The sequence below is a fragment of the Gnatocerus cornutus genome, chromosome 4, assembly GCF_029298725.1.
Source record: "Gnatocerus cornutus isolate USDA-ARS CGAHR chromosome 4, icGnaCorn1.1, whole genome shotgun sequence".
In the NCBI taxonomy this organism is placed as follows: domain Eukaryota; kingdom Metazoa; phylum Arthropoda; class Insecta; order Coleoptera; family Tenebrionidae; genus Gnatocerus; species Gnatocerus cornutus.
This window is the reverse complement of record NC_142236.1, coordinates 20664054-21240769: the sequence shown is the minus strand read 5'-3', so window position 1 is coordinate 21240769 and position 576716 is coordinate 20664054. Positions and strand designations below refer to the sequence as shown.

At 34.0% G+C, this 576716-nt stretch overlaps 30 protein-coding genes and 5 long non-coding RNA genes across 52 annotated transcripts; 14 read left to right on the top strand and 21 right to left on the bottom strand.

The window, feature by feature from the left end:
* Nucleotides 1–23801: 23801 nt before the first annotated feature.
* LOC148176696 (uncharacterized) lies at nucleotides 23802–30955 on the bottom strand. Its single transcript, XR_015770041.1, has 3 exons — nucleotides 30887–30955; nucleotides 23899–24090; nucleotides 23802–23836 (listed from the first exon to the last, which is right to left on the bottom strand). It is a non-coding gene; the product is annotated as an uncharacterized LOC148176696 (long non-coding RNA).
* A 7251-nt stretch (nucleotides 30956–38206) lies between these two features.
* LOC148176695 (uncharacterized) lies at nucleotides 38207–39392 on the bottom strand. Its single transcript, XR_015770043.1, has 3 exons — nucleotides 39283–39392; nucleotides 38921–39220; nucleotides 38207–38866 (listed from the first exon to the last, which is right to left on the bottom strand). It is a non-coding gene; the product is annotated as an uncharacterized LOC148176695 (long non-coding RNA).
* A 1755-nt stretch (nucleotides 39393–41147) lies between these two features.
* LOC148176694 (uncharacterized) lies at nucleotides 41148–42044 on the bottom strand. The gene is made up of 6 exons (XM_088035167.1): nucleotides 41903–42044; nucleotides 41740–41856; nucleotides 41575–41624; nucleotides 41417–41527; nucleotides 41268–41370; nucleotides 41148–41221 (listed from the first exon to the last, which is right to left on the bottom strand). The coding sequence occupies exons 1-6, from the start codon at nucleotides 42042–42044 to the stop codon at nucleotides 41148–41150; spliced, it is 597 nt and encodes a 198-aa protein (XP_087891293.1).
* A 1876-nt stretch (nucleotides 42045–43920) lies between these two features.
* On the bottom strand, nucleotides 43921–54823 carry LOC148176693 (pickpocket protein 28-like). Its single transcript, XM_088034624.1, has 7 exons — nucleotides 54590–54823; nucleotides 54303–54545; nucleotides 54012–54260; nucleotides 48987–49459; nucleotides 48880–48939; nucleotides 44270–44441; nucleotides 43921–44221 (listed from the first exon to the last, which is right to left on the bottom strand). The coding sequence occupies exons 1-7, from the start codon at nucleotides 54730–54732 to the stop codon at nucleotides 43996–43998; spliced, it is 1566 nt and encodes a 521-aa protein (XP_087890750.1). The 5' UTR covers nucleotides 54733–54823; the 3' UTR covers nucleotides 43921–43995.
* A 23424-nt stretch (nucleotides 54824–78247) lies between these two features.
* On the bottom strand, nucleotides 78248–79107 carry LOC148176692 (zinc finger CCHC domain-containing protein 10-like). The gene is made up of 2 exons (XM_088034196.1): nucleotides 78883–79107; nucleotides 78248–78829 (listed from the first exon to the last, which is right to left on the bottom strand). The coding sequence occupies exons 1-2, from the start codon at nucleotides 78918–78920 to the stop codon at nucleotides 78520–78522; spliced, it is 348 nt and encodes a 115-aa protein (XP_087890322.1). The 5' UTR covers nucleotides 78921–79107; the 3' UTR covers nucleotides 78248–78519.
* A 248-nt stretch (nucleotides 79108–79355) lies between these two features.
* Nucleotides 79356–83591, top strand: LOC148176691 (exportin-4-like). Its single transcript, XM_088034344.1, has 9 exons — nucleotides 79356–79552; nucleotides 79599–79985; nucleotides 80032–80305; nucleotides 80371–80653; nucleotides 80701–80872; nucleotides 80921–81225; nucleotides 81271–81745; nucleotides 81790–81962; nucleotides 82009–83591. Exons 1-9 carry the CDS (start codon nucleotides 79502–79504, stop codon nucleotides 83279–83281), a joined length of 3393 nt encoding a protein of 1130 aa, XP_087890470.1. The 5' UTR covers nucleotides 79356–79501; the 3' UTR covers nucleotides 83282–83591.
* A 611-nt stretch (nucleotides 83592–84202) lies between these two features.
* eIF4EHP (eukaryotic translation initiation factor 4E homologous protein) lies at nucleotides 84203–85371 on the top strand. 3 transcript variants are annotated; one of them, XM_088033580.1, is made up of 5 exons: nucleotides 84203–84446; nucleotides 84505–84844; nucleotides 84892–84972; nucleotides 85019–85200; nucleotides 85248–85371. In XM_088033580.1, exons 1-5 carry the CDS (start codon nucleotides 84400–84402, stop codon nucleotides 85285–85287), a joined length of 690 nt encoding a protein of 229 aa, XP_087889706.1. In that variant the 5' UTR covers nucleotides 84203–84399; the 3' UTR covers nucleotides 85288–85371. The 3 variants fall into 3 exon arrangements, with proteins under 3 accessions (XP_087889706.1, XP_087889705.1, XP_087889704.1); XM_088033579.1 differs by having other exon boundaries at nucleotides 84204–84455; nucleotides 84892–84969; XM_088033578.1 differs by having other exon boundaries at nucleotides 84208–84455.
* A 65-nt stretch (nucleotides 85372–85436) lies between these two features.
* Nucleotides 85437–94369, top strand: Isha (Insulator su(Hw) mRNA adaptor). 3 transcript variants are annotated; one of them, XM_088033576.1, is made up of 13 exons: nucleotides 85437–85601; nucleotides 85713–86003; nucleotides 86059–86224; nucleotides 86362–86441; nucleotides 88930–89138; nucleotides 89188–89347; nucleotides 89398–89607; nucleotides 89653–89920; nucleotides 89976–90184; nucleotides 91914–92797; nucleotides 92959–93067; nucleotides 93119–93644; nucleotides 93707–94369. In XM_088033576.1, exons 1-13 carry the CDS (start codon nucleotides 85572–85574, stop codon nucleotides 94123–94125), a joined length of 3561 nt encoding a protein of 1186 aa, XP_087889702.1. In that variant the 5' UTR covers nucleotides 85437–85571; the 3' UTR covers nucleotides 94126–94369. The 3 variants fall into 3 exon arrangements, with proteins under 3 accessions (XP_087889702.1, XP_087889701.1, XP_087889700.1); XM_088033575.1 differs by having other exon boundaries at nucleotides 92959–93644; nucleotides 93707–93970; nucleotides 94019–94369; XM_088033574.1 differs by having other exon boundaries at nucleotides 85438–85601; nucleotides 92959–93644.
* A 474-nt stretch (nucleotides 94370–94843) lies between these two features.
* Nucleotides 94844–95743, bottom strand: LOC148176688 (acyl-coenzyme A thioesterase 13-like). Its single transcript, XM_088033581.1, has 3 exons — nucleotides 95579–95743; nucleotides 95286–95467; nucleotides 94844–95072 (listed from the first exon to the last, which is right to left on the bottom strand). The coding sequence occupies exons 1-3, from the start codon at nucleotides 95657–95659 to the stop codon at nucleotides 94913–94915; spliced, it is 423 nt and encodes a 140-aa protein (XP_087889707.1). The 5' UTR covers nucleotides 95660–95743; the 3' UTR covers nucleotides 94844–94912.
* Nucleotides 95744–95847: 104 nt separating this feature from the next.
* On the top strand, nucleotides 95848–97337 carry LOC148176687 (uncharacterized). Its single transcript, XM_088033577.1, has 2 exons — nucleotides 95848–96038; nucleotides 96096–97337. The coding sequence occupies exon 2, from the start codon at nucleotides 96105–96107 to the stop codon at nucleotides 97281–97283; it is 1179 nt and encodes a 392-aa protein (XP_087889703.1). The 5' UTR covers nucleotides 95848–96038; nucleotides 96096–96104; the 3' UTR covers nucleotides 97284–97337.
* A 1099-nt stretch (nucleotides 97338–98436) lies between these two features.
* LOC148176686 (uncharacterized) lies at nucleotides 98437–99267 on the bottom strand. The gene is made up of 3 exons (XR_015770006.1): nucleotides 98891–99267; nucleotides 98742–98833; nucleotides 98437–98688 (listed from the first exon to the last, which is right to left on the bottom strand). It is a non-coding gene; the product is annotated as an uncharacterized LOC148176686 (long non-coding RNA).
* Nucleotides 99268–111944: 12677 nt separating this feature from the next.
* LOC148176685 (uncharacterized) lies at nucleotides 111945–112992 on the bottom strand. The gene is made up of 2 exons (XM_088035166.1): nucleotides 112858–112992; nucleotides 111945–112812 (listed from the first exon to the last, which is right to left on the bottom strand). The coding sequence occupies exon 2, from the start codon at nucleotides 112806–112808 to the stop codon at nucleotides 111945–111947; it is 864 nt and encodes a 287-aa protein (XP_087891292.1). The 5' UTR covers nucleotides 112809–112812; nucleotides 112858–112992.
* Nucleotides 112993–118360: 5368 nt separating this feature from the next.
* LOC148176684 (phospholipid-transporting ATPase ABCA3-like) lies at nucleotides 118361–125783 on the top strand. Its single transcript, XM_088035165.1, has 24 exons — nucleotides 118361–118559; nucleotides 118614–118805; nucleotides 118855–119114; nucleotides 119167–119407; nucleotides 119461–119634; nucleotides 119682–119878; nucleotides 119932–120160; nucleotides 120437–120591; nucleotides 120645–120794; nucleotides 120845–121055; nucleotides 121109–121349; nucleotides 121402–121953; nucleotides 122001–122038; nucleotides 122151–122552; nucleotides 122610–122906; nucleotides 122958–124163; nucleotides 124215–124458; nucleotides 124508–124703; nucleotides 124753–124963; nucleotides 125016–125146; nucleotides 125181–125257; nucleotides 125324–125393; nucleotides 125504–125635; nucleotides 125679–125783. The coding sequence occupies exons 1-24, from the start codon at nucleotides 118361–118363 to the stop codon at nucleotides 125781–125783; spliced, it is 5910 nt and encodes a 1969-aa protein (XP_087891291.1).
* A 3661-nt stretch (nucleotides 125784–129444) lies between these two features.
* Nucleotides 129445–144719, bottom strand: LOC148176683 (uncharacterized). Its single transcript, XM_088034460.1, has 6 exons — nucleotides 144629–144719; nucleotides 140321–140479; nucleotides 138992–139048; nucleotides 134789–138709; nucleotides 134660–134740; nucleotides 129445–134601 (listed from the first exon to the last, which is right to left on the bottom strand). The coding sequence occupies exons 1-6, from the start codon at nucleotides 144635–144637 to the stop codon at nucleotides 129520–129522; spliced, it is 9309 nt and encodes a 3102-aa protein (XP_087890586.1). The 5' UTR covers nucleotides 144638–144719; the 3' UTR covers nucleotides 129445–129519.
* Nucleotides 144720–150688: 5969 nt separating this feature from the next.
* On the top strand, nucleotides 150689–151967 carry LOC148176682 (odorant receptor Or1-like). Its single transcript, XM_088034413.1, has 3 exons — nucleotides 150689–151434; nucleotides 151485–151845; nucleotides 151890–151967. Exons 1-3 carry the CDS (start codon nucleotides 150707–150709, stop codon nucleotides 151953–151955), a joined length of 1155 nt encoding a protein of 384 aa, XP_087890539.1. The 5' UTR covers nucleotides 150689–150706; the 3' UTR covers nucleotides 151956–151967.
* A 5750-nt stretch (nucleotides 151968–157717) lies between these two features.
* On the bottom strand, nucleotides 157718–191706 carry LOC148176680 (uncharacterized). Of its 2 annotated transcripts, XM_088034688.1 has the most exons (5): nucleotides 191562–191706; nucleotides 191404–191512; nucleotides 173618–173818; nucleotides 163730–163817; nucleotides 157718–158097 (listed from the first exon to the last, which is right to left on the bottom strand). In XM_088034688.1, the coding sequence occupies exons 2-5, from the start codon at nucleotides 191414–191416 to the stop codon at nucleotides 157944–157946; spliced, it is 456 nt and encodes a 151-aa protein (XP_087890814.1). In that variant the 5' UTR covers nucleotides 191417–191512; nucleotides 191562–191706; the 3' UTR covers nucleotides 157718–157943. The 2 variants fall into 2 exon arrangements, with proteins under 2 accessions (XP_087890814.1, XP_087890813.1); XM_088034687.1 differs by lacking the exons at nucleotides 191404–191512; nucleotides 191562–191706 and adding an exon at nucleotides 190029–190347.
* Nucleotides 159607–163295, top strand: LOC148176681 (solute carrier family 22 member 15-like). The gene is made up of 7 exons (XM_088034511.1): nucleotides 159607–159610; nucleotides 159652–159725; nucleotides 159778–159884; nucleotides 159929–160083; nucleotides 160131–160733; nucleotides 162839–163017; nucleotides 163063–163295. The coding sequence occupies exons 1-7, from the start codon at nucleotides 159607–159609 to the stop codon at nucleotides 163198–163200; spliced, it is 1260 nt and encodes a 419-aa protein (XP_087890637.1). The 3' UTR covers nucleotides 163201–163295.
* Nucleotides 191707–191805: 99 nt separating the features above from the next.
* Bet5 (blocked early in transport 5) lies at nucleotides 191806–192476 on the bottom strand. The gene is made up of 2 exons (XM_088034335.1): nucleotides 192270–192476; nucleotides 191806–192219 (listed from the first exon to the last, which is right to left on the bottom strand). The coding sequence occupies exons 1-2, from the start codon at nucleotides 192366–192368 to the stop codon at nucleotides 191881–191883; spliced, it is 438 nt and encodes a 145-aa protein (XP_087890461.1). The 5' UTR covers nucleotides 192369–192476; the 3' UTR covers nucleotides 191806–191880.
* A 226-nt stretch (nucleotides 192477–192702) lies between these two features.
* Nucleotides 192703–195321, top strand: EloA (transcription elongation factor elongin A). The gene is made up of 5 exons (XM_088034334.1): nucleotides 192703–193086; nucleotides 193137–194066; nucleotides 194113–194294; nucleotides 194341–194768; nucleotides 194819–195321. The coding sequence occupies exons 1-5, from the start codon at nucleotides 192997–192999 to the stop codon at nucleotides 195040–195042; spliced, it is 1854 nt and encodes a 617-aa protein (XP_087890460.1). The 5' UTR covers nucleotides 192703–192996; the 3' UTR covers nucleotides 195043–195321.
* An 88-nt stretch (nucleotides 195322–195409) lies between these two features.
* Nucleotides 195410–203370, top strand: Hrb27C (Heterogeneous nuclear ribonucleoprotein at 27C). 9 transcript variants are annotated; one of them, XM_088033886.1, is made up of 7 exons: nucleotides 195410–195472; nucleotides 198808–199011; nucleotides 199061–199251; nucleotides 199303–199740; nucleotides 199795–199869; nucleotides 200078–200320; nucleotides 203074–203370. In XM_088033886.1, the coding sequence occupies exons 2-7, from the start codon at nucleotides 198902–198904 to the stop codon at nucleotides 203166–203168; spliced, it is 1152 nt and encodes a 383-aa protein (XP_087890012.1). In that variant the 5' UTR covers nucleotides 195410–195472; nucleotides 198808–198901; the 3' UTR covers nucleotides 203169–203370. The 9 variants fall into 9 exon arrangements, with proteins under 9 accessions (XP_087890012.1, XP_087890008.1, XP_087890007.1 ...); XM_088033882.1 differs by lacking the exon at nucleotides 195410–195472 and adding an exon at nucleotides 195479–195596; XM_088033881.1 differs by lacking the exon at nucleotides 195410–195472 and adding an exon at nucleotides 195671–195801 and having other exon boundaries at nucleotides 199795–199860; nucleotides 200090–200320.
* A 1944-nt stretch (nucleotides 203371–205314) lies between these two features.
* LOC148176676 (uncharacterized) lies at nucleotides 205315–207087 on the top strand. The gene is made up of 3 exons (XM_088035164.1): nucleotides 205315–205392; nucleotides 206481–206818; nucleotides 206882–207087. Exons 1-2 carry the CDS (start codon nucleotides 205315–205317, stop codon nucleotides 206712–206714), a joined length of 312 nt encoding a protein of 103 aa, XP_087891290.1. The 3' UTR covers nucleotides 206715–206818; nucleotides 206882–207087.
* A 3575-nt stretch (nucleotides 207088–210662) lies between these two features.
* Nucleotides 210663–212158, top strand: LOC148176675 (lipase 1-like). Of its 2 annotated transcripts, XM_088034434.1 has the most exons (5): nucleotides 210663–210808; nucleotides 210859–211401; nucleotides 211446–211607; nucleotides 211659–211889; nucleotides 211937–212158. In XM_088034434.1, exons 1-5 carry the CDS (start codon nucleotides 210674–210676, stop codon nucleotides 212141–212143), a joined length of 1278 nt encoding a protein of 425 aa, XP_087890560.1. In that variant the 5' UTR covers nucleotides 210663–210673; the 3' UTR covers nucleotides 212144–212158. The 2 variants fall into 2 exon arrangements, with proteins under 2 accessions (XP_087890560.1, XP_087890558.1); XM_088034432.1 differs by having other exon boundaries at nucleotides 211446–211889.
* A 2864-nt stretch (nucleotides 212159–215022) lies between these two features.
* On the bottom strand, nucleotides 215023–216713 carry LOC148176674 (uncharacterized). Its single transcript, XM_088034090.1, has 2 exons — nucleotides 216446–216713; nucleotides 215023–216398 (listed from the first exon to the last, which is right to left on the bottom strand). The coding sequence occupies exons 1-2, from the start codon at nucleotides 216608–216610 to the stop codon at nucleotides 215091–215093; spliced, it is 1473 nt and encodes a 490-aa protein (XP_087890216.1). The 5' UTR covers nucleotides 216611–216713; the 3' UTR covers nucleotides 215023–215090.
* A 300-nt stretch (nucleotides 216714–217013) lies between these two features.
* LOC148176673 (NADH dehydrogenase [ubiquinone] 1 beta subcomplex subunit 2, mitochondrial-like) lies at nucleotides 217014–217524 on the bottom strand. Its single transcript, XM_088034421.1, has 3 exons — nucleotides 217344–217524; nucleotides 217174–217297; nucleotides 217014–217127 (listed from the first exon to the last, which is right to left on the bottom strand). The coding sequence occupies exons 1-3, from the start codon at nucleotides 217439–217441 to the stop codon at nucleotides 217062–217064; spliced, it is 288 nt and encodes a 95-aa protein (XP_087890547.1). The 5' UTR covers nucleotides 217442–217524; the 3' UTR covers nucleotides 217014–217061.
* A 150-nt stretch (nucleotides 217525–217674) lies between these two features.
* On the bottom strand, nucleotides 217675–220822 carry LOC148176672 (aldehyde dehydrogenase 1A1). The gene is made up of 11 exons (XM_088034343.1): nucleotides 220467–220822; nucleotides 220315–220419; nucleotides 220164–220265; nucleotides 219950–220115; nucleotides 219599–219903; nucleotides 219448–219550; nucleotides 219219–219403; nucleotides 219008–219172; nucleotides 218806–218963; nucleotides 217824–217898; nucleotides 217675–217777 (listed from the first exon to the last, which is right to left on the bottom strand). The coding sequence occupies exons 1-11, from the start codon at nucleotides 220497–220499 to the stop codon at nucleotides 217708–217710; spliced, it is 1467 nt and encodes a 488-aa protein (XP_087890469.1). The 5' UTR covers nucleotides 220500–220822; the 3' UTR covers nucleotides 217675–217707.
* A 382-nt stretch (nucleotides 220823–221204) lies between these two features.
* Nucleotides 221205–227941, bottom strand: Rel (nuclear factor NF-kappa-B family member relish). Its single transcript, XM_088034614.1, has 12 exons — nucleotides 227828–227941; nucleotides 227612–227779; nucleotides 227260–227563; nucleotides 227069–227210; nucleotides 224256–224394; nucleotides 224084–224188; nucleotides 223925–224036; nucleotides 223278–223874; nucleotides 222910–223226; nucleotides 221870–222147; nucleotides 221469–221771; nucleotides 221205–221418 (listed from the first exon to the last, which is right to left on the bottom strand). The coding sequence occupies exons 1-12, from the start codon at nucleotides 227868–227870 to the stop codon at nucleotides 221314–221316; spliced, it is 2613 nt and encodes an 870-aa protein (XP_087890740.1). The 5' UTR covers nucleotides 227871–227941; the 3' UTR covers nucleotides 221205–221313.
* On the bottom strand, nucleotides 224751–227046 carry LOC148176671 (uncharacterized). The gene is made up of 2 exons (XR_015770010.1): nucleotides 226774–227046; nucleotides 224751–226721 (listed from the first exon to the last, which is right to left on the bottom strand). It is a non-coding gene; the product is annotated as an uncharacterized LOC148176671 (long non-coding RNA).
* Nucleotides 227942–230372: 2431 nt separating the features above from the next.
* Nucleotides 230373–231390, bottom strand: LOC148176669 (uncharacterized). Its single transcript, XM_088034617.1, has 2 exons — nucleotides 231191–231390; nucleotides 230373–231140 (listed from the first exon to the last, which is right to left on the bottom strand). The coding sequence occupies exons 1-2, from the start codon at nucleotides 231253–231255 to the stop codon at nucleotides 230624–230626; spliced, it is 582 nt and encodes a 193-aa protein (XP_087890743.1). The 5' UTR covers nucleotides 231256–231390; the 3' UTR covers nucleotides 230373–230623.
* A 133-nt stretch (nucleotides 231391–231523) lies between these two features.
* On the top strand, nucleotides 231524–234722 carry LOC148176668 (uncharacterized). The gene is made up of 5 exons (XM_088034615.1): nucleotides 231524–231817; nucleotides 231888–232313; nucleotides 232362–232609; nucleotides 232653–233426; nucleotides 233475–234722. The coding sequence occupies exons 2-5, from the start codon at nucleotides 231931–231933 to the stop codon at nucleotides 234566–234568; spliced, it is 2499 nt and encodes an 832-aa protein (XP_087890741.1). The 5' UTR covers nucleotides 231524–231817; nucleotides 231888–231930; the 3' UTR covers nucleotides 234569–234722.
* A 119-nt stretch (nucleotides 234723–234841) lies between these two features.
* D12 (YEATS domain containing 2 homolog D12) lies at nucleotides 234842–241491 on the bottom strand. Its single transcript, XM_088034618.1, has 7 exons — nucleotides 241213–241491; nucleotides 240538–241168; nucleotides 238712–238857; nucleotides 238005–238624; nucleotides 235333–235591; nucleotides 235049–235289; nucleotides 234842–235003 (listed from the first exon to the last, which is right to left on the bottom strand). Exons 1-7 carry the CDS (start codon nucleotides 241289–241291, stop codon nucleotides 234898–234900), a joined length of 2082 nt encoding a protein of 693 aa, XP_087890744.1. The 5' UTR covers nucleotides 241292–241491; the 3' UTR covers nucleotides 234842–234897.
* On the top strand, nucleotides 241480–249607 carry AsnRS (asparagine--tRNA ligase). Its single transcript, XM_088034616.1, has 3 exons — nucleotides 241480–241647; nucleotides 244276–245131; nucleotides 248779–249607. Exons 1-3 carry the CDS (start codon nucleotides 241626–241628, stop codon nucleotides 249551–249553), a joined length of 1653 nt encoding a protein of 550 aa, XP_087890742.1. The 5' UTR covers nucleotides 241480–241625; the 3' UTR covers nucleotides 249554–249607.
* A 7362-nt stretch (nucleotides 249608–256969) lies between these two features.
* On the top strand, nucleotides 256970–259410 carry LOC148176665 (uncharacterized). Of its 2 annotated transcripts, XM_088033735.1 has the most exons (8): nucleotides 256972–257267; nucleotides 257415–257640; nucleotides 257687–257842; nucleotides 257891–258068; nucleotides 258116–258237; nucleotides 258281–258452; nucleotides 258498–258639; nucleotides 258771–259410. In XM_088033735.1, exons 1-8 carry the CDS (start codon nucleotides 257119–257121, stop codon nucleotides 259384–259386), a joined length of 1761 nt encoding a protein of 586 aa, XP_087889861.1. In that variant the 5' UTR covers nucleotides 256972–257118; the 3' UTR covers nucleotides 259387–259410. The 2 variants fall into 2 exon arrangements, with proteins under 2 accessions (XP_087889860.1, XP_087889861.1); XM_088033734.1 differs by having other exon boundaries at nucleotides 256970–257267; nucleotides 258281–258639.
* LOC148176664 (PHD finger protein 14) lies at nucleotides 259398–267587 on the bottom strand. Of its 3 annotated transcripts, none has more exons than XM_088033730.1 (9): nucleotides 267315–267587; nucleotides 266806–266970; nucleotides 266634–266761; nucleotides 261785–262263; nucleotides 261461–261735; nucleotides 261104–261408; nucleotides 259879–260661; nucleotides 259504–259833; nucleotides 259398–259466 (listed from the first exon to the last, which is right to left on the bottom strand). In XM_088033730.1, exons 1-9 carry the CDS (start codon nucleotides 267367–267369, stop codon nucleotides 259446–259448), a joined length of 2541 nt encoding a protein of 846 aa, XP_087889856.1. In that variant the 5' UTR covers nucleotides 267370–267587; the 3' UTR covers nucleotides 259398–259445. The 3 variants fall into 3 exon arrangements, with proteins under 3 accessions (XP_087889856.1, XP_087889857.1, XP_087889859.1); XM_088033731.1 differs by having other exon boundaries at nucleotides 259398–259453; XM_088033733.1 differs by lacking the exon at nucleotides 267315–267587 and adding an exon at nucleotides 267127–267262.
* Nucleotides 267588–272214: 4627 nt separating this feature from the next.
* Fas1 (fasciclin 1 Fas1 domain-containing) lies at nucleotides 272215–542066 on the bottom strand. The gene is made up of 12 exons (XM_088033527.1): nucleotides 541777–542066; nucleotides 337515–337656; nucleotides 300231–300421; nucleotides 291381–291514; nucleotides 291232–291328; nucleotides 290841–291182; nucleotides 290631–290705; nucleotides 283484–283744; nucleotides 283119–283330; nucleotides 282907–283069; nucleotides 277425–277599; nucleotides 272215–273753 (listed from the first exon to the last, which is right to left on the bottom strand). Exons 1-12 carry the CDS (start codon nucleotides 541879–541881, stop codon nucleotides 273563–273565), a joined length of 2088 nt encoding a protein of 695 aa, XP_087889653.1. The 5' UTR covers nucleotides 541882–542066; the 3' UTR covers nucleotides 272215–273562.
* Nucleotides 385713–430175, bottom strand: LOC148176663 (uncharacterized). Its single transcript, XR_015770061.1, has 3 exons — nucleotides 430135–430175; nucleotides 413534–413564; nucleotides 385713–386333 (listed from the first exon to the last, which is right to left on the bottom strand). It is a non-coding gene; the product is annotated as an uncharacterized LOC148176663 (long non-coding RNA).
* Nucleotides 542067–576716: the final 34650 nt, after the last annotated feature.

Here is a 576716-nt window from a genome sequence, read left to right as displayed (position 1 = left end):
ACATTACCAGCGTCATCCTTGTCTTAAAAATGTTAATTTTACTTGTCTTAGTTTAAATTTTAATTAGTTAAAAGTTATGTCATTTTATAAAACAGCAATAATTATACGCGTGTGCCAAAAATCAACCGTCTAGCAAGTCAAGTTGCCGAGAAAAAGACAAAAAAGGACCTCAACATTTCCAAAAGATACTAACTGATAGTCGGCTATGAAACAATTGACTTCTACAGCGAGTTTAGATTTTGGACATCCCTGACTTGTTGATGAATCCGTGACATTCATGACATTTGTGACATTCATTTGAGGTTATGTTTATTTTTGAGCATTATGATGAGGACTATTGATTTAAACATGCACATTCACGATTTTTTATCTCGATCTTTTAGTAACTAATCACAATGCATTGAACCGAGCATCGTTTCTCGACATTTGTGATATTTCTCGTTCGAGGTTATGTTTACTTTTAAGCATGATGATGAATATCATTCATTTAAACTTGCGCAGAACGATTTATCCCGATCTTTTGAAATTGAAAACTAATCACAATGCATCAGACAGCGTTTTGGTGCAAAAATTTCATAGGCACAAGGAAATGTGAGCGAAAAACTTGTTGAAAGTTGGTCGTCCAGAAAAATGATTGCAGAATGGTTCGTTATGAGGTGCAACTAGTATTCACGACTTCTTTAGCACTGTCACAGGTTTATTGGAAATGGAAATTCAGTGACACGTATGCAGTGAAGCGATTTGACTCATTTATGATTGCATTTGCGTTAAAACAGTACTCTCATTTATGATGGAGACAGAATTAGATGATCACAATACTTTACTTTGATTAACAAATAATTTGTTACAAGGTATTTTATTGTAAGGTACAAAGTTTTAACAGTGAATAAACTATACCAGTGACAATTATAGCAATGTAACACCATATTTTCTACAATAGTAATGAACGAATGTACAAAAATTTACAAATGTATCAGATATTTACACTGTTACAACATGTCTCTGTACTTTGAACATTTATAACAAGTGCAAATAATGCTGGAATATTGTAAGCGTTTGGTCACTGCCATTTTGCTTGTTGGCGATGCGATGAGATTTGGCTTTTTTTTACTAGCAACTCATTTCTTGAACTTTCTTGTAACGAAATGGACACAAACAATTAGGGGCAGCATAAGTTTTTGGATATGTTCTGTGATGGCGAAGAATGAATTTGAAGCCCCTTGGTCCGAGCAAATCGCTTGTCGCTTTCAACTGGAACAATTGCTTCGATGATACTAGTCATTTTCCTTCGCTGAACACTTACCATGTAATGTTGCGGCGACTCTTCATCGAATTCATCAACAAGCAGGGTTTTGCACTTTTAGCAGCTTGGTTACTGTCCGTCAAACATATCCACCCATGTTAGAAGAATCCAAGTGGCATAGTCGTTCATGGTGGTCAACAACACCGTCCAGAACGTTCTGCAATCGTTCTTAATGCTTGCAGCAGGGTACGATAGGGTGTCAATAAGAGTCCTTTACATGTTTTCATCTTTTGGCGGTTCATTGAGAAAAAACAGGTTCAATATTGAAAGTAACAGTCCGTGTTGAAGTACTGCATCATTTTCAGTGTGTTGCTTTCAGTCTTGTTCGTCTTTTTTCACTCGTCCAAGTTATTAATTGGTTGTTTAAAGAATTATCCCATTGAAAGAGTCGACCGACGATACTTTGTTAGAAATATCATGTGTGCAATTTTCATTAGAACGCAGTTATAAATGATGTTCATTGTCATTTTGTTTCATTTTTTTCTTGCACTACTTCTTTGACTCGTTATTCTTTCTTAGTGAGAAATTGTCTTGATACCGTGCAAGCACATTTTTTATATGATAATAGAGGGGGTATAGTGGTCCTAGATCGTTAGGTAGTTCGCAAGGTTTGTTGAAGCAACAAATACAAGTCGCAACATCATGCACCATATTCAGTTCGAAAACACGAATCTGAAATATCAGATGTAAACAGTGTTCCTACAATTTGCAATGACCTTAGAAAATGTAACTCACTATTATGGGTTTTTGGTGATCCAAAACCGCTTAGTTGTCGGTAAGTTCATGTATCTGATTTCTATATTACTTATACGTCTTGGTATCATTAGTTGGTTTCCTATTCAAAGTTTCATTTGCTAATCTTTCGAAACGGAATATTAATGGTACTGTACGACCAATTTGGACTTGAAAAAACTTTCTTGATAACACCTTTTAGCATGGCGGTCTTGAAAGTGTGCAGAATTGTGCCTACATTTGTCGATTCGACTTTGTTTCTACAAATCATAATTGAAACATACGAATTTATTAGTCGCATAGCCACTAAATACCACAAAACTCCGTTTTGACATGGGTAAGCTTGTCTTTGCCGTTGCTCCTGTAGGTTCTAAGCCACTCAACGATACAGCATTCTTCGTTACTTTTGCATACCAACTATACCGACTGCACCAGCATTTTTCGATAGCAGCACTACGTCCTAGATTTCATACGTATTGTGAACCAATTTTGACTTCTTGACTACGGCAGTTCACATATTGGAGCTTCGAGCTTAATCTACTTTGGATTAATGACATTATTAAACAAAAGAAAAATGTTAAAAGTATCTAGTACCATACATTTTATAGGCGCGGTAAAGAAGTTTGCCGAAAAAGGATGAAATCAGCTAATTCTGTCTCCATCATAATTGAAATAACTGTTTTAACGTAAATGCAATCATAAATGAGTCAAATCGCTTCACTGCATACGTGTCACTGAATTTCCATTTCCAATAAACCAGTGACATTTCTAAAGAAGTCGTGAATTCTAGTTGCACCTCATAGCAAACCAATCTGCAATCATTTTTCTGGTGATAACCAACTTTCAACAAGTTTTTTTACTCACATTTCCTTGTGCCTACGCATTTTTTGCACCAAAACGTTGTCTGATACATTGTGATTAGTTTCCAATTTCAAAAGATCGAGATAAATCGTTCTGCGCAAGTTTAAATCAATGATTTTCATCATCATGCTCAAAAGTAAACATAACCTCAAATGAGAAATATTACAAATGTCAAGAACGTCACTGACGTCAGCGATTATTGACAGACCGAACGCAGGGATGTCCAAAATTGGGCGTGGGAAATTATTTTTTTCATAGCCGACTATGATTTTGCATCTTTTGGAAATGTTGAGGGTCTTTTTTCTCTTTTTCTCGGCAACTTGACTAGCTAGACGGTTAAGTTTTGGCACACTCGGATAATTATTGATGTTTTATAAAATGACATAAATCTTAACTAATTAAAATTTAAAATAAGACAAGTAAAATTAACATTTTTAAGACAAGGATGACGCTGGTAATGTCACATCATCCTTACCTATTCAAGAAATTATATTTAAAAATTTTTTAAAATCCGTTCATAAATGACAAAGATATTGAGCCCGAAAGTCTTAGATGGGCCACCCTGTATAATAGTTTCCGAGATATTTAACTTTGAAAATTGGGAAAAATGAGAAAAAATAAAAATCAACTATCCGAAACTTTGATCGGCCATAACTCCGTTATTTGCAGTCGTATCTGAATTTAAATCCCAAATTTGAAATCTGCGTAAAATTCTGCGTACACTGGTGTATAATAACTCAAGTTTACTCTAAAAAATAAGCGAGATATCGGTATGAGAAATTTGGCCATAGTTTTAGTCATAAATTTTTGCGAAAATTTGCAACTTTCGACTATTGGAAAATCTAAAGACTATTTCTTATGTAAAAAATCGCGAGAAAAACGATGCCGCAAACCGCATTCGAATATCTCAACTAGTTTTCGAGATATCGAGCATGAATTGTTTGGAACCTTCAAAAATTTGGCCATCTGGCGACCACCCAAAAATTCAAACGGCCATAACTCAGTTATTTGTTATCCGATCTGAATTTAAATTCCAGATTTGGATTCAGCGTGAGATTCTGCGTAAAATGAGTCAAAATTTATTTGAGTTTACCTACGAAATAAAGAAAGCATTGACCAAAAACTGTTTGGAAGTGGTCATTTTGGGGTGATTTTCAATCACTATTTTTAATGTAAAAACAACGTTTAATACCTTTGTTTTATATATCATTCGAAAGAGGAGCTCGAAATCTATCTACTGGCCCAATTTGAGATCGATCAAGCAAACGGTTTACGAGTTATGGTCAAAAATAAAAAAATTGAAAAATTTTCATCGTTTGAGTCGCAATTTTTTTTCTCAAAAAATCGACTATCGAATTTTGGGCTTTTAAGCACTTTTTCTAACGTAAAATGAGCCGAGAAAAACGATGGCGCAAACCGCATCTCAATATCTCTAATAGTTTCCGAGATACTTAACTTTGAAAATTGGGAAAAATGAGAAAAAATGAAAATCAACTATCCGAAACTTTGATCGGCCATAACTCCGTTATTTGCAGTCGTATCTGAATTTAAATCCCAAATTTGAAATCTGCGTAAAATTCTGCGTACACTGGTGTATAATAACTCAAGTTTACTCTAAAAAATAAGCGAGATATCGGTATGAGAAGTTTGGCCATAGTTTTAGTCATAAATTTTTGCGAAAATTTGCAACATTCGACTATTGGAAAATCTAAAGACTATTTATTATGTAAAAAATCGCGAGAAAAACGATGCCGCAAACCGCATTCGAATATCTCAACTAGTTTTCGAGATATCGAGCATGAATTGTTTGGAACCTTCAAAAATTTGGCCATCTGGCGACCACCCAAAAATTCAAACGGCCATAACTCAGTTATTTGTTATCCGATCTGAATTTAAATTCCAGATTTGGATTCAGCGTGAGATTCTGCGTAAAATGAGTCAAAATTTATTGAGTTTACCTACGAAATAAAGAAAGCATTGACCAAAAACTGTTTGGAAGTGGTCATTTTGGGGTGATTTTCAATCACTATTTTTAATGTAAAAACAACGTTTAATACCTTTGTTTTATATTTCATTCGAAAGAGGAGCTCGAAATCTATCTACTGGCCCAATTTGAGATCGATCAAGCAAACGGTTTACGAGTTATGGTCAAAAATAAAAAAATTGAAAAATTTTCATCGTTTGAGTCGCAATTTTTTTTCTCAAAAAACCGACTATCGAATTTTGGGCTTTTAAGCACTTTTTCTAACGTAAAATGAGCCGAGAAAAACGATGGCGCAAACCGCATCTCAATATCTCTAATAGTTTCCGAGATATTTAACTTTGAAAATTGGGAAAAATGAGAAAAAATGAAAATCAACTATCCGAAACTTTGATCGGCCATAACTCCGTTATTTGCAGTCGTATCTGAATTTAAATCCCAGATTTGAAATCTGCGTAAAATTCTGCGTACACTGGTGTATAATAACTCAAGTTTACTCTAAAAAATAAGCGAGATATCGGTATGAGAAGTTTGGCCATAGTTTTAGTCATGAATTTTTGCGAAAATTTGCAACTTTCGACTATTGGAAAATCTAAAGACTATTTCTTATGTGAAAAATCGCGAGAAAAACGATGCCGCAAACCGCATTCGAATATCTCAACTAATTTTCGAGATATCGAGGATGAATTGTTTGGAACCTTCAAAAATTTGGCCATCTGGCGACCACCCAAAAATTCAAACGGCCATAACTCAGTTATTTGTTATCCGATCTGAATTTAAATTCCAGATTTGGATTCAGCGTGAGATTCTGCGTAAAATGAGTCAAAATTTATTGAATTTACCTACGAAATAAAGAAAGCATTGACCAAAAACTGTTTGGAAGTGGTCATTTTGGGGTGATTTTCAATCACTATTTTTAATGTAAAAACAACGTTTAATACCATTGTTTTATATATCATTCGAAAGAGGAGCTCGAAATCTATCTACTGGCCCAATTTGAGATCGATCAAGCAAACGGTTTACGAGTTATGGTCAAAAATAAAAAAATTGAAAAATTTTCATCGTTTGAGTCGCAATTTTTTTTCTCAAAAAATCGACTATCGAATTTTGGGCTTTTAAGCACTTTTTCTAACGTAAAATGAGCCGAGAAAAACGATGGCGCAAACCGCATCTCAATATCTCTAATAGTTTCCGAGATATTTAACTTTGAAAATTGGGAAAAATGAGAAAAAATGAAAATCAACTATCCGAAACTTTGATCGGCCATAACTCCGTTATTTGCAGTCGTATCTGAATTTAAATCCCAAATTTGAAATCTGCGTAAAATTCTGCGTACACTGGTGTAAATAACTCAAGTTTACTCTAAAAAATAAGCGAGATATCGGTATGAGAAGTTTGGCCATAGTTTTAGTCATAAATTTTTGCGAAAATTTGCAACATTCGACTATTGGAAAATCTAAAGACTATTTATTATGTAAAAAATCGCGAGAAAAACGATGCCGCAAACCGCATTCGAATATCTCAACTAGTTTTCGAGATATCGAGCATGAATTGTTTGGAACCTTCAAAAATTTGGCCATCTGGCGACCACCCAAAAATTCAAACGGCCATAACTCAGTTATTTGTTATCCGATCTGAATTTAAATTCCAGATTTGGATTCAGCGTGAGATTCTGCGTAAAATGAGTCAAAATTTATTGAGTTTACCTACGAAATAAAGAAAGCATTGACCAAAAACTGTTTGGAAGTGGTCATTTTGGGGTGATTTTCAATCACTATTTTTAATGTAAAAACAACGTTTAATACCTTTGTTTTATACAGGGTCCGGCAACACTTGTGTCCACCCCCAAAATCGTCTTTAATTTTAAAGTTACAATTTTGAAAATTTGCATACGCTCATAGTTGACAAAGCTCTAGAAACTGACGCAAAAATTTGTTTTTTACCACAGTTTGGTTGGCGTCGCGACGCCTAAGAAGTACAATTTTTAGCGATTTTTGGGTTTTTGCAGAAATATTCGCGAATTCAATTTTTTTTCAACATAACTGTGATACAAATATCTGAGTTTTTATTTTAAATCTAATGCAAATTGTGTTTCAAATTTGCGAAAAAAACATTGTTTTATCAAGTCAGTTTTCAAAATTATGACAACGCAGCGGCAAACTACGTTTACACCAAAATTTCACAAGTCACTTCATTCACTCTTATAAAGATTAATTTTGATTAACACGGGCATGTTGCACTTTATGGACACCAGAAATCGTTAATTAACATCGACAAAGCCACAATTTCACCAAGTAAGACTTTTGTTACAATCTAAAACGAGCCAAAGGATAGATGTCATTAGTGACACAAGATGTTGACAGATGGGTGTAAACGTAGTTCCCAATTTTGACGTAATGAAATTGGAAACTAACTTGATAAAACAGCATTTTTTTCTCAAATTTTGAAGACAATTTGCATTGAATCTAAAATAACAACTGAGATATTTTTAACACATTTATATTGAAAAAAAACTAAATTAGAGGTTGATGTCACAAACCCTCACAATTAACTAAAAATTACATTTTTAAGGCGTCGCGACGCCAAAACTATCGGTGATAAAAAACAAATTTTTGCGTCAGCTTTTAGAGCTTTGTCAACTGTGAGCGTATGCAAATTTTCAAAATTTTATCTTTAAAATTAATGACGATTTTGGGGGTGGACGCAAGTGTTGCCGGACCCTGTATATCATTCGAAAGAGGAGCTCGAAATCTATCTACTGGCCCAATTTGAGATCGATCAAGCAAACGGTTTACGAGTTATGGTCAAAAATAAAAAAATTGAAAAATTTTCATCGTTTGAGTCGCAATTTTTTTTCTCAAAAAATCGACTATTGAATTTTGGGCTTTTAAGCACTTTTTCTAACGTAAAATGAGCCGAGAAAAACGATGGCGCAAACCGCATCTCAATATCTCTAGTAGTTTCCGAGATATTTAACTTTGAAAATTGGGAAAAATGAGAAAAAATGAAAATCAACTATCCGAAACTTTGATCGGCCATAACTCGGTTATTTGCAGTCGTATCTGAATTTAAATCCCAGATTTGAAATCTGCGTAAAATTCTGCGTACACTGGTGTATAATAACTCAAGTTTACTCTAAAAAATAAGCGAGATATCGGTATGAGAAGTTTGGCCATAGTTTTAGTCATAAATTTTTGCGAAAATTTGCAACATTCGACTATTGGAAAATCTAAAGACTATTTATTATGTAAAAAATCGCGAGAAAAACGATGCCGCAAACCGCATTCGAATATCTCAACTAGTTTTCGAGATATCGAGCATGAATTGTTTGGAACCTTCAAAAATTTGGCCATCTGGCGACCACCCAAAAATTCAAACGGCCATAACTCAGTTATTTGTTATCCGATCTGAATTTAAATTCCAGATTTGGATTCAGCGTGAGATTCTGCGTAAAATGAGTCAAAATTTATTGAGTTTACCTACGAAATAAAGAAAGCATTGACCAAAAACTGTTTGGAAGTGGTCATTTTGGGGTGATTTTCAATCACTATTTTTAATGTAAAAACAACGTTTAATACCTTTGTTTTATATTTCATTCGAAAGAGGAGCTCGAAATCTATCTACTGGCCCAATTTGAGATCGATCAAGCAAACGGTTTACGAGTTATGGTCAAAAATAAAAAAATTGAAAAATTTTCATCGTTTGAGTCGCAATTTTTTTTCTCAAAAAATCGACTATTGAATTTTGGGCTTTTAAGCACTTTTTCTAACGTAAAATGAGCCGAGAAAAACGATGGCGCAAACCGCATCTCAATATCTCTAGTAGTTTCCGAGATATTTAACTTTGAAAATTGGGAAAAATGAGAAAAAATGAAAATCAACTATCCGAAACTTTGATCGGCCATAACTCGGTTATTTGCAGTCGTATCTGAATTTAAATCCCAGATTTGAAATCTGCGTAAAATTCTGCGTACACTGGTGTATAATAACTCAAGTTTACTCTAAAAAATAAGCGAGATATCGGTATGAGAAGTTTGGCCATGGTTTTAGTCATGAATTTTTGCGAAAATTTGCAACTTTCGACTATTGGAAAATCTAAAGACTATTTCTTATGTGAAAAATCGCGAGAAAAACGATGCCGCAAACCGCATTCGAATATCTCAACTAATTTTCGAGATATCGAGCATGAATTGTTTGGAACCTTCAAAAATTTGGCCATCTGGCGACCACCCAAAAATTCAAACGGCCATAACTCAGTTATTTGTTATCCGATCTGAATTTAAATTCCAGATTTGGATTCAGCGTGAGATTCTGCGTAAAATGAGTCAAAATTTATTGAGTTTACCTACGAAATAAAGAAAGCATTGACCAAAAACTGTTTGGAAGTGGTCATTTTGGGGTGATTTTCAATCACTATTTTTAATGTAAAAACAACGTTTAATACCTTTGTTTTATATTTCATTCGAAAGAGGAGCTCGAAATCTATCTACTGGCCCAATTTGAGATCGATCAAGCAAACGGTTTACGAGTTATGGTCAAAAATAAAAAAATTGAAAAATTTTCATCGTTTGAGTCGCAATTTTTTTTCTCAAAAAATCGACTATTGAATTTTGGGCTTTTAAGCACTTTTTCTAACGTAAAATGAGCCGAGAAAAACGATGGCGCAAACCGCATCTCAATATCTCTAGTAGTTTCCGAGATATTTAACTTTGAAAATTGGGAAAAATGAGAAAAAATGAAAATCAACTATCCGAAACTTTGATCGGCCATAACTCGGTTATTTGCAGTCGTATCTGAATTTAAATCCCAGATTTGAAATCTGCGTAAAATTCTGCGTACACTGGTGTATAATAACTCAAGTTTACTCTAAAAAATAAGCGAGATATCGGTATGAGAAGTTTGGCCATGGTTTTAGTCATGAATTTTTGCGAAAATTTGCAACTTTCGACTATTGGAAAATCTAAAGACTATTTCTTATGTGAAAAATCGCGAGAAAAACGATGCCGCAAACCGCATTCGAATATCTCAACTAATTTTCGAGATATCGAGCATGAATTGTTTGGAACCTTCAAAAATTTGGCCATCTGGCGACCACCCAAAAATTCAAACGGCCATAACTCAGTTATTTGTTATCCGATCTGAATTTAAATTCCAGATTTGGATTCAGCGTGAGATTCTGCGTAAAATGAGTCAAAATTTATTGAGTTTACCTACGAAATAAAGAAAGCATTGACCAAAAACTGTTTGGAAGTGGTCATTTTGGGGTGATTTTCAATCACTATTTTTAATGTAAAAACAACGTTTAATACCTTTGTTTTATATTTCATTCGAAAGAGGAGCTCGAAATCTATCTACTGGCCCAATTTGAGATCGATCAAGCAAACGGTTTACGAGTTATGGTCAAAAATAAAAAAATTGAAAAATTTTCATCGTTTGAGTCGCAATTTTTTTTCTCAAAAAACCGACTATCGAATTTTGGGCTTTTAAGCACTTTTTCTAACGTAAAATGAGCCGAGAAAAACGATGGCGCAAACCGCATCTCAATATCTCTAATAGTTTCCGAGATATTTAACTTTGAAAATTGGGAAAAATGAGAAAAAATGAAAATCAACTATCCGAAACTTTGATCGGCCATAACTCCGTTATTTGCAGTCGTATCTGAATTTAAATCCCAGATTTGAAATCTGCGTAAAATTCTGCGTACACTGGTGTATAATAACTCAAGTTTACTCTAAAAAATAAGCGAGATATCGGTATGAGAAGTTTGGCCATAGTTTTAGTCATGAATTTTTGCGAAAATTTGCAACATTCGACTATTGGAAAATCTAAAGACTATTTCTTATGTAAAAAATCGCGAGAAAAACGATGCCGCAAACCGCATTCGAATATCTCAACTAGTTTTCGAGATATCGAGCATGAATTGTTTGGAACCTTCAAAAATTTGGCCATCTGGCGACCACCCAAAAATTCAAACGGCCATAACTCAGTTATTTGTTATCGGATCTGAATTTAAATTCCAGATTTGGATTCAGCGTGAGATTCTGCGTAAAATGAGTCAAAATTTATTGAGTTTACCTACGAAATAAAGAAAGCATTGACCAAAAACTGTTTGGAAGTGGTCATTTTGGGGTGATTTTCAATCACTATTTTTAATGTAAAAACGACGTTTAATACCTTTGTATTATACATCATTCGAAAGAGGAGCTCGAAATCTATCGACTGGCTCAATTTGAGATCGATCAAACAAACGGTTTACGAGTTATGGTCAAAAATAAAAAAATTGAAAAATTTTCATCGTTTGAGTCGCAATTTTTTTTCTCAAAAAATCGACTATCGAATTTTGGGCTTTTAAGCACTTTTTCTAACGTAAAATGAGCCGAGAAAAACGATGGCGCAAACCGCATCTCAATATCTCTAATAGTTTCCGAGATATTTAACTTTGAAAATTGGGAAAAATGAGAAAAAATGAAAATCAACTATCCGAAACTTTGATCGGCCATAACTCCGTTATTTGCAGTCGTATCTGAATTTAAATCCCAAATTTGAAATCTGCGTAAAATTCTGCGTACACTGGTGTATAATAACTCAAGTTTACTCTAAAAAATAAGCGAGATATCGGTATGAGAAGTTTGGCCATAGTTTTAGTCATGAATTTTTGCGAAAATTTGCAACATTCGACTATTGGAAAATCTAAAGACTATTTATTATGTAAAAAATCGCGAGAAAAACGATGCCGCAAACCGCATTCGAATATCTCAACTAGTTTTCGAGATATCGAGCATGAATTGTTTGGAACCTTCAAAAATTTGGCCATCTGGCGACCACCCAAAAATTCAAACGGCCATAACTCAGTTATTTGTTATCCGATCTGAATTTAAATTCCAGATTTGGATTCAGCGTGAGATTCTGCGTAAAATGAGTCAAAATTTATTGAGTTTACCTACGAAATAAAGAAAGCATTGACCAAAAACTGTTTGGAAGTGGTCATTTTGGGGTGATTTTCAATCACTATTTTTAATGTAAAAACGACGTTTAATACCTTTGTATTATACATCATTCGAAAGAGGAGCTCGAAATCTATCGACTAGCTCAACTTGAGATCGATCAAACAAACGGTTTACGAGTTATGGTCAAAAATAAAAAAATTGAAAAATTTTCATCGTTTGAGTCGCAATTTTTTTTCTCAAAAAATCGACTATCGAATTTTGGGCTTTTAAGCACTTTTTCTAACGTAAAATGAGCCGAGAAAAACGATGGCGCAAACCGCATCTCAATATCTCTAATAGTTTCCGAGATATTTAACTTTGAAAATTGGGAAAAATGAGAAAAAATGAAAATCAACTATCCGAAACTTTGATCGGCCATAACTCCGTTATTTGCAGTCGTATCTGAATTTAAATCCCAAATTTGAAATCTGCGTAAAATTCTGCGTACACTGGTGTATAATAACTCAAGTTTACTCTAAAAAATAAGCGAGATATCGGTATGAGAAGTTTGGCCATAGTTTTAGTCATGAATTTTTGCGAAAATTTGCAACATTCGACTATTGGAAAATCTAAAGACTATTTATTATGTAAAAAATCGCGAGAAAAACGATGCCGCAAACCGCATTCGAATATCTCAACTAGTTTTCGAGATATCGAGCATGAATTGTTTGGAACCTTCAAAAATTTGGCCATCTGGCGACCACCCAAAAATTCAAACGGCCATAACTCAGTTATTTGTTATCCGATCTGAATTTAAATTCCAGATTTGGATTCAGCGTGAGATTCTGCGTAAAATGAGTCAAAATTTATTGAGTTTACCTACGAAATAAAGAAAGCATTGACCAAAAACTGTTTGGAAGTGGTCATTTTGGGGTGATTTTCAATCACTATTTTTAATGTAAAAACGACGTTTAATACCTTTGTATTATACATCATTCGAAAGAGGAGCTCGAAATCTATCGACTGGCTCAATTTGAGATCGATCAAACAAACGGTTTACGAGTTATGGTCAAAAATAAAAAAATTGAAAAATTTTCATCGTTTGAGTCGCAATTTTTTTTCTCAAAAAATCGACTATCGAATTTTGGGCTTTTAAGCACTTTTTCTAACGTAAAATGAGCCGAGAAAAACGATGGCGCAAACCGCATCTCAATACTCTAATAGTTTCCGAGATATTTAACTTTGAAAATTGGGAAAAATGAGAAAAAATGAAAATCAACTATCCGAAACTTTGATCGGGCATAACTCCGTTATTTGAAGTCGTATCTGAATTTAAATCCCAGATTTGAAATCTGCGTAAAATTCTGCGTACACTGGTGTATAATAACTCAAGTTTACTCTAAAAAATAAGCGAGATATCGGTATGAGAAGTTTGGCCATAGTTTTAGTCATGAATTTTTGCGAAAATTTGCAACATTCGACTATTGGAAAATCTAAAGACTATTTATTATGTAAAAAATCGCGAGAAAAACGATGCCGCAAACCGCATTCGAATATCTCAACTAGTTTTCGAGATATCGAGCATGAATTGTTTGGAACCTTCAAAAATTTGGCCATCTGGCGACCACCCAAAAATTCAAACGGCCATAACTCAGTTATTTGTTATCCGATCTGAATTTAAATTCCAGATTTGGATTCAGCGTGAGATTCTGCGTAAAATGAGTCAAAATTTATTGAGTTTACCTACGAAATAAAGAAAGCATTGACCAAAAACTGTTTGGAAGTGGTCATTTTGGGGTGATTTTCAATCACTATTTTTAATGTAAAAACGACGTTTAATACCTTTGTATTATACATCATTCGAAAGAGGAGCTCGAAATCTATCGACTGGCTCAATTTGAGATCGATCAAACAAACGGTTTACGAGTTATGGTCAAAAATAAAAAAATTGAAAAATTTTCATCGTTTGAGTCGCAATTTTTTTTCTCAAAAAATCGACTATCGAATTTTGGGCTTTTAAGCACTTTTTCTAACGTAAAATGAGCCGAGAAAAACGATGGCGCAAACCGCAACTCAATATCTCTAATAGTTTCCGAGATATTTAACTTTGAAAATTGGGGAAAATGAGAAAAAATGAAAATCAACTATCCGAAACTTTGATCGGCCATAACTCGGTTATTTGCAGTCGTATCTGAATTTAAATCCCAGATTTGAAATCTGCGTAAAATTCTGCGTACACTGGTGTATAATAACTCAAGTTTACTCTAAAAAATAAGCGAGATATCGGTATGAGAAGTTTGGCCATAGTTTTAGTCATGAATTTTTGCGAAAATTTGCAACATTCGACTATTGGAAAATCTAAAGACTATTTATTATGTAAAAAATCGCGAGAAAAACGATGCCGCAAACCGCATTCGAATATCTCAACTAGTTTTCGAGATATCGAGCATGAATTGTTTGGAACCTTCAAAAATTTGGCCATCTGGCGACCACCCAAAAATTCAAACGGCCATAACTCAGTTATTTGTTATCCGATCTGAATTTAAATTCCAGATTTGGATTCAGCGTGAGATTCTGCGTAAAATGAGTCAAAATTTATTGAGTTTACCTACGAAATAAAGAAAGCATTGACCAAAAACTGTTTGGAAGTGGTCATTTTGGGGTGATTTTCAATCACTATTTTTAATGTAAAAACGACGTTTAATACCTTTGTATTATACATCATTCGAAAGAGGAGCTCGAAATCTATCGACTGGCTCAATTTGAGATCGATCAAACAAACGGTTTACGAGTTATGGTCAAAAATAAAAAAATTGAAAAATTTTCATCGTTTGAGTCGCAATTTTTTTTCTCAAAAAATCGACTATCGAATTTTGGGCTTTTAAGCACTTTTTCTAACGTAAAATGAGCCGAGAAAAACGATGGCGCAAACCGCATCTCAATATCTCTAATAGTTTCCGAGATATTTAACTTTGAAAATTGGGAAAAATGAGAAAAAATGAAAATCAACTATCCGAAACTTTGATCGGCCATAACTCGGTTATTTGCAGTCGTATCTGAATTTAAATCCCAGATTTGAAATCTGCGTAAAATTCTGCGTACACTGGTGTATAATAACTCAAGTTTACTCTAAAAAATAAGCGAGATATCGGTATGAGAAGTTTGGCCATAGTTTTAGTCATGAATTTTTGCGAAAATTTGCAACATTCGACTATTGGAAAATCTAAAGACTATTTATTATGTAAAAAATCGCGAGAAAAACGATGCCGCAAACCGCATTCGAATATCTCAACTAGTTTTCGAGATATCGAGCATGAATTGTTTGGAACCTTCAAAAATTTGGCCATCTGGCGACCACCCAAAAATTCAAACGGCCATAACTCAGTTATTTGTTATCCGATCTGAATTTAAATTCCAGATTTGGATTCAGCGTGAGATTCTGCGTAAAATGAGTCAAAATTTATTGAGTTTACCTACGAAATAAAGAAAGCATTGACCAAAAACTGTTTGGAAGTGGTCATTTTGGGGTGATTTTCAATCACTATTTTTAATGTAAAAACAACGTTTAATACCTTTGTTTTATATATCATTCGAAAGAGGAGCTCGAAATCTATCTACTGGCCCAATTTGAGATCGATCAAGCAAACGGTTTACGAGTTATGGTCAAAAATAAAAAAATTGAAAAATTTTCATCGTTTGAGTCGCAATTTTTTTTCTCAAAAAATCGACTATCGAATTTTGGGCTTTTAAGCACTTTTTCTAACGTAAAATGAGCCGAGAAAAACGATGGCGCAAACCGCATCTCAATATCTCTAATAGTTTCCGAGATATTTAACTTTGAAAATTGGGAAAAATGAGAAAAAATGAAAATCAACTATCCGAAACTTTGATCGGCCATAACTCCGTTATTTGCAGTCGTATCTGAATTTAAATCCCAAATTTGAAATCTGCGTAAAATTCTGCGTACACTGGTGTATAATAACTCAAGTTTACTCTAAAAAATAAGCGAGATATCGGTATGAGAAGTTTGGCCATAGTTTTAGTCATAAATTTTTGCGAAAATTTGCAACTTTCGACTATTGGAAAATCTAAAGACTATTTCTTATGTAAAAAATCGCGAGAAAAACGATGCCGCAAACCGCATTCGAATATCTCAAATAGTTTTCGAGATATCGAGCATGAATTGTTTGGAACCTTCAAAAATTTGGCCATCTGGCGACCACCCAAAAATTCAAACGGCCATAACTCAGTTATTTGTTGTCGGATCTGAATTTAAATTCCAGATTTGGATTCAGCGTGAGATTCTGCGTAAAATGAGTCAAAATTTATTGAGTTTACCTACGAAATAAAGAAAGCATTGACCAAAAACTGTTTGGAAGTGGTCATTTTGGGGTGATTTTCAATCACTATTTTTAATGTAAAAACGACGTTTAATACCTTTGTATTATACATCATTCGAAAGAGGAGCTCGAAATCTATCGACTGGCTCAATTTGAGATCGATCAAACAACCGGTTTACGAGTTATGGTCAAAAATAAAAAAATTGAAAAATTTTCATCGTTTGAGTCGCAATTTTTTTTCGCGAAAAATCGACTATCGAATTTTGGGCTTTTAAGCACTTTTTCTAACGTAAAATGAGCCGAGAAAAACGATGGCGCAAACCGCATCTCAATATCTCTAATAGTTTCCGAGATATTTAACTTTGAAAATTGGGAAAAATGAGAAAAAATGAAAATCAACTATCCGAAACTTTGATCGGCCATAACTCCGTTATTTGCAGTCGTATCTGAATTTAAATCCCAAATTTGAAATCTGCGTAAAATTCTGCGTACACTGGTGTATAATAACTCAAGTTTACTCTAAAAAATAAGCGAGATATCGGTATGAGAAATTTGGCCATAGTGTTAGTCATGAATTTTTGCGAAAATTTGCAACTTTCGACTATTGGAAAATCTAAAGACTATTTCTTATGTAAAAAATCGCGAGAAAAACGATGCCGCAAACCGCATTCGAATATCTCAAATAGTTTTCGAGATATCGAGCATGGATTGTTTGGAACCTTCAAAAATTTGGCCATCTGGCGACCACCCAAAAATTCAAACGGCCATAACTCAGTTATTTGTTATCCGATCTGAATTTAAATTCCAGATTTGGATTCAGCGTGAGATTCTGCGTAAAATGAGTCAAAATTTATTGAGTTTACCTACGAAATAAAGAAAGCATTGACCAAAAACTGTTTGGAAGTGGTCATTTTGGGGTGATTTTCAATCACTATTTTTAATGTAAAAACAACGTTTAATACCTTTGTTTTATATTTCATTCGAAAGAGGAGCTCGAAATCTATCTACTGGCCCAATTTGAGATCGATCAAGCAAACGGTTTACGAGTTATGGTCAAAAATAAAAAAATTGAAAAATTTTCATCGTTTGAGCCGCAATTTTTTTTCTCAAAAAATCGACTATCGAATTTTGGGCTTTTAAGCACTTTTTCTAACGTAAAATGAGCCGAGAAAAACGATGGCGCAAACCGCATCTCAATATCTCTAATAGTTTCCGAGATATTTAACTTTGAAAATTGGGAAAAATGAGAAAAAATGAAAATCAACTATCCGAAACTTTGATCGGCCATAACTCCGTTATTTGCAGTCGTATCTGAATTTAAATCCCAAATTTGAAATCTGCGTAAAATTCTGCGTACACTGGTGTATAATAACTCAAGTTTACTCTAAAAAATAAGCGAGATATCGGTATGAGAAGTTTGGCCATAGTTTTAGTCATGAATTTTTGCGAAAATTTGCAACTTTCGACTATTGGAAAATCTAAAGACTATTTATTATGTAAAAAATCGGGAGAAAAACGATGCCGCAAACCGCATTCGAATATCTCAACTAGTTTTCGAGATATCGAGCATGAATTGTTTGGAACCTTCAAAAATTTGGCCATCTGGCGACCACCCAAAAATTCAAACGGCCATAACTCAGTTATTTGTTATCCGATCTGAATTTAAATTCCAGATTTGGATTCAGCGTGAGATTCTGCGTAAAATGAGTCAAAATTTATTGAGTTTACCTACGAAATAAAGAAAGCATTGACCAAAAACTGTTTGGAAGTGGTCATTTTGGGGTGATTTTCAATCACTATTTTTAATGTAAAAACAACGTTTAATACCTTTGTTTTATATTTCATTCGAAAGAGGAGCTCGAAATCTATCTACTGGCCCAATTTGAGATCGATCAAGCAAACGGTTTACGAGTTATGGTCAAAAATAAAAAAATTGAAAAATTTTCATCGTTTGAGCCGCAATTTTTTTTCTCAAAAAATCGACTATCGAATTTTGGGCTTTTAAGCACTTTTTCTAACGTAAAATGAGCCGAGAAAAACGATGGCGCAAACCGCATCTCAATATCTCTAATAGTTTCCGAGATATTTAACTTTGAAAATTGGGAAAAATGAGAAAAAATGAAAATCAATTATCCGAAACTTTGATCGGCCATAACTCCGTTATTTGCAGTCGTATCTGAATTTAAATCCCAAATTTGAAATCTGCGTAAAATTCTGCGTACACTGGTGTATAATAACTCAAGTTTACTCTAAAAAATAAGCGAGATATCGGTATGAGAAATTTGGCCATAGTGTTAGTCATGAATTTTTGCGAAAATTTGCAACTTTCGACTATTGGAAAATCTAAAGACTATTTCTTATGTAAAAAATCGCGAGAAAAACGATGCCGCAAACCGCATTCGAATATCTCAAATAGTTTTCGAGATATCGAGCATGAATTGTTTGGAACCTTCAAAAATTTGGCCATCTGGCGACCACCCAAAAATTCAAACGGCCATAACTCAGTTATTTGTTATCCGATCTGAATTTAAATTCCAGATTTGGATTCAGCGTGAGATTCTGCGTAAAATGAGTCAAAATTTATTGAGTTTACCTACGAAATAAAGAAAGCATTGACCAAAAACTGTTTGGAAGTGGTCATTTTGGGGTGATTTTCAATCACTATTTTTAATGTAAAAACAACGTTTAATACCTTTGTTTTATATTTCATTCGAAAGAGGAGCTCGAAATCTATCTACTGGCCCAATTTGAGATCGATCAAGCAAACGGTTTACGAGTTATGGTCAAAAATAAAAAAATTGAAAAATTTTCATCGTTTGAGCCGCAATTTTTTTTCTCAAAAAATCGACTATCGAATTTTGGGCTTTTAAGCACTTTTTCTAACGTAAAATGAGCCGAGAAAAACGATGGCGCAAACCGCATCTCAATATCTCTAATAGTTTCCGAGATATTTAACTTTGAAAATTGGGAAAAATGAGAAAAAATGAAAATCAATTATCCGAAACTTTGATCGGCCATAACTCCGTTATTTGCAGTCGTATCTGAATTTAAATCCCAAATTTGAAATCTGCGTAAAATTCTGCGTACACTGGTGTATAATAACTCAAGTTTACTCTAAAAAATAAGCGAGATATCGGTATGAGAAATTTGGCCATAGTGTTAGTCATGAATTTTTGCGAAAATTTGCAACTTTCGACTATTGGAAAATCTAAAGACTATTTCTTATGTAAAAAATCGCGAGAAAAACGATGCCGCAAACCGCATTCGAATATCTCAAATAGTTTTCGAGATATCGAGCATGAATTGTTTGGAACCTTCAAAAATTTGGCCATCTGGCGACCACCCAAAAATTCAAACGGCCATAACTCAGTTATTTGTTATCCGATCTGAATTTAAATTCCAGATTTGGATTCAGCGTGAGATTCTGCGTAAAATGAGTCAAAATTTATTGAGTTTACCTACGAAATAAAGAAAGCATTGACCAAAAACTGTTTGGAAGTGGTCATTTTGGGGTGATTTTCAATCACTATTTTTAATGTAAAAACAACGTTTAATACCTTTGTTTTATATTTCATTCGAAAGAGGAGCTCGAAATCTATCTACTGGCCCAATTTGAGATCGATCAAGCAAACGGTTTACGAGTTATGGTCAAAAATAAAAAAATTGAAAAATTTTCATCGTTTGAGCCGCAATTTTTTTTCTCAAAAAATCGACTATCGAATTTTGGGCTTTTAAGCACTTTTTCTAACGTAAAATGAGCCGAGAAAAACGATGGCGCAAACCGCATCTCAATATCTCTAATAGTTTCCGAGATATTTAACTTTGAAAATTGGGAAAAATGAGAAAAAATGAAAATCAACTATCCGAAACTTTGATCGGCCATAACTCCGTTATTTGCAGTCGTATCTGAATTTAAATCCCAAATTTGAAATCTGCGTAAAATTCTGCGTACACTGGTGTATAATAACTCAAGTTTACTCTAAAAAATAAGCGAGATATCGGTATGAGAAGTTTGGCCATAGTTTTAGTCATGAATTTTTGCGAAAATTTGCAACTTTCGACTATTGGAAAATCTAAAGACTATTTATTATGTAAAAAATCGGGAGAAAAACGATGCCGCAAACCGCATTCGAATATCTCAACTAGTTTTCGAGATATCGAGCATGAATTGTTTGGAACCTTCAAAAATTTGGCCATCTGGCGACCACCCAAAAATTCAAACGGCCATAACTCAGTTTTTTGTTATCCGATCTGAATTTAAATTCCAGATTTGGATTCAGCGTGAGATTCTGCGTAAAATGAGTCAAAATTTATTGAGTTTACCTACGAAATAAAGAAAGCATTGACCAAAAACTGTTTGGAAGTGGTCATTTTGGGGTGATTTTCAATCACAATTTTTAATGTAAAAACAACGTTTAATACCTTTGTTTTATATATCATTCGAAAGAGGAGCTCGAAATCTATCTACTGGCCCAATTTGAGATCGATCAAGCAAACGGTTTACGAGTTATGGTCAAAAATAAAAAAATTGAAAAATTTTCATCGTTTGAGTCGCAATTTTTTTTCTCAAAAAATCGACTATCGAATTTTGGGCTTTTAAGCACTTTTTCTAACGTAAAATGAGCCGAGAAAAACGATGGCGCAAACCGCATCTCAATATCTCTAATAGTTTCCGAGATATTTAACTTTGAAAATTGGGAAAAATGAGAAAAAATGAAAATCAACTATCCGAAACTTTGATCGGCCATAACTCCGTTATTTGCAGTCGTATCTGAATTTAAATCCCAAATTTGAAATCTGCGTAAAATTCTGCGTACACTGGTGTATAATAACTCAAGTTTACTCTAAAAAATAAGCGAGATATCGGTATGAGAAGTTTGGCCATAGTTTTAGTCATAAATTTTTGCGAAAATTTGCAACATTCGACTATTGGAAAATCTAAAGACTATTTATTATGTAAAAAATCGCGAGAAAAACGATGCCGCAAACCGCATTCGAATATCTCAACTAGTTTTCGAGATATCGAGCATGAATTGTTTGGAACCTTCAAAAATTTGGCAATGTGGCGACCACCCAAAAATTCAAACGGCCATAACTCAGTTATTTGTTATCCGATCTGAATTTAAATTCCAGATTTGGATTCAGCGTGAGATTCTGCGTAAAATGAGTCAAAATTTATTGAGTTTACCTACGAAATAAAGAAAGCATTGACCAAAAACTGTTTGGAAGTGGTCATTTTGGGGTGATTTTCAATCACTATTTTTAATGTAAAAACGTTTAATACCTTTGTTTTATATATCATTCGAAAGAGGAGCTCGAAATCCATCTACTGGCCCAATTTGAGATCGATCAAGCAAACGGTTTACGAGTTATGGTCAAAAATAAAAAAATTGAAAAATTTTCATCGTTTGAGTCGCAATTTTTTTTCTCAAAAAATCGACTATCGAATTTTGGGCTTTTAAGCACTTTTTCTAACGTAAAATGAGCCGAGAAAAACGATGGCGCAAACCGCATCTCAATATCTCTAATAGTTTCCGAGATATTTAACTTTGAAAATGGGAAAAATGAGAAAAAATGAAAATCAACTATCCGAAACTTTGATCGGCCATAACTCCGTTATTTGCAGTCGTATCTGAATTTAAATCCCAAATTTGAAATCTGCGTAAAATTCTGCGTACACTGGTGTATAATAACTCAAGTTTACTCTAAAAAATAAGCGAGATATCGGTATGAGAAGTTTGGCCATAGTTTTAGTCATGAATTTTTGCGAAAATTTGCAACTTTCGACTATTGGAAAATCTAAAGACTATTTATTATGTAAAAAATCGGGAGAAAAACGATGCCGCAAACCGCATTCGAATATCTCAACTAGTTTTCGAGATATCGAGCATGAATTGTTTGGAACCTTCAAAAATTTGGCCATCTGGCGACCACCCAAAAATTCAAACGGCCATAACTCAGTTATTTGTTATCCGATCTGAATTTAAATTCCAGATTTGGATTCAGCGTGAGATTCTGCGTAAAATGAGTCAAAATTTATTGAGTTTACCTACGAAATAAAGAAAGCATTGACCAAAAACTGTTTGGAAGTGGTCATTTTGGGGTGATTTTCAATCACTATTTTTAATGTAAAAACGACGTTTAATACCTTTGTATTATACATCATTCGAAAGAGGAGCTCGAAATCTATCGACTGGCTCAATTTGAGATCGATCAAACAAACGGTTTACGAGTTATGGTCAAAAATAAAAAAATTGAAAAATTTTCATCGTTTGAGTCGCAATTTTTTTTCGCGAAAAATCGACTATCGAATTTTGGGCTTTTAAGCACTTTTTCTAACGTAAAATGAGCCGAGAAAAACGATGGCGCAAACCGCATCTCAATATCTCTAATAGTTTCCGAGATATTTAACTTTGAAAATTGGGAAAAATGAGAAAAAATGAAAATCAACTATCCGAAACTTTGATCGGCCATAACTCCGTTATTTGCAGTCGTATCTGAATTTAAATCCCAAATTTGAAATCTGCGTAAAATTCTGCGTACACTGGTGTATAATAACTCAAGTTTACTCTAAAAAATAAGCGAGATATCGGTATGAGAAGTTTGGCCATAGTTTTAGTCATAAATTTTTGCGAAAATTTGCAACTTTCGACTATTGGAAAATCTAAAGACTATTTCTTATGTAAAAAATCGCGAGAAAAACGATGCCGCAAACCGCATTCGAATATCTCAACTAATTTTCGAGATATCGAGCATGAATTGTTTGGAACCTTCAAAAATTTGGCCATCTGGCGACCACCCAAAAATTCAAACGGCCATAACTCAGTTATTTGTTATCCAATCTGAATTTAAATTCCAGATTTGGATTCAGCGTGAGATTCTGCGTAAAATGAGTCAAAATTTATTGAGTTTACCTACGAAATAAAGAAAGCATTGACCAAAAACTGTTCGGAAGTGGTCATTTTGGGGTGATTTTCAATCACTATTTTTAATGTAAAAACAACGTTTAATACCTTTGTTTTATATATCATTCGAAAGAGGAGCTCAAAATCTATCTACTGGCCAAATTTGAGATCTATAGGACAAATAGTTTGCGAGTTATGGCCAAAAATTAAAAAAAAATGAAAAATTTTCATCGTTTGAGTCACAATTTTTTTTCGCGAAAAATCGACTATCGAATTTTGGGCTTTTAAGCACTTTTTCCAACGTAAAATGAGCCGAGAAAAACGATGGCGCAAACCGCAACTCAATATCTCTAATAGTTTCCGAGATATTTAACTTTGAAAATTGGGAAAAATGAGAAAAAATGAAAATCAACTATCCGAAACTTTGATCGGCCATAACTCGGTTATTTGTTGTCGGATCTGAATTTAAATCCCGGATTTTAAGTTTACTCTAAAAAATAAGCGAGATATCGATATGAGAAGTTTGGCCATAGTTTTGGTCATGAATTTTTGTGAAAATTTGCAACTTTCGACTATTGGGAAATCTAAAAACTATTTCTTACGTAAAAAATCGCGTGAAAAACAATGGCGCAAACCGCATTCCGATATCTGAAATAGTTTCCGAGATATCGAGCACGAATTGTTTTGAACCGTCAAAAATTTGGCCCTCTAGCGACAACCCAAAAAAGAAAGAAAAAAATCCTACCTTGTTTGGATCCAACGTCGCCATCGTCTTCGCACACGGACTTACTGCAATAGAAATTTTTTTTTTAGAAATTTGGCCAACGATTTCAAGCCAGCAGTTAACTTACCCTTTAATCCTGATCCCTAAGTGGTATCGTCGCGCTCCTACCACTGCATCCCCCTCCAGGAAGCAGGAACCAGGAACCACTCACTCACTTTGTTTTAAAAACGATGTTAGTTTTATTATTATGACACTACTGAAACTGAACTGATCTATCTCGCGCACTAAAAATTTCGGCACTCGAAATCAATGGTGGAAACTGAAAAAAAAGAGAAAGTTTGAATAGATAAAAAGATTGACATCGAAGAGATAAAATGTCAGAAATTCTAGTCGACAAATATGCAGAATAGGAAAAATAAATTAAATCTGAGTGACTCCCCCCCATTTTGGGTCCCACAATACACCCCTTTCGCGAACACAGACACCGTAATATTCATTTAAAAACACTAGTTTTTAGAATTACTAAATTTTCCCAAATTTTATAGCTGTAGCACTAATAGTACAAGTCCTACCTTTAAACCCTGGCAATCACTAAACTACAATAAAATAAATTTCGAGCCACCGTAGCACGACATCTTTCTTACACAAAACTCGGAGTACAACTAAATAAACGATGACTTTACGGGGGTTATTAAATAATGATTATTTAACTCTTTTTTTTTGGAAAAAAATTTCTAGCATTTTATTTGTAATTGATTTGTCCTTTCACTAATTAGGAACAATGCAGCTCAGTTAGTTACGTATTCTGCATTAAAAAAACAGGACTAAAACGTACGGAAAAATATCACACAGCCATTCAAAATTATTTCTCCTTATTGAAAATCTATCAATTTCGTTATTAATTCGCCTCGCGTTTTCAAAAGACATTTCATCCCAAGACTGGCGGAAAATCCCGTTTCGGCAATATTAAAACTATCAAATAGAAATTTACTAAAGAATGCGACGCAATTTTTGTTAAAACACTTCCTTCCCTTACATTAAAAACATGTACCGGGTGTCCCAGCGATTGCTGAACATAGGGAAATAACATGGGAAAATGAATTTTATTTTTTTCCTGCTCTCTCGACCCTCCAAATTGAATTTGGTCAGTGGTGGATTATTCTTTGAATGATTCTTAATCAGACTGTAATTTTTTTAATTCGATGCTTATACGGCATTATTCAAAAAAAATCAAATTAAAAACGGTTAATTTTGAATTTCCCGCCGGAATGTCGGCACATTTGAAAATAAATATTTGTCATTATGGCAGCAGAGTTAATCACCGTGAGTCCAAACTAACCTCACTTTTTAAAGATTTGGAGGATTAACAACGATGTCTAACGTTTCAAAACTCTTGTTCTAAGCTTGAATTGTTAATTTCTGACGTAGATAACTTCAATCTGTGCAAAAATATGGTTAAAATTTGACAAAATGTTGCGAGAACTTTGAACTCTTATTAAAAACAAAAACATGTTTGGCTGTGTTCTTCTGTTTGACAGTCTCAGCCATATATTTTTTGTCGTTTCAAAAATGCATTTGGACTCTTGGTGAAGCAAATAATCCGTTAACAGAGCGTCTGACAAATGAGTGCATTTCAGTTGTAGCATAAATGCTGCTCATTCTATTTAGTTACAAACTTTGAAGATTGTTTTTAAAGCAACTTTACTATCTATTACTTTACTTTACTTACTTTACTATTATTTTGAAACGTTAGACATCGTTGTTAGTCCTCCAAAACAAGTCTCCAAATCTTTAAAAAGTGAGGTTAGGTTGGACTCACGGTGATTAACTCGGCTGTCACAATGACAAATATTCAATTTCAAATGTACCGACATTCCGGCGGGAACTTTAAAATTCACCGTTTTTAATTTGTTTTTTTTTAATAATGCCGTAAAAGCATGAAATTTAAAAAATACGGTCTGATTGAGAATCATTCAAAGAATGATCCACCCCTGACCAAATTCAATTTGGAAGTTCGAGAGAGCAGGAAAAAAATAAAATTCATTTTCCCATGTTATTTCCCTATGTTCAGCAGTCTCTGGAACACCCGGTATTTAAAGTGCCTTGCAATAATCAGATTTTATAATAACACATTGACCCAAATTTCGAATTTTTCAAACACGTCTTTTTTAAACGAAACTACAAACACGCCTGTAATGATCTGTAACCCAATTCCGCCAAAATTCAAATGAACCGCCAAACTCGAGAACCGCGAACTTTAAAATAAATAAAACGGCCGAAAACCGTGATCGTCTGAAACGGCTAGGACCTACGTTGTGTTGTGAAGGCGGATGTTCATTAGATACAAAGCAGTGCATCGTCTTTTAGGAAGAGCGTACCAACACAAAGAAATAAAAATACACCAGACCAAATGTGGTTTAACTTGTTTTATTCAAACTTAAGAAGTTTGAATGGTTTTGATTTAAATTTTACAGCTACGTGTCCATTCTTAACATTTCAAGAAATACAAGCATTTGAACAGACGATTTGATCATGTTACAAAATACTTAATAATTTTTAATCTCAAAGGAAGTCACTTTACAAAGAAACGTTTCGGTACAAAGATGCAATAAACAAATTAACGGAAAGTGAATTACATCAAAAAAACTACAAAAATCTCCCATTCTCTCTGTTGTGAGTGTGATCAAACTACAAAAATGATTGAAAACAAAATAACAATGAAAAACAACACACAATTTACCAAGTAGACATGTACAAACAATTTATCAATAAACATTAATAAAAGATAATTATTTTCAAAGGCGACAGACAGAAACAGGACGAGATTATGTTTTCGGAAGACCCGAAGACAATTTTTCCTATTCCGCAACATACAGGCGGTGTCTTATCGAGAGTACTAACAAATTATGGCCAGATTAAGAGTAACCAACATCACCCGCGGAAGACCCGCTAGTTAGGTGAACCCTGACTACCCCGAGAGTCCCACGTAACAAGCTTCCAGCACTGGAGGGTTTTCGAAAGTCAAAAATCAAAGTTTAATTTTGAATTGATCACACTCTAAAAGAATGTACTAACATTAACGCGAGAGGCTATTTGTTATGTTGTGTCTTTTGTGACGAAAAAAGTCTAAGCATCTAAGAAATCAAGGGACATACATAAAATACATAAACATAAATTTTCAGTTTCGATAAAATACAATGGAAGAGAAAGTCGTGGACTTTCGGAAAAATGTACTCGTTTTTGTTCACAAATGACACAGAGTGATCCAAAAAGACATTCCCAGTTAATTTCATGTATTTCACAATTTCTTTAAAATCCTATTCTATTTTTAATCCTTCGAACTCAACAGTATAAATTCCTTGAACTGAATCGAATAAAAATTCCAGTTCCCAAAACTATCAGGTTTCCACGAATCTAAACTGCTTCTGCACGTGGCTTATCGGACGGTGGGCGAACACTGGTTGAATCCAGACGCTTACGTCAGCGGAAAAAAAACGCGTTACTTTAGAATTGTAGGGAAAATGACTACTTTACATGAATCCGGGGTGACTTCCTTCTTCAGACAACAAATGACAAAAATTATTACATACCAAAAGGTGACAACGCACAAGCGCTTCTACAAGGGGCCCTAAAATAACACCACACTCCCGTTAAAATTAATGGGTAAAAAAAAATTGTTTAAAAGATTTTAACAAACAAAAAATTAAAAAAAAACACAAAAATGAAAAATTAGAACAAAATAGCGATTAAAATTAACACTGTGAAAAATATGGCGAAACGCACTCGATAGCACAACACCTTAGTACTCCCGAACTCGTAACAAGAATGAATCGCCTCCGGCGTCGCCCGCCTCCTCCGCTGCGGCGGTGGTGAACTCCCAAGTCCACCAACTTCTTAACGCAAAAATTCCTGCGGTCGTTGTGGCGCGAAAAGTTTGAAATTTGAATTTGAAGTGGGACACTACACGCCTAAAGAATAAATAATGAGCACTAATTTCACTATGCAACAAAATTTAAACATTTGGTTTTCGCTGGGGCGTTAATTTTAAGTCCTTCTTAAGTATGCAATAAGACGTCAGGGTCACATTAGGATTTATAGCGAATTTGTCATACATATTTCCTCCAGAAAGAAAATCAATCGAGGCATATTTCAACAAAGGTCTATTAGTGTGAACCTTTTTTCATATAATTGAACTTGAAATTGGCCAAAATATTCGCGAAGTTTTCAATATTGTTATCCAACTCTTTTTTTGCCAAAAAAAAACAATTGTTTGTCAGTGGTGCGGTACTGCTCAACTTGTCTGCCCTTCAACTAATTAAGTAATTGAAGGATAAAATGAATACATAAGACCTAAGTGAATTCCAGCACTATGGCGTGAGACGACTATGGAAATTTTTACGACGATTATGAAGTTGAGTTTCATATGTGCTTTCAAATAAAATTTAAATCTCAAAATTAATATTGAGCGGTTAATTTTGAGAAGAATGTTTCCGTTTCAATAAAAAAATTTCAAAATTCTGAAAGCAATCTTCAAATTTTGTTTGCCATATCCAACAGTCAAACACAAATCCTAGATAAACATTTGTAAGAACCAAAAAAGTCTAAATGTACCTAACTTCCTTTAAAATCCGATTATTACTAAACATGAACACTCTGTATATTAAACAACTTTTGTTAACGCTAACAAACTGAAAAAATGAACAACGTTTCACCTAACGTTTCTATGAATTGAAAACTCTCCAAAATGTCTATAAATGAATATGATGGGCTAGTACTTTACCTTACAAGATATTTTATCAGAGTAGCAAATTTCCGAAACGACCGTCTTTATCAAAAGTCGAAACACAACTGATTCCAATAAAGAGATTAATACCTACGTAATTTCCTAATTGCTTATCTTATAACTTTTTTCTTGAGCGAACAAAAAATAATCAGGTAGTGCTATTGCCATAACCGAGGGAAATGAATGGACAAGGTCGAGTTCCAATATAAATCCAAATATACAGTGTCCGAACGATTTGTAGACGAAACTGATTTTGCAACTTTCTGTGTCCTTCGTTCTACAATTTTGCAATTTGACAGTTACAGAACTTAAAAATAGTAAGTTCCCCAAATTTCAGAACTGTAGCATTAAAATTACCAAAATTATGAAATTTAGTCAAGGATGTGGAAACTTTTGCTTGTCTCAAAAATTAAAATTTCTAAAATATGTGTCATTGCGGCGCAAAAATAGTCACTTCCCCAAATTTCATAGCTGTAGCAATAAAACTACCAAAATTACGGATTTTGCTATACTAGAGCACGTGACCATCAATGCTCTCGTCTAAAGTTGGCAGCAAATCTGTGTTTTTGGCTGTACAATTTTGAAATTTAATAGTCAATATACAAATAAAAAAAAATAACTTTCCCAAATTTCATACACTAAAATTACCAAAATTACGAATTAAATCAAAATCAACTCAAAAACCTTCGGTTAACCAATCCTTCTTTTGAAAAAAAATGTTCTATAGTTTCTTCATCAGATTAAGGCGTTAATACAACCAACGACTTAACCTCAAACATCGCAACATTCAATTTTCTATTAATCTTCTCCCCTAATAAAGAATTGATTTACCCTCAATAGTTTTTGTATATTTCCACAAGAATCTAGAGAAGCTACAAGAAAACTCTTCTTCTTTCTTGGTAAAAATGGACCAACCCGCTTTTGTTGGAAAAATCGTGAAATTTACCTTAATTTACACGGTTTTGGCTGGTGACCACGACTAAAATACTTGAAACACTTCCATGAATGTTTCAGAACACAAAATTTCACGTGGGAACACTAAAAACTTGTGTTTTTACGCGAAATTGGAGAGCCGGCCACTTATGTTACAACAAATGACGTCTTCCGAACTTACGACAGCTGCCGTCTGTCAAACTCTAGCGCGGGACTTTTGAAATTTGAAATTGGTAGAGTTGGAGTTGGAAATGAAAAGTCTACGTTTAGTTTAGGTTGCAGATAAGCACAAAGGTCACAAATTTTTATTGAAATCTTTCATTATTCTCCTGATGTTGATACGTACACAACCAGTTAACCTCAAAACTTGCTAAATTCAGTTTTTCTTCAATTTTATCTCTAAAGAATTTAAAGTCAGATTTTCACAAAAGAAATTTGAAAAATTTACACAGGAGGGTTGACTGATGGCAATGAGCGCCTACTTTTTTATAAGGTGTCTGCAATTTTTGATTGGTCTCAAAAATAAGCATTTCTAAAACCTCAAAAACTGCAACATTCAATTTTCTCTTAACCTTCTCCCTAATAAAGAATTGATTTACCCCCAATAATCTTTGAATATTTCCGCAAGAAACTGAAAAAACCATCTGGCTCTACAACAGAACTCTCCGTTCTTGGCTTTGTTGGAAAAATCGTAAAATTTACCTTAATTTACACGGTTTTGGCTGGTGACCACGACTAAAACACTTGAAACACTTCCATGAATGTTTCAGAACACAAAATTTCACGTGGGAACACTAAAAACTTGTGTTTTTAGGCGAAATTGGAGAGCCGGCCACTTACAACAAATGACATCTACCGAACTGACGACAGCTGCCGTCTGTCAAACTACAGCGCGGGACTTTTGAAATTTGAAATTGGTAGAGTTGGAGTTGGAAATGAAAAGTCTACGTTTAGTTTAGGTTGCAGATAAGCACAAAGGTCACAAATTTTTATTTAAATTTTTCATTATTCTCCTGATGTTGATATGTACACAACGAGTTAACCTCAAAACTTGCTAAATTCAGTTTTTCTTCAATTTTCTATCTAAAGAATTTAAAGTCAGATTTACAAGAAAGAAATTTGGAAAATTTACACACGAGGGGTTGACTGATGGCAATGAGCGCCTACTTTTTATAAGGTGTCTGCAATTTTTGATTGGTCTCAAAAATAAGCATTTCTAAAACCTCAAAAATTGCAACATTCAATTTTCTCTTAACCTTCTCCCTAATAAATAATTGATTTACCCCCAATAATCGAATATTTCCAAAAGAAACTCGAAAAGCCAAAAGCTAAAACAGAACTCCCCTTTCTTGGTTAAAATGGACCAACCCGATTCTGTTGGAAAAATCGTGAAATTTACCTTAATTTACACTGTTTTGGCTGGTGACCACGACGAAAACACTTGAAACACTTCCATGAATGATTCAGAACACAAAATTTCACGTGGCAACACTAAAAACTTGTGTTTTTACGCGAAATTGGAGAGCCGGCCACTTACGAGTACAACAAATGACATCTACCGAACTGACGACAGCTGCCGTCTGTCAAACTCTAGCGCGGGACTTTTGAAATTTGAAATTGGTAGAGTTTGAGTTGGAAATGAAAAAGTCTACGTTTAGTTTAGGTTGCAGATAAGCACAAAGGTCACAAATTTTTATTGAAATCTTTCATTATTCTCCTGATGTTGATATGTACACAACCAGTTAACCTCAAAACTTGCTAAATTCAGTTTTTCTTCAATTTTATCTCTAAAGAATTTAAAGTCAGATTTTCACAAAAGAAATTTGAAAAATTTACACAGGAGGGTTGACTGATGGCAATGAGCGCCTACTTTTTTATAAGGTGTCTGCAATTTTTGATTGGTCTCAAAAATAAGCATTTCTAAAACCTCAAAAACTGCAACATTCAATTTTCTCTTAACCTTCTCCCTAATAAAGAATTGATTTACCCCCAATAATCTTTGAATATTTCCGCAAGAAACTGAAAAAACCATCTGGCTCTACAACAGAACTCTCCGTTCATGGCTTTGTTGGAAAAATCGTGAAATTTACCTTAATTTACACGGTTTTGGCTGGTGACCACGACTAAAACACTTGAAACACTAAAACACTAAAAACTTGTGTTTTTACGCGAAATTGGAGAGCCGGCCACTTATGTTACAACAAATGACATCTTCCGAACCCTTGAGTCCGAACTTACAACAGCTGCCGTCTGTCAAACTCTAGCGCGGAGCTTTTGAAAGGATGGGTCTGAACTTCAGCAATTTTTGGGCCAAACAAAGTTATTATTACTATTATTAGTGGAGTTACATTGTAACGTCGTTGAAGTTAGCGTCATTTTACCGGATTCAGTTTCTTAAATTAAACGCCGCAGTACTTCGCCTCAAATGACATGCATGCATGCCGGTCGCACTTTTCACATGCGAATTTCCACCGATCGTCGTCTTTTTTTCACACAATTTTTGACCAAATGACACCGTAATGACCTTCTGCCCCATCTTCAATCAAAATTCTCCTTCTACATGAGAACAAAGTGGTAAAACTCAACCCTTAACCTAACTAGAAAATTATTATTCATTTCAACCTTCAATAGTAATGTAGCTTCATAAATATGACATCGAAAAATTACAAATAAATCACTTAGTAATCTCCCATATTGCTTATACTCCCACCACCCGTCAGAGGGTGGCAATCTCAACCCCTCAAACACGACCTCCCACTATTTTGAAAAATCTGCAATGTAGCCTTTTGAATTTGAACTCGAAAAATTACAAATAAATCACTTAGTAATCCCCCATATTGCATATACGCCCACCACCCGTCAGAGGGTGGCAATCTCAACCCCTCAAACACCACCTCCCACTATTTCGAAAAATCCGCAATGTAGCCCTATGAATTTGAACTCGAAAAATTACAAATAAATCACTTAGTAATCTCCCATATCGCATATACGCCCACCACCCGTCAGAGGGTGGCAATCTCAACCCCTCAAACACCACCTCCCACTATTTCGAAAAATCCGCAATGTAGCCCTATGAATTTGAACTCGAAAAATTACAAATAAATCACTTAGTAATCTCCCATATCGCATATACGCCCACCACCCGTCAGAGGGTGGCAATCTCAACCCCTCAAACACCACCTCCCACTATTTCGAAAAATCCGCAATGAAGCCCTATGAATTTGAACTCGAAAAATTACAAATAAATCACTTAGTAATCTCCCATATCGCATATACGTCCACCACCCGTCAGAGGGTGGCAATCTCAACCCCTCAAACACCACCTCCCACTATTTCGAAAAATCCGCAATGTAGCCCTATGAATTTGAACTCGAAAAATTACAAATAAATCACTTAGTAATCTCCCATATCGCATATACGCCCACCACCCGTCAGAGGGTGGCAATCTCAACCCCTCAAACACCACCTCCCACTATTTCGAAAAATCCGCAATGTAGCCCTATGAATTTGAACTCGAAAAATTACAAATAAATCACTTAGTAATCTCCCATATCGCATATACGCCCACCACCCGTCAGAGGGTGGCAATCTCAACCCCTTTCCACAACTTTCAACTTTTTTCAAAAAACTTTTATTTAGTCCGATGACATCGCTAATTTCTTATATCCGGTTTACACCCTCCAACTGTTAGAGGGTAAAGGTGTAATTGTTTAAACAAAATAATACCTTTTAGTCTGACAACCCAGAATGCACCTTGTAAAATTGTAGGTTGCATTCTAATTTTTTTTATTGAATTTACGGCCATTGTGTTTTGACTATGCACCAGAATTTTTTTGAAGTAATTACTGAACATGGGATTTTTTACGAGAATACGTTAAAATCGATATTTTATCTGAAAATTAAAACTGCCCGTTTTTGCCGTTTAATCTTACGCAAAATGTCTCGAGGTTTTCATTAAATTTTCCTTAGAGTTTCTTCAAACTTTAGATACAAAAATAGAGGTTTTATAGATTATAGATTACCAAGCAGGTTTGCTTGACTTTTTTGTTATTTAAAGGAAATAGCTATCTGTTATGTCCTCTTCCGCTGTCTCTTTAAAAAATAGCTGCAACAGGTTTTCGTAACACATTTGAAATTTCAATTTTGCATGGACTTTGGATTTTTATTTTAACTAAATTTACTTTTTATTTATAAGGTAAATAAATACAAATAATTTTGAGAAAATCAATGCATATACATACTATGTATGTGTCTCAGAATTTCTGAACGACTCGATAACCTCAGGTTCTGCCTAATTATTGCATTAAGCAAATGAAATTGAAATAGCTCCTTAGATTTTACATTAGAGCAATGTAACGCCAACCAATCACAAATATTTTATGAATCAATATTCAAATGTACCTTACATTGTTAGATACTTAGCAACATCGTTTTTGTCACAAAAAGAAACGTATTTGATTGTTTAATTTTATATTGCATTAATTAATTTGTTTTTAGCAAATTTAGCCAGGATCTGTTGTTAACTTATCTTCGCCAGTTCTGAGACACTCTGTTTTGAGTACCCACCTAATTATCTAATTAGACTAATAACAATAAAAAATTCGCTAAGTTGGTTGTTTTGTTTTGACCATCCTTTTCGTTGACACGTCACCAGCAAGGAATTTATGTATGTGATTGTTATCATTAATCGTTTACTTATCAGACGTACGTGATTTTGTCAAGGCTCGGAGCTGCGTCGACACGGAGGTACAGTTCACGCAACGATTTAGTGCTGTTATGGCTTTGACTTTTTAAATCGTTTACAGCTACTTTACCGCAAACCCCCATAAACATAAACATTCTCTGGTGGTTAGATCTGAACCGGAATACACATTTTTACCCAGCTGGTCAGTCTTACAAATCGAAACAATAGAATTCTTCAAAATACGTCTATCCTACCGGTTTATAGTAAACCCATTTGACATATACCTAGTAAATTTTATGGCCACATTATGAGAGGGCCGGGCAGTACTTATCCTTGCGATTGGGGACCATAAATGAGCACGAAATGAGTCCGGGCCTATTCAACCATCGGTCAACCCTCTACCTAGAAATTTGTCGGCTGCAGTTTACAACACCCAGTTTTATTTCTATGGGTGGTTTGACTTAAGCCATAAAATGTTTACTAGGTATATGTCAACTGAGGTTACTATATTTCAATGCAGATAAGACCCAACCACTTGAGGACGATTATGTTTATGAAGGTTTGCGATAAAATTGCTGTAAACGGTTTAAAAAGTCAAAGCCACAACAGCACTAGATCGTTTGGTGAACTGTAATAGAAAACCCTGGGTGGTGTCTACCCTACACAGGATAATAATTGATATTTTAAGGAATAGGTACATGCGTATAGATAATTTTACTTAGAATTTGCAATTTCGATTTGTAACATTTTGTAACCTCTTGCACATTTTGTCATTTAGCACCTATTAGGCATCAAATTGTAATATTTAGTTTCGTGACGGAACCATTTAATTTCCTTTAATTTAATTTAATTTACCTAGCTCTATTTGATTTACAATATGAAATGCACTTGGCTACATAATCAGTCGGCCCGCCATTTTGTCTACGATGTTTTCAAATGAAATAACGTTTCTTCAGATCCTATTTGAGGAGCAGACTTTCAAAGTGCAGTTTATCCATTTTTTCACAAATTGAGATATTGGCGCCATTTTGTTTTTTTGCGAAATTCTCTTCTATTCTAGTCGTGAAATTTGTGTGCAAATAGTACATAATTTTCGTTATTTTATTGCTACATGTTTAAAAATGCAAGTTATTTCTTAAAGGAGCTGCAGAGCTGCAGGGTTGAGATTTCTTAAAGGAGCTGCAGATTTTATTAATTTCTAAAAATATGCAATTAAGGACAAACTGCATTTTGAAAGTCTGCTCCTCATTTGTAAAATGTATCCCCTGTAAAGTCTGCAAATCTAAAAAAGAGAAGCTGTATTCTGGGTTGCTAGATAAAAAAAACTGGCTATTTTGTTTAAATAAAACGATACTCTTTGAGAGTTAGTAAAGCTATTTTTGAAATAAAACATTATTCAGTAAATTTTTTAAATTTTCTTGATACTAATGACGTTATGCTAAATTTTAAATTTTTTACATTTACAGAACGTGAATACATAAAGGGTGCTGGTTTTCTACCCTTTGACGGTGGGGGCAATCCTTATGTAAATTAACAAACGATTTATTTATACATTTTTTTATATTACATATTTTGAACGGGCTACATTGAGGTGTTTTGAAAAATGCCGGATACTGTAGAAAGAGGGTTATGATTGCCACCCTCTCAAAAGAACTAGGAAAATACGCAATATGAGGGATTACTAAGTGATTTATTTGTGATTTTTCGAGTTTAAATTCAAAAGGCTACATTGCGAATTTTTCAAAATAGTGGGAGGTGGTGTTTGAGGGGTTGATATTGCCACCCTCTGACGGGTGGTGGGCGTATATGCAATATAAGGGATTACTAAGTGATTTATTTGTAATTTTTCCATGTCAAATTCAAAAGGCTACATTGCGGATTTTTCGAAATAGTGGGAGGTGGTGTTTGAGGGGTTGAGATTGCCACCCTCTGACGGGTGGTGGGAGTATAAGCGATATGGGAGATTACTAAGTGATTTATTTGTAATTTTTCCATGTCAAATTCAAAAAGCTACATTGCGGATTTTTCGAAATAGTTGGAGGTCGTGTTTGAGGGGTTGAGATTGCCACCCTCTGACGGGTGGTGGGAGTATAAGCGATATGGGGGATTACTAAGTGATTTATTTGTAATTTATCGAGTTCAAATTCAAAAGGCTACATTGCGGATTTTTCAAAATAGTGGGAGGTGGTGTCTGAGGGGTTGATATTGCCACCCTCTGACGGGTGGTGGGCGTATATGCGATATAAGGGATGACTAAGTGATTTATTTGTAATTTTTCGAGTTCAAATTCAAAAGGCTACATTGCGGATTTTTCAAAATAGTGGGAGGTCGTGTTTGAGGGGTTGAGATTGCCACCCTCTGACGGGTGGTGGGCGCATATGCGATATGGGAGATTACTAAGTGATTTATTTGTAATTTTTCCATGCCAAATTCAAAAGGCTACATTGCGGATTTTTCAAAATAATCGGAGGTGGTGTTTGAGGGGTTGAGATTGCCACCCTCTGACGGGTGGTGGGCGTATATGCGATATGGGAGATTACTAAGTGATTTATTTGTAATTTTTCCATGTCAAATTCAAAAGGCTACATTGCGGATTTTTCAAAATAGTGGGAGGTGGTGTTTGAGGGGTTGAGATTGCCACCCTCTGACGGGTGGTGGGCGTATATGCGATATGGGGGATTACTAAGTGATTTATTTGTAATTTTTCGATGTCGTATTTATGAAGCTACATTACTATTGAAGGTTGAAATGAATAATAATTTTCTAGTTAGGTTAAGGGTGGAGTTTTACCACTTTGTTCTCATGTAGAAGGAGAATTTTGATTGAAGATGGGGCAGAAGGTCATTACGGTGTCATTTGGTCAAAAATTGTGTGAAAAAAAGGCGACGATCGTTGGAAATTCGCATGTGAAAAGTGCGACCGGCATGCATGCGTCATTTGAGGCGAAGCACTGCGGCGTTTAATTTATGAAAACGAATCCGATAAAATGACGCTAACTTCAACGACGTGATGTGCAACTAGTATTCACGACTTCTTTAGCACTGTCACAGGTTTATTGGAAATGGAAATTCAGTGACACGTATGCAGTGAAGCGATTTGTCTCATTTATGATTGCATTTGCGTTAAAACAGTAATCTCATTTATGATGAAGACAGAATTAGATGATCACAAGATTTCGTCCTTTTTCAGGAAACCACTTTACTTTGATTTACTTTGATTAACAAATAATTTGTTACAAAGTATTTTATTGTAGGGTAAAAAGTTTTGACAGTGAATAAACTATACCAGTGACAATTATAGCAATGTAACACCATATTTTCTACAATAGTAATGACCGAATGTACAAAAATTTACAAATGTATCAGATATTTACACTGTTACAACATGTCTCTGTACTTTGAACATTTATAACAAGTGCAAATAATGCTGGAATATTGTAAGCGTTTGGTCACTACCATTTTGCTTGTTGGCGATGCGATGAGATATGGCTTTTCTTTTTACTTTCTTGTAACGAAATGGACACAAACAATTAGGGGCAGCATAAGTTTTTGAATATCTTCTGTGATGGTGAAGAATGAATTTGCGGTCCCTTGGTCCGAGCAAATCGCTTGTCGCTTTCAACTGGAACAATTGCTTCGATGGTACTAGTCACTTGCCTTTGCTGAACACTTACCATATCATGTTGCGGCGACTCTTCATCGAATTCATCAAGCAGGGTTTTGCACTTTTAGCAGCTTGGTTACTGTCCGTCAAACATATCCACCCATGTTAGAAGAATCCAAGTGGCATAGTCGTTCATGGTGGTCAACAACACCGTCCAGAACGTTCTGCAATCGTTCTTAATGCTTGCAACAGGGTGCGATAGGGTGTCAATGAAAGTCCCTTTCATATTTGCATCTTTTGGCGGTTCAATGAGAAAGAACAGGTTCTACATTTAAAGTAACAGTCCGTGTTGAAGTACTGCATCATTTTCAGTGTGTCCGTTCAGTGTGTTTCAGTCTTGTTCGTCTTTTTTTCACTCGTCCAAGTTATTAATGAATGTTTCAATGTTTCAATGCCCTAAAGTTAATGTTCGTTTAAAGAATTGTCCCATAGAAAGAATCGGCCGACGATACTTTGATAGAAATATCATGTTTGCAATTTTCATTGGAACGTAGGTATAGATGATGTTTGTTGTCATTTTGTTTCATTTCTTTCTTGCACTATTTCTTTGACTCGTTATTCTTTCTTAGTAAGAAATCGTCATGATACCGTGCAAGCACATTTTCCATATCATAATAGTGGTCCTAGATCGTTAGGTAGATCGCAGGGTTGTTGAAGGAACAAATACAACTCGCAACATCATGCAGCATATTCGGTTCGAAAGCACGAATCTGAAATATCAGATGTAAACAGTATTTTCCTACAATTTGCAATGACCTTAGAAAATGTAACACACTATCATGCGTTTTTGGTGATCCAAAAGCGCGTAGTTGTAGGCAAGTACATGTATCTGATTTCCATATTACTTATACGTCTTGGTATGATTAGTTGATTTCCTATTCAAAGTTTCATTTGCCAATCTTTCGAAACGAAATAATAATGATACTGTACGGTTAATTTGGACTTGAAGAAACTTTCTTAATAACACCTTTTAGCATGGCGGTCTTAAAAGTGTGCAGAATTGTGCCTACATTTGTCGATTCGACCTTGTTTCTACAAATCATAATTGAAACATACGAATTTATTAGTCGTATAGGCACTAAATACCATAAAACTCCGTTTTGACATGGGTAAACTTGTCTTTGTCGTTGGTCTTGTAGGTACTGGGCCACTCAACGATACAGCATTCTTCGTTACTTTTGCATACCAACTTTACCGACATTCATTTGGGAATCAAGTGATTCAAACACTCATGTAGGTACAAGCTAATGCGCACAAATGGCACATAGCTCAATTCTGCACCAGCATTTTTCGATAGCAGCACTACGTCCTAGATTTCATATGTATTATGAACCAATTTTGACTTCTTGACTACGGCAGTTCACATATTGGAGCTTCGAGCTTAATCTACTTTGGATTAATGACATTATTAAACAAAAGAAAAATGTTAAAACTATCTAGTACCATACATTTTATAGGCGCAGTAAAGAAGTTTGCTGAAAAAGGATGAAATCATCTAATTCTGTCTTCATCATAAGTGAAATAACTGGTTTAACGTAAATGCAATCATAAATGAGTCAAATCGCTTCACTGCATACTGAATTTCCATTTCCAATAAACCAGTTGCATTTCTAAAGAAGTCGTGAATTCTAGTTGCACCTCATAGCGAACCATTCTGCAATCATTTTTCTGGTGATAACCAACTTTCAATAAGTTTTTTACTCACATTTCCTTGTGCCTACGCATTTTTTGCACCAAAACGTTGCCTGATGCATTGTGATTAGTTTCCAACTTCAAAAGATCGAGATAAATCGTTCTGCGCAAGTTTAAATCAATGATTTTCACCATCATGCTCAAAAGTAATCATAACCTCAAATGAAAAATATTACAAATGTCAAGAACATCACGACGTCAGCGATTATTGACAGACCGAACGCAGGGATGTCCAAAATGGGGCGTGGGAAATTATTTTTTTCATAGCCGACTATGATTTTGCATCTTTTGGAAATGTTGAGGGTCTTTTTTCTCTTTTTCTCGGCAACTTGACTAGCTAGACGGTTGAGTTTTGGCACACTCGCATAAATATTGATGTTCTATAAAATGACATAAATCTTAACTAATTAAAATTTAAAATAAGACAAGTAAAATTAACATTTTTAAGACAAGGATGACGCTGGTAATGTCACATCATCCTTACCTATTCAAGAAATTATATTTAAAATTTTGGAAAAATCCGTTCATAAATGACAAAGATATTGAGCCCGAAAGTCTTAGGTGGGCCACCCTGTATACGGGACCCAAAATGTATTCTGGGGATTCTGTATTCCGAAGTTAACTCTGTTTATAAACGATTTTTATTCGAGTTAAATTTTAATAAACAAAACTCGCCGTGGTAAATCTGCCCACTATAGTAATAATAATAATCTAAACCACTCGGGCTGGGGTTTTAAGAAGTAGTTTTTTTTATGGTTTTATTACTGTAGTAAGCAGACTGACCATGGGTAACTCACTAAAAGAGTGCCATCTACAAATAATGAGGGTTGAAGGGAGATGCTACATTTGACGTTTGGATGTTTAAAATGTTTTATACACCGTGGTCCACGAGTGATAATGAGCCTGACTAAACTCAAACTGCAACCCAACATACATTTTCATAGCTGTCGTAGATATTTGAAATGAACGTCAAAATTGACAAATTTTTCGGAACAATCTACTCACGTTATTATGCTTTTAATTTATGAAGACTGCTAAGTTTTAGCATTGCTTTTACCTGCTTAAGATTTCAGAAATTCCACATGCGATTAGAAACTGTCTTGAGTGAAAGAATTTGTCGAAACTCTGACAGCTGTCTTGTTGTAAATATAAATTTGGCAACGAATGCTATGAAAATGTATGTTGGGTTGCAGTTTGAGTTTGGTCAGGCTCATTATCACTCGTGGACCACGGTGTATAATTTTTTTCTTTACGCAGAATGTTGAAGCAGAATTTACCGTTACAGTTTGTTAGATATCCCCTTAAAATTGGTGTTCGTGAAATGGATTTGGACTAAAATGTTTAAAGACAGGTAAGCTGAAAACTGTTCGAATCAACAGCTTTAAAATGCTTTGTGGTCTTTTAGGGAGGGACAAAGTTTGTTTGAAACTTGGAGTATCGAAGTTGTCAAGACTGTGGAGGATCTTTTGAGCAATTTTGCGATGTTAAGAAATCATTAGGAATTGGAAGTCTGTGGAGAATGAAAAGTTTTTTTGGTTTCTTGGGTTTTTTTTAACGCTCTATACAAGTTTTACTTATACATAAGTACACAAAAGCTCCAGTTGGTTCTGATCTATAAGACTTATACTATAATTTCCATCTTATCCAAAAGTAAAAACAGGTTAAAATTTTCTTCATACAGTTTGAGTAAACCTTCTAAAAGCATTTTGTCACTACCAACATAAAATTACTCAAAGTATACCTTCCATCATAGCCAAAGATGGTCCTTCACCTCCAAAGTCTGTTGGTAACAAATCTAAAGGCAGCACTTGTCTGATGTCATCAGCATCCTTAATAATGTGAATCTTAAAAAAAAAGTAACGGCAAATTAGACACAAGTTTTTTACCTACTCGTTCTGCAAGTTGAGGCTTCAAAAGTTTTTTGACGAGCGACAATATGAAAGCGGCAAACAACGGCAGATTCATAATATAGACGGCTTTAAGTGGCATAGAATAAATTTCCTAGAAAATACAATCAAAGGCAAGCAAAACCCTCTTAGTTTAGGTACCTCATACAATTTCAAAGACCTGTAGATTAAAGGTGGAGTTATCTTCAAAGCTGCAGCAAAAGTGACATCATAAACCTACAAGACCTCTAACAATTCTTTCGTTTTTTCTCACCTCTTCTTACGCTGTTTTGCAAAGAAGTTCATTAAATTCCAGCTGTGGATTACATTTGCCGTACGCCTCTTCAAAGTTAATTCGCAAAGTAAAGTAATTTTCAATCTTTTGCTTGGCTGCTTCCACGTTAAACTCGCTGAGAAGCAAGAAGTTTCGGAAACAATTACAGCCTAAAATGGCACATTACTTCTTGTAGGGGTTGCAGTCAACACTCACTTAACACCTCCTTTGGGAGGTGAGGGTGGCTCTTTAACCACTCGGCTAGTAAAGAAACGTCTTCATCTAACGACTTTATGGTTTTGTTGAATTTCTTCACGACTTGTTCCCAAACATCTTCACTGTTTTGGAAGACCTCCATTGTTTTTCTTGGACTGACTGGTACGAAACTCGATGATATTTATTTGTTAATCGAATTAAATCAAAAAAATATGCAAATAAGCTGGATATATTATTGTTTTTCGTCTAATTTCTTAATTAAAAATACGTAGAATAAGACTGAAAGGTCAAACAAGGTTTGTGAAAGGACGGAGAATAAAACTTTTATGACCCACAAATTAGAGGACTGATTAAAACACGAGTTTTTCTACATTTTATTTATATTACATAAGAGAAACTAAAGGTATGATTAGAATAGTGAACAATTCTTGACATTTTGAAAATTTTAGTGTAGTTATGCATTACTGTCAATTTGACATGTGAAACTTACACAATGTTGTCAAAAGTAACAGTAATAACAAAGTAATTAAGTGCTTTACAATTTACCACAATCAAACGACTTTAAGTCAAGATGGGCAAGAATACGTACTAGATGTCCCTCGGATTGCTAAACATATAGAAATAACAGGAGAATTCAAATTTTATTTTTTTCCTGCTATCCAGGACCTCCAAATAAAGTTCGATTTAATGTGGATTGTATTTTAAGACGTTCTTAATTTGAGGGCCATTTTTAGGATTCAATGTTATTGCGGCATTACCCAAAAAATCGAAAACGCAAAATTTCAAATTTCCCTTCGACATCTCGCTGATTTTTGAACCAAACTTCTGTTATTTAGTCTCATTTTAGGCAGAATTTCACGCAGATTCCAAAATCCACATATTACTAGAAATAATTGAGTTATGACAGTCTAAAGTGTCGGTAAGTGAGATTTTGTTTTTCACTTTTTTAAAGCTAAATATCTCAGTAACTATAGTTTGCTAATCGACCGGTTTGCGTCATCGTATTTCTCTTCTTCAGTAGTCAACTTTTTCGCGAAAAAAATCAATCGGTAATTTTTTTTCGATTTTTGTTTTTTGTCCGCCACTCGTAAACTATTTAATCTTCCGATCCGATATTTAGCCAGTTGATAAATTTTAAGCTACTCTTTCGATTGATGTATAACTCAAAAGTATTAAACGTCGTTTTCGCCTTAAAAAAAAACATTAAAAATCACCCCAAAAACACTCCTTGAAATCAGGTGTTTGATCAATTTCTCGTTTATTTGTGGAGCAGACTCAAGTTATCTGTGCTCATTTAACCCAAAATTTCACGGAATATCCAAAAATAGGTGAGCATTGAACGTAACGTCAACAAATAATGTTGTGGCCGTTTGAATTTTTGAATTGTCGCCAGAGGGTCAAATTTTTGAAGGTGGAAAACATTTTTGCTCAATATTTCGGAAAATACGATAGATCAACAGAAATGTTTTTTGGCATAGTTTTCTTCGTCATTTTTAGTAAAGAATTTGTTCTTAGATTTTTCAAAATTTGAAAAATTTGATTTTTTCGGAATAAAATTTCATGACTAAAACTGTCAAATTTTTGCGATCAAAATCTTGCTTATTTTTGCAGTAAACTTGTGTTATTAGGGTTCATTTGACGCACAATTTTGCGCAGATTCCAAATCCAGGTACGCCAACAAATAACAGAGTTATTTTGAAGTTTCGGAAGAAAGTAAATTCTTAGTAAACACGACCGTAAAATTGCTTTGCAAGACATATTTGCTGGAAAAAGATTTAATTTAGGCATAATGTGACGTTACACAGTGACAGATCATTTCGCAATCACACATTCTTCGAAATTTGGAGCGGAAAATTTGAAATTTTACATATTTAAATTCAGTTTTTTACTAATGCCGTAATAACATAGAATTCTAAAAATTGCACAATCTGCCATTAACCGAATTAATTTGACGATTCGGAGAGCAAAAAAAAATAAAATAAAAAATTCATATTCGGCAATGCGCGGAACACCCGGTACTCATAACATATGTACCTACACACACACATCTATAAAAGTGAAGAAAAAAAATTTCGGTGTAGAAACTTGAAATATTACAGCTCTTGCCCTGCCCAATTCCCGTACAATCGGCTGTTGCAGATCAACCTAATAGAAAGAAAATATAAAATTTCCATGAGAGACAGCACTGAAAATCCCGTAAACAAGCCAAGAATGCCTCCAAAATTAGCCAAAAAGTCGATAGGACCATAGAGTTCGTTCCTGTCAGACGTAACAAAGTTATCAGTTTTGAAAAAAATTGTTAAAGACGATAGATGAGTCCTAAAATCGCTCATTTATCAACAGACCCAAACAAGAATGAGATTTTACCGATTGGGAACGGGAAATGAGTACGCTTGGTACACTTTTTTCCAATCCCAATCTGTCTGGGAAGTTTCCACCTCATAGGTGACATCAGTGCACAATGGTAAGCAATCACATTCGGCTCTGATCGACGTATTTTCGGACATTTTGTGGTATAAATCTCGAGCTTGCAAGTACCCTAAAAATAGTGATAAGTTGATGAAGTCAACAAAGAAAATTTATTGGATCAATTCTTGGTGTTGACAAATTATTAAAATTACAATTTTTTCCCAAACACCAAATTTTTACAAAAATTCTGACGCGCGTTACGATAGCAATGCTATCATCATCAGAGCGATGATTAAACTAAAAACTAACAAAATTCGTCCTTATACAGGGTCCGGCAACACTTGTGTCCACCCCCAAAATCGTCTTTAATTTTAAAGATAAAATTTTGAAAATTTGCATACGCTCATAGTTGACAAAGCTCTAGAAGCTGACGTAAAAATTTGTTTTTTTTATCACGGTTTGGTTGGCGTCGCGACGCCTAAGAAGTATAATTTTTAGCGATTTTTGAGTTTTTGCGGAAATATACGCGAATTCAATTTTATTTCAACATAACTGTGGTACAAATTTCTGAGTTTTTATTTTAAATCTAATGCAAATTGTGTTTAAAATTTGCGAAAAAAACGTTGCTTTATCAAGTTAGTTTTCAAAATTATGACAGTGCAGCGGCAATCTACGTTTACACCAAAATTTCACAAGTCATTTCACTCACTTTTATAAAGGTTAATTTTGATTACCACGGGCATGTTGCACTTTATGGACACCAGAAATCGTTAATTAACATCGACAAAGTGACAATTTCACCAAGTAACACTTTTGTTACAATCTAAAGCGAGCCAAAGAATAGATGTCATTTGTGACACAAGATGTTGACAGATGGGTGTAAACGTAGTTCCCAATTTTGACATAATAAAATTGGAAACTAACTTGATAAAACAGCATTTTTTCCTCAAATTTTGAAGACTATTTGCATTGAATCTAAAATAATAACTCAGATATTTTTAACATATTTATATTGAAAAAAAATTAAATTAGGGGTTGATATCACAAACCCTCACAATTACCTAACAATTACATTTTTAAGGCGTCGCGACGCCAAAACTATCAGTGATAAAAAACAAATTTTTACGTCAGCTTCTAGAGCTTTGTCAACTGTGAGCGTATGCAAATTTTCAAAATTTTATCTTTAAAATTAAAGACGATTTTGGGGGTGGACACAAGTGTTGCCGGACCCTGTATACTAAAAGCTTGTCGACGCGCACCCTTTGGCGCAGGTAGAAGCGAGTAGAGGGAGGATGACGGGATGGGGCCGTTGCATGATATCATGATATAAAGATTTCTAAGATATGATACTCAGGCAACCCGAACGCGTTCAGCTCGCGCAGTGACGTCACTCGGAGAGTAGCAGTTGGAAGAATTGCCATTGTACGGTGCTTAAAAGCACGAATAAAAGTGTTATATTCGTGTTATTAAATAATATTATTAAAAACAATGTTTTACACAACATCGATTTAATTAAGGAACACTTTAAAATTCGTTTTCTATTTTAATGCTGAATGAAGGCAGTTAAAACAAGTGAAGATTTATAGATTTCAGGACAGTCCAAATAATTGTCGCTTGTGAAAATTTTGTTGAAATGAGGTTCTAAACATTTCATTAACCATACGAGCGTAGATGTATCAGTTTAGAATAATGAAATCACTAATCAAGGGTGTGATTTTTTCAGATGTAGAAATAAAATATTTTAGTTTTGATGTTAATTATGGTATTTATTGCAACTCCTGGAAACTATAATGCGAAAAAAATTTCAAATGACGTATTTTTAAAATTAAAATTGTCAACATAACATATCATTTTTCTTTTAATCTGCAGAAATTAGTAAGCCATGCTGTACTTCTTTACCCTCATTTCAAAGCTCAAAAAAAAAACAATAAATTAAGTTTAAAAAAAGTTTTATCAAGTTAGAAAAAAGAAATCAGAAGCTACAAAAACAAACTTAATAAAATTAATTATTAATTTTCACAAATTCCCTCTTCCTTTTTATCTTATGTCTTCTTTTAAAACTGAATTTAATTTATTAATTCTAAAATTTTTTCTAAAGTTATTGATTTTCGCTTTTAAGTAAATCTACTTTTACTGTCAAGTCATTTTCGAAGTCTGTGTTTACGCTATCGAAACAAAAAGTAAAGTTTATTTGATTATTTGACAACATGCAAAACATGCAAACACAAAAATGATTTCTGAAAAAAAACTGATTTTCCTTATTAGGTGAAAGTGTAAATTTACCCGATAGATTTTGAAGTTGAAGGCACATTGTCAATAAACGTTGCCGTCGTGTTATTGTCGATCTTAAGTTCCCTATAAAAATTTGATTAAAGAAAACTGAAAAAACTATAAAGAATACAACCAAAGAAAAATTGTTTGATTAATTACTACTTTTCAGCAAATAATGGCCTCATATTTTGCATAAATAAAAAGAAATTAAAGTAATGTAAGAATTATTAACGATGAGTTACCAACTTACTCCGTTTCAATTATGTTTTTCACAAATTTGGCTTGATCTCTTTTGCACGCTTTTTCTTTCCGTGCTGTTGAAGATTTGCGTGATTTTCCTTTAGGAAGAAATAAAGAAGGAACAGCTTCGTCTTTTAATTTTCTTCCCTTCTTTGGTTAAATAATTTTACAGTTCGTATATATAGTTTCTCTCATAGTCCTTTGTACAGAACTGTCTTGAACATATTCTGGCATTTTCAAAATTAAAAAATCAAACCGACGAATCAAACACGAAATCACCCACAATTTTCTTGTCACACTGGCTTTGGTAAATCTAAAAAAAATGATATTCTTTTCAGCATAGTTTTCCTGATTGTCACTATTACAACCAAATATAGAATAATGCATTTTAGTATTTATTCGCGACGTGAGAATTTTAAGCTTCTAAGTGATTTTTTGTGAAAATTTAAATTGAATGTCTTGCGATTTTTTAAAACCTGTTCTATCATGTATAAAAAAGAAGTGAGTTAATATTTTAACAAGCCAAAATGATTTTAATAAATCCTGTCAATTTGTAAATAAATGCTTAATAAATTAAAGAGATATCACTGATAACGAGAACACTGATCAATTTAATCCAAATGTTAGTTAGAACCTTATAGTTCTCAGGTCGCGTATTATAATTATTATTATTATTTTATTAACGAATTAACTTAAAGATATAATACAGAAAATTTGAAAATCGTTAAAAGCTGGAAACAGGATAAGTACAGATTCTAATAAGAGAAACACGTGCCTTACATCTGAACTAACGATTCAGCCTAAGTACTCTCCGAGTGACGTCACTCCCCACTCCGTAGATGCGCAATATCATACCTTAGATTTCATTATACCATGGGGCCGTTGTCTGAGTTCATTATTACATTTTTGTTCCTAAATATTTCTAGACTTTCATAAATGTCTAGAAATTTACAATTATTTACATTTTTAATTAAACGAAGACAACTTTCATCAATGTGGTGGTCATTGTCAAAAACAAATAATTCGTCCTTATACAGGGTCCGGCAACACTTGTGTCCACCCCCAAAATAGTCTTTAATTTTAAAGTTACAATTTTCAAAATTTGCGTACGCTCATAGTTGACAAAGCTCTAGAAGCTGACGCAAAAATTTATTTTTTATCACGGTTTGGTTGGCGTCGCGACGCCTAAGAAGTATAATTTTTAGCGACTTTTGAGTTTTTGCGGAAATATTCGCGAATTCTTTTTTTTTTCCAATCTGAGATTCTATTTTAAATCTAATGCAAATTGTGTTTAAAATTTGCGAAAAAAACGCTGTTTTATCAAGTTGGTTTTTAAAATTATGACAGCGCAGTGGCAAACTACGTTTACACCAAAATTTCACAAGTCACTTTATTCACTATTATAAAGGTTAATTTTGATTAACACGGGCATGTTGCACTTTATGGACACCAGAAATCGTTAATTAACATCGACAAAGCGACTATTTCACCAAGCAAGACTTTTGTTACAATCTAAAGCGAGCCAAAGGATAGATGTCATTTGTGACACAAGATGTTGACAGATGGGTGTAAACGTAGTTTCCAACTTTGACGTAATGAAATTGAAAACTAACTTGATAAAACAGCATTTTTTTCTCAAATTTTGAAGACAATTTGCATTGAATCTAAAATAACAACTGAGATATTTTTAACACATTTATATTCAAAAAAAATTAAATTAGGGGTTGATATCACAAACCCTTACAATTAAATAAAAATTACATTTTTAAGGCGTCGCGACGCTAAAACTATTGGTGATAAAAAACAAATTTTTGCGTCAGCTTCTAGAGCTTTGTCACCTGAGAGCGTATGCAAATTTTGAAAATTTTATCTTTAAAATTAAAGACGATTTTGGGGGTGGACACAAGTGTTGCCGGACCCTGTATAAGGACGAATTATTTGTTAGTTTTTAGTTTTGTTATCGAAACGCGCGGTCAGAATTTTTGTAAAAATTTGGTGTTTGGAAAAAAATTGTAATTTTAATGATGAAGTCAAATTTAGGAAACTTGTTTGCATACGTTCGGTTCTTTTCATACACCAAATTTGTCCAGTTCCACAGATTTCCGTGCCGTTCTCCCCTTGAAAATCAACACTTTTAACAATTCTCACCTTCAATTCCACTTACTTGGCATGTAAAAGTTGACACATCCGCAACTGTCCAACGTGTGCTTCGTCAAACACTCCAACTTGCAGTTCAAAGACGTGTAAATTTTAAAGTACGTCAAATTTCGTTCTGAAGGAAAATAACACCCCCGTCGACTCGGATTGTACATTTTCACCCTATCAGAAGTGCTAATCATGACCGGTTGTACCGCTCCCATCACAATTTGATCCAAAGGTACTCGAAAGTACTGCTGACTGGGTCGTGGAATCCTCATAGGAGAATGCAACATGACTTTATACCCTTGAGGGGCACTCCCACGACACGCATAATCTAAAACGTCTGCAGGGGTTTCAATGCTGAAACTTAGCCCATTGGATGCTCCGGGGTAAAGAGCTCTTCGGGGATACGTTGTGAATGCAGCTTCATGGGAAAATCCGTGCTCCATGGACCAATGAGTAATGTTGGGGTTTTTCAAGTAGTCCTCAAATTGAAGACTAAAACGAACAAATCGGTTTTCGCTAACGATAGGAGAAAAAAACGGGATACGACCAGTTCGTCCCTCACCAATTCATCCCCTGGTCAATTCGTCCCGGGCTTTTTCGTCTGCTATGCAATTTGCTCCCAGTTTAATTCGTCCCAGTGTGATGATTGATAATAATTTAAGAATGTGGTTGACATAATTTTACTTAAAATTGATATCTGCAACACAAGGTATATACAAGGTGTTTATAAATGTTTCTAGCATCAAGGGGGGCTTTGTAATTCCTGTCATGCGCTATTTTGCCGCTTTGTTTTCATAGTGAATATAACTATGTTTACAATTATTTCAAATGTCACTTACGTCTACGATTTTTCAGTTACGGTTTTGTGTCAAAATTTTAGATTTTCAGGCTTCAAACCACAACTTGAACAGTTTGTTTTCAAAACTAACTTTGTTCAATAATTGAGGTTAACTACAAATGTCAGTTGAAAAATCTAAACCCACATTAGTAACAAGCGGCAAATTTCTTTGACATTTCATAGCCACCCTTGATGCTAGAAACATTTATAAACACGTCGTAGCTATACATATACAGAGTGATTCTAATTAATATTAATTAAAAGGTGCGTTGACATTTTTTAGACATGTGTTTTCTTACGACATACGACATACGGTGTACGTTATTTTGTTATTTGTCATCAAGCATAACAATGAGACAAGCTCACAAAAAGTGTTCATGTGTCTTGTAACAATCACAATCCGCAAATCTAACACTTACACCTGACTTGACAGATGACAGATCAGTGACAGCGAAGTTGGAGCCCAATGGCGTATCATGTGGTAATATTTCGCGGTAAAACAAATTGAATTTAAATGTCCAAAATGTGCTTTGGTTACATTAGATTTGCATCATTTCAGTTCGCATTAATGGTGCATAACAAGTAGCAGTCGTTCAATGTTCAATATTGCCGAAAAATGGTAATCATGCACAATCGGGACCTGACATGTGCGCATGCGCCCGCGTACTGCGATCGGGCACGAAGACATAGCTTTGTTGCCAAGTTGCCTCAAATACAAGAAAGATTCAGACTGCGTCATAGTGGGTTGTATAATCTCAGGCAGAACGTGACAACACAAAATGTCTTTTCCACCATACGTGCGGCTCATGTTCATGTACTAAACTGAAAAAACTGTATAAAAGTTCCACACTGAGGATCGAACCTACTGTACATCACTTTTTCCCAGACTGGTGAAAATTCTTTCAAATTCAAACTCAAATTGATTTTTTTTCTGTCGGGGATAAGTAATCTAAAGTCACTCTAAAGATATTCATGGTACTTTATGTAGTTGTTAAAGGCTAATCCCTGGTCGTACTGCCTTACTAAGCTTACAATAAATTGAAAGTTGATTACATTTCTGGTTGACACACCCACAACGCTGTTGCTTACTACTTCGGTGTTTTTATCCTATTTTACGCTGAAAGGAGAAAAGTTTCAAAAACCCTAACTATTTTTAGCGCAAAACAAGAACCGTCAAAATTAATTTGTCAAAGTAATGACATTAACGAAATCCCCAATTTGTGAGATACAGAGCCATTTGTCTCTCATCTAATAACAATTATTTAGTAAAAAACATTCGTTCAAAAAAACAAATTTACGCTTAAACATTCTTTTTCTATCGAATTGCACGATGAGTGGAAAAACACTACCAATTGCAGATGTAATGTTTAATTGTAGTGTTTAAAGGAATCAAACGAAAATTTTTATTAACGTTCAGAATAATTTTGCCCTTCCATCCTTTCATTTTTGTTATAATTTGAATTAAAATTTACGTTTGAAAGTCTGTTTTAAACTTTAAAAACTGGATACACGAAAAAATAGCAGCAAATAGTAGTAAGAAAAGTGTTTTTCAGCTCGTGAAAAGTTAATTTACTCGCTGCATTCGTTAATTCAACCCCTTTGTAGTCATTCGAAAACCAGCATATTTCATTACTTGTAGAACAATCTCCTATTAATTCATACGGAGTCCATTTATTCCAATAATTAACGAATTTTAAAAATCAAAAGTAAATTCAAAATTATAATAATCATAATTGAGAAACCGGGTTTTATTGGGCGGTTAAAATTAGGGTTGCTAGATTTGATATATGTATGTGGGAAGAAGTGAGTAATCCCTTCACGCTATTATTTTTTCTTCTTCTGGGAATTATTTTATAAACAACTTGCTTTAGACAACTCTTTATACATGCAACCGCACCTCTAAACTCAAACGATTTGGCAACGTTGCAGGCGGTCTGTACCCGAACGCTGTCAAAAATGTCAGCCGTCATTTTTCAGGTCCCGATTCTGCATGATTACCCGAAAAATAATTAATTAATACACGCACCCTAACCCCTGTCAATTCTACGCTTATGTGTAACACATTCAACTAGTAGCGAATTGCACTAGGCCCTACGTCAAAATTTGCAAAGCCGTCTACATGATTAGTATTAATAAGAATCACTCTGTACTCTAGAAGCTGACGCAAAAAATGAAGCAAACTTGATAAAAATGCTGTTGCATTGTTTTCTCAAATTTTGAAGACGATTTGCATTGAATCTAAAATAACAACTGAGATATTTTTAACTCATTTATATTGAAAAAAAATGAAATTAGGGGTTGATATCACAAACCCTCACAATTAGCTAAAAATTACATCTTTAAGTCGTCGTTACAGCAAAACTATCAGTGATAAAATAGTTATTTGTGTACCAAGGCCAAAAAAGAAACACTTAATTTAATAATGTCGCCTAAAAAATCTTGTGTGTATCACGGCCAAAAAGTTCCATTTTGTCCTCGTCTTCTTTCTGACTTCGGCTTTCGCCTCGGCCATTAAAAAAAGGCTTGGCCAAAAAAGAAGAAAAAGAAACACTTTTTGGCCAAGCCTTTTTTTAATGGCCGAGGCGAAAGCCGAAGTCAGAAAGAAGACGAGGACAAAATGGAACTTTTTGGCCGTGATACACACAAGATTTTTTAGGCGACATCATTAAATTTACTAGTTAAATTAATTTTTACTTATGATTTACTGATTTAATCATTTATAACAACTGAATAATTAAAAATATTTATGAATCCTTTAGAAAAGTTCATATTTTTTTATTTAAATTTGCAGTTTCGGCATGTGTAGCTTCACAATTTGTATGAATTAGGTTTGATATGCTTTTTGATGTTGTTGCAGCAGTCCTGCTATCCATGTTCATTTTCAATAATTCAACACGTCTTTGTTGCACTTTACAGCAGTTTGTCGATTTGATTTTACCCAAATAATTATAAAATTGACGATAATATCGGTATCTTGATGTAAAAAGCAAAACTATGGATAGATGGCGCCACCATAGATCGGCCGAAAATGTTTGCGGCCAGAAAAGACTCACTTTTGAGGCCTAAAAATTTCATTTTCAGTTTAAGTCGCCTAAAAAACAAATTTTTGCGCCAGCTTCTAGACCTTTGTCAACTGTGAGCGTATGCAAATTTTCAAAATTTTCTCATTCAAATTAAAGACGATTTTGGGGGTGGACACCAGTGTTGCCTGTATATTAAGAACATTTTAATGATCAGATGCAAAAAACGTTTAAAAAAATAACTTTGAATGAGCGTATTCGTTTCCTGCAATATAAATAAAATAAATACTGGTTTTTTAAACTCTCACGATAATAAAAAATAAATTATTATTATTAAGGGGCACAACCACTGAAACCCCCTACAAAAAAAGTGATTTTTGGAATTTTTTTAAAAGAAAACTACTGCATAAAATGTTTTCAAATTTGGAGGATACATTTTTACCTAAATAATGAAAAAAGTTGAAATTTTCAGACGAAAATATTTAATTCTGCTCGAGTTATTAAGTATCGACCAAGTCACTAGAAAAAAAAAGCTTTCCAGTGCTGCAGTGATTGCGGCCTTCACCATTATTGAAATAAAAAAAAAATTATTATTAAACTAGAAGATATTTCCCGTGGGATGAACCTCCTCAATAGTGGAAAAATTTTAAATTTGACAAAATACCGGATTTTTGAAAAAAAAAATGTTAAATTTCGATCGAAAATTTGATGATTTTTGGCCCGCCAAAATCACATTTTTTATACGATCGAAAAACTTGAGGTTCATCGTACAGAGCAAGATATACAAAATAAAACAGAAAAAATTTCAAGACGATCGGATAATTGGTCTTTGAGTTACAACTGCAGCAAATTTGAAAAATGTAGTTACGAGAAAAACGCGTTTAAAGATAACTTTATTTTAATTAATAGCTGTAATAGTTTTTTATACTAATTGCTATAACTCAAAAACTATTTAAAATATTTTTTTGAATTCGTTATTTTTAAGGGATAGACAATCAAAATATGAAAAAAAAACAAAACGCTTTTTTCCAAATTTCACAGTGGTTGTGCCATTGCAGCGCATGTAAACAAAGCTTTCAGAGACAAATTTGCATAGAACGAATTTTCAAGGGGACAAAATAACTAAGGACGAATTAAACGAAAGGGAAGTCGGCGACGAACTGTTCGCAAGTCGAAAAAAACTTACACCGTGTCTTTGTAAATGTCGCTCCGATCCAACATGTTGAAAGTGTAACATATTCCAACGTCTGTGAAAATGGGGGTGAAAAGCGCACTGCAATTTGTTGATTGTCCCAAATATGTGCAACTCAATAGAGTAAGATTAGATTTGACTCTGTTCACAACATCGAAAAAGTCCTCGGGAAAGAAATCCGGAGCGGGTTGGTTTAAAGAGGAGTAAACACAGATCAAACTCATGTACGTAAACACTGTGGACCTGCAGGTGGTTACTAAACAAAACGAGAAGAAAAATTCTTACTCCTCCGAAGTTAGCGCCTGATGCGCCCTCTTCTTCTGCAGAATTTTTGTATAATTAAACTTATCCTGTGACGACTTCGACTCGGGACAGATCGTAATCGCCGGAAACGGAATTTTGTAAATGGGAGTTCCCTGATTTGCAAAATTTACAATAACAGGACTTGCCTCCCATTTCTTGTACACCCCATAGATTGAACTAATACAGATGGCCAAACAAATTGTGAAAATGATGCTCCACCAAACCCTTCGAATGACATGTTATTATTAAACTAGAGAAGAAGGACTCACCGTTCGAAAATGGAGCGTTTTTCGCCAAAATATCGAAAACCGTGGATTCCCGTGCAGTTACAATACTCACGGAAGTAGGTGCACACTTTTTTGAAAAACGGTTTGCTGGTGGAGGACGTTGAAGTATTTTCTGACTTTTCCATGGTCGATAACTTTGGGCACTGAGATTCAAATGTGGAATTGGGCTGTTCGTTTAATTAATTAATGGCTGTTATGGGTCTCTAGAGAATTTTAACACGGAAGTTGTCGTGGGAAAATTATGCTTGATGTGTGATTATGTTAGTTATCCCGAATAGTAATTAAAAAGTTGTTGTTGTAACTTTACAATTAATGAATAAAATGTGCCGTGTTTGGTAATTGAATGAAACAGGAATGCGCATTTCGTTTAGATAAAAGGATTGATAAAAATACAAGCAACGGGAGATAAAAACACAAATAATTTAAGTGGTTCTCCTTGTCAAAACTCGTGAAAAGCGTTAAAAACCACCAAGTTACACGACTTGACCTGGCGCCTCCACCACTTTTGAGGTTAAAATATTTTGAAGTTTTTTTTTTCAAAATTTTTGTTTCAAAACGTACTTTTCAGAAAAAATACAAAAAAATTTAAGATGACAAATTCAATAAAATGTTCGCCTTCGTTATATTCGTTATTTTCTCGAAGTTTGCAATTTTTTATTTTTTCTTTTATTTTCTCAAAAAAAAAACTTCAATTAATTCTGCGATCATTCCTACATATCCCAGAGTGGGTCTATTTTTTTCTATTTTTTTATTTAATTGAAAAAATAGTTATTAATTGAAAAAATAGTTAATTTCTCAAAAAAAAAAATAATTAATTCTGCGATAATTCCTACATATCCCAGGGTGGTTCTATTTTTTTTCTATTTTTTATTTAATTGAAAAAATAGTTATTAATTGAAAAAATAGTTAATTTCTCAAAAAAAAATTAATTAATTCTGCGATAATTCCTACATATTTCAGAGTGGTTTTATTTTTTTCTATTTTTTTATTTAATTGAAAAAATAGTTATTTGTTTAACTAGGCTAGAAAATGGTCTTTTGTAAATGCAAGGAAAGTATTGAAATCCAAGCCCGGAGGGCGAGGATTTCAATTTCCGAGCATTTCCAAAACATTTTCTAGCCGTGTCGAACACGAAATTTTGTGCGCTGACAATTATTAATAGTTATTTATTTTGACTTTTGGTTTGAACTTGAAACGTCATTCCCTCATTTAGGGGAATTTCATCAGCTGGGAAATAGGTTGGTAGCACTTCATTCAAATCAAACGATTGCAGATTAATTTAAATTCAAATGTGTTTCAGCAAATTTTTGTGGTATTTTTGCTTAATTAATCTACCTTTATTATTTTCGAAGGTCATTGGCCTCCAAATCTGCACACAAATTGACACAACTGACATTTATGCAGCGATACCAACTTGTAAAATAAAACCAATTATTCGAAATGTCACGTTTGACACAAATGAGTATCACAAATCTCATGAAAAGTGACGGAGGCGCACAAAATATATTTTCCAAAATTCTATGACCAAAAGTGTACAAACATCGAAAGTAATTAGGATAAACTTATTGCTAAACAGATCCTAAAAATTAAAATTTGTTTCTATTCTTGTTCCAATATGTATAAAATGCTATACGTCATTTTTCCTGTAAAGAATTTACTGGTTTACAAAAAAAAAAAAATATTAAACGCGTTTCATAATGAAGATTTTGCTGCACGCACGTTCTTAAGGTCATAAAGTAGTAAGTGCGGCAAAATGCATTATGAACAATTATCATACGCTATTTTTTCTATTTCGCCTTATTTTAAACGAAAAAACTTGATTTCCAAATCTAGGGAATTTTAGGGTAGTTGGCATTGGCAAAATGTTCGGGAAAAAAATTCGAAGTAGCCAAATCCAATTTTAGTCAGTTTGATAGGTGTGACGTTTTGAGGTTATCGGAGCGCAAGGGACCCAAGAGAGCGAAGATGTTGATCATGATCATGATGGTTCTCTTGCATCCAAAGAGTTTTTCTCCGATGAATTATTAAGCCAAGTACAACAAGAAATAATAGTGTATTGATCGATTTATCATGGTTTATCAAAACCAAAATCTAAATTGTCAACGTTGACGGCAGGTTGACGGTTTGTCTACTGCAAACCTAAGAAAAATATAAGTTCCTGGAAATTTTGGCGAGGGGTTTGGTCCATTACAATACCGAAATACGTTCAAACGCGTATCGAAATATCTTCATTATAAACGCGAAATAAAAAAAACAATTTTAAGAAATCAGCAGGATTTCAAAAAGATAAGTTAGATACATGTAGCGTATAGTTGGCAATTTTGTTTAGCAAATGGCTCCACAAGCAATTATCAAGTTTTTATTAGTCGCAAAAGAAACAAAAACAAATGTGACAGTTCTTATTTGACGTTTCGCAGGAATTGCAGTAGTTTAAAAAATCAATATCGTGTAACTCGCTTTGCTAACGACTAATCACAGAACCGCCTTTGAAAATTAACGCCAACAAAAAATTCTCTGCAGGAAAAATTGCTATTGTGTAAAAACAAATGCGTGCAGACTAATTTCATTTTATTAATTTTTCATTTGTATGAGCACTGAAACGACCGAGTAAACCTTCTGACTGATCTATAAAAAGAAATGATTTGCTTTTATCACCAAAATACAAGGGTCACCTGAATTCCCAACTTGTGATTAATTGACACATTTTCCGTTATTTTAATTTTGAGATTCTGCATTAATGCTAATAGTATATTCAGGTATATTTTCTTGTTCTCCGCGTTCCACATGTACCAGTTTAAGTTGCATATAGTATTATAAATATCGTCATCCTGAGTCAATTTTGATCACACAACAATTGTAAAATTTCAATGACTTACGGTATCTTCAAGTCTTTGACCATAGACCATAATCATTGTTGCCAATACTATGCTGGTGCCACAAAGTGGTATTATTCTATAGACCATTTCCGTTTCTTCTCCCTTAAACTGATGCGGATTGTATTAAAAAATTTTATCGTTTCACTTACCATAAATAAAAAAAATACTAGACTTATTAGATACAACCCCCCAGCGACTATGTAAAATAACATTAACCACCAAGTTTTTTCCATGGAGATATTTCCAAATCTTATTAAAATTCATTAATTTGAGGAATTCCAAAATGTTGTTCACTTACCTAAGAAGCTGACAATGGCGCTGTATTACTGCTTTAAGTATGTTCATAATTTCTTCATGATCTTCACAATTTAGTTTTTCATGAGTCTCGTTTACATCGTTAATCGAATTTAAATAAGCCAACAAAAGCTTTATTTGGTAAGTGATGTGAAAACTTCCATATATGAGTTGATATATGGAAGCCAGACATATAAAAGTCAAAAACGAGCACGATAAACTAACAATAACCATCGATACACTTTGTAAAACCGGTGGAACAAAGTTGTTTAGTAAGACAAATATAATAAACATGTTTTCGTCATTTTTAAGTAAAATCAATCCACTGCCAACTCCCAAAATCATGTTAAATATTATAACAATTGTGACTATCTTAGCTTCTTTTTTCATATCTTTTGTTAATTTATGGTGAGGGTCAGTAGGCATCCATATTTTAGTCATTTTTAAAGTATCCAATGTAAATGTGTCAATAAATAAGATTCCAACACATCCAAGAGTTCCCTAACATGAAAGACTTTCTAATAGTCCAGGTAAAATAAACACACAGATTAGTTGTGTAGACGTTCATTTTATTGTTCCAAACAAAATGTCAAAAATTCCTATCTATAGGTGAGCTGCTAAAAAAGTTACGCAGTGGTAAATGTCAAAGAAATCAAATATTTGCAAATATCTTGTCACTAATGATTCCAATAGCAAAAATACTTATTATGAAAATTACCACTACTTATTTTCTTCAAGAACTTCTTCTAGTTTTTGAAAGTCCTCAGAAAACAAGATGGATTTTATGTATACCTTTGTTGAAATTGTACAATTTAGACTCCATTTACCTAAGATTCAGATAAAATGAACCGCGGCAATTACCACATACTGTTGAAAAATAACTTTTCTACGCCAAATTAAAACTATAACTCTTACCACCATTAAAATAATTACTTTTCACTAGTTTATTTGAAATAAATAACGAAACAGTTTTAACCCTGTAACTGTTGTAAACGTATAATATGTACGTTTTGCCATTTTTCTCAGAAAATGCAAATGATAAGAATTTGAAATTTTGAGGACAAAAGTAAACGATTAAGACAAATCGAATTAGATCCACATTTCTTTCTAAACTTCATTTTAGTCTTCATGTCATATTTAAAATTGGTGATGCACAACATTTTTAACCATTTTGTCACTGTAAAAGCTGCGAAGTTGACTCCTAGAAGTACTCAAACCTTTCAAATCATTCTTTTGCTTTTGCTGCAACAATGTTACAGTATAACGAGGACAGTAAACGTAAATTGAAATAAAATATTAAATTCTCATGAGTTTGTGAATTCTAAGAGCAGTTCTAAGGTCTTTAAAATACTCTGTTATACATTAAGAATTTTACCATCAGTCCACGTTTTCGTACACGTGAAACACCCGTATGTCATTTTGTGTACAAAGAATTGCTCAAATATTTCAAATTATCGTTCTAGATAACTAAATCACTATGTAATTACACTATAGACGGCAGATCTTAATTAAGTGTCAAACTTACCTCTAAAGACGGTGATGGAGACTAAAATGTAACACTTTGGAAATCATAACTGTGCGTTCACTTATTTCAGATAAACAACTCAATTTTATATTTTAAAATGGTAGTTTAAACTATATGTATTTTTATTTAAACACATTGGATAGTTAAGTTGAACCCTATGTGGTAATTGCCGTGATTCATCTAGCTCAAATCCAATGAAATAACGCTTAAGTGTGAGATGTCAACGTAGATATACAATTATCCATTTTATTTCTTTCAGGATCTTCTGAAACTATTTATCAAGTTCTTGGAGAAAATATACACAAAGGAATTCAATCTGAAGAAGATTAATTTCATACGATGTTAGAAACTCTGATAGATTAGACTTTTTTGATGTATTCTGTTATAGAAAAACGCTCTATTTTGAAGATGCTGTGAAAAAGAGACAATTTCTTGAAAATTTCAAAAATCAGTATATCTTAAAAACGATTAGTCTTATAAAGTATTTTTTGTTGCAAATTTGATAAGGTACAATTTTTATAATAGGTGCTTTTGCCGATGGAATCTTCCGTGACGAGATATTTGCAAAGAATTTTCTTTGACATTTGCCATCGCGTAACTTTTTTACCAGCACACCTATAGATGGGGACTTTTGACATTTTGTTTGGAACAATAAAATGAACGTCCACACATAAAAACAGCCTTATGCGAATGATTCCAAAATTCATGTTTATTTTGCCTGGACTATAAGATACGATAAACTATAAACAACTGCATCAAGAAGCTTTAGAATATGAACTGCATTCTAAAGACCTCTTGACTGAATAAAGATTCAATGGTCACAAACTAGAAAAAAAACTTACGAATTGAAGGAGAAAGAACGTCGGAGCGTATTTAACAAAATAGTGAATCTCAAACTCCTCCAAAAACAAGCACATTTGAATAAAGGAAATTACTAAGCACGCCTGCATGGTCATCACTACGTTAAATTTAACAATTCTGAATTGAAATATGTCGAAAATCAAAAACCTCACGAACCATAACAGGTCTCCTAAAAAACCTCGTTTAAATTTGTAATCACTTCTTGTTGTCAATTACGTTTTGGATAATCGGAAATTTCAACAAAAAAATGTTTGTTGAAAAGAATATTAGGACTGGTCATTTCAACTAAATATTATAAACTAAATGATCTCTACAATGAAGATACGGTATTTATAGTCTTTGCCATAAAATCTATTGTGTCCTTAATTTGAGTAGACATTACGTACAATCGATTAAGCAGCGTGAGGAGTTATTACAGAAAATAAATGAATACAAGGTAAGTCGTCTAATAACGAGACCCTAACGACTTCGAAACACAACACAAAATATTTCTTCCACTTGTTATTAGAAATATTTCTAAAAAAAATTAAGGATCTACGTAGGTGAGCATCCACTTTGTACATTTCATGAATTTTTATTATTTAGAGCTCATTTTGCATGCCTGTGACTGTTCGAGTCCTAGTCATTCTTTCCTTTAGTTAGGTTATTATTATCGTGTCCTCTAAACACCTAAAATTTTACTCTAAATGGAGCTACCTGGTTATCGACGTGCAGAAGGACTGGCGACTGCAACAGCATTTATTGAGTATTCACTGAACATGAAAATCCTATCCACAATAACAAAAATACTTGCAACAATTTGCTTTGTTTATTTGACAGATTTATGGGTAATGTAAATTTTATCCACTATGTTTGCAAGTTTTGTAGAAATAAAATTCTATGAAATGTGTATTTTGTGTTGCAGTATCAATTCGTGACTCATTTTGTGTTACAATGTAATGAGGTCTTATTTCCTGTAAATGAAAAACAATCTTCTTCAGGAGGCACTTCACTTTTTGCCTTTTTTATAATTTTCTTCTACCTATACTGCATGCACGATCTTTTTAGACCAGAGTAGACCATGTTTTTTGCTCTTTTTGTTGGCTACCATGACTGACATACGTAGTTTTTTACTGTCACATCTGACATGTATCTGACATCTTCTGATACCAGAAAAATTGTGTGTTTCGTTTTTAATCATGAAAGTTACAGTTTAAAGGCATTATCGTCAAACTATAGCAAAAAAGGCCTAAAGTGATTTCGTTTACGAACAAAATTTGCCTTTAAGAAGTGCTGTTGTTGAATTTTGGTTAAAAATTCAATAAAATTATCATGTTCGATTCAAACTGGCCATAGGCAAGATTTTAAACACCATTTATAACCAAAAAAAGGTGACAACTCCAATCGACAGAACGAATGTGAATAATTTTCAGGAAACTTTAGCTCACAAAGGTTGACTGCCAACTATAAGTCACTAGATTTCCATAGCTTTCTGCGGTCTAAAAAAATCGTGTATATTGTCTCATTTTGATCGTTAATATCAGTCCAACAGTGGAGTTTTAAAAGCTTCAAAGGTGAAAGAAAAACGATTTTTATTATTTATTTACAATTTTAACATTCTCTATAATAACGGCATCTTCTTGTACCAAATTACACAAATTCAGATTAAAATAGTCAGGGTCCGGCAACACTTGTGTCCAAAATCGTTTTAAATTTTTAAGAAAAAATTTTGAAAATTTTGCATACGCTCATAGTTGACTATGCTAGAAGCTGACGCAAAATTTTGTTTTTTATGTATGGTATAGTACGGTATGATTTCTATATTAATATAGAAATTTTCCTTGAAATTATTTGCATCTTGCTAACCCATCATGAAATTAATAAGCGGAAATTTTTTCAGCCAATCAGAAAAAAAGATGTGTATGTTGTCATGGATATTTCTGTTACACAACTTGGTTTTTTGTTTAAAATTTAAAATTTTATTAAAAAGCATAAAAATGTGTGTCTCGTTGCGATTTTCTTACCTAATACGAATGCGTGCATTGATTAATATCCTGAAATTTTATTCTTATGCATCTCAGAAACGTATTAAATAGCCCAAGTGGGTTCAGAATTGTTGCCTCCATAAGCCCTTTCTCTCTGGGGCGCGAGTTCTGGCACACTCTGTATGGTCAAATGCGATAATAAAAGTTCACTTGAAAAATAAAGCTGACTAAACAGTCGGATTGGATTCGTCGATTAATCCGCTTTTATATAATTCTAAGATGTTAATTTCATCAGCTCCTCCAATCCGATATAAACTTGGTAAGTGTTCAGCCAATACAAATATCGAAAATAATGTCACGTGATCGAATAAACCTATTGCAAAGCAGGTCCAAAAATTTGAAATTTGTTGGTCTTCCTGCGTGTTACAACGTGTAAAAAATGCTATACGTCATTTTTCCCGCAGAGAATTTACCGATTTACAAAAGAGCAAGTTTAAGAAATTTGCAGTATTTGAAAAAGATAAATTAGATACCTGCAGACTCCACAAGCAACTGGCAGTGCTGGAGTTAAATAAATGAGCATTGTGCTGAACAACCAATCACAGAGCCGCATTTGAAACTTGGCGACTACAAAATTGCTGCAGGAAAAATAGCCTTTAGTGCGTGTAAACTATTTTCATAATATTGTCAATTTTTCATTTGTATGAGCACTGAAACGACCGAGTACACTTTCTGACTGATCTATAAAAAGAAATGATTTGCTTAATATGTCAATTAAAAACAAGTGTCACCTGAATTCCAAACTTGTGATTAATAGAGACGTTTTCCGTCAATTTAACTTTGAGTTTCTGCATAAATGCTAATAGTACATTCAGGTATATTTTCTTGTTCTCCGCATTCCACATGTACCAGTTTAAGTTGCATAAAGTATTATAAATATCGTCATCCTAAGTGAATGAATATTGATTACATAAAGAATGTAAAATTTAAATCACTCACGGTGTCTTCAACTTTTTGACCATAGAGCATAATCATTGCTCCCAGTACTATGCTGGTACAACAAAGTGGGACGACTCTATAAACCATTTCCACTTCTTCTTCTTTAAACTAATGCGCACTGTATTAAAATTTCTTATCGTTTAACTTACCATAAATAAAAAAAATATTAGACTTATGAGATACAGGCCTCCAGAGACTATGTTAAATATCATTAACCACTGACCTTTTTGTAAGGAGATATTACCGAGCCTTATTAAATTTATAAATATAAGAAATTCCAAAATATTGCACACTTACCTAAGAAGCTGACAATGACGTTGTATTACTGTTTTAAGTATGTTCGTAATTTCTTTATGGTCTTCACAATTTAGTTCTTCATGAGTCTCATTTATATCGTTAATCGAATTTAAGTAAGCCAATAAAAACTTTATTTGGTATGTCATGTGAAAACTTAGATATACCATTTGATATATATTAGCCACACATATAACTGTCAAAAAAGAACACGATAAACCAACAATAACCATCGATAAACTTTGTAAGGACGGTGGAACAAAGTTCTTCAGTAAGACAAATATGATAAACATATTTTCGTCATTTTTAAGTAAAATCAATCCACTGCCAACTCCCAAAATCAAGTTAAATATTATAACAACTGTGACTAACTTGGCTTCTTTTTTCATATCTTTTGTTAATTTATGGTACGGGTCAGTAGGCATCCATATTGTAGTCATTTTTAAAGCATCCAATGTAAATGTGTCGACAAATAAGATTCCAGCACATCCAAGAATTCCCTAGTAAAGAGAAACAATTTTAAACCGCATCAAAAGGCTTTAGAATTTGAAGTGCAGAGGTTCCAATACATGTAAAGCCCTACAAACAGATGGCGCTAAAAAAACTTACAAACTGAAGGAGAAAGAAAGTCGGAGCGTATTTAACAAAATAGTGGATCTTAAACTTCTCCAAAAACAACCACATTTGAATAAAGAACGTTACTAAGCCCGCTTGCATACTCAACACCACTTCAAATTTAACAAGTCTGAATTGAAATATGTCTAAAATAAAAAATCTCGCAAGCCATAATGGGTCTCCTAAAAACTCTCGTTAAGAGTTGTGTTCACTTTTTGTTGTTAATTACGCTTTGGATAATCGGCAATTTCAACAGAAAAATGTCTGTTGAAAAAAGAATTATGGCTAGTCATTTCAACTAAATGTTATAAAAAGAATGATATCTACAGTAAAGAAACGGTACATTTATATCATCGGTGTTCTTAATTATTGATTGGGAAATTTCCCATAAAATAAATTATTCTCTTAATTTTAGTAGACATTACGGTAAAATTGCGCTGGTAGTTATTACATTAGGTAAATTATTACAACAAATTATCTTATTGCCTGTAAATAAAAGACTATCTTTTTATTTTATTTTTTCCACTCCGGGTTATAAGTTAAGTTGCATTGTTTCCTCAACAACAAGTATGGGAGAGCAAAAGCATAACTGCTCAAAAATTAAATGTAAAAAAAAATCATAATTTTTTCCAATTTCTGCCATGTCATTATTTAAGTTATTCTAACTGTGATCGAAAAACAAACTCCTTGCATAATTTTGGCTTTGTTAGTAAACAGAAATATTCATTCATTAAACATAAAAGCTACTAAGTTGGCGAGAGTGAAAACTATATGAACAGATGACGTTTCTAATGTGCCAAATAAAGTGTACAATTTAAGGTTGAACTATCCATATTTGAAGATAGGGCGTTTCAATGTAAAAGTTCGTACAAAATTGCACGAAAACGAAAAGAGCTATTTAGATGCGTTTTTTTGTGTTTGAAAGAGCACAAAAAGTTGTTATTAAAATTACAATTTTTTCCCAAACACCAAATTTTTACAAAAAATGCTGACGCGCGTTTCGATAGCAATGCTGAGTGAGTTTCATCATCAGAGCGATGATTAAACTGATTAAACTGAGTTTAATCATCGCTCTGATGATGATAGCATTGCTATCGAAACGCGTGTCAGCATTTTTTGTAAAAATTTGGTATTTGGGAAAAAATTGTAATTTTAATAATTTGTCAACACCAAGAATTGATCCAATAAATTCTCTTTGGACAAAAAGTTGTAGTGACGTTACCCTATGAGATTTATATCTTGGTTTTATAAATATTTTTTTCTATTTCGCGTTCATAATGAAGATATTTCGATACGCGTTTGAGCGTATTTCGGTTTCGTAATGGACCAATCTCGTGCCAATATATCGGAACTTATATTTTTCTTAGGTTTGCAGCAGACAAACCGCCAACCTGCCGTCAACGTTGACAATTTAGATTTTGGTTTTGATAAACCATGATAAATCGATCAATACACTATTATTTCTTGTTGTACTTGGCTTAATAATTCATCGGAGAAAAACTCTTTGGATGCAAGAGAACCATCATGATCATGATCAACATATTTGCTCTCTTGGGTCCCTTCAGAGAGTTGAAACTAATATTACTAGAGGATGAAAAGATGGTAGAGGGGGGTTACAAAACTGTTTATGGAAGGGCGCCATATTGGAAATAGCCAAATGCTGTGTTTTGGGCGTAGTGTAAATGGGGGTTGCCTACTAATAAGGGGGTGCATACAAGATAAGTAAATAAAACTGTTGTTTTATGAAAAGAAAGATGTCTATAAATCATTAAATTCATTATTATTTTTTATCAACAATTCAATATTTTGTTTAACTTAAATAAACTTAAAAAAATATTATACTAATTATGACACTGCTCGATAAATTCAAACTAATTTTATCTGCCCTTTTTGAAAGTTGATGTTTTGTGATCTAAACAAAGTACAAAACAAATTTTTTACCTTTTACCTTCGTACAAGCATAATACGTCAATTTGAAAAATAGTTAAAAAATATAGAAAAGAGGTTGTTTTTGCAGGTTAATGTATTAAATTTATTGTAATAAATATTTAAACTACAGTATGTCCCCGGATTGAGTTCACAAGAAGAAAAAAAAACGTTATTTTTCATTTTACAAAAAAATGACAAAGGAATTATATTTTTTGCTTAATTTAAAATAAATAAATAAATCTTTAATTAAAACTTTAATATTATGAAGCTGTGTTCATAAAATTGAAAAAAACAAAAAATAACGAAGAACTTTTTTATTTTTAATTTTGCAAAAATGTCAAAAGAATGAAATTTGTTCTTTAACTCAAACCAATTTCCACTATTTGATTGACCCATTACCTGTTTTAGTACATAGTTCAATTCTAACTCGTAATTCTTTAAGACTGTTTCGAATATTTTCAATTATTGTTAAGGATGCAATTGAATTTTTTTTCCAATTTTTTAATACTTACACATTATTGGATAAATTTTTCTTTAATCTTTAACGCACTATTTGATCTTGTAAATTTAAATCCTGCTATTATTTAAATACGATTACAAAATTTAATAAATAAAAATTATGAAAAAATTAATTTTAAGAGTACAAACTAATAATGTTGAAATTTTAATTGCAGATTTATCTGTTTTGAAATAAGCAAAAATGGTTATTCCTTTGTCATTTTTTTGTAAAATGGAAAATAAACTTTTTTTACCTCTTGTGAACTCAATCCGGGGACATACTGAATATCAAGAAAAACGAAAATTTTAAAGCAATAAAATAAAAGAAATTATTATGCAGATCATAAATCATAAATTATCTGACCGCCAACTTTGATGCAAACTTTTGCGCTCACAAAAATTCGTTCTTTTTACATTAGTTTTGAGTTAATTGGATTTAAGCAGTGTAAAGTATTTCGTTTTGAAAACAAAAAAGTTTAATACTTACAAAGTCATAAGCTACTTGATTTAAAAATTAGTAGCAAAACAAATGAATCACAACAATTATGACGATACACAAGTCATCTTAAATTACGAAAAAAATATTCTTTTTTTGTTTATTGTTTAATTTGTACATGCTGTAGACCAAAACTTTGCATAAAATTTGAACCGCTCTTAATAGAAAGAATAAAAGTGATATCAAATTGATTTAATTTATTATTACTGGTGTTTAAATAAATCAATTTTGGTTAATTTTTGTCTAAAACTTTCCCCAGACAATTTAAAATTAAACTGTCAATTGATGTAGTTGAGCCGTATCTTTAAAAACATGGAAATAAATTGTTTAATCAGTACATTGAATCAAATTTGGTTGCATACATTTCAAGAAAGACTATTTCCAACATGGCCCCCTTGTTAAAACATCCCCACCACCACCTTTTCATCCTCTAGTAATATTAGTCTCAACTCTCTGGCTCCCTTGCGCTCCGGTAACCTCAAAACGTCACACCTGTCAAACTGACTGAAATTGGATTTGACTACTTCGAATTTTTTTCCCGAACATTTTGCAAATGCCAACTACCCTAAAATTCCCTAGATTTCCAAATCAAGTTTTTTTGTTTAAAATAAGGCGAAATAGAAAAAATAGCGTATGATACTTGTTCATAATGCATTTTGCCGCACTTACTACTTTATGTGCAAACGTGCATGCGGCAAAATGTTCATTATGAAACGCGTTTCATAATATACTATTTTTCGATTTTAGAAAGTTATATTTTTCTTTATTAAAATTTGACTTAGTAACAACGTTACACTTTTTGAAAACAAATCGATTGGCGCAAGAAAAAAGTCAATTTATTAGTTAGGGCGGCTGTAGTTTTGGTTAAACTTTTGAAATTTTAGCGATTTCGGAATGATGTCTGTCTTTTTCTTTCGCCTCAGGCAAAGACGACCCTCAGTGTAAAACCAATAAACTCAATAAAGGTTATTTCTACGTAATTATTTTCATTTGTGTGGCGATTTGTTGATTTACAACATAGTTATGGTCAACTAACTTTTAACTAACTTTATTAATGAATGCAGTTCAATTTCCGGGCGAAGGCGGGTGCATTACAGCAATTCCATATGTCACGAATGTGACAAAATGACAACATTTTTTTAATTTATTTACGACTAAGAGCTTTTTCAAGCAGAAGTACACTGTTATCAGGTAGATTAAAGTGCTGCAAATTATCTAAATAAAATTTGTTAAGTTACGATTGCAGATCATAGAGCAGCAAATTAATTTGTGGTGTCACGGGTGTGACGCGTACAAATTAAATTTATTGTTTTTAATAACATTTTTCTATATTTCTGCGAATCACAAAAGTCAGATTCCTTCTCTTTTAGTACACAAATATATGAACTATAGGCACACATTTTAAGCCTCTTTGCAATTAGAATAACCAATTCAATTGTGCACTGTATTTTTTAGAAAACTGTAAAGGGCGTGACAAAGCAAAACTTGTTAAATAAACGTTGCTAAAAAATGAAAATAATGTTGCAGAAAGACTAATTTTATTAATGCTTGTAACATTTTAAACAAAGTAAGTTATAAGCCCCCAGTTTCGGTTTCACAAATTGGTCGAGTGTACTTATATCCGCTAGACATACCTACATCCACCGTAAACTTACTTCTTTACTCGTATTTGGACAAAATATGAGATATTGTTGGATATTTGGTATTGATTGCTTGAATATTTTTACTTAGTTGATTCAGATATTTTTACTTTGAACCATCCAGAGTTTCTTTAACATGTAAGCATTTTAATAGGAGTTGTTAAAACCAACTGTGTGTACATGTTTAAGCCTTAAATGATCAAATTTGGAAAGTCCGATCTAACAATTGTCACACCGGTGACATTTATTTTCAGTATTTCTCGAATATATTTTTTAACTTTAATTAGTGCAAAAACTGCATTATCAATTTGTTACTTTGTATACAAATTATCAATTTTTAACTCTACAGATTTCAACCAGTTTTGCCAACTTTTGGATGTGTTAAGTAAATAGTTCAAACTGATTTGTCCACTAATTTTAAATTCATATTTTGAGTGAAAAAAAAATAAGTGAAGTTAAGCGAAAAAATTAATTAAAATAGATGAACGAAAGTCTAGGTTAAAGAAGGTGATTATTTAAAATATCAAGAAGCAAACAATTCAACCATTCATGGTTTTGGTTAATTTAAAATTGATATATTCGATTTTTAACAAAATTATGTTTCTGCAAGATGTTTTAGTTTTCAATGTGTTAGGTTCAGTTCGTGTGAAACTGCTGATTATCAAATTAAAAATCAAGAAAATCATCGCCACTCTTGACTCCAAATTTGATAACAAAAGTGGTCAGTTTTCGACCCGTCGGCGTGGATAGAAAACTATAATTCTACCATTTTGGGTATTAAAAGGATTTAATTTTGAGGAAAAAAAGATACAATTTTTAAATGACTTGCGGAAAACACCGGAAAAAGTTTTAAATATTTCATTGGCCACAACGGATCAAAGAAACAGTGTTTTGTGGCACTGTAAACGAGAACAAAGACTGACGGCTAGTAATTTTGGTAGAATTTATGAACTACGACCAAGTACAAGTAGAGCAAAGGTGGCAGCAGGAATAATAGAAATCAAAATTTCGCGTAACAAATACACGTTTTGCGGCATTGAAAACGAACCCAAAGCTTTGGCTTGCGCGTATGAGTTATTAGAAGAAAAGGAAAAAGGATGTTGTCCAGAACAACTAAAAAATCTGAACTTGGACATTCACTGTGGAGATTCACCCCCACATGAACCAAAATTTCTCCCGGGTGGACTTTTCATATGTCAGAACAATCCATTTTTGGTAGCCTCACCGATGGGCTGATAGGCGTCAATAGGCTCGAAAATTTGACATTGCAGGAAAGAATTTTTGCAAAAAAATTAAATTTTGTTTGATCACTGGAGCAAACACGATTTCACTAAACAAAAACCATCTGTATTTTTATCAAGTCCAAAGACATTTGCTAGTTACGAGAAGAAGATACTGTTTTTTCATAGTTTGGACTCCAAAGGGGTGTTTATATGATATTATTTTCAAGAATGAAGAATTTTGTGAAAGACTTTTATATGTCATGTATGTTACCCTAAATGGTAAAGAAATGCCGTTAGTGGGCTTTTCACATATTTTTTGTTTTTTCTTTTTGCTTTTATGTTTGAGTAAACATTTCATGTTTTTTTTTGTATATTTTTATTTTTATTTTTGTATTTTTTTGTTTTAGTAGATTTTTTTTTGGTTTTGTAGTGTTTTTTTTGTGTTTTTTTGTTTTTTTTTCATTATATTATTTGTTTTTATAAGTTTTATTACTATTTCAAATTCCTTTTGATCATACACCTGAAACTAATTTTGCTTATTATGTAAGCAAAACTTATTTATAAAAAAACAACATTTGTTTTAAAAAATGTGTCCCTTTTTTGTTTGTGAAATATTTGTGCAAAGAACTTTCAAACTAATGCTGCATTTCTTCTCCGTTAGATTTATGGTTTATTTACTATTTTATGATCTGACCCTCGATTTGACCATACCCCAAACTTTACCCACTCAGAAGTGAGACGAGTGAGACCGATGCATAGTTGCTTCGAGACTGAGATTTACCGTTAGGATTTTAGCAGTTCAACCAAATTGTCAGTCAAATTTTACTTTGTGCGTGAAACAAGTGAGCGATTAATAATTTCTACATTCAGACATTTAGAGGCATTGACTGGTTACTGAAAACTTCCCTTAGGTAACCTAAAATTATATAAATAGATCTGACTTTAAGAACAAACTTCAATGCACATCCTAAAAAGATTTCGATTAATGCAGATCGCCAAGTTCACTGGGATTTACCAAAAAATTAAGGCAATTTGATTTGTATGTGAATAAGTTGTGAATAAGATTACAGTGTTTATTATTTTTTTTACATTTTTAACATTTTGATTAATGATTGCATTTTCTTAATTAGTTGATATTTTTTCAAACAAAGACTCTCTGGTGACTTAAAGAGTAAAGAGATTAAAAAAATAAAACCTAACAAATTTAAGTGGTTAACATTGACAAAAAGCCGTTAAAAGCAAAGCACCAAGTTACACAAGTTGACCCGGCGCCTCCACCATTATTGAGATATCTTCTCAAATCCAATATCCCAATATGGGAGCTATTCGGGTGTCAACAGATGGTGCAACTAAACTAGAAAATGGCGGTTTTAACGCTGAACAACAGTATCTAACAAGCAACAAAAATTTGCATTTTTCTTTATTTAAAATGCCATACGATGCAGATAATTGTCTTAAATAAACAAGCATTCTTCGGACATTTAATAGAAGGCTGCTGTGGACTTATTGGCGGTTCAGATCAACATTTCTTGGCGATTTCATTCTGTAATTCAGCTCTGGTTTTAAAAGAAAGTTACATATTTATAAGTCAGGGAAATGATGCACCTGTGGCTATTGAATAATTTCCAACAATTTTTTTGCAAGTAAAACCCATAAACTAACATCAACGCAGCTGTATTTGGCTTTTTTCAATTTTATATTTTTAGTGCGTGCGTTTCTGCCAATTATTAGTATCTCATGATACAAATTGTTACTACAAGGCTTCTTCTAACATTTAACAGCGTCAGTGAGCCTGATTCGTTAAATTATGTTAACATTTCTTGCCCATTTACTCTTGAACAATATGAGACATTTGACCATTGAAATATTAAACAAAACGACAAATCACTTTAGTCCTAAACAGGGAAAAAGTCTAGACACAAAGTAGAAGTATTTTAAACTGTTAATTTGCAAAATTCAACAACGAAAACGGTTCAAAAACACTTTTCAAAGACAGGCCGTTTTTGTTGTTCACCGTTTCGGCGTTTTAGACAAACGACAATAGATGTCGCACCCTTCGCCAATTTTCCCAATAAACTTAAAAAGTGTTTGACCAATACAAATATTAAAAGTCATGTCAGGTGATCGAATAACTTACTACTAAGCAGGTTCAAAAGTTTGAAATTTGTTGGTATCCCTGCGTGTTACAACATATATAACCAGAGCTCATTACTATCGGTCCACTAATGGGCCCGTTTAGCATATTTCAAATTAATAGAAAAAACTGTATGTTTCAATAGCAAAAGATGATCTAAAGACCTCCTGAAATTTTGAAAACCATTCATCAATTAGATCCGGAGTTATACGACTGTGAATTTTGAAAGTTCTGAATATGTCGTGTGACGTCACACCACGGTTAATAGGGAGAATGCAAAAAATGTAACCTATATGTTTTTGTACCAAATTTTGTAGAATATTGTTCAAATAACGCAGTGGTGCAAAAATTTTTGAAAAGTACATGACGGTTTTGCCAAAATTGGCTAAAAAAATTTAAATATTCAGGCGGGAGCTGAAACACTTTTTCATTGGTTTGACGTCACATCTCAGCTACGCGCTCCGCCTACTGATGGAATTCCGTATGCAGAACATTTGTTTAACACCAGCGTTGCAATTTATGGTTGTTTTTGCAAAAGAATTTATACACAATGGAAACGGGATTTCAAAAAGCCGACACACAAAATTTGAGACACGTAGATGTGCAAATGATATGGGATTTTTTATCAAGAAATCCTAACTTTGCGGTGAAAGTGTCGCGGTAACTACATCTTTCTTTAACTTGATATGTCAGTTTACAATGAATGGTTGGATTTTTATTATCCAAGAGAAATACAATTATAATTATTATGTTGATGTTTCTTATTCAACCGGTATACTTTCAAACGTTTATTCACATTTTTGCTTTGCATCATTCTCGGTCGGCGGGCGCATTTATCGCATTTACCACATTTAACGATAATTTCTACGAATACACAATCAGATTTATTATTTCTTTCTCTCTCTTTAACATCTTTGTAGAAAAAATATGGTTTTTACATTTTGATCTATTCTGATTTGATTGAATTTTATTTATGTACCTACGATATAATAACCATCTATTATTTTCTATATTCGGAAATAATTATTATGAAGAATACGCTCTCCGTATTCGCAAGAAAATTTATAATTTAATAATTTGGTAGAAATTAAATAGGTGGTTTACTGAATTGGATTTTTTATAATCAGACCAAATTAATAACAATAACTGATCCAAAGCTTTTGTTGTTTTTTTAATTTTTAATTTCTATACAATTTACTATACAGTATGTTCCCGGGTTGAGTTCACAAGAGAGAAAAAAAAAGTTATTTTCCATTTGACAAAAAAATGACAATGGAATAACATTTTTGCTTAATTCAAAACAGATAAATCTGCAATTAAAATTTCAAAATTATTACTTTGTACTCTTAAAATCAATTTTTTCATATTTTTATTTATTCAATTTTCTAATCGTAAGTACTTAATAGTAGGCTGTGAATTCAAAATATCAAATAGTGCATTAAAGATTAAACGAAAATTTACTCAATAATGGGTAAGTATTTAAAACTCGGATAATAAATGCAGTTGCATCCGATAAAATTCGAAACAGTCGAATTACGAGTTAGAATTATTGAACTATATGCTGAAAGAGGTGTGGGTTAATCAAATATTGGTTTATATTGGTTTAAAATAAATTTTATTCTTTTGGCATTTGTTGCATAATTAAAAATAAAAAAGTTCTTTGTTAGTTTTTGGTTTTTACGATTTTAGAAACACATTCTGATAAGTTTTAATTTAAGCAAAAACTATTTATTCCGTGATTTATGCGTAAAATTAAAAATAAAGTTTTTTTCCTTTTGCAAATTCAATCCGGGGACATACTAGATAGACTACTCTATAGAATAAAAGTCGCAACTAAATTGGTAAATTTCTTCGAATAGTTTTTTCGTTAGACCAAAGGATTTTTTTATTAAAACACCCAACACTTCAAGTCTTTGAGAAAAGGTACAATTGGCAGTTGTTTCGGATATAACAAAAGTCTTCAGTTTAAGCAAAAAATGCATTGTTTTTAAGTTTGTATAAAGCACTTTAATAAATAAAGTCAGGGTATGTAGCATGTGGACTAGAGATAAAGTCAATCAAAAAATGTAATACCTGCATGTATCATGGGTAATAACATAATTAATTTCAATAAATTTAAAATATTACACTTTATAGAAACATCAGACATCGAACATCTCGCGGCCGAAAAGCATTTTTTTTCTTCTTATTGTCTTAAGGAACTGTTATAAATATTTTTTCGGGTGCATTAATACTAGCACTTTTACATTCTGGCACAAAACACCTCTGTTTTGACCCCATTTTCAATTATAAAGACGGCAATCGTATTAGAGTAATACAAACGCACGGCTCTGCTAAGAGCGAAGCTGAGATGTGACGTCACAAAGCTAGCCTCGCTGATAGGTATGTTTTCCAATCTCGCTCGAATCGGACTTTTAAAAACGCTTAAAAAATTATAAACAATTTTTTTGCAATTTTTCTATTAGCAACATCATATTATACGACATGAAAACTATCGATTTTCATCAAAATTCAAAAATGTGCATTCTCCCCATTCAGCGCGGACAGTGGGCAATTCGCATGGTTCTGGGTGAACAAAAATCATAGCACCTAAACGGCTTAAGATAATTGGTTGAAATTTTTAGAGTTAATGTTTTTTAACTTGCTTTATTTAATTATGCAAAAAAATATTTTTATCTTAAAGCATAAGAACAAAAATAAATAAAAATACAAATACAATTTTTGGAGTTTCTTAATTTGTTATCAAAAATTCTCAAAAAAACATTAAAAAATAGTTAATCTGTATACAGAATGGTCCAACGTCATTTTCTCAAAAACTACAAATGATCGAAATTTGAAATTTTGTGTATAAAAATAAACCTAATCGAGTGAAAGTATCCATATTTTGGGGATACACGCACAATGAGGCGACGGAGGAAAAAAACTCTTTTTCTGAAAGTGACATTTTTGATAGGATGCTCAATGCATTTAACACTTTATGAGTTATGAGTTATAAAATTGGTATAATAAATAACGATTTTTGGATTTTCTATGTCTAAAGTTGAGAAACCGTAAATCTGTCACTCAATTTTGTCACTATAAATCCTCATTCTTTCATGATTAACGTACTTTTTTTGACCTACAAAAAAGCTCCGGTTTCCTTCGTTTTTGGACTAATCAATTCCTGTTCTAAATAATACTATGTACAAATCGTCGAATCTAAGATGAAGATTATGAGAAAAACAATATCAGAGGAGCAAAGTTTGGAGCCTGCAAATCCATTTCTTCAACTTTCATAAATTCGGCAGCGTGCTGATATTACATTATCAGTTATCACTTTTTATACAAGCTCGTTTGATCCAAATAAAAATATTGGATGCCCGATATTTCCCAGCTACAAGAAAATTATTTTGCCGAAAAAAAAGTGCTATTTTTGTAGTTGCACTATCACGGATACTTGGGCAAGTTCGAAACAAAAATGATAGAGTATTATGTAATGTATGTACTTATTTAACGACTTCACCTGCGCCGTTAAGAATGACTAAAGTTTTTTCAATTGTGACCAGACTACGTCTTTTTTCAAAAGCTTTTCGAAGCTTGGACCTAGTGTTGCAGATCTGCATTTTTGACAGGCAAAATATTATGTGGTAAAACACCGGGTATCATTATGATTTTACCACTTTTCGTCTTTAAGAACCAATATCTTCTTCTATTAAAAAAATGTTACAACAGTCTACTGCCATTATTTGAAACAAAATCACTTTGCTGCATAGCAAGTTATTCTTGTTTTTTCATTAAAAAAAGGTGCTGTTACCGATGTGTTTCTAGTTACATTGGGAAACTACGTATCTTTTGTATAGCATTTTTAAAATTCATATTATAATGCAAAATCCTTTAGGCTCTCAGATATTTAAAACAACAGTAATTTGGAGTCAGTAATGCTGAAATGTCTCAAATCTGGCAACAGTATGGAGTGCGCCGAGAGTACCGTGGAATGACGTCACGACTAGCCACGCCCCGTTTCCCAAATCTACACTTTTGGGATATTTTTTTTAAGGGTGAAAGAATTGCCGAAAAAATTTAATTTTTTGGGAATCGGTTATTTACGCAAAGCACATTCAAATTATGAATTAAAAAAAAAACGCTGAACGGGCCCATTTTAAAAGTTAAGTTGGTAGCAGCCCCTAGCAATTTTTATCGGTAACAATTAGCACTAAGAGAGTTTGACCTTGACGCAACTCTGACATGCGTAGAAGCTAATCATCTTGCACAACATTGCCAAAACTTGTTAAATCTCTATTAAAATCATTTTTTGCAACAAATTTTCAATTAGGTATTGATTAGTACACTCAACTTTGACAACGTGTTAAACCTCAAAAATTGCTACATTCAATTTTCCCCCTAAAGATTTGAAAGCCTGATTTACAGCTAAAATTTTCGAAAATTTACACAGGAGAGTGGACTGATAGTAATGAGCTGGACTTTAAAAAATTCTAGAAGGGCGTGTCCTTTATGACGAATAAGTGTAGACTATTTCATAATATTGTTAAATTTTCATTTGTATGAGCACTGAAACAACCGAGTAAACTTTCTGACTGATCTATAAAAAGAAATGATTTGCTTATATGTCAACAAATTACAAGTGTCACCTGAATTCCCAACTTGTGATTAATAGAGACGTTTTCCGTTATTTTAATTTTAAGATCCTGCATAAATGCTAGTAGTAAAATCAAGTATATTTTCTTGTTCTTCGCGTTCCACATGTACCAGTTTAAGTTGCATAAAGTATTATAAATGTCGTCATCCTAAGTCAATCAATATTGATCACATAAAGAATGCGAAATTTAAATGACTTACGGTGTCTTCAATTTTTTGACCATAGACCATAATCATTGTTGCCAATACTATACTGGTGCCACAAAGTGGAATGACTCTATAAACCATTTCCGTTTCTTCTCCTTTAAACTGAAGCGGATTGTATGAAAATTTCCTATTGTTTCACTTACCATAAATAAAAAAAATACAAGACTTATGAGATACAGGCCTCCAGCGATTATGTAAAATAACATTAACCACCAACCTTTTTCCATGGAGATATTTCCGTACCTTAATATTTTTCATTAGTTTGAAAAATTCCAAAATGTTCACTCACCTAAGAATCTGACAGTGGCGTTGTATCACTGCTTTAAGTATGTTCATTATTTCTTCATGGTCTTCACAACTTAGTTCTTCACGAGTCTCGTTTACATCGTTAATCGAATTTAAATAAGCCAATAAAAACTTTATTTGGTAAGTGATGTGAAAACATCCATATATCAGTTGATATATGGAAGCCAGACATATAAAAGTCAAAAACGAACACGATAAACTAACAATAATCATCAATACACTTTGGAAAACCGGTGGAACAAAGTTGTTTAGTAAGGCAAATATGATAAACATGTCTTCGTCATTTTTAACTAAAATCAATCCACTGACAACTCCCAAAATTATGTTAAATATTATAACAATTGTGACTATTTTGGCCTCTTTTTTCATATCTTTTGTTAATTTATGACGGGGATCAGTAGGCATCCATATTTTAGTCATTTTTAATGTATCCAATGTAAATGTGTCGGTAAATAAGATTCCACCACATCCAAGAGTTGCCTAGTAAAAACAGAAAATTAAAACCGCATCGAAAGGCTTTATAATTTGTACTACAGAGTTTCCAGTAATGTCACAAACAGACGACACAATAAAAAACTTACAAACTGAAGAAGAACGAATGTCGGAGCGTATTTAACAAAATAGTGGATCTCAAACTTCTCCAAAAACAAGCACGTTTGAATAAAGGAAATTACTAAGCACGCCTGCATGGTCATCACTACGTTAAATTTAACAATTCTGAATTGAAATACGTCTGAAGTTAAAAACCCCACGAACCATAACGGGTCTTCTAAAAAGTCTCGTTTAGATTTGTATTCACTTCTTGTTGTTAATTACGTTTTGGATAATCGGCAATTTCAACAGAAAATTGTCTGTTGATATATATATTAGAACTTGTCATTTCAACCAAATATTTTAAACTAAATGATGTCTCCAATAACAATAAGACAGAAGTACAGCACTTTTAAATCGTCGATACTCTTAATAATTGCCCATAAAATAAATTATCTCCTTCATTTAAGTAGATATTACCGTACAGTTCATTTTAGTAGCGTTAGGAGTTATTATTGAATGTAAATTATCATTATTTCTTGTAAATGTAAAACAATCTTCTCCAGGAAGCACTTTTTCCCCTTTTTAATACCTTTTTCCGCAGTTAACTTAATTTCAGTAAAAAAGTACATTTATTCAATTAATTTACCATGACAACGTTTACTGCTCATATCATGTGAGATTTTTTTTTCAAAGTAGGCCATGAACGTAACACTCAAGCCAGAGCCTACTTAACAAGACCATAGAATAAAGACAAGGCCTACTCAGAATACTCTCAAACTCACAAAATACTTGACAATGTTTAGTTTGAAAATGTACAAGAACATCCTAAACCTGCTTACTTAAATACTTTTATAAACTTAAACCTAAAAACCTAAACAACAGTTATTCAGTATTGCTTGAAGACTCTGAATCTGATGAAGAACTGTCACTGTCTGAGCTGCTGCTACTGCTACTGCTAGAACTAGAAGAACTGCTATGTCCACTCTTGTTGGCCCCATTTTTAGCTTTAGTCGCCGTGTTTAATTTCCTTTGGGCCTCCTTTTCTTCGCACAACTTGATTCGCTTTTTCAATTGTTGGGTTCTTGATGATCTGTGGAGATATTTTCTTTGTCCTGTGCATTCATAGGACCAGTGACCATAATCCAGGCATTTTTGGCAGCGAACTCCTTGAGGGGGAATCACCGGTTTACGCCTAAAAATCAAGAATGCAATTAGGTTTTGTAAAAACATCATTAAAACACTTACTTTGTCCCGAATTTATTATTAGTTTCGTTGTTGATCATGCTGCTAAAATTTTAGGTTAAGTTGAACAAAACAAACGAGAGAGATCACAAGTGGCATTTCAGTGTGATCATTTGAACGAAACACGCAATAAAATAAAAATTAAAAGGTATTTTTGCTTTTATTTTCGTCTATTTTTAACTAGCGAGAAAAACTTGTCTACACTTGTCAATGTCAATTTCACTTTATACAGGAAGATACAAGATTTGGTTCCAAATTTTACCGTCGGCGCTAGTTACTTCCTCAACTTTAGCTTTAAAGGGAGAATAATAAGTAATAAGTAATAATCATAAATTAACAAAAAAATTCTCACACTTTAAAAAGTTTTTGATTAGAAAGACATCAATTGACGGTTAATAAAAGTTAAAAACACTTGTCGATTGTTGGGTAGGTGGCGCCGCCGTGGCAAACGCTCTAAGCTCGCCTTTGACAGACTGGTTCCCCCACCAAGCAGGTTCTGTCAAAAACGTGAAATTAGTGAAACCTAACCACACTTCTGCGAACTAAACAACAAGCAATTCTAGGACAAAAGAAGAACATTCTTTATTAAAAAACCAGTTAGATGTGAACCCGTGGCGCTAAGATGAATGAGAATTTCATTTCCGAGCTGGAATCAGCCGCCTCCATCATAATGGCAAGTGTAAATTTTTCACTTTATTTTGAAATAACTTGAGTTGTAGGCGCCCCCGAATCTCGTCACAAACGAGCAAAGACACAACGCCGAATATATATTTATAAATTTCCGAAAATGCAAATCGCCATTTGCTATATGTCGGCAAATTTTGGACAACTGCCAAGTTCATTATGTCCAATTCGAGGCTGCAGAGACCCTTAAAAGTGCTCTTATTCGAGAATGGTCGTTTTTACTAGATTCAGACAAACTGTCGCTGAGGCAGTACTTGATGCACTATATTACAACAAAGCAAGTTCCTCCTTTTGTTCGCGATCGGATTCTGCAAGTTATTGCGATTATGGTGAAGAGGGCGAGCGTGGACGATGGGGGTAGAGAGCGTGGGAATATTTTACAAGAAGTGGAGAACATCATTCTAAACGCGGAACCAGAAAAGGTTGTTTTTGAGGGTTCGTTTTTTGATTTAATTGCGTTTATTTTAGAAAGTGTTGGGTTTTAACATTATCGCGAATTTAATGCAAGAGTATGCCAGCACTGTGAAATCAACCGACGTGGGGTTGCCGTGGGAAGTCCATTTTAAAGCAAAGAAGCAATTTCAGTCCACTGACTTGAAGAGAATCTTCCAGTTTTGTATACAACTGTTGTCTGAAGTGGTGAAGAACGATCCTCCTTACCCCGACAATGTCGTAGCTTTAACGAGACACATTCTGAAAGTGACCGAGAGTGTGTTGACGTGGGGGTACATCTCGCCTCTATATATCCTTTTAAACTTGCCATTTATTTGTTCGCCTTTAGTGAAATTCTTCCTTAACACGTAGCACTACCTAAACGACTGATTGGGATCTACGAATCTGTCTATGAAGCCGATCAAGCCCCCGCCCTGCGATTGTCGGAAAACTGGTCTGAAATTATCCTCTCCCCTCAGATTCTTCCGCTCATGTTCCAAATCTTTTGGAAGGTGAAAGAGTACGAAGGATTGTCACATCACGCTCTCACGTGTTTGGTCCAACTGGCTTCTCTAAATGGAGAAATCATGTCGACGGACTCGGTCAAATTGGAGTATTTGAAGTCTTATATGGAAAATTTCTCCAAGCTCGTTTCAAGGTTTGTTCTTTCTGCCTCTCATTTTATCCTAATCTGGCTTCTTTCAGTGTCACCATAAAAAACAAAGAATCTTTGGGCATCTCCAACATCGTTAAGAAGTTGATTTTATTCTTCATCAACGACATTCAGAAGTTACCGACGCAGCTGCAAGATTCGTACTTGGACGATTTGACGCGACTAACTTGCTCGTTTTGTAAGGGGGCAGCCCTCGAAGATATGGTAAGAAAAACTCGAACAATTTCGCACTTTCACTGTCTTTTCCCCCAGTCTTCGGACGAGGATAGATATTACAACGACGCCTTCGACAATATGATGGAAGCCTGGACGAGCATCCTCCAAGAGTACGCCGTGAACTCAAACAGCAACATCCAAGAATGCGCCGTTCAAATCTTCAATACGTATCTTCAGTTCCACTTGGCCCCTCCAGACGGCTCTCGTCAAAACCACGACAACGAACCCCAAGAAATCGAAGATAACGAAGACATCGATCGGATTTCCTTCAAAGATCAGTTGCAGACCATCGGCATGTTCGGACGGATCATCCCGTCGCACGCTCTCCCCATCATTTACAAGTAAGTTAAGTTTGATCATCAACCCCCTTAATTCTGTCTTTTCAGATTACTTGAGATGAACACGGAGAAGTTGAAAATGAGTCTCCAAATGATGGAATCGCGGGCTATGAACATTTCAGAGTCAAGTAATTTAGACAATCTCTTTGAAGATATCCACTGGGTGATACTAATTGCCGGGCATATTCTCTGCATGGACAGTGACGGGGAAACCCCGATGATACCTTCAGAGATGATGCAGTACTCGATCGAACAATTACGACAAGGAACGACGACTTTAGAAGCGAGTTTAACGTTGTTAGCATCGGCTCATCAAATTAGCAATGTTCCTCCTGATATCGAGCGATGCGACTATATTATACGAATAGTTTCAGACGTTCTGAAACTGTGCGTTGTGGAAAACTCCGCTGCTGAGGCGAAATTGGGACACTTTATGAGTCCCGAAGTGAGTTCGACAATCATGTGGTTCTTGAAACGATGGTGCCTTTCTTATCTTCTGCCTATTGAAAATTATTATCAAGAGGTGAGTTGAAACAGTTGGAACTCTCTGTGACTGTTGCGTTTCAGGTCAGTCCGGTGCTAGTCGGAGCTGTGGGGAAAGACACTGAAGGTGCCATTTTCGTCGTGAATTTTATTCTAGATAAGATTTATTCAAACATCTGTCATTTTCATTCGGAACCGATCTTGTTAAGAGACACGGTGGACTTGTTGACTGCGTTGGTCTGTATTAAGCAGAAACAGTAAGTTGATTTTAGTCCTTATCAATTGAAAAACTTGAAATTGTAGATCTTTATGCATCGTCAAGAGTAAAAGTCTCTGGAACTTGATCAGCCTCCAGGAGAAACTCGCTCCGGGTGGCCTCCCTCCCAACATCCGACGGGATCTCTTCAAAAGCTTCGTTTTGGCGGGAGTGGCGCTACGCGACGTGCAAGACTTGAATGGGTACTTTGATCAAATTCTAAGCCCCCTCAAAAGTCGCTTCGACAACCTCATCACCCAGGAGGAGATTTTCCGGAGAAACTACCACAAAGAACAGGTTCAGAAAGAAGTCATCGACATCATCGAGAGTTTTATAGGGATCGCGAAAGGTTCCCACATGACCACCGTGCAGATCCTTTTCCAATTTTTAGCGCCAATGTTGGCAGAACTTCCCAATATCCTAACATTTTACAACAACTATCAAGTTATAGTGCAGTTAATTTTAGAACTGTTCGGACAATGCGCGAAAAACATGTTGTGTTACTTGTGCCAACTCGACAGTAAAAAATTGTACGAAAGTACTTTAGCCACCGTGCAAGCTTACGCAAAGTGTAACTGTAACAAATTCAGCGGCGACTCTTTGGCCGAAGAGAACAGTTTTCAAGACTTGGCGCTCATCTTAGATTTACTCACTTTTATTTTATCCAAAGATTGTATAGATTTGTGTCCAAACGACGAAGAAGTCGTCACAGTGACAGCCTCCGATGTCTCTTTGTTTGGTCTCAACTTTATAATGCCTTTAATGACTGCCGATTTACTCAAATATCCCAGTCTGTGCTCGCAGTACTACAGACTGTTGGTTTTGATCAACGACATCTATCCTGAGAAAATCTGTAATTTACCTGAGAACCTCATTCAACAACTCCTGAGATCCATCGAGCTGGGTTTGACTCAGTTCGGTTCGGACGTGTCTCAAGCCTCGCTGGACTTTATCCAAGGCATGTCTTCGTACTTTTTCAGAAACTCCTTGCAGCAATCTCCCATTTGTGTTTTGATGAAGCCGTTTTTGAACCTGCTCTTCGATTTGACTCTCACGCGTCAGATTAATTCGGATCTCATGAGTTCTGCCAGTACTTGTATTTACGCTCTGATGTGTTGTTACGAGGAAGAGTACCGCATGTTGGTGGAGAAACTGATCAAGTCACAGCCTGATCCTCTTATCGCTGATCGATTAGCTGCCGCCTTTCATAATTTAACGTTAAATGTGGCCATGAACGGCGAACGACAACCAAAATTGAAGTTTAGGGATAATTTCGACAAGTTTATTGCGAATGTGCAAGGATTTTTACTCGTGAAATAAGAGTTTGTCTTGTTTATGAATTTACAAAGTTTTGTTATTGGGAAACCACACGGCTTGTGTTGAGAGTCCGTTTCTTATGCTTCAATTTTGAAAATTGAGTTCCATTTTGTCGTCTTGTAACGAAGAATGTCGAAATTTTAGCTAAATACATATATTTTTATACAATTATTATAACCGACTCTGTTGTACACTTTAACTACTTCATGGGCCCTTGCAGCACAGCACTGGTGGGGCTATCAAGTAGTTAACGTTTGAAAAAGTCCAGACAGTTGTTATAAAATATTAATAAACATTTTTCATTCGATTTATACACATCTCTTTGAATAAGGACCAACAAATTGTGATAAAGAGGTTCAAGGTTCTAAAATTTTCATGGTGTAATTTGTTCCTGTTGCAAATGTTGCAATGGTGGTGTTATGTGAATCGGGCTTTAGGGCACAAAAGACGATCGTGAAATTTCTGTCAATGTAATATGGGGAAATTCAATTGTTTCTTACCGATTTTAAACAGCAGCGCTTCTGAGAGGGGAATTTCACTTCATTTGGAACATCTTTGAGGACTCGCAGTTGTTAATGCACTGCACTTTTTATGTCAAATTGGTAAATGTCACATTCTGAAGGAACAATGATGCCAATCCTATAAACCTTAAAATTTTCAAAGTTGATTCATTAAGATTCCAACCTTAAAGACTGTCACTATTAAAGTGGATACTTGTTTTTTAATAAACTGACTGCATGAAGAACTTGCGCTTTTGTTGGTGAAATGCGATCGTAATTTATTTGGTTTTCCCGGTGAAACGCGGCGCTGCGGTGGCGAATGGTCGCCAACCTGACAAACATTGAAACCTCTGAAAAAAACGATAATATCGAATTTACACGTGCGGTTTTTTGTAAATCGCAGTATTTTTAGAGGCGTTCCTCTTTAAGTGGATCAGCGAGTCTCGTGTGTGTTTAAACAATTTGATTTGAAGAGGTGAAAACCTGTGCGAGGTTGGTACCCATGCAACTCAAGGTTAACCAAAAGGAAGTTGATGTTATAGACTCTAGCCTTAAAAATAAATATAAAGAAACGCAAAGATTACTAAAATAGGAAGCCCCAGGCTGTGATAACGCTGATTGATGGTATACAACGTTGAAACATCCACCGCAGACACCATGTCCAACAAGTACGAGCCGTAAGTTGGTCGCCAACAAAGAAAATTGTTTGATGTGTTCCTCCAACAGCTTGAAACACCACGAAAATTCCGACAGTGGCAGCGGAGACGACGAGGTGGGACCATACATCACTGATCTCGGAACGATAGAGTATCCTCCAGGTGAACACAAATTGCAGCATCCGTATTGTCTGTGGTTTTCTAAGAGGCCCTCGCAAGTGCAGGGGTCGCAAGGGTACAGTCAAGCGCTGAGGTTGGTCGGACAGGTGGGGACGGTGGAGCAGTGGTGGTCGCTTTATTCACACATTGTACGACTAACGGACATACCAGCACATCGAGATTTACACTTGTTTAAAAAAGGTATTAAGCCCATGTGGGAGGACGCCGCCAACAAAAAGGGAGGAAAATGGGTACGAATTTCAACGCGAAAGAGTCGGGATTTTACTTGTTTCCACAGGTGATTAGGCTAAGGAAGGAACAGGCAGGAAGAGCTTGGGAAAACCTGTGTATGGCAATGTTGGGGGAGCAATTCATGGTGGTAACGAGACAAACCTGTTTTACCTTAAATTAACGTGTTTTTGCAGGCAGGGAACGAGATTTGTGGCGTCGTCGTTTCAACTAGATACCAAGAATACCTTCTAAGTATTTGGAACAGAACTGCATCAGATCAGGCAGTCACGGCTAGGATACGGGACGCACTCAAAAGACTACTTAATATTCCAGCAAGTGCCACCATGGAGTACAAAACACACAATGATTGTCTCAAGTAGGCGTGAATATAGCGTAGCCCCCCAACTAATCTTTCTTTTCCAGAGCCTCAAAGAACATACCTAACAATTCCCTCAAAAGTTGATTCTAATTGAATTTAGTCGAGAAAGAATGTAAATTGAACTAATAAACGTTACTGCAGTCAACGTTCCCCTGAACAATACAAAAATCACTTGTTTTAATGATCCCGTTTTGAAATTCCCGCCGTCACGGAAGTGGGAGAAGCCTCCGGAAAATCCCGACATTACCGGCACATCAAAATGGCGGACGGCTTATGATGGTTTATTGTGTATAATTTATTTCAAAAATGATTGATAAAAAACATCTTGTGCTTTGTTGTGATGTGTAAACGTTAGTCCTAACCCTAAAATGGATGCTGTGAAGTCGTTCAATGCAGAGGTAAGCGCCTAATCTAAGTTGCGACGCCGTGAAAATGCCAGCCAAACATTTACGAAATTTCGCAAAAATAAGAACGCGAGCGTGTTTCTTGACCGTTTTCTTCATTTCCAGCTTTCGTCTCTGTACGAGGTGAAGCCCCCCATCTCGAAAGCCAAGATGACTGCGATCACCAGAGGGGCAATCAAAGCCATTAAATTCTACAAACACGTAGTGCAAAGTGTCGAAAAGTTCATTTTAAAGTGTAAACCGGAATATAAAGTGCCAGGACTTTACGTAATTGACTCTATAGTGAGACAATCGAGACATCAGTTTGGTCCGGATAAAGACGTTTTCGCCCCACGTTTTGCCAAAAACATGCGACAGACCTTCATCAATCTCTTCTCATGTCCGTCTGAAGACAAAGTGAGTCTCTCTATCGCTAGTTTTCACAAAAAACCGTCCAATTTTTTTTTTTCAGAGTAAAATCATTCGTGTTTTGAACCTCTGGCAGAAGAACCAAGTTTTTGCGCCGGAAGTAATCCAACCGCTGTTTGATTTAGCGGACCCCAACAACCCCATTCATAAAGAGTTGGGGACGCCGCTGCAGTCAAATGGAATGAATGCTGGTGCCATAGCCATCAAAGGTTGGTAAATTTTGTTTCTCTTTCTTGTATTTAAACATTATACAACGTGCCAGGATTTGATGTGTCGCGAAAGTTAATTGTTTATTTTGGCACGTTGTATAGTTCTGGTATTTGTCTAAATAAGTTGTTCATGTTAGGTTCCCCTGCTCTTCAAAAGACGCCCACCAAAGGTTCACAACAAGGCGTTGATGCCGCTCATCTTGGAGGAGCTAACTTGGTACTAAACCTGCGCTAGTTTGCTTTTTGAGAAAAACGATTACGCCGTGTAGAGATAGAGGAGGGCTGTAGAGAGGATTGTTGCCAATTTTCAAAAGTTTGCAGGCTTTTATTTGCTGCAATTTTCTTGTAATTAATTACCTGTCAGAGGTTCAAGGAACTTTCTGAAAGTTGGCAACAGAAAGGAGCAATGTGTGTCTCAAAAATTATGGTCTACTTCTGATTTATGTAAAAAGAGCTGTTTTATCATCAATCTGCTAAAGTTCAACTTCACAGACACGTTTGCATACAAGTTTGTGAATTCATTTTTGTTTTTTGTTAGCTCAGTTCTGTGAAGCTTTCAAATCCGACTCATTTCTATTGGGTGATTAAGAAAATTGATCATCAAGCAAGCGTCAAGTTTTCATTTGTCTATAAGGAACAGATATGATTTTCTCGTTACCCCGCTTGCTCTGATGACAATTTTTATTGGTCACCCGTTACATGTAGTATAGAACGATTTTTTTTAAACGCATTTAGTTCCCATTGCATTTTGACATGCAATTTTTCAGATTCAGGTTTAAATTGTTAATTGCCATTTTGATTTTTTTAACCGAGCTCGAGAAATTTTTTTTATTACATATTTGTCGTCAAATCTGAGAATTTGGAAATGTAGAGAATTAAAATAAGTGTGCTCTAGTTCTAAAATCATAATTGTTTTATAAAATTGAGAATTTTGTTCAAAAAAATTTCTTAACTTTAACCGACGATATGTAATTGCCACTATCAAGGTGGCTGTGAACAGATAACAATAATGGAAAATAAATCAGAGTCAACAAATATTAATTAAGTTGGCGATGCTCAGACAGAAGACTGCCTTATATTTGTGTTGTTCACAGCCCACTTGATTTTTTTGGTGGCTAATCGTTATACAAGGTGTTTATAAATGTTCTCGCATCAAGAGTGGCTAAGAAATGACAAAGAAATTTGCCGCTCATTACAAATGTGGATTTAGATTTTTCAACTGACATTTGTAGTTAAGCTTCAATCATAAAGCATAGTTAGTTTTGAAAAAGAAATTTTTTAGTTGTGTTTTGAAACCTGAAAATCAAAAACTTGAACATAAAACCGTGATTAAATCATTTTTAACATAGTTATATTCACTACGAAAGCAAAGCGGCAAAATAGTGCGTGACAGGAATTCCAGAGCGAATTCGAATCTGACAAATTTCAGCGATTCTAAAACGTTTAAGATAAATGCGCATTTTTATTGCAGTAAATCTTTAAGGTATGGACAAGATTTAAATTAAATTATTGTATCCAGCAATAATAACAAGAGAAACTAAAGAAAACAAATTCATTGAGTTAAAAAAAACTTGCAAATTTTTTTGCCACTGTCACACGGACAATAAATTTCATGGCATTCTTAATTTATGCCACCAGCCAAAGTTATTCAAATGAACTTTGTTAAGAATTGGACGTGTGTTTGCTTGTCAAATACTCTCATAGCCGGCTTAAATGTGAATTTAAAATGATCGCTCTGTACATTTTTAAAAGTGATGGAAATTTTAGTCATTCAATTACATTATTTTTGAAACATACGTATTCAAAATGTATAGAAGAGAGAACAATAAATTCTTTATAGTGTTCTTAGTTAGATTATGTACAATTAATTGTAACAATAATTAGAGCTCTTTCAGTAATTTTGGGGTGACACTAGCGTCACTTATTATGAGCAATTGTAAGACGTGTTTCTAAATATTTCTAGCATTAAAGGCGGCTTTGGAATTCCTGTTATACACTATTTTGCCGCGTTGTTTTCATAATGGATGTTTCTATGTCAAAATTTATTTAAAACTTTACTTACGTCAACGTTTCAGTTATTTTTGATTTTCAGGCTTCAAACCACATCTAGAACAGTTTTTTCTAAACTAACTGCTCTATGATTGAGGTACCTGCAAATGTCAGCTGAAAAAAGTTGAAACCCACATTTGTAATAAGCGGCAAATTTCTTTGACATTTCATAGCCACGCTTGATGCTAGACACATTTATAAACATCTTGTATAACCTTCAAGTTGACATTTTACTAATAAGATCAGACTTTTGAAGTACCAAACATACGATAATTATTACGGTCTGATCGATTGTATTTTTTGATCTAGTTGAGTGTTACTTTGTGAACATGGTTTGACGTTTGTCAATTATTTGATATTTTAATGTCAAGGTAACACATTTTCTTAGTACCAGTCACTTTGACAAAGAGTTCCCGAAAATTGTTTTGTTGTATAACTTAATGTTTTCAACGTTGAGAATTTATTTCTCTCACTTATTTAAAAAAAAAACAGCTCTGTAGTACTTGGGGAGGTAGGAAAATGACAATTGTAATGTTCGTATTATATATTTGGTTTTTAAAAATTGAAACGTAGGCGGCTAATACGGAGAAGAGGTGTTGAATTAGTAAAATAATTCCACGTCTGGAACCACTTGTAACGAGATTCTTTTGTTCCAGAACCTGTCGGACCCAAACGTGCTCGTTCAATTACAGCAGTTGCAAAGATTGCTTACAAGATCTGGAGATGCTGCTTCAAAGTCTGAAAGTCAAGTCCATTTTGACAGAAAATTGTTAGATTTTGACTACGGTGACGATGACGATGAAGCTCACTCATCACCCAAGGCAGGCCCGGCGTCAGCACCTGGACCCAACGATTCAGTCTCAAGGTATGTGAAAATATCAAACTTCCTTTTTAGCTCTAGTTTTGATTTCTAGTTTGCTTACTAACCCTGAAGTCCTGCGCCAACTCCAAACCATCCAACAAACAATGACTGCGGGTCAAACTGGAGAATTAGATATCGATAAACTCAGAAAGCTCCAAGAGATGAAACAACAAGAAGAAGAGTTTGATAAACATTTAGCCCAAACTGTGCCTGTAAGATTCACAATATTTCCCTAGTCTTTTTCCTTCATTGTTGCTTTTAGAACCTTCCTTTTGCTTCCGAATGTGAGTTTAAGCCGGGGAATACTTCATCTCTCATGGGAAACCCTTACTATTTACCGCCCGCAACTGACATGTCACAGCCTCCTCCCGGATACAAGCCACAACAACCGTACGAAATTTCGCAGCAACAAGTCCTTGATAACGACGTGCAGTTTGTCGGTGGTGAAGCTGATAACGGCGGTGACGTTGAAGTAAGTATCGGACTTTTAATCACCCTCTTGCTGACGCTCTCTTAGGTTATCACGTTGGACCATGGAGATTCACGCAGTCCCAGTCCGACCGAGGATAGATACAGAAGGAGGAGAAGCAGATCGCGCGAAAGATCCAGAGAGAGACGTGATCGTGATCGACGATCGCGCAGATCACGGTCAGGTTCGAGGTCCAGATCTCGGCGGCATAGAACTAGATCCCGAGACAGGAACAAGACCAAAGAAAAGGAGTCTGAGAAGGATAAAGAGCGGAAGAAACGGGGGCTTCCCACGATAAAAAAAGAGAACCTAAGTGGTAAGTACTGTCTTGGAAAACCGAGAATTTTCTCTGATTTTGTTGATTTCAACAGTGTGCAGTACCACGTTATGGGTCGGTCATCTGTCAAAATTAGTACATCAAGAAGATTTATCAAACACTTTTGGGGAGTTCGGGGACATTGTCAGTATAGATTTGATACCTCCAAGAGGTTGCGCGTTTATTGTGATGCACAGAAGACAAGATGCCGCGAGGTGTTTGACGAAATTGAAGAGTCACATGCTGCATGGAAAGTCGATAACGGTGAGTTGATTCATTTGATTTGAATTTGGATTGACAGTTGAAATTTGGGAGTTGTTGATGTGGAAATTTATCAAGTTTTTATGTAACGTCGTGTCACCTCGTTCCTAATTTCAGCTGGAAACAAATTTTTTCTACATAAAACAGCCTAAATCTTTTAAAATTTTAAATATTCCAAATTTAATGCGAGTCTGTCCAGTGCCGTGAGTTACATTACTTTTAATAACGTGCGAAAGAAGAATCTGTCAAGTTGCTAACCAAAGTTATGCATTTCATTATTAACAAATTGTTTGTAGCATCAAGGGTGCTCTGGAATTCCTGTCATATAGTAGTTTGACGCTTTGTTTTCATAATGACTTTAACTATAGCAAAAATGATTGAGGTTAACTACAAGCTGTTTATAAATGTTTCTAGCATCAAGGGAGGCTCTGGAATTCCTGTCGTACACCATTTTGTCGCTTTGTTTTCATAGTGAATATGACTATCTTGAAAATTATTAATGTTATTTACGTCAGTGACGTTTCAGTTAATGTTCTGTGTCCAATTTTTTGATTTTCAGGTCTTAAACAACAGCTAGAACAGTTTATTTCTCATAACTTACTTTGCTCCATGTTTGAGGTTAACTGCAAATGTCAATTAAAAAGTGGAAACCCACATTTGTAATGAGCGGCAAATTTCTTTGACATTTCATAGCCACCCTTGATGCTAGAAACATTTATAAACACCTTGTACAAATGTCGGTTAAAAAAATCTAAACCCACATGTGTAATAAGCGGCAAATTTCTTTGACATGTAGCCACCCTTGATGCCGGAAACATTAAATGACAATTGCAACAGTTCACAGATCAGTCTGAATTATCTGTTGAATCACGCGTTTGTTCTTTCAAGTTGTGAAATTGAAAAGTGTCAAGCTCATTTGAAATATAAATTTCAAAAGGCCTTTGAACGTATCAAGGAAAAGGTCAAATAAGCGTTTTTGTACTTGATAGTAGGCGCAAATTTAATTAACGTCAATTACTTGACGTTTATCGATCAAAGCCTACTAAGACAATTGAGCATTAAATTCAGAATCATCGGAGAAACCTTTTTCTATTTTGGTTCTTAACGCACCGCTGTAAAGTTGAGTGTGATGTTTGATCAACTTTTTGAAGATTTGAGAAGGCGCTCAGACTAAATTTCGTTTTTAAACGAATTTATGCGTTTCTGGACTTTACAGTAGTTTGCAACATAATCTTCATTTAACGTACGTTAAATGAAAGCAGGTAAGAAGTGTGGCAAGACAAGTTAATCTAAAACATGGTTGTATTGTGTATTACACTTTTTGAAATGAAATTGTGGCATTTACTACGTCAATTATGAAAATATTCGTGCACGTTATTTATTTGTTTATATCCTCAGTGTCTCAATAAGAGTGTTTGTAAAAACGAAATAAATTTTAAACTCTCTAGTTTAATTTCATTTTTACAAATACTGTTAAAACTGCGTGAACGTTAAAAAAGATAAAAAAAAATAAATTGTTTAACGTTCATCGCGTTTTCAGTCTGGGATAAAGATTTTGAAACAATTAAAAAACATGATTTATTAAAGTAACTATTCAAAATCTTTTCTCCTGAAAGAATAAAAGATGTCGAATTTCTATGTGAACATCTTCTATTCTGGTGCGACTTGAACCAATCTAAATGGAGACAACCAATTCAAGTCCCATTGTCTTAAACGGTACAATTTTTTCCAGCTGGCCTGGGCTCCCGGCAAAGGAGTCAAAGGTAAAGACTTGAAGGACTACTGGGAAGGTGACCTGGGTGTATCATACATTCCCTGGCACAAACTCAAACCCGACATAGACCTAGAGATGTTAGAAGATGGCGGTATGATCGACGAAGACACCATGCCAGCTTGGATGAAAGCGAAAGTGTCGGCAAACGCCCCGAACAAATCCACAAACGCCCCGCTCACTTCAGATCCCTCCAGTAATTTTTTGACAGTGTCGGATGTGTCGCGACCGTCAGTGGATACCAGTCAGCCGCCCCCCGTTCCAGGAACTGGACTGTTGCAACCGCCGCCGATGGCTTTGCCGCTAGTCTCGCCGTTCCAATTCGGGAACAGATTGTTGGGGATGAACATACCGCCGGCTATGCTTCCTAATGTTCCTATAGGAGTTCCACCTCCCAATATATCCAGCGCGTTGATGTCGAATCAGTTGGTGGGGTTGGGATCGCCGTTCCAGGGTCCTGCGGGATTGATGCAGCAGATGTCGGTTCAAGGATCGGAGCAGAGTCAGAATTCGTCCGATACGAATATGAAGAATTTGAGCGAGACTTTGATGAATATGACGCAGCAGTTTGGGATGATTCCACAACCGCCGATTGGGTTACCGGCGCCGCACGACGACAACATGGATATCGAGATGGAAGATGCCGAGAAAACGGAAAGACCGATGTTGCTGAGCGAGCAGTTACAAGCGTCCCTTGCCCAATTCAATCAAAATAATCACAGACCGAATCCTGGGGGACTCGGAAGTGATATGATGCCGGATATGGACGATCGAAGAGACAACAGGGATAGGGACAGGGATCGGAGGAACTCCAGGAGTAGAGAACGGGATCGGGACCGTAACAGGTGAGTTGGGACAGGTAAACTTAGGTTAAATTAAGCGAGACGTGCACGAATATTATTATGTCTAGATTTAAGCGTGTCAGAAAATGCTACAATTCTATTTCATTTCTCGTTTGAGAACCACTGATTGTTGTGTCCGGTTCTGTCATGTCCGTTTGTTTCAGAGATAGAGATCGTCTCCGTGGCTACCCGGACCGGGAGGATAACCACAGCCGCGATCGCAAAGAAGATCGTCGTGATCGACCCAACCGATGGGGCGACCGAGACTTGGACGTAATGGAACGCCGCGAACGCGAAAAGACTCTTAACGATCGTCTCCAACAGATGGCAATGCCCAACGAAACGCCCTACTCAAATCACGAAAGACCCAGGGAATTGAACGAACCGGATATCCATCCAAATTTGATAGACAGACGGATGTTTCCGCCCCATAAAGGACCACCCCCTGAATTGGAGGAAATGTACGCGATGCACGGTCCCGATGAGTACGATCATGCTATGAACGGGCCGCCGATGTTGGATGATTATCCTCCGATGATGGAACATCCGGACGATTGGATGGATCCTAGCAGAATGGAAGGACCTCCGTTGCATCAGAGGATGCACAGGGATGACTATGAACACGAGAGGTTTGGACGGGGGAGGAGAGATTTTAGGGACAAATTTGAGCCGAGAGGAAGGGGGCCACCGCCGGGACCGGATTACTACCCGCCGAGGGATGGATTTGGGCCGCCGCGGCCGATGATGAGGGGAGGACCCGATTTCCCCATGCCCAGGCCGCCGATGAGGGGAGGAGGACCGCACAAGTTCCATCCGAGGGGGATGCCGCCCATGAGGGGACCCAGGCCCAGTGAGTGTTAACTTTCATTTCAAATTATCCAGGTTTTAATGTGGTGTCTTTCCGTCCTGCAGCGCCGCCGTGGAAAGAGCGGCCGAATTTCGGCCCCCGCTTCGATCATCCTGATTTCCACCGAGGTCCCCCAGGAATGTACGACGAGCCGCCACATATGAGGCACCGCGGACGTTTCGAGGATCGACGTCGGCCGCGTCCCGAATTCGGTCATGAACCACCGCCAGAAAACGACCGTTTCCAGAAGCGCAGCCGCTGGAGCGAATCCCAAGAGGAGAACCCTCCTGATGAAGATCAACCGTCGGCGAACGGTACCGAGACTAAAGGTGGCACTACGCCGCTACATGACGAACCATTTAACCGTGAGGTTGTAGAAGGAGACGTGCAGAACGAAGAGGCTCCGATAGCTGAGGAAGCACCTGCTGCACACGAAGACAGCGCGGAGAACACAGAACCACAACAGCAAGAAGTGACAGAGTAGCTCGCCAAGTCCAGGTGACGACAGGTTTTTATTTTGTTTCTTGTATTTCATATTCAATGTTGTTAAAAAGAATAAGTAGTTCCAAAGGACATTTGTTAGGTTAAATGTAGATTGATGCTGGAGAACTATAAATTATGGACAACGCTTAGCTGTGATAGTGTAGTGAACACAGGTGACCCCATCAGGGATCGTTTTGTCTTGTCATATTTTATATAAAAAAAAAGAATAAATTATTTTTATTAACTTTGACACTTTAATTTGGTCCATATTTGAACACCAATGTGGTTGTGCTGTTTATGATGTTGTTGGTGACTTACAGCGAAAGGTAAGGTCCATCTGTGTTCACAACAGCTGAGAGGAGGAGCCCCGTGCCAACTTTCAAATGGAAAGTTTGGTACAAGGTACAGTCCCAGTTCTCTTTATAGATTAGTTGATATAAACGAATAACGTGTAATATAATTAATTATTGTGAAATTAACAGAACTTTGGTTTGGAACGTTGTACATATTTGTCTTAATTTATTTATGTAGCGCTCTTTCTTTTTCTGACGATGTAGAAATGTTACATCTTTTGCTTTATCATTTTATGTGACATACTACACCAGAGTTCTATAAGATCAAACAATATTTGAACATTTTGGTGTACATAGGGATTAAGTCTTTTAATCATTATAAAGAATATAACACTTATAAACATATGATTTTATGAAATCTAAATATAATTTTTAAGGGCTTTATTGTATTTTCTTGATACCATTCTTACTATAAAAACGTAAATTGCGACTCGTTTACGACTGTAAGATATATTTTGTGTGTGTACCTTTAACTACGACATTTCCAGTCGCTTTATTCTTCAAAATCACATCCAAATACGCCAGATTTTTTCCATGTTTGCTAACAAACGCATCAATGTCTATACAGTCTCCTTTAGAAGCCTTAGTCACACAACTAAAAACAATAACTTTAACCAAATCTAAATATAAATGTTTCTAACATCAAGGGTGCTCATTCACCATTTTGCCGCTCTGTTTTCATTGTGAATGTAACTACAAGTGTGAGTTGAAAAAATCTAAACCCACAGTTGTAGTGAGCGGCAAATTCCTTAGACGTTTCACAGTCACCTTTGATGCAAGAAACATTTTGTAGTAAAATTGAGTTTACCTGAAATGTATGTCGACAGAAACATGTGCGCCCGGAATTTTTGTCATAAGTGCGTAACCGGAAACACAGTCGACAATTGTAGCCGTCATTCCATTATGTAAAAAGCCCTTTGAGTCCACGTGGTCATCGTCGAGTTTCAGTTCAGCGTGACATTTACCTTCGCCAATGGAAATCACGTTTATCTGCAATTTTTGACGCTTAATTTATCATTATCAACTGGGATCGTACGTGACTTTATGATTCCAGAGCTTATTCAATTACATTTTTTTTATTTTTGAGATTTGTTTACCTACCTTTTCTAAAACGCGATCGAATGATTTTCGTCCTCTCATATATTTGAGCACACCTGCGACGTCTTTTATTTTTTCTATCATTGCAAATGAAAAGTTTTACCTTATCGATAGTGTTAACAGAAATGAAGTTATATAACCTCAAGTGATGTAGCAAAAATGATAGTCAAAACAAAATATTGTACAAATATGTCATATTTACATTGTTTTATTTACTTTTTTATGTTTCCGGAAACCGTTTTAAATTACTCAAAATCTTGTTTTTGATTCGCATTTTGAAAATTTGGATGTTTTCCAACAAACAATTTAAAAAAGCCGCCTTTTAGCCCAGCCAACTTTCAGTTTTTTACCCATTACAAACAAGTCCAGTGGAATCTGGATTACGTGGAGTAAAAATTCTTGAAAGTGAGGTTAGTTTCCCACCTCAAAAACTCGTTTTTCTCCGCCTTTTCGTGTACTTCTGGTGAGTATTTCCTCTCTAAACGCCCATTTCTCTATTTAAATGAATAAAAACCAACAGGTATTAAAAATGTCGGTTTTGAAATTCTCCGACGAAATTTTGAGGTTAAACTCGAAGAAGCGGAGCACCCACCGATGCAACTTCTGCAAATTCTGGTCCACGTCGTTGTCCTCGATGGTTATTCACATGCGGCGCCACCGAACCGAGCTCAACTCCTTCAGCTGCGAAGCATCCATAGAATTCTATCGTTGTGACTACTGCGACTTTACCACAAACTTATTGATGACGCTGAAGAAGCACCAACAGGAACAACACGCGCTGAAGCAACAGTTTAAAGAGGAGCGCCGGTACTTCTGTGAGAATTGCCCCTTTTCAAGTTATTTTGCTCTAGATCGGTTGAAACATGCTTGCCCTACAAGTACCAAAATAGAAACTTGCTATGAAGGAGTGTACATAAAAGTCGAAGTTTCCGACGAAGCATATGTTGAAAATAGGGGCCACAGAGGGGAGGTTCGCAACATCCTTTGGCGCAAATGTGGGGAGTGTGACTACAAAACCAAACTAACCTCACATTTGAAGCAACACATAAGATACAAGCATTTGAGTGTCGATCAAGTCCGCTGGTTTCAATGTGATCAATGCGAGTGTCGATCAAAATCCAAATCAAACTTGGCGAAGCACAAAATCGTCAAACATTTAAGCGACAAGGAGATAAAGTGGTTTAAATGTGATAAATGCGAGTACAAGGCGAAACTAAAATCGTGGCTGATGCGACACGTGAAACTCGTCCATTCCAACGACTTTAAATGGTTTTGTTGCGACAGCTGCGATTTTCGAGCGAAGGAAAAAACGATGGTCTCACTCCACAGGATACGGAAACATCTACGAAACGACGAGATCGAGTGGTACGAATGTGATAAATGTTTCTACAAAGGGAAGTTAAAAGCGTCGCTCACCCGCCATATGAAAATGCGGCACGCCGATAAAAACGAGACCCAGACGTGGGAGTGTGGGATTTGCGACTTTAAAGCGACGACGAAAGCTGGTTTGACTGATCATATCAACTTGAGACATGCAACACATAGTGAGATGCAAAAGTGGAGTTGTAAAGTTGAACGGCGGTCGAAGAAACATTTGCACTTGGAAGATCACACGTACGCGAAGAGTAAACGTTTGAATGTGATCAGTGGTCTTACGGAACACGATCTGGAGAGGATCAGGAAGTCGCATAGTTTTTTAAGGAGGTGACGACACTTGTAGGATTTTGGAATTAAGTTAACAATAAACAGTGTACAATTTAAATGTGTTTTTTTCGATATACAGGTGTCCGGAAAGTGGCGCACCATCTTGCGGACTCTATTTTCGCAGGAGGACTAAAATATAATTAGGAAAATGGCAACATTGCTGAACTTTTCCCCAATAATTTTAATTTTTAATATTCAAGGCCATAGTAACGTTGCTGTTAGTCAAGTCGGTTCATGAACGAGTAATGTAACTATGGTTTCATGTGAACGATGCCACACTGATCAAGATTGTTGATTCAAAAATCTTGCTAACAGTTTTCAGGCATTTCTTACTACAAAATTTTCCATTTTTTTTGCACCATGCCTTTGCGCAAAATGTCCTTTAGGTAACAAATTCATTTGAACCAAAAATGATTGCACTGAAATCGTTAATTTTGGCATTAAACTTTTCCTCTTCAACCCATCATATCTCGAAAAATTGAAGACATGATTTTTTTTAACATTTTTCCGGTATCACGGTGGTGCGCGACTTTCCGGACAGAGGCGATTTGTTTACAAACATGTTTTATTTAGTAGTCAAAAAAACATCCACACCACGTAGTACAAATCTTTTTTCTACGACCGTTTAATAATATTTCCATTATTTCAACTTTTTCGATTCATAATGTTATTTGTTACCTATATTTCAAGAATGTGAATAATTAATTCATAGTTCACGGCCTTCAGCCAATCATAGGTGGGGATTTTTATAATTCACTGATGCACTAATCACTAAACCAATAAAAAAGCCTTGGGTCGTTGCTATGACAATTTGCATTATTCAAATCGTCCGCGCTCATGCTAACCTATCACAGAAAAGAAGTAGCGTTACCATGGTCAACTCCTTCATCTAAGACCTTAGATGAAGGAGTAAATAGATAGCCCACTCTATAGTAAATTTTCGGAAATGACGCGCGGAGGCGACATCTATAAAAAAGTCACAGAAGTTTTACTTATTCCCGAAGACACAAACCAGCTACCTTAGATAAGACACGAACCACTGTGGGCATTTTTTCACTGGTTGTAATAATTTAATTTCAATTGAAAACGCTATTTCAATGTAACATATTTATTATACAATTATACATAGAAACATAAATCACAATAAATACCCAACATATAAATACATATTACAACGATTCATAAGCATACCTATTTTTTTGTAGTACTCGCGACGTTGAAAATGTATGTTTCAATAACGATTGCAGAAGCAAAATTTCACAAGAGTGTCCCCAAACATTGATGTTTAAGATGTTGGAATGTTTTCACTTAAAAAGAGCTGAATTTTCAATATTCCACATACTCTTCATAAAGGTTTCTTGAATTGTGTTGAACTCTTAATTCTGGTTGTTGCATCTTTTCTATTGTATCTAAAATACAATTATTTGTAATATTAACTAAAGTTTAACAATGTTAAATTTACCAAATAATTTTTCTGAAGTGTTGCAAGTTGGTGCATCTCTGGTAAAAAATGAAAATAGCTGGTCTCTTTATTAGACTCCAGTGTAAATAATTCTACAAATTAATAAATAATTGAAATATGCATATACATTTTAGATTAATAATACTCACCGATCGTAGCTTGGTATTAAATATGGTCATTCCTGAACTAATTATTAAATAAATTCAGTTCTATTGCAACAACAAAACAAGATGACCAGTGTAACTTTAACCGTTCTTATAAACTTCAACACTACAACTGAAGAAAACTCGAGAAAAAACTAAAAACTTAAAATTCAACACAACACATGTTAAAACTTTCCGTTGAACAAAACATAAACATTGTATTTGTTTCTCTTTTTGAATTATATGCATCCTCCTCAATTAAGGTAAATTAGAAATCTGTATTCTTTCATCATCAAAATTGCAAAACTTATGTGACTTAAACACAGAGTCCGCCACCGTCGATCAATCTCCACAAGGTACCACAAGGGTCTATAGAGTGACGCCCCCGTGATCTAAGACCATGGTGTCGTTGATTCTCGTGATCTGATGTTGTTTACAATTTCACGGTCTAAATATAAGAATTGCAGTGAACTACAGACAGTACAGAGGACTTTGGAATTCCTGTCGTACACTATTTTGCCGTTTTGTTTTCATAGTGAATATAACTATCTTAAACATTATTTTTTGTTACTTACTTCAATGACGTTTTAGTTACGGTTTTGTGCCCAAGTTTTCGATTTTCATGTTTTAAACCACAATTCGAACAGTTTATTTCTCAAAACTTACTTTGCTTCATCTTTGAGGTTAACTGCAATTGTCAGTTGACAAATCGAAACCCACATTTGTAATGAGCGGCACATTTCTTTGACATTTCATAGCCACCCTTGATGCTAGAAACATTTATAAATACGTTGTTTAAAAAAAATGGATAGTGATGATAGTGATTTAGAAAATTGTGCTCTTGTTCAAATGTTCATTTGTAAAAATTTAATTACACTACTTGGTCGTAGAAAATAGTATATTATTATCCACTTTTCATCAAATTAGACTTAAATCTTTTTGTATTTTCGATAAATTCCTAATTTAACCAAAAGTGTCAATCAAAATGCAAACTAACTTATTTTGACACCCCCCCCCCCCCCCACGCTAAATTAGTACCAACTTTGATGAAAACCCCTAACTTGCCAGTACACTCAGCTCTCATATAACCTTCCGCCTCTAAAATTGGGACCTTTTATACTCCTTGTTAAGAACCATCGACTTTAACTTAATAACCTAGATGGTGCAAAGTTCCCGCCATGATGTTCCTACTCACCAGCCATATTGAAAATAGTGGATTCAAATTTTTAGGCAACCCGCAATTTTCAAGGGTAATGTTTTACTCTAAGTTTAAATAAACCACCGAAAATAGTCTAAAGAAACATGCAAAATTTGATAAATTATGACTAAAGTTGTATACAAAACAACCAAAACAATAAAGAAGACCAAAATAATAAAGAAGAGTTTTAATTAAAAACTAGGTTGTAGTGTCCCACTTCAAATTCAAATTTCAAACTTTTCGCGCCACAACGACCGCAGGGATTTTTGCGTTAAGAAGTTGGTGGACTGGGTAGTTCGCCGCCGCCACAGCGGAGGAGGCGGGAGACGCCGGAGGCGAGTCATTCTGGGTACGACTTCGGGACTACCAAGGTGTTGTGCTATCGAGTGCGTTTCGCCAAATTTTTCCAAGTGTTAATTTTAATTCCTATTTTGTTTTAATTTTTCATTTTTGTGTTTTGTTAGTTTGTAGTTTGTCAAAACATTTTAAACGTTTTTTTTTTAACAGATTAATTTTAACGGGAGTGTAGTGTTATTTTAGGGCTTCTTGAAGAAGCACTTGTGTGTTGTCACCATTTGGTATGTAATAATTTTTGTCATTTGTTGTTTTAATAAGGAAGTCACTCCGGATTCATGTAAAGTAGCTATTTTCTGCACAATTCTAAAGTAACGCGTTTTTCCGCTGACGTAAGCGTCTGGATTCAATCAGTGTTCGCCCACCGTCCGATAAGACACGTGCAGAAGCAGTTTAGATTCGTGGAAACCCGATACTTTTGGGAACTTGAATTTTATTCGATTCTGCTCAAGGAATTTATACTGTTGAGTTCGAAGGATTAAAAATAGAATAGGATTTTAAAGAAATTGTGAAATACATCAAATTAACTGGGAATGTCTTTTTGGATCGCTCTGTGTCATTCGTGAGCAAAAACGAGTACATTTTTCCTAAAGTCCACGACTTTCTCTTCCATTGTATTTTATTGAAACTGAAACCGAAAATTTATATGTTTATGTATTTTATGTATGTCCCTTGTTTTCTTAGCTGCTCTGTACTTGTCCGAACCCAATTCTCCTTTCTAGATTTTCTTCGTCACAAAAGACTCAACATAACAAACAGCCTCTCGCGTTAATGTTAGTATGTTCTTTTTAGAGTGTGATCAATTCAAAATTAAACTTTGATTTTTGACTTTCAAAAACCCTCCAGTGCTGGAAGCTTGTTACGTGGGACTCGCGGGGTAGTCAGGGTTCACCTAACTAGCGGGTCTTCCGCGGGTGAGATGTTGGTTACTCTTAATCTGGCCATAATTTGTTAGTACTCTCGATAAGACACCGCCTGTACTATGCTTGCGGAATAGGAAAGATTGTCTTCGGGTCTTCCGAAAACATAATCTCGTCCTGTTTCTGTGTGTCGCCTTTGAAAATAATTATCTTTTATTAATGTTTATTGATAAATTGTGTGTACATATCTACTTGGTAAATTGTGTTGTTTTTCATTGTTATTTTGTTTTCAATAATTTTTGTAGTTTGATCACACTCACAACAGAGCGAATGGGAGATTTTTGTAGTTCTTTTGATGTAATTCACTTTCCGTTAGTTTGTTTATTGCATTTTTGTACCGAAACGTTTCTTTGTAAAGTGACTTCTTTTGACATTAAAGATTATTAAGAATTTTGTGACATGATCAGTCCGTCTGTTCAAATACTTGTAATTCTTGAACAATTAGCTGTAAAATTTAAATCAAAACCATTCAAACTTTTAAAGTCTGAATAAAACAAGTTAAACCACATTTGGTCTGGTGTATTTTTATTTCTTTGTGTTGGTACGCTCTTCCCAAAAGACGATGCCCTGCTTTGTATCCAACGAACATCCGCCTTCACAACACAACGTAGGTCCTAGCCGTTTCAGACGATCACGATTTTCGGCCATTTTATTTATTTTAAATTTCGCGGTTCTCGAGTTTGGCGGTTCATTTGAATTTTGGCGGAGATGGGTTACAGATCATTACAAGGTTTTATTTAACCATTTTAAAAATTTTCAAAGCTGATCACTTCTACAATTTTAAATTATTTTTATACATTAAAATTATACATTATACATTATAAAAACTACAAACCATTTAGTATTTACACTCATTATTATTAGATTACGATAAAATAGAACTAGTTTATCAAAAATCACTGAGAATTCTACAACAAAGAAAAGAAAACAGACTACCATTGACTTCTTACAAATAAATTATTATTTAACTCATTATTTTAATATAATATTTTAATGCCATCGTTAAAAAAACATCTTAGAAAAGTTATAATAACATTTTTTTTACCTTTTAAAATGTAAAACAAATTTTGCAATATAGGCAACATTTGATACGCCGGTGTATCAGATTTATATCATTGCATACACAAATGCTATTTCCAAGATGGCCCATGCTTGGAACACGGATTTCTACCCCCACCACCAGCTTTTCACCGTCTAGGTATGTTATAACATGTCACTGTTAAGAACCTATACCTCCGTGCAAATTTTAGTGGCGGAAGGTGTATGTGAGCGCGCAGTGTATGTAGACTTTAGGGTAATTAGCGGCCGTTGGCAATATGTTTAAAGTGGGGTAGAGTGGGGCACTGTCAAAATAAATTTGTTTACTATAACCTGAAAAGTTTTTAATTTTATGTAATTTCACGTAGAATTCGCGTATGCACTCTGATGAGTTGGTTCAAAAACAATCCACGGTAGAGCCTTTCTACATCCGGAGTTTCACTACAAGTAGAAAAAAGTAGAAAAAGTCAAGGCACGTGCGCCTAAAAAAACCATCATTTTTCATTTTTTACTGCTGTACTGAACATATATCAGCAATCAGTGACAAGTTCAAATTAGTTTCCAATATTTTGGAAGTTGAAATTTATATCATCTATTGACTCTGGCGATGTCTTTTACAAAAACGAGGACTGTTTCTTGAAATTACGACCAAGGTACTGCTGGTACTATCTTCATTCGATTCATGCGATTAATACGAACAACGAACTAGAAGAACTTGCTTAAGTGGTAATGATAACCATTTCGTATATCGAGCTACTTTACACTTTCTAGGTTTAACAAAAAACTATGCAACTATTCAAGTTTTTGTCAAAATTCGGAACTTCCTAATTTGTATTAACAGGCATTATCACATTTCAAACTGTTCATTGTAAACAACAGCACCACTACATTTGTATTCTTAATAAATGTCTCGTCTACCTAGTTTGTTGTGAGGTTAAAGTCCTAAACTTTTAATCACAATGGAATAAAAAGCAATACCACTTTATTTTTAATGCAATTCATCGAAAATTGATAAACTTCATCGTTGTTATTAGTTCTGTCAAGCGCCTGTCATCTGATGACAAGATGATGACAACACCAGTGTCAACATACAGTCGTAAAACTACCCTTTCACAGTACAACCCAATACATAAATTCTGTCAAATTTCGTGTACAGTCCCAAAATTTGGACGAATAATGACCTTGAAATGTGGTATTCAAAATAAATGAGGTGTAGGTAATAAATGAAGTTTATGCGTCAACGCATGTGGATGAAGTTGGCGATGGTCTAGGTTTAAGTTTAAGAGTTTTAAATCGTCAAATTTCCAGGTTTCGCTGCTTTTATGCCTATCTTCAGAGTAGTAGAAGTTTACCCAGTGGCCAAATATTTAAAGGACATCAGGTCTGAAATAGGCATTGTCGAGGTTTCTTTTTCGACTTATCAAGGTTGTCAGGTTTAGGTTTTAAAGTATAGCTTCTAGAAATGCTTAGATGTTTAGTTCTGCTCTAGTCTAGAATTATACAATGTGTTTAAAAACGTTTCTAGCATGAAAGGTGGCTGAAATGTCAAAGAAATTTGCCGCTCATTACAAAAGCGGGTTTAAATTTTTCAACTGACATTTGTAGTTGACCTCAATGATGAAGAAAAGCTGGTTTAAAAAAAACGTTCTAGTTGGGCTTTGAAGCCTGAATATCAAAAACTTGGACTCAAAACCGTAACTAAAACAGACAATTTAAATAATTTTGGACATAATTATATTCATTATCAAAACAAAGCGGCATAATAGTGTATGACAGGAATTCCAGAGCCACCCTTGATGCTAGATACATTTATAAACACCGAGCTTGTCTTATCTGCCGACTACAGTGCTGCCGACCTAGTGTATGAAATTTTATCAAAAATTTATATACCTAAAACAATAAGAGATTATTATCTGACCTATAAATAACAATGACAAATTTTAACAAATTAATCTAATTAGAGGCCCGATTTCTAAATATTGTGCGGTAAAGTGTATAAAACGTATTTATTTTTTATCAAGGTCACAATTGGGCCAAATTTTGGGACTGTACACAAACTTTGACAAAACTCATGAGTTAGAATTTTGTTTTTTTTGGTGAATTTTTCAATAATTGATCACCGGAAAAGTTTTGTTTACTAACTCTATGGTTAATGGGCGAATAATAATCTTGCATATTAACGGCACGCACTAGGTGCGTGCCGGTTAAAATCGCTCAATTATTAATCGCTTTCTTTAACCAACTTGTTTGTTAAATAGCTATAAACGTAGTACAGAGCGAAAATTAAGTTACAATAAGCCACAATTAATTACACACTTTTTGTCATTTAATTTACGCAATAAAAATATCTTTCAACTGAAACTGAATCAAAATTATAACATACATGCTAACAGCACCAACCATCTGCAACAGAAACTATAATTAGACATACTTAAGCACAATTACAACGATCACCTTGTGACACAAGCTCCAATCTAACTTAAAAAACCCATTTATATCCAACGCAAGCTTGCAGTGCAAAGTTCGTACAGAAAGCAATGGCAAATATCGCAATTGTTTGACCATCGAGTCTCCATGTTTATTCCAAATGATGTGGGCAAAAGTTTCCAGTTCGTTGCCGACTTCTTCTACTTTACTACTTTTGAAAATAACAACAATCAACCACAATATGTTGAAAAAGATGTAGATGAAATTGTTTATGCTTCTGGTGCTTGCCACCTGGCCGTGAACCACCAGGAAGATGATGGTGTACGAAGTTTCTACCATGTCTATGAACAACAAAGCCATTCCTACAAGAATCGTGATGGAGAACTCTTTAAGAATCTCGTTTGTTAATAGCACGAGCTTGTAATGTGAGTGTGATAGCATCTGGACAAGTGTCATATCAAAATTTAGAGAGTTGCGTCTTATTATAGACACTCTTTGAGAATATGAGTTGATAACAGTCAATTTCAAGTGACAATTTATAGTGTGCATTTTATCACACACGTGGTAAAGTACTTCGTTTAAAAACAAAGCATCAAAAGCACTGAGAATGCACGGAAACACGAAGTAAATCGCAGAATGGAAAGTAATATCTCTAAAGATAGTAGAAACAATTATTAGAACAAGAAATCCAACCACACTCATGTCCCACCAATAATATCTTTGTACATAACGTGTCTCCACGCACAATTCTGTTTTTCTCACTCTATGAAACAACAGTTTGAGTCTGTTGGCTCTTTTGTAAAAAAACACAGCAAAAATGGTCACAGAAATGATGTTGCTGCTGTTGATAATAAAGTTGATGAAGTTGAAGACTTTCGTTTTGGTTTGGGTGGTAATATTGTGGAAATAACAGATGTAAATAAAGTATAAGTATGAAATGATGCACCACAAACGTGGCGTTAAGTTGTTGGTGCTACTGTCGGAGAACTGGAGGATTCCCAGAATTCTGTAAATTAATAAGAGAAGAGGCGGAGTTGACTCGAAGAGTTTGGGTGACATTTTAGGTCAAACTGATGGTTTTAATAATCAGTTAATAATGTTTACGAACAATTGTGTCAACGTTGATCTAATTTATTACATTGCTTATTAATTAATCAAGTTAAAGGACACTTTGAAATTAAAAAGTGTGTTGGTAACACTGCTCTCTCAAATCCTAAACTGTATTAACACAATGACGTGGGTTGCCAAAGCCGTTATGATCTACAAAAAATATATATTTGAGTTAAAAGTGACAATGAACACTCACGATAAATAATAAGGTCCTGTCTAAAGGAAAGAAGCCCATCACAGACAGCTTCATCTTCGTATTGACCATCCGTAAGGCGACCAATTGGAGGTGAAGAACGCCATCGCCTATGTCATTTTCACAAGTCAAGTTCCAAATGTCGTGAACGTAGCCGCTTGATTTGTCAGCCTGGAATTTAAAAATGACACCAGACAAAATTACCAAAAGTTGGCGACAGTGGAATAAATGGGCAGCTGACGCTTCTAATGTCAAAAGTTTAATTTCAAAGTTTCGATTAGAATTTGATTTTGTACAAGAAAAATTAAGGAAACTGATAATTTCTACATTGAAAAGTATCAACTAGATCTTTCCTTAGATAACCTAAAATAAAATTTTACCAAAAATCTAGAGTAATTTGATTTTTATGTTTAGTGAATGGATACCACAGTCGGTTAGGGTTGCAGTTGTCCACTTCGACACTTATTTCTTTATTTAAAGTTGGAATTTTGATGAAGTAGCTTTAGAAATTTTAAGATTACAAGGTTGTCCCCCAGAATTTGACATGAAATTTACGGCCAAAGTGTCCATTGCAGTACATTGACAGAACTTCCACGATTGTCTTTTGTACCCCAAAACCTAATTTACACCACCCTTGCAACAGGAACAAATAACACGATGAAAAATTTATTATTTATGACCTTGGGGAGACATTTACAATTTACTTCCACAGTTGTTTCTCTATTTAAGGTTGGAATCTTGATCAACTTTGGAAATTGTAAGATGGCAAGATTGGCACCATTGTTCCCCAGAATTTGACATTTTTGTCATGAAATTTGTTGTGCATCAAGATTATGTAATTAACTAGTGCAAGCCCTTAAAGAAGTTCCAAGTGAAGTGAAAGTTCCCTCGGATGCGATTGCTGTTCAAAAACGGTAAGAAACAAATTCAATTTCGAGACAACGATCGTATTTTGTACCTCAAATGTCAAATTGAAACATTTGCAACAGGAACGAATTAAACTATGAAAATTTAAAAATTTGTGACCTTGCTGGTGGACATTCGTAAGTGTAGAGCTCATTACCATCAGTCCACTCATTAAAAAGTAAAATTGGCAGCACCCCCTAGCAATTTTTATCGCCAACAGTTGTCAACAAAACGTTTGACTTTGACGCAACTGTAATTTGCATAGAAGCTAATCGTCTTGGGTAAGTTTACTAAAACTTGTTAAATCGTCATTAAATCTCTTTTGGAACAAATCATTAACCTCAAAAATCGCTATATTAAAGCCTGATTTACACCCAATTGCAGGTGGCCTAATAGCAATAGTTAAACAGTACCTCTTCTTTGACGACAGTCCACACCCGAATTTTATAATAAATCCAGAAGAAATACCAAAGCAACACTAAAATCTGAGTGTTATAAAACTGTTGAATAACTGGTGTCAAATGAAATCCCGTAAAAATGATATAATAGATCTCGTTGGTGGTAATAACGAACCAACCAAAAGTCCCAATGAGAATTGTGGGTGCGAAAATCTCGTTCGCTTGGTTCAGTGTAGCCACCAGTTTGCAGTAAAAATGGGACAAGTCGTCGACACGTTTGATTCGCTTCATTGTTCGTACACTTCTCAGTTGTTCGTTGACTGACTGAAACTTGAGCCTCAAGTCGTTTAGAATGATGTCCATGAACATAATGTCCAGTCCGGAAACTACAGGACTCAAATAGTAAAACATTTCATCACTCACGTTGGTCAACACACCGGGACCAGAAATCAATAAAAACAAATTGACGAAAATTAATAAAAACAAAACTGATCTGCACAGAGACTTGGAATTGGTGGTGTCAATTTGTCGGACCAAAGCGTCGATTTTGCCTGTTCTTGAATAAAACATGACGAAATGGGAGGATGACGATATGAATCCTCCAAGAAGAGCCATCCAGTCGGAGTATTTCAAAATATTGGTTTCCTGGACGTAGTGAATGGAATTGAATCTGGAGAATATATGAAAGGTAAAGTAAAAGTAGCAAGACCAGAAAGGAACTGGAAGAAATTTGAAGATTTTTCCATGAGGATTTTGCAACACTCCAAATATTTGGAACAGGTAACGTAACCATAGTGGTAACTGCATGACAACGAAATTGATGAGTTATTGTTTGGTTTTGTGTAGTGGCATTAGGTCTGTTTGTTCTGTAGTCATCAAATAATTAAATGAATTTTTTATGTAATTGGTTATGACTCTCTGTCAAATATTTGATGTCAGCCAACTCTGTAGACAAAGAATTCAATTAATCATTCTGTACAAGGGTGGCTTTGGAATTTCTGTCATATATTATTTGCCGCCTTGTTTTCATGGATTGCGGGCACTACCGCCTGTAAAGTATGCAACCTCCCACTCTGGAGGATCAACAAACTGTGCCGGTCCATTTAAATACCATTGAACATATTGTTTCGGTGCAGTAATTAATTATTTTTGTGTTGTAGTTGAGTTGTAAATTCTTAAAATGTATTGGCTAAATGATACTTTGATCAGCGAATGGTAAAAGTTTAATTTCAGTAAGAATACAAGCTGGTAATTGTTAATTTTTGGCATATTAAGTTGAATTTTGGTAAAAAATTCTTTAGGGATATTTATATGCAACTTGCAACTTTAAATTGTAAAATCCGTGACGATACTAAGTACATTTTATCGTGATTTACTTTGCTCTCGGAATATCTCTAAAATTTAGGTATTATCCGAAGAGAAGTTGCTCAGAATCAAGTTTAAAATTTATTTATACCAAATGAGGAGTTTGTTTTTAAACGAAAAGTTTCCAATTTTTATTTTATTACATACATACGTTCTTTCTAGCAGTAATATACAATAAGAATTGGCGAACCAAAATGAGAGATGTATTCTTTAGTACACATACAATGTTGTCCATGCTCTTTTACACAATTTTAAAACACTATAATTCAACTTTAAATTTTGAGTAAGTACCTACTCAGTATGAGTATGATGCGAATCAAAAAAATAAACAAAATTATTTATTTAGCGGAAATAAACAACAATAATATTTTATTATCAATTAATAATTAAGGACCGGATTTAAATATTTTTATATTTAAAAAAAATTCAAATAAGAATTTTAAGTTGAAATTTTGTAAGGAATGTATTCTGAGCAACTTTTCTTAAAAATTCAAGATGCGAAGCAAAAATTCACTTTAACTCGTTGAATAATCTATCATTTTCATTTTTTTTTAAATTAACGAAGATAAAAGTTTATTCATTTAACCCTTTAACTGTTGGAAACGTATATGTATTCAGGGTCCGGCAACACTTGTGTCCACCCCCAAAATCGTCTTTACTTTTAAAGATAAAATTTTGAAAATTTACATACGCTCATAGTTGACAAACCGGACCCTGTATAGGTTTTGCCATTTTTCTCCGAAAATGCAATTGATAAGAATTTGAAATTTTGGGGACGAAAGTAAGCGGATAAGACGAATCGAATAAATAGATTCACATTTACGTGACGCTTTCGGTTATGCCACAAGTGGCAGTCAACTTGCTTATTTTAAATAGAACACCCTATATTTTATTGCATTTTTGAATTCTATATACAAATTAAAGATCACTTTCTATATACGGCGCTATACCTAATTACTGAAATATCTGAAATATCTCGATTTTTCAAAAAAAATTAATTAAATTTGCATTACAAAAATAAAATATATTTCTACAAGCATTTGTGAGAATTTTTTTTTTCTATTAGACCAGCAAATTTGTTTATAAAAGATCCGCATAAAATTGAATTGTCACCATTCCAAAGCATGCTTAAAAAAAATTAAAACAAAAGAGTAAAATCATTTCTTTTTCCGTATTTTTAGTAGGAAATAGGTGTCCAATACATAAAGTAAATGCAAAATTTCATTGTACGTTTGAATTGTGCTTATTTCCAATTAACGGGGCGATGCACGCCATATATAAAGTCACCGTTAATTTAGATGTACAATCTGCAATAATAAATGGGGTGTTTCAAATAATCAAATTGACTACTACTTCCGGCATAACCAAAAGTATCACAAATATGATATATGATGATATATTATTTGATTTTATCTTTATATTTTGTTCCATTTTAACTTTACATCGTATTCGTGTATATGTAATATATTGTTAAGTGTTTGTAAAATTGGTTTGTTGACGTGCCAGGTTTATTTACATTGTGTATGTATTTAATGGCAAATAAATTCTATTCTATTCTATTCTATTCTATGTGAATATTGTCATTCAATTCAAATTGAAACATTTGCAACAAGGACGAATTACACTATGAAAATTTAAACATTTGTGACCATACGGTGGACATTCGCAAATGTAGAGCTCATTACTATCAGTCCACTCATTAAAAAGTAAAGTTGGCAGCACCCCCTAGCAATTTTTATCGCTAACAGTTAGCAGCAAAACGTTTGACCTTGACGCAACTGTGATATGCGTAGAAGCTAATCGTCTTGGGTAAGTTTACCAAAACTTGTTAAATCCCCATAAATCTCTTTTGGAACAAATCACCAACCTCAAAAATTGTTAGATTAAAGCCTGATTCACACCCATTTTTCGAAAATTTACACATTTGGCCTAATAGCAATGACCTCTAGTATAATTCACTGTACCTCTTCTTTGACGACAGTCCACACCCGAATTTTGTAATAAATCCAGAAGAAATACCAAAGCAACACCAAAAACTGAGTGTTGTAAAACAGTTGAATAACTGGTGTCAAATGCAATCCCGTAAAAATGATGTAATAGATCTCGTTGGTGGTAATGGTTATCCAACCGAAAGTCCCCATGAGAATTGTGGGTACGAAAATCTCGTTCGTTTGGTTCAGTGTTGCCACCAGTTGGAAGTGAAAATGGGACAAGTCGTCGACACGTTTGATTCGCTTCCTTGTTCGTACACTTCTCAGCTGTTCGTTGATTGACTGAAACTTGAGCCTCAAGTCGTTGAGAATGACTTCCATGAACATGATGTCCAGTCCGGAAACTACAGGACTCAAATAGTAATATAGGTGATAACTCACGTCTATCAACACACCGGCACCAGAAAACAACAAAAACAAATTGACGAATATTAATAAAAACAAAACCGATCTCCACAGAGACTTTGAGTTGGTGGTGTCAATTTGTCGGACCAAAGCGTCGATTTTGTTTGTTCTTGAATAAAACATGACGAAATGGGAGGATGTCGATATGAAGCTTCCTAGAAGAGCCATCCAGTCGGAGTATCTCAAAATATTGGTTTCTTCGATGTAGTGAACAGAAGTAAATGTGGAGAATTCATGAAATGTCAAGTAAAAGTAGAAAGACCAGAATGGCACTGGTAAAAATTTGGAGATTTTTTCGTGAGGATTTTGCCACACTCCAAATATTTGGAACAGGTAACGTAACCATGGTGGTAACTGCATCACAACTTCAAAATTACTAAATTGATATTGATTGGGTTTGTGTTGTGACATTAAGTCTGTATATTCCGTTAGTGATCAATTAATTAAATGAATTCTTTATGTAGTTGGCTGTGACTCTATCAAATATTTGATGTCAGTCAACTCGCCAACTCTGTAGATAAAGAATTCAAGGTGTTTATAAACGTTTCTAGGATCAAGGGTGGCTCTGAAATTCCTGTCTACACTATTTGTCGCTTTGTTTTCATAGTGAATGTCAAAAATTATTAATTATGTCACTGATGTCGACGGTTTTGTGGCCAAGAGCGACAAATTTCATTGTCACCCTTGATGCTAAAAACATTTATAAGCATCTTTTATTAATATTGAAATAAAACCAAATAATGTTGTAATAAATATTATAAGTCTATATTGAGATTAATACTTTCATAACTACTTTCAGACGGACAAACTTCGTCGTTGTAGCCGCACAGAGATCTTAAACTAGATTGGAAACTGAGGTCGTAGAAGTACAAAATTATCATAAGGATAATGGAATGCGAGTATCCTAAGCAAGCAACAAGGACCATAAAATCATGTCTGAGTATCATTTCATTAAACGACCTCACCACGTCTATGATATTAGTAGGTAACCAACAGAGAAAGTGAGATAACACCAAAACTAAAACTAAATTTGATCTCTTGTTGAAAACACTTCTTTTCACTCCGTATCTAAAACTAACTAAGATTACCACAAAAACATTGTAAACCAACCAATATGTGGACACTAAAATGTGAGAGATATTTATGAGACAATTGAAACAGATATATACAGAGAGGACTATAATAACAGACCATATTAAAATGATTTCCAGTTTGTGGTAATTCCGAAGTTTCATTGAGAGATCGTGAGACATGTAATGAACCCCCCAATCAACAGTCAGTGCTACCATAAACATTAAAGTCCCGAAGAATGTCACTAAGATTTCAATGAACCAAATACAAGCTAGTTTAATATCGACTAAAGTGACATTAGCGAGTAGAATGAAATTAGACGGTGACAGTGTTAGATACAACACGTTGCATATTCTCCAGTTCAAAAGAAGTAGGTTACTGACGGTTTGCAGTTCTTTGTATTTTGCGATCAGATATACTGTTAATATGTCCGCAAAAATTGAACAAAGAGTGATGAACACTGTTGGTGCGATAAGCCAGTTCGAAGGAGGTTTGTATTCTTCGTATGTTGCGTTGGTAGTTATGTTTTCGAAATCGTCGAGGTCCATTTTTCTATGAATGAATTGTTAGTAGATTTTTTAATAAGGGCGTACGTACCATGAAATTTATTAGTCTTGAAAAACGCACTGAAAGTTCTGGAATGAGAGAAATTGTAAGGTCACCCAGATTAACCACTTAAGAGGAGATTATGGTGACGTCGTTAGAAAATTATAACACGAAGAGTTAATTGAATTAAGGTTTAAATAGACGCGTGTTTTTTTAGGACTTGATTTTGTAACTGGAACTTGGACTAAGTGGTTTTATTAATAACGACGGCGACGTAAATATGTACACAGGGTGAACCCGAATAAAGTGCAAAGATTTTAAGCCCAATATAAGGCAACGTAGTTTGACATAATGGCCAGATTTCCGAGAAAAAAATGATTAAAGTTTTCTGCAGAAACTGATGCGCGCCACTGCAGACTCTAGTTGAAGTTCACAGTCAGTTCATCGAAAAGATGGGAATAAAAACGCTAATAAACAAGTGCCAAAAAATGCTTTTATCGGAGTTCCTCTTAGTTTAGCAATAAAAATGTGAGTTTTACAGTGCGAAATTTTTCAAATTTAGATTATTTTGAGTTAATTTTTTTTAATCCTTGCCAGTGATAAACTGAAAGTTATAAAAAGTGTTTTGTTTACGGATGAACCTGAATTTACGCGTGATGACATTGCATTGTCCATTGGCGGACATTTGGTCATTTTTTGTAATAAGTTCAGGTAACTTTTCATTATTTCGTTTCTAATTCAAATTTCAGTTTGGTCCACAAAGCGAGTCGGATTAATTTTTGAAATGTGTTCTGTCTTTAAAACTATTAAAAGTAAAAGTTAAAACAAATCCTATAAGAGCAAGCGTAAACAGTGGTTAAATTCAGTCCCATAAGCGTCGAACGGGTAATCCTGGGCAAAACCCCATTCGAATTTCCATTTTTTTTTCCAGAATTATCTACAGCGGTGTCTGATATTGTGGTTAAAATCTTAGCACTTTATTTGGTTTCACCCTGTATAGGGTGTTTTCTAAGTAAAGCACCAACTCTGACTTAGAGAATCCAATTAGTTACAGAAAGAGATCTAAGTGAAAAATTGCTCTTTTTAGCTTTTTTTTAAGTTTTAAGGATTTAACACCAAAATTTTTTAAAGACCCAAAAAACGAGCGTGGCAAGTGAAAAACATCAGTCACATTTGACATGATTAGTCAGGGGCGGAACAAATGTACTTGAAACTAAATATTTTATTCAAATAATAGATCGTGTACGAGATTATAAAAACATTCAAATTGTTTTATGTTCAGGCCTTGAAAAAGGTATAAACGTTGCAACAAAGAATAGTTTACTGTTATCTATTGCAAAAGTTTTCAACACAAACAGACAGATAGCTTTCGACGTACGTCTATGTTGCAAAATGTCAGGTGTGATATGTGCGACATTTTTCCACAAAGTTTCTTAAACAGAAAATGCAATTAAGACGTGATTGGTTACTTTTACGTCTTTCCATTGTTTACAAAAAGCGCGAAGAATTAAAATTCATCGCGATTTTCAGTTAATAACAAACTTCGTTTGATTTACATTACTTTTTGTTGTTTTTTTTTCTCAAATTGATAATTCTGTGGTTTAATACAAGCCGAAATAAACTCCTTAATTATTTGAAAAAAAAAGTTAAAATAAAACTGCAATTCTATTTTTTGCCCAAATTTCTCCTATATCTATTACATATCCAAAGTCCAACTTATTACTATCAGTTCACTCTCCTGTGTAAATTTTCTAAAATTCTTCGATGTAAATCCTTAATTCTTTAGGGAGAAAATTAGGAGAAAATTGAATAACGTTTTTTGAGGTTAACACGTTGTCAAAGTTAGTTTATTAACATCTCACAATAGTTAAGAATTAATCAAAGGTAAGTTCCAAAAGAGAGATTTAAATAAGGATTAAACAAGTTTTGGAAAACTTGCGCAGGACGATTAGCTTCTACGCATGTGACAATTTGTCCAAGGTCAAACGCTTTTTCTGCCAACTGGTTTTGATAAAAATTTCTAGGGACTTCTGCCAACTTTACTTTTTAAGAAGTGGACCGATAGCAATGCGCTCTAGTATACAATGTTTTACCCAATTTCTCCGATATCTATTGCATATCTACAATGTTTATTTGTGTCAATATATTGAGTACATAGTGACAAATTGATGTTTTCCTGTCATTAATAAGTTTAGATTAAATTTTAAGACTTTTATCGTCGGATTATTGTTAGGTCGCCATTTTTTTTACTGAGGTCGACTAATCTTTATTTTTTACATACAGGTCTTTGTTATAGACAACAGGAAAAATGTAAAAAAAAATCTGTGTTTTATTTTTCAAGATCTAATGGATTAAAAAGTAAACATGTTATTCCAAAATTGAAGAGTACAACTTCTAAAGGGCCTAAGTGCCAAAATTATTTTAATTACAGAATTGATTTTTTTTTTGTAAAGTAGAGATTCTAATTTTATAGAATGCTTTTGCTATATCCATCACTACTGTCTGCATGTCTCCAGAGGTACATCCTGGAGTACTGGCAAGTCATTTTCTAAAAATGATTGGTATGTTACTCCATTTAATATTGGCGGAAGAAAAAATGGTTCAATTAAGAAATATCCAACAATACCTCCTCACACGTAACAAGAAAATTCTTGCTAATGTCGAGATTCAATAATAAAGTGAGGTTTTTCATCTGGCAAACGATGGTTGTTGTGAAAATTAATGATGTGGTTTCTTGTAAAGGTTGCTTCATCCGTAAAAAGTACAGTGCAATGAAAATTGGGACGAAGACACTGACGTATAAACTATTGACAAAACAACATTCGTGGCTGAAAGTCTGCTTCTAAAAAGGCCTGCACTCGTTGTATGTGGTATGGATACAAAGCCTGCTCTATACTGCATTAGAAATCTGAAATTCAGCAGCCATTTTACTTGTACTCGCTTCAGGATGTTCTTCGATCGCTTCTAGAACTTCGACTTGCAAAGCAAGTGTTCGAACAGTTCTCTGCACACCTCTATCAGCAGCAGCATGAGCAAAAGATCCTGTTTCTTGAAGTCTGCGGTGAATCGCAGAAAAAGTACTGTAATAACCCAAAAAGCCCGCCAAAAACATTAACAGGCACACAAAACATATATTTAAAAATGGCGAAATTTAAAATCCAAAGTTTGGCTGTGATCGTCACAAATGGTTAGGACGTACGTTGTCTTTGAAAAAAACAAAATTACCAAAGAAAATTTAGAAAACGGACCTTGGTTCTTTAGTGCAACGAGCAAAAGCGACACAAACGGAAGAGTGAAATAAAACGACAAATGGGTTGGAGAGCTGTATTAGTTAGCTTTGATCTTCGATGTTATTTGCTTTGGGAAATTACTGTAGTTAGTAACTTAGAACATGGAAAATAAAAAAACTAATAATGCAACGGACCGTTAGACCTGTAGTGAGTGGTGGTGTTCACGTAATTTTTGCTTTTTGTTTTCCATGACTGTAGACGAGTTGGCATTATAGGTTTAATTTAATCCGTAAAAGATGCTGTTAAAGTTTGGCCAAGCATTTCAGAAACACCAGTAGATATCGTTGGTTTAAGTTTTGTGGAAAGCGTTTTCGATTTTGTAAAAACGAAAACAATCAGGTTTAGCGTTCGATTCTTTATGTGTTATTATCTCAGATCTAAGAAATATTCTATTTTCAGTCTTTAAGTTTTCAAATCTCAGATTTGACAACAAATATGTGAAAAATAAAGATTTATCGACCCTCGTCAAAAAGTTCACAATAGAGTTATAGCCACTTATCGACGATATATAATTCCCAATTGATACCTATTATTGTAAACATATTTCTTGATAGGAAATTTTAAGTATTTGTAACTGTTGCAATCAATTGTAATGCGATTGTTTGATAAGTCTTTATCAAAGTGCTTTTAAAAAGTAAATATGTCATATTTTTCACTTGAAACCCCGGTTTAGTAGTTTGTGAGTGATTTGACTTGTGTACAGCTGTGCTATTATTTTGAGCGATTGTTGTAACAATAAGGAAGCGTTATTAGAACTACACTTCTATGGATTCCGTGGTGACTTCATCGAGGTCCTTCTTATTATTGAAATTCAAAGGATTAACATTAATATTATTATAGGTACGTAGTCAGAATGCTTTTATACATAAAAATGTGGTTTCTTCTTTTCTATCTATTTTCTTTGATTTTTTTCTCAAAAGTCAAAATTTCGATTTTTTATATTGAAGTCTGCTCTAAAATTACCACAACAGCTAATAAATGTGCCAAATTTTCCTTTGGTTTTCTCAATTCAACTATTAAATATTATTCGTGGACCCCAGCAAACAATTTTTAATATAAACTACTGGTATATTGGTAGTTGGTAATACTACAAGGGTGGCTATGATTTGAGTACATTGGGTATACAACCAACGTGTTTCTAAAAGTTTCTAGCATCAAGGGTGGCTATGAAATGTCAAAGAAATTTGCCGCTCATTACAAACGTGGATTTAGATTTTTCATCCGACATTTGTAGTTAATCTCAATCATGGAGCAAAGTTCGTTTTGAAAAAAAAACTGTTTTACTTGTAATATGAAACCTGAAAATCTAAAACTTGGATCCAAAATTGTAACTGAAACGTCGTTGTTAGTGAAGTTTCCATTAATTTTTAACATAGGTATAATCAGTATAAAAACAAAGCGGCAAAATATTTAATGACAGGAATTCCAGACCCACCCTTGATGGTAGAAACATTTTAATGTTTTATGCCAAAAATTAATTCCGAAAAATTTGTCGAAATAACTTTTTTATCTCGTTTAAAATTACGTGGATCAGCGGTCTAGTAATCATATTTTTTTGAATATTTGTCTGAGATTTGAAGAACGAAATTAGAATGTTCCTTAAATATATTAAGAAATAATTAAAATTCACGAATTTAACGATATCTTTTGGTTTTCCTTTTTTTAAAATTGAGAACGCATTTTGTCCAAAAATAGATTCAACACATAACATCTTAAAGCCTATTATCTTATAATAAATCATTCAAGTGTTATTGAAAATGTCAATTTAAACCTTTATTTATGAGATAAGATAAAACAAAGAAATTGAACAAAGGATCACTGGTATATTGCATGATAGATATAGATCGGATAAGACAACATTAAATTTTAATTGACGTGGAATTATGGAGGGGCCTTTTTATCTGACCGTCATTTGGATGGAATTTCCGCTATAAAACTCATTGCGCAAATATATGAAAGAAAAATGAATTAATTGTAGAAAAAATCATGTATGCAATATAGGTGAAGAGTACCGACTAATATCTTAATCGAACATTGCACTATTATTGTGCAAATACACGACCGATTTACAATATATTGATGTCCAAATGTCGGAAATAAAATAAATAGAAATATTTTTAAACTTAAATCCGATTTCTCCTTTACAGATTTAAGAAATGTTACCTCAATTAAAAGCCCTACTATGGAAGATCCTTTGGATACGCAAACGCCATTGGATCTTAACACTTTTCGAATGCGTCGTTCCCACACTCCTCTTTCTGGTAATGGCGTTCGCCAGATCGAAAGTGGATGGACTGAACAAAACCTATGTCAACGAGACTAAGTTCCATGAAGTCCATGGCATTAACGACATTTACTCACATTTGGACATCGGTTCCTTAAAACTTGTATACGCCCCGTACAACGACTCCACTAATGACCTAATCCGAAGAGTACAAGAAAAGTTGAGCATTCCAGGAGATGGTACACTTATTTCCCCTATCACCCGACACATTTAACCGCTTCACATTTTTCTAGTGGTCACCGAATTTGATTCCAAAGAGACGCTTCTATTGGAGACGAAATTTGAAGAAGGCTCCACCATAGCTGCGGTCGTCTTCAACCATCTAGATGAAACCGGTCTTGATTATGACTTGACAATTTACGATAAGTACTTGGACTGGAACACTGATAAGCTCTACAAGACGACGTTTTCAGTCGACGAACAAAGTAAGAAGTTTAACTTCTTATAGAACTGTCGTTAAATCAACTGTTTTAGAAGTACCATGCTACCTCGCGAAAGGCTTCGCGGCTCTTCAGATCGCCATCGACACTTCTTTCATGGAACTGCTTAAGCCCGACCTGTCCGACAATTTCACATTCACTTTACAACAATTCCCAGATCTTCCTCATATCGAAGACGCCAAACTCAATCAATTGTTTGTCCACTTCCTACCGGCAATAACAGTTTTCAGTTTCATTTTACTGTGTCCTTCAGTTCTGAAAAGAGTCAGCGAGGAGAAAACCTCGGGAATCAAAGTATTGTATAATCAGTTTTAGAAAAATCGCATTTTAATGGGGAAATTTTCAGGAAATGATGAAAATGGTGGGTGTCAAGTCTTCCCAAATTTGGTTCTCTTGGTTCGTCTACACTTTGATCACAACTCTGATATCCATTGGGGTGATAGTAGCCATCATGAAAACGCCTCTCTGGGGGGTGTCGTACTCGCTAATTGAACACTCTGATGGCTCCGTCTTATTCACCTTCTTGTTCTTGTACTGTATGGCTGGCATCACCTTTTGTTTCCTTATGGTGCACATATCCGAAGATCGTAACTATTTACTTAAAAAAAATGTTTTTATTCTAAAATTTCGTTTGTTTTAGCGTGTTTGGCAACAGTTTTCGGTGTCGTCTTCTGGCTGGTCTCTTACTTTTTACCACAGGCCATCTTCAGTTCTCTTGATTTCTGTTTGTGGCGATTCAAGGCAATCTTCGGTGTTCTACCAAATATGGCTCTGTACTATGGATATTCTTCCATATCGGTCTACGAAAAAAGAGGTAAGTTTTATACTATCAATAACACATGTGAGAGTGTAAATTTTTAGAAATTGGGATTCAGTGGAACAATCTCTTCGAGCCAGGAAGTGGAGACGACCAAGACGTAACAATGGGTCACGTCTTTATCATGCTAATTCTAGACACAATCGCGTTTTTGGTTCTTGCGGTTTATCTGGACAATGTCAAGCCGGGAAAGTACGGGATTCCTAAATCGCTTCTTTATCCCCTGGAAGGTCTATTTAAGGTTTGATTTCGATTGTTTTAAATCGAATTACTTTTTATATTGTTATTTCACAGGGATTAAAACAATGTTTCGTTTGTAAGAAAAGCAAAGATCCGGAAGACCCTGAAAGCGGAGAAAGTTTAACTGACCGTAAAGTTAAAATTAGAATCAGCAATTTAAAGAAAATTTACTCGACTTATGTGGCTGTGGAGGATCTGGACATGGAAATACATGCAAACAACATTACGGTCCTCTTGGGTGAAAATGGTGCAGGAAAAACGACCACGATGTCAATTCTGACAGGTACTCTTAAGATGAATACTAGCTCATATTTCTGTTAATTTTCGGAGGAGAAATTTACTTTTCTTACCACCAACTTTCCTCGATGTCCCAAAAAGTTGTACGACTGGGAGAATTCAAATTTCTATTCCGAAAATTAACAGAAATATAAGCTAGTAGTCATCTTAATAGAGCATGGGGAATTTGGATTTTATATTTTTCCTGTTCTACCGAAACTCCAAACAATCACAATTAAGTACAATAAAATCCTAACAATTCCTATTTTAATTGCGATTTCAGGGATGATCAATGCGACTTCTGGCTCTGTTATAATTGGTGATCATGACATGAGGTCACACCGCGACGAAGCCAGGAAAAGTATGGGATTGTGTCCCCAACACAACCTTCTCTTCCACGATCTCACAGTTTACGAACACTTGTACTTCTTCGCAATGGTATCTCACCCCAACAAACCACCCCAAGTCACTAATAAAAACTCAATTTCCAGCTAAAAGGACTATCAAACATCGCACAGAAAATCCAAGAAGTCTTGCAACAACTTGGTATAGCGTCCGAAAAAAATTCACTACCACACACTTTGTCCGGAGGCATGAAACGGAAGTTATGCCTAGCCATTGCCCTGATTGGAAACTCGGAGGTACCAACGTTATTTTGGGTTTTTTGGTGTGATAAGATTGTCAATTTTAGATTTTGATTCTGGACGAACCTACATCAGGAATGGATCCAGAGTCTAAACGCCAAGTTTGGAACATGTTATCTAAGTACAAACAATCAAAAACTGTGTTAATTAGTACGCACAGCATGGAAGAAGCGGAGGCGCTTGGTGACCGGATCATTATAATGGCCAATGGGAAGCTGCAATGCGAGGGAACCCCCGCGGAACTGAAAACAAGATATGGTAAAAATTTCTTTTGAACTATTTCGTTTGTATAACACTTCTTATTGTTTCAGATACTGGCTACAACCTTTCTTTGGCGTTAGAATCAAAGAACAGTGTTTGTTCGATTCGACAAAAAGTCGTGGAACATTTTCCCACTGCCAGAGTTAAACAAGAAACGGATGACTCAGTGGTGTATCATTTACCATTCGATCAAGGTGATCGATATAGTGAGCTTATCAGAGTGTTAGAAAGATATGAAGAGATCACTGATATTAACATCAACGCAACTTCTATAACTGACGTCTTTTTAAAGTAAGAAATTTCTTTATTAAGACCATTGTTTAGCTAAATTTATTTTCAATAGAGCTAAAGATGAAAACGATGGTATCGTCAAAGAAACAGGTTATCGGCTTTGCCTTTTGCTCAAATCCAAAGAAAAAACACATGAGATCAGACAGATTATTACTGATGAATTTCCCGCAGTGAAAGTGTTGCGTGAATTTGACGACTCTTTGGTGTATTTCTTACCAACAGATTGCCGCGCAAAAGATAAAATCAAAGGTTTGGTGAATAAACTGGAAGAAAAACAAGAAGAACTAGAAATAATCAGCGTCACAGTAAATGTAACAACATCCAAAATTGACAACATTTACACTGAAAGCCAAAATAGCTATCAATTTTGTCTTCTTCTTAAATCTAGGAGATTTATTACTGCCATTGCAAAAACAATGAAAGAATATTTTCCAAATGGTAATCAAACACAAGAAAGCAAAAATTTTGTTTTGTACTCTCTTCCTTCAAGTGAAGACATTTACAAATACAAGAAGCTGATTACCACATTTGAGAGAAAGAAGGACGACTGGGATATATTCAGTATTAACATGGGCATCACAACGCCCAAGGGAATTGTTTTAAAGTAAGACATATCCTTAAATTACAATAAAAAAAAATCAATCCTTGCAGGTTCGTAGATGATTTAACCACAGGTGACATTGATTACGGTTAGTTACTTATTTACTTCTTGTTTATATCATAATGTGTATTGTATTGTATTGTATCAAATAGATAAAATTTTGTATATAATTTCGATCTAATAACATTTTTTTGTTGCAGCTAATACTTCGGAAGGATCGTCACGGGCAAAATTACAAGGATTTTCCAATTTTTTCACCTTAATCAAAAAACGCTTGATTATTCTATCACGAATTTATCCCGAGTTTCTCCTATCAGTAAGTCTGACCAAACTTCAGCTTCAATCAGTTTTTAATTGTTTCCAACAGGTTTTGATAACAACGTCAATCTTCTTCTTTGCTATAATCCTGACTATGTCCAACAGCAACATCAGTGGTTACTCAGGCCCGCCTTTGGAGTTGTCTCTTTCCGCTTATGGGAAACCTAAAGTGTATTTTGGGGTGACTTCTTCAGACACATTTACACGAAATCTGAGCAAGTTGTTTGAAGAATCCGTCTCGCGTGGTGGAGGAAACGCCATGCAACAACCAAACGTTTCAACTGGTAATACTCAATTAAAAGAATCTCAATCATTTCCTTACTTTGCTTCATTCTTTTTAGCTATTGTCAATGAGGGTTTAACGAACTTGGTGTTTTATAAAGAGCACATGATCACTGCGGCTGAGCTCGACTTAACTGCAAAACAAGTGATCTTGAACGCTCTCTTCTCTTCGGACGCTTTGCATGGGATTCCCATTTCGATTAACTTGGCAATGAACACCATCGTTAAAACGTTCAACGAAAATATCACCATCAACATCAGGAATGCTCCTCTTACACCACAAGACTCCCAAATAAATCCTTCGGAATTGTCGGTTTTGAATGTTTCTAGCATTTGGGTAACGTTCATTCCTCTTTGTAAGTATTGTGGTTGAATGGATTGAACACCTCTCACTTGATTGATTTAAGGTTTGTTCTTACTCGGAAGTCTCTTCATTAAATTTCCACACCTGGAAGTTTCGACGAACTTCATTAAACTACAAACAAATGCCGGAGTTGGGACGTGGTTCTACTGGTTCACAAACTTGTTTGTTGACTACATTCTTTCTGGTTTGTCTTTGGCGCTTTTAGTCGTTGTGTTATACTCCCTCAATTGGTTGGCATTTAATTCCAACGGCTTCGGAGACAAAGACATCTGTACGAATCCCAGTAATTTTAAATTTCAAACTAATGATGAACTTTCAGGGGCCTTCGCTACAATATTCGGAGTTTATCTAATCACCTCCTTGCCATTCACGTATTTGTTTAGCTACTACAAGAAGCTCTCTGAAGGCATCACACTCTTCTTCGTCTTTGGAATTTTCATCGGAATTGTACCCACGTTGATCATCACTGCTTTCGAGGTTTTGGAGAAAGACCACGATAAACAAATCCTGGACTTCGTGAGAAAAACTCTAACAATCTTATCGCCCCAATTCGCTCTCAGCAACTTAAGCGTCAAGTTTTCTCGCAAATACGTGGAAAACTTCAATTGGAAATTCATGGAGCCGAGCACAAAAAGTCACTTATGTCGGGTGGATCGTGAAGGAGTTCTGAAGCCATGCTGTATAGATCCTTGGAGCACCAGTTGCGAGAAATATGAAAGTTACTTTGAGAACGAAACTTTTGGGATTGGAGAGGATCTTTTGTTCATGGTGGGAACTTTTGCAATCTACTTTTTTATTTTATTGGTGAAAAATGCTCCGGATTTGATGATTACATTTAGTGATTTCTTCCAAATTAAACGTTACCTAGAGTACATTTTCTCATCCACTAAAGAAATCGAAAAGGGGAAAAAGGTGTTTTGTGTCGAAGATTTAACTAAAACGTATGGAAAGAAATCTATTGTAAACGGATTAGAATTTGACATTCATAAAGGGAGATGTTTTGGACTACTGGGTGTAAATGGTGCCGGAAAAACCACAACTTTTCGTATGATAACAAACAGTTTGATGTCCACAAAAGGAGACATAAAGTTTCCTTCAAAAGACACCAACCAGATCGGTTATTGCCCTCAAGAAGATTCTTTGAATTTTCTACTAACTGGGAGACAATTGTTAAACACCATGGGAGCCATTAAAGGCCTTTCCAAGACAAAAGCTGAAAAGGAGATCGACTACTTATTACAGACCTCTGGTAAAAAGTCACTTTTTTTAACAAATTCTTAAATAATTATACCGATTCTAGGTCTGATGAAACACGCGGATAAACCATGTTATCAGTACAGTGGGGGCAACAAAAGAAAACTAAACACTTGTATAGCATTTTTGGCGTCACCGAAACTGACTTTCCTGGATGAGCCTACCAGTGGTGTTGATCCAAGCAGTCAACGTAAATTTTGGAAAATGCTCTCGACTTTTAAAAGACGATTTGGATCATCGTTTCTTCTGTGTTCGCATAGTATGGAGGAATGTGAAAGTCTATGTGATTGGTAAAATTCAGAACTGGTTTGAACTGGTTTTTAATATATTCGTTCTTAGGGTTGCTATAATGAAAAATGGAGAATTTAATAAAGAGGGAAGTCCCGTGGCATTAAAAACAAAATACCAAGACGAAGTAGATGGTCATGTCTATTCCAAGTATAAAGTGACCGCAAATTTAAGAGAAAAAAGTTTTTCAGAAGAAGTCAAACAATGTTTCGAAGAGTCCAATTTTAAACTTACACATGATTACGGAGTAAGATTTTTGTGATTTTTATAGAATCAATTTAACAATTATTTTTCAGACTACACACGTTTATGAAAGTAACCAGCCTTTGAGTAAAATATTTGCATTTTTGGAAAAAGAAAAACAAAAGGAGGAGCCACTACTGGACAATTTTCTCATCAACAGTTTATCAATTGAAGATGTTTTCTTACAAGTTGCTCAACCGGAAGAAAAAAGTGATGAAAATTCTACAAATAGTTCGAAATGGTGTTGTTGCCGACATGTGATTTGTTAAGATTCGCCCTCTTGACGCCGATCACAAGTTAGCACAGCATTTTAAAGCTTTCCAAATATCGAGCGATCAAATTAAAACATATCGTCAGTTACTTTTGCATTTTCCAAGCGAGTCGTTTTTTCTGTTTTTCAAATTTGCCAACTTTTACATTATGAGGTGGAATCTATCTTGGATAGAGGTTGTGATATAGTCACGACAAGAGCTTTTCCAAGACATTTTCACAACATCCTCCGTTTAGGAAGTTCAATTTAGTTGTCATAAACAAAAGATTTTTTCGATTAAAGACAAGGTTGGAGATTTCAACAGCGACTGACGGTTAGTTTTGAGTAGAACACAAAGTACTTGTCTTACCTAGTATTCTTAAAAATTGTGCAATCGTAAATTTACATTCAATTCTAATCTTATTAATATTAAAAATTTATCTTGTACATATTTTATAAATATACCCATTGTGATAAAGTTTTTTAACAATATATTCTATTTTTGCAAACAATTATTTTACTTTTCTTCATTTAATTTGTTAAATTTTGTGAAGGACTATTTCAACCTTTCTTATACTATAGAAAGTCAATTTATTGTATCGAATATGACAGTAATTAATTACAATCAGCAGCGTACAAGAAAAACAATGAAGGCGCGAAAAATGACTAATAAAAACGCTTCTGAAGTTAAGCCATGTTGAGTTGAAGCCCGAAAATTGAAAAGTTGAGGTCAAAGAGAACCAGATCTTTCAATTACTTGCACAACCGTCGCGATTGGAACCAGTGGGAAATGGTAAAAGTGAAGAAAGAAGCGACGTAGATGACGAATTGTAAATTGCAAATTGTATTGGTGAGGGAGTGGACACTTGATAATTTAATGTCGTCAAAACAGAATTTTAAAATTACATAAAAAATCATCAAAAGAATGGGTTAACCAAAGAACGTTGTAAAGTATCGTCAACTTTTTGAAGCTCTTCTCGGATTTGGCCGAGGTAAAGCCGAACATTTTGCACAGTGTTAGATAGAACGCGGTTGTGTAATACGTCCAATATGAGACTTAAGTGAAACTGACAGAAAATTTGAAGTGGTTTCACAACAAAGGAAAGCTTGTTACAAAATGGAATTTATTATCTCATTAAAAATATTGGTGAAGAGAAGATACGACGCTTCCGTTATTTTTTCCAAGTAACCGAACGATTGCACCATGTAGCAGACTTGGGTTAGAAGAGGTATGTTTGTTGGAATTGTGGGACAAAATATCCGAAGAAGTGCACGCAGTTCATGTTGAATCGCATGAAGTTTGACAAATCCATGATTGATACCACTTCTTCCATGCCAATCAATTAATTATAACAAGTTTTCAAACTGACACGACGATGAAAACTGAAACTTTTTTAATTAAATTTTGTTACCATGCGCGATACAATCAACTCTTAGACTTCCATTATTCTGAAAAAATAAATTGTATCTTAGGATATTTAATACACATGTTGTGGATCGAAGACATTTTTATGGTTTCATGTTTCTGTTTTCAGTATCATTTATTATTCATGTCTTCACGACGAATTGATGAATACATTTGCAGATTATAGCATTTAAGTACTTGCAGATGGAAAATAATTAAATTCAATTTAAAGTAGTTCCGTCTAAAGAAATTGAACAATAAGATGAATAAGATGTTGCCATGTATAGTCTCTACAATAAATCTTTTATTGGATAAGGAATGTTGTCTGTGAAATTTGATAAATTAAATGAAAAAGGGTGAAATATTTGCACAATTCATTATTTATACAAGGTGTTTATAAATGTTTCTAGCATCAAGGGTGGCTATGAAATGTCAAAGAAATTTGCCGCTCATTACAAATGTGAGTTTCGATTTGTCAACTGACATTTGCAGTTAACCTCAAACATGAAGCAAAGTAAGTTTTGAGAAATAAACTATGCCAGTTGTGGTTTAAAACCTGAAAATTAAAAACTTGGGCACAAAACCATAACCAAAACGTCATTGAAGTAAGTAAGATTATAAATAATTTTCAAGATAGTTATATTCACTATGTAAACAAAGCGGCAAAATAGTGTACGACAGGAATTCCATAGCCACGTTTGATGCTAGAAACATTTATAAACACCTTGTACTTATTATGTGATAAATTACGGTTGTTTACGGAAATTGGTGTTTTTAGTGTGAGGGGAGAATTATCAAGTAGGTACATGTCAATTTAGAAATTATGTTCCTTCACAACGTTTCGCTCCTTATCAGTTTCTTATCACTATCAAAATTCATAACTGTGAAAGAAAGTGGGTAAAATAAAAAGATTTTATTATCACAAGAATCGAAATCTGTCGGTGTGCCTAATCGCAGTTTGACCAATTTGCAAATTGAGAAAATACTTACAATTAGTTCAAAAGCATAAGAGGAAAATTCTCCAATAAACTAACAAAGCTACACGTTTGCTGTTGTATTAAACAAATATCAAATACGTACCTGATAAGATAAGCTAGAACACTTTAGTAGTTTTCCCAATACGATCGTTACAATTAACAAAATATGATCAAAATTAAAACAAAATTCTACTAATCTGAAGACTGACACACAAAGTTGCAAGCGTTGCCAAAGTATGAGCAATGTGATTGGCGTTGCTATGTTGCAAATTGTATTTGCAGCGACGCAAGTTAAACTTAAAATCGACCCCTGAGACTTTTTTTAACGTTTATTGAATGTAAAAATACAAAGATTTTACATACAGGTGTCCGGAAAGTCGTGCACCACCGTGATACTGTAGTATCGGACAATGCCACAGATCACCGGAAAAATGTTAAAAAAAATGCATGTCTTCAGTTTTTCGAGATATGATGGATTGAAGAGTAAAAATTTAATGAAAAAATTAACGATTTCTGTGCAATAATTTTAGGTTCAAATGAATTTGTTACCTAAAGGACATTTTGCGCGAAGGCATGGTGTAAAAAAGATCGGAAATATCTTGTAAGAAATGCCTGAAAACTGTTAACAAGATTTTTGAATCAACAATTTCGATCATCGTTCACATGAAACCATAGTTACATTATTCGTTTATGAACCGACTTGACTAACGCCAACAATACAACAGCAACGTTACTATGGCTTTGAATACTGGAAATTTAAATTATTGGGGGAACAGTTCAGCAATGTTCCCATTTTCCTAATTTTCTTTAGGTCCTCCTGCAAAAACAGAGAGTCTGGATTTTTTTTTTAACATTTTTTTGGTACTCTGGGGGATCACCCAATTACCCCCTTTCAAGGTGGTGCGCCACTTTCCGGACATCCTGTATGCATCCAAAGTTTCACATTTTTACAAATTAATATTATTAACATATTGGCAATATTATTCAAGGTGTTTATAAATGTCTTTTTTTCATGATTGAGATTAACTACAGCTGTCAGTTCAAAAAAATTCAAACCCGCATTTGTAAAGAGCAGCAAATTTCTTTACCATTACAAGCCAACCTTGAGGCTAGAAACTTTTATAAACACCTTGTATGTTAAACATAACATCGTTTACAACCAGGAACGAATGGTTAGTATAAACCTTCTAATAATTATAAACGTATCTGGTGAATCTATTTGTTCGATTCGTCTTATCCGCTTACTTTTGTCCCCAAAATTACAAATTCTTATCATTTGCATTTTTTGAGAAAACTGGGAAAACGCAATAACATTATATGAGTTAAAGGGTTAAAAAAGAATATGGTAAAAAATATGTAGACGCGGATACCTTTCTATTATTATTTGAAGAAAAAGAAACCAATCTAAAATTTTCTAGTTTTGTCAATAGTGCCGATAATAATAAATAAATTATTAAAAAATCACATTTTGTTGAAAAATATCGATTTTTTATGATTTCCGGAAAAATTTAATACCACAACTCGTTAGTAAAATGTCTTATTTGACTCAAAGTTTTAAAATAGTCACCACAAGATGTCTTATATTTTAGTTAGCACCTCTTCAGAAGTGTATTATTTTGCTGACTTTTAAATAACTGTTGTGTGCACTTGCAAAATATGATTGCAAATCTAACTTTACATACAGGAATGTCCCAGACCTCATGACGCAGAGAACAAGAGGAGGTGCCGACAGCAATACAGATGGTAAATTTCAAAACAAAAATTGATTACGTTTAATAGTATTCGAGAAAGGATTAAAAATTAACAACCAATCCCGGAAGCTTATTTTAGAGGTGGAGTAAAAAGCTCTCCCAATTTCCTAGGCAACGAGAGTCTGACCAATGAACGATAGTTTGTGTCCATAGTTACCAATGTCTAACATCAGTTCAGCTTCCGGATTGGCTACCGTTTTTTTGTCTTAACACGATTATTTTTTAAGCTAGAAAATTTTTGTTTCAAAAGTTTGGTTCAGAATTGTTGCCTTGATAAACCTTCTTCTCTGGGTCACCCTGTATGTTGAATTCTCCAGTGACTGTAATTTACAAACATGTTGGTTTAAAGTACAGGTTTATTGTCGAAATTAAAAAAAAAAACACTATTGATTTAATTAATATTTTAATGTATTTACTATATTAAAATAGGGTCCTGGTCAACCGCGTCCTTTCAATTTTCCACCATATTTAGCCAACAAGTCTACCACACTTTTTTTATGAAACTCGGAAGCAATCGTCATTGCTGTCTGACCTTTTTTGTTTTGTGCATTTACATTTCCACGTGATCTAATCAACAGCTCCACCACTTTGTCGTACCCGTTCTTCGCAGCTTTCATCATCGCTGTCCAACCATCCTTATCAACTGCATTTACTTTTTCACCTGCTTCCAACAACAATTTCACCACTCCTTCGTGTCCGTTAAGTGACGCTTTCATCATTGCTGTCCAGTTGTTATTGTCTTTAACATTTACCTTAGCACCTTTTTCAAGCAGCAACTTTACCACATTTTCGTGTCCTTTCAGAGACGCAAACATCATCGCCGTACAACTCTTTTCATTCAATGCATTTGTATCTCCATGTTTTTTAATCAGTAACTCCACCACTTTCTCGTGGCCATTTTCAGAAGCATGCATCATAGCTGTGGTTTTGTCCTCGTCTGCAGTATTTGAATTGCAACCTGATTTAATCAACAAGTCTACCGTTTTCTCGTCACCGCATTTGGATGCCTTTATCATCGCCCCTTTTATATTTCCACCTGAATCCCTCAAAATCCTTACGACTCTTTCATGTCCGTTTTTGGCAGCAATCATCAACGCTGTCCAGCCGTCGTTATTCTCTACATTTACATTTCCACTTGGTTGAAGCAGCATTTTCACCACGATCTCGTACCCGTTTTTGGAAGCTTTCATCAGCGCTGTCCAACCATCCTTGTCCACTGCCTTTGCATCACCACCTTTAGCAAGCAACAACTCTACCACTTTTTCGTGTCCATTCTGCGAAGCTTTCATCATGGATGTCCAGTTATCCTTGTCCACTGCGTTTATATCACCACCTGATTCAATCAGCTGCTCCACCACTGTCTCGTGTCCGTTCTGGGAAGCAATTATCATCGCTGAGCAATTATTGTCCGTGTCTACTGCATTTGGATCAGCACCTAGTTTAACTAACAACTTTACAGCTTTCTCGTTGCCTAACTTAGAAGCTTGCATCATCGCTGCATTTATATTTAGACCTGATTTAACCATGCTTTCTATGACGTTTTCGTGGTCATGCTGGATAGCAATAATTAACGCCGACCAATACTCCACCACTGCATCTTCGCCTGCTTTCACCAACAACCCCACCACTTTGTCATATCCGTTTTTGGAAGCTTTCATTATCGCTGTCCAACCATCTTTGTCCACTGCCTTTGCATCACCACCTGAATCAAGCAACAACTTCACAACTTTCTCGTGTCCGTTCAAAGAAGCTTTCATCATAGCTGTCCAACTGTTCTGGTCTACGGCATTTAGATCAGCACCTGATTTAATCAGCAACTCCACCACCTTATCCTGTCCCTTCTGAGACGCAATCATAATCGCTGTTGAACCGTCCTTATTCACTGCATTTACGTCATTATTGGCAGCAAGCAACAACTCCACCACTTTCTCGTGTCCGTTGTGGGAAGCAATCATTAATGCTGTCCAATCGTCGTTATTCTTTGCATTTATGTTTCCATCTGATTGAAGCAGCGTTTCCACCACTTTCTCGTGTCCATTTTTGGAAGCTTTCATCAGTGCTGTCCATCCGTCCCTGTCCACTGCCTCTGCATCACCACCTGAGTCAAGCAGTAGTTTCACAACTTTTTCGTATCCATTCTGAGAAGCTTTCATCAGCGCTGTCCATTCGTCTTTGTCCACTGCCTTTGCATCACCACCTGAGTCAAGCAGCAACTTCACCACTTCTTCGTGCCCGTTGAGCGAAGCTTTCATCAGCGCCGTCCAATCGTTTTGATCCACTGCGTTTACATTAGCGCCTGATTGAAGCATCAGCTCTACCACTTTCTCTTCCCCGGTTAGCGCAGCGTTTAACATCTTTGCGTTCACTTCTTCGTCTTCTCCTCTGTTTATAACCACTTTGATGGGTTCACTGGTTTTAGGCACGGACAGTAGCTCTGCTTGATCAATTTCTAAGATTGATCCTGATGATGTTTTCAATGATTTTACGTCTTTAAATAAACTATCAAATTGCGAGAAACCAAATCTTCTTGTGTAATAAAAACAACTGTAAATAAAATTAACTGATTTTGAATGGAAATCAACTGTTTCATTTTTCAGTGCTATTGAAAGATAAGTTAGCAAGGATTCACTACTTTCAGCAAACTTGATAGCGTCCATTCCGAACACGTTGTCACTTTCCGTAATATTAAACTCGTCTAATAACTGGTTGAGGAAATTAAGATAAGACAAATCTTCGGGTTTTGTGCGAAAATCGTTTTTATCTTCAATAGTGCAGTAATCACCACTTTCGCGCACGTTCAAAACGGGATATCTTTCCCCCCAGGAAGACACGAACTGTAACACATTTCTGTTGGCTAAATCTTTTGTTTTCACTCCAAGAACTTGATCAAATTGTTTGTACAAAACCGCAATTAGAGGAGATGATGCCTTGGCTAGGAGCTCATCGAAAAGAAAGCGTACAGGTGTGTACTTGACATTAAATAGAATCGACTTGTCAAAAGAAGTTTCGTGATGTTTAAACAAAAAAGTCGCTACTAAATAGTCAGTGAAGACATTTCTTAGAAAGTGTAACTCTCCGTTGCTTGCCTTGAAGAAACTAACCAATTCATCATCAAGCAAATGCATTTCTTTGTATTTATTGGGAAAGATGAAATTTTGCCAAAAACTTGGTTCGAAAATCGCCATCAGTGCCGTTTTTTGATAAATATCGATCTTGTGGTTTTTAAATCCGTTCAAAGTGGAGAAATTATTTCCCTGTTTGCTTGCTTTTAGATTTTTAAATGAGAGCTTAAGTTTTTCGTGTAACCACGAGTCGAATAAATCCGTTAGAGTAACCAAAACATCGTTATTTAGCATGTCCAAGTACTTTTGGCTATCTAATAGTACAAGTTCTGTCAACATAAATAATGGTAATGCGTGACCAAAAATATTGCATTGTTTTATAAAGTTGAAATGTTTTGTAATTTGTGTGGCGGCATTTTTTTCCGCATGCCTGTTTTGAATGTAAGAATTGATCTGTTCATCATTAAACTCATCAATTGTTATGGACAACACTGAAAATAAGTCCTCAAATAATTGCGCTGAATCAAGTCGGCAAGAAATATAATGTTTTGATTTATTTTCTGAAAATATCTTGATAAAGTTCGTTAAAATTTGCAAGTCAGTTTCATGAATTTCATCCAAACCATCCCAAAAACATGTAATTTGACCGCTCCTTGCAAGAAATCCTATCAAATGCTGATCAAACTTCCCCGCGCCTGAATACTTGTTCGTTATGTGAATTATAAAATCGTCTATTGTAAGGTTTATTTTTTGGCAAAGCGCTAAAATATCAATTTTAGAAAGGTAAACCGCGAATGACCCAGAAACTTGACTTAATTTTTTTAACAAAACAGTTTTCCCTTTTCCTGGTTTGTCTGATATTATGTTTATATTGTTACCAGAATTGAACAAAGAGCCTTCTTTGACGGAGTCACCATTGAGACGATAAGGTTCCAAGTCAGAGACACCTCCAGAACTCTTAAGCCACTTCAGTTTTCTGTCGACCATTCCGAAATGATGGAACTTCTTCTTGATGCTTCTATTCTTCTTGCATATCTCGTCGAATTCATCTTCGGTGCAAGTCTTAACTGCGTAAATATTAGATTTTTCTACGGGTTCTTTCAAAGTCTTGTTATACCGTTGGCTCACATACTTTTCAATGTCTTTGTTGGTCACGTTGCTAATGATTGCCACTGATTCTTTATCTACTGTTTGCAGAAATTTGTAGTCAATCACATTTATCGAAACCGTTCTATTTATGTACACTTCTGGAACCTTTTCCGGCAGTTGTTGTAGCCTGTATGGTTTGTGCAACATTTGGATGAGTTCGTTGGTTGTAACAATGTCTTTAAAATTCGAATCTTGTTCAAACAAGTCTTTCAAATTGATTTCAATTGAAGTCAGGCATTTGTAGTTTTTAATGATCTGTTGGTACAACTTTAACCCGCTCAAACTAGAGATGTTGCGAAAAACTGAGCAGTTTTCTAACAAAGTTGGATGGGGGTCATTGGCAGATAAAATAAATCGCCCTGTCTTAAATGTATCAATAATTTTAAACAATTCCGGTTTTTCATCAACGATTAACGGACAGTCTCCAGAAACCCACATCAATTTTGCGCAGTCTTTATCGGTCAAGTTTTTGTTATCATCAAGAATAATTTGGAAACGTTTCTGGAGATCTTTGAAGTTGGACCCGTTTAGAAACTTTTCCTTGACGTCACTGTAAATTTGCTTCACGTCCTCTAGTCGATCTTTGTCAAAGATCGTTACATCGAATTTGGAAATGGCATTTTGCAGTAAGTTCACATTTTCGTTTGCAGAACCCGAAGAAATCGTCTGTATGTACGGCGTTAGTACACAAAGCGTAATGATCTGTTGCACCAATCGTTTGTCCAATTTGTTGTCTTTATCTTGACAACATTTCTTTATAACTTTTGCGTATTTAATCGATGCAAGATTGTTACAGGCAAACCGCTTCTTCATTGTTGTTAGAATCTCCTTTTCAACTTGATCAACGTGTTCTTCGTAGTTACAAAAAATGATGTTGTCAAAGGAATTGGAGTCCTTAATTTCCAATTTATAGTAAGTTCCTGTCATTTCGTATTCCTTTATCTTTATTGGCGTGCTGCACTTGACAAAGATAGCTTTGAAATGTGTCCCACCAGTTTTTATTCTCACTTTGTTCTTCGTGAAGCAACCGTTTTTAACCATGACAATGAGTTTGTCGTTGGATGTCATTTTGAGTTTTTTTAGCGAATCGACATATTTGTCCATTTCCAATATGTTGGTTCTCTCTTTGGAACCCTCGAATAAAATGGCGATTTTTTCAGGGTCTTTGCTTGTACAATCTACATTTAAAATGTATGGTGGTAAATCCCACCCATCCTTTAAGGAAGACATTGAAAATTGTGGTACTGTTGTGTCGGTTGCTAATTGTAAAACGGTGTTGGCAATTTTGTACCATAAATCATCATCATTCTGAAAAGAACATTTTGTGTTGTTTATAATAACCAAATGGAATTTTGACGAAACTTACCTGTACAGAGCTCAGTTTTGGTCCTAAATCCTCATCCGTTTTTTCCACCAATTGTTCCTTCTGTGAGTCATGTTCATAATCCTGTAATAACCAAACAGTCTAAAATGAATTTTCTTTTATTAGGTCTACCTTTTCAACACCAGAAGTCTTTGCATGAAGTTTCTTAAACGCCTTGGCGACTTCGTAATCCTCGTTTTCAACGGCAACATCTATCAGTGTTCGACCATTCAGCTTTTCCTCGATGTTAGCCCCGTGTTGTTGAAGAAATACAGAACTGGAAAGTTGGTCGTTGTAACAGGCGGAATAAATTGGAGTCCAACCAAATTTATTAAAAGCGTTGATGTTGGCGCCACGTTCTAATAAGATTCCGGAAGCTTCGTCATGGCCGTGCTGAGCAGAAAAGTGAAGTGGTGTTGAATTGTCTTCATCGCAGGCATTGACATGACTTCCGCCGTCAATCAGCAGCTTAACAATCTCTGGTTCACCGTAGCGAGCAGCTAAATGCAGTGGCGTCCATTGGTGTTTGTCTGTAGCGTTGATTCCGATTTGAAATTTGGTTAAGCAAATAATGGCTTGCTGATTTCCATTACGCACTGCCTTATGTAGTAAAGAGTCACCATCAATATCAGTGAGTTCCGGTTGGTGCTTCAGTATCGAAAGAAAAATATTTTCATTGCCATTCACGCTGGCTGAGTATAGAACACTCACACCATCCTCATCTGTAGTATTAACATCAGCTCCGAAGAAGAGTAACAGTTCTGTTAGTTCAACGTTGTTACTTTGGCAGGCAAAGTGAAGCCATTTAGTTTGATTTATTTTGATCGTGTCTTTATGTATTTTGATTCGTTCAATTGTCTGAGTCCATTGGTACTTAACGGAATAATACAAGATGTTGCAAAGAAAATCTTCGTCTTGATTCTTCAAGTAATCATGTGTCCATGTTTCATCCAAAGTCGCAATTGCAGAGAGACATCGAGATTTCATCGCAAATGAGAAGCAGTCTCTCTTAACTTCTTCGTCGACCTCAAATCTTGTTAAAAGAAATTTTAGCATCTCTTGATATTTGTTTTCAATTTCGGGTTGACAAGAAGAGCGGTCGTCTACAACATGCAGTTTATTCACTTTTTCAACTTGCAGTGCCGGAAATCTTTGGCCCCAAGAACACGCAACTGGTAGAAGATGTCTGTTTCTGGCATCCTTGATGTGAATTTCATCTTGCGATTTTTGAAGTACGTTAAAGTTTTGGGCTAAAACTGCAATATGAGCCGGAGAATTCTTGGCTAGTAGCATATCTAATAAAAACCGAACGTTTGTGTTTTCAGGTTTAAAAACAAAATCGGGAATTTCTTTTTTATGTTCGGCTAAATAGGAAGCGGCAAAGTATTCGGCGAACGAATAATGCGAGAACTGTGGTTGGTTGTCTTCGGTGATTTTCGATATGAAGCCATACTCGTCTCCATGCGACTTAATCTCTTCTATGAACTCGTCACATTTGAATTTGTCGCAATTGTAATATTCCGAAAATAACAATCTCATTGAGACTTTTCGATAATTTGGCATTCTAGATTCTTTTTTTTCTTGAACCATCTTATTCTGAAACTTGTTTAAGGACACAATTTCACCCTTCTTCTCAAACACTTTTAACTTTTCTTCAACAAAATGTTCATACAGTACCGCGATATTATTAAGTTTTTTCAACTGGTCCGTGTCCTTCTTTCCTTTTTGCAAAAAAAGTTCCGTTAACATGAACAAATAGATCGGAATTCCAAATACATCGTCGTTTCCGGTGTAGGACATATTTCTTTTGATTTGATCCATGATCTCAAAAATGGTGTCATCTGCGGGACTTTTCAGTCGTTTTTTGATGTATTGCCGTTGTTCTTCTTCTTTGAACTGAACAATACTTGTCGAAAAAACATTGAAATTATTTTCGAGTGATTTTGCCAGAAAATCACGACAAGTGATCCACTGACATGCAACTTTGGACGCAAGTTCATTGATCACTTTCGTTATGATTTTGAGATGTTCTTCGGAAAGTTCATCAAGTCCATCCCACAAGTACACGACTTCGTCACGTTCCATTATGAGTTTAAACAAATATTCATCAAAACCGTTGCTAACCTCCACTTTTGTTGCCACAAAGTTTTCTAAACTGTTTTTCCAATTTTCTTCGTTGTAGTACGTGGAACAGTAGAGTGAAATATCTTTGGCTGACATCATTACTGCGAAACAATTGGGTATTATTTGATTCTTCAAACTTCGTAATAAAACTGTTTTTCCCATTCCAGGTTCACCCGCGATGATGTTTTTCTTGTTCGGAGGAGTCTTGAGCAATGACTCTTCATCTAGTATCCCACTTTTGCAGCTGTAATTTTTCAATTCTGACATGTTGCCTTTGGTTTCATACCATTCTAGTTCATCTTGTGACATCCGGAAGTAATGGAAGTTTTGTATTGCAAGGAACATTTTACATACTTTGTAAAATTCATTTTGGGAACATTTTGTTTTGCTGACGAATAGCGTCGGTCTGAGTTGTTGATGTTCGCCAATGTTACCAATATCTTCAACACGATGTACGTTAAACCGACTGGTGTCCAACGTATCTTCACATAGATTATCTATGAAAACTAACGTGTTTGAGTCGACAGAATCAAGAAAACTTTTTTTAATACAGTTTCTGTAGACTGATCTCGGGATGTAGGCCATAAGTGATTCTTCTTTCTGTCGTAACGCATATGGTTGCTCGATCATTTTCAGCAGAATATCAGTCGTAATGATTTTTTCAAAATCTTTGTGAAGCGTGAGAAGTTCTTTTAAATTTACTTCTTTTCCGGTTAAGGTGCACTTAAAACTGTCTTTCAGTTTGTTTGAATCGTTTGAATTTGTTAGATCCGACAGTTGTCGAAAAACTCCTTTAACGTCCATTTGAAAGGTTTTCCCTTCTTCTATCAAAACGAATTTTTTATGTGGGCAAACTTGAATGATCTTCTCCATGTAGGGATTTTCTTTCACTACTAAAGGACACTTGTTAGTTAACCACAGTAGTTTTGCAAAAAAAGTTTCTTTCTTTTTAGCATTAAGATCACGTTCAAGATAATATGTTTGTGTTATTTCTTTAACTGTTTGTTTATCTATAGCTTTGTCATTATTTCCCCAAAGTTGTTGGACTACGTCGAGTGATTCTTTTCGAAAGACGGTAAGAATAAATTCCGACATGACATTTCGAAGGGACGTTTTGTTTTCGTTATTGGAAGCAGAGATTATCGGACAAATAAACTCTTCAAGTAAACAAAGTGTTATAACCTCTTGCATTAGTGGCTTATTTAATCTCGATTTCCAGTTTTCTTCATTGTCCCACCTTTTAATAAACTCGAACAGGTTTTTTAAAGCGACATCAAAATTATCCAACTTCTTTGGAAATAACTCAGTCATTTGTGTGGTAATTATTTTGTTTGTTTCATCCACATTAAATTGATTAGTGCAAAGAAGAAAGTGTTGAAAAAACGTTTCATATCGGCGAGAAATTTCACTACTAAATAACATCTTTTTGTCCTCCACAATTTTCAGTTCGTAGCAAATCACTTTTCCGGTTTCTAAGAATTTTCCTTTGTTTGATTTCACTAATTCCACCTTTAAAGTTTCTTCTTGGGTCTCTTCTTTAACTTTAATCTCGAATTGACGAGTAGTTTCACTCAAATTACGATTTGTCATAAGAATAAATTTGTAGTTGGACGCATAATTCTGAAGTTTTTGAAAAGATTGATAGTATTTCTTTATGCTGAAATTTCCTTCATCTCCAGTTAGACTATTTAAAGGCAAGCTTTTATCATTTTTTGAAAATTTAAGTTGAATCGCGAATCCTTGCTCAGATTTCCCGTTTTTTTCAAATCTAATAACGACATCGTCAAAACTGTCAAATTCGCTGTCGTTACGTGCAACATCGAAATTTGTTATTGCAGGATCTTTCATCATTTGTAAGATGAGATGAATCATAATACAATCCTCGAATTCAGATCCACGGTTAGTTGTGCCCCCTCGTTTCTTAAATTTCTGAAAAGGAAAATTACAATTATGATCTCAATTATAGTCAATTAATGTTTTGACGTTATAGCAACAGCATCAGGGAATTACAAAAACACCATTTAGATGAAAGAAAAAATAAATTTTGGAGAATATATGTATTGGATTTGTACATAAAAGAGGATTTTTACTTACTGAATTTAGTTTGTAAAAAAAAAACTTTTGAAATTAAAAAAAGTGACCAAAGTCCTTACATTTTAAATTGTCAGCATTTTCTGACTCGTATTTACTAAATAACAATTAAAAACTTACCGTTTTGTGTTTGTTGCCCACTTTGTCGTCAATAGACTTAATGGCGGAAGTTGCAACCTATTAAAAAAAAGTTTTTGTCTGTAGAGTTTATTATTCGAATAAATACAAAAGTTATAAATATTTATTATTCCCTCTGTTCGGAAATAAGTGTCTGATTTTGATTTTACACCCCCAACCCTTAGATCGAGAAACTATCATATGTCGAAAAAGCATTCAAGTTTGTACGAAACTACGAAACTAGCTCTACGTTTTCATTGATTTTGTTTTTCAAGGACAACTAAATCTGATTTTTTTTTAATTATATGGAAGCTAAATATTACTGAATTCATACAGGGTGAACTCGAATAAAGTGCAAAGATTTTAACCACAATATTAGACACCGCTGTAGATAATGATTCTGCAAAAAAAAATGAAATTTTAATAGGGCAAAACCCCTCCGGATTACCCGTTATTCGCTTATGGGACTGAATTTAACCACTGTTTCCCAAAGACTGCAAAAACCGTTCGAACAAAAAACGTTCACGCTCCCTCTTATCGGATGTGTTTAACTTTCGCTTAATTACAGGTCTTAAATTCAATTGAGTATGGCGAAAAATTAATTTGTTTGAAATAAATGGGGCTTTCAAAAGGACAATCTTTATCTTGATTGGTTCGTAAGGAGACTTCTTAAAAAATTTGAATTAGAAACGAAATAATAAAAAAGTTATCTGAATTTATTTCGAAAAATGACCAAATACCCTCCTGTGGACAATCCATAATGTTATCACGCGTAAATTCAGGTTCATCCGTGAACAAAACACTTTTTATAACTTTAGGTTTATCACAACATTTTTGAAGAAACCATTGGCAAAGAATAAAAAAGTCTAACTCAAAATAATCCAAATTTGAACAATTTGGCACTGTAAAACCCACATTTCTCTGCCACTACTATTGCTAAACTGAGGGGAACTCCGATAAAGACTTGTTTATTAGCGTTTTTATTCCCATATTTTCGACAGCCTGAACTGACTGTAAACTTGAACTAGAGTCTACAGTGGTGCGCGGGACGTTTCGGAACGCGAAATTTGGTCATTATATCAAACTGCGTTGTCTGATATTGAGGTTAAAATGTTTGCACTTTATTCGGGTTCATCCTGTATAATTAAGATGCAATTTCAGTTAATGTAATTATTTTAGGTCGTCAAAATTGGGAATTAATCAGCAATACGTTTAATCGCAATTAAAATTTAAACATAGCTTACGTGATGATAAAGTAAACTCATTACTGATCGCCTAGGATTTATAATACTTAAAGATTATCGTAAAAAAACGGAAGGCAGTTAGATTTACCTCAGCCGCGTTGCGCTGCTGCTCTCTTTCTGGCAACGCAGCATTTTCCTCCAACTTCTTAAGTTTTTCTTGCAGTTCTTGTATAGTTTTTCGCAAAGTTTGTGCATCTTCTTTCTTTGATTCTGCTTCTTGTTGAGTATCACAAGTTCCATTGTCGTTCTGTAATCATCAGATGGAACATAATTGATCAGCAATTCGTCCAAATATCGAAAAAATATTTTGTAATTTAATAAACATGTTGAAGCGACAAATATGCATATTTTCTGACATGACTCATTAAGTGTAGTGAGACAACCCCTTTCTCCCGTTGTTGTTCCCTAAAGGGGCACGTTTAGTCCCCGCCGTGTTGGCGGATGCGCTCGCGTGATCGTCACCGAAGGTAAATCAAACCTTCACTTACCCTACGTTGTGTATTTTGGTTAGGGGTAGCTAATTACCCCTTTTCTTTTTATTCCCGACATCTAAGGATGCTCGGGGTCGAAATTCAGGATCCTCAGCGTTCCCGCAAAGTAGCACCACACACCAAAGGAGGGGGTTCACCCATTTAAAAGCAGCAATACATATCAAGGAGTTTATTGACACACACCAATTAAATTTACAGGGCCAAATTTTAAGTCCGAAATTCTAGATCCGGAAGACAATAACATGCAACATAAACAATACAAATGATAATAATATGGGCCAGAGCAGAGGGGGTTATGTCGCCTAACTCAAGCAACGCGTCTAAGTTAATTCCTTTACGACACGGAGCGGCGCAAGTAAACTCATTGGCGGACTTCCTCTTCGGAAATCTAGAAGAGACTTCCGCTAACTAAACAGAGTTCTGGGTATCTGGAAGAGATTTCCCAAAATAATACCTTTGTCAACTTCCCCTAACTTCAGGTCTCTTTTGATGCGTTTCGATTTCCAGACAAATTTTGACACGTCGAACTTACACCGTACTTGGACATGGGCGCCGCGGATTTTAGGAAATAAGTGTTTAGTTAACGGTTGGTTTACATCGCGGGTTTTTAGATTACGCTCTAGCTAGACGGTCCAAGTCCGGTCTAAGATTGGCAAGAACGCCACACGCGAGCAAAGTCTAGAATTCGACTCGTAGCAAAATACACTGAATGTACGACAAACGAAGCTCGGAATATGCAAACTGAATTTGCGAACAAATGACCAGTGGATTACAGTTAACTGAGGGATCCGTTTCTTTGCTTGAATGTTCTTGTTTCCTCCCACGATGTTAAAGTAAAGGTGGCTCTCGTAAGAGCGAGGACCCGTACGATTCACGACACGGGCCCCCATATAAATAAGTTTTTTTCATCTCAGAACTGCACTTTCAGGTCCCCCCCGAACCCCTATTCCAAACAACGTTTGCGTTAGCTAAAACCCGTTCAAGAACGATAACGAAATTCATTTGCTGGTGGTTTTGTGGTTTTTTCAAATTTTTGGTTTCTCGGTATTTTTGTTTAGTGTAAAATTCGTTAAATCGTTAATTACGTTGGGGATTTCGTCAAATCCACGGTCCTGTATATATTCGTATTTTAGCGTGGTTCCCCGACTTCTCTCGACCGATGTAGTAGTTTCGTTATTTTCTAACCGCAAACCCACACCTCAAGCCCGCGCAATTTGTAATCAAAATCTTACCTTGGCGCTGGGGCACCCGGAACTCCGACTAAGGGATGGGGACACCCACTGCACTCTTTACCACTCGGTAAGGTTACCGCGTTTAAAGTTTGTTATGCACAAAGAAAAAAAAAATTACAAAAACTAGAAACGATTAATACAGCACAAACACACAGAAATCTAAATGAAACAATTTAAATTTAAGTGCACGGCACAAGAAAATTCACTAGCACGGAATTACTTCGATAAAACAGATCGTCACCCGAAAGTACGACTGAAGCAATCAAAGATCGTCTCATGACCGCCTCTTCTTCCCTAATTTTCGGTTTTTTAGAAACGGCTCAGCCGGATTTGCTCGCGCATTTTAATTTTGACTTGTGTTTCCCTATTGGACACTTGAGGGTGGTTTCGGTTCGCGCTCATCCCCCACTCTCTTAGCACATATGCAAATTAATTACCAATTATTTAATTATTACGTTCATATCGGTACTTGAAGCCATCGCAAGGCACCTTTATGTTGTATTCAACTAGGCATCACCGATATAAAAAAAGAATGAAAGTTCTACGATGAAGTTGACCCGTTTGCTGTTAAATGTTTTTGTTAATTTGTTGAAAATTATTTAATTATTTTATACCTGACCAAATCAACAACAAACGTGGCCTTCGGCCCTGTTTCGTTTATTACAATTATGCGTACATCTAATTTAACTCTGATCACGAAATTGAGATAAGTGTTTCGGCCGTTTCGACCTAGATGGCACTCTCGGGATGTTTTGTGCAATCGGAAATGCCTTTTTCTAAATTTCCCTTATCAGATCTACCTTCCTGAAATTTGCATGCTCTAGTTCTATGTTAGTAAAATTTAGCGGTGTCGACTAAGGTAGTTCGGACAATGGTTTCTAAAGGCTTAACCAGATTTTAAATAGAACAGTTATTACCTGTTTGATTTAAATCTAGACGTCACTAATCATTCTAACCAATCATTTGCAACAAAGACCCTACCTAATAATCTTGTAAAGAATTAACACAAATTAAAATCTCCTAATTAAATCAATTTATGCTGAATTATGGTTGACTTCCGCTGCTAAAAGGGTTAGTAACTATATCAAAGGTGGTATCAAAATGTAGAGAAACTCTTCGCGAGATTTGTTGGGATCGCGTTGTCCCGATGAATGATTGATTATGATCGTAGCCCCAGAAATCAGATACCTCCCGAACACATGTGGTTTCGCTCTGTCCGCGCGGTCTTTTAACCACTTATCTGGTTATCTCATTATCGCCTAGATTATGCTTGCCAAAGCGTGTGACTTTTTCTTCTTTAAAGTTGGCCAATTAATTGGTGCACTTTGATCAATGGTACCGGACAAATTTTCACGGGTTAATTTTGAATGTGCGGCCCCTGGCGCTGTCAGTACTACATATTCCGAACATTTAGTTTTATTAATTTAATTTCCCTTTTAAATGATCCTAATTTCGATGTCAGCTAATTGTGATTACGTCATCTAACGTTCCTCTAACCCAATTTTACTCGGATTGTCTTTCTTCCCTGGGAAGCAGGCAAAACGATTTAAATTTCTTTGTTTGAATAGACGCGGGCTGTTTCTCGATTTATCACAACTAAAAAGGGCCACTGTAGCAAACGCTTTCAAGGACTCAGTTCTCGGGAATCTTTAAAACACGGTTAATAAGTGGATGGCAAATTTATGGTGCTCGACCCGCACCTCCCCCAACACGTGTGGCGTCGGCGGTGGGAACCGTGTTCACCCTACATTCCGATACCGGGTACATGAATTTTAATTCGTTTCGTACAATTTTTTTATTTGAACGCGAGCGCGGTAATTTCTTCTTTTTCCTACGTCGTACCTGTAATCGTCTATATAGTCTGTCCAACGAATAAATAGATGACAGTTTTCTAACCAAACCTGCGCGATAAAAACTAGTACCAACGGTGGTTACCAAATTTAAAACAGTTGTCATGATGCTGATTTCAAAATTCATTGTTTTTACTAAATTTACTGCTATAAAAATGGTTCCTATTACTTGATTATAGCAAAGGAATCAACGAACTGACAGTTCGGTGTTTTATCATTAATTTGCTAACCTAGAGAAAACCTCGAAAACCCTCACTTTTTTACACACTTTGAAACTGTGTGCCAGATAGGTCCTTCCGCCAGGAAATCGAGAGGCACACAAAACTTTATTAGCAGTCCAGTTGTTACAAATCTTTCATTATCAACATGCTAATTAGGAAACTTTGGTCAAGCTGACCAACAGATCTTGAATCTAATCATCATGAAACTTACAAAAGACAATTTGCACAAGAGAGAAAAAGCGAAAAACTAGTAATTAGGCACTAGAACAGTGCAAACAGTGGATGTTATAGTGGTCAAGAATGACGAATGTCAGTGAATGCCAAATCATTGACAAATTTCTAAAAAAGGCGGGAAGGCGTAGTTGCATAACCAACTCAAATCGAGATTAATATCCCCAAAACGACGGAAAATTCTAGAGTATTTGAAGTTGCCATGTTTCATGCCATAAAATTCAAATCATCCTATTTACTCGCTGGATTTACTATATTTATTTGGGGCGCTCACCACAATAGCAATACTGATTGGGTTAAATGTATGAATTGGATCAATTTAATTCAAACATTGTTCGGTTCTCCAGTTATTTAGTAAGAAAGAAACTCACCCGAGACATTGTATCAGAATATCAAAAGTTCTGTACTCTCCTTAAATGCTCACCTATTTGTCACTTGTCACTTAAATATTCACAGTTGAATGGTGTTTTTTCAATTTATTGTAGGTACTGATAACTGATAACCACGGTATAAGAAGATAGGTAAACAGCGAAGCGATTAGATACGGTCACAGCATAGAGAGATAATCAGTAGGGAAAGCTTTGGTCGGCACCTTTGATGTTGAGCCACCAAATTAAACAAAGTATTGGTGGTCCTTCGACTATTTGCTCCCAGATAGCAACCCTAGATTTAAAAAATTGCGCCAATTGTACCAAGCACGACCTGCAGTATATCTACGACCTGTGCCTTCGTGTGGTTCCACTATTTCTCCGCATATACAGGGTCCGGCAACACTTGTGTCCACCCCTAAAATCGTCTTTAATTTTAAAGATAAAATTTTGAAACTTTGCATACGCTCAATAGTTGACAAAGCTCTAGAAGCTGACGCAAAAATTTGTTTTTTATCACGGTTTGGTTGGCGTCGCGACGCCTAAGAAGTATAATTTTTAGCGATTTTTGAGTTTTTGCGGAAAAATTCGCGAATTCAATTTTTTTCAACATCGCTGAGATACAAATATCTGAGTTTTTATTTTAAATCTAATGCAAATTGTGTTTAAAATTTGCGAAAAAAACGCTGTTTTATCAAGTTAGTTTTCAAAATTATGACAGCGCAGTGGCAAACTACGTTTACACCAAAATTTCACAAGTCACTTCATTCACTCTTATAAAGGTTCATTTTGATTAACACGGGCATGTTGCACTTTATGGACACCAGAAATCATTAATTAACATCGACAAAACTACAATTTCACCAAGTAAGACTTTTGTTACAATCTAAAGCCAGCCAAAGAATAGATGTCATTTGTGACACAAGATGTTGACAGATGGGTGCAAACGTAGTCCCCAATTTTGACGTAATAAAATTGGAAACTAACTTGATAAAACAGCATTTTTTTCTCAAATTTTGAAGACAATTTGCATTGAGTCTAAAATGACAACTGAGATATTTTTAACTCATTTATATTAAAAAAAAAATAAATTGGAGGTTGATATCACAAACCCTTACAATTAACTAAAAGTTACATTTTTAAGGCGTCGCAACGCTAAAACCATTAGTGATCAAAAACAGATCTTTGCGTCAGCTTCTAGAGCTTTGTCAACTGTGAGCGTATGCAAATTTTCAAAATTTTATCTTTAAAATTAAAGACGATTTTGGGGGTGGACACAAGTGTTGCCGGACCCTGTATAGGCAAGGCAAACTGTCTCGGAATCCGCAATCAATTTTATTTTTTTCGTTTTAGTTAAAAAGCTACAAGGCTTTAAAGTTGACCAATAGAATGGCTTCAAATAATTTTTCAATTTTACAGAAATCCAAGTAGCTTTCGGACCAAACGAATAATTTGTCACTTTCCCGTCACATTTGAAGTTTTAAATCAGTGGCGTCAATAAAAGGGAAAAACAACGCAATTTTATTCAAAAAACAGACAATAAAGCAACATTACCATAGATGTTCAAAATGGCCACCATCTTGTTGAACACATAATTGTAAACGACGCAACAATGTTTTCTTTATTGTACCCAACACATTTTCGTTTTGACGAACTTGATTTTTGATGTCCACAAAAATGGAACAAGTACGCCACTGATAAAAAATAAGAACTGTCAGTTAGACGTCAAACAAAAAATTTCCTTCAGTAACTCTGATTCAAATTTTTGTAACCTTATGCAAATTGTTCCCTGATTGGTCACATTCAAAGTCTTCCAGCTCATAAACGGTTCAAGAAAACCCGAAAAAAAACTTTGAAACATTACTTTTCACGGCTGCCTCCATCACCGCTTTTTCTATGGCCGTAACGTTACCTAACACCCTGTATACAACAGGCCGTGCAAGCACATTTTTCATATCATAATAGTCGTCCTAGATCGTTAGGTAGTTCGCAAGGTTTGTTGAAGCAACAAATACAAATTGCAACATTATGCACCATATTCGGTTCGAAAGCACGAATCTGAAATATCAGATGTAAACAGTATTTTCCTATAATTTGCAATGACCTTAGAAAATGTAACTCACTATCATGCGTTTTTGGTGATTCAAAACCGCGTAGTTGTAGCTAAGTACATGTATTTGATTTCCATATTTCTTATACGTCTTGGTATCATTAGTTGGTTTCCTATTCAAAGTTTCATTTGCCAATCTTTCGAAACGGAATATTAATGGTACTGTACGGCCAATTTGGACTTGAAGAAACTTTCTTGATAACACCTTTTAGCAACGCGGTCTTAAAAGTGTGCACAATTGTGCCTACAGTTGTCGATTCGACCTTGTTTCTACAAATCATAATTAAAACATACGAATTTATTAGTCGCATAGCCACCAAATACCATAAAACTTCGTTTTGACATGGGTAAACTTTTCTTTGTCGTTGGTCTTGTAGGCGACTCAACGATACAACGATCTTCGTTACTATTGCATGCCAACTACACCGACATTCACTTGTAAATCAAGTGATTCAAACACTCATGTAGGTACAAGCCAATGCGCACAAATAGCACATAGCTCAATTCTGCACCAGCATTTTTCGATAGCAGCACTACGTCCTAGATTTCATATGTATTATGAACCAATTTTGACTTTTTGACTATGGCAGTTCACATATTGGAGCTTCGAGCTTAATCTGACATTATTAAACAAAAAAAAAATGTTAAAACTATCTAGTACCATACAGTTTATAGGCGCAGTAAAGAAGTTTCCTGAAAAAGAATCAAATCATCTAATTCTGTCTCCATCATAAGTAAAATAACTGTTTTAACGTAAATGCAATCATAAATGAGTCAAATCGCTTCACTGCATACGTGTCACTGAGTTTCCATTTCCAATAAACCAGTGACATTTCTAAAGAAGTCGTGAATTCTATTTGCACCTCATAGCGAACCATTCTGCAATCATTTTTCTGGTGATAACCAACTTTCAACAAGTTTTTTACTCACATTTCGTTGTGCCTACGTTTTTTTTTGCACCAAAACGTTGCCTGATGCATTATGATTAGTTTTCAATTTCAAAAGATCGAGATAAATCGTTCTGCGCAAGTTTAAATCAATGATTTTCATCATCATGCTCAAAAGTAAACATAACCTCAAATGAGAAATATTACAAATGTCAAGAACGTCACTGACGTCAACGATTATTGACAGACCGAACGCAGGGATGTCCAAAATTGGGCGTGGCAAATTATTTTTTTCATAGCCGACTATGATTTTGCATCTTTTGGAAATGTTGAGGGTCTTTTTTCTCTTTTTCTCGGCAACTTGACTAGCTAGACGGTTGAGTTTAGGCACACTCGGATAATTATTGATGTTCTATAAAATGACATAAATCTTAACTAATTAAAATTTAAAATAAGACAAGTAAAATTAACATTTTTAAGACAAGGATGACGGTGGTAATGTCACATCATCCTTACCTATTCAAGAAATTATATTTTAAATGTTGGAAATATCTGTTCATAAATGACAAAGACATTGAGCCCGAAAGTCTTAGGTGGGCCACCCTGTATATTGTGTAAGACAAAAAATGTGGTAATTGTGGTAATGATGATAACTAGGAGTCATTAATGTTGTAATTAAGAGCTCAGTAACTTATGGTTGGCTCAATGACTTATGCGCACCTTTAATAGGGTGAGCAACGCCAGAATCTGTGGCTTAAGTTAGTTAAGTTTTTCATACGACCCTGTAATGAGAGGGTTGATTTCATAAATTCAGAAATCAGAGTTTCAGCATAAAAATCGACTTACACCAAATATAATTGTTTAATGATTTATTTATTATTACCGACAAAGCACTATTGACAAAACTATAAAATTCGTCCGCAACTCGAGAGGAATAGGTACATTCAAAATCAGACATTACAAGTCAACATTTCCACAATGCTAGCCAAACATAATTTACATTTGACATTTATTAGAAATGTCAGTTGCAGAATCTTGCCTACTTTTTTAATCATAATCTAGATATCCAGCATTTTGAGGGTGGCAAATGGGTGTTTTCTAACCCGCGAGGAAGTAAGCTGTCATGGTAATAGCTCATTTCCCAACTTTTAAAAAGAATGGAAACTTATGTATTATTAACTGATTGTGAATAAACAATATTACCTATATGTTTAACATACAAGGTGTTTATAAAAGTTTCTAGCCTCAAGGTTGGCTTGTAATGGTAGAGAAATTTGCTGTTTTTTACAAATGTAGATTTGAATTTTTTTGAACTGACAATTGTAGTTAATTTCAACCATGAAAAACAAACATTTATTAACACCTGGAAGAATAAATGGAAAAATATGTTAATAATATTAATCAGTAAAAATGTAAAACTTTGGATGCATACGTAAAATCTTTGTATTTTTACATTTAATAAATGATTAAAAAAAGTCTCAGAGGTCGATTTTAAGTTTGGCTTGCATCGCTGCAAATCCAATTTGCAACATAGCAACGCAACGCCAATCACATTGCTCATTCCGTGGCAACGGTTGCAACTTTGCGTTAACGCAGCGACTTCAAATCGACCCATCTTCAGGTTAGTGGAATTTTGTTTCAATTATGATCAAATTTTGTTTAATTATAACGATCGCTTTGTGAAAACTAAAGTGTTTAAGCTAATCTTAAATGCATCAGGTACGTATTGAATATGTTTAAATCCTACATCCAACTCGTAACTTTTTTAGTTTATTGGAGAATTTTCCTCTTATGCTTTTGAACATTTTTTTTTTAAGAGAATTGTTGGATCAAATCTAGGTGTTGGCAAAAATTATCAAAAATACAATTTTTTTCCAAACACTAAATTTCGTCAAAAATTAATCATCGCTCTGATGATGGTAGCTTTGCTATGAAAACGCGCGTCAGCATTTTTTGACGAAATTTGGTGTTTGGACATAAATTGTATATATTTTTGGTATTTTTTTTTAAATTTGCAAATCGGACAAGCTGCGATTAGACACACTGACAGATTTCAAATCTTCTAACGATAAAACCTTTTATTTTACGCATTTTCACAATCATGAATTCTGATAAGGATAAGAAACTGATTACGGAGAGGAGAAAATCGTTGTGAAGGAACACAACTTCTAAATTGACATGTACAAGGTGTTTATAAATGTTTCTAGCATCAAAGGTGGCTCTGGAATTGCTGTCATGCACTAATTTGCCGCTTTGTTTTCATAGTGAATATAACTATCTTGAAAATTATTTATAATATTACTTACGTCAACGACGTCACGGCTACGGTTTTGTGTCCAAATTTTAGATTTTCAAGTTTCAAACCACAACTAGAACAGTTTTCTTGTCAAAACTTACTTTGCTCCATGATTGAGGTTAACTACAAATGTCAGCTGAAAAATCTAAACCTTCATTTATAATGAGCGGCAAATTTCTTTGACATTTCATAGCCACCTTTGAGGCTAGAAACATTTATAAACACCTTGTACCTTCTTTGACAATTCTCCCCTCGCATACCAATTTCCGTAAACAACCGTAATTTATCACATAATAAGTATAAATAATAAATGGTGCAATTATTTGATCTTTTTCATTTAATTTGTCGAATTTCACGGACAACATATTTCTTATCCAATAGAAAGTTAATTTATTTTAGATATTACATGGCCACATCTTACTCTCATTATACAATTTCTTCAGACGGAATTACTTTAAATTGAATCTAATAAATTATTTTCGATCTGCAATTACATAAATGCTATAATTTGCAAATGCATTCATCAGTCCGTCGTGAAAACATGAATAATAAATGATACTGAAAACAGAAACATGAAACCATAAAAATGTCTTTGTTCAACAACATCAATAATAAATGAAACTGTATTAAACATCCAAAGATACAATTTATTTTTTCAGATAATTGAAGTCTAAGAATTGATTCTATCGCGCATGGGAACAAAATTTAAATTGCAGCGAAGGAATGAAAAAGTTTCAGTCTTCATCGTCGTGTCAGTTTGAAAACTTCTTATAAATTAATTGATTGGCATGGAAGAAGTGGTACCAATCATGAATTTGACAGACTTCATTCGATTCAACATCAACTGCGTGCACTTCTTCGGATATTTTGTCCCACAATTCCAACAAACATACCAAAAATATCTCTACGCCGTCTATGCTATCACTTTTGTCGGCTGTTCTTTCGTTCTAACTCTTCTAACCCAAGTCTGCTACATGGTGCAGTCGTTCGGCGACATGGAAAAAATGACGGAAGCGTCGTATCTCCTCTTTACTAATATAGTGCAGTGCTTCAAAATGACCTGTTTTTTCATCTACGGCCCCAGAATATGGAAATTGGTCCATACTATGAATAAAAACGAATTTAAACCTCGAACTGTTGAACAATACGAGATTCTACAAGAAAAAATAAACATTTCAAAGAGGAATTCGAAGTTATTTTTGCTCGGTTGTACTATTACTTGTGTATCATGGGCGACATCACCGCTGATGGATAAAAACGACGGAAAAGTGAGACTACCTTTGAGTGGGTGGTATCCTTTCCCAACCCAAAACTCTCCAGCGTTTGAATTGGTCTACATCTACCAGATTCTGAGCACTTGGGTCTGTGGACTCGCCGACATCAGCATGGACACTTTCATGTCCGGAACAATAATGTTCATTTCGGCACAACTCAGCGTACTCAACACCTCACTAGAAACGATGGAAAACACTGAAAATCTAACTCGCAACGTGGAGCACCACCGCAGCATCATCGAGTACGGTAAAAAAACGTACGAAAATCCCCACATTTTCATTATTTTTTCAGGTTTTCTGACGAAGTCTCTGTTCTCTTCACCCCCGGCATAACAGCCCAGTTTGTCGTCGGAGCAATCGTAGTCTGCATGTCCATGTTCCAACTGAGTTTGATGCCAGTGGTCAGTTTCCAGTTCTTGGCTCTCTTCATGTATCAGACCTGCGTCCTCATCGAGATCTATCTGTGGTGCTTCTACGGAAATGAGATCATTCTGGAGAGCGACAGACTCACCCAATCCGCCTACATGTGCAAATGGGCCGAAGGATCCAAAGGGTTCAAAGAAAATCTTGTTATTTTCTTATCGAGGACGCAATTTTCCCTCAAACTGTACGCTTCGGGGTACTTCACCCTGTCGTTGGAAACATTCAAAGCGGTACGTAGTGACTAGTTTTCGCTGATTTTAGTTTTGGGTTTTAGATTGCCAAGTCGTCGTGGTCGTACTTTGCCGTGCTCAACCAAATCCACCAGCCCGAAATGATTTGATGCGCTCTCACCACCATTGCTTGTTTGTAAACACTCTGTATATTAGTTACGTTCCTTCACAACGACACTCTGAAAAAGCACGAACGGAAAATAAAGTTTTAGCAGACTAGTCTCGTAAAAATCGCTTCATTTAATGGGATAATCAGGCTACATTACTGTTAAAGGTTGAAATAGATAATAATTATCGTTAGTTAGGTTAAGGGTTGAGTTTTACCCCTTTGTTCACATGTAAAAGTCCGCGCCATTGACACACTCCACTTGGCTTTCCACTGTGTCAATTGTCCTTCCGACCTGTCACTTGTCATTCAACGTTCATCAACGAGTGGTCTTCAACCCTCTAGTCAATCCTTAAAGTACGCTGAGACTTTTCTGCACATTAGGTTCAATATGAGTTGGATTTATTGAAGCCTGTCATTTTAACGTCAATCAAATTTTAAAGTAGACCAGATTGTTTATACTATCGGCGACTTTTTCGTTGTCATGGATTTTTCTCTGAATTTCCATAATGTAAATCAGACTTTGACCAGTGGCGTTCTTTTTGATTTTCCTCTAAACATTTTATTTTACCTATCCAACTCTTACTAATCAGCAGCGACTACTCTTAGCGACCGATTTTCATCAAATTTTGCAATAACTCTTGGTTTTTCGACTACAGTTCAATGTTCTGGAACACCTGTATACACAAGAAATGTGCGTTTTCATATTCAAAACAGAATAATATGCATGATCGCGATTGTAATTAATGAGATGTTTACTAATAAAATTGTCAGAGCCGCCGTGTGAGAGAGCTGATGCAAGTTTTATGCGATACGCCTATGGAGTTGTAAGAAAATAAAGTTTTAGCGGACTAGTCTAGTCCTAGTAAAAATCGATTCATTTAATGAGATAATCAATCCCTTTTGTAACTAACAATTTCTTTCGTTGTGAAACCACTTGACATTTTCCTTCAGTTTCACTTAAACCTCCATAATGGACGTATTACACCACCACGTTCTAACACTGTACAAAATGTTCGGTTTTTACTCCGCCAAATCCGAGAAGAGCTTCAAAAAGTCGACGATACTTTACAACATTCTATTGATGGTTTTTTATGTCGTCATTTTAAAATTCTGTTTTGACGACATTGAGTTATCAAGTGTGCACTCCTTTACCCACACAATTTGTAACTTACAATTGTTCATCTACGTCGCTTCGTTCTTCATTTTTACCATTTCCAACTGGTCCCAGTCGCGACGGTTGTACAAATACTTGAAAGATCTCGTTGTGTTTGACCACAACATGTCAATCTTCGGGTTTCAACTAGATGTGGCTCAGCTTCAGAAGATTTTTTATTGGTCTTTTTTCCCATCTTCATTGTTTTTCTTGTATGTTGCTGTTTGCAGTTTTGTCCATCAAGCGGTTTTGGAGGAATACGTGACACTTCCGCAGTGGTTATCCATCTTCATTTCTTTTCTTCTAAACTATTTCTCTTGTTATTTTATCGTTGTTTTTCTGTACTTTTTGAAATTGCGATACTCGCTTCTGATGGAGTTCTTTAGGAAAATCTTGACAGCCAACGGTGCGGTCTATAAAAACGTTGAAAACCTCACAGTGGTGAAGGCGTTTTGTGACATTTTCACCAAACTAAACAAAATCTCCACGGCACTCATTTCTCTGTTTTCTCTGCAGATTTGTTTTATGTTTTTTGTCACGACAATCACTCTAACTAATCAGCTGTACGTGTTAGTGAAGACACAATTGTTAGATGGCTACACATTTCTAATTCTGTTTAATATATTTCTGATGCATTTGATTGAAGTTGTCGCTGTGGTGTTGGCACATTACCAAATTCACCTCAAAATTGAAGACATTAGAAACTTGGCGTGTCACATCACTCAAGTTAAATGTGGTTTTTCGGACACTTCCGAAGAGGTAAGACAAATCGACAATGAGTTATTTAAAATCACAATTTCTATAGTTACTCAAATGTTATCTCATGGTGGAACGGAGTCAACTGGATGTCGAAATTTTTGGCATGTTTTCGGTGAATCCCTCCAACTTGCTTGTGGTAAAGTAGACGGAAAAAACTTCTTGATCTCGAGGAATGTTGTAGATTCTCACGTGGATGGTCTCTTATCTGGTGGTCATGGTACAATTTACGGAAGGTGTAAATGTTGATACCAGCTTCTGGCTTTCTAAAAGTCTTTTTGAAAAACAATGAAGACAAACCAAAGATTTCTAAGAAAGCACACATCACTTCTTCTTTATTTACACGTAGAACTGCACCAGTATTACCAAATACGTGGCTATTGAAGCATTGATCTAAAACCAACAATCAATTGCGTGGATTTTTTTCGTTCAACGTACCATGAAGAAAAAGTTCCAATCTAAATTAAACAATCCGTTGCAGCTGAACTTTAACTTCGTGTTTAACATTCGAAGAGAAGCCAACTGAAGATTACCGTTCCGTTCTTTCTTGTTCCAGATCTCGTGCAATATAACACCTCCTTCATCGGCTGTATTTCTAATTCCACTGAACTTTGAGATCAAAATCCACAACCAACATAACATCAATATAGAAGAACAGAAATTGTTTCCAAACCGAACCGAAAAAAACTGTCTTTCAACCAACAAAACTATCACTGTGTAAACACAGTCCAAGATGTTAAAAAACCAGTAGACCATTCCGACAATGATGGTCGTCTCAAACTCCCTCATCATTGCGTGTGATAACAAAACTAGTTTGTAGTGTGAATACGAAAATGTTTCTACTTCAATTCTTCGACTTTGCAACTTCTGGTTGATTACGATAAATCTGTCGTGAAAACTCTCCATGACGTCACACATGAAAATGAGTTCAAACGCGATGACAAAACTTGGGAATAAAAAATAGAACAAACTTCCAAGGTTCACATATCTGTAATGGTAATAAAAACCACAACCCGGTAAAAGTGATGTAATCAGAACGAAACGCAGTAAATTTCTCCGATTTTTATCAACAAATTGCAACGTTTCAAACCCCTTGATTTGTAGCAACAACATTTTGATTTCGTGGGCTCTTTTGTAGAAAACTAGGACGAAAATGAGCATATAAAGGGCATTTCCGTTCGAATTGACGAAGAATATGTATCGCATTATTTTAACTTTGTAGGTGAAATGGTCTTCTAAAATGCTAACATTGATGAAGTAATAGTAGGATAGGATGCACCACAGTCGCGGGGTGATGTTTGATTTTTTGAGGTCGAGCGAATCGGAGAATTGTAAAATTCCCATTAGTTTATAAATGTATTTTGTGATCGGTGGGGTATTTTCGAGCAGCGACATTGCAAGTGTGGTTTGTTTATTGTTAAGTAATTTTGTTAATAGGTGTGTTGACATTCACTTGTTCCTGGGTTGAGTCAATAATACTGTAATTATTTCAGTGTTGTATGGGAGGCATCAATTATTTATTAAAATTATAAAAAATTGTTTGTTTTCAACATTTACCTTTCATTGAAATCTATTAGTAGAAGTTGTGTTTATGGTAGTAACTGAAGTATTTTTAATTAAGCTCACGTATGGCGTACAACTTTTTATCCAATACACAATTTTCACCTAATAACACATTTAATAATGTCGTTGACAAAGGCACGACACATTGGATAAATAGCCATTCCAAGCGGATTGTACACAGTGCTTTTTCTACGACGCGCATGTTTTCCTCTATTCGTGCAAAAGAAACATGCCAGTTTGTCTTATTGTTGGTCAGCCATGATCAAAGCATCCAAAAACTCATGCAAGAAATTGGTGGAATTGTTGGTTAAAACAAATGCTTCCAAGAACGGCCTTGAAAAAGTAGTAAAGATTTAAAGTAATTCAGAAGGAGATATTAACGCAGCGATGGTGTAGGCGACGATTTAACCCCCAAAAAGGGGGCGCCATGCTAAGCGCACTAACCTGTCATGGTCCCCCACAAAGACGCACGATTAGAACGACAAAATTCCTTACTGCGTCACTGGAACTCACTACACTAATAATACAACAAGTATTTACTGATTTTCGTGATAAAAAACAACACACTTCTGTTGAAAGTTTGAAAGAAAAGTCACTAAAATTGTTAGTGGCTAGTGGCACAGCGTCGATTTACTCGACCAATCAGCGTTCAGCACTCAGCGCCCTCTATTATCGTTATTTTTAAAAAGACGCTTGTTCATTTTAAGTGGAAAAATCAGTGAAAATTAATAAAACGTTGTGAATTCCGTGGGTTTCTGGCTGGTCGAGCGCGAATTTCAGTTCCCAAACGCGGTTTGCCGCGCTGAACGATAAAGTGAAATGGTAACTAACCTTAAACAAATCTGTCTTGTTTATCCAGAGGCTCGCACCTTCAGGACGATGATTCCACACTACATTGGCACCGGAAATGCAAAATATCCACAAACTTTTACTGTTTTTGCGTTAAATTGGAGCATTGGAGCGAACAACGCACTTGTCAAGTTTAAAACTGAAATCACCAAGTTTTAGGATGGCAGCACTGCGCAGCGTCCACCGTTCGGCAAATCACAGCTCACCTCCGCGTCTAGATTCCTGTCGTTTTAAAAAAGACGCTTGTTGCTGCGAAGTGAAAAATCAGTGAGAATTCAGTGAATCATAGCAATAGAGTGTAAATCTATTCATAGTGGAGAAGCAATTCAGCTCAGTGGGATTTTTTCTTGGCATACGCTCAACGAAACCCCATTTTGGGGCTGTTGTTGCGTACCTGTCCTGTTTTTCCAGATTCTCGCACCTTCAGGACGAAGATTCCACACCGCATTGGCACCGGAAATACGAAATACCAACAAACTTTTACTGTTTTTGCGTTAAACTGGAGCTAACAACGTATTTAAACTTTAAAACTGAAATCACCAAGTTTTTGCGTGGCTGCACTGCACCTCCGCGTCGTGATTCTTGTAGTTTTGAAAAAGACGCTTGTTTTTGTTACAGTGAAGTGAAAAATGAGTGAGACTTCAGTGAATTTACAAGCAAAAATTTTCTTGACGAAGGAGCAATTCAGGTTAGTGAAAATTTATTGGGGCACACGCTCATCAAACCCCCACTTTGGGACTGCAGTTTGCACGTATACGTTGCGTATTTTTGGCTAAATTTGCACGTATTTGGTCCTTCTGAAATGTGCGCATTAGTGGACCGTTTCAAGCAGCAAATTTTATTAAATCTGACAGTGTTTCGATGTGTTGTCGCTTCATTTCGTGTCGATTTTGGTTTGAGTTTTCCAATTATTTACACCCCTGTGGCGTTTCGCATGCAAATACCGTATGAGCAACAAAATTTTAGATAATGGGAGGCCATGAAAAACAAATGAATTTGTCGTTGATTGTCTAAACTAAGCCGTCAAAATTTGACAGTTCTCGGCATGGCATCTTTGGATGGTGATTATTTTATTATGGTATGGATTGGTGTGCAGTTATTTGAAGAAATCGGGAGCGTGCATCGTAGCAATGGTTCTGGCAGAACAAGAAGTTCAAAGAGCCGAAGACATCAAAGATTCAAGCTCATATGATTGGGTATGACAACAAAAGCCGACATACGTTTCCAAAACAAAAGTTTGTAGACAGCCACCCTTTATCTAAAGTTTTTTTGCTCATATGGTATAAAGTTAATATTGTCCTATTTTTCCTGTTTCCCTAGTCCCCAACTGTGACTTTAAATTACCTTTGAACATTACAAATGGTAGTTGCTCATAGCAACACCAGTCAAATTGATGTTATCATGGCAACAATAGTTTTCTTTTATTTTTTTCCACAACAGACTTGACAATTTCACGTTTTTATTCAATCAAAAATAATCTGGTTTTTCATAATTCTCTCACCTACAAACACTCATCGTATAAAGGTTTACATTGAGATATGTTTGTACATCAATAGGAGCATCATTCATCATCACATCTTTGCAAAAATAAATATTTACAATTGGATTATCTACTAATTAAATTAATTAACAAAATTGGTCTTCTAATTACATAAATCATCTAACAGTTTACAACAATCGTTCGCATTCTTCGCTGATGACGGTTTCGTCATCGTCTTCAGAATCCGTGCAGATGTCCTCATCGCCAGACCAATGTTCGAATTCTTCCTTGTGGTGTTCTAGAGCCATCAAAGAAGGAAAGAGACTATCACAAGCGGAACATCTGAAAAAACGACAGATTAAGATAATTGCGTTAATCTTTTAGTCCTTATCCATTGTTAGATAACCTTTTTTTCAAAAATCTAAATCGGTGAAACGACGCGATTACGGATTTTTATGGTTTTATGTGTCAAGATTATAGTTTCAATGTTAATGCAGGTTATAATAAATGCACTAGAAGTGAGTTGACAGAAACTGAAAGTATCGCGCGTGATAATTAGAATGGAGAAACGAAAAAAACGTCGATTACGACACGATTTTAAAGTCAGTAGGAGGCTGGGGAAAATTTCAGTTTCTTATAGTCGTGCCGTTATGTTGTGTTGCGGTTTTTGCCGCTTTTTCTCTCAGTTTCGTTTTTGTGGCGCGCGATACAAAGTACAGGTAATTTCTAGTCGTTTTTGAACAGTCCTTGAGTTTACTTCCAGATGCAAAATCCCGAGCTGCTCCAACGACGACAGTTATAATCCGGAGTGGCTCCGGAGCGCCGTTCCTTTCAACAATGACGTCCCGAGTCGTTGCCTTTTCTATCCACCTAAATCGAACGACACTTGCACCGATTTTGATCGGAATCAAACGAGGACTTGTGATGAGTTCATTTTTGAACACGATCAAGTGACCATCGTCCAAGATGTACAGTCAACAGCAAAAGAAATGAGCTCATGGGCGGGATGGTTTGTATCGAGGTGTAGTAAACTTTCAACCTTAATTTGTTAACGTGTACTATGTTTTTTTACACAACCGTGGATTCATAAACGCGGTTATTTGTGGGCGAGCGTGGATTTTGATACCGGATTTGGAATCTGCACGAAATTCTGCGTAAAATGAGCATCTATAACACAAGTTTGCTCAAAAAGTAAGGAAGAAACCGATCGAACAAAGTATACATGATTTTTTTGCTTCCGGAAAATCTAAGAACGAATTTTCTTAGCAAACAAAATATGAAAAATTTTAATCGTTTATAACTGATTTGATTATTGTTGTACGGAAAAAATGAGTACAGTTTTGGATTCAGCGTGATTTGTTAATGCGCACTATGTTTTTTTACACAGCCGGTAATTCGGAAAATCAGCTATTTGTTTTCGAACGTCGATTTTGAGCTCGGATTTGAAATTTACAGGAATTGAAAAAGCAGCTTGAGACTTATCAACTAGCCAAATCTCAGATCGGTAGATCAAATAGTTTACAAGTGACCGTCAAAAAACAAAAATTCCAAAATTCTCATCAAGTTAGATTTTTTTTTTTTCGCGGAAAAATCGACAATTGAATTTGGACATTTTATAGCAAATTCTAAAGAAAAATAAGCGAGAAAACGTTGGCGCACGCCGTTTTTTTCTATCTGTCGTAGTTTCGAACATATTGAGCATTAAAAACTTCAAAACTTGAATCGGCCATACCTTAGTTGTTTGTTGTCGCACATAGATTTTGAGCCCGGATTTGGAATCTGCGCAAAATTCTGCATGAAATGAGCCCTAATAACGCAAAGTTGCTCCAAAAATAAGCGTGAAATCGACCAATGCGTGGGTGTGTAAAAAAACATAGTGCGCTTTTACAAATTAAGATATACAACAAAAGATCCAGAGTATCGATAGCACATGCAGAGAGTTTTACTACACCTCGTTTCGAACCCTGACTGTACCATGCGAACCTCAATTGTTTTCTCTTGATTTTACCCGTTTTATTCCAGTTCGATATAACCTGTGATGAAAACCTATGGAAGTTGACATTAGTTGGTACTATTAGATCCATCGGCTCCGTTCTGTGCCTCCCATTTTCCGGCTTTTTTTCGGACCGGTCGGTATATTCTTACACAGGATGGTCTCTACTTAATTTCGCAGGTTTGGGAGGAAACGCACTGTTTTCTACGGCACCCTCTTCAGCGCTATTGTTGGAGTGGTCCGCGCCTTCTCGCCATGGTACACCCTGTATATTATTTTAGAGTTCCTGGGACCCGCCCTAAGCACCGGAATTTACAGCGCCGCATTTCTTATCGGTAACGAAAAAAACGTCCCCATCTCCCAAACTTGTTGAATATTTCAGCACTGGAATTCGTCGACGTGAAGCATCGCAGTATGGTCAACTCACTGATTTGCGTCTGTTTCGCCTCCGGGCAAATATTCCTCGGTTTAGCGGCATGGAAAATCTACTCGTGGCGGACACTCCTCCTCGTCATCTACGCTCCGGGAGTTTTAATCGTCGTCGCTCTGTTCTTCGTCCCGGAATCCATAAGATGGCTCATTTCGAAAAACCGAATTGAAGAAGCGCGGGAAGTCCTCAACTCCATGTCCAAACTAAACAAAGGTGTTAAATTAGACCCGACACTTTTACCCGGCGAGGTAGAAACCGGAGACGTCAAATCAGTCCCGCTGTTAAAACTCCTGAAATCTAGAGCGCTGGTCATTAGAATCGCCCACTGCGCCTTCACTTGGTTGTGCTGCTGCTTCCCTTACAACGGAATCATCATCCACGCAGTCGGACTCTCTCAAGACGTCTACTTGGACTTTATCTACACCGCCTTGATTGGAGTGGTCGCTTTCTCCTTAGTCCAATTCGTTTTGAATCGTTTCGGACGACGCAAAACCCTCGCCTGCAATCTGATCCTCGGAGGCCTCGCCTGTGCCGTCGCTGCCGTCGTACCAGAAGGTAACCCCCGATCTGGGATACGAGCAGTTCGTTCCCGACAGTTTGTCCCCGACAATTCGATCCCAATGCAATTTGCCCCCAGTTTAATTCGTCCGGTGCGATCTTTGATAATAATTGAAGAATGGTTTATCCAATTTTACTTAAAATAGCTATACAGGATGTCCCAGAACAGATAGTAAATTTGAAAACAAATATTTCTTAAGTTTGATAGTATTCGAGATAAGAAATTATCAACCAATCCCGAAAGTTGTTCGAGCGGTGGAGGTAAAGGACATCCCAAGTTCCTAGGCAACGAGAGTGTAATGTTCACTTGACCAATGAACGATGGTATGTGTCCATAGTTACTGATTTTCAAATTCTGTTCAGCTCCGGGATTGGCTTCCGTTTTTTTGTCTTAATTCGATTATTTTTTTAACAAAAAAATTTTTGTTTTGAAATTTTGGTTCAGAATTGTTGCGTCCATAAGCCCGTTTTCTCTGGGTCACGAGGTCTGGGACATCCTGTATCCTGTAAGAAAATTCGTTTTATTACAATTAATAAAATCAAATATAATAAAATTGTCACTGGTATGTAAATAAAAACATTTGTAGAGAAGACATACAAAAAAATTGCAATATTAGTATGCGATAAAGACGCATTAGAGATTAATAACACCGGTCAACACGATTTTTGTCTTTGGCTTTTAAATGTCAAATTTTGGTTTCTTCTACGTTATTAATAAAGAGGAATTTGGATCAAAATTTGCTTTGTAGAAACGAGAGCAATTTTTTAAATTAAAAAAAAATGTTGTTTTTTAATATTTTTCTAATAAAATACAATCAAATTTTTTTTGCTGAACATCGGAGTCTTTTTAATTCAAGACTAATAAGAGAAAAAACTTTTTGTAAAATGAAAAATAAACTTTTTTTCCCTCTTGTGAACTCAATCCGGGGAGATATTGTATATGCAAATTGAAGAATACTTTATATATACCGTGCTACACCTAAATTGTATCATTTCTGAAATATGTATCGCGATTTTTCAAAAAAAATAAATTAAACTTGCATTACAAAAAATGTATTTCCACAATTTTTTTTTTAATTTTTTATTTTTAATAAACCATTAAAATTGTTTACAAAAAATTGAATTGTTACCATTTAAAAACATCCTTAAAAAAATTGGAAACAAAAGACTAAAAACATTTCTTTTTTCCGCACGTTTAGTAGGAAATAGGTGTTCAATACATAAAGTTAACGCAAAATTTTATTGTACTTTTGTATTGTGCTTATTTTTTTTTATTATAGGGTACTTATCTTGAATAGAAAATTTCACTTCTGTTGTGCAATTTTTTTAACATAAATTAAGATATCTCGGAAATGGTTCAATTTAAGTACAGCACATTATATCATGTGAGCCACAAAATTTTTGTTTAGGGTAGGCTATGAAATAGAGAGACAAACATAGAAGTCATATCGGAGTGAAATTTCCTTTTTGATATAACCTCAATTTTTTGATGAAAATATGTAACATTACAAAGAGCAAATAAGAGAAAATGTACCGTGTGTCTCTTCAGAATCAATAATGTATTGAGAACTAATTGAAATTAAATCGAATGACAAATGTCAAACTACTGTCAAATTTTTTGTCGACTTTTGTTAATTTGGATGTAGAATCTGAAAATGCAATAATATATGGACTGTTCCATTTAAATAAGTGAATATTGTCATTTGATTTGTCTTATTTCCTTATTTTTGTTCCCAAATTTTCAAATTCTCATCTTTTGTAGTTTATGAGAAAAATGTCAAAACGTTTATTATTAGAGACAATTTTAGGGGTGGCTACTGACCCTATGCAAATAAAAAATTATGAAAAACGGATTACATTTTTATTGTATGTGACTGCAAATACGTGCAGTTGACGCTCTTATTATTATTACAGCGCATGTAAACAAAGCTTTCAGGGGACGAATTTTCAAGGGGTCGCATTAACCGGGAGACAAATTGACCGGGGACAAAAAAGTCGGGAACGAAAATGTTTGGGGACCAATTGCCGGGGGCAAACTGTCGGGAACGAACTGTCCGCAAACCCCCCGATCTACCACCACCTCCCTCACCTTCTCGTTATAGAAAAGAACTTGACGCTCGGCCTCTTCTTGGTCGGCAAATTCTTCATATCTCTAGCTTATGGAACAATCTGCGTGTACACTCCGGAGATGTTTCCGACAAATTCAAGACACTCCATCAGCGCCTTGTGTGCGATGTTCGGAAGCTTCGGAGTGATGATCGCGGCTCAGGTTCCTCTAATGGTAAGGTGATACTTTGTAGAACAAGAGAGTAAAGTGCGTTTTTAGGAGCGAGTGTTCAAGTCGTTGCCGCTGGTTACTTTCGCTATTTCGGCCGTGACGAGTGGAGTTTTGGCGTTTTGGTTTCCGGAGACTTTGAATTCGGAGTTGCCGGATAAAATCGACGAGGCCGAGAATATAGAGTGACAGTTGGGAGATGATAAAACGCCACACTTAGTGTAATAAATATGGTACTTCTAATGAAAGACTTTTTAATTAGTCGGACCCAATTAAAACACGTAGCCGAGATAATTAAAAGGAGAAGTTGAAGAATTTTTAACATAGAGCACGTTTTTAATGAAAGAATGAAACAAAGAAGAAGTTCATAAAGATAATAAATGACTTCAGTCAATTAAAGTTCCGTTATATCTCAAACGAATTGTTGCTTTTTCATGACGAATTCTAAATTTCTCTGAAACTTATTTTCAGATTGCAGCATCGGATTGGTCCTTTGTCTGTCGAGGGTCGGAATTAATGAACTGACCATTTGAAACAAGAACGATTGTGTGGAACAACGAAAAGCTGATTGAGGGTATCTGGATTTATTAACTTAATACAATCAAAGGATTCTCTGATGGTTATTTCCCACGGGCGTTATCAGCAATTTCCCGAACTCAATTATGCATATCGATTTTTTACAGTAGGCTCTGAACCTAACAAGATCAATATTCCTTACCCAAAATGTCTTTTCTTCTGTTTGTGCGCCGCCAACTGCTTGGGACACGCAAACGACCTGTCGCAGACATTGCAAGTTAACGCCTCATCTGCAAAAACAATCATTTTTAATAAAAATTCATCACTCAAAGTTTCAAGTTTCGCGTAGCAAATTATTTTTCTCCGAAATTAACGTCCGAAATTTGAAACTTCGTTAAAATTGTTATTAAGTTTCCGATATTGCGGTCTATTTGACGTCATTCTTTAAAAAAAAAAGAACACGCAAAGAAAATTGCCATGTCGTGAAAGAAACAAGTTCGTTAGCGAATCAATTTTTCGCTCCCTTGGAAAGTCGTAAAAATGATTTAAACAAGAGGAGGAGATTCGACGGATATTAAAATAAAATCTTCAGTTATAACCAGGAACGCGGCAGTAAAACAAAGGAGAAATGGATAATTGTCCATTCTCGCCAATTTTCAGGTACTTTGCCTGTTTATTTTCGTATTATTTCGATTGTTTCTTGAGAGGATGCTAGTAAAATGGGATTTCCGTTTGTAAATTTCATTTATGGGCCGTTTTATCTACATCCAGAGAAAAAGGAATTGAAATTAAAGCATGCGACGTGGAAGATTTGATTTATTTCCAAACGGCTTCGTTAGCGATATCTTTCCATGTGGAAAACAAAAACAAATGAAACGTACAAGGCTCGTCCTAATTGAACGTTTCCTTTGTCAACTTTCGTCAAGAGATCTGCGACGTCGTTTAGGTAGAAATTGTTTATAAATGTGCGGCGCATTTTCACGAGTAGCAAGGTAGTGCCGGTTTCGCTTCACGACCTTGAGCTCTGGAATTCCTACCATGCACTTTTGTGCCGCTTTGTTTTCATAGTGAATTCAACTATGTTTAACCCTTTAACTGTTATAAACGTATATATACAAGGTGTTTATAAATGTTTTTAGCATCAAGCGTGGCTTTGTAATTCCAGTCGTACACTATTTTGCCGCTTTGTTTTCATAGTGAATATAACTACCTTGAAAATTATTTTAAATGTTACTTACTTCCATGACGTTTTAGTTACGGTTTTGTGCCCAAGTTTTCGATTTTCAGGTCAAACCACAACTGGAACAGTTTATTTCTCAAAACTTACTTTGCTTCATGTTTGAGGATAACTGCAAATGTCAGTTGACAAATCGAAACCTATATTTGTAATGAGCGGCAAATTTCTTTGACATTTCATAGCCACTCTTGATGCTAGAATCATTTATAAACACCTTGTACGTTTTGACATTTTTCTCATAAACTACAAAAGCTGAGAATTTGAAATTTTGGGAACAAAAATAAGCGAATAAGACAAATGGGATAACAATATTCACATATTTGCTTATTTAAATTTCTTATTTAAAATGAAACACCCCATATATTATTGCATTTGCAGATTCAACATCCAAATTAAGGGTGACTTTATGTATAATGTGCTATATTTAAATTAAACCATTTCAGAGATATCATGATATCATGATATGAAATAGAAATGAAATTTTCTTTCCGAAATAAGTAGCCTATAATCTATTTTAAAATCGCCACGTTAATTGGAAAATAAGCACAATACAAACGTATAATAAAATTTTGCGTTAGTCTTTTGTTTCCAATTTTTTTAGGCATGTTTTGAAATGGTGACAATTCGATTTTATGTGGATCTTTTATAAACAAATTTGGTGGTCTAATAGAAATAAAAAATTCTCAAAAATAATTATGGAAATATTTTTTTTTGTAATGTAAATTTAATTTTTTTTTTGAAAAATCGAAATATTCAGAAATGATACAATTTAGGTATAGCACGGTATATAGAAATTAATCTTCAATTTGCATATACAAGACAAGAATGCAATAAAATATAGGCTGTTCTATTTAAAATAAGCAAGTTGGCGTAACCGGAATTGTCACGTAAATGTGAATCTATTTATTTGATTCCTCTTATCCACTTACTTTTATCTCCAATTACACTTAAAATGTCACTCACATCAACGACGTTTCAGTTACAATTTTGTGTAAAAAGTCTTTGATTTTCAGGTCTCTGACAGTTTTTGTTTCAAAATTAACTTTGTTCTACAATTGAGGTTAACTACAAATGTCAGTTGAAAAATCTAAACCCACATCTGTAATGGGCGGCAAATTTCGTTGACATTTCATAGCCCCCTTTATGCTAGAAACATTTATAAACACCTTATAGATCACTAGAGTCATTGTCGTATTGTTTATGTAGGTAAAAATTACTTTTTTAAAAAATATATTAAAAATACTTGCTTTTAAATTGAATGAATTAAATTATTAATTATATTTGAGTTTGAAATGTTTACTTTATGAACTATACGTTTAAATTACAAAAAAATACACTATTTTTATTTTATCGGTAAATATGTATTTTGTCCTAAATTTAATGCTCTGAAAACAGGTTTCCTAAAATTCGATATCTAATATTGGGTATCAAAGATCCGAATATGGGATATCTGATAATAGGAGTCGAAAATAAATATTGTTTTCACTTATTTATTTTAAAGGCGTAATTGTATTTTAATGAACTAGTCATTGAAAATTAGTCGTAATAATTAATAAAAATTTAGTCAACGACGTCCTTCAATACAAGATGTTCCTAACATCAAGGGTGGCTCTGTAATTCCCGTCGTGCACAATTTTGCCGCCTTCTCTTCAAAGTGAATATAACTATCTTGAAAATTAATTATAATGTTACTTACGTCAACGACATTTCAGTTACGGTTTTGTGTCCAATTTTTTGATTTTCAGGTTTCAAACCACAACTAGAACAGTTTTCTTCTCAATACTTACTTTTCTCTATGATTGAGGTTAACTACAAATGTCAGTTGAAAAATCTAAACCCACATTTATAATGAGCGGCAAATTTCTTTGATATTTCATAGCCACCCTTGATCCTAGAAACATTTATAAACACCTTGTATAACATTCAATAAGACGGTTACTTAATATTGGATATCTAATATTGAGGGCACCAAAGTATCCAATATTAGGAATTTAGCAAAATTTGTTTCGGAGAGAAAAATTCGATATTCATTATGCCAGATTGTTACTTTTTATTGATTTTTACTATAAAACAAATTAAATATGAGCCAATAACTCAAATTTTATATTAAATAAACGTATTTAACCCGCAAAAACAAAATATTCAACTTAACACAAAAGACTTTCGTGTTGTTATTTTCGCCATATTGAAAAACTGACACGTGCAAGGAGTAATGGCTCGCTTTTCCTGCCGAGTTAGGGGGTATCCAATATTAGGCAACCATCCAATACTCGGTGCTCTTCCCCTATGACAAAATGCCTCAGAAAAACGCCTGTTTCTCCGTTCGTGGAGTGAAACTGGCACCACCTTTCTCCATTTCCTGAATAAAATTTCGAATTTCGTGTCGTCGCATAACTAGACATTAGCCGAACTATCGGGAATGTCGAGGCACGTTTCTTGTTAAGTGATGACAAAGGATCTACAATAGCGAACTTCCATCGAGGATTTGTTTAAAGTAGTTGCTTGCGAGATAATTTATAATTGAGTCTAAAAAAAGCTGTTTGATTACTTTCAAACAACAAATTTCGAAATTGCAAACTTGCTCGAACATTTTTCATTCCGCGTTCGTATCGGCAACACAATTTCCTGTACCAACCGAAATCAATAAAATCCCTGTAGTTAAAAACTGGCGTAGTTCCGATCCGATATGAACCTTCCACTGACCCAAAAACCCTTTTCCCCCTCGAATTAAGAAAAGATTTTTCTCCCTTATAATTAAATCGCACCGCCTCCAGCGACAAGTTCTTCCAAGTTGATCGGGCGTATGGGAAGAAGCTGCATAAAACCGGGAAATCCGAATTAAATATCGATCGATCCGAATTCTAATAGACTACAGTTCAAATATTTACGGTCGTTTACTGGTGAAAAGAAAAATAACTGCTTGTGTCAATTATCCCAAGGCTTTGTGTGCTTTGCAACAAGTACAATTTAAGTGTTTGCTTTAAGATACTTCGTTTGCAAGGCGAATTTTTTCCAAATTAAATCAACAAGAAGCGGAGGAATTATGTCACGAGGTGAAACATCGACAATTGGTAAAGAGGTGCGAAGAAGAAAGTATTTTTAGAATTAATTCATTTGACATTAAAATAGAAGTGTCTAGACTGGAATTTATTTATATCGATTGTACGGATTTTAGAGTGTTTTTTGTTCTCAAGTTGGTATGACAACAACGCGATTCTTTCTTTTGTTTCCAACACATGTAACTAAAACGATCGTAATTGTGCTGATTGACAAAAACTAAAGTGACAAATAACTCAATAATAAGTTATTAATAAAAAAACTCACTTCAAAGTCAGATAGAGATTTATTACTAAAACTACAACAAAACAGTTTGCTTACTTAAGTTTTACATTAATATTGAACGTAAATGAAACTGATTTCTCATTTCTCTTTTCATTCAAAACATTGATAACCGTATTTGAAGTGTTTTTATCAAAAGCTACTGAAGCTTGTGGCATCGAGATTTCTTCTTTTTGTGCAATAACATAAGAGCTTCCTTGGATTTTTTTTTCTAGGTCAATTTGACTGGAAAGTGTTTCTTCAACGTATCCTTCTGCGATTGGGGCTGATTTCCAACCTCCGAGTTGTTTTACCTTTAAGATGTCGCCTCCCGCATTGGCCAATAGAGTGGCAGAAGACCGTCTTATACAAGTCCAGTATAAGATGCTGAAGAAGAATTCCACTGGATTCACTGGATATACTTGCTCAATAACAGCAAACTGAGCAGAGAGATATAAGTTTTTGCATCAGCAATGCTCAGATGAAAGTACGTTTCTTTATCGATTATATTATCTATTGTTAGCTTAATTAATTTATTGGTAAGAATGGAAATTATTTTGTATAATAAATACCTTGGCTATCAAATATCTATTATTAGGTGCTTCTAGTAAACATTTTTCGATGTGCTCTTTTTCCAACACCATGGATTTTTTCGGCTTGTACGCTTTCAAAACACTTTTAAAAAAAGATTTTAACTTAGCATATCTTCTTCTTGCGGTGCCCCCATGTTGCCTCATTGGATTTCATTGAATATTTCGTCCATACAGAAGGAGTCACTTTTTTTGACATCTGCAGGAAATAGGCCAAGAAGATCTCTTCTTCCAAGTCGTTTGTCGCTACGTTTTGTTTCCCACCCCATGTCTTGAATTCTTTATATTCTTTGACGTATGAGGCTTTCGATTTTGCGGGGAAGATCCTCTCGCAGGCTGTAGCAACGTCTTCTCGATTTTTTCCATTTTAGCACGTTTAGAATTGCACCTTTTAAAATTATTTTCCCTTTGTTTACGTTGCTATAAACAATTTTTGTCAAAAACTTTTTTAACTAAACTTAAAAGAGTTTTTCTACGACCGTTTAATAATATTTCCATTATTTCAACTTTTTCGATTAATAATGTTACCTGTATTTCCAGCATGTCAATAATGAATTCATAGTTCACGGCCTTCAGCCAATCATAGGTGGGGATTTTTATAATTCACTGATGCACTGAACCAATAAAAAAGCCTTGGGCCGTTGCTATGACAATTTGCATTATTTCAAATCGTCCGCGCTTATGCTAACCTATCACAGAAAAGAAGCACCGTTACCATGGTGACAGTTGTTGATTTTCGTGATCTGATGCAGTTTAGAATTTCACGTTCTAAATCTAATCATTGCAGTGAACTACAAAGGGTTTTATATTAAAAAATGGATAGTGATGATAGTGATTTGGAAAATTCATCAATGGCCGCTTTACTGCCACCTAAATCGGTAAAACTTTATGAGACTACCAATCTTTCATGGACTGGCCTAAGGACAAAAAAGCAAATTCGTTCTTAGAGTCTGTAGTTTTGGCTTATTTTGGAGAATTGGCTGATAAGTATAAATCTTCAACACTGTAAAAGACTCAATATTCCATGTTAAGAAGCACTCTTGAAATTCATCATATATAAAATTGGAAAATTACGGAAAACTAAGAGCATTTCTCAAACGCAAATCGGACGGATACAAACCAAAAAAAGCTAAAACATAAACTTCAAAAGAGATACATAATTTCATTAAGAATGCAAAATAACAAAATGTATTTGGCAACCAAGGTAAAGTTTGTAAAACCTGCGTGACTAAAAATGTTACTAATGTTTTTTTTTACTTAGGTGGCATTAATTATGGGTGTCATGGGTGCCTGCCAGTGCAATGAGATGAAGGAAATGAATATTCAGGATATAACGTCTGCAATCATAGTCACCTGCCGAACACAAAAAACAAGATAGTTTGCAAATTTACAATCACAGGTGATTTTTGAAATGAAATAATCAATAAATACATGGCTCTACGCCCTCCTGATGTTGCATGCCGTTCTTTTTTTCTCAATTATCAAAATGGTCGTTGCACAAGTCAAAGAATTGGAATTAACTAGTTAGCTTCGATGGGGAGACAAATTGCCACATTTTTGGATCTTTCTAACCCTGAATTGTATACTGGACATTCATTTAGGAGATCTTCAGCAACTTTACTTGTGGACGCAGGTGGCGACATCGCGGCCTTAAAAAGACACAGAGGGTGGAGGTCCAGTACAGTCGCTGAAGGCTATATCGATGACTCAATGCAAAACAAATTGGATACGGCAGAAAAAATTGTTCAGTCGATACAAAATAACTCCATCAAGACATCAAAGGAGAATTTAACGATGGACATCACCATACCATCTCTAAGTATTGGAAATTGTTCGAATTTTACAAGAAATATCCAGAAATAAACAAGGTTAAAATTAAAATGGATTAAAGTTAAATAGTTCATTTGTAAAAATTTAATTTTACTACTTGGTCGTAGAAAAAGTATAGTATTATATTCGCAATTATGGTCATTATTCATAATGACTACCATAATTGCTCATATAATAATATAGTATCTTTGGATAGCGATGTGAAGACTTTTCGAGACAGACCATGGGATTTGTAACTGTTTCCCGACCATGTCAATGCAATTCTTCTTTAAAATAACTGTGGTTTAGAAGTGCAAGTTATTACTGTTGTCCCTCGAAGATGTTTCTGTGTTAACCTTCCAACTCGTATGTTATAGCCATAAGTCACTTAAGAAAATTAACTTTTTCTAACTAAAATAACTATTATCTTGAAGCAACTTTAACGTGGAGACAAATTTGTAATTTAATAGTCGCCCTTGTTTCTAGTCCACTGAAGTGAAGTGGAGTGAAACGGGCACTCCTCAAGGTCGTGGAGTGGAACCGGCACTACCTTGCAAACATTTCTAAACACCTCGTATATCAAGTGGGCTTTGTAGTCATGAGAAAAACGTCCCGAATTCCTGTTTCCCCTTCGATTTCGAAGCAGCCCGTTCGGTGTTTCAATCAACTTTTGCTTTATTTGCTCACCGAAACCTGTACACAGTGCATCCATCCGTCTCCTCTCCGTTTATCGATTTGACGTCACGACGAAACTAGCAAATGGACTTCCATTGTTGCATACATTAACTTAGCAAACACAGAACGAACGCTTCGAATTTTGCTGGAAAGTGAGGCATTTCATGTCAAAGACGACTTCCAAGTCGTTTCGACACGTGCGATTTTTTCTTTCTGTATTAAATTCAATTTCCTTCAAAGTAAACACCTCGGCGCACTTATTATTAACAGTGGACGGTTTCGAAAGAAATCTCCTGCTGGACGTCGTTTTGAGAACGCTCAAAGAAAGTTCTTCTAAAGGAAATGTTAGATTAGGAGAAATTTGAAGTGAAAAAACTTGTTGAAGATCTCATTTCCATTTTAGGAATATTTAAATCGTCCTAAAAATGTCGAAATGGGATTTTTCTCGGATAATGAAAACCCTAAACCATTTAATCCCTCCAAATTGCTTTATTTATTGTCGATTAACGACATTCCAACTGGGAAACCGATAATCCGATTCCACGTTCAGCCGTTCCAAAGTTGTGAAGTTATTTGTGAAAAGGGAATGTCAAATTGAACAAAAGACCGCGTTCATGTAACACCACCGCCGCTAATCCTCTCCAACTAAAATAATTATTTTAATCATAATGAGAACGAATCGCGAAAAAATCCCATCGAAAATTTACTCCAGGAATTTATCCAGCCAACAGCCAAGAAAATTACCAAGTTTGTTCAACCTTTTAATTGGAGTATTTCAGACGGAAGATGAAGGATCTGCGGGAGGATAAACTGCCATTAATGAAGGCAGGTGCGTTTTAAGATGTTTGAGGTGTAATGGAGCGTTTTAGGGGAAATGAAACCGCTTAAACATTTACGGAGAAGTTTCACAATTTCATCGGTTTGTGGGAGCGTTTAGAAAAATTGGTGGGCCATGACTTTAATAAATGTCAATCGACGGTTGACGTTTAATCGCATTCGAGGTTACGTGACGTTCCAAGTCAATGATTGCTACAGTCAGCAGCAAAAGAATTAAGGTGTGATAAACTCCCAACTTTAATTTGTTAAAGCGCACTATGTTTTTTTTACACAGCCGTGGACTCATAAACTCGGTCATTTTTAGTCGAACGTCAGTTTTGAGCCCGGATTTGGAATCTGTGCGAAATTCTGCATCAAATGAGCACCAATAACGCAAGTTTGCCCTAAAAATAAGCGAGAAAACGACCGATAAAAGTATACATGTTTTTTTTGACTTCCGGGAAATTTAAAAACAAATTTTTAACAAACAAAATTAGACAAAAACGACGGCTATCTATCGTAGTTTCCAAGATATGGAGCGGCAAAATTTTCTAACCTTCAAAAATTTGGACTCTGGAACTATTTAAAAATCAAGAAGTTTGTCATATTTTTTTGTTGATAAACAGACAATAAAAACAACAAAATCTTGAAAAGTGCGAATGTTGACAAACTTCATAAATCCGCGGCTGTGTAAAAGAACATAGTGCGCATTTATATACAAATTAAAGAAGACATGTAAAATAAAAATTAAACAAAACGTCACAAATATCCCAAGCTCATTTTTTAGCTGCTGACTGTGTCTTTCGTAACTGTCTTTCGTACGAGTTGCGTACACAATTTTTCCCACGAAACGAGCCGTTCTCGCCATTAATTCCGACATGTTGGTGCCACGTCAAGTCATCCAGTCGGCAATGCTACCACACCATTTTTTTTTCTGTAGAATTCCGTCGCCGCCTGCGACGAACATGTTCATCAAAAAACAGTAATAACACACATTTATCAAAGCCGCCCGAGCTCTAATTAAAGCATTGTTGTTTTTTGCCCCAACTTTTCCACCAAAAATACTTTTTAATAAAACTCATATTGCGTCACAGCCCTCTCAGTTTTCTCGACAGGTTAAAATTAGTTTTCCTTGACTGTGTAATTTTAATATCTGACCTTTCCGTTTCCGTTTTAGTTAACGATCAACCTGTGAACTATTATTTGTTTGAGAAGACCTGAAAAGCTTCTTCAAACGAGAACGTCGTCCGGAGATTGCAAAAGAAACAAAGACGGCAGTGTTTGGGGCACAAAGACAGCTTCATTTTTAATTAGAAATTGTTTTCGTCGTAATTGGATTGACCTCCCGACCTTGGGCGCAAACGCCCTTCAATGCATAAATCCCTTTTGATTATCTTCGAGCGATTAATCGGAGCGTCTCGTGGTGGAAACGCATCCGGAAAATTTTATAACAAATTCGTGGATCTCTCGCTCAGATATTTGCATTCTGGCCGTCGAGGGATGCGATTTTAAATATTTATATTGCTTTCAATTCCAACTGACGGCTCCAAATCGAATTAGATCACGTCGTTTTTTGTTTATATTTCTCAAAGTGACTTTTGCCTTATCGCCGTTGATTAAAAAAGAAACGAAAAAGGAAACTCACCGTAGTCGGAATCGTCGGAAAAGTCATCTCTATCATCTAATTCAATGTCTGTGAAACTCGAATCTGTGTCAGTGTCGTTATTCCCATCGTGTCCGACACACTCTTCTTTACAGGATCCTACGTTATCGAGATGGTCACTTTGAGTCCGGGCGACGTCTTCGCCCGTCAACTTGTTGTAGTTTTTCCGGGCTGGCCGATTCTCTGAAACGGAAAGGATTTATTAACTTATCTCGAAACTGGTGGATGCTTCTTTTCTGCGTAATTTGTAAATACGCACTATGTTTTTTTACACAGCCGTGGATTCATATTTATTGTCGAATATGGATTTTGAGCCCGGATTTGGAATCTACGCGAAATTCTGCGTAAAATCAGCCTGAATAACGCAAGTTTGCTTTAAAAATTGGCGAGAAATAGACCGAAGAAAGTATACGTAATTTTTTTTTTTTAATAAAAATTTTGACTTACACAATCTCAGAATTAATTCTGAGCAAACAAAATGCGGGAAAAGCAATGGCGAAAACCACATCTCTCTATTTGTCGTAGTTTCTGAGATATGGAGCGACGATCTTTTGGAACCCTCAAAAATTTGGCCCCCTGGCGACTACCCAAAATTTTAATTAGCCAGAACTAAATTATTTGGTGACGTACGAAAAAAAAAGGGCAGTTTTGGATTCAATGTGATTTTCTACGCGATTTGCAAATGCGCACTATGTTTTTTACACAGCCGGATATTAAAAAACTCAGTTATTTGTTATCGAACGTGAGTTTTGAGTCCATTTTTGAAATTTGCGTGAAATTCTGCATAATATGAGGTCCAATAACGCAAATTTGCTCCAAAAATAAGCGAGAAATCGTCGTTCATAAATCCACGGCTGTGTAAAAAAACATAGTGCGCATTTACAAATTAAAGTAGGCATTGTAAAACAGCATTAAGCAAACCCTCACAAATATCACTACCTCATTTCTATAGCTGCCGACTCTACCTGCCAAGCGGCAAACTGCCTTTCGCACGAGTTGCGTACACAATTTTTTATACGAACATAAATCCTGATATGTGCAAACACCATAACCTCAAATTCACATTTTGTCATTTTGCGTACAGTGTCACCAATTCGAGAACAAAAACCATGGCTTGCTCGAATTATACATTTATTTGATCTCTCGGTATTAAGTGACGTCTTTTTTGAGTTGGCAACAATGAAAATAACTAAATTCACCACGCTGAGGTTGATTAAAACAACAACTTTCATTGTGTCATAAAAAATGTGACAAAATTAATATAATATATTTTTGATAGCGCCGCCTCACTAGAATCAAGCGAAAAAAACGGTTGCAAAACGGGGAGCCGATTTCCTCCAAAAGCGGTAGGTTTCGGGGTCCTTTCGACCTCGCAAATTTTGTTTTCGGTTTCACTTTGACTGTGTCGAAAAGTCCCGAGAAAATGGGAAAAAAAGAAGTGGAACGAACTAGCTTATTCATTACCTGTGGCGTCATTTATCAATTACCTGTCTTTTCTGTCGCTCAAAACCCACATTATGCCCCTCGAAAATCCCTTCGATACTCGGCTTCCCTATGTGGGATCATCTCCTGTTAACGCACGGCTGAATTTTGTTATCTGACATATTTTATGAGCATATATTGGTGTTCTACTGCCGACGGTGCAACGGGAAAAGACGTTTTATTGCCTCCGCTTTTCCAGATGAAAGAAATAATCTCGCAGATTTTCCCAACATGAAATTAATTCCGCGAGTATCCCAGTGTTCGATCAAATAAAATGAGAGGAATAACAACAGTTCCAGTACGTCAAAATACGGTTCAGTGAAAATTCGCAGTTTGCTTTAATAATGAACACGCTTTGTGAGGGCGGAATAATAGAATAAATTTCGATCATAATAGAGGAATAAAAGCGGAAACACGCAAGTGCCTTCAGATGCCATATGTTTGTCCAATTGTCATTACAGCCCTAGGGCTGTAATAGATGAAAAAACAGCCACCAACGCGAGCAAACCAAAAGAACGTGTCCGACCATAAATTCCATCCCTTAAGCCGTAATGAACTCCCTCGTCAGCCATCTTAATCCGTAAACTGAACGCAATCACGCCTAATTGAAATATATACCGTTCTCCGCTTCAATGTAATTAAAATCCAGACGCGATCAGGCATTAATGCGAATGTTTATCACCGAAGAACCGTCGAAACATCGATTTTGCGTCAAACCTCCACAGCCAGCTTTTCATAAAAAGATCCTCTCGTTCGTCTTGTCGCCACAATGGCAAACGCAACATAACGCGATAATGGATGTCTTGTAGCGGCAATAATTGCGTGCTAATGATAAATCGGCGCGTTTTTTTTTCTCCCGCCGACGACCGTTAGCGCCGCTAATTAAAGTGTCAAATATTGTTACGTGCTTGTTTGGGATTTTCAGCGTCACCTGAATTAATTAATTTCGTTAATAGTTGGAGGATTGTTCGGCGGGGGAATCCTGAGGGAGGAAATTTCATTTCACACACGTCGATGGGTGTCACTAGCCACCATTTTGATAACATATCTGTCAATTATTTGACATTTCTATGTGGTGCCAGCCAACTAAGATTCCGAGGGAAATTAAGAATGGTCGTTGTTGCCGCCGCGTTCTCCGCACTTCAGAGGAATTTGGGAGCCACAGTTTGCATGGCCTTTTTAATTAGCCGCGTTCGTCGAAACGCACCGACATTTGCAATTATTCGATGTTTCATTAAATGGCAGCGTTCTGCGAATTGTTAATAATAAAAAGCGCTTCGAGAATTCTATCGATTTTGGGGAATTATTTCGTTACGATTTTCTCTAGCTCTCTGTTTTACCGACCTGCAACACACTAGATTGAAATAAATAATAAATCACATAATACCCAATTAGTCCCAGTCGGTAAAGCTGAATTACCGTTCATTAACAAAACGGTTGAATTCCCCCGATATTGAGGGATAACGTTTCGGTAGGTAAATTCCATGGGTACAGTCGGCAACAAACCAGATGAGCTCATTGGCAGGTGGTGTGAATAATCAGCATTAATTTGTAAATGCGCACTATGTTCTTTTACACAGCCGTGGATTCACAAACTCGCTTATTTGTTGTCGGACGTGGATTTTGAGGCCGGATTTCGAATCTGCGCGAAATTCTGCGTAAACTGAGCGCCAACAACGCACGTTTGCCCTAAAAATAAGCGAGAAACCGTCGGTTATAAATCCACGGCTATGTAAAAAAACATAGTGCGCATTTACAAATTAAAGTAAGCGTGTAAAGCAGCATTTAAGCAAACCCTCACAAATATCACTAGCCCATTTCTTTAGCTGCTGACCGTATCTATGAAGCGGTAAACTGTCTTTCGCACGAGTTGCGTACATAATTTTTTCTACGAAAATAAATCGTGACATGTGCAAACACCATAACCCCAAATTCACATCTTGTCATTTCGCTTCCAGTGTCCCCCAACTCGAGATCAAAAATCATGGCCTGCTCTAATTATCCATTTATTTGATCGCTCCGTTTTAAGTGATGTCGTTTTTGCGTTGGTAGCAATGAAAACGACTAAACTCACCACGCTGAGGTTGGTTGAAAAAATAACTTTCATTTTGTAATAAAAAATGAGACACAAAATTAATATAATATATTTTTTTAATAGCGCCGTCTCACTCAAATCAAGCGAGAAAAACGGCTGCAAAACGGGGAGCCGATTTCCTCCAAAAGCGAGGGGTTTGGGGGTCCCTTCGACCTCAGGACCTGCAAATTTTGTTTTTGGAACTTCGGTTTCACTTTGACCGTATCGAAAAGACGCGAAAAAAACAGAAAAAAAAAGAAGTGGAACTAGCTTATTTATTACCTGTGCTGTCATTTATCAATTATCTGTCTTTTCTGTCGCTCGTTCTCTGTGTGGGATTATTTCCTGTTAACAATTATGTCGGAATTTTTTTCATTTCTTTTGCAGTCGACTTTCGTGATTTCGGTGGAAAAAATATTGAATTTAGACCGCCTTAAAACATCAAATTGGGTTCCTTTACACAGTAATTAATGGAAAATCAATGAGTAATTATGCACGCCGTCATTTGTCTTGCTATGTCGTCTAATTTGACGTTTAATAGCCAACTTAACACAGATTTCGGTCATCAATCAAAAGCTCGCTAGTTTACGCATTAGTATCTCCATCAGCTCGAGATTAAAAAATCCCCGAAAATCAATATGTACATTTCCATTTGTATGCTGGAAATTCACCCTTTTGACCTATTATCCCAAATCTCCAGTCAAGTCCCATATTTCCCAGAAACCCGGACCGAATAATAGCAATCATCAACCGTAAAGTTCGTTTTAACTCAATAGAAAGCTCTCGACCGAATTTCACTTTTATTGTACGGAACGAAACATAAATTGTTAAAAAAAGAAGCTGGGAAACTTGGCAGTTAACTAGAAAAGTCCCGATAATGGCAAGAAACTAACACACGACAAACTTCGAAAGTCTATCGAGTTTGACGAGCAAACTGTTATGAAAGAGTCCGGCGGTTGTTCGATGAGATTTTGAGGTGCGTTGAAGCACTTTTCTCATTAATGTGTGTTGGTTCTTGCATTTATTATTTAAAAGATTCCTGTGGCTTTTAGCTGTAGAAATATAACGGAAACCGACTTTGAAATGTATTATTGAGAGAGGACGATTCAGAAAACGTTTTATGTGGGAAGAGCAAAAGATGCACTTTGCGGGAATTATTACACTTAAAAAGATGAAAGTGCGCGTTTTATCGCTGCTGGAAAGATATAAGAAACAATGCAGCTCGAAAAGTATTTTACATAACAGGTGCGGAAACTGACAAATTTCGTACGAGTGGGAATGCAGACGAACGAGACGAGTGCAGATCCTATATTTGAAGCTAAATGACGATTTCTGTTACAGACTGGTGGTTTTGGAGGCTGTTTTCGAAAACTGGTGATCAAAGTTCATCAAACACTGAGATTTTATTAAGATCCAACGGATTAATTATGGAGAAATATGTGACGAGTCCAGAACTTTAGATACGTCAATAATGACAGGATTTTTGGTAAAATCAAGTAAGCATTTTTTTTAAATTTCAAGTAGAACAGTGGCGCCATCTATGTGTCAAGCCTGGAACGTCAAGTCTGTCAAAAATTACATGATTTTATATTAAAATTAGGATTCTTATTAAATTTCAGGCATAATTTGAGTAAAAAGTGGCGAAATCTGCATGAAATCCACAACATTCGTCAATAAATCACACGATTGCAAGAATAATACTTCCCGACGAGTTATGTACACTATTTTTCTTACAACATCTGAAACAAATAATGAGTCTCGACAATAGTCCATTTCTTACCTATTCGTAATGTCATTTTTATTTTAATTTTTAAATTTATGTCCGTTTTACAGGGAATTGGGCTTAAAATTCAAGTCACTTTTATTTCGTAAGAAAATGACATTTAGAATAAATAAGGAACGGAGTATCTTTTTGAAACTTGGAGATGGAGGATTACAGAAAAAGTTGTGAAAGTGTGTCTCGTGCATCAACATTCTCACTCGTGCAAAATTTACCATTTTCCGCACTTGCTATGTAATTATCTATTAAATTGTATGTTATGAAGAAAACGCCGCCTACTTAGCTTATAAGAAACAAAAAGCAAACATGTAATCTTCGATTTAATTCTAGTTTAAAATTTATTTTCAATCTCAATCTTTGAACTCGATTTGCAAGAGTAGCACTTCCCATATTTGTACATCTAAAAATTGGAGGTGAATCTGATATTAAGTGAGTGCTTGCTGCTTTGCCAATATTTACTTTAATCGACAAAATAAATTCATAGTGCTATGAGGAATTAATGTTTGCTTTACATGTGTTTGTTTTGTAGAGTAGTGGGGAGCAACGAACTGCGAAATGAAAATATTAAATATCTATTACCTAATGATTATCGACAGTTTTTTCATCATAATCAAGGCGGCTCTGGAATTTCCGTCATGCACCATTTTGCCGCTCTGTTTTCATACTGAAACTATGTTAACTACACCGTGTTTCAAAAAGATTTTCATCTAGTCGCCCATGATTTTCCGTACAACTTAAAAAAAAGCCGCTTTACGATGATAATGATTGAAACGTTGGTTACATAACCTCACAGTACTCTTCAAAAATTATTAGGTAGACACTTATCTAGGCAACCTAGGCTAACTGGATCGCTGAAAGGCCAAAACAGACTCAAGCTCTGCTTAATTTTTCTCCCTATGGGCGATTTTGACGTTTACAAGTGACAGTAATGACTAGTTTTAACACAGTACAATACGAGCGGCACAAAAGGAATGACATTCCAAAGATAACTAGCTGAAATCATTTTGAAACACGGGGTACAAATGTCAGTTGGAGCATCCAAACCCACATCTGTAATGAGCGGCACATTTCTTTGACATTTCATAGCCACCCTTGATGCAACAACGTTAATAAGGCCGTTTGTGTAGCAAACGCAGAAAATTGCAATTTAACTGATGAAACATCAGACAAGTTATTCTTTGATCAATTTTCCATCGCATGCAGTAATATGAAACAGAACGAAAACTTTCTAAACTAGTTTCTTTATAAAACATAATTTGACAGTTATTGCGAATATAATATGGCGTAGTGTTTGCGAATTCAATTTACTAAGTTTCCTTTTATTTTATATGCAGAAATAAATATATTTCCGTGACAAACAACTGAAAGCAATCAAACTTTGGCTGTGAAAAAAGGAAAACGAATTTACACGATGTAATCTACGTAAGCGAGGAAAGACAACGCCGACTTTGAATAGGAAATGTCACTTTTGTAAAAGTTTTCATCCGATCGGCTTACAAGTGACGGTTTCTAACCTCAAACCGAGGATCACAGTCTACTGTTTGACGAGCACTGTGTGTTGTTTTATTACTTAACTCGGCAATTTTCTTGACGTTCGATTTTCCCGTATTAAAAATTCACAATCGATACGTCCGACATGCTAGCAACTTTTCGCATGGAATTAATCTTTGCAATGGCTTTGAATACAGACCGCAGTCACGCCACTTTCCACTCAAGATAAGAAAATTGCATATACAGAGTGATGATGTTTGTCCACACCCTGTATATGAAACTCGTGTGGGTTTCCAGAGAGTTATTTCTGGCACGTGTAAACTTAATAATTAGTGAAGCAGGGATTTGCAATCCGCTCGAGATTGCATAGTATTGTTCCGTAATATTAAATTTGACGTAAGAGCTCTCTCTCGAGTTGAATCAAGTTGGCGGTGTTGACCAGTAAAAATTCCGCTCGCGCGTTTGTCGCCGTAAATTTTTATTTAAAATTTGCCGTCACCTCCGCTGCAATTTCGTTTCATGTTTGCGTCCCGGCGAGAGCCATAAAGACAAGTTACAAATTGAAATACAATACCGTTTCGATTGAATGGAAATATCTCTTTTGCAGTGGTGAAAATTTAACTTGGAAATAATCCGATATTTGACAAATGGATCGTGGCGCAAACAAAGACTTTCCATCTATATTAAAATCACTCACTTCTATTATCCCACAACATCCAAAGTTTGTAATGCGATTTTGTGTTTTACACTGAACTAGACCCCATAGCAATTACGTCAGCGGTGGTTCATTTATTTAGTTTTGAATATGGGGAAGTTGCGCTTTGTTCAAGTAACATCTAATTGCGAAAGTTGAGATAAATGTTATCATTATGGAACGAGCTGGTGATGGCTCTAGGAAATGCAATAACAATAAACGTTTAATAGAAACGGACGATAAAAATTTCATGGCTTTGTTTATTGAAGCATTGACACTGATAGTTCCATCGGGATCGTCCATTAAAGTCACATTTTTTCGCAACTCTAAAACACTGAAAGTACTCACTTTATTTTACGCGTTTTCCACTCTAATTTTAATTGAAAACATGTTTTTCTTTGCTCGATGCCTTCCTTATTATCCAACGTTCTTAATATTTATTTCACGTCAATCAGAAAGATGTTTAATTTTTATTATGTCAAGTTCACCGAAAAAATCCGAATAAAATGGCCATTTTCGTTCCAAGTACCTAAAATACAGTTTTTGCGAGCCAATCGATTGTGATTACGGACCGAGTCCGCTAAAACTTTTTTGGTACGTGTTACTGCATCATAAGTTATTTCTCGGAAATAGTGCGCCTTGGATTTTAGTTACCATGTCACCACAGTAACCATAAGATTGTTTCAAATAAACACAAAAAATGAAGATTTTTGCTTAAAATGAAAAAAAAAACGGAAACGCGGAGAAAATTGTATTAAATTTACTTACAACATCGTAATTTATTGTTACAATTGTTGTATTAAACCACTATACCTTATAAGTTGTCATGGAAACTTTTTAGGATTTAGTACGAAAAAGACAATTTTATGGAATTAAATGAGTCCGTAAAATAGTCAATTTTGGGAGCGTATACTAAAATGTCTATTTTGTTACAAGAAGATACCTAAAATATAGTTTTTGCGGATTAATCGGATGTGTTTACGTACGAGGCGTTTGTGAGTCAGCAAAAATTTTTTAAGTACGTCTTACAAACAATCCTTTTTAGTTGAAACTCATCCCAAAACACATCCAAACGTCTTACAATAAAAATAAATAATACGCTTCTGATTTTAGTTATCATACCACCATAATCACCACCAGATTGTTTAAATGAAATACAAGAAAATAACATTATTGTATAAAACAAAAAAAAAAACAAAAACGCAAACAAAATTGCGTTAAATTTACTTATAAACCTAACAGATTAAAAGCTGTTTTCTGTAATGACAACTTTTTGAGATTGGGTCCAAAAACGATTCATTTTGGGGACTTAAATGTGGCCGTAAAATAGTTACTTTTGATTGAAGTACCTAAAATGCAGTTTTTCCGGACCAATACTTTGTGTTTACAGACGAGGCGTGGCTGAATCAGCAAAAACTTTTTAGGTACGTGTTACAAACAATATTTTTTCGTTAAAGCGGTTAAAAACATTCAAACCATTTGCATAAAAATAAATAGAGCGCTTCAAATTTTAGTTATGGCTACCACAATAACCACTAAATAATACAAAAATGACAAAAAAATGCCGAAAACGCCTAGAAACTTGTGTGTAAAATTTACTTAGAAACTTCACAATTTTATTATATTGATGCATCGAATGGAAAAAATTAAGTTTATTTGTTGTATTGAACCTCTATGGTTCATTAATTGTTATTGCAACTTTTCTGAGATTAAGTCCAAAAAATAGTTATTTTATAGACTTAATGAGTCCGTAAAATAGCAATTTTTGGAAGCGTGTACTAAAATAGCTAAATTGTTACAAGTATATAGAATACAGTTTTTGCGGATTCATCGTCCTGTTTACGGACGTAAAAAATGTTTAATTGTTGTATTGAACCACTATGCTTTATTAGGATTATGTCCGAAAAAGACTCATTTTAAGGATTCAAATGAGTCCGTAAAACAACAATTTTCGGAAAGGTGTACTTAAATAGTTATTTTGTTACAAGTAACTAAAGTACAGTTTGTGCGGACTAATCGTTTGTGTTTACGGACGAGACGTAGTCCGCAAAAACACAATCAATCCTCTTACTAAATAATAAATAATAAAGTTACAGATTGTTTAAAATAGGCCAACTTTTTTGTATCGAGTCCGAAAAAGCCAAATTTTATTAACTTAAATGCGTCCGTAAAGCAGCAATTTTCGCGAGCGCACACCAAAAATAATTAATTGCAAATAACTTTAATTGTGTTAATATTGCAGTTGTTTTTCCTAGTGGGTGTTTATCAAATTTACGAAATTAATTATGACGGAAAATTAATAGCTAAAACTTGGCGAAATTGCTTTTATTACCCGGCGCCTCCACCATTTTTCAACCGGCGTTTCGTACCGCACAATAATTAATTAAATTTGACAAGTTTCGGGCTTCTGGAAACATAAAATTTATCGTTGTTCGTTGAAATTTTAACAAAAGACTCCCATAAGATGCACGTGCCGTCAAGACGGCGATGCTCACACAATCATGGCCTACCTAATTTTTTTTAATCATCACATGGAATCTGTATTGATCTTCTTTGCGGAAAATAGTTGGCTTGGACTAATTCATAAATAATTTCAGCGGTTTTGCTTTTATACGCTAAATGACGTATCTCGTTTATGCATTTATAATGATAGTACCTCCATTCCGGTGATTTATTACACACAGCATGCGAAATATCAGTTGACGATGTTTGGGGAATTTAGGGCTAATGTTGGTAGCCATGGGAATAATTACGATGATTTGTTTTACCACGAGAAATGTCACGACAAAATTAATTAAAATCTTGTATTTTGTCTTAAAATAAGTGAAAACTTGTACGTACTTGATTTGGTTGTGTCTTTTTCAATTGTTTTTCAGAGATGCCAATATACGCAACAAAATCATGGTCGGCTTGGTTTGTTTTTTAATTGCAGTGGAATGGAGGATTCAGAAACTGAACAAATTACTCTCGTAGGTTGGCAACATGTAATATATTCTCCAACCAATGCTGCCAACCTTTGCCCATTAGCGGTTAACTCGTGAGACCATTAACAAATATCAGACCACCGTAATTACTTAAGAGCCACTTTAACTACATTACAGTCGTGAAAAATTCCATTTATTTCTTTGCAGTTTCCATTAAAATTGTAACCTCTATGGAAAATTTGCCCTTTTCCGAGATGTGCATAACTACAGTTCGATTAAAATTATGCACTTTTTAACCTCAATCTGTCATAACGCAGTGTTACCACCACACTTGTAAATTACACAGCCGTCGAACTATAATTGCTTGTAACATCGCACACAATAAATGTTCATTAGCGACATAATTGCAACAACAGTCTATAAATTCCCATATAATCTTGTCCACAACTATCGATTATCTTCGGTTTTCAATTAAACGCAATCAAGTGTTGAGACGCATGGAATTACGTCAACTACGGCCCTGGTGCAATGATTGGCTTCTGTGGTGCTTTTGTGCCATCAAATTGCTTTAGTTTCAGAAGCTTCTTATTTATTTCATGGAAAAAGAAGCACGCGCTTGATGGTTTTAATACATTTCTTATTAAAATGTGAGAATAAAAGGTAGAAAGAACGAAATTCTGCTACATCAAAGAGGAGACGATCGCGATATAAATTATTCCTTTCAGTGTTTCTGTTGTTTTCGTCGGCAACTAGACGGCACAAATTTTTGTTGTTCTTCGCTCAGTTGTCCGCGAAGCCACCTCTGACCCGGGGCGATTATAATTAGTGATTTTCGATTTGGCCCTTTTTGTTAATATTCCACAGCCGCATCGAGCAGATTATGCAAAAGAGCAGAGTTAATGAAGTTTGTAATCTCTCTTAGCTTGTACCTTTATAATGCTCAAAAGGTGTTATGACACGTTTTAACCATTAGTTTAATATTCCGGCGTCAGGTGGTGGTGTGAACAGTTTAGGTGATTCTGATTCCATGTGGAAAAAGTATTCAAGACGTCACGAGTTTTGGAGGGACATCGAGTTTCCAACTGTGTATAGCCGATGGCAAAGAAGAAAATCCAATAGTAAAACTTTGTTTGGATAATAAAGTTATTTTTAGTTAACACATGGCGGAGAATAAGTTCGTTAGTCGCTATCAACGATGTAATTCTGTTATTGCTACCTTATTGTTAGATAATCTCGGAAAAAGAGAACTGCATCCACTCCAACAGATGCAAGAGAATATCTCTTCAGAGGTGTTTCTCTATAAACGGATCAATAGAACTTGAACAGCGCCCCTTCTATAATCTATTGACACGTGCGTTATCTCGAGTAGATTTTTTCCAGCGATTCTGAATAAACGTTTAGTTAATTGATAGATAAACTCCGAATGTTGCGATTAAATCCAAATTGCGAAGGATTTAATTCCAATTTAACATGGTTTAAATGCGATTTCGTCCTGAACCTAAAACGCCGAATGGATTTAAATGGAAATTTGACAGGTGGAAAGAGTGTGAGCACATTACGATTCGCTGTTGTTTTATAATGAGAGTGCCAATGGCGTGAAAGTAATTTTCGTGCGAGTTTTTTTTTTATTTCAACAAAACTGAGTTTTAAGTGCGTGTGCGTAAAAAATTGGAGTTTTTTGCGGGCGTCTGTCATGTGAAAATCATTATGCGTTCCGTCGCCTTCATTTTTCATAATACAGGGTGTTGTAGTTATTGGAACATCCTGTATTAAATCCAACGAATCTAATCTTTTTTAATTAGCCAGGAATAAGTGTTGTCATTCAGCTGGCTGTGATAACGATAGCGCTGTGATTTTTTTAATCCAACCATAAAAATAGGTAAGCCGTGACTTTGTTCAAGTTGATGAACCACCCTGTATATGTAGACAGTTGTTAAAATGAATGCACTGTAATTAAAAATGTAATCTCGGAAAGGAAAAGAAAGAAATAAGACGGAATTAATTTTAATTTCTGCGTAAGCTGCCAGAAGTAGGTAAATCGATTACACTAGTCAACACGTTTTGGATGACATTTGTACTGAAGTGGAAAGTCATTTCTAAAGTGGAATTGCCTCCTAAATCCGAAACCCGTTTTGCTCCATCAGGTCAGGAGATATTTGTAAATTTAGGTTTTTTTTTAGCTAATATTTCCTCGTTTCGACCTATTTGTTAGATTCGCAGCTTGAGAACCAAATTTTTGGAATTTTTTAGCGTCCACTATTTTCGGTCAATTTTAAAAATTCGTAGTTTTGTTAATTCTGTGGTTATTTTAATAATTCCTCGTTTCTACGTTCAAATAAGTTAAATGTACGAGAAAATCGACTTATTTTTTAATTTCAAAGCTTGAGAACTAAAATTGTAATTTTTTATTCTAAATCGACATTTTTAAGAGAACCAACGTTTCTAAATGAAAACATTAAATTGGACAAATTTTTTTTAAAGTGCTCGGTAAACTACATCTTAGGAAAGCTCTTTGCCGGCGTTTCTGTGAATTTTTGATGATTACGAATTGAAGATCAAGCCGACGTTGTAAACTTCCTAAGCACCACAATCGTTCTGAAAAATTAATTAGCACTAAAGCGATGTCCCGGAAATTCGAACAAGAAATTATATTATTTACAACAGTTAAAAAATTCAAATTTTTGATATCCGAGAGCGGATTTTAAGCAAGATAAGCGCGAAAAAAAAACGATGGCGAAAACCGCATCTTGCTATCTGTCTTAGTTTCGGAGATATAGGGACTTTATACACCGTATTTCGAAAAAAAATTCATCTAGTCACCTATGATTTTCCGTACAAATTAAAAATGCCGCTTTACAATGATACTGATCGGAACGTTGGTTACATAACCTCATAATACCTAATTACTTAGTATTTCAATCCTATTGGCGATTTTGACGTTTGACATGTGACAGATTGACAGATGTCCAAAGTGACATAACTAGTTCTAATGCATATGAGCGGCACAAAAAGGTAACTAGATGAAAATTATTTTGAAACACCATGTACATTTCGGAACTAAAACTTCAAAATCCGAAAATTCAATCGCTTCCAATTTGGTTATTTATTGACTACGCAAGAAGTTCGCACAGTTTTGGATTGCGCGTGAAATTCTGCGTAAAATGAGCACAAATAATTTAAGTTTGTTTCACAAATACGCGAGAAATCGACCGAATTAAATTAAGATACACAATTTAAAATAAAAAAAATCTAATTTCAAATTCGGTAAAGGTGACAACTGATACTTATCGGCTCAAGGATGAGAAAACAATAGTGAAAACCGCATATTTCTGTCTGTCATAGTTCAAAAATTACAAAAAAAAAACCTAAATGACAATGACATTTATATTCCAACAAGTGGAAATATGACCCACTCATGTGAATCTCATATTACAGGATCGTAGCTATAATTCGACTCGTTATTTCAACTGCATCCACGTGCAACATGGTTACAATAACACCCCCATTAAATAATATACCATAAAATTCAACGTGACCATTCAAAAATAATCACTTTGTTTGATATTCTAGTAGCTTTGAAAACAAATTGAAAAACGACACCTGTATTTTCACATCCGTTCCATTTCAACGTTTAAAATGTAATTTTTTTCGCGTAAAAAACAAATTTGACCCAATTTTTAACATAATTTTAGCTCCTAAAAACGGCCGACATGTGTTGGTAACATAATGTGCGTCTATATTTGTTTACAGTTCATCAAAATCCCAGCAACTCCCCCATTGAATTGCGATTGACCCGTATATCCACGCTATTTTGCATACTAAATTTAGAAAATGAAGTGGGCGCTGGTAACACTTTCATTTATTATGTAAAAAGTAAACAATACAACACGTGCTTTTTAATTTTGTGATGTTGGCAACGCTTATCGTTTTTCACCACCCCAGCTCACTCGAAAAAAACCATCAATTCTTGCCTTTTGACTCCATCGGCGGTCATTTATATTCACCGGCTTTTGCATACTAATGACCGAGTCGCAACTTTGAGAAAATAAAATCCCCAACTCTCATTACTCTAAAGTGATATAATCGAGACACGACAAAGCTGTTTATTTTCATAAATTCGATTTGGGCGGGATAAAAAGCGCGTTAATGGAGGGATAATAGTGTACAGCCAACAGCAAAAGAAATGAACTAGTGTTATTTGTAAATGCGTACTATGTTTTTTCACACAGCCGTAAAATCATAAACTTGGTTAGGTATTTGTCATCGTACGCGGATTTTGAGTCCGGATTTGGAATCTGCGCAAAATTCTGCGTAAATTAAGCCCCAATAACACCAGTTTTCTCCAAAAATAAGCGAGAAATCGACCGAAGAAAGTATACAGGATTGTAAACATGAATTTTTTTTTTCGAAAAAAAAATCAAATTTTCCACTCAAGAAAAACAGCAAAATCGTGAGATTTCAGAAATTAAAAATACGAATGTTAACAAACTTGCGATTGTTAAATTCCACGGTTATGTAAAAAAACATTTAAAAATTAAAGTAGGCATATAAAAAAGAACAAAACGAAACCTCACAAATATCACTAGCTCATGTGAAGCCGCAAACTGTCTTTCGTACGAGTTGTGTACAAAATTTTTTCTATGAGCCGAGCCGTTCTAACATATTAGTTGCCACTTTAAGTGATCCAGTCGGCAATGTTACCACCATTTTTTCCAATAAAATCCCGGCTCCATGACTGAGTTTGTTAGGAAAATAAGTGAGAAATCGATCGAAGAAGGTTTGCAGCGTCCATGGCTATGTAAAAAAACATAGTGCGCATTTACAAATTCAGATATTAAACCTCACAAACATCACAAGCTCATTTCTTTTGCTGGTGACTGTACATGGGAAGGCTTTGTGGATGAATCGTCTCTGTTATGCAAAGTGTAGTGAAGAAAAATTACCATTTCTGAGACTGATATAAATAAAATTTTCATTATTCATGAGCCAGAAATCGGCGCTATTTGCATGGGAAGCCATGAAAATGTTGCGCGGATTAGAGGAAAAGAACCAACAGAGAGATCGAGAACTGCTAATTTCCTGTGTATGTTGATAGCACTCAAACTACACAAAAAATATCCTCAAGTGACTGGAAAGTTTAGCCTCATCTTCTCGGAAAACTTTAATTTGCAAGTCTTGTTTCTCCGCAAGCATGAAACCGACATCCAAAACAAAATTACGCTTTAATTATTCATGACACAGAACAGAAATTATTTATGATAATGAAAACTTATCATTAGTTTTAACGAATTCCCTCCGACTCGAGCACTTAAGAAATTTAAACTCAGTTTTAATGCGAGAAAAAACGTGCGAGAATTTTTCACACACTAGACAACCAAATCGGATTTTCCGGGAAATAGACACGCAAATAATTTAAATTAATGAATAAACAAAATTGGTATTCATAAAATTAATTATCTATAAACTGAATTTGCTTTGAAATATGAATTTAATGAAACTCCTTTTATGTGGAAAATGATAAATTTTGTTTAATTAATGTGGTAACATGTTTGATCAAGTCTGCTGTGGACAACAAACGGCCAACGGCGATGTAACTTTTTTCACAGCCAAACCGATGAAAAATTCAAATAATTTCGACCACATTTTTTCCGTCAATTAATTAATGAATGCAAAGTAATTTCGCTCGTTAATAAGAAATGAAATGTTTTCATGGAAATTAGCTCGCGTTATCCAATTTCCTCGCAAAGAATTAAGACGCAAACATCCCTCAGAATATAATAAGAGCGGTTGACACGAGACGAATTGAATCAGGAAATGTCGGGACAGATCAACTGAGGGAGGCGGTAATTGACCGGAAATTGGAAAAAAGAAAATTCGGTGTCTTCGGAATTTTAACATTTCTCTGGGAAAAAATCAACAAAAAAAGTAAAATTCTGCACTAAACTCACCAGTGTTGTTGTTGTTGAGTGTGTTGAGTAACGCGGCCGCGCTCGTTAGCCTCGTCCTTCGCAAGATCCAAAACATGTCCTCGGCAATGGCAAGGACCAACTGGCGGTGGAAGGCGCGCGCTTCCCGTTTTAGCAGGAATTTTGACGCAATGATCGTATCACGCACAGGTGGATTCTGTTAGTCGCTAGGTATAGCACATTAACTTGGTATAAAAGAGAGAAATGCGTGGATTCGGGGAGGGTAATGGGTTTTCAGGGACTCTGAGGGGAAATGGTGGAGGCGCCTAATGGCATTTTCAACATCAACGCTCATCTAGTTGGCCGCCACTTTGTGAACTGTATCTTGACTTGGCGGAAAAACGTTAAATAATTGACCACTATATGCAGCAGTTTGGTACACAAGCCATAAATTCACACGCAGCTAGTTCGGGGAATCACATCAAAACGCCTACTTGCAACTTTGAAAATTTTAAATGATTTCCTTTGAGGATTACGACATGCTGAAGTTGTTTATTCTCAAGAGGTTGTCATAGTAATGTGGAGGATTGGAATCAAGTTTAAGATTAAATGATGACTAGATGAAATTTATATTGATTCTTTGTTTCGGTATTAAGTGGTAAATTATATTGGAGCGAAGAAAAATCGCAGTAAACACTGCGTCAAATTTTGTTTACTTCAATTTAAAGTTGGTTCTTAATCAAGTGAGTTTGTTTACATGCGCTGACGATGTCTTGAGGGAATTGTAGAGGAATAAATTAACATGAGGGAGAAATAGAGGTAAAAAAGGCAAAATAAAAACGTGTTTTCTTGCAAACTATAGTGCCAACACACTTGTTAAGTTCCACGCCTCCTTGGACAATAATAAAAAATGTAACACAATTAAATTAGAGATAAAAACTGTAAAAAATAACACTTCAAGATAAGCGATACTATGATAAACTGGCTCTATATCAATTCGGTTGATTACTGATGATTATGGTGATAAAAAGCGAATTTATTAATTATAATATGTAAATGATACCTGTAATTTATGGATAAATTAATTTTTACGACTAATTTTGAACTACACGATGATAAAACACCTAAATTAACCCAAAAAACTGAACACAAAATGTCCGAAAAATAAAAAAAAAAACACCTCAATGTCGTTTTTGAGCCCATTTTTAACACGTGTTTACATATCTTGCAATGGCATGAGATCATGAATCGTATTTTCCTAGATTTTGTTGCCGCTATTTAGTCACCATTTTAGTGATTGATGAGCTGTTGCTGTTCACTAATTTCCACGTTATGCAACCAACAATACATTGGCGTGCTCGAAGTCACAAACTTGCAAAACTCCTACAATTCCTTTGAAATTCCAAATTCTACCTACCTCTAATTTCCATCACATGCTAAAACCTCTCTGGAACATTCCAAAATGTTGTTAATTAGATGCCAGCAAACACAAAGTCGTTTTTTTCACCAATGCAACATAACATAACCTACAATGTGAATAAAAGCTCAAACTGATTTAGCAATGTCGATACTTACTCAAATAAAAAGGCACACGTGAGAATTGAGCGTCTCGACGTTCACTGAACTACAAAAAAAAGCGAAAAAGTTCATTTGAAAGCGGCAGAATCAATTTTTGAAAATCGCAAACTCAACTGCGCAGTAGCAAACTGTCAACGAACGAGATTGGTTCTGATTGGTCGGTTACACCGGCGCCGGTTTTGATTGGTCGATTAAAACGGCGCGCTTTTTGTCTGTAAAAATTCCAGGAGAATGAAATTGATTTGTTACAGACACGGAAAACTTTATTAATTTCTTAACTTAACAAGCCAGTTTAACCAACCCTTCCTAACCTAAATCACAAGGCTTTAGTTAAATAAACAGACGACTGCTTAATAAAAGTATCCAACTTTGTCTTGAACAACTCTGACTGAATAGGCTCCGACAGTTTCACCAACGGATTCTTAACCACATACTCCACAAACACTTGACTATAAATCTGCTGCAACAATTCTCGAACGCCCTGTGCATTATTGTCTGTATTCAGCACAAACTTCAGACCAGACGGAGTCTCCAGGAAGTGCAGGGTATACTTGGAGGTCTTGTAGTACAAGAAACCTTCTCTGGTGTCCGTGGGGGAGATTTTACTAACAAACGACTTGATGGAGAATAACATGCCATACATCAACTTGCCTTCCTGGAAAAAAAATAACAAAACTTGTTTTTACTTCAAGGGTTGATAGCCACCTCTTCTCTGGTCATTCCCGACTGTTTTAAACGATTCCATTCGTTGTAATAGAGCAGGACTCCGGCTTTGTCGAAAATGTAAATATTGTGGACCGTCATTTTGACAGGTGACACTGACAGCACATAACCTCTCGTTGAAACGAAATTCGATCACTAAACCACAGTTAAGTGAGTTTCTAGTGATTCGACAACCACTTTAAGGTGTGTGGGTGAAATCGATTCAATTAAAACAGATTTTCTAATTAAATCGAGTTGTGAAAGCGTCCTTCAGTTAGACGCCTTGACTCTAGATTTGAAAATTTTAGTTGGATTTCGGGCAGAAACAATCAATTGTTAAGTTCTCAGGATATGACTTGTGGCAAATCCGATGGGGCTAACCTCACCCAGGTACGAAAATCCCCGGATTAACCCTATATTTTTATTATAATTCGTTCCGGGCTCTGGAACTGGCGGCTAACTTCACTCCACCGTCGTGACAAAGTGACACAATGACATTTGGGTGACAGCTGACCAAAATTGGTGTTTCTTTTAAGACTCTTCTCACAAACGCACCAAATGCGGTCTGAAAACTCGTGAAAAATTCCAATTTCCGTTGTAACACGTCGCGTCAATAGAAAAGTGCGTTTTAAATGGTGATAACGATAAAAATCAAGCCAACAGGTGACCATCTGTTTGTGTCGTCTTCAAATGAAAAAACCGTGAAATTGTCGAGTGAAAATCGGTGAAAATGGGCGAAAACCACGAAAACTTGTTAAAAGTCGTCCGGCATTGTCAGGAATCGCTGGATAAATACACGGAAAGTCGGAATGACGGCAAGGTACGGTGCTCCCATTTCTGGCTTCAAAGCGACTAGTTCTGTTTTTTCAGCTCCTTCATTATCTGCAGAAGTTGTACAAGCTTCCTATTAAAGTCGTGCATTTGGAGCAGACTGGGGTTGGGCGCACTGTGAACGGCTTGAGGAAGTTGGGGGGCGACGTCGGCGACTCTGCCAAGAGTCTGGTGGCCAAGTGGAAAGAAATGGTCGTGGGGGAGCAGGAGGAAGAGGACGAGGACGACGACGACGACGACGATGACGACGAAGAGGACGGCTATCAGACGGGGGAGGAACAATCCGATAGTGACGACCAAGAAAAAGTCAACACTTCTTCTAGTCATAGGAAGAGTGAAAACAGGAGTGAAGACAGGAAGAGCAGGGAGTCGTCGAGATCGGACAGTTCTAAGAAGGAGCGACACAAACACAATGGGCACAAACACAAGTCGCATAAGAGAAAAGAAGAAAGTGAAGAGAGCGAGGAGGAGAGTCCAAGGAAGCGCGTGAAGAGGGAGGAAGCGAAACGGAGAATCGACAGCGAGGAGGAAAAAGAACGAAGACACAAAGAGAGGCGACTTGATAGTGAAGACGACGAAGAGACACGAAAGGAGAAGAAACACAAAAAGCCTGAAAACAAAAAGTCGCGGGACTCCTTCCCCGACTCAAAGTCCAATAAAAAGGAGAAACAAACGGATCGAGACCGAAAAGTCCGAAAAGAGGATAATAAAAGACACGAACACAGCTCGAAAACCAAAGACGAAAAGAAGAAGAAGAGTAAAGACAGATCGAGGGATAGAGACGATGAGAAGAAACCCAAAAAGAAATCGTTAAACGGGAATTTATCCAATAACGGCATTGATTCTGGGTCTGGAGCGAGTTTCGCCGAAGCTTTAGGGATGTGCGAGCCCTCTTCATCTTCCACTAAACCAGTGGTGAAGAAGAAACCCGAGAAGAAGGAGAAGACAGTGGTGAAAGTGGAGGACCCGGTAAAAACCCCAAATTGTATTTTTATAACTCCTTGATTGTGTTTAGGTCCCGAAACTTCTGAAGGAGATCGCAGTGGAGCCCATGGATCTCAACCTCTCAAGTCTTTTGCCAACCATCACCCCAAACTACCGCCCTTTGGGTAACCTTATTTCGTTGGACAACCAATCCAAGAAGTTCCTTTCAGAGTCGGAAACCCTCTCTAATATAATCTCTTCAAAGAACCAAAGGTAACTCCTCTGTTGTAGTCATTGCGTCTTACCAGTTTTCCCGCAGGACTAAAGTGTACTCGGGCAACAAAATGGGCACGGGAAAAGTCCCCTCGCTGTTCGAACTGTGCACGCGAATCCTCCAGGATAACATCGACGCCCTGGAATACACTGGAGGGGTTCCTTACACCATCCTAAAGCCCATCCTGGAGAAGGCCACCCCCAACCAACTCTACACGATGGAACATCACAACCCATACCTCATCGAAGACACGGACGAACTCTGGGGCCTCCACTGTCAAAAAGAGTTCCGCAACAAGCGCCGCGAAGAAATGGAGACGTGGAGGGAAATGTACCTGCGCTGCCTGGACGAACGAGACGCCAAACTAAAGGCGTTGACTGCCAACATCAAACAATCTCAAGACAAGTCACTTCCGGTGAGAATGACGAAGTTGGCGTACGTGGATGCCGTCGCGAAACCCCCAAGGAACATAGGTTTGTTAAATGAAATATTAATCCGGCTCGAAATGACCATTTTTTTGTAGCGCGTAAACAAGCGAAGAACGGGACGGCCTTCGATCTAAGGAAACCTGTGATGACTCCGTCGGCCAAGTTGAGTACGTTGGCGACTTCCGGGGACGCAGGAAAAGTCGCCGTGCCTAATCCTGGAGCGCGAGCGGCGGAGAGGGCGAGTGGACACGTGAAGCCGAAGAAAGCGCCGCTGATGTTGAAAAGTATAAGTTCTTTTAAAAATCGGTTCAAGAGGTAACCGAGCGAGAGTTTTTTTAATGTACGACAAACGAATTTGGCTGTAAGTTTGTTTGATTTAGGTGTAGATTTGTTTGTGATTAGTGAGGGTTAATTATGTCTTGAAATTACTTTTGTGACTGTGTTATTTATGTCGTTCGATTTACATTTTTATCATTGTATATTTTCATCGTGGTCACATTTTTACTGTAATTATGTAAATTAGCGTTTTAAAACTTGGAAATATTTTTATAGATATAAGTATCTAGGATAATTGTTCTGAATAAAAGGATCCTTTAGATGTGGGTGGTTTGAAATTCGCGCGCTTTGTTCGTATCCGCCATGATGGCGCTGAGTTCTCTCAACTCGCGCGCTGATTGGTCGTTGCCAATGACGCATTCCACGCAAGCCTCCCCTCCAACAAAATGGTTTCTAACTCCCCTACCCTGACGGTATGTCATGTCTGTGTATTCCTATCGTAGTTGTTAATTAGGATAGTTCTTAACGTTAGATTTAAATTAATTTTAAGTTTAGTGTAAGAAGTCATAAGTTTGTAATGGAAGAATACGAGTACGGGTATGTATTACGAATTTCTTACTGCGTTTTGAGTGGCGGCGTGGCCGCGGTGGCGCCTAAATCACGTTTACTTTTCCACAAGACGGAAGTCGTGGAGCTGCCATTGTCCGTTGTGGTGTTGAGTGTTTGTGTAAAAGTGTGCCGCCGCAACCGCCCCCATGAGAATGCTGAGGGTGCCTGAAATGGTGGACGGAGACGAGAAAGGGTAAACGGACGCGCCGCCCCCGAGGGCAATGCCCCCAGGAGATGTGGGTCGAAAGGGCACGATGCCGTGGGGGCGGCGTTCCATGGCTGACCAATAACCTACAAATTTTTGACAAACGCTTTTTTCGATGCTGCGTCATATAAACAGCCGACTTGATCCGGGTCGTGGCGTGCTTTTTTCGGCCGCCTCATTTTTATCTATTTAGGTTAGGATTGAGCATTCGTTAGATAACGCCGAAAGGTGCAGAAAAGACGGTTTTATCTTTACTTTCGAACTAAATTTGATGCTACGTCAACGAGATTTTTTATCTAGTTGGTTGGTAATTTACGTGGCTACCTGGATTTTAAACTATTTTGTTATCTGGGACATAAATATGGATGCCGTCGTGGAAGTAATTTGTGAAATTTTCCGTTATGTGGCAAAAGAATTGTTTTGTTTCAATTGCGGTTTTGACAGAAATTCTGTCAAGTCACGCCAAAGTGTTTACCAACAAAAGAATTGATAAATTTTACTTTTAAAACCAAAATATCGTTCAATTTCTTGTTATTTACATGTCATCTAGTGGGCTTTTTGCAGTGTTTTTTACTTTTGACGTTTTAGAACTGTTTTATAAACAAGGAATGACATCAACACACCTGATCCATTCACCAAACATCAAATCAAATTACATTTGAAATTGAACTTTTTGACATTAGAAACATCAAATGCCCATTTAGTTACCACTTTTGCCACCTGTTTCCGTTTTGCCAATTTTGGTAACTTTTATGTTTTCAGAGTGGATGTTATTTGGCGTTGAAAAGTCATTGCTCGTTTATAAACAACACGTGGTATTTCTTTGATAAATCCAATAACCTAACCTCACTTCCTTGACAAAAACGAAGAATCAAACACTTATTTGTTTAGTTGTCAATGGAGTCGAATCTAGCGAATCCGTAAAAGAACTGAGCTTAAAACTCCAAATTAAAAGTCAACTTAGGAAATAGACACGATTGTCAAATGTCATTTGAATATATGCATGAATTATTATCACACTTACGTTTAACGGGTGATCAAGAAAATTTTTATCAAGTATGCCCTGAACCCACGCAGTCACGCTTGCTTCGACGACAAGCAATTTTTTTTAACCAAAAAGCAACGCCAATTTGATGAATAGTAATGCCTGACCCCAATTGTCAAATTGTTAAGCTAACGTGGATCAAAATTATTTCACTAAATCTAGTGCGTCTTGAAAGTGAAATGTCATTGTAAATCTACTTGAAGTAACTACATATACAAGATGTTCATAAATGTTCCTCTCTTAGGATTGAACTATCTTTTAATTTGTTACTATTTTGCACATTTTTTGTGCAATATGATGTCATGTCATTCATATTTTTTTTCATTTTACAAACAGAATGACGTCAACACATATTTGGTGTTAAAAAAATCATTGTGCGTTTATAAACAACACGTGGTCGTTGATAGATCGAAAAACGTAACCTGACATTCTTCATAAAGATCAAACTGTCACTTTTGTGTCAAGCATGCACTGAAACCACGCAGTCACAGCATGCTTTGATTTCATTTTTTTACGAAAGGGCAACGCCAACTAGGTGAATATTAATACTTGACTACAAAATATCAAACAAATTGCTTAAACCAACGTGATTTTTTTAAAAACATGTTTGAAAATTTTGAACATTTGACTATTTTGATTAAAAAAACACCATTTTTTTATGTACTCAAACTAAATACAACTTAATGACAGGTGTCTTTTTTGAATTTTTAGGAAAATAGAAATACTTAATAATGATTAATTAATTAATAATAATTGTGGATTAATTCGTACAAAAATGTGATTTAAAATGTCAACTGACTTTTGAATAAAAGTCAAACGATCTAATATTAGACATACGTTTCTTATTCCAGAGATAACTTGGTTTCACTTGTTCTTTTGCAAAATAAATGTTTCCAGCATAAAGGGTGGCTCTGGAATTCCTGTCATTCACAATAATTTAAATATTTAAATAATTTGAAATTTTAGTTTTGTGTCGCAATTTTTTGATTTTCACGTTTCAAAGCACAACTGAAATGTTTTTTTTCAAAGCCAACTTTACTCTATGAATGAGGTTAACTACAAGTGTCAGTTGAAAAAATGTAACCCTACATTTGTAGTGAGCGCCAATTTTTTTTTGACATTTTATAGCCACCCTTGATGCTAGAAACATTTATAATTTCCCTGAATATGTACATATTTTATTATTTTGAGGTTAAATAAAAAAGTGTGAACCAAAAAATGTACATGTTTGTTAATTAAGAAAACCAAAAATTTACATTTTTTTTGGAATATTTATAAAAATTTGACACTTTTCAGAAATACTTGACTTGAATCGTACGAAAATGTGATTAAAAATGACAAAGGACAAACAAAGTAATCTTCTTATTCCATAGGCGACTATGATGGATCAGTTGTGTCTAAAACGTAATTTTCTTGAACGTCATTGTAACAAAAGCTGTCAAATATGTCAAAGTGTGGTCAACCTACTCTCTTTTTTTTTTTTCCTTTAATGAAAAAATGGCAATGAGATGCGAAATGCAGCTGTTGCCGAAGAGTGCGTTAAAAATTGCATTAAAAAGTCAATTGCATGGTAACTGAGACGGTTAAATACGTATTTGAACGCAAGGGGAGCGTCGCTTAAATGGGGTGTCTTGTATAGAATTGAATCTAAACAGGTTATTACAGTTTCCCAGCAGTCAACGCTCCGAAATAACGAACGTAAAAATAGTGTACGAAAACGTTTTTATTAGAACTTTGGAATTCGCGTAGGTGCGAATATCGACAGAATTGCGATAAATTTAGATCGTCAAAACACCTGTGTAGTACAAAGCAAGCCTGCTTGAAAAAATCTCAAAAGGTTGTCAGCCAGAAAAAGTGTTTTGCCAGTTATTAATAGCAAAGTTTGAGCTCGTCATCGTCCATCTCGGCTGTGTCAAAACAAATCGTTTGAATATTTCTTTTTGTTCCAGCAAACTCTTTGTAGGGGGCTTGTCTTGGGAGACAACTCAAGACAATCTTCAACGCTTTTTCTCTAGATATGGCGAAGTCATCGATTGCGTTGTTATGAAAAATGCAGAGTCTGGCCGATCTAGAGGATTTGGTTTTGTTACGTTTTCTGATCCAGCCAATGTTAATTCGGTACTGCAAAATGGCCCACATACACTAGACGGAAGGTAAAATTGTCGGATGGGCAATGGGCGGTTTTAATGGGTTTGTTTGTAGAACTATCGATCCGAAACCATGCAATCCGCGGACTCTACAAAAGCCCAAGAAGGGCGGAGGGTATCCTAAGGTGTTTTTAGGAGGGCTGCCCTCCAACGTGACGGAAACTGACTTGAGGACGTTCTTCACTCGCTTCGGTAAAGTGATGGAAGTTGTTATCATGTACGACCAGGAGAAGAAGAAATCGCGAGGTTTGTCCATCGTGAAATTAGCGTCACTTGTGTTGGTAACATTGCTTGCAGGTTTCGGATTTTTGTCGTTCGAAGACGAGGAATCAGTCGATCGGTGTGTCGCCGAGCATTTCGTCAACTTGAACGGGAAACAGGTGGAAATCAAGAAAGCGGAACCCCGCGACGGCTCCGGAGGCAACAAGATGGGCGGCGCCGACCCCTCCTCGGCCTGGGGCCCCCCTCAAGCCCCCATGGGCATGATGCAGGGTCCCAACGGCCAAATGGGCGCTCCTCCCATGAATCTGGGCGCTCCGATGGGCCCCAACATGATGCAGAGTTATCAGGGATGGGGCACGTCGCCGCAACAACAGAGTTACGCCGGATACGGAACACCATCAGGACCGGGATCGTACCAAGGATGGGGCGCACCACCGGCCCCACAAGGCCCGCCGCCCCAATGGGGCAACAACTACGGCGGACCCCCGCAACAGCAGGGTTACGGGTCGTACGGTAAGTCGCAAAGTTGTGTGGTGTTGGAATGGGTGATGATCATTAGGAATTTAGGTCCCAGCGCCGGTAGTGGGACAAGCTGGAACAGCTGGAATATGGCGCAAAATAGCGGCTCGACAGGTGCGTCAGGTAAGTGGTGGCCGGAGGCGACGGATTCGCGACGAAAACGATCGTTTTAATGATGGATGGAATTGTAAGAACGCGAGGTGGAATCCGTCGTTTCCGGCGTTTAGTCTCACGCCGCTTCCAACACAACAAAATCTGATTTTTAAAAAAAACTTGTCATGTCGAACGCCTGAACCGCCCATGAAACCGTTTTTCTCTTTTGTTTCACCAGGTTACATTGCAGGGGATATGTATTCGCGCGGTCAATCTGGTCCCGGTGGCCCCGCCACCCCCAGTGCGCCGCCAAACATGTCCTCGTCCGGCGGCAACTCAAAGCCCGGTTCCGATTACAACTACGGTTACGGATCGTACGCATCGGCGGCGGACGCCGGCGGCTACGGCGCCCCGCCCCGTTCGTACGGCAGCGACGGCAGCAGCCAAGTGAGCGGATACTCATCGCAGCCTCCAAACGCAGGTGCTAAACATTTCAATGATTTTAAAGAGTGGCCCAGTTCTTGACAACCTTTCGATAACGGTGCTGCCAACGCGCCCCCCTCCTCCACCACCACCACCGGCGGCAACGTGCGGTTGTACGTGAACGCGGCCGTCAAGGCCACGTTCTATACGGAGGAGGAGGACGCGTTCAATAATAATAATAAGAGTTGGAAACGTGTTGGCTTGATTAACATGAAGAGAGCAGCCGGACTGGTCACTCCCGCCAAAATCAATTATCCCGATTAGGTTGACATGTGAGAAACTTGCAGCTCGCTCTTGATTTTCTTGTTTTCGTTCGTTGCGCTCTTTCGTTCAGAGAGGGCGCTTTTTCATTTTGTCCCCGAAAACAGACAGACAGAAGTGTTGACTAATTTTAAGCACTGCTCAAGTTGTTATTAAATAATAATATAATTAAAAATAGTGTAAATTCGATTTTACCTCATATCTCTATTTCAAAGTTAGAGTGTCTGCGTGGTTGCGTCTTATTATATCTATATAAATCCTATAAAGAAGAAAAACGAAGAATGTGATTCATACTTAGTTAGTAGGTGTAACGTCTTAAACTTAAGTTAAATGCATTTACAATAGTTGGTAATGATAAATGAAACTTTCGTATATATTTATGATGTATTCCTACGAATAGTATGAGAAACAGATTATTGTAAGTTGAACGTGCTCTAGTCTCATGTTTATAAGAATCAATATCAAATTGTAGGTGGCGTATTGTATATATATATATTATACTATAATAAATGTATTTTATCTAAGTTATTAAATTTAAATTGACCAGCAGACAATCTAATCCAATTTAAGAATGATAGGGAATTTTAAATAATTGTTAGTTAAGGTCACTAATAATTTTAAGTAACACAACCACAAAGATCTAGACTAGGACTTTTATCTAAGCGCCTCGACTCGAATCCGATTTTTTTCCCTTTGTATATTTTAGTCCAGAGATGTACATTTTTATCCTATTTATTTACATAATTTTAGTTGCAATTCAAAAGACTACAATCTTAAATTTAGGTGACGAGTGGTTGTGATCCAATGACCGAATTTTCTTTTCCAACACACTTTGAATTAGGGGTTGTCAGGGAGGGGGGGAGCGTTGTTCTTTCGATAAGATAACTAATAGCTAGTAACTTACGAATTCACGGTGATTTATATTTAGTAGAAGTGATTCTGTCTGTCTGGGCCTCACGTGTCTAGCTAATCAAACGGATAATTGATTCTCTTTTTTTTATCTATTTTTTTTTCTTGATTCAGAGTTATGAGTGTGACAATCTACATTAAGCAATGTTTGATGATAGCAACCTAGACATAAATGATATTGTTTTCTAGTTTTAATTGTATAATATTCCTCGGTTAACGCAGACCAAGAATTTTTTAAGAAACAAAATAATAAAGCGCTCTTTTAAAGTAGGTAGGAACTTAAGTAACCCTTTCTTCTGTGGTGGGGGAGTTACTGTACATACACATGACACATTCTAAAAGCTGACCGAATCACCCACTTCAATGTTTGCCTTATTTCCAAACAAAAACGTTACAGTTTGCGTCAGTACAAACATTTCAATTTACGGGGGCTCCGAGTTCATCGTACACACGAATATATTAATATACGTTTATGGCGATAGTTTAAAATAGTTTTTAGACATTAATACAAAATAAATCTACAAAGTAATATAGAATTATTTATAAATTGTATTTTATATTACAATTTCGCTCGGGGGTTGTGTGGTGGTGCCGGTTTCATTCCACCACGCCGTGGTGGAGTGAAACCGGCATCACTTCACCACTCTCTGGTTAATTGAATTGTTAGTGTAATATTAAATTTAAATAGAGGAGTAAAATTTAGACAATTTGACTGATGTACAGATACTGAATAAGTTTTAAATTTTAACTATACAATAAAAAGAAGAAGATATAATTAGGGCCTTTACTATAGTGCAATTCCTCAGTGGTTTTTTAACTAGCCGTCTAGTTTTTTATGTAAGCTACTATTTTAAATTAGGCTTTGTTGCTCAAAAGATATTATTTTGTATTATGTTAAGTAATAATAGAATCGTGTCAGCCGACAGAGGAAAAGTATATTTAATATATGAGTGTGACCTGTAAGTGTAATTGTTTTCTAATTCTTAAGTCGCTAGTTATTTCTTAAAAAACGTGTTAACTAATAGTTAAGCAACCGTTGACGTAACTTGTCCCTCTTAACTTCCTCATGTTATTATCCTCTGCCACTGTAAATCAGCCTCACAATTAGAATGTAATTCACCTGTTGCAAGCAATCTTCATGATCAATAAGCCTGTTAAGTATTGTAAAGGTTGTCGAGGTCTAGTAGTTGTTATAAAACAAAAGAAAAAAAAACACAAGTAATAAAAGCAAACTTTCAAACGAGACCTGGTTAAATAGTGTCGTTTAAGGAGTATATTATAAATATATATAGTAGTGCATTTGTATCGGGGTAGTTAATTGAGTATATTTAGCCTGAATTAAGATGTCTATTAGTTTTAACAGAATCTTACAAAAGAATTGTACCTATCATACCTTTGATTATTCGATGATGAGTAAAATATAACAATGAAAAAATTGGAAATGTTTGTCTTCCGATCGTGCACCCACCCAACCTCCTTGGTTTTCAGACGAAATCCCAAACTCCGCCCCAACTATCCTGCTTAATAGAGCGTCCCCTGGTGTCAAGGCAAAACGTTCACTTGTGAATCATTCTACCGTAGGTAATTACGCATCGGGAGATTCTTATTCCGGAGGGCCGCAGCGTGGATCTGGATATAACACGCCTTCGCAATCATACCATCCATACAGACGATAACGCTGACACTAATTGTCGAGAAACATTCCTGTGTAACCTCTATTCGAGCATTTTCCCAATCTTTCGGCGACTGATTTTATCAAATAACTAAATTAGTTAAGTTGTCAATATTACAGCGTAGGTTTGTTTGATAGTTTTCAGTTTTTTTTTTGTATCATGTATGTGTAATTTCAGTATGTGGACAAATAAAATTTATTTTTTATATTGCTCATTTTTCTCCTTGGAAACTCCAACAGGTCGGAGGAGGCTGTGACTAGGTCACTTTATGTGTTAGTTGATCGAAGCGTTCCTTCGAGGTGAGGTTTTGTTTTAATGTTGTTTGACATGATGTATAAATGCGCACTGTTTTTTTTTATTTTTGGAGCAAACTTGTGGTGTTAGGACTCATTTAATGCAGAATTTCGTGAAGATTCCAAATCCGGGCTCAAAATCCACGTACGACGACAAATAACTGAGTTATGACCGATTGAAGTTTCGAATGGTGAATTTTTTTTTGGTCAATATCTTCGAAACTACGATAGATAGAAACGGTTTTTGCCGTCGTTTTTCTTCTTTTTTCTTTTGGAATTATGCATAATCAATGATCGTGTTTTTTTACGTTTTTTTTTGACCCACACTCTAAAACTATTTGACCTATCGATTTGAGATTTTGCCAGTTGATACATCTCGAGCTGTTCTTTCGATTGATGTATAACTCAAACATATTTGATTGTCGTTTCACCCCAAAATCTCCCCTAAAAGGCCTCTTAAAAACAGTTTTTGGTCAATATCTCGTTAATTTGTGAAGCAAATTTGAGTTATTGGTGCTCATTTAACGCAGAATCTCACACTGAATCCAAAACTGTCCTCACTTTTTTGTTTCAATGTTGTGTTACAATGGCTATCTAAATTTGTAAATGCGCACTATGTTTTTTTACACAACCGTGGATTTCTTCAGTCGATTTCTCGCTTGTTTTTGGAGCAAACTTGCGGTGTTTCGGCTCATTTTGCGTAGAATTTCACGCAGATTTCAAATCCGTGCTCAAAATTCACATACGACGACAAATAACTGAGTTATGGCCGATTAAAATTTCGGATAGTGAATTTTTAATAGTCAATATCTTTGAAACTGCAACAGATAGAAAAAAACGGTCTACGCTATCGTTTTTCTTGCGCTGTTTTCCATTAGAATTCACTCTCAAATATGCACAATTCAATGGTCGATTGATCGCGAATTATTTTTTTTAATTTTTTTGTTTTTTGACCGCCACTCGTAAACTATTTGACCTATCGATCTGAGATTTTACCGGTTGATAGATCTCGAGCTGCTCTTTCGATTGCTGTTTAACTCAAACATATTTGATGTCGTTTTCACCCCGAAAAAGTTCCTTGAAAATCTCCCCAAAAAGCCTCTTAAAAATAGTTTTTGGTCAATGTCTCGTTAATTTTTGAAGCAAACTTAAGTTATTGGTGCTTATTTAACGCAGAATCTGTCCTCACTTTTTTGTTTTAATTTTGTTTTACATGGCTATATAAATTTGTAAATGCGCACTATGTTTTTTTACACAACCGTGGATTTCTTTGGTCGATTTCTCGCTTGTTTTTGGAGCAAACTTGCTGCGTTTGGGCTCATTTTGCGCAGAATTTCACGCAGATTTCAAATCCTTGCTCAAAATTCACATACGACGACAAATAACTGAGTTATGGCCGATTAAAATTTCGGATAGTGAATATCTTTGAAACTGCGAAAGATAGAAAAGAATTCACAAGTTGCAAAGGAATCCAAAAATCGTATAAATATAAAATTTGGAGAATTTGGAAGAATTCAAAGAACTCTGAGAATTGAAAGATCCAAATAATTCAAGGAAGAGATTTCAAAAAGAGGAAAAGACAGCTAAGAATCTCAGGAATTGAAAAAATCTAGAAATTCTACAGGATAAATAAATGAATTTAAGAATCCAGAGAATCTGAAGTTGAAGGACAATTCAAAAAGTCCAAAAAAATCCATCCAATAATAATTCCAAAGAAAACTTTTTTTTTTTATTTTTGAACCTTCATATCTCAGAAAATATGACAGATAGAAAAATGTGGTTTTCACCATTGTTTTCATATATCCAAAATCCAAAGACATTAAACGTGGTTTTCGTTCCGAAAAAATTTCTTAAAAATGACCCCAAAAAACCCTTTTGAAGACCTAATTCGGTCAACACCTCGTTTATTTCTGATGCAAACTCAAGATATTGCTGCTCATTTTACGCAGAATTTCATGCAGAATCCAAAACTGTGCGAATTTTTGACGTATGGCTACAAATAACGGAATTATAAGTGACTAAAGTTTCGGGTAGTAAATTTTTATACAGGGTGGCCCATCTAAGACTTTCGAGCTCAATATCTTTGTCATTTATGAACGGATTTTTCTAAAATTTAAAATATAATTTCTTGAATAGGTAAGGATGATCTGACATTACCAGCGTCATCCTTGTCTTAAAAATGTTAATTTTACTTGTCTTATTTTAAATTTTAATTAGTTAAGATTTATGTCATTTTATAAAACATCAATAATTATCCGAGTGTGCCAAAACTCAACCGTCTAGCTAGTCAAGTTGCCGAGAAAAAGAGAAAAAAGACCCTCAACATTTCCAAAAGATGCAAAATCATAGTCGGCTATGAAAAAAATAATTTCCCACGCCCAATTTTGGACATCCCTGCGTTCGGTCTGTCAATAATCGCTGACGTCAGTGACGTTCTTGACATTTGTAATATTTCTCATTTGAGGTTATGTTTACTTTTGAGCATCAGGCAACGTTTTGGTGCAAAAAATGCGTAGGCACAAGGAAATGTGAGTAAAAAAACTTGTTGAAAGTTGGTTATCACCAGAAAAATGATTGCAGATTGGTTTGCTATGAGGTGCAACTAGAATTCACGACTTCTTTAGAAATGTCACTGGTTTATTGGAAATGGAAATTCAGTGACACGTATGCAGTGAAGCGATTTGACTCATTTATGATTGCATTTACGTTAAAACAGTTATTTCAATTATGATGGAGACAGAATTAGCTGATTTCATCCTTTTTCGGCAAACTTCTTTACTGCGCCTATAAAATGTATGGTAGTAGATACTTTTAACATTTTTCTTTTGTTTAATAATGTCATTAATCCAAAGTAGATTAAGCTCGAAGCTCCAATATGTGAACTGCCGTAGTCAAGAAGTCAAAATTGGTTCACAATACGTATGAAATCTAGGACGTAGTGCTGCTATCGAAAAATGCTGGTGCAGTCGGTATAGTTGGTATGCAAAAGTAAAGAAGAATGCTGTATCGTTGAGTGGCTTAGAACCTACAAGAGCAACGGCAAGGACAAGCTTACCCATGTCAAAACGGAGTTTTGTGGTATTTAGTGGCTATGCGACTAATAAATTCGTATGTTTCAATTATGATTTGTAGAAACAAAGTCGAATCGACAAATGTAGGCACAATTCTGCACACTTTCAAGACCGCCATGCTAAAAGGTGTTATCATGAAAGTTTTTTCAAGTCCAAATTGGTCGTACAGTACCATTAATATTTGAATAGGAAACCAACTAATGATACCAAGACGTATAAGTAATATGGAAATCAGATACATGTACTTACCGACAACTAAGCGGTTTTGGATCACCAAAAACGCATAATAGTGAGTTACATTTTCTAAGGTCATTGCAAATTGTAGGAACACTGTTTACATCTGATATTTCAGATTCGTGTTTTTGAACTGAATATGGTGCATGATGTTGCGAGTTGTATTTGTTGCTTCAACAAACCTTGCGAACTACCTAACGATCTAGGACCACTATACCCCTTCTATTATCATATGAAAAATGTGCTTGCACGGTATCAAGACAATTTCTCACTAAGAAAGAATAACGAGTCAAAGAAGTAGTGCAAGAAAAAAATGAAACAAAATGACAATGAAATCATTTATAACTGCGTTCTAATGAAAATTGCACACATGATATTTCTAACAAAGTATCGTCGGTCGACTCTTTCAATGGGATAATTCTTTAAACAACCAATTAATAACTTGGACGAGTGAAAAAAGACGAACAAGACTGAAAGCAACACACTGAAAATGATACTTCAACACGGACTGTTACTTTCAATATTGAACCTGTTTTTTCTCAATGAACCGCCAAAAGATGCAAACATGTAAAGGACTCTTATTGACACCCTATCGTACCCTGCTGCAAGCATTAAGAACGATTGCAGAACGTTCTGGACGGTGTTGTTGACCACCATGAACGACTATGCCACTTGGATTCTTCTAACATGGGTGGATATGTTTGACGGACAGTAACCAAGCTGCTAAAAGTGCAAAACCCTGCTTGTTGATGAATTCGATGAAGAGTCGCCGCAACATTACATGGTAAGTGTTCAGCGAAGGAAAATGACTAGTATCATCGAAGCAATTGTTCCAGTTGAAAGCGACAAGCGATTTGCTCGGACCAAGGGGCCTCAAATTCATTCTTCGCCATCACAGAACATATCCAAAAACTTATGCTGCCCCTAATTGTTTGTGTCCATTTCGTTACAAGAAAGTTCAAGAAATGAGTTGCTAGTAAAAAAAAGCCAAATCTCATCGCATCGCCAACAAGCAAAATGACAGTGACCAAACGCTTACAATATTCCAGCATTATTTGCCCTTGTTATAAATGTTCAAAGTACAGACACATGTTGTAACAGTGTAAATATCTGATACATTTGTAAATTTTTGTACATTCGTTCATTACTATTGTAGAAAATATGGTGTTACATTGCTATAATTGTCACTGGTATAGTTTATTCACTGTTAAAACTTTGTACCTTACAATAAAATACCTTGTAACAAATTATTTGTTAATCAAAGTAAAGTAGTTTCCTGAAAAAGGACGAAATCTTGTGATCATCTAATTCTGTCTTCATCATAAATGAGATTACTGTTTTAACGCAAATGCAATCATAAATGAGTCAAATCGCTTCACTGCATACGTGTCACTGAATTTCCATTTCCAATAAACCTGGGACAGTGCTAAAGAAGTCGTAAATACTAGTTGCACCTCATAACGAACCATTCTGCAATCATTTTTCTGGTGACGACCAACTTTCAACAAGTTTTTCGCTCACATTTCCTTGTGCCTATGAAATTTTTGCACCTAAACGCTGTCTGATGCATTGTGATTAGTTTTCAATTTCAAAAGATCGGGATAAATCGTTCTGCGCAAGTTTAAATGAATGATATTCATCATCATGCTTAAAAGTAAACATAACCTCAAACGAGAAATATCACAAATGTCGAGAAACGATGCTCGGTTCAATGCATTGTGATTAGTTACTAAAAGATCGAGATAAAAAATCGTGAATGTGCATGTTTAAATCAATAGTCCTCATCATAATGCTCAAAAATAAACATAACCTTAAATGAATGTCACAAATGTCATGAATGTCACGGATTCATCAACAAGTCAGGGCATCGCCGACTCCATCTTATACCAAGCCTGTTCAATAGCTTCCGAGATCTGTTCCCGCGAAGTAGGCCATGAGTACGTGAGGCGTGCGTACACTAGCGCCACTCTCGACAATTTCTTGAAACACAGTTCTCGCATTTTTTGATTTTTAATTATATATTTCTGATTAGTAGCCGTTTCCGCGAAGAGAATTATCTGTTTTCTTTATGGAAGTTCAGAGAAATCGCTTTCCTTGCATTCCAGACGCCGTAATTTTTGATGAATTTACCCGACATACCTAACCTATCATCACTTCAACCTTCAAAGTGACGGAAATGTCAACAAAATGAAAGAATTATCACCAGAATTTGATACGATTTTTCGTCGTTGGGGTCGCTGGCGTATGTACGGCGATGACCTTGAGGGAACTTTTTGCAAAGGGGAGAAATCAAAATTGAACAGGCTTGGTATAAGATGGAGTCGGCGATGGTCAGGGATGTCCAAAATCAAAACTCGCTGTAGAAGTCAATTGTTTCATAGCCGACTATCAGTTAGTATCTTTTGGAAATGTTGAGGTCCTTTTTTGTCTTTTTCTCGGCAACTTGATTTGCTAGACGGTTGATTTTTGGCACACGCGTATAATTATTGCTGTTTTATAAAATGACATAACTTTTAACTAATTAAAATTTAAAATAAGACAAGTAAAATTAACATTTTTAAGACAAGGATGACGCTGGTAATGTCAGATCATCCTTACCTATTCAAGAAATTATATTTTAAATTTTGGAAAAATCCGTTCATAAATAACAAAGATATTGAGCCCGAATGTCTTAGATGGGCCACCCTGTATAAAGCTTGATATCTCCTAAACTAAAACAGAGAGAAAGATGCTGTTTTCACCATCGTTTTTCTTGCGCTTTTTTACCTAAGAGTGCGCCTGTGTCAGAAATCCAAAATTCGATGGTAATTTTTTTTTTTGGGAAAACAATTTTCGGTTTTATGACCGCCACTCGTATCTCATTTGATCTATGGATCTCAGATTTGGACAGTTGATAGATATTGAGCTACTCTTTCCATTAATGTATAATTAACAAGTAATATACGTCATTTTTGCTACGAAAAATCTCCTTAACAATGACCCCAAAAGACACTGAAAATCTGTCAATATCTCATTTTTTCTTTAAGCAAACTTAAGTTAGTTGTGCTCATTTTACGCAGAATTTCATGCAAAATCCAACAGTGTGCGAACTTTCAACGTACGTCAATAAATAACCGAATTAGAAGCGTTGACATTTGCGGATGGTGAGCTCAAAAGAACGTGAAGAAAGAACAAAATTAACCAAAGTATTAAGAATGCGAAGAAGAAAATCGTGAAAATCTGCATAGAATCTGAACAGTCCAGAGAATTTAAAGATAAAAAAAAATTAACCGGGAGAACACAGAATTCCAAAAAGTTGAAAGAGCTACCGATGATAGGTATCAAGAATTAAATTATGCCCCTTGATCCCAGTTGATTCTACGCCCCTGTGTCAACCCTTCAATCAGTATGGGAATTCGCCACGACCTACGTGCTAAAAGTCAAAGCCACCTTTGATTACTATTAAAAAGAATCGCTCTGTAACTCATCCTCAGTTACCTTTGGAATTCCACAACGCGTCCTTAATTGTCACTTTGACAATTGCCAATCTTTACGTTATTAGATGGCACTCGTCTTGAAATGGAAAAAATACCTGTTGTAATTAGTTTGACTTTAATTTTTCGCAATATTCATTAAAAATTTCACAAAATCAAACCACTTGTCAAAAACAAAAGATTGTTTTCTTGATCAAAGACATCGCTTGACGTTTCAAAGCCAACTGAAGATGAATTTTTCTTGACGTCACGTTCATTTTTTTTCCTGTCGTTAACAAGCAGATTTCCGCATAATTACCGCCTACCTTGACCATTGCCTTATCAAAAATTCGATTAATTTTGATTAAACACACGTTAATGACTACTTACGCACACAACATTTCAATCACTTTTTATTGTCGACACTTTTAGTTACTTTTTCACAGCAAACAGTCCTCATGTTGCTGTTTCTTCTGCTAGTTTTTCCAGTCGCCCACTGCCAACTCAACAATGCTTGTAACAACTATTTCAGTTACTTCAACATCTTCTTCAGCAGTGACTGCTACCACACTCCCGACAACCACTTGGAAGTCGTACGTTGTTATTTTACCCCCAAACAAACGTTTTCTTTGGTAAATTGTAGCCCGGAATTGTGCGCCACCACCTTGGAGTGGCGGCGGAAACCCACCGAGTCACCACTGTAGATGGATACATTCTTACCCTCTTTCGCATCCCCCGACAGTCCGCCAAAGGCGTCGTTCTTTTCCAACACGGTCTGGCGCAAGACTCGCGAGCGTGGCTCTCCCAGTCCAACCAGTCCATCGCTCTTGTGTTCTGGCGTCGGGGGTACGACGTCTGGTTGGGGAACAGCAGAGGGACGCACTACTCCAAAGGACACGTGGAGTTTCACCCCCTTGAAGAAGACTTCTGGGACTTTTCGTACCACGAAATGGGGTACTATGATTTGAACGCCACCATCGGCTACATAAAGGAGGTTACGAACGTGGGGAAAGTCTTCTACGTCGGCCACTCCATGGGGGCTGTCGCTGGTGTGATCTTCGCGAGTCTAAGACCGGAAGAAGCCAAAGAAGGCGTTAAATTGATGGTTTTGTTGGCACCAGTGTGTTACTCTCAAGATGCGCCGACACCACTCCGGCCCTTCTCTGGTTTCATCAGTTTTCTCATGGTGGTACTAGTTGTGGTCGTACCAAAATTACCATTGAGTTTCAGAAGCGCAATTACCACAGACGCTTGAGGGTGTACAGTTTTCCAGAGTACAACTCGCTTCTCTTTAAGATGGCGCGTCTTTTCAACAGATTGTTTCCGTTCAAGTACTTCTTATCTGCGTTGTTTTCGTCCATTGGTGGATGGAATCCTGACGAGTTTGATCCTGTAACCACTTCCATTCCCTCTGTTCCTTTAAAAACAGGTTTTCTGTTCCAGAACTTCGTGAATTTAGCCGTTGATTTGTCAGGTTCAGGCAGTGCTATCAAAATCTACGCGCACGGGTACCAACAGTCGCTCCCAAACGTCACTTTCCAGATGTTTGACCACGGAAAAAAGGAAAACTTTAGGGTTTATGGTGCCGAGCGCCCACCTCCGTACCCTTTGGAGAACATCAAAGTTCCGGTTTTCACCATCTATGGTCAGAATGACTCTTTGAGCTTTGGGAAGGTAAGACGTACTAGTTGGTACTAGAAGCTTATGAATGGAATTTCTAGAATATTGAAGCTCTGCACGAGAGATTGCGACCGGAAGCTAATTTTGGTAAGAAAGAAGTGAGGAATTTCAATCATATTGACTTCTTGTGGGGGCGACGGCGCCACGAAGCTGTTTACGAAGACGTTTTGAGGGTTTTTGATGAGTTTGGTGACAAAGAGACGAGGAGCGTTTGTAGGGCGAAGAAATTTTGTGATGAGTATGAATAAATATCGTTCATTTTGTCCAGTTGTGTTAATATCTAATGACGACTACCCCAAACTTCACATGATTCTAATCCGGTTATTTGTTAGCGTGCGTTAAAAATTCGTACAGTTTTGGATTCCGCATGAAATTCTGCGTTAAATGAGCACTAAAAACTTGATTTTGCGCCACAAATAATTTATTTTTCCCGATTAATTATAAATCAATGCAAAGAGGAGCTCGAGATCTATCAAGTGGTCAGGTCCGTAGGTTAAAAAATATACGAGTGGCGGTCTAAAAACTAAAAACAAAAAAAAATTGAATTTTGGATATCTGACACCGCAATCTTAGGTTTATTCTATCTGGCTTAGTTTAGGAGATATCGAGGTTCATACAGTTCGGAACTAAAAATTCGCTACTTGAAACTTCTAATTTTAGCTTCTAATTCCTTTATTTGTGGACGTATGTGAAAAGTTCGCATAATTTTGGATTTTGCGTGAAATTCTGTGTAAAATGAGCATCAATACTTTAAATTTGCTCCGCAAATAAGTGAGATATCGATCGAATCAGATTTAGAAATATAATTTTTTCGAAAATTTTCGAATTTAAAAAAAAATGTAACAAATGATTGTTGTTGGCTCAAGGGCGAAGATGGTGAAAATTAAAAAAAAATAATATTTATAAATTATTGGGTAGATTTTTATTGTCTTTCCAAGTTTTAGATTCTTCAATTTCTTTTATTAATACTTAAAATTTCATAATTCTCAAAATTCTTCACTGTCTTTCGCCCACTAGATTCTTCAGATACAATGGATTCTAAGATTTCTTTTGATTCCAGATATTCACTTTGAGTTCTCTAGACATTTTGGCGTCTTTAATTTTTTTTTTATTTTTAAGCTTTGGTGTTGCTGTACATTTTTTGAATTTTTTGTTTTCTTTGGAACCTTTTGATTTCACAAAATATTTGGATTCTTCGGGTTCTTAGAATTTTCTAAATTGTCCGGGCGAACATTTTTTATATTCATTTTATTCTTAAAATCAATTTTTAGAATTCCTCCAATTCTCCGATTTCCATTTTTTTTTCTTCCAAAACTTGCCCACTTTTTTTGCGCTTCACTGTATTAACTTTGGCCAACCTACATCTAATATCCATTCGCAAAACATAAAAATCAAGTTATCTTAGATTTTTCGTCGGTACCTAAATCAGAGTGTCCTTTGAAGCTTGTTAACAATATCAAATCCATTTATTTTATTTCAGGGTACTTAAAAGAAGTGTTGAAAATCCAGTAGATACCTAGCAATTTCTTACTTTTCTTCAATTTGACATTTTGACATTGGAAACGTCAACTGCCATTTAGTTACCATGCTTGCCAACTGTCACGTTAAGCATTTTGTTTTCGCCAACGTAGCTAACTTTAATGTTTTGTATTTGTAAAATAATTATTGCAGAGAAATCAAGTTACAGTCGGTTTGTGTTGCGACTGTCCATTTTGACAGTTTTTTCTTTATTTAAAGTTTGAACCTTGACGAAAAACTTTGGAGATTTTAAGATCACGAGGTTGGCATCATTGTCTCCCAGAATTTGACATTTGACAATTCTGACATGAAAATTGCTCAGTACGAACTAAAATTAGTTAGTGCAAGGTCTTGAAGATGCTGTTAAAAAACGGTAAGAAACAAATTAAATTTCGAGACATTACATTAACAGAATTGTCATAATCGTCTTTTGTACTCCAAAACCCAATTCACACACACAAGAACGAATTACACGATGAAAATTTCAAAATCTATGACCTTGGGTGGACATTTGCAACCTAAACCTGTACAGCAATCAAGTTACCGTTGGATTAGGTTGCGAGAATGTCCACTTTGACAGTTTTTGCTTTAATAAAAATTGGAATCTTGAATTAATTTTTTAATTTTTAAGATGAGGAGGTTGGGAGCATTGCCCCCCAGAATTTGACATTTCACAATTTTGACATGAAAACTGCTGTGCATTAATTAGTGTGGTCTTAAAGATGTTCCAAGTGAAGTAAAATTTCCCTTCTGCTGTAAAAAAAACGGTAAGAAACAAATCACATTTCGACACATTACATTGATAGAAGTGCCACGATCGTCTTTTTTACCCCAAAACCTAATCCACACACTGCCATTGCAACATTACAACATGAAACGAACTACACGATAAAAATTCAAAATCTGTGACCTAAACCTGTACAGCCATCAAGTTACCGTCGGTTTAGATTGCAAATGTCCACTTTGACAGTGATTTCTTTATTTACGGTTGAAATTTTGACGAATTAATTTGGGAACTTTTTAGATGACGAGGTTGGCATCATTGTCCCTCAAAATTTGACATGAAAATTGCTGTGCATTAATTAGGGTAATATGCGACTGCGGTTTAAAAACGGTAAGAAATTGTAAAAACCCAATTCACACAACACCGCCATTGCAACATTTGCAGCAAGACAAATTACACCATGAAAATTTCAAAATTTGGACCTTGGGTGAACATTTGCAACCTAAACCTGTACAGCAATCAGGTCACCGTCGGTTAAGGTTGCAAATGACAACTTTAACACATTTTTCTTTATTCAAGGTTGGGATGTTGACGAATTAGTTTTGGAAATTTCAAGATGACGAGGTTGGCATCATTGTCCCAAGAATTTGACATTTGACAATTTTGACATGAAAATTTCTGTGCATTAAGTAGTGTAAATGAAATTCCCCTCGGATGCGACTTCTGTTTAAAAACGGTAAGAAACGGTAAAAACCCAATTCACACAACACCGCCGTTGCAACATTTGCAACAGGACGAATTACACGATGAAAATTTTAAGACACTGCAACTCAAACCAACCGTAGTTGTTATCGAAGACAGTTATTTCTATAACAAGGACCACAAGACATTTCCGTATTGCTTTATTGACACGAATATGAACAATAAATAGAAAAAAAAATGCAATGAACCAATCACTGTTTCGCATGCACGTTCATATGCTTCTTTAAATACGACTTCTCCAAGAACCCCTTGCCGCAATTCGGACAAATATGACACCGATCCCCCACATGTATCCTCTCGTGAACTTGCAAATTATACAAATTGTTAAACGCCTTCGCGCACACACTACAAACGTACGGTTTCAGCCCCGAATGCACCAACAAATGCTGTTTGAGTTGCGGCTTCGAAATGAACCTCTTCTCGCACTGGTTACACTGATAGGGCTTCTCCCCCGTGTGCCTCATCATGTGATTATAAATATTCGAAACGTACTTCCCGCACACCGAGCACAGAATCTTCACACCTTTCAGTTTATGAATGTTGCGCGTGTGGTTGTACAGCCCGCTGGAGTGCTTGAAGACCTTCTTGCATGTCTTACAGGGGAATCTAGTGCCGACAGTTTGCTCCACTGGGACGCAAGTGTGGGCTTTCAGCTCGTCTTTGTTCTTGAAGCTTTTGAGGCAGTGGTGACACTTGCAGACGCGGTACTTCACCGAGTACGTCACATTCTCAGTGTGGATGATCTGGTGGCGGTTGAGGTGCTCCGGATTCGAGAACCTTTTAAAGCAGAAACGACACTCGTGAGGCAACTCGTCGTTGGTGTGGGTGAGAATGTGACAATCGTAGTTCTTCTTGATAACGAAGCCTTTATCGCACTGCTCGCATTTATACGGGAACTCTTTGAGGTGCTTCACGCGATGAGTGTTCAAGTGGTTCAGTCGTTTGAACACTCGCTCGCACTTGTCGCATTTATACTCGCTCTGTTGCCGGTGGATGTCGATATGCACGCGGAACTCCTCCACCGGGAACTCCTCGTTGCAATACGGACACTTGTGCAGCTTCACCAGGCGGTTGAAAATCGACTCCTGGGGCTCCGTGAGGTGTCTTCGCGTGTAGAACTTCGTCGTGGGGGTCACCTTCTGCCCAATACTGAGGTACTTCTTCAGGGCTTTGTGCGTGTGCGCGTGATCGCGCAACTCCAACGCCGTGAAGTCTTTCGTGCAAATGGGGCAAGAGTGCAGGCGGCTCTTGGAGAAGTCCGCCTCTTCCTCGGGGGCTTTTTTCTTGCGGACGCGCTTCTTGGTGCGGCGGAGGGTGCGGGTCTCCACCTCCACGCGCTCGTCATCGCTCTCCACCTCCTCCTTCTTGACGAAGTTCGCGAGGAACTCCTGGAGGATCCGGTCGGCTTCCTCGAACTTCAACACTAAGAGATACGCGGTTTTTAGGTCCCCGAGACACTCGTTGCAGATGAGCTTCGGTTTGGACTGCTCCTCCGTGTCCTGGAAACAAACACTGAGATTCATGGGGGCGACAATTGGATTCTTACCGAACGAGACGTGACTTTGTTCAGCATTTCGGTGATGTTTACGAGGAGGTTCGTTTCGAATTCGATGCTTAGACGGGTGTCGAAAACGATCGGTTTTTCTTCCAGACAGATTCTGCAGAGTTTCTGGAGGTTTTCTTTGCTCACTGTTGCTTTAATGAGGTTCATTTTACCCAGTTTGTTGTTGTTGAATGCTAACCTTAAAAGCGGGTTGACTTTTGACAGGTAAACAATCACCAACGCAAGAAAACGAAAAACCCTAGATTGCGAGGTAAAGTCTGGGAAGTGTCTAACGTACCGATAACGGTGTGCTTGTGTCCGCGGCAAACTTGCCGGCACCTAACCCCATTAAATCAAAGATGATCACAAATCGCCATATTTGTTACCCAGTGTAGTGGTGGTTCAATTATTTCGACTGTTTAAATAGGACGAACAACTTATCAACTCTAACCTCGTTTTTTTAGTACTGTCAACTTTTGACGTTTGTCACTTTCAACACTGACAATTTCCGCACCACTAACTAATCGTACAATTCTAATTCATTTTTGTTTGTGTTGAGTAAAAAACGGCCAACTTTTCGACACTTTATTATTTACAAACACTACACAACTCCCCTCGCCTACTCTTCGGGTATTCCCAACTCCGCGTCCGTCCACTGCCTGGGGTCGGGGTACTCAAACTCGCCCTAAAACCGCAAAATACAACGAGAATACGTCACAATTCCTACTTACAAAAACGTGACCTGGCTCGGTGTAAAGGTGCCACAACACCCACCACCACGCCACCCCCTGTACAAACTCGGCGGCTAAAATAATGTTTTTCGGGGGTGGATGCCCAGCGTTGCGATAATTCCACCTATAATTCAGGGGTTAGTGTTACATAACCACACATTTTTACGTACGCGTGGGAGGAGTTGCGGATTTGTGGGGCCCCCTCGGTGGCGGCTTTGCGAAGGAGCCGCGCGGTTTTGAGGACGGTGAGGCCTCTGGAGAGCAACATTTTGGAATCGATTTTGAGAGAATGTGAGGTTAGGGGATTTGACAGGTGTCAGCTGTCAATGTGGTGTATTGTTGGTTGCATAAAAATTGAGTGATCGAAGTGGGCCATGGATTGGGGACGTATGTCGGTTTCTTGTTCGAAATCTCAAATATTTAGTTTTTATAGGTCAAAACTCATGCGTTGGTTTTAGCTACGACATGAATGTACTAGGAAATTGAATGAACCACACGAAATTAATAAAATTCGAGCCTTTATTGAGTATCAGTTCAGAGCTTCATGGGTACTTTGATAGTGACTGTCTTGGTCTCGAGATACGCGTCCAGAGATTCAGCCCCCCTAAAAATCTCGTTAGTTCAAATTATAAGAAAATGAAAGTACCTACACTTCTCTTCCCATTCCAGACATTTTGTAGCCGCCGAAAGGAGTCTGGGGCGTGATGTAATCGTAACAATTCACCCTAAAAACACCCCAATAATTCGCTAATTCTGTAAATCGCGATCAAGAAAATTGGTTATTAAGACGGCTATGAATTTTGTGCAGTGTGTCGTGTTATCTAGTCATCTAAGGCTGTCAAAGTGACAGTTTTAAAGCCGAAGTGGGTTTTGGACTGTCACTTTGATATATATCGGTATGGTTCAATCACCGACGGACCGAGCAGACAGAATTGATGTTGATGCCAACTAAATTTTAGACAGTGTGTCATGTTATCGATTCACCTGTAGGTGTCAAATTGACAGTTCCAAAGCCGAAGTGGAGTTTGAACTGCCACATTTAGTGATATGGTTCAATAACCGACATACCGAGCAGAATTGACAGATGCCCACAGTATGTCGTGTTATTGATTCATCCATGGCTATCAAAGTGACAGTTCAAAAGTTAAAGTGGGTTTTGAACTGTCACTTTGACATTTATTGATATGGTTCAGTAATCGACATACCGAGCAGAATTGATAGATGCCCACAGTGTGTCCTGTTATTGATTCATCCATGGCTGTCAAAGTGGGTTTTGAATTGTCATTTTGACATTTATGGGTATGGTTCAATAACGGACACGACGAACACAATTGACAGATGCCAACAATGTGTCGTGTTATTGAGTCATTCATGGCTGTCAAAGTGACAGTTCTACAGCTAAAGCAGGATTTGAACTGTCACTTTGACATTTATCGGTATAGTTCAATCTCAATGACAGACCAAGGAGAATTGATAGTGTGCTCGATTCATCCATGGCTGTCAAAGTGACAGTTCTAATCTAGTTCTAGTCGGCTTTGACCTGTCACATTTATGGGTATGATGCAATAACCGACAAGACCGCTCAGAATTGACATTGTTGCCAACTTTTCTCGATCGCTCGTTCCAAGTTACCAAACAGAGCCGGCTTCGACCGCCTGGGCGAACACCAGGGCCGTATCGATATTTTTCGTGATGACCCCCGAGGCCAACCCGTACGTGGTGTTGTTGGCTCGGTCGATAACTTCATCTAACGTATCAAACTTCAGAATGCATTGAACTGGGCCGAAGATCTAAAAACGTTCGATTGATTTCCGATGATTTCGTACAATTTTACCTCTTCTCTGGCGATGGCCATGTTGTCGGTGACACCCGAAAAGACAGTCGGTTGGACGAAGTAACCATCGCTCCCGATCTGGGATCCCCCGGTCTCTAACTTGGCGCCCTCTTTCTTCCCCGACTCGATCAACCGGAGGATTTTCTCCAGCGCCGCTTTGTCGATCTAAAGTTGGAGTTTTGGTATTGGAAATAAGGGGGTGACGACAGACCTGGGGGCCTTGTTGGACGTTGTGGGCGAACGGATCTCCGACCTTGCGCGCGTTTGCTTTTTCCGTCGCTTTTCTGACGAAGGCGTCGTAGATTCCCGCTTGGACGAAAGTCCTGGAGCCGGCGCAACAGTTCTGCCCGTGGTTGGTGAAGATGGCGGCGTGGGCGATTTCCACGGCTTCGTCCACTGAAAGAGAGAGTGACTTCCTGGGGGCAATCAAGGGGGCTTACCGTCGGCGTCGTTGAAAATGACAAGGGGGCTCTTCCCGCCCAGCTCCAAACTGACTTTCTTCAAATTTGATTGACCCGCGTACTGCATGATCTTCTTCCCGACCTAAAATTCAAACTGAGTTTTGATTGGGGGCGGATAAGTCAGGATTACTTCAGTGGATCCGGTGAAGGCGATCTTGTTGACGTCGGGGTGGAGCGCCAACGCCGACCCCGCCGTGGGGCCATACCCAGGGACCACATTAATGACCCCCTTTGGAAAACCCGCTTCTTTCGCCAGAGCCGCCATGGCCAGAGCCGTCAATGGGGTGAGTTCGGCGGGTTTCAACACCAAAGTGCACCCCGCGGCGAGGGCAGGGCCCCATTTCCACGCCAGCATCATAATGGGGTAGTTCCAGGGGATGATTTGGCCCACAACCCCCACTGGTTCCTTCCGGGTGAACGAAAGGCACTCACCATCTAAAAACACACGTTAAAAGACGCGCAAAATGAGAAGAAAAAGTACCAGCAGGAATGGTATTTCCATGGATCTTATCGCAATAGCCCCCGTAGTACCGGAACGTGTCCACACTGCACTGGAGGTCGAATTCAGAGTCCCCAAGTGGTTTCCCGTTATCCAGAGTTTCCAGACGCGCGAGTTCTTTAAGATCGCGTTCCAGCAAATCCGCCAACTAAAAACCGAAATATTCAGTGAGATTTGAATTTCGCGCCAAAATTACCTTGTTAATAAGGCGGCCGCGGGTTGAGGCGTCCAATTTCCGCCACTCCGAACCCCGGGAAAATGCAACTTTCGCTGCTTTCACCGCGCGATCCACATCTTCCTGAAAGGAAATTCCGGTTAAAACAAAATAATGTTTTAGGGAGTTTTACCTTGTCGCCCTCGGCAACAGCTGCTATCTTCTGACCAGTCGCCGGGTTCACCGTCGAGAAGGTTTTCTTGCTGGCGGCGTCCACGAACTCGTTGTTGATAAACAACTGAAAGTGTTGCTACAGTAACGGAAAAAAAACAATTGCGGTTTTACCTGGGTGTACTTGATTGGGACTTGGGAGCTCATTTTCGGGCTGCTTACTCGGAGGCACCGGAACTGGAAAATAACTCCAAGATATCTTAATCCAGTTGTTTTTTTCACCTTTTGACTTCGCTGGTTGATAAGTTGTTTTAGGGACTTTTATCGCAAAGGGTGTGAGGGGTTGGGAGCACTGCAAGGTCACCGCGCACACGCAACTAGCTCAGCAAGTCTAATGACCAATCAGACCACTTAGCTAAGACTTCTTGATTTCAGTATTAATCAAAGGCGGCGTTGAAATTTTTATCGTTTTTCGCTAAGATCAAAGTTATCGAGATGTTTGCCTTGAACCACAATAACGGAATGTACTGGCGAAAACGGCCAAAACTTCTTCTCATAGTCGCAATTCGTCAATCAAAAATGAATTCAATGTGACAGATGACAGATTCTTGACAACCCTTTGGAGGCAGTGGCGTATCATGCAGCAACTTCTCGCCATCAAACAAATGAGTTTTCTTTGTGTAAATGTGGGTGTAATTCACGTTGCTCGTTTGTTTTGACAGTTGATTCATGACGCAATCGCAAATAGCACTCGTTTGTTTTCTGTTCCCGACACACAAATAAATAAATATACAAGCCCCCTGACCCTTGTTGATTCTACGCTCATGTGTCCGCCCTTCAATCAGTGCGGGACTGCGAAACACTCCATTACCTAGCAACCCGCCCAGCTCTCCGAGACCAATCAGACAAATATTTTACTTTTAAAAACTAATTTATATACACGTGAAAAATTATCGTTGAAAAATATGTATTGTTAACATTCTGGAAATGATCCTCACAATAACAAAACTAAACTATAAAATTACACAAACTGCGACTTAACCATATTGTCAATGATCTCCACAGCTTGCACCTCGTCCAAATTCTCCAAAAAGTCTCGAATCTGCAGAATACTGTCCCCGTTCGTCTAAAAAAACAAGTTAAAACTGTTTTTCTCCCCCGAAAACGTGCACAAACCTCAACAGCCAACTTCAGTACCAATTTAGTCGGACTACTGTTCGAATCACACAGTCCCGACCTCAATAAATGCCCTAAATCCAGCAAATCCGCCAAGTTCTGCCACGTTCCCGACCGGTCCAGAATATGCGAAATATCATCCAGACAGTCCTGAGTGAAACTCTTCACGTTGCTATACATATCCCGTAAATCGTCTGCGGAAATCTGCTCCAACTTAACGGAGAATTTCTCCTCGAACTCTTCTTCGTCTGAAGGATCTTCGATTTCGTTTTTGATCTCCACGTCGACGAAGTTGTTAAGACGCTGCGAAAAACACAATTTTAAACAAAACGGTCGCGTCGCAGTAGGCTTTAAAACACGTACGTCCACTGTTTCAAAGCCGACTACTAGCGAAAATTTACCATGAATTCGGTGATGGCTTCCAACAGGTCGGAATTGTCCTTCTTCAGAGCTGCCTGCAGAGGGTTGATATCCTGGAAGTCCTCGATCATCGGATTCAAATCTTTGTGCAGCAGGATGAACTTGATGATCTCAAGATTCTGCTTCTCCACGGCGAGTCTTAAGGGAGTGAAGCCGTTCTTCTTGTGCTGCTTGTTGATGTCGGCGCCTTTCATGCACAGGAGTTTGATGGCTTTGAGGTTGTTGTTCTCAATGGCGAGGTCGAGGGGCGTGTTACCCTCTGGAAGGCGCTCAATTTAGAACTGTATTGTAATTTGTTAATGCGCACTATGGTTTTTTACATAACCGCGGATTTTAACAATTGGCAAGTTTGTTAACATTCGCACTTTTAGTTGCTAAATTATCACGAGTTTGTTGTTTTTCTTGAGGGGATTTGATTTTTTCGAAAAAAAAAAAAAAGTCAAACTATGTATACTCTCTTTCGTCGATTTCTCGCTTATTTTTGGAGCACATTGAAGTTATTGGGGTTTATTTACCGCAGAATTTCGCGCAGATTCCAAATCCGGGCACAAAATCCACGTACGGCAACATATAACTGAGATATTGACAGTCAAAGTTCCGGATTTTCAATTTTTAGTTTCGACATATTTAATGCTCGATATCTTCGAAACTGCGACAGATGGAAAGAAACGGCCTGCGCCATCGTTTTTCTCGCGCTTTATTCTTTTAGAATTCGCTGTCAAATATGCAAAATTCGTTTTTTTTATTCGATTTTTGACCGCCGCTCGGAAACTATTCGACTTACCGACAGAAAATTTGGCGAGTAGATAGACCTCAAGTTGCTCTTTCGATAGATGTATAACTCAAAGGTACTTGAAAAGTCTATAGAAAATCGTTTATTTGTGAAGCAAAATTAAGTTATAGGTGCTCATTTCACGCAGAATTTCGCGGCGATTCCAAATCCGGGCGCAAAATCCACGTCCGAAAGCAAATAACCGTGGTTGTATAAAAGAACATAGTGCGCATCAACAAACTACATTACCGTTGTTCTCCAGGTCGATGGTCTGCGGGGCGCACTGCGACGACAGCAACTTCTCGAAGATCGCGATGGAGGCATTGCAGAGAACGGCCGTGTGAAGCGGCGAGTCCATATCGGAATCCACCACGGAAACGTCCGCTTTACACACGACCAAATTCGCGATGATCTCCTCCAAGTTCATGTAAGTGGCGATGTGAAGTGGGGTTTCCAGCGACTCGTTGCGGACGTTCACCAGGTCGTACTGTTTGTACACGTAGACCATCTTCAAGAGGAACATGACGTCGTGGCGCTCGTTTTGCTTGATGGAGACGTGGAGAGCGCTGGAATTACCCCAATTAACTATAAGGAGGCGCCATTAAACCTACACTTACTTGGTTTTCCCTTCGGTCATTAAATAGTGTCGCAGCATTTCGATGGCCTTCTGGTCGACGGGGTGCGTTTTTATAAAGTTCTGCAGCTCCAGAACCGCTTGTTTCGCTTTGGCCGTCTCTTCCACGCTATCGGAGCGTTGGGTGCCAACTTTACTCTTCTTGCTAATCGCCGCCAACCTGCTCCTAATCACCGACGGGCGTTTAACATTCTGCGAGGGCGCATCCGTGGCCAAAGAGTACTCCGTCCCGAAATCGTTAAAAATCTTCTGGAACTCATCCGAATTGATGTTGGTCATCGCCTGTTGCAACTCGGCGCTCGTTATATCAAACTGCGCGTTATCCAACAAGTTCAAGGGTGAGTTCTCAATATACAAATTATTAATCGGAACCGGAAGCTCATCACTGGCGAGCGAAGTGTCGTAACTGGAGCTCTCTTCATAGCTCGGTCTGGCGCGTTTCTGCCCCGGCTTATAAACATTCGAACCGACCGTGTAGGTGAACTCCCTGGGCTCGCTTCGCGCGCGGTCCGACGGTCTCTCCAACTCGATGAGGACTTTCACGGGGGTCTTAATATTGGGGTCTTTGTACGGGGGCACCCTGCAAACAAACGTGAGTTTGGGGGGGATTTGCGGCGGACTGTCTTTTACTTGAAGACGATGGCGTACTGGTGGTGGACGTCCAAATCGCTGAACTTCCCGAAGGCCTCCCAGATCGGATTGTCTTCGTCGTCGACTTCGTAGAACCGGATCTTAATATTCTCTGAAAAGCAGTCAAATAATCTTATGTTCCGAGTCCGAAAAACGTACTTTTAGTCACTCGTTCCACCAGCATGAAAATCTCGCGGCCTCCTTTCGCCGGGGCCGTGCAGTGGTCCATTCTGACGATCTTCAGCTCGCCCGTGAGCGCGCTCTCTAGAAAATCCGGTGGTGTTAAGAGTTTCGCTCAACGAAAGGAGCGCGCGCCCGCGTCTCTACTTACTCAAGTTATTGATGGAGTGCGAATATACCGGCGGACATATTGGTAGCAGAATACCATTGTTCTCGTAAAAAGCGTCAAATCGCAAACAAACGACATTCAGATTAATGGATTTGCTTTCAGCCTCAGCGAATCCTTTAATCTGAAAGAAAAGAAGAGATTAAACACATGACAGATAGCTTCGTGCTTTTGTGACACACACACACACTGTTGGGGTTCTTTCACGTGAAGATATCCACATATGTTTAGCGCCAGCGAGAAAGAGAGAGAAAAGAGAACGTACCTTCGTTATAGAGACCCATTATAGCCCTGGGAACTTAGCTGAGAAAATACAGTCGATTAGTTGTTAAGTTACGCTGGATGTTACCATGGTTACGTTGCGTGTTACCATGGTTACGTTGTGCGTCACCATAGTTACGTTATGGTTGCCATGATGCATCATGATGTAACTATAGCTACACTCCGCACACATGAACAAAATACGATTTGAATCTGACGACTCATTAGTCAACACATCATAAATTTGACGCTTCTATTGTCACACATGTCAAGAATATTTGCAAATGAATCAGACTTTCAACTAGAACTCTATCGGCCCAAAAGGTAAGCGGAGTTTTAACTCACCAAAGTTACGAAATTTCACAAAAGATATTAGTAAACTCTGTCAAAATTATAAAACGGTTGTTGTAGATAAAGCATAGTACGTGATAGCCACCATTATACCCTCGTTAAATAATATACCAATATTGCGGTTTTCATGTTTTGCAAAAAAAAAACAAAACAGACTGTTAAGTTTTTAACATTCTATAATATTCATATTTCAACAAGTGGAAATATGACTCGCACGTGACTACTTTGTGTTGCCATGGTTACGTTGTGTGTTGTCATAGTTACGTTATGGTAACCAGGACTATGTTATGTAGAAATTAGTTAAAATTGACAGTTCACAGTTAACTCCGCCCATATGAACAAAAGAAGATTTAAATTCAACGAATCGAATCAAGGAATGGTAGGTTCCGTTTACTCTACACACCATAAATTTAACGGTTCTACAGTCACACATGTCACAATTGTTACATAAAGCGTAGTACGTTATTAATATTTAGAAAAAGCATACAAAAACAAAATTTGTTGGGTTTTTAAGATTGTATAATTCCTATTCATATTCCAAAGGGAAATATGACTCGCACGTGACTACGTTGTGTGTTACAATGGTTACGTTGTGTTACTATGGTTATGTTGTGTGTCGCCATGGTTACGTTATGGTTACTATGGTGACATCATGTAGAAATTTGTCCAAATTAGCAATTATTGTCGGACTTTTGTAAGAATGGTATAACTCCGCCCACATAAACAAAAGACGATCTGAATTTAACTAATCAAGGAGTAGCAGGCCCCGTTTGGTCAACACACCATAGATTTGACGGTTCTACGATCACACATGTCGCGATTGTTATAGAAAAAGCATTGTACGTAATTATTGTTTAAACATTAAAAAAAAAAAAACAAAATTCGTTGGGTTTTTAACATTGTATAATATGCATAATATTCCAACAAGTGGAAATATGAGTCGCTCGCACGTGACCACGTTGTGTTACAATGGTTATGTTATGCGTTGCCATGGTTACATTATGGTTAACACGGTTACATCATATAGAAACTTGTCAAAATTGGCAATAATTTTCGGAATTTTGTATGAATGGTTTAACTCTACCCACATGAATAAAAAACGATCTGAATTTAACGAATCAAGGAGTGGTAGGCCCCGTTTACTCAACACACCATAAATTTGACTGTTTTACTGCCACAGAGACCACGATTGTTGTAAAAAAAGCGTAGTACGTAATTCGGGTATAATGGCCACGTTGCACTTAAGATGAATGAAAAACTAGCGTGACGGCTTATCTTTTATACTTCATTCTGTTGGAACATGGCAATCTTTATAATCTTGTTAAACAATATCCTATTGTACAGATCAAGAACAGACATGGCTTTGAATGCAGGGGCGCCTCGGAATCAACACTTTTTTACCTTTTGCGCCAATGAGAATGTTACATAACCTAAACTAAATTCCACTAAAAAATGGACATTATCAACTGAGGAAAGTCACACGTATTATCACTTCCTCCTGATAAACAATAAGCTGTTGACGAAAAGTGATACTGACGATAAGAAAACAAATAAAACTTACAAAACACTCGACTAAACTATTAAAAATCCTCACAAAACAAAACACAAATAACGTACAGCCAACCTTCACGTGCCTTTTGACATTTTTTTTAATTTTGACAGCGAGGTGGTGCAATATGATTGGTTCCCATCCACGGGGTGTCGTTGCGATTGGTCCGGAACTGAGGCGGGACATTCAAAATTACGAAATTAATTTTCACGTTTTCTACATTGTGACAAAACAATGTCGTTTCAATCAAGGTCAATTGTATTGCTACTTGATGATTCATACCGGGAAAACTTTGATAATAATTTGCAAAAAAATGTCAATTTTTCTAAATTCAAGACTTACTGGATGAAGATTTACGCACTTTGCTGATCGGGTGCGGCGGAACTCTGAGCACGAAGTGCAATGAGCTAAATTTGCAAATGCAAGTCCGAAACCCCCGCTCACATTTAATCTAGATATCGGGTTACACGATTGTTATCCAATCGTGACACACAGATGTGGTTTAAAATTGTTTTATTTTTGGCGGAGTTGGCTGAGATAAAAACATTAGAATACCACAAAAAGATAACAAACTTTTCTCTCTCTTGCTTTAGGACCTGCGCAGAACCCCCACAGCGCGATCTGTTGACAAACTCACCTCCATTTCCTCTCTTATCGTCAATTCTCTCACTTTGCCCTCATGTCTCGCCACCTCCTCCTTCTTCAACTGTGTCTTCTTCCTCACCAGTTCAGGGACGATGTTCTTCTTTGCGGTGTGTATAACCCCCATGCTGTGGAACCTACGAAAGACATGTACCCCCTGAAAACAACCCTTCGAATCTAACTTACACGTAGACGTAACCCTCTTCTTGTGAGACGTAGGCATCATGGGGGTCATCAACTTCCCCCTTTCCTTGCTTCTTAATGAGTCTGTGGGCGTGGGGCCTGTGGTCTTCCTTGTAACCATGCTGGTAGATGGAGCACCGAACCAAAGCCCGCTTATTATAATGACACAGTTCAATTGTGGGGTACGTCTGCTTCCTGCTCCGGTCAGAAGTCTGTCCACAGAGACTCCCATGGGTCCCCGTCATCTCCGACTTGTACCGGAAACGGAACCGATCAATCGGCTGCTCCACCAACTTCAAATAAGGGGCTAAAAAAACACCAATTTTACCCTCAATCTGTGACTAAAAAGTCGTACCTTTCGCCGGGGTCACCCCATCTAAATCAAACGCCAGCGAAGTCTGCGGAAGCAGAATCCCAGCGTCCTGCATACTGAAACATTGAGGGGGCGAACTGTACAACGCAGACTGTGGCGAGTCCTCGCTGCTTGACGGTGGCGTCAAAATATTGGGGTACGAGGTCATATCTGAAAACCACAATAAAGGGGGTGAACAAGGGGGCGTCGACACCTCACCGATGCGCACCGAGGGCACATAACTAACATTTGCCTCCAACATTGTAGTCTAACCTCACTTTAAAACTTGGACTGACTTGTTAGACTACCATGGGCGAAATGAAGACGAGTTCTACTCACCTTTTTGTTAGTGCGTCACTGCCACAGAAATAGGTTATTCCCCATGACAGTAAATGGGGACTTTCGGTGGACAGGGGGGAAAGACGAACGACCAAAAAATCCCCTTGAAAGCGATACTGCGCATGCGCGGATTGAAAAATTCCGGTTATTTTAGATTAAGGAAGTCTTATCTGTTTGAAGTGTTATCACGTGGCAAAAGGTGTGTTTTGGACTAGTTGAATACAGTAGCAAAGAATTGGGGAGATTGGGGCTGGAAATTACACGAAAATATGCGGGAAGGTCATGATGAAGTGGGTTGGCAGCACTGTCGGAAACGCGCGCCAAATTCGAAATACAGCGCCTTTGGGTTCTGTTTTATTAATTTTAGTACAATTTGAACGTCGAAAGAGTGGGGAAAACCAACTTTTTATCTAATTGCGCACATAAGAAATGCGAAGATGAGTCAATTTTTATCTCGTTGATAAGTTCTCGGGGAATTACCGACTGTGTTTATTGCGCAATTAGTTATTCTTATTTCCTGTATAATTTTCGAAAATTCTTGGATGTAAATCAGGCTGTCAATTCTTTGGGGAGAAAATTAGGGGATTATAGCGATTTTTGAGGTTAACGCGTCAAAGTGGGGTATATAAACTTCTTATTAATGAAGAATTTATTAAAAATTTGTTCCAAAAAAGAGATTTAAATAAGAATTTAACAAGTTTGGGCAAACTTAGCTTCTACGCAAGGTCAAACGTTTTTGCTGCCAACTGTTACCAACAAAAATTACTAGGGGTTGATATGGATTTTTAAAATTTGAAGCTGGAAAGTTATAATATGGTCCTTTATGCATCAATAACAAAAAGATGTGTTTTTACAATGAAACCTCCAGTAAGTGGTCCGAATTACTTTTTTAAGTTTTATTTCCATATTTTTTTTTGCCCTAAATGGCCCCTTCGATTACAACATAAATACAGGGTGATTTTTTAAAAACCGCAGGCGTTGTAAAATTTTTATTTATGAACCGATTTCAAAAATTTAAAAAACAAATTAAATGGTTTTTAATTTCCCTATAAACTGATGATTTCAAAATTTTTCTAAATGTCTTAATATCTTTTGGGCGATACTCAACTTTCCTATTTTAAATTGGAACCCATATTTTTTTTTTCATAATTTGGAAGATATTAATTTTCTTGATTCAGAAATGTGTAATATGTTCTACTTTTACAAAAAATATTTTTTAAAAAAATATCAAAATTGAAAAAAAATAAGCAATAAAAGTTAATAAAATCTAGGTGCATGGTGTCAAATAAAAGAATGCCGTTATTGTAATGTCAAAAAGCAGCAAATAACAGGATTGGCAATTTCTTTGAAATTATTAATAACAAAAGACAATAATAATTACAAATTAGAAAAAACAACTACTAAATTTAATTAAAATACTGTTGAAACGCCATCCCGTTTTTTTCATTGCACAATTGACACCTACGAGAAATGCATTGTGCATTGTAAGGTGTAGCCCCATCTTGTTGAAAGAAAACTTGTTCTTTCTGTTATTTGCTGTTTTTTGACATTACAATAACGATATAGTGTTATTTGACACCATGCACCTAGATTTTATTAACTTTTATTGCCTAAATTTTTTCATTTTTGATATTTTTTTTTTAAATATTTTTTGTAAAAGTAAAACATATTACACATTTCTGAATCAAAAAAATTAATATATTCCAAATTATGAAAAAAAAAAATATGGGTGCCAATTTAAAATAAGAAAGTTGAGTATCGCAAAAAAAATACTAAGACATTTACAAAAATTTTAAAATCATCAGTTTATAGGAAATTAAAAACCATTTAGTTTGTTTTTAAAATTTTTGAAATCGGTTCATAAATAAAAATTCTACAAAGCCTGCCGTTTTTTAAAAACCAGCCTGTATAAGGGTTGCAAAGTTTCGAATTTTCACCGTGTAATTTGGTGTTTATGTCAGTGTTGCAATAACGGCGCGGTGTAAGTTGGGTTTAGGGGTATAAAAAGTCGCTTGTCAGTCTCAAATGGGGGGTGAATTTATAGGTTTAGAGACGCTTGTTGGTCATATTGCTATAGAACTTCATAAATATTTACAAAATTTTCGATTTTTCCTCCATTTATAGGTTTTTGGTTTGTCATTTGCACTTTTTGTAACGTTTCTCGTACAATTTTGTCATTTTTGGGGCTTTGGGTAATTGCGCAACTGCAAAATCGGAAGCAGTTTTCGGTTCTGGAGAAATTCCAGAATAGTATATTCTTAAACAAGTTGCAGAATCACTTATATTCCATCAGAATGGTTTCTGCAACGAGTTTTACATACTATTTTCTATAATACGGCTTTTGTTTCAATTCTTTCTTCAAAAGTCAAGCTAGGATTTGTAGTGACTTCTCATTGTAGCACAATTTTTGGTGTCAGAATATCATTCTATTACTATTATTAGAAATTAAATTATCGTCTTTCTGTTTATATTTATCTTATTGCTACGGTAACATAACAGCCTCCTTAATATTTACGCCAAAAAACAATCAAAAATATGTCGTTTTAAGGGAGAAAACTTCTCAGCTCTGAGGCATATTGCCGTCGGGCACTTTCTTCAAAGCTAGAAAAGCTGTTTGCTGCTTTTTCAGCCGCCTGGGCACTTGAAGAAGACGATTAACTTTCTTCGTAACCTCTCCTAGACTTTTGGGCGCCTTTTGAGGCTCTGCCCTTCAGTTGAGGATGATGGCACAGGAGTATTAGAAGCCCCACGCCTTTTTCTCTTTAACTGCCCATCAAATGAGCTTGGGGCTAGTGGAGAGAATATGGTAATTCCGTCTTCTTCGTTTATAATTACTAGTTCAAAGGGAGTTGAAGGAATATATTCGCATCTGCAAGATTTTGTATATCCACTACTAATAGAAGGTGAAGTTTGCTTATAAAGTGATGATTCTAACGTGCGAACGATGACGAAAAATAAGTGGGATAGTAGAAAAACTGAAAACAAATATCGCTTTGGTCGCAAAATTCTTCTGGAAGTCCCCGGATTGGGGCCCAAGTTGTACGAAGGAACTGCGTCTTTTTTTAAAAAGTATCTATCATTCCGAACTTCGAAGTCTTCAAGCCCGAAATTGTCCGAGCAGAAAGCAGAAGACATTAGCTTCCGGTCTCTGTGAAGCGCACGGACCCAAAAGGGAAACCGTCGTTTGTACAGCCTGTATTCAATAAAAACACTAAAAAATTAGGACAAATTAATGCGACGTACTTGTAATATTTGATTTGTTCAATTTGTCTTTTGTTTTTGCACCCAAACACCAAACACCACCCCATTTCCAAAACTCACCACTCTCACTGACTTTCCAGTCCTGCCACACGAAAAAAATCTGCTCGAAAGTCCCTAGAATCACCAACTGTCCAGGTTGGCGGAAATTGCTCCTCGATTGTTTTTCCAGCCGACTTTTCTCTTCTTACCGCTTTAATTCTCTGCGTTAATAATTTGTTACAACACCGCGCACACGTCAGTTCGTCTGTTTTCGTTTAACGCGTTTTGAGGTGAGAGCTTCCCTCTCTCTTTGCATTCAGGGACGCCGAGTTCCAACTTTTAACCCAATCCAAAAATAGTCTGTCAAGCACTGTCAAGTGTCAACAAAAAACCGTTTTTTAAAGGGAAAATGTTTTATATTTAGGAAATTCTCGGTGCGCCGGCTATTTTCCCAGTGAAATTAATATTTGTGTGTATAAACGACTCATTATCGCCACTTTTCCGTACTAAAAAACCTCCCAAGTGCTATAAAATCCGTTGGTAGCTAAACATAACCTCTAATTTTACCAGTTCCGGAATCGAAGCCCCCCTTGATATTGACGTTGGTTTCTACCGAACCGTGCACGGAAAGTGAGTTGGGTTTCAAATCTAGCCACCACCTGTCAAGTTTGGTGAAAATTTCTCATTTGTTTTTTTCTAGGTTATGTCATCGCTTTTTCGAACTCTTTAGTTGAGCTAACAAGATGACCGAACGATTTTCTTTTGCTGTGGATCGACATTTGGACGGGAGCGTGGTGTGGAGCCAAGACAACATGGAGAATTCGGCTCTCGGAGATACGATGAATGAAGGTTATGTGACCGCTGAAGAGGATTCCCCGACGAGGTATCTCTCGGTTTTGGACACCACGAGCGACATGTCGCTCGAGAATCTCAACATCACGTTGGCAAACCCCAAATTGGAGGTGGAGGACGTGGTGGAGTACGGAAACGAAGACGCACAAGTCCAAGGGGAGGAGGGCGACGACCAGGTTGTGGTGTTCAGCGTGGACGGCTCTGACGAGCTCTATGGGGTGCAGGTGGTGCAGGACGAACAGGGGAACTTGCAGAAGTTCCAATTCCAATTTAGGTGAGAAATTCCTCACTTCCATCAAATTTACATGTTTGTCCTCTGTAGGAAGAACGAGCAAGGACACCTGGAGGCCATCCCAGAGACCATCGCCATGATATCCATGGAGGAGGAAACTCCTCTGGAGCCGGAGGAGTACGAAACGCACCAAACTCCTCAAGACAGTTCTCTGCAGATTTACGTCCAAGAGGACAACTCCAGCGAGCACATCTTACCCGGGGAGCCCCCTGAGGAAATGGAGGACGAGTCCACGGTCACGTACGACGATCCGGAAGAACAGTTGGATATCAAACCTGGTGAGGTTCTGTCTTGGAGTTCGCGCGCTAAATTGTCTTTCAGGGATTCTTCAGCTCCAGAGTGTGAAGCAGGAGCCGGAGTACGACCCTCCGGAGCTCGCGGAGCCGGAGGCGTTCCCTCAAGAGTTTGAAGAGGAGCAAACCCAAGAAGAGACCTCCGTTGATTATCAGGAGGCGGAGCCGGAGGCTCCGGACCCTCCGGTGGTGGAAGACCAGGAGTACGAGCACGTGGAGGTCCGTCCCGACATGACGGCGATCCCTGACGGAAGCGACAACGCGAACGATTCCGACGAGACCGACTACCACATCGTCGAAGGTCTCCACATTACCGGCGACGTCGACAGCGAAGCCGAGGAGGTGGAGAAACCCCAAACCAACATCTTGAAGCACGCGCTCAAGACCAACAAAGACTCCTCGAAGCTCGTTAAGAAAGACAACAAGTTGTACCTGTACGTCGTCCAAGACCCCGAGAAAGAGAACGTCGACTCGTTGTCGATGGAGATGTCGAATTTGTGCAGATCGAAGGTCAATCCGAGGAGCATCCTCAAGAGCTCGCACGCCATGTTCCAGGCGAAGAACGAAATCGAAGAAGGGGCGGAAGACCGCATGACTAAGAGATTCGCGAGGTGTAAAGAGGCGGTCCAGGCGATGCTTTTTCATAATTTCATTAATAAAACGACAATCCCGCAAGCGCCGGTGCGGAAAAACCGCCTCCCCAGGAAGCAGAAGATTAAACCGGTGGAGAGGATGGACGAGGAGATTGTTGTCCAAGAGGTGATGGTGTCGTCCAACGGGTTCGTGGAGGCCGTCGGCGGAGGTAACACACGTCACAATCCACTTCACGTTTATTGTGTCTTTTCCCCAGGTGTCAACAAGGAGAACCTCGCCGTGACGGAGTACGTGGAGCTGACCGACTCCGACGACGATTACGACCCCAAGAAGATCACGCGGAAGAAGAAGAAGCACCGCCGGAAGAAAGTCGAGATTACGATAAGTGACGAGAGCGACTCCCACGATAGTGTGATTGAGTTGGTCGAAAGCGACGACGAGGAGCCTGGGGGTACGAATAATAACAACACCACTCCTCCGAAGCGACGAAGAGGGCGACCGCCGAAGAACAAGTCAGTGGAGACACCGAGCAAGAAACAGAAAGTCGAGGTGGAAGTCCCGGAGAAACCGGAAATCCCGTGTCCGAAGTGCGACAAAACTTTCCCTAGTCACAACAGCCTGAAGACGCATTTGCAGCACCACAACTTGCAGAGTTCCATCAAGCGGGCGTTACCTGAATACAAGTACAAATGTGAAAACTGTGCGTCGACTTTCATTAACAGTATCTTGTTGAAAAAACACATGTGCTCGAAGTTGTTCAATTGCACCGTTTGCAAGAAGAAGTTCACGGATTTGACGACGTTGAGCGTCCACAAGCGCACCCACGCGAAGGAGCAGATGGTGAAGAGCACCACCGTGGCGCGCGTCTCCCCGAAGAAGATCAAACAACCGCAGGCGACCTTCAAAGTCCCCAAACTCAACAAGTGCAAAGTCTGCGGGAAGCTGTGCTCGTCCCTCCAGAACTTGACCACGCATCTGAAGACGCACAAAGAGTTCAACTGCGCCACGTGCGGGAAAAACTTCATCTCGAAGTTGGTATTCGAGAAGCACGTGCGCGAGAGTTGTGTGAAGTCGCCGCAGAACCGGAGATCGCCGAGGCACGAGAAGAACCGGAGGGCGTCTTCGGCCGTGCCGGCCATCACCGCCAAATGCGAACAGTGTTCACAGACTTTTTCCGGGTATCAGGCGCTGTTTAGACACAAAGTGCAAGAGCACGGGTTGGACACGCCGGACAAGTCGGCGGCGGCGGCGCAGCAAGTGGTCAAACTGGCCGGGAGCGGCGTGCCGGCGACGAGGAGGTTGCATTTGAACTGTTCAAAGATGTTCTCACAGTTGGACTTCGACGATTGAGTTCTGTAGATTCTGTAAATAGAATTCATTTGTATATTCGTAGGATTATGTATTTTAATAAAATCTTTTTCAGCCAGTAAAGCCAATTGTAGCGAATCGACGATGTATTTCTACTTTATTCTTTGGATTATTAAATATATTTTTTTAATTACGACAGGACCTTCCAGTTTCTTGATATTCACAATGACCTTGGAGCGCTCGCCTCGCTACCAATCAAGTAGGCGCTACAAATGGGTGATAAAACAATGTAACCGTGGGCGGAGCTAACCAAACTTTTCCCTTAAAAAAATATATTTGATCACATTACAATGGACATTTCTCGGTCGGTACTAAAAAACTTCGTCTTTTTCCTTATAAAACCGGAAACAGAGCATCTCCGGCCGTTCGCTCAACGCCATCTCCACATCCTCCCTGCTGATGGCGCTCGTGTTGGAACTGAAACGCAGTGTTACCAACCGCTCGAACTCCCCCAAAACTCACCTAACGCTCCTCGTGCAAACTTTGTGATTCTTCGCCCTCCTGATCAGATTCTCCGCCAGACACTTGACCGCCTCCAGGATCATCATCTCGGCGCCGTTCGTTTTGACTCCTTCGATGATCTCCTCCGGTTTGAGTATGACTCCGGTGTTCAACGCCGCTTGCTTGATGTAGGAGTACTCCAGTCTGGCGTGCGGATCCGTGATGTCGATCGCAGGCTCGACCTTCTTCGGCGAGGTGGTTTCTGAAAAGAAAATTGAGATTTGGTTCACGAGCGCCGGAGGTACCTGAGTCCGAGTCGACGTTGACGGTGACGTCTTCGCAGTCTTCGATCATCCTAGGCGCGTTGTTTCGGTGGTTCGAATCGGAGTAGCAGAACATCAAAAGGTTCTTCTCTTCGGAGCGCCGGTTGAACAGGCCGTAGGAGGTGAAGGGGGTGTAGTCGTGCGAGCGGCCGTACATCAGGATGGCTTTGGTGTTCCAGTTCTCCGCGCCGACGACTTTCTCGGCGAAGAGGAGCTTCTTGATGGCCCGGGCGCGACTCCACTAAAAACAATTATTATTGTGTTATACAGATTTTTTATCAAGTTGGCTTAAAAACGACAGCCAACTAGATAAACTGATTCTTCATCTAGTTGACTGGGACATAAAAACACAATCTAGTGACGTCATAACGTGACATTACAGTCAATTAGATAAACCACTCTGATTCTTCATGGAGTTTGCCGGTATTTTGTCATGACATAAAAACACAATCTAGTAGGCGTAACTAATGTCACGACAGCCAACTTGATAAACCACTCGGATTCTACATCAAGTTGGCTGGCATTTTGTTATGACATAAAAACTACAATTTAGTAGGCGTACTTGACGTCATAATTTATTGAAAAAAGCCAACTAGATGATCAACTCTGATTCTCTTTTTAAATTTGTTGAAAAAATGAATGTTGGAGTAAGCTGTGGAAAAATGGTCGTGTCTTTGATTGATCCGTTAAATTGTCAACGTCACATCTTCAACCAAGTCGGCTTTGGATTGCAAAATAACTTTGAGGATGGCATATTTGTTTTCATTAGTGCGTTGCCTTCTTGATAATATTGGAACAAGTGTAATATCACTTTTTTAAATAAAAAAATAAGCCAAAGTATGTAATAAGCAATGGAGTAGTTAATGTTCTATTCAATCAAGTAGGCTCAAGGTTTGGAAAATTGCAATCTAGTAGTCGTAGTAGCCAACTAGATAAGCCACTCTGATTCTTTATCAAAGTGGCTGGAATCTTTTCATGACAGAAAAACACAATCTAGTAGGCGTGCTTGACGTCATGACAGCCACTCTGATTCTTGATCGAGTTGGCTGGAATCTTTTCAGTACACAAACACAATCTATTAGACATAATTGACGTCATGGCAGCCAACTAGATAATCCATTCTGATTCAGCTTCTAAATTTGTTGATAAAAATGAATGTTGGAGTAAGCTGTGGTAAAAAGGTCGTGTATTTGATTGATCTTCGCCTTGGATTGCAAAGTGACTTTGAGGGTGACATTTGTTTTCATTAGTGCGTCGCGTCGCCTTCTTGATAACATTGAAACAATTATCATATCACTTTTTTAACGAAAAAAAGTAGGTAAAACAGGTAACAGGCAATAGAATTATTTCAAATTCTATGCAATCAAGTAGGTTCAACGTTGGGAAAACTGCAATCTAGTAGTCGTAGTAGCCAACTAGATAGACCACTTTTATACTTCATCGAGTTGCCTTGCATTTTGTCATGACATAAAAACTACAATCTAGTAGTCGTAATTGACGTCACTACAGCCAACTAGATAAACCACTCTGATTCTTCATAAAGTTGGCTTGTATCTTGTCATGATATGAAAACACAATCTAGAAAGAGAACTTGACGTCATGACGGCCAACTAGATAAACCACTCTGATTCGTCATCAAGTTGGCTGTCATCTTGTCAAAACATAAAAACATATTCTAGTAAGCGTCAATGACGTCATGGCAGCCAAATTGATGAAGAATCAAATTGGTAGCCACTCAAGTTGGTTGGAATCTTGTCATGACGCAAACTACAATCTAGTAGCTGTAATTGATGTCATGACAGCCAACTAGATAATCAATTCTGATTCTGTTTTAAAATTTGTTGAAAAAATGAGTCTTATGAATGAAAATGAGTGAAATTTCATTCAATAAAGTGGACTCAACATTTGGGAAACAGCAATCTAGTAGTCGTAGTATCCAACTAGATAAACCACTCTGATTCTTCATCGAGTTCTCATGACATAGAACCTACAATCTAGTAAGCGTAAATGACGTCATGGCAGTCAACTTGATGAAGAATCAGAGTATCTGCTAATCTGATTCTTCATCAAGTTGACTGGCATCTTCCCATGACATAAAAACACAATCTAGTAGGCGTACTTGACGTTATGACAGCCACTCTGATTTTTCATCAAGTTGGTTGGAATCTTATCATGACACAAACTACAATCTAGGAGCCGTAATTGACGTCATGACAGCCAACTAGATGATCAACTCTGATTCTCTTTTTAAATTTGTTGAAAAAATGAATGTTGGAGTAAGCTGTGGAAAAATGGTCGTGTCTGTGATTGATCAGTCGAATTGTCAACGTCACATCTTAGACCAAGTCGGCTTTGAATTGCGAAAAGTGACTTTGTGGATGACATTTGCTTTCATTAAAGCGTCGCTTGCTTGATAACATTTTAAATTGTAATGCATAAAATAAGTCAAAGTTGGTAATAAGCAATGAAATAGTTGAAATTTCATTCAATAAAGTAGACTCAACATTTGGAAAACTGCAATCTAGTAGTCGTAGTAGCCCACTAGATAAACCATTTTTAACTTCATCGAGTTGCCTTGCATTTTGTCACTACGATCTAGTAGGCGTAAATGACGTCATGCCAGCCACCTAGATGACCCAGTATGTTTCACAAACCTCCGAACTGCGCCTCTTCCCGACGTTCCAACTGACGAACTCCTTCAGACTTCCGGCAGTGAACGGATACATCCTCTTATATCCGGCGTCGTTGGCCATCTCCGAGTACAGCGGAAGCCGCTTGAACAAATAAGGCAGTGCTTCTCCCATATTCTTGAACTTATTCTTCGGCACCGTCACCCTCATCCTCCCTTCGAGTTTGTGCCGCGCCGGAACCTGTATAAGCTTCCCGAAGTTGGTCAAAAACGACCCCTCCATCTTCTTCCCGAAGACGATGATCTTCGTATTGTTAAACTTGATGTCTTTGCGGTTGAGTTCGATGAGTTGCTTGAACGTGGTGGGGGCTATAACTCGCGAGGTCTCGTGGTGGAAGTAGGCGTCCAGACCGTAGATGAGGGCGTTGCTTTCGTCTTGTTCGATTTTCTCCTTCTTCGGCCTGGGGAGGCCTTCGTGCGACGGAGGAAGGCTGTAGGAGTGCACGAGTTTGAGGTGCTCGGTCTTCGTTTCGGTGCAGTAGTCGTGTTCGGTGACGATGTCCAACTCCGAGTCTTGCTTTTCTTGGTTTGGACGCGCTTCGGTTTCGGTATCGTAGAGGAACACGTCGATGATTGTTTCGTTGCCTGGAAACGAAACAATTGTTTTGTAACAAGCCGACTAGATGATGAATTCAAAATGTGATTGTTTTTCCAGAGCCAACTGCGACTTACCTAGAGTCTGTCTCCCGCTGTAGGTTTTGTCCAACTTGATGTTGTGGACGACGTCGATCGGTTTGTTCAGCGTCACTTTAAAAAAGATTTGTACTCTGACGGGGAATTCGCCCCATCCGCGCCGCGACAGGTGAAACGGAGACTCACTGAAAAACACCCCTGCGACTTTACCGACTGACATGGAAAACTCAAAATCGCGTGAAAATTTCTCTATGGAATCTACTTTGAATTCTATTCGATACGTGTCGCGGCTTTTTGTGGTGGGGCTTCTATTTTCGAGAAAATTTTTTTTGAAAATTGGTAATTTTACATCGTACTGTTTAATACGACTCGCGCTTTTTCAACTGTCAACCCATAGAGGCCCTGTGGAAATCTCTCCGCTTTGCGATCCGAGTTTTTCGGTTCGAATCTTGCTGAGGGACTTTTTTTTCATAATGTTTTTTCCCAAAACTAAAAACTTTGAAGAAGTTACTTAATTTTAATTTTCGTTTGCCACTACAGTTAACATCTATTTAAGCACAAGTTGATATTATTTTGGCAAGTAGGTTAAATTTCTCAAGTAGGCAATATTTAATAATCCAACAGTTATATCCCTAAATTGTATAATTTCTGAAATATCTTGATTTTTCAAAAAAAAAATTAAATTTGCGTTACAAAAAAAAATATTTCCACAAACATTTTTGAAAATTTTTTATTTCTAATAGACCACCAAATTTGTTTATAAAAGATCCACATAAAATAGAATTGTCACCAAAGCATGCTTGAAAAATTGGAAACAAAAGAGTAAAAACACTTCTTTTTTCCGTATTTTTAGTAGGAAATACATGAAGTTAATGCGAAATTTCATTGTACGTTTGAATTGTGCTTATTTTCCAATTAACGTGGCGATTTTGAAATAGATTATAGCGTACTTATTTCGGAAAAAAAATTCACTTCTGTTGTGCAATTTTTTTTACAAAAATCAAGAAATCCCTGAAATGTTTTAATTTAAGTAATAGCACATTATCCATAATTTGGATGTAGAATCTAAAAGTGCAATAATATATAGGATGTTTCATTTTAAATAAGCAAGTTAACTACCACTTCCGACATAACCGGAAGTGTCACGAATATGTGAATGTTGTCAATAAATTTGTTTTATTCGCTTATTTTGGTTCCCAAAATTTTAATTTTTTATCTTTTGTAGTTTATGAGAAAAAGGTCAAAACGTATATACAAGGTGTTTATAAATGTTTCTAGCATCAAGGGTGGCTCTGGAATTCCTGCCATGCACTATTTTACCGCTTTGTTTACATAGTGAATATAACTATGTTTAACTACACTTGTCACTCACATCAATGACGTTTTAGTTACGAGATTTTGTGTCCAAGTCTTTGATTTTTAGGTTTCAAATCATAACTAGAACAGTTTGTTTGTCAAAATTAACTGCTTGAGGTTAAATGCAAATGTCAGTTGAAAAATCTAAACCTACATTTGTAAGGAGGGGCAAATTTCTTTGACATTTCATAGCCACCCTTGATGCTAGAAACATTTATAAACACCTTGTATTAAACTTAGTCAATTTTTGTTTTGAAATTTACCATCTGTATTGCTGTCGGCACCTTCTTTTGCTCTATGGGTTATGCGTTCTGGGACAACCTGTATACCTTTATAACAGTTAAAGGTTAAAGAGTACGGTGTAAAATTGCCAATTTAAAAAAAAAATCTCGAAAACTGAAGCCTCACCACAAAAAAGCCGCGACACGTGTCTAATACAATTCGAAGTAGATTGCATACAGAAATTTTGACGCGATTTTGAGTTTTCCCTTGTGAGGAAGACAACTCACCTGACTTCCACGACATCGTGGGGTTTGTAGGAAGGGTGGAGGTAGTAAACGACTTTCTCGATGAAATGCGAGACGTCCGGATTGTCTTTTGGTCCCCTGACGTACACCATCCATTTGTGGGTGAGCGCGTCGTCTTCGCTCGACGGCATCCACTTGGAGATGTTCCCCACCACCACCCGAAACTTCGTCTTCTTCCTGTTCTGCAGGTTCTCCAGCTCGGTCTTGACAGGAATTCGCACTTCCTTCTCCGGCTCCGGATTCAGCTTGATTCTCTTGGTTTCTGGGGACTTGGGAGGCGCCGCCACGCTCCGCGAGTTGCTCTTCCGCTTGTCCCGCACGTTCAACACGCTGAGGTTGTCGAGGTTCTTCCCGAGGAGCTTCTTGATCGCCGGGTGGATGCGGTTCTGCTTGTCCACCAGGAGGTCGGACGTGGAGGCTTCGTCCTCGCTGTGCTCCAGCTCCTTCTTCTTGTAGTACGATTTGATGAGGGCGTACCGAAGCAAGTGGAGGACCTTCCGGACTCTGCAGATCTGCAGCTCGATCTGTTCGATCTGCTCCTGTCTTTGGCCGATTTCCCGGTTGTACTCCTCTTCAATGATCTTCTGGATCTTCACGAGGTTCTGTTTCTTATCTAAAAACAAACTTGAGACTCAGTAAACACCATCGAGTCTCTACCTTCTTCTTCGTTGAGCTCCACGGCCGAATTGTAGCTCTCATAGTCCGGGTCTACCTTCCCGTCTTTGCAACTCTCCATTGTTTCTAACCTCAAACGTCAAAATCCATCGTTTTTCCTCCACGATCCCGTAAATCGGCACACTCGCAACCGAAAATACCGTTTAAACCTGAGAGAACAACATTTTTCGTTCTTATCTTGTTCAAATAAGTCCTTTTGGGCATGAATGAGGTTATGTCACTGACAGGTGTGACAGGTGACAGCAGGCATGTAGCCACTTCCAGGCAGTGTCGAAGGTGCGCCGAAGTGACGTTTCCGTAATAAATACAAATTTGGAGGAAAATTGCATCAGAAATTTGCTGCATTTAACCGAGTTAGCTTCGTGGTCCAACAAACCGAAAAGAAATTGGTGAAAATGTCCGGAGAAGGCGGAAAACGTGAGTTTTTTGGTAGTTAACCTAGAAATTTCGCCGCATGGATTTCGGTCCAAAAACGCGAATTTTTGGTGAAATCGTGTTGCGATCACAATATGGGTCTGAAATTGATCGAATTTGGGCTTCTTTTAAGACAGAAATAGTGAATATTTCGTATAATTTGCATGAGGAAAATGTTTTTTGACGTCCAAGCAACAATTATCTAGCGGGTCATGGTTTTAAATGTGTTCATAAAAATTCTTGTTGGAGTAGGTCGTGGAAAAATGATCGTGTCTGATTGATTACTCAGTTCAATTGTCAACGTCACATCTTCGACCAAATCGGCTTTGGATTGGAAAGTGACTGACGATGCAAAGCGCCGCCTCCTTCGATAACATTGCAAAATAAAATATCATTTTTTTCTAAAATAATAAGCATAGTTAGATAGTAAGCTGTGGAATTATTCAAAATTCTATACAATCAAGTAGACTCATTGTTTGAATTGCCTTCTTAGATTGTACTAAAAAATTGTTATTATTGTAGAATTGACACAAAATGAAATTGTGATAAAAAAGACCAATTTGATGACAAAAATCACAAAAATCCTATGATTAGTATGAGAAAAAAAAAATTCACGACCAAGCAACAATTTATCTAGCGGGTCATGGTTTTAAATTTGTTGATAAAAATTCTTGTTTGAGTAAACCGTGAAAGAATTATCGTGTCTTCGATTGATCCGTTGAATTATTAACGTCAAATCGAGTCGGCCTTGGATTTAAAAATGACTAGAGTCGCCTTCTTCGAAAACATTGAAAACATCGAAATGTCACTTTTCTGACTCCAAAAATAAATTGTGGAATTGTTCAAAAAGCCATGCAATCAAGCAGTAGGCTTGTCGTTTGGAAAACGTTTTGTTTTAATCGTCGCCTTCTTCGATTGAAAAAAATTCTTATTGGAATTGACACCAAATTAAATGAAATATTAAAATTCGTGATTTTTGTGATAAAAAAAAAACAATTTTATCCCAAATTTTTCCTACGATTAGTATTACAAAAATTTCTTTAACGGCCAAGCAACAATTCATCTAGCGGGCCATTATTTAAATTTGTTGATAAAAATTCACGTTGGAATAAGCCGTGGAAAATGGCCGTGTCTGTGATTGACCCGTTAAATTATCAACGTCACATTTTCTTAATAGTCAAGTCGGCTTTGGATTGCAATGTGACTGAGCATGCGATTAATTTTCATTAATGCGTCTTCGATTACATTAAAAAATAATAAATGTCACTTTTCTTTTAAAAAAATAAGCTTCAGTAAGCTGTGGAATTGTTCAAAATTCCATTCCATCAAGTAGGCTCATGTTTAAAAAATGCTGTTTGAATCGTCGCCTTCTTCGATTGTACTGAAAAAAAAAGTTATTATCGTAGAATTGATACGAAATTACATCAAATTATCAAAATTCTTGATTTTTGTGATTAAAAAGGCCAATTTTATCACAAAAAACACAAATATTTCGTATAATTGGCATAAGGAAAATGTTTTTTGACGTCCAAGAAACAATTTATCTAGCAGGCCATGGTTATAAATTTGTATATAAAAATTCTTGTTGGAGTAGGCCGTGGAAAAATAGTCGTGTCTGTGATTGATCCGATAAATTGTCAACGTCACCTTTTCTTAATAGTCAAGTAGGCTTTGGATTGCAATGCGATTTTCTTTAATGCGTCGCCTTCTTCGATAACACTGAAAACATTGAAATGTCACTTTTTTGACTAAAAAAATAAGCTTAAGTTGGTAGTAAGCCGTGGAATTGTTCAAAATTCCATTCAATCAAATAGGTAGGCTCAACGTTTGTTTTTTTTTTGTTTTAATTGCCGCCTTCTTCGATTGTACTGAAAAAAAAAGTGATTGGAATTGACCCCAAATTAAAATGTTTATTTACATATTATTTGTAGTGAATTAATAATTGCAACAGAATTTCCAGAATAATCTTTAAATATAAATAAATGACGGATATAAAGCGCATTATCTGGAAAAACCCAGTTAAGGAAGATTAAATTTAAAGACTAAAAACGGTTTTTTTTCTTATCTCATAAATATGTCATGTTTGATATAATCTAGGAGGCACTGTCGTAAATTCATTGGTCGCACTATTCTGAAATCCAGCAGGCGAGTTATATACTACCCCAGTGATGGTTCCTTCTCGTCAATTTCAGTACACTTCAGTAAAATTACAGTCACGGACAAAAAAAAGTGGGCGACATTTTTTTTTTAAATTAATAGGTTTTGAAAGGGATAAGTTAGATATCTGTAATGGACTAACAATAACAAAAACAGGTTTATTACTACAATTTAGTAACAATTTGACAAATGTCACAGTTCTTGTTTGACATTCCTGAGCTGGACCAATCACAGAGCCGCATTTTAAATTCGGCGCCTCTGCAGGAAAAATAACACAAGTGGATTTGACATTGTGTCAAGGTCAAACATGATTAAAACATGCTAGATTAACTTTAAATTTATTGCCTTGCTGGGAAAACCCAAGCAGAGCGTCAATCTGAGTGACTCATTGTTAATAAATTGTGATAACAGTTGATCCTGGAAAAATGACGTCACGCCATTGCCTACTCTACTCATAAAATTTTCGTTCCACAGCCATCTACACCTCGGAAAAGTCCGGCAATGACGAAGCAGGCCTCGGCACGGAGGAGAAGCCCTTCAAGACGATCCTGCGCGCCATGCGCCACGCCGGCGCCGAACCGTTCCCCGTCATCTACGTCGACGGCAAAGAAGCGGTGAAATTCGAGCCGGCGTCGAAGACCCAGCTGAAGAAAATCCAGAAGATTTGGGTGCGAGAATCGCACAAACACGCCGACGCGGCGAAGAAAGACGAAGAAGACGCGGCGAAACGAGAGAAGAACCTGGAGGAGGCGAAGAAGATCGTCATCAGCGAAGACAAGTCGCTGCCCGCCGCCAAAACCATCAAAATCAACAACGGAAAAGAGCACAGAGAGAAGAGGGTGAAGATCTACGGATGGGTGCACCGACTGCGGCGCCAAGGGAAGAATTTGATGTTCGTTACTCTGAGGGACGGCACGGGTTTCTTGCAGTGTGTCTTGACGGACGCGCTGTGCCAGACGTACAACGCGGTGGTGTTGTCGACGGAGTCGACGGTGCTTCTCTTTGGCACGCTCAAGGAGGTACCGGAGGGTAAAACGGCCCCTGGGGGACACGAGCTGGCGGTGGACTATTGGGAGCTGGTGGGGCTCGCGCCCCCAGGAGGCGCCGACGGGATTCTCAACGAACAAGCGCTGCCGGACGTGCAGGCCGAGAACCGCCACATTATGATCCGCGGGGAGAACACCTCGAAGGTGCTTCGGATGAGGTCGGTGCTCCTGCAGGCTTTCAGGGACCATTACGCCGATCGGGGGTACTGCGAGGTGACGCCGCCGTCCATCGTCCAGACGCAGTGCGAAGGGGGCTCTACGTTGTTCAAATTGGACTATTTCGGGTACGTAGACGCTGTATGAAAAGTTGAACAAAACTAACGTGTGATCCACAAAATTTTTATTTAGGGTAGGCTTTGACAAAATTTACGTAAGTCGAGACAAAATTTGACAGTAGTTTGACATTTGACATTTGATTTAATTTCGATTAGTTTTCAATACATTATTGATTCAGGAGAGACAAACGATACATTTTCTCTTATTTTCACCTCGTAATGTTACATTTTTTCATCAAAAAATTGAGGTTATATCAAAAACAAAATTTCACTCCGACATGACTTCTATCTTTGTCTCTCTCTTTCATGGCCTACACTAAACAAAAATTTTGTGGCTCACGTGATACAAATACAGAGTGATTCTTATTAATATTAATCATAGACGACCTTGCAAATTTTGACGTAGGGCGCAGCGCAATTCGCTACTAGTTGAATGCGTTACACATAAGCGTAGAACTGACAGGGGTTAGGGTGCGAAATGATGCAAATCTAGTGTAACCAAAGCACATTTTGGACATCTAAAATTTGTTTTACCGCGAAATATTACCACATGATACGCCATTGGGCTCCAACTTCGCCGTCACTGATCTGTCATCTGTCAAGTCAAGTTTTCTAACTTGAACAAAATCGTATGGTGTAAGAAAACACATATCTAAAAGATGTCAACGCACCCTTTGATTAATATTAATAAGAATCACCTTGTATTTGATTCAATCTCTTTGATTACACTGGGCAACAATTTCATTTGTGCCATTAGTAATTTGCATCATTTTAAGTTAATCTGAGTTTGCTCAATACAGTTATTGTGACAAAAATGCCCAATTGGTAACAGTTTTCGAAATAAATAGAAAACAAAATTTTTTTCATCGGTGGTAAATGTATGCTACCAAAGAAGTTATTTGTGTACCAAGGCCAAAAACTGTTTCTTTTTTGGCCGAGTCTTTTTTTTAATGGCCGAGGCGAGCGCAAAATGGCACTTTTTGGCCGTGTGATTCAAACAAGATTTTTTAGGCGACATCATTAAATTGACAAGTTAATTAAATTTTATTTATGATTTATTGATTTAATCATTTAAAACAACTGAATAATTGTAAATATTTATGAATCCTTCAGAAAAGTTCATATTTTCATTATTACATTTGCAGTTTCAACATGTTTAGCGTCACAATTTATATGAATTAGGTTTTTTGTTGTGCTTTTTGATATTGTTGCAGCAGCACTGCTAAATATGCTCATTAGTAATAATAATTTACAGCAGTTTGTCGATTTGATTTTATCCAAATACATAATTATAAATTTGGGGGTAATATCAGTATCTTCATGTAATATGTAAAACTATGGATAGATGGCGCCACCATAGATATGCCAAAAATGTTTGTGGCCAGAAAAGACTTACTTTGAGGCTTAAAAATTTCATTTTCAGTTTAAGTCTCCTAAAAAAGTTTTTTAATACAAGGTGTTTATAAATGTTTCTAGCATCAAGGGTGGCTATGAAATGTCAAAGAAATTTGCCGCTCATTACAAATGCGGGTTTCGATTACTGACATTTTCAGTTAACCTCAAACATGGAGCAAAGTAAATTTTGAGAAATAAACGGTTCTAGTTGTGGTTTAAAACCTGAAAATCAAAAACTTGGACACAAAACTGTAACTGAAACGTCATGGACGTAAGTAACATAAATAATTTTCAAGATAGTTATATTCAGTATGAAAACAAGGCGGCAAAGTAGTGCACGGCAGGAATTTCAGAGCTACCTTTGACGCTAGAAACATTTATAAACACCTTGTACAACAATTATTGAGGTAAAATTAAAATCCCAAATACCCGCATGTAAGGTTTAAAATAATAAAAATTATGGGTGCGTTTATAATTTTGCAACGGACTGTATTGCAGTATGGTTTTCAATTATACAGGGTGATGATAATAGGCACCTAAGCCAATTACCATGTTTCAGCTAATTCTTTCTTGAGCCTAAAGCTAAAAGCAAAATATGTGTTTTTTAACTAACAGAAACTTTTTTATTAACCGATCATAGTCAATGTGGTAAAAAATTTCATAACAATTTCATTGTTAGAGTTTAGATTTTTTTACATTTAATTATATTCTGTATTTAAAAAGAAAGTGCTTTAATCTAAGTTTTTTTATTTGCTGTGGTAACCGATCTACAAGGTATTTATAAATGTTTTTAGCATCAAGGGTGGCTCTGCAATTCCTGTCAAGCACTATTTTGCCGGTTTGTTTTCATAGTGAATATGACTATCTTGAAAATTATTTATAATGTTACTTACGTCAACGACGGTTCAGTTACAGTTTTGTGTCCAAAATTTTGATTTTCAGGTTTCAAACCAAAATTAGAACAGTTTTTTTTTTCAAAATTAACTTTGCTCTATGATTGAGGTTAACTGCAAATGTCAATTGAAAAATCTAAACCCGCATTTGTAATGAGCGGCAAATTTCGTTGACATTTCATAGCCACCCTTGATGCTAGAAACATTTATAAACACCATGTATAACCGTACTTGTTTTGAGTGCGTTTATTGATCCTAAAAGCATCAAAAATCTAGAAATTTTTTTCGGTTGGCAACAAATCTCAGTATCAAATTGAACGATGTTGAAAACACGATCGCAGCCGTGAGGATTTGAATTTAAAACACTGTTGCCAACCCGTAACAAACTTCCCTAAAGCACGCAAATTATTTTATTTGTAAAAAAGGGTTTAAAACACAAATTAGGAAAAATAGCATGAAAACTCGTTTTATAAAACTTTTAACACTTGTCCTGTCCAGCACTCGTGCTAGAAACCTGGACTCGTGTTTTAATAAGGGTTTTATCAAAATTCGTTTTTTAATATACTATTCTTAAACTTTTAAAAGTGATTTTGTTTGATTTTTTATTTTTAAGTTTTAGCAAAATTTGAAAAAATCGTATACTGCACTTTTGAGGTACAGTAGAACCTCGCTTATCCGGACTAATTGTTGCATCCGCATAATAGAATATATAAAAAACACAAAAAATAATGCAAAACTTGGATTGTTATAAAAGTTAAACATATAAATACAAATATTATACAGGGTGACCCAATATCTTTGTTATTTATGAACGGATTTTTCCAAAATTTAAAATATAATTTCTTAAATAGGTACGGATTGATGTGACACTACCAACTTAACCAATTTTACTTGTCTTATTTTAAATTTTAATTAGTTAAGATTTATGTCATTTTATAAAACATCATTAATTATACGAGTGTGCCAAAAATCAACCAATCAAGTTGTTTTTTAGGCGACTTTAACTGAAAATGAAATTTTTAGGCCTTAAAAGCGGCCTAAAAGTGAGTCTTTTCTGGCCGCAAACATTTTCGGCCGATCTATGGTGGCGCCATCTATCCATAGTTTTGCATATTACATCAAGATACCGATATTACCCTCAATTTTATACTTATTAGTTATTAGTTAAATAATTAACTTGTAAATTTAATGATGTTGCCTAAAAAATCGTGTGTGTATCAAGCCAAAAAGTGCAATTTTGCCCTCGCCTTCTTTCTGGCCTCGGCTATTAAAAAAAAGGCTCGGCCAAAAAAGAAACACTTTTTGGCCTTGGTACACAAATAACTATTTGAGTTTTGTCCAACCGTTGAGATCATTGTTTGTTTGCAGGGAGGAGGCGTATTTGACGCAGAGCTCCCAGTTGTACCTGGAGACGTGTCTGCCGTCCATGGGCGACGTCTACTGCGTGGCCGAGAGCTTCCGCGCCGAGCAAAGTCGAACCAGGCGCCACCTGGCGGAGTACACGCACGTGGAGGCCGAGTGCCCTTTTATAACCTACGACGACCTGTTGGACCGGTTGGAGGACCTCATCTGCGACGTGGTTGACCGTGTGTTGAAATCGCCCTACGCCGACATCGTCTACGAGCTCAACCCCAACTTCCAGGTCCCGAAGAGGCCGTTCCTCCGCATGAACTACACAGAAGCCATCGAGTATCTCAGGAAGAACAACATCACGAAGGAGGACGGCTCGTTTTACGAGTTCGGCGAAGACATTCCAGAGATGCCGGAGAGGAAGATGACCGATCAGATCAACAAACCGATCATGCTGTGCAGATTCCCGGCTAATATAAAGTCGTTTTATATGTCGAAGTGTCCGGAGGACGCGCGACTGACGGAGAGCGTCGACGTGTTGTTGCCGAATGTGGGGGAAATTGTCGGAGGATCGATGAGGATACACGACTTGGAGGAGCTGTTCGAGGGGTATAAAAGAGAGGGAATTGACCCCACGCCGTACTTTTGGTACACCGACCAGAGGAAATATGGGACGTGTCCACATGGGGGCTACGGGCTGGGGCTGGAGAGATTCGTTTGTTGGCTACTGAACAGATATCATATCAGAGAAGTTTGCCTGTATCCCAGATATCTGAACCACTGTAAACCATAAGTTGTTAAACACTCAATTATCTGCATTTATTCAAATAAAGAATTGCCAATGAAAGCTCTCTTCCTTAATAAATGACACGGCCCACGTGACTTTATCATACTCTCAAAACTGCGGGGTTTTGGTGGTTTTGGTGTTCCAAAAATCTTGACATTTGATAACCTCAAAACTGCCGTATTTTTGTAGTAATAAATCGACGGACTCGTCCGATGTTCCTAAAATTCTGACTTTTGACAACCTTAAAACTGTGCAATGTTATTGTTTTTAGTCGATAAATCGACGACTCATCCGATGGACCGAAAATCTTGATATTTGACAACCTCAAAACTGGTAATTTTGCAGTAATAAATCCACAACTCGTCCGATGTTCCTAAAATTTTGACCATTCACAATCTTGAAAACCAGTGGTTTTGTAGTTGACGACTCGTCCGATGGCCCGAAAATCTTGACGTGCCATTGACATTATTACCTCAAAACTGCGGTGATTTTGTAGTGATAAATCGACGACTCGTCCGATGCTCTAAAAATCTTGACATTTGACATCCTCAAAACTGCGGTGTTTTTGTAGTAATAAATCGACGACTCGTCCGATATTCCTAAAATTTTGACGTTTGTCAACCTTGAAACTGTAGTGTTTTGTAGTAATAAATCGACGACTCGTCTGATATTCCGAAAATCTTGACTTTTGATAGCTTCAAAAATGCGGTGTTTAAATAATAAAAAATAATAAATCGACGACACTTCTGATGTTCCTAACCTCTTTGTCAATTGACAATCTTTAAACTGCGGCGATTTTGTAGTAATAAATCCACGACTCGTCTGATGCTCCGCAAATTTTGACATAACTACAAAACTGCGATGATTTTGGAGTAATAAATAGACGGTTTGTCCAATACTCCGAAAACCTGACCAGATCTGACCTGACGAGACTTGTACATAACCTCAAAACTGCAGTAATTTTGTAGTAATAAATCGACGACTCGTCCGATCCTCCGAAAATCTTGACATTTGACTTCCTCAAAACTGCCAAGGTTACTAGAATTAACAGGTTTGCTACCAAGTTTTGAGCCAATAGAAGCAGGCCGCTGGTACTTAGACCACCCAATTACCCCCTTTCAAGGCAACGTTGTCGATGGTGACTTTTTTGTGATAAAATCAAATAAGTTAGTTGCCTAATTGTCAATTTGATTACACAAAACGGCCTTTCAGGCTGTGCCGAGTCTTTTCACTATTTAATCCTTTGATTTGCCATCCAAAAGGGTATAAATGAAACGTTTTTAACGGAAACACTGCGTAATTTTCAGAAAAGTAAAAAATTTGACAATTATTTTCTCAACAAAAAATCTCCCTAGGCACCGTTGCCGGTTGAAATGCAGGGGAAGATTGCGGTGGTGGTGGTTTAAAAAAAAAACGGACTTTAGATGGTTGTTCAAAAGCTGACGCGTTTTATTTTTGACATGTTTTTCGTTCCTAATTATACCATTTTAATTCTATTAAAATGTAGCAGAAATATACAATAAAGTTGTTTGCCTAATTTGTGTGTTTATTTCCAAGAGCGAAAAGATACGAAATACTTCTAAGGATTAAAAAACAAAGCTTTCCACATTTCAAATTTTGCTCCATCGTCTTTCGCACTTATGGGTTTTAGAGCTAATGAGATCAACTGCGCGTGCGCTCTGTCAAAATGTCAAAATTGAAAATTTGAAGCCGCAACACGTGGTTCTCGTTTAATTTAAAGTTTCATCTGTAATATAAAATGGAACTTGATAGTGTTTTATTGAGCACCAATGTAGCAAAGCAATTAGACACATGCGAGGCTAATTTAATAGATGAGTTTGGCAAAGTTACACCACAGCACGAAAAATCAGCTAAAGAAGAGGTACGTTTTTGTTTATGAGATTACGTGATTTTTTATTGCAAGGTCGTAACTGCAATCCTTTCATTAGAGTCTGTTTTGTTTTAGGTTCTGGCTGTTCTAAAATGATCTGTTTTGCAACGGCAGTGAAGGACAAAACGTGTGGCTTTCATCAAACATGTCCCGAGTTGGACTGATGGTGAGGATCATAGCTATGTCTTCACCACCTGTGCAAGTTTTTTGAGTCAGTTTGTTCTCCCCCTGCTGCTGTGCATTGATGTTGCTTGATTCTCCCAATCTCTCATCAACATTGGAGAAGCTGAGTCAGTGATTTTCTACTCTTCTCACTTATGGAGCTTCTGGGTCAGGAAAAACATTTACAGTCATTGGTACTGACACACCACCAGGAGTTGTCCCTCTGCCGAAGCTATCAAAAACTCCAATGGCTAAATCTTCTCCAGCTGGAGAAATAACGCTGTTAAGTGAACAAGAAGGAAAAAAGGAGAAGTTGTTGTGTAGAAGAATATTGGTACGTTTAAATCTTCCTAGTTTTTTTTATTATTAGATGTTTTTTAGGGCTATGCAGCAGAGGTTCTGTGGCAGAATTGGAAGCGGACTCGATATTGTCATCGTTCTTTTGCGGAAATCTACAACGAACAGATTTACGATTTATTGCAATTGGATTGCGCTAGGAATGTGCAGCAATGAAGTCTACATCAAGAACTTGACTTAACGACCGGCTCCTCCAACATGGCATCCATAATCTCAGTTATGCGAGGCAAAACTTAACCACCACTCAAGTCGCTCCCATTAAACCACTCGAAATATCGAAAAAAGAACGCTATGGTCATCAAACTTCTTTTCATTTTTGTGATTTGGCAGGTTTAGAACGTACTAAAAAGATGTGTCTAACAGCGTTATTTCTCCAGGTGGAGAAGTTTCGGCAGAGGGACGAGTCCTGGCGCTGTGTCAGTACCAATGACTGTAAATGTTTTTCCTGACCCAGAAGCTCCATAAGTGAGAAGAGTAGAAAATCACTGACTCAGCTTTTCCAATGTTGGTGAGAGATTGGAGGAGTCAAAGAACATCAATGCACAGAAGCAGGGGACAAACTGACTCAAAAAACTTGCACAGGTGGTGAAGACATAGCTATGATCCTCACCATCAGTCCAACTCGGGAAATGTTTGATGAAACTCAACACGTCTTGTCCTTCACTACCGTTGCAAAACAGATCATTTTAAAAGCAGAAGCTAAGCTTCAAGCAGCACCGCGAAAGCCTTCTTCGGTCGCTTCACGGAAGAAGATTACCAAAAACACATCGCGCTACTACAAGAAGAGTTAGAAGTACAAAAAATCGACTACGAATCCAATCATAAAATGAATCCCCTGAAAATCTAATTCGATTGCGATATGAAATTCAAATGAACAACGTGAAGCTACATTAGTCTATAATCAACGAGTTGAAAGGAGGTGAGGAGGAATCGCAACTAAAGGTTGAAAACGCCAATAAAATTGTTGCTTCAACGCTCTGTGAGGGTATAGAGGATTACAAACGGTTAGAAGAAAAAAATAATCAATTTGAGCAAGATTACATGGAACTGAGAAAAAAGCACAAGGAAATGGAAAATGAACTGTCTTTGCTACAAGCACAAGAACTGACAGAGGAGAAAGAGGACTCAGGTAAGCACGTTACAAGATTTTAGTAACACACCTTAACGTCTTGTTTCACAGACTTCCATGAAGAAAATACCACATCACCCTTATACACAGAGAAGTGACTAGAATTAGAATTATAACTCGGTGAGTACATAACTACAAGTAAGCCCCCTTCAGAACCCTTTGTTTTTTAAGCATGTTTGCCTTGCCGTTAAAGAATATTTTAAAATTAACATTTTTCAAAGATTTTACCCTGTTTTGAATTTACCAATTGTACAATTTATCATTTTGCCCTGTTTTGAATGGTCTATTTTCGAATTTGCCGCTTTAATAGGTCCATTAGAGTACTCAATTTGAAGTCGTTTATACAGGGTCCGGCAACACTTGTGTCCACCCCCAAAATCGTCCTTAATTTTAAAGACAAAATTTTGAAAATTTGCATACGCTCACAGTTGACGAAGCTCTAGAAGCTGACAAAAAAAATTGTTTTTTATCACGGTTTGTTTAGCGTCGCGACGCCCAAGAAGTCTAATTTTTAGCGATTTTTGAGTTTTTGCGGAAATATTCGCGAATTCAAATTTTTTTCGACATAACTGTAACAAAAATATTTGAATTTTTGTTTTAAATCAAATACAAATTGTGTTTAAAATTTGCGAAAAAAACGCTGCTTTATCAAGTTAGTTTTCAAAATTATGACGGCGCAGTGGCAAACTACGTTTACACCAAAATTTCACAAGTCACTTCATTCACTTTTATAAAGGCTAATTTTGATTAACACGGGCATGTTGCACTTTATGGACACCGCAAATCGTTAAGTAACATCGACAAAGCGACAATTTCACCAAGTAAGACTTTTGTTACAATCTAAAGCGAGCCAAAGAATAGATGTCATTTGTGACACAAGATGTTGACAGATGGGTGTAAACGTAGTTCCCAATTTTGACGTAATCAAATTGGAAACTAACTTGATAAAACAGCATTTTTTTCTCAAATTTTGAAGACAATTTGCATTGAATCTAAAATAACAACTGAGATATTTTAAACATATTTATATTGAAAAAAAATTAAATTAGGGGTTGATATCACAAACCCTCACAATTACCTAAAAATTACATTTTCAAAGCGTCGCGACGCCAAAACTATCAGTGATAAAAAACAAATTTTTGCGTCAGCTTCTAGAGCTTTGTTAACTGTGACCGTATGCAAATTTTGAAAGTTTTATCTTTAAAATTAAAGATGATTTTGGGGGTGGACACAAGTGTTGCCGGACCCTGTATACCAGAGCTCATTACTATCGGTCCACTCAATAAAAAATTAAGTTGCAGCAACCCCTAGCAATTTTTATCAGTAACAATTGGCAGAAAGAGCGTTTGACCTTGACACAACTTTGGCATGCGTAGAAGCTAAAAATTTCGTGTTGCAACAAATGTTTAATTAGTTATTTTCTTAATACACTCACGGACAACGTGTTAACCTCAAAAGTCGTCCATTCAATTTTCCCCTAATTTTCTCCCTAAAGATTTGAAAGCCTGTTTTACACCCAAAAATTTTCGAAAATTTACACAGGAGAGTGGACTGATAGCAATGAGCTGGACTTTCAGTTAAGTCGCGTTTTTTTTTTAAACCACCAACACCGCAATCTCCCCTGCATTTCAACCGGCAACGTTGCTTAGGGAGATTTTTGGTGAGAAAATAATTGTCAAATTTTTGACATTTCTGAAAATTACGCACTGTTTCCGTTAAAAACGTTTCTTTTACACCCTGTTGGATTGCAAATCAAAAGATTACATAGTGAAAAGACTCGGCACAGCCTGAAAGGCCGTTTTATGTAATCAAATTGACAATTAGGCAACTAACCTATTTAATTTTATCACCAAAAAGTCATCATCGACGACGTTGCCGGTTGTAAAGTGGGGGAGAGTGCGGTGTTGGTGTTTTTTTTTTTTAACCAAACTCAAAGTACGAAATTTTGTTTTTAAATAGTTGGCAGAACTAATTAGTCTGGCTATCACCCATTTCCTGTCAAGTCCTTGGTCAATTTCACCATTACGGATTGCTGCGTGAATAAAAAATATATCAATATAATTGAATTGTCGTTTGCGGCTAACAATATATGTACCTAAATATAATAGATATGAATACTGGCTATGAGGTTAGGTTACGTTAGGTTAAAATTCAGTGATAGTGAAACTCAATAAATGTCAAATTTTAAATTGAATTTGAAAATCAAGTGGCAAGTCGTGGTTACAAAACCATTACCAATCGTGTAACACTAAAACTCTTAGAATTGGAAAATTAAATTTTTTTATTAAATAAAGGGTGCAAATTCGAAAAAATATTATAAAGAACTTGTTTTATAATGGAGTTGTCGCCCACGGCTCGTTTTGTACACCGGGAACTCGTGCACCAGATTGCCTATTATAAAACACGTTCTTTAATATACAATTTTCAGTCTGGTTTTCAAAGTAACTTAAAAAGTTATATTTTTTAATGATTTTAGGTCTTGTTTTCAAGGTAACTTTAAAAAAAGTTATTTTTTTTTAAAGAACTTGCCCTGTTTTCCAAAGACACTTTTAAAAACACTTGGATTTTAAAGATTTTGTTCTATTTGTACAAAAGTTAATACGATTTGAATACATTGAATGAAGTTTTAATTAAAAAATCAAACCTACAATATGTAAATACAGCTATCACTATAAATAACTAATTCTACAAAGCAAACATTTTAATGAAATTTTAATTAAGACATATTTTAAATTTTATCTAAATATTTTAAACCTTCAATAAATCAACTCAATCAAATCAAACCGAGTCACACCTACTGGCCTAAAAAATCCGTGATAACCCGCATTTGCAAATGACCTCATATTCAAAATCTCCATTTCTCATGGCCTTTTTTTCTCCTAACAAATTTGTATTCCACATCAATTTCTGCCCGAAAAGCATATCTTTTTCTATTATCATAATAAACTTCTTCAGCTACAAACACATGAAAGGTCTCTTTTTTTTTAAATTAATAAGTGTTGAAGACTTAACCTCCTTGAAGTGTGACCTTGGTTCCCTAGGTGCAAGTTTTTTTTTGTTGTTTTAGAGTTAAACCCATTACATCCACTACTTGGACATTAGGAGGAATAAAATTCTGGATGAACGTAGTGAGCGTGATCGAGAGAGCAAGAGTTGCTCACTCCAATCAAGGTCGAGGAAGAGAGGAAGATAAAAGAAGAGATCGAGATTAATAAATTGTTTTACTCTTTGTAATATATTTTTTTAGTGCAAAGTAGGTTTAATGTAAGTTGTGGTTTTGATTTTTCGAGGATGTCAATGAAAAAAAGTTCTTGTTTTTGCTCTTATTAGTTCAATAAAGCTCTGAGTTAAATAATTATTGTTATACAAGGTGTTTATAAATGTTTCTAGCATCAAGGGTGGCTATGAAATGTCAAAAAAATTGCCGCTTATTACTAATGATGGTTTCGATTTTTCAACTGACTTTTGCAATTAACCTCAAACATGGAGCAAAGTAAGTTTCGAGAAATAAACTGTTTTGTTGTGGTTTGAAACCTGAAAATCTAAAACTTGGACACAAAATCGTAACTGAAACGTCATTGACGTAAGTATCATAAATATTTTCAAGATTGTTATATTCACTATGAAAACAAAGCGGCAAAATAGTACACAAAATAAATTTCAGAGCCACCCTTGATGCTAGAAACATTTATAAACACCTTGTACAAATGAATGGTTATATACAAAAATTTTTGGTTCTAAAATATTTTCTTGCCTTGTGGTGCATCTATTTATTTATGAGATCATTGAACGAGACTTGGACATAACCTCTAAACTGTAGGTGATTTTAAAATCCTCAAAACGGCGGTGTTTTTGTAGTAATAAATCGACGACTCGTGCGATGCTCCGAAAATCTCGACGTGACCTTGACATAACCTTAAAACCGGCATTTCCACAGTAAAGCGACGACTCGTCCGATGCCCCGAAAATCTCAACGTGACTTTGACATAACCTCAAATCCTCTGCTACGTTTTTCCACCTTTTTGCAGTGACATGTCTCAAAACTTCCGGAATTCGTACTTCTACAACTTGCCCAACGAAGTACTGATCCAGATTCTGAGCGCCATCGACACGTTCTCGCTGCTAAATTTCTGCAAGATCTATGACTGTGACTATTTTTTCCAAGACCGCGGCGTTATCAAGTAAGTTTGCAATTTTTTAGCCTAAGATCACATTCTCATGTTCGATTTCTAAAAATGCTCGAGCGCCATCTGTTGTCATTTTTCGTGACTGTAGACAATGAGCGATCTCTAGCGGTGGCTGCGGTGTTTAATGAGTGAGAGTTTCAGAAATGTCGACTTGTACAAGAAGTATGAATTGGAGGATTTGGCGCAGATTTCAAAGAAAATCGCTTTTGAGCACGTCTCCACGCTCAACGTGAATTGTTTGTATTGGGTGCAAGCAGCCAAACTACGAAAATTTGTCTCTAGACTGGTCAATTTGGACACTTTATACGCAATACAAACGAATTTGAGCCTCTCGTCCAGTGACACGGAAGTTTTCTCTAAATTAAAGGTAAAAAGACACTTTCAACCCCTATATCTAACCCCCGGAATTGCAGATTCGAAAACTGGGAATTTCAGTGAAAAGACAGGACGAATTGGGCACTCGCAAAATGAAATCCGTCCAAACTTTGTACCTCAACATCGTAAAAGCGAACACTTTGATGAGCCCCCTGACCCTGGAAATGGCCTTCCCTGGCCTGACAAAATTATGGGTTTGTTGCTCCCCGTCACCCCCCATTGTCTACAATTCCTTTTCCCAGATCGACGTCGAGGAGCCCTGCGGCCGCGAAGTCATCCTCCACTGCCTCAACGCCGAAACCCAAAGCAAAATCTTCTGCCAAGTCAACGCCCCCATCCCTTCAATCAACTTCGATCATTACTGGCTCACCACGTACTACAACAACCGACGAGCCTGCCAACCTTACGTCATGTGCTGTGGTTAGTGTGGAAAAAACATTGTACACAACACTAACACACTTTTTTAGAGAAATTTAGCGCCAAGCAGCTCCGCTCGAAAAGCATCTTCGAAATTGAGGGGAAATTGGGGAGCTGGAAAGTCCTCGACGAACTGCGCTGCTCCAAGCCGTACGGCCCCAAAGACGCGCGAGTAAAGTAGCCCCAAACAGTCGTACCAACTCATTTTTTTGTAGCGATTACTAGTCAATGAACGGACGCTCGACACGATCCGCTTCGAGGAGCTCAACTTCTACCACAGCGGCCCCATTTGCAACAACAGGTGCAGGGAAGCCGTCGAAGAAATACTCAAGTCTCCGTGCTCAACCCAACTGAAGAAGTTGTGCGTGATGATGTGCCTACTACAAAGTGAGTGTTCTATTGTTTTCACCAAGCACTCTTTGAAATTTCCAGATCAAAACGCCACTGAGGCTGTGCGGAACAGTTTCACGAGGAAGAGGATTGGGGTGGAAAACTCAGTGGCCGCGCACCCCGCGGGGGAGATTTTCCGCAACTTCCCGGAGTTGCAACACTTGGCGATTTACGTCTGTCACCAGTAAGACAGCTGGGGGTTGCCGGGGTGATAACAAGTGTCGTCGTAGCAACACCAATCAAATTCGCCCGGTGTCTTAGCAACCCACTTGCCCCACCCCCAACGTAAACATGTGCTCATTTCGTCTGTTTCAGGACCTCTCATCACAGCGCCATTCAAGGGTACCCCTTGATCGCCCTTTTCGAAAACTTGGAGAGTCTCACCCTGGAAATCCCGATAACTTTAGACGGCAGTTTTCTAACGGAGGTGTTGAAGAAGTGCAAACGCTTAGAAAGATTGAAGGTAACCTCGTTGGCTCAACACGAAAAACTCAATTTTAACATCGCCGCGGCGGCCCCAAGTGCCACGTCGCTGAAGGATTTCCGGTACGAAAACCATCGAATTCAGTTAGACAAGCTCTTGGAGCGCCTGTGTTTGATCAAGTCGAAGAAATTGGAACGCCTCGTGCTAATCTGCAACGATATCGACAAGTTCAGTGCGGCGCCCTTGAAGGAGCTCTTCGAGGTGAACCCTCAGCTCGTGTTCTTGTATTTTCGCATCCAGAATTGCACGGATTCGGCGATGCGGATGGCGCAACAGACGTTGAATTTCTACAAGAAGAAGCACCCGTGCAAGGTTTTCCTCGTTACGAAAAGCGACGTTTTTCATAGGTTAGGTTTCCCGATTCCCGACGTTCATTTCTGTGAAATGGTAAAGTGTGACAACACCGTCGGGAGTTTGTGCGCTCTGGAGGATTTTGTAACATTTTAGAATAGAGTAAAGTCGTTGGAAAAGTTTATTGGTATAAATGGGCTACAGTTAGTTCCTATTCAGATCCCTGGAAGAGAAAACTGAGTCAGTGTTACCAACATCCTCGATTAAACTCACCGTAGGATCGCAGTCGGCGCAATGCCACGAGTACCCGCGCTTCTTGGGGCTCTTCTTCAGCGGCGGATCCAAACACGTGAAGTGGTAGATTTTCTGACAGTCGTCGCATCGGACGGCGTTGCTCGACAACGTCCCCGTCTGGCAAACGTCGCAGACGACGGAAATCTGCGGTTTGTTCGGCGAGGTCAACTTCTCGATCTCCTTCTCCGGGAGCGGCACGAGTTTCACCACCGGCGGCGGCGCGTTGTCGTTGTTCTCATTGGGGACGTAGAAGCACTGCGGGTTGGACTCGGAAGGGACTTCGCCAGCGGGTAATGGAATGGGTTTGATCTACAAAGAGACGCGCTGAAGAGGTGTTAACAATGAAGGCGTTACCTTTATGGTGATCCGAGGATGAGGAAGTGGCTCGTCCAGGTCCAAACTCTTCTTCTTCCGCTTTCTTTTGTGCTCCTTCGTCGACCCCCCCAACTCCGGGGAGTAGCGGTTCTTGTGCTTCTCTCTCCTCCGCTTCTTCCCCGACTTACTCCCGTGTTTGGTCGTTTCAAATCCGTTCATTTCCGTCTCGATGATGATGATTTCCGGTGGAGGCAAAGCTGGTGGCTCCTCCACCGGTTTGATTTTGAGTTTCGGTGTGGTCGTCATCTCCACGTCCGAGCGCTCTCTGCTGTACCGACTCTTACTGCGTCGCGGCGTCTTCATCTCCTCCACCTCCGAATCGGAGGTTTTATCGCACTCGGAGCACTGCCACCCGTACAACTTCGACTTCTTCGGGAGGCGAGTCAGCGGCGGGTTGAGACAGTTCAAGTGGTAGAAGAGGTGGCAAGTGTCGCATTTGGCGAGGAGGTGCTGGTCGCGCTTCTGCCGACAAATCCCGCACTCGTTCAACATGAGCGCGTCCTGCTTGGCGTGGCTGCTGAGGATGCGATCCGATCTCCCGGCGGGGATGTTGTTCAATGGGAACCCCACGCCCATCTTCAGCGCCGCCGCGGTGGGCACCATCATCGGTTGGGTGGTTTTGGCCACCGTCGGCTTCCCCAGGTCCTCGATGTTCGGTAGGTTCTTCGTGGGACACGCGCTGAGGATGGCCGAGTGGTACTTGTGCACGGTCTGTTTCAAGTCGAGGTTCTTCTTAGTCTCCTCGGCGTTGGTCTTCAGCAACTACAACAAAGTAACATTTGCAGACAGTTCGTCCCCGACAGTTTGCCCCCAGAAATTCGTCCCCTTGAAAATTCGTACCCGGAAATTTGTCCCTGAAAGCTTTGTTTATATACAATAAATTTTATCTTTAAAATTAAAGACGTATTGTATTGCAGATATTAATTTTAAGTTAAATTATATAAATCATATTCTTCAATTATTATTAAAAATCGCACCTTTAAAACTGTCAAAGTTACGAAATTTTATAGACAAATTTTGATTTTGAGTTAATCCTACATATGAAAAATTCTAGAATTCTTACTTCTTTAATTATTATTAAAGATCGCACAGGGACGAATTAAACTGGGAGCAAATCGCCTTGAGTACGAATTGACCGGGGGACAAATTGCCGGGGACAAACTGCTCGTATCCCAACACGTAAGTTAAGAAGAGATGAGAGTACCTCGTCGTATTTGAGCCGAAGCTTCTGTTGCTCGTCCAGGAGCTCGGTGTTGCTCTCCAAGAGCTTCTCCAGCGTGTCTTTCATCCCTTTGAGGCGGTCGTTGCGGTCGAGGTAGTACGCGATGAACTCCACCGTGAAGGCGGGGGGGATGTGCCACTTCTTCCGCACGTCGACCAAAGCGGCGGTTTGGGCCTCCTGCATCTCCAGCACCATGGTGTTGATGCCCATCAACTCCGCCTTGCGGAGGAGTTTGCGGCAGGCCGAGGCGCTCGTCGTCAAGAGACGCGGCATCTTCTGCGTCGGCACTACAAGAAGCGAGTTAAAGAGTTCGAGTGAGTTGTGTGGGGTTGATCTCACCCCACGGAGGCGGCTTCAGCGATTTGTGGTTCAAAAAGTGCACCTTCTGCTTCTCCAGCTTGCGTCTGATTCTGACCTGCTCCTGGGTGTCGTAGTGGCCTTCTTTCTCGAACTGCAGCTTCCGGTAGTGCGTCCTCAGCTGGAGTGCCAGGTAGTTCTTCTTGCGGCGCTTCACCAGCGTCTTGTCCGAGTGGAGTTTACAGTGGGCGTAGAAGGGATCGGCTTGGTCCACTTCTTCAGAGTGCGCCTCCGACAGGAAGCCTTCTCTTTGCGCACTGAAAAGACAGTGAGAGGATTGTGGCTCCCCCAGGTCCTCCAACTCACCAAGTGACATGGAAATAGGTTTTGCACATCCCCGCGTCGCACCCTATGCACACCCCCGTCCTGGCGAAGCGGTCGTCTTGGCACAAACTGCAGCTCTTCGCCCCCCACTTGCTATAGGGCATCTCGAACAGAGTGACACTGGTGAGTTTGTCGACCTCCCCGAACGCCACCCCCGGGACGTAGAGCGCGCACACCAGGTGGATCCACTTCCCCACGTCCGTCTCCTTGAAGATGCCGCCCGAGTTGGGGCACAGCTCGCACACGGGGTCGGTGACGCCGGCTTTGCACGCCTCGCAGAACCAGGGGGCTGTCGGGGAGAGCGAGTCGGTGCTGGCGAGGCTGGCGGAGTCCGAGACGCCATAGCAGGCCTCGTGGACGGTGACGCCGCAACTGTCGCATTCGACGATCTCGTTGATGCCGTCGCTTTGGTCGCCCAGGCAGCCGCAGCAGATGAGGATTTGGGCGTCTTTCTCGTTGAACTGCAAGAGAGACAAGCATTAGGGGTGGGCTGGGGGTGGACTAGGGGGGCTCACGTGGTGGTCGGACATCGTCCGCGGACTGTTGTCGACTGGAATTGTCTCATTCTTTATGATAATTAAAACTACAAGTATTGGAAAACTGTAAAGTCTAAATTATTGATGGAGTTGTTCTCCCACTGTTTCTGCATAAAATATGACAAAATCAATATTGAAGGGTTAAAAGTGGTTAAAGATTTACAAGAGCGAGGGAGGGGGAGGGAAGAGCCCCAAACCCGATCGAAATTTTCTGATTTTTAGACTCAAAGTCCACCAAATTTTACTGCTGTGGTCGTAAAATTGTCGAACTCAAAGAATTTAATACAAAATTTTGGATTTTGGCTTCGTCCTTGAAATAATTTTTTTTAAATCTTTGTTTTTTGTTCTAAAATTTCGTGATTGGGTGTATTGTATAAATGCCCTTTAGGGCAATATGTCCACGAAATTTCACTACTCCAGAGTTAAAACTGTCAAACTTACAGAATTTAATCAAAATTTTGAATTTTGAGTTCATACGACAAGTAAAAAATTCTAAAATTCTAATTTTTTTTATTTTTGTTCTGAAATTTTGTTATTTAATCAAGTCCACCAAACTTCACAATTTTACAAAAAATTTACATTTTGGGTTCATCCTTGGAAATTTTTTTTTTAGAATTTTTGCTTTTTGTTCTAAAATTCCGTGATTTGGTGTACTGTACAAATGCCCTTTAGGCAAGAAGTCCACAAAATTTGACTGCTACAGCATTAAAACTGTCAAATTTACAGAATTTAATCGAGATTTTTGAATTTTGACTTCATCCTACAAATAAGAAATTCTAAAATTTTTGACTTTGTTTCTAATATTTTGTGATCTAGTACAATCAATAAGCACCTTTGAAGTGACAAGTCCACCAAACTTCAATGCCTAAGAATCAAAACTGCAATTTGGAGAATTTGACAAAAAAAATTGGATTTTGGGTTCGTCCTTGATATCAAAAATTCCAGAAGTTTTGTTTTTTGTTTTTAAAATTCTATGATTCGGTATACTTGCCCCTTTCAGTTTACGAAATTTCACTGCTCTAGCGTTAAACTGTCAAACTTGTAGAATTAAATCGAAAATTTTGAATTTTAAATTCATTCTACAAATAAAAAAAATTCTAAAATTTTTAATTTTTGTTCTAAAATTTTGTGATTTTGTAGTCAATAAACATCTTTGAAGTAACAAGTCCACCAAACTTCACTATGTTACAAGTAAGATTGTCAAATTTAGACAATTTAACAAAAAATTTTGGATTTTGGGTTAGTCCTTGAAATACAAAATTCTAAAACTTTTGTTTTTTGTTCATAAAGTTCGTAATTTGGTGTACTGTAAAAATAGCCTTTTGCTAATAAATCCACTGAATTTCACTGTTCCAACGTTCAAAGTGTAAAAATTAGACTTCAATCGAAAATTTTGGATTTTGAGTTGGTCCTTGAAATAATTTTTTTTAGAATTTTTGCTTTTTGTTCTAAAATTTCGTGATTTGGTGTATTGTATAAATGCCCTTTTGGTAATAAGTCCATAACATTTCACTGCTCTAGCGTTAAAACTATCAAATTTACAGAATTTAATCGAAAATTTTGAATTTTGAGTTCATCCTCCAAACAAAAAATTCTATTTTTTTTTATTTTCGTTCTAAAATTTAGTGATTTTGTGCAGTCAATAAACACCTTTGGACTGACAAGTCCACCAAATTTCACTGCCTTAGAAGTAAAATTGCCAAATTTAGAGTTTAACAAAAAAATTGCATTTTGGATTTGTCCTTGAAATAAAAAATTCTAGAAATTTTGCTTTTTGTTCTAAAATTCCGTGATTTGATGTATTGTATAAATGCCCTTTTGGTAATAAGTCCACGAAATTTCACTGTTCCAAAGTTAAAACTGTCAAAATTACAGACGTTTATCGAAAATTTTTGATTTTGAGTTCATTCGACAAATAAAAAATTCTAAAATTTTTGATTTTCGTTTTAAAATTTTGTGATTTAGTATAGTCAACAAGTCCACCAAACTTCCCTCCCTTAGATATAAAATTGCCAAATTTAGAGAATTTAACAAAAAAAATTTGGATTTTAGGTTCGTCCTTGAAATATTTTTTTTAGAATTTTTGCTTTTTGTTCTAAAATTTCGTGATTTGGTGAACTGTGTAAATGCCCTTTAGGCAATAAGTCCACAAAATTTTACTACTCCAGCGTTAAAACTGTCAAATTTACAGAATTTAACAAAAAAATTTGGATTTTGGGTTCGTCCTTGAAATAAAAAATTCCAGAAGTTTTGTTTTTGTTTTTGAAATTCTATGATTCGGTATACTTAATAAATGCCCCTTGGGTAATCAGTTCAAGAAATTTCACTGCTCTAGAGTTAAAATTGTCAAACTTGTAGAATTAAATTTTGAATTCATTCTAGAAATAAAAAAATTCTAAAATTTTGTGATTTTGTAGTCAATAAAGACCTTTGAAGTAACAAGTCCACCAAACTTCACTGTTTTACAAGAAAAATCGTTAAATTTATACAATTTAACAAAAAATTTTGGATTTTGGGTTCGTACCTACTTGAAATAAAAAATTCCGGAATTTTAGTTTTTTGGTTGTAAAGTCCGTAGTTTGATGTACTGTATAAATGCCCTTTTGGTAATAAGTCCACGAGATTTCACTGTTCCAACTTTAAAACTGTCAAAATTACAGACTTTAATCGAAAATTTTGGATTTTGAGTTGATTCGACAAATAAAAAATTAAAAAATTTTTGATTTTCGTTTTAAAATTTTGTGATTTAGAATAGTCAACAAGTCCACCAAACTTCCTTCCCTTGGATATAAAAATGTCAAATTTAGAGAATTAAACAAAAAATTTTGGATTTTAGGTTTGTCCTTGAAATATTTTTTTTTTAATTTTAATTTTTTGTTCTAAAATTTCGTGATTTGGTGTATTGTATTGTATGCCCTTTAAGTATTAAGTCCACGAAATTTCACTGCTCCAGCCTTAAAACTATCAAATTTAGAGAATTTAATCGAAATTTTTGAATTTTGAGTTCATCCGCCAAATAAAAAATTCTAAAATGTTTGATTTTCGTTCTAAAATTTTGTTATTTAGTACAATCGATAAACACCTTTGGAGTAACAAGCCCACCAAACTTCACAGCCTTTGAAGTAAAACTGCCAAATTTAGAGAATTTAACAAAAAAATTTGGATTTTGGGTTCGTCCTTGAAATGAAAAATTCTAGAATTTTTGGTTTTTGTTCTAAAATTTCGTAATTTGGTACACTCAATAAATGGCCTTTGAGTAATAAGTCCACTGGATCTAGCGTCTGTGAAGTTTTCAAAATTTTATCGAAAATTTCGAATTTTGAGTTCAACCCCTAAAAAATTCTAAAATTTTGAATTATTGTTCTAAAATTTTGTAATTTTGTACTGTCAATACACACAATTGAAGTAACAAGTCCACCAATTTTCACTGTTGTAGCGTTAAGATTTGGAATTTTGACTTCGTTTTTCAAACAAAAAAATATAGAATTTTTGCTTGCTATCCTAAAATTCCGTAATTTGGTATGATTAATAAATGCCCTTTAATTAATAAATTCACGAAATTTTACTGCTCTAGCGTCGAAACTGACAAATTTAGAGAATTTAACAAAAAATTTTGGATTTTGAGTTCATCGTACAAATGAAGAAGTCTTAAATTTTTCATTTTTGTTCTTAAAATTTGTAACGATGAATAAAGGAACAACGTCCACCAAATTTCTCCAGTTTAGCTGTGAAATTGTCAAAGTTATGGGAATTTAACATAAAAATTGGGATTTTGGTTTTATCCTTGAAATAAAAAAATCCAGAATTTTTGCTTTTTGTTCTAAAATTCCGTGATTTGGTGTACTGTAAACGCCCTCTAGATAATAAGTCCACGAAATTTCAGCGCTAAAGCTGTCAAACTTTCAGAATTTAATCGAAAATGTTGAATTTTAAGTTTACAGTCAATAACACGTTTAAAGTAACAAGTTTTTGCACTAAAATTCCCAAATTTAGAGTATTAAACAAAAAAAAAAGTCCTACGACAATTTAAACGTAAATAAAGAGCCCAAGCATGCCATGATTCAACAAGTTAACGCCCGAAATTTTGTGACCACTATACCACCAATACCGTCTTTGTTTCGCCAATTTTAGATCGTCTTTTGTTGAAATATTGACCATCGCCTACTTGATAGACCAACCAAAGTATTCCCATATCAAGCCGGCGGTGACACAAACAAAACAAAATCTACTCTCCCAGGCTACTTGACTTTCAGCTTCAAGGCCATCCCATTAGACTACGAAATCAAGTCTCTTACTGTGTTCAGCTGCAAATTGGCTTGTTGTATGACATCTGAAATGGACAGTCCATCTCCATTTGGCAGATTCAAGTTCTTCAGTTCGTCCAAATCCGAGCCCTCTGACTCTTCTTCACTGCTGTCATTATCTAAAACAGTCTTGTAGTCTCAGCAGGCGTGAAAGTCGTCTTACCATCGTCGTTGCTCTTCCCCGAATCGTCGTCGTCGTCGCTGACCTCGTGATGGTCCTCGATCCGGAAATCCGAGTCGTCTGAACTCTCCTCTTCGAGATCAAAGTCCAAAATCGAAGCCTGCGTCTCCACGGGCTTCACCCTCCGCTTGTTGGGGTCCCTTTCAACTGTCAAAAAGTCCATAATAAAGCCAAGTTGCGAAGCTGCGACTATCGATTAAAACCCCCGAAAAAAAGGGCAGAAACGCCGCCAATCTGGGCAGTCGCAACACCCCCAAATCTCCCCCCGATTTCCCGCACGCCAACCGAAGAAATCAGACTCACCTGAAGTCATTCTTGGCAAAACTGACGGCTTTGTTCATTTGTTTAAAAAATTATTGAACATGGATACCGGAACATAACCTCACTTCCGCGCGTCACTCGACCGGTACACGAGCTTTATCGATTTTCGAAATATGACCGGGAAATTCCGTGCGATTTTGGATTTCTGGGGGGATTAGGGGGGCACTTACTCGCTGTTTTCGTGACGAAATCGATGTCTTCGGCGCGATCTAGAAGGCTGGTCATTGCTGGGGAGTCGAGGACCTTCTAGATGGAGGGACCCAAAGACGCCGGCCAATTGCTGGGTCTCTTAAATTCGCCTGCGGTGCTCAGGGACGAGTGAGATTTGGGGGGATTTGGGCGGTGCTGGGACTTTTCTCATGGTACAAAAGCGCGATTTTCATTGTTATTTGCGAGTCAAAGAGGTGAAGAAAAGAGGGGAGAGGTGGCGAGTTTCAAACACTGGGGAGTTTTTGGCGATTGTTTTTGGTACGATTTGGTTATTTAACGCCAAGTACACGCGGGATTGTCCAAATGGGCCGACAAAAGCAGGGAGATGAGATGCGAAGTTTTAAAGATGGTGGCGCCATCTCTTGCGCAAAGGACGTAGTAGATCCTAGATTTCAATTTTAAACGTTTTTAATGCGGTTATTTAGTGACGTACGTCAAAAATTCGGGCAATTTTGGATTTTGCGTGAAATTCTGCGTAAAACGAGCACCGATAATTCAAGTTTGCTTCACAAATAAACGAGATATTGATCAAATTAGGTTTTGAGAGCTTCTTTTTTTTTAACGAGATTTTTCGGAGCAAAAATGGCGTTTATTACCCTTTAATTATACATTAATGGAAAGAGCAGATCGAGATCTATCAACTGACCAAATCTCAGATTCTTTGGTCAAATAGTATACGAGTGGCGGTCAAAAAAACAAATCCAAAATTTTTCTTTGCTTAAGTCGGAAAATGTTTTCCCAAAAAAATTCACTAACGATTTTTGGGTTTCTGAAATCGCATTCTCAGGTAAAGAAGCGCGATAAAAACGATGGTAAAAACCCCATCTTTCGATCTGTCTTAGTTTGGGAGATATCGAGCTTTATACAATTTAGCACTAAAAAATCAGTACCCGAAGTTTTAGTCGCTTCTAATTCCTTTATTTGTGGACGTACGTCAAAACTTCAGACAGTTTTGGATTCTGCGTGAAATTCTGCGTACAATGAGCACCAACAACTTGAGTTAGCTTCACAAATAAACGAGATATTGACCGAATTAGATCATTAGAGCGTCTTTTTAGGGCCATTTTTATGGAGATTTTTCAGAGCAAAAATGGCGTTTATTGCCTTTGAATTATACATTAATAGAAAGAGGAGCTCGAAATCCATCAACTAGATAAATCTCAAGTCCGTAGGTCAAATAGTATACGAGAGGTCGTCAAAAAAACAAAAATTCGATTTTTTTTATCGTTTGAGTCGGAAATTAATTTTTCAAAAAAAGTTGAGCAACGAATTTTGAATATCTGGGACAGCATTCTAATGTAAAAAAGGGCGAGAAAAACGACGGTGAAAACCGCATCTTTCGATCTGTCTTAGTTTGGGAGATATCAAGCTTTATACAATTCGGCACTAAAAAATCACTACCCAAAACTTTTGTCGTTTCTAATTCCTTTATTTGTGGACGTACATAAAAAATTCGGACAGTTTTGGATTCCATGTAAAAATCTACATAAAATGAGCAAAATAACTTCAAGTTTGCTTCACAAATAAACAAGATATTGACCAAATTAGGTTTTCAGAGCGTCTTTTTGGGGTCAATTTTAAAAAGCTTTTTTGGAGAAAAAAATGGCATTTATTACCGTTCAATTATACATTAATGAGCAGAGAAGCTCGAGATCTATTAAGTGATCAAATCTCAGATCTGTAGATCAAATGGTATACGAGTGAAAGTTAAAAAACCAAAAATTCAAAAATTTTCACTTTCTAAGTCGGAAATTGTTTTTCTAAAAAAAATGACAAGCGAATTTTGGATATCTGAAATTGCATTCTGAGGTAGGAAAGCGTGAAAAAAACTATGGTAAAAATCGCATTTTTCTATCTGTCTTAGTTTCGGAGATATCGAGCTTTGTACAGTTTGGAACTAAAAATTCACCATCCGAAACTTTAGTTGCTTTTAATTCGTGTATTTATGGACGTACGATAAAAATTTGGATTCTGCGTGAAATTCTGCGTAAAATTAGCACAACAACTTGAGTTAACTTCACAAATAAACGAGATATCGACTGAATTAAGTTTTCAGAGCGTGTTTTTGTGGTAATTTTTATAGAGCTTTCTTGGAGGAAAAAATGCATTTTTTACCATTGAATTATACATTAATCGAAAGAGCAGCTTGAGATCTATCAAATGGCCAAATCTCAGATCCGTAGGTCAAACAAATCGAGTTTTATAGAATTCAACACTAAAAAATCAATACTCGAAATTTTTGTCGTTTTTAACTCCTTTATTTGTGGACGTACGTTTAAATTTCAGACAACTTTGGATTCTGCGTGAAATTCTGCGTACAATGAGCACCAACAACTTGAGTTAGCTTTACAAATAAACAAGATAACCGAATTAGGTCATTAGAGCGTCTTTTTACGGCCATTTTTATGGAGCTTTTTCGGAGCAAAAATGGCAGTTATTGCCTTTGAATTATATATTAATGGAAAGAGGAGTTCGAGATCCATCAAATGGCTAAACCTCAGGTCCGTATCTCAAATAATATACGAGGGGTCGTCAAAAAAATAAAAGTTCGAATTTTTTTATCGTTTGAGTCGGAAATTAATTTTTCAAAAAAAATTGAGCAACCAATTTTGAATATCTGAGACAACATTCTAATGTAAAAAAGGGCGAGAAAAACGACGGTGTAAACCGCATCTTTCGATCTGTCTTAGTTTGGGAGATTTCAAGCTTTATACAATTCGGCACTAAAAAATCACTACCCAAAACTTTAGTCGTTCCTAATTCTTTTATTTACGTACGTACGTCAAACCAACTCTACAAAATTTCAGAATTTAAGTCCAAGAACTTGAAATTTTACAAATTTTGAACATTGAAATTTTGGCCATTATAACTTCTGACTAGGTTTACCAACTGTACAAATTTTCGGAATTTTAGCAACGAAAATTGAATTTTTACAAATTTTTATTATTTGGAGAACTAAAATGTTTGTTCTTTTCTTTTGTAAAATTCTGTAACTTTTGCAATTTTGAGAGTAAAACAATAAGATTTTGAGCATTACAGCTCCTGATAAGGTTTACCAACTGTACATAATTACGGAATTTTAGCACCGCAAATAGAATTTTTGAAACTTTTTTAATTTTGGTGGACTAAAATATTTGATCTTTTTCTGTAAAATTTTGTAACTTTCACAATTTTGACAGTAAAGCAATAAGATTTTGAGCATTACTTTTCCAAACAAGGCCTACCAACTGTACAGAATTTTAGAATTTTAGCCCCAGAACTTGAAATTTTACAAATTTTTATTTTTTGGTGGACTAAAATCTTTTCTGGAAAGTTCTGTAACTTTAGCAATTTTGACAGTAAGGCATTGAAATTTTAGCCATTACAACTTCTGAGTAGGTTTAAAATATGCACCAAACAAGTTGAGTTAGCTTCACAAATAAACAAGATATTGACCAAATTAGGTTTTTTGAGCGTTTTTTTGGGGTAAATTTTAAGAAGCATTTTCGTAGCCAAAATCTCATTTATTACCGTTCAATTATACATTAATGGAAAGAGGAGTTCGAGATCTATCAAATGGGTAAACCTCAGATCGGCAGATCAAACAGTATACGAGGGACGTCAAAAAAATAAAAGTTCGAAATTTTTTATCGTTTGAGTCGGAAATTAATTTTTCAAAAAAAGTTGAGCAACGAATTTTGAATATCTGAGACAACATTCTAATGTAAAAAAGGGCGAGAAAAGCGACGGTGTAAACCGCATCTTTCGATCTGTCTTAGTTTGGGAGATTTCAAGCTTTATACAATTCGGCACTAAAAAATCACTACCCAAAACTTAAGTCGTTTCTAATTCCTTTATTTGTGGACGTACGTCAAAACTTCAGACAGTTTTGGATTCTGCGTGAAATTCTACGCAAAATAAGCACCAAACAACTTGAGTTAGCTTCACAAATAAACAAGATATTGACCAAATTAGGTTTTCCCAGCGTCTTTTTAAGGCCATTTTTTAAGGAGCTGTTTCGGAGCAAAAATGCCGTTTATTACATTTCAATTATACATTAATGGGCAGAGAAGCGCGAGATCTATTAAGTGACCAAATCTCAGATCTGTACGTCAGATGGTATACGAGTGGAGGTTAAAAAACTAAAATTAAAAAATTTTTATTGTTGAAGTCGGAAATTGTTTTTCTAAAAAAATGACTAACGAATTTTAGATATCTGAAATTGCATACTTAGGTAGAAAAGCGTGAAAAAAACGATGGTGAAAACCGCATCTTTCTATCTGTCTTAGTTTCGGAGATATTGAGCTTTATACAGTTGGGCACTAAAAAATCACTACCCGAAACTTTAGTCGCTTCTAATTCCTTTATTTGTGAACATACAATTAAAATTCGGACACTTTTGGATTCTACGTGAAATTCTGCATAAAATGAGCAATAATGACTTGAGATAGCTTCAGAAATAAAAGAGATTTTGACCTAATTACGTTTCTAGGTGTTTTTGAAGCAACGCTCTGAACATCTAATTCGGTTGATATCTCGTTTATTTATAAAGATAGATCAAGTTATTGAAGCTCATTTGACGCAGAATTTCACACAGATTACAAAACTGTGCGATATTTCCGCGCATGTCAAAAAATAACCAAATTAGAACCGTTTAAATGCCAATAGATATAAACCTCGATTTCTCGCTTATTTACGAAGCGAATTTCAAATTTTTGATGCTCATTTTACGCAGAATTTTACGTAGATTCCAAAACCGTGCGAATTATTAACGTACCCTCTCAAATAACCGAGTTAAGCCCGATTAAAATTGAAAAAAAAAGAGAAACTTTGCAGTTGGCAGCACTGCATTTGGGGGATTTCCAATAATAAAACTCAAGGTAGGAGCACTGAATGCTTTATTGAACCAAAATTATATACATCCTAGACCAAGGCTAACAAAACGCCAAAAACTCAGCACAGAGTGACGTGAAAAGAATTTGTACCTTTCCTACAAAATGTCGACATTGGCAGTGCTTCTTTTACATTTATATCCACATGTATATTAGTTTTGTTCTATGACAATTAAGATTATAATGTCAACACTTATAAGTACGCCGTGCTTCAAAACGATTTTCATCTAGTTGCCTTGGATGTAAACATTTAGAGGTTATGTTATAACCAGGCGACTAGATGAGAATCTCTGAGACGGTGTGACGAAGAGATTCGGGCTATTTCTTTGGTAACAAGCGACGCCTTCTTTCATACATCGAAAGTTCAAAGAAAGAAACATGTGAAAGAAGGCCGAAAAAATTGTGCTGCGCAGTTTGAGCTCTCAATGTATGAATTAAGTATCTCCGCTAAGATGAAGCATTTCAGTGCCCAAATTCCTAGAATTTATTACAAACTACGTGAAAGCAATTAAGGAGCGTTGATCTAACACTTATAAACATGTACTGTCAAAAATATCAACATTTATACACACATATTGTTATATTTACAAGAACTTTTCGAAAGCAATCGATCTAAAGTTCACACGTTTTACATAGACATTCTAGAAATGGCGCCAACTGCAAGCAATTTTTGGGTAGAAAGCGGTTGGACTGTGACAATGTTGGAATGTAAGGGCACTACAAATTATTATTATTATCTTTTAGTATTAAATATACCTATATATAGAGAAAACATTTCAATTATGATCAGTCAACATTTTTAGATTTATAACAGCGTAATGCCAATTACACGGTGCTCACCAATCATTTGTGAACACCCTGTAGAATGATTTGTGACAAGGCAGTTTCTTAATTTTAATAAATTGTGATCCAACTATAGAACAAGACGTAAAAACCTGAAATGCTTCAGTGAACACGCACGATTTCAACGAAATGTCAGTTCGAGTCGAAAAAGTGCGCACCTCTCCTTAAAAAAACACTAATTTAGGTCCTAATTATATACAATGCAAAAATAACTTTACTACGCTCAGTTTAGGCTGCAAATGTCACTTTGACAGGGAATTTCGGGGTACAAAGTTGGCACCACTTCCCCTCAGAATTTGACATTTGATGTTGGAATTTGCAACCTAAGCCGACTGCGATCGAACTGATTTATTTACAAATCGTAAATAATACACCTAATTGATAAAATTATTTCCGAGTTTTGGTGCAGAATTGATTATGAATTATTCAGAAAACGTGTCATGATATTTGAAGAATTGCAGCACAAAACTGTAAGGGACCGCAGCCAACGTTGATTATATTAGGAGGCATTTGGCGGCCAGGAGCATGACGAAGTGTGGGGCGAAGCCGAAGGACGAGGCGCTGCTGACTTGGATGTCGCCGTCTTGTAAGAAGGGGGCGCTGATGACGTGGATCACTCCGTTGGTGCAGGCGACGTTGGGGCGGAAAACGGGGATTCGTTCGCCTTTCCAGTGGATGATGAAGGCTGTGGAAGGAAGAAACGTGTGAGAAGTGAAACTGCAAGTTTTTTCATTCAAGCAAATTTTTTAAGCATTGGAAATTTTTAGTTTTTTCATTTTTGAATTTTTAAGTATATTGTTCAGTTTTACAGTTTTTGAATTTTACATTTTTTTTTAAATGTTTTAATTTGGCTTTGAATTTTATACTTTTATTAGTTTTTAAATTTTTAGAATTTTTAAATTTTTAGATTTTTAGATTTGTACTAGTTTACTAATTTTATTATTTTTGAGAATTACAAAATTTTGAATTTTGAAAGTTTTGCATTTTAACGATCACAATTTATGGAATTTTTAATTTTTTAATTTTGGGATTTTTTGAATATTACATTTAATCGATTTTTCGATTGCAATTTTTTAATTTTCAGAATTTTGAAATTTTGAAATTTCACAATTTTTTTTAACATTTCTCGAATTTTTGACTGAGTTTTTACAACTTTATTCAGTTTTATAATTTTTAGATTTTTTGAAATTTTAGAATTTTGAAATGTGGGAGTGTTGAATTTTTGTCACGAGTTTGATTCCTTGAAATTTTTGAATTTTTAGAATTTAGAAACGTGTAAGAAGTGAAACTGCAAAGTTTTTCAATTCAAGCAAATTTTTGAAGGATTGGAAATTTTTAATTTTTAAATTTTTGAATTTTTGGGTTTTTGCAACTTTGTTTTACATTTTTACTAGTTTATTAATTTTATTATTTTTGGAAATTACAAAATTTTGAATTTTGAAAGTTTTGCATTTTAACGATTACAATTTATGGAATTTTTTAATTTTTTAGTTTTGGGATTTTTTGAATATTACATTTAATCGATTTTTCGATTACAATTTTTGAATTTTCAGAATTTTGAAATTTTTAAATTTCACAATTTTTTTTAACATTTCTCTAATTTTTGACTGAGTTTTTACAACTTTATTCAGTTTTATAATTTTTAGATTTTTTGAAATTTTAGAATTTTAAAATGTGGGAGTGTTGAATTTTTGTCACGAGTTTGATTCCTTGAAATTTTAGAATTTTTAGAATTTAGAAACGTGTAAGAAGTGAAACTGCAAAGTTTTTCAAATTCAAGCAAATTTTTGAAGGATTGGAAATTTTTAATTTTTAAATTTTTGAATTTTTGGGTTTTTGCAACTTTGTTTTACATTTTTACTAGTTTATTAATTTTATTATTTTTAGAAATTACAAAATTTTGAATTTTGAAAGTTTTGGATTTTAACGATTACAATTTATGGAATTTTTTAATTTTTTAATTTTGGGATTTTTTGAATATTACATTTAATCGATTTTTCGATTGCAATTTTTGAATTTTCAGAATTTTGAAATTTTTAAATTTCACAATTTTTTTTAACATTTCTCGAATTTTTGACTGAGTTTTTAAGTAATTACAACTTTATTCAGTTTTATAATTTTTGGATTTTTTAAAATTTTTGATTTTTTGTAAAATTTGAAATTTGTAGTCTTGGAATTACTGGTATTTTTGCGTTTTTACAATTTTAATAATTTTCTAAAATTCACAATTAATCGATATTTTATATTTTATTTTAATTTTTACAATTTTTAATTTCGAAAATTTTGGATTTCTTGAAAAGTGAAGTTTTGGAATGCCAGGAATTTTATTTTTTTTTGTTTTTTTTTGATGTAAATTTGAAATTTTCAAGTTTAGATTTTTGTGCTTTTAACATTAAGTTTTGAATTTTACATGTAATTTTTAAATTTTTGGATTTTTGGAATACGAAAGTTTTGAATTTTTGGAATTAATTTTGAAATTTCAAGCAACCTTTTCAAATTTTTGGGCTTTTGTAAGAAAAATAACAAAAATCTTTTCTTTTAGTTTTAAAAAATTTTGAATTTTGACAATATTTTGTAATCTAAAAATTTTATTTCAGTGTTTTGATTTTATAATTTTACAATCGATTTTACGATTTTTAAATTTTTGAAATTTTAAAATTTTTAATGGTCAGAACTTAAGAACTTTTGAATTGTTAGAACATTTTTACAATTTCTTTAAATTTTAAATTTTCAAAATTATAGAATTCTAACATTTTTGAGTGTGGGATTTTTGAACTTTTGTTTTTTAAAGTAAATTTTCAGATAATAATAACTTTTGTATTGTTTTTTAATTTTGAAATAATTGATTTGTAGAAACTTAAATTTTTTACAATTATTGAATTTTGAAATTTTGAAATTCCTGGAATTTTTTTTAGGGTTTTAAATTTTTGTAATTTTGAAAATTTTGAATTTTGCAACTTTTTAATTTTGTAACTTTTGAATACGAAAGAATTGGAATTCATTTATAAAAATTCCAAGCGGCCTTTTAAATTTTCAAACTCTGTTAAAAAAATTAAATATTTCAATTCTTCATGAAATTTTCAAATATTTTAAACAATTTTTAAATTTTACAATTTTACAATCTATGAATTTTCCGAAATTCTGGATTTTTTTAGATGGTTTTTTCAATTTTATTTTGTTGTTTTACAATTTATGGAATTTTCGAAATTATAGATTTGCAACATTTTTGAGTTTTGAATTTTTGTATTTTGTAATTTATAAATTTTTGGAATTTTTAAATACATACTCATTTTTTGGAATTTCAAGCACATTTTGAATTTTCAATATTACAGTTAAGAAAACAACAAATTTACAAATTTATTTTAAGAGTTTTCAAAATGGGATTTTTGGAAATTTCTTTTCCCTTTTTCTATTTTTCGAAACAACTTTAAATGTTCCAAAAAGTTTGCTATTTCCAAAAAAAAAACAAAATTTCCATTTTTTTTTTTCAGAAAATTTGCATGTTGGAGAGTGCAGTAAGAAAGTTCAAAATTCTTTATTGATAAATACGATTTTTGAGTTTTTCTCAATTTCTGTAATTCGAAAACCCGAACTGAAAAATTGGCACCAACTTGTTCAAATTTCGAACGATCAATTTTCGAAATAAAAATTCTAAAATTTAAATTTTTTTGAAATTTTACTTAAATTTCTAAAAAAGTCGCTCTATAATTTTGAAAATAGGCATACTTAATAAATAAGCTGAAAACAGTAATTCCAGAAAATCTTGAAATTCTTCGTCGATAAATAACTGATTTATGAAAGTATTTTTAAATTTTCAAAATTTTTGATTATGTTCAAAATAGTTAAAATTTCAGAATTTTGGTCTGAAATAAAGAAGTGCTGACCGACATTTCCTTAAAATTTAAGTTGTGTAAAACGTGATTTAACACACTAATAAAACAAAAAAAAAATAAAATAAATAAGTTTAAAAACAAAAGCCTGTCAATTTAAACATTTCTCCAAGTTGGTAGTTCTAAAATCTGTCCCCCGTGTAAACCCAAACCATCAAACAGTGCCAATCAGTGCTACCAACAGTTTCCAAACTTCAAAGCCATTTTTGTTTCCCCGTGCGTCAGTGCTTTACATGGCCTGCTTGCAATTAGCGTGTCACAGTGCATTCATTATCAGATTTCCACAGACCTCATTTCCCTAATCAATAAAAAAGCGTCAAGCTAAATCACACACTTCTGGACGAATACAAGAAGCACTCGGACGCGCACTCTCAACTTACTTTTGTTAAGCGAAGGCTCGCCTGAACGAAAAGTCAAAAATATAATAATTGAACATCGCATCGCCACCACCAAAACCAACACTTACTGTGATCCATCGACTCCTCGACGTACAATGACAGTTCTCCTCTCACAGTTGGCAAGTTGATTTCAGTCCTGCGGCCGTACAAATTGTCGTTTCGTTCGGAAGTCAGCTGCTTGATGCGCTCCATGGTGTAGGGCTCGTCGGAGACCACGAGGTGGCGCTCCAGGATGTTGTTCGCCTTAAACCAAAAACCGCTGTTTATTTGGAATTTACTTCTTTTAACTTCCGCATTACACTCTCCAAAATGCTTTTTTTAAATATGAAAATCTTGTATTTTTTGAAACTAGAAACATTTTGGATAATTGAAAAATTTGTTAGAACAAAAAAATTAAAAAATGTCAGATTTCCAAAAGTAAGTTTTGAAAACTATAAAATTAAATTTGTAAATTCAGAATCTATTTAAATTTATAAATTACAAAATAGAAAAATTTAAAAGCCTAAAAATTGTAAAATTTAAAATATCTTAAACTGAAAAGTGTTGAAATTCTATAATTTCAAAAATTCCAAAATTTAAAAAAGTTATTAAAAAATTGTAAATTCGTAAAATTCAAAAACTGTATTATTTGATAATTTAAAAAAAATAGAAATTGGAAGTTTCAAATATTCAAAAATAATAAAATTGTAAAAACCTTAATATTTAAAATCTTTAAAATTTAATATTTAATTACAATGTTCCAATACATCAATAATCAGGAATTCTAAAAATTCAAAAAAATAATGAAAAATCAAATAATTTTTTGTAAATTTTAGTTGAAACAATTTCTGAATAATTCAATTATTGGATTATAGAATTTAATTACTTTTACAAATTTAGAAATTTTAGAAATTTTGAATGTTCCGATTTTAAATAGTTTTGAATTTTTTGTTAACTTATAACTTTCTTACTCAGTTTTCATTTATTTGAAAATTTAAAAAGCCATATAAAATTTTGAAATTTATTCCAAAAATTCAAAAACTACAAAATTAAAAAGTCGTAAAATTCAAAAATTTGAAACTCAAAATGTTAAAAATACAAAAATCTTAACTAAAAAATCTCCAAATTACAAAGATTGTAAAACTCCAAAAATACAGAAATTAAAACCAGTTTTCGAAAATTCAAAAATTACAAAAAAATGCAAAAAATTAAAAAATTCCACAACTCAAAAATTCCAGTAATTCCAACATTAATATTCAAAAATTCTAAAAATTCCAGTTCCAGGTAATTGAAAATTCAAAAGTCCGTAAAATCTATAGATTAATAAATTGAAAAAATCAAAGTTTTAAAAATTTGAAATGCAAAAAAAACGAAAAAAGTAAAATTCAGTTCGAAACATTTGAAAATTTTAAAATTCAAAAACTCAAATTTCAAAAAATGTCCAAAAATCAAAAAAATTTTGAAAATTCCCAAATTCTATAACCCAAAAATTCCAAAATTCTATAATTTAAAGTTTAAAAATTTGAAGAATGAATAATAAAAGTATAATTACCCAACAAATCTAAAAATTCAAGTCAAAAACAAAACCAAAAATTAAAAAATCGTTAAGTTCAAATTTTTTTCTAAAATTTCAAAATTTGTGAAATTAATGATTCTAAAACCCATAAATTCCACTAATTTTGAAAATTAAGTATTAAAAAATTCTAAAACATTAAAATGTTTGGGTAATTTTAACTTTATTTTTCAGTAGTTTACTTTTAGAATTTTATAATTTTGAAATTTTGCTATTTAAAATTTGAATTTAAAAATTTTTAGAATTCATGTAAGTTTTTAAGTTTCAAGTTTCAGTTCAGTTTTTCAAATTTCAATTTTTTGAAATTATGAATTTTATTTTAAATTTTATGCTTTTCGATTTTTGAGTTTCCTATATTTTAAACTTAGATATTTTGGTTTTGCCAACTTTCAATTTTTTAGAATTTCTGTCTGAACATTTCGTACTTTTTACAATTTTTGCATTTAAAACTTTTGAATATCGTAGCTTTGGAATTGATGGAATTCTTGGATTATTCCAAACAAAATTACAATACAATTACAATAAAATTAATTTTACATTTTAAAAATTTTGAATTTGAGCTTTTGAGCTTTTGAGTTTAAGAATTCTACAATTTTTGGAGTTTTTTACGATTTGATATTTTTGGAATAATTGAATTTCACCTTCAATCGATTTTGCGTTTTTTAATTTTACAATTTTTAATTTTGCAGAATTTTGAAATGTTTGAATTTTTCGAATTTTTATCTTTTGACTTGAATTTTTTTTAAATTTTTTGATAATTATAACTTTATTATTCAATTTTAAATTTTTGAAATTTTTTGGGTAATTTATAGTTTTATTAATCAGTTTTCAAATATTGAAATTTTGAAAATTTTGGAATTTTTGAATAGATATGTATTTTAGTTTTCAAATTGGCAAAATTTTGGAATTTTGGCTATTTTTATACATAATTCATTTTTTTAATTTTCGAATTTTAAGAATTTAAAATTTAAAAATTTTTGGAATTTTTGAGTATATTTTTTGGCACTTTTGGAAATAAATATTTTGAAATTAGTGGAAATATTGAATTTTATTTTTTTTTATTTTACAAATTTTTGGATAATTATAACTTTATTATTCAATTTAGAATTATTAAATTTTTGGATTTTGTGATTTAATTTTTTGACATTTTTGAAATTAGTAAAATTATTGAATTTTTGGTTCGAATTTTTAGATTTTTTGGGTTAATTTTATTATTCAGTTTTCAAATAGTATTAAAATTTTTAAAATTTTGGAATTTTTGAATGGATATGTATTTTAGTTTTAAAATTGGCAAAATTTTAGAATTTTTAATATTTTTATACATAATTCAGTTTACAATTTTTTTAATTTTCGAATTTTAAAAATTTTGGAATTTTTCAGTTTATATTTTTTGACACATTTGGAAATTAATATTTTGAAATTAGTGGAATTATTAAATTTTTGGGTTTTTTATTTTGCAAATTTTGAAATCTTGGAAATTTAATAATTTTTTGAATTTTTGGATAATTATAACTATTATTCAATTTAAAATTCTTGAAGTTTAGAATTATTAAATTTTTGGATTTTATGACTTGATTTTTGACATTTTAGAAATTAGTAAAATTATTAAATTTTTCGGTTTTTACAATTTTATCAGCTTTACTAATTTTAAAATTTTGAAAATTAAAAAAATTTGAATTTATGGTTTGAATTTTTAGATTTTTGGTTAATCATAGTTTTATTATTCAGTTTTCAATTGTGAATTTTTTTAAATTTTGGAATTTTTGAAAAGATAGGAATGTATTTTAGTTTTAAAATTGGCAGAATTTTTGAATTTTGGATATTTTAAGATTTCAAAATTTTTGACTTTATATTTTTTGGCACTTTTGGAAGTTAATATATTGAAATTAGTAAAATTATTGAATTTTTGTTTTTTTTTATTTTACAAATTTTGAAATCTTGAAATTTAATAATTTTTTGAATTTTTGGAAAATTATAACTTTATTATTCAATTTAGAATTATTAAATTTTTGGATTTTGTGACTTAATTTTTTGACATTTTTCAAATTAGTAAAATTATTGAATTTTTGGTTCGAATTTTTAGATTTTTTGGGTTAATTTTATTATTCAGTTTTTAAATAGTATTAAAATTTTAAAAATTTTGGAATTTTTGAATAGATATGTATTTTAGTTTTAAAATTGGCAAAATTTTAGAATTTTTAATATTTTTATACATAATTCAGTTTACAATTTTTTTAATTTTCGAATTTTAAGAATTTAAAATTTTAAAAATTTTGGAATTTTTGAGTTTATATTTTTTGACACATTTGGAAATTAATATTTTGAAATTAGTGGAATTATTAAATTTTTGGGTTTTTTATTTTGCAAATTTTGAAATCTTGGAAATTTAATAATTTTTTGAATTTTTGGATAATTATAACTATTATTCAATTTAAAATTCTTGAAGTTTAGAATTATTAAATTTTTGGATTTTATGACTTGATTTTTGACATTTTAGAAATTAGTAAAATTATTAAATTTTTCGGTTTTTACAATTTTATCAGCTTTACTAATTTTAAAATTTTGAAAATTAAAAAAATTTGAATTTTTGGTTTGAATTTTTAGATTTTTGGTTAATCATAGTTTTATTATTCAGTTTTCAATTGTGAATTTTTTTAAATTTTGGAATTTTTGAAAAGATAGGAATGTATTTTAGTTTTAAAATTGGCAGAATTTTTGAATTTTGGATATTTTAAGATTTCAAAATTTTTGACTTTATATTTTTTGGCACTTTTGGAAGTTAATATATTGAAATTAGTAAAATTATTGAATTTTTGTTTTTTTTTATTTTACAAATTTTGAAATCTTGAAATTTAATAATTTTTTGAATTTTTGGATAATCATAACTTTATTATTCAATTTAGAATTATTAAATTTTTGGATTTTGTGACTTAATTTTTTGACACTTTTGAAATTAGTAAAATTATTGAATTTTTGGTTCGAATTTTTAGATTTTTTGGGTTAATTTTATTATTCAGTTTTTGAATAGTATTAAAATTTTTAAAATTTTGGAATTTTTTAATAGATATGTATTTTAGTTTTAAAATTGGCAAAATTTTTGAATTTTTAATATTTTTATACATAATTCAGTTTACAATTTTTTTTATTTTAGAATTTTAAGAATTTAAAATTTTAAAAATTTTGGAATTTTTGAGTTTATATTTTTTGACACATTTGGAAATTAATATTTTGAAATTAGTGGAATTATTAAATTTTTAGGTTTTTTATTTTGCAAATTTTGAAATCTTGGAAATTTAATAATTTTTTGAATTTTTGGATAATTATAATATTAATGATAACTATTATTCAATTTAAAATTCTTGAAGTTTAGATTATTAAATTTTTAGATTTTATGACTTGATTTTTGACATTTTAAAAATTAGTAAAATTATTAAATTTTTCGGTTTTTACAATTTTATAAGCTTTACTAATTTTAAAATTTTGAAGATTAAAAAAATTTGAATTTTTGGTTTGAATTTTTAGATTTTTGGTTAATCATAGTTTTATTATTCAGTTTTCAATTGTGAATTTTTTTAAATTTTGGAATTTTTGAAAAGATAGGTATGTATTTTAGTTTTAAAATTGGCAGAATTTTTGAATTTTGGATATTTTAAGATTTCAAAATTTTTGACTTTATATTTTTTGGCACTTTTGGAAGTTAATATATTGAAATTAGTAAAATTATTGAATTTTTGTTTTTTTTTATTTTACAAATTTTGAAATCTTGAAATTTAATAATTTTTTGAATTTCCAGTTTTCAAATTTTTGAATTTTTGACTTGAATTTTTAGAATAAATAAATATATAAAATTTGTAAAATTTCAAAAATTTCAGAAATCGCAAAAACTGAAAACTGAATAATAAAGTTATAATCTATAAATTCAAGTCAAAAATTTAAAAATTGTTAAATTTGTAAGTGAAGTTTTTCGCGCGAGATTGAAGATTTCTCACGACACTCACATGATAATGAAACTCGGGCATAAACAACTTCTTGATAGAGGAGGGATGATCAACACCTGCCTCTTCCCACGCCTGGTTGCTCGGCACAAAATAAGTAAACTTCTTCGTGGTGTCATTAAGTTGAGAGTTGAACCCTCCTTGGTTACCCAGACGATAAGTCGAACTGTGTACAAAAACCGTTAGTGTTTTGTCAAACAACAGTTGCCACTCACTTGAGAGAATAGTCAGTGCGCAATTTATCATAGACGGTAGTATAGGGGACTCCCAGAACCCGATCGATTATATGGATGATCCCGTTGGTGGCGGCGAGGTCCGGCTGGATCACAGTGGCGTTGACGCCGCCCCCTTCGACGGTCACGGTCCTGTTGCTCCCGGAAACCACCACGTTGAAGTAGAGGTCGTTGCGCGGGTCCAGAGTGTGCACCTTCGAAAACAAACGTCAGATTGACAAGCAGTGCTACCAACCAAACAAACGAACGAGAAGGATGGAAATACACGTTGCGTACGTAAAAGACAGAGACGACGATATTACCGACAAACTGAGCGGATAATGAAGCTCCCTGCATTACCGACTCACCCTCTTATCCCTGCTGTGTCCGATTCCGATGATCTTGTCAACATAGAGGCGGTTTTCCGTCACCAAATGCATCTTCAGGATGTCCTTGAAGCGGTTCTTGTTGCTGATGATGCTATTCAAGGTGTAATCGTCCGCCCACGCGTTATTGCAAGGAGCGAATAAAGTGATGTCTTGGGATCTTTCAAGAGTGTTGTAAAACTCTTTGTAGTCCGCATCGTTAATCGCCTTGACGAAACTGCTCAGTATTCCACTGTCCTTCTCCTAGGGGAATATACAGTGAAAAAACACTACTGTCATGACAACGCATCTTGATTGGTCGCTGATGACCGAAGATGTGTTGTTATTGGCGGAAGTCGAAACACAAGCGGCATGCACCAATCAGGGTGAAGGTGCGGTGAAGGTGAGGTTCAATATACACGTTTTTTTTTTTGTTTGAGAGGGGACTACTCTGTACATGCGGTTTCGTCGGCTGAAGCGAGTTTTAAAAGCGACACCCTGTACATCGCACTTACCCCATTTGTGGAGGAATTTTGTACTAAAAAACGGTGTTACACGTGTTTTCTAATTTCGCGCGAAATTTTTTAATTTTGCAATTTACATTTTTTTTAATTTTTGAACTTGATTTTGGATTTTATACTTTTTTGAAATTTTTGAATTTCACAATCAATCGGTTTTACAATTTTTGAATTTTAAAATTTATAATTTTTTTGAATTTTACAATTCTGATTTTCCGGAATTTTATGAATTTGAATTTTATACTTATACGATTTTTGAATTTACTATATTTTAAATTTTTAGAATATTTCAAATTTTGATTTTAAATTTTACAATTTTTGGATGTTAGGGTTTTTGAATTTTAAAAATTTCCAAGAATTGTAGTTTTAGAATTATTGAGAGTTTTGACTTGGGGTTTTTAGATTTTCATCAATTTTACAATTTTTGAAATTTAAGAAATTTAAAAATTTTAATTTTGTAAATTTTTGGAGATTAACAATTTTACCAATGGTAATGGTAATGGTATTTTTCGTACTTTCGGCATATTTTAAAATTTCAGAATTTTTGATTTTCACATTCAATCGATTTTATAATTTTCTAATTTTACAATTTTTGATTTTTTTAAATTTTGGAATTTTAGATTTTTACAAATTTTAATTTTTAGAATGAGTTTGATATTGAAATTTATACTTTTGCGATTTCTGAATTTACTATATTTTAAATTTTTAGAATATTTCAAATTTTGATTTTAAATTTTACAATTTTTGCATGTTAGGGTTTTTGAATTTTAAAAATTTCCAAGAATTGTAGTTTTAGAATTATTGAAAGTTTTGACTTGGGGTTTTTAGATTTTCATCAATTTTACAATTTTTGAAATTTTAGAAATTTAAAAATTTTGATTTTGTAAATTTTTGGAGATTAACAATTTTACCAATGGTAATGGTAATGGTATTTTTGGTACTTTCGGCATATTTTAAAATTTCAGAATTTTTGATTTTCACATTCAATCGATTTTATAATTTTCTAATTTTACAATTTTTGATTTTTTTAAATTTTGGAATTTTAGATTTTTACAAATTTTAATTTTTAGAATGAGTTTGATATTGAAATTTATACTTTTGCGATTTCTGAATTTACTATATTTTAAATTTTTAGAATATTTCAAATTTTGATTTTAAATTTTACAATTTTTGCATGTTAGGGTTTTTGAATTTTAAAAATTTCCAAGAATTGTAGTTTTAGAATTATTGAAAGTTTTGACTTGGGGTTTTTAGATTTTCATCAATTTTACAATTTTTGAAATTTTAGAATTTTAAAAATTTTGATTTTGTAAATTTTTGGAGATTAACAATTTTACCAATGGTAATGGTAATGGTATTTTTGGTACTTTCGGCATATTTTAAAATTTCAGAATTTTTGATTTTCACATTCAATCGATTTTATAATTTTCTAATTCTACAATTTTTGATTTTTTTAAATTTTGGAATCTTTGATTTTTACAAATTTTAATTTTTAGAATTTGAGTTTGATATTGAAATTTATACTTTTACGATTTTTGAATTTACTATATTTTAAATTTTTAGAATATTTCAAATTTTGATTTTAAATTTTACAATTTTTGCATGTTAGGGTTTTTGAATTTTAAAAATTTCCAAGAATTGTAGGTTTAGAATTATTGAAAGTTTTGACTTGGGGTTTTTAGATTTTTATCAATTTTACAATTTTTGAAATTTTAGAAATTTAAAAATTTTGATTTTGTAAATTTTTGGAGATTAACAATTTTACCAATGGTAATGGTAATGGTATTTTTGGAACTTTCGGCATATTTTAAAATTTCAGAATTTTTGATTTTCACATTTAATCGATTTTATAATTTTCTAATTTTACAATTTTTGATTTTTTTAAATTTTGGAATCTTAGATTTTTACAAATTTTAATTTTTAGAATTTGAGTTTGATATTGAAATATATACTTTTACGATTTTTGAATTTACTATATTTTAAATTTTTAGAATATTTGGTTTATAACTTCATTTTTTGTAATTTTTGAATTTTTGACACTCAAAATTTTAGCATGTTGGAATTTTTTAATTTTTAGAATTACTGAAAGTAAAAGTTTTGAAATTACTGGAATTCAGAATTTTTGAATTTTTACAAATTTATTAGTTTTATAATTTTTAAAATTTTGGAAATTTGAAAATTTTTAATTCGTAAATTTTTGGACGATTTTATAATTTTTGGAATTCTTTGCATTTTAAATTACACAATAACATTTTTGAATTTCACAATTAATGGATATTACAATTTTTTAATTTAACAATTTTTAATTTTTTGGAATTTTGAATCTTCGAATTTTATAATTTGTTTTTAATAATTTTTTAACTTTTGACTTGAATTTTAAGAACTTTTTGGTAACTATATTATACCGTTTTCAATTTTTGGAAGTTTACAATTTTTGAATTTTGACATTTTTAAAATTTTTGAATATTTTAGTTTTGAAATTAGTGGAATTAAATATTTAATTATTAGGTTTTTGCGATTTTATAAGTTTTACAAGTTTTTAATTTTTTAATTTCTTTATTTTAGAAAATTTTAAAGAGTTGAGCTAAATTTTTAGGTTTTTTGGAAAATTACAATTTTATTATTATTCAATATTCAATTTTTTGAATTTTCCAATTTTTGAATTTTGAAATATTATTTTCTAGGATTGAAATTAGAATTATTGATTTATTAGGTTTTTACACTTTTATTATTTTTACAAATTTTTAATTTTGTCATAAATTTTTAGATTTTTTTTGGGGAATTGTAACCTCATTCAGTTTTGAATTTTTGGATTTTTAAATATTTTAGCTGTGAAATTAGTGGACTTTTTGAATTTCCAGGTTCTTACAATTTTTTAATTTGGTATTTTTCAAATTTGACTTTCTAATTTGAAATTTTAACCTTAAAATTTTTGGGTTTTTTGAAATTTTAAATTTTGATTTTTTTTGAATTATGGTTTTTTCAAATTTTTGACATGAGTAACATTAAAATTTTACAAATATGTATTTAATTTCTGAATTTTGAGATTTTCAAATATTTTGAATTTTGAGTTTCCTAGAATTTCACAATTTTTGTTATTTTTGTAATATAAATTTTTAGAATTTTTGAATTTCACGATTTTACAATTAATCGATTTTACGAATTTTCAATTTTTTATTTTCAAATTATAGAATTTGCGAATGGAATTAACCACTGGAATATTGTAATTATTGAATTTAGAAGATTTAAATACATATTTAGGTTTATTTAAATTTTATAATTTTTTGAGTTGTAGAATATTAAAAATTACCAACTTTTCAGTTTTCGAATTTTCTAATTTTAAAATTAAAAAAATTTTTGAGTTTAAAAGTATTTTCAAATTTCGCGCGAATTTCGAAACTGTACAGATTCCACTAAACTTAAAGTACGGAAGCGTGCCACTAACCGCCGACATAAGCTGTGTCTGTGGTTACACGTGTAAACATTTACAATCCCATCAATTTACCTTATTCTGCGACGATTTCCGAAAAGATGAGCAGAGGAAATAAGCGCATGAGTTAATGTTGCGACACAAATTAGCAAGAAAGTGGTGGCTACGATTTCACACCACTTTCGGAGCTTTAAACACAAAGCGGGATAAAAACCGGCCGAGCGTTTGAACTCAAGCGGGCATTTTTCAGTGTTGCCAACAAACGCTCGCTCGGTGTTTGGTAAAATTTATCGTTTAAATGGCGAAAAATCGTGTAAATGTCATGGGGATGCCCACAGTGTGTGTGTGTAAAACGTGTTTTCTTTTTATTAGTTAGTAGATGACGCTCTGAATATGTATACTGGGGCTCATTACCATCGGTCCACTTGTTAAAAAGTAAGGTTGGCAACAACGCGTAGTAATTTTCATCGCTGGCAGTTGGCAGCAAAAGCGTTTGACCTTGACGCGTAAGTTGACAAAAACTTGTTAAATCCTCAATTATTTCTCTCTTTTAGGACAAAAAGTTGACAATGTGTTAACCCCAAAAGTCGCCACCTTTAATTTTCCCCCAACTTTCTCACCAAAACCCGATTCACACCCAAAAATTTTCAAAAATTCACACAGGAGAGTAGACTGACAGCAATGAGCTCTAACTACCATTTTTCCTGCAGAGATTTTTGTTGGCGCCAAATTTGAAATGCGTCTCTGTGATTGGTTGTTCAGTCGAGCGGGTAACACAATGCTGATGTTTAAAAGTTCTGCAAATCCCGCGGAATGTCAAACAAGAACTGTCAGTTCTGTCAAATTGTCACCAAATTGTAGGAGCATTAGCTATAAACTTCTTTTTCTTCATTTTATTTCATAATTACTAAAAAACTTCGGTTGCTTGTGGCGCCATCTGTTGATCAAAATCGACATGTCTCCATTACAGGTATCTAATTTATCCGTTCCAAATCCTGCCGATTTCTAAACTTGCTCCTTTAAAAATAGGTATCTCTCTGCAGGAAAAATGACGCAATGGGGGCTCATTAGCGTCGGTCGACTCATAAAAAAGTAAGGTTGGCAGCAACGCCTAGTAACTTTCATTGTTAGCAGTTGGCAACAACAGCGTTTGACCGCAACTGTGACATGCGTCGAAGCTCATCGTCGTGCGTAAGTTGACAAAAACTTGCTAAATCCTGAATTATCTCCTTCTTTTAGGACAGATCTTTGACAATGTGTTAACCTTAAAAGTCACAACATTCAATTTTCTCTCGAGTTTCTCACCAAAGCCTGATTCACACCCAAGAATTTTCGAAAATTTACACAGAAGAGTGGGCTGACAAGAATGAGCTCTAAATGCCATTTTTCCGGCAGATATTTTGCCCCTTTGATTGGTTGTTTAATAAAAAAAAACTTTAGTCGCTTGTGGCGCCATCTATTGTTCAAAACTGACATGTCTTCATTACAGGTATCTAACTTAACCGTTTCAAAACTTGTTGATTTCTAAAATTGTTCTTTTGTAAATCGGTAACCTGTCTGCAGGGAAAATGGCGTAATTAGGGTCTTTACTGTCGGTCTACTCATTGAAAAGTAAGGTTTGCAGCAACCGCTAGTAATTTTCATCGGTGACAGTTGGCAGCAAAAGCGTTTGACCTTGACGCAGCTGTGACATGCGTAGAATCTCATCGTCGTGGATAAGTTGACAAAAAATTGCTAAATCCTCAATTATCTCTCTTTTTTTAAACAAAACATTGACAATGTGTTACCCTAAAAAGTCGCTATTTTCAATTTCCCCCAAAATTTCTCACTAAAGCCCGATTTACCCCAGGAATTTTTGAAAATTCACACAGGAGATTGGACTGACAGCACAATGATCTCTAAATATAATTTTTCCTACAGAGAATTTGTGTAGGCGCCAAATTTAAAACGCGCATCTGTGATTGGACATTCAGCCGAGCGAGTTACACAATGCTGTGTTTGAAAGTTCTGCAAATCCTGCGAAATGTCAAACAAAAACTGTCTTTTCTGTCAAATTGTCACACCAAATTGTAGGAGCATCAGCAATTAATTTTTTTCTTCATTGTATTTCGCAATTACTAAAAAACTTCGGTTGCTTGTGGCGCCATCTGTTGATCAAGATCGACATGTCTCCATTACAGGTATCTAATTTATCCGTTTCAAATCCTGCCGATTTCTAAACTTGCTCCTTTGAAAATCGGTATCTCTCTGCAGGAAAAATGACGCACGGGGGCTCATTAGCGTCGGTCGACTCATAAAAAAGTATGGTTGGCAGCAACGCCTAGTAACTTTCATTGTTAGCAGTTGGCAACAACAGCGTTTGACCGCAACTGTGACATGCGTCGAAGCTCATCGTCGTGCGTAAGTTGACAAAAACTTGCTAAATCTTGAATTATCTCTTTCTTTTAGGACAGATCTTTGACAATGTGTTAACCTTAAAAGTCACAACATTCAATTTTCTCTCGAGTTTCTGACCAAAACCTGATTCACACCCAAGAATTTTCGAAAATTTACACAGAAGAGTGGGCGGACAAGAATGAGCTCTAAATGCCATTTTTCCGGCAGATATTTTGCCCCTTTGATTGGTTGTTTAATAAAAAAAACTTTAGTCGCTTGTGGCGCCATCTATTGTTCAAAACTGACATGTCTTCATTACAGGTATCTAACTTAACCGTTACAAAACTTGTTGATTTCTAAAATTGTTCTTTCGTAAATCGGTAACCTGTCTGCAGGGAAAATGGCGTAATTAGGGTCTTTACTGTCGGTCTACTCATTACAAAGTAAGGTTGGCAGCAACCCCTAGTAATTTTCATTGGTAACAGTTGGCAGCAAAAGCGTTTGACCTTGACGCAGCTGTGACATGCGTAGAACCTCATCGTCGTGGGTAAGCTGACAAAAACTTGCTAAATCCTCAATAATCTCTCTCTTTTAGAACAAATTTTTGCCAATGTGTTAACCTCAAAGTCGCTACATTCAACTTTCCCCCAAAAGCCTGATTTACACCCGCGAATTTGCAAGTGGACTGACAGCAACGAGCTCACTTTACAGGGCAATTTACAATGGCCAAAGCACCCACACAACATTTCTGCCTCGGTAACTACACTGAAAGCGATGCAGCTCTGTTTTCAATACTCGAACTAAAACCTGAAAGCTTTCCACGTACAAGAAGATACGGGTCGTCGTAAACTGCAATCTCCTCCCTTTTATTGCCAATGTTGCAAATATAATCCAGCTGTTCCTGTTCAAAAAAGTGATTAGACAACTTTCAGGGACTACGTGTATATTGTTCGTGTGGTTTGTACCGAAAAGAAAAGTGACAAGGCTGAGAAACTGCGTGAAGGAGCCGTCCGAAAAAGTGTGTTTTCCCTCCTACCTCCAGTAACTGCCGGACGTTGCTGTCCACCACCATCAGGGGCTTCTGGATGAGGTGCACCACGCCGTTCTTCACGGGGATGTTGGCTTTGACGATCTCCGACAACACGACGCCTTGGGAGTGCTTGCCGTCGCTGAGCACCGTGTGGCTCTTCACGTAGTTGATGATGTTGTTGGGCCCGCGCGTCTCCTGCGTGAACGAGATGACCACGCGCACGTTGTTATCGCCGTTGGCGAGGGTGGGAAACGGGACGTCCTTGCGGGTGGGGGCGGTGAAGAGGACCTTCTTCGGGATAACGTGGCCGTCGATTATCTTGCCGTCGATGAATTCGGCTCGTTTGTTCTGGAATTGCAACATTACAACCGGGAGGGAGATTCCTGAGGGAACGAACCTTGAAGCCTTCGTCCACTGGGATGAAAAACGTGTGTCCTCCTTCGTTCTTGAACATGTCCTGTTTGTTGTTCTGTTGGACCTTCTGGCGGAAGTATCTGGAAGGGAAATTCGACATGAAAGAAAGATGAGGGAATAACAGAAACTCACCTCAAACGATGAGGATTTATGATCAGCGATTCGTAATACTCCAAGAACTCGTAGGCCGTGGGGTTGTACACCCGCTGGGACGCCGTTTTGCTCGACCGCGTCGGCACCAAAATCTCGTCGATTTTATGGACGATCTAGAAAGAAATACGCACAATTAGGTCAAATTTCCCCCACAAATAACCGAGATATGGACCGAATTAGAGTTAGAAACGTCAAATTCGAGATGTGTAACACCTGATTCTGATCGGCCTAAGGGCAAGAAACACGATGGTGAAAACCGCATCTTTCTATCTCTTACAGATTCGGAGATATAAAGCTTCAAAATTGAATTCCTCGTGAAATTCTGCGTGAAATGAGTTGTTACGTAATTATATAGGTGGCGTGGAGATTGACTGTTTTTGAACGTTGGGGCACGTTCAACGTTTATCAAAGGAGGGATCCAAGTCGCCTCTGCTTGACGTGTGTCGTTGATAAGTTCATTGAAACTCAAAATTTTTAGTGTTCAAGTATCAAATTAGATTTTGTCCAATTGTCAGTTCGTTAATTTGCCAATTTTTAGGTTTGGAACTGTCAGATATCTTCCTAACAACAACTGTCAAAGTTCCTAAATGTCAAATTCAAGCTGTCAAGCTTAGTCAATCTTCAAAAGTTGTCAAAAATGTTTGTTTTGTTTCTCAAAAATCACCTTTCTTAAATTTAAGGTCACTAGATGAAACTTCTCTTTTATAAAAGAGAAGTTTTCATCTAGTGACCATAATTAACTTTTCAAAGGAGCGCCATCTGTGGGGCAAATTCGAAGTTTTCAGATTTGTAACAAGCGGATACTTCTTAAAAACTGTCAACTTTCACCAACTGTCAGATATACAATTTTTCATTTTGATGGTGTAATATTGACAGTTTTTTAAATGTAAAAATGACAGATTTCCTTGCAACTCCGTAACGTTGACAGTTCGCCAGTTTAGTGAAAAACGCAGTGACATGTTATAATATACCTAGACGGTGAAAAGCTGGTGGTGGGGGTATAAATCCGTGTTCCTAGCATGGGCCATCTTGGAAATAGCATTTGTGTATGCAATGATATAAATCTGATACACCGACGTATCAAATGTTGCCTATATTGCAAAATCTCTTTTACATTTTAAAAGGTAAAAACGATGTTATTATAACTTTTCTAAGATGTTTTTCCAACGATGGCATTAACATAAGTTGACAAGCGTCGTTATTGATTAAATAATGAGTTAAATAATAATTTATTTGTAAGAAGTCAATGGTAGTCGGTTTTCTTCTCTTTGTTGTAGAATTCTCAGTGATTTTTGATAAACTAGTTCGACTTTATCGTAATCCAATGATAATGAGTGTAAATACTAATTGATCTGTAGTTTTTATAATGTATAATGTATAATTTTAATGTATAAAAATAATTAAAAAATGTAGGAGTGATCAGTTTTGAGATTTTTTAAAATAGCTAAATAGAACCTAGTTTTTAATTAAAGCTCTTGTTTATTATTTTGGTCGTTTGGTCATAATTTATCAAATGTTGCATATTTCTTTAGACTATTTTCGGTGGTTTATTTAAATTTAGAGTAAAACATTACACTTGAGAATTGCGGGTTGCCTAAAAATTTGAATCCACTATTTCCAATATGGCTGGTGAGTAGGAACATCATGGCGGGTACTTTGCACCATCTAGGTTATTTAGTTAAAGTCAATGGAAAAACGGCAACAAAATGTCAAATTAACAATTTTTCAAACTTACATTTGAGTTTTGCCAATGTTAATTATAGAATTATTATATATCCGGTGAGAGATTGAGAGATTTTGACAGTTGACATAGGTTGGCAGCAAATTATGCTACAAAATACACTAAAAACACTAAATTCCCACGCGAACTGGGTTGACAGTAAGTGGGCTTATTTTGTTATTTTAAATTTCGCGCGTAAATTAGTGACTTTTTTGTCATTCAATCTCTCCCTGTACGAATTAAATGTCCGATTACCAACCTGTCACATTTCTAGTTTCGTTAAGTAATCAATTCAACTGAAGAACGTGTCAGGTTTGCCAACTTTTAGGTTTGAAAACGTCAGATAAGTTCCTAAAAACCACAGCCAAACCTCTAAAATGCCAAATTCAAACTGTCAAATTTGGTAATTTTTCACCAATTGTCAGATATTATTCAATTTCCGATTTTGACGTTATGTTGACATTGCGTTGAGTCATGTCAGAAATGTTTAAAAACTGTTAAAAATAGTAAATTAAATTAATAAAAAAACAAAAATGGCGCCAAATTATCAATTTTTTTGTCTTGTTTCTTAGAAAATCATATATTTTCCGTAAATATTCTCTTTCATAGTGGCGCCATCTGTTGGTTTGATTTGGAACTTCACATGCTAAAACCATGACCAACTGCATTTATTACGCTTGACGCGTAATATGGCCGTGCCATTTGAACAAGAATGGTGTTCCTGCATAGTAGGCCGTCGATACGATGAGTGGCGCCGCTAGTTATAATTTTGTCCGCATCATGCTACTCGAGTTTAATCGAGGCGGGGAAGGCGACTTTCAAATTTTTAAACCAACTTCAAGTTGGCTTTGGCGTATTAATGTCATTATTGTCATCATTTATTGCTTCTCAATAGAATTTTCCGTTTTTTTTAAGTTCTTGTTGTTTTTATTGTTGAGTTTAGTTATTAGGTGTTGTTTTCTCGTTTTTGTTATCCTTATTTCTTGTTCTACGTTACTTTTAAACACTGAGCTCTAGACTTTCACTTTTAAAATGGTTAGGAAGTGTTTCATTTGTGGAAACCCAGAGAAGCCACTTTTTGAGTTATCGGCTAACGAAATTGCGCGAAGCAAATGGTTTGAAGTGCTCGCAGATTTTTGTGGTAGTTTTGTACTATTCATTTCTTATTTCAAATAATGTCTAAATTATTTTAGATTTGTCTAAAATTTCCGACCGTTCCGTTATATGCTCTAAACACTTCAGTGCGGAATGTTTGATAACAACGTCGAAGAAAACATGCCTTAGTAAAAATGCTGTTCCATTTATGTTGTCTGTAGGTAAAACACACTTCTTTCAAACAAACCTTAACTTCTTTCCTAACTCTAGGATCCTTCTCCTACTCCTAATCTTCGTGTAAATTTGGAAGAAGATATTCCGACCTATTCCACCCCGATCATAAGCACCGAATCGCCAAAAGATAAAGAAATTAAGGATCTTCAATATCAGTGTAAAGTTCTGAAACAACAGTTGAAAAGAACCAAAAGCAAGTATTCTCAGTGTTCATCAAAAATGAAAGATTTAGAAGAAAAATTACGCCACTTCGAAACATTCAAATTAAATAAAATTGTAAAAGATGCGAACAATTCTGACGAAAGATCAATATTTCTTCTAGATCTAATTAGAAATCACTATAAGAAAAAGCCCCGATGGTCAGAAATTTCAATCCGGTTGTGTACTGTATGGAGGTTCTGTTCTCCAAAAGGCTACATCTTTTGTCATCAGAATTTGCTAAAATTACCATCGAAAACAACAATTCGTAGATATCTGGGTGAATTTCAAGGTCGCAATGAATTAATAAAGCAACGTTTATCTATGGAAATATCTCAGTTAAAGAAACCGATCGAAAGAATCTGCTCAATAATTATTGACGATATGGCCATAAAGGAGAAAGTCCATTACAGTCGCCCAGAAGATGAAATTTACGGACTTGATACAACAACACCGCACAATATTGGAAGTGGACCTAAAGTAGCAAACAAAATGCTTTGTTTCGTCGTACACGGTTTAGGTACAAAATACACCATTCCTGCAGGCTATTTTTTCCATGGTTCCCTTACCACTCAAGAGCTATATGTTTTAACAAAAAATGTTCTGCAACTTTTAACAGACTGTGGCTATATTGTAATCAGAATGGTGACCGACAATATGTCATCAAACGTAGCTCTTTTTCGGAAGTTCAGTAATGGTACCCTTCAGAACACTATTAAGCATCCAATTTTAGAGCACATCCCACTCTTCCTAAGTTTTGATTTTTGCCATGCTCTGAAGAACGCTAGAAATTTGTTTTTGGACCACGACATGCAGTCTTCTAAAGGAAGAATAACTTCAAGTTATTTAAAAGATCTATATGAATTGCAGAAAGGGCTACCTGTAAAACCTGTCAGGTACTTGACAAAAAAACATTTGTTTCCATCGAACTTTGAAAAAATGAATGTGCTGAGGGCCATTCAAGTATTTTCGCCCGCTGTAACTGCATCTTTGAAATTTTTGAATGAGGCTGGAGATGAAAGGTTTTCCAACGTTGAAGGCACGGTGCAATTCATGGAAAATATGTATCACTTTTTCCAGGTGCATAATGTTTCCAGTAGACGACACTACATACATTCTCTTGATGACTCGGTGGCTCCCTATGTGGATGTATCAGACGAACGTCTTTCATGGTTAAATATTACTTTCCCAAAATTTGTTGACGACATTCAGGCGAACTCTGCAAAAGCAGGTCTAAAAGGATTGAGTAAAGAGACTGCTCACGCATTACAATTTACGGCAAAAAGCACTGCCTTGTGCATTCAATTCTTGCTGAGTCAAGTAGGATTTTACTATGTTCTCACAAGATCATTTAGTTCAGATGCAATAGAAGGGATGTTTTCGCATGTACGATTAAGAGGGGGGTCCAATGATGCAACAGATGCAAGAACAGCAGATTATGCCATTCGACAAATTCTTCGTTGTGGAATTGTCAAAGCATCGCAATCTTCGAATACTGCTGAACGGATCAATTTTGTTAGTTCTGCAAGCGTTTTAACATCTGACAAAAACGTAACAAATTCAAGAGTTACCCAAGATCTAATTTTACCGATTGAAGTAAAAAACAAAATTGAAAATCTTCAAAATAACATTGTACCTGAAAACAACATATTTTCCGCATCAATAGCATTTTTGTCAGGATATATTATTAAGAAGCTTAATGACGAATTTCACTGTGATGAATGTCTGACACCATTGCTATCAACAACCATCCCAGGACCTCTTATGCAACTAATCGCTCTTCAAGATCGTGGTGGATTGATATACCCCAACGATACTTTTGTGGGTATCATTCAAAGAATCGCGGAGCTTGTTCAAGAGATTTTGCCATTTCTACAACCAGAGAAGCCTTGTGAATATTGTCTTGAACAACTTTGTCCATACCTGATTCGAAACCCCATTTTCTCCTGTGCAACTCATAAGGCTACAGTATGCAAATTAATTGTTAAAGCTACTACCAAACCAGTCGTCAGTAATATTTGTGTAGAAAGGACTGATTCCATAAAACGTCTTCCTCTGAATTATAAACCGCAGAGCCGGAAAGTACTGAAGCTGTAATAATTATTGTAACCTCCTGTTCCAATGTTTGAACAGTTTACCTGCTGTTAGTTTTCTTTGAATTCAGTGAAAGTAAAGTGTTTTTGTTAACTCTTTCTTCTCTGGTTTCTTATTTAACTCAATTTAACTTAGATCTAACATATCTAGCTGAAGCTCTCTGTCAGTTTGACAGGCGATTGATACCTTAACGGTTGTGTAGAGGGCCCTACTAACCGTATGCCAAACGGAAACATTTTTGCCAAGAGTAAATGGCACGGCCATATTACTTGTAATAAATGCAGTTGGTCATGGCTAAAACATCGCCGACTTCATCTTATACCAAGCCTGTTCAATTTTGATTTCTCCCCTTTGCAAAAAGTTCCCTCAAGGTCATCGCCGTACATACGCCAGCGACCCCAACGACGAAAAAACGTATCAAATTCTGGTGATAATTCTTTCATTTTGGTGACATTTCCGTCACTTTGAAAGTTGAAGTGATGATAGGTTAGGTATGTCGGGTAAATTCATCAAAAATTACGGCATCTGGAATGCAAGGAAAGCGATTTCTCCGAACTTCCATAAAGAAAACAGATAATTCTCTTCGCGGAAACGGCTACTAATCAGAAATATATAATTAAAAATCAAAAAATGCCAGAACTGTGTTTCAAGAAATTGTCGAGAGTGGCGCTAGCGTACGCACGCCTCACGTACTCATGGCCTACTTCGCGGGAACAGATCTCGGAAGCTATTGAACAGGCTTGGTATAAGATGGAGTCGGCGATGGCTAAAACTGTTTTCACCAAAAATGACTCTTTTTTTTTAATTTTTGCGCCAACTTCAACTTTCAAAAGGAGCGCCATCTATAGGGCAAAGTGTCGAACTTTTCAGATTAGTAACAGGCGGACAGACTGTCAACTTTTACCAACTGTCAGATATCCAATCTTTCATTTTAATGGTGTAATATTGACAGTTTGTCAAATGTAAAAATGACAAATTTTGTTGCAACTCCGTATCGTTGACAGTTCGCCGGTTTAGTGAGAAACGCCAACAAACTGTCAAATTTTTCCGGCCTATAACTCAGTTTTGCCAATTTTAGTTTTAAAACGGACAAATTCGATGACTTGACACAATTATGTGAATTGTCAGTTCAACAATTTTAGAAATGTCAGATTACCAAACTGTCACATTACTATTCAGTTAAGTAATAAATTCAACTAAAAAATAGTCAGGTTTGCCAACTTTTAGGTTCGGAAGTGAGAAATGTCATCCTAAAAACAACTGCTAACTTCCCAAATGTCAAATACAAACTGTCAAATTCTGGCAATCTTCACCAATTGTCAGATATCCAATTTTCCACTTATAATGTCGTTATAATGACATCGTGGGTCCAGTCAGAAATGTCAAAAAAACTGCTGAATTGTTAAATAAAATCAATAAAAAAGTAAAAATGGCGAGAACTTGTGAAAAAATTCTGTCTTGTTTAAAAAAAAAAGACATAATCTCATAGTGGCGCCATCTGTAGGTTTGATTTGGAACTTCCCATGATTAAATGGTTTCCGGCAAAAAACCCTTTAAATGTCCCGCCAACTTTAACTTTCGGCAGGAGCGCCATCTGTGGGCAAATCTGAATTTTTCAAGATCATCAATAGACTGACTCTTTAAAAGTTGTTAATCTGTACCAATTGTCAGATTATATTATCCGATTTTCCATTTTGACGTTATAATGACATTGCCTTGGGTCCAGTCAAAAATGTCAAAAAACTGTTAAACTCTTGAACAAAACCAATGAAAAAATATAAATTGCCACAATTTGTCAAAAATTTCGGTCTTGTTTTTCAGAAAATCGCGTATTTTCCGTAAATATATCCTTTCGTGGTGGCGCCATCTGTTGGTTCGATTTGAAACTTCACATGCGAAAACTGTTTTCAGCAAAAATCACTTTTTTTTAAATTTTGCGCCAAATTCAACTTTCAAAAGGGGCGCCATCTGTGGGACAAATTTGGATTGTTAAGTTTGTAACAGGCAGACTCTAAAAACTGTCAACTTTCACCAACTGTCAGATATCCAATTTTTCATTTTGATGTTGCAATATTGGCAGTTTGTCAAATGTAAAAATGACAGATTTCATGCAACTCCGTAATATTGACAGTTCGTCGGTTTAGTGATGTCAACAAACTGTCAAATTCACGACTTTTCAAACTTGCAATTCAGTTTTGCCAATTTCAATTTTAAAATGGACACACTCGATGACTTGACACATTAACATTTATTGTCAGTTTGTCAACTTAGAAATGTCAGATTAATAAACTGTTACATTCCCAATTCAGTTAGGTAATCAATTCACCTAGGAAATTTGTCAGGTTTGCCAACCTTTAGGTTTGAAAATGACAGATAATTTCGAAAGAATCACTGTCAAACCTCCCAAATGTCAAATTCAACTCTAAAACTTTGTCAATTTTCACCAATTGTTACATATTTTTTCAATTTTTCCATTTTGACGTAATGTTGACATCGCATTGGGTCGAGTCGGAAAAGTCAAAAACTGTCAAATTGATAAATAAGAGTAATGAAAAAATTAAAATGGTGTCAATTTGCCAAGAATTTCTGTTTTGTTTCTCAGAAAATCACGTATTTTCCGCCAATATTCCCTTCCATGGTGGCGCCTTCTGTTGGTTCAATTTGGAACTTCATATACAAACACTGTTTTCACTTTTTTTTTTAAATTTCCCGCCAACTTTAACTTGTAAAAGGAACGCCATCTATGGGGCAAATCTCCAATTTCAAATTTGTAGCAGACAGATGGACTGTTTAAAACTGTCAATCTTTACCAATGGTCAGATAATTCAATTTTGTATGACGTGTAATATTGACAGTCTGTCAAATGTAAAAATGACATTTCAGTGCAATTGTTTTCGCACGTTGGTGATGTTTGACGTCCGTCGTTGATGACTCCATCACAACCAAAGTAAGTACAGTCGCGGCCCCAAAATCGCGAGCACAAAGAAAAATGCTTCCACCTCGTCTGGCGAACGAGGCATAAAGGCGGACGACCTTTTAATACGTTCTCGACAAAAGTGCCCCGTGAAGTGGTCTGTCTGCGTGTCGTCCTCAATGGATCGTGTCGAGCAGAGAGGATTACATTTCGGGATTCTAATAGAGGCCGCGCTTTCGGAAAACATTATTGGGGTTTCTTTGCTGCTCCAGGGAATACCCGAGAAATTGCGCCGTAAATTCGCATTAATACGCCGCGGCGAGGAGCGCCTGCACTTCTTTTTAATAAAACATATGAACATCGATCGAACCGAGGCGACTTGATGGGGCGGAAAATATCTGGAATCAGTTTGCATTAATTAGTGGGGAAGTTCGACTATGAATTCTAAACAATATAGATGGCGCTGTTAACACCACCATAAAGGAGAAGTTGGGCTTTATTGTCATCAAGCGTACAAGTGGATTTATCTAGAGTGCTGTAGATTTGGGCGCCTCCTGCGTTTTTCTCTACTCACATGCGTGTTTCCGTTCTTCTGCGTGGCCTGGATGTTGGACTGGCTGACCAGGAGTCTCGCGTTGTTGACGTAGATGTCGTTGTGGTAGTTTCCGCTGGTGTGCGTGATCCACAGAGGAGGGCTTCCGTCGAGTTCCGAAGACAGCGAGCTATAAGAAGTGCCGAGTTGTGTGGTTCGCCGAGGAATTGACGCTGGAAGAAGAGAAATGGGTTGAGACATCAAAGAAAACGAGTAATTGTGGGCAATCAGGGACATAGCGAGTCGAGTTTTAATTGTTGGGACTCGCGTGATTATGATGTAAAGTAGGCGGCGTTGGCATATTAAAGGACTAAAGGGTTAGCTATGGGCTCTTGGGTCTAGGGTAGAAAGAGTTGTCTCATAATGTTGAAATTTTGCACACATGTTTTCCTTGGCCCCAATATGACGTAAAAAAAAAATCAACCCCAAATTCCAAAATTTAAGGGTAGCATGTTAGGGGTAGGGGGTTGAAAACAAAAAAAGGTGAGTTTTTTATTTTTTTTTTAACTCTCCAAGTGCTCCAAAGCCCTTATGTCAAATTTGGCGTTTCTAGGGGGATTATGGGACTCACAATAAATTTATTAAAATTTAACGAAATTGTCAAAATTATGGATAAGGACTTGATTTGTAACGGATAAACTAGCTCAAAAATTTTGAAAAAATTCACGAACACATTGGAGATCAAAACAAACTAGAAAAAAAATATGCCATAAATTTTGCCCATTATTAAGGGGGTGCATTGGGGTGAAGGGGTTGTTTTTTTTAAGAAAACAAAAATGTAATTACCACACGTTTTCGACGTCAGCCAAAGGCATCTAATCTGAAAATCTCGTATTTTTTGCTCAAAGTTTACAATTTATCCAGATAAGGGGGTTTTGTAAAAGCGCATCCTGGAACTCGGCGGCGATTAATAAGTGTCAAGTTTACCACGAAAAAAACGTTCAAAAATTCTGAAAAAATTCAGATGTGCTAGGTTGATTAAGGTGATAAGGAAAAAAAATACTTCACTATTTTAGGCCTTCAGGAAAGGGGTGAAATGGGGTGAGGGGTGGTTTTTTTCGACCAAAATAAAAAAATTACGTACACGTTATTTTGGTTTCTACTAACAGAATCCTCCTCTAAAATTTCATATTTTTTTCTCCAAGTTTGGTTTCAACCCCAAAAGTGGACTTGGAAAATAATCTTTCGAAATCGGCCACCTGTGGGCTGTTGGGTCTAGCCATGTTAGAGTGGTTCGAAAATTCTGAAAAAAATCAGGTATACTAGGTTGACTGGGCTAATAAAGAAAAAAAATACTCCACAATTTTAGGCTTCCAGGAAAGGGGTGTAATGGGGTGAGGGGTAGTTTTTTTCAACTAAATCGAAAAAGTAACTAGCACGTTATTTTGCTTTTTAATATCAGGATCTCCCTACAAAATTTCGTAATTTTTCTCCAAATTTTGTTTCAACCCCAAGAGTGGACTTTGAAAATAAATCTCGGGAAACCTGCCGCCTATGGGCTATTGGGTCTAGCCCTGTTAGAGTGGCTCGAAAATTCTGAAAAAATTCAGCTATACTAGGTTGACTAAGCTAATAAAGAAAAAAAATACTTCACAATTTTAGGCCTCCAGGAAAGGGGTGAAATGGGGTGAGGGGTGGTTTTTTTCAACTAAATTGAAAAAGTAACTAGCAGGTTGTTTCGCTTTTTAATAGCAGGATCTCCCTACAAAATTTCGTAATTTTTCACCCAACTTTGTTTCAACCCCAAGAGTGGACTTTGAAAATAAATCTCCCGAAATCTGCCGCCTATGGGCTATTGGGTCTAGCCCTGTTAGAGTAGTTCGAAAATTCTGAAAAAATTCAACTATACTAGGTTGACTAAGCTAATAAAGAAAAAAAATACTTTACAATATTAGGCCTACAGGAAAGGGGTGAAATGGGGTGAGGGGTAGTTTTTTTCAACTAAATTGAAAAAGTAACTAGCAGGTTGTTTCGCTTTTTAATAGCAGGATCTCCCTACAAAATTTCGTAATTTTTCTTCAAATTTTGTTTCAACCCCAAGAGTGGACTTTGAAAATAAATCTCCGGAAACCTGCCGCCTATGGGCTATTGGGTCTAGCCCTGTTAGAGTGGCTCGAAAATTCTGAAAAAATTCAGCTATACTAGGTTGACTAAGCTAATGAAGAAAAAAAATACTTCACAATTTTAGGCCTCCAGAAAAGGGGTGAAATGGGGTGAGGGGTGGTTTTTTTCAACTAAATTGAAAAAGTAACTAGCAGGTTATTTCGCTTTTTAATAGCAGGATCTCCCTACAAAATTTCGTAATTTTTCACCCAACTTTGTTTCAACCCCAAGAGTGGACTTCGAAAATAAATCTCCCGAAATCTGCCGCCTATGGGCTATTGGGTCTAGCCCTGTTAGAGTGGCTCGAAAATTCTGAAAAAATTCAGGTATACTAGGTTGACTGAGCTAATAAAGAAAAAAAATACTCCAGAATTTTAGGCCTCCAGGAAGGGGGTGAAATGGGGTGAGGGGTAGTTTTTTTCAACTGAATTGAAAAAGTAACTAGCACGTTATTTTGCTTTTTAATAGCAGGATCTCCCTACAAAATTTCGTAATTTTTCTCCAAATTTTGTTTCAACCCCAATAGTGGACTTTGAAAATAAATCTCCGGAATCCTGCCGCCTATGGGCTATTGGGTCTAGCCCTGTTAGAGTAGTTCGAAAATTCTGAAAAAATTCAGGTATACTAGGTTGACTGAGCTAATAAAGACAAAAAATACTTTACAATATTAGGCCTACAGGAAAGGGGTGAAATGGGGTGAGGGGTAGTTTTTTTCAACTAAATTGAAAAAGTAACTAGCAGGTTGTTTCGCTTTTTAATAGCAGGATCTCCCTACAAAATTTCGTAATTTTTCTCCAAATTTTGTTTCAACCCCAATAGTGGACTTTGAAAATAAATCTCCGGAATCCTGCCGCCTATGGGCTATTGGGTCTAGCCCTGTTAGAGTGGCTCGAAAATTCTGAAAAAATTCAGCTATACTAGGTTGACTGAGCTAATGAAGAAAAAAAATACTCCACAATTTTAGGCCTACAGGAAAGGGGTGAAATGGGGTGAGGGGTAGTTTTTTTCAACTAAATTGAAAAAGTAACTAGCACGTTATTTTGCTTTTTAATAGCAGGATCTCCCTACAAAATTTCGTAATTTTTCACCCAACTTTGTTTCAACCCCAAGAGTGGACTTCGAAAATAAATCTCCCGAAATCTGCCGCCTATGGGCTATTGGGTCTTGCCCTGTTAGAGTGGCTCGAAAATTCTGAAAAAATTCAGGTATACTGGGTTGACTGAGCTAATAAAGAAAAAAAATACTCCACAATTTTAGGCCTTCAGGAAGGGGGTGAAATGGGGTGAGGGGTGGTTTTTTTCAACTAAATTGAAAAAGTAACTAGCACGTTATTTTGCTTTTTAATAGCAGGATCTCCCTACAAAATTTCGTAATTTTTGTCCAAATTTTGTTTCAACCCCAAGAGTGGACTTTGAAAATAAATCTCCGGAATCCTGCCGCCTATGGGCTATTGGGTCTAGCCATGTTGGAGTCGTTCGAAAATTCTGAAAAAATTCAGGTATACTAGGTTGACTAAGCTAATGAAGAAAAAAAATACTCCACAATTTTAGGCCTTCAGGAAGGGGGTGAAATGGGGTGAGGGGTGGTTTTTTTCAACTAAATCGAAAAAGTAACTAGCACGTTATTTTGCTTCTTAATAGCAGGATCTCCCTACAAAATTTCGTAATTTTTCTCCAAATTTTGTTTCAACCCCAAGAGTGGACTTTGAAAATAAATCTCCGGAAACCTGCCGCCTATGGGCTATTGGGTCTAGCCCTGTTAGAGTAGTTCGAAAATTCTGAAAAAATTCAGGTATACTAGGTTGACTGAGCTAATAAAGAAAAAAAATACTCCACAATTTTAGGCCTTCAGGAAGGGGGTGAAATGGGGTGAGGGGTGGTTTTTTTCAACTAAATCGAAAAAGTAACTAGCACGTTATTTTGCTTCTTAATAGCAGGATCTCCCTACAAAATTTCGTAATTTTTCTCCAAATTTTGTTTCAACCCCAAGAGTGGACTTTGAAAATAAATCTCCGGAATCCTGCCGCCTATGGGCTATTGGGTCTAGCCCTGTTAGAGTAGTTCGAAAATTCTGAAAAAATTCAGGTGTGCTAGGTTGTCTGAGGTAATAAAGAAAAAAAATTCTTCATAATTTTAGGCCTCCAGGAAGGGGGTGAAATGGGGTGAGGGGTAGTTTTTTTCAACTAAATTGAAAAAGTAACTGGCACGTTATTTTGCTTTTTAATAGCAGGATCTCCCTACAAAATTTCGTAATTTTTCTCCAAATTTTGTTTCAACCCCAAGAGTGGACTTTGAAAATAAATCTCCGGAAACCTGCCGCCTATGGGCTATTGGGTCTTGCCCTGTTAGAGTGGCTCGAAAATTCTGAAAAAATTCAGGTATACTGGGTTGACTGAGCTAATAAAGAAAAAAAATACTCCACAATTTTAGGCCTTCAGGAAGGGGGTGAAATGGGGTGAGGGGTAGTTTTTTTCAACTAAATTGAAAAAGTAACTAGCAGGTTGTTTCGCTTTTTAATAGCAGGATCTCCCTACAAAATTTCGTAATTTTTCTTCAAATTTTGTTTCAACCCCAAGAGTGGACTTTGAAAATAAATCTCCGGAAACCTGCCGCCTATGGGCTATTGGGTCTAGCCCTGTTAGAGTAGTTCGAAAATTCTGAAAAAATTCAGGTATACTGGGTTGACTGAGCTAATAAAGAAAAAAAATACTCCACAATTTTAGGCCTTCAGGAAGGGGGTGAAATGGGGTGAGGGGTAGTTTTTTTCAACTAAATTGAAAAAGTAACTAGCAGGTTGTTTCGCTTTTTAATAGCAGGATCTCCCTACAAAATTTCGTAATTTTTCTCCAAATTTTGTTTCAACCCCAAGAGTGGACTTTGAAAATAAATCTCCGGAATCCTGCCGCCTATGGGCTATTGGGTCTAGCCCTGTTAGAGTGGCTCGAAAATTCTGAAAAAATTCAGCTATACTAGGTTGACTGAGCTAATGAAGAAAAAAAATACTCCACAATTTTAGGCCTACAGGAAAGGGGTGAAATGGGGTGAGGGGTAGTTTTTTTCAACTAAATTGAAAAAGTAACTAGCAGGTTGTTTCGCTTTTTAATAGCAGGATCTCCCTACAAAATTTCGTAATTTTTCACCCAACTTTGTTTCAACCCCAAGAGTGGACTTTGAAAATAAATCTCCGGAAACCTGCCGCCTATGGGCTATTGGGTCTAGCCCTGTTAGAGTAGTTCGAAAATTCTGAAAAAATTCAGGTATACTAGGTTGACTGAGCTAATAAAGAAAAAAAATACTCCACAATTTTAGGCCTTCAGGAAGGGGGTGAAATGGGGTGAGGGGTGGTTTTTTTCAACTAAATCGAAAAAGTAACTAGCACGTTATTTTGCTTCTTAATAGCAGGATCTCCCTACAAAATTTCGTAATTTTTCTCCAAATTTTGTTTCAACCCCAAGAGTGGACTTTGAAAATAAATCTCCGGAATCCTGCCGCCTATGGGCTATTGGGTCTAGCCCTGTTAGAGTAGTTCGAAAATTCTGAAAAAATTCAGGTGTGCTAGGTTGTCTGAGGTAATAAAGAAAAAAAATTCTTCATAATTTTAGGCCTCCAGGAAAGGGGTGAAATGGGGTGAGGGGTGGTTTTTTTCAACTAAATTGAAAAAGTAACTAGCACGTTATTTTGCTTTTTAATAGCAGGATCTCCCTACAAAATTTCGTAATTTTTGTCCAAATTTTGTTTCAACCCCAAGAGTGGACTTTGAAAATAAATCTCCGGAATCCTGCCGCCTATGGGCTATTGGGTCTAGCCATGTTGGAGTCGTTCGAAAATTCTGAAAAAATTCAGGTATACTAGGTTGACTAAGCTAATGAAGAAAAAAAATACTCCACAATTTTAGGCCTCCAAGAAGGGGGTGGAATGGGGTAAAGGGTGTTTTTTTTTTAAGTTAAACGTAAAAGTGTCCTATACTTAGAATCGCCCTGTTTTGAGAAGATTTACATGAAAAGGTGGTATTTTTTCGTTAAACAACTTCGGGCAGAAAATACTGGTTTTGTGACAAATTTGCAGGTGTCCGACGGCATTTGTCTGCCAGTTGTATTAATGTGATATTGTGAGCAAAACAAAGAAAAGAGTACCTCTATGTATTATGGAACGTTTGGAAAAGTAAAAAAAAACGGGGACGTTTTATGAATAAGCAATAATCCTTGAATTGGTAAGTTTGAGTACTCTTAGGAAATGAGAATGTGCTTCTTTTTATACTAATGTAATGGATATGGTCTCCTTGAAACTTTAACCCTTATTTGCGGCCTGCGACGTTTTGAAAAAATTACTAATACTGAGCGTTGGGTTACTAATACCAACCCTACCACAGATTATATTCGTCTCCCCACCAGCAGCCGTCAGAAGAAAAGATAACCGCTTCATGTGAATCTGTAAAAATGGAAACGGCGACATGGGTGTCAAAACAAAGTAACAAACGTTTGGATTTATCTCTCGTATCCGATGCCCCCCCTAACATCAGCTTGGGTTGTGATTGTTTAAACAAAATAAACGGGTTTTCCACTGGCAACTCAGAATGCACTTGTGTATTGTAAGTTGCATGGTTAGAGTCTCACCCTCAATACAGCTCGATAAAATCGATAGGAAAGTATAAAAATGACAAATAATTCGTTCATTTATTCTACAGATATTTTATCACGAAAGGGTCTTTCGGTGTTTAAGTACTCGTTTATGTACAATGCATAAATCCTCTCAAATTTGCCATAGAGCTCCACAATTTTCACAAATTATGACCTTGAAAGGTGCGATTTAAAATAAATGAGGAGTTTACCTCCTTTCAATGTATGTATACAAGTGGCCCAAAACTCTTGGCCTAGAAAGCAAGGGAAGTTGCGGATATCAATAGAGTTTGCAAGTTTACAACCATAATTGTCTAACTTTAATAGTATTCGAACAAGAACGAAAAACTGACAGACAATTCCGAAAGCTTTTACATAGATAGAACGAAGGTAAACTAAAAATCATTTCAATTTCCAGGACCGTAATTAAAGGACCGTAATGTCATTCTGACAATTGAACAACAGTAGTTTCTATTTAACGTATCCTAGCAATGAAAAGAAACTTCTCGCAATCCTTAGTTATCGTAGGTTTAGCAATAGTGATTGGCTAGGGCATTTTTTGTTTTCAAATTTAGGTTTCGTATGTCTGTCTCCATCTGCCTGATTTCTCTAAGTCTCGAGTTCTGGGAGACACCTGTTTACAGAAAAAAGGCAGCAATTGTAAACCAAAAATTATCAAGTTAAGACAAAAAAACGGTAGCCAATCCGGAAGCTGAACAGAATTTGAAAATCGGTAACTATGGGCACATACTATCGTTCAATGGTCTGGTGAACTCTCGTTGCCTAGGAAATTTTACTCCATCTTTAGAATAAGCTTCCAGGATTGGTTGTTAATTTTTTATCCTTTTCCGAATACTATTAAATTTAGGCAATTTTTGTTTTAAAATTTATTATTTGTATTGCCGCCGGTACCCTCCCTTGCTCTCTGAGTCATGAGTTCTGGGACACCATGTATTTACTCACATGTATAGATTCTTTATACAGGTGTTTTTGAAATGTATGTACAAAACAGTTATAGGGCGGCTTGGCGGTCGTTAGTGGAATTCGCATGGTTGCGAATTCCCGAACAGGAGCAAAGGTGCCGCTAAGACTAAACACCACGTATTTTCTACACCACTGGCAAAAAAAACACCTAAATGACTTCCTAAGCAAACAGCAACTCGATTTTTTGTTCACTTTTAAAACAATGACGCACTACCAAAATTATTGAAAATTTTGTGTAATTTTATCTCGACAACAAAAAGACTTACGAAAACTTTTCTTTTTTATAGTAGCCTTAATTTGTGACAAAAAAATTACCACACTCTTTTTGAACATGCATTTAAAAAATACCCTGCATAATTAGGTAATGATCATTTTTCATCTATTAGGCATAACAATGACAGTGTTCTTTCTGTTCAGTTTAATGATGAGCCATCTTTTAATTTCCGTTAATTTAAGATATTTATCTCTTGATTTGGTTTACAAAATTAAAAATACCTGGCTACTTAAATTTACAACTTTAGTGCATTTTCCCAAGAATTATGTCATTAAGTGACTATTCCAGGATTTGTTCGCCGGGCGCGTTATAAGAAGAAATAGAAAATCGTAAAATTATGGTTTCTGGGAATCATCAAGATGTACTACAAGTATCATATTTTGGTTTTCCATAGCACTGACCTTCAGTAGGAATAATTACAAAATTTAAATTATCGAGAGTCGACAATACATAATAGACACTTCAATGGGCCGGCCCGGCCGACGCGCGGCGCCGTGTCGTCTGGTGTGAACACGGTGATCACACGTGTGGACAAAGCTGGCCGGCTTTTTTGCCGCATAAAGCTAGGTAAATCAACGATCGGCACGTGATTATGAGCTGCAATCGAGCAATGGCACTTCCTTTCTCGTTCGATCTCTTTCTTACTTCTTAATACGCGACATGCCTTATACCCGCACTTTTTTAATTTGTTATAAAAGAATACCGATTAGTAATTATTATTATTAATAATTAAAGGTATCTGTAACTAATTGAATTCGTTGATTTAATCAATTTCACCAATAATTTAATATTAATAATAATCTGAACTTTTTTAAAATGTAAATAAAGAACAACGCACTGTTTCTATTATTATCTAAATGTTTACAGGCGTGTAAATGTCTCGTGAAAACAAATATTTTTGCCTCATGATTATAAGGAATTAACCAATTATAATTTTCACCTGTTTATTAAAAACATGTCCTTTTGAAAATAATTTAAGGTCGTGCCTGCCCAATGATTGGATTAAATGGCCGCAGTATTTTGACTGTACAAAGGTAGCATAATCATTAAACATTTTCGCCCAAAATATCAATATCAAAACATGCTTTGCCATTATTTTGTCTTTGAGTCATTATATTTTTTTTAGTTTTGTACAAATTAAGTTTTTAATTTAATTTAGTGGTGCTCGTTTAGTGAACGTACAATATCAAAAAAATGGCATCCTAATTTTTAATGAGACAAATTGTTATGTATTTGTTTATTACATACACGGCCGATCACACTAGCTTTTAATTGCCATGGCAAAACCAACAATGCCGTAATGAAATTAAGGATTCAATTTTCATATGAACAAATTCATTCGGTGATAATTTGTGAGCATTCAAGTAAGTGTTTCTGCAAGACCGGTCTTGAGACGCAACATAAAAGCTACGACTTCGATACAAAGAATTCAGTCACACTCTGGACTCATCGCCGAGCGGCACGCTTTCCTGTGGTAAGTAAAAATTAACGTACTTCTACCTTAATTTTTTGAACGGATTCGTGACATTAGCACCCCGAAAAAAGAAAAACAAGACATGAACACTGCGAAAAGTGTGGACCCTCATGCACTGAAAAAAGTTTTTTTTTGCATCCCCTTAATAAGGAAGTTTTCGCGGTTTTCAAATTTGGGGTTAAAACACAAACCCAAATAATACGTTGACTGTCTATAGCATGAAATTCTCCATCATGCACCACCAAAGTTTTGGACTTTACTTTAACCCTTTTAGAGTAATTAATTATCCCTCATAATTTGTTTTTTTGTACGTCATCAAAAACCAATGTGGAAATGGATTGCGCTCGCGATGCACTGTTATGTCTTTTTCGTACTCCCTTAATAACGTTATAATTTTTTTTAACTTGCTATCACGTGACACCTGCACCCCAAATTAAAAACATCTATAACTTTGTTATTAAGGGAGTACAAAAAAAACTGTTTGCGATCTGTCGCATCGCAAGTGCAATCCATTGCTATATCGATTTTTGATGAAGTGCAACAAAATAATTTCCGTAAGGGATGAACTCTTTAAGGGTTGGATCAAAATCCAAAATTTTGGTGGTGCATGGTGGTGCAGAACGTATTATTTTTTCAAATGAGTACATACAGGCTGTCCCAGAACGCTCGCATGGGAAATTCAATTTAGATTTTTATGGAGAATTTTTCATTAAAAGGATGTGCGAGCGTTCTGGGACACCTGTCATGTCACAGCAACACTTAGAGTTGAAAAACTGTAAGACTTGATTATTAAGGGGGTGCAAAAAATCTTTTTGCGGTGCATGAGGGTGCAGTCATTTCGCAACGTTCAAACTTTGTTTTTCTTTCGACGGGGTACAAATGTCACGGACCCAACATTTTCAATGAAAACATTTTCTGAATGTTTATTAATCTGTTAAAAATAAATTTTAATTTTTTTTTTAGTTGTCATTTTTTAATACATACTTGTGCTTTGCTTCAGTACATATAGCATATAACATTTTAAATCGTACTAACATGAAATAGGCTTTTCAGTTTTTCAATTTAGGGTTTATTTTAGTTTCTATCAAGCATACTTTTTAGTATTGTTTGCCAGTTTTAAAAAAGGTACGCAAAAATTTTCCCAAAAATTGACTTCCAAAAAATAATAATAAGTTAATTTTGATGTTTAAGAACCACTTTCTGAATTATGTATAATATGTTTATAACGCCATTAACTTCGTGTGGAATCATTGTTACTCTGTTTTTTTTTTTGTTCGTAAAGGTGGTTTGATACGATAACATTTTTTCTTAAAGTTGTACGAATAAAAATTTGAGAATTTATTTTCAAGCAAATATTCTCGTGACAAACAGCGAAATTGGGTTACCCAAAATTGTAGAAAATATTTTTGCAAAAATATTTGCAGAAAACTTTTAAAAAATGTTCTAAAAAATTCACAAAGAATTTCACAATTCTGCGCAGTAACAATGCGCCATGTGAAGAGAATAAACCCCCAAACCGCTGATTTTGGAGGTTAACGAACAGGAAAAAAAATTTTTTTTTTCTTCGTAAAAATTTGTGAAAAATGTGAATTTCTTTAAACCGCCTTTAAAGAGTTATCGATAAATTTGTATGGGACAATAAGTACAGCATATGATCATAGTAACTATCTTACAACGTTTATTTAATCGTTTACATACCTTTACATAAATAAATATGTACCTACAATTATCGTTAGATGATTAGACAATTAATATATTCATAATGTTTAAACAGATACATGGATGTGGCCGACCTGTATCAAGATGGCATAAATCTTTGTTCCCTTGGGTGGTTTTGTGGAAGAGACAGGCAGCCTGGTAGGAACCGACAGGAAGCCAATGGTCAAGCGTTAAAGTTGTTTGAGCATTGTGAAGTAGTACCGACGCGAGACCAACAAAATGCGCGTTGTCCTGTTTGCAACGTCCCATTCAATCGAAATCCTCCTGTTGTTTTGATGGGGACGATAACAGACAATGCAAGAGAGGGATGGCGCTTCTGTTGCCCCAATGGCCACAAACGCTCACGCTTTTGTGGCACCTTCCTCGAGCGTGCTCGGCTCAACGATGTGGGGGGATCCAGGATTCTGAAGATAATATGTTGCTGGTTGCAAGGTATGATGTTTATCATGTCATCTTTAAATAACATCTAAAATTGATTGGAATTTCAGACTTAACACAAAGTGCTTGTTACCATACTGTGCATTGTACCACCGACACCATCAACGCGTGGTACAGTTATTGTCGCGACGTTGCGAGGAAAATTGCGTGGCACGACTTCGTTCCGATCGGCGGTGACCACGATATTGTGGAGATTGACGAAACCCATCTCTTCAAACGGAAGAACCATGTTGGGAGATACACACAATGGACGCATCATTGGCTATTTGGGGGAATCTCACGCACTACTGACAAGAGGTTTGGAGTAGTGGTGCCCAGACGTGACAGGAACACGCTTTTGCCATTGATGCAGCAATTTGTTGACTCGGACTCGGTGGTATTTTCGGACGAATGGCGAGCATATCATCGAGTAGTAGGACAAGCATTTGCTGGTCACATGATGGTCAACCATAGTCGAAACTTTGTATATCCACCAAAGGATGAAGACCCACTTTGGGCACCGGCAGGCACATTTCATCCCAGATGTCTGGAAACATTTATCGGTCCTCGTCCTCCAGGTATGGAACAAGCGTATCGCGTTTCTACAAACAAATGTGAACGCTCCTGGAGGGATTTAAAGAAGACGCTGCGAACAGTGAATAATGTTGAGCTGGTCGATGGTTACATTGGGGAGTGGATGTACCGACGCAACATCTTGGACAAACTCCCCGATGACTTAACGGCTAAATATGATCGCTTTCTGAGAGATGTTGCAAGAGCATATCCGGGTCTAAGAGGAAAGAAGATGCAGCCAGACATTCTCAACTGTGACTGTCATGAATGCGATCCATAGAGTTAAAAGGTAAGGCGTAAAGTCTTTCATTATACAGAAATAAAGCTGAGCTCTTTTTGCGATTCATTTCTTTAAGAACGATGAAACATCTCAATTATTGTTCTCATATTAGACGTGTCAAAGTACTTGCTTAATTAAATTTTATTTTAAAAAGAACGCTGCTTTGTGCTCAAGACTTTGCATTTTGATTTTTTATAAAATATATTGCACTATGATAACTGCGTGACCAAACAACCATTTTATCTGCAAATCGTAACTTGTTTAGCCGCCAACTTTGATGTGAATTTTTATACTCACAAAAATTAGTTTTTATGCACTAATTTTAAATCAATTATAATTGACCAGCGTTAGTCTTTGGTTTTTGAAAAAGAATGGTTAAATTATTACAAAGTCCACTTGATTTAATAATAAACTTTAAAATCGGTTTTTTTCTAAAGATATGCACATAACTCTTAAACACGACATCATAGGAACTTGCGATTAACACTATAGATTGTATCAAAATATAGATTATATTGCCCCTAAAAGTTTTTAAGGTAGCAAAACCTTGTCATACATTGTAATACTTATGCTCACTACTCTCACCTCTTATGTTTTAGACTTTATGGATTGCATTCATAACAATCGTAGTTGTGAATGCCAACCTGCATCTTTTCTCTGAAGCCCGGATTTGTTGAAGCAACATCTCTTAGAAAACAATCTAATTTGGCCGTTAAGTCAGGATGGTTGTCCAAGATGGTGTGTCGATACATCAATACTCCAATATCACCATCGGCCAGCTCAAGATTGTTCACTGTTCGCAGCGTCTTCTTTAAATCCCTCCAGGAGCGTTCACATTTGTTCGTAGAAACGCGATACGCTTGTTCCATACCTGGAGGACGAGGACCGATAAATGTTTCCAGACATCTGGGATGAAATGTGCCTGCCGGTGCCCAAAGTGGGTCTTCATCCTTTGGTGGATATACAAAGTTTCGACTATGGTTGACCATCATGTGACCAGCAAATGCTTGTCCTACTACTCGATGATATGCTCGCCATTCGTCCGAAAATACCACCGAGTCCGAGTCAACAAATTGCTGCATCAATGGCAAAAGCGTGTTCCTGTCACGTCTGGGCACCACTACTCCAAACCTCTTGTCAGTAGTGCGTGAGATTCCCCCAAATAGCCAATGATGCGTCCATTGTGTGTATCTCCCAACATGGTTCTTCCGTTTGAAGAGATGGGTTTCGTCAATCTCCACAATATCGTGGTCACCGCCGATCGGAACGAAGTCGTGCCACGCAATTTTCCTCGTAACGTCGCGACAATAACTGTACCACGCGTTGATGGTGTCGGTGGTACAATGCACAGTATGGTTTCTTGTAAGCAGCAACATATTATCTTCAGAATCCTGGATCCCCCCACATCGTTGAGCCGAGCACGCTCGAGGAAGGTGCCACAAAAGCGTGAGCGTTTGTGGCCATTGGGGCAACAGAAGCGCCATCCCTCTCTTGCATTGTCTGTTATCGTCCCCATCAAAACAACAGGAGGATTTCGATTGAATGGGACGTTGCAAACAGGACAACGCGCATTTTGTTGGTCTCGCGTCGGTACTACTTCACAATGCTCAAACAACTTTAACGCTTGACCATTGGCTTCCTGTCGGTTCCTATCAGGATGCCTATTTCTTCCACAAAGCCACCCAAGAGAACAAAGATTTATGCCACATTTTATTAATAATAATAAAATATTACCAAAAATTGCCCATTGTGTTTTATTATGGCATCCTTATATTTAATGGTTGCAATGCAAGCAAACCAGTGACATTTTACCAAACCAGATTGCTTTCAAGAAAAGATATGTAAAAAAAAGGTTGGGAAGTTAAAAGTTCAAATTGGTGAGGCTATCTACAGTCAAGATATCATCATGGTCGTAAATTAATACTGAAGTGCATTTTGGGTTGCCGGGAAAAACTCTTTAATTTGTTTAAACAATCACAACCCTACTTTCCGACAGTCGGCAAAGGTAAACTGGATACGAGAGATAAACACAAACATTTTTTACTTTTATTGCCACCCAAACCGCCGTGCTACATTCTCATTTTTACCGATTTACGGAAACAGGAATTTTTTCTTTATGACGGCAGGTGTGGGTAAATGAAATCTGTAGAATAAATGAACGAATTATTTGTCATTTTTATACTTTCCTATCGATTTTATCGAGCTGTATTGAGGGTGAGACTCTAACCATGCAACTTACAATACACAAGTGCATTCTGAGTTGCCAGTGGAAAACCCGTTTATTTTGTTTAAACAATCACAACCCAAGCTGATGTTAGGGGGGGCATCGGATACGAGAGATAAATCCAAACGTTTGTTACTTTGTTTTGACACCCATGTCGCCGTTTCCATTTTTACAGATTCACATGAAGCGGTTATCTTTTCTTCTGACGGCTGCTGGTGGGGAGACGAATATAATCTGTGGTAGGGTTGGTATTAGTAACCCAACGCTCAGTATTAGTAATTTTTTCAAAACGTCGCAGGCCGCAAATAAGGGTTAAAGTTTCAAGGAGACCATATCCATTACATTAGTATAAAAAGAAGCACATTCTCATTTCCTAAGAGTACTCAAACTTACCAATTCAAGGATTATTGCTTATTCATAAAACGTCCCCGTTTTTTTTTACTTTTCCAAACGTTCCATAATACATAGAGGTACTATTTTCTTTGTTTTGCTCACAATATCACATTAATACAACTGGCAGACAAATGCCGTCGGACACCTGCAAATTTGTCACAAAACCAGTATTTTCTGCCCGAAGTTGTTTAACGAAAAAATACCACCTTTTCATGTAAATCTTCTCAAAACAGGGCGATTCTAAGTATAGGACACTTTTACGTTTAACTTAAAAAAAAAACACCCTTTACCCCATTCCACCCCCTTCTTGGAGGCCTAAAATTGTGGAGTATTTTTTTTCTTCATTAGCTTAGTCAACCTAGTATACCTGAATTTTTTCAGAATTTTCGAACGACTCCAACATGGCTAGACCCAATAGCCCATAGGCGGCAGGATTCCGGAGATTTATTTTCAAAGTCCACTCTTGGGGTTGAAACAAAATTTGGACAAAAATTACGAAATTTTGTAGGGAGATCCTGCTATTAAAAAGCAAAATAACGTGCTAGTTACTTTTTCAATTTAGTTGAAAAAAACCACCCCTCACCCCATTTCACCCCTTTCCTGGAGGCCTAAAATTATGAAGAATTTTTTTTCTTTATTACCTCAGACAACCTAGCACACCTGAATTTTTTCAGAATTTTCGAACTACTCTAACAGGGCTAGACCCAATAGCCCATAGGCGGCAGGATTCCGGAGATTTATTTTCAAAGTCCACTCTTGGGGTTGAAACAAAATTTGGAGAAAAATTACGAAATTTTGTAGGGAGATCCTGCTATTAAGAAGCAAAATAACGTGCTAGTTACTTTTTCGATTTAGTTGAAAAAAACCACCCCTCACCCCATTTCACCCCCTTCCTGAAGGCCTAAAATTGTGGAGTATTTTTTTTCTTTATTAGCTCAGTCAACCTAGTATACCTGAATTTTTTCAGAATTTTCGAACTACTCTAACAGGGCTAGACCCAATAGCCCATAGGCGGCAGGTTTCCGGAGATTTATTTTCAAAGTCCACTCTTGGGGTTGAAACAAAGTTGGGTGAAAAATTACGAAATTTTGTAGGGAGATCCTGCTATTAAAAAGCGAAACAACCTGCTAGTTACTTTTTCAATTTAGTTGAAAAAAACTACCCCTCACCCCATTTCACCCCTTTCCTGTAGGCCTAAAATTGTGGAGTATTTTTTTTCTTCATTAGCTCAGTCAACCTAGTATAGCTGAATTTTTTCAGAATTTTCGAGCCACTCTAACAGGGCTAGACCCAATAGCCCATAGGCGGCAGGATTCCGGAGATTTATTTTCAAAGTCCACTCTTGGGGTTGAAACAAAATTTGGAGAAAAATTACGAAATTTTGTAGGGAGATCCTGCTATTAAGAAGCAAAATAACGTGCTAGTTACTTTTTCGATTTAGTTGAAAAAAACCACCCCTCACCCCATTTCACCCCCTTCCTGAAGGCCTAAAATTGTGGAGTATTTTTTTTCTTTATTAGCTCAGTCAACCTAGTATACCTGAATTTTTTCAGAATTTTCGAACTACTCTAACAGGGCTAGACCCAATAGCCCATAGGCGGCAGGTTTCCGGAGATTTATTTTCAAAGTCCACTCTTGGGGTTGAAACAAAATTTGGAGAAAAATTACGAAATTTTGTAGGGAGATCCTGCTATTAAGAAGCAAAATAACGTGCTAGTTACTTTTTCGATTTAGTTGAAAAAAACCACCCCTCACCCCATTTCACCCCCTTCCTGAAGGCCTAAAATTATGGAGTATTTTTTTTCTTTATTAGCTCAGTCAACCTAGTATACCTGAATTTTTTCAGAATTTTCGAACTACTCTAACAGGGCTAGACCCAATAGCCCATAGGCGGCAGGATTCCGGAGATTTATTTTCAAAGTCCACTATTGGGGTTGAAACAAAATTTGGAGAAAAATTACGAAATTTTGTAGGGAGATCCTGCTATTAAAAAGCAAAATAACGTGCTAGTTACTTTTTCAATTCAGTTGAAAAAAACTACCCCTCACCCCATTTCACCCCCTTCCTGGAGGCCTAAAATTCTGGAGTATTTTTTTTCTTTATTAGCTCAGTCAACCTAGTATACCTGAATTTTTTCAGAATTTTCGAGCCACTCTAACAGGGCTAGACCCAATAGCCCATAGGCGGCAGATTTCGGGAGATTTATTTTCGAAGTCCACTCTTGGGGTTGAAACAAAGTTGGGTGAAAAATTACGAAATTTTGTAGGGAGATCCTGCTATTAAAAAGCGAAATAACCTGCTAGTTACTTTTTCAATTTAATTGAAAAAAACCACCCCTCACCCCATTTCACCCCTTTTCTGGAGGCCTAAAATTGTGAAGTATTTTTTTTCTTCATTAGCTTAGTCAACCTAGTATAGCTGAATTTTTTCAGAATTTTCGAGCCACTCTAACAGGGCTAGACCCAATAGCCCATAGGCGGCAGGTTTCCGGAGATTTATTTTCAAAGTCCACTCTTGGGGTTGAAACAAAATTTGAAGAAAAATTACGAAATTTTGTAGGGAGATCCTGCTATTAAAAAGCGAAACAACCTGCTAGTTACTTTTTCAATTTAGTTGAAAAAAACTACCCCTCACCCCATTTCACCCCTTTCCTGTAGGCCTAATATTGTAAAGTATTTTTTTTCTTTATTAGCTTAGTCAACCTAGTATAGTTGAATTTTTTCAGAATTTTCGAACTACTCTAACAGGGCTAGACCCAATAGCCCATAGGCGGCAGATTTCGGGAGATTTATTTTCAAAGTCCACTCTTGGGGTTGAAACAAAGTTGGGTGAAAAATTACGAAATTTTGTAGGGAGATCCTGCTATTAAAAAGCGAAACAACCTGCTAGTTACTTTTTCAATTTAGTTGAAAAAAACCACCCCTCACCCCATTTCACCCCTTTCCTGGAGGCCTAAAATTGTGAAGTATTTTTTTTCTTTATTAGCTTAGTCAACCTAGTATAGCTGAATTTTTTCAGAATTTTCGAGCCACTCTAACAGGGCTAGACCCAATAGCCCATAGGCGGCAGGTTTCCCGAGATTTATTTTCAAAGTCCACTCTTGGGGTTGAAACAAAATTTGGAGAAAAATTACGAAATTTTGTAGGGAGATCCTGATATTAAAAAGCAAAATAACGTGCTAGTTACTTTTTCAATTTAGTTGAAAAAAACCACCCCTCACCCCATTTCACCCCCTTCCTGAAGGCCTAAAATTGTGGAGTATTTTTTTTCTTTATTAGCTCAGTCAACCCAGTATACCTGAATTTTTTCAGAATTTTCGAGCCACTCTAACAGGGCAAGACCCAATAGCCCATAGGCGGCAGATTTCGGGAGATTTATTTTCGAAGTCCACTCTTGGGGTTGAAACAAAGTTGGGTGAAAAATTACGAAATTTTGTAGGGAGATCCTGCTATTAAAAAGCAAAATAACGTGCTAGTTACTTTTTCAATTTAGTTGAAAAAAACTACCCCTCACCCCATTTCACCCCTTTCCTGTAGGCCTAAAATTGTGGAGTATTTTTTTTCTTCATTAGCTCAGTCAACCTAGTATAGCTGAATTTTTTCAGAATTTTCGAGCCACTCTAACAGGGCTAGACCCAATAGCCCATAGGCGGCAGGATTCCGGAGATTTATTTTCAAAGTCCACTATTGGGGTTGAAACAAAATTTGGAGAAAAATTACGAAATTTTGTAGGGAGATCCTGCTATTAAAAAGCGAAACAACCTGCTAGTTACTTTTTCAATTTAGTTGAAAAAAACTACCCCTCACCCCATTTCACCCCTTTCCTGTAGGCCTAATATTGTAAAGTATTTTTTGTCTTTATTAGCTCAGTCAACCTAGTATACCTGAATTTTTTCAGAATTTTCGAACTACTCTAACAGGGCTAGACCCAATAGCCCATAGGCGGCAGGATTCCGGAGATTTATTTTCAAAGTCCACTCTTGGGGTTGAAACAAAATTTGGAGAAAAATTACGAAATTTTGTAGGGAGATCCTGCTATTAAAAAGCGAAACAACCTGCTAGTTACTTTTTCAATTTAGTTGAAAAAAACTACCCCTCACCCCATTTCACCCCTTTCCTGTAGGCCTAAAATTGTGGAGTATTTTTTTTCTTCATTAGCTCAGTCAACCTAGTATAGCTGAATTTTTTCAGAATTTTCGAGCCACTCTAACAGGGCAAGACCCAATAGCCCATAGGCGGCAGATTTCGGGAGATTTATTTTCGAAGTCCACTCTTGGGGTTGAAACAAAGTTGGGTGAAAAATTACGAAATTTTGTAGGGAGATCCTGCTATTAAAAAGCAAAATAACGTGCTAGTTACTTTTTCAATTTAGTTGAAAAAAACTACCCCTCACCCCATTTCACCCCTTTCCTGTAGGCCTAAAATTGTGGAGTATTTTTTTTCTTCATTAGCTCAGTCAACCTAGTATAGCTGAATTTTTTCAGAATTTTCGAGCCACTCTAACAGGGCTAGACCCAATAGCCCATAGGCGGCAGGATTCCGGAGATTTATTTTCAAAGTCCACTATTGGGGTTGAAACAAAATTTGGAGAAAAATTACGAAATTTTGTAGGGAGATCCTGCTATTAAAAAGCGAAACAACCTGCTAGTTACTTTTTCAATTTAGTTGAAAAAAACTACCCCTCACCCCATTTCACCCCTTTCCTGTAGGCCTAATATTGTAAAGTATTTTTTGTCTTTATTAGCTCAGTCAACCTAGTATACCTGAATTTTTTCAGAATTTTCGAACTACTCTAACAGGGCTAGACCCAATAGCCCATAGGCGGCAGGATTCCGGAGATTTATTTTCAAAGTCCACTCTTGGGGTTGAAACAAAATTTGGAGAAAAATTACGAAATTTTGTAGGGAGATCCTGCTATTAAAAAGCGAAACAACCTGCTAGTTACTTTTTCAATTTAGTTGAAAAAAACTACCCCTCACCCCATTTCACCCCTTTCCTGTAGGCCTAAAATTGTGGAGTATTTTTTTTCTTCATTAGCTCAGTCAACCTAGTATAGCTGAATTTTTTCAGAATTTTCGAGCCACTCTAACAGGGCTAGACCCAATAGCCCATAGGCGGCAGGATTCCGGAGATTTATTTTCAAAGTCCACTCTTGGGGTTGAAACAAAATTTGGAGAAAAATTACGAAATTTTGTAGGGAGATCCTGCTATTAAGAAGCAAAATAACGTGCTAGTTACTTTTTCGATTTAGTTGAAAAAAACCACCCCTCACCCCATTTCACCCCCTTCCTGAAGGCCTAAAATTGTGGAGTATTTTTTTTCTTTATTAGCTCAGTCAACCTAGTATACCTGAATTTTTTCAGAATTTTCGAACTACTCTAACAGGGCTAGACCCAATAGCCCATAGGCGGCAGGTTTCCGGAGATTTATTTTCAAAGTCCACTCTTGGGGTTGAAACAAAATTTGGAGAAAAATTACGAAATTTTGTAGGGAGATCCTGCTATTAAGAAGCAAAATAACGTGCTAGTTACTTTTTCGATTTAGTTGAAAAAAACCACCCCTCACCCCATTTCACCCCCTTCCTGAAGGCCTAAAATTATGGAGTATTTTTTTTCTTTATTAGCTCAGTCAACCTAGTATACCTGAATTTTTTCAGAATTTTCGAACTACTCTAACAGGGCTAGACCCAATAGCCCATAGGCGGCAGGATTCCGGAGATTTATTTTCAAAGTCCACTATTGGGGTTGAAACAAAATTTGGAGAAAAATTACGAAATTTTGTAGGGAGATCCTGCTATTAAAAAGCAAAATAACGTGCTAGTTACTTTTTCAATTCAGTTGAAAAAAACTACCCCTCACCCCATTTCACCCCCTTCCTGGAGGCCTAAAATTCTGGAGTATTTTTTTTCTTTATTAGCTCAGTCAACCTAGTATACCTGAATTTTTTCAGAATTTTCGAGCCACTCTAACAGGGCTAGACCCAATAGCCCATAGGCGGCAGATTTCGGGAGATTTATTTTCGAAGTCCACTCTTGGGGTTGAAACAAAGTTGGGTGAAAAATTACGAAATTTTGTAGGGAGATCCTGCTATTAAAAAGCGAAATAACCTGCTAGTTACTTTTTCAATTTAGTTGAAAAAAACCACCCCTCACCCCATTTCACCCCTTTTCTGGAGGCCTAAAATTGTGAAGTATTTTTTTTCTTCATTAGCTTAGTCAACCTAGTATAGCTGAATTTTTTCAGAATTTTCGAGCCACTCTAACAGGGCTAGACCCAATAGCCCATAGGCGGCAGGTTTCCGGAGATTTATTTTCAAAGTCCACTCTTGGGGTTGAAACAAAATTTGAAGAAAAATTACGAAATTTTGTAGGGAGATCCTGCTATTAAAAAGCGAAACAACCTGCTAGTTACTTTTTCAATTTAGTTGAAAAAAACTACCCCTCACCCCATTTCACCCCTTTCCTGTAGGCCTAATATTGTAAAGTATTTTTTTTCTTTATTAGCTTAGTCAACCTAGTATAGTTGAATTTTTTCAGAATTTTCGAACTACTCTAACAGGGCTAGACCCAATAGCCCATAGGCGGCAGATTTCGGGAGATTTATTTTCAAAGTCCACTCTTGGGGTTGAAACAAAGTTGGGTGAAAAATTACGAAATTTTGTAGGGAGATCCTGCTATTAAAAAGCGAAACAACCTGCTAGTTACTTTTTCAATTTAGTTGAAAAAAACCACCCCTCACCCCATTTCACCCCTTTCCTGGAGGCCTAAAATTGTGAAGTATTTTTTTTCTTTATTAGCTTAGTCAACCTAGTATAGCTGAATTTTTTCAGAATTTTCGAGCCACTCTAACAGGGCTAGACCCAATAGCCCATAGGCGGCAGGTTTCCCGAGATTTATTTTCAAAGTCCACTCTTGGGGTTGAAACAAAATTTGGAGAAAAATTACGAAATTTTGTAGGGAGATCCTGATATTAAAAAGCAAAATAACGTGCTAGTTACTTTTTCGATTTAGTTGAAAAAAACTACCCCTCACCCCATTACACCCCTTTCCTGGAAGCCTAAAATTGTGGAGTATTTTTTTTCTTTATTAGCCCAGTCAACCTAGTATACCTGATTTTTTTCAGAATTTTCGAACCACTCTAACATGGCTAGACCCAACAGCCCACAGGTGGCCGATTTCGAAAGATTATTTTCCAAGTCCACTTTTGGGGTTGAAACCAAACTTGGAGAAAAAAATATGAAATTTTAGAGGAGGATTCTGTTAGTAGAAACCAAAATAACGTGTACGTAATTTTTTTATTTTGGTCGAAAAAAACCACCCCTCACCCCATTTCACCCCTTTCCTGAAGGCCTAAAATAGTGAAGTATTTTTTTTCCTTATCACCTTAATCAACCTAGCACATCTGAATTTTTTCAGAATTTTTGAACGTTTTTTTCGTGGTAAACTTGACACTTATTAATCGCCGCCGAGTTCCAGGATGCGCTTTTACAAAACCCCCTTATCTGGATAAATTGTAAACTTTGAGCAAAAAATACGAGATTTTCAGATTAGATGCCTTTGGCTGACGTCGAAAACGTGTGGTAATTACATTTTTGTTTTCTTAAAAAAAACAACCCCTTCACCCCAATGCACCCCCTTAATAATGGGCAAAATTTATGGCATATTTTTTTTCTAGTTTGTTTTGATCTCCAATGTGTTCGTGAATTTTTTCAAAATTTTTGAGCTAGTTTATCCGTTACAAATCAAGTCCTTATCCATAATTTTGACAATTTCGTTAAATTTTAATAAATTTATTGTGAGTCCCATAATCCCCCTAGAAACGCCAAATTTGACATAAGGGCTTTGGAGCACTTGGAGAGTTAAAAAAAAAATAAAAAACTCAACTTTTTTTGTTTTCAACCCCCTACCCCTAACATGCTACCCTTAAATTTTGGAATTTGGGGTTGATTTTTTTTTTACGTCATATTGGGGCCAAGGAAAACATGTGTGCAAAATTTCAACATTATGGGACAACTCTTTCTACCCTAGACCCAAGAGCCCATAGCTAACCGACTAAAGTTTTTATGAGGAGTTATAAAGAAGTCTCTTGCAAAGTTTGTGATTTGTGGCGGGGGCTGTGATGTGGAGGAGACGTGCTCGAATCTGATTTTTTTTAAGATCGAGCAGGCTGGTGGCAAGTTTTAGGTTATTGAACTTGTTTTGGTCAAACAAGTGATAGATTTGACGATTGTACAACAAGAGCTGACAATTTTACCAATTGCCACATTTATTTTTGACAGATTTGACGGGTTTCACGTTCAAATGTCTTCAGGGTTTCTTAAAATCGCCTAAAATTGTCAATTTTGACAATTTTTAGGTTAATTTATGACAGGTTTATCGACTTAGGAACTGTCAATTCCATAATATTGACAGTTTGTTGAGTTTAGTGAGACAAGTCAAATTCTCGAGTCATCTGATTTACAATAACTCAAAATAAAAGATTTTTAGGTTTGGAGACGACAGATGAACATTAATAACCTTCAATATTTCTCTAAGTGTCAAAATTCTTATTTTAATTACTATTTTATTTAGAAACTTTGTCAGTTTTTAGATGTCAAGATGTCAATCTACCTTTCGTTTTGGCTTCATTTTAACACTATAATATTGGCATTTCGTTAGTTTTCCCTAGAAATGTCCAAAAACTGTCACATTCTCGATTCAGTTAATTCATTCAGTCAATTCATTTGTCAAAATAGTTTGACGGTTTTTAGTCTCCGAAATGACAGATGACTTCTTAAGAACACTAGCCAGCTATCAAACTTTTCAAGTGTCAAATTAAATCTGTCAAATAACGTTTTGTCTAAATGACAGGAGTGCCAACATATTTACAATTTTTAATTTTGGTACGAAGATACATTTCCACATTTCTATCCAAGCCTGTAACTTCGACAGTTTTGACGCTAGAAGAATCAAATTTTGGGAGATCACTCCTTTTGATGTGTCCATTATCTCCTCCAAATCCCGCAAATTTAGAGCAAAAGACATAATTTTTAGAAATTTTCATTTTTGGGACGAGGAAACATTTCCAACATTTTCTATTTAAACCTTTAATTTGGACAATTTTGATGCTAGAAGAATGAAAATTGGGGAAGTTGCTCCCTTAGACCTTTCCATTGTCTCCTTCAAATATCAAAAATTTAGAGCAAAAGACTAAATTTTTAGAAATTTTCGTTTTAAAGGCGAGAAAAATTTTCAACATTTTCTATCGAAGCCTGTAATTTTCACAATTTCAATGCTAGAAGAATGAAATTTAGGGAGAATACTCCTTTTACTTCCTCCATTTTCTCCTCTAAATCTCAACAGTTTAGCTTAAAAGACAGAATTTTTAGAAATTTTTATTTATAAGACGAGGAGACATTTTCTATCCAAGCCTGTAACTTCGACAGTTTTGACGCTAGAAAAATGAAAGTTATGGAGATTACTTCTTTTGACTCATGCATTGTCTCCTTGAAATTTAAAAAAAATTAGAGCAAAGGACACATTTTTAGAAATTTTCGTTTTTAGGAATAAACGACATTGCGAACATTGTCTATTCATGCCTGTAATTTTCTCAGTTTTAACACTAAAAGTATGAATTTTGGGAAGGCTACTCTCTTTGACTTGTCCATTATCTCTTCCAAATCTCAAAAATTTAGAACAAAAGACACAATTTTTAGAAATTTTTATTTTTAGGAAGATGAAACATTTCCAAAATTTTCTATCCAAGCCTGTAATTTTAACAGTTTTCATGCTAAAAGAATGAAATATAGAGAGATTACTCCCTTTGATCTGTCCGCTATCTTCTCCAAATCTCAAAAATTTAGAGCAAAAAACAAAATTTTTAGAAATTTTCATTTTAAAGACAAGGAGACATTTTCTATCCAAGTCTGTAACTTCGACAGTTTTGACGCTAGAAAAATGAAATTTAGGGAAATTACTCCTTTTGACTCATCCATTTTCTCCTTGAAATTTAAAAAAAATTAGAGCAAAGGACACACTTTTAGAAATTTTCGTTTTTAGGACTAAACGACATTGCCAACATTGTCTATTCATGCCTGTAATTTTCTCAGTTTTAACACTAAAAGTATGAAATTTGGGGAGATTACTCCTTTTGACTTGTCCATTATTTCCTTCAAAACTCAAAAATTTAGAAAAAAAGACACAATTTTTAGAAATTTTCATTTTTAGGAAGATGAAACATTTCCAAAATTTTCTATCTAAGCCTGTAACTTCGACAGTTTTGATTCTAAAAGAACGCAATTTGGTGGGATTTTTCCTTTTGACTTGTCCATTATCTCTTCTAAATTTCAAAAATTTAGGGCAAAAGACACATTTTTTAAAAATTTTTATTTTTAAGACGAGGAGACATTTCCAACAATTTCTATCTAAGCCTTTAATTTCGACAGTTTTAATGCTAGAAGAATGAAACTAGAGGAAATCACTCCCTTAGACCTTCCCATTGTCTCCTCCAAATCTCAAAAATTTAGAGCAAAAGACAAAATTTTTAGAAATTTTCGTTTTAAAGACGAGAAAAAATTTTCAACATTTTCTATCGAAGCCTGTAATTTTGACAGTTTTAATGCTAGAAGAATGAAATTTAGAGAGATTACTCCTTTTGCTTCCTCCATTTTCTCCTTCAAATCTCAACAGTTTAGAGCAAAAGACAGAATTTTTAGAAATTTTCATTTTTAAGACGAGGAGATATTTCCAAAATTTTGTATGCAAGCCTGTAATTTAGACAGTTTTGACGCTAAAAGAATGAAATTTAGAGAGATTACTCCCTTTGACCTGTCCACTATCTTCTCCAAAACTCAAAAATTTAGAGCAAAAGACAAAATTTTTAGAAATTTTCATTTTAAAGACAAGGAGACATTTTCTATCCAAGCCTGTAACTTCGACAGTTTTGACGCTAAAAAAATGAAATTTATGAAGATTACTCCTTTTGACACGTCCATTGTCTCCTCCAAAGTTAAAAAATTTAGAGGTACAGACACAATTTTTAGAAATTTTCATTTTTAAAACGAGGAGACATTTCCAAAATTTTTTATCCAAGCCTGTAATTTCGACAGTTTTCATGCTAGAAGAATGAAAATTGGGGAAGTTGCTCCTTTTGACTTGTCCATTATGTCCTTCAAATCTCAAAAATTGATAGCAAAAGACACATTTTTTGGAAATTTTCGTTTTTAGGGCAAGGACACATTTCTACCATTATCGATCCAAGCCTGTAGCTTGGGCAATTTTGACGCTAATAGAACGAAATTTGGGGAGATTACTCGTTTTGATTCGTCCATTGTCTCCTCCAAATCCTAAAAATTTAGAACGAGAGACACAATTTTTAGAATTTTTTTTTTAAGACGAAGAGATATTTCCAACATTTTCGATCCAAGCCTGTAATTTCGACAGTTTTGATGCTACAAAAATGAAACTTAGAGAGATTACTCCTTTTGACTCGCCCATTGTCTCCTCCAAATCTCAAAAATTTAGAGCAACAGACACAATTTTCACAAATTTTCCAATTAGAATCCCACAGTTCTCGTCAAATTTTCTTTAGCTCATCAAAAAGTTGTCGCAGCCGACCCTCCAAACCCTTGAAAAATCGGCCGACTGCGCCACCTGTTGCTCCCATTACCATCCACCTATTGTCAATTCGCAACTGCACTTTCTTATTTAATTAAAGCTTGTAAATGGTAATGGCGGCAACCAATGAGATTGCGTGAAATGTGGGCAAAGCCTCCTGTTATTATAGTTGAAATGGCTTTCGGGTGCCAATTTCGATAATGTGCTAACTAAAACGTGCCACACAGGGTGGCCGTTAACTAATTGACATCGATCCCCCAGATTGCTAGATGCGCCTGGCCACTTTTCCGAAAAGTACAATTGCGCCCTAGAAAGCGCCCCAAATCGATAACTGCCAATTAGCCGCCCCAACTCTCATAAATAATTAATACGAATGTCAGTTTCATAAATCCGGCGTCCGGATTAATCCGCTGGGGCCATTTGTTTCCCCCGGAAACTCCTTGAACTTGCGTTAAACGCGCAATTAATAAAAGCGGCGCTTTGACACGTGGAGCCGCAACTTTGAATTTCATCACTTATTTAAGTCCAGGAGCGGACAAAACATCCCCCTATGAGGGCTTCGACCCTCTCATTGTTTCATAGATCAAGTGGCCACCAGTTGAAACTTCACAATGCGTCGCTCCCTCTTGAATTTCGTTTAAAAATTCACTAGCCGCACATTTAAACGCTTCTAATTCGGCTATTTATTAACGTGTGTAAAAAATTCGAGCGGTTTTAGATTCTTCGTGAAATTCTGCTTAAAATGAGCGCAATAATTTTTAGTTTGTTACAAAAATGAGAGAAATATTAAGATTCATAGATATAAGAACTTAAAATTCACTATCTGCAATTTTAAACGCTTCTAATTCAGTTATTTATTAACTTATTTAAAATATTCGACTGGTTTTTGATTCAGCGTGAAATTCTGCGTAAAATGAGCACCAGCAGTTTTAGTGTGCTTAAAAAATGAGCGAGATATCGACGATTATGCATAATATAGGAACTAAAAATTTTTTACCAGCAAGTTTAAATGCTCCTAATTCGAACATTTCTTGACGTATCTGAAAAATTCGGCTGTTTTTGGGTTTTGCGTGAAATTCTACGTAAAATTAGCATTCGCAGTTTTAGTTTTTTCAAAAAATAGGCGAAATATCGACGTTTATAGATACAGGAACCAAAAATTCACTATCCACAATTTTAATTTTTTAATTTTCTAATTCGATTATTTATTGACGTATGTGAAAAATTCGACCAGTTTTGGATTCTGCGTGAAATTCTGCATAAAATGAGCATCAACAGTTTCAATTTGCTCCAAAAATGAGCGAGATATCGAGGTTTATAAATAAAGGAACTAAAAATTTACTATTCGCAGATTTAAACGCTTCTTATTCGGTTATTTATTGACGGATGTGAACAATTTGCCCGGTTTTAGAATCTGCGTAAAATTCTGCGTAAAATGAGTATTAACAGTTTTAGTTTGCTCCAAAAATGGGCGAGATTTCGAAGTTTATACATGTAAAAGATAAAAATTTACTACCAGCAATTTTAAATGCCTCTAATTCTGTTATTTATTGACCCATGTAAAAAATTCGCGCGGTTTTACGTTAATCATGAAATTCTGTGCAAAATGAGCACTAATATTGTAAGTTTGCCCTAAAAACAAGCGAGTTATCAAGTCTTATTCATATAGATACTCAAAATTCATAATACGCCAATTTAAACGCCATTAATTTGGTTATCTATGGGCGCGTTTAAAAAATTCGCACGATTTTGAATTCTCCGAGAAATTCTGCGTAAAATGAGCAGCAACAATTTTAATTTCTTCCAAAAATGAACGAAATTTTTAGGTTTATACATGTAGAAATCGAAAATTAACTATCTGTAAAATGAAACGCTTCTATTTCGGTTATTTTTTGACGTATGTAAAGAATTCGAACGGTTTTGGATTCAGCGTGAAATTCTGCATAAAATGAGCACCAGCAGTTTTAGTGTGCTCAAAAAATGAGCGAGATATCGACGGTTATACATATTATAGGAACTAAAAAATTTTACCACCAACTTTAAATGCTCCTAATTCGGTTATTTCTTGACGTATCTGAAAAATTCGACCAGTTTTGGATTCTGCGTGAAATTCTGCATAAAATGAGCATCAACAGTTTTAGTTTCCTCAAAAAATAGGCAAAATATCAACGTTTATAGATATGGGAACTAAAAATTCACTATCCACAATTTTAATTTTTTAATTTTCTAATTCGATTACTTATTGACGCATGAGAAAAATTCGACCAGTTTTGGATTCTGCGTGAAATTCTGCGTGAATTGAGCGCGATTATTTTTAGTTTGTTACAAAAATTACCGAGATATTAAGGTTTATAGATATAAGAACTTAAAATTCGCTATCTGCAACTTTAAACGCTTCTAATTCGGTTATTTATTGACGTGTGTAAAAAATTCGCGCGGTTTTGGATTTGTCATCAAATTTTGCGTAAAATGAGCACTAATATTGTAAGTTTGCCCCCAAAAATAAGCGAATTATCAAGTCTTACACATATAGGAACTCAAAATTCACAATTCGCCAACTTACACGCTTCTAATTCGTTTATTTATGGACTCATGGGAAAAATTCAACCGGTTTTAGATTCTGCATAAAATTCTGCCTAAAATGAGCATCAACAGTTTTAATTTGCTCCAAAAATTAACGAGATATCGAGGTTTATACATATAGGAACTAAAAATTAATGATCCGAACTTTAAATGCTTCTAATTCAGTTATTTATTGACGTGTGTAAAAAATTCGCGCGGTTTTAGATTCTACGTGAAATTCTGCGTAAAATGAGGGAGATTTTGAGGTTTATAGATATAAGAACTTCAAATTCACTAACAGCAATTTTAAACGCTTCTAATTCAGTTATTTATTGACGCATGTAACAAATTCGACCGGTTTTGGAATCTGTATGAAATTCTGCGTAAAATGAGCACTAACAGCTTTAGTTTGCTCAAAAACTGAGCAAGATACATATAGGAACAAAAAAATTTCTACCAGAAACTTTAAATTCTTCTAATTTGGTTATTTATCAACGTATGTGAAAAAATCGCATTCTTTTGGATTCTGCGTGAAATTCTGCGTAAAATGAGCATTAATAGTATTAGTTTGCTCCACAAATTAGCGAAATATCGAGGTTTATACATATAGAAACTAAAAATTTACTACCAGCAATTTTAAATGCTTCTAATTCGGTTATTTATTGACGTGTGTAAAAATTTGACCGGTTTTAGATTTCACGTAAAATTCTGCGTAAAATGAGCACAAATATTGTAAGTTTTCCTAAAAAATAAGCGAGATGTCGTGGTTTATACATATAGGAACTAAAAATTCACTATCCACAACTTTAATCCTTTCTAATTCGATTATTAATTGACGTATGTGAAAAATTCGACCGGTTTTCGATTCCGCATGAAATTCTGCGCAAAATGAGCATGACAGTTTTAGTTTGCTCAAAAAATGAGCGAGATATCGAGGTTTATAGATAAAGGAACTAAAAATTCACTAGCCGCAGATTTAAACGCTTCTAATGCGGTTATTTATGGACGCATTTAAAAAATTGGCACGATTTTGAATTATGCGTGAAATTCTGCGTAAAATGAGCGTCAACAGTTTTAGTGTGCTCCAAAAATGCGCGAGTTATCGACGTTTATACATATAGACACTAAAAATTTACTACCAGCAATTTTAAATGCTTCTAATTCGGTTATTTATTGACGTGCGTGAAAAATTCGCACGGTTTTGGATTCTGCTTGAAATTCTGCGTTAAATGAGCACCAACAATTTTAATTTCCTCCAAAAATGAACGAGATTTTTAGGTTTATACATGTAGAAATCGAAAATTAACTATCTGTAAAATGAAACGCTTCCATTTTGGTTATTTATTGACGTATGTGAAAAATTCGCGCGGTTTTGGATTCATCATGAAATTCTGCGTAAAATGAGCCAAACATTGTAAGTTTGTCGCAAAAATAAGCGAGTTATCAAGTCTTATACATATAAGAGCCCAAAATTGAAAATGGATGCATTTGAAAAATTCGCACAATTCTGGTTTCTGCGTGAAATTCTGCGTACAATAAGCACCAACAGTTTAAGTTTGCTTCGCAAATAAGCGAGATATCGACCGAACTAGACTTTGAGACATAATTTTTCGCAATCGTAATAATCCGCAGCTTTAAAGCTTCTAATTCGCTTAATTATTGACATATGTAAAAAATTCGCCCAGTTTTGGATTCTGCGTGAAATTCTGCGTAAGATGAGCACCAACAGACTTCGTTAGCTCCAGAAATGAGCGAGTTATCGAGCTTTATACATGTAGGAACAAAAACTTCACTACCCGCAAATCCTCCACCCTCTCATTGTTTCATAGATCAAGTGGCCACCAGTTGAGACTTAACAATGCGTCGCCCCTCTTGAATTTATGCAAACGAATAATTAAATTGGCGTCGAGTTTTATTCATGAGCCGGGCGATTTCAGAACACTCGGTATAGCAGCGGCACGGCGTGTTTAACAAAATGGATGCTTTATGTCGCTTTATTATTTAAGGAGGAGTTCATGCAAGATGTAATACCGTCAGTTTCGTCTTCTTGGGCTTTTTCTTTTATCGTCTTTTCATTGCGTTTTTATGCGGCGCTCCATTAATCTGAATGGATCAAGTTTTTGTTTTATCTTGGATATTGTTCAGTGAAGGGCGAAGGGCGAAGGGGGAATACTCTTAATTCCATCAGTTAATGGCGATCAATCGGAATTGGGAGAGGGCCGAAAGGGAGATCGAGAAAATCTAGAGGGCCTATTGACATTTCTGATGACAACTGTCAAAATTATAATGTCAAAACGGTGAATTTTAAATGTGTCAAGTCGTTTTTGCTTGACAACTGAAATTGAATAAAATCTGTCATTTTTACATTGACTCACAGATGGCGCTTCTTTTAAATTTAAAAAAAGTGCTTTTTACTGAAAACTGAAAACAGATGGCGCCACCACCAAATGGGTATTCGAGGAAAATACGTGACTTTCTAAGGAACAACATAGAAATTACGCACAGAAGCCACCGGCCGGCAACAAAAGACGTGAAATTCGCCTATTGTAAACTGTGCGTGTTGCTGTTTAATACGGAAACAACAACATTGTGAACGTGCACAAAACAAACGTAATTAGGCGTGCGTTCGATTATTCGTTTCATGAGTAGAAAGATTTTAATTTGCGGATGGAAAATTTTTAGTTTCTATATGTATTAACTTCCATATTTCGCTCATTTTTGGAGCAAACTAAAACTGTTGGTGCTCATTTTACGCAGAATTTCACGCAGAATCCAAAACCGGGCGAATATTTTACACACGTCAATAAACAACTAAATTACAAGCGTTTACAGTTGCGGATCGTGAATTTTTAGTTCCTTTATAAATAAACACCTCGATAACTCGCTCATTTTTAGAGCTAACTAAAACTGTTATACTCATTTTACGCAGAATTTTACGTAGAATCCAAAACCGTGCGAATGTTTCCCCTACGTCAATAAATAACCGAATAAGAAGTATTTAAAGCTTCAGATTATTAATTATTTGTTCCAATATGTATAAACCTCGATATCTCGTTTATTTTCTAAGAAAACTTAAACAATTTATGCTCATAATACGCAGAATTTCACGCAAAATCCAAAACTAGGCTAATTTTTCACATACGTCAATATATAAGCGAATTAAGAAGTTGCAGATAATTACGATTACGAAAAATTACGTTTCTAAGTTTAATTGGGTCGATATTTCGCTTATTTAAGGAGCAAACTTAAACTTTTGGTACTCATTTTACGCAGAATTTCACGGAGAATGTAAACCCGGCCGAATTGTTTACATACGTCAAAAAATAACCGAATCAGAAGCGATTACATTGGAGAGCGTGAATTTTCAGTTCCCATGTGTATAAACTTCGATAACTCGCTCATTTTTGGAGTAAACTTCAACTGTTAGTGCTCATTTTGCACAGAATTTCATGATAAACGGAAAACCGCGCAAATTTTTTACATACGTCAATAAATAACCGAATTAGAAACTTTTAAAATTGCTGGTAGTAAATTTTTGGTTTTTATATGTGTAAACCTCGATATCGCGCTCATTTTTGGAGCAAACTAAAACTGTCATGCTCATTTTGCGCAGAATTTCATGTAGTATCCAAAACCAGTCGAATTTGTCACATACGTCAATAAATAACCGAATGAGAAGTGTTTCAATTTGCGGATAGTGAATTTTTAGTTCCTATATTTATAAACGTCGATATTTCGCCCATTTTTTGAGTAAACTAAAACTGTGAATGCTCATTTTACGCAGAATTTTACGCAGAATCTAAAATCGTGCGAATGTTTCACACATGTTGATAAATAACCGAATTAGAAACTTTTAAAGTTGCTGGTAGAAAATTTTTTGTTCCTATATGTATAAAACTTGATATCTCGCTCATTTTATGAGCAAACTAAACCTATTAGTGCTCATTTTACGCAGAATTTTAGGCTGAATCCAAAAACGGTCGAATTTTTCATATACGTCAATAAATAACTGAATTGGAAACGTTTAAATTGGCGGAGAGTGAATTTTTGGTTCCTATATGTATAAATCTCGAACTTTTTAGAGCAAACTAAAACTGTTCATGCTCATTTTACGCAGAATTTTACGCAGATTCTAAAACTGGGCAAATTTTTCACATTCATCAATAAATAACGGAATAAGAAGCGTTTAAATCTGCGGATAGTGAATTTTTAGTTCCTTTATTTATAAACCTCGATATCTCGCTCATTTTTGAAGCAAATTGAAACTGTTGATGCTCATTTTATGCAGAATTTCACGCAGAATCCAAAACTGGTCGAATTTTTCACATACGTCAATAAATAATCGAATTAGAATTGTTTAAACGTGATGTATAAACTTTGAAATCTCGCATGATTGACGTTTATCCAAATTTGAGGTTATTCAGACTGTGCCGTTCAAACATTCTTCAATTGTTTGTTCAGCAGTACCAAACTATGACGTCATGACTTACACATAATTAAGCGAGATTTATCTAAAAAGTATCAAAATTATAGATAGCCATGACTTCCAGTGAGATGTTGGTAACACTGAATGTCAATCAATGACTGACGTTTAACCAAATTTGAGGTTATATTGACACGTGTCATTCTTCAATTGTTTGTTCAGCGGTACCAAATTATGACGTCATGACCTACACATAATTAAGCGAGATATCTAAAAAGGATCAAAATTAGATAGCCATGACTTCCAATGAGATGTTGGTAACACTGGATGTCAATCAATGACTTACGTTTAACCAAATTTGAGGTTATGTTGACACGTGTCATTCTTCAATTGTTTGTTCAGCGGTACCAAATTATGACGTCATGACCTACACATAATTAAGCGAGATTTATCTAAAAAGTACCAAAATTAGATAGCCATGACTTCCAATGAGATGTTGGTAACATTGAATGTCAATCAATGACTGACGTTTAACCAAATTTGAGGTTATGTTGAGACGTGTCATTCTTTAATTGTTTGTTCAGTGTTGCCAAATTACGAAGTCATTGCCTACCTAATCAAACATATACAGGGCGTTTATAAGTAAGTAAAATCCCCCAGAAGCCCGATGCTAATGACAGCAACAAGTGGCGCCTGGATTTTTCCCGATATAATTTTTAATTGCGCCCCGTTTTGATGGAACGAAAACAGCCGAATGTTATCTTTAAGTAATACAAAGCCGCGGTTCTCCGAGAGCGGCGAATATTTAATAAAGTTAGTGGATAAAATATAGAATTGAATAACTGAATTGGAAATGATTTATTTCATCCGGAGCAAAGAAGTAAATATTCATGAAGTTAGGAACAGACCACATCTGCTGACACTGAATAGATTCCGCCCGGACATGTATTAACTTCATTTCGTCTTACGGGCGTTAAAAATGGCGGCGCGACTTTGATTCAAGTTTAATGATCACCCTGTAGATGTGCAAATCGGCTATGGAATAGTTGCGCTGGTAAAGAATTTGGTCTAATGGAATCCTTGGAGAATATTTCAAGCTGAATGGCGCGATACTGTAAAAGTAATTTAGATATGAATAAAGTGATGCCGGGAAATGGAATAATAAATGGAAGGAAGGATTTTGAATTCGCGTATTTCGCTGCGAATGCTGGAGCTAAGTGGGGGAAGAGCATTGTTCGCCCTTTTAATTGTTTAACTTTTCCATTATTAGACTTTGGAGTTATCTAACAATTAGACCGAGATCTAGACGGATACACTGTGAAAAGAACAAGACACAATTAACATCTGGCTTATGGCAATTTTAACATATTTATACACACCCTGTATATGTATACCTATAGGTAGGCCATGACTCCGTAGTTTAGCAACACTAACCAAACAAGTGAAGAATGACATTGTATAAACATAACCTCACGTTCGGTTAAACATCAGTCACTGATTGACATTCAGCGCTACCAACATGACATTTAAAGTCATGGCTGGCTAATCTTGATTTTTTACTCCGAGAAAAATATCGCTTAATCATAAGTAGGCCATGACTCCGTAATTTGGCAACACTGAGCAAACAAGTGAAGAATGACACTGCGTAAACATAACCTCACATTTGGTTAAACGTCAGTCACTGATTGACATTCAGCTCTACCAACATGACATTTAAAATCATGGCTGCCTAATCTTGATTTTTTACCCCGAGAAAAATATCGCTTAGTCATAAGTAGGCCATGACTCCGTAATTTGGCAACACTGAGCAAACAAGTGAAGAATGACACTGCATAAACATAACCTCCGTCAGTCACTGATTGACAACCAGTGCTACCAACATGATACTTAAAGCCATGGCTGTCTAATCTTGATTTTTTACCCCAAGATAAATCTCACTTAATCATAAGTAGGCCATGACTTTCTAAATTAGTACCACTAAACAAACAATTGAAGAATTGCATTTCGTTGTGTTTGAATGACACGGTCTAAATAACCTCAAATTTGGTTAAATGTCAGTCAACTTTAAACGCTTCTAATTCGGTTATTTATTATCGTATCTAAAAATATCGCCTGTTTTTGGATCCTGCGTGAAATTCTGCGTAAAATGAGCATTAATAGTTTAAGTTTGCTCCAAAAATGAGCGAGATATCGAGGTTTCTGCACATAGGAGCTAAAAATTCACTCTCCGCCAATTTAAACGCTTCTAATTCGGTTATTTATCGACATATGTGAAAAATTTGCACGATTTTGGATTCTGCGTGAAATTCTGCGTAAAATCAGCCTTATTAATTTTAGTTTGCTCCAAAAATAAGCGGGATATCGAGGTTTATACATGTAGGAATTAAAAACCCGTAATCCGCAACTTAAACGCTTTTATTTTGGTTATTTCTTATCGTACATGAAAATATCGCCCAGTTTTGGATTCTGCGTGAAATTCTGCGTACAATGAGTACTAATATTTTAACTTTTCTCCAAAAATACGCGGAATATCAAGGTTTATACAAATAGAGAGCAACCAAAAATTTACTCTTCTCAACTTTAAAGGCTTCTAATTCGGATAGTTATTGACGTAAGAGAAAATATCGCCCAATTTTGGATTCTGCGTGAAATTCTGCGAAAAATGAGCAAAAACAGATTTAGTTTGCGTCAAAAATGAGCGAGATATCGAGGCTTTTACGTATAGGAACTAAAAATGTGCTATCCGCCAATTTAAGTGCTTCTAATTCGGTTATTTATAGACGATTGTGAAAAATTCGGCCGGTTTTAGATTCTGCGTGAAATTCTGTGTAAAATGAGCAAAAACAGTTTTAGTTTGCGCCAAAAATGAGGGAGATATCGAGGATTTTACGTATAGGAAGTAAAAATTCACTCTCCGCCAATTTAAAGGCTTCTAATTCGGTTATTTATTGACGTATATGAAAAATTCGACGGGTGTTAGATTCTGCGTGAAATTCTGCGTAAAATGAGCACCAACAGTTTCATTTTGTTCCGAAAATAAGCGAAATACATAATAGGAATCAAAAAAGTATTAATAAACAATTGAAGAATGACATTTCGTCGTACTAGAATGACGCGGTCTCAACATAACCCCAAATTCGGTTAACGTCAGTCACCGCTTGACGTTAAAAACGTCATTGAAAGTCATGGCCTGCCTAATTGCGATAAATAGTATATTGCGCCGGGCGCGCGCAAAGCGCGATTTTTCCCCCGAGCGATAAATCTCGTTTAATCCGCGTTTTTGTGTCGAACGTATTAAATATCACTTTAAAAACCGCCCGGTGCAAGGTAATTCAAATAGCGTTCAAATAACAGCCGTTTTTATCAATGTAAATGCTATTTCGCTCCGGTTAAAGCCGTAACGAGCAAATTTTCACAGAGATAAGGACAAAGTCCGGATGCCCCGACATCTGGCCATGTAAATGGAGATTAAATTGTGTTTGCCCTCGTGCATCCAATGAGAAATGTCTTTAGCAAGGTCCGTTTAGTATTGACTTTATCAAAAGGAAATTTCACGCGATAAATCTCTAAAAGCGTTTCGCGGTCGCAGCAGGCTAATCCTCCAAAATCCGCGGGAAACTCAAAATTACTCACTCATGTGGTACAAAACCAGTCCTTTGGGGTCGTCTAGTGGGCCGTGCAATTGGAACGCTTCATTGATTGGGGCAAAAATCGTCGCCTGCTTGAATTGGAGAGTCACATTGGCCAACGGGTTGTCCTCCAGCAACGCGAGGAACTGCAAAAGAACAATATAAATGAAAATCTGAGTTGGCGCTAAATTGTGTATTTATCTAACCAAACTAACCCGAACTATACAGGTGTCCTTAAACGTAATAAAACTGTCTCGTCAAGTGGGCGCTGCCAAAACTCACTTAACCCCAAACTGTCAAACTTTGACAGGTGCAAAGCCTCCTATAATAAAAATGATGAACTTTAATCAGATCAGCCGTGGAGATAATTGAGGTTATGCATTTTGTTTTTGTTTTTCAAAGCTACCTTGATCAAGCGCTTTTGGACTAATATAGTGTGCCATGGAGATATAGTTGAAATAATGTGTCTATTTTTTTTGTCTTCCAAAACAACAATTTCCAGTAATTAATTAGTAATTAGTGATTAATGAACACGCAGCTATTTGACAGTTTGGTGGAATACAACAAATGACAAGACCCGGCGCATCCACCATTCTTAATCAGGTCTGTCGTGGAGGCAATTGAGGTTATGTGTCTTCTTTTTGTTTTCGAAAGCAAGCTTGATCATGTTTTAGATTAAAATAGTGTGCTGTGAAGACATATTAAGGTTAAGTGTCTTTTTTTTGTTTTTACAAGCAACTATAAATAGTGTGCTGTGGAAACATGGTTGAGGTTTAGTGTCTTTTTTTTTGTTTTCCAAAACAACCGTTTCCGGTAAAAAACTGAGTTGGCGCCAAATTGTCTATTTATCTAACTAAAAGACGTTTATGCTTTCGTGGGATTTCGGCGTCGCGCGATTAAATAACACGTCAAGTCCTGAAGGATTTACAGGGAAATTGATAGGGAAATTTGTGATTTGTTGGTCGCACTGATTTTGACGCGCCGCGGGACATCTAACCTCAAACCCGAACTATACAGGTGTCCTTTAACGTAATAAAAGTGTCTCGTCAAGTGGGCGCTGCCAAAACTGCCTATATCACTTAACCCCAAACTGTCAAACTTTGACAGGTGCAAAGCCTACTATGATAAAAATGATGAACTTTGCGTAGCGTGCACCTGTAGCGCAAATTTCCGTTAATTAATTAGTAATTAGAAATTAATGAAGATACAACTGTTGCACAGTTTAGTGTAATGCAACAAATGATCACCACTCTAAATCAGATCAGCCGTCGAGGCAATTGAGGTTATGCGTTGTTTTTTTTAGAACTACCTTGATCAAGCGCTTTTGAACTAATATAGTGTGCCATGGAGATATAGTTTAAATGAGTCCAGTAATTAATTAGTAATTAGAGATTAATGAACACGCAACTATTTGACAGTTTGGTGAAATACATGGCATTCACCATTCTTAATCAGGTCTGCCGTGGAGGCAATTGAGGTTATGTGTCTTCTTTTTGTTTTCCAAAGCAAGCTTGATCAAGCGCTTTTAGATTAAAATAGTGTGCCGTGGAGACATAGTTGAGGATAAGTACCATTTTTGTTTTCCAAAACAACAATTTCCGGTAATTAATTAGTAATTAGATTAATGAACACGCAACTGTTTTACATTTTGGTGAAAAACCACAAACAATATAACCCGGCGCATCCACCATTTTAAATCAGGTCTGCCGTGGAGACAGTTGAGGTTAAAAATGTTTCTTTTTATTTGCAAAGCAACTTTGATCAAACGCTTTTTGATTAAAATAGTGTGCCGTGGAGACATATTAAGGTTAAGTGTCTTTTTTTGTTTTCACAAGCAACGTGATCAAGCTGTTTTGTATTAATATAAATAGTGTGCTGTGGAAACATAGTTGAGGTTTAGTGTGTCTTTTTTTTTTGTTTTCCAAAACAACCGTTTCCGGTAAAAAATCTGAGTTGGCGCTAAATTGTCTATTTATCTAACCAAAAGACGTTTATGCTTTCGCGGGATTTCGGTGTCGCGCGATGAAATAACACGTCAAGTCCTGAAGGATTTACAGGGAAATGGATAGGGAAATTTGAGATTTCTTGGTAGCACTGCTTTTGACGCGCCGCGGGACATCTAACCTCAAACGCGAACTATACACGATGTCCTTGAACGTAATATAACCGTCTCGTCAAGTGGGCGCTGTCAAAACTGCCAATATCACTTAATCCCAAACTGTCAAACTTTGACAGGTGCGACCGCTCCAAAGCCTACTACAATAAAAATGATGAACTTTGCGTAGCGTGCACCTGTAGCGGCCAATATCTCACTTTGATGTTTAATCTCGCCGCTTTTTCTGCACGTTTATTACAGTACTTCTCGTATTTATGATGCAAGAAAAATTATCCGTTTTTAGACTCTCTCTAAAACTCGCATTTAAATGATGAAATATTTTTGTGAAAGTGACAGATTCGTTTTTATTTCCTAGTCGTCGGGTATATTTATGTTTCAATTTTGTGCCGCTGTTTTAGCGATATTTCATCGCGGATTTTGGCTCAGAATCCTAAGGCGACTTCTTATTTATATTTAAAAGCGCTTGATCAGGGGTGCCTTGGAAAACAAAAAGGGGAACCATAACCCCAATTATGTCTCTATTTATAAAATTTTGTCTCCTATTTATAAGTCCAAAAATGTTTGATCAGACTTGTTGAGAAAAAACAAAAAAAGAGACATAACCTAATTTTTGTCTATTTATATTAGTCAAATCTAAAAACGATTAATCAGGGTTGCTCCGAAAAACAAAAAAGAGACACATAAACTCAACTGTGTCTACACGACTCACTAGTTAAATTTTAGTCCAAAAGCGGTTGATCAGCGTTGCTTTAGAAAACAAAAAAGAGATACTTAACCTCAACTGTCTCCACGGCAGACATGATTAAGAATGGTGGATGCGCCGGGTCAAGTTATTTGTTATACTTCACCGAACTAAGCAGTTGAACCGCCATTACTTTCTAATTACTAATTAAATACCGGAAATTTAGGTTAATTAAGAAAAGTAATCATGCGTTTAAGTAAGATCCTGGACTGGGGAGGAGTTGTAAACTTTCAACTGTTTTTTAAAAGCGCACATTGACAGATGTAGTGACAACTTGTAGAAAATTTGACAACTAACCTTAAATTTGAAACAAGTCAGGTTGGGAGTCAAGCGCTAATCTGCGGACTTTAGAACCCTCAAAAAGCAAAACCATCAAAAAACGAAGCGAATAGATAAACTGAAAATTGGAGAAATTGTTGACAGTTCTCAGACGTTGGCGGGAAATTTAAATTTTGCACTGTCACAAATGGTTTATTTTTACCAAAGCCACCTGCGTTATTAACAAGTGCTTGATCAGAGTTGCCTTGGAAAACACATAATCTCCACGGCACACTATTTATATTAGTCCAAAAGAGCTTAATCAGGGTTGCTTTGAAAAACAAGAAACGTGACACATAAATTTAACTATGTCTCCATGGCTCACTATATTAGTCCAAAAACGCCTGATCAGGATAGACTTGGAGAACAAAAGACACATAACCTCAACTATGTCCTTCACAGCACACTATTTATATTAGTACAAAAGCGATTAATCCGTGTTGCTGTGGAAAACAAAAAAAACACTTAACCCCTGCTATGTCTCCACGGCACACTATTTTAATCTAAAAGCGCTTGATCAAGCTTGCTTTGAAAAACAAAAAGAAGACACATAACCTTAATTGTCTCCACGGCAGACTTGATTAAGAATGGTGGATGCGCCGAGTCATGTTATTTGTTGTATTCCACCAAACCGTCAAATAGTTGGGAGTTTACTAATCTCTAATTACTAATTAGTTAGTGGAAGTTGTTGTTTAGGAAAACAAAAAAATAGACACTTTCCTTCAAGTATATCTCCATGGCACACTATATTAGTCCAAAAGCGCTTAATCAGGGTTGCTTTGAAAAACAAAAAAAGACGCATAACCTCAATTGCGTCCATAGCACATCTGACTAAGAGTGGTGGTCATTTGTTGCAGTTGTATCTTCATTAATTTCTAATTACCAATTAATTAGTTAATTAACGGAAATTTAAACTAATTAAGAAATGTGATTATTTAATAGATTGGTTTTCTTTACATTGCTGTTTAATTACTAATTATATTATCTAATTTCGACGATGAATTAAATATAATTAAGAAAATTTATTTTTGATGTTCTATATTTTCTGTTATCACACCCTGTACCCATATAATATTCATCCCGTTTTCATCCCCCAAACGTAATCGCAGCATCGCGAAGCCAAATTAAAAATCGCCCCCGAAATTTCTCCAGGTGAGGCCGGCAATAAGGAAGCCCCCGCGCCCCGCCATAAATTTTTAATTTGTTCTTTTGATGGCTGATGCTTTCTGAAAGTTTCTCTAATTAAATTATGAAATTTCTCTCAAATGCCCGCTTCTGTGCTTTACAAGTTCATAACGCACGAACCGCAGGAATTTTTCCTCGACAGACTTCATTATTTCTCCAGGGCCGTAATTAGAATACTCGCGACGGGTTACACGCGGAATTCGATCGCTGGCGTTGTCAGAAACGCAATTTGTTTTGAGACGCCGCGATTTTAATATCAACTGTCTGGCGGCGGCGGCGGCGCCGCCGCCGCTGAGTTTTTCGCTTCTTGAAGGATTTATTGCTGTTTTGTTGGATTTAATGGAAACAGTGACGACAGTTGATGAATAAACGAGAATAGATATTGAGGTTATGATTGACATGACAGTTGCGAACTGTCAAAGTGAGGGGTTACCAACCATACGGAATTTCAAAGCCGACTCGATCAAAACAACTCTTTTAAATTAGAGTGACGAAAAAGCCAATTTCCCACGTTTTTCACCGGATTTTTACAAATCCACTTAACTCATTAATGACGCGGGTCTTCGCCCCTTTTGATAAATTACCTTCGTCCTAAAAAACTCGGACACTAATGTTGAGTAATAGCCCTTTCCTCAAAGAACAAAGCGAAATAAAGTGCCCCCAAATTAACGACCTGCACATCACTTTTTAATAAAAAAACGTGTCGTGGTAGGCCGTGATCAAACAATCGTTGACATAACCTCAACTGTCATGGCCGTCTCTTTTCTTCGTCGCTGAACAAACGGAGTTGGAAATTCCGCCAACCACAACATAATTATAACAGTCGAGTTACATTTCATGGCCTGTCGTATTTGCCTTGAGTTAGAGCAGTATTGGTTTAATACGACGTGTTTGCTGCACTCATGACATCACTAATAAAGTCCTGATGACGTCAACCGCCAGACGAAACGTTTCGAGACAGATGTCACTTGATTGCGTTTACTCATCGTCTTGAGTGTCGACTTCCGGCGCCCACTGGGCATCGATGACCTCTGGTCAAAACAATTCATAGCACACTATGCGAAGAAGTTGGGGTAATTGATTTATTTATTTGCGAATTAGCATGAGCTGAAGAATTTGTCTGCTCTAATTGTCAAAAATTGAGAACAAAAGACGCAATTTTTGGAAATTTTCAGGACGAGAAGATATTTCTACATTTTCTAATCCAAGCCTGGCATTTCGACAGTTTTGACGCTAGAAGAATAAAATTTGGGAAAATTACTCTATTACTCCTCTAAATCTCAAACATTTAGAACAAAAAACACACTTTTTAGAAATTTTCGTTTTTAGGATTAAGCGACATTGCCAACATTTTCTATCCATGTCTATAATTTTCTCAGTTTTAACATTAAAAGTATGAAATTTGGGGAGGTTGCTCTCTTTAACTTGTCCATTATTTCCTCCAAAACTCAAAAATTTAGAAATAAAAACACAATTTTTAGAAATTTTCATTTTTAGGAAAAGGAAACATTTCTAACAATATCGATACAAGCCTGTAACTTGGGCAGTTTTGACGCTAATAGAACGAAATTTGGGGGGATTACTCCTTTTGACTTGTTCATTATCTCCTCCAAATCCTAAAAATTTTAACCAAAAGACACTATTTTTATGAAGCATTATTTTTAGGACGAGGAGACATTTCCAACATTTTTTATCCAAGTCTGTAATTTCGACAGTTTTCATGCTAGAAGAAATTTTGGGAGAATACTTGTTTTAACTTGTCTATTATCACCTCCAAATTTCAAAATTTTAAAGCAGAAGACACAATTTTTAGAAATTTTCATTTTTAGGACGAGGAAACATTTACAACATTTTCTATCTAAGCCTGTAATTTCAACAGTTTTCATCCTAGAAGAATGAAACTCGGGAAAATCACTTCCTTAGACTTGTCCATTGTCTCCTCCAAATCTCAAAAATTTAGAGCAAAATACTAAATTTTTGGATATTTTCGTTTTAAAGGAGAAAAAAATTTCCAACATTTTTTATAGAAGCCTGTAATTTTGACAATTTTAACGCTAGAAGAATGAAATTTAGGGAGATTACTCCTTTTGTTTCCTCCATTTCCTCCTCCAAATCTCAACAGTTTAAAGCAAAAGATAGAATTTTTAGAAATTTTCTATTTTAAGAGGGGGAGACATTTCCAAAATTTTGTATACAAGCCTGTAATTTCGACAGTTTTGATGTTGGAAGAACGAAATTTGGAAACATTACTCCTTTTGACTTGTCCATTGTCTCCACCAAATCTCAAAAACTTAGAGCAAAACGCACAATTTTTAGAAATTTTGGTTTTTCGGACTAGACGACATTGCCAACATTTTCTATTCTTGCCTGTAATTTTCTCAGTTTTAACACTAAAAGTCTAAAATTTGGGGAGGCTACTCTCTTTGACTTGTCCATTATTTCCTCCAAAACTCAAAAATTTAGAAAATAAGACACAATTTTTAGAAATTTTCATTTTTAGGAAAAGGAAACAACATTTCTAACAATCTCTATCCAAGCCTGTAATTTCGACAGTTTTGACCCTAGAAAAATAAAATTTTGGAAAAATACTCCTTTTGACTTGTTCATTATCTCCTCCAAATTTCAAAAATTTAGAGCAAAAGACACAAGTTTTAGAAATTTTAATTTTTAAGACGAGGAGACATTTCTAACATTTTTTATCCAACTCTCTTATTTTGACAGTTTTAATGTTAGAAGAATGAAATTTTGGGAGACAACTTGTTTTGACTCGTCCATTATCTCCTCCAAATTTCAAAAATGTTAAGCCGAAAACACACTTTTTAGAAGTTTTCATTTTTAGAACGAGGAGACATTTTCAGCGTTTTAGATCCAAGCCTGTAATTTCGACAGTTTGGATGCTAAAAGAACGCAATTTGGAGGGATTTCTTCTCTTGACTTGTCTATTATCTCCTCCAAATCTCGCAAATTTAGAGCAAAAGACACAATTTTTAGAAATTTTCATTTTTAGGACGAGGAAACTTTTTCAACATTTTCTATCTAAGCCTGTAATTTTAACAGTTTTGATCCTAGAAGAATGAAACTCTGGGAAATCACTCTATTAGAGTTGTACATTGTCTCCTCCAAATCTCAAAAATTTAGAGCAAAAGACTAAATTTTTAGAAATTTTCGTTTTAAAGGCGAGAAAAAATTTCCAACATTTTCTATCGAAGCCTGTAATTTTGACAGTTTTAACGCTAGAAGAATGAAATTTAGGGAGATTACTCCTTTTGCTTCCTCCATTTTCTCCTCCAAAATTGTTTAGAAACCAAAACAGTCTAAAGCAAAAGATTTTTATTTTAAGGCGGGGAGATATTTCCAAAATTTTGTCTATAAGCCTGTAATTTCGACAGTTTTGACGTTAAAGGAATGAAATTTGGAGAGATTACTCCCTTTGACTTGTCCATTATCTCCTCCAAAACTCAAAAATTTAGAGCAAAAGACAAAATTTTTAGAAATTTTCATTTTAAAGACAAAGAGACAATTCCAAAATTTTCTATCCAAACCTGTAATTTCGACAGTTTTGACGGTAGAAAAATGAAATTTGGGGAGATTACTCCTATTGACTCGTCTATTGTCTCCTCCAAATGTCAAAAAATTAGAGCAAAAAACACACTTTTTAGAAATTTTGGTTTTTAGGACTTAGCGACATTGTCAACATTTTCTATTCATGCTTGTAATTTTCTCAGTTTTAACACTAAAAGTATGAAATTTGAGGAGGTTATTTTCTTTGACTTGTCTATTATTTCCTCCAAAACTCAAAAATTTAGAAAAAACGACACAATTTTCATTTTTAGGAAGAGGAAACAGTTCCAACAATTTCTATCCAAGCCTGTAGTTTTGACAGTTTTAATGCTAAAAGAACGCAATTTGGAGGAATTTCTCCTCTTGATTTGTCCATTATCTCCTCTAAATCTCAAAAATTTAGGGCAAAAGACACATTTTGTAGAAATTTTCACTTCTAAGACTAGGAGACATTTCCAACATTTTCTATTCAAGCCTGTAATTTCGACAGTTTTGACACTAAAAGAACAAAATTTGAGGAGATGACTCCTTTTGACTTGTCCATTATCACCTCCAAATCTCAAAAATGTAGACCAACAAACACAAGTTTTAGAACCTGTGCTAATTGATTTATTTATTTGCAAATTAGCACGAGCGTCTGCCGGAATTATCTCGACTCGCCCAATTTACTCTTTCACGATGGAAATTGGATCGGTCTAGATAAAGAGGATTATTCCGAATTAGTGTTATTGAATCGAGAAGGCGACGCATTTCCTTTTTGTCTAGTGGCCGCTGCATAAAATTGGAACGTCACTTTGACAGGTTGAAGTTAGATACCTTCTCATGCTAATTCAGATTGAAATCAAGTCCGATAAAGTTGTAATATCTGCCTCGTCGTCGTAATTAAAATTTTCCGCGTTTGATGCACAAAAAGCTCCCGGGATTCGCATTTATTAACTCTTGCAAACTAGCCGGACCAAGGAAATGACCAGTGGTGACTTGATAAATATGGATAGGACGTCCAGTATGAATATTTCTCCGGTAATATGCAAAGTTGAGCTCATTTGCTTTACTCCAAGTCTCAGTTGGCGAGTCCGTTATTACAAACAAGTGAAGAAAATTCCAAAGCACGCCGCGACTATTAATGATTCATCTCCAAGTTTCATTACCTCCGAATTCCCCAAAGTTGAACAGTTCTTTTGTTTGAACAAATGCACAGATTGCTGATGTTATCCTGAGGGATATTTCATTCCTGTTTCATACTTGAATAACTTTCGCAAGAAGTTTGACGGCGCCGAATGGAGAGATCTATTTAAGATTTTACAGGAGTGACGAAAAATTCATAAGACTTTCCAGGCGGACTTTGAATGCCTCTTCGGATCAACTCGAATTCGTGTTATTGTCATAGAGATCTGTATTCTGACCCATTTACGCGGACCTCTTCTGAGCTGAATTCCCAACGAGGACGGTAAGACTTTATTGATTTTTATCGCCTGGAAACTTTTATATACAGTGTGATCCAACATTTGACAGTTTCCGACTATTTAACATAACCACAATCTGTCATTATTGCCAACCGTAACCCCACTTTTGCGCCGTAAAGCCATTTTGTTGGTGGCGCCATCTAGTGAAAGATTCCCAAAATTGCAAGTGATGTCAAAAACTGTCAGATCAGCATTGAAAACAAGTGAAAATAAGTCGCCTTTTGATGAGTGTGAACTTTGGTAACGTAAGAAATAAAACGTCAACAGTTTGAAGACCTTTTTGATAACGGTAACCCAACTTTTGTGTTTTCAGTGCGGCAAAAGAGTCAGATTACTCATGGACACTCAAAAGGAAGAATTTTCGCAGTAGTTTAGGAATTTAAGAAGATTTTTCCACCATCAAAATCATTTTGTTGGTGGCGCCATCTATTGGAAGATTCCCAAAATTGCAAGTGATGTCAAAAACTGTCAGATCAACATTGAAAACAAGTGAAAATAAGTCGTCTTTTGATGAGTGTGAACTTTGGTAACGTAAGAAATAAAACGTCAATAGTTTGAAGACCTTTTTGATAACGCTAACCCCACTTTTGCGTTTTCAGTGCGGAAAAGCTTCAGCAGTGCGGCAAAAGAGTCAAACTACTCCTGGACACTCAAAAGGAAGAATTTTCGCAGTAGTTTAGGAATTTAAGAAGATTTTTCCACCATCAAAATCATTTTGTTGGTGGCGCCATCTATTGGAAGATTCCCAAAATTGCAAGTGATGTCAAAAACTGTCAGATCAACATTGAAAACAAGTGAAAATAAGTCGCCTTTTGATGAGTGTGAACTTTGGTAACGTAAGAAATAAAACGTCAATAGTTTGAAGACCTTTTTGATAACGGTAACCCACCTTTTGCGTTTTCAGTGCGGAAAAGCTTCAGCAGTGCGGAAAAAGAGTCAAACTACTCATGGACACTCAAAAGGAAGAATTTTCGCAGTAGTTTCGGTATCTAAGAGGATTTTTCCACCATCAAAATCATTTTGTTGGTGGCGCCATCTATTGGAAGATTTAAAAAATTGCATGTGATGTCACAAATTGTCAGATCAACAAGGAAAAGAAGTGTCAAACTAAAATTGTTCTTGCTCATTTTACGCAGAATTTCACGCAGAATCCAAAACCGTGTGAATTTTTCACGCACGTCAATAAATGAACGAATTAGAAGCGTATAAATTGGCCGGTAGTGAATTTATAGTTCCAATATGTATAAACGTCGATAACTCGCTCATTTTTCGAGCAAACCTAAACTGTTAATGCTCATTTTACGCAGGATTTCATGCAGAATCCAAAACCGGTCGAATTTTTCACATACGTCAATAAATAACCGAATTAGAAGCGTTTCATTGGCGGGTAACTCGCTCATTTTTGGAGCAAGCGAAAACTATTTGTGCTCATTTTACGCAGAATTTCGCGCAAAATCCAAAACCGGTCGAATGTTTCACATACGTCAATAAGTAACCGAGAAAATATGTCGCCTTTTCGTGAGTGTAAACTTTAGCAACGCAAGAAACGTAACCTTAAAAAAATTGACAGTGTTGACAGTTGTTGTCTTTGAAATAACTAGATCGTGGTAACCGTAACCCCACTTTTGCGCTGTCGGTGCGGAAAAGCTTAAGCAGTGCGGCAAAGGAATCAGATTACTAAGACCGGTCAGTGGCACTCAAAAGGAATAATTTTCACATGTAGTTTCGGTGTTTAACACGCCTTTTTCACCTTCGAAATCATTTTGGTGGTGGCGCCATCTATTGGCAGATTCCAAAAATTGCAAGTGACGTCAGAAACTGACAAATCAACATTGAAAACAAGTGAAAATAAGTCGCCTTTTGGTGACTGGGAACTTTGGTGACGTAAGAAACTTTAACGCCAACAGTTTGACAGTGTTTCCCTTTCCGTCAATCTGTCATTTTTGGCAACGGTAACCCCACTTTTGCGTTATCAGAGCGGAAAAGCTTTCACAGTGCGGCAAAAGAGTCTAATTACACACGCCGCTCAAACAGATTTATCTATTTTCGTTATTTAAGACGATTTTTCCACCTTAAAAACATTTTATTGGTGGCGCCATCTATTAGAAGTTTACAAAAATTCCAATTGACATTGTCAAAGAAACTCTGAAAACAAGTGAAAATATGTCGCCTTTTTGTGCGCGTGAATGTAAGAAATGTCAACATCAAAAAATTGACAGTGTTGACAGTTGTTTCGTTGTTTATGAAACAACTAGATTGAACTTTGTTTTCGTTTACGAAAATTTGACACTGTTGACTTTTCGAGGTGTGAGTGGAAAAATTGGGTGGCTATGGATTCAAGTCTTTAGTTTTCCACAGCACACTGGATGTTACAGGAAGCCCTGTGCTTCCCTAAAAATACACTTTTGAAAAAACGTGAGATTATAAATCAAATTACCTTAGATTTTTGTTAATCGGAGTGTACTTGGCAAACTTGAATTTTTGACATTAGAAACGTCAACTGTTTATTTAGTTACCACTGCCGCCAACTGTTTAGTTTTCGCCCAACCATAATAACTTTTATTTTAATTTTATTTTTTAAGTTTTTTTTTTCAGTGTTGCCAAATTATAAAACAAAGCGATTTATTTCTGAAATTAATTAATTGCTTAACTTTTGTTTCTAATTTCTTATTAATTAAGGAAAATTAGGATAATTACCAAGAAATTTCGACATTTTATCAAAATTTCATAAAGGCCTAGTTCATAAGCGCTTGATCAGGATTGCTTTAGGAAACAAAAGGGAAAAAAGGACACAAAACCTAGACTATGTCTCCATGGCCCACTATTTAAATTAGTTAAAAAGCTTGATCAGGGTTGCTTTGGGAAACAAAAAAGAGACACATAACCTCAACCATGTTTGCACAACACACTAGTATAATTTCAATTGTTTTTCCAGTGTTACCAAATTATAAAACAAAGTAATTTTGTCCATAAATAATTTGAATTTCTAATTTTTAATTAATTTTGAGAAAATTAAGTTAATTACGATGATATAGTTCAAAATTTTGTGAAGATTTTATAAAGACCTAGTCCAAAAACGCTTAATCAGGTTTGCTTTGGAAAACAAAAAACGAAACACATAACCTCAACTATATCTCCACTGCCCACTATTTATACTAATCCAAAAACTTGGTTAGATGGCTTAGGAAAACAAATACGAGACACGTAGTCTCAACTAGTTAAATTACAAAAGCGCTTGATCAGGGTTGCTGTGGATTACAAAAAGACACAGATAACCTCAACTATATCTCCACGGCACACTGTTTATATTAGTCCAAAAGCGCTTCATCAGGGTTGCTTAGGAAAACAAAAAAGAGACGCATAACCCCAATTATGTTTCCAAGACACACTAGTTATATTTTTCAATTGTTTTTCCAGTGTTACCAAATTATAAAACAAAGTCATTTTTGTCCGAAATTAATTACGTAATTTTTGTTTCCAATTTCTAATTAATTATTAGTAAGTCTCCACGGCTCACTGTTTATACTAATCCAAAAGCATGATCAAGGTGGCTTTGAGAAACAAAAAATAGACACATAACCTCAAGAATTCTCCATGGCCGCCCTGATTAAGAATGGTGGATGCGCCGGGCGCATTTTTAATTAGTCGTAAGTCAGCGTAATCTCTAATATGTGGCCTGGAAAGGTTAAACAATGGCATGTAATTTCCTGGAATGGGTTATGGCGTCTGCTAGAGAGGCGCAACTTAATGGACAAATATCCGCCCGTACTAACGAACTGACAAGGCTAGTTTAAACCATTAGACTAATTTGTTCCGACGCCGCCTGCTCGAAATTAAAAAGCGCCAAAGACAATTCCGAGCAATCAATCAAAATATCCGAGTGGGCTGTGTCAATCCAACGCTTACCAAGACCCCGAGCGAAAAAATGCAAGGCCGACTTGACGCCGCTCTCAATTTAGTCGCTTTGCGAGTTTCTGCATAAATTCTTTTGTTTTGTACAGTGTCGAGAACAAGCTAAATGTCTCGAAAGTTTTATAAAGTTGTTAAGTTTACATTTACTCTCGTAAATTATTTTTTAGGACCGGAGCGAGGTAAAATTCATTCGGGCCACCCCGTATATAAACAAGTGAGTGTCCATAAAATCAATGTGCGCAGTAAAACAGACGTGAGCATTTCAATTAAGGGACAATATCATCCCTTAACTCATGTCTCCCTCTTCCTCCAGGAGAAATGGCTTTGTTTCAGGTACATTAACTCAAACGGAGAAACGTCAAGCTCCTGAAACATGTTCCCACAGGTTCCTCAAAAAATCGGGAACAAATTGTCCCGCGCAAATCGCCCGGGGAGCATCGTCGCATAAATAACCGGAGCGAATGCAGTAATCTCCGTCGCGAGGAAAAAAAGTGCATCGTTGTGCGACGAGAAAAATGGGGCTCCGTGTTGCGGTTGCGTTAGTTTAATCCCGCTCTAATCCGCGTCGTGAATAATCTAACACGGATTTAGCGTGGCTCACTCACATTCAACAATTACGGGACAAGAAGCAAGAGCGCGTTTTCTATGCGAACAAGCTTGAATGCACTGCGAGAGTGGGGGAGGAGGGTGGATTTGGAGGGATTAAGAATCCATTGGGAAAATCGGCCTTGAGGAATTAAAAATAAAAGGAGTTTATATCGGCGCGGATTTTGCTTCAAAGGGATAAAAGGCAATATCCATTCGGGAGTTTCTTTGACAAAGGGGATATGGAAATTGGAGTTTTGAAACCGCTTGCCGGAAAAGTTGCGGAAATGCGAGCAATTAGAAGTGTTTCTATTTCGCGTTTTTGTTTACTGGTTTAAGAAAAAGAAAAATCTTTAATTCTGTGATCAAATTCTCAAATTTTACAGTTTTAAATAGTCAAATAGTCAAATTACACTTCGTTTCCTTTATCGTTGTCAATAGTCAAATTCATATGAATTCGAATAATTGACGAGTTTTTTAACAACGGTTAAACATTATTTGACCCTTTTTTTTTGTTTCGAATTTTTATTTTTAGATTCAAAATTGTCAAATTTTGCGTTAAAATTGTCAAATTTCACTTACAGTTTTCAAATTCTTAAAGATAAATTTTAGGGATCTCATGTTTTTATTGTTTATTTTTAGGTTTCGATGTCATTAATTTCAAAATAGTCAAATTGCCGTTTTCAAAATTGTCAAATTTTAACTCTACTTTCAGTTTTTTTTTCATGAGTTTACAGTTCTGCAAATAGTCAAATTTTGTCTTTTTTAAAAAGTTTAAATCAAAAATTAATTTGAGAATTCAAAACTTTAAAACATTGTCAAATTCATTAGATTAAAAAATGTATAAATGTCAAATTCAAAACAAAATTTGCAGTTTTCTGACTCATCACCCCAAAATAGTCAAATTTTGTCTATTTTAAACAGTCAGATTTGACTGCGAGATTGTTAAATTTCGAAAATTGTCAAATTCATTTGATTAAACAATGATTAAATATCAAATTCAAAACAAAATTTGGAGTTTTCTGATTCATCACCCCAAAAATGGTCAAATTTTGTCTGTTTTAAACAGTCAGATTTGACTGTGAGATTGTTGAATTTCGAAAATTGTCAAATTCATTTGGTTAAACAATGATTAAATGTCAAATTCAAAACAAAATTTGCAGTTTTCTGACTCATCACCCCAAAATAGTCAAATTTTGTCTATTTTAAACAGTCAGATTTGACTGCGAGATTGTTGAATTTCGAAAATTGTTAAATTCATTTGATTAAACAATGATTAATTGTCAAATTCAAAACAAAATTTGCAGTTTTCTGACTCATCACCCCAAAATAGTCAAATTTTGTCTTTTCTAAACAGTCAAGTTTGACTGCGAGACTGTTAAATGTCGAAAATTGTCAAATTCAAAACAAAATTTGCAGTTTTCTGACTCATCACCCCAAAATAGTCAAATTTTGTCTTTTAAACAATGGGATTTCATTGCGAGATTGTTAAATTTCGAAAATTGCCAAATTCATTCGATTAAAAAATTTTTAAATGTCAAATTCAAAACAAAATTTGCAGTTTTCTGACTCATCACCCTAAAATAGTCAAATTTTGTCTTTTCTAAACAGCCAAATTTGACTGCGAGACTGTTAAATGTCGAAAATTGTCAAATTCATTTGATTAAACAATGTTTAAACGTCAAATTCAAAACAAAATTTGCAGTTTTCTGACTCATCACCCCAAAATAGTCAAATTTTGTCTTTTAAACAATGGGATTTCATTGCGAGATTGTTAAATTTCGAAAATTGTCAAATTCATTCGATTAAAAAATATTTAAATGTCAAATTCAAAACAAAATTTGCAGTTTTCTGACTCATTACCCCAAAATAGTCAAATTGTGTCTATTTTAAACAGTCAGATTTGACTGCGAGATTGTTGAATTTCGAAAATTGTTAAATTCATTTGATTAAACAATGATTAATTGTCAAATTCAAAACAAAATTTGCAGTTTTCTGACTCATCACCCTAAAATAGTCAAATTTTGTCTTTTCTAAACAGTCAAATTTGACTGCGAGACTGTTAAATGTCGAAAATTGTCAAATTCATTTGATTAAACAATGTTTAAATGTTAAATTCAAAACAAAATTTGCAGTTTTCTGACTCATCAGCCCAAAATAGTCAAATTTTGTCTTTTAAACAATGGGATTTCATTGCGAGATTGTTAAATTTCGAAAATTGTCAAATTCATTCGATTAAAAAATATTTAAATGTCAAATTCATAACAAAATTTGCAGTTTTCTGACTTATCACCATAAAATAGTCAAATTTTGTCTTTTCTAAACAGTCAAATTTGACTGCGAGACTGTGAAATTTCGAAAATTATCAAATTCATTCGATTAAAAAATATTTAAATGTCAAATTCATAACAAAATTTGCAGTTTTCTGACTTATCACCCTAAAATAGTCAAATTTTGTCTTTTCTAAACAGTCAAATTTGACTGCGAGACTGTTAAATGTCGAAAATTGTCAAATTCATTTCAGTAAACAATGTTTAAATGTCAAATTCAAAACAAAATTTGCAGTTTTCTGACTCATCACCCTAAAATAGTCAAATTTTGTCTTTTAAACAATGGGATTTCATTGCGAGATTGTTAAATTTCGAAAATTGTCAAATTCATTTGATTAAACAATGATTAAATGTCAAATTCAAAACAAAATTTGCAGTTTTCTGACTCATCACCCCAAAATAGTCAAATTTTGTCTTTTTTAAACAGTCAAATTTGACTGCGAGACTGTTAAATTTCAAAAATTATCTAATTCATTCGATTAAAAAATATTTAAATGTCAAATTCATAACAAAATTTGCAGTTTTCTGACTTATCACCCTAAAATAGTCAAATTTTGTCTTTTCTAAACAGTCAAATTTGACTGCGAGACTGTTAAATGTCGAAAATTGTCAAATTCATTTCAGTAAACAATGTTTAAATGTCAAATTCAAAACAAAATTTGCAGTTTTCTGACTCATCACCCTAAAATAGTCAAATTTTGTCTTTTAAACAATGGGATTTCATTGCGAGATTGTTAAATTTCGAAAATTGTCAAATTCATTTGATTAAAAATGTTTAAATGTCAAATTCCTCCAGCGATAAAACTGTCAAACTTACAAACTTTAATCGAAAATTTTGAATTTTAAGTTGATCCTACAAATGAAAAATTCAAAAAATGATTATGATTTAGTACAGTCATTAAACACTTTTGGAGTAACAAGTCCACCAAATTTTACTGCTCTAACAGTAAAATTGTCAAATTTAGAGAATTTTAGAAAAAAAAAAATTTTGGGTTTGTCCTTGAAATAAAAAATTCCAGAATTTTTGCTTTTTGTTTTAAAATTCCGTGATTTGGTGTACTTAATAAATGCCCTTTAAGTAATAAATCCACAAAATTTCACTACTCCAGTGTTGAAACTGTCAAACTTAGAGAATTTAATCGAAAATTTTGAATTTGAAGTTGATCCGACAAATGAAAAATTCTAAAATTTGCAATTTTTGTTCTAAAACTTTGTAATTTGATCCAGTCAATATACCTTTGTAGTAACAAGTCCACCAAACTTCACAGCTTTAGCTGCAAAATTACGAAATCTCTATCGAATTCCGACCGTTCCAGTCAAAGGTTCTCTGAAAATGACAGGTCACTGCTAATCCTCAGACAATTTAATTAGCAGATCGAATTTACATTTAAGCTAGTAATTAATAAATGAAATTGAACAACGCGTATATGCTCGAGGAATAGCAAGCAATCTCGTTAAAAGGGTGGTCGGGGGTGGTTTCTGCAAACTTTCCCTTGCCATTTATCACGGCGAGGGTGCCAACTTGTAAGTTTTCATTTTTTTTCGAATGTTGCTCGAGTTCATCTCAGACGTACTTAATTGAATGTGGAACGAGAGGTCTTGTTCTCAAACTAGAAATTAACGACGACAGCCGGAACGATGGAAATTATTCTGAGGAAATCAATAGCTGATACGTGATATAGTGAGACGCGTCGCGACGCTCCGTTTGAAGTTTTTCATACAGAGGGATTGGAAATCTGAGTTGGCGTTATGGCATACTGTTAAAATAGTTGGCCGGGTGAGATGTCACTTGTTTTTCACGGCAGGGCTGATCGGATTTGGGTTTTGGGGTTTTTGAACAATGAAACAAAACTTTGTCAAAAAATTTAAAATGAAATTTGCAGATTTCCAACATATCGCCACAACAAAAAAACAAAATTCTAAATTTTGATTTTATTTTGGGACAAAATTGACTTCAAGCTTCTCAAATGTTAAGTCTTTATATTAAAAAATGTATAAATGTCAAATTTAAAACAAAAATTACAGATTTCCAACTCATCTCCTTAAAATAATCGAATTTTGTCCTTTTAAACAATCAAATTTGACTGCAAAATCATCAATTTTTCTTAAATTGTCAAATTTCTCGCATTTAAGACTAGAAATGTCAAATTCAAAACAAAATTTTGCAGATTTAAGACACTCATCATTATCCCAAAATTGTCAAATTTTGTCTTTTTAAAAAGCTAAAATCAAAATTAAGTTGAAAGAATTCTAAATTTTTTTTCTATTTTGAGTCAAATTTGACTGCGCGTTTCTCAAATTTTGCAAATTGTCAATATCTTCGCACATTTTCGACTCATTTTCCAAAAATAGTTTTTTAATTTTCCAAAAATAGTCAAAGTCGAAATTAATTTGTGGGGATTCTAAATTTTGATTTTATTTCTGGACAAGTTTGACTTCAAGATAAAGTTTAAAAAATTGACAAATTTTCTCATTAAAAAATGTATAAATGTCTAAAATTCAAAACAAAAATTGCATATTTCCAACGCATCGTGGCAAAATAGTCACATTTTGTACCTTTTTAAAAAGTCAAAATCGAAATTAAATTGTGAAGATACTATTTTGGGTCAAATTTGACTGCCAGATCCTCAAATTTTTCGCATTTAAAACTGTATTTAAATATCAAATTTAAAACAAAATTTGCAGATTTTCATTTCATCGTTCCAAAATAGTCAAATTTTGTCTTTTTTAAACAATTAAATTTGACTGCGAGATTCTCAAATTTTGAAAAATGTCAAATTTCTTCACATTTAATAGTGTAAAAATATCAAATTCAAAACAAAATTTGCAGTTTTCCCACTCATCGCCCCAAAATAGTCAAATTTTGACAATTTTAAACAATTAAATTTGACTGCGTGATTCTAAAATTTTGGAAAATGTTAAATCCTTCACATTTAATATTACAGAAATGTCAAATTCGAAAACAAAATTTGCATTTTTTCCACTTATCGCCCCAAATAGTCAAATGTTGTCTTTTTTAAACAATTAAATTTGACTGCGAGATTCTCAAATTTTGAAAAATGTCAAATTCTTCGCATTTAAAACTGTAAAAATGTCAAATTTAAAAACAAAATTTGCAGATTTTTCAACCCATCGTCCCAAAATTGTCAAATTTGGACTTTTTTAAACAATTAAATTTGACTGCGAGATTCTAAAATTTTGAAAAATGTCAAATTATTTACATTTAATACTATAGAAATGTCAAATTCAAAACAAAATTTGCAGTTTGCCCACTTATCGCTTCAACGCATCGTCCAAAAATAGTAAAATTTTGTACCTTTTTAAAAAGTCAAAATCGAAATAAATTTGTAAAGATTCTATTTTGAGTAAAATTTGACTGCCAGATCCTCAAATTTTTCGCATTTAAAACTGTAAAAATGTCAAATTTAAAACAAAATTGGCCGATTTTCGATTCATCGTCCCAAAATTGTCAAATTTTGATTTTTTTAAACAATTAAATTTGACTGCAAGATTCTAAAATTTTTAGAAATCTCAAATCCTTCACATTTAATACTATAGAAACGTCAAATTTAAAAAAAAAATTGCAGTTTACCCACTTATGGCTCCAAAATAGTCAAATTTTGTTTTTTTTAATCTATCAAATTTGACTGCGAGATTCCCAAATTTTAAAAATTGTCGAATTTTTTGCATGTAAAACTGTAGAAACGTCAAATTTAAAACAAAATTTGCAGTATTTTTAACTCATCGCTTCAAAATAGTCAAATTTTGTCATTTTTAAAAAGTTAAAATCGAAATTAAGTTGAAAGAATTCTAATTTTTATTCTATTTTGAGTCAAATTTGACTGCGAGTTTCTCAAATTTTGCAAATTGTCAATATCTTCGCACATTTTCGACTCATTTTCCAAAAATAGTTTTTTAATTTTCCAAAAATAGTCAAAATCGAAATTAATTTGTGGGGATTCTAAATTTTGATTTTATTTCTGGACAAGTTTGACTTCAAGATAAAGTTTAAAAAATTGACAAATTTTCTCATTAAAAAATGTATAAATGTCTAAAATTCAAAACAAAAATTGCATATTTCCAACGCATCGTGCCAAAATAGTCACATTTTGTACCTTTTTAAAAAGTCAAAATCGAAATTAAATTGTGAAGATACTATTTTGGGTCAAATTTGACTGCCAGATCCTCAAATTTTTCGCATTTAAAACTGTATTTAAATGTCAAATTTAAAACAAAATTTGCAGATTTTCATTTCATCGTTCCAAAATAGTCAAATTTTGACTCTTCTAAACAATTAAATTTGACTGCGAGATTCTCAAATTTTGAAAAATGTCAATTTCTTCTCATTTAATAGTGTAAAAATATCAAATTTAAAAACAAAATTTGCAGATTTTTCAACCCATCGTCCCAAAATTGTCAAATTTGGACTTTTTTAAACAATTAAATTTGACTGCGAGATTCTCAAATTTTGAAAAATGTCAAATTCTTCGCATTTAAAACTGTAAAAATGTCAAATTTAAAAACAAAATTTGCAGATTTTTCAACCCATCGTCCCAAAATTGTCAAATTTGGACTTTTTTAAACAATTAAATTTGACTGCGAGATTCTAAAATTTTGAAAAATGTCAAATTATTTACATTTAATACTATAGAAATGTCAAATTCAAAACAAAATTTGCAGTTTGCCCACTTATCGCTTCAACGCATCGTCCAAAAATAGTAAAATTTTGTACCTTTTTAAAAAGTCAAAATCGAAATAAATTTGTAAAGATTCTATTTTGAGTAAAATTTGACTGCCAGATCCTCAAATTTTTCGCATTTAAAACTGTAAAAATGTCAAATTTAAAACAAAATTGGCAGATTTTCGATTCATCGTCCCAAAATTGTCAAATTTTGATTTTTTTAAACAATTAAATTTGACTGCAAGATTCTAAAATTTTTAGAAATCTCAAATCCTTCACATTTAATACTATAGAAACGTCAAATTTAAAAAAAAAATTGCAGTTTACCCACTTATGGCTCCAAAATAGTCAAATTTTGTTTTTTTTAATCTATCAAATTTGACTGCGAGATTCCCAAATTTTAAAAATTGTCGAATTTTTTGCATGTAAAACTGTAGAAACGTCAAATTTAAAACAAAATTTGCAGTATTTTTAACTCATCGCTTCAAAATAGTCAAATTTTGTCATTTTTAAAAAGTTAAAATCGAAATTAAGTTGAAAGAATTCTAATTTTTATTCTATTTTGAGTCAAATTTGACTGCGAGTTTCTCAAATTTTGCAAATTGTCAATATCTTCGCACATTTTCGACTCATTTTCCAAAAATAGTTTTTTAATTTTCCAAAAATAGTCAAAATCGAAATTAATTTGTGGGGATTCTAAATTTTGATTTTATTTCTGGACAAGTTTGACTTCAAGATAAAGTTTAAAAAATTGACAAATTTTCTCATTAAAAAATGTATAAATGTCTAAAATTCAAAACAAAAATTGCATATTTCCAACGCATCGTGCCAAAATAGTCACATTTTGTACCTTTTTAAAAAGTCAAAATCGAAATTAAATTGTGAAGATACTATTTTGGGTCAAATTTGACTGCCAGATCCTCAAATTTTTCGCATTTAAAACTGTATTTAAATGTCAAATTTAAAACAAAATTTGCAGATTTTCATTTCATCGTTCCAAAATAGTCAAATTTTGACTCTTCTAAACAATTAAATTTGACTGCGAGATTCTCAAATTTTGAAAAATGTCAATTTCTTCTCATTTAATAGTGTAAAAATATCAAATTTAAAAACAAAATTTGCAGATTTTTCAACCCATCGTCCCAAAATTGTCAAATTTGGACTTTTTTAAACAATTAAATTTGACTGCGAGATTCTCAAATTTTGAAAAATGTCAAATTCTTCGCATTTAAAACTGTAAAAATGTCAAATTTAAAAACAAAATTTGCAGATTTTTCAACCCATCGTCCCAAAATTGTCAAATTTGGACTTTTTTAAACAATTAAATTTGACTGCGAGATTCTAAAATTTTGAAAAATGTCAAATTATTTACATTTAATACTATAGAAATGTCAAATTCAAAACAAAATTTGCAGTTTGCCCACTTATCGCTTCAACGCATCGTCCAAAAATAGTAAAATTTTGTACCTTTTTAAAAAGTCAAAATCGAAATAAATTTGTAAAGATTCTATTTTGAGTAAAATTTGACTGCCAGATCCTCAAATTTTTCGCATTTAAAACTGTAAAAATGTCAAATTTAAAACAAAATTGGCAGATTTTCGATTCATCGTCCCAAAATTGTCAAATTTTGATTTTTTTAAACAATTAAATTTGACTGCAAGATTCTAAAATTTTTAGAAATCTCAAATCCTTCACATTTAATACTATAGAAACGTCAAATTTAAAAAAAAAATTGCAGTTTACCCACTTATGGCTCCAAAATAGTCAAATTTTGTTTTTTTTAATCTATCAAATTTGACTGCGAGATTCCCAAATTTTAAAAATTGTCGAATTTTTTGCATGTAAAACTGTAGAAACGTCAAATTTAAAACAAAATTTGCAGTATTTTTAACTCATCGCTTCAAAATAGTCAAATTTTGTCATTTTTAAAAAGTTAAAATCGAAATTAAGTTGAAAGAATTCTAATTTTTATTCTATTTTGAGTCAAATTTGACTGCGAGTTTCTCAAATTTTGCAAATTGTCAATATCTTCGCACATTTTCGACTCATTTTCCAAAAATAGTTTTTTAATTTTCCAAAAATAGTCAAAATCGAAATTAATTTGTGGGGATTCTAAATTTTGATTTTATTTCTGGACAAGTTTGACTTCAAGATAAAGTTTAAAAAATTGACAAATTTTCTCATTAAAAAATGTATAAATGTCTAAAATTCAAAACAAAAATTGCATATTTCCAACGCATCGTGCCAAAATAGTCACATTTTGTACCTTTTTAAAAAGTCAAAATCGAAATTAAATTGTGAAGATACTATTTTGGGTCAAATTTGACTGCCAGATCCTCAAATTTTTCGCATTTAAAACTGTATTTAAATATCAAATTTAAAACAAAATTTGCAGATTTTCATTTCATCGTTCCAAAATAGTCAAATTTTGTCTTTTTTAAACAATTAAATTTGACTGCGAGATTCTCAAATTTTGAAAAATGTCAAATTTCTTCTCATTTAATAGTGTAAAAATATCAAATTCAAAACAAAATTTGCAGTTTTCCCACTCATCGCCCCAAAATAGTCAAATTTTGACAATTTTAAACAATTAAATTTGACTGCGAGATTCTAAAATTTTGGAAAATGTTAAATCCTTCACATTTAATATTACAGAAATGTCAAATTCGAAAACAAAATTTGCATTTTTTCCACTTATCGCCCCAAATAGTCAAATGTTGTCTTTTTTAAACAATTAAATTTGACTGCGAGATTCTCAAATTTTGAAAAATGTCAAATTATTTACATTTAATACTATAGAAATGTCAAATTCAAAACAAAATTTGCAGTTTGCCCACTTATCGCTTCAACGCATCGTCCAAAAATAGTAAAATTTTGTACCTTTTTAAAAAGTCAAATTCGCAATTAATTTGTAAAGATTCTATTTTGAGTGAAATTTGACTGCCAGATCCTCAAATTTTTCGCATTTAAAACTGTAAAAATGTCAAATTTAAAACAAAATTGGCAGATTTTCGATTCATCTTCCCAAAATTGTCAAATTTTGATTTTTTTAAACAATTAAATTTGACTGCAAGATTCTAAAATTTTTAGAAATCTCAAATCCTTCACATTTAATACTATAGAAACGTCAAATTTAAAAAAAAAATTGCAGTTTACCCACTTATGGCTCCAAAATAGTCAAATTTTGTTTTTTTTAATCTATCAAATTTGACTGCGAGATTCCCAAATTTTAAAAATTGTCGAATTTTTTGCATGTAAAACTGTAGAAACGTCAAATTTAAAACAAAATTTGCAGTATTTTTAACTCATCGCCCCAAAATAGTCAAATTAATGTGTGGAATAAGTTTGGAATAGTTCAATTTTGACGGAATAAAAATGTCAAATTTATGTCAAATTTATTATCAAATTGCCAAATTTACCTCTTTTAGCCAACTTCTTTAAATTAAAGAATCTAAATAGTCTGTAAAACCGGAAAATATCATTTTACAAAACCAATCAATGCAAATTACGCCATTTTATCGACATTTTGCATATTTTCCGTCTGCCGTTTGTTTATTTTCCATCCGCCTCCCCTGATTGCCTCATCCCGATTTTTTATTATTATTTATGTCGCTTTCTATTTCCACCTGGCGACTAAAACTGCTTGCTGCCGTCGCAATTATTAATGGAAACCGAAATGAAATTGAACTTGAAGATTAGATTAATTATATTGGAGTAAAGCTTGCGAGCTTTTCAACTTTGCCAGCGGTGCTGAATTAATGAATTTGACACTTTGGACGACACGTTTTCAAATAAATGAGCCGTGACAAAGGCCTAATTGAATTTTATAAGTTTTTTCCCCAGTTTATACTTTTATTTGCAATTTAGATGAATCTTTTTCGGCTCGCGACTAATCCAATCATAAAAACGTAATTTGTTGATTGAATTGGGCGAGGAAAGCAAATAATTGTGTTTGTAAATAAGCGGTTTTAAAGGCGATGTCGCCTTCCGTCGCGTTGGCAGCACTGAACGTCAATCGACCACGCGTTTTAGGTTATGCGAACGAACTTGCTTGAATTTGCCACGCAATGGCACTCCGCAATTGTTTCCCAGTGCTGCCAAATTACGAAAAACCCACGGCCTCCCTGATTGAGGATATGTCAACGAACTGTCATTCTTCAATTGTTTCCCAGTGTTGCCAAATTATGAAACAGTCCCTAATTGAGGTGATGAGAACGAACTGTCATTCTTCAATTATTTCCCCAGTGTTGCAAACCTACGAAGCAGCCATAACCACCCTAATTGAGATTTTGTGAACGAACTGTCATTCTTCAATTGTCGCCCAGTGTTGCCAAACTATAAAACAGTCCCTGATGGAGGTTAACAGAACGAACTGTCATTCTTCAATTGTTTCTCCAGTGTTGCAAACCTACGAAACAGTCATGACCACCCTAATTCAGATTTTGTGAACGAACTGTCATTCTTCAATTGTTTCCCAGAGTAGCCAACTTATGAAACAGTCCCTGATAGAGGTAATGTGAACGAACTGTCATTTTCCAATTGTTTCCCAGTGCCGCCAAATTATGAAACAGTACCTGATTGAGGTTATGTAAACGAACTGACATTCTTCAATTGTTTGCCAGTGTTGCCAAATGATGAAACAGCCATGGCCTCTTTGATTGAGGGGATGTAAACGAAGTGTCATTCTTCAATTGTTTTGCAGTGTCGCCAACTTCGGAACCAGTCATGGCCTTCCGTTTTTTTCGCCCCGCCGATAATTATTTGTTTGAATAATGAACCTCTGGGGTGTTCATCCCCCGAAGTTTGGAAGTTTTGAAGGCTTGAGAAAGCTCTCTGAACGTAAGCCGATGACTTTGCTTGTGTAAAATATTGCCAGCGCTTAGTTCCTTCCGATTTTTAGAAGACTGTTTTAATAACGGCCGGAAAGGAAGAAAGATGGACGCGGATAAGCGTTTGTTGCATCACGTGACAGGTAATGAGCTAATTAAATTTTCAGTAATTGCATTTTGCTGCTCTCATAAATTCTCATTCGGGGATTTGGGAATTAAATTTTCATTTTGTTGGATGAACTGGAGTCGTCAGTACTGAGCGGCGGGGGGTAATTTGCAGGTTTTATACGGGGTGGCTGTAGAAAAACAAAAGAGGAAGCTGTCAATTTAGACGTGTCATCTGTCTACAGTGTTTATTGTCATTTCAAGAGACATAACCTCAACTTTAGAAATCCAAAAATTTAAAATTCTTCATTTGTGAACTCAAAACTCAAAATATTGTATTAAATGTTTTAACTTTGACAGTTTTAACGCTGGACTAGAGAAACTTCGTGGACTTATTATCTAAGAAGCAGTTTTTAAGTATACAAAATTACGAAATTTTTCAACAAAAAGCAAAAATTTTAGAATTTTTTATTTCAAGGACAAACCTAAAATAAAATGTTTCTTCTAAAATCTTCTAAATTTGACTATTTTACTGCTAAAACAGTAAAATTTGGTGGACTTGTTACTCCAAAGTGTTTAATGACTGTACTAAATCACAAAATTTTAAAACAAAAATCAAAAATTTTAGAATTTCTTATTTGTAGGATGATGTCAAAATTCAAAATTTTCGACTAAATTCTGTAAATTTGACAGTTTTAACGCTGGAGCAGTAAAATTTCGTGAATTTATTAATCAAAGGACATTTATTAATCATACCAAATTACGGAATTTTAGGACAGCAAGCAAAAATTCTATAATTTTTTGTTTGAAAAACGAAGTCAAAATTCAAAATTTGTTCATTTATATTCTAAAATTTAACAATCTTAAGGCTACAATAGTGAAATTTGGGGGACTTGTTACATCAAGGGTGTGTATTGACAGTGCAAAATTACAATATTTTAGAACAATAATTCAAAATTCTAGAATATTTTTTTAGGAGTTTAGAATTCGAAATTTTCGATTAAATTCTGAAAACTTCACAGTTTCAACACTAGATCTAGTGGACTTATTACTTAAAGACCATTTATTGAGTGTGCCAAATTACGAAATTCTAGAACAAAAAGCTAAAATCCTAGAATTTTTCATTTCAAGGAGGAACCGAAAATCCATTTTTTTTTTAATTCTCTAAATTTGGCAGTGTTACTTCAAAGGTAGTAAAGTTTGGTGGACTTTTTACTCCAAAGGTGTTTATCGATTGTATTAAAGAGCAGTTATTAAGCACCCAAAATACTGTAATTTTAGGACGAAAAGCAAAAATTCTAGAATTTTTTATTTCAAGGGGAAATCCCAAAATCCAAAATTTTATGTTAAATTCTCTAAATTTGACAATTTTGCAACTAAAGCAGTGAAGTTTGGTAGATTTGTTCCTTCAAAAGTGTTTATTGGCTGTACTAACTTACAAAAATTTAGAACAAAAATCAAAACTTTTAGAAATTCTGGAATTCAAAATTCAAAATTTTTGAATAAATTCTGTAAATTTGGCAGTTTTAACACTAAATAAGTAAAATTTCGTGGACTTGTTACTTTAAGTTCGTTTAGTAAGTATACCAAATCACGGAATTTTCCAATAAAAACGAAAAATTTGTTGAATTTGGGACCAACCCAAAATCCAAAATTTTTTGTTACACTCTTTAAATTTGACAATTTTACGTCTAAAGTAGTGAAATTTGGTAGACCTGTTGCTTCGAATGTGTGTATTGACTATACTTAATTTCGAGACTTTAAAAACAAAATTAAAGAAAATCAAAATTCTCGAAAAAAATCTGTAACTAACATTTTTAGAGCAAAATTAGTGAAGTTTCGTAGACTTATTACCTAAGAGACATTTATTGAGAAAGCCAAATTACAAAATTTTAGAGCCGCTAGCAAAAATTCTATATTTTTTATCTAAAAAACTAAAAATTCAATTATTTTTTCAATAATTTTTTGAAATTCCAACAATTTTAACGCTAGAACAGTGAAATTTGGTGGACTTGTCACTTTAAAGATGCTTATTGACTGCACTAAATCACAACATTTTAGAACAAAAATTAACAATTCTAGAATTTTTCATACGTCAAATGAACTCAAAAGTCAAAATTTTCGATTAAATTCTGTAATTTTGACCGTTTAAGGACTAGACCAGTGAAAATTCGTAGACTTATTACCTAAGGGACATCTATTGAGTACACATATTATAAAATTTTAGAACAGCAAGCAAAAATTCTATAATATTTTATCTAAAAAAACGAACTCAAAATTCAATTTTTTTTTCAATTTCATTCTGAAATTCCAACAATTTTAACACTACAACTGTAAAATTTTGAGGAGTTGTTACGTAAAAGATATTTATTGACTGTACAAACTTACAAAATTTTAGAACAAAAATTACAAAAAATAGAATTCGGATAAACTCAATATTCAAAATTTTCGATTAAATTCTGTAAGTTTGACAGTTTAAACGCTGGAGCAGTGAAATTTCGTGAACTTAATACCTAGAGGCGCCAAATCACGGAAATTTAGAACTAAAAACAAACATTCTAGAATTTTTTATTTGAAGGACGAATCCAAAATCCAAAATTTTACATATTATTTCTAAGAGAAAATTTTCGGATTGGTGTAGGCAGTGGAACGAGTCCATTTATGCGCAATTCTACGATATCCAGCTATATTCCGTGCGCATATTAAATTGGAAATGATTGAAGAATGATCGATAAAATGAGTAAACTTTAAAACGATATAAAAGTGCCTCTTTCCGGAATAAAATCAGATTTAACTGTCTGTAAAAGTGGTGCGCGATATTCAATGATGTTCGTAACAAAATCTTTTAAAAGAAACATAAAATTTAAAATGTCGTTTGAAACGTTTAGTCTGCTAAATTCCCACGATTTTAGAATATTTATGAAGGAAGGGGGAGAAGATAAAAATTGGAAATATCAGATTGCGTGTTTGCTTAATTTGAGAAATTTGCATTTTGGTTAATTGTATTTTAGGGTTGGTGTATAGAGAAATTAAATTTATTGGAGCGAAAATATGGACTTTTTAAATCAATTAGAACTGAACTAAAAATTTCTCTTTTTCTTAGTTCTGTGCTATTTTTAATTTTTGTTAAAAAATTCTGTGATTTGGTATACTGCATTAATGTCCCATAAGTAATAAGTCCACGAAATTTCACTGATCTAGCGTCAAAACTGTCAAATTTACGCAATTTAATCGAAAACTTTGAATTTTGAGTTCATGCGACAAAAGAAAAATTCTAAAATTTTTGATTTTTGTTATAAAATTTTGTAATTTATTACAATCAATAAACACCTTTGAAGCAACAAGTCCACCAAATTTCACTACTTTTGTACTCAAATTGTCAAATTTAGACAGTATAACAAAAAATTTTGGATTTTGGGTTGGTTCTTGAAATAAAAAATTCCAGAAATTTTGGTTTTTGTTCGAAAATTTCGTGATTTTGTATACTTAATAAACGACTTTTAAGTTACAAATCCACGAAATTTCACTACCCTAGCGCAAAAACTTTCAAACTTACATAATTATATCGAAATTTTTGAGTTTTGAGTTCATCCTACAAATAAAAATTCAAAAATTGTTGATTTTTGTTCTAAAATTTTGTAATTTTGTTTAATAATGAAATGTCCCTTAGTGAAAAAGTCTACGAATTTTCACTGGTCTAGTCCTTACACTGTCAAAGTTACAGAATTTTTTTGAAAATTTTGAATTTTGAGTTCGTCTGACAAGGAAAAATTCTATTTTTTTATTTTTGTTCTAAGATCGTGAAATTTAGTATAGTCAATAAACACATTTAAAGCAACAAGTCCACCAAATTTCATTAATTTAGCACTTAAATTGTAAACTTTAGACAGGATAGAAAAATTTTGGATTTTGGGTTGGTCCTTGAAATACAAAATTCTAGAAATTTTGCTTTTTGTTCTAAAATTTCGTGATTTAATACCGCCCTTTAAGAAACCAGTCCACAATAATTCACTGTCCTAGCGCTAAAACTGTCAAACTTACAGAATTATATCGAAATTTTTGAATTTTTAGTTTATCCTGCAAACGCAAAATTCTAAAATTTTGAATTTTTGTTCTAAAATTTTGTAATTTAGGACAGTCTAGAAACACAAGTCCACCAAATTTCACAGTTGTAGAGTTAAAATTATTGGAATTTCAATACTATTGAAAAAAAAATTTTGTTGGTTTTTAAAATAAAAAAATATAGAATTTTTGCTTGCTGTTCTAAAATTTCGTGATTTAGTTTACTCAATAAATGTCTCTTAGGCTATAAGTCTACGAATTTTTACTGATCAAGCCCTTAAACTGCCAAAGTTATAGAATTTTTTTGAAAATTTTGAATTTTCAGTTCGTCTGACAAACGAAAAATTCTAAAATGTTTTATTTTTGTTCTAAAATCTTGAAATTTAGCACAATCAATCAACATATTTGAAGCAACAAGTCCACCAAATTTCACTACTGTAGATGTAAAATTTTCAACTTTAGAAAATTTAAGAAAAAAAATTTGGATTTTGGGTTCGTCCTTCAAATAAAAAATTCTTTTTTTTTCTGTTCTACAATTTTGTATTTTGCTATAATTAATAGAAGTCCCTCTGGTAATAACTCCACGAAAATTCACTGCCCTAGCGCTAAAACTGACAAAATTGCAGAATTTAATCGAAAATTTTGAATTTTGAGTTTATTCTACAAATGAAAAATTCTAATTTTTTTTATTTTTGTTCTAAAATCATGAAATTTGGTATAGTCAATAGGCACCTTTAAAGTAACAAGTCCAAAAAATTTCACTATATTAGCTGTAAAATTATCGAATTTAAAGAGTGTAACAAAAATTTTGGATTTTAGGTTCGTCTTTCAAATAAAAAATTCTAAAATTTTAGTTTTCTGTTCTATAATTCTGTGGTTTAGTACACTTAATAAGGGTGCCTTAAGTAATAACTACAAGAAATTTCACTGCTCTAGCGCTAAAATTGTCAAAATTACAGAATTTAATCAAAAATTTTGAATTTTGAGTTTATTCTACAAATGAAAAATTCTAATTTTTTAATTTTTGTTCTAAAATCATGAAATTTGGTATAGTCAATAGGCACCTTTGAAGTACCAAGTCCAAAAAATTTCACTATTTTAGCTGTAAAATTATCGAATTTAGAGAGTGTAACAAAAATTTTGGATTATAGGTTTGTCTTTCAAATAAAAAATTCTAAAATTTTAGTTTTCTGTTCTATAATTCTGTGGTTTAGTACACTTAATAAAGGTGCCTTAAGTAATAACTACAAGAAATTTCACTGCTCTAGCGCTAAAATTGTCAAAATTACAGAATTTAATCAAAAATTTTGAATTTTGAGTTTATTCTACAAATGAAAAATTCTAATTTTTTAATTTTTGTTCTAAAATCATGAAATTTGGTATAGTCAATAGGCACCTTTGAAGTACCAAGTCCAAAAAATTTCACTATTTTAGCTGAAAAATTATCGAATTTAGAGAGTGTAACAAAAATTTTGGATTATAGGTTTGTCTTTCAAATAAAAAATTCTAAAATTTTAGTTTTCTGTTCTATAATTCTGTGGTTTAGTACACTTAATAAAGGTGCCTTAAGTAATAACTACAAGAAATTTCACTGCTCTAGCGCTAAAATTGTCAAAATTACATAATTTAATCAAAAATTTTGAATTTTGAGTTTATTCTACAAATGAAAAATTCTATTTTTTTTTATTTTTGTTCTAAAATCATGAAATTTGGTATAGTCAATAGGCACCTTTGAAGTACCAAGTCCAAAAAATTTCACTATTTTAGCTGTAAAATTATCGAATTTAGAGAGTGTAACAAAAATTTTGGATTATAGGTTTATCTTTCAAATAAAAAATTCTAAAATTTTAGTTTTCTGTTCTATAATTCTGTGGTTTAGTACACTTAATAAAGGTGCCTTAAGTAATAACTGCAAGAAATTTCACTGCTCCAGCGCTAAAATTGTCAAAATTACAGAATTTAATCAAAAATTTTGAATTTTGAGTTTATTCTACAAATGAAAAATTCTAATTTTTTTATTTTTGTTCTAAAATCATGAAATTTGGTATAGTCAATAGGCACCTTTGAAGTACCAAGTCCAAAAAATTGCACTATTTTAGCTGTAAAATTATCGAATTTAGAGAGTGTAACAAAAATTTTGGATTATAGGTTTGTCTTTCAAATAAAAAATTCTAAAATTTTAGTTTTCTATTCTATAATTCTGTGGTTTAGTACACTTAATAAAGGTGCCTTAAGTAATAACTACAAGAAATTTCACTGCTCTAGCGCTAAAATTGTCAAAATTACAGAATTTAATCGAAAATTTTGAATTTTAAGTGAATTCTATAAATAAGTTATGATTTTTGTTATAAAATTTTGTAAAAATTGCATTTATGACTGACTTGAAATGTGGAATTATAACTGCTGAAAGTTACCCGATTTCACTCGTTTTCTCTTACTTAGAACCGAATAGTCGGATTTATAATTAAATGAAGCTTTATGACTCCTAAAATTATTATTAACTAATTAAACTAAAGAAGCAATTGTGACTCATTTTAGCTTCACTTAAAATCCAAAATTAAAGTTGATCACTTTTTATGACTCCAGTTGTAAATTTATGACTACTGAAATCTCAAGTCCACGGAACGTCTTATTATTTGATCGAATTTAGACTCATATTTGACACCTAATAAACAGTTCTGTTGGTTTAATTTTTTATGACTCCTTCAATGACGAAACTACTCGTCCGATTTTATCCAGCTCGCTCTCATTAAAACTCCAGATTTCTCTTTAACAAATAGCCGGCTTTTCCGGGCTTTCCGGTGAAATGATGTCGCGAAAAACACAAGAAAACGCCAACGCTAATGCCCCAAACAAAGAACTTCTAGAGATTTAAATATGGCGTTCCCAGCATCCCATCTCCATTTTTTTTAATTCGAATCGCCTCTTATCTCTTCGGGAAATTTGTAGTTAAAATAAATCCTCCGGAGCAATGCAAGTCGCTATCTCCCGGAACATCTCTAGACTCTTCTTATCAATGTTTAAAGCTTAAAAGCTCCAAGTTTCTACTTTTCCAATTGAAAGGAATGGCATTTCTCGGATACTTTTCTAATAAAATCACATTTCTCCGTAATGTTTGTACTGAAATTTGTGGCCATGGCAACGAAACTTCACATCTAATTATACTTGCCGCCCCCAAAGGTGAATTCCGGGAATCGATAAACGCATTATTTTCCTACTTTCACAATAACGCGTGATCACGTCTGCTGAGGGAAACATAAGAGGCGCAGAAACGTACGTATTGGCACACTTGATTGACATGTCGATAGGAATAAAACTTGCAAATTTCAGCGTTTTGAGGTTAAAACTGACAAAGTAACAGACACTTATTTAAAATTGTGGAAAATTTTCATTCGTTTTAAATTGAAAATCTCTAAAATTTTCATTTCTTGCTCTAAAATTCTGAAATTTCGCACAGTTGGTAAACATGCCAGAATGAGTAAAACCTCCAAAATTCATCGTTTTGGGGTTAAAACTGTCAAAATTAGCAAAACTCGACGACAATTATGGAGAATTTTGCTTCGTTCAAAATGAATAATTCCTAAAATTTTCGTTTCTTGCTCTAAAATTTGGAAATTTAGCACAGTTGGTAAACATGTCGAAAACAGTAAAATCTCTAAAATTCATCGTTTTGGGGTTAAAACAGTCAAAGTTACAGAGGCTCTAAGAGAATTGTGGACAATTTTGCATTGTTTCAAAATAAAAATCTCTAAAATTTCCGTTTTTTGCTCTAAAATTTTGAAAATTGGCACAATTGGTAAACATGTCGAAAAGACTAAACCTCCAAAATTCACTGTTTTGTGATTAAAACTGTCAAAATTACAGAGATTCTAAGACAATTGTGGCCGAATTTGCTTCGTTTTAAATTAAAAATCTTTAAAAATTCCGTTTTCTGCTCTAAAATTTTGAAATTTAGCACAGTTGGTAAACATGCCAGAATGAGTAAAACCTCCAAAATTCATCGTTTTGGGGTTAAAACTGTCAAAATTAGCGAAACTCGACGACAATTATGGAGAATTTTGCTTCGTTCAAAATGAATAATTCCTAAAATTTTCGTTTCTTGCTCTAAAATTTGGAAATTTAGCACAGTTGGTAAACATGTCGGAAACAGTAAAATCTCTAAAATTCATCGTTTTGGGGTTAAAACAGTCAAAGTTACAGAGGCTCTAAGACAATTGTGGACAATTTTGCATTGTTTCAAATTAAAAATCTTTAAAAATTCCGTTTCTTGCTCTAAAATTTTGAAATTTAGAACAGTTGGTAGACATGACAAAAAGAGAAAAACCTCCAAAATTCACTGTTTTGAGATTAAAAGTGTCAAACTTACAAAGATTCTAAGACAATTGTAGCCACTTTTGCTTCGTTTTAAATTAAAAATCTCTAAAAATTCCGTTTCTTGCTCTAAAATTTTTAAATTTCGCACAGTTGGTAAACATGTGAAAAGGACTAAAACCTCAAATATTCACAGTTTTAGGGTTAAAACAATCAAAATTACAGAAACTCAAAGACAATTGTGAGAAATTTTGCTTCGTTTTAAATTAAAAATCTCTAAAAATTCTGTTTCCTGCTCTAAAATTTTGAAAATTAGCACAGTTGGTAAACATGTTGAATGGAGTAAAACCTCCAAAATTCACTGCTTTGGGGTTAAAACTGTTAAAATTACAGAAACTTGAAGACTACTGTGGCGAATTATTCTTCGTTTCAAATTAAAAATTTCTAAAATTTCCGTTTCTTGGTCTAAAATTCTGAAATTTCGCACAGTTGGTAAACATGCTAGAATGAGTAAAACCTCCAAAATTCATCGTTTTGGGGTTAAAACTGTCAAAATTAGCAAAACTCGACGACAATTATGGAGAATTTTGCTTCGTTCAAAATGAATAATTCCTAAAATTTTCGTTTCTTGCTCTAAAATTTGGAAATTTAGCACAGTTGGTAAACATGTCGAAAACAGTAAAATCTCTAAAATTCATCGTTTTGGGGTTAAAACAGTCAAAGTTACAGAGGCTCTAAGAGAATTGTGGACAATTTTGCATTGTTTCAAAATAAAAATCTCTAAAATTTCCGTTTTTTGCTCTAAAATTTTGAAAATTGGCACAATTGGTAAACATGTCGAAAAGACTAAACCTCCAAAATTCACTGTTTTGTGATTAAAACTGTCAAAATTACAGAGATTCTAAGACAATTGTGGCCGAATTTGCTTCGTTTTAAATTAAAAATCTTTAAAAATTCCGTTTTCTGCTCTAAAATTTTGAAATTTAGCACAGTTGGTAAACATGCCAGAATGAGTAAAACCTCCAAAATTCATCGTTTTGGGGTTAAAACTGTCAAAATTAGCGAAACTCGACGACAATTATGGAGAATTTTGCTTCGTTCAAAATGAATAATTCCTAAAATTTTCGTTTCTTGCTCTAAAATTTGGAAATTTAGCACAGTTGGTAAACATGTCGGAAACAGTAAAATCTCTAAAATTCATCGTTTTGGGGTTAAAACAGTCAAAGTTACAGAGGCTCTAAGACAATTGTGGACAATTTTGCATTGTTTCAAATTAAAAATCTTTAAAAATTCCGTTTCTTGCTCTAAAATTTTGAAATTTAGAACAGTTGGTAGACATGACAAAAAGAGAAAAACCTCCAAAATTCACTGTTTTGAGATTAAAAGTGTCAAACTTACAAAGATTCTAAGACAATTGTAGCCACTTTTGCTTCGTTTTAAATTAAAAATCTCTAAAAATTCCGTTTCTTGCTCTAAAATTTTTAAATTTCGCACAGTTGGTAAACATGTGAAAAGGACTAAAACCTCAAAAATTCACAGTTTTAGGGTTAAAACAATCAAAATTACAGAAACTCAAAGACAATTGTGAGAAATTTTGCTTCGTTTTAAATTAAAAATCTCTAAAAATTCTGTTTCCTGCTCTAAAATTTTGAAAATTAGCACAGTTGGTAAACATGTTGAATGGAGTAAAACCTCCAAAATTCACTGCTTTGGGGTTAAAACTGTTAAAATTACAGAAACTTGAAGACTACTGTGGCGAATTATTCTTCGTTTCAAATTAAAAATTTCTAAAATTTCCGTTTCTTGCTCTAAAATTCTGAAATTTCGCACAGTTGGTAAACATGCCAGAGTGAGTAAAACCTCCAAAATTCACAGTTTTAGGGTTAAAACTGTCAAAATTAGCGAAACTCGAAGACAATTATGGAGTATTTTGCTTCGTTCAAAATGAATAATTCCTAGAATTTTCGTTTCTTGCTCTAAAATTTGGAAATTTAGCACAGTTGGTAAACATGTCGAAAACAGTAAAATCTCTAAAATTCATCGTTTTGGGGTTAAAACAGTCAAAGTTACAGAGGCTCTAAGACAATTGTGGACAATTTTGCTTCGTTTTAAATTAAAAATCTCTAAAAATTCTGTTTCTTGCTCTAAAATTTTTAAATTTCGCACAGTTGGTAAACATGTTAAAAGGACTAAAACCTCCAAAATTCACTGCTTTGGGGTTAAAACTGTTAAAAACACAGAAATTCAAAGACAATTGTGGCGAATTTTGCTTTGTTTCAAATTAAAAATCTCTAAAAATTCCCTTTCTTGCTCTAAAATTTTTAAATTTAGCAACGTTGGTAAGCATGTCGAAAAGAGCAAAATCTCCAAAATTCACTGCTTTGGGGTTAAAACTGTCAAAATTACAGAAACTCTAAAACAGTTATGGCGAATTTTGCTTTCTTGCAAATTAAAAATCTCTAAAAATTCCGTTTCTTCTTCTAAAACTTGGAAATTTGGCACAGTTGGTAAACATGTCAAAAGGAATAAAACCTCACAAATTCGCAGTTTTAGGGTTAAAACTGTCAAAATTACAGAAACTCGAAAACAATTGTAGAGAATTTTGCTTCGTTTCTCATAAAAAATTACAAAAATTCTGTTTCATGGTCTAAAATATTGAAATTTAGCACAGTTGGTAAACATGTCGAAGAGAGTAAAACTTCCAAAATTCACAGTTTTAGGGTTAAAACTGTCAAAATTACAGTAACTCAAAAACAATTGTAGAGAATTCCGCTTCGCTTCTAATTAAAAATTTCTAAAACTGTCGTTTTTTGCTCTAAGGTTTAGAACAGTTGGTAAACATGTCGAAAGGAGTAGAACCTCTAAAATTAACAGTTTTGAGTATAAAACTGTCAAAATTACAGACATTTGTAAAAAATTATGGAAAATTTTGAATGAATTTTTCTAAAAATACACGCAGATTATAAAAATGTTTTTTTTCATTACAGGTCCCTGCAATTAATTTGAGGTTATGTAACGACCTATTCATCATTTCTCTCCGTACTAATTAACTAACCGCGGCACTTGTGTACCTCAACCACCCTTTGAAACATTCGGCAGCGAGCCCCTTCTATGGGGGTAGATAAAAAGACGGCGACTTGACATAAGGGTGAAATGCGGGTAATTCCAGTGGCGCCATGCACCCCTAAATCCGCGTCACAACACTCACTTGATTGGCGTCGCCGTTTCCCGTTGTATTTATAATCAACTTGGCGCATTAACATTACTTATTTAGGGGGTGAAACAAGTGAGCGGGGGGTGGATTTGCCTTCCGAGCTAATGAGCGCAATTGGCAGAACTCCCGATTTAGGAATCACCCTGTATATTCTTCCCGGCCGAGCACATCATTGTGTTCCCTGAAATCCTCCCCGTTTTGATATTACATGAGTCCCACAGGACCCCATTCAGTTTGTCTAAACCTCGGAAGCCTTGAATTTTATCCTTTGAAGTCCCAATACATCGCCTCCTTTTCCATTCAAATCTTTCTAATCAATATTTAAATAATTGACATTGTTAACACGCTCTGACGTCACTCACCATGATCCCATTACTATTGATCCTAACTGTACTCTAGGCGCTCGTTTTTTCGTCTTACGTGTGTTGGTATTCTCCACAGCCCTCTTCTCCCTTTCGTTCTCCGTCAGAGCCAACTTAGGTGTCTATTTTTACCCCGACTTGTCAACTCATTAAATATCTCGATCTCGGCGCTGTCAATTTCATAAATTTCGTTATTATTTTCGACAGAAATGCTGTTATTGTGTGGATAGCAAAAAACGGAGTAAGAAATTTTATTTTAAAACGAATCAAAATTTTGAGTTTGTGTAATTCCCACAGATTTAACCTTAAAACTGTGGATTTTGAAGGTTTTACTAACTTCAATATGTTTATCAACTGTGCCAAATTTCAAAATTATAGAGCGAAAAATGGAATTTTTGGAAATTTTCTTGTAAAAGACGGACCAAAAATTTGTCAATTTCAATCGTAAAACTAGAAGATTTGACTACCTCCATTATCGACTGTGACGAACCTAGACTTTCCAGAATTTTATTATAAATTTTCGTCATTTTTACAAAACTGTGAAATTTGCATATTTTGCTACTTTCAATCTGATTATCAACTGTGCCAAGTTCCAAACTATTTGCGAAAAAATAGAATTTTTAGAAATTTTCGAGTTGGAACGAAAACTTTTCAAAATTTTCTTCGATTTTCTCTAATTTTGACAGTTTTAATACCAGAACAGTGAAATTTGCAGGTTTTACTACTTTCGACCTGATTATCAAATGTAAAAAATTTCAAAATTTTGGAAACCAAAATTGATTTTTAGAAATTTTTATTTTGAAGAGCGCCCAAAATTTCTACTTCTTTCTATTAAATTCCGTAATTTTGTCAATTTCACTCGTAAATCCGTAAAATTTGGAAGTGTTATTACTTTTGACCTGATTATTAACAGTAGTAAATTACAAAATTTTAGAATAAAAAACAAAATTTAATTTTTTTTTGTAGGCGAACCAAAAATTTCCTTCACTTTCTATTAAATTCCGCAACATTCTTAAACCATTTTCACTTTGAAACTATTCAAAAATTTTCAAAATTGTTCAAAATCTTTATAATTTTTGTTGTTTTAATCCCCAATTTATGAAATTTGCAGGTTTTGCTACTTTAAGCCTTGTTAACGACTGTGCTAAATTTCAACATTTTGGAATAAAAAACAGATTTTTTAGAAATTTTTATTTTGAAGACATAAAAATTTGGCAGCATTATCTATATAATTCGGTAACTTTACAAGTTTTGTTCCTAAATCAGTCACATTTTTAGGTTTCACGACTTTTGATTTGATCACTAACTGCGCTAAATTGTAAAGCTTTGAAATCAAAAATAGAATTTTTAGAAATTTTCACTTTGAAACGAACCAAACTTTTTCACAATTTTTTTATAAATTTCAGTAATTTTTATAGTTTTAATCTCAAAACAGTGAAATTTCCAGGTTTTACTACTTTCGACCTGATTATTATCAAGTGTGCTAAATTTCAAAATTTTTGAATACAAAATTGATTTTTTAGAAATTCTCATTTTCAAGAGGGACCAAAATTTCCACCTCTTTCTATTCAATTCAGTAACTTTGCCAATTTTAATCGTAAACCAGTGAAATTTGGAAGTTTTACTACTTTTGGCTTGACTATTGCCTGTGCCGAATTATAAAATTTTAGAACTAAAAATAGACTTTTTAGAAATTTTCATTTTAAAAAGGGACCAAAATTCACAAGTCTTCTTATTAAATTCCGTAACTTTGACAATTTCAATCGTAAAACAGTAAAATTTTGAGGTTTGACTACTTTTGACTTAAGTATTGACTGTGCAAAGTTGCGAAATTTTAGAAGAAAAAAAAAGAATATTTTGGAATTTTTATTTTGAAGACGGCCCAAAATTTCCATCTCATTCTATTAAATCCGCAACTTTGTGAATTTCAATCGCAAATCAGTAAAATTTAGAGGTTTTACTACTTTTGACGTGATTATCAACTGTGTTAATTTACAAAATTTTACAACAAAAAATGGAGTTTTTAGAAATTTGTATTTTGAAAAGGGACCAGAATTTCCACCTCTTTCTATTCAATTCAGTAACTTTGCCAATTTTAATCGTAAACCAGTGAAATTTGGAAGTTTTACTACCTCTGGCTTGACTGTTGCCTCTGCCGAATTATAAAATTTTAGAACTAAAAATAGAGTTTTTTAGAAATTTTCATTTTAAAAAGGGAGCAAAATTCCCAAGTCTTCCTATTAAATTCCGTAACTTTGACAATTTCAATCGTAAAACAGTAAGATTTGGAGGTTTGACTACTTTTGACTTAAGTATAGTAGAAAAAAAAAATTTTTGGAATTTTTATTTTGAAGACGGCCCAAAATTTCCATCTCATTCTATTAAATCCGCAACTTTGTGAATTTCAATCGCAAATCAGTAAAATTTGGAGGTTTGACTACTTTTGACTTAACTATTGACTGTACAAAGTTGCGAAATTTTAGAAAAAAAATAGAATATTTAGGAATTTTTATTTTGAAGACGTTTCAAAATTTCCGCTTTTTTCTATTAAATTCCGTAATTTTGTAAATTTCTATCGTAAAACAGTAAACTTTGGAAATTTGCCTACTTTTGACTTGATTATCGGCTGTGCTAAATTACAAAATTTTCCAACAAAAAATAAAATTTTTAGCAATTTTCATTTTGAATTTCCACCTTTGTTTATTTCAACCGTAAATCATTCTCAGATCGCCCATTTTTCCCCGACTTGTCAACTCATTAAACATCTAGATCTCGGCGCTGTCAATTCAATAACTTCCCTTATTATTTTCGTCCGAAAAACAGTTATTTTTGTGTCGGATCGATGCGGGGGCGACGTCCTCCACCAGGGGTAAGTCGGATTTCCGGCACGTGACCGGCTTCGATTTCACAAATTAAGGGATTAAGTCAGGGGGTGACTCAGGGAGATTCGGTACTGCGAGACGATTTTATTGTGCGCAATTCCTAATGTCTTTCGCTCCCTTTCTTTTATAAATCATCGTTTTTATGGTTTCGCCCGCTAGATTGCGATCGTAATGATTTCAAGGGGATGGGGGTGGGATTGGAATGGAAGGGCGATGGGTCATGTGTGATTTGATAAAAATGGAAAATGTGGCGGTTGTGGCTCTCTTGAGAGGCGATTTTTAAATGGATGGGAGATTCGTGCTGTTGGGTTTGGGGAGTTATGGGGTGAAACAACGGGCGGGGTGAGTTGATACAGGGTGGTTTTATTAGAATTTTAGAATTTTTTATTTTAAGGACGAACTCAAAATTCAAAATTTTTTGTTACATTCCTTAAATTTGACAATTTTACATCTGTAGTAGTAAAATTTCCTTCAAATGTATTCATTAGCTATACTAAATTTCAAGATTTTAGAACAAAAAATTAAAAAAATAGCATTTTTTATTTGTCAGACTAATCCAAAATCCAAAATTTTCGAAAAAAATTTGTAACTTTGACAGTTTAAGGGCTAGACTAGTGAAATTTCGTAGACATATTACCTAAGCGACATTTAATGAGTAAACCAAATTATGAAATTTTCATCAAGCAAAAATTTTATTTTTATCTGAAAAACGAACTCAAATTTTTTTTAATAATGTTCTGAAATTTCAACAATTTTAAGTGAAATTTGATGGACTTGTTATTTGAAAAGTGTAATTTTAGAAATTTTCATTCGAGGGATAAACTCAAAATTCAAAATTTTCGATTAAATTCCGTAAGTTTGACAGTTAAAGCGCTGGAGCAGTGAAATTTCGTTGACTTATTACTCAAGGAACGTTTATTACTTTATTAAGTATACCATATCATAGAATTTTACAAAAAAATAAAAAATTTCCAATTTTCAAATTTCCAATTTTTGATTTGAAGGACGTCAAAATCTAAAATTTTTTATTACATTTTCTAAATTTGACAATTTTACGTCTACAATAGTGAAATTTGGTGAGCTTGTTGCTTCAAATGTGTTCATTGACTGTACTAAATGTCAAGATTTTAGTACAAAAAGAAACATTTAGAATTTTTCATTTGACAGATGAACTCAAAATTCAAAGTCTTGGAAACAATTCTGTAACTTTGACATTTTAAGGGAAAGACCAGTGAAAATTCGTATTCGTATTACTTAAGGGACATTTATTAAGTGAACCAAATTACGAAATTTTAGAACAGCAAGCAAAATTTCTTTAATTTTTTGCCAGAAGAACAAACTCAAAATTCAAAAATTATTCAATTGTATTAAATAAATACGATTTTAACGCTATAACAGTGAAATTTGGTGGATTTGTTACTTCAAGGGCGTGTATTGACTGTACGGAATTACAAAATTTTAGAACAAAAATTCAAAGTTTTTAGAATTTTTCAATTGTCGAAAGAACTCAAAATTCAAAATTTTTGTTTAAATTCTGTAAGTTTGACAGTTTTAACATTAGAGCCGTGAAATTTCGTAGATTTGTTACTTAAAGGGCATTTATTAAGTATACCAACTCAGGGAATTTTCAAACTAAAGCCAAAATTTCTAGAATTTTTTATTTCAAGGACTAACACACAATCCAAAATTTTTTGTTAATTTTTCTAAATTTCACAATTTTACTGCTAAGAAAGTGAATATTGGTGAACTTGTTCCTTTAAAAGTGTTTAATGGCTGTACTAAATTACAAAATTTTAGAACAAAAACCAAAATTTCTAGAATTTTTTATTTCAAAGACCAACACAAAATCCAAATTTTTTTGTTAATCTTTCTAGATTTCACAATTTTACTGCTAAGAAAGTGAATATTGGTGAACTTGTTCCTTTAAAAGTGTTTAATGGCTGTACTAAATTACAAAATTTTAGAACAAAAACCAAATTTTTTTGAATTTTTTCATTTGCAGGATAAGCGCAAAATTCAAAAGTTTTGACTAAATTCTGTAAATTTGTCAGGTTTAACACAAAATAAGTAAAACTTCGTGGACTTGTTGTTTAAAAGGCGTTTATTAAATATACCAAATTATGGAATTTTCAAACAAAAGCCAAGATTTCTAGAATTTTTTATTTCAAGGACCAACACAATCCAATTGTTTTTGTTAATCTTTCGAAATTTCACAATTTTACTGCTAAGGAAGTGAATATTAGTGAACTTGTTCCTTTGAAAGTGTTTAATGGCTGTACTAAATTACAAAATTTTAGAATAAAAATCAAAATTTTTGAATATTTTCATTTGCAGGATGAACGCAAAATTCAAAAGTTTTGACTAAATTCTGTAAATTTGTCAGTTTTAACACAAAATCAGTGAAACTTCAGTGAGACTTGTTGCTTAAAAGCGTTTATTAAATATACCAAATTATGGAATTTTCGAACAAAAACCAAAATTTCTAGAATTTTTTATTTCAAAGACCAACACAAAATCCAAATTTTTTTGTTAATCTTTCTAGATTTCACAATTTTACTGCTAAGGAAGTGAATATTGGTGAACTTGTTCCATTAAAAGTGTTTAATGGCTGTACTAAATTACAAAATTTTAGAACAAAAATCAAAATTTTTTGAATTTTTTATTTGCAGGATAAAAGCAAAATTCAAAAGTTTTGCCTAAATTCTGTAAATTTGTCAGTTTTAACACAAAATCAGTGAAACTTCGTGGACTTGTTGTTTAAAAGGCGTTTATTAAATATACCAAATTATGGAATTTTCGAACAAAAACCAAAATTTCTAGAATTTTTTATTTCAAGGACCAACACACAATCCAAAATTTTTTGTCAATTTTTCTAAATTTCACAATTTTACTGCTAAGAAAGTGAATATTGGTGAACTTGTTCCTTTAAAAGTGTTTAATGGCTGTACTAAATTACAAAATTTTAGAACAAAAATCAAAATTTTTTGAATTTTTCATTTGCAGGATAAACGCAAAAGTCAAAAATTTTGACTAAATTCTGTAAATTTGTCAGTTTTAACACAAAATCAGTGAAACTGCGTGGACTTGTTGTTTAAAAGGCGTTTATTAAATATGCCAAATTATGGAATTTTCAAACAAAAGCCAAAATTTTTAGAATTTTTTATTTCAAGGACCAACACAAAATCCAAAATTTTTTGTTAATCTTTCTAGATTTCACAATTTTACTGCTAAGAAAGTGAATATTGGTGAACTTGTTCCTTTAAAAGTGTTTAATAGCTGTACTAAATTACAAAATTTTAGAACAAAAATCAAAATTTTTTGAATTTTTTTCATTTGCAGGATAAACGCAAAATTCAAAAGTTTTGACTAAATTCTGTAAATTTGTCAGTTTTAACACAAAATCAGTGAAACTTCAGTGAGACTTGTTGCTTAAAAGCGTTTATTAAATATACCAAATTATGGAATTTTCGAACAAAAACCAAAATTTCTAGAATTTTTGATTTCAAAGACCAACACAAAATCCAAATTTTTTTGTTAATCTTTCTAGATTTCACAATTTTACTGCTAAGGAAGTGAATATTGGTAAACTTGTTCCATTAAAAGTGTTTAATGGCTGTACTAAATTACAAAATTTTAGAACAAAAATCAAAATTTTTTGAATTTTTTATTTGCAGGATAAACGCAAAATTCAAAAGTTTTGACTAAATGTTGTAAATTTGTCAGTTTTAATACAAAATCAGTGAAATTTCGAGGACTTGTTTAAAAAGCGTTTATTAAATATAACAAATTATGGAATTTTCAAACAAAAGCCAAGATTTCTAAAAAATTTTATTTCAAAGACCAACACATAATCCAAAATTTTTTGTCAATTTTTCTAAATTTCACAATTTTACTGCTAAGAAAGTGAATATTGGTGAACTTGTTCCTTTAAAAGTGTTTAATAGCTGTACTAAATTACAAAATTTTAGAACAAAAATCAAAATTTTTTGAATTTTTTATTTGCAGGATAAAAGCAAAATTCAAAAGTTTTGACTAAATGTTGTAAATTTGTCAGTTTTAATACAAAATCAGTGAAATTTCGTGGACTTGTTGTTTAAAAAGCGTTTGTTAAATATACCAAATTATCGAATATTCAAACAAAAGCCAAAATTTCTAAAAAAATTTATTTCAAAGACCAACACAAAATCCAAAATTTTTTGTTAATCTTTCTAAATTTCACAATTTCACTGCTAAGAAAGTGAATATTGGTGAACTTGTTCCTTTAAAAGTGTTTAATAGCTGTACTAAATTACAAAATTTTAGAACAAAAATCAAAATTTTTTGAATTTTTTCATTTGCAGGATAAACGCAAAATTCAAAAGTTTTGACTAAATTCAGTAAATTTGTCAGTTTTAACACAAAATCAGTGAAACTTCAGTGAGACTTGTTGCTTAAAAGCGTTTATTAAATATACCAAATTATGGAATTTTCGAACAAAAACCAAAATTTCTAGAATTTTTTATTTCAAAGACCAACACAAAATCCAAATTTTTTTGTTAATCTTTCTAGATTTCACAATTTTACTGCTAAGAAAGTGAATATTGGTGAACTTGTTCCTTTAAAAGTGTTTAATGGCTGTACTAAATTACAAAATTTTAGAACAAAAATCAAAATTTTTTGAATATTTTCATTTACAGGATGAACGCAAAAGTCAAAAATTTTGACTAAATTCTGTAAATTTGTCAGGTTTAACACAAAATCAGTGAAACTTCGTGGACTTGTTGTTTAAAAGGCGTTTATTAAATATACCAAATTATGGAATTTTCAAACAAAAGCCAAGATTTCTAGAATTTTTTATTTCAAGGACCAACACACAATCCAAAATTTTTTGTCAATTTTTCTAAATTTCACAATTTTACTGCTAAGAAAGTGAATATTGGTGAACTTGTTCCTTTAAAAGTGTTTAATGGCTGTACTAAATTACAAAATTTTAGAACAAAAATCAAAATTTTTTGAATTTTTTATTTGCAGGATAAAAGCAAAATTCAAAAGTTTTGACTAAATGTTGTAAATTTGTCAGTTTTAATACAAAATCAGTGAAATTTCGTGGACTTGTTGTTTAAAAAGCGTTTATTAAATACATATACCAAATTATCGAATATTCAAACAAAAGCCAAAATTTCTAAAAAAATTTATTTCAAAGACCAACACAAAATCCAAAAATTTTTCTTAATCTTTCTAAATTTCACAATTTTACTGCTAAGAAAGTGAATATTGGTGAACTTGTTCCTTTAAAAGTGTTTAATAGCTGTACTAAATTACAAAATTTTAGAACAAAAATCAAAATTTTTTGAATTTTTTCATTTGCAGGATAAACGCAAAATTCAAAAGTTTTGACTAAATTCAGTAAATTTGTCAGTTTTAACACAAAATCAGTGAAACTTCAGTGAGACTTGTTGCTTAAAAGCGTTTATTAAATATACCAAATTATGGAATTTTCGAACAAAAACCAAAATTTCTAGAATTTTTTATTTCAAAGACCAACACAAAATCCAAATTTTTTTGTTAATCTTTCTAGATTTCACAATTTTACTGCTAAGAAAGTGAATATTGGTGAACTTGTTCCTTTAAAAGTGTTTAATGGCTGTACTAAATTACAAAATTTTAGAACAAAAATCAAAATTTTTTGAATATTTTCATTTACAGGATGAACGCAAAAGTCAAAAATTTTGACTAAATTCTGTAAATTTGTCAGGTTTAACACAAAATCAGTGAAACTTCGTGGACTTGTTGTTTAAAAGGCGTTTATTAAATATACCAAATTATGGAATTTTCAAACAAAAGCCAAGATTTCTAGAATTTTTTATTTCAAGGACCAACACAAAATCCAAAATTTTTTGTTAATCTTTCTAGATTTCACAATTTTACTGCTAAGGAAGTGAATATTGGTGAACTTGTTCCTTTAAAAGTGTTTAATGGCTGTACTAAATTACAAAATTTTAGAACAAAAATCAAAATTTTTTGAATATTTTCATTTACAGGATGAACGCAAAAGTCAAAAATTTTGACTAAATTCTGTAAATTTGTCAGGTTTAACACAAAATCAGTGAAACTTCGTGGACTTGTTGTTTAAAAGGCGTTTATTAAATATACCAAATTATGGAATTTTCAAACAAAAGCCAAGATTTCTAGAATTTTTTATTTCAAGGACCAACACAAAATCCAAATTTTTTTGTTAATCTTTCTAGATTTCACAATTTTACTGCTAAGGAAGTGAATATTGGTGAACTTGTTCCATTAAAAGTGTTTAATGGCTGTACTAAATTACAAAATTTTAGAACAAAAATAAAAAATTTTTGAATTTTTCATTTGCAGGATAAACGCAAAAGTCAAAAATTTTGACTAAATTCTGTAAATTTGTCAGGTTTAACACAAAATCAGTGAAACTTCGTGGACTTGTTGTTTAAAAAGCGTTTATTAAATATAACAAATTATCGAATTTTCAAACAAAAGCCAAAATTTCTAAAAAAATTTATTTCAAAGACCAACACAAAATCCAAAATTTTTTGTTAATCTTTCTAAATTTCACAATTTTACTGCTAAGGAAGTGAATATTGGTGAACTTGTTCCATTAAAAGTGTTTAATGGCTGTACTAAATTACAAAATTTTAGAACAAAAATCAAAATTTTTTGAATTTTTCATTTGCAGGATAAACGCAAAGTCAAAAATTTTGACTAAATTCTGTAAATTTGTCAGGTTTAACACAAAATCAGTGAAACTTCGTGGACTTGTTGTTTAAAAAGCGATTATTAAATATAACAAATTATCGAATTTTCAAACAAAAGCCAAAATTTCTAAAAAATTTTATTTCAAGGACCAACACAAAATCCAAAATTTTTTGTTAATCTTTCTAGATTTCACAATTTTACTGCTAAGGAAGTGAATATTGGTGAACTTGTTCCTTTAAAAGTGTTTAATGGCTGAACTAAATTACAAAATTTTAGAACAAAAATCAAAATTTTTTGAATTTTTCATTTGCAGGATAAACGCAAAATTAAAAAATTTTGACTAAATTCTGTAAATTTGTCAGTATTAATACAAAATCAGTGAAACTTCGTAGACTTGTTGCTTAAAAGGCGTTTATTAAATATACCAAATTATGGAATTTTCGAACAAAAACCAAAATTTCTAGAATTGTTTATTTCAAGGACAAACCCAAAAATCCATTTTTTTGTAATATTCGCTAAATGTGTCAACTTTGCTGCTAAAAGAGTGAAATTTGTTGGACTTGTTACGTCATGTTTACTGACTGCACAAAATCACAAAATTTTTGAGCAAAAAACAAAAATTCTAGAATTTTTTATTTGAAGGTTGAACCTAAAATCCAAAAATATTTGGTTAATTCTCTAATTTTGACAATTTTACTTTTTAAGCAGTGAAATTTAGTGGACTTGTTACTTTAAAGGTGTGTATTGCCTGTGCAAAAGTACAAAATTTTAGAATAAAAATTCAAGATTTTTTGAATTTGTTATTTGTAGGATGAACCCAAAATACAATTATTTTTTTGTTATGTCAAAGCTTTAAAACGAGTAAACAATTTTCAAAATATCTGCCTTGACTTCAGGAGTCAGAGAATTCTATTTATTACTTTTTGAACAAGTCATAATTTTCAGAGTCATATAATTCTGACTTTTATATGAAACTAGGCCGACTAAAATTAGAATGTCTGCTTCGTTTTGAACACGTGACACTTTGATTGTTCATAACTTCACAACTATGACTCCAATAATAGTGTGAAAAATGGTGGTCATAGAATTGGTCTTCAGCTTTCGAATGAGACTAAGCACGCGAAAATCTAATAAGCAGTTCTCGGAATATTAAACCCACTATAATAACTCGCCTCGGTCAGTTTCGATGATTATAATTCTAATTTCTGCTGGTCATAAAACTTTGTTGTCCAATGAGACCAAATCAGCTAAAATGGATAACATAACCTTCTGTTTTGTGTAAAAAAATTTTAATCCGTTTTCACGTTTTTGTTTGAAAATTGTTGGTTTTATAGGATTAAAATTATTTTTGTGTAAAATTATGAAAATATTTTACCTTATATTGCATCAATTATTCATTTTTTCGTATTGTTTTCACATCACCTGACGTCACTACTCCCCTCAGTCCTCCCACTCACCTGCAACAAAAAAGACAATTAATCCCACTTGTTACACAAAAAACGAAAAAAAAAATTTGTAATCGAACGCTCGCTATTTTTCCCTATAATTTCACGCCTGAAGAACTAGCAAACAAGACCATTGAAAGGTTAATTACAGAATTGAAAATGTCCATCCGTTCGCTAGTTTGTTAATTTGATTGCCATGGGCTTTAACGTGGCTATTTGTGGATCAAGCGGCGAAAGACGCGTTTTTCCGCCCAGCACCTGTAATTGATTTGTTTCGATTTAGTGATTAGAGGCCGAATCGATGGCGGAAGCATCTGCAGGACAACGACTCTCGTTTTGGGGCGCCAAGGGTTGCGGTGCCAGGCGGCTTGGCGCCAGGCAGTCGACTTGGCGATGTGCCTACAGCCTTCATATTGATCTGCCAGGTCGCTCTTTCGCTGACGCTGACAACATGCGATGGCCTCTTGCAGAATTTTACCCTTTGAGGAGAAAGAGCGGTTTTTATGGGTCGTGAAGCGGAAATATTGAAATAATAATGTGGAACGGAAAAAAAATAGTTTTTGGGATTGGCGATGGCAAAATCAAGGATGTCGAAGAATGTCTTACTTGATTTCAGCTTCAATTGGTTATTTTCAATGAGTTTGTGATTTTACGCCCTTCAATGTGAAATTTGCTACTTTTATAAGTTTCGATTTGTCTCCAGAAGTAAAAATTTCTAAAATTTCTCTCGTTGGCTCTGTAATTTTGACATTTGGTACAGTTTATAAACACTACCAAGATAGTAATCTCCCAGAATTCCACTGTTGCAACTTAAAAACTTATAAAGTTACGCCCTTTAATGTAAAATTTCCAAGTTTCGATTGGTTTCCAAAAGTAAAAACTTCTAAAACCTGTGTCTTTGGTACTATAATTTTGATATCACTACCGAGGTAGTAATTTTCCAAAATTTCGTAGTTCCAGCTTGATAACTTCCAGAGTTACGACTTTAATTGTAAAATTTGCAAGTTTCAATTTGTTTCTAAACGAAAAAAAATCCAAAATTTGTCTCTTTGGCTCAATAAGTTTGACATTTAGCACAGTTTATAACACTACCAAAATAGTAATTTCACTAAATTTCACTATTCCAGCTTAAAAACTCCCAAAGTTACGCTCTTCAATGTAAAATTTGCAAGTTTCGATTTGCCTCTAAAAGTAAAAATTTCTAAAATTTGTTTTTTTGGCTCTATAATTTTGACATTTGGCACTGTGCATAAACACCACCAAAGTAGTAATTTTCCAGAATTTCGCTTTTCCGGCTTGAACACTTTCAAAGTTACGCCCTACAATGTAAAATTTGCAAGTTTGGATTTGTCATCAAAAGTAAAAATTTCTAAAATGTGTCTCTTTGGCTCTATAATTTTGACATTTGGCACAGTGTATAAGCATCACTAAGATAGTAATATCCGGGAATTTCACTGTTGCAGCTTAAAAACTTCCAAAGTTACGTCCCTGTAATGTAAAATTTGCATCTTTCAATTTGTCACTAAAATTAAAAATTTCCAAAATTTGTCTCTATGGCGCTATAATTTTGACATTTGGCACAGTGTATAAGCATCACCAAGATAGTAATTTCCTAAAAATTCATTGATGTAGCTTAAAAACTTCCAAAGTTACGCTTTTCAATGTAAAATTTGCAAGTTTCGATTTGTCTCTAAAAGTAAAAATTTCTAAAATTTGTTTTTTTGGCTCTATAATTTTGACATTTGGCACAGTTTATAAGCATTACCAAAATAGTAATTTCACAAAAATTCATTGATGTAGCTTGAAAACTTCCAAAGTTACGCTCTTCAATGTAAAATTTGCAAGTTTCGATTTGTCTCTAAAAGTAAAAATTTCTAAAATTTGTTTTTTTGGCTCTATAATTTTGACATTTGGCACAGTTTATAAGCATTACCAAAATAGTAATTTCACAAAAATTCATTGATGTAGCTTGAAAACTTCCAAAGTTACGCTCTTCAATGTAAAATTTGCAAGTTTCGATTTGTCTCTAAAAGTAAAAATTTCTAAAATTTGTTTTTTTGGATCTATAATTTTGACATTTGGCACTGTGCATAAACACCACCAAAGTAGTAATTTTCCAGAATTTCGCTTTTCCAGCTTGAACACTTTCAAAGTTACGTCCCTGTAATGTAAAATTTGCATGTTTCAATTTGTCACTAAAATTAAAAATTTCCAAAATTTGTCTCTATGGCTCTATAATTTTGACATTTGGCACAATGTATAAGCATCACCAAGATAGTAATTTCCTAAAAATTCATTGATGTAGCTTAAAAACTTCCAAAGTTACGCTCTTCAATGTAAAATTTGCAAGTTTCGATTTGTCTCTAAAAGTAAAAATTTCTAAAATTTGTTTTTTTGGCTCTATAATTTTGACATTTGGCACAGTTTATAAGCATTACCAAAATAGTAATTTCACAAAAATTCATTGATGTAGCTTAAAAACTTCCAAAGTTACGCTCTTCAATGTAAAATTTGCAAGTTTCGATTTGTCTCTAAAAGTAAAAATTTCTAAAATTTGTTTTTTTGGATCTATAATTTTGACATTTGGCACTGTGCATAAACACCACCAAAGTAGTAATTTTCCAGAATTTCACTGTTGCATCTTGAAAACTCTCAAAGTTACGCCCTTCAATGTAAAATTTGCAACATTCGATTTGTCAACAAAAGTGAAAATTTCTAAACCTTGTCTCTTTGGCTCTATAATTTTGACATTAGGCACAGTTTATAAGCATTACCAAAATAGTAATTTCCCAAAAATTCATTGATGTAGCTTAAAAACTTTCAAAGTTACGCTCTTCAATGTAAAATTTGGAAGTTTCGATTTGTCTCTAAAAGTAAAAATTTACAAAATTTGTTTTTTTGGCTCTATTATTTTGACATTTGGCACAGTTTATAAGCATTACCAAAATAATAATTTCCCAAAAATTCATTGATGTAGCTTGAAAACTTCCAAAGTTACGCTCTTCAATGTAAAATTTGCAAGTTTCGATTTGTCTCTAAAAGTAAAAATTTCTAAAATTTGTTTTTTTGGCTCTATAATTTTGACATTTGGCACAGTTTATAAGCATTACCAAAATATGTAGTAATTTCACAAAAATTCATTGATGTAGCTTAAAAACTTCCAAAGTTACGCTCTTCAATGTAAAATTTGCAAGTTTCGATTTGTCTCTAAAAGTAAAAATTTCTAAAATTTGTTTTTTTGGATTTATAATTTTGACATTTGGCACTGTGCATAAACACCACCAAAGTAGTAATTTTCCAGAATTTCACTGTTGCATCTTGAAAACTCTCAAAGTTACGCCCTTCAATGTAAAATTTGCAACATTCGATTTGTCAACAAAAGTGAAAATTTCTAAACCTTGTCTCTTTGGCTCTATAATTTTGACATTTGGCACAGTTTATAAGCATTACCAAAATAATAATTTCCCGAAAATTCATTGATGTAGCTTAAAAACTTTCAAAGTTACGCTCTTCAATGTAAAATTTGGAAGTTTCGATTTGTCTCTAAAAGTAAAAATTTCTAAAATTTGTTTTTTTGGCTCTATAATTTTGACATTTGGCACAGTTTATAAGCATTACCAAAATAATAATTTCCCAAAAATTCATTGATGTAGCTTGAAAACTTCCAAAGTTACGCTCTTCAATGTAAAATTTGCAAGTTTCGATTTGTCTCTAAAAGTAAAAATTTCTAAAATTTGTTTTTTTGGATTTATAATTTTGACATTTGGCACTGTGCATAAACACCACCAAAGTAGTAATTTTCCAGAATTTCACTGTTGCATCTTGAAAACTCTCAAAGTTACGCCCTTCAATGTAAAATTTGCAACATTCGATTTGTCAACAAAAGTGAAAATTTCTAAACCTTGTCTCTTTGGCTCTATAATTTTGACATTTGGCACAGTTTATAAGCATTACCAAAATAATAATTTCCCAAAAATTCATTGATGTAGCTTAAAAACTTTCAAAGTTACGCTCTTCAATGTAAAATTTGGAAGTTTCGATTTGTCTCTAAAAGTAAAAATTTCTAAAATTTGTTTTTTTGGATTTATAATTTTGACATTTGGCACTGTGCATAAACACCACCAAAGTAGTAATTTTCCAGAATTTCACTGTTGCATCTTGAAAACTCTCAAAGTTACGCCCTTCAATGTAAAATTTGCAACATTCGATTTGTCAACAAAAGTGAAAATTTCTAAACCTTGTCTCTTTGGCTCTATAATTTTGACATTTGGCACAGTTTATAAGCATTACCAAAATAATAATTTCCCAAAAATTCATTGATGTAGCTTAAAAACTTTCAAAGTTACGCTCTTCAATGTAAAATTTGGAAGTTTCGATTTGTCTCTAAAAGTAAAAATTTCTAAAATTTGTTTTTTTGGCTCTATAATTTTGACATTTGGCACAGTTTATAAGCATTACCAAAATAATAATTTCCCAAAAATTCATTGATGTAGCTTGAAAACTTCCAAAGTTACGCTCTTCAATGTAAAATTTGCAAGTTTCGATTTGTCTCTAAAAGTAAAAATTTCTAAAATTTGTTTTTTTGGATTTATAATTTTGACATTTGGCACTGTGCATAAACACCACCAAAGTAGTAATTTTCCAGAATTTCACTGTTGCATCTTGAAAACTCTCAAAGTTACGCCCTTCAATGTAAAATTTGCAACATTCGATTTGTCAACAAAAGTGAAAATTTCTAAACCTTGTCTCTTTGGCTCTATAATTTTGACATTTGGCACAGTTTATAAGCATTACCAAAATAATAATTTCCCAAAAATTCATTGATGTAGCTTAAAAACTTTCAAAGTTACGCTCTTCAATGTAAAATTTGGAAGTTTCGATTTGTCTCTAAAAGTAAAAATTTCTAAAATTTGTTTTTTTGGCTCTATAATTTTGACATTTGGCACAGTTTATAAGCATTACCAAAATAATAATTTCCCAAAAATTCATTGATGTAGCTTGAAAACTTCCAAAGTTACGCTCTTCAATGTAAAATTTGCAAGTTTCGATTTGTCTCTAAAAGTAAAAATTTCTAAAATTTGTTTTTTTGGATTTATAATTTTGACATTTGGCACTGTGCATAAACACCACCAAAGTAGTAATTTTCCAGAATTTCACTGTTGCATCTTGAAAACTCTCAAAGTTACGCCCTTCAATGTAAAATTTACAACATTCGATTTGTCAACAAAAGTGAAAATTTCTAAACCTTGTCTCTTTGGCTCTATAATTTTGACATTTGGCACAGTTTATAAGCATTACCAAAGTAGTAATTTCCCAAAAATTCATTGATGTAGCTTAATAACTTCCAAAGTTACGCTCTTCAATGTAAAATTTGCAAGTTTCGATTTGTCTTCAAAAGTAAAAATTTCTAAAATGTGTCTCTTTGGCTCTATAATTTTGACATTTGGCACAGTTTATAAGCATTACCAAAATAGTAATTTCCCAAAAAATTTATTGATGTAGCTTAAAAACTTCCAAAGTTACGCTCTTCAATGTAAAATTTGCAAGTTTCGATTTGTCTTCAAAAGTAAAAATTTCTAAAATGTGTCTTTTTGGCTCTATAATTTTGACATTTGGCACAGTTTATAAGCATTACCAAAGTAGTAATTTCCCAAAAATTCATTGATGTAGCTTAAAAACTTCCAAAGTTACGCTCTTCAATGTAAAATTTGCAAGTTTCGATTTGTCATCAAAAGTGAAAATTTCTAAAACTTGTCTCTTTGGCTCTATAATTTTGACATTTGGCACAGTTTATAAGCATTACCAAAGTAGTAATTTCCCAAAAATTTATTGATGTAGCTTAAAAACTTCCAAAGTTACGCTCTTCAATGTAAAATTTGCAAGTCTCTAAAAGCAAAAATTTCTAAAATTTGTTTTTTTGGATCTATGATTTTGACATTTGGCACTGTGCATAAACACCACCAAAGTAGTAATTTTCCAGAATTTTAATGTTGCAGCTTAAAAACTCCAAAAGTTACGCCCTTCAATCTAAAATTTGCAAGTTTCGATTTGTCTCTAAAAGCAAAAATATCTAAAATTTCTAAAATTTGGCTCTAAAATGTTAACATTTGGCCCAGTTCATAAACACCACCAAAGTAGTAATTTACACTGTTTCTGCTTGAAAACATCTAAATTTACGGCCTCCAATGTAAAATTTGGAAATTTGTAGATTTTTTTGTCGAATAAAAATTACAAATGTTTGTCTTAACCCCCAGAAAGCCACTTTCCTCTAACAAATTCCTCCAAAAGCGATCAGCCCGTAACAAATGGCCCGAAATAAACTGCTGTTAGCGACGGTCGTAACAAGAGTTTATTCGCTTAGCCGTCGACTTTCCCCATAAATTAAACTCACGAAATAAAAAGTCGAACGCAAAGAAAACTACTAAATTATATCCCTAAAATAATCCAGGAATCTCACGTACCCAATCCGCACTAAACGTCGCTTTTGATCGAAACGGCGCACTTTTAGCCACCTTCCTCCTACCCCAAAAAGCGGTCTATTTGCAGATTCAAACGGACGCGCATAACGAAAATTTCATTAGCGCGCGGAAATTTGTGTACTTTTCGTGCTGTTTGTCTACCTGTGTTGGCAAAAAAGCACGCGACATGCGGCAGAGAGAAAAACTTTCGATGTTTGATCAACGGAATGAGCTTTGTTGGGCTTTTTTGTGTTTCGTGTTTACTGAAGTGTTTCAAGGTTTGTTTGAATGAGGGCAGAATTAGGGGTTAACGCGGTTTACAGGCTAATGCCAGAAGAACGACAGTCGGGCGCTGGAGGGTAATTAGGGTGGCGGGAATTTGGAATTCTTTGGATTTTTTGCCGGAGAGATGACTCCATTGTTATCCAATTTGTGTAGGAAAACGTGAAAAAATGTGAAAGTTTTTCCAAACGTTTGATTTTTTTTGACGATTTCTTCAAACAATTTGTAACAAATTATCAAATTTGTGCGTAAAAATGTGAAAAACGCTCAAAAAAGGAGAATTTGTTTAAAAAAAATGGCATTTCGATCTTTAATTGTATTGAACTTGTAAATTTATGGAAAAAATGTCAAAAATGCTCAAAAACTGTAAAATGTTCTCCAAAATTACATAAAATCACCAAATTTGAGTGTAAAAATGCCAAACATTTTCAAAAATCTGATATTTTTGATCCACAAATTGTTCCAACGACTTAAATTTGTGGATAAAAACGTTAAAAATTTTACATTGAAGGGCGTAACTTTGGAAGTTTTTAAGCTGCAACAATGAATTTCTGGAAAATTACTATTTTGGTAGTGCTTATAAACTGTGCCAAATGTCAAAATTATCGAGCCAAATAGACAAATTTCAGAATTTTTTTACTTTTAGAAACAAATCGAAACTTGCGAATTTTACATTGAAGGGCGTAACTTTGGAAGTTTTCAAGCTGGAACATCGAAATTTTGGAAAATTGCTACTTTAGTAGTGTTTATAAGCTGTGCCAAATGTCAAAATTATAGAGCTACAAAGACAAATTTTAGAAATTTTTACTTTTGAAGACAAATCGAAACTTGCAAATTTTGCTTTGATTTTTAAAAACTTTGAAAAAAATTTAGATGTTTTGAGAATTCGTAACAAATTATATTTTGTGTGTAAAAACATCTTAAACATAGTGGAATGTTCAGAAAAAAGTTGGTATTACGATCTTAAAGTGGATTGAAATTAGAAATATGTGGAAAAAAATGTGAAATATGCTCAATAAATGTGAAATTTTCTCAAAAATGTTGACGTTTCCATGTAAACATTACATCAAATTACTAAATTTGGGTATAAAATCGTCAAAAATGTGAACATTTCTCCAAAATTTAGATTTTTCTATATTAAAATTCAAGGTCAAAGTACCAAATTTGCGTGTAAAAACGTTAAAAATGTGAAAAAAACTAAAAATTTTTTGACATTGCAAACATTCCGATCTTCAATTATATTGAAACGTTCAAAATTCTCAAAACATTAAAAAAAAAATTCAAGCAAGTTAATTTTTAGAAATTTGTGTTTTCAATTTGAACTGAAATTTTCAATTTTTTTTAAGCGCTGTAATTTGGTTGTTTGTAAGGCTATAGCTATGAAATTTTGGCAAGTTACTGTTTTGATCTTCTTTATAAACTGTGCCAAATTTGAAAAATATAGCACAAGCAAGTCCATTTTTAGAAATTTTTGTTTTCACGTTAAGCTAAAATTTTCAAAATGTTATCCTAAGTGCTATAATTTTGTAATTTGTAGTGCTATAAATAAGAAATTTTGGCACGTTACTACTTTGCTGTTCTTCGTTAACTGTGACAAAAAACAAAAATATAGTACAAGCAAGTCAATTTTAGGAAATTTTTGTTTTCGATTAGAGCTAATAATTTTCAAAATTTTCTCTTAAACGCTGTAATTTTATTATTTGAAGTGCGATTATAATGAGACTTTGGCACGTTATTACCTTGACCTTCTTCATCATTTGTGTTAAATTTCGCAAATATAGCTCAAGTAAGTCGATTTTTACAAATTTTTGTTTTAAAGTTAAGTTAAAAATTTTCAAAATTTTCACTTAAATGCTGTAATTTTGTTATTCGTACTGCTATAAGTATGAAATTTTGACATGTTATTATTTTGATCTTTTTCATTAACTATGCCAAACTACAAAAAAAAACGAAACAAGCAAGTCACTTTTTGGAAATTTTTGTTTTCGTGTTGAGACAAAAATTTTCAAAATTTTTTTTAAGTGCTTTAATTTTGTTATTTGCAGTGCTAAAACAAAGAAACTTTAGCACGCTACTATTTTAATCATTTTCATTGACTGTTTCAAATTACAAAATATAACTCAAACGAGCCAATTTTTAAAAATTTTTAATGTTTTCACGTTAAGCTAAAATTTGAAGTGCTATAATTTTGTAATTTGTAGTGCTATAAATAAGAAATTTTGGCACGTTACTATTTTGCTCTTCTTCGTTAACTATGACAAATAACAAAAATAAAGTACAAGCAGGTCAATTTTAGCAAGATTTTGTTTTTAAATTGAACAAAAAATTTCAAAATTTTCTCATAAGTGCTGTAATTTCGTTATTTGCAGTGCTATAACTACGCAATTTTGGCATGCTACTATTGGGATGTTCTTTATTAACTTTGCCAAATTATAAAAATGTAGCACAAGCAAGTAAATTTTAAGAAGTCTTTGCTTTTAAGTTGAGCTAGAAATTTTCAAAATTTTTTCTTAAATTCTGTAATGTTGTTATTTGCATTGGTATAACAATGAGATTTTGGCACGTTCCTACATAATTCATTTTCTTCATCAACTGTGCCAAATTACAAAAACGTAGCACTAGCAAGTCAATTTTTAGAATTTTTTTTTTCAAGTCGAGCTAAACTTTTCAAAATTTTCTTTTAATTGTTATAATTTTGTTATTCGCAGTGTTATTTATAACAATAAGATTTTGTCACGTTACTATCTGGATCTTTTTCGTTGACTGTACCAAATTTGAAAAATATAGTACAAGCAAGTCAATTTTTGATAATTTTTGTTTTCAAGTTGGGTACAAAAATTTCAAAATTTTTTCTTAACTGCTATAATTTTGTCATTTTTTGTGCTATGACTATAAAATTTTGGCACCTTACTATCATGATTTCCTTCAATAACTGTGCCAAATTTGAAAAGAATAGCACAAACAAGTCAATTTGAAATTTTTGTTTTCAAATCGAGCTAAAAATTATCACAATTTTCGTTTATATGTTCTTATTTTGTTATTTGTAGTACTGAAACTACTTGGATCTTGTCCATTAACTGTGCCAAATTACCAAACTTTAGCAGAGGCAAGTCAATTGTTAAATTTTTTTCGTTTTAAGTGGAGCTAAAAATTTTCAAAATTTTTCATACACAAGTTTGAAACTTCAAGACAATTTTTAGACCAAAACGTTTAATTTTTTAGATTCTTCAAATTCTCATTTAATTAATAACATAACATCAACTTCCCTAAAAACGTTTGAAATCCGCCGGTTCAATCTCAGACTTCCCTTTTTCAAAAAATAAAGTCGAAAAATTCAAGTTTTTCCCAAAATTGCAACAAATTTAAGTAGAATTTCATTCCGCAATTACCATTGAAAAAAAGTCACGTCGTAACTAACAACCACTATTGACAGTTTTAGGTTAAACTTTTGAACTATTTGACAGTAATGTTAAACGCACGGCCACCTTAGAAGCGAATCCAAAAGTGACAATTCTGTCGTATTTAGGTCAAAAATGACAGAGCCGTCTTCAGAATTAATAAATGTTCATTTAGACATCAAGCCCCTGCAGCGCTTTTTAAACCCGAGACACCGAATTCAAAACATCTCTTTTTAACTCACTGCCTCGCTGATAAATCATCCCAAATTCTTAAAGAATAGACTCGGGGCTAAAACCCGTTCAGCACACATGTTACACAAATAAAAAAAAGCCGCTTTTTGTACTTTACAACTCCATCAATCTCCCACGTTAGCAAACAAAAGCGCCATAAATTGTTAATTGCCTGCGCGTTTTTATTATCCCGGCGCATCCACCATTTTTACGCGATGCTTCAACGACTTTTCCGATTATTCTAAGCGCGGATTTCCATTTTTATTAATAAAAATCTATCCAGCGGATTTGATTTCAGGTGGAGCTCAATAAAACCGAGACGAGTTGTACACAAATATAATATTTCAGAGGCAAAACTTCAAGGATTTCATGAATTTCAGATCGATCCTGCGTCTTCATTACGATGAGCGAAGAGCAAACGGGGATTTTCGATTGGAAAAAAAGGGAAAATTTTCGCAGGCGTTTAATGGGCAGTGCAATTAGTTTGGAATGAGTGCATGCATTAGGTTTTTGTTTATTTGGAGTCATTACGGGGCGTTAGGTCGTTTAATTTAGAGCGTCAGGAGAAGCTGTGTTTTGTGTTAAAAGCTTTTGAATTTTTAATTTGAGCTCGTGCTGAAATACGACGCGGGCTGGGACAATTGAAAGCGGGAAAAGTGCGCGGATGGCAGAAATTCCTTTTCAAATTTCTCTTAAATATTGAAAGACTTTCTAGAAGATAAAAACACTTGAAATTCCTGAACTCGGGGTTTTAATGTTGTGGAATTTCTGACTGAGATTTTTTGAGTTTTTATATACAATTTTCAAATCAAATTTTTGTTAGATCAAAACTTTTACGGTATTTTCTGGTTTTCTGAGTATTTTTTCTTTTTTTTTTCTATACAAATTTAGTGTTTTGGCAAATTTTAATACCAAAACATCTAAATTTTGGAAAAGTGTTCTGATTTTTGAGAATTTTTGACATTGCCATAGTTTAAAATGCTGGAACAATTTTTAAATCGACAATTTAATTTGGCACAGGTACTGAAGAAGATCACGATAGTAACGTGCCAAAATGTCATTGTTAAAGCACTGGAAATAACCCAATTACAGCATTTAAGAGAAAATTTTGAAAATTTTTAGCTCAACTTGAAAACAAAAATTTCTAAAAATGGACTCACCTGTGCCATATTTTTGTAATTTGCCACAATTAATAAATTGAAGTAGTAACGTGCCAAAATCTTATTCTTATAGCAAAATTACAGCATTTAAGAGAAAATTTTGAAAATATTTAGATCAACTTGAAGTCAAAATTTTTTTAAAATTGACTCGTTAGTGCTACATTTGTGTAATTTCGCATTGATAATAAAAAAAATCAAAATAGTAACGTTACAAAATCTTATTCTTATAGCAAAATGACAGCATTTAAGAAAAAATTTTTTAAATTTTAACCTGAATTTGAAAACAAAAATCAAACAATTGACTTGCTTGTGCTGTTTTTTTGTAATTTGGCACAGTTAATGAAAAAGATCAACAAAGTAACATGCCAAAATTTCATACTTATAGCACTACGAGTAACAAAATTACAGCATTTAAGTGAATATTTTGAAAATTTTTAGCTTCACTTTAAAAAAAATTGTAAAAATCGACTTTCTTGGCTATAATCTTTGAAATTTAACAAAAATTATGAAGAAGGTCATGGTAATAATGTGCCAAAGTCTCATTATAATCGCATTGCAAATAATAAAATTACAGCGTTTAAGAGAAAATTTTGAAAATTGTTAGCTCTATTTGAAAACAAAAACTTGCTAAAATTGACCTGCTTGTAGTGTATTTTTGTTATTTCTCACAGTTAACGAAGAAGAGCAAGATAGTAACGTGCCAAAATTTCTTACTTATAGCACTACAAATTACAAAGTTATAGCACTTAAAATAAAAATTTTGAAAATTTTAGCTTAACATGAAAATTTTTAAAAATTGACTTGCTTGTGCTATATTTTTCAAATTTGGCACAGTTTATGAAGAATGTCAAAACAGTGGCGTGCCAAAATTTCATACTTAAAGTACTACAAATAACTGAATTACAGCGCTTAAGAAAAAATTTGAAAATTTTAGCTCAAATTGAAAACAAAAATTTCTAAAAATTGATTTGCTTGAACTATTTTTTTTAATTTAGCACAGTTACTGAAGATGATTACGATAGTAATGTGCCAAAATCTGATTGTTGAAGCACTGGAAATAACCAAATTAAAGCGTTTAAGAGAAAATTTTCGAAATTTTTAACTGAACTTGAAAACAACAATTTCTGCAAATAGTCTTGCTCGTACTATATTTTTGTTTTTTGGCACAGTTAAAGAAGCAGATTAAGATAGTAATATGCAAAAATCTCATTGTTATAGCACTGAAAATAACAAAGTTACTATTGTCAAGAAAAAATTTTGAAAATTTTTGGCTCCATTTGAAATCAAAAATTGCTAAATATTGACTTGCTTGTGCTATATATATATTTTTGTGATGTGGCACAGTTAATGAAGAAGATAACGTGCCAAAATCTGATTATTATAGGGCTGCAAATGACAAAATTACAGCAATAAAGAAAAAAAATTGAAAATTTTAGATAGACTTGAATAGAAAAATTTCGAAAAATTGGCCTGCTTGAGCTACATATTTTTAATTCAGCACAAATAATAAAAAAGATCAAAATAGAAACGTGCTAAAATTACATAGTTATAGCACTATAAATAACAAAATTATAGCATTTAAGAAAAAATTTTGATTTTTTTTAGTCAAGTTAGAAAATAAAAATTACAAAAAAGTGAGTTGCTTGTGTTATATTTCTTTCCTTTTGGGCAATTAATGAAGAAAATGAAAGTAGCAATGTGCCAAAATTTTATAGTTATAGCACTGCAAATGACAAAATTATAGCACTCAAAAGAAAATTTTGAAAATTTCTAGCTAAACTAAAAAACAAAAGTTTCTAAAAATTGACCTGTGATACAATTTTTAAATTTGGTACAGTTATTGAAGAAGTCCAGAATAGTTACGTGCCAAAGTTTCATAGTTATAACATTGTAAATGACAAAATTATAGCATTTAAGAGAAAATTTTGAAAATTTCTAGCTGAACTTGATAACAAAAATTTCTAAAAATAGACTCGCTAGTGCCATAATTTAGTAATTTGGCACAATTAATAAAGAGGATCAGAATAGTATCGTGCCTAAATTTCATAGTTATAACTCTACAAATAACAAAATTACAACACTTAAAAGAAAATTTTGAAGATTTTTAGGTCGATTTGAAAATAAAAGTTTCTAAAAATTGACTATCATGAGCTATATTTTTGTAATTTGGCAGAGGCAACGCAGAAAATCAAGATAGTAACGTACCAAAATCTCATTGTTACAGCACTGCAAATACCAAAAATACAGCAATAAAGAAAAAATTTTGAAAATGTTTAGACCAACTTGAAAATAAAAATTTCTAAAAATTGCTTCGCTTGTGCTAATTTCTATTAATTTAGCACAATTAATGAAGAAGATGAAAGTAATGGTGTGCCAAAATGTCATTGTTTTATCATTTTTGTTAGATCAAAACTTTTACGGTATTTTCTGGTTTTCTGAGTATTTTTTCTTTTTTTTTCTATACAAATTTAGTGTGACAAATTTTAATACCGAAACATGAAAATTTTGGAAAAATGTTCAGATTTTTGAGAATTTTTGACATTGCTATACATAAGTTTAAAATGTTGGAACAATTTTTAAATCGACAATTTAATTAGGCACAATTAAAAATTCAAAATCCCATTGTTAAAGCACTGGAAATAACCAAATTACAGCATTTAAGAGAAAATTTTGGAAATTTTTAGCTCAACTTGAAAACAAAAATTTCTAAAAATGGACTCACCTGTGCCATATTTTTGTAATTTGCCACAATTAATAAAGAGGATCAAAGTAGTAACGTTCCAAAATCTTATTCTTATAGCAAAATTACAGCATTTAAGAGAAAATTTTGAAAATTTTAACCTGAATTTGAAAACAAAAAAAAATCTAAAAATTGACTTGCTTATGCTGTTTTTTTGTAATTTGGCACAGTTAATGAAAAAGATCAAAAAAGTAACATGCCAAAATTTCATACTTATAGCACTACGAATAACAAAATTACAGCATTTAAGTAAAAATTTTGAAAATTTTTAGCTTAACTTAAATTAAAATTTAACAAAATTTTGTAAAAATCGCTTTACTTGTGCTATATCTTTAGCACAAATGGTAAAAAAGGTCAAGGTAATAACGTGCCAAAGTCTCATTATAATTGCACTGCAAATAATAAATTACAGCGTTTGTTAGCTCTAATCGAAAACAAAAACTTCCTAAAACTGACTTGCTTGTACTATATTTTTGTTATTTGTCACAGTTAAAGAAAAAGAGGAAGATAGTATTGTGCTAAAATTTCTTATTTATAGCACTACAAATTACAAAATTATAGCACTTAGGATAAAATTTTGAAAATTTTAGCTTAACGTGAAAACAAAAATTTCTAAAAATAGACTTGCTAGTGCCATAATTTAGTAGTTTGGCACAATTAATGAAGAGGATTAAAATAGTATCGTGCCAAAATTTCATAGTTATAACACTACAAAGGCCAAAATTACAGCACTTAAGAGAAAAATTGTAAAATTTTTAGGACGACTTGAAAACAAAAATTTCTAAGAATAGACTTGATAGTGCCATAATTTAGTTATTTAGCACAATTAATGAAGAGGATCAAAATAGTATCGTGCCTAAATTTCATAGTTATAAAACTACAAATAACAAAATTACAGCATTAAGAGAAAATTTTGAAAATTTTTAAGTCGACTTGAAAACAAAAATTTTTAAAAATTGGTTTACCTGTGCTACATTTTTTAAATTTGGTACAGATATTGAAGAAGGTTATGGTAGTAACGTGCCAAAATTTTATAGTTATAACACTGCAAATGACAAAATTATAGCACTTAAGAGAAAATTTTAAAAATTTCTAGTTGAACTTGATAACAAAAATTTCTAAAAATAGACTCGCAGTGCCATAATTTAGTTATTTGGCACAATTAATGAAGAGGATTAAAATAGTATCGTGCCAAAATTTCATAGTTATAACACTACAAATAACAAAATTACAGCATCAAGAGACAATTTTGAAAATTTCCATCTCAACCTGAAAACAAAAGTTTCTACAAACTGGCTTACCTGTGCTACATTTTTTAAATTTGGTACAGTTATTGAAGAAGGTTATAATAGTAACGTGCCAAAATTTCATAATTATAACACTGCAAATGACAAAATTATAGCACTTAAGAGAAAATTTTAAAAATTTCAAGCTGAACTTGATAACAAAAATTTCTAAAAATAGACTCGCTAGTGCCATAATTTAGTAATTTGGCCCAATTAATGAAGAGGATGAAAATAGTATCGTGCCTAAAGTTCATAGTTATAACACTACAAATAACAAAATTACAACACTTAAGAGAAAATTTTAAAATTTTTAGGTCGACTTGAAAACAAAAATTTCTAAAAATTGCTTCGCTTGTGCTAATTTCTATTAATTTAGCACAATTAATGAAGAAGATGAAAGTAATGGTGTGCCAAAATTTCATTGTTTTATCATTGTAAATAACAAAATTACGACACTTCATCAACTTGAAGACAAAATTTTATAAATATTGATGGAAATCGACAATATAAATGTTAAATTAAAAAGAGCCTTAGAATTGAATCTTCTTTAAAAATTCCCATCAATTTTAGTCGGTTTGACAGAATTGCCCGTGTAACATGTAAGAACACGCGTACGTCCAGAACTTTTCCTCCCTCAAAAACCCTTTCGCCCCCAACCACCCCTTAATCTTTCCCCGTCATTTTGATCCGAAATTCGTGACAAGATATTTACGCCGTTCGACGCTTACCACTTACTCCCTCGCAAAAAATATTCTCCAAACATTTGTTTCCATCAATTTTCGTTATTTGAATCCATTTATTTTTACGTCGCTTTTTTTCTTTACTTCCACTTCATATTCCGCTGTTATCACCCGCCCCGGCAATAATTTCTTTTATCTGCCACACTCGTAAAGCACCTCCACATTTTCTCTTAATAACAAAACATAAAAGCGGAACAAAAAGGAACGGCAACTTCTTAAGATAGCTCGCGATATATTCACCGTTTCGTCGGAATTATCATTGCCGGCTTACCGTTTTTTCTTGCGGAAACTTTCTTCGGGGATAGTTGGCCCTGAACAAGTTTAATCCTAATTGGGACCTGCCATCTTAGGAAGGCGCCAGAGAGCCTTTTATCCCAAGATGCATGTTTTCCGGCACGTTTGCCTCTTAACTGACGACCTCATTCTGCTAATATTCATAAGCCAACCTCGCCGGAAAGTCATTAAGTTCGATGAAATTACCAGAAGCTAGAAGAGACTGCTGGAATTTCGCACGGGACTTGGGATTTTTCTTGGGCGCTAACATCATAATTAGTTCTTGTCTTCGCTGCCAAATTTTCGTGTCGACACGACGGGGAGTTCATTAGCGGCGTGAGAAAAACATGACAGGATCTGTTAGTAATGGCAGTGACGTAGCAACAATTTTGTACGAGGGGGCGAGTTTTTGTGGGGGTCATTAGTGCGAGCGGGGAGAAAAATGGGTCAAGTTTGGGCAGGTGGCTGGGATTTTTACGGTGGGGGAACAACTAGCGGGCCTTGGAATTAAACAGTTGGGTTAATCAACCGCGGCGACATTTCCTGCTGTAGTTTTTCGAAATACTTGGATTTATTGGGAACAGAAAATTTTACAAACAATTTAAGCTTGCAATTTTAAAACTTTTTTTAAATGCTGCAATTTTGTTATTTGCTTTGCTATAACAATGAGAAATTGGCACGTTATCTTCTTCATTAACTGTGCAAAATCACAAAAATATAGCACAAGCAAGTCAATATTTAGCAATTTTTGATTTCAAATGGAGGCAAAAATTTTCAAAATTTTTTCTTCACAACAGTAACTTTTTAGACTTTTTGCACACCACGACTTTCTTCTTTTTAACTGTGCTAAATTAATAGAAATTAGCACAAGCGAGACAATTTTTAGAAATTTTTGTTTTCAAGTCTAAAATCTTCGAAATTTTCTCTTAAGTGTTGTAATTTTGTTATTTGTAGTGTTATAACTATGACAATTTGGAACAATACCATTTTAATTCTCTACGTTAATTGTGCCAAATAACTAAATTATGGCACTATCAAGTCTATTTTTAGAAATTTTTGCTTTCAAGTTCAGCTAGAAATTTTCAAAATTTTCTCTTAAGTACTATAATTTTGTCATTTGCAGTGCTATAACTATGAAATTTTGGCACGTTGCTATATTAACCTTCTTCAATAACTGTACTAAATTAAAAAAAATATAGCACAGCTAAGCCAATGTTTAGAAATTTTTGTTTTCAAGTCGACCTAAAAATTTTCAAAATTTTGTCTTAAGTGCTGTAATTTTGCTATTTGTAGCAAGTGTGCCAAATAACTAAATTATGACACTATCAAATCTATTTTTAGAAATTTTTGCTTTCAAGTTCAGCTAGAAATTTTCAAAATTTTCTCTTAAGTATTATAACTTTGTCATTTGCAGTGCTATAACTATAAAATTTTGGCACACTACGACTTTCATCTTCTTCTTTAACTGTGCTAAATTAATAGAAATTAGCACTAGCCGAGACAATTTTTAGAAATTTTTGTTTTCAAGTCCAAAATCTTCGAAATTTTCTCTTAAGTGTTATAATTTTGTTATTTGTAGTGTTATAACTATGAAATTTTGGCACGATACTATTTTGACCCTCTTCAATAATTGTGCCAAATTACTAAATTAGGGCACTAGCGAGTCTATTATTATATTATTATATATATTAGAAATTTTTGTTATCAAGTTCAGCTAGAAATTTTCAAAATTTTCTCTTAAGTGCTATAATTTTGTCATTTGCAGTGTTATAACTATAAAATTTTGGCACGTTACTACCATAACTTTCTTCAATAACTGTACCAAATTTAAAAAATGTAGCACAGGTAAACCAATTTTTAAAAATTTTTATTTTCAAGTCGACTTAAAAATTTTCAAAATTTCCTCTTAATGCTGTAATTTCGTTATTTGTAGTGTTATAACTATGAAATATAGGCACGATACTATCTTGATCCTCTTCATTAATTGTGCTAAATAACTAAATTATGGCACTAGCAAGTCTATTTTTAGAAATTTTTGCTTTCAAGTTCAGCAAGAAATTTTTAAAATTTTCTCTTAAGTGCTATAATTTTGTCATTTGCAATGTTATAACTATGAAACTTTGGCACGTAACTATTCTAAACTTCTTCAATAACTGTACCAAATTTAAAAATTGTAGCACAGGTCAATTTTTAGAAACTTTTTTTTAAGTTTAGCTAGAAATTTTCAAAATTTTCTTTTGAGTGCTATAATTTTGTCATTTGCAGTGCTATAACTATAAAATTTTGGCATGTTGCTACTTTGATTTTCTTCATTAATTGCCCAAATCGAAAGAAATATAACACAAGCAACTCACTCTGTTGTAATTTTTATTTTCTAGCTGAACTAAAAAAAATCAAATTTTTTTCTTAAATGCTATAATTTTGTTATTTATAGTGCTATAACCATGTAATTTTAGCACGTTACTATTTTGATCGATTTTATTATGTGTGCTAAATTAAAAAAATGTAGCACAAGCAAGTAAATTTTTCGAAAATTTTCTATTCAAGTCTATCTAAAATTTTCAAAAATTTTCTCTTAAGTGCTGTAATTTTGTTATTTCCAGTGCTAGAATAAGATTTTGGCACGTTTCTATCTTGATCTTCTTTAGTGGCTGTGCCAAATTAAGAAAAATAGTTCAGGCAAGTCAATTTTTAGAAATTTTTGTTTTGTTGAACTGAAATTTTCAAAATTTTCTCTTGAATGCTCTAATTTAGTTATTTGTAGTGCTATAACTATGAAGTTTTGGCACGTCACTATTTTGATCTTATTCACCAACCGCGACAAATTACAAAAATGAAGCACAAGCGAGTCAGTTTTTGTAAATTTTTGTTTTCAAGTTGAGGCTTTTTTGGTTGGGCTAAAATTTTCAAAATGTTTCTCTTAAAAGCTGTAATATTGATCATTGTAGTGATTTAAGAATGAGAATTTGGCACGTTACCATTTTGATCTTATTCGTTAACTATGCCAGAGTACAAAAATATAGCACAAGCTAGTAAATTTTTGTAAATTTTTGACTTCAAGTTAAATTAAAAACATTCAAAATTTTCTTATAAGTGCAATAATTTTGTTATTTGCAGTGCTATCTTCACGAGATATTCTGAGGTTACTATTTTAGACTTCCCCAACTGCGATTAAAATTTATGAAAGTCAAAATAAATTTTTAGTTTAAAATCCGAAATTTTTAATTTTACAATATTTGGAGGTTTGATACTCTAAAAATTTCTACTTCAAAAAGAAAAAAAAAACAGTTGACTCAATTTGGAGCAGCCTGTAGACGAATTTCCACAGTCACCTTGACTACTAATTCCTCTCTAATCTCATTTCCATTCCCACGAAACATTTCCATTACATAGAAATTATGAAAACGCAACTTTATCGAAACGTTTCCAGACTTCCACTCCATGAAAAACGCGCTTTAGACAAAGAAGGCCAAACTTGGATCAATATAACGCGGCTATAATAATAAGTCCTAGAAACCCGCGTGCATTTTTAACCCTACCAACACTCGAAACCAAAATCCCCAACAAAACACGTTAATTAGCACATCTAGATTACACAACGAAAATGCTTATTTACGACACAAGTGCCGTAATAAATACTCCGGAATCTCCGGCCGTGTGTGCGTTTTACTGATGAGCCCGCCAGCGCTCTGAGGTCAAGTTCTTCATGTAGTGATGCAGGTGGACTTGTTACCGGAGCTCCGGAGGCGTGTAATTTCATGTCCGGGCGGTGTTTGCCCGGAAACTCGTGTCTTTGATTCGGTTCGTTCATAATTTGGAAGAAAACGAGTTGACATTTGGAGGAGGACGTTTAATTTAACCCGAAATTAACTGCATACTTGCTCAACCTCACGAGTAATCGCGCGTCCTCTGATATTGTTGCGTTTCGCTGAGAGAGGAATTCTAGGGCTGTCACGTCGCAAACAATGGATTTCACGTGTACAAGGAAAATTTTGATGAAATTTTCGTGTCCACGGCTTGTTGTGAGGGGATTTATGGGGAAAAGGGATGGGGGAGGGAAAAAGGAAGATTTTCTAGAGCTATCAGATGTCTGAAAGTCGAAAGTTTTAAAAAAGAAGTGACTGGAACCACTGAAACTGAAAAGATGCTCAGAAAAACAGAATTTTTGGGAATTCCTTGAAATTACAAATTTTAAAAATTGACTTGCTTGCGCTATATTTGTGGAATTTGGCGCAGTTAATGAAGAAGACCAAAATTTGGAGCTCAATTTGAAAAGAAAAACTAAAAAAATTAATTTGCTTGTGCTAATTTTTGTATCTTTAGGGAAGTTAATGAAGGAGTTCAAAATACCAATGTGACAAAATCTCATTGTTATAGCACTGCAAATAACAAAATTACGGCACTTGAGAGCAAATTTTGAAAATTTTTAGCTCAACTCGAAAAGAAACATTTTTTAAATTTTGAAATGCTTAGCTAAACTTGAATTCAAAATTTCTAAAAATTGATATATTAGTGCTACATTGTAATATTTGGCACAGTTAATGAACAACATGAAAGTAGAACCGTGCCAAAGTTTTATTGTTATAGCACTGCAAATACCAAAATTATAGCATTTAAAAAATTTTTGGAAATTTTTAGGTCGACTCGAAAACAAAAATTTCTAAAAATTGACTTGCTTTTGCGATATGTTTTTAATTTGGCCCAAATTATGGAGAAGATCAAAACAGTTACGTGCCAAATTGTCATAGTTATAGCATTACAAACAATAAAATTACAGCATTTAAGAGAAGCTTTGAACATTTTTAGCTTGACTTGAAAACAAAAATTTTCTGAAAAATGATTTGGTTGTGCTACATTTTTGTAATTTGACACGATTAATGAAGAACTTCGAAATAATAACGTGACGAAATCTCATTGTTATAGCATTACAAATAACAAACCTACAGCATTTAAGAGAAAATTTTGAAAAATTTTAGCCCAACTTGAAAAAAAAAATAATAAAAAATTACTTGCTAGTGCTATAGTTTTGTAATTGGACGCAGCCAATGAAGAAGATAAAAGTAGCGACTTGCCAAGATCTTATTGTTGTAGCAATGTAAGTAACAAACTTAGAGCATTTAAGAGCAAATTTTGAAACTTTTTGCTGAACTCAAAAACAAAATTTTCTAAAAATTGACTTGCTTGTGTTATTTTTTTGTAATTTAAAACTGTTAATGAAGAAAATTAAAATAATAACGTGCCAAAGTGTTATTATTATAGGACTGCAAATAACAAAATTGCGGCAATAAAGAGAAAATTTTGATTTTTTTTTATCTTAACTCCGAAAACAAATGTTTCTAAAAATTGATTCGCTTGTGCTATATTTTTGTAATTTGGCATAGTTAAAGAAGCAGATCAAGACAGTAAAGAGCCAAAATCTCATTGTTACAGCACCGCAAGTAACAAGATTATAGCACTCAAGGAAAATTTTGAAAATTTTAGCTCCATTTGAAAACAAAAATTTTTAAAACTTGACTTGGTAGTACTAAATTTGTGTAATTTGGCACAGATAATATTAAAGAGCAAAATAGTAACTGCCAAACTTTTATTGTATTAGCACCACAAATGACAAAGTTACAGCACTTAAGAGTAAATTTAGAAAATTTTTACCTCACTCGAAAAGAAACTTTTTTAAAAATGGACTCGTTTGTGCTAGTTTTTTATGATTTGAGACAATTAAAGAAGAGGTTCAATATTGTAACGTGACAAAATCATACTATTTTAGCCCTGCAAATAACAAAACTGCAGCACTTTTTTGAAAAGGTTAGCTCAACTTGAATTTAAAATTTCTAAAAATTGACATATTAGTGCTATGTTTTTGTAATTTGGCACAGTTAATGAAAAATATTAAAATAGCGACGTGCTAAAATCTCAATGTTATAGCACTGCAAATACCAAAATTATAGCATTTACAAGGAAATTTAGGAAATTTTTAGCGCAACTTTAAAACAAAAATTTCTAAAAATTGACTTGCATGCGCTATATTTCTGTAATTTGACACATTTAATAAAGAACATGAAAGTAGTACTTTGCCAAAGTTTCATTGTTATAGTACTTCAAATAACAAAATTATCGTATTTAAAAAAAATGTTTGAAAATTTTTTGCTCAACTTGACAACAAAAACTTCTAAAAATTGATCGGCTTGTGCTATATCTTTTTAATTTGGCACAAATAACAAACAAGATCAATATTGTAACGTGCGAAAATCTCTTTGTTTTAACGCTCCAAATAACAAAATTACAGCACTTAAGAGAAAATTTTGAAAATTTTAGCCCAACTTAGAAACAAAAATTTCTAAAAATAGACTTGCTGTGCTATATTTTTGTAATTTGGCGTACTTAAAGAAGCAGATCAAGACAGTAACGAGCCAAAATCTCATTGTTACAGCACTGCAAGTAACAAAATTATAGCACTTAAAGAAAATTTTGAAAATTTTAGCTCTACTTGAAAACAAAATCTTTTAAAACTTGACTAGGTTGTGCTAAATTTTTGTAATTGGGCACAGATCATAATAAAGAGCAAAATAGTAACGGGCCAAACTTTTATAGTATTAGCACCGCAAATGACAAAGTTACAGCAATTGAAAGAAAATTTTGAAAATAATTAGCTCAGCTTGAAATAAAAAATTTCTAATAATTGACTCGCTAGTTCGACATTTTTTTCAATTTGTCACAGTTAATGAAAAAGTGCAAAAAAGCAACGTGTCAAAATTTCATACATATAGCACTATAAATAACAAAATAACAGTACTTAAGAGAAAATTCTGAAAATTTTAGCCCGACTTAAAAACAAAAATTTCAAAAAATAGATTTGCTCTGCTATATTTTTGTAATTTGGCACACTTAAAGAAGCAGATCAAGACAGTAACGAGCCAAAATCTCATTGTTACAGCACTGCAAGTAACAAAATTATAGCACTTAAAGAAAATTTTGAAAATTTTAACTCTACTATAAAACAAATTTTTTTAAAACTTGACTTGGTAGTGCTAAATTTTTGTAATTTGGCACAGATAATAATAACGAGTAAACTAGTAACGTGCCAAACTTTTATAGTATTAGCACCGCAAATGACAAAGTTACAGCACTTGAAAGACAATTTTGAAAATGTTTTGCTCAGCTTGAAATCAAAAATTTCTAAAAATTGACTCGCTAGTACGACATTTTTTCAATTTGTCACAGTTAATGAAAAAGTGCAAAAAAGCAACGTGTCAAAATTTCATACATACAGCACTAGAAATAACAAAATAACAGCACTTAAGAGAAAATTTTGAAAATTTTAGCCCGACTTAAAAACAAAAATTTCAAAAAATTGACTTGCTTCTGTTTTTTTTTGTAATTTGCACAGTCAATGGAAAATATTAAACTAGATACGTGCCAAACAATAAGTTTTAGCTGTGCATATAACATAATTACAGCATGTTAGAGAAAATTTTGAAAATTTTTAGATCAACTTGAAGTCAAAAATTTTTACAAATTTTGTCAATTTTTCAGAGCCTGGACGCTCCCATGACAAAACAATTGAAATTCATTCGCCATTATCGATCAAACAGTTCCCTTTTCAGCACTCTTCTAACTAAACATTTTTAATGGTTCTCCACGTCCTGAATTCCAAACAAGCAAATTTCGCTTCCTAAAATAAAAGTTTATTGCGATGGACTTATAAGGCAGCCCTAATGGATTATCCTTTTTAAAAGCATATAAAAAAGCCCTTTATACAATATTTATGAAGCCAACTTGGCTCTAATGTATTCAAAAATGCGCGTTTTACAGCCTCCACAGGTTAATTACATTTCCAATACTGCAGCGTAAAATGCAACTCGACAAATCGCGTTATCCACATTCTAATCCGGATTAGATTATCCCAAAACCACTAAGCAGACGTTAGACTGTGCTCATTCATAATTCCGACATGTGGTTATCGAAGTCGGCTTAGACTTCGCATGTTTATATTCATGAAAGACGGCGTTGCTCAAATAAATTGTTTTCGTCTCAATGCCTGCTGGACGGAGGGATGAAATATTTAATGTTGGTAGAACTGCGGACTTTTTCCCGTATTTATTATCTCGACAATAGGAATTTTTGCCCGAGACTTGTTAAATTTAGACGAGGGCATAGTCTACTGAGAGTTTTGCTTTATTTCACGATGCATATATTAATATAAATTGCAAAAGAAACAAGTCCGCGCTCGCGAGACATATTAGACTCGGGCGGACAAACTCCACTTTCCGCCCTCATTACGAATCGGACAAATTGTTGGTTTGAATAAAACAGTTGACAAACTTCTAAGAATCAAAGCGGGCCGCGACAATTTTTAGCGCCAATGAACAGACTCAATTGATTCGATACAAGACACAAGGCAGAAAACGGCGAAAATCAGCGAGAAATCGTCGTTTTGCATCAAAATAAGCAGATTTCTCTAAAATTTTGATATTTTCGTGCAGATTTTTGCTGTTTTCTTGCAATTCAGCCGTTGAATTTTGATAAAAATTTTGTGGTTTTGAAGATTTAGAGCTCTTCTTTGCGAATTCAAGCCAGAAATCGGCGAAAATCAGCGATAAATCGTCGTTTTGCATCAAAATAAGCAGATTTCTCTAAAATTTTGATATTTTCGTGCAGATTTTTGCTGTTTTCTTGCAATTCAGCCGTTGAATTTTGATAAAAATTAGTGGTTTTGAAGATTTCGAGCTCTTTGCGAATTCAAGCCAGAAAACGGCGAAAATCAGCAAGAAATCGTCGTTTTGCATCAAAATAAGCAGATTTCTCTAAAATTTTGATACTTTCGTGCAGATTTTTGCTGTTTTCTTGCAATTCAGCCGTTGAATTTTGATAAAAATTAGTGGTTTTGAAGATTTCGAGCTCTTTGCGAATTCAAGCCAGAAAACGGCGAAAATCAGCAAGAAATCGTCGTTTTGCATCAAAATAAGCAGATTTCTCAAAAATTTTGATACTTTCGTGCAAATTTTTGCTGTTTTCTTGCAATTCAGCCGTTGAATTTTGATAAAAATTAGTGGTTTTGAAGATTTCGAGCTCTTTGCGAATTCAAGCCAGAAAACGACGAAAATCAGCAAGAAATCGTCGTTTTGCATCAAAATAAGCAGATTTCTCTAAAAATTTTGATATTTCCGTGCAGATTTTTGCTGTTTTCTTGCAATTCAGCCGTTGAATTTTGATAAAAATTGGTGGTTTTGTAGATTTTAAGTTCTTCTTTGTGAATTCAAGCCAGAAAACGGCGAAAATCAGCGAGAAATCGTCGTTTTGCATCAAAATAAGCAGATTTCTCTAAAAATTTTGATATTTCCGTGCAGATTTTTGTTGTTTTCTTGCAATTCAACCGTTGAATCTTGATAAAAATTGGTGGTTTTGTAGATTTTAAGCTCTTTTTGCGAATTCAAGCCAGAAAACGGCAAAAATCAGCGAGAAATCGTCGTTTTCCATCAAAATAAGCAGATTTCTCTAACAATTTTGATATTTCCGTGGAGATTTCTGCTGTTCTCTTGCAATTCATCCGTTAAATCTTGGTAAAAATTGGTGGTTTTGTAGATTTTAAGCTCTTTTTTGCGAATTCAAGCCAAAAAAACGGCGAAAATCAGAGAGAAATCGTCGTTTTGCATCAAAATAAGCAGATTTCTCTAAAAATTTTGATATTTCCGTGCAGATTTTTGCTGTTTTCTTGCAATTCAACCGTTGAATCTTGATAAAAATTGGTGGTTTTGAAGATTTCGAGCTCTTCTTTGCGAATTCAAGCCAGAAAACGGCGAAAATCAGCGCAAGAAATCGGCGTTTTGCAGCGACATAAGCAGATTTCGCTAAAAATTTTGATATTTTCGTGCAGATTTCTGCTGTTTTCTTGCAATTCAACCGTTGAATTTTGATAAAAATTGGTGGTTTTAAAGATTTCGAGCTCTTCTTTGCGAATTCAAGCCAGAAAATGGCAAAAATCAGCAAGAAATCGTCGTTTTGCATCGACATAAGAGGATTTCTCTAAGAATTTTGATGATTTAGTGCCGATTTCTTCTGTTTTCTTGCAATTCAACCGTTGAATCTTGATAAAAATTGGTGGTTTTGTAGATTTTGAGCTCTTCTTTGCGAATTTAAGCGAGGAAAACGGCGAAAATGAGCGAGAAATCGGCGTTTTGCATCGAGATAAGCGGATTTCTCTAAGAATTTTGATGATTTAGTGCAGATTTTTGCTGTTTCCTTGCAATTTAACCGTTGAATCTTGATAAAAATTGGTGGTTTTGTAGATTTGGAGCTCTTCTTTGCGCTCGCGAGACATATTGGACTCGGGCGGACAAACTCCACTTTCCGCCCTCATTACGAATCGAACAAATTGTTGGTTTGAATAAAACAGTTGACAAACTTCTAAGAATCAAAGCGGGCCGCGACAATTTTCAGCGCCACTGAACAGACTCAATTGATTCGATACAAGAAGTGGCGCTAGTCGTGAATGAAAAAGCAGTTGAGAACACGAATTAGATAGAATTGCCGAGAATTAAGTTAATTAATCGCCCCCTGATCGAAATTTCATTGTCTTTGGGTGTTTTCACTCGCGGCGATAAAAAGCGACAGGCCCGGAATTAATTAATTCTAGGCCGAGTTACTTACGGAACAGCCGGTGTGGTGTTCGACCGCTTACCTGAAACAAAAATCGGTTTTAGAATGACGTTGTGAGGGGCTTTTTGTTTTACAGCCAACGGGGATCGCGCTGAGTAAATTGGTTTGAAGTTGGGCCACCCTGTATTACGCATAATTGTGATCGAGATTAAGCCGCATAATTAAATTTTCTTGCGTCTTGGCTGACATTAACGGGGCGAATTGGCTTTCTAACTGAATGACGCCACTTTATTGGCTGGATATTGAATGCGAAATACGCTGCTGGCCACAAGTTAAGGATCCTAGTGAATTTTTAGATAAACCTCGATAACTCCGAAACTGAAACTGATGGAAAAATGCGGTTTTCATCATGATTTTCCTCGCACCTGTTTACTTAAGAATCCGGCCTTACATACCTCAAATTCAAAAGTTTAATTTTTTTTTCAATTTAAAAGTGAAACCTGACTGTTTTTTTTATATTTAAACCTCAATATCTCTGGAACTAAGACAGATAGAACGACGAGGTTTTTACCACCGTTTTCCTCGCACTTTTTTCCCTAAGAATCCGCTGTTACAAATTCAAAATTCCAAAACTTTTTTTTTAACCTAGAAAGTTGAGCAACTTACGATTACGAAAACTTCTTTTTCAATATTTGAACCTTAATTTCTCCGGAACTAAGACATATAAAAATATGCGGTTTTCACTATCGCTTTCCTCGCAATTTTTTACTGAAAAAACGGGTCTTACATATTCCAAATTCAAAAATTCATTTTTTTTTAATTTATAAAGTGAAACCTAACTAAGAACTTTTTTTCACAATTTGAACCTCAATATCTCCGGAACTAAAACAGATAGAAAGCTGCGATTTTCTCCATCGTTTACCTCGCACTTTTTTACTTCGTTTGTACATAATGCAAACTCAAAAATTTCATTTTTTTTTGGTCTAGAAAGTGAAACCTTTTAGGAAACTTTTTTTCGAGATTTGAACCTCAATATCTCCGGAACTAAGTCAGACAGATAGATGCGGTTTTCATCATCGTTTTCCTCAAAGTCTTTTACTTACGAATCCGGTCTTACATATTGCAAGTTCAAAAATTTATAATTTTTTTCAATTTAGAAAGTAAAACCTTACAGGAATCTTTTTTTCCAATATTTGAACCTTAATATCTCCCGAACTAAGACAGATAGAAAAATGCGGTTTTCACCATGGTTTTCCTCACTCCTTTTTACTTAAGAATCCGGCCTCACATATTTCGAATTCAAAAGTTTAATTTTTTTTTCAATTTAGAAAGTGAAACCTGACAGTATTTTTTTTATATTTAAACCTCAATATCACCGAAACTAAGACACATAGAACGACGAGGTTTTTACCACCGTTTTTCTCGCACTTTTTTCCTTGAGAATCCGCTCTTATAAATTCAAAAATCGAAAACTTTTGTTTTTTTTTAATTTAGAAAGTAGAGCAACTTTACGATTACGAAAACTTTTTTCAATATTTGAGCCTCAATATCTCCTGAACTAACACTGATAGAAAAATGAGGTTTTTAGCATCGTTTTGCTCGAAATTTTTTCTTAAGAAACCGGTCTTGCATATTCCAAATTCAAAAATTCATTTTTGAGTGAAGTGAAACCTAACAACTTTTTTCACATTTTGAACCTTAATATCTCCGGAACTAAGACAGATAGAAAGATGCGGTTTTTACCATCGTTTTCCTCGCACTTTTTTACTTAAGAATCCGCTTTTACATGTTCAAAATTACAAAATTTTCCGGTTTTTTTGACCTAAAAAGTAGAGCAACCTTAATATTAAGAGAAGTTTGTTTATCAGTATTTGAACCTCACTATCTCAGGAACTAAAACAGATAGAAAAATGCGGTTTTTACCATCGTTTTCCTCGCAAATTTTTATTTAAGAATCCGCTCTTTCATTTTTAAAATTCAAATGTTTCCCTATTTTTTGAACCTAGAAAGAAGCGCAACTTTTCGATTGAAAAATTTTTTTTTCAACATTTGAACCTCAATATCTCCGGAACTAAAACAGATAGAAAGATGCGATTTTCTCCATCGTTTCCCCCGTCCTTTTTTACTTAAGAATTCGTTTGTACATAATGCAAACTCAAAAATTTCATTTTTTTTTTGGTCTAGCAAGTGAAACCTTTCAGGAAACTTTTTTCCAATATTTGATCCTTAATATCTCCGGAACTAAGACAGATAGGAAAATGCGGTTTTTACCATCGTTTTTCTAGCGAAGTTTTACCTAAGAATCCGCTCTTACATAGTCCAAATTCAAACTATTTTTGTATTTTTTTCGATTTAAAAGGTAGCAGTTACCTTACGATTAATAAGACTTATGTTTCCAAGTCGAATTCGGTAGATATCTCGTTTATTTGAGTAGTATAATTTAAACTATTTGTGCTCATTTTACGCAGAATTTCACGCAAAGTCTAAAACTATGTAGTATTTTTACGTGCGTCTGTAAATATCCGAATTAGAAGCATTGAAAGTTGCGGATTAAAAGTCTTTAGTTCCTATATGTATAAACCTCGATAACTCTAAAACTATGACAGATAAAAAGATGCAGTTTTTACCATCGTTTTTCTAGAGTTTTTCTAGTTAAAAATCCTTTCTTATATAATTCAATTTCGAAAATTTAATAGTTTTTTCGACGTAGATCGCGGCAGCTACTTTACGATAAGGAAGACGTACAGTTCTAAGTCTAATTCCGTCAAAATCTCACTTATTTGAAAAGTTAATTTCAATTACTTGTGCTCATTTTACGCAGAATTTCACGCAGAATCCAAAACTGTGCGTCTTTTTCACGTGCGTCCACAAATAATAGAATTATAAGCGTTAAATTTTGCGGATAAAAATTTTTTAGTTCTTATATGATTAAAAACCTCCATATCTCGTTAATTTCGGGGCAAATTTAAACAATTGGTACTCATTTTACGCAGAATTTCACGCAGAATCCAAAACTGGGTGATATTTTCACGTACGTCAATAAATAACCGAATTAGAGACGTTTAAAGCTGCGGGTAGTAAATTTTTAGTCCCTCTATGCGTAAACCTCGATTTCTTATTTTTTCATGCAATTTACGGTATTTGTGCTCATTTTACGCAGAATTCCATGCAGAATTCAAAACTGTGCGTCTTTTTCACAAGCGTTCTCAAATAACAGAATTATAAGCGTTTACTTTTGCTGATAAAAATATTTAGATCTTATATGATTCAAAACCTCCATATCTCGTTAATTTCGGGGTAAATTTAAACAATTGGTACTCATTTTACGCAGAATTTCACGCAGAATCCAAAACTGGCCGATATTTTGACGTGCGTCAATAAATAACCGAATTAGAGACGTTTAAAGCTGGGGGTAGTGGATTTTGAGTTCCCCTATGCATAAACCTCGATTTCTCGCTTATTTTTTCATGAAATTTGCGATATTTGTGCTCATTTTACGCAGAATTTCATGCAGAATCTAAAACTGAGCAATCATGTCAGGTTCGTCAATAAATAACCGAATTAGAAGCGTTCACAAACAATCCAAAACTGCGACTTTATTTTCTGTTCAAGCCAACAAAAAACGCTGCTCGCCACAAGTTATGGATCTCAGCTATATTGAACGTACGTCGATTCTTTGTTCAAAAACAATCCTAAATTTGTGCGTTGGTGTGAGTTACGACATGAAACAAAAAAAAATCACAGCTGTAATCCAAAAAACGCTGCTCGCCACAAGTGAAGGATATATTGCCATATAGAACGTATGTCGATTCTTTGTTCGAAAACAATCCTAAATTTGTGCGTTGGTGTGAGCTACGACATGAAACAAAAAAAAATCACAGCTGTAATCCAAAAAACGCTGCTCGCCACAAGTGAAGGATATTTTGCCATATAGAACGTATGTCGATTTTTTGTTCGAAAACAATCCTAAATTTGTGCGTTGATGTGAGTTACGACATGAAACAAAAAAAAAATCACAGCTGTAATCCAAAAAACGCTGTTCGCCACAAGTGAAGGATATATTGCCATATAGAACGTATGTCGATTCTTTGTTCGAAAACAATCCTAAATTTGTGCGTTGGTGTGAGTTACGACATGATACAAAAAAAAAATCACAGCTGTAATCCAAAAAACGCTGCTCGACACAAGTGAAGGATATATTGCCATATTGAACGTATGTCGATTCTTTGTTCGAAAACAATCTTAAATTTGTGCGTTGGTCTGAGTTACGACAGGAAACAAAAGAATCAGACAGGTAAACCGAAAAACGCTGCTCGCCACAAGTGAAGGATATATTGCCATATAGAACGTATGTCGATTCTTTGTTCGAAAACAATCCTAAATTTGTGCGTTGGTGTGAGTTACGACATGAAACAAAAAAAAATCACAGCTGTAATCCAAAAAACGCTGCTCGACACAAGTGAAGGATATATTGCTATATTGAACGTATGTCGATTCTTTGTTCGAAAACAATCCTAAATTTGTGCGTTGGTGTGAGTTACGACAGGAAACAAAAGAATCAGACAGGTAAACCGAAAAACGCTGCTCGCCACAAGTGAAGGATACATTGCCATATTGAACGTATGTCGATTCTTTGTTCGAAAACAATCCTAAATTTGTGCGTTGGTGTGTGTTACGACATGAAACAAAAAAAAATCACAGCTGTAATCCAAAAAACGCTGCTCGCCACAAGTGAAGGATACATTGCCATATTGAACGTATGTCGATTCTTTGTTCGAAAACAATCCTAAATTTGTGCGTTGGTGTGAGTTACGACAGGAAACAAAAGAATCAGACAGGCAAACCGAAAAACGCTGCTCGCCACAAGTGAAGGATACATTGCCATATTGAACGTATGTCGATTCTTTGTTCGAAAACAATCCTAAATTTGTGCATTGGTGTGAGTTACGACAGGAAAGAAAAGAATCAGACAGGTAAACCGAAAAACGCTGCTCGCCACAAGTGAAGGCCCCCAACCACCCCCTCGCCGCCCCCCATAATCATCGTTCATTCCGCTGAGAGTCCTCGACAATCGCAGCGGTTAAACTCAATTTTCTATCAAACGATACAATGGCCGATGACAATGGAAATGTCAATTTCAAAGCACACTTTGGAACAAGTAGCGGGCCTAGGTGGTCCCAGTGCGTCTCTAATAATTATTAATATGGAATCCAGCTGCGACCAGTTAGATAAGTTTAATTCCCGAATTTATTCCCTGCGAGAACACAAGTCGGGTCTAAAGTTTAATTTGTATCGAGTTCTTGTTTGTGTACTCGAAATTCTCTAATTTTCTACAGAAATTTAACGCAACTTTGGCTTTTATAAAGGCGTTCATAAATCTCGCGGAAGGGGAGGAGCTGAATTGCGCCGAATTAAATCAACATGGATTTATGGGGAGAAAAATACAAGCAAAGTTTAATATATTGTTCATTTAGGCGATGCATGTTGCATGCGCAATTAATCCAATTATGCTAATTTAATTAAATTACACACGTAATTGCGAAAGTAAGCGAGATATCTAGGTCTATGCAGATAGAAACGAAAAATTCACTATACGCACCTTAAAATGCTTCTAATTTGATTATTTATATTCGTAGGTGAAAATGTCGACCAGTTTTGGATTCCGCGTGAAATTCTGCGCAAAATGAGCACAAATAAATTAAATTTACTCCGTAAATCAGCGAGATATCGACCGAGTTAGACTTAAAAAAACAAGTTTTCGTAGCTGGTATCTTCTAAGCTGAAAAAAATTATAAATTTACCAATTTAAAATATGTAAAATCGGATTCTTAACTAAAAAAACGCAGCGAAAACGATGTGAAAACCGAATTTATTTAGCTTATTAGTTTCGGAGTTATCGAGTTTTATACAAATTCTCTATGAAGATAGATTGGAATTTGGGTGAAATTCTGCGTAAAAAGAGTATAAATAATTTAAGTTTGCTAAGAAAATAAGCGAGAAATCAAGGTTTATGCATGGAGGAACTAAAAGTTTACCTTGCTAATTCTGTTTTTTACTAACGCACGTTTTGCCCAGTTTTGGGTTATACATGAAATTCTGCGTAAAATGAGCACAAATAATTTAAATTTTCTCTGCACATAAGCGAAATATCGACCGAATTGATCTCCATAAATGTAAAATAGCTGCTTATTTCTAAGTTGAAAAATAGATTAAATTTTTGAGCTTAAAATATGTAAAATTGGATTCTTAGGTAGAAAAGTGCAAGGAAAACGATGGTGAAAACCTCATCTTTCTATATGTCTTAGTTGCGGAGATGTTGACGTTCAAATAGTGAAAAAAAGTTTCCTACTAGATGTCATATTTTAAGTTGGAAAAAATATAAAATTTTCAAATTTGGCGAATGTAAGGCTGGATTCTTAAGTAAAAAAGGACCACTTAGGCCCGCTACTTGTTCCAAAGTGTGCTTTGAAATTGACATTTCCATTGTCATCGGCCATTGTATCGTTTGATAGAAAATTGAGTTTAACCGCTGCGATTGTCGAGGACTCTCAGCGGAATGAACGATGATTATGGGGGGCGGCGAGGGGGTGGTTGGGGGTTGGGTTTACCTGTCTGATTCTTTTGTTTCCTGTCGTAACTCACACCAACGCACAAATTTAGGATTGTTTTCGAACAAACAATCGACATACGTTCTATATGGCAATATATCCTTCACTTGGGCGAGCAGCGTTTTTTGGATTACACCTGTGATTTTTTTTTGTTTCATGTCGTAACTCACACCAACGCAAGAATTTTGGATGGTTTTTGAACAAGGAATACAAAGTACGTTCAATATAGCTGAGATCCATAATTTGTGGCGAGCAGCGTATTTTGTTGGCTTGAACAGAAAATCAAGTCGTAGTTTTGGATTGTTTGTGAACGCTTCTAATTCGGTTATTTATTGACGAACCTGACATCATTGCTCAGTTTTAGATTCTGCATGAAATTCTGCGTGAAATGAGCACAAATATCGCAAATTTCATGAAAAAATAAGCGAGATATCGAGGTTTATGCATAGGGGAACTCAAAATTCACTACCCCCAGCTTTAAACGTCTCTAATTCGGTTATTTATTGACGTACGTGAAAATATCACCCAGTTTTGGATTCTGCGTGAAATTCTGCGTAAAATGAGTACCAATTGTTTAAATTTACCCCGAAATTAACGAGATATGGAGGTTTTTAATCATATAAAAACTAAATATTTTTATCAGCAAAAGTAAACGCTTATAATTCTGTTATTTGAGAACGCATGTGAAAAAGACGCACAGTTTTGAATTCTGCATGGAATTCTGCGTAAAATGAGCACACATATCGTAAATTTCACGAAAAAATAAGAAATCGAGGTTTACGCATAGAGGAACTAAAAATTTACTACCCGCAGCGTTAAACGTCTCTAATTCGGTTATTTATTGACGTACGTGAAAGTGTCACCCAGTTTTGGATTCTGCGTGAAATTCTGCGTAAAATGAGTACCAATTGTTTAAATTTGCCCCGAAATAAACGAGATATGGTGGTTTTTAATCATATAAGAACTAAAAATTTTTATTATTTTATTTTATTATTTTTATCCGCAAAATTTAACGCTTATAATTCTATTATTTGTGGACGCACGTGAAAAAGACGCACAGTTTTGGATTCTGCGTGAAATTCTGCGTAAAATGAGCACAAGTAATTGAAATTTACTCTTCAAATAAGTGAGATTTTGACGGAATTAGACTTAGAACTGTAAGTCTTCCTTATCGTAAAGTAGCTGCTGCGTTCTACGTCGAAAAAACTATTAAATTTTCGAAATTGAATTATATAAGAGAGGATTCTTAACTAGAAAAACTCAAGAAAAACGATGGTAAAAACTGCATCTTTTTATCTCTCATAGTTTTAGAGTTATCGAGGTTTATACATATAGGAACTAAAAACTTTTAATCCGCAACTTTCAATGCTTCTAATTCGGATATTTATAGTCGCACGTAAAAATACTACATAGTTTTAGACTTTGCGTGAAATTCTGCGTAAAATGAGCACAAATAGTTTAAATTATACTACTCAAATAAGCGAGATATCGACCGAATTCGACTTGGAAACATAAGTCTTATTAATCGTAAGGTAACTGCTACCTTTTAAATAAAAAAAAAATACAAAAAAAGTTTGAATTTGGACTATGTAAGAGCGGATTCTTAGGTAAAACTTCGCTAGGAAAACGATGGTAAAAACCGCATTTTCCTATCTGTCTTAGTTCCGGAGATATTAAGGATCAAATATTGGAAAAAAGTTTCCTGAAAGGTTTGATTTGCTAGACCAAAAAAAAAAATGAAATTTCTGAGTTTGCATTATGTACAAACGAATTCTTAAGTAAAAAAATGCGGGGGAAACGATGGTGAAAATGGCATTTTTCTATCTGTCTTAGTTCCGGAGATATTGAGGTTTAAGTAGTTAAAAAAAGAGTTTCTTGTTATGTTTCAATTTCTAGGATAAAAAAAAATTAAAAAATTTGAATCTGAAATATGTAAAATAGGATTCTTAGGTAAAAATTGCGAGGAAAACGGTGGTAAAAAGATAATCTTTCTATCTGTTTTAGTTCCGGAGATATTGACGTCCAAAGAGTGAAAAAAAAATTCCTGACAGATGTCATATTTTAAGTTGAAAAAAATATAAAATTTTTAAATTTGGCAAATGTAAGACTGGATTCTTAAGTAAAAAAGTGCAAGGAAACCGATGGTGAAAATCGCATTTTTCTATCTGTCTTAGTTCCGGAGATATTGAGGTTTAAATAGTGAAAAAAATTGTTTCCTGTTACGTTTTAATTTCTAGGATAAAACAAAAATAAAAAAATTTGAATTTGGAATATGTAAAACAGGATTCTTAGGTAAAAAACTGCGAAGAAAACGGGGGTAAAAACCTAATCTTTCTATCTGTCTTAGTTCCGGAGATATTGACGTTCAAATAGTGACAACAAAATTCCTGACAGATGTAATATTTTAAGTTGAAAAAAATATAAAATTTTCAAATTTGGCAAATGTAAGACTTGATTCTTAAGTAAAAAAGTGCGAGGAAACCGATGGTGAAAATCGCATTTTTCTATCTGTCTTAGTTCCGGAGATATTGAGGTTTAAGTAGTTAAAAAAAGAGTTTCTTTGAACTGATATTTCATTTGAATAGAAAAATTCGCAGGTTGCACATTTTTAAAATTTTCGAATTTTTGGATTTGAGGTTGACAAAACAAGTATAATCAAAAAAAACTTTGCCAATTTTGACAGTAAAACAAGGAAATTTCCGGCACTGCAGCTTCAGACACGGCCTACCAATTGTACAAAATTTCAGAATTTTAGCCCCAGATCTTGAAATTTTACAAATTTTTATTTTTTGATGGACTAAAATCTTTTCTGGAAAGTTTTAGCACCGGAAATGGAATTTTTGAAATTTTTTTATTTTTAGTGGACTAAAATATTTGATCTTTTTTTGTAAAATTGTGTAACTTTGGCAATTTTAACATTAAAACAATAGTATTTGGGGCCATGAGAGCTTCGGACAAGGTTTACCAACTGTACAAAATTACAGAATTGTAGCACCGGAAAATAAATTTTTACAAAATTGCTTATTTTGGATATTTTTCCATCCAAGTTTCCATCAGTTTTTAAGAGTCTTCTCGGGAATCTTTAAAAATCCAAGATTGTGTCTTTAAATCGTCAAAAATCGTTAGAATTATGCATATTTTTTTTGCATATTTTCCGCCTCAAATCAATAAAAAAAATATTGTCCCAGCCTCCTCTGTTGATTCGCCGTAATAAAAGACTCAATTTCTCATTTCTACTTTATCACGTTGCCAAAGTGAAACAAATGCAAATCGAATCTACCCCCAACAAATTTCGCATCCCTCGATTCGTCTTCGTCTATCCCTTGAACTTTTTCCGCTTATTATTTTCTCCAAACCGTTCGAGAGGTAAACAAGCCGAATTCGATTTTTCTTTCCACGTAAACATTTCCATTTCAAAAAACGGAAAGGAAGGTAAGCGAGAGGGAAAATTTTATTTGAGTTGCAAAGCCGCCCGACTTTATCTGTTTACATTTAATATAATGTGATATTAATATGGATGACGTTGAGGAGTTTCGAAGAGTTGGCTCTGGAGAAACAGACAGTTTTGACGTGTCACGGCTAGCTGGATGAAGGATTTCTAATAGTGAAGTTTTAGTTCCTGTTTGGATAAACCTCGATATCTCGCTTGTTTTCATAGCAAACTTAAACTACTGGTACTCATTTTACGCAGAATTTTACGCAGAATCCAAAACTGGGCGACATTTTCATGTATGTCAATAAATAACCGAATTAGAACCGTCTAAAGTTGCGTATGGTAAATTGTTAATTTCTATATGTATAAATCTCGATAACTTCGAAACTAAAGAAATTATAAAAAAGGGGTTTTGACCATCGTTTTCCTTGCACTTTTTTACTTAAGAATCCGCTTTTACATGTTCAAAATTAGAAAATTTTTCGTTTTCTTTAACCTAAAAAGTAGAACAACTTTACTATTAAAAGAAATTTGTTTGTCAATATTAGAACCTGAATATCTCCGTAACTAAGTCAGATAAATAGATGCGGTTTTTATCATCGTTTTCCTCAAAGTCTTTTACTTAAGAATCTGGTCTCACATATTTCAATTTCAAAAATGTAACTTTTTTTTTCAACTTAGAACGTAGCAGCAACCTTACGATAAGAAAGACTTACAGTTCTAATTCTAATTCGGTCTATATCTCGCTTATTTATGGAGCAAATTAAAATTATTTGTGCTCATTCTACGCAGAATTCCACGACAAATCCAAAACTGTGAGAATTTTCCACTTCCGTCACCGAATAACCGAATTAGAAACGTTTGAAGTTTCAAGGACAAACAGTTTAAAGCTCCGGAAAAATTAGTGTCGATATCTCTGGAATTATGACAGATAAAAAAATGCGGTTTTTGCTATTGTTTTTCCTACGTTTTTGTTCCTCCGCTTTCAGATTTCCAAAATTCGATAGTCGATTTTTTTTTAAATCCCAGTCAAAATTTTGAATTTTTTGTTTTTTGACCGCCACTCGTAAACTAGTTGACCTATCAATCTGAAATTTGGCTAGTTGATTGATCTCGAGCTGCTCTTTCAACCAATGTAGGACTCAATGACATTAAACGTCATTTTTACACCGAAAAAGTTCGATAAAAAATAACTTACGAAAAGATCCTATAAAAACATAATTCAATATATTTTAATTATTTGTGAAGCAAACTCAAGTTGATCAGTGCTCATTAAACGCAGAATTTCACGAGGAATCCAAAACTGTGCGAAGGTTTTACCTACGTCAATAAATAACAGTTTTTTGCGGTTTTTACCATTTTTTTGACAAGTTCTGAAAAATCGTTCGAAATTTTCATCAGTTTTTCTCAAATATCTCGGCGAAAACTAACTCTACCTGCGACTTCTATACTTCGTTGGAAAGCTCATTTAATTGCCTTTCCAATGATATATTAGCGAATTTCGTAATTTTGCAGCTTATTGAGCAAAACAGGAAAAAAACAAAAGTGAATGCGGGGCGCTCAAAATAACTTATTTTGCAAATATCTCCGAGTCCTGACCTGATGGAGGAAAACGGGCTTCGGATTCAGAATCAGGAGACAATTTTCCTTTAGAAAACCAACACAACTGGAAGAAAAATGCAGAAAAGTCATCCCCGTTTCCCATGTTTATTTCATCCAAGCCCAACAAATTGCAGTCATTTCGCCATGTAAATTCACCCCTTCGGAAGTTATTAAGGGCGGCGAATTTTTCAAATGAAATTTTTATAAGCCGAGGCAGAAGAAGCTGTTTTCTGGCACTAATTTGCAATTTCTGGCCACGAGATTCGAATTTCGTTCGGTGAAAAGAAGACTTTTCCAATGCTAATTTAAACGTCTTTCGTTAGTTTGAACGAGCTCGGAAGGAAACGAACGATGCAAATTGGAAAAACTAAATGAAGTTAGATCTTGAAAGTGGCTTTTTCGATACTTTGCTTCAGACACAATAAAATGTCAAGTATTTGAAAGGCAGCCGGCTTGGGGAATTCCGGGGATTTACTTTGTTTTGTAGTTATCGATGGGGAAAGACTTCACTAGTGCCAACGGCACCGGACGAATTATTTTATGTTTTATTCATTGGCGTTTTACATAATTCATTAAGGAGTTCTTTGGACTGGAGGAAATCTGTTTGAGACAATATTTCGCTAAATGGCTTATGAGTTCATAATGCTTGTGACAAAAACGCGACAAAACTGAAGTTTCAATGGGAAAGAAAAGTAGCTACACAAATCTGTAAAAAGTCAATTTCAGGTGGAACAATTCTGTGATTTTGTACAGTTGGCACACCTGGTCAGGAGCTGTAACGGCCGAAATTTCATTGTTTTACTATCAAAATTGACAAAGTTACAGAATTTTACAAAAAGAAAAAGAAGAAAAATAAACTCTTGTAAAAATGCAATTTCCGGTGCTAAAATTCTGTAATTTCGTACAGTTGGCAAACCTTGTTAGAAATTGTAATTCCCCAAATGTCATTGTTTTACTGTAAAAATTGCCAAAGTTACAAAATTTTAGAGAAAAGATAATTTTTTTGTCCATCAAAGAACAAAAATTTGTAAAAATTCAAGTTCGGGTGCTACAATTCTGTAATTTTCTACAGTTGGTAGTTCTTGTCAGAAGTTGTAACGCCCGAAATCTCATTGCTTTACTGTCAAAATTGCCAAAGTTACAGAACTTTACAGAAAAGGTACAAACATTTTAGTCCAAAAAACAAAAACTTGTAAAAATTCAACTTCTGGTGCTAAAATTCTGTAATTTTGTACAGTTGGTAAACCTTGTCAGAAGTTGTAATTCCCCAAATCTTACTGTTTTACTGTCGAAATTGCCAAAGTTACAGAACTTTACAGAAAAGGTACAAACATTTTAGTCCACCAAGAAATAAAAATTTGTAAAAATTCGATTTCCGGTGCCAAAATTCTGTAATTTTCTACAGTTGGTAAACTTTATCAGAGGTTACAATGCCCTAAATCTCATTATTTTACTGTCAAAATTATCAAAGTTACAGAATTTTATAGAAAAAGTAGAAACATTTTAGTCCATCGAAAACCAAAAAATTGTAAAAATGTGTTCAAGTTCAAATGTTAAAAGTGTTAAAGTGTTAAAATTCTGAAAATTTTGACAGAAGTTGTAATGGCCAAAATCTCATTGTTTTGCTATCAAAATTTCCAAAGTTACAGAATTTTACAGAAAAAGTACAAATATTTTAGTCCACGAAAAAACAAAAATTTGTAAATATTCAACTTTTAGTGCTAAAATTCTGAAATTTTCTACAGTTGGTAGACTTTGTCAGAGGTTGTATTGTCCAAAATCTCATTGGTTTAGTGTCAAAATTGACAAAATTACAGATTTTTACAGAAAAGAATTAAAAATTGTGGCCCACCAAAATATAAAAATTTGTAAACATTCGATTTCCGGTGCTAAAATTCTGTAATTTTCTACAGTTAGTAAACTTTATCAGAGGTAATAATGACCTAAATCGCATTGTTTTACTGTTAAAATTGTCATAGTTACAGAATTTTACAGAAAAGGATGAAAAATTGTAATCCACCAAAATTTAAAAATTTGTAAAAATTCAAGTTCCGATGCTAAAATTTTGTAATTTTCTACAGTTGGTAAAATTTATCAGAGGTTATAGTGCCATAAATCTCATTGTTTAACTGTCAAAATTGTCAAAATTACAGAATTTTACAGCAAAAGTAGAAACATTTTAGTCCACAAAAAACCAAAAATTTGTAAAAATTCAACTTCAAGTGCTAAAATTTTCAAATTTTGTACAGTTGGTAGTTTTTGTCTGGAGAAGTAACTCTCGAAATCTCATTGTTTTACTGTCAAAATTGCCAAAGTTACAGAATTTTACAGAAAAAGTAGAAATACTTTTGTCCACCTAAAACCAAAAATTTTTTAAAAATTCAACTTCAAATGCTAAAAATCTGACATTTTCTACAGTTGGTAGGCCTTGTCAAAGGTTGTAATGTCCGAAATCTCATTGTCTTAGTGTCAAAATTGTCAAAGTTACAGATTTTTACAGAAAAGGATTAAAAATTGTAGACCACCAAAATTTAAAAATTTGTAAAAATTCAAGTTCCGATGCTAAAATTCTGTAATTTTCTACAGTTGGTAAAATTTATCAGAGGTTATAGTGCCATAAATCTCATTGTTTAACTGTCAAAATTGTCAAAATTACAGAATTTTACAGCAAAAGTAGAAACATTTTGGTCCACCAAAAACCAAAAATTTGTAAAAATTCAACTTCAAGTGCTAAAATTTTGAAGTTTTGTACGGTTGGTAGTTCTTGTCTGGAGAAGTAACTCTCGAAATCTCATTGTTTTACTGTCAAAATTGCCAAAGTTACAGAATTTTACAGAAAAAGTAGAAATACTTTTGTCCACCTAAAACCAAACATTTTTTAAAAATTCAACTTCAAATGCTAAAAATCTGACATTTTCTACAGTTGGTAGGCCTTGTCAAAGGTTGTAATATCCGAAATCTCATTGTGTTAGTGTCAAAATTGTCAAAGTTACAGATTTTTACAGAAAAGGATTAAAAATTGTAGCCCACCAAAATATAAAAATTTGTAAAAATTCGAATTCCGATGCTAAAATTCTGTAATTTTCTACAGTTGGTAAAATTTATCAGAGGTTATATTGCCCAAAATCTCATTGTTTAACTGTCAAAATTGTCAAAATTACAGAATTTTACAGCAAAAGTAGAAACATTTTAGTCCACCAAAAACCAAAAATTTGTAAAAATTCAACTTCAAGTGCTAAAATTCTGACATTTTCTACAGTTGGTAGGCCTTGTCAAAGGTTGTAATGTCCGAAATCTCATTGTTTTACTGTCAAAATTGTCAAAATTACAGAATTTTACAGCAAAAGTAGAAACATTTTAGTCCACCAAAAACCAAAAATTTGTAAAAATTCAACTTCAAGTGCTAAAATTCTGACATTTTCTACAGTTGGTAGGCCTTGTCAAAGGTTGTAATGTCTAAAATCTCATTGTTTTACTGTCAAAATTGCCAAAGTTACAGAATTTTACAGAAAAATTAGAAACATTTTAATCCTCCAAAAAACAAAAATTTGTAAAAATTCAAATTCCAGTGCTAAAATTCTGTAATTTTGTACAGTTGGTAGACCTTGTCAGAAGCAGTCATGCCTCAAATCTCATTGTTTTACTGTCAAAATTGCCAAAGTTACAAAATGTTAAAGAAAAAGTAAAATTTTAGTCCACCAACAAATAAAATGTTCAAAATATTCAAGTTCTAGTGCTAAAATTTTGTTATTTTATAATGTTGTACAGTTACAAAAATTCCTAAACATTTCGTAACCTCTTTTACATACATACTAGATTCCACATCTCCCGCCCTTTCCATAGCCACCCCTAAAACTTTAACACTTAACCCGGTTTTCAATAAACCCTTAAAAATCGTCTCACGTTTATTCCCCAATTTGCGTATTTCCCCGGATTACCGCCCGACCTTTCCCCAGCTCAGATCCCCGTAAATTTCGTATTATTTACGTCGAGCAAAAGAAATCCTCCTCGGATTACCGCCCTTATCTCCAAGAACGTGATAACAGTGATCATAAACCCGCTTTTCCAATTGACGAAAATCGACCTCTCCGAAAATCCGTTCACCACGCCTCGTCCGTAAAACCCGACTCTCGGGCGATAAAACCCGATTTTGCGCACTTGCTCCACAAAATACTATTATAAACTTTTTTCGTTTTATCGCATTTTCGGTTTGTACAAAGCGTTTTAACGTCCACTGCGGCGCGATTTGGCCCGGTTGAACGATTCCGAACAACAAAAGTCCCAGCGCTGCGGGTATTATCAAAGTTTATTTTTCAACATTACAAATTCATTACGACAAAATTGTGCTGTAATGGCGAATTTTCAACATCACAGAGAGGAAATCTCGTTTATTTTACCCAACACAAAACGGAACTCGACGACACGGAAACTTTTAGAACGTGTCGCACGGATTCTATCGCGCGGAAACTCCGATCCTTTCACATTCCGACAAATAATAACTACAACCCGCCCGGAATCGAAGAAGGCTGCGAGTTTTCGCCGCGCTCCGTCTCGGGGGCAAAATCTTCTCGGGCAAAAAAAAAAAATTTTTTTCGCTTCGCGCGCAATATACTACATATACAGGGTGGCCTCCAAACTATTTTGTTGTTTTTCGCCCTGCGTGTAATGGGGGGTGGATTTTCACCCCCGGCGGGGTAATTACCCCCAAATCCCAACAATGGCACTACAGAACGGCTTGATATTTCCATGAAACTCAAGCAAACTCGATTTCGATTAACATCCACCACATCTAAGGTGGCATAGAACAACGGAAATCGCCCGAGGCGAATTAACAAAATCGCATCGAATTCACTGGTACCAACCGCACCCGAATAAAATCCCCAACGATCGTAAACTGTCCGTTAAGTTTTCTTAGGGAAGTTTTGTTTTGATGTCACCTCGCGGGACCAACTCGCCCCTAATTGGTCGTTGGAAACAAAAGCGAAACAGAAATTTATTGTTTTACTCACCGGCGATGCGATCGATTCGTTAAAAGTCGGAACGTACCTGAAACAAATGAAAATCGTTTTTAATTCAATGCATCGGAAATTGGGCGGCGAGGGGAAAAAATGCGTTTTTATCAGGAGTGCTGTGACGTCATCGTTACGTAATGAGTTTTCGAAGTGATGACAGATCGAGATTCGACGTAATGATGCGGCGAAGAAATTCTCATTATATCAAAATATCGTTTCGTTTTATTCAGATTTCTTCGCGCTCTTGTTACACAAAGTACCGCCATTTGGGGTTATGTCGTGTACGAAGTGTCATTTCTCAGTTGTTTTGTTTGTTTGTCTGGACTTATCACAGCCAGAGTTGATAATGTTAGTAAAGAAGCAACGCCAACTTGACGTTTTTATCGAACACCCCCCTTAAAGAAGTGAATAACTCGCCACTTCCCCTTCATTCCCTCGCAAGGAATTCTGAAATTAAAACCATAATTTAAACGCGACTACCATTTTATTAATAAACAATAGAAATTAATAATCCTCGTCGTTCTTTTCTTATTTTGTCTGAGCTCGTACGACAATGAAATGAGTAATACGGAAATTTGAATTTGTACAGTTGGTGAACCTTGTTGGAAATCTCATTGTTTTGCTGTCAAAATTGCTAAAATTAAAGAATTTTTATAGAAAAAGATCAAAAACTTTCGTAAAATAATAAATACAAAGTTGCAAAAATTTTATTTCTAGTGCTAAAATTCTGTAATTTTGTACAATTGGTAGTCCTTGTCTGAAGCTTTAACGCCCAAAATGTCACTGTTTTACTGTCAAAACTGCTAAAGTTGCAAAATTTTATAAAAAAAGATCAAATATTTTAGTCCAGCAAAAAATAAAAAATTTTAAAATATTCTATTTCCGGTGCAAAAATTTCGTAATTTTGTACAGTTGGTAAACCATGTCAGGAGTTATAATGGCTAAAATTTCACTGTTTAACTGTCAAAATTGCCACAGTTATAGAACTTTCCAGAAAAGATTTTAATCCACCAAAAAATAAAAATTGTAAAATTTCAAGTTCTGGGGCTAAAATTCTGAAATTTTGTCCAGTTGCTAGGCCTTGTCTGGAAAAGTAATTCTCAAAATCTCATTGTTTTACTGCCAAAATTGTGAAAGTTACAAAATTTTACAAAAAAAGTTCAAATATATTAGTCCATCAAAAATTAAAAATTTTCAAAAATTCTATTTGCGGTGCTAAAATTCCGTAATTTTGTACAGTTGGTAAACCTTGTCCTGAGTTGTAATGCCCGAAATCTCATTGTTTTTCTCTCAAAATTGCAAAAGTTACAGAATTTTACAAAAGAAAAGTACAAACATTTTAGTCCTCCAAATAATAAAAATTTGTAAAAATTCAATTTCCGTTGGTAAAATTCCGAAAATCTGTCCATTTGGTAAACTTAGTAAGAAGTTATAATGGCTAAAATTTCAATGATTAACTGTCAAAATTACCAAAGTTATAGAACTTTCCAGAAAAGATTTTAATCCACCAAAAAATAAAAATTGTAAAATTTCAAGTTCTGGGGCTAAAATTCTGAAATTTTGTCCAGTTGCTAGGCCTTGTCTGGAAAAGTAATTCTCAAAATCTCATTGTTTTACTGCCAAAATTGTGAAAGTTACAAAATTTTACAAAAAAAGTTCAAATATTTTAGTCCACCAAAATTAAAAAAATTTCAAAAATTCTATTTCCGGTGCTAAAATTCCGTAATTATGTACAGTTGGTAACCCCTATCAGGAGCTGTAATGCCCAAAATCTTATTGTTTTACTTTCAAAATTGTAAAAGTTACAGAATTTTACAAAAGAAAAGAACAAACATTTTAGTTCTCCAAATAATAAAAATTTGTAAAAATTCAATTTCCGTTGCTAAAATTCCTAAAATTTGTACAGTTGGTAAACCTAGTCAGAAGTTATAATGGCCAAAATTTCAATGTTTTACTGTCAAAATTGCTAAAGTTACAGAACTTTCCAGAAAAAATTTTAGTTCAACAAAAAATAAAAATTTGTAAAATTTCAAGTTCTGGGGCTAAAATTCTAAAATTCTGTACAGTTGGTAGGTCTTGTTTGGAAAAGTAATGCTCAAAATCTTATTGCTTTACTGTCAAAATTGTGAAAGTTACAAAATTTTACAAAAAAAGATCAAATATTTTAGTCCACCAAAATTAAAAAAGTTTCAAAAATTCTATTTCCGGTGCTAAAATTCCGTAATTATGTACAGTTGGTAACCCCTATCAGGAGCTGTAATGCCCAAAATCTTATTGTTTTACTTTCAAAATTGTAAAAGTTACAGAATTTTACAAAAGAAAAGAACAAACATTTTAGTTCTCCAAATAATAAAAATTTGTAAAAATTCAATTTCCGTTGCTGAAATTCCGAAAATTTGTACAGTTGGTAAACCTAGTCAGAAGTTATAATGGCCAAAATTTCAATGTTTTACTGTCAAAATTGCTAAAGTTACAGAACTTTCCAGAAAAAATTTTAGTTCAACAAAAAATAAAAATTTGTAATATTTCAAGTTCTTGGACTAAAATTCTGAAATTTTGTTGAGTTGGTAGGCCTTGTCTGGAAAAGTAATGCTCAAAATCTCATTGTTTTACTGTCAAAATTGTGAAAGTTACAAAATTTTACGAAAAAACATCAAATATTTTAGTCCATCAAAAATAGAAATTTTTCAAAAATTCTATTTCCGGTGCTAATATTCCGCAATTTTGTACAGTTGGTAAACCTTGTCCTGAGTTGTAATGCCCGAAATCTCATTGTTTTTCTCTCAAATTTGCAAAAGTTACAGAATTTTACAAAAGAAAAGTACAACATTTTAGTCCTCCAAATAATAAAAATTTGTAAAAATTCAATTTCCGTTGGTAAAATTCCGAAAATCTGTACAGTTGGTAAACTTAGTCAGAAGTTATAATGGCTAAAATTTCAATGATTAACTGTCAAAATTGCCAAAGTTATAGAACTTTCCAGAAAAGATTTTAATCCACCAAAAAATAAAAATTGTAAAATTTCAAGTTCTGGGGCTAAAATTCTGAAATTTTGTACAGTTGGTAGGCCTTGTCTGTAAAAGTAATTCTCAAAATCTCATTGTTTTAGTGCCAAAATTGTGAAAGTTACAAAATTTTACAAAAAAAGTTCAAATATGTTAGTCCATCAAAAATTAAAAATTTTCAAAAATTCTATTTGCGGTGCTAAAATTCCGTAATTTTGTACAGTTGGTAAACCTTGTCAGGAGTTGTAATGCCCGAAATCTCATTGTTTTACTCTCAAAATTGCAAAAGTGACAAAATTTTACAAAAGAAAAGTACAAAAATTTTAGTCCTTCAAATAATAAAAATTTGTAAAATTTCTGTTCTGGGGCTAAAATTCTGAAATATTGTATAGTTGGTAAACCTTGTCAGGAGTTGTAGTGCTCAAAATCTCATTGTTTTACTGTAAAAATTTTGAAATTTTGAAACAAACATTTTGAAACAAACATTCAACAAAAGCTAAACAATTGTATAAATTCAAGTTTCGGTGCTAAAATTCTGTAATTTTGTTCGGTTGGTAAACCTTGTCAGACGCTGTATTGTCTGAAATCGCACTGTTTTACTGTCAAAACTGTCAAAGTTACTGAACTTTACAGAAATGGTACAAACATTCTAGTTTACCAAAAAATAAAAATTTGTAGAAATTCAAGTTCCAGTGCTAAAATTCTGAAATTTTGTATAGTTGGTAAAACTTGTCTGGAAAAGTAACGCTCGAAATTTTATTGTTTTAGTGTCAAAATTGTCAAAGTTACAGAATTTTACAGAAAAGGATCAAACATTTTAGACCAAAAAAAAATTAAAATTTGCAAAAATTCAAGTTGTAGTGCTAAAATTCTATAATTTTGTACAGTTGGTACACCTTGTCAGTACCTGTAGTGCCCAAAATTTCACCGTTTTACTGTCAAAATTATCAAAGTTACAGAACTTTATATAAAAAGTACAAACATTCTAGTTTACCAAAAAGTAAAAATTTGTAAAAATTTAAGTTTCTAGATCTTGTCAGACGTTGTAGTGCCCAAAATCTCACTGTTTTACTGTCAAAACTGCCTAAGTTACAGAATTTCACAGAAAACGATCAAACATTTTCACGAAAATCTAAAAGTCTGTAAAAATTTAATTTTCGGTGCTAAAATTTTGTAATTTTGTACAGTTGGTATGCTTAGTTAGAAGCTGAAATGCCCGAAATTCAGTTGTTTTACAATCAAAATTAAGAAAAAACCTCTCACACCGAAAAACTTAAAACGATTGCCTCGGACAGAAAAAACTGTCCTTACAGCGGTCTTACAGAAATGACTTATAATTTGTACAAAGTCTGCTAAAATAGTCTTACTAAAAGTCACAATTTACAAAAAGATGTAATTTTAGTGCCTCCGCATCCAATATTTCTTGTGCCTCGGTTGCCTCAGATCGAAAAACTCATTTCTCTATCATATTCAAGCGACTCGTTTGCCTCGGACCGATGATACACATCTATTTATAATTCCATTCAATATATTTTAATATTTTTATTTCCCCTGCCTCGGCCGCCGCCTCGGCGACTTTTCCGCCTTTGTAAAACCCCGTTTTCCGGCAATTACGAGCAGATTTTCGTGTCACTCGCACGGCCGCTGTCCCGAAGTCTTCTAAACAACCCAACAATGCTTTCACAGCATGGACAATCATCTCCGCTTCCGTTCACTGTTCAATGAACCAATTTATCACAGCCATTCATAAAGCAGCAGCTTGGCGGGCGGCGACAGTCGCCGATTTACCAGTGCACAGATACGTCATCCGATCTCCACAAGCGTTTTCATAAAAGGATCATCTATTTGTAATTAATCAGCGATCGATTTTTCCGGTGTTCTCTCGTCTTTTGCAACTTTAATTAATACAACATAGAAATTAATTAGAGGGGCCCTTTAATGTGCTCGAGGGTTTGTTAGCAAATATTTTTTGTTTGCGATGAGATCTAAGGGCGGGCGGGGAAAATCTCGACGAGGAATAATCGCACTAATTTCGAGATAAAAGCTGCAAAAAGTTGGACTGGACTTATATTTCTTTCTAACGACATTGGAAACTGTCACTAACAAGACTTGGAGAAACTCGGACGACTCTTTTGATCACGTTCGTGAGGAATCAAATTTAAAACAATAAAATTAAATGGAAAGTCGGAGGACGTAAAAAGACTTTTTTGTGCCTGTCATGAAAAGGGAAATGTTAGTTTAACACGCCGCTTTTATAGCCCATCGCACATTTGTCCTATGAAAATTTTATCGCCCTACCTTTCCATCCAGGAAGAGATAAATTGGGGATGCTTGCCTCGGGTCGAAAAATCACCCTTACATAAAAATTGCTTGGAATTTGTGGTTTTTAAGCTGAGAAACTCGGAATTTGCTTACTATTAAATAGTAAAAAAAGTGCCTCAAACTGATTTTTTTTATTGTATACTACCGAGGCAACAATTTTTTAGAATTTGTTGTAATCAATGGAAAAAATAAAACCATATATAATGTTTTACCAACTCCCAAACATCGACAGAATGTAAAATTTCATATACTGTTTGCCTCGGGTGAACAAAAATCACCGTAACAACATCGTACCTAAATAATTCTTTAAAAATTTGTTTTTATTTATTGCTAGGTATGTTTTATTAATCATCAAACGTCAGAAAAAAAGGCAATTATGTTGCCTCGGCTGCCTCGAACTAAAAATATCTATTTAATAATATCGGAAAAATAATAATTCTGTTGGTATGTTTTTTTGTTCCCAATAAGAAGATCCAAAAGGGTAAAAATTCCCGTGTCTCGATTGCCTCGGTTCTAAAAAGTGACAGAAAACTTTTTTTTTCTGTGCCCCGTCATGAAAATGCAACGCCCCGCCGCTTTGACAATCGTCTCATCACGTTTTTATGGTCGTACCTTTTTATGCAGAAAGATTGAATTGAGGATGCTTGCCTCGGGTCGAAAAACAAATTATTTGGATTTGTGGATTTTAAGCCAAGAAAGTTGCAATTTTGTTTTTATTAGACGGTTAAAAAGAGTGCCCCGATTGCCTCGGATTGAAAAAATCACCACTGTATATGGCTGAGGCAACCTTATTTTCTTGAATTTGGTGTAATTAATTCAAAAAATTTAACTAGGCAAGTTTTAGCAACTACCAAACATCAATAGAATGTAAACTTTTGTATACTGTTTGCCTCGGGTGAACAAAAATCACCGTAAAAACATCGTACTTAAATAATTCTTTAAAATTTGTTTTTATTTATTACTAGGTATGTTTTATTAATCATCAAACGTCAGAAAAAAAGGCAATTATGTTGCCTCGACTGTCTCGGACTAAAAATATCAATTTAATAACATCGGAAAAATAATAATTTTGTTGGTACGCTTTTTTGTTCCCAATAAGAAGATCCAAAAGGGTAAAAATTCCCGTGTCTCGAATGCCTCGGCTCTAAAAAAATGACATAAAACTTTTTTTATTATGCCCCGTCATGAAAATTCAACGCCCCGCCGCTTTGACAATCGTTTCATCACGTTTTTATGGTCGTACCTTTTTATCCAGGAAGATTAAATTGAGGATGTTTGCCTCGGGTCGAAAAACAAATTATTTGTATTTGTGGGTTTTAAGCCGAGAAAGTTGCAATTTTGTTATCATTTAAGAATCATCACTGTCAATGGCCGAGGCAACTTTTTTTCTTGAATTTGGTGTAAATAATTCAAAAAATTTGACTATGCAAGTTTTACCAATTATGAAACATCGACAGAATGTAAAATTTCATATACTGTTTGCCTCGGGTGAACAAAAATCACCGTAACACATCGTACTTAAATAATTCTTTAAAATTTGTTTTTATTTATTGCTAGGTATGTTTTATTAATCATCAAACGTCAGAAAAAAAGGCAATTATGTTGCCTCGGCTGCCTCGGACTAAAAATATCAATTTAATAATATCAGAAAAATAATAATTTTGTTGGTACGCTTTTTTGTTACCAATAAGAAGATCCAAAAGGGTAAAAATTCCCGTGTCTCGATTGCTTCGGTTCTAAAAAGTGACAGAAAACTTTTTTTTTCTGTGCCCCGTCATGAAAATGCAACGCCCCGCCGCTTTGACAATCGTCTCATCACGTTTTTATGGTCGTACCTTTTTATGCAGAAAGATTGAATTGAGGATGCTTGCCTCGGGTCGAAAAACAAATTATTTGGATTTGTGGATTTTAAGCCAAGAAAGTTGCAATTTTGTTTTTATTAGACGGTTAAAAAGAGTGCCCCGATTGCCTCGGATTGAAAAAATCACCACTGTATATGGCTGAGGCAACCTTATTTTCTTGAATTTGGTGTAATTAATTCAAAAAATTTAACAAGGCAAGTTTTAGCAACTACCAAACGTCGACAGAATGTAAACTTTTGTATACTGTTTGCCTCGGGTGAACAAAAATCACCGTAACAACATCGTACTTAAATAATTCTTTAAAATTTGTTTTTATTTACTGCTAGGTATGTTTTATTAATCATCAAACGTCAGAAAAAAAGGCAATTATGTTGCCTCGACTGTCTCGGACTAAAAATATCAATTTAATAACATCGGAAAAATAATAATTTTGTTGGTACGCTTTTTTGTTCCCAATAAGAAGATCCAAAAGGGTAAAAATTCCCGTGTCTCGAATGCCTCGGCTCTAAAAAAATGACATAAAACTTTTTTCCTATGCCCCGTCATGAAAATTCAACGCCCCGCCGCTTTGACAATCGTTTCATCACATTTTTATGGTCGTACCTTTTTATCCAGGAAGATTAAATTGAGGATGTTTGCCTCGGGTCGAAAAACAAATTATTTGTATTTGTGGGTTTTAAGCCGAGAAAGTTGCAATTTTGTTATCATTTAAGAATCATCACTGTCAATGGCCGAGGCAACTTTTTTTCTTGAATTTGGTGTAAATAATTCAAAAAATTTGACTATGCAAGTTTTACCAATTATGAAACATCGACAGAATGTAAAATTTCATATACTGTTTGCCTCGGGTGAACAAAAATCACCGTAACACATCGTACTTAAATAATTCTTTAAAATTTGTTTTTATTTATTGCTAGGTATGTTTTATTAATCATCAAACGTCAGAAAAAAAGGCAATTATGTTGCCTCGGCTGCCTCGGACTAAAAATATCAATTTAATAATATCAGAAAAATAATAATTTTGTTGGTACGCTTTTTTGTTACCAATAAGAAGATACAAAAGGGTAAAAATTCCCGTGTGTCGATTGCCTCGGCTATAAAAAAGTGACAGAAAACTCTTTTTCCTGTGCCCCATTATGAAAATGCAACGCCCCGCCGCTTTAACAATCGTTTCATCACAGTTTTATGGTCGTACCTTTTTATCCAGGAAGATTAAATTGAGAACGCTTGCCTCGGGTCGAAAAACAAATTATTTGGATATGTGAGTTTTAAGCTGAGAAAGTTGCAATTTTGTTATTATTAAACGGGTGAAAAGAGTGCCCCGATTGCCTCGGATTGAAAAAATCATCACTGTATATGGCCGCGGTAACTTTTTTTCTTGAATTTGGTGTAAATAATTCAAAAAATTTAACTATGCAAGTTAGTTAGTTTTTATTTATTGCTAGGTATGTTTTATTAATCATCAAACGTCAGAAAAAAGGCAATTATGTTGCCTCGGCTTCCTCGGACTTAAAATATCAATTTAAAAATATCGGAAAAATAATAATTTTGTTGGTACGCTTTTTTGTTACTAATGAGAAGATCCAAAAGGGTAAAAATTCCCGTGTCTCGATTGCCTCGGCTCTAAAAAGTGACAGAAAACTTTTTTTTCTGTGCCCCGTCATGAAAATGCAACGCCCCGCCGCTTTAATAATCGTCTCATCACATTTTTATGGTCGTTCCTTTTCATCCAGAAGGATTAAATTGAGGATGTTTGGCTCGGTTCGAAAAACAAATTATTTGGATTTCAAGGTTTTAAGCTAAGAAAATTGCAATTTTGTTATTATTAAACGGTTAAAAAAAGTGCCCCGATTGCCCCGGATTGAAAAAAATCATCACTGTATATGGCCGAGGCAACTTTTTTTCTTGAATTTTGTGTAATGAATTCGAAAAATTTAACTAGGCATGTTTTACTATCAACCGAACACAAAAAAAATGAAAAATTTTATATGTTGTTTGCCTCGGGCTAAAAAAAATCACCGTAACGGCATTGCACATGGACAGTTATTTGAGATTTGTTGCAATTGATTGCTAGATACATTAACCACCAAATATAAGATAAGATTGTAATTATGGTGCATCGGGTGCCTCGGGCTGAATTATTATTTCTTATTATAGATAGCGAGGTCCTTTTTTTAGGATTCGTTGTTATTTCTTCAAAACAAAGTACCAAGTTTCTGTGCCAACTTCGAAAAAATGGAAACTTCTATACCTTATTTGCCTCGGACGAAAAACAATCACCGTAACGTTATGGTACTTGATTAATTATTTAAATTTTGTTGCCATGCATTGCTAGGAATGCTTTGTCAACAGTCAAACTTGAGAAAAAATTGTGGTTATGGTGCCTCCTCTGCCGCGGACTAAAAATTAAAACTTAGAAATGATGGTAAAACAATAATTTTGTTTCGACACCTATTTATTGACAATAATAAGATAAAAAAGATAAAAGTTACCCCAGCCGTAAAACGAATAATTATAGCCGAGGCACAAACATATATTTTTTACAGAGCGTTGTAATTTATTAAAAAAAAATAATTCACCATTCTTCACTAACAATAAGGAATATTTAAAATAAAAAATTCAAAATTATGATTGCCTCGGGCTGAAAAAAACACCATACCAGCATGGTTATTTTACAATATTTTAAAATTCATTACCAAGTATGTTTTATTAACCATCGAATTAAAAAATAATAATAAAATGAATAAATAATAATAATAAAAATCAATAATTTTGTTATTACATCTTTTTGTTAACAATCGAAAGATCCTAAAAAGTAAAAACTTACTGCCTCGGTTGTCTCACATAAATCTATTATTTTTTGCGCCCCGTTTTGAAAACGCCCTTTATACAGTTGCCCCATGAAAATCATATTGGAGTACCTTTCTATCCAGGAAGAGATAAATTTGGAATTGCTTGCCTCGGTTTGAAAAAATCGTCATTATAACCGAGGCAGCAAAATATTGATTTGAGTTTGTTGTAAATGAATCGAAAAATATAACTAGGTATGTTTTACCAAACACCAAAAATAGAAAAAATAAAAAATATATTAAACATTGTTTGCATCGGGCTAAAAAAATCACCGTAACGGCATGGTCCTTGGATAATTACTTAAAATACATTAGTAAGTATGTTTTATTAGCTGTAAGATTTAAAACAACATTGAAATTATGCTGCCTCGGGTGCCTCGGACTAAAAACATTGACCTAATGATGATGATAAAACAAAAATTTTGTTACTACACGTATCTGTTAACAATTTTGAAATCCAAAATAATAAAAATTCCTGTGCCTCGGATGCCTCGACCGCAAAAAACTGGAGTAACAAAAAATTTTGCAAAAGCATACACATGCACATATGTTCTATTAACCATCAAATTGAAGAAAAAAGTGTAGTTATGGTGCCTCGGCTGCCTCAGATTGAAAATATGAATCTACAAGTAAATAATTTTGTCGTAACACCTTTTTGTTAAAAATCGGAAGATCATAAAGGTAAAATCGTAAGCACCTTAGTTGCATAGAAAACTGTTTTTTCGCGAACGCCGCTTTTACAGCCCTCCTATGAAACTTTAATCGCCGCACCTTTCCACCCTGAAGAGATAAATCGGAGGGAGAGACACGATGCGGTTATGCAATAATTATTTCGCCCTTTCTGAACGTGACACGCGCTTTGTTAGTTTCGTGTATTCAACAGATCCCTTCGACTGTCATCTCGTTGTAATTTGATTAATTTTTTGATGTATTCGTTTGGGCTGAAACGAGATAAAACATGTGGACATGTTTCAAACACGGACGAGGACACAATTGCTTTTGTTACGGCAGCCGACTGCGATCCATCAAAACTAATGGGGGCCACTGCATATGCATAGGGGGCTGGGAAGATCTAGTTGGCCGAGTTCGAATCACAGCCAACTACGTAAGAAAGTGCCGTTTTCTGGGTTTTTCCCCAATTAGTCGAAAACGGTTTTTTTGCAAATTTCTGTAGTTTTCCGCCAGTTAAGTGCCAACTGAACCGCAATGCATTGCCCTAACCGTTAATAATTTAATAGGAACAATGTCAATGTCCCATTAAATAGACCGGTGACATCATTAATTTTCATGCGCCCTGTACTTAGAAGACGTTCATAATTAAAGACTTGAAGACGTCCACGACTACATACCGAGTGTTGGAATAAATAGTGGAGGAACGCTTTTGCGCCAAGGCGACTCTGATCGCGTTTTTCTTTCGGCGCACGAAACTGATTTAGTCCTGTCACGGTTAATCAACTATTTAAAAGTGTTCAGTGATAACCGCGCGGTGGAGGAGATTATGTCATTTATTCTATTTGAAGATCGGACGTTTCGTATTATTCATTTCATTGTCGTACGAGTTCAGACAAAATAAGGAAAGAACGAAGAGGATTATTCATTTTATTTGGATTATTTTTTGCAATTTTGACAGTAAAGCGATGAGATTTCGGGGATTACTGCTGCAGACAAGGATTGCCAACTGTACAAAATCACAGAATTTTTGCACCGGAAATTGAATTTTTCCAAATTTTTAATTTTTGGTGGACCAAAATGTTTCATCTTTTCCTTTAAAATTCTGTAACTTTGGCAATTTTGACTTCAAAACAATGACATTTCAGGTATTACAGCTTTTGACAAAGTGTACCAACTGTATAAAATTACATCAACATTTTAGCACCGGAACTTTTACGAAAATTTAAAAAAATGTTATTTAATGTTGGACTAATTTTTTTGATATTTTGTGTAAATTGTAAATTTTGGCAATTTTGACACTTAAATAATGAGATTTTGGGCATAATAGCTCCCGGTTATGTTTACCAACTGAAAGAAGTGTCAACATTTTAGCACCGGAAATTAAATTATTACAAATTTTTATTTTTGGTGGACCAAAATGTTTGTTCCTTTTTTGTAAAATTCTGTAACTTTGGCAATTTTGGCAGTAAAACAATGAGATTTGAGTCATTACAGCTTCTAACAAGAATTACCAACTGTACAAAATTACAGAATTTTAGCACTGGAAATTGAATTTTAACAAATTTTTATTTTTGGTGGACCAAAATGTTTCGTTTTTTCCTGTAAAATTCTGTAACTTTGGCAATTTCGACTGCAAAATAATGACATTACAAGTATTTCGGCTTTTGACAAGGTGTACCAAAATATATATAAACATACAACATTTTAGCACCGGAAATTGAATTTTAAAAAAATTTTATTTAATGTTGAACCAATTTTTTTGATCTTTTGTGTAAAATTCTGTAGCTTTGGCAATTTTAACAGTTAAATAATGAGATCTTGGGCACAACAGCTCCTGACAATGTTTACCAACTGCAAAAAATTTCAACATTTTAGCACCGGAAATTAAATTATTACAAATTTTTGTTTTTTGGTGGACTAAAATGTTTGTTCCCTCTCTGTAAAATTCTGTAACTTTGGCAATTTGGACAGTAAAGCAGAGAGATTTCGAGGATTACAGGTCCTGACAAGGTGTACCAATTATACAAAATTACAGAATTTTAGCACCGGAAATTAAATTTTTACTAATTTTTAATTTTTGCTGAACCAAAATGTTTAATCTTTTCCTGTAAAATTCTCTAACTTTTTGCAATTTTGACTGCAAAACAATGACATTTCAGGTATTACAGCTTTTGACAAAGTGTACCAACTGTATAAAATTACAACAACATTTTAGCACCGGAACTTTTACGAAAATTAAAAAAAATGTTAATTAATGTTGGACTAATTTTTTTGATCTTTTGTGTAAATTGTAAATTTTGGCAATTTTGACAGTTAAATAATGAGATTTTGGGCATAATAGCTCCCGATTATGTTTACCAACTGAAAGAAGTGTCAACATTTTAGCACCGGAAATTAAATTATGTATTACAAATTTTTATTTTTGGTGGACCAAAATGTTTGTTCCTTTTCTGTCAAATTCTGTAACTTTGACAATTTTGACAGTAAAACAATCAGATTTTGGGCACTACAGCTCCTGACAAGGTTTACCAACTGTACAAAATTACAAAATTTTAGCACCGGAAAATGGATTTTTACAAATTTTTATTTCTTGGTGGACTAATATGTTTGATCTTTTCTGTAAAATTCTGTAACATTGACAATTTTGATGGTAAAACAACGAGATTTCGGCCATTACAACTTCAAGCAAGAATTACCAACTATACAAAATAACCAAATGTTAGCACTAAAACTTAAATTTTTACAATTTTTTATTTCTTGGTGAAATAAAATGTGTGTACCTTTTTTGTAAAATTTTGTAACTTTGGCAATTTTGGCAGTAAAACAATGAGATTTGGGGCATTACAACTTCTAACAAGAATTACCAACTGTACAAAATTACAGAATGTTAGCACTGGAAATTGAATTTTAACAAATTTTTATTTTTGGTGGACCAAAATGTTTCGTTTTTTCCTGTAAAATTCTGTAGCTTTGGCAATTTTGACAGTTAAATAATGAGATCTTGGGCACTACAGCTCCTGACAATGTTTACCAACTGCAAAAAATTTCAACATTTTAGCACCGGAAATTAAATTATTACAAATTTTTATTTTTTGGTGGACTAAAATGTTTGTTCTCTCTCTGTAAAATTCTGTAACTTTGGCAATTTTGGCAGTAAAACTGTGAGATTTAGGGCATTACAGCTTCTAACAAGGATTACCAACTGCACAAAATTACAGAATTAATTTTTTATTTTTTGGTGAACTTAACTGTTTTTTTCTTTTTGTAGAAAATTTTATAACTTTGACAATTTGGACAGGAAAACAATGAGATTTCGACAATTACAGCTCCTGACAAGGTGTACCAACTGTACAAAATTACAGAATTTTAGCATCGGAAAATGGATTTTTACAAATTTTTATTTCTTGGTGGAGTGTTTGATCTTTTCTGTAAAATTCTGTAACATTGACAATTTTGATGGCAAAACAACGAGATTACCGGCGTTACAACTTCTGGCAAGGCTTACCAACTGAACAAAATTACAAAATTTTAGCACTAAAACTTGAATTTTTACAATTTTTTATTTCTTGGTGAAATAAATGTTTGTACCTTTTCTGTAAAATTCTGTAACTTTGGCAATTTTAGCAGTAAAACTGTGAGATTTGGGGCATCACAGTTTCTAACAAATATTACCAACTGCACAAAATTACAAAATTTTAGCACCGGAAATTAAATTGATCTAAATTTTTATTTTTTGGTGAACTCAAATGTTTGATCTTTTTGTGGAAAATTTTGTAACTTTGGCAATTTGGGCAGTAAAGCAGTGAGATTTCAAGGATTACAGTTCCTGACAAGGTGTACCAATTATACAAAATTACAGAATTTTAGCACCGGAAATTGAATTTTTACTAATTTTTAATTTTTGGTGGACCAAAATGTTTAATCTTTTCCTGTAAAATTCTCTAACTTTTTGCAATTTTGACTGCAAAACAATGACATTTCATGTATTACAGGTTTTGACAAGGTGTACTAAATGTATAAAATTACATTTTAGCACCGTAAATTAAATTTTTAAAAAATTTTATTTAATCTTGGGCTAATTTTTTTGATCTTTTGTGTAAAATTCTGTAACACTGACAATTTTGATGGTAAAACAACGAGATTTCGGGCATTACAACTTCTTGCAAGGCTTACCAACTGTACAAAATTACAAAATGTTAGCACTAAAACTTAAATTTTTACAAATTTGTATTTCTTGATGAAATCAAATGTTTGTACCTTTTCTGCAAAATTCTGTAACTTTAGCAATTTGGACAGAATAGCAATGAGATTTCGGACAGTTAAATGATGAGATTTTGAGCATTACAGCTCCTGATCATGTTTACCAACTGCAGAAAGTTTCAGAATTTTAGCACCGTAAACTGAATTACATATTACAAATTTTTATTTTTTGGTGAACTAAAATGTTTTCGCAATTTTGGCAGTAAAACTGTGAGATTTGGGGCATTACAGCTTCTAACAAGGATTACCAACTGCACAAAATTACAGAATTTTAGCACCGAAAAATTAAATTTTTCTAATTTTTTTATTTTTTGGTGAACTTAAATGTTTGATCGTTTTGTGGAAAATTTTGTAACTTTGGCAATGTGGACAGTAAAACAATGAAATTTCGAGCATTACAGCTCCTGACAAGGTGTACCAACTGTACAAAATTACAGGATTTTAGCACCTAAAATTAAACTTTTACAATTTTTCGTACTTTGTTACCAAAATGTTTGAGTCTCTCCTGTGAAATTCTGTAAATTTCTTAATTTTTCTTGAGAGTACAACGGTGTGATTTCGGGTCTTACAGCCTTAGACAAGGTAAATCAGTTGTACAAAATTACAGAATTTTAGCACCGGAAACTGAATTTGTACATTTTGTCCGATTTTTGGTACCTTGAAATTGTTGTACCTTTTTGTGTGAAATTCTGTAACTTTGGCAATTTTGAAATTAAAATAGAATTACAATTTCCCCACAAAAATCGAGTAATGAAACTTCTCGAATCTCCTCTAAATTCCATTGCCAACCCCCGACTAAAAATCCCCAAATTGCAGCAAGCGAATAATTCCACATACATCACTGGAACGTGGTCAACCACTTTCCTGAATTTCAAGTAAAGTCACAATTAAAATTAGACAATTGAAGTGAAAAAGCTCCGAAATTCCCGCCACTCACCGACCGGAAGCGAAGTCCCTAAATAACTGGAATTCCTTCGCGTTCCTCCAACTATTGGCTCCACCGCAGGAGACAAAGAAAGAATCGTCACATTCGCAGTGGCGCGCGTCATCGATTAGAATGCTGCTTTAATTATCCTGACCGAAGTGACATTATGCTGCAGGACATCGCCAATGTGATTAAAATGATTGATGGCACCCTGGAGACATATTTAAATACAAAGCGCCATTTTGTTTTGCACGTGTGACATGCGGGGGCAAAAAATAGTGGAGTTGTTAATAGGGTGCGTCGGGGGAATGGGGCCATGTGATGGCGGCTGAACATTGTAGAGCCGCGATTGACATGAATATTTGTTCGCAAAATAAATCCAAAATTGGCAAAGTTACAGAATTTTACAGAAAAGGTACCAACATTTTAAGTTCTCAAAAAAAGCAAAAATTTGTAAAAATTCCGGTGCTAAAATCTTCTGGTTTTGTACAGTTGGTGCACCTGGTCAAAAACTGTAATGCCCCAAATCTGACAGTTTTACTGTCAAAATTGCTAAAGACACAAAATTTTACAGAAAAGTATCAAACAGTTTAGTCCACCAAAATATAAAAATTTGTAAAAATTCAATTTCCGGTGCTAAAATTCTGTAATTTTGTACAGTTGGTAAACCTTGTAACAGGTTGTAAAGCCCAAAATCTCATTGTTTTACTGTCAAAATGGCTAAAATTAAAAAAAATTACAGAAAAGGATCAAAAACTTTCGTCCAACGATAAATACAAATTTGTAAAAATTTAATTTCTAGTGCAAAAATTCTGTAATTTTGTACAATTAGTAGTCCTTGTCTAAAGCTTTAATGCCCAAAATGTCACTATTTTACTGTCAAAACTGCCAAAGTTACATCCTCTTACAGAAAAAGATGAAATATTTTAGTCCACCAAAAAAAAAATTGTAAAAATTCAATTTCCGGTGTTAAAATTCTGTTATTTAGTACAGTTGGTAAACCTTGTAACAAGTTGTAATACCCAAATTCTCATTGTTTTACTATCAAAACTGCCAAAGTTACAAAATTTTACAAAAAAAGAACAAATATTTTAGTCCACCAAAATTTAAAATTTTTCAAAAGTTCTATTTCCGGTTTAATTTCGTACAGTTGGTAAACTTTGTCAGGTGTTGTATTGCCCAAAATCTTATTGTTTTACTCTCAAAATTGCAAAAGTGACAGAATTTTACAAAAGAAAAGTTCAAACAGTGTAGTCCTCCAAATGATAAAAATTTGTAACAATTCAATTTCCGTTGCTAAAATTCCGAAAATTTGTACAGTTGGTAAACCTAGTCAGAAGTTATAATGGCTGAAATTTCAATGTTTATGGGACAAAATCACCAAAGTTATAGAACTTTCCAGAACAGATTTTAGTCCACCAAAAAATAAAAATTTGTAAAATATCAAGTTCTGGGGCTAAAATTCTGAAATTTTGTACAGTTGGTAGGCCTTGTCTGGAAAAGTAATGCTCAAAATCTCATTGTTTTACTGTCAAAATTGCCAAAGTTATCGAATTTTACAGAAATAGATCAAACACTTCAGTCCAACAAAAAATAAAAATTTGTAACAAGTCAAGAGTTCCGGTGCTAAAATTCTGAAATTTTGTACAGTTGGTAAAACTTGTCTGGAAAACTGACGCTCGAAATTTTATTGTTTTAGTGTCAAAATTTTCAAGATTGCAAAATTTTACAGAAAAGGCTCAAACATTTTAGTTCACCAAAATGTAAAAATTTGTAAAAATTCAATTTCCGGTGCTAAAATTCAGTGATTTTGAACAGCTGGTAAACCTTGTCAAAAGCTGTGGTGCCCACAATCATATTGTTTTACTGTAAAAATTGCCAAAGTTACATAATTTTACAGAAAACTATCAAACATTTTCCACCAAAATATAAAAATTTGTAAAAATTTAATTTCTGGTGCTAAAATTATGTAATTTCACATAGTTTTTGGTAAACCTTGTCTAGAGGTGTAATGCCCGAACTCTCATTGTTTTACTGTCAAAATTGCCAAAATTACTGAATTTACAGAAAATGTTAAAAAATTTTAGTCCATCAAAAAATAAAAATTTGTAAAAATGCAATTTCCAATGCTAAAACTTTGTATTTTTAGACAGTTGGTACACCTTATCAGAAGCTGTGATGCCCAACATCTTACAGTTTTATTGTCAAAATTGTTAAAGTTTCAGAATTTTCCAGAAAAGGTACAAACCTGTGGCCCAATAAGAAACAAAAAATTGTAAAAATTAAATTTCCGGTGCTAAATGTCTGTAATTTTGTACAGTTGGTAAACCTTGTCAGGAGCAGTAGCGCCCAAAATCTCATTGTTTTACTGTCAAAATTGCTGAAGTTACCAAATTGTACAGAAAAGGATCAAACATTTTAGTTCACAGATTATAAATATTTGTAAAAATTCAATCTCCCGTGCTAAAATTCTGTGATTTTGAACAGTTGGTAAACCTTGTCAAGAGCTGCAGTGCCCAAAATCTCATTGTTTGACTGAAAAAATTGCCAAAGTTACAGAATTTTACAGAAAAGTATAAAATATTTTAGTCCACCAAAATATAAAAATTTGTAAAAATTCAATTTCCGGTGCTAAAGTTTTAAAATTTCGTATAGTTGTCTAGAGCTGCAATGCCCGAAATCGCACTGTTTTACTGTCAAAATTGCCAAAATTATAGAATTTTACAGAAAAAGCTCAAAAATTTTAGTTTATCAAAAAATTAAAATTTGAAAAATTGCAAATTCCGGTGCTAAAACTTTGTAATTTTGTACAGTTGGTACACCTTGTCAAAAGCTGTAATGCTCCAAATCTCATTCTTTTACTGTAAAAAATGCCAAAATTACAGAATTTTACAGAAAAAGTAAAAACATTTTAGTCCACCAACAATCAAAAATTTGCAAAAATTCAACTTCCAGTGCTCAAGTTCTGTAATTTTGTACAGTTGGTAACTTTTGTCAAAAGCTGTAATGCCCGAAATTTCATTGTTTTACCGTCAAAATTGCCAAAGTTCCACAATTTTACAGAAAAGGTACTAACATTTTGGTCCCCCAAAAATTTTTTTTTTTCAAAATTTGCTTTTTTAACTCGATCATTTGGAAACTTTTGCACACTATAATGAGCAAATCGGAAACCTCCAGCATTGAAATCACCGCTTCCAACCCGAAATGTCGAAAATGCCCCAGGAAAAACCCAAAATTCCCACGATTTAGTCCAGCCAATATCCCGTTCTTTACACTCAGTTTTGTAATTTCCCTAAAGCGCAGATGAATAAGATCGATAAGACGATTACCACGATAACTAGATACAGAGAAAATCCCCGAAGCAATTCCCAAAGACCCTCGCACTCAGTTCGCTCAACAAAACTTAAATAAAATATTATCCCGATTGATCCGATCACTCCACAAAACGTCCGACTAGATCTAGTCGGCAAACAAAACGTAATTAGACAGATTCATTAAACCCGACTATCTAGTTGGCGTAGTTTTTTGTCATTCCCATTGGCAACTCCCAAATATTGAAACGCCGTGATAAACTTACGTTTACTTAGGCCTCCACAAACAGAACCATGAAGTTTGTTTTGCTAATTATTTGGTTTCACAAACAGAAGTTTGCGGGATTGCGCGCATCTCCCGTGGATGTCAATCGGAAACACTCCGTTTTGGACGCTAACTGCGAAATTAAATTCAATTTTTTTTAAATCTCCCGCATTTTTACATTTTGAACGGTGGCGCCATCTGTGGGGAGACTTTAAAACGTCAAATGCCAAAAGTTATTCTATTGAATATGTCGTCAAAATGGCTTTAAATGTGCAAAAAGATGAGTGTCAAATTGAGATTTTGACAATTTTTTGGCTATTTTCCAAGTTCAAAATTCACCAAATCAAAAATAATTCTTTTTTAAAATCTCAAAACGGACACTCAATTATTCTGAAAATGATGTCACATTGGCTTTAAAAGTGCACAAAAATGATTGCCTATATCAAATTTTGGAACTTTTTGATTAAAGAATAAATCGACTTGGAATTGTTTGATTGCAAACTAGAAAAAAATGTAACTGAAAAATCTGAATCCTTTGTTCTAAGTATTTCACAACCTAGGAATATCTTTTGGGTTTGAAACCTGACAAACCTGACCTGACCTGACATGACCTGACCTGACCTGACCTGACCTGACCTGACCTGACAAACCTGAAACAGCAAATAACAGGAAATTTTACAGAAAAATTACAAAAATTTTAGTCTATCAAAAATTACAAAATTTGTAAAAATGCAATTTCCAGTGCTAAAATTTTGTAATTTCGTATAGTTGGTAAACCTTGTCTAAAAGTGTAATGCCCGAAATCCCATTGTTTTACTGTCAAAATTTCCAAAATTACTGAATTTTATAGAAAACATTCAAAAATTTTAGTCTATAAAAAAATAAAAATTTGTAAAAATGCAATTTCCGGTGCTAAAACTTTGTAATTTTGGACAATTGGTACACCTTGTAAGAAGCTGTGATGCCCAACATCTTACTGTTTTATTGTCAAAATTGTTAAAGTTTTAGAAGTTTCCAGAAAAAGTACAAACCTTTGGCCCACTAAGAAATAAAAAAATTGTAAAAATTAAATTTCCGGTGCTAAAAGTCTGTAATTTCGTACAGTCTGTACACCTTGTCAGAAGCTACAGCTCCTAAAATCTTATGGTTTTACTGTCACAATTACCAAAGTTACAGAATTTTACAGAAAGAGTAAAAACATTTTAGTCCACCATCAAACAAAAATTTGTAAAAATTTAACTTCCGTCCTAAAATTTTGTAATTTCTTACAGTTGGTAACCTTTGCCAGATGCTGTAATGCCCAAAATTTCATTGCTTTACTGTCAAAATTGCCAAAACTACAAAATTTTACAGAAAAGAATCAAAAATTTGGAAAAATTCAATTTCCCGTGTTAAAATTCTGTAATTTTGAACAGTTAGTAAACCTTGTCAAGAGAAGTAGTGCCCAAAATCTTATTGTTTTACTGTCAAATTTGCCAAAGTTACAGAAATTTACTGAAAAGTATCAAACATTTTAGTCCACGCAAATATAAAAATTTGTAAAAATTCGATTTCCGGTGCTAAAATTTTGTAATTTCGTATAGTTGGTAAACCTTGTCTAAAGGCGTAATGCCCAAAATCCCATTGTTTTACTGTCAAAATTGCCAAAATGACTGAATTTTATCAAAAAATGTCTATCCAAAAATAAAAATTTGTAAAAATTCAATTTCCAATGCTAAAACTTTGAAATTTTGGACAGTTGGTACACATTGTCAGAAGCTGTGATGCTCCAAATCCCATTGTTTTAATGGAAAAATTGCCAAAGTTACAGACCAGAACTGACCTGACCTGACCTGACCTGACATGACCAACCTAAAACAGCAAATTACAGTAAATTTTGAATTTGAAATCAAAAGTTGCGGGAAATTTGAATTTTCATGGTCAATTTGTGAAATCCTTAATTTCACAACTTTTGGAAGAAAAAACAAACCTAAAACTTACGCAGAAGATTTTGAGGTGTGAAACCGGCAATCTAGATAGATGGAAAAACTTGGAAGTTTGAAACCTGAAATTTAACGTGAACTGAAGAATCTCATGAATTGAAGCCTAGATCCACTTTGGAAGTGTTTGATTTTAGCCTAGAATAGCCTAAAAACTCACGAATTTTTCATTTTTACTACCAACTCTGAAACTGCAATTCCCCCAAGATCTCCCCATTGACACGGACACCTTTATATCGAAGTTGTTTGTCACCGGTCCATTAGAAGATTACAGGTTTTAAAATAATGGATTGCGGTCGATATTGCAGATTTATTGTCTCCGCGATAATCTCGTCCTGTTTCCTTGTACGTGTATTGATTTCCCCTCGGTGCTTTTTACATTCTTCTCGTGTCACCATTGACGTAAGTAGCAAGTAAACACTCGATAAGTGAAGTTTATTTTACCTCAATGCAGAGAAAAAAAACGAATTAGTCGAGCCGGGGCGGTTTTTTATTTCACGCAGTAAATGTGATACAGAATGTTTACTGAATTAATTACGTAAATATGAAAATCCCCAGGATAAATTTCCCTCGGTTTTACTTTCAAATATCAACAAGGAAACGTTTGGGAAGGACGAGGCGTGGGCGAGGAATTTTTCGTTTTAATTAAACTTGAAAAATATTTTTTTCATTAATTTCATAAGCCCACAAACACCCATCGTAATTACTCGCTTTGTTTACAAGAATTGTGCCAAATGGAACTGTCTGAAGGAGAATTTTAACGGAAATTGCGGATTTTCGCGGCAGGGAGGGCGCGAATGGAGAAAAGTTGGGGATTAGGGAGGCTTGAGTCCGGCCCTGTTGTTCAAAGAAATTGGGATTTGGAACAGACAGTCAACAGATCAAAAGAAGTAAACTCTCAAATTTTGATTGCCGTACCGTCAAAACTATCAAAATTACAAATTTGAACGAAAAATTTTGTAAAATTTTCTTTCTTCTTGAAATTGAAAATTTCTAAAATCCGTCCCTGTAGCTCGAAAAATTTGGGATTTGGAACAGACAGTCATCAGGTCAAAAGTAGTAAAGTCTCAAATTTTGATTGCCGTAGCGTCAAAACTATCAAAATTACAAATTTGAACGAAAAATTTTGAAAAATTTTCTTTCTTCTTGAAATTGAAAATTTCTAAAATCCGTCCCTGTAGCTCGAAAAATTTGGGATTTGGAACAGACAGTCAACAGATCAAAAGAAGTAAACTCTCAAATTTTTATTGCCGTAGCGTCAAAACTAACAAAACTACAAATTTGAACGAAAAATTTTGAAAAATTTTCTTTCTTCTTGAAATTGAAAATTTCTAAAATCCGTTCATGTAGCTCGAAAAATTTGGGATTTGGAACAGACAGTCAACAGATCAAAAGAAGTAAACTCTCAAATTTTTATTGCCGTAGCGTCAAAACTAACAAAACTACAAATTTGAACGAAAAATTTTGAAAAATTTTCTTTCTTCTTGAAATTGAAAATTTCTAAAATCCGTTCATGTAGCTCGAAAAATTTGGGATTTGGAACAGACAGTCAACAGATCAAAAGAAGTAAACTCTCAAATTTTTATTGCCGTAGCGTCAAAACTAACAAAACTACAAATTTGAACGAAAAATTTTGAAAAATTTTCTTTCTTCTTGAAATTGAAAATTTCTAAAATCCGTCCCTGTAGCTCGAAAAATTTGGGATTTGGAACAGACAGTCAACAGATCAAAAGAAGTAAACTCTCAAATTTTTATTGCCGTAGCGTCAAAACTAACAAAACTACAAATTTGAACGAAAAATTTTGAAAAATTTTCTTTCTTCTTGAAATTGAAAATTTCTAAAATCCGTCCCTGTAGCTCGAAAAATTTGGGATTTGGAACAGACAGTCAACAGATCAAAAGAAGTAAACTCTCAAATTTTTATTGCCGTAGCGTCAAAACTAACAAAACTACAAATTTGAACGAAAAATTTTGAAAAATTTTCTTTCTTCTTGAAATTGAAAATTTCTAAAATCCGTCCCTGTAGCTCGAAAAATTTGGGATTTGGAACAGACAGTCAACAGATCAAAAGAAGTAAACTCTCAAATTTTTATTGCCGTAGCGTCAAAACTAACAAAACTACAAATTTGAACGAAAAATTTTGAAAAATTTTCTTTCTTCTTGAAATTGAAAATTTCTAAAATCCGTCCCTGTAGCTCGAAAAATTTGGGATTTGGAACAGACAGTCAACAGATCAAAAGAAGTAAACTCTCAAATTTTTATTGCCGTAGCGTCAAAACTAACAAAACTACAAATTTGAACGAAAAATTTTGAAAAATTTTCTTTCTTCTTGAAATTGAAAATTTCTAAAATCCGTCCCTGTAGCTCGAAAAATTTGGGATTTGGAACAGACAGTCAACAGATCAAAAGAAGTAAACTCTCAAATTTTTATTGCCGTAGCGTCAAAACTAACAAAACTACAAATTTGAACGAAAAATTTTGAAAAATTTTCTTTCTTCTTGAAATTGAAAATTTCTAAAATCCGTCCCTGTAGCTCGAAAAATTTGGGATTTGGAACAGACAGTCAACAGATCAAAAGAAGTAAACTCTCAAATTTTTATTGCCGTAGCGTCAAAACTAACAAAACTACAAATTTGAACGAAAAATTTTGAAAAATTTTCTTTCTTCTTGAAATTGAAAATTTCTAAAATCCGTCCCTGTAGCTCGAAAAATTTGGGATTTGGAACAGACAGTCAACAGATCAAAAGAAGTAAACTCTCAAATTTTTATTGCCGTAGCGTCAAAACTAACAAAACTACAAATTTGAACGAAAAATTTTGAAAAATTTTCTTTCTTCTTGAAATTGAAAATTTCTAAAATCCGTCCCTGTAGCTCGAAAAATTTGGGATTTGGAACAGACAGTCAACAGATCAAAAGAAGTAAACTCTCAAATTTTTATTGCCGTAGCGTCAAAACTAACAAAACTACAAATTTGAACGAAAAATTTTGAAAAATTTTCTTTCTTCTTGAAATTGAAAATTTCTAAAATCCGTCCCTGTAGCTCGAAAAATTTGGGATTTGGAACAGACAGTCAACAGATCAAAAATAGTAAACTCTCAAATTTTTATTGCCGTAGCGTCAAAACTAACAAAACTACAAATTTGAACGAAAAATTTTGAAAAATTTTCTTTCTTCTTGAAATTGAAAATTTCTAAAATCCGTCCCTGTAGCTCGAAAAATTTGGGATTTGGAACAGACAGTCAACAGATCAAAAGAAGTAAACTCTCAAATTTTTATTGCCGTAGCGTCAAAACTAACAAAACTACAAATTTGAACGAAAAATTTTGAAAAATTTTCTTTCTTCTTGAAATTGAAAATTTCTAAAATCCGTTCATGTAGCTCGAAAAATTTGGGATTTGGAACAGACAGTCAACAGATCAAAAATAGTAAACTCTCAAATTTTGATTGTCGTAACGTCACAACTATCAAAATTACAGGTTCAATTGAACAATTCAGGAAAATTTTGGCTTGTCTTCAAAATAAAAATTTCTAAAATCCGTCTCTGTCGCTCAAAATAATTTGGAATTGGGAGAGACAGTCAGCAGATTTCAAGAAATAATATTTGCTATTTTCATTGCTGTAGCGTCAAAACTACGAAAATTACAGGTTTGGTTCGTCTTGAAAATGAAATTTCTAAAATTCGTCCCTGTAGTTGAAAACATTTGGGATTTGGGGCAGACAGTCAACAGGTTAAAAGTAGAAAATTGTCAAAATTTGATTGTCGTAGCATCAAAACTATCAAAATTACAAGTTCGAAAGAAAAATTTTAGAAAATATTCTGTCTTCTTGAAATTGAAAATTTCTAAAATCCGACCCTGTCACCCAAAAATTAAGAATTTAAGAGACACATGGTTAACAAGTCAAAAGTAATAACTTCACTAAATTTCATAGTTCTAGCGTCAAAATTACTAAAATTACAGGTCTCAATGCAAAATATTGGGAATTTTGAGCTCGTCTTGAAAACGAAAATTTCTAAAATGCGTCCCTGTTGCCCAAAAATTAAGAACTCAACGGACATATGGTTAACAGGTTAAAAGTAGTAATTTCTCTAAATTTCATGGTTCCAGCGTCAAAATTACTAAAATTACAGGTCTCAATGCAAAATGTTGGAAATTTTGAGCTCGTCTTGAAAACGAAAATTTCTAAAATCCGTCCCTGTAGTTCAAAACATTTGGAATTTGGGACAGACAGTTAATAGGTCAAAAGTAGTAAATTCTCCAATTTTGATTGCAATAACGTCAAAACTATCAAAATTACAGGTCTAAATGAAAAATTTTGGAAAATTTTGGTTCGTCATAAAAATGAAAAATTCTAAAATCCGTCGCTGTTGCTCAAAAAATTTGAGATTTAGAACAGACAGTCAACAGGTCACAAATAATAATATTTTCAATTTTCGTTGACGTAGCGCCGAAACTACGAAAATTACCGGTTCGAATGGAAAGTATTCGAAGGTTTTCATTCGTCTTGAAAACAAAAATTTCCAAAATCCGTCCCTGTCGTTCAAAAAATCCAGAATTTTGGACAAACAGTTAACAGGTCAAAAGTAGTAAACTCTTTAATTTTAATAGCGATAGCGTCAAAATTATCAAAACTACAGGTCCAAACAAACAATTTTGGAAAATTTTGGTTCATCTTGAAAATAAAAAATTATAAAATCCGTCCCTGTTGCTCAAAATATTTAGGATTTAAAAACAGACAGTCAACAGGTCAAAAATAATAATATTTCCGATTTTCATTGATGTGGCGTTAAAACTACGAAAATTACAGGTCCGAATTTGGAATTTTGGCTTGTCTTTAAAATAAAAATCTCTAAAGTCCGTGCCTGTTGCTCCAAAATTTTGAGATTTTGGACAAAAAGACAGCAAATCAAAAGAAATAATGTCTTGTATTTTCATTGCCGGGACGTCAAAATTAAGAAAATTTCAGGTCTGAATATAAAACATTACAACTAAAAGGTTTGGCACGTCTTGAAAACAAAAATTTCTAAAATCTCTTCTTGTTGCTCAAAAAATTTCGTATTTGGGACAGACAGTCAACAGATCAAAAGTAGTAATCTCACTAATTTTCGTTTGGGCAGCGTCAAAACTACGAAACTTACAGGTCTGAATAGAGAATTTTGGAAAGTTTTAGTTTGTCTTCATAATGAAAATTTTTGGAATCTGTCTCTGTTGCTCAAAAAATTCGAAATTTCGGACAAACAGTCAACACGTCATAAGTAGTAATTTCTCCAATTTTCATTGCCGTAGCGCCAAAATTGTCAAAATTACAGGTCCAAATGTGTTCCTTTCTATACAAGACAAAAGATTGGAAATTCAAAGACGTCCTTAATTTTTGGCGCCGAGTTTATTTCCCCAATTTCCACCTTTCAAATCTGTCGGTAACAACACATATGTAATTGTAAATTTTCAATTAACCAAATACATCATCCAAATAATGAATTAAAATCGCAAATTTGCAAACAACCCCCGAATTTCGGTGTTCAAACAGGTATCCAACCCCCAAAAATAATCAAACTAATTTAAAAATTCTCTCAAATGAAATTAGATTTATTCCCACAAAAACGGAAATTTCCCCGTCAGTTTTTCCGTACATAGTGAATTTTGCCGCCCCTTTGAAAACTTTATCCCTCGGCTACGCTCCAGTGATTACCACCTGCTTACGTCGTCGACCCAACACCTGCTTTGGACATATTGCGGCTTACGATCATCTTATCATTCTTTCATAACTTTAAGACGACCACATACAGGGTGATTAAAAATGGATGCGCTAATGCGGCTCTAAATAACATATAGACGGCTGTGGAAAAACAAAATAACTGTCGTTTTGGGTCGACGAGCTTGTAATCTCATCAGCAAAGCTTTATAAAGGCCCGATAATTTGATCAATAGTCTGTATTGGTAGTACAAAGACCGTATTGCATTAAGGATTTGAATTATTAATGGAGTGGTGTTATGGGCAAAAACAGCCGACAAATTGGTTGCGGAAAGTTTTTGACATTTCACGTTCGGTGTAACAGATGGCGCCACCGTTCAAAGTGTGAAATTGAGGGAGATTTAAAAAATGGCGTGGTGAGCTGTGAATTTTTATTTTGCAGTTGGCGTCGAAACAAACGCCAACATTTTCCAAAATTTTATACAGGAATTTATAATTTTGCACGTTTAATTTCATAAGATTCATCAGTTCACGTTAGGTTTCAGGTTTTAAACTTCAAGGTTTCACAGCTCTGAACCTTCAATGTAGGTTTAAGATTTGTGCGTTCATCTGGAAGTTCTGGAATTTAGGATTTCAGGCTTCAAATTTCAAAACTTTACAATGCAATTTCAAATTTCCTGCAACTTTAGGATTCAAAATACAAAATTTCCTTTAATTTACTGTTTTAGGTTTGTCAGGTTTCAAACCCTAAAATTTATCTTAGGTTCTGTAGTTATTTCATTAAATTAGATTTTATGATTACCTATTAGGTAAGTTTCATAAATTGACAAATTGAAGTTAGGTTTAGGTTTAGATAAATTCAGGTTTCAACTTTCAAATTTTGTTTCAACGTTCAATGTTACATTAAGATTTAGGTTTTTCGGTAACATTTTATTTTTAAGGTTGTGACAGCTTTAGGTTTCAATATTAAATAAAATTAGGTTTCAAGCCTCAAATTAGGCTTCAATTTCATAAGATTCTTTGAGTTACGTTAGGTTTCAGGTTTCCAACTTCAAAGTTTTTCCAAATGGCTTTCAGGTTTCACAACTCAAAACCTTCTATGTGGGTTTTAGGTTTGCTTTTTTGGAACTTGTAGAATTTAAGATTTTAGACTTCAAATTTTAAAAATTGCCAATGCAAATTTACATTTCACGCAATTTTAGGTTTAAAAATACAAAATTTACTTCGATTTAATGTCAGGTTTATAACCCAAGTCTCTCTAAGGTTGAGAGTTAATTAGAACTGAATGGGATTTTAGGATTATCTAATATAATAGGCTTCATAAATTGACAAAAAACGGTTTAGGTTTAAAGTTTGAAATATGTAAGTTGAAGTGAAAATTCACAGTTACCGAGTTGAATGTTACATAAAGGATTCAGTTTTTTAGATACATTTTCATTTTCAGGGTTGTGCCAATTCCTAACGTTGATAGTATGGGTTCTAGGTTTAGGTTTCAACATTCAATTAAACTAGGTTTTAGGCCTCAAAAATTCCATTCCAGATTGCAATTAAACAATTCCAAGTCAATTTGGGCTTCAATTTCATATTATTCAAGGTTTCAGGTTTCAAATCCATATTTTTTTCATTTTTTAGGTGTCTACGCTGGTTTTAGGTTTGTGTTATCTTCTGAAAGTTATGGAACTTGGGATTTTAGGCTTCAAATGTCAAAGCTTTGAATGAAATTTCAAATACCCCGCAAGTTTAGGTTCTAAAATACTAAATTTCCATTAATTTGCTGTTTTAGGTCTGTCATATTTTAGGTTTGAAACCCTAAAGTTTCTCTTAGGTTCTGTAGTTACTTGACTAAATTAGGTGTTATGATTACCTATTAGATTTCATAATTTGACAAATTAGAGTTAGGTTTAGGTTTAAAATATGTAAGTTTAGATAAATTCAGGTTTCAACTTTCAAACTTCGTTTTAACGTTCAATGTTACATTAAGGCTTAAGTTTTTCAGCTACATTTTTACTTTTAAGGTTGTGACAAGTTTAGATTTTAATATTTAATTAAATTAGGTTTCAAACTTCAAAAACTATTCTTTAGGCTTTAATTTCATTTAATTTAATTTCAACTGGCTTTCAGGTTTCACAACTCAAAACCTTCTACGTGGGTTTTAGGTTTGTTTTTTCTTCTGGAACCTGTGGAATTTAAGATTTTAGACATTTAAATTTAAAAATTTCCAATGCAAATTTAAATTTCACGCAATTTTAGGTTTCAAAATACAAAATTTACTTCGATTTAATGTTTTAGGTTTGACAGGTTTAAAACCCAAGTTTCTGTAAGGTTGAGAGTTAATTAGAACTGAATGGGATTTTAGAATTATTTAATATAATAAGCTTCATAAATTGACATAATGTCGTTTAGGTTTAAGGTTTCAAATATGTAAGTTGAGGTAAATTCAGGTTTCAACTGTCAAATTACGTTACCAAGTTTGATGTTACTTAAAGGATTCAGTTTTTTTAGATACATTTTTATTTTCAGGGTTGTGCCAATTCCTAACGTTTGATAGTATCGGTTCTAGGTTTAGGTTTCAATATTCAATTAAACTAGGTTTTAGGTCTCAAAAACTCCATTCCAGGATGCAATTGATCAATTCCAAGTCGATTTAGGCTTCAATTTCATATTATTCAAGCTTTTAGGTTTCAAATCTCTAATTTTTTTCATGTTTTAGGGGTCTACGCTGGTTTTAGGTTTGTGTTATCTTTTAAAAGTTGTGGAATTTAGTATTTTAGGCTTCAAATTTTAAAAATTGCCAATTAAAATTTTCCGCATTTTTAGGTTTCAAAATACATAATTTTCTTAAATTTGCTATTTTAGGTTTGTCAGGTTTCAAACTCAAATCTCTTAGGTTATTCAAGGTTGCAATCAAACAAATCCAAGTCCATCTAGGCTTCAATTTTATGATTAATTCAACATTCAACTTTCAAGCTTGTGTCAGTCAATGCGGAGATCTAGGGGAATTGCAGTTTTACCGTTGGTAGTGAAAATGAAAAACCGTGCGCATTACTGTGGTAACACTGCCTGTCAATCGATGATTTGAGGTTATGATCGCCCGGTATATATTTTCGTTGATTAATATTGATATCCAAATGGATTTTAAATTAATGCTTGCTAAACACACGGCACTAGTTTTGAATAATTAAACCGATTTTATGTCCGCATCTAATTAATATTAATTGAAACCACATATACTGGGAATAAACGGGTCGTAAATGCGACAGAAAAGCGCATTGTTTTCGGTCGTAACATTCAGTTTTATGGGGAATTTAGTAGAAGTGTAAGACGGCCATGTTCTTGGCCGCTGGCGATGTACAGGGTGGTCGTCTTAGTTTGTTGAAATGCGTCCCTTAATTTTGGCGCGCAGTGTATTTGAGTGATTGTGAATTATAACATCAATCGAAAATGGATTAGTGCGAATGTCATTTTGTTTTAACGTTTGTTACGTGTTGATAATTCAAAATTTTAGAATAAAATGGTCAAATTTTATAAAAATGGACAAGTCATAAAGAAAAAAAAATGCCCGTTTTCAAAATAATTTCTAAAATCCGTCCCTGTCGCCCAAAAAACTTGAGATTTGGGAGAGACAGTCAACAGGTCAAAACTAGTAGTTTCTCCAATTTTCATTTCCGTAGCGTCAAAACTACGAAAATTACAGGTCCAAATCGAAAATTTTAGCTTATTTCGAAAATGAAAATTTTTAAAATCCGTCCCTGTTGCTCAAAAAATGTGGGATCTGGGACCAAGCAGCCGACAAGTCAAAAGTTGTAATCTCTCGCATTTTCATTGTCACAACTACAAAAATTGAAAATGCGAATCTAAAATTTTGGAAAATTTTGGTTTGCTTTGAAAATGAAAATTTCTAAAATCTGTCGCGGTTGCTCAAAAAATGTGCAATTTTAGACAAACAGTTAGCAGCTCAAATGTAGTAATTTCTTCAATTTTCATTGCCGTAGCGTTAAAATTACCAAAATTGCAGGCCCGAATGAATTTTGGCCTGTTTTGAAAATGAAAATTTTTAAAATTCGTCCCTGTTGCTCACAAAAATTGAGAATTGGGAAACACAGTCAACAGATCAAAAGTAGTAATCGCTTCAATTTTTATTGCCCTAAAGTGAAAACTACAAACATTACAAATCTGAATGGAAAATATTGTAAAAATTTGGCTTGTTTTGAAAAAAAAAAAAAATCTAAAATTCAACCCTGTCGCTTAAAAAATTTGAGATTTGGAAAGAACAGTCGACACGTCAAAAGTAGTAATTTCTCTAATTTTCATTGCCGTAGCGTTAAAATTACGAAAATTGCAGGTCTGAATATAAAATATTGGAAAGATTTGGCTCGATTTGTAAATGAAAATTTCTTCAATCCGCCCCTGTAGCTCAAAACATTTGGAATTTGGGACAAATAGCCAATAGGTCAAAAGTACTAATTTCTACAATTTTGATTGCAATAACGTCAAAACTATCAAAATTACAGGTCTAAATGAAAAATTTTGGAAAATTTTGGTTCGTCATAAAAATGAAAAATTCTAAAATCCGTCGCTGTTGCTCAAAATATTTGAGATTTAGAATAGGCAGTCAACAGGTCAAAAATAATAATATTTCCAATTTTCATTGACGTAGCGTCAAAACTACGAAAATTACAGGTTCGAATGGAAAATTTTAGAAATTTTTCGCTTGTCTTGAAAATAAAAATTTTTAAAATCCGTCCTTGATGCTCAAAAAATTTGAGATTTGGGACATATTTTCAAAAGATCAAAAGTAGTAATCTCTCCAAATTTCATTGCCGCAGCGTCAAAACTACGAAAATGACAGGTCTGAATGTAAAACATTTGAACATTTGGCTCGTCTTGAAAATGAAAATTTCTAAAATCCGTCCCTGTTGCTCAAAACATTTGCAATTTTAGACAGACAGTTAACAGACCAAACAAAGTGATCTCTTCAATTTTAATTGCCGTAGCGTCAAAACTACGAAAATTACAGGTTTGAACGGAAAATTTTGGGAAATTTTGACTTGTCTTGAAACTGAAATTTTTTAAATCGGTCCTTTTTGCTCAAAAAATTTGCGATTAGGGACAGGCAGTCAACAAGTCAAAAGTAGTAATTTCTCCCACTTTTACTGCCGTAGCGTCAACGCCACCAAACTTACAGTCCGAATACAAAATTTTTTGGAAAAATTTGGCTCTTGAAAGTCAAAACTTCTAAAATCCGTCCCTGTTGCTCAAAATAATAAGAATTTGGGACAGTCTACAGGTTAGAAGTGGTAATCTTTCTAACAAAAATTCAATAACAAAAATTACAGGTCCAATTGAAAAATATTGAAAATTTTTCGCGCATTATAAAAATAAAAATTTCTAAAATCCGCCCCTGTCCCTTAAAAAATTTGAGATTTGGAACAAACAGTCGCCAGGTCAAAAGTAGTAACTTTTCCAATTTGCATTGCCGTAGCGTCAAAACTACCAAAATTACAGGTCCAAATGGAAAATATTGAAAATTTTGGCACGACATCAAAGTAAAAAATTTTAAAATCCGTCCCTGTTTCTCAAAAAATTTGTGAAATTAAACAAGCAGTCGAGAAGTCAGTAGTAATCTCTCCAATTTTCATTGACGTAGCGTCAAAACTACGAAAATTACAGGTCCGATTGGAAAATTTTGAAAATTTTAACTGGTCTTGAAAATAAAATTTTCAAAAATTTGATCTCGTTATCAAAAAAATTTGTATTTTGGGACAGACATCCAACTGGTCTAAACTAAAAATCTCTCCAATTTCATTGCCGTAGCGTCAAAACTGCGAAAATTACAGGTCCAAACGGAAAATATTGAAAATTTTGGCACGACATCAAAGTAAAAAATTTTAAAATCCGTCCCTGTTTCTCAAAAAATTTGTGAAATTAAACAAGCAGTCGAGAAGTCAGTAGTAATCTCTCCAATTTTCATTGACGTAGCGTCAAAACTACGAAAATTACAGGTCCGATTGGAAAATTTTGAAAATTTTAACTGGTCTTGAAAATAAAATTTTCAAAAATTTGATCTCGTTATCAAAAAAATTTGTATTTTGGGACAGACATCCAACTGGTCTAAACTAAAAATCTCTCCAATTTCATTGCCGTAGCGTCAAAACTGCGAAAATTACAGGTCCAAACGGAAAATATTGAAAATTTTGACTCGACTTCAAAGTAAAGAATTCTAAAATCCGTCCCTGTTTCTCAAAAAAATTGTGAAATTAAACAAGCAGTCGAGAAGTCAGTAGTAATCTCTCCAATTTTCATTGACGTAGCGTCAAAACTACGAAAATTACAGGTCAGATTGGAAAATTTTGAAAATTTTAACTGGTCTTGAAAATAAAATTTTCAAAAATTTGATCTCGTTATCAAAAAAAATTGTATTTTGGGACAGACATCCAACTGGTCTAAACTAAAAATCTCTCCAATTTCATTGCCGTAGCGTCAAAACTGCGAAAATTACAGGTCCAAATGGAAAATATTGAAAATTTTGACTCGACATCAAAGTAAAAAATTCTAAAATCCGTCCCTGTTTCTCAAAAAATTTGTGAAATTAAACAAGCAGTCGAGAAGTCAATACTAGTAATCTCTCCGATTTTTATTGACGTATGGTCAAAACTACGGAAATCACAGGTTCCATTAGAAAATTTTGAAAATTTTGGATCGTCTTGAAAATAAAAATTTCAAAATTTCGTTTCTGTTGCTCAAAAAATTTGGAATTTGGGACAAATAGCCAACAGGTCCAAAGTAGTAATGTCTCCAATTTTCATGGCGGTAGCATCAAAACTACAAAAATTGCAGGTCCGAATGGAAACTTTTGGAAAGTTTTAATTTGTCTAGAAAACACAACTTTCTGAAATCCGTCCTTGTTGCTTAAAAAATTTGTGATTTTAGACAGTCAACAAGTCAAGTGTAGTAATCTTTCCAATTTTCATTGACGTAGCGTCAAAACTACGAAAATCACAGGTCCGATTGGAAAAATTTGAAAATTTTAGCTGGTCTTGAAAACGAAACAAAAACAAACAAAAATCTGGCGTTGTTTTTCAAAAAAATTGGGATTTTAGACAGACAGTCAAATGTAGTAATCGTTCTAATCGTTTAAATTTGTGAAATTGTTTTTAGTCAAAAATAATTCAAAATTTTATTTGAAGCCTTAAAACTTTGGTAGTTTTAATGGCATTAAAATGACATTTAGAGATTTAGTAGCTTTTGTCTTGATGATTGGCTATGCCAAGTTGGCAATTTTGAAAGCAAAACTGTCAAATTAAAAAAAAATCTTTTTTGAACAAGTCAAAACTGATGAAAACTACTTTCCTCAGTGGAGGGGGCGCGGAGATCAAAACTAATTTCCATAACGTCACGACACTGCCGTGTTTCTCTTCCGGTGACCGCAGCAACGTCACTTCCGGTGGGGCACTCGGGGCCCAAAGCCCCACTTTCCCTTTTCTCCCTTTTCCCGCCCCGATCGATGAGGATAAGCCCGTGATAATGACAGCTCGGCCATAAAACTCCACAGGGGTGGCCCTAAATGCCAGAGTACCACCGCGCTGACCTTTATTTCGCCCCCCGAAATGAATCGCGAACAGCAGGAAACGCAGTTTTATAAAATCATCGACGGCCATCTATCATCGTTGTCCGAAACAAAGAATTTCATTAAATCACGGCGACAAGTGCGTCATCGATCGTTTGTTTTGGGCCAAAGTGGGTTAACATGGTCTTATATGTCAGGAAAAAGTTTCGTCTCGTGGGGCGCATTTAGTCGCGGAATGTTGACAACGTACATGCAGACGAGGCGGTCCTTGGAGGAGTTCAATGCGAATTTTTACGTTGTCACAACTTGGGGAGTTTTCAACTTTTGGTTAATACATCAATGGGGTTAGTGTGTCGTGTGGAGTTTGGGGAACATGGGAAGTTTCAAATTGGGGTGGAAAAGATGAGTTATTGGCCTGGGCGAGCCGCAGAGATTCCCAAAATTTTTTCGTTTCAGTTTTTATTTTTACTTTTTGTGAGGTTTCAATTCGTCTCTGTTCTGATGAACTTCAATCTAGAAATTTCCGCCAAAAAAATCAAAATCGGAAATAAAAAAAATACAAAAAATTATGAGGAGCAAAAAAATTTCAATATTTACTATTCGGACCTGTAGTTTTGCTAGTTTTGACGCTATAGAAATGACAATTGGACAAACTACTACTTTTGACCAGGTGACCGTCAGCCCGAAATCCCAAATGTTTTGAACAACAGGGACGCATTTTAGAAATTTTTATTCTCAAGCCGAGCCAAAAGTTTCCAATATTTTCCATTCGGACCTGTAATTCTCGTAGTTTTGACGCTACACCAATGAAAATTGAGGAGATTACTAATGTTGACCTGTTGACTGCCTGTCCTAAATTTCAAATTTTTTGAGTGACAGGGACGGATTTTACAGGAATTTGTATTCTCAAGCCGAGCTATAGCTTTCTAATATGTTCCATTCGGTCTATAGTTTTCGTAGTTTTGGCGCAACAGCAATAAAGATTGGAGAAATTACTACTTTTGACCTAATGACTGTCTGTCCCAAATTCCGAATTTTTTTTAACGACAGGGACAAAACTTAAAATTTTCATTTAAAAAAAAAACAAAATTCTCAAGTGTTTCCCATTTGCACCTGTAATTTTTTTAATTTTGATGCTACGACAATGAAAATTAGAGAGTTTACTACTTTTGACCTGTTGACTGTCTGTCCTAAATCTCAAATGATTTGAGCAACAGGGACGGATTTTAGAAATTTTGATTTTCAAGACGAGCCAAAATTTTCCATTTGGACCTAAAATTTTCAAAGTTTTGAAACTACGGCAATACAAATTGGAAAGATTACTACTTTAGATCTGCTGACTGTCTATCTCAAATCTTTTTTTAGCAACAGGGCCGGCTTTTAGAAATTTACATTTGAAAAACCAGCCAAAATTTTCTAATATTTTCCATTCGGACCTGCAATTTTGCTAGTTGTGACACTACAAAATGAAAATTTGAAAAATTACTACTTTTGACCTGTTGACGGTCTATCCCAAATTCCAAATTTTTTTTAACGCCAAGGACGGAACTTAAAAATTTTCATTTAAAAAAAGAACCAAAATTCTCAAGTGTTTCCCATTTGCACCTGTAATTTTTTTAATTTTGATGCTACGACAATGAAAATTAGAGAGTTTACTACTTCTGACCTGTTGACTGTCTGTCCCAAATCTCAAATGATTTGAGCAACAGGGACGGATTTTAGAAATTTTGATTTTCAAGACGAGCCAAAATTTCAAAAATTTTCCATTTGGACCTGAAATTTTCAAAGTTTTGAAACTACAGCAATACAAATTGAAAAAATTACTACTTTAGATCTGCTGACTGTCTGTCCCAAATTCCGAATTTTTTTTAACGACAGGGACGGAACTTAAAATTTTCATTTAAAAAAGAACCAAAATTCTCAAGTGTTTCCCATTTGCACCTGTAATTTTTTTAATTTTGATGCTACGACAATGAAAATTAGAGAGTTTACTACTTTTGACCTGTTGACTGTCTGTCCCAAATCTCAAATGATTTGAGCAACAGGGACGGATTTTAGAAATTTTGATTTTCAAGACGAGCCAAAATTTCAAAAAGTTTCCATTTGGACCTGAAATTTTCAAAGTTTTGAAACCACGGCAATACAAATTGGAAAGATTACTACTTTAGATCTGCTGACTGTCTATCTCAAATCTTTTTTTAGCAACAGGGCCGGCTTTTAGAAATTTACATTTTAAAAACCAGCCAAAATTTTCTAATATTTTCCATTCGGACCTGCAATTTTGCTAGTTGTGACACTACAAAAATGAAAATTTGAAAAATTACTACTTTTGACCTGTTGACGGTCTATCCCAAATTCCAAATTTTTTTAACGCCAGGGACGGAACTTAAAAATTTTCATTTAAAAAAAAATCAAAATTCTCAAGTGTTTCCCATTTGCACCTGTAATTTTTTTAATTTTGATGCTACGACAATGAAAATTTGAGAGTTTACTACTTCTGACCTGTTGACTGTCTGTCCCAAATCTCAAATGATTTGAGCGACAGGGACGGATTTTAGAAATTTTTATTTTCAAGACGAGCCAAAATTTCAAAAATTTTCCATTTGGACCTGAAATTTTCAAAGTTTTGAAACTACGGCAATACAAATTGGAAAAATTACTACTTTAGATCTGCTGACTGTCTGTCCCAAATTCCAAATTTTTTTTAACGACAGGGACGGAACTTAAAAAATTTCATTTGAAAAAGGAACCAAAGTTCTCAAGTGTTTCCCATTTGCACCTGTAATTTTTTTAATTTTGATTCTACGACAATGAAAATTTGAGAGTTTACTACTTCTGACCTGTTGACTGTCTGTCCCAAATCTCAAATGATTTGAGCAACAGGCACGGATTTTAAAAATTTTGATTTTCAAGACGAGCCAAAATTCCAAAAATTTTCCATTTGGACCTAAAATTTTCAAAGTTTTGAAACTACGGCAATACAAATTGGAAAAATTACTACTTTAGATCTGCTGACTGTCTACCTCAAATCTCAAATTTTTCTAAGCAACAGGGGTGGCTTTTAGAAATTTTCATTTTTAAGACGAGCCAATTTTTTTTTATATTTTCCATTCGGACCAGTAATTTTCGTAGTTGTGACGCTATGGCAATGAAATTTAGCGAGACTACTATTCTTGACCTGCTGAGTGTCTGCTTCAAATCCCAAATTGTTTGCGCAACAGGGACGGATTTTAGAAAGTTTCATTTTCAATGCAAGTCAAAATTTTTCAATATTGTCCATTCCGACCTGTAATTTTTGCAGTTTTGACGCTGCGGCAATAAAAATTGAAGAGATTACTAATTTTGACCTGTTGACTGTCAGTCCTAAATTTCAAATTTTTTGAGTGACAGGGACGGATTTCAGGGAAATTTGTATTCTCAAGCCGAGCCATGACTTTCTAATATTTTCTATTCGGACTATAATTTTCGTAGTTTTGGCGCCACAGCAATAAAAATTGGAGACATTCCTCCTATTGACCTAATGACTGTCTGTCCCAAATTCCAAATTTTTTTTACCGACAGGGACGGAACTTAGAAAATTTCATTTGAAAAAAGAACCAAAATTCTCGAGTGTTTTCCATTTGCACCTGTAATTTTTTTAATTTTGATGCTACGACAATGAAAATTAGAGAGTTTACTACTTTTGACCTGTTGACTGTCTGTCCCAAATCTCAAATGATTTGAGCGACAGGCACGGATTTTAAAAATTTTGATTTTCAAGACGAGCCAAAATTTTGAAAATTTTCCATTGAACCTGCAATTTTCGAAGTTTTGCCGCTACGGCAATGAAAATTAGAGGTTTTACTACTTTTGATCTCTTGACTGTCCGTCCCAAAGCCCAAGCTTTTTGAACGCAGGGACGGATCTTAGAAATTTTTATTTTCAAAACGGACCAAAATTTTCGAGTATTTCAAATTTGCACCTGTAATTTTTGAACTTTTGACGTTACAGCAATAAAAATTGCACAAATTACTACTTTAGATCTGTTGACTGTCTGTCAAATCTCAAAATTGTTTGAGAAACAGGGGCGGCATTTAGAAATTTACATTTTGAAGACAACCCAAAATTTTCTAATATTTTTCAATCGAACCTGTAATTTTGCTAGTTGTGACGCTACGGAAATGAAAATTGGATAGATTACTATTTTTCACCTGTTGACCGTCTGTCGCAAATCTCAAACGTTGTGAACAACAGGGACGGATTCTAAAAGTTTTCATTCTGAAGACTTCCCAAAATTTTTCAAAATTTTCTATTCAGACCTGTAATTTCTGGAATTTTGACACTACGGCAATGAAAATTTAAGAGATTGCTACTTTTGACTTGTTGACTGTCTGTTCTAAATAAGAAGTTTTTTGAGCAACAGGGACGGATTTTAGAAATTTTCATTTTGAAAACGAGCAAAAATCATTTTTATATTTTCCATTCGGACCTGTAATTTTCATAGTTTTGACGCTACGGTAATAAGCTTCAGGGAGATTTTTACTGATGACCTGCTGAGTGTCTGCTTCAAATCCCAAATTGTTTGCGCAACAGGGACGGATTTTAGAAAGTTTCATTTTCAATGCAAGTCAAAATTTTTCAATATTGTCCATTCCGACCTGTAATTTTTGCAGTTTTGACGCTGCGGCAATAAAAATTGAAGAGATTACTAATTTTGACCTGTTGATTGTCAGCCCTAAATTTCAAATTTTTTGAGTGACAGGGACGGATTTCAGGGAAATTTGTATTCTCAAGCCGAGCCATGACTTTCTAATATTTTGTATTCGGACTATAATTTTCGTAGTTTTGGCGCCACAGCAATGAAAATTGGAGACATTCCTCCTTTTGACCTAATGACTGTCCCAAATTCTAAATTTTTTTTTACCGACAGGGACGGAACTTAGAAAATTTCATTTGAAAAAGGAACCAAAATTCTCGAGTGTTTTCCATTTGCACCTGTAATTTTTTTAATTTTGATGCTACGACAATGAAAATTAGAGAGTTTACTACTTTTGACCTGTTGACTGTCTGTCCCAAATTTCAAATGATTTGAGCGACAGGCACGGATTTTAAAAATTTTGATTTTCAAGACGAGCCAAAATTTTCAAAATTTTCCATTGGACCTGTAATTTTCGAAGTTTTGCCGCTACGGCAATGAAAATTAGAGGTTTTACTACTTTTGATCTCTTGACTGTCTGTCCCAAAGTCCAAGCTTTTTGAACGCAGGGACGGATCTTAGAAATTTTCATTTTCAAAACGGACCAAAATTTTCGAGTATTTCAAATTTGCACCTGTAATTTTTGAACTTTTGACGTTACAGCAATAAAAATTGCACAAATTACTACTTTAGATCTGTTGACTGTCTGTGTCAAATCTCAAAATTGTTTGAGAAACAGGGGCGGCATTTAGAAATTTACATTTTGAAGACAACCCAAAATTTTCTAATATTTTTCAATCGAACCTGTAATTTTGGTAGTTGTGACGCTACGGAAATGAAAATTGGATAGATTACTATTTTTCACCTGTTGACCGTCTGTCTCAAATCTCAAACGTTGTGAACAACAGGGACGGATTCTAAAAGTTTTCATTCTGAAGACTTCCCAAAATTTTTCAAAATTTTCTATTCAGACCTGTAATTTCTGGAATTTTGACACTACGGCAATGAAAATTAAAGGGATTGCTACTTTTGACTTGTTGACTGTCTGTTCCAAATAAGAAGTTTTTTGAGCAACAGGGACGGATTTTAGAAATTTTCTTTTTGAAAACGAGCAAAAATCATTTTTATATTTTCCATTCGGACCTGTAATTTTCATAGTTTTGACGCTATGGTAATCAGCTTCAGGGAGATTTTTACTGATGACCTGGTAAGTGTCTGTTTCAAATCCCAAATTGTTTGCGCAACAGGGACGGAGTTTGGAAAATTTCATTTTCAAGAGAAGCCAAAATTTTTAAATATTTTTCATTCGGACCTGTAATTTTCGTAATTTTTAAGCTACGGCACTGAAAATTAGAGAAAATACTACTTTTGACCTGTTGACTGTCTGTCCCAAATTTCAAATTTTTTGAGCTATAGGAACGCCTTCTAGAAATTTTCACTTTGAAAACGAACCAAAACTTTCCACTATTTCGCTTTTTTTGAAATTTTTAATCACGTCTATTTAAAAATGTATCGAAATTTGAAAAGAACTTGATAAATAATCAAAAATAAAAAAATAAATTCCAAAATTTCGTTTTTTTGAAATTCTGAATCATCTTTATCTAAATATCTCAAAATGTCTTTGAAAAAACAATCAAAAATCAAACTTTTTAATAATCTAATTAAGCAAATTTAGAGCGCCCTTGGCGCATCAAAGTGACCACCAATTATCCGCTCTTTGTCCCCGTCAAATCCACTTCACTAAAATTAAAGTTGACGCCAAATGCAATTATCCAACTCTGGATTAATTTACATAGTTTACATAGCACGCTCCGTCCTAAATGATATCTGAACGTTTCTAAAGCGTATGTACGTAATAATTTTCGCCAGGTGAGTGATTTTCATTGAGGGAAATCTCCGACGATCTCGTCTGGAAATGTTATCTGTGCTCTCTTCTGTTCCAGACATCGCGCTGGATTTTACTGGAAAAATTTATCTTTGGACTCGCGTTTCAAACTTCAACAACTTTTGGACGGGGAGCATAATAAAGCCGTTGAGAGTTTTGAGTTGCGAACTCGCTGGTCTAAATCTCAAAATTTTATAGCAAAGGGGACGAATTTTGGAAATTTTCATTTTTAGAATGGATCCAAAATTTGCAACATTCAATATTCGCCCTTGTAATTTTGGTAATTTTGATGACAGAGCGATGAAATTTGGGGAACTTGTTACTTTTGGGTTCCTAATTTGCTGTTCTAAATCTCAAAATTTTAGAGCGACTAGAACAAATTTTGGAAATTTTCATTTTTAGAATGGACCCAAAATTTCCAACATTCAATATTCGCACTTCTAATTTTGGTAATTTTGATGACAGAGCGATGAAATTTGGGAGACTAGTTACTTATGGGTTCCTCATTCACTGTTCTAAATCTCAAAATTTTAGAGCAACGTGAACGAATTTTGGAAATTTTCATTTTTAGAATGGACCCAAAATTTCCAACATTCAATATTCGCACTGGTAATTTTGGTAATTTTGATGACAGAGCGGTGAAATTTGGGGGACTTGTTACTTTTGGGTTCCTAATTTGTTGTTCTAAATGTCAAATTTTTAGAGCAACGTAAACGAATTTTGGAAATTTTCATTTTTAGAATGAACCCAAAATTTCCAACATTCAATATTCGCACTGGTAATTTTGGTAATTTTAATGATAGAGCGATGAAATTTGGAAGACTTGTTACTTTTGGATTCCTAATTCGCTGTTCTAAATCTCAAAACTTTAGAGCGACTAGAACAAATTTTGGAAATTTTCATTTTTAGAATGGACCCAAAATTTCCAACATTCAATATTCGCCCTTGTAATTTTGGTAATTTTGATGACAGAGCGATGAAATTTGGGGAACTTGTTACTTTTGGGTTCCTAATTTGCTGTTCTAAATCTCAAAATTTTAGAGCGACTAGAACAAATTTTGGAAATTTTCATTTTTAGAATGGACCCAAAATTTCCAACATTCAATATTCGCACTTCTAATTTTGGTAATTTTGATGACAGAGCGATGAAATTTGGGAGACTAGTTACTTATGGGTTCCTCATTCACTGTTCTAAATCTCAAAATTTTAGAGCAACGTGAACGAATTATGGAAATTTTCATTTTTAGAATGGACCCAAAATTTCCAACATTCAATATTCGCACTGGTAATTTTGGTAATTTTGATGACAGAGCGGTGAAATTTGGGGGACTTGTTACTTTTGGGTTCCTAATTTGTTGTTCTAAATGTCAAATCTTTAGAGCAACGTAAACGAATTTTGGAAATTTTCATTTTTAGAATGAACCCAAAATTTCCAACATTCAATATTCGCACTGGTAATTTTGGTAATTTTAATGATAGAGCGATGAAATTTGGAAGACTTGTTACTTTTGGATTCCTAATTCGCTGTTCTAAATCTCAAAACTTTAGAGCGACTAGAACAAATTTTGGAAATTTTCATTTTTAGAATGGACCCAAAATTTCCAACATTCAATATTCGCACTTCTAATTTTGGTAATTTTGATGACAGAGCGATGAAATTTGGGGGACTTGTTACTTTTGGGTTCCTAATTTGCTGTTCTAAATCTCAAAATTTTAGAGCAACGTGAACGAATTTTGGAAATTTTCATTTTTAGAATGGACCCAAAATTTCCAACATTCAATATTCGCACTTGTAATTTTGGTAATTTTGGTGACAGAGCGATGAAATTTGGGGGACTTGTTACTTTTGGGTTCCTAATTTGCTGTTCTAAATCTCAAAATTTTAGAGCGACTAGAACAAATTTTGGAAATTTTCATTTTTAGAATGGACCCAAAATTTCAACATTCAATATTCGCACTTGTAATTTTGGTAATTTTAATGATAGAGCGATGAAATTTGGGAGACTTATTACTTTTGCGTTTATAATTCGCTGTTCTAAATCTCAAAATTTTAGAGCGACTAGAACAAATTTTGGAAATTTTCATTTTTAGAATGGACCCAAAATTTCCAACATTAATATTCGCACCTGTAATTTTGGTAATTTTGATGACAGAGCGATGAAATTTGGGAGACTTGTTACTTTTGCGTTCCTAATTCGCTGTTCTAAATCTCAAAACTTTAGAGCGACTAGAACAAATTTTGGAAATTTTCATTTTTAGAATGGAACCATAATTTCCAACATTCAATATTCGCACTTGTAATTTTGGTAATTTTGATGACAGAGCGATGAAATTTGGGGAACTTGTTACTTTAGGGCTCCTAATTTGCTGTTCTAAATCTCAAAATTTTAGAGCAACTAGAACGAATTTTGGAAATTTTCATTTTTTGAATGGACCCAAAATTTCCAACATTCAATATTCGCACTTCTAATTTTGGTAATTTTGATGACAGAGCGATGAAATTTGGAGGACTTGTTACTTTTGGGTTCCTAATTTGCTGTTCTAAATCTCAAAATTTTAGAGCGACTAGAACAAATTTTGGAAATTTTCATTTTTAGAATGGACCCAAAATTTCCAACATTCAATATTCGCACCTGTAATTTTGGTAATTTTGATGACAAAGCGATGAAATTTGGAGGACTTGTTACTTTTGGGTTCCTAATTTGCTGTTCTAAATCTCAAAATTTTAGAGCAACGTGAACGAATTTTGGAAATTTTCATTTTTAGAATGGACCCAAAATTTCCAACATTCAATATTCGCACTTGTAATTTTGGTAATTTTGATGACAGAGCGATGAAATTTGGGGGACTTGTTACTTTTGGGTTCCTAATTTGCTGTTCTAAATCTCAAAATTTTAGAGCAACGTGAACGAATTTTGGAAATTTTCATTTTTAGAATGAACCCAAAATTTCCAACATTCAATATTCGCCCTGGTAATTTTAGTAATTTTGATGACAAAGCGATGAAATTTGGAGGACTTGTTACTTTTGGGTTTCTAATTTGCTGTTCTAAATCTCAAAATTTTAGAGCGACTAGAACAAATTTTGGAAATTTTCATTTTTAGAATGGAACCAAAATTTCCAACATTCAAAATTCGCACTTGTAATTTTGGTAATTTTAATGATAGAGCGATGAAATTTGGGGGACTTGTTACTTTTGGGTTCCTAATTTGCTGTTCTAAATCTCAAAATTTTAGAGCGACTAGAACAAATTTTGGAAATTTTCATTTTTAGAATGGACCCAAAATTTCAGCATTCAATATTCGCACTTGTAATTTTGGTAATTTTAATGATAGAGCGATGAAATTTGGGAGACTTATTACTTTTGCATTTATAATTCGCTGTTCTAAATCTCAAAATTTTAGAGCGACTAGAACAAATTTTGGAAATTTTCATTTTTAGAATGGACCCAAAATTTCCAACATTAATATTCGCACCTGTAATTTTGGTAATTTTGATGACGTAGCGATGAAATTTGAGAGACTTGTTACTTTTGCGTTCCTAATTCGCTGTTCTAAATCTCAAAACTTTAGAGCGACTAGAATAAATTTTGGAAATTTTCATTTTTAGAATGGAACCATAATTTCCAACATTCAATATTCGCACTTGTAATTTTGGTAATTTTGATGACAGAGCGATGAAATTTGGGGAACTTGTTACCTTAGGGCTCCTAATTTGCTGTTCTAAATCTCAAAATTTTAGAGCAACTAGAACGAATTTTGGAAATTTTCATTTTTTGAATGGACCCAAAATTTCCAACATTCAATATTCGCACTTCTAATTTTGGTAATTTTGATGACAGAGCGATGAAATTTGGAGGACTTGTTACTTTTGGGTTCCTAATTTGCTGTTCTAAATCTCAAAATTTTAGAGCGACTAGAACAAATTTTGGAAATTTTCATTTTTAGAATGGACCCAAAATTTCCAACATTCAATATTCGCACCTGTAATTTTGGTAATTTTGATGACAAAGCGATGAAATTTGGAGGACTTGTTACTTTTGGGTTCCTAATTTGCTGTTCTAAATCTCAAAATTTTAGAGCAACGTGAACGAATTTTGGAAATTTTCATTTTTAGAATGGACCCAAAATTTCCAACATTCAATATTCGCACTTGTAATTTTGGTAATTTTGATGACAGAGCGATGAAATTTGGGGGACTTGTTACTTTTGGGTTCCTAATTTGCTGTTCTAAATCTCAAAATTTTAGAGCAACGTGAACGAATTTTGGAAATTTTCATTTTTAGAATGAACCCAAAATTTCCAACATTCAATATTCGCCCTGGTAATTTTAGTAATTTTGATGACAAAGCGATGAAATTTGGAGGACTTGTTACTTTTGGGTTCCTAATTTGCTGTTCTAAATCTCAAAATTTTAGAGCAACTAGAACGAATTTTGGAAATTTTCATTTTTAGAATGGACCCAAAATTTCCAACATTCAATATTCGCACTTGTAATTTTGGTAATTTTGGTGAGAGAGCGATGAAATTTGGGGGACTTGTTACTTTTGGGTTCCTAATTTGCTGTTCTAAATCTCAAAATTTTAGAGCAACTAGAACGAATTTTGGAAATTTTCATTTTTAGAATGGACCCAAAATTTCCAACATTCAATATTCGCACTTGTAATTTTGGTAATTTTGGTGACAGAGCGATGAAATTTGGGGGACTTGTTACTTTTGGGTTCCTAATTTGCTGTTCTAAATCTCAAAATTTTAGAGCGACTAGAACAAATTTTGGAAATTTTCATTTTTAGAATGGACCCAAAATTTCCAACATTCAATATTCGCACTGGTAATTTTAGTAATTTTGATGACAAAGCGATGAAATTTGGAGGACTTGTTACTTTTGGGTTCCTAATTTGCTGTTCTAAATATCAAAATTTTAGAGCAACTAGAACGAATTTTGTAAATTTTCATTTTCAGAATGGACCCAAAATTTCCAACATTCAATATTCGCACTTCTAATTTTGGTAATTTTGATGACAGAGCGATGAAATTTGGGGGACTTGTTACTTTTGGGTTCCTAATTTGCTGTTCTAAATCTCAAAATTTTAGAGCGACTAGAACAAATTTTGGAAATTTTCATTTTTAGAATGGACCCAAAATTTCCAACATTCAATATTCGCACTTCTAATTTTGGTAATTTGGATGACAGAGCGATGAAATTTGGGGGACTTGTTACTTTTGGGTTGCTAATTTGCTGTTCTAAATCTCAAAATTTTAGAGCAACGTGAACGAATTTTAGAAATTTTCATTTTTAGAATGGACCCAAAATTTCCAACATTCAATATTCGCACCTGTAATTTTGGTAATTTTGATGACAGAGCGATGAAATTTGGGGAACTTGTTACTTTTGGGTTGCTAATTCGCTGTTCTAAATCTCAACATTTTAGAGCAACTTGAACGAATTTTGGAAATTTTAATTTTAAAATGGACCCAAAATTTCCAACATTCAATATTCGCACTTGTAATTTTGGTAATTTTGATAACAAAGCGATGAAATTTGGAGGACTTGTTACTTTTGGGTTGCCAATTTGCTGTTCTAAATCTCAAAATTTTAGAGCAACTAGAACCAATTTTGGAAATTTTCTTTTTTAGAATGGACCCAAAATTTCCAACATTCGATATTCGCACTTGTAATTTTGGTAATTTTGTTGACAGAGCGATGAAATTTGGGGAACTTGTTACTTTTGGGTTGCTAATTCGCTGTTCTAAATCTCAAAATTTTAGAGCAACTTGAACGAATTTTGGAAATTTTCTTTTATAAAATGGACCAAAAATTTCCCATATTCAGTACTCATAGTCGTCGAAAAAATCGTCTAGAAATTGTTCAAAGAATCTATAAAATCAAAATAATCTCTAAGACCTCTAATAAATGTCAACTGTCAACCGTCTAGCAAGCTAAGATCTACGTTATCACTGCATTTGTTTCTCAAAGATAACTAGATATGATATTAACAAATCACACAGTGACAAATTATCAAAATGTCTGGTCTCACATTAGAATAAAGAACGATTCAAACGTCTGCTGTTAGCAGCGACATGACTTTTTCTCCCAAAAGTCCACTGTGACTGGAAATTTAATAGACCACACGATAGTTTAAGGCCAAAGTTCTCTTCTTTGTGGCTTTATTTACTCAAAGAAGGACGCCAAAGTGTGGCACGAACAGGTAAAATGTACCTCGAGGCCTCGGAGCTTTTAATAATGCATTTGTTGTAGCTTTGGTCGACTAATTAAGGTTCACGGACCTTAACGAGCTTCCAGACGAAGCCTTAGAAAAGTGTCGTGTCTTTGTTAATTTAGTTACGCGAAGAACTCGTCGGAAAAAGTTAATTGGCGAAGGGACGCGAAGTGCTAATTTATGAATGTCTTGAGGAGGCCATGAGCGCAGTCATGGCCTCCCTATTTACAACAATAAAAATAATAAGGCGACTTGATTTTCACGCTTTTTCGCATTGATATTCCCCTCACTTCTTACATGTGTAAAATATTCTTATATAATAACTTCAGTCGCTTGTAATTCGGTTATTTGTTGACGTACGTGAATAACTCGCACAGTTTTCGATTCTTCGTGAAATTCTGCGTAAAATGAGCACCAATAACTTGAGTTTGCTCCACAAATAAACGATAAATTGACCAAATTGGGGCTTTAAGTCGTCTTTTCGAAAGCCATTTTTTAAAGAAGATTATCAGTACGAAAACGACGTTTAATCCTTTTGAGTTATACATCAATCGAAAGAGCTGCTCAAGATCTATCAACTTTCTAAATCTCAGCTTGATCGATAAAATAGTGTACAAATGACGCTCAAAAAAACAAAAATTCAAAATTTTTAGTCAATTTTTTTTTCCATAAAAGTCGACCATCAAATTTTGAATATGTAAGAGCGGATTCTAAGCAACAAAAGCGCGAGAAAAACAATGGCGCAAACCGCATCTTTCTGTCTGTCTCAGTTTTGGAAATATTGAGCCATAAACATTTCGTGACTAAAAATTCACTATCCGAAACTTCAAACGTGTCTAATTTCTTTATTTATCACCGAACGTTAAAAATTCGCGCAGTTTTGAATTTTTCATCAAATTCTGCGTAAAATGAGCACTAATAACTTCGATTTGCTTCACAAATCAAGGAGATATCGACTAAATTAGGTTTTTATAGAATTTTTTCGCCGATCAATTTTTATCGAACTTTTTTGGTGTACAAATGACGTTTAATATCTTTGAGTTATGCATTAAACGAAAGAGCAGCTCGACATCTATTAACTAGCCAAATTTCAGATCTAAAGGTCAAATAGTTTACAAATGGCTGTCAAAAAAACAAAAATTCTACATTTTCAGTCGGATTTTTTTTTTCAAAAAAATGTACCATTGAATTTTGGAAATACGAAAGTGAATTATTAGCAAAAAAGGGCGAAAAAAACGATGACAAAAACCTGTCATAGTTCCATAGATATCGACACTAAATATTCTGGAACGTCAAAATGTTTGGCCTTTGGTATCAACACAAAACTTCAAACGCTTGTAGTTCGGTTATCTGTTGACCTACGCAGAAAATTCACACAGCTTTGGATTCAGCCTGAAATTCTGCGTTAAATGAGCACAAATAACTTGAGTTTGGTCCACAAATAAACGATATATTCGGAATTAGGGCCTCACAGAGTCTTCTCGAAAGTTATTTTTTAACGAACGTTTTCTGTACCAAAACGACGTCAAATACCTTTGAGTTATACATCAATCGAAAGAGCAGATCAAAATCTATCAACTGGCCAAATCTCAGATTGCTAGATCAAATAGTTTAGGAGTGACGGTCCAAAAAAACAAAAATTTAAAATTTTGAGTCAATTTTTTTTAAACTTTTTTTTTCAAAGAAATTGAGAGGCAATTTTTGGATATCTAAGGGCGTATTCTAAGAAACAAAAGCGCTAGAAAAACAACCGCGAAAACCACATCTTTCTAACTGTTATAATTCCGGAGATATCGCCACTAAATATTCCGGAAGTTCAAAATTTAGCCCTCTGGCGACAACCCGAAACTTCAAACTCTTCTCATTCGGTTATTTGTTGACCTATATGACAAATTCTTAGAGCTTTGGAATCAGCGTGAAATTCTGCGTTAAATGAGCACAAATAACTTGAGTTTGCTCAACGGAAAAACGAGATATTGACTAAATTATATTTTCAGAGGGTTATTTTTTATAGTAATTTTCAACGAACATTTTCCGTGCGAAAGTGACGTTTAATACCTTTAAGATTACATCAATCAAAATAGCAGCTCGAAAGCTATCAGCTGGCTAAATTTCAGATTGGTAGGTCGAATATTTAGTCGCTTTTTTTAAATTTCAATCGCTTTTAATTCCTTTATTTATAAACGCTCGTTAAAAATTCGCACAGAGTTGAATTCCTCGTGAAATTCTGCGTACAATGAGCACTAATAACTTGAGTTAGCTACACCAACAAACGACATATTGACCGAGTTAGCTTTTAAAAAAAACAAAAAGTTCGTCGGAAAAAACAAATTGGCCAAAGTCATGGCCCCCCTATTTCAAGAATAATAATGCCAAGGCAACTTGATTTTTTCCGTTTGTGATGCTTGACGTCCGCATCCTCCGCATTGGTACTTCTGTCACTTCTTCAGATCTGTCAACCGGCCGAATTTCGGATCAAATGGTTGTCAAAAAAACAAAAATTCAAAATTTTGAGACGGAATTTTTTTTCAAAAAAATCTGCCATTCAATTTTAGAAATGCGAAAGTGGATTTTTTTGGAAAGCAAAAAAAGGGCGAGAAAAACGATAACAAAAACCGCATCTTTCTACCTGTCATAGTTCCATAGATATCGACACTAAATATTCTGGAACGTCAAATTGTTTGGCTTCTGGCGTCAACACAAAACTTTAAACGCTTGTAGTTCGGTTACCTGTTGACGTACGCGGAAGATTCACACAGTTTTGGATTCAGCGTGAAATTCTGCGTCAAATGAGCACTAATAACTAGAGTTTGCTCCACAAATCAACGATAAATTAACGAAATTGGGGCCTCAGAGAGTCTTCGCGAAAGTGAACGTTTTTGGTACGAAAACAACGACTAAAATCTTTGAGTTTACATTAATCGAAAGAGCTACTCGAAAGCTATCAACTGGCCAAATCTCAGATTGCTAGATTACATAGTTTAGGAATGACGGTGAACAAAACAAAAATTCAAAATTTTGAGTCAAATTTTTTTTCCTAAAAAATTGACCGTCAAATTTTGGATATCTAAGGGCGGATTCTAAGCAACAAAGGGACTAGAAAAACAATGGCGAAAACCTTGTCCTTCTAACTGTCATAATTTCGGAGATATCGACAATAATTATTCCGGAGCTTCAAAATGTTTGCCCTACACCGACAACCCGAAACTTAAAACGTTTCCAGTTCTGTTATTTGTTGACGTAGATAAAAAATTCGCACAGTTTTGGATTTCTCGTAAAATTCTGCGTTAAATGAGCGCCAACGTCTTGATTTTGCTCCACAAATAAGCGATACAGTAAGGGAATTAGGGCCTCAGAGAATCTTCTCGAAAGTCATTTTTTAACGAACGTTTTCTGTACGACAACGACGTTAAATCCCTTTGAGTTATACATCAATCGAAAGAGCAAGTCAAAATCTATCAACTGGCCAAATCTCAGATTGCTAAATCACATAGTTTAGGAGTGGCGGTCAAAAAACCAAAAATTCAAAATTTTGAGTTGAGTTTGTTTTGTCTTCAATCGCTTTTAATTCGTTTATTTATAAAACCACATTAAAAATTCGCACAGTTTTCGATTCTACGTGAAATTCTGCGTACAATGAGCACCAACAACTTAAGTTAGCTCCAGAAACAAACGCCATATTGACCGAATTAGCTTTTCCCAAATCAAAGAGTTCGTCGGAAAAAACAAATTGGCCAAAGTCATGGCCCCCCTATTTCAAGAATAATAATGCCAAGGCAACTTGATTTTTTCCGTTTGTGATGCTTGACGTCCGCATCCTCCGCATTGGTATTCCCGTCACTTCTTACATGTATAAAATATTGATACGATGATGTAAATCATCCTCTGGAAGAGGGATCTTGAATACGAACCAGTAAATACGAATCCAGTGATTTGATAATTGAAGTGGAGCGCCCTTAACAATTCAGGTATTTGTTCTCGGGAACACAATGAATCCCCACGACCGGAAGGAAGAATTCCGTGTTATGACAGCGAGTTCCCGTCATGACACACTCGACTTCGTTGATTTTTACGCTTCTATTAGCATGAGAGACGGATCTACAAATATTGTTCTGTGGAACAATGCGCAATTAATGCATTATTTATGGACTTTGAGAGGAAAGACAGTGTCGTACTGTTACTAATTGGACTAATGATTCAGTACAAGAGCCGAAATTGGTAATCAATTCTCAGCTCAAAGGAGCATAATTGCGTTCACTTGCGATATCTACTTACCAGGCGCGGGGTAATTGCAGTGCTGATACCACCGCTCCTAGACGAGTCGCTTGATAAAATATTTACACAATATGAGCTTACAAGGCATTTTCCGCTATTATGAGCTGTTTTCGTGCTATTTCAGGGAGCTTAGATTGGAATTTGCGACTCTACTTGAAGGCAAACTGGGCTTTCATGAGCGGGCTGGGAAACTATTGGAATGACAAAGTCGCCGGCTTGATTGTGCGGACCGTTTATCTGGTCTAGGTGGCGTGGGGAAACAACGGACAGGTGACAGGTAAATTCGGATTTTTTGTTTTCTTTGTTATTTTCAAAGAATTCGAGGTCCTTTAACATCCTTAAGAAGATTCTTCTTAGATTTACTGATATTTTTTTCTTATTCTTTAGATAAACTTTTAAACAATTCTTTAGACAATTCCTGAGTTAATTCCTTAGACGATACCTTTGATTGTTTCTTAGTACGAATTTTTAGACTTTTTTAGGCAATTCCTTGGACGATCCTTTAGACGATTCCTTTAACCTTTGGGTTTTCAAGAAGACTTTTGACGCCTATTTAGACGATTCCTTTGACTATTCCTGAGACGATTTCTTAGACGATTCCCAAGCCAATTCTTTAGACAATTATGTAGGCCATTCCTCAGACGATTTCAATGTCGATCTCCATAGACGATTCTTTAGATAATTCTTTAGACTATACTTTAGACGATTCTTGTGACTATTCCTTGGGCAATTCTCTAGATGATTCCTAAGTCCATTTCGTAGACAGTTCCATAAACGATTCCTAAGCCAATTCCTTAGACAATTATGTAGGTGATTCCTCAGACAATTGCAAAGACGATTCCCATAGATGAGTTTCTAGACGATTCTTTAGATAATTTTTTAGACAATTACTTAGACAATTCTTTAGACTTTAGACTTCTTTAGACGATTCTTGTAACTATTCCTTGGGCAATTCTCTAGATGATTCCTAAGTCCATTTCTTCGACAGTTCCATAAACGATTCCCTAGATGTTTCTTTAGACAATTCCTTAGAATAGTCCTTAGATGATTCTTTTGATTGTTCCTTAGGCAATTTTTTAGACAAATTTTTCGTCTTCTTCACACAATTCCTAAAGCCACTCTTTAGACGATTACTTAGGTGTTTCCTTAAACGATTTCTTAGACGATTCCCTAGATGATTATTTAGACTATCCTTAGACGAAACCTTCGATTGATCCTTAGCAGATTTTTTAGACGAATTTTTACTTTTTTAGGCAATTCTTTAAACAATTCCAATTCTTTCGACAAAGGCTTAGCCAATTCCTTGGACGATCCTTTAGACGATTCCTTTAACTGTTCAATCTTTAAGCGTTCCCAAACGATTCCCAGACGATTATTAAAGTAATTCTTTAGGCGATATTTAGACGATTGCTAGACAAACCTCAAGGTGTTTCAAGACGACTTTTGACGCCTATTTAGACGATTCCTTTGACTATTCCAGAGACGATTTCTTAGACGATTCCTAAGTCAATTCCTAAGATTATTCCTTAGACGATTCCTAAGCCAATTCCTTAGACAATTATGTAGGTGATTCCTCAGACAATTGCAAAGACGATTCTTTAGATAATTTTTTAGACAATTACTTAGACAATTCTTTAGACTTTAGACGAATTTTAAGACTTCTTTAGACGATTCTTGTGACTATTCCTTGGGCGATTCTTTAGATGATTCCTAAGTCCATTCCTTAGACGGTTCCATAAACGATTCCCTAGATGTTTCTTTAGACAATTCCTTAGACGATTCTTTTGATTATTCCTTAGGCAATTCTTTCGCCTTCTTTAGACAATTACTTAAGCAATTCCTTAGACGATTGTTTTATCAATTCCTTAGACGATTCTCTAGACAATTCTTTGAACAATTCTTTAGACAATTCCTTAGACTAGTCTTTAGACGATTCTTTTAATTGTTCCTTAGGCAATTCTTTCGCCTTCTTTAGATGATTACCTAAGCGATTCCTTAAACGATTGTTTTATCAATTCCTTAGACGATTCTTTAAACAATTCTATAGACAATTCCGTGGATGTTTTTTAGACAATTCCTTAGACTATTCCTTCGACAATTCCTTTAACTGTTTCTAAGACGATTCTTTCGACTATTCAATTTTTAAGCGTTCCCAGACGATTTCTACACGATTATTGTAGAAATTCTTAAGACGATCTTTAAACGATTGTTAGACGAACTTTGAGATTTTTTAGACGATTCCTTAGCCTATTCCTTATACGGTGCCGTCCATTGTTTTTTTAGGCAATTCTTCTTTTAGTCTTCTTCAGACAATTCTTGAAACAATTTCTAAGTCTATTCTTTAGACGAATACTTAGGCGATTCCCTAAACGATTTTTTAGATAATTCCTTTGACTGGTCCGTAGGCGAATTTTTAGATTTTTTTAGACGATTCATAAGTCTATTCTTTAGGCAATTCTTTGGACGGTTTTGCGACGATTCCATAGCCCATTGCGTAGACGATTTCTTCGACTATTTTTGGGCAACTTTTGTACATCTTTAGACAATTCGTTGAACTATTCCTTAGACGACTCTTTCGACTATTCAATCTTAAAACATAATTTGTTCGATATTTAAACGATTCCTAGACAAATCTTTATTTTGACGCCTATTGCGACGATTACATAGGCAATTCTTTAAACGATTGCTTAAACGATGCCTTAGACGATTGCTTAGACGATTCTTTTAATGATTCCTTAGACAATTCCCTAGACCATTTCTAACAGTTGTCCTTAGAGGGTTCCATATACGATTTCGTCAATTAATTCTTACGCGATTCTTTAGATGATTTTCTAGACGATTTATTCCTAAGACGATCCCTTCGATTGTTCCTAAGGCTGTTCTTGTTCCTTAGACGATTCCATCGATTGTTCCTTGGGCGATTCTTTAGACAATTCCTTGAAATATATCTTAGACGATTCCTTCGACTATTCAATCTTTAAGCGTTGACAGACCATTCCTTTACGATTTGTTAAATAAATTGTTTAGACGATATTTAGACGATTCCTAGACGAATCTTTAGGCGCTTTTAGATGATTTTTGACGTCTATTTAGACAAATCCACAGTCTATTCTTTAAACGATTTCTTAGACAATTTTCTAGATAACTCTTTAGACAAGTTCTTAAAATATTCCTTAAACGATTCTTTTGACCATTCAATTCATAGGCGATTGTTTTTCGAACCTTAAGGCATTCCTAGACGATTCTTTAGGCATTCCTTGAACTATTCCTTAGACGATTCCTTGATCTATTCTTTCGATTATTCAATCTTATTAAAGACATTCTTTAGGCGATATTTAGACGATTTCTAAAGAAATCATTAGGCGTTCCTAGACCATGTTGACGCCTGTTGAGACAATTAGCTAGACGATTCCTTAGACGATTCTTTTAATGATTCCTCAGACAATTCCCTAGACGATTCTTAGCAGTTTTCCGTAGACAATTCCATAAACGATTTCGTCATCTATTCCTCATACGATTCTTTAAACGATTACTAAGTTTGTTCCTTAGATGATTTTTTCGACAATTTTTTAGATGACTGCTTAGGTGATTCTTTAGACAATTTTTAGGTATTTTTAGACGATGCCATTGGCGATTCTTAGACGATGGCTTAGGCAAAGCCCCAGACGATTTTTTCGACAAACCATAGTCTATTCTTTAGACAATTTCTTAGGATATTCTTTAGACGATTCCTTAAGCGACTCCCTATATAATTCCTAAGAGTATTCCTTATGCATTTGTTAGGCGATTTCTAAACAATTCTGTAGAAGGTGATTCTTTAATCTTTTTCTGACTTTGGAAAATTGCCTTGAAATTTCAAGATTATACAAAAAACTTCAAAAATTAATAAGATTCTCCAGAATTTCGAAAAAACTATTTTAAAACCTAAACTGAAAGCTTGAGAAAACAACGAAAATTTGCTTAAAAACTTTTTTTTTTAATCGCAAAAATTGTAAAAATCTTTTGAGTAAGAAATAAGTTAAAAAAACAAAAAATAAATATCAATAAAAATATAAATAAGTTCTTAAAAAGCTAACATTTTGAATTAATATAAAATTTCCTGAGAATCTCAAAATTTTCCCAAAATTGTTAAATTTTGAGTTCCTAAACTCGAACATATTTAAAAAAGGCTGAAATCTCCAAAATCTTACTCCAAAATTTTCCAAATTCCAAAATATTCAAAATTCGCCCAAAATTCCGCATCGTAAATGTGACGCTTCCGTGGTCCCACGCTATCCAAAAACGTGACGTCACGCAGACACACGTTGCACCGGAAGTTCGTTTGAAACACGCACTCTTGAAAAAAGTCTAATTTTATTACCAAATCAGGAAACACTACTGAATGTGACAGATGTCAAATTACCATGACAATTATTTGACGTAAGCCGCCAACTAGATGAAAACTTCAAATCCCCCCGATGCTTGGCCTGCTTAAAACGTAAATTTAGCGTCTCACACGGAGTATTAGTGTAAATAATACTTCCAGGTCCGTAATTGCGGTAATTTCGAATCACACTTTACGGCCGTCATACTAAGACTCCATTATCTTAGGGCGGTTCATTTAACGACTCTCCTACAAGTTGTTAACATTTTAGTGTCTTGTAAAGCTACACCAACACAGGTCCGTACTCGCGTTCTTCCCCCGAGCACCCTGTAGACCTATGGATTTCACCTGAAGAACCAAGCGTTTGTTCGAAATGGAATTTTTATCTTTTGCACCCTAAAACCGCCCCTATTCTGCCGGAGCATCCTTAGATAATTTTTTAGACTATTACTTAGGCAATTCTTTAGACTTTAGACAAATTTTAAGACTTCTTTAGACGATTTTTGTGACTATTTCTTGGACGATTCTTTAGATGATTCCTAAGTTCATTCCTTAGAAGACAAATTTTTCGTCTTCTTTAGACAATTCCTAAAACAATTCTTTAGACGATTACTTAGGCGATACCTAAGACGATTCTCTAGACAATTCTTTAAACAATTCTTGATTTAGAATTTAGATAATTCCCTGGATGTTTTCTTAAACAATTCCATAGATTACTCCTTCGACAATTTCTTTGATTTTTTCTAAGACGATTCGTTAGACGAATTTTTAAACATCTTTAAAAAAAAATTTAGACGATTTCTTAGAGAATTTCTTTAGACCAATGTTTATTCTTCTTTGCACAATTCTTGAGACAATTCTTGAGTCTATTCCTTAGACGATTATTTAGGCAATTCCTTAGACGATTCTTTGGACAATTCCATTGACTATTTTAGACGATTCCATCGATTGTTCCTTGGTCGATTCTTTAGACAAGTTTTTAGACAATTCCTAAGTCTATTTTTTAGACAATTCCTTGAAATATTTCTTAGACAATTCCTTCGACTATTCAATCTTTAAGCGTCGACAGACTATTTCTTGACGATTTGTTAAATAAATTGTTTAGGCGATATTTAGACGATTCCTAGACGAATCTTTAGGCGTCTCTGGACGATTGTTGACGCCTATTGAGACAATTTCTTCGACTATTCTTTAGGCAATTCTTTAAATTATTCCTAAGTCAATTTTTTAGACGATTACTTTAGCAATTCCGTAGACGATTCCTTAGACGATTCTTTGAATAATTCCTTACACTATTTCTGAGCCGATTCTTAAATTGAATTGTAGACATCTTAGATGATGCTGCAGACGATTCCTTTAACGATTACATAGACAATTTTTTGACTATTAATTTTTTTAGGCATTCCCAGTCAATTCCTAGACGAATCTTTAGGCGTTTTTAGATGATTTTTAACGCTTATTTAGACAATTTCTTTGTCTATTCTTTAAACGATTTCTTAGGCGATTTTCTGAATAACTCTTTAGACAAGTTCTTAGAATATTCTTTAGACGATTCTTTTGACTATTCAATCTTATTGAACACATTCTTTAGGCGATATTTAGACGATTTCTAGAGAAATCTTTAGATTAGACGATGTTGACGCCTATTGAGACAATTAGCTAGACGATTCCTTAGACGATTCTTTTAGTGATTCCTCAGACAATTCCCTAGACGATTCTTAACAGTTTTCCTTAGACAATTCCATACACGATTTCGTCAACTATTCCTCATACGATTCTTTAGACGATTTTTTCGACAATTTTTTAGATGACTGCTTCTAAACAATCTCTCAACAATTTTGTAGGTGATTCATTAAACTTTTTTTGACGTTGGAAAATTGCCTTGAAATTTCAAGATTATACAAAAAAATTCAAAAATTTATGATTCCCCAGAATTTCGAAAAAGTAAATTTAAAACCCAAACTGAAAACTTGAGGAAACAACAAAAATTTACTTAAAAACTTATTTTTTTGAATCGCAAAAATTGTAAAAATCTTTGGAATAAGAAAAAAAAAAGTTAAAAAAACAAAAAATAAATGTTAATAAAAATATAAATAAGTTCTTAAAAAGCTAAAATTTTGAATTCCTATCGAATTTCAAATAATATAAAATTTCCTGAGAATCTCAAAATTTTCCCAAAATTGTTAAATAAACTAAACTCAAAACTAAAACTAAACTAGAAAAATTAAAACCAAACTCGAAAAAATTAAAAAATGACGCTGAAATCTCCAAAATCCAACTATTTTTTTTTCGAGATATTGAAATTGTGCAAAATTTTCCAAATTTCAAAATATTCCGCATCGTAAATGTGACGCTACAAGTTGTTAACATTTTAGTGTCTTGTAAAGCTACACAACACAGGTCCGTACTCGCGTTTTTCCCCCGAGCACCCTGTAGACCTATGGATTTCACCTGAAGAACCAAGCGTTTGTTCGAAATGGAATTTTTATCTTTTGGAAACACGGCTGCACCCTAAAGCCGCCCCTATTCTGCCGGAGCATCTTTTTCGTATTATTCTCACGAGCTGAATAAGACCTTGATAGTAAATTCGCGCCACCGCAAAAAGGCAAGAGACTCGTCTGTGTCGTCAAATGAAATATTTAAAGAAAACTTGAGCCAGCTTGGCGACAAATGATTCGGAACGGGACGTGATAAGAAATCCCGATATACAGGGTGTTGCGCCCGGCCCACTTGATTTTGTCGGCCACTTTTGTCGTGTTAATTTAGGGGTGGAAAAGTCCATGTGTCGATGTTGACAACGTTACTAGGACACCGTCGTGACTAAGTGGTAGGTACATTGTGTAATGAATGTGAAATAAACTCGCAGTCTCGGAGGGTGGCCACCCTTGTGTTTGTCGATTACGCACCCCTTGGCCCGGCGAGCTGTTACCGTTATCTGGGAAAGGGGTGCATGGCGTGCATGTCGATATAATCGCTTTTCAAGCAACTGCCTCGATGACTAATGGGAAAGGTGGACGCTGGCAAAAAGTGGAGAGTTTTCGCGCTCGACGCGCAATGTCTGACGGGCGGGAAGCCCCGAAATAAAAATTTTAATTGAATTCGAAATGAGATCTCGGTTTCCTTTGTTATTGCCGGCGAATCTGCAGCTTTGTGATAGATTTCTAATTATGAACAGCTGCCAAGCGTTATGTGATTGCTAAAGCCATTACATTATAAATTCTGGTTAAAGGGCAGTCGGGATGGAAACATTCCAATTTCTGCTTTTCGGGCAACACATACATATACGGGGAGTTCGAAAAATAGTCCAACAGTCGTCTGAACACCCTGTATATTTAAAGAAAACGCAGTGGCCATCTTGACTATTTGTGCGATATGTGATCTAGTCCTCATTTGACGTTTGACAGCTAAAATTGACATTGACAGGTAAAATTTATAAATAGTTTGCAGAATAGTTCACAGAGTCATCTAGATAACAATTGGATTAATCTTGAATCGTCTAAAAATTCTAGATTTTAATTGGGTAGAAATCGTCTAAAAGAAAACAATGAATCGTCTACAAATTGTCTAAAGAATCGTCCAGAAATCATCTACAAGAGGTCTAGAAGTAGTGTAGGAAATTGTTTAGAAATCGTCAAAAAATCGTCTACAAAGTCTAGAATCGTCTAAACAGTCGTCAAAAAATCGTCTAAAGGATTCTTTGAAAAAAACGTCTACCTTTGTCTAAGAATCGTCTAAGAGTCGTCTAGAAAGCATCTAAACTAAAAAACTAGTCTAGAAGGCAACTAGGAATCGTCTAAAGCGTCGTCTACAAATCGTCAAGGGCGTCTAAAAGTAGTATAGGAATCGTCTAAAAATCATCCAGAGTCGTCCAGAAATTGCCGAATAATCGTTTAAATATATTGCCTACAGAGTCGTCAAGAAATCGTCTGAACAACTGTCTAGAAATCATTAAAAATCGTCTAACGAATCCTTTAAAAATCGTCTAGTGTCATCTAAGAATCGTCTTAGAGTCGTCTAGAAAGCATCTAAACTAAAAATCAGTTAGAAATTGTCAAAGAAGTCGACTAGAAGGCAACTACACATCGTCTACAACGTCGTCTACAAATCGTCTAAAGAATCGTCTTAAGAATCGTCCAAAAATCATCTACAGGTCGTCTAGAAATCGTCTAAAAATTATCCAAAAAGTCGTGCAGAAATTGTCTAAAAATCGTCTACAGAGTTGTCTAATTACCTGTCTAGAAATCATTTAAAAATCTTCTAGAAATCGTCTAAAGTCTTAACAATCGTCTAGAAATCGTCGACAGGACCCTTTGAAAAAATTGTATAACATTGTGTAAAAATCGTCTAGAAAGGGCCTAGAAGTAGTGTAGGAATCATCTAAAAATTACAGAAAGAGTCGTCCAGAAACTGTCTAGAAATCGTCTACAGAGTCGACTAAAAATTGTCTAAACAATTGTCTAGAAATCATTTAAAATCTTCTAGATATAGTCTAAAAATCCTCCAGTGTTGTCATCTAGAATCGTCTAAACAGTCGTCAAAAAATCGTCTGAAGGATCCTTTGAAAAACGTCTAGCATTGAGTAAGAATTGTCTACGAGACGTCTAGAAAGCATCTAAACATAAAATCTAGTCAAGAAAACAACAATGAATCGTCTAAAGCGTCGTCTACAAATTGTCTAAAGAATCGTCCAGAAATCATGTACAAGAGGTCTAGAAGTAGTGTAGGAATCGTCAAAGTATCATTAAAAGACTCGTCCAGAAATTGTTTAGAAATCGTCAAAAAATTGTCTACAGAGTTGTCATGTAAGAATCGTCTAAGAGTCGTCTAGAAAACATTTAAACTAAAAATCAGTAAAAAATTGTCTAAGAAGTCGACCAGAAGGCAATTACAAATCGTCTACAACGTTGTCTACAAATCGTCTAAAGAATCATCCAGAAATGATCTACAGGGCTTCTAGAAGTAGTCAAAAAATTACCCAAAAAATCGTCCAAAAGCTGTCTAGAAATCGTCTAGAGTCGGCTAGAAATCATTTAAAAATCTTCCAGGTAACGTCTAAAAATCACATAAATAGTCGTCTAGAATCGTCTAAATCGTCGTCTACAAATCGTCTAAAGAATGGTCTAGAAATCATTTACGTCGTTTAGAAATAGTCAAAACATTAGCCAAAGAGTCGTCCAGAAACTGTCTAGAAATCGTCTACAGAGTCGTCTAGGAATTGTCTAAACAGCTGTCTAGAAATTATTTAAAAATCTTCTATATATCGTCTAAAAATCCTTCAGAATTGTCGTCTAAACAGTCGTCAAGAAAGCGTCTATATTAAAAATCGGTTGGAAATTGTCTAAGGAACATCGAAAAGGCAACGAATCGTCTGTAGTATCGTCCACAAATCGTCTAGACAGTCGTCTAGAAATCATCTAAAAATCGTTTAGATATAGTGTAGAAATCGTCTAAAAATCGTCTAAAAAATCATGCAATAAGATTTTTTTTAAAAAAACGGATGGAAAATGGTTACAAAAATCCGTCAACAAATCGTCTAAACAGTTGTCTAGGAATTGTCTAAAAATCATCAAAAGAATCGCGGCCAGGATTGTCTAAAGGATCGTGTAGTTTTAATCTAAAAAACGCTTGAAAATAGTCCAAAAATCCCCTAAAGAGTATTTTAGAAATAGTCTACGAGTCGTCTAAATAATCGTCGAAAAAGCGTCTCTAGAAATTGTTTAACGAATTGTCTAAAGAGTCGTCTAGAAACAGTGTAGAAATCGTCTAAGAATCGTCTAAAGATTTGTTCAAAAATTGCCTAAGACGATTCTGCACACGATTTCTAGACGATTCTAGAAATCGTGTGCAGAGTTGTTCTGAAAACCGTTTAGAAATCGTCTTGAAATGGTCAAAGAGTAGTTTAGAAATAGTCTAGGAGTCGTCTACATAAAATGGTCTAAATAGCCATTTAGAAAGCGTCTAAAAGTTTGGCCAAATCTCGTCGAAGAATTGTCTAAGGAATTGTCAGAGAAATCGTCTAATCTGAAAAGTCATCCTGAAAGTGACTACGACTACTAGAAAGAGTGTAAGAATCCTCTAAGAAAAATTCAGAAATCGTCCAAAAATCGTTTAAAAAAATCGCCCACAGAGTCGTCCAGCAATCGACTAAAAAATCTAGAAATTGTCTACGTCCAAAAATCGTCTAGTTATGGTCGAAAGAATTATACACAGAGTACAAAAAATCGTCTAGAAACGTTTGACTACAACTGGCCTAGAAATTGTCTACGGAATTGTCCAAGAAATCGTCTAAAAATTGGTCTAATTTAAAAAGAAAAAGAATAGTCTAAAATTAAATAGAATTATCTAATTTAGAAAATAGTCTACAAAGCGACAACGAATCGTCACAAAATGGTTAAGAAATCGTCTACAAATAGTGTAAGAATCGCCTAGAAATAATCCAAACGGTCATCCAAAAATCGTTAAGGAATTGTCTAAAAAGTGCTAGTAATCATCAAAAGAATCGTTGAAAAAATCCTTTAACAGAATCGTCTAAAAAGCGTCTACGAACCGTCTAGAAAGCATCTAGAAATTGTTTAATAAATCAGAGTTGTCTACAAATGGTCTACATAGGATCTTCTACAAAATAGCCTAAAGAAAAATCTAAAGTATCGCCTAAAAAGTCGTCTAGAAAGCGTTTAGACGGTCAGCAAGAAATTGCCTAATTGTAAGAAATCGTCTAGAGAATCGTCCAAATAGTCATCTAGAAAGCATCTAAATGTTTGGACTGAATTCGTCTCGAAACTGTCTAAGAAATTGTCGAAATAATCTAAAAAATAGTTTCCAGATCGTCTTAAAAGTTGTCTAGAAATCATCTACAAATTGTCTAGAAACAGTATAAGAATCGTCTAAAGAGTAGTTCAGAAATCGGCTAAAAAAGATTATAGAAATCATCCAAAAAATCATTAAAAAAATTCGTCAAATTGTCTACAAATCGTCTACAAATCGTCTGTCTAAACAGTTGTCTAGAAATCGTCTAGAAATTGTCTAAAAAACTAGAAACAAAAAACCTTTAAACATCGTCTAGAAATCATCTAAAAAGTGTGTAAAAACCGTTTAAGAAATCGTCTAATCATCGCCCAAAGAATTTTCTAGAAGTCAACCAAAGTGTCTAAAAATATCTAAACTATCTAAATAATAAAAAAAATCTAAGAAATCTAAAGAATCTAAAGAATCTAAAGAATCTAAAGAATCTAAAGAATCTAAAGAATCTAAAGAATCTGAAGAATCTGAAGAATCTGAAGAATCTGAAGAATCTGAAGAATCTGAAGAATCTGAAGAATCTGAAGAATCTGAAGAATCTGAAGAATCTGAAGAATCTGAAGAATCTGAAGAATCTGAAGAATCTGAAGAATCTGAAGAATCTGAAGAATCTGAAGAATCTGAAGAATCTGAAGAATCTGAAGAATCTGAAGAATCTGAAGAATCTGAAGAATCTGAAGAATCTGAAGAATCTGAAGAATCTGAAGAATCTGAAGAATCTGATGAATCTGAAGAATCTGAAGAATCTGAAGAATCTGAAGAATCTGAAGAATCTGAAGAATCTGAAGAATCTGAAGAATCTAAAAAATCTAAACAATCTAAAAAAATGAAGAATTTAAAGAAAAGCTTTAAATTAATTTAAAATTCACATTTAATTTTTTTTTACTGCAATTAAAAAATTAACCGCTCCATGATTATAATTCATAATTAAAGAAATCCAATCTTACCAAAACAACAAGCAGCTTACCTGAAACAAAAAAAAACAGTTAATTGTGCACCAAACAGCTCAAAACAGTGTTTTCCACCAGCGCCGCCAAACAAAATTCCACGTTTTCCACAAACATCTTATCCTCCAATTTGCACCAATCATCGCGAAAATTCCCGCAATTGTTTTAAATGAACCTTAACGAGTCTTCAGATGCGAAAATTTGCCTACCCATAATCGCCATCATCAACTTAATTCCTTAAACACGTCGCATTTCCATAAAAAATGACCGTGGAAATCCAAAACTCCCCATCTCGATCTCTGCCCTTTCCTCATAAACACGGCGAACGTCCCATTAAGGGCACTAAAGCCAAGGGTCATAACTACCCCCAGTCGAATTTATGACGTTAATTTCGTAGTTTGTTTAATGAAATGCTTCGGTGGTAAGTTGGATTCATGTCTTGTTCGGGCGTGGAAAATGCCGAGTTTTTCACTTGATGAAAGCATACAAGTGTGAGTTATAAATGGTCATGGAAACTGTACGAGCATCGCAAATGGGAGATGGGAAATCTGCGAGCTCGGCGGACCGGAAACGAAAATAAGGTGAAACTACACCTTCGGTAATCCATCACTTTGATATCGCCAGCGGCGCGGTTTTAAAACTGGATAATTACTTTAGCGACTTGAGCGGATAGCCGCTCAAGTCGATAAGGTAATTTGATGAAATTCTTGATTTTGGAATATGGAAAACCGGATTCTACTGTAGAAAACGGCGATTAAAACAACGGTAAAAACGGCAACTTTCTATCTGTCTTAATTTTGAAGTTATCCAGGTTTATGCAAATAGGAACGAAAAATTCACTAAACACAAATTAAAACGCTTCTAATTCGGTTATTTAATGACGTGTGTAAAAAATTCGCACACTTTTGGATTTTGCGCAAAATTCTGCATAAAATGAGCACCAATAGTTCAAAATTGCTCCAAAAACAAGCGAGATATCGAGGTTTAAACAGATAGATAGCAACTAAAAAATTAGTCCTTGCAACTTTAAACCTTTATAATTCGATTATTTGTCGACATATGTCAAAATATCGGTCAGTTTTGGATTCTACGTGAAATTCAGCGTTAAATGAGCACCATTAGTTTGAGATTGCTGCAAAAATAAGCGAAATATCGAGGTTTTTACACAAAGGAACTAAAAATTTACGATCTGCAACTTTAAACGCTTGTAGTTCGGTTATTTATTGACGTACGTCAATGTATCACCCATTTTTGGGTTAAAAGTGAAATTCTGGGTAAAATGAGCACTAATACTTTAAATTTATTCCGTAAATAAGCGAGGGATCGACCGAATTTGACTTAGAAACGAAAGTTTTCTTAAGCGTAAGGTAACTGCTACTTTCGAAGTCGAAAAAATATGAAATTTTTGATTTTGGAATATGAAAAACCGGAGGCTTATGTAAAAAAGTGCAAGAAAAACGGTGGTAAAAACCGCATCTTTTTATCTGTCTTAGTTTCGGAGTTATCGAGGTTTATACATCAAGGAACTAAAAATTCACTATCTGCTAATTAAAATTTTTCTAATTCAGATATTTATTGATGTAGGTTAAAAAAGTCACAATGTTTTGGATTTTGCGTGAAATTCTGCGTACAATGAGCGGCAATAGTTTAAGATTACTCCAAAAATAAGCGAGATATCGAGGTTTACATTACATATAGGAACGTAAAATTTACTATCCAAAACTTCAAACGCTTGTAATTCGCTTATTTATTGACGGATGTCGAAATATCGCCCAGTTTTAGATTTTACGTGAAATTCTGCGTAAAATGAGCACAAACATTTTGAATTTATTTCACAAAGAAGCGAGCTATCGATTGAAGTAGATTTGAAAACATAAGTCTTCTTAATTGTAAGATAGCTGCGACTTTCTAAGTTAAAAAAAATATTAAATTTTTTAATTTTGGAATATGCAAGACCAAATTTTGGTGTAAAAAAGCTCAATTCAAACGGTGGTAAAAACCGCATTTTTTTATGATTCTTAATTTCGGAGTTATTGAGATTTATACATATACGAACTAAAAATTTACTCTGCAAATTTAGACGCTTCTAATTCGGTTGTTTATTGACGCACGTCAAAATTTCGTTCAATTTTAGAATTGACGTGAAATTCTGCGTAAAATGAGCACAAATACTTCAAAATTGCTTCAAAAATAAGTGAGATATCGAGGTTTATACATATAGAAACGTAATATTTACTAGCCGAAACTTCAAACGCTTCTAACTCGGTTATTTATTATCGTACGTGAAAATATCACCCAGTTTTGGATTCTGCGTAAAATTCTACGTGAAATGAGGATTACAAGTAATTGTTTGCTCCAAAAATAAGCGAGATACCGAAGTTTCTACATAAGAAAACTAAAATTTCACAATCCGCCAATTTAAACGCTTCTAATTCGGTTATTTATTGACACACGTCAAAATTTCTGATGCTCTTGTTTGGATTTTGCAAGAAATTCTGCATAAAATGAGCATAAATAGTTTAAGATTGTTCCAAAAAGAAGCTAAATTTCGAGGTTTATACATGAAGGAACTAAAAATTTACTATTTGCAAATTGAAACGCAATACGGTTATTTATCTACGCACCTCAAAATGTCGCTCATTTTTGGATTTTGCGTGAAATTCTGAGTACAATGAGTACAAATAGTATAAGATTGCTTCAAGAATAAGCTAAATATCGAGGTTTAGACACATAAAAACTAAAAATTCACTATCTGCAAATTTGAATGCTTATAATTCGGTTATTTTTTGACGTATGCAAAAAGTTGGACCAGTTTTGGATTCTGCGTAAAATTCTGCGTAAAATGAGCACCAATAGTTTAAGATTTCTCCAAAAATAAGCGAAACATGGAGGTTTATACATATAGAAACGTAATATTTACTAGCCGAAATTTCAAACGCTTCTAACTCGGTTATTTATTATCGTACGTAAAAATATCGCCCAGATTTAAATTCTGCGTGAAATTCTGCGTAAAATGAGCATTACAAGTAATTGTTTGCTCCAAAAATGAGCGAGATATTGAAGTTCATACATATAAAAACTAAAAATTCACAATCCGCCAATTTAAACACTTCTAATTCGTTATTTATTAACACACGTCAAAATTTTTCATGTTCAGATTTGGATTTTGCATGAAATTCTGCGTAAATTGAGCAAAAATAGTTTGGGTTTACTACAAAACTAAGCGATAAATCGAGGTCTATATGCTGCTTATAGGAACCAAAAACTTACCGTCCGCCACTTTAAACGCTTCCAAATTACTTATTTATTGACGGATGTCAAAATATCGCTCATTTTTGGATGGTGCATGAAATTCTGCGTAAAATTAGCACAAATGGGTTAAGATTGCTTCAAAAAGAAGCTAAATATCGAGATTAATACATAAAGGAACAAAAAATTTGCTATTTGCAAATTGAAACGCAAGACGATTATTTATCGACGTACGTCAAAATATTGCTCAGTTTTGGATTTTGTCTGAAATTCTGCGTCAAATGAGCCCAAACAATTTAAGTTTTCTACGAAAATAAGCGATGAATCGAGGTTAATATGTTACATATAGGAACCAAAAATTTAGCACCCGCAAATTTAAACGCTTTCAAATTACTTATTTATTAACGGATTTCAAAATATCGCTCATTTTTTGATTTTGCTTAAAATTCTGCGCAAAACGAGCAAAAATTGTTTAAGATTGTTCCAAAAATAAGCTAAATATCGAGGTTTATACATAGAGAAACGAAAAATTTACTGAGACGCAATTCGGTTATTTATTGACGGACGTCAAATTTTCTTTCATTTTTGGATTCTGTGTGAAATGCTGCGTCAAATGAGCCGAAATAGTTTAATTTTGCTCAAAAAATAAGCTCGAAATCGAGGTTTATACCCATAGGAACGAAAAATTCAGCCGCTCAAGTCGATAAAGTAATTTGACAAAATTTCGCCAATAACACCCCAATTGTTGCATAATTCAGAGCGCAATTTTTGCCGGACGATTACAGCCCTAATCCCTCTGCGTAATTGAAATTGAAGGTTCAACCCTTGATATAAAGTGTGTTTAATTACAACAATAAAATTAACTGCAGCACTTATCCGGCTCTGGTACTTCTTTCAGACGACTTAATTGAATAACATGTAATAAAAGATGAAAGAAAATTTATAACGTCGAAAGTAATATCCGCGGCCCCCAAGTCCGTAATAACTGTAACTCATTGCGGGGCTGAAACAACTCGTTAAAAGCTAAGAAGTGTATGCGAGGTTCTTACAGTATCGGCCGATTTTAATGGGAAAACTGAGAGTTCATAAATGGGAATATTAGGGGGGTTTTAGTGCAATCAGAGCTTTAACCGCTCCGGTTGATAAAGTATTGTTATGAATTTTTAATTTTGAAATGAATAAAGATCGATCGCTTTTTTACTTAAGAATCCAGTTTTTTAATCCCGGAACTAAAAAATTTAACAGTTTATTTAAACTTAGAATGTATCTCGCTTATTTACGGAGCAAACTTCAACTATTGGTACTCATTTCGCGCAGAATTTCACCCAAATTCCAAAAATGAATAAACTGGTAAAGTGCGACAATAAATATTCGAATTAGAACAAATAAAATGATGCGGTTTTTACCACTGTCTTCCTTGCGTTTTTTACATTAGAATCCAGTCTTCTATACTTTAAAATTGAAAATTTTATATTTTTTTCAACTTAAAAAGTGGTAGCTATCTTACGATTAAGAAGACTTGTGCTTCAACGTATAATTCGGTCGATTTCTCGCTTATTTGCGAATTAAATTTAAAATATTTGTGCTCATTTTATGCAGAATTTTACGCAAAATCCAAAAATGGGCGAAATTTTGCCCTAAGTTTGTAAATAACTAAATTAGAAGTGTTTTAATTTGCGAATGGAGAATTTTTCGTTCCTGTATGTATAAACTTCGATGTCTCGCTTATTTTTGGAGAAATCTTAAACTACTGGTGCTTTTTTTACGCAGAATTTTACGCATAATCCAAAACTGGTCGAATTTTTCGCATACTTCAAAAACTAGCCGAATTATAAGCATTAAAATTTGCAGATAGTGAATTTTTAGTTTGTATGTGTATAAACCTCGATACTTAGCTTATTCTTGAAGCAATCTTAAACCATTTGTGCTCATTTTACGTAGAATTTCATGCAAAATCCAGAAATGAGCGATATTTTGACATCCGTCAATTAATAAGTAATTTGGAAGCGTTTAAAGTGGCGCATGGTAAATTTTTGGTTCCTATAAGTAGCATATAAACCTCGATTTATCGCTTAGTTTCATAGTAAACCTAAACTATTTGTGCTCAATTTACGCAGAATTTCATGCAAAATCCAAACATGAGCATGAGAAATTTTGACGTGTGTCAATAAATAACCGAATTAGAAGCGTTTAAATTGGCGGATTGTGAATTTTTAGTTTTTATATGTAAAAACTTCGATATCTCGCTCATTTTTGGTGCAAACAATTTCTTGTGATGCTCATTTTACGCAGAATTTCACGCAGAATTTAAAACTGGGCGATATTTTCACGTACGATAATAAATAACCGATTTAGAAGCGTTTGAAGTTTCGGCAAGTAAATATTACGTTTCTATATGTATAAACCTCAATATCTCGCTTATTTTTGGAGCAATTTTGAACTATTGCCACTCATTTTACGCAAAATTTCACGAAAAATCCAAAAATGTGTAAATTTTTTAACCTACATCAATAAATAACCGAATTAGAAAAATTTTAATTAGCAGATAGTGAATTTTTAGTTCCTTGATGTATAAACCTCGATAACTCCGAAACTAAGACAGATAAAAAGATGCGGTTTTCACCACCGTTTTCCTTCCACTTTTTTACATAAGCCTCCGGTTTTTCATATTCCAAAATCAAAAATTTCATATTTTTTCGACTTCGAAAGTAGCAGTTACCTTACGCTTAAGAAGACTTTCGTTTCTAAGTCAAATTCGGTCGATACCTCGCTTAGTTACGGAATAAATTTAAAGTATTTGTGCTCACTTTACCCAGAATTTCACTTAAAATCCAAAAATGGGTGATACATTGATGTGCGTCAATAAATAACCGAATTACAAGCGTTTAAAGTTGCAGATAGTGAATTTTTAGTTTTTATGTGTAAAAACCTCGATATCTCGCTTATTTTTGCAGCAATCTTAAACTATTGGTGCTCATTTAACGCTGAATTTCACGTAGAATCCAAAACTGACCGATATTTTGACATATGTCGACAAATAACCGAGTTAGAAACGGTTAAAGTTGCAAGGACTAATTTTTTAGTTGCTGTCTATCTGTTTAAACCTCGATATCTCGCTTGTTTTTAGAGATAACTTAAACTATTTGTGCTCATTTTACGCAGAATTTCATGTAAAATCTATAACTGGGCGATACTTCGACATCCGTCAATGAATAATCGAATTAGAAGCGTTGAAAGTGGCGTATAGTAAATTTTGTATAAACCTCGATATCTCGGTTATTTTTAGAACAATTTCAAATTATTGGTGCTCATTTTACGCGGAATTTCACGCTGAATCCAAAACTGTGCGAATTTTCTACCAATAAAAGCGATCCATAAACCAACTTTTCGGGATTTATGGGTGCGTTCGACAAACACTACTTTCAATTGGGGCTGGTGCAACGAACTCATTCATAACGAGAGGATTTTTTATTTTTTGGGGTTTGGATCGAGTTGGCAGGGCGCTTGTGAACTTGGCTTGGAAACGTCAAATTTTGTCAATTGTGTCGGATTCAATTGTCCGTAATTATACAGGGTGGTCCAATAAGCTGAAATGAAGTAATATCATCTCCAAATGTCACAATTTTCGTAAGACAAATAACTAAGTTTTGAAGAAATTTTTGAAAATTTTCAATTTTTTTTTAACTTTTCCAATATCTTTTTTCCTCAAATCAAAATTTCTAAAATTTTGGTTGCTCTCCTATTTAATAATTTTGTACTGATTAGTTATTTACAAAAAAATTGAAGGTTTTATTCCGAATTATAACTATTTTGAAATTTCCCAAAATCTGTAAATTTTTCTGCCCTTTTGGCTTTTTTTTATTTTTTTTTGCAATTTGACAGACCAATAAGTTGGTTAATATTTTCTCCAAATTTGAAGGTGGGACTGCAATTAATAACCGATCCAGAAGAGTTTTTATCGACGTCAAATTTGTTTGCCTACTAGATGCAATAAACTTTTGTAAAATTTGACTCCATCCTTCTTTCAATCTTTTTGTTATTTGGTAGGTCTAACAGCCAAGTTGAACTCTTTATTGTCCACCAATTTCAAAATTCTAGTTCAATTAATAACTGAGTTACAAACGTTTTTACGAAAATTCAAAATTTTTTATTAAATTTTTTTAAATATTTAAATTTCTAAAATTTGTTAGCTCAGTCAATAATTTTGTACTATCACGCTATTTAAAAAAAAATTGGAGTACTTTTTTGAGATCTGAGAATATATTTTTTTTTATAGTATTTCGAGTATCCTGTACCATAAAGAGACATTACAATGAAGGTCCCCAGCTGTGTTTTCGTAAATATACATGAAGTGTCAAAAATCTGTCAAGTATTCTGCCCATTTGGTCTTTATTCTTTTTTTTTAAATTGAGAGGCGAACAATCTGCTTAATACTCTTTTCAAATTTGAAGGTTAGAGTGCAATTAATAACGGATTTACAAGAGTTTTTATTGATTTCAAAATTTTGATCTAGCCTACTTGATGCAATAATTTCTTTTAAATTTTCGCTCGATCTTTCTTTCAATCCTGTTGTAATTTGGTAAGTCTAACAGGCTAGTTAGAGTCATTAATGTCAACAAATTTCAAAATTCTAGTCCAATTATTAACTTATTTACAAGCGTTTTTTGAAAATTCAAAATTTTACTATACATTTTGAAATATTAAATTTTCTAAAATTTTGCCCGCTTATTCAATCATTTTGTACTAGCAAGTTAGTTAAATAAATTAAAGGTTCTAATCCAATGTATAGCGATTTTGAAAATAATTTGGTAGATCTAAGAGGCTAGTCAAAGTCTTTAATGTCCACAAATTTTAAAATTCTTGTTCAATTAATAACCGATTTGCAACCGTTTTTTTGAAAATTCAAAATTTTCATTACATTTTTTGAAAAATAAAAATTTTCAAAATTTGACCATTCATTCAATCATTTGTACCTTGGCACATCAAACATGCTATTTTAATGAAGTAATCACCTGAAATTTTAAGATTTTAGTCCAAATTATAACCATTTTGAAAATTTATTTCAAATTTTTTTTTGTTTTTCTTAGTGTCGCTCGTTTGGGTTTTTGCTGTATTATAAAGCAACATTCTGTGTAACAAAGAAAGCCTCTTGCCATGTTTTCGTAAATATACAGGTGTCTCCAAAATCTGTCAAATTTTCTGTCATTTGAATTTTTTTAACATTATTTTTGCAAAGTGACAGGCGAAAAAGCTGGTTAATATTTTTCCCAAATTTCAAAATTATAGTGCAATTAACAACCAATTTACAAGCGTTTCTATTATTTTCAAAATTTAGATATTGCCTACTTGATGCAATAAACTTTTTTAAATTTCGGCTCGGTTTTTTCTTCAATCTTTTTGTAATTTGGCACGCCTAACAGACTAGTTAAAGCCTTTACTGTCCACAAATTTCAAAATTCTATTTCAATTAATAACCGAGTTAGAAGCGTTTAACCGCGGCACTAGATAAAGTATTTATAGCACCGATTTTTTTGCAACAAAAGCAATCGAAACTTAAGAATTCCGAGCGCAATTTGAGAGCCGAGATTGCTTAGAGCCGTTACGACCTTTTTAAATCGAAACGGAAGCGAAGATTTTGAATACAAAGTGAAAAATTATCGACCGCTTATCGCCATTTGTTGAGCAAGTACCAAAAGACAACTTCCCCTGCAATCATAAACGGATTAAATTGATAATAAAGTTTTGATGAAAACTCACAACACGAACTTAACGTCTTCAACTTTCCCAACTTTGTCCGTCAGTTGGTATCACTGAAATTGAAGTTTTGAGTGCAGCGACGCGGAAAACTCGCCGATTAATTACGCGCGATATCGTTTCAAACAATCACGTGGTTTATGCGACAGGGGTGTACTCAAAAAATCGTAACCTCCCCGCAGGGGTGTACTCGAAAAATTGACTTGAAAACTTAAAAATTCTCGCATTTACACTTTCCAAAGCCCTCTGGCCCTTTCTCTATCTCGCTAACTTGATTTCGAAGTTGGTCGAGGCGAAATTTCGCTTCGGAAGGGCACGACCTTTTAGTGTCCGAACAAAAGTTGAAACAATAAAAGAAGAATCCCTCAAGGGTCCAGTTTCAGACAGTTATCGGATCGGGTCGATACAGCCCTGGAAATATCTATTCGCAGTCGGCTTTGAAAAAAAAAGTTGGGTCGTGTTCTGTTGCGACAGATTGTCGATGCTGCGATTTTACAGGGTGGCGCCAAAAAGAAGAAAATTCTGAACGTCAAAAGTGTATATTTCTACTTTTGGTGTACTAAAAAATATGAGTAGACAATAATATACAGGGTCATTCAAATTGAAATAAGCAAAAGCGGCAAATTTGTATGTTTAGAGCAAAATTTAAGAGGAAACAAAAAGTAAAATAAAGAGAATCAATCTACGAAAAAAATAAAAAACTAAAAATTTTGAAATTTCGGAACTACTGTAGAAATCTTGCAATTTGTTGGAGATCAATATTTCCCTAAATTTACTAGCTACATCTGTCGAAATAAAGTTATTGAATAAATGAAACAAATTTTTGGTACTTTTGAAAATTTTGAATTTTCAAAAAAACGCTTGAAAATCGGTTATTAATTGGACTAGAATTTTGAAATTTGTGGACAGTAAAGGCTTTAACTAGTCTGTCAGACATGCTAAATTACAAAAAGATTGAAGGAAAAACCGAGCCAAAATTTAAAAAAGTTTATTGCATCAAGTAGGCAATATCTAAATTTTGAGAATAAGAGAAACGCTTGTAAATTGGTTGTTAATTGCACAACAATTTTGAAATTTGGGAAAAATATTAACCAGCTTTTTCGCCTGTCAATTTGCAAAAAAAAATGTTAAAAAAAATCAAATGACAGAAAATTTGACAGATTTTGGAGACACCTGTATATTTACGAAAACATGGCAAGAGGCTTTCTTTGTTACAAAGAATGCCTCTTTAAAATACAGCGAAAACCCAAACGAGCGACACTAAGGTAAGCAAAAAAAAATTGAAATAAATTTTCAAAATGGTTATAATTTGGACTAAAATCTTGAAATTTCAGGTGATTACTTCATTAAAATAGCATGTTTGATGTGCCACGATACAAATGATTGAATGAATGGTCAAATTTTGAAAATTCTGATATTTCAAAAAATGTAATAAAAATTTTGAATTTTCAAAAAACGCTTGCAAATCGTTTATTAATTGAACTAGAATTTTAAAATTTGTGGACATTAAAGACATTGACTAGCCTATTAGATCTACCAAATTACTACAAAATTGAAAAAAAAATCAAGCCAAATTTTAAAAAAGTTTATTACATCAAGTAGGCAATATCAAAACTTTGAAATCAATAAAACTCTTGTAAATCAGTTATGAATTGCACTCTAACCTTCAAATTTAGATAGAGTATTAACCAGATTATTCGCCTGTCAATTTACAAAACAATTTAATAAAAGACCAACAGGGCAGAACATTTGACAGATTTTTGACACATCCTGTATATTCACGAAAACAGCCGAAGACTTTCTTTGCAAAACAGAATGTCTCTTTATGGTAGAGCAATATATGAAAAAAAATCCAGATTCCAAAAAAGTACTTCTTTTTATTTTCAAAATCGTTAAACATTGGATTAGAACCTTCAATTTATTTAACTAGCTTGCTAGTACAAAATGATTGAATAAGCGGGCAAATTTTAGAAAATTTAATATTTAAAAAAATGTATAGTAAATTTTGAATTTTCAAAAAACGGTTGTAAATGAGTTAATAATTGGACTAGAATTTTGAAATTTGTTGACATTAAAGACTCTAACTAGCCCGTTAGACTTACCAAATTACAACAGGATTGGAAGAAAGATCGAGCAAAAATTAAAAAAAAATTATTGCATCAAGTGGGCTACATCAAAATTTTGAAATTAATAAAAACTCCTGTAAATCGGTTATTAATTGCTCTCTAACCTTCAAATTTGGAAATAATATTAACCAGATTATTCGCCGGTCAATTCACAAAAAAAAATTGAAAAAAAGACCAAATGAGCAGAATACTTGACAGATTTTTGACACATCTATATTTACGAAAACACAGCGGGAGACCTGCATTGTAATACAGAATGTCTCTTCATGGTACAGCGATACTCAATATACTAAAAAAATATTTTTTTAAATCTCAAAAAAGTACTCCGTTTTTTTTTTAATTTTCAAAATCGTTATACTTTAGATTAAAACCTTCAGTTTTTTTTAAATAGCGTGTTAGTACAAAATTATTGAATGAGCTAACAAATTTTAGAAATTTAAATATTTAACAAAGAATTTTGAATTTTGAAAAAAACGTTTGTAACTCAGTTATTAATTGAACTAAAATTGTGAAATTTTTGGACATTAAAGAGTTCAACATGCTTGTTAGACCTGCCAAATAACAAAAAAAAAATTTCGTCAAAGTTTAGAAAAGTTTATTGCATCTAGTGGGCAAAAAAAATTTGACATCGATAAAAACTCTTCTAAATCGGTTATTAATGGCAGTCACACCTTCAAATTTGGAGAGAATATTAACCAGCTTATTAGCCTGTCATATTGCAAAAAAAAGGCAAAAAAGTGCAGAAAATTTTACCGATTTTTAAGATTTTCAAAAAAAAAAATAATTTTGACTAAAATCTTCATTTTTTTGTAAATAACTAGTTAGCACTAAATTATTAAATAAAAGAGCAGCCAAAATATTAGAAAATTTGATTTGAGAAAAAAACATTTTGGAAAACTTAAAAAAATTTTGAAAATTCCTTCAAAACTCAGTTATTTATCCTACGAAGACATTGAACCACCCTGTATAATTACGGACAATTGAATCCGACACTTGTAAACAGTTTGACGTTTCCAAGTCAAGTTCACAAGCGCCCCGCCAACTCGATCAAAACCTCAAACAATGAAAAATCCTCTCGTTATGAATGAGTTCGTTGCACCAGCCCCAATTGAAAGTAGTGTTTGTCGAACGCGCCCATAAATCCCCAAAAGTTGGTTTATGGATCGCTTTTATTGGTAGTCGAAAAAGAGTTTTTGTGACAGATCCAATAATGGTGACGTGTACAAGTTGAGAAACATCCAAGAGCATGTGTTGACCGATATTGCTTTTCCAAGCTGATACAAGAATTTCCGGTTCAATTGGCGCATTTTTGGCGTGCATACCTGAATTCGGACTGATTGACTCGTCTGCTGTTGACATAAATAGGAGAATCAATAAGCTGATTACCTGCTATAACATCGAATTCATTTAATTTAGCTGTTTAATATTGACCAATTATTGCCAATAATTTCATTTTTGTTTGATTTATGAGGTTTTAATTGGGTTTAATTCGCACTTTGCCATTTTTGTATGTGAGATGAATACGCTTTTAATTCAGGCTAGCCATGACTTTTAATGACGTGTTGGTAACACTGACTGTCAATCTAACACTGACGTTTAGACCCATTTGAGGTTATGTGTTAGCTACGTGAGAAACGTCAATCAAACGTAGCGAAATGCCATTCCAAGGGTCATTTTTCTATGTTTTTCAGTGTTACCAAATGCAAAAAAATTGGAAGTTACGACAGAGTCGAATGAAACAAGTTTCTGGAAAATTTGGGAAATTTTAGTTGGCATCACTGCCAAAAAATAGTCTGGCCAAGACTTCCAATGACATTGGTAACATTGACTGTCAATCAAAGACTGACGTTTAGACTTATTTGAGGTTATTTATAAGCTAATTAAGAAGTGTCATTCAATATAGTGAAATGTCATTCCAAGGGTCATTTTTCTATTGGTATTTTCAGGGCTACCAAATTAAAAAACAAGAAGTTCCGCAAGGACGAATTGAATATAAGTTTTGGCAACACTGATTGTCAATCCAAAAATGACGACCCATTTGAGGTTATGTGTTCAAATATAGCAAACTGTTTTTTTTCCAGTGTTATCATGCGAAAAAAAAAAAGTTACTTCACAGTATAGTTATAGAAGTACGAATTGAATACAAAATTTTGGAAAATTTTCAAAATGTTCATTCATAGCCAAAAAAAAATAGACAGACCATAAATAACCATCAATAACATTTTGGCAACACTGATTGTCAATCGAAGGCTGACGTTTAGACCCATTTGAGGTTATGTGTAAGTTTAGTAAGAAGTGTCATTCAAATGTAGCGAAATGTCATTCCCAAGATCATTTTTCTAGTGTTCTAGTCAGTGTTACCAATTAAAAAAAAGTTGAAAGTTACATAATAGCGTTATTTCGAATGCACAAATTGAATACAAGTTTTTTGAAAATTTCGGAAATTTATTTGCAATGATGTGTTTATACCCATTTGAGGTTATGTGTAAGTTACCTAAGAAATGTCATTTAATCATAGCGAATTGTCATTCCAGGGGTAATTTTTCTATTTATTTAGTCAGTGTTACCAAATTAAAAAAACAAGAATATTTCCGAAAGCACGAATTGAATACAAGTTTATAGAAAATTTGGGAAATTTTAGTTGGCATAACTGGCAAAAAATAGTCCGGCCAAGACTTCCAATGACATTGGTAAGACTGACTATCAATCAAAGACTGACATTTAGACCTATTTGAGGTTATGTGTAAGTTACTTAAGAAGTGTCATTCAAATATAGTGAAATGTGATTTTTTCTGTTGTTTCTTTCAGTGTTACCAAATGAAAAAAATAGAACGCTACGTCACAGTATATTTGCAAAAGCACAAATTGAATACAAGTTTTTGGAAAAAGTTTGGAAATTTTCATTCTAGACAAAAAAATTAGACAGGTCATAAATTTCAATGACATTTTGATAACACTGATCGTCTATCGAAGACTGACATTTATATCCATTTGAGGTTATGTGTAAGCTACGTGAGAAATGTCATTTAAATGTAGCGAAATGTCATTCCAGGACTCCATTTTCTATTGTTATTTTCAGTGTTACCAAACTAAAAAAAAAAAAACGTCAAAGTATATTTCCGAAAGCACAAATTGAATATAAGTTTTGGCAACACTGATTGTCAATCGAAAAGTGACAACCCATTTGAGGTTATGTGTTTAAATATAGCAAACTGTCAGTTTTCTATTGTTTTTTTCAGTGTTATCATGCGAAAAAAAAAAGAAAGTTACGTCACAGTATAGTTATGGAAGTACGAATTGAATACAAATTTTTGGAAAATTTTCAAAATGTTCATTCATAGACAAAAAAAAAATAGACAGTCCATAAATAACCATCAATAACATTTTGGCAACACTGATTGTCAATCGAAGACTGGCATTTATACCCATTTGAGGTTATGTGTAAGCTGCGTAAAAAATGTCATTCAAATTAAGCGAAATGTCATTTCAGGGGCCATTTTTCTATTGTATATTTACGAAAGTACAAATTAAATACAACTTTTTTGAAAGTTTTGAAAATTTTTATTCATTGGCATCATTGACAAAAAAATTAAGCAGGCTTGGAATTTCAATGACATTTTGGTAAAATTAATTTATACCCATTTGAGGTTATGTGTAAGCTACTTAGAAGTGTCATTTAAAAGTAGCGAAAGGGAGTCATTCTTCTATTGTTTTTTTCAGTGTTACTAGACGAAAAAAAGGAAAGTACGTCACAGTACAGTTCGCAATGCACGTATTGAATACAAGTTTTTAGAAAATTGTTGAAATTTTCATTCTATGGCATCATTGTCACAAAATTACACAAGCCATTAATTTATATGAAATTTTGGTAACACTGACTGTCAATCGAAGACTGACGTTTAGACCCATTCGAGGTTATGTGTAAGCTATGTAAGAAGTGTCATTCAAATGTAGCGAAATGTCATTCCAAGATTATTTTTTTCAGTGTTACCAAATTAAAAAACAAGAAGTTCTGTCAAAATATATTTCCAAAAGCACAAGTCTTTCTAAAATTTTGGAAATCGTAATGCATTGGCAAAACATCAAGCAGAACTGAATTTCAATGACATTTTGGCAACACTGATTGTCAATCGAAAACTGAAGTTTAGACACATTTGAGGTTATGTGTTCAAATATAACGAACTGTCATTTATCAATTGTTTTTTAGTGTACCGAACCAAACAAAGTCATGGCCTACGTAAATTCACATTTTAAACAATCGCACGATAGCTACAGAGTGATCTTTAATGACCCAAATCCGCGGTCCAGTAACGATTTTTTTATCCTCCTCCTAAATTTCGTATTTATATTCAGGACCTGACTTATAAAACGCGACATTACGGACTCTCATATAAAAGAAGATGTATGAAGTTTAAGCTAATGATTTATTACAACGTCGCCATTTAACTCACATATTTATATACAGAGTGTCCTAAAAATCGGTATAAAGAATTAAGCGCGAAATTTGAAATAAACGAAACTTTTTGGAGAAAAATCTGAGATGACGTCAAACGCACATGTAAAACCGAAATTATCGCCCCGTCTCCGCACATAAACCGATCCAATTTTCCCCTCTTCTTAACCCCAAGTCATGCATAAAACATCCAAATTTAAACCCAAATCAGTTTATAAAACGGAAATTTGTAAAAATCTGCCACATGCATCGCTGCAATAATTCGATTTTAATTAACCTCTTCTGGATAAAAGGGGATCAAAGGTCGGGCGCTTTTGTTTCGCTGGAAATGTCATTATTAGGGATATTTCAGTTTTGTGTAGTTGTCAGTACGTTGACGTAAATTGGTTAGTAATGTGAGGTTATGTTTTTTATTTATTTTTTGTTGACAAACGATCCGGTAAGCCCAAAATAGCACGAAAAATAAGAAGTTACGTCACAGTGTATTTAAGAATGCGTGAATTGAATACAAGTTTTTGGAAATTTTTGAATATTTGAATTCATTAATATATCTTTGTCAAAAAAATCAGATAGGCTATTAATAACATTTTAGTAAAACTGATTGTCAATTGAAAACTGATTTTCTTATTACACAGTGCGCGAAAAAAAATCCTCTAGTAAAGAATACAAGTTTTTGGAAAATTCTGGAAATTGTATTAAGATTTTTTATTTTCCAAAAAAATTCAAATTTTGAAAACTTTTCAATTTAGGATTAACCAAATTTGTCTTAATTTTATAATAGAAATTTTTAATAAAAAATAATAGACTACCACCACATTTGGGAATTTTAAGATTTTGAATTTTCCAAAGCAAAGGTCAAATTTTGGAAATTTTTCGTTTTAGGAAGAACCAAAAATTTTCAAAATTTTATGTGGATTTAAAAGATATTTTGTATAAAAAATAAAACACCAGTACAAAATACAAGTTTTTCGAAATTTCGGGAATTTTAAGATTTTTTAATTTTCAAATCAAAAGTTTAAATTTAAAAAAAATTTAATTTTAGCATAAACCAAAACTTGTCAAAATTTTATAGTGAGAATTTAAATGATATTTTGAATAAGAAATAAACCGAGAAAAACGGTTTTAGAAAAATTTTGGAAATTTTAAGATTTTGTATTTTGGAATTTATAGCGATGACATAACGACTAAACTAATATTAATTTTCGGATTATTTAGACCAAATTTTAAACAAATTTTTAAAAAATTTAATTTTCGGACAAACCAAAATATTTCAAAAATTTATAAATACGTTTTAAATGACATTTTGTACAAGAAATAAAACTCTTGTAAAAAATACAAATTTTTGGAAAATTTTGGGAATTTTAAGATTTTGAATTTCCAAAGCAAAGGTCAAATTTTGGAAATTTTTCGTTTTAGGACGAACCAAATATTTTAAAAATTTTATAATGTAGATTTAAAAGATATTTTGTACAAAAAATAAAACACCAGTAAAAAATACAAGTGTTTGGAAATTTCGGGAATTTTAAGATTTTTAATTTTTCAAACTTTAAAAATTTTCAAAATTTTAAATTTTAAAAAATTTTAATTTTAAGATGAACCAAAATTTGTCAAAATTTTATACTAAGAATTTAAATATTTTGAATAAAAAATAAAACAAGAAAAAAGATTTAGAAAAATTTTAGAAATTTTAAAATTTTGAATTTTGGAATTTATAGCGATGACATAACGACTAAACTAATATTAATTTTCGGATTATTTAGACCGAATTTTAAACAAATTTTTAAAAAATTTAATTTTCGGACAAACCAAAATATTTCAAAAATTTATAAATACGTTTTAAATGACATTTTGAACAAGAAAAGAATACAAATTTTTGGAAAATTTTGGGAATTTTAAGATTTTGAATTTTCCAAAGCAAAGGTCAAATTTTGGAAATTTTTCGTTTTAGGACGAACCAAATATTTTAAAAATTTTATAATGTAGATTTAAAAGATATTTTGTACAAAAAATAAAACACCAGTAAAAAATACAAGTTTTTGGAAATTTCGGGAATTTTAAGATTTTTAATATTTCAAACCAAAAGTTTAAATTTTAAAAAATTTTAATTTTAAGATGAACCAAAATTTGTCAAAATTTTGTACTAAGAATTTAAATGTTTTGAATAAAAAATAAAACAAGAAAAAAAGATTTAGAAATTTTAAGATTTTGAATTTTGGAATTTATAGCGATGATAACGATTAAGTTAATATTAATTTTTGGATTACTTGGACCAAATTTCAAACAAATTTTATAAAATTTTAGTTTTCGGACAAACCAAAATTTTTCAACAATTTATAAATACGATTTAAATGACACTTTGTACAAGGAATAAAACCCTTGAATAGAATACAAGTTTGTGGAAAATTTTAAAAATTTTAAGATTTTATAATTTCCAAATTAAAAAGTCATTTTTTGGAAATATTTTGTTTTAGTATAAACCAAAATCTTTAAAATTTTTATAACAAAGGTTTATAAAGAATTTGTTCAAGAAATAAAAAGAAATGTTAAATTTTTGAAAATTTTAAAATGGAAATAAAACATTAGGTTAAAGTTTTTGGAAATTTATGGCAATGACATGGAGACTGAAGTAATTTCGATTTTCTTATCTTGACCAAATTCCAAACGAAACGGACAAATTTTTGCTAATTTTCATTTTGAATCATTTTTTTCTAAATTTATTCATTTTGAAACAAACCAAAATTTTCTAGATTGTTGGAACACATATATATTATTTAGGAAAGGAAAGCCTGTAGATGGTTGTTATACAGAGTGTTCCTTCATAATAGAGCAAGGCCACAAACGAGCTACTTTCGACAAAATTCAAAAATCCAAAATTATACTCAAAAAAATTTTATAATTAATTTTTTTTAATATAATTTTGGATTAATTAGATTTTTTTTATTTAATTATTATTTAGACTGGAATATTGAAATTTATAGAGATTACTATCAGAAAACAACTCGTCAAAGGCGTAAATTTTCAAAGAGTACTCTAAAAATTTTGAAATTTAAAAAAAAAACTTTGTAAATCAGTTATTAATTGATATTGACATTTTCAGAGCTTGAAAAAAATTTGCGCCTCATCCACCTCGCGTCGTTAAAATTCGAATTTTTCCACCTAGAAACGTAATTAACAAATTTCGTCGGTGTAACTCATCCCCAGCCTCCTCCGATCCTCGCGCAACTTTATGATCCTGAAATAATTTCCATTAACTTAATAACAAACGAATTCCCAAAGCCTCCCTAATTCACATCTCCACTTTGTTTACGATTTACAATTGCGGCGTCATTTGTTCTCGCCGCACACTGCCACATAGAAAGTGTTTTTTTTTCCACAGTCAACTACGATACCGTTAAAGACAGTAGAAAACCCCCGGCCTGCTGGAACCACAACTCCGAAATTAAGCGAAGATTAGCAACCTCATACTAACCATATTACAAGTTCTCGTAATTAATTTGGAAGGGAACGATGATAGGTGCTACACAAATCCTTGGCTCTTTTGCTCCACCTTAATTAGAACTTAATTTGGCGCTCAAGTACTTAGCGAAGGGGGTGCTGATTTTTTCGGGATTTTAGTTTGGAGGGTTAAGCTCTTAATTGCGCTTAATTTTTATTAATTCGACCGGCTGGTATTATACAAACTTTTCCCATTTAAGCTTAATTATATTTGATGAAGAAATGTGTTCGTCTGAGGTCAAAGATGTTCCAGAATCACCCTCGATGATTTAATATCCTCAATTCTCCAAGCAGGCATTTGCTATTGTGGATGACTTAATCCGACAAAATCGACTTTTTCTGCCGGTGCAAGATACGAAAAAAATTAATTAAGGGTGGAAGGTGCGAAAAGTGATAAAATGATGCTGTTATGAAAATTATTAAAACATACATCAAAAACTACTAGTAAAAAAAACGAGTTTTTCTCTGTTTAGACGTAGAAGGCAGTATTTGCGGGAGAGCTGAAAACTTCTTACAATGCGAAATTTGTAAACGTTTTTTGGTCGATATTCCATTCAGACCATGACTAATTTAGTCCCCAAATTTAATTCCTGTATCATTAAAAATAGTAGTTTCTGTATAAAATTTTGACGATTTTTGACTTGTCGTGAAACTGAAAATTTCTGAATTTTAATATCGTTGCTCAACAATTTTGGGATTTTGAGGTCAAGAATAATTAAATCTTCAAGAAACAAGAAACAGTTTTTTTGAAAAAAATTTTGACTTTTCTTAAAAAAGTTATTTCGTCGACAAATATGTAATTAAGCGTTAAAGAACAAGTTGAGTTCCAGATTTATTAACAACAACCCGAAAATGTCCGCGATTTCGAGACAAATTTAAAAATTTTGGCAATTTTTGGTTTTTCAAAAATATAAAAATTTCGATTTTTTCTTGTTCGATACTTTTTGATTTCGGCATTGAAAATAACCAGCTCAAAAGTTATTAGATCTTAAAACTTCATAATTAAAGCTTCGACCTAAAAACGTTCTAAAATGTGCTTCTAAAATTCCAAAAATATTGAGTAAAGTATTCAATTTACTCAATGTTTTTGGAATTTTCGTAAGCACAGTTTATAAACAAGTTGAGATTATTTTGATCCTAAAATGACAATCTTAGAACAAACAGAAATACAAATGGACAAAAAACTGAAAATTTTTAAAAAATTTTGAGTGCATTTTTGAAAAATTTTTTTTTACTATGTAATTTTGGAATTTGGCAGACTGAATAAGCAAGTCAAGGCTAGTTTAATTACTATTTTTTTCAAAACAAGCTTAAATAAGACTTAAATAAAAAATAATAATTTTTTTGGCACAACTTTGAATTTGGGCTAGAAATTGAACTTTTTATTTTCTAATTTTGAAAATAAGCTCAGCGAATCAACAACTCTTGAAATTAGTCAAAACTCGAAATTGCGTTCCTTTGTTACTAAAAATATTAAAAATACAAATCCTAATACAAAATTTTGAAAATTTTTGATTTTGGGGTTTTGAAAATTTGACTTTTTTGTTGCATAATTTTTCAATTTCGTAGAGCAAATTGAAAGTAGTTCAATTTCGAAATGACATCCCTTTAACACTAAAACTAAAAATTAAGAAAAAAATTGAGACATTTTTTCGAAAATTTCACTTTTGGACAAGAACTTTGGAATTTGGATCAATTATTAAGAATGTCAAAACTAATCAAACTTTCAAATTTCATTCCGAAATTACAGAAAATAACAGAATTGCAGGTCTTAGTACAGAAATTTGTCGATATTTGACCTGCCTTTAAAGTCAAAAATTATACAATTTAACATATTAGTTCAAAAATTTTGGGGTTTTCTTAAAAATTATCCATAATTTGCCTAAACACCCTAAAACGCCCTGAAACAAAAAAATTCCAAAATTTCACTTTTGAGTGTCGACAACTTTGGAATTTGGATCAGTCAATAAGAAAGTCAAAAGTAACAAAATTTTCAAATTTCTTTCCAATGTCACTAAAAATAACAATTGCAATTTAAAATTTTAACGATTTTTGATTCGCCTTTATATTCAAAAATTATACAATTTAACGTTTTTGCTTTGTTTAGCCCAATTAATAATTAAATCAAGAATAGTTAAATCTTCGCGAAAGCAAGAAATAGTTTCATATTTTACGTATTTTTAAAAAAATTGACTTTTTGGAAAACAATGAATTCTTCGAATTTAAGCCCATTGGTCGATAATTTTGGAACTTGACGGTAATGAACAAATTAAGTTACAAATTTTATAACAACAAAAAAATTCCCGAAATTTCGAGAAAAATATAAAAATGTTGGCGTTTTTTGATTTTTCAAATTTAAAATTTTTGTATTGTTGTTCCATATTTTTGAATTTTGGCATTGACAATTACCAACTTAAGAGCAATTAAATCTCCAAATTTTATAATAAAAGCCACAATACAAAATTTTGACATTTTGGTTTCGCCCAAAAAAAATCTAAAATTTGTCCTCTTTTCTTAATGTTTTTGAAGTTTAGCACATATGAATATCCTCCTTATGTTTCGATTCGATATCATTTTCAAAACCTTATTTTTGATAATTACAAAAATTTTGGTGGCTGAGAAAACACAATTGCCGTTCTTTGATGTGTCTGCAATTTAGCCAACTTAGTAGAAAAGTCAAAAGTAGTAACTTTTCCAAATGCCAACCCCGTCACCTACAAAAATATATATTTTTTTGATTTTCAAAAATTTCAAAAATCTGTCCCGCTCATTCAACAATTTTATAATTTGGCAGACTTAACAAGCAAGTTCAAGATAGCAATCTCCAAAAATTTCAATGATTTAGACCTAGTACTAACCGATTTACAAACGTTTCTTGGAAATTTCAAAAATTTTCAAAAAGTCGTCTCGTTCATTCAATAGTTTTGTAAATCGGTAATTAGAACAAGCACGCCGAAAGTACTAAACCCTACAATTTTCAAGGTTGTAGTGCAATTTACAACAGGTGTAGACACGCTTTTTGAAATTTTGAAAATTTTGGTTTTTCAAAAAAAATTTTAGATTTTTGATTTGTGGCGATCGGCAACTAAAACAGTAAGAAAAACAAATTTGAAAACCTTTCAGTATGATCCTAGACCCCTTTAGAAATAGAAAAAGTTTGAGAACCGCTGTCCGTCCGTAAAAAACCTCGCACTAGGGACAATGTGCCGCCACAATCCGACTTTTTACTGTGGCTTTTATTAATGGTAATGGCGGTCATTGGCGCTGGGGAAATTACGATGTCGCGTGGTGCTAATGTACAAGAGTCCTCTAATTACCATAGTCTGTAAAGTAGCATTTTACGGACGCCTGGAATGTTTGAGTGATTTCGGCGGTACTCGGAAATGATTGTTCTTGTCCGGTTGTCTCGGCGTCATTAAGCCCTTAATAAATCAAATCAAGCCAACCAGTGTTTCTCATGATTGATCGACTGCGGCTTAGTCAATCATAATCCCGTGAAAAAGTTAGATGCACAAGTTAAAAAGTGTGACGTCTTGTCTAATGCTACATTGATGATGATGTATTACAGTGCATGACTTTCCGTTAAATCGATCGACTTGGATTGGCGAAGGAAAAGTTGCTCAGCGAGTTGAGTTTTTGGACGAAAATTTTGAATTTTTTTTTAACACCCTGTAGATACTCTGGTCATTTTAACGTTTCAGGATTGATATTATAAGTTTTAATTACTCGTGAGTTGGCTATTCTCAATGTCAAAATCTAACAATATCGAACAAACAATAGTGTTTTTTGGTATTCTAGACTAACCAAAAATTTTCCAAAATTTTGTGTTTATCTCGAAATTTCGGAAATTTTAAGACTGATGGTGATTACTATAAACTTATTCATAAAGTTTCAAAATTATTTACTTGCCAAACAACTTATTTTTGAGATATTTGGTTTTTGGGACAAGTCAAAATTTTTCAAAATTTGTGAAATTGTTTTACCGACTGTAAAAATGCGTGGAAATTCAAGTTTTCTTTACGACAATTAGTTATTACAAGCAGCAAACTCCAAAATCACCACTTAAAGGTGTCAAAATTGTAAATTTTCTATTTAAAACAAGTCAAAAATCGCCAAAATTATATACTTAGACTTGCAACTCTATTATTTCTTGTGATTTAGAAACAAAATTTGAAAATTTGATTAGTCTTGACATCCTTATTAATTGATCCAAATTCTAAAGTTGTAGCCTAAAGGTGAAATTTTCAAAAATTTTTCGAAATTTTTGTAATATTTTTGTAATATTATATGGTGTTGAAGGGATATAATTTTGAGATTATACTACTTTCAATTAACTGTACGAAATTTCAAAATTATGCAACACAAAAGTCAAATTTTCAGAGCCAAAAAATCAAAAATGTTTAAAATTTTATAGGATAAAAATTTGGAGTTTTTACTTACCCCAAGTTATTGTTTCGCTGCGCTGAAATTGGGGAATTTAACTAACTTCAACTTGCTTCAAGTACTTTAAAGTTCAAAATTTGAGTCTAATTTTTGAAATTATTTTTTTTGAAAAACTAAAAATGTACAAAATTTTGCGGTTTTTTGTTTATCATTAAATAATCTTTTAATATTGACTAAATTTAAAAAAAAAAGTAGACTAAAAAATATTGTTTAATAAGACCGAGGATAAAACCAAAATTGGTTTTATGTAATCAAAATTTGCATTCCTTAATAAATCAATAATTTAAAGTGTAAAATAACTGCTAAACCAAACCAAAATTTGAAATTTTTAATGTTAAAAAACCAAAATTTATCAAATTTTTATAAAATTTTAGGTGAAAACCGGTAATTTTAATACGTAGGGTTAATGCTATAGAAATAAAATTTTAGAAAACAAATCTGTTTTAGAACTTTTTCATTTTCAAAATCATTTTCTTATGAACATTTGTTGGTTAATTCAAATGAAATGACATTTTAAGACAAACTAGCCTTATTACATGATTTAATATGTCAAATAAAAAAATTATATAGCAAAAATGTCAAATTTTGATTTTTTTTTCAAAATTTTGGGTCCTCTGCTGAAATTGTTGGAGTTTCAGTGCTACAAATATGAAATTTGGGAACCAAATTAACTTCGAGTCACTTATTAAGTATTCTAAAGTTTAAATTTGTAGTTTTAGATTTTTTTTTAATTTGTTTTTTCAAATTTTCGACATTTTACCATAAACTCAGTTTTATATCATTAAAATTTGCAGATATTGTTCTCTAAATCATCAATTTAAATTGTAAAATGACTGCTAAACCAAAAAGAAACAGCATTTTTCAATGTCAAAAAACCAAAATTTTTCAAAATTTTCCAAATTTTTTTAAAATCTTACAATATTTTTTAAATTTTTATACGATTATCAGTAATTTTGGCACATACTTTTACAACTGTTGGAACAAAATTTTTAAGAATAAATCAGTCTGCTTTCAAAATTTTGAGTTTTCAAAAAAACAAAAATTCAGAAAACTTTAGAACTTTTTTATTTTCAAAATCTTTTTCTTATAAACATTTGTTGTTTAATTTAAACGACATGACGTTTTAGGACAAACTAGCCTTATTATATGATTTAATACGTCATATCCAAAAATTATGTCAAAAATGTCAAATTTTAATTTTTTTTCTAAATTTTGGGTCCGAGCTGAAATTGTTGGAGGGTCAGTGCTACAAGTATAAAATTTGGAAACCAAACTAAATTCGATTCACTTTTAGGTATTCAAAAGTTTAAATTTGTAATTTTAAATTTTTTTTAAAAAAAACAAAAATGAACGCATTTTTTATATGAAGAACCAAAGATTTTACTTTTTTCTGTTTATTAATATGTAATCTTTTAATTTTAATTAATTATTAGAAAAAAGGGAACAGATTTAAAAAAAAAAGATTGTTTGATGAAACCAAAAATTTTGAAAATGTTCGACATTTGACCATTAAATCAGTTTTATATCATTGAAATTTGCAGACATTCATCTCTAAATCATTTATTTAAATTGCAAAATGACTGCTAAACCAAAAATAAACAGCATTTTCAATGTCAAAGAATAAAAATTTTCCAAAAAATTATAAAATTTTTTAAAAATTCAAAAAATGAAGTAAATTTTAAAACGTTATTTTTTCAAAAAAAACCAAAATTATAAAATTTTTTAAAAATTTTATGATTTTGTGCCAACAAGTAATTTTGGCACATAGTTTTACAACTGTTGCAACACAATTTTGAGAAATAAATCAGTCAATTTTCAAAATGTTAGAACTTTTTTATTTTCAAAATTTTCTTGTAATGACATTTTATGATTTTGATCGTTTTAATTCGATATACATGACATTGGGGCATAAATTAGTTTTTTAAACCTTAGAAAATGTGTCACATTCCAAACTTATGGAGTAAAAAGGTTAAATCTTAAAATTTTAAAATTTTTCTTTTTAAAATTGTCAATCAACAGCTGAAAATCTTGTAGTTTCAGTGCTACAGGTATATAATTTGGGAATTAAACTAACCTTGACTTGCTTATTAAGTACGCCAAAGTTTACAATTTTAGTCAAAGTTTAAGATTAAAAAAAAAAAACAAAAATGTACAAAAATTTTATTTGAGGAGTTAATAATTTTAGTTTTGTTTGTTTATGAATATGTAATATTTTATTTTAATACTTTTTTTGAAAAAAAGGAAATAAATTGTTAAAAATATGCTTTTATAAATCCGAAATTTTTGAAAATGTTCGTAATTTCGCCATAATTCAGTCGTCTATAATTGAAATTTGCAAACATTCTTCTTTGGATCACTGATCTAAATTATAAAATGAGTAATAAAGCGAAAAAAAATCGAAATTTTAATTAAAAAACAAAATGGTCGCAATTAGCAAAAAGTAAATTCGTAAATTCATTATGTATTAGTCTATAGCATTTAAATTTGAGATTATTTCCTTCAATTGTTTAGTTTTCTCAAATTCAAAAAATGAAGTAAATTTTAGAACGTTATTTTTTCAAAAAAAAAAAATTAAAAAATTTGAAATTATTTTTTTTTGCTTTGTTGATATTTGTCAAGACAGTTTCACCTTGCAGCTTTCAGCTCAAAATATTGCAAAACAATTGCTAAAACTTGACAAATTTTCAAAATTTTGAGTTTTCAAAAATCCAAAAATTCAGAAAATTTCAAAAAATCCTAACTAACTGAGTAAAACCATTGAAAAAAAGGCAAAAAAAAACCAACCCCGTATCTATTAGACCCGTCCAACTTCCCCTATTTTCGCCCCACAAGTTGAGAATCCCCGCTGTAATCTAATAGTGAGACTCGGCCACATGTCCGCGTACTTTCAACTCCAATCTTTCCGATCCTAATCTCGTGTTAAAAAAGGAACTAGTTTACCAACAATGCCAGCGACGACAAAACCCCAACCCCTCGACAAATGCGCTTAAGCCAAATCCGCGGATTATTTTACACAAAATACTACCTCCGTTACCATTGTGGAAGCTAATGCTCACTGACTGTTGATGAAAGTGGGTTCAACTTCCGGACCAAGTAAATACAAAGCGTGGATTCGCATAATGCGCGTTATCACCGGTTGTATCTTGCGCCTGTAATTTATGTTTTTCGATTGAGCGAGGGGCGAGAAGGGGTGAGCCAGTCGGCAACTGTTTCGGGGCGAACGAGAGACGTAACTTCGTTTTGCTTGTTATCATAATCAAGAGTGCGCGTCTTGGCCGCCTGAGAGAGTCCGGAATTGAGTTTTAGGGGTGAAACTGGATCTAGAGGGTCAAATGGGTCATAGAAAACGAGAAAGATGGGGGAAGTGACGTACGAAATTTGGCCCTTTTGGGCCACCCTGTATCTTGAAATTTTTCTTACCGGCTTTACCAGCGATTGGCTTACCTGGAACAAAAAAAGACATTAAAATCAGACGTCAAAATGACCAAAATGCGTCAAATTACAGTCAAAATTACAGTATCTATCGATAATATTGGTGCTCCTTTCACGCAGAATCCAAAATACTCTATATTTCCGAAACTAAGACAGATCTGCTCTCAGATTTCCAAAATTCGACAGTCGTTTTTTTCTGAAAAAAAAATTGGCTCATCATGCAAAATTTTGAAATTTTGTTTTTTGCCTATCGCTCCTAGACTATTTGGCGTCCCGATCTGAAATTCGGCCTGTTGATAGATCTCAATCTGCTCTTTCGATTGGTGTATAACTCAAAAGTATTAAACGGCATTTTCGTACCGAAAAAGTGAAAATAAAAATAACCTCCGAAAATATCCGATGAAAAGCTAATTCAGTCAGTAGCTCGCTTTTTTGTGAAGGAAACTTAAGTTGTTGGTACTCATTTTTCGCAGAATTTCACGCAGAATCCAAAACTGTGCCCATTTTTCACGTACGACGACAAATAACCGAATTAGAAACGATTGAAATTTCAAATTGTCACCAGGGGACAAAAAGCTCCAGAATATTTAGTGCTCGATATCTCTGAAACTATGACAGATATAAATTTGCGGTCTTTGTCATCGTTTTTCTCACTCTTTCGTTGCTTAGAATCCGCTCTCAGATTTTCAAAATTCGATGGTTAATTTTTTCGAAAAAAAAATTTCGCGACTCAAAATTTTGGATTTTTGGTTTTTTGACAATAATTTCTAAACTATTTGACCTTTCAATCTGAGATTCGGCCAATTGACAGATTTCAAGCTGCTCTTTCGATTGGTGTGCAAATAAACCGTGCGAAACGCCATTTTCGCACTAAAAAAGTTCTATAAAAGATGGTCGCTGAAAAGACCTTCTCAAAACGTAATTCGGTCATATCTCAATACAGTAGAGAAGCAAACTCAAGTTATTCTGCTCACTTAACGCCGAATTTCACGCTAAATCCAAAACAGTGCGAATTTTTCATATACGTCAACAAATAACAGAACTAGAAGCGTTTGAAGTTTCGGATTGTCACCAGAAGACAAAAATTTTGAAGTTCCAGAACATTTAGTGTCGATAACTCCGGAACTATGACAGATACAAAAATGAGGTTTGTGCGATTGTCTATTTCGCGCCGTTCTTTCTTAGAATCCGGTCATAGATATCCAAAATTCAAAAATTAATTTTTTGAAAAAAAAAATCAGACTGAAATTTCGATTTTTTGGATTTTTGACCGCCAGTCGTAAACTATTTGACCTACAGATATGAGATTCGGCCAGTTTATAGATTTAAAGCTGTTATTTCGTTTGCTGTTAACTTAAAGGTATCAACCGTCATCTTGGAACCATAAAAGTTCTGAAAAAAAAAGGTTTCCGAAAAACCCTCTGTAACCCTAATTCGGTGAATATCTCATTTATTTGTTGAATAAACTTAAATTATTAGTCCTCATTTAACGCAGAATTTCACGCAGAATCCAAAACTGGGCAAATTTTTTACGTACGTCAATAAATAACCGAATTAGAAGCGATTAAAGTTATGGATTGTCATCAGAGGACAAAAATTTTGAAGTTCGAAATTTTAGTGTCGATATCTCCGGAACTATGACAGATACAAAAATGGGGTTTGTGCCATTGTTTTTCTCGCGCCTCTCTTTTTTAGAATCCGCTCTTAGATATCCAAAAGTCAAAAATTAATTTTTTGAAAAAAAATCCGACTGAAATTTCGATTTTTTTGGATTTTTGACCGCCAATCGTAAACTATTTGACCTACAGATCTGAGATTCGGCCAGTTTATAGATTTAAAGCTGTTATTTCGATTGCTGTTAACTTAGAGGTATCAACCGTCATCTTCGAACCATAAAAGTTCTGAAAAAAAAAGGTTTTCGAAAAACCCTCTGGAACCCTAATTCGGTGAATATCCCATGTATTTGTTAAACAAACTTAAATTATTAATGCTCATTTAACGCAGAATTTCACGCAGAATCCAAAACTGGGCAAATTTTTTACGTACGTCAATAAATAACCGAATTAGAAGCGATTAAAGTTATGGATTGTCATCAGAGGACAAAAATTTTGAAGTTCGAAATTTTAGTGTCGATATCTCCGGAACTATGACAGATACAAAAATGGGGTTTGTGCCATTGTTTTTCTCGCGCCTCTCTTTTTTAGAATCCGCTCTTAGATATCCAAAAGTCAAAAATTAATTTTTTGAAAAAAAATCCGACTGAAATTTCGATTTTTTTGGATTTTTGACCGCCAATCGTAAACTATTTGACCTACAGATCTGAGATTCGGCCAGTTTATAGATTTAAAGCTGTTATTTCGATTGCTGTTAACTTAGAGGTATCAACCGTCATCTTCGAACCATAAAAGTTCTGAAAAAAAAAGGTTTTCGAAAAACCCTCTGGAACCCTAATTCGGTGAATATCCCATGTATTTGTTAAACAAACTTAAATTATTAATGCTCATTTAACGCAGAATTTCACGCAGAATCCAAAACTGGGCAAATTTTTTACGTACGTCAATAAATAACCGAATTAGAAGCGATTAAAGTTATGGATTGTCATCAGAGGACAAAAATTTTGAATTTCGAAATTTTAGTGTCGATATCTCCGGAACTATGACAGATACAAAAATGGGGTTTGTGCCATTGTTTTTCTCGCGCCTCTCTTTTTTAGAATCCGCTCTTAGATATCCAAAATTCAAAAATTAATTTTTTGAAAAAAAAAATCCGACTGAAATTTCGATTTTTTTGGATTTTTGACCGCCAGTCGTAAACTATTTGACCTACAGATCTGAGATTCGGCCAGTTTATAGATTTAAAGCTGTTATTTCGATTGCTGTTAACTTAAAGGTATCAACCGTCATCTTCGAACCATAAAAGTTCTGAAAAAAAAAGGTTTTCGAAAAACCCTCTGGAACCCTAATTCGGTGAATATCCCATGTATTTGTTAAACAAACTTAAATTATTAATGCTCATTTAACGCAGAATTTCACGCAGAATCCAAAACTGTGCGAATTTTTTACGTACGTCAATAAATAACCGAATTAGAAGCGATTAAAGTTATGGATTGTCATCAGAGGACAAAAATTTTGAAGTTCGAAATTTTAGTGTCGATATCTCCGGAACTATGACAGATACAAAAATGGGGTTTGTGCCATTGTTTTTCTCGCGCCTCTCTTTTTTAGAATCCGCTCTTAGATATCCAAAATTCAAAAATTTATTTTTTGAAAAAAAAAATCTGACTGAAATTTTGATTTTTTGGATTTTTGACCGCCACTCGTATACTATTTGACCTACGGATCTGAGATTCGGCCAGTTTATAGATTTAGAGCTGTTATTTCGATTGCTAACTCAAAGGTACCAACTGTCATTTTCGCACCATAAAAGTTCCGAAAAAAAAGGCTTTCGAAAGACCCTCTGGAACCCTAATTCGGTCAATATCTCATTTATTTGTAGAGTAAATTAAAATTATTAGTGCTCATTTAACGCAGAATTTCACGCAGAATCCAAAACTGTGCGAATTTTTTATGTACGTCAATAAACAACCGAATTAGAAGCGATTAAAGTTTTGGATTGTCATCAGAGAGCAAAAATTTCCGGAATATTTAGTAGTCGATATTTCCGGAACTATGACAAATAGAGAAATGTGGTTTTCACAATCGTTTTTCTCGCACTTTTGTTGTTTAGAATCCTCCCTCAGATATCCAAAAATCAATTTTCAATTTAAAAAAAAAATCATCTAAAAATTTTGAATTTTTGTTTTTGCCCGCCACTCGTATACTATTTGACGTACAAATCTGAAATTTGACCCGTTGATAAATCTCGATCCACCCGTTTGACCGATGTAGAACTCATTGTTATCAAACGTCCCTTTCGCACCAAAAAAGCCCCTTAAAAATGACCCCGAAAAACCCCAATTCGGTCAAGATCTCGCTTATTTGTGCAGCAAACTCGAGTTACTGGTGCTCATTGAACGCAGAATTTCGCGAGGAATCCAAAACCGTGCGAATTTCCACCGTACGCCAACAAACAACCAAATTAGAAGCGAACGAAATTTCAATCGCACCGAACTGAAAAAAAGCAAGGCCATCTAGACCAGCCCGCAAAATAAAATCACCGTTAATTGCGGTTACCATAAAACCGTCGCCGCGCTGAAATTACAACCCCGCAAATGGAATTAAAAGAGGAAAAACATGGCCGAGTTGAAATAACATCCTTCCATTCCAGGAAGAAACCGCCAAGTTCCTGTTAAAATCTCTGGAACTTCTCCTAGAACAATGTTTCTCCAGCTAAAACAAAATCAACATCGCAATGTTCGTGATTTTCCCGTGAAAAAATGACGACGTTACGTGACATGACGTCACGTTCCACGGCGCTCTCGATGCGGGAAGACAAGGTCAAACGCGGCCCTCTAGATCAAGTCGCGTCCAATATCCCGAAACCCTCGTCAAAAGCATCACAGCCCACTCGGATTATTCGCGGCGTTTGTCATGTATGATCGAAAAAATGCGCCGATCGCAGGATTTGAGACAAACTGCCGCAATTTCACTTGACATTATTTGCTCTGCTGGCTCTGAAATTATAGCGAGCCATTAAATTCCATTTGAACAATTCGCTCATGAAACACAGGAAACTAGTGCGTGTACATTAAAACGGCGTCCTTGGTGGCGTTTAGGATGCAAATCGCAGGTTAAGAATCTTTGCGGAATTAAAATTTCCGCCCCGATGGCCTTAATACTCCGATACACCCTAATATTCGATCAAGGCGGCGTTGTTTGAGAGTTTCTTTAATATTTCCGAGGACAAACTTGGGGAAGAAAAATGAAAATGGCGGAAGTTTAAGAATTTCGACGAGATATTCGATTAGAAAACAATAAAAAGAGCAGGCCATGATTTCGCCGCCTGCTTGACCTGATGCGACTTTTGCGTGTTTTTGTCGCGTTGAATGACGTTTTAATACCGCGGGATTGGGAAATTGGGAAATATTCTAGATTTTACGAGGCGGTGCATCAATAAAATTTCAAATCTGCGTTGGCTGGGGATAAAAATACAAAAGACGAATTTTTAAATTGCAGGGGAAACATACAGAGTGGATTCGAAAAAAGTGAGAATTGTTCCGAAGCAAGCCTTGGAAACTGAACAGGTTGGTACGCCTGTTGAATTTTCGAAAATTAATACTGTGTTCAAATGCAACTTTTACTTTTATAGATTTAATTTTGACAATTTGATACTTAAATTACAATTACAATTATTCCAAAGGTTTTTATAATTCCAATTCCAATTACAAAATTAATTAAATAAGTCTAATTTACTAATAATTACACCTAATTTTCTAATTTTTTTTAAGTAATTAATTATTGCTAACAAACTGTAACTATGACACGAAAAATTTCTAAATTGATAATTATTTAAGAAAACAAATTAGAAAAATAATGATTAATTACGTTTAATTACCAATAATTACACCTAATTTTCTAATTTTATTTTCGAAAAAATAATTAATTGTTGACTTTGCAACTTTAGTTGCAGCAACAAATATTTCGACATTTTTAATTTGATAATTTAAAACTAGTTTAAATTAATGTAATTAAGAAAATTCAAATAATTAGAGATACATATAATTTTAATTACACCTAATTACCATCAATTACTTTTTTTGTAATTTCCAATTTTCCAATATAATTTTCGAAAATGTAATAAAAACCAAAGTTTGTCTAAGACATCAAATATTTTGTCATTTTTTTAATTTAACAATTTAAAACTAATTTTAATTTTTGTAACTGAGAAAACTAATTAATTAAGGAATAACATAATTTTAGTCTCAAATAATTAAATAGACGCAAAATTTAACTTAAATTACCCTTTTTGACACTGATAATTAATTATTATTACACGAAAGTTGTAGCGGTATATGTAATTAATTATTGCCTATTGTAAATTGACTTGAGAATTAACTAATTACTGGGTCATCTAATTTAATTTAACGGCAATCATACAAAATTAATGAGAATTAAATTGTAAATTAATTAATGCCAAAGACGAAATTAAACCGACTTGTGCCATTCAAGCCAAATTACTAATTTAGGTCAAATAATTAATGGCTCCCACTGTTTAATGATTCAAGCTGGTGAGTCTCTGGCGACTAATTTTCAGATTAGTGAAGATTTAATCGCTTAATTATGACTAATTACTTCTAATTACAAAATCAATTTATGAACAACTCAAAATAATGCCTACTTTTGAGTGAAAAGTTTAAATTATCTTGTTACAATGATCACAGTGATTAAATAATAATATAAATTGAAACTACCTTAATTTTCTGTAATTAATTAGACAAATTAATGAAGGACTAACACGATTTGATGTCACATTAGTATTCCATACTGTCAAGATTTAGGATCACTTTTAAAAATTACAAAATTGATAATTAATTACATATAAATAATTTACAATAAATAAATTAATCAGTTTGGAAGGCTCTAATACTTCATTAATTAAATTAAACAAACGACTATTTTGAGTTAAATTATACTTTCTTCTGCCACGTTATGGCCCAATTTATTAATTAATTATTTCATATTTAATTTAAATTAATAAAGCATTATATAAAATAATATTCTTGAATTAAGTATAATTAATTAATTATTAATTATTATTGTAGTATAATTCCAGAATCAACTTGCTCCTTTAAGAAACTAATTTAATTTTGACTAATTATCAATAATTATAATATTGCAACTATTAACTGTTACCAACTAGAGTCAAATTACTAATTTACGTAAATTAATTAATGAATATCACTATTGAAGTTTCTGGCTCTGTACTAACCAGTTTTCACATTAATGGAGGGAGCAGAACATTAATAAATTATGCCAAACTGCACACAGTGATTTACCTTAATTATGTTAATTACGTTTAATTATGTCTAATTATGTTTATTATTATGAAGCAGATGTTGTCTAAATTCTCTGTTTGTAGACATATGCGTCTAATAATTAATCAATTAATTTGTTAATAAATTAATTAGAGGCGTACTTGCAATCTAAATTAGAAACCCACAAATCGGCGTAATTAGTATCAAATTCAGACATTTTACGAATCTAATAAAGCTACATTAAACTCCAATTTTGACAATTGACAATTTTTGACACAGAAATTAATTAGTCAATTACCCAATTAGAATAAATTAAAACGATATACAATATATTATGTAACAATTTGATAATTTAACGCTATGATAACGATTAAACAACATTGTTATTATTCGTTTTGGAGAAAAACAAAACTAGCAATTAATTAATTATGTCAAATTAGTGATAATTAAGAGAAATTTGTAAAATTAAGAGTCAAAATATTGTATTAATGTACTTCTGTATAGTTTTACTAACAACAAACAATTATCGGTTAATTTTTAATTAATTAATTGGTAATCTTTACGCTCTCCAAAACAAAAATAATTGTCACTGCTTTTAGCTAATGCATTAAACTGTTTGACTCTCTATTAACCAGTTTTTACATTAGTGAAACAAAAAATTAATAAATTATGCCTAATTACCCACAGTAATTTACAAAATTAATGCCATAATTATGATAATTAGCCTTAATTATGCATACTTATGTTTATTAAAATGGACAAATTTTGTATAAATTCTCTCTTTGTTGATATATGAGTCTAATAATTATTCAATTAATTAGTTCATAAATTAATTAGAGGTGTACTTGCAATCAAAATTAGAAACTCACAAATCGACGTAATTAGTATCAAATTCAGCCATTTTACTAAACCACTGGAGCTACACTAAACATGTATCCAATTTTTGACACAGAAATTAATTAGTCAATTACCCAATTAGAATAAATTAAAACGAAATACAATATGTATGTAACAATTTGATAATTTAACGCTATGATAACGATTAAACAGCAATGTTATTACTCTTTTTGGAGAAAAACAGAATTAGCAATTAATTATGTCAAATTAGTGATAATTAAGAGAAATTAATAAAATTAGGATTTAAAATATTGAGAATTAATATACTTCTGTACAGTTTTACTAACAACAAATAATTATCAGTTAATTTTTAATTAATTAATTGGTAATTTTTTCCTTCTCCAAAACAAAAATAATTGTCACTGTTTTTAGCCAATGCATTAAACTGTTTGACTCAACAAACTAGTTTTTACATTAGTGAAACAAAAAATTAATAAATTATGCCTGATTGCCCACAGTAATTTACAAAATTAATGCCATAATTATGTTAATTAGCCTTAATTATGCATAATTATGTTTATTAAAATGGACAAATTTTGTATAAATTCTCTCTTTGTTGATATATGGGTCTAATAATTATTCAATTAATTAGTTCATAAATTAATTAGAGGTGTACTTGCAATCTAAATTAGAAACTCACAAATCGACGTAATTAGAATCAAATTCAGCCATTTTACGAAACCACTGGAGCTACACTAAACATGTATGTAATTTTTGACACAGAAATTAATTAGTCAATTACCCAATTAGAATAAATTAAAACGATATACAATATGTATGTAAAAATTTGATAATTTAACGCTATGATAACGATTAAACAGCAATGTTATTATTCGTTTTGGAGAAAACAGAATTAGCAATTGATGAATTGTGTCAAATTAGTGATAATTAAGAGAAATTAGTAAAATTAAGGGTCAAAATATTGAGAATTAATATAATTCTGTATAGTTTTACTAACAAATAATTATAAGTTAATTTTTAATTAATTAATTGGTAATCTTTTCCTTCTCCAAAACAAAAATAATTGTCACTGTTTTTAGCCAATGCATTAAAGTTTTGGACTCTACTAACCAGTTTTACATTGGTGAAACAAAAAATCAATAAATTATGCCTAATTATCCCCAGTAAGTTACAAAATTAATGCCATATTTATGTTAATTAGCCTTAATTGTGCATATTTATGTTTATTGAAATAGACAGATTTTGCTTAAATACTCTCTTTGTTGATATATGCCTGTAATAATTAATTAATTAATTAATTAGACAAGAACTAGAAATTTAAATTAGAAACCTAAAATCGACGTAATTACAATCAAATTCGGATGTTTTACGTTTCTAATAAAGGCAGACTAATAATGCATCTCATTTTTGACAGTGAAATTAATTAGTCAATTACCTAATTAGACTAAATTATAACTAGATATGTAAAAATTTGATAATCAAACACTCTGATACCAATTAATTAATTATGCCAAATTAGTAATAATTAAGAGAAATTAAGTGAAATTAAGAATCAAAATAATTCCTTCGGTATAGTTTTTGTAACAATAAATAATTATTAATTAATTAATTTAGTATGTCCGCCGGACCCCCGAATTCCAACCGAAACGTCACTTCCGCTAATCCGTGCGTGACACCCCCCTCTGCCTCCCCCATTTTTTTTCCTATCCGTGCCGCCGACAGGTGTTTAGCGACCAGCCCCAAGCTGACTCATCCATCAACGACTGGAATCGACCCATTCCGGGGTCAACAAAACCATCGTTGGGTGTGTCCATCGCTTCCAAGTTAATGAAGTTTCGATCCCCGCACTTAAAAAACAAATTCGAATCGAAAGAAAAATGAGCGAGAAAAACTCGCTCAAGGCTGTGTGGAGATGCGCCGTTGTTTATTGTCGATTAAAAGCGAGGAAAACGTGATTTAAGAAAGGCAAAAAATGCGGTGAGTAATCGTGTTATTTATGCATTTGTTATGCTGATATTAGTCACGATTTATCACCGGAATGAATTTAGGTATGTCCAAAGTGGTCATAAAATTGGCGCGGAAAGTTTAATTAACTTTTAATTAATTAAAATCGGTCGGTGAGTAGTTTGGATTTTTCTGCGAATTCAGTTCAGTAAACTAGAACCAATAAGTAAATAATTAAAGCCTTTGAGTGGACCCAAATTTTGATTAGACTTTTTTACAGACGAACGAACTTTTATTATAGGGAAACTTTCTTAATTAATCTCGGTTTTGCACACTTGAATTATCCGACGATTGGTCAAGTTTCGCGAAAACAAAACTTTAACTTCGAACCGCGGAAAACACAAAATATTGCGTTATATCGTTGAATTAATTAATTAATTAATTAAATAATTTTTTGTTCGAATTTTGATGAAACTTCGCAGAAATATCCTTCAAGAGCCTAATAGCAATAGTACAAAATTACAGATTGACCGACCGAACAGTTTCCGAGAAAATCACATAAAAAATTTACAAAAAAAAGTGCCCCAGGAAAATTTAATTTCCTCCGTTATACTTCGATTAATTTCAAAGAAATATGGTCCGAAAGAATATCTAAATATTAGGGAAAAACATTCAATTTAAAAAATTCATTTTAACCGCTTGGTTTTTTTAAAAATGTAAAAGATGTGCGAACGGAGTGCGCATTTAAGAACGATCAAGGTAGCCATGGAACTGGCCAGTTCGCACAATTTGTGGATTTTTGAGAAAACCGAGCGGTGGAAATTAATTTTGCAAATCGCATGTGCGTTGGCAAGGTCTGAGCATTCTTTGTGTAAAGTTTCCTTTAAATTCTTCGACTTTTAAAAGAGAAAATTAAATTTTCCAAAAACACATTCTTGTAAATGTTAGATGCGATTTTCTAAAAAACTGTACAGTGGATTGGATTATAATTTTGGAGTTGTACTACTGTACGTCTAGGCAATATTTGTACAAAGTTTCGTCAAAATCGTATTAGCCATGCTAATTTAAAGTAGAATATTATGAGGCCTGTGACTGGTCCTGGTCCATTTGAGCCGGATTTAATTAACTAAATTATATAGGAAGTATGGCCTAAAAACTTTTGGCAAACATTGGCCCAAATTTTACGTTAAAAGTTTCAAAAATGTGACTGTTGAACAACGTATAATAAAAATTCTGGTCCTTTTGAGCCGCATTTAATTGATTAAATCATATGGGAAGTAAATCCTGAACATTCCTAGCAAACAGTGGCGAGAATTTTTGATAAAAATTTCAAAAATGTGACTTAAGTTGCGTAAAATAAAAAATTCTGGTCCTTTTGAGCCGGATTTAATTAACGACATGATCTAGAAAGTATGTCTTGAAAACTCCCAGCAAACAGTGGTTCAAATTTTGCCTCAAAAGGTTCAAGAATGTGACGTTTAAACAGCGCGTAATAAAATTTCTGGTCCATTTGAACTGGATTTAATTACCTAAATTTAATAGGAAGTAAATCCTAAACATTGCCAGCAAACAGTGGCCTGAATTTTTGATCAAAAGTTCTAAAAATGTGACTTTTAAACTCTGTCTAATAAAAATTCTGGTCCTTTTGAGCCGGATTTAATTAATTAAATAATATACAAAGTATGTCCCAAAAACTCCCAAAAAACAGTGATCCAAATTTTCCCACAAAAAGTTCAAAAATGTGATTTTTAAACAGCATGTAATACAAATTCTGGTCCTTTTGAGCCGAATTTAATTAATCAAATTAAATAGAAGCTGTGTCTTTAAAACGCCTAGCAAACAGTGGCACAAATTTGACATCAATATCTCAGAAAATGTGTCTTTTCAACACCGTATAATAAAATTCTGGTCCTTTTGAACCGCATTTAATTGATTAAATTATATAGCAAGTAAATCCTGAACATTCCTAGCAAACATTGGCGTGAATTTTTAATCAAAAATTAAAAAAATGTGACTTCAGTAACGTAAAATAAAAAATTGTGGTCCTTTTGAGCCGGATTTAATTAAATAAATTGTACGGAAAGTGTGTCTTTAAACTCCTAGTAGCACAAATTTAACATCAAAAGTTCTAAAAATGTGACTTTTAAACCCCGTCTAATACGAAAATTATGGTCCTTTTGAGGCGGATTCAATGAAGTAAATGATCTAGAAAGAATGTTTTTTTGAAATTTTAGAAACTACAAACTTTTACCAATTTTATTAACACTGAAAAATGTTTCAATTTCTAAGAATTTTTGACTTTTTGATATTTTGGAAATTACTTCTGAACTTTTGAGAAACATTAAAAATTCAACTAACTTTATAACACTGAAAAATTATTAAAATTTCTAAGAATTTTGAAATTTCATTGATTCGAGAACGCACATTTGACTAATTTTTGATATTTTTTCGATATTTTGAAAACGACATCCAAAAATTTGATATTATTTTAAACATTTTCCAACTTTACATCACTGAAAAAATATTGAATGAAATAAAAATTTAAAATTTTAACTCAAATGTCTTACTAGCTTTCTGACATTTTTTAAAATTTTGAAAACGAAATCAGAAAATTTGAAAGACTAAAAAATATTATCAATATACATAAAATTAGTAATAATTACACTAACAATCACTGAAAAAACATAATAAAAATACAATAAATATAAAAGATACAGTAGGTAGACTTAGGGATCGATTTGATCAAAAATTTTAAAAATGTGACTTAAGTAGCATAAAATAAAAAATTGTGGTCCTTTTGACCCGGATTTCATTAAATAAATTGTCGGAAAGTGTGTCTTTAAACTCCTAACAAACAGTAGCACAAATTTGATATCAAAAGTTCTAAAAATGTGACTTTTAAACCCTGTCTAATAAAAAATTCTGGTCCTTTTGAGCCGGATTTAATTAATTAAATGATCTAGAAAGTATGTCCTGAAAGCTCCCAACAATCAGTGGTCCAAATTTTACCTCAAAAGAATCAAGAATGTGACGTTTAAACATCGTATAATAAAATTTCTGGTCCTTTTGAGCCGAATTTAATTATCTAAATTTAATAGAAAGTTTGCCCTGAAAACCCCCAACAAACATAGAGCTAAATTTTTCTTAAAAAAATTCAAAACATTACAGCGTAAAAAAAGCTGGTCTTTTAGAGCCGGATTAAATTAATCAATTTACAAGAAAGTGCGTCGTAAATATTCCCCCAAAATTCATGTCAAAAGTGTCAAGAATGTGACTTTTGAACACCGCAAAACAAAATATTCTGGTCCTTTCAAGCCGGATTCTCACAACACACATAACCAACCTCCCCCAAAACTCCCCTTCAATTATCAACTGTAATATCCAGAGTGCGCCGCCAACTCGACGTAAAACGCTCAACTTCCTAATTACATTCATGTGAGTCCCCGAGTTAAGGCCCACTAATAAAAAATCAATTAATTCGATCACATCGTACGAACGATACAAATATTTTTCAATTACCCTAATTCAGCGCGGGAACACGCAGCTCTAACGTGAAACTCACCCTGTGAAATCGATCGATCTAAAAATAAAAATGTAGAAACGGGGTTGGAACCCTGTTAAAGGTCGTGGTTGGAATCAGAAGCGCTTTTGGGGTAAGATGATTATCTGGGGTTTCATGTCTGGACAAAAAGCAAATGTGGGATGGCGGGCGGGATATCTTGAAATAGACTCGGCGCCAAAAGTTCAGGACGAGGGTTTTTGGCCGATATTTTCATTCCTCGTCAATCCATCAATTAACACATTGGTAACATATACAGGTGTTTTTTAAAAAATAGTTGTCTAGAATTTGAAATGAGATAATTTTTTTGTTTTTTTTATTTAGGTTTTTCAAATTTTATATTGTCGTTCCCAAAATTTCAAAAAATTTTAAAAATCAAGCACATTTGAGTTGGAATTTCAAAGTTCTTAAAAATTGTAATACTTTCTTCATTGTTATAAAATAGAAGTAGAATTATATGTTTTTTTAATTTTAGTAGTTTGCAAAATACCAAAATGTCAAAAATTAAGTAAATGTATGTTCTAGAGTCCGCTAAATTTCAAAATTCTAAGATATTTAAACAATTTTTAGTGCAAATAAAATTGATAAGTTTTAAAAGTGTTTAGATATCGTTACAAAATATCAAAAAAATGTAAAAAAATTAACAAATTTGTGTTCCAAAACTGTCGGAATATCAAAATTTTTAAAAATTTTAAACTTTTTTAATGTCATAAAATTGGTAGAAGTTTTCCCGATTTTTAAATTTTTATTCTAAAATGTCAAAGAATGTTAGAAATTCACAAAATTTGAGTTGTAAAGCTTTTAGATTTTCAAATTTCTTAGAGATTTTAATTACAATTTTCGCCAGTTTAATAAACTTTGTAAAATTTTAAGTTTTTCAAGATTTTAAGTGTTGATTCCAAAATATCAAAATGTCAAAATTTAAACAAATTTAAGTTGTAGGAATTGCAAATTCTTTCTGTGTTACCAATAAGATTGGAAAGTTTTAAAGTTTTTCAAATGTTCTGATGTCGTTTCCAAAATATCAAATAATTTCAAAAATGAAATTTTTGGCTTTTTCAAAATTTTGGGAGACGTTACGTAAATATGTCAAAAACCAAATTAATGTGTTCTAGAATTCTTTTTGATTCAAAATTCTTGTAAATTTTAATATTTTATACTGTTTCTGTTTTAAAGTGTTTCAAATTTTTAGATGGCGATTCCAAAATGTCAAAAAATGTCAAAAATTCGACAAATTTGAGTTCTAGAATTTTCGGAATTTCAAATTTCTGACAAATTTCATCATTTTTCAATGTTACAAAGTTGGAAATTCTTTTCCAGTTTTTCAAATTTTCTGATTTCGTTTCCACAATTTCAAAAAAATGTCAAAAATGTAACACATTTGAGTTGAAATTTCGAATTTTTAATTTTTTCAGTTATAAATAGGTCAAAATTTTCAAAATTTTTAAATTTTTGGGATGTCGATTCTAAAATGTTAAAAATTGTCAAAATTATTAAACAAATATGAGTTCCAGAACTCTCGAAATTTCAAATTTTTGATCAATTTCACCATTTTTTAGTGTTATAAAAATGGTAATTTTTTCAGTTTTTCAAATTTTCTGATTAGGTTTCCACAATTTCAAAAAATGTCATAAATCTGATACAATTGAGTCGTAATTTCAAATTTTTAATTTTTTTAATATTGTTTTCAGTGTTGTAAACGGAATTTCAAAATTCTAAAAAAATTTAAATACATAATTTTCACTGTCATAAACTCAAAAAATATTAAAAATCAAGCACATTTGAGTTGAAATTTTAAAATTCTTAAAAATTCTAGTACTTTCTTCATTGTTATAAAATAGAAATAGGATTTTTAAGTTTTTTAAAATTTTGGGAGTAGTTTGCAAAATATCGAAATGTCAAAAATTAAGTAAATGTGTGTTCTAGAGTCCGCTAAATTTCAAAATTCTTAAATATTTAAACATTATTTAGTGTAAATAAAATTGATGTTTTAAAATTTTTAAAATTTTTAGATGTAGTTTACAAAATATTAAAAAATGTAAAAAATTTAACAAATTTGTGTTCTAAAACTCTTGGAATATCAAAATTTTTTAAAATTTAAAACTTTTTTAATGTTATACAATTAATAGAAGTTTTTCCGATTATTAAATTTTGATTCTAAAACGTCAATAAATGTCAGAAATTCACAAAATTCTTAGAAATTTTAAATACAATTTTCGTCAGTTTAATAACCTTTGTAAAATGTTAAATTTTTCAAGATTTTGAGTGTCGATTCCAAAATGTCAAAATGTCAAAAATTAAACAAATTTGAGTTGTAGGACTTTTAAAATTTCAAAATCCTAAGAAATTGCAAATTCTTTCAGTGTTATAAATAAGATTGGTAAGTTTTAAAGTTTTTCAAATTTTCTGATTAGATTTCTAAAATTTCAAAAAATGTCATAAATCTGACAACTCAGTCGGAATTTCAAATTTTTAATTTTTTTAACATTGCTTTCAGTGTTGTAAACGGAATTTCAAAATTGTAAAAAAAATTTAATACATAATTTTCACTGTCATAAACTCGGTAATTTTTCAAATTTTCTGATTCCAAAATTATAAAAAATATTTAAAATCACTTTCTTTCTTCATGAAATTAATAGAATTTATAGTTTTCCAAAATTTCAAAATGTCAAAAATGAAATTTGGTTTCGAAAATCAACGGAATTTCTAAATTTCCAAACTTAAATACATATTTTTGACCACTGTCACAAATTCTTTTTTTTTAAGTTTTTTAATTTTTCTATTGTCGTTTTTAAAATTTCAAAAATTTCAAAAATTTCAAAAATCAAGCACATTTAAGTAGGAAATTCAAAATTCCTAAAAATTTAAATACTTTTTCATTCTAAAATTGTAAATTTTGAAAGTTTTTTAAAATTAAAAAAAAAAGATTTTGAAAATTAAAATTTGGCGATCTCAAAATTTTGTGATTTCGAAAATCTCAAGGATTTTAATAGAAGATTAACAAATATCAAATTAGCAAATCTAGAGAACTTTGAAAATTTCGAAAATTTTGGAAACTCGAAAATTAACTAATTAATTACACATATACTGGGTGTATTAAAAAATATATTTATCGCGAATTAGAAACGTGATAATATGGGGATGCTACTGTTTTTAAAAAATACACTCAGCGCCAAAAATCGCGGCCCAATTTTTCGTCCTTAACTTTAGTCGCGCAGTTTGCGCGTCGTTTCCGCGAGTAAAAGCGGATCTCCACTCCACAAATTCAATGGCATAAAATAGCGCATCTTCCGGTATATTCGTAACTGTACAATAATGACACACTAGAAATAATAGAAATCTGACAAAATCCGAATAATAGCTCCTAGCGCCGCGGAACGCGTTCACAAATTTCCCCCTCATTTGAAATTCTAGTTTTGAACGAAAAGAAGAGCCAAATGTGATAAAAGAGAATAAAAATTGGATTGGCGGCTGATGTGCACAAATATCGCAAGTCGAGAGAGTGCTGATTTAACTGTACCGAAAATCCACGGAAAACGTGATGATGGGAAAATCAGGATATTGATGGTGGCGGCGGTTTGGAAAATGTCGAAAGGGAATAATTCGATATGGTAATAAAAGTGGACGGTTTATAATGAGATTTACGGATTGGGAATGCAATGGACGGGCGGGTAATGTGGCTTTAAGGGGGAGGTACAGGGAGGTCAGGAAGTCAATGTGATTTTGGGGTGGAATGGCTCAAAAAACAAAGAGAATTGAAATGAAATTGAGCTAATTATAATTATCGGTAATTTAATCAATACAGGCGAAATTTGTAATTGTAGCTGTTGGAAATAGTAATGGTCTACAGAGTGAGCTTTGGAATAGTTCAAAACTGCTTACATTTTTGGAATTTTATTTTTTTTCTAAAAAAGTTTGCAAAATGTTTCTTTATTTCCAGCAAGTAGGGTTAACTTAAAAGGTTCTAAGTTCTAAAATGTTCAAATTTCCAACTACATATTTTGAAATCCGAAAGATCTAGTACTCAAATTTATATAATTTTTGACTTTTTTTTTGTATTTTGGAAACGACATCAAAAACTTTGAATAACATTAAAGCTTTTACCAATTTTATGACAATAAAAATGTTTGAATTTCTAAAAATTTTGAAATTCCAAAAGTTCTAGAACCCAAATTTGTTTAATTTTTGACATTTTTATAAAATTTTGGAAACGACATCCAAAAATTTGAAAAAAAATGGGACTTTTTCCACTTTTTAACAATGAAAAATGTTTAAATTTTTCAAAATTTGGAAATTCTGTTGATTTTAGAACCCAAATTTGTTTAATTTTTGACTTTTTTAATATTTTGAAAATGACAAAAAAAATTAAATAACATAACTTTTACCATTTCTATAACACACTGAATTTCCAAAAAAAATTCCTACCAATTTTATAATATTAAAAAAATTGTAGAAATTTCAAAAATCCAACTCTATTGTTGTTGATTTATAAAATTTTGGAAATTTTTGAAATTTTGGAAATGACAATAAACAAATTAAAAAACTAAAAAATACCAATTTAATACAAGTAGTAAAAAATATAGAAATTTGTAACAATTCCGCTGATTCTGGAACCCAACTTTGTTAAATTTTTGATTTTTTCAATATTTTGAAAACGACATCCAAAAATTTCAAAAATTTTGAAACTTTTAACAACTTTATAACACTAAAAAATGTTTAAATTTCTAGAACTCAATTTTGTTTATTTTTGACAATTTTTGATATTTTGGAATCGACATCCATGAATTTTAAAATCTGAAAAAAAATTACTAATTATATAACACTGAAAAATAATGAAACTTGTTAGACTCTTAAATTCCGAAAATTCTACCCAAATTTGTTACATTTTTGGCATTTTTTGACATTTTGGAATCGACATCCAAAACATTGATAAATCTTTAAAACTGTTACCAGATTTTAACAATAAAAAATGTTGAAGTTTCTAACAATTTTGATAATCCAAAAGTTCTAGAACCCAAACTTGTGAAATTTTTGACATTTTTTTGACATTTTGGAAAAGACAATAGACAAATTAAAAAACTAAAAAAAATACCAATTTAATACAAGTAGTAAAAAATATTCAAAGTAACAATTTGGAAATTCCGTTGATTCTTAAACTCAATTTTGTTAAATTTTTGATCTTTTTTTTAGTATTTTGAAAACGACATCCAAAAATTTAAAAAATTTTAGAACTTTTAACAAGTTTATAACACTGAAAAATGTTTAGATTTCTGAAAATTTTGAAATATTAAGAGTTCTAGAACTCAAATTTGTTTATTATTGCCAATTTTTGATATTTTGGAATCGACATCTATGAATTTGAAAATGTATAAAATTTTGATCAAAAGTAACACTAAAAAAAAATTTTAAAAATAAAAAAATTTGAAATGCAAACTAGATGTGATAGATTTTTGACATTTTTTGAAATTTTGGAAATAAAATCAGAAAATTTTAAACACTGAAAAATGAAGAAACTTGTTAGACTCTTAAATTCCGAAAATTCTAGAACCCAAACTTGTGAAATTTTTGACATTTTGGAAACGACATTTGATTGAATTTTAAAATTCTGAAAGTTCTAGAACTCAAATTTAGTAAATTTTTGATATTTTTGACGTTTTGAAATCGACATCCAAAAATTTGAAAATCTTTAAAATTGGGACCAATTTATAATAATGAAAAAAATATATAAAAAAAAAATAAAAACATTTAAATTCTCACTCAACTGTGTCAAATTTTTAACATTTTTGTAAAATTTTGAAACCAAACTCAGAAAATTCGAAAAACTAAAAATTGTAAAATTTCTCAGAATTTTAAAATTCCGAAAGTTCTAAAACTCAAAGTTGTTGAATTATTGACATTTTTTGACATTTTCGAATCGCCATCTAAAAATCGGTAACACTTTCAAACAAAAACAGTATGAAATCTTAAAATTTTTAAGAATTTTGAATCAAAGCGAATTCTAAAACATACATTTATTTAATTTTTGACATTTTGATTTTGAAAACTCCAGCAATTTTGAAAAACCCAAAAGTGTGATATTATTTGGTATATTGGAAAAACATAAGAAAATTGGAAAGACTTCAAAACTTACCAACCTTATGACACAATTAACAATTTTTTAAGACTTTGAAAGTCCAAAAGTTCTACAGCTCAAAATGGTACAATTTTTGACATTTTGATATTTTATAATCTGCACCCAAAATTTTAAAAAACTTAAAATTGTACATAAATTTTATTTAAATTTCTAAGAATTTTAAGAATCCAAAAGGTGTAGAGCTCTCTTTGGTAAATTTTTGACATTGTTTGATAGTTTGAAATCGAAATCTAAAAATCTGAAAACCAATTTTATAACAGTAAAGAACGTTTAAATTTTAAAAAAAATGTGATATTTCAAGAGTTCGACAACTCAAATTTGTTTCATTTTTGACAATTTTTTGATATTTTGGAAACATATAAAAATTTCAAAAACTTTTAATGCTTTTACCACTTTTTAACAATGAAAAAGGGTTTAAATTTCCTAAAATTTCGAAATTCCTTTGATTCTAGAACAGAAATTTGTTTGATTTTTGACTTTTTTTTTGATATTTTGGAAACGACATCTAAATATTAAAAGACTTTGGCACTTTTACCAATTTTATAACACTGAAAAATATAGCAATTTCTTAGAGTTCCTACAATTACCATTTATTAATTATTCAATTTTTTTTTGTTAGGAAATGACATTATATTACCAATTTTGAAAATCTTAAATTAAATTAAGAAATCTTAAAACTTCCAAAAGTTGTACAACTCAAATTTGTCCAAATTTGTTACTTTTTAGCCAAAACCAAAATTTTAAAAATTGTAGGAAGCTTATTATTACCAAATGAATTTTGGAAATTTTATCAGATTGTAAATTTCTAAACATTTTGAAGTTCCAATAGTTTCATTTTTGAATATTTTGAATATCTTAAACTAAACAAATTTATTATTGCAAAGCCTCTTCAGAAGGCATAAATTCGCACTTTGACAGATTGAGGGTAAACAAGTTCTAAAACTCGAAACAAGCCTACCAACACTAAAAAAAAAACAAAATAAGTTCAATTATGGTCAAATTGAGTATACAGAGTGATAACTTTTTTGAAGTTTCGTGACACATAATTCCAAAGCAGTCTTTATTAATCGCATTTAGACAGGACCGTACCAAATTAAATTCAAAAATTTAACAAACTCAAAAACTAAAACTTTAAGCACAAGCTTTTTTGGTCCGCCCTGTATATAGAAATCTGTGTCAGTGCGACCAACTTTTCAAAACAATTTTTCCCGACATGTCATTCGTCGGCCGCGTAATTTAACTCGCGTCACCCGCAAAAACCGCCAACTAGATGTCGGTTGCATAAACCGCCTCCAGCACACGAACTTGCATTTCCACATGACTCACGAAGCCACGAGAAAACCGCTTTTCCAGTGAAACGCAGCACGCCGGCCGTCGCATAACCTTGACCATCACAGCCAACTTTTTACCTGCGAAAGATCGGAATCCAGGCGCATTTTGTCGGTGATCGTCTCCGCATGCAGACACGCAAACACCCAGAAGAGTCCGGCGAAGCACATCCGTGGAGTCTTCATTGCACCAACTTCACTCTGCACTGAATATACGTAAAGTTCGATGACCACACCAACTGACACCGACACGCGCGCGCCCGAAGAAGTCGAAGATGACTGAAGAGAACGGTGGAAATCCCCACCAGGTCGCGGGCGGCGCTGCACGCAAACGCGACGTAAGGTGAGGTGCGCCGGAGGAGTCCGGAATTCCGGGGAGGTTTAATTGACGGATGCGTTGCAAATTTTTGTTTTCTCAAAAAAACTCAATGAGTGTCGCTAACTATTAATTAGTGCGTTCATCGAAGGCGGCTGGGTCAAGGATTATCTCACACCATTTGTTATTATGGTCACGTGATCAATGATTGCAATTAGTCGGGAATTGAAATGTTTAAGTTGAATCATCACGAATCGTTTTGTTGGGAAATGGGATCTAGGAGGCAGGTGGTGGGAAATTTTTGGAATTTTGCAAACAAAACAATATCAAAGGTTGTTCCTAAAATAGCACAGCTATCTTGGGATATTCGGAAGGTCTGAGGTCAAATATCAAGTGTCAATGGTCGGTGCATAATATAATTGCGAAATAAAAATTTCTGAAAATTATATACTCGTGTGTATATTTTTTGAGAAATTCTAAAATTTCCAATATTTTATTACTCTGAAGAATTTTTACATTTCTAATAATTTTGAAATTGCAATAGTTGAAGAAATTGAGATTTGTTAGATTAAAAGTGCAAACTCAAAAATTTTAAAAAATCCAATTTGTCAATATTTCTGGAGTTCAGATTTGTGAAGATTTCATATTTATTTTTGTATTTTGGAAACCAAAAATTTGGTACATTTTGACACGAAAAAACCTTAAATTTTCTCAAAATTTTGTCATTATAAGAATTTTTAATCCTTTAAAAACGACATTTGAAATTTTTGAAATTTTTGTAATTTTGTAAACGCCACTCAAAAACATTTTAAGAAAATTTTCACTTTTGTAAAAGTAAAAAATTCAACAATTTGTAGAAATTTTGTAATTTAGCTAGACCTATAGGACCGAAATTTAATTATTTTGAAATTGTGGAAACACTCAAAAATTTCAAAATTTTGAAAAAATGTTCACTTTTATAACGGTAAAGATTGTAATAATGTTTAAGAATTTTGAAATTTAGCCAATTTAGGAACCCAAGTTTTTTTGATACTCAAAAATTTCACTTTTACAGTGTCATTTTACAAATTTATAAGATTTTTGAAATTTTGTTAATTCTAGAATCCAAAATTAGGTACGTTTTAGCGTTTTTGATAATTTAAAAACAGTGAATAATCTTATAAAGTCTAAGAATTTTACAAATTTACATCAATTTGAATTTGTTTTTTTATATTTTGAAAACATCACTCAAAAAATTAAAAAATTAAAAAAAAATTGTCAAAATTTAATGATTTCTGAAGCTCAGATTATTTATTTTAAGTATTTTGGAAACCAGACCAAAAATTTGGTACATTTTGACACCAAAAAACCTTAAAATTTCTTAACACTTTGTAATTATAAGAAGTCTAGAAGTCATATTCGTTTAATTTTTGCATTTTTGATTCTTTAAAAACGACATTTGAAAATTTTTGAAATTTATGTAATTTTGTAAACGTCACTCAAAAACAATAAAATTTTTACTTTTGTAAAAAAAAATTCAACAATTTGTAGAAATTTTGAAATGTAGCTAGACCTAGGACCGAAATTTGGTTAATTTTTGATTATTTTGAAATTGTGAAAACTCTCAAAAATTTCAAAATTTTAAAAAAATATTATAACAGTAAAGATTGTAATAATGTCTAAGAATTTTGAAATTTAGCCAATTTTGGTACCCAAATTGTTTTGACACCCAAAAATTTAGTAGTAGTAGTAGTAGTAGTAGTAATTTATTAATGTTAAAAGCCGAAACAACAGCATACACAGGTCAATTTATAAGATTTTTGAAATTTTGTTAATTCTAGAACCCAAATTTAGTTACATTTTAGCATTTTTTAACAATTTAAAAACAGTGAATAATCTTAGAGTCTAAGATTTTTACAAATTTACATCAAGTTGAATTTGTTTTTTTGGATATTTCGAAAACAACACTCAAAAAGTTTAAAAATTTTGGAAAATTTCCACTATGATAACAATGAAGAAACTTAGAATTTTAATTAATTTTTAAATTTCGCTAGTTCAAGACCCCAATTTGCTTAATTTTTGAATTTTTGGATATTCAAATTCAGATTCTTCAGATTCTTCAGATTCTTCAGATTCTTCAGATTCTTCAGATTCTTCAGATTCTTCAGATTCTTCAGATTCTTCAGATTCTTCAGATTCTTCAGATTCTTCAGATTCTTCAGATTCTTCAGATTCTTCAGATTCTTCAGATTCTTCAGATTCTTCAGATTCTTCAAAATTTTCACATTCTTCAGATTCTTCAGATTCTTCAGATTCTTCAAATTCTTCAGACTCTTCAGATTAATTTATTTTTTTTTTTATTTATTTCTACATATTCTTTCTTTAGATATATTCTTCAGACTCATTCTCTTATATGTACAATTTTTCCAATTTTTCATATTTTTCCCATTCTTCCGACTTTTCCGATTCTTCAAATTTTTCAGATTCATTTTTCGGATTTTTTCTTCAGACATATTCAAATTTGTTCTTCGAATTTTTCACATTCTTCACATTCTTCCAATATTTCCAATTTCTCCCGATTAATCCGATTCGTCAGATTCATTTTTCACAAATATTTTTGAGATTATTCTTCAGATTCTTTCTTCAGATTGATTTCTCAGATTTATTCATCTAATTCTTCAGATTCATTCATCAGATTGTTCCTTCCGATTCTTCAGATTCCTTAGATTTTTCACATTCTTTCGATTCATTCGATTCTTCAGATTATATACTCTTATTTTCTTCACATTTTGTCTTCCGATTCTTCAGATTTTTCAGAATATTCCAATTTTTTAGAAGATTGAATGAATAAATGTAAACAAAGAATCAGAAAAATAAATCTGACGAATTGAAAAAATCAGTAAAAGGTGAAAAATCTCAGATTTTTTTAAAAACAGATGAAGTGAAAGCTGAATCTAAAAAGCTGAATCTAAAAAATGTGAGAAGTCTAAGATATCTGAAGAAACTGGATATCTTGGAAAAACTGAAGATTTTAATAAAATTAGAGTATTTGAAGAATCGAAAAACCTTCAGAAGCTGGAGAAAGCTAAGGAACTTGAGGAAGAAAGCTGAAGATCTAAAGAAGCTGCTGAATCTGAAGAAAATCTCAGGTATTTTACCAAAATGAAGAAGTTGGAAATCCTGGGAATCTGAAGAATTTAAGATATTTGAACAAACTGAATGACTGAAGGAACTGGTTGAATCCGAAGAATCTGAAGAATCCGAGGTATCTGGAACTTGTGAACAAATTCGACAAATCCAATGACTTTAAGAAGCTGAAGAACCTGAAGAATCCGAAGAAACCGAAGAAATCCGACAGTTTGTGGGGTTTTAAATACCACTTCTCCGAAACCGAACACCACACTTCCGAAATCCACCCTGCATTTCCGCCCCTACAATAAAATTTCAAAAGCAACCCTTAAAAAAAACCTCACCACACCGCTGCATATCACGTTTTGTATTTTTTCCCAATTAAAACTTACTCGATCTTTTCTATAGTTCCTCGTTAACTTTTTTCGCCAATCTGAAAATTACATTCGTTGTAAATATTTCCCTCAAATCTGAAATCCGCGTAACATAATTTCCACACACAAAAGCCCGTTTTAGTGAAGCCGTTTTCCGCTTACCTTTCATGTCATTTTTTCTAAAAGACTTTCATGTGTCGGAAACAGTGAAAAAACGCTTCAAACGTGCCACATTTTATTCCGAGCGGAGGATAATAATCACGTCACGTGATCACGTGTGTAATTAATTATTACGGAATTGGGGTGTTCATTAAGTCGCACTTAACTTTATTTGTGACGTCACGTGACCTATACATTTCCGAACACGTTAAATAATTCGTTGCGTTTGCCTGTACATTTTATACAGGGCGCTCTTTAGAAAATGCCTCCAAAAACGTCAATTAGCGTGGATGTAGGTAAACTGGTCCGGTGTCGGTGAAAAACTAGACGAATTTACCACCATCTCCCGACTAAAACCAAGTTTTGTACAAAAACGAGGTTATGTGACCACGTTTTATTTAAACACTCTGTATTTTCGTTTCCGATGAAATCCAAAGCACTTAATTACCTTCCGCTATCGTCATAAAGCGATTGCGTTTCGTAATTCCCCCGTTTAAATGAATCGCAATTTTCATTTGGGATTTAATTGAAATTGACGTGTCACGTGAAATTAGTCGCACTAAGTAACCTAAAAAAACTCGTTTACAGCGGCATAAAACAAATTTTTCATTAAAAGTTCTGCGGTTTGATTCCGAATTAAGTTTATTGCGGAAATATTTTATTACTTTCTTTGATAGTCTCGGAGCCGAACGAAAAGATCAAAAGAGAGCAGAGATTGAAATTTGATAAGTTGAAGTTTCGGTTTTTGGCAATTTGAACTAATAAAAGTTTGAATTCCGGAGGTGCGGCGGCGGAGTTTGTTATATTTGAGAGGTTTGTTACTCTGCGTGCACTGAACGAATCAACGAACGGGTGTTTTAATGGAAGAGCCTACAAAACGTGTTGCTAAATTTTACATTGTTTACTTTTAAAAAGTGAAAATATTTTCAAAATGTTTAAAAAACTTTAGTATCGTTTTTTAAATTTGAAAATAATGTCAAAAATTAACCAAATTTGAGTTCTAGAACTAGAAAAATTTCAAAATTCGTAGAAATTTTAAGATTCTTCACTTATATAAAAAGGGAAGTTTATTCAAAATTTTTAAAATTTTTGAGTCATTTTTAAAATATCAAAAAATGCCAAACATTAACCAATTTTGGGTTTTAGAACTCGCAAAACATTTTAGGTTCTTCACTGTTATACAAGTGCATTTTTTTTATTTTTTTTTTAGTGTCGCTTTCAAAACTTCAATAAATGTTAAAAATTAACCAAAATTAGGTACTAAATCTAAAAAATAATACAAAATTCTTAAAAATTTTACATTCTTTTCTCTTATTCCAAGTCAAAATGTTTTCAAAATTTTGAAAAGTTTTGAGTGTTATTTCAAAAATTGCAAAATAATGTCAAAAATTAACCCAATTTGGATTCCAGAGCCAGCGTTTTAAAAATATAAAAAATAAAGTAAAAAATTAATCAATTTGGGGTTTTAGAATTGCCAAAAATTCAAAATTCTTCAAAAATTTTACATTTTTTACTGTTAAAACAATGCACATATTTTCAAAATCTAAAAAAAAAATCGTGAGGTTTCCAAAATATCAAAAACTGACAAAAATTAACCAATTTTTAATTTTTTTTTGGATTTTGCACTTTTACAAGAATGTAAATTGTTTAAATGTTTTTTCACAAAAAAATTAGGTTCTACACCCAGAAAAAGTTAACAATTTAAAAAAAAATACATTTTTTTTTCATATTAAAGTGAAAATGCTTTCAAAGTTTTGAAAACTTTTGAGTGTCGTTACCAAAATGTCAAAAATTAACTTATTTTGGGTTTTAAAATATCAAAATTTTTAGATTTTTTTAGATGTTTTGCTTTTATAAAAGTGAAAATGTTTTCAAAATTTTGAAAATTATTGAGTGTCGTTTCCGAAATTTAAAAATAATCACAACAATTAATTGAATTTGGGTTCTATAATCAGCAAAATTTTAAAATTTGTAGAAATTTTAAGATTCTTCACTAATAAAAAGGAAAGTTTATTCAAAATTTTTAAAATTTTTGAGTCGTTTTCAAAATATCAAAAAATGCCAAAAATTAGCCAATTTTGGGCTTTAGAACTCGCAAAACATCAAATTTTTTAGAATTTTGTTTAGGTTCTTTACTGCTATACTAGTGTAATTTTTTTTTAATTTTTTAATTTTTTGAGTGTCGCTTTCAAAACTTCAAAAATTGTCAAAAATTAACTAAAATTAGGTTCTAAATTAAAAAAAAGTACAAAATACTTAAAAAAATTACATATTTTACTCTTATACAAGTCAAAATGTTTTCACAATTTTGAAAAGTTTTTAATGTCACTTCCAAAATTTTAAAATAATGTCAAAAATTGACCCAATTTGAATTTCAAAACCAGCAAAATTTCAGAATTCGTAAAAATTTCAGGATTTTTCACTAATTTAATAGTGGAAATTCATTCAAAATTTTATAAATTTTTGAGTGGCATTTTCAAAATATAAAAAATAAATTTTGGGTTCCAGAATTAAAATTTCAAAATTCTTCAAAAATTTTAGATTTTTTACTGTTAAAACTCCAAAATATCAAAAACTGACAAAAATTAACTGATTTTGGGTTTTAGGTTTTTAATTTTTTCTCACATTTTTCAGTGTCGCTCAAAATTTCAAAAATTAGTCAAAATTAGGTTCTAGATCCAGAAAAAGTTAAAAATTTAAAAAAAAGTTACATTCATTTTTCACATAAAAGTGAAAATGCTTTCAAAATTTTGAAACCTTTTGAGTGTCGTTACCAAAATGTCAAAAATTATATCATTTTGGGCTTTAAAATATCAAAATTTTTAAAATTTTTTTAGATTTTTAACTTATAAGAGTAAAAATGTTTTCGAAATTTTGAAAATTATTGAGTATCCTTTTCAAAATTTCAAAATAATCACAAAAATTAATTAAATTTGGGTTTTAGAATCAGCAAAATTTCAAAATTCGTGGAAATGTTAAAATTCTTCCCTAATGTAAGTGGAAATTTATTCAAAATTTTTAAAATTTTTGAGTGCCATTTTCAATATTTCAAAATAATGTCAAAAATTAACCCAATTTGGATTTCAGGACTAGCAAAATTTCAGAATTCGTAAAAATTAACCCAATTTGGATTCCAGAGCCAGCGTTTTAAAAATATAAAAAATAAAGTAAAAAATTAATCAATTTGGGGTTTTAGAATTGCCAAAAATTCAAAATTCTTCAAAAATTTTACATTTTTTACTGTTAAAACAATGCACATATTTTCAAAATCTAAAAAAAAAATCGTGAGGTTTCCAAAATATCAAAAACTGACAAAAATTAACCAATTTTTAAATTTTTTTTTGGATTTTACATTTTTACAAGAATGTAAATTGTTTAAATGTTTTTTCACATTTTTCAGTGTCGCTTTCAAAATTACAAAAATTCAAATTTTCAAAAATTAGTCAGAATTAGGTTCTACACCCAGAAAAAGTTAACAATTTAAAAAAAAATACATTTTTTTTTTCATATTAAAGTGAAAATGCTTTCAAAGTTTTGAAAACTTTTGAGTGTCGTTACCAAAATGTCAAAAATTAACTTATTTTGGGTTTTAAAATATCAAAATTTTTAGATTTTTTTTGATGTTTTGCTTTTATAAAAGTGAAAATGTTTTCAAAATTTTGAAAATTATTGAGTGTCGTTTCCGAAATTTCAAAATAATCACAACAATTAATTGAATTTGGGTTCTATAATCAGCAAAATTTTAAAATTTGTAGAATTTTAAGATTCTTCACTAATAAAAAGGGAAGTTTATTCAAAATTTTTAAAATTTTTGAGTCGTTTTCAAGATATCAAAAAATGCCAAAAATTAGCCAATTTTGGGTTTTAGAACTCGCAAAACATCAAATTTTTTAGAATTTTGTTTAGGTTCTTTACTGCTATACTAGTGTAATTTTTTTTAATTTTTTGAGTGTCGCTTTCAAAACTTCAAAAATTGTCAAGAATTAACTAAAATTAGGTTCTAAATTAAAAAAAAGTACAAAATACTTAAAAAAATTACATATTTTACTCTTATACAAGTCAAAATGTTTTCACAATTTTGAAAAGTTTTTAATGTCACTTCCAAAATTTTAAAATAATGTCAAAAATTGACCCAATTTGAATTTCAGAACCAGCAAAATTTCAGAATTCGTAAAAATTTCAGGATTTTTCACTAATTTAATAGTGGAAATTCATTCAAAATTTTATAAATTTTTGAGTGGCATTTTCAAAATATAAAAAATAAATTTTGGGTTCCAGAATTAAAATTTCAAAATTCTTCAAAAATTTTAGATTTTTTACTGTTAAAACTCCAAAATATCAAAAATTGACAAAAATTAACTGATTTTGGGTTTTAGGTTTTTAATTTTTTCTCACATTTTTCAGTGTCGCTCAAAATTTCAAAAATTAGTCAAAATTAGGTTCTAGATCCAGAAAAAGTTAAAAATTTAAAAAAAAGTTACATTCATTTTTCACATAAAAGTGAAAATGCTTTCAAAATTTTGAAAACTTTTGAGTGTCGTTACCAAAATGTCAAAAATTATATCATTTTGGGCTTTAAAATATCAAAATTTTTAAAAATTTTTTAGATTTTTAACTTATAAGAGTAAAAATGTTTTCGAAATTTTGAAAATTATTGAGTATCCTTTTCAAAATTTCAAAATAATCACAAAAATTAATTAAATTTGGGTTTTAGAATCAGCAAAATTTCAAAATTCGTGGAAATGTTAAAATTCTTCCCTAATGTAAGTGGAAATTTATTCAAAATTTTTAAAATTTTTGAGTGCCATTTTCAATATTTCAAAATAATGTCAAAAATTAACCCAATTTGGATTTCAGAACCAGCAAAATTTCAGAATTCGTAAAAATTAACCCAATTTGGATTCCAGAGCCAGCGTTTTAAAAATATAAAAAATAAAGTAAAAAATTAATCAATTTGGGGTTTTAGAATTGCCAAAAATTCAAAATTCTTCAAAAATTTTACATTTTTTACTGTTAAAACAATGCACATATTTTCAAAATCTAAAAAAAAAAAATCGTGAGGTTTCCAAAATATCAAAAACTGACAAAAATTAACCAATTTTTAATTTTTTTTTGGATTTTGCACTTTTACAAGAATGTAAATTGTTTAAATGTTTTTTCACATTTTTCAGTGTCGCTTTCAAAATTACAAAAATTCAAATTTTCAAAAATTAGTCAGAATTAGGTTCTACACCCAGAAAAAGTTAACAATTTAAAAAAAAATACATTTTTTTTTTCATATTAAAGTGAAAATGCTTTAAAAGTTTTGAAAACTTTTGAGTGTCGTTACCAAAATGTCAAAAATTAACTTATTTTGGGTTTTAAAATATCAAAATTTTTAGATTTTTTTAGATGTTTTGCTTTTATAAAAGTGAAAATGTTTTCAAAATTTTGAAAATTATTGAGTGTCGTTTCCGAAATTTAAAAATAATCACAACAATTAATTGAATTTGGGTTCTATAATCAGCAAAATTTTAAAATTTGTAGAAATTTTAAGATTCTTCACTTATAAAAAGGGAAGTTTATTCAAAATTTTCAAAATTTTTGAGTCGTTTTCAAAATATCAAAAAATGCCAAAAATTAGCCAATTTTGGGTTTTAGAACTCGCAAAACATCAAATTTTTTAGAATTTTGTTTAGGTTCTTTACTGCTATACTAGTGTAATTTTTTTTTAATTTTTTAATTTTTTGAGTGTCGCTTTCAAAACTCCAAAAATTGTCAAAAGTTAACTACAATTAGGTTCTAAATTCAAAAAAGTACATAATACTTAAAAAAATTACATATTTTACTCTTATACAAGTCAAAATGTTTTCACAATTTTGAAAAGATTTTAATGTCACAGTTTTGACAATGTTTTGGAGTTTTAACAGTAAAAAATCTAAAATTTTTGAAGAATTTTGAAATTTTAATTCTGGAACCCAAAATTTATTTTTTATATTTTGAAAATGCCACTCCAAAATTTATAAAATTTTGAATGAATTTCCGCTATTAAATTAGTGAAAAATCTTAAAATTTTTACGAATTCTGAAATCTTGCTGGTTCTGGAATTCAAATTGGGTCAATTTTTGACATTATTTTAAAATTTTTGAGTGTCATTTTCAATATTTCAAAATAATGTCAAATATTAACCCAATTTGGATTTCAGAACCAGCAAAATTTCAGAATTCGTAAAAATTTTAAGATTTTTCACAAATAGAAAAGTGGAAACTTTTTCAAAATTTTTAAAATTTTTGAGTGACGTTTTTAAAATATCAAAAATCTAGAATCTAAATTTGATTATTTTTGATTTTTGTAAAATTTTGATAGACATTTTAAAAAGGCAAACTTACCAATTTAATAACACTGAAAAGTTCTAAAATCTTTAAGAATCTTGAAATTCCGTTAGTGCTAGAAACCAAATTTGGTCAATTTTTGTCATTCTTGATAATTTAGAATAAACATTCAAAAAATTTAAAAATTTCAATAGACTTTTTTGTTTCATAACAGTGAAAAATCCTAAAATTTCTAAGAATCTTGCATTGCTGTTAGACCTCAAAACGACACTCAAAAAAGTTTAAAAAAATTGATGAAATTTTCACTTTAATAACTTGTGGTATTTAAGAGCTTTTAGTAATATTTGAACATTTTTCTAATTATTTATCTTACATTTTATTCAAATGAAATATAACTAAAAATAGTTAATTATGACTCAAGGCAGTAAGTACAAATTTTCATCAAAAATATGAAGCTCTATTTTCCTTCTAAAAAAAAAATAATAAAAATCCCTTTGATGGCTTTAAGCACAATATTCCTCGCTTTCTCCTCTCACAAAGCGAACTCTCGAATGGCGGTTGGAATTATTAAATCACGTGATGTATTCACTTGCATTGAAATCACAGTTCACAAGGTATGAAAACAAACGAAACATGTTTGATGAAACTACAACTGCGACTCATTATAAATTGTTTTCTCGATATGAAAACGGTAGTTGGCTGGCATGATGTGAAAAGTTTCAAAGTTCATTCCAAAAAGGATTACGAAAACGACCAAAACACATGAAAAACCACGAAATGAGCTTGTTGCAGTTATTAATAAACACAGCAAAAGTCATAGAAGGCTGCGACTTGCATTCCCGCGACCACTTGATGAAATTATGAGATCTAGTAGCTTGACGTAATTCGTTTATAATTGAAGAAGCATTTCGAGTTTAATTTATATTTAATTAGAGACCCTTTTAGTAGCTTCATCCAGGGCCGAGATGAAATTTTCAATAGCTTGATGTTCCTTAGATTGTCCCGAAAAATTAGGACGATGTTCGGGAATTTTTTCAGGAACAGAAAGAGAAACATTCCCGCGTGGTCGACAGGCAAATTGCGAATTCCTCGACGCTTCATACATTTATTACAATGACATGCCACCCTTTGACTTCACATTCGATGAAAGTTTTTTTTTGTGAGGATTTTGTCAAAGCGGTCGTTCAGTGATTCGTTCCGTGAGTCGCGAAGGCGAGAGGAGTAGCACAACTACTCCACCACGCGTTTCTGCGACCTTTTATTCACTGTGACACTAAAAACAAACGTTCGTTCGTTCGTTCAATGCACGAGGAGTAACGGGATTTAGGGAAATTTTCCAATAAAACACTTGTTCGACACTCAAATTTTTTTACAATTTTGAAAATATTTTCACTTTTATGAAAAGTTAAAGTTATTAAATTGGTAAGTTTCCGTTTTTAAAATGTTTATCAAAATTTCAACAAAAATCAAAAATAATCAAATTTCGGTTTTAGAACTAGTGAAATTCCAAATTTTTTTTTGACATTTTGAAAACATCACTCCAAAATTTTAAAATTTTGAAAAAATTTCCTACTTTCATAACAATGAAGGATCTTAGAATTCCAAAAGAATTTTAAAAATTCGCTATTTTTAGAATACAATTTTAGGTTAATTTTTGTTTTTTTTGATGTTTTTGAAACGGAATTCGAAAATATAAAACAGTTAAAAAGAAGCATTTTTTCTAGTAGTAAAGAATTTTCAAATTTTGTTAATTCTAAAAATTGGTTAATTTTTGTTATGTTTTTGATATTATGGAAACGACACAAAAAAAATATAATTTATTTTTATAACTGTGAAGAATCTTGGAATTTTTAAAAATTTTGAAATTTTGCTGGCTCTAACACTTAAATTTGGTTAATTTTGGCATTTTTTAAAACTTTGAAATCCACAGTAAAAATTTTCAAAATTTTCAAAAATTTCCACTTTGATGATAGTGAAGAATCTCATAAGTTTTAAGAATCTTAGAAATTTGGTAGTTCTAGAGCCCAAATTTGCGTTTGAATTTGAATTTTTGGATATTTTGGAAAGAAAACGTTGTGTTTTTATAACAGCGAAAAATCTAAGAATTTTAAAGAATTTTGAAAATTTTAAAATTATGCATTGACATAAAAATGGGAAATTTTTTCAACAATTTTGAAATTTTTTAGTGCCGTTTCTAACATATCAAAAAATGCAAAAAAATGAACGAATTTGGGTTCTACCACTAACAGAATATCAAAATTTTTAGAATTATTGACAATTTTCAGTGTAATAAAATTTGTGAATGTTTCAAATTTTTGAATGTCGTTTCTAAAATCACTCATCAAAAATGTGAAAAATTTCAAAATCTTGGATATTTTTAGTTTCATCACTGTTTTACAAAATTTTAAAAATTTAAAAGTAATGTTTCCAAAATAATTAAAATGACAAAAATTAACTAATTTTGGGTTCTATAACAACCGAAATTTTAAAATTTTTACAATTTTTAGATTCATTACTGTTTACTTTTACCGTTTTCAAAATTTTAAAAAATGGGAAAATTATTCACATTTGAGTTTTAGGAGTAGCAATATTTTACAATTTTTATAAATTCCAAGATTCTCTAAGGGATTATTTTCAAATAATTTTAAATGTTTGTGTGGCGTTCCCAAAATATCAAAAAATGACAAAAATTAATTATTCTGAAAAATCTGAAGAATCTGAAGAATCTGAAGAATCTGAAGAATCTGAAGAATCTGAAGAATCAGAAGAATCTGAAGAATCTGAAGAATCTGAAGAATCTGAAGAATCTGAAGAATCTGAAGAATCTGAAGAATCTGAAGAATCTGAGGAATCTGAAGAATCTGAAGAATCTGAAGAATCTGAGAAATATGAACAATTTGAAGAATAATTTAATAAAAATAGCAATTTAATAAAAAAATGAATGTAGAAAAAGTGTAGAATGACAAATTGGAAGAATTAGTGGAATCGGAAGAATGTGATAAATCGGAAAAATCCAAGAAATCTGAAGAATCGGAAAAAACAATCTGATAAAAGAATCTGAAGAATCGGATGAATAAATCTGAAGAAAGAATCTGAAGAATAATCTGGAAAATAATTGAGAAAAATGAATCTGAAGAATCGGATTAATCGGGAAAAATCGGAAATATCGGAAGAATGTGAAAAATTGTAAGAAAAAAATTGAAGAATAATGTCTGAAGAAAAAATCTGAAGAATGAATCTGAAAAATTTGATGAAAAAATCTGATGAGCAATAAATCGGAAGAATAGAATGAATCGGAGGAATCGGAAGAATTGAAAGAATTGGAAGAATGTGAAAATTTGTAGAAAACTGAAGAATCTGAAGGATCTGAATAATTTAAAGAATGAATCTAAAGAATTCCGAACAATGGGGAGAATCGAATGAATGTGAAGAATCGGAAAAGTCGGAAGAATGGGAAAAATGTGAAAAACTGTAAGAATCTAAAGAATTGTAAGAAAGAATCTGAAGAATACATCAAAAGACAAAATATGAAGAAAGAAATGGAAGAAAGAATGAATAAATCTGAAGAATCTGAAGAATCTGAAGAATCTAAAAAATCTGAACAATCTGAAGAATCTGAAGAATCTGAAGAATAAATCTAAAAATTGAATCTGTAAATAAAATTTGTAGAATAAATTGAAAGAATCGGAAAAACTGGAAGAATGTAAAGAATCGGAACAATCTGAAGAATCGACAGAATTGGAGGAATTGAAGAATCGACAGAATTGGAGAAATTGAAGAATCGACAAAACTGGAGGAATTGAAGAATCGATAAAATCTGAAGAATACGAAAAATTTAAAGAATGTGAAGATTCGGAAAAATCGGACGAATTGGAGGAATAGGAGGAATCGAAAGAATTTGAATAATGTGAAGAATCTGAAGAATGTAAAAATTCGAGAAATCTGAAAAATCTGAAGAATCTGAAGAATCTGAAGAATCTGAAGAATCTGAAGAATCTGAAGAATCTGAAGAATCTGAAGAATCTGAAGAATCTGAAGAATCTGAAGAATCTGAAGAATCTGACGAATCTGACGAATCTGAAGAATCTGAAGAATCTGAAGAATCTGAAGAATCTGAAGAATCTGAAGAATCTGAAGAATCTGAAGAATCTGAAGAATCTGAAGAATCTGAAGAATCTGAAGAATCTGAAGAATCTGAAGAATCCGAAGAATCCGAAGAATCCGAAGAATGTGAAGAATCTGAAGAATCTGAAGAATCTGAAGAATCTGAAGAATCTGAAGAATCTGAAGAATCTGAAGAATCTGAAGAATCTGAAGAATCTGAAGAATCTGAAGAATCTGAAGAATCTGAAGAAGAATTGAATGATTTGAAAGAATTTGAAGAATTTGAAAAAATAAATGTAGAATGAGTATAGAATGTGACAAATAGGAAGAATGGGAAGAATTAGTGGAATCGGAAGAATGTGAAAAATCGGGAGATTCTAAGCAATTGAAGAATCGGAAAAAAATCTGAAGAATGAATCTATAAAATGAATCTAAAGAATGAATCTAAAAAATAAAGCTGAAGAATAAATGAATAAAAGAAATAGAATGAAGAATAAATTTGAAAAATATGAAAAACGTAAAGAATCTGAAGAATCTGATGGATCTGTAGAATCTGAAGAATAAATCTAACAATTGAATTTGAAGATAAAATTTGTAGACTAAATCGGAAGGATCGAAAAAATTGAAAGAATGTAAAGAATCGGAACAATCTGAAGAATCGGCAGAATTGGAGGAATTGAAGAATCGATAAAATCGGAAGAATATAAAGAATCTAAAGAATGTGAAGATTCGGAAAAATTGAAAGGATTGGCGGAATCGGAGAAATCGGAAGAACTGGAATAATGTGAAGAATCTGAAGATTCGGGGAAAATGAAGAAATCTGAAGAATTTGAAGAAGCTGAAAAATTTGAAAAATAAATCTGAAGAATGAATATGACGAATGAATCAAAACGATTGGAAGAATCGGAAGAATTAGAAGAATCGCAATAATCGAAATAATGTGAAAAATGGGAGGAGTTTAAGGAATCTGAAGAATCGGAACAAAAAATCTAAAGAAGAATGAATCTGAAAAACGAATATGAAGAATAAATCTAAAGAATAAATGTATAAAAGAAAGGATATGAAAAATAAATCTGAAGAGTCGGAAAAATAGGAAGAATGTAAAGGATTGGAAGAAGCGGAGAAATCGGAAAACTCTGAACAATTTGAAGAATCTAAAGAACTTTAAAAACCTTCAGAAGTTCAGGAACTTGAGGAACCTAAGAAACATGAGAAACTTGAGAAAGTAGCGCAATCTGAGAAAGTTAAGGAAACTGTAGTGGACCTGAAAAATCTGGGATTTCTCAGAAAATTGGGGAAGTTGAGGAACATGGAAAATGTGATGAATTTGAAAAACTTACTGAACCTGAAGAACCTGAAGAGGCTCACCGAGGATTCTTCAGAAGTGTTTAGGATCTTTCGGAATTTTCCAGAGTCCAGGATAGAAATTCTCAAGAATTCTGAGGATTTTCAAGAGTTTTCTCTTCAGGAATGGCCGGAAATGGTGCAATGTTTAATTTGATTAATGTTATTTCAATTAAAACGTGCGAATTTCAAAAAAACGAGGCAGCGAAAGTGGACCATTTTCCACCCATATTTTCACCCGTCTACACACACAGATCAACACACTATAAGTGTGCATTTATGAACACAGACAGAAAAGTTTCTCCGTACGCGCGAATTTTATTTCCCCCGAGGAAAGTGTAATATTATCAAGTTTCTAGTCGGCAAATGTGACATATTTACAATAGAGCCTAAATTGAATCTGCTGCTGCGTATTTATTATAGCGAGCGAATACAAAGCACGGCAAAGCGAGAACAGCATTGGTATGTATAATTAATAAGTGTCGCCAAGGTTACGGATTTCAGGTGTTGTGGGTGGAGGCGCATCCGCCATATGTGGAACGAGTGGAGTTCCGTCAAGAATATAAATGCGGCGCTGGAGCTCCTTAGCATGTTTTTGAGATGTATTATTCATTTTAGGAACGCCTGTACATATGTAGATAATTACTGATCAAGTGGTTGGTGAAGAAAAATGAACAAACAAAAAATGTGCGGAGCACGCTAGATGTGGCTCGGTTGAAATAAACGCTGCCGTTGCGAAGTTTTCAATTTCTGGTACATATTTTCGATGCAGAAGAATAAAAGCAAGTGCATCCAGAAGAATCAAAAGAATCTGAGGAATCTGAAGAATCTTAAGAACCATCAGTTCTACAAGTTTCTCAGGTTTCTTAACTTCCTTTATAACTTGTTAATCAATAAAAATTTTCGAAAACTAATTCTAACAATAAACAAAAAAATAACAAAAAAAAAATCGAAGAGAAAATTCCAGGGAAGCCCAATAAACCCTATTGAATTTTAGACAATCCTGGAGGACTCTGGATAATTCCAGAAGATTCTAGAAATTCCTGAAGAATACCCAGAGAGTCCTGAACAATAAAGAACCAGAGAATCCAGACACTCAAAAAAGTAGAGAAAACTCCAGAAAATCTCACAGAACTCCCGAGAACCCCTACGAATTGTAGACGATCCTGGAGGACTCTGGAAAATTCCGAAAAATCCTAGAAACCTTGGTAAGCTTCTTAAGACTTTTAAGGTCTTCAAGTTTTTCAAATTTCTCAGATTCTCCATGTTCCTCAACTTCTCCAATTTGTTGAGAAATCTCAGATTTCTCAGTGTTCTCAACTTCCACACATTGCTTAAGTTCCTCAAATTTTTCAAGTTTTTTAGTTTTATCAGCATTCTCAGCTTTTTAAGGTTCATAAAATTCTCCAGATTCCTTAAATTCCTCAAATTTTAAAGGTTCTTCAAATTCTTCAGATTCTTCTTATTGCTCGGATTCCACCTATTCTTCATCTTCTTTCTTCTTCTGATTCTATTTTTAGCTTCTTTCTTCCGATATCTATCAGATTTTTTTTCATACTCTTCAGTTTTTTGACATCCTTTACATTCTTCCGATTGTTCCAATTCCTAAGATTCTTTCAATTCTTCAAATCCTTGACTCAAGTTCCTTCGTTTCTTCAGCGTTTTTAATCTCTGAAGGTTCTTAACGTTCTTGAGATTCTTCAAATGTTTGCGATTTTTCCGATTCTTTCGATTCTTCCGATTTCTACGATTCTTTTAATTCCTTTGATTCTTCACATTCTTCTCATTCTTTCGATTCTTCAAATTTTTTCTTCAGATTGTTCAGATCTTTCAGGTTCTTACGACTTTTCAAATTCTTCACATTCTTCCAAAGCTTCCGGTTTCTCCGATTCTTTTGATTCCTCCGATTTTTCCAATATTCCAATTTCTATGATTTTTCCGATTTTTTCGATTGTTTAGATTCTTTCTTAAGATTCATTCTTTTGACTTTTTCTTTACATATATTCTTCAATTCTTTTCTTCGGATTCTTCAGATCCTTCAGATTCCTCCAATTTTTCACATTCTTCACATTCTTCCGATTCTTCCAATTTCTCTGATTCCTTCAATTCTTCCAATTCTTTAGATTCTCAATTAAGATTCATTCGATTTTTCACAATATGCAAATTCTTCCGAATTTACCGGTTCCTCCAATTCTTTAGATTTCTCCGATTTCTCAAATGCCTCTCATTCTTCCTATTCCTCCGACACTTCACATTCTTCCAATTCTTCCGATTCTTCCGATTTTCTTCTTCTTAAGATTCATTCTTCTGTTTTTTCCTCACAAAGATCTAAAAAAAAAATCAGAATTTATAAATTTTTTTTTCTGATTTTTGGTTCCTTCCCAGGTTCTTCCGATTTTTCACATTCTTCACATTCTTCCAACTTTTCTGGCTCTTTTGACATCTCCGATTTTTTCGATTCTTTCAATGTCTCTGATACTTCCGATTCTTCACATTCTTCCAGTTCTTTCAATTTTTCCGATTCCTCCAATTCCTGCAATTCCTCCGATTCTTCTAATTCTTTAGATTAATTCTTCAGGTTCTTTCTTCAGACGAATACTTCAGATTTGTCAGATTCTCAAAGATCTCTAAAATAAATCAGAATTTCTCAGATTTCTTAATTTCCTTAGCTTTCTCCCAAAAAAATGTCGAGAATTAATTCTGAAAGAGACCTCTGAAAGAGCCAAAGAACGTAGAAATTCGAAAAAATGAGGAAAATAACTTTTATTGAGTTTTAGACAGTCTACAAAATACCTAAAGTTTCCTTAATAATAAAGAGCCTGAGAATCCAGAAATTCGAAAAACGAAGAGAAAATTCCAGAAAATCCCTCAGAATTAACGACAATCTCAACAAATTTTATTGAATTTTGGGCAGTCCTGGAGGACTCTGGAGTGTCCTAGAAGATCAGAGAGACTCCTGAAGAATACCTAGTGAGTCCTGATGAATAAAGAGGCTGATATTCCAGAAACTCAAAAAATGAAGAGAAAATTCCGATTTTTCGAATTTTTCAGATTCTTCAGATTCTTCAGATTCTTCAGATTCTTCAGATTCTTCAGATTCTTCAGATTCTTCAGATTCTTCAGATTCTTCAGATTCTTCAGATTCTTCTGATTCTTCTGATCCTTCTGATCCTTCTGATTCTTCTGATTCTTCTGATTCTTCTGATTCTTCTGATTCTTCTGATTCTTCTGCTTCTTCTGATTCATTCTCAAAGAATTTGTCGAGAATTAAGTGAAGAAGTGAATCCTGTTGAATTTTAGACAATCCTGGAGGACTCTAAAGAATTCCATAAAATTCTAGAAACTCTCAAAAAAATCACCTAAAAAATCATGACTAATAAAGAGCCTGAGAATCCAGAAACTCAAAAAAAGAAGAGTAAATTTCAGAAAATCTCATAGAAGTCCCGGGAATCTCAACGAAATTTGTTGAAGTATAGGCAATCCTGAAGGACTCGGGAGAATTCCAGAAGAACCTTGAGATTCCTGAAGAATATCTAAAGTGTTCTGAATAATAAAAAACATGAAAAGCCAGAAACACCATAAAGAAAGAGAAAATTTCAGAAAATCCCACAGAAATTCCAGAGAATCCCAAATAATCTTATTGAGTTTCCTGGAGAACTGTGGAGAATCCCAGGAAAACGTACAGACTTCTGAAAAATTCTTAAAAAGTCCTGAATAACAAAGAACCTGAGAATTCAGAATTGCGAAAAAATAAAGTAAAAATTCTAAAAAATTTCACAGAATTCCCGAGAATCCCAATGATTTCAATTGTGTTTTAGACAATCATGGAGGACTCTTTTGAAGGTCCTCAAGATTCCTTAAGAATACCCAAAGAGTCATAAATAATAAATAGCCAGAAAATTCAAAAACTCAAGAAAGGAAGAAAAAAAATTAGAAAATCTCAGAATTCCCGAGAATCCCAACGAATTCCTTTGAATTTTAGACAGTTCTGGAGGACTCTGAAAACTTCCAGAAGCTTCTAGAGACTCCTGATGAATACCTAGTGAGTCCTGAAGAATAAAGAGGCTGATATTCCAGGAACTCAAAAAATAAAGAGAAAATTCCAGAAAATCGGGAAAATGGGATGAATTGGAAGAATCGGGTGAATCTGAAGAAAAAAAAAGAACATACAAAATCCGAAGAATGAGAAGTATCGGATGATTTGGAAGAATGTGAAGAATCGGAAAAATCGGAGCAGTCGGAAGAGTCGGAAGAATTGGAAAAATCAGAAGAACCTGAAGAATCGGAGGGATATGAAGAATTGGAAGAATTAGAAGAATCGGAAGAATTGGAGAAACAGGAGATATCGAAGGAGTCGGAAGAATGTGAAGAATATGAAGAATGTAAAGAAGAATAGCCTGGAATTCCACCCAATTCTATATAATTTGGGACAGTCCTGGAAGACTCCAGAATTAAAGCATCTTAAAATCAAGAAAACTATAAAAATGTTCATTGCTTAGAAAATCAACAGAATTCTCGAGGATCCTGGAAAATTCTGGAAAAAATTTAACCATCATAGTGCGATTATTGAAATTACAATTTTTTCCCAAACACCAAATTTTTACAAAAAATGCTGACGCGCGTTTCGATAGCAATGCTATCATCATCAGAGCGATGATTAAACTAAAAACTAACAAATAATTCGTCCTTATATACTAAAAGCTTGTCGACGCGCACCCTTTGGCGCAGGTAGAAGCGACTAGAGGGAGGAGGAGGGGATGGGGCCGTTGCCTGAGTTCATTATTACATTTTTGATCCTAAATACTTCTAGACTTTCATAAATCTAGAAATTTACAATTATTTACATTTTTAATTAAACGAAGACAACTTTCATCAATGTGGTAGTCATTGTCAAAAACATGTTGGGCAACGCTTGATTTTTCAAACCTTCCAAATCTGAGATGAGCTTGATGCTCTTTGAACCTTTTTAAAATTTACTTTCTTGTTTGCCCAATATATTTCTGATCACAATCTTTACATTTAATTTCATAAATCACCGACTTTTCTGTTGTTCCTATTCGGTCTTTAGGATTACCTAGAAGACTTTGGAGGCTTGGACCCGAAGTAAAAACTACTTTGAGATCCAAACCCTGGAAAATTCTTTCCAGTCCTTTTGTCACTGAAGGTGAGTAAGGGATGGTGACAAAAGAAGTCTCCTCAGGTGTTTTCTGAAATGTAGAACATTCATTGACCAATTTCTTAAATCTTATATACTAAATTCTTTTAGTATATAAGGACGAATTATTTGTTAGTTTTTAGTTTAATCATCGCTCTGATGATGATAGCATTGCTATCGAAACGCGCGTCATCATTTTTTGTAAAAATTTGGTGTTTGGGAAAAAATTGTAATTTCAATAATCGCTCTATGATGGTTAAATTTTTTCCAGAATTTTCCAGGATCCTCGAAAATTCTGTTGATTTTCTAAGCAATGAACATTTTTATAGTTTTCTTGATTTTAAGATGCTTTAATTCTGGAGTCTTCCAGGACTGTCCCAAATTATATAGAATTCGGTGGAATTACTTCTTTCGATTCTTTCCATTCTTCTTTAGAATAATCCGATTCTTCCGAGTGTCTGGAAGTTTCTTTTTATTTGCCGAGTTTCTGGATTCCCAGGCTTTTTAATATAAAGAACTATAAAGGTAATCTTCAGAACTCTCCAGAAACTTCTTAAATTTTCTAGAATCCTCCAGGCCTGTCCCAAAATCAATAAAACTCGTTATGTTCCCTCGGGAATTCTGTGGGATTTTCTGGAATTTTTTCTTCTTTTTCCAAGTTTCTCGATTCTATGGCTCTTTATTATTCAGGATATTCAGGACCTTACAGGATCCTCCAGCACTGTCTCAAATTCTATAGAATTCGGTGGAATTCCAGGGAATTCTTCTTTACATTCTTCATATTCTTCACATTCTTCCGACTCCTTCGATATCTCCTGTTTCTCCAATTCTTCCGATTCTTCACATTCTTCTAATTCTTCCAATTCTTCATATCCCTCCGATTCTTCATGTTGTTCTGATTTTTCCAATTCTTCCGATTCTTCCCATTCTTCCCATTCTTTCGATTCTTCACATTCTTCCAAATCATCCGATACTTCTCATTCTTCGGATTTTGTATGTTCTTTTTTTTCTTCAGATTCACCCGATTCTTCCAATTCATCCCATTTTCTCGATTTTCTGGAATTTTCTCTTTATTTTTTGAGTTCCTGGAATATCAGCCTCTTTATTCTTCAGGACTCACTAGGTATTCTTCAGGAGTCAACACCAAGAATTGATCCAATAAATTTTCTTTGATCATAGAGCGAGCCCAAAAAACATACCCAAAAATCCTGAAGGACTCTCACAAATACCAGAAAATTTTACCGAGTCCTGAAAGTGTTCGTAACAGTAAAAATATAAGTGAGAACTTTTTTCGAAATTCGCGCCCTCGAATTTTTTATTCATTGAAAAAGTAATTAATCAAACAAAACATTTCAATTTTTGCCCGCCCTCTCCAGTCAATCCTCAAGTGCCCCTCCACTCCCAACCAACAGAAAAAAGCCCATTTATAACCCCTCCCCCTCCTCCCACTTCTCTTTTAATTTGGGCCCATTCCCAGGTACTTTTCACTTACCAGCAGTTAATTTAATTATTCAACTTATTCGCCGGCTGTTACAGTCAGATCTGGAATTCCGCGAGAGGACATTCCAGTGCTTTACATACACAATTTGCATTTAAATTGGCTCGACGGCAATTACTCGACGCCAAACTTTGCGCGTGTTTTCCAAGTTCGGGAAGAAAGTGACGGTTGTGTTTAAAAAAACAGGCGGCTTTGAATTACTAATTCGAGTTGGCGGCGTTTTTTGACATAAAGCGGTTCGGTCACGTTGGTGTCGCCAACTTCGATCGGGTGGCGGAATTTACGGGGGTGTAAAAATCAAATTTTCACGGGGGAAAGAAATACACTTGAGATCTAGTGTTATGAGGTGGTTTTTATTTGTTTTAGGTGAAATTTAGTTTCGATTCAAGTTTGTCTTTATGTATTTATACAGGGAGTCCCAAAAGTAGGAAGAATTTTGCGAAATTATTCTGTAGATAAGTAGGCGATGCAAGACTTTCGTAATTTTTAAATTTTGTTATTTTCTGAGGTTCTCCAGAATTATTCTTTTCTACTTTTTTATAGTTTTATACAATTTCGGAGGGTATGTTGGTATCTCTGGACTTCAATTTTAAACTCTCAGCTTTTTGCTCAAATTTGCAATCAAGAAACGCAAAAAAAACAGAAAACCACACAGAATTCCCAAAAATTTTCGATAATCCTAGAAAAATCCTTTCGTTTTATGAACAATCCTCGTTAAGCTTTCTTCACGTTCTTCAGGTTCTCCAAATTCCTCAAGTTCCTCTGGTTTCTTAGTTTCCTTAGCTTTCTCAAGTTCTATGGGTCTTGAGGTTCTTCAGATTCTTCTGATTCATCTGATTCTTCCGATTCTTCACGTTCTTCTGATTCTTTACATTTTTCACATTCTTCCAATTCTTCAGATTCTTATGATTCCTCCGATTGTTTACATTATTTCATATTCTTCACATTCTTCCGATTTTTCCGCTTTCTCCAATATTTCCGGTTATTCACATTCTTCCAATTCTTTATTTCCTTTTGATTTTTCCGACTCTTCCGACCTTTCCAACTCCTCCGATTGTTCCGATTCTTCTATTTCTTCCATTTCTTCCGATTCTTTACATCCTTCCAAGTCATCCAATTCTTCCTCAAATTCCTCAGGTTCTTAGTTTCCTTAGCTTTCTCAAGTTCTGATGGTTTTTGAGTTTCTTCAGATTCTTCTGATTCATCCGTTTCTTCACATTTCACACATTCTTCAGATTCTTCCAACTCCTCCGATATCACCGATTCGTCCGATTGCTTCGATTTCTCCGATTCTTCACATTTTTTCGATTCATCTAATTTTTCCGATTCTTTTGCGTCTTCCGATTCCTCCATTTTCTCCGATTCTTTCAATTCTTCACATTCTTAAGATTCCACCGATTGTTTACATTGTTCTTCATATTCTTCACCTTCTTCCGATTCTTCCGATTTCTCCATTTTTTCCGGTTCTTCACATTCTTCCAATTCTTCAACTCCTTTTGATTCTTCCGACTTTTCCGACCCTTCCAACTCCACCGATTATTCCGACTGTTTCGTTTCTTCTATTCCTTCCATGTCATCCAATTTTTTCTCAAATTCCTTTAAATTTTTCACATTTTTTTTCTTCCGATTTTACCATTTCTTCAATTTTTTTACAATCTTCCGATTTTTCGCATTCTTCCGATTCTTCAGATTTTTCACTTTCTTCAGATTCTTCAGATTCTTCAGATTCTTCAGATTCTTCAGATTCTTCAGATTCTTCAGATTCTTCAGATTCTTCAGATTCTTTACATTCTTCAAGTTCTTCACATTCTTCCGATTCTTCCAATTCCTCCGACTTCTCCGATTCGTCCGATTGTTCCGATTTCTCCGATTCTTTCATTTTTTTTCCCATTTTTCACATTCTTTCAAGTTATCCAATTCTTCCGATTCTTTCAGGTCCTCCGATTACTCTATTTTCTCCGATTCTTCAAATTCTTCACATTCTTAAGATTCCTCCGATTGTTTACATTTTTCTTCATTTCTTCACCTTCTTCCGATTCTTCCGATTTTTCCAATTTTTCCGGTTCTTCACATTCTTCCAATTCTTTATCTCCTTTTGATTCTTCCGACTTTTCCGACCCTTCCAACTCCTCCGATTTCACATTCTTCCAAGTCATCCAATTCTTCATCAAATTTGTCAGGTTCCTTTGTTTTTTTAGCTTTCTTAAGTTCCGAAAGTTCTTAAGATTTTTTCAAATTTTTCTGATTCCTCCAAATCCTCCGATTTTTCCAATTCTTTACATTCTTTCGATTCTTTACTTTCTTTATATTCTCCACATTCTTCCGACTCTTCCAACTTCTCCGATATCTCCGATTCCTATGATACTTTCGATTTTTCTGGTTCTTCCGGTTCTTCCCGATTCTTCACATTCTACCAATTCTTCCTATTTTTCACATTCTTTCAATTCAGTCGATTTCCCCGATCCTTCCATTTCTTCACATTTTTTTTTATTCTTCCGATTCTACCATTTCTTCCCATTTTTACGTTCTTTAGATTCTTAAGATTCTTCAGATTCTTTTTAATCTCAAAGAATTGTCAAGAATTAAGTAAAGAAGTGAAGAAATCCTGTTGAATTTTAGACAATTTTGGAAGACAATCCGATAAAATCCTAGAAACTCCCAAAGAACATATCAAAAATCCTGACTAATAAAGAGCCTGAGAATCCAAAAACTCGAAAAAAGAAGAGTTAATTTCAGAAAATCCAATTCTGAAGGACTCGGGAGAATTCCAGAAGAACCTTGAGATTCCTGAAGAATATCTAAAGTGTCCTAAATAATAAAAAACATGGAAATCCAGAAACACAATAAAGGAAGAAAAAATTCCAGAAAATCCCACAGAATTCCAGGGAAACCCAACGAATTCAATTGTGTTTTAGACAATAATGGAGGACTCTTTAGAAAGTCCTCAAGATTCCTGAAGAATACCCAAAGAGTTATAAATAATAAATAGCCAGGAAATTCAAAAACTCAAAAAAGGAAGAAAAAAAAATTAGAAAATCGCTCAGAATTCCCGAGAATCCCAACGAATTCTTTTGAAATTTAGACAGTTCTGGGGAACTCTGGAAACTCCAGAAGCTTCTAGAGACTCTTGAAGAATACCTAAAATGTCCTGAACAATAAAGAACCTAAGAATCCAGTAACTCAAAAAATGAAGAGAAAATTTCAGAAAATCGGAAGAATGTAAAGAATCTAAAGGATGTCAGGAATGTGAAAAAGGGGAAGAATCGGATAAATCGGAAGAATTTGATGAATGAATCTAAAGAATTAGTCGGAAGAATCGGATGAATCTGAAGTAGAAACATTCTTCCGATTCTTCCAACTACTCTGACATATCTAATTCGTCCGATTTCTCTGATTTTTCCATTTTCCCCCCATTTTTTACATTCTTTCGATTCTTCACGTTCTTTCATCAAGTCTTCCGATTCTTTCGAGTCTTTTGATTACTCTATTTTCTCCGATTCTTCAAATTCTTCATATTCTTCCAATTCTTCACATTCTTAAAATTCCTCCGATTGTTTACATTATTCTTCATATTTTTCAGCTTCTTCCGATTCTTCCGATTTCTCCAATTTTTTCGGTTCTTCACATTCTTCCAATTCTTTATCTCTTTTTGATTTTTCCGACCCTTCCGACCCTTTTAACTTCTCCGATTGTTTTGATTGTTCCAATTCTTCTATTTTTTCCATTTCTTCCGAGTCTTCACATTTTTCCACATATTTCGTCATGGATTTTCTTATAATATCTGTCCAATCTATAATCAAGTTCTTTCGGTGCTAAAGAACTTAAAAACAGCACCTTGAAAAAATTCTCAAATGTTTATCAATTAATTTTTCTGCTGTTTATACTTCTTCTTTGTATTTGTTTTTTTTTCTCTTTCATGTCTTCATATTATTTTTTTTGTTAATATTAAGAAATTTGTATTCTTTATTATGTGATAGGGTCAAAACCTTGATCAGTTCTAGGCCCTTTTTGTGGTAAAAGGTTTTTTTTTGGAATACTTAATTTTATTTTTATTTTGTCTATGTTTTTTGTTGTTTTTTTACCACAAATAAAAATTTATTATTATTATTATTATCTAATTCTTCATCAAATTCGTCAGGTTTCTTTGTTTTTTTAGCTTTCTTAAGTTCTGAAGGTTCTTATGGTTTTTCAAATTTTTCTGATTCCTCCAATTCCTCTGATTTTCCCAATTCTTCACATTTTTTCGATTCTTTACATTCTTCCGACTCTTCCAACTTCTCCGATATCTCCGATTCCTCCGATTTTTCCGATTTCTCTGATTTTTCCGATTCCTCCGATGCTTCCGATTTTGCTGGTTTTTCCGATTCTTCATATTTTACCAATTCTTCCTATTTTTCACATTCTTCCAAGTTATTCGATTTCTCCAATTTCACCGATCCTTTCAATTCTTCACATTTTTTTTATTCTTCCGATTCTACCATTTCTTCCCATTCTTCCAATTCTTCAAATTCTTTCAAATCATTCAATTCTTCTTCAGATTCTTCAGATTTTTTCAGATTCTTCAGATTCTTCAGATTCTTCAGATTTTTCAGATTCTTCAGGTTTTTTCAGATTCTTCAGATTTTTTTCAGATTCTTCAGATTTTTTCAGATTCTTCAGATTTTTTTCAGATTCTGCATACTCTTCAGATTTATTAGATTCTTCAGAAATCCTATTGAATTTTAGACAATCCTGGAGGACTCTGAAGAATCCAAGAAAATCCTAGAAACTCCCAAAGAACGCCAAAAACTCAAAAAAAGAAGAGTAAATTTAAGAAAATCTCATAGAAGTCCCGGGAATCTCAACGAAACCTGTTGAATTATAGGCAATCCTGAAGGACTTGGGATTCCTGAAGAATATCTAAAGTGTCCTGAATAATAAAGAACATGAAAATCCAGAAACACAATAAAAGAAGAGAAAATTCCAGAAAATCCCACAGAATTCCAGAAAATCCCAACGAATTCAGTTGTGTTTTAGACAATCCTGGAGGAATCTGGAGAATGTCAGAAGGTCCTAGAAACTTTTGAAGAATACCCGAAGAGCCATAAATAATAAATAGCCAAAGAGCCTGAGAATCGAGAAACTCAAAAAATTAAGTGAAAATTTCAGAAAATCGGAAGAATCAGAGGAATTGGAAAACCATAAAAAGTTGGAAGAATGTAAGAATGGTTCGGAAGACCCAGAAGCAACGGAAGAATTGAAGAAATCAGTGGTATCGCAAGAGTCGGAAAAATCGGAAGAAAGTGAAAAATCTGAAGAATCGGAAGAATGTAAAAAAATTGAAGAAATGGTGGAATCGGAAGAAAAAAAATGTGAAAAATTGGAAGGATCGGGGAAATCGGAGAAATTGACTGACTTGGAAGAATGTGAAAAATAGGAAAACATGGTAGAATGTGAAGAATCGGGAAAAACCAGACAAATCGAAAGCATCAGAGGAACCAGAGATATCGTAGAAGTTGGAAGAGTCAGAAGAATTTGGAGGATATAAAGAATGTAAAGAATCGAAAGAATCGTAAGAATCAGAAAAATTTGAAGAACCTTAAGAACCTTCAGAACTTAAGAAAGCTAAGGAAACAAAGAAACCAGACGAATTTGCGGAAGAATTAGATGACTTGGAAGAATGTAAAGAATCGGTAGAAATGAAAGAAATAGAAGGATAGGAACAATCGGATCAATCGGCGAAGTTGGAAGGGTCGGAAAAGTCGGAAGAATCAAAGGGAGATAAAGAATTGGAAGAATGTGAACAACCGGAAAAATTGGAGAAATCGGAAGAAGGTGAAGAATATGAAGAATAATGTAAAGAATCGTAGGAATCTTAAGAATGTGAAGAATTGAAAGAATCGGAGAAAATGGAGGCATCGGAAGACTTCAAAGAAGAATTGGATGACTTGAAAGAATGTGAAAAATGGGGAAAATAAAAAAATCTGAGGAATCGAACGAATTGGAGATATCGGAGGAGTTGAAAGAATCGGAAAAATGTAAAGAATCGGAAGAACGTGATGAACCGGAGGAACGTGAAGAATCGGAGGAATGTGGGAAATGTGAAGAATCTGAGGAATCTGAAGAATCTGAAGAATCTGAAGAATCTGAAGAAAGTGAAAAATCTGAAGAATCGGAAGAATGCGAAAAATCGGAAGAATGTAAAAAATTTGAAGAAATGGTAGAATCGGAAGAAAAAAAATGTGAAAAATTGGAAGAAATTTGAGAAAGAATTGGATGACATGGAAGAAATAGAAGAAACGGAACAGTCGGAATAATCGGTGGAGTTGGAAGGGTCGGAAAAGTCGGAAGAATCAAAAGGAGATGAAGAATTGGAAGAATGTGAAGAACCGGAAAAAATGGAGAAATCGGAAGAATCGGAAGAAGGTGAAGAATATGAAGAACAATGTAAACAATCGGTGGAATCTTAAGAATGTGAAGAATTGAAAGAATCGGAGAAAATGGAGGAATCGGAAGACTCAAAAGAATCGGAAAAATTAGATGAATCGAAAAAATGTGAAGAATCGGAGAAATCGAAGCAATCGGACGAATCGGAGATATTGGAGGAGTTGGAAGAATCGGAAGAATGTGTGAAATGTGAAGAAACGGATGAATCAGAAGAATCTGAAGAAACTCAAAAACCATCAGAACTTGAGAAAGCTAAGGAAACTAAGAACCTGAGGAATTTGGGGAAGAATTGGATGATTTGGAAGAATGTAAAGAATCGGAAGAAATGGAAGAAATAGAAGAATCGGAACAATCGGAGGAGTTGGAAAGGTCGGAAGAGTCGGAAAAATCAAAAGGAAATAAAGAATTGGAAGAATGTGAATAACCGGAAATATTGGAGACAGCGGAAAAATCGGAATGTGAAGAATATGAAGAATAATGTAAACAATCGGAGGAATCATAAGAATCTGAAGAATTGGAAGAATGTGAAAAATGTAAAGAATCAGAAGAATCAGATTAATCAGAAGAATCTGAAGAACCTCAAGACCCATAGAACTTGAGAAAGCTAAGGAAACTAAGAAACCTGAGGAACTTGAGGAATTTGGAAAACCTGAAGAACGTGAAGAAAGCTTAACGAGGATTGTTCATAAAACTGAAGGATTTTTCTAGGATTATCGAAAATTCCCGAGAATTCTGTGTGATTTTCTGTTTTTTTTTGCGTTTCTTGATTGCAAATTTGAGCAAAAAGCTGAGAGTTTAAAATTGAAGTCCAGAGATACCAACATAACCGCTTTCAACTGCTACCAACCTGCCAAAAATATTTTACCCGGCGCATCCACCATTCTTCCACTGTAACATTTTCTCCCTCAAATAACGGCTTTGACCCAAAAATAAATACTCTTCTGAATTACTAATAGAATCCTCCCATTTCTGGCCGTTATCGAGCGCTTAATTTCCTGATTCCCCGCATAACGAACGAGTACATCTTTCAGTCGTCGTAAACCACCAATAACAACTTCCAAGTGCTTTTTTACTTCTTGCTAGTTTCTTTTCAACCAACAGGAGATTACATATTGCGCCGGATATTGAACATCGAAACTCGCAGCACCAAAACAACGAAATCCCACTTCACAGCGACTTTCCGGCGCCGATGTCTCACACTGTATACTAGAAAATAAATAAATTTTTCGTTCGATGCACGACTTTACGACCAGCTTATGCAAGCGCTAAATCCGTCGCCTGTCGTAAAATTCTTCCAACAAAATAATAATCAATAATCTTATCCTCCCTCTGGATACTTTTCACAACAATTACTTATTATGCATCCCGTGCAGTGGCGTGGAAAATAAACGGCGACATTTCTTTCAAATCCATCTTTCGGAATTAATGTACGAGCGAGCATTAACTTGAGTACTTTTCAAGTCGACGAGAGTGCAGTTGCGGTCGGGGAGTTTCGGGCACGCGTTTCATGTTTATTACGACTGAAACTCTCGGTCATTTGTAATGGTTAACAATTTTGAACTGAAGGTCGGAACGGGAATGAAAATTTCTAGTTTTGTTAATTCTGTAGTTGTTTCAATAATTCTTCGTTTCTACGTCCAACTAGATTAAATATACGAGAAAATCGACCTATTTTTTAGATTCGAACCTTGAGAACCATAATTAGAATTTTTTATTGAAAATCGACACTTTTTAGCGTCCACCATTTTCGACGATTTTTGAAAATTCGTAGTTTTGTTAATTCTGGGATTATTTTAATAATTTCTCGTTTTTAACATCCAAATGGGTTAAATGTACGAGAAAATCGACCTACTTTTCAAATTCGACGCTTGAGAGCCAAAATTGGATTATTTTTTTTTAAATCGACACTTTTAGCGTCCACCATTTTCGGTAATTTTTGAAAATTCGTAGTTTTGTTAATTCTGTGGTTATTTTAATCATTCTTCGTATCTACGTCCAAATCACTTAAATGTACGAAAAAACGACTTACTTTTTAGATTCGAAGCTTGAGAACCAAAATCAGAATTTTTTATTGAAAATCGACATTTTTTAGCGTCCACCATTTTCGGCGATTTTTGAAAATTCGTATTTTTGTTCATTCTGTGATTATTTTATAATTCCTCGTTTTTACGTCCAAATGAATTAAATGTACGAAAAAATCGATTTATTTTTCAGATTCGACGATTGAGAGCCAAAATTGAAATTTTTTATTCAAAATCGACACTTTTTAACGTTCCCAATTTTCGGTCATTTTTGAAAATTTCTAGTTTTGTTAATTCTGTAGTTATTTCAATAAATCCTCGTTTTTACCATCAAAATAGGTCAAAAGTACAACAAAAACGGCTTATTATTTAGATTCGAACCGTGAGAACCAAAATTTGAATTTTCATCGAAAATCGTCACTTTTTAGCATCCACCATTTTCGGTCATTTTTAAAAATTCGTAGTTTTGTTAATTCTGTGGTTATTTCAATAAATCCTCGTTTCTACGTCCAAATGGGTTAAAAGTACAAGAAAATCGACTTATTTTATAGATTCGAACCTTGAGAACCGAAATTGAAATTTTTTATTCAAAATCTACACTTTTTAGCAACCACCATTTTCGGTCAATTTTGAAAATTCGTAGTTTTGTTAATTCTGTGGTTATTTAAACAATTTCTTGTTTCCACGACCAAATGGGTCAAAAGTACAAGAAAATCAACCTATTTTTTGGATTCGAAGTTTAAGAACCAAAATTGGAATTTTTTATTGAAAATCGCCACTTTTTAACGTCCACTCTTTACGGTCATTTTCAAAAATTCGTATTTTTGTTAATTCTGTGGTTATTTCAATAAATCCTCGTTTCTACGTCCAAATGGATTAAATGTACGAGAAAATCGACTTATTTTATAGATTCGAACCTTGAGAACCGAAATTGGAATTTTTTATTCAAAATCGACACTTTTGGCGTCCACCACTATCGGTCAACTTTGAAAATTCGTATTTTTGTTAATTCTGTGGTTATTTTAATAATTCCTAGTTTCTACGTTTAAATGAGTTAAATGTACGAGAAAATCGACTAACTTTTTAGATTTGAAGCTTGAGATCTAAAATTGGATTTTTCTATTGAAAATTGCCACTTTTTAGCGTCCACCAATTTCGGTCAGTTTTAAAAATCTTTAAAAAAACTTTAAAAAAAGTTTTGTTAATTCTCTGGTGATTTTAATAATTCCTCGTTTTAACGTCCAAATGAGTTAAATGTTCGAGAAAATTGACTCACTTTTCAGATTCGACGCTTGAGAACCAAAATATAAATTTTTTATTCAAAATCGCCACTTTTTAGCCTCCGCCATTATCGGCCATTTTTGAAAATTCATAGTTTTGTTATTTCTATGGTTATTCCAATAAATCCTCGTTTCTTCGCCCAAATGGGTTAAATGAACAAGAAAATCGACTTATTTTTAGATTCGAAGCTTGGCAACCCCAAAATTGTTTTTTTTTTCAAAATAGACACTTTTTAGCGTCCACAACTTTCGGTCATTTTTGAAAATTCGCAGTTTTGTTATTTCTGTGGTTATTCCAATAAATCCCCGTTTCTACGTCCAAATGAGTTAAATGTACAAGTAAATTGACTTATTATTTACATTCGAAGCTTGAAAACCAAAATTGGAATTTTTTATTGAAAATCGCCACTTTTTAGCCTCCGGCATTTTCGACCATTTTTGAAAATTCGTAGTTTTGTTAATCCTGTGGTTATTTCAATAATTCTTCGTTTCCACGTCCAAATGAGTTAAATGTTAAAGAAAATCGACTCACTTTTCAGATTTGACGCTTAAGAACGATAATATAAATTTTTTATTCAAAACCGCCACTTTATAGCGTCTTCCATTTTCGGTCATATTTGAAAATCCATAGTTTTGTTTCTTCTATGGTTATTTTGATAATTCCTCGTTGCTACGTCTAAATGGGTCAAATATAGGAGAAAATCGACTTATTTTTTAGATTCGATACTCTAGAACCAAAACTGAACCTTTCGGTTTATTTTTGAAAATTTGTAGTTTTGTTAATTCTGTGGTTATTTCAACAATTTCTCGTTTCTACGTCCAAATGAGTTAAATGTTCAAGAAAATTGACTCACTTTTCAGATTCGACGCTTGAGAACCAAAATATAAATTTTTTATTCAAAATCGCCACTATTTAGCCTCCGCCATTTTCGGTCATTTTTGAAAATTCGTAGTTTTGATGATTCTGAACTTATTTCAATAATTCCTCGTTTTTACGTCCAAATGGGTTAAAAAAGTACGAGACAGTCGACTTATTTTTAAAATTCAAAGCTAGCCAAAATAGGATTTTTTTTATTCAAAATCGACACTTTTAAGCGTCTACCATTTTCGGTCATTTTTGGAAATTCGTAGTTTTGTTAATCGTGTAATTACTTTAACAATTCCTTGTTTCTACGTCCAAATGGGTCAAATGTACGACAAAATCGACTCACTTTTAAGATTCCTAGCGTGAGAACCAAAACTGAATTTTTTTTATTTCAAATCAACCCTTTACAGCGCCCACTATTCTCGGTCATTTTTGAAAATTCGTGGTTATTTTAATAAATCCTCGTTTCTACGTCCAAATGAGTTAAATGTACAAGAAAATCGACTTTAGATTCGTAGCTTGAAATCCAAAATAGATTTTTTTATTTAAAATCGATACTTTTTAGCCCCCACCATTTTCGGTCATTTTTGAAAATTCGCAGTTTTGATAATTCTGTGTTTATTTTAATAGTTCCTCGTTTCTACGTCCAAATAAGTTAAATGTACGAGAAAGTTCATTTATTTCTTAAATTCGAAGCTTGAGAACCAAAATTAGAATTTTTTATTCAAAATCGACACTTTTGAGAGGCTATTATTTAATAATTCCTCGTTTTGACGTCCACATGGGTTAAATGTACGAGAAAATCCACTTATTTTTAGATTCAAGGCTTCAAAACTAAAATGGGAATTTTTTATTCAAAATCGACACATTTTAGCGTCCACCATTTTTGGTCATTTTTGAAAATTCGTAGTTTTGTTAATTCTGTGATTATTTCAACAATCCCTCATTTCTCCGTCCAAATGGATTAAATGTACGAGAAAATCGACTTATTTTTTAGACTCGAAGCCTGAAAACCAAAACAATTTTTTTTTTTATTGAAAATCGACACTTTTGAGCGTCCGTCATTTTCGGTCATTTTTGAAAACTGTGATTATTTTAATAATTCATTCCTCATTTCTACGTCCAAATAGATTAAATGTACGAGAAAATCGACTTATTTTTTAGATTTGAAGCTTGAGAACCAAAATAGCAATTTTTGATTCAAAATCGACATTTTTCAGCGTCCACCATTTTCGGTCATTTTTAATAATTCCTAATTTTGTTAATTCTGTGGTTATGTCAAAACTTCCAGGGCCCAAAATTTTACAACGACGAATGTACCTCGCTAAAAATCAATCAAAGGATGATTGATGGAAATAATTTAATTAAAATAGTTTATAGAGAATAATTAAAGCGTTGCGGCGAAACAGTCGGAATTCGTGCTGTTAATTAATTATTATTTTCATCTCGGGAATGTATTAAATTTTTTGTTCGAGTTTTTAACGAGTAAGCTCTTTCAACTTGATAAACTTACGAAGGTACTTAACTGGGTACAGCTTGTTGTGGAAGTTTTGTATTACATTTTAAGCCCAATTAAAAGTTTGTACGAGCCATTAGGTTTTGTTTGGATAGAAACTGAGGGTCTAGAGCGCTATGAAAATGATCGGTAGTAATATGAATAATTTTGGGAACAAAAGAGTGGGAATTGGGTCAGTTTCGCTGCAGGGAGGCATGACGTCATTGATATGCTGTCTGATTGGTTGGATATTTGTCATGACAATAACACAGAGTGGTGATTGGCGATAATTCAAACAAACACAGCAAACTGCGGTTTTTAGGAGGCGACAAAATCGTTCCATTTGAATTCAAAAAGCGCGGCAATTCCGCTGTTTTTGCCGATACGACACTAAAAACACACGTTTAAACATCTCACATACAACTCTAAACGCTTTTTGTGTAAATCCCCCGAGGAGGAGCGTCCATCGCTCTTTGACAGGGACATAAAAGCTTTTTCGTGTCGCTCGTGCCGAAATAATCTCTTTTTCCCCGGTACGAATTCTAAAATTCCCAAAAAAATAATG

Coding starts and splice junctions, on each gene's coding strand:
- eIF4EHP (XM_088033578.1), top strand. CDS start 84,400: ATGGTATACAACGTTGAAACATCCACCGCAGACACCATGTCCAACAAG. Junction 84,456..84,504: donor ATGTCCAACAAGTACGAGCC/GTAAGTTGGTCG, acceptor TTCCTCCAACAG/CTTGAAACACCACGAAAATT. Junction 84,845..84,891: donor ACAAAAAGGGAGGAAAATGG/GTACGAATTTCA, acceptor TTGTTTCCACAG/GTGATTAGGCTAAGGAAGGA.
- LOC148176682 (XM_088034413.1), top strand. CDS start 150,707: ATGGAAGAAGTGGTACCAATCATGAATTTGACAGACTTCATTCGATTC. Junction 151,435..151,484: donor CACCACCGCAGCATCATCGA/GTACGGTAAAAA, acceptor TTATTTTTTCAG/GTTTTCTGACGAAGTCTCTG. Junction 151,846..151,889: donor CGTTGGAAACATTCAAAGCG/GTACGTAGTGAC, acceptor TTTGGGTTTTAG/ATTGCCAAGTCGTCGTGGTC.
- LOC148176691 (XM_088034344.1), top strand. CDS start 79,502: ATGAATGAGAATTTCATTTCCGAGCTGGAATCAGCCGCCTCCATCATA. Junction 79,553..79,598: donor CAGCCGCCTCCATCATAATG/GCAAGTGTAAAT, acceptor CTTGAGTTGTAG/GCGCCCCCGAATCTCGTCAC. Junction 81,963..82,008: donor GTCTGTATTAAGCAGAAACA/GTAAGTTGATTT, acceptor TTGAAATTGTAG/ATCTTTATGCATCGTCAAGA.
- LOC148176692 (XM_088034196.1), bottom strand. CDS start 78,920: ATGATCAACAACGAAACTAATAATAAATTCGGGACAAA. Junction 78,830..78,882: donor AATAATAAATTCGGGACAAA/GTAAGTGTTTTA, acceptor CTTGATTTTTAG/GCGTAAACCGGTGATTCCCC.
- AsnRS (XM_088034616.1), top strand. CDS start 241,626: ATGTCCGGAGAAGGCGGAAAAC. Junction 241,648..244,275: donor GTCCGGAGAAGGCGGAAAAC/GTGAGTTTTTTG, acceptor TTCGTTCCACAG/CCATCTACACCTCGGAAAAG. Junction 245,132..248,778: donor TTCAAATTGGACTATTTCGG/GTACGTAGACGC, acceptor GTTTGTTTGCAG/GGAGGAGGCGTATTTGACGC.
- LOC148176664 (XM_088033730.1), bottom strand. CDS start 267,369: ATGACCAGCCTTCTAGATCGCGCCGAAGACATCGATTTCGTCACGAAA. Junction 260,662..261,103: donor TTCGGCTCAAATACGACGAG/GTACTCTCATCT, acceptor ACTTTGTTGTAG/TTGCTGAAGACCAACGCCGA. Junction 259,467..259,503: donor GCGCCGACTGCGATCCTACG/GTGAGTTTAATC, acceptor ACACTGACTCAG/TTTTCTCTTCCAGGGATCTG.
- LOC148176669 (XM_088034617.1), bottom strand. CDS start 231,255: ATGGGGTGGTGTTTGGTGTTTGGGTGCAAAAACAAAAGACAAATTGAA. Junction 231,141..231,190: donor GAACAAATCAAATATTACAA/GTACGTCGCATT, acceptor TATTGAATACAG/GCTGTACAAACGACGGTTTC.
- LOC148176685 (XM_088035166.1), bottom strand. CDS start 112,808: ATGGACCTCGACGATTTCGAAAACATAACTACCAACGCAACATACGAA.
- Rel (XM_088034614.1), bottom strand. CDS start 227,870: ATGTTGGAGGCAAATGTTAGTTATGTGCCCTCGGTGCGCATCG. Junction 227,564..227,611: donor TGGGGTGACCCCGGCGAAAG/GTACGACTTTTT, acceptor GTGTTTTTTTAG/CCCCTTATTTGAAGTTGGTG. Junction 224,189..224,255: donor GCACTCCATCAATAACTTGA/GTAAGTAGAGAC, acceptor CGGATTTTCTAG/AGAGCGCGCTCACGGGCGAG.
- LOC148176673 (XM_088034421.1), bottom strand. CDS start 217,441: ATGTTGCTCTCCAGAGGCCTCACCGTCCTCAAAACCGCGCGGCTCCTT. Junction 217,298..217,343: donor ATCCGCAACTCCTCCCACGC/GTACGTAAAAAT, acceptor CCTGAATTATAG/GTGGAATTATCGCAACGCTG. Junction 217,128..217,173: donor CCGAGCCAGGTCACGTTTTT/GTAAGTAGGAAT, acceptor TTGCGGTTTTAG/GGCGAGTTTGAGTACCCCGA.
- LOC148176665 (XM_088033734.1), top strand. CDS start 257,119: ATGTCTCAAAACTTCCGGAATTCGTACTTCTACAACTTGCCCAACGAA. Junction 257,268..257,414: donor CAAGACCGCGGCGTTATCAA/GTAAGTTTGCAA, acceptor TGAGAGTTTCAG/AAATGTCGACTTGTACAAGA. Junction 258,069..258,115: donor ACCTTACGTCATGTGCTGTG/GTTAGTGTGGAA, acceptor ACACTTTTTTAG/AGAAATTTAGCGCCAAGCAG.
- Hrb27C (XM_088033877.1), top strand. CDS start 195,755: ATGAGAATGCTGAGGGTGCCTGAAATGGTGGACGGAGACGAGAAAGG. Junction 199,012..199,060: donor CCACATACACTAGACGGAAG/GTAAAATTGTCG, acceptor GTTTGTTTGTAG/AACTATCGATCCGAAACCAT. Junction 200,321..203,073: donor ATCGCAGCCTCCAAACGCAG/GTGCTAAACATT, acceptor ATTCTACCGTAG/GTAATTACGCATCGGGAGAT.
- LOC148176674 (XM_088034090.1), bottom strand. CDS start 216,610: ATGAACCTCATTAAAGCAACAGTGAGCAAAGAAAACCTCCAGAAACTC. Junction 216,399..216,445: donor ACAAAGTCACGTCTCGTTCG/GTAAGAATCCAA, acceptor GTTTGTTTCCAG/GACACGGAGGAGCAGTCCAA.
- LOC148176681 (XM_088034511.1), top strand. Junction 159,726..159,777: donor CCTCGTTTCGAACCCTGACT/GTACCATGCGAA, acceptor GTTTTATTCCAG/TTCGATATAACCTGTGATGA. Junction 160,734..162,838: donor CGCTGCCGTCGTACCAGAAG/GTAACCCCCGAT, acceptor TTCTCGTTATAG/AAAAGAACTTGACGCTCGGC.
- LOC148176676 (XM_088035164.1), top strand. CDS start 205,315: ATGACCCCAAAAAACCCTTTTGAAGACCTAATTCGGTCAACACCTCGT. Junction 205,393..206,480: donor TGCAAACTCAAGATATTGCT/GCTCATTTTACG, acceptor TGAGTGGCTTAG/AACCTACAAGAGCAACGGCA.
- LOC148176694 (XM_088035167.1), bottom strand. CDS start 42,044: ATGGAGGTCTTCCAAAACAGTGAAGATGTTTGGGAACAAGTCGTGAAG. Junction 41,528..41,574: donor GGTCTTTGAAATTGTATGAG/GTACCTAAACTA, acceptor TGTATTTTCTAG/GAAATTTATTCTATGCCACT. Junction 41,371..41,416: donor AGCCTCAACTTGCAGAACGA/GTAGGTAAAAAA, acceptor TTTTTTTTTAAG/ATTCACATTATTAAGGATGC.
- LOC148176693 (XM_088034624.1), bottom strand. CDS start 54,732: ATGGAAAAGTCAGAAAATACTTCAACGTCCTCCACCAGCAAACCGTTT. Junction 49,460..54,011: donor GACATTTACAAAGACACGGT/GTAAGTTTTTTT, acceptor TGTTCGTTTTAG/TCTTCAATTTGAGGACTACT. Junction 44,222..44,269: donor TCATTTCCCGTTCCCAATCG/GTAAAATCTCAT, acceptor GAGCGATTTTAG/GACTCATCTATCGTCTTTAA.
- LOC148176680 (XM_088034687.1), bottom strand. CDS start 190,104: ATGTTTTGGATCTTGCGAAGGACGAGGCTAACGAGCGCGGCCGCGTTA. Junction 173,819..190,028: donor ACTCAACAACAACAACACTG/GTGAGTTTAGTG, acceptor TTTCCGTTTCAG/AGAATCGGCCAGCCCGGAAA. Junction 158,098..163,729: donor CAGAAGAAAAGACATTTTGG/GTAAGGAATATT, acceptor TCGTTTTTTCAG/ATGTTCCGCTTGTGATAGTC.
- LOC148176688 (XM_088033581.1), bottom strand. CDS start 95,659: ATGATAGAAAAAATAAAAGACGTCGCAGGTGTGCTCAAATATATGAGA. Junction 95,468..95,578: donor TCGATCGCGTTTTAGAAAAG/GTAGGTAAACAA, acceptor CAAAAATTGCAG/ATAAACGTGATTTCCATTGG. Junction 95,073..95,285: donor TCTGTCGACATACATTTCAG/GTAAACTCAATT, acceptor TATTGTTTTTAG/TTGTGTGACTAAGGCTTCTA.
- Isha (XM_088033574.1), top strand. CDS start 85,572: ATGGATGCTGTGAAGTCGTTCAATGCAGAG. Junction 89,348..89,397: donor ATTTAGCCCAAACTGTGCCT/GTAAGATTCACA, acceptor TGTTGCTTTTAG/AACCTTCCTTTTGCTTCCGA. Junction 89,921..89,975: donor AAAAAAAGAGAACCTAAGTG/GTAAGTACTGTC, acceptor TGATTTCAACAG/TGTGCAGTACCACGTTATGG.
- LOC148176683 (XM_088034460.1), bottom strand. Junction 138,710..138,991: donor TGGGCAACAAACACAAAACG/GTAAGTTTTTAA, acceptor TTTCCTTTTCAG/AAATTTAAGAAACGAGGGGG. Junction 134,602..134,659: donor CAAAACTGAGCTCTGTACAG/GTAAGTTTCGTC, acceptor TGTTCTTTTCAG/AATGATGATGATTTATGGTA.
- LOC148176668 (XM_088034615.1), top strand. CDS start 231,931: ATGACCGAACGATTTTCTTTTGCTGTGGATCGACATTTGGACGGGAGC. Junction 232,314..232,361: donor AAGTTCCAATTCCAATTTAG/GTGAGAAATTCC, acceptor TGTCCTCTGTAG/GAAGAACGAGCAAGGACACC. Junction 233,427..233,474: donor CGTGGAGGCCGTCGGCGGAG/GTAACACACGTC, acceptor TCTTTTCCCCAG/GTGTCAACAAGGAGAACCTC.
- EloA (XM_088034334.1), top strand. CDS start 192,997: ATGGGCGAAAACCACGAAAACTTGTTAAAAGTCGTCCGGCATTGTCAG. Junction 194,067..194,112: donor TGGTGAAAGTGGAGGACCCG/GTAAAAACCCCA, acceptor GATTGTGTTTAG/GTCCCGAAACTTCTGAAGGA. Junction 194,769..194,818: donor GAAACCCCCAAGGAACATAG/GTTTGTTAAATG, acceptor ATTTTTTTGTAG/CGCGTAAACAAGCGAAGAAC.
- D12 (XM_088034618.1), bottom strand. CDS start 241,291: ATGGAGAGTTGCAAAGACGGGAAGGTAGACCCGGACTATGAGAGCTAC. Junction 235,592..238,004: donor GGAAGAGGCGCAGTTCGGAG/GTTTGTGAAACA, acceptor AATTGTTTTTAG/TGGAGTCGCGCCCGGGCCAT. Junction 235,290..235,332: donor CAACGTCGACTCGGACTCAG/GTACCTCCGGCG, acceptor TTTTCTTTTCAG/AAACCACCTCGCCGAAGAAG.
- LOC148176687 (XM_088033577.1), top strand. CDS start 96,105: ATGTCGGTTTTGAAATTCTCCGACGAAATTTTGAGGTTAAACTCGAAG.
- LOC148176672 (XM_088034343.1), bottom strand. CDS start 220,499: ATGAGCTCCCAAGTCCCAATCAAGTACACCCAG. Junction 219,904..219,949: donor TGGAAATACCATTCCTGCTG/GTACTTTTTCTT, acceptor GTGTGTTTTTAG/ATGGTGAGTGCCTTTCGTTC. Junction 219,404..219,447: donor CATTTTCAACGACGCCGACG/GTAAGCCCCCTT, acceptor TCTCTCTTTCAG/TGGACGAAGCCGTGGAAATC.
- Bet5 (XM_088034335.1), bottom strand. CDS start 192,368: ATGACGGTCCACAATATTTACATTTTCGACAAAGCCGGAGTCCTGCTC. Junction 192,220..192,269: donor CGGGAATGACCAGAGAAGAG/GTGGCTATCAAC, acceptor TTTTTTTTCCAG/GAAGGCAAGTTGATGTATGG.
- LOC148176684 (XM_088035165.1), top strand. CDS start 118,361: ATGGCGTTCGCCAGATCGAAAGTGGATGGACTGAACAAAACCTATGTC. Junction 118,806..118,854: donor GTTTTCAGTCGACGAACAAA/GTAAGAAGTTTA, acceptor CAACTGTTTTAG/AAGTACCATGCTACCTCGCG. Junction 125,258..125,323: donor TTTTTTCGATTAAAGACAAG/GTTGGAGATTTC, acceptor TGTCTTACCTAG/TATTCTTAAAAATTGTGCAA.
- LOC148176675 (XM_088034432.1), top strand. CDS start 210,674: ATGTTGCTGTTTCTTCTGCTAGTTTTTCCAGTCGCCCACTGCCAACTC. Junction 210,809..210,858: donor CCGACAACCACTTGGAAGTC/GTACGTTGTTAT, acceptor GGTAAATTGTAG/CCCGGAATTGTGCGCCACCA. Junction 211,890..211,936: donor ACTCTTTGAGCTTTGGGAAG/GTAAGACGTACT, acceptor TGGAATTTCTAG/AATATTGAAGCTCTGCACGA.
- Fas1 (XM_088033527.1), bottom strand. CDS start 541,881: ATGAAGACTCCACGGATGTGCTTCGCCGGACTCTTCTGGGTGTTTGCG. Junction 337,657..541,776: donor TGGATTCCGATCTTTCGCAG/GTAAAAAGTTGG, acceptor GTTCTTTTGCAG/TTCCTCGCGTTGCTGGAGGA. Junction 290,706..290,840: donor ACGTCCGGCAGTTACTGGAG/GTAGGAGGGAAA, acceptor TTTTTTGAACAG/GAACAGCTGGATTATATTTG.